We start from the raw sequence: 576,716 nt of genomic DNA on the forward strand, positions 1-576,716 counted from the left end.
ACCTTGCTAAAAAGATTTGTCTAATAAATACCTGTGTAATAGAAATGCATTTGAGACTTGGTTTAATTGTTAACTGGTATGAGGTTGTTGGGGAATGATTTTTCACCCCTACTTTTATAATACGACTATTATGACTACTAAAAATAAGCCAGCAGTTTTGCAAGATTAAACCATCTGTAACAGTTATTGTCCCTTTGTATCCCTAATCTCATTCTACATCTAGAACCTCTGCCCAATTCTCTTGGCCAAATGAATTGAGAAAAACAAAACAAAAACTGAGACTTAAAGAAGTGAACTTGCATAGAATAGTAAATGGCATATCTAAGTCTAAAAGCCAAGTCATTTGATTCTTTTCTTATTTTAACTTTCCTTCCATCCCCTCTGTCTGAGAGACTCTTAAGTGCTCAAGAGTGGACACAAAGCAAACGTGTATGTGTGTGTGCATCTGTGTGCACATGTGGAATGAAGAGGAATAGAAAGGAAAGGGGTGTGAGGTGACACAGAAAAAATGCCATTGGACACTTGTGGGGGTTGGGAACCCAGAAGGTGTGCTAAAGTTGGCTGTAAGACCCCAGAGAAGAGCTAGGAAGGCTCTGAAGATAATATTTGCTTAAGAGCTAGTTCTGTAAATAAACTCTATTAATCGCTAGCAGGGGACTAACAATAGAACATTTCCATGCACAATGTAACTGTTGCTTGCTTTACTGCCTGATGCCAAGAAAAATATGATGATCTTCAAGAGGCAGTGGTATCCATCTCTCAAAGATTTTTTAGGGGGGGTGGGGGGTAGAGTGCTGTGACATCATAACTCACAGCAACCTCAAATTCTTTGGCTCAAGTGATCCTGCTGCCCCCCATGATGCTGCCTAGTTTTATTTTTTTTCTATTTTTTTGTAGAGACAGAGTCTCACTTTACTGCCCTCGGTAGAGTGCCGTGGCGTCACACGGCTCACAGCAACCTCCAGCTCTTGGGCTTATGTGATTCTCTTGCCTCAGCCTCCCGAGCAGCTGGGACTACAGGCGCCCGCCACAACGCCCGGCTATTTTTTTGTTTTTGCAGTTTGGCCGGGGCTGGGTTTGAACCCACCACCCTCGGCATATGGGGTCGGCACCCTACTCACTGAGCCACAGGCACCACGGGATCTCACTCTCACCAAGGCTGGTCTCGGCCTCCTGAGCGTAAGCAATACACCTGCCTCAGCCTTCCTGAGTGCTAGGATTACAGGTGTGAGCCACTGCACCTGGCCAGGAATAGATTATTTGTATTCTTAAATGCCCAAATGCTGCGTTTCTCTTTCTAGTACTTTTTGACACGATCATCTGGGTACCTTTCACTTTGATCTTCAGTTTCATATATAATTAGAGAACTTGTAAAACTGAGGATCTTTCTAATCCCATGGAGGTCTGAGGTAAGATGAGATTTTGTAAAAAGCAAAATAAAACTGAGGAAAATCAGACCGAAAAAAAAGATGAAAACATTTTCTGACAACTTATTCCATAGCCCTTATAATTTCCAATGTCTTACAGACAAGGCCATTTTTAATTTTAAGAGGAGAGAGAAGCACCTTGTGTTTCTATGCATATTTACTCTAATACAGGGATGAGGCTCGATAGTGCATGCAAGGTCTGCATGGCCCAAACTGCACCTGAACTCAATGGTCTCTTAAGTTGCAGGTCTAGGAGGGCTATATTTTTGAAAAGGGGAGCCTGCAGCGGTGGTACTAGGTTAGCAAGCAAAGGAAATGGACAAGATTGGGGGCTGAGAGTAAAACCAGGGTCACAGCTGTGGTGATGCATCTGCAGTCACCCTTGAATCATACTCTCAACAACGGCAGCTCTTCCTTGCTACCCCATAATAATAATAATGTCAATCATTACTATTTATGAAGCTCTTGCAAACTATACTGAATATTTCACACACATCATCTTCTTATCTTCACAACATCCCTAGAGAAGGAAGACATTAGAATAGTTAAATCATTGAATCCTCCTAAAAGTCCTGTGAGGAGGGTACTATTCTTATCCTCCTTTTACAAATGAGGAAACTGAGGAACAAAGAAATTTAGTAATTTGCTCAGGGAACCAGTTAGCCGTGGCTCAGAGTTATTGTTTTATCCTTTTAACACTGTGTGGGATGTTGTTGAACAGTGCTGACTTAAAACTTTATGGCTACACCATACCGAAGTTGGTGGTGCAAAATGGGATTTAAGAGAGGGATCAGAGGCAAAATGCACTGCTTGAGAACCAAGTGACTTGGCCTTGCTTCTGATAAATGGAGTGAATGAAAGATGGCTACTAAATATGACACTCACCACAAGAGTGAACTCAACATCGTGACACGGAGGCAAAATCTCTTGCCTGAGAGAGCTGGCTGGCGCGGCTGCCAAGGAAAGAAATGAGTTAATAATCTGAAGTGGAAGTGACTTCTGAAGATCTTGAATCATGACTGAGAAGCGGAAAAAGCCCTGAGGACATCTTAGGGGCTAGTGAATCATTTCTTGTCATTCTTTTTCTTGGAATTTGGGTAAATCAGTCAGACACCGATATATGCAGTCAGTCCTCAGAGTTCCTCAGTATTCTTCCTAAGGCCCTAAGGTTCCTACTTGAGAATGAGAAATAAGTGCTGTATTTAATGTTTGCAAGATTGGGTTCTCAAGAAGAAAAGTGTTCTGTAAATTCCACAATCAAATCACCACAAAATCACCACTCCCAAATTCCACACTAGAGTTTTAGCAGTAATTAGATCTGTAGTACTCAAGAATTCTAGTCATTTAGGGGTGACTGCTGTTCTGTGACCAGTCTTGCACAGTTGATTCCAACCTCCTGGGACTATTTCTGAGCTATGATATGAAAGTGGAGCCCTTCCCTTATGTTTGCAACTCCATATGGTTCTACCCAGGGCCCCTCTCCCTCCCTAACTCCTGACACATCCAGGCAGGAAAGTCAGCATACATATTTACATAAGCTACAAGGTTGTACAAACAAACTCTTAACTACTTAAAGGGCATTTTGTAAGTGGTTTTTATTTCTTATAAGAATTTTTTAATAATCTTTATTTACCTAAAATGTGTTCCACATTCTTTAAAGGTCCTTTTCCTTAGTGTCCATAAATAAATTTGAAATGCATTTTTTTTAGTATATTATTCTTTCACTTCCATGGGCTCCACCTTAGAAAAGTTTCAAAACTTTTTAGGCCATATCAACTTTTCTACTTGGGATTTATTTTTTATTTTATTATTATTTTTTTCGAGACAGAGCCTCAAGCTGTCACCTTGGGTAGAGTGCTGTGGCATCACAGCTCACAGCAACCTCCAAATCCCGGGTTCAAGTGATTCTCCTGCCTCTGCCTCCTAAGCAGCTGGGACTACAGGCGCCCATCACAACGCCCGGCTATTTTTTGTTGCAGCTGTCATTGTTGTTTGGTGGGCCCAGGCTGGATTCAAACCCGCCAGCCCAGGTGTATGTGGCTGGCGCCTTAGCTGCTTGAGCCACAGATGCTGAGCCTCTACTTGGGATTTTGTAGAGGTCAGATAAAAATGGACTCAACCATTGGCTAGGAATTGAATTCAAGTAAGTGAGAAAAAGATGCTTATTATTTAGCAAGCCAACAAATAATATGTTCTGGTTTCTTATTATACCCTTGAAAAATTCAGTGTTAACTTGGAAACAAATAAATATGCCAAAAATGCTAAACATTAAAAGCCAGTTGTCTTTCTTTAGCATGCTGTTTCTTTATGATAGTTAATAGTTAACTCTGACTTCTTATAAAGGCTTGAAACACCAGGAAGGTAAAGAAAACTGAGTTATTACCAATAATCTAGTCTAAATAATTGACTTGACTACATTTCTATGTAACTGAAGGTCACCGACTATTTTTGTATTTCCTTTGTTCTCAGTTTTCAAATACTGGATGATTAGTGTTGACCTTCAGCTTGTCATGTTCTCCAGGACAGAGCCAAGATCAACTCACAGGTGTTTACTTAGTTAGTTAACTTCATCATTAAGGCTGCCAAAGAGGATCCAGGATGGGACAAATGTAAGATTGCAAGTCTGTAAAAAGGATAAAATTAAACATTGTATAGATATGACCTCATGTGTTTTCATAGCATCCGTGTATATAGACAAAAGGACTATATTGTCCCCACTTAATAGACAAGGAGACTGAAGAAATAAGGAAACAAAAATACTCAACATTTACTAAGTAACTACAGCGGGAGAGGCACAGTGCTCAGAGTTTTGGAACATATCTAAGCTATGGTTTGACTGTATCCTCCAGAATTTATGTGTTGGAAATTTGGTCCCTGGTGTGGTGGTATTGAGGGTGGAACCTTTAAAAGGTGACTATGTCTAGGTCATTAGGAGGGATTATTGCTACTCTTTCAGGTCTGGGTAGATTCTTACTAGAGTGAGATTCTTACTCAGGATTGGATTTTTTACTTTGAGAGTGGGTTGTTATGAAGCAAGGCGGCCCCTTGTGTTTTGCCCTTTCGTGTGTGCCTGACTCTCTACCATGCTATGACACAGCAGGAAGCATCACCAGAGCTGACCACATGCTGGTGCCATGCTATTGGACTTTTCAGCCTCCAAAACTATAAGAAATAAATTTCTTTTCTTTATAAATTACTCAGTCTCAGGTATTTGGTTATAGCAACAGAAAACACATTAAGACAACTTAAACATAAGCTAAAGCAGTGGTTCTCGACCTGTGGGTCGCAACCCCTTTGGGGATAGAACAATCCTTTCCCCTGTCAGGGGTAGCCTAAGACCATCGGAAAACACATAGGAACGGAGACACCGCTCCTCATGTGTGGGGATCACCACAACATGAGGAACTGTATTAAAAGGCCGTGGCATTAGGAAGGTTGAAAACCACTGAGCTAAAGTGAAGTGGCCAAAAATCTAGTGGACATGAACACAGTGAAAAATGCTGTAAGAAAGCAACAGAGTGCAAAGAATGAATAGAAGAGAAGGTAACTTCTGCTGGCTGGAAGATTTTGGAAGGGTTTTGTGTAGATGGACTCTGACCCCAGCCTTAATGTGCAATGAGTTTTCTACCAAGATGGTGGGGTAGCAGAGGAAACAGTATGAGTAAAGGCACAGAAAGGACACAGGATGAAAATTTATTTAGTTCTCACATAGGATTTGAGGGAAAGGCAGAATAAAGAGGGGAAGTGTCCAGATTTGGAGTTTGCAGATGTTCTTGAATGCCAATTCTGATAGCCGTGTCGAGTAGGGCAGCAGGGAATCCATCTAGAAGTCCATTGCAATCGTTCAGGAAAGAGGTACTGCAGGCTTGATCTGAGAAGACATAGGAGTAGAAAGAAAAGTAATGATTTTAAAGAGACCCAGAGGTGGAATCTATATAATCTGACAACCAACTAGACACAGACCACGAATAAAGATAAGCTAAAGATGATTCTGATGCATTAATTTGAATCAGAGAACATATTACAATTGAACTACCCTTAGGCTAGATGTAAGTTTTTATTAGGGAGGAGGTTGAAATGTGGGTCTAAATCAACCATAGAGATACGATGGTTAAATCCATATGAGTAGAAGAGATCACCAAGAATAATTAGGGTATGAGAAAAAAAAAAAAAAAGACAGAAAGAAAACCTTAAGGGAATATCTGCATTTTAGTAGAGTAGAAGGGTTATCGATGTATCCTGAATGGCCAGAGGGGTAAGAGTCACACAATGAGATAAAGTGACAGAAGTCAGAGTGGCACTGATGCAGCCTGAATGTCAGTCAGAGGTGTAAAATGATAGCAGGATAAAAAGTAAGATGACAGTCACAGAAGAGAAGTTTCCAGAAAGAGAGCTGAATGCTGCTGTAGGAATGAGTAAGCGTTTTATTGTGGTCACAGAGGTCACATCTGAGCTCCTAAACTCTGCACCAACCTACTAAATTATCACACAAGAAAAAGCGGTTTTTCAAAAGGAATCTCCTTGTCATTTTGCCAATAGACCTGGGACTCAGTCATCAACACTCACTGCAAATTCTGATCTCCCTCATGCTATATTATTTGAAGCCCATAGAGCTCTCCTTACATCGAGCTTTTAAGATGCCTCACACGCTCTCCCCCATCGTTGTAGAACTGCGCAGCGGTTAAATGCAAGGACTTCCGAAGCACACGCCGTGTGGTATCTAATCCAGCAGTGTGAGGAAGGCTTGTCAACTAACGTCTCTTAAGTATTGGTATCCGTGCCTGCAAAAGAGGGATGGTGTTGCTTACCTATTAGAGTTGAGAAGAGTGCATGAGATAATGCAAGCAAAACCCTCAGCACAAGGCCATCAAAGGGTCAATTTATTTTGCTATCACTGTGTTTGGTAATTTTCCCGAGGGCAGAGGACTACTCCAACACTATTCCCAAGGGGCATGCAGGACCGACTTGGGGACAGTGGACCCAGCTCGGTGGCTTCGGGAGACAGTTTTGCCAGCCTTTGGGGAAATGTCATTCGCAGGAAGAAGTTTAAATACTGGCAGGCTTCTCCGGACTCCGCCGCCCACGGAGGAAGGGTTGGCTGCCGGGCGCCGGGGGAAGTGGAAGCCCAGCAACCGCTGGTGACTCCCGGAGGACCACACAGCCCAGGGTGCTGCGCGTCCACCCGGGGTGGAAATTCGGCGAAGAGGCTCCGCGTTGGCTGGCGGGAGAGCCGGGAGGAAGCAGTGCACGCCGGGCATGGTAGTCCTCAGGGGGCCACTCCGCGGATCGGAGGAGCGTCGCAGCGAGAGGACCCTCCCGCGTCCCGCCTTTTGTCCACGTCTCACTTCTTCTGGCCAATGCCCTCTCTTGTCGCCTGAGCAAGCCTCTCTCCGACTTGACCCCCATTGGTGCTGAGGCTCAACGACGGCGGCCCTACCCGGAAGTAGCGCTCGGAGAGGCGGTTTCCTAGACTACGACACCGGAAAGCTGGGGGAGGCGCTCCGGGCTGTGGAGGGCGGAGGGCGGTGGCAGCGCTGGCGCTGGGGACCGGCTAGGTGGCTTCGGGAGACAGTTTGGCTCCGGCAGCTGTCCGCGTTACTACACGTTCCTCTCTCGGCACGGCTAGCAGCCCCCTCGCCACCGGCCTCCCGCAATGTGGCCCACCGACCGGGCGTAGCAGCTGCGCGTGCGCGGAACCGCGGGGCCATGAGCGAAGCCGGCGGCTGCCGGGGCTGTGGGTCCCCGGTCCTCCAGCGAACGCCATGGAGTCTGGTGGCGGCGACGACCGCGCTCTGCCTGGTGTCGGCCACGTCTGTGTGGACGGCGGGGGCACAGCCCATGAGTAGGGAGGAGAAACAGAAGCTTGGGTAAGGGTGCTTGGCAGCCTGGGGTGGGTTTCCCGGTGAGGCTGACCACGGGCGAGGCGGCTGTCATTGCGAGTCGCAGTGGACTCTCCTGTCACGATTGGAACGGGTGTTCCCGCGCGAGAACCCTGGCAGGGTGGACAGGGTCCGGAAAGGTGGGGGAAGCCCGTGACGTGACCTCGAGGGCCTGTCCTGTTGTATCCTGGGGTATTTGGTGTCATGTGCGGGCGCCTGAAGCCAGCCGCGATGTGTCAACGCGGTTGCCATGTTAATGGCCCGCGAAGGGGGCTACAGCCTGTGTCGCTGCGCGGAAGAGTCTTGCGGTTGCCTTTCGATGACAAGGTTAGATTTCTCGCACAAGTGAGCGCGCAGCTGGGAAAATGTTGCTGATCTCACAGTATTTAAAGAAATGGGGTTTACACCTGTTATGGAAAAGGGGGCGTTAATTGGAACTTCAACTTAACACATTTTACTATTTCCTTGCAGTGTTTTCTTGCACTGCACTTTCATAATAGAACAGATTATTTGGTGGCATTCTCCAGTTAAGTATACCTACTCAACTTTATTCAGAGTAGTTTTATCAGTCTTGAAAGTCACAAAATTATCAACTGTGTTTATAACATTTAATTCAGTCGGTAATACTAACGTACTCAAGGTCCCACACGTGAATAGAAAAAAAGCCAAGAACTAGTAGAATATGGGCACAAGACATTGAAAGTAAATTCAGATGAGGAACTGCAAATGGTAAACCTAAAGTTTCTCAACCTCAGAAATGTGAACGATGCAGATTGAAATAGTGAGATAGTCCCTCAGATTAGAAAATGTAAAACACAGTAATACAGCACTGGCTAGTTAAGCTGTGAAAAAAAAAAAAAACAAGCTTGGTAGGACTGTAAATTGCTGTAACTTATTGGTAGTTATCTCCTGCAGTTTAGATTGTGCATACTCTTTGATTCATCAGTTTCATCTCTGGGAATCTAACCTCAACAGAAATAAAGCGACTATTATTGTAGAGACAGGTGTACAGGATGTGCATTTCCAAAGAACTATTCCTTGGAGAGAAGTGGTTGAACATGATGCTTCCGTGTTATGGAATAATATTCTTACAAGATAGAGGAGGTATGCCATTGGAAGGCTATCCAGAATATATTCTCAAGATAAAAAAAACAACTTGTAGAATAATATGTATAGTACTATTCCATATTATTTTAATGAAAAACATTTCAAAGCTTGCAAAAAAATGGAAAGATGATTATTGCATGGGATTATGATGGAGGGATGGCAGAACCATGAGAGTTTTACTTTATATACTTTAAATCATTATAAGAGTTTTATATTAGTTTCTAAATAAAATAGCAATCAAGATTTGATAGAAAAAAGTTGAAGTATCAACTATCAAAATTACCAGTAGACTCTAATAAATATCTTAAATCTTCTATCTCTATGAATTTAACATATCATTGGTAACTTTTACTAAATAACACCGCTCTTGTGGGCACTTTACATATGTTATCTCTCTAATTCTCTGCATGTCTTAAGAAGGCAGATGTGATTCTCATTTTGCAAATGAGGAAGCTGAGACTCAAGGTTGCAGAGCTTTTTTTTTTTGCAGTTTTTTGGCCGGGGCTGGGTTTGAACCCACCACCTCCAGCATATGGGGCCGATGCCCTACTCCTTTGAGCCACAGGCGCTGTTCAGGTTGCAGAGCTTTTAATTAGTGGAGCCAGTGGTTCAGCCCCTGTAGCTTGAGCAGCTAAGGCGCCAGCCATGTACACCAGAGCTGGCGGGTTTGAATCCAGCCCAGGCCTGCCAAACAACAATGACAACTAAACCAAAAAAAAAAAAAAAAAATAGCTGGGCGTTGTGGTGGGCGCCTATAGTCCCAGCTACTTGGGAGGCTGAGGCAAGAGAATCGCTTAACCCCAGGAGTTGGAGGTTGCTGTGAGCTGTGATGTCGCTATACGGAGGGTGACAGCTTGAGGCTCTGTCTCAAAAAAAAAAAAAAAAAAAAAAAAATTGATGGAGCCAGTATTCAGGCCCTGGTCTGTCTGACCCCCAAACCTATGCTTCCTCCATAGTGCTGCACTTTCATAAGAGTTGGAAGAGAAGTATCAAGTCTGTTTAGGGCCATAAGTATTTTATTTGACTACTACTTTACTGTCTCTCTTTTTTTTTTATTAAAAGTTTTTATTTGGGGGCGGTGCCTGTGGCTCAAAGGAGTAGGGCGCTGGCCCCATATGCCAGAGGTGGTGGGTTCAAACCCAGCCCTGGCCAAAAACTGCATTAATAAATAAATAAATAAACTTAGTATTTTAAAAAAAAGTTTTTATTTGAAAAAGTCATTGGATAAATCATTTCTGACCAAAATTAATCCTGGGCTCAAGTGATCTTCCTGCCTCAGCCTCCGTAAGTGCTAAGATTCCAAGCATAAGCCACTTGCACTTGGCCCAAAATTAATTTTTAACTAGAAAAGTCCAACTAAATTGACTTAAGGTTTCAGCTCAAAATTTGAGATCATTATTTAAATTACAGTTATTTATGCTTGTTAATTTAGAATTTTTTAGTCTAGAGTAAGGGTAGAGGAAATGTTTACAGATGTAAATCACAAATACACAATTACATAACTGCCTTCTTCTCTGGGAATTTTTAGAAAACTGAATTCTGATTCATTTGGGTTTGCCTGTGTGCTTTCTAACAGCCCAAATAATGATTTATGATAAAGAGCAGAAAATGGGGCGGCGCCTGCGGCTCAGTGAGTAGGGCGCCGGCCCCATATGCTGAGGGTGGTGGGTTCAAACCCAGCCCCGGCCAAACTGCAACAAAAAAATAGCCGGGCGTTGTGGCGGGCGTCTGTAGTCCCAGCTACTCGGGAGGCTGAGGCAGGAGAATCGCCTAAGCCCAGGAGTTGGAGGTTGCTGTGAGCTGTGTGACGCCACGGCACTCTACCAAGGGCAATAAAGTGAAACTCTGTCTCTACAAAAAAAAAAAAAAGCAGAAAATGCCCCATCCCTTTCCCTACCCTTCCAAACTAAAGATAAAGACTGGAATTGTCACAAATAGTAAGCAGTTGCTCGATTGCTTGCAATTTATAGTTTGTAGAATTATTTACCCGATTATATGTAGTCTTTTTTTTTTTTTTTGGAGACAAGAGTTTCACTGGTTGCCCTGGGTAGAGTACTGTGGCATCATAGCTCACAGCAACCTCAGACTCTTAAGTGATTCTCTTGCCTCAGCCTCCCAGTAGCTGGGACTACAGGCACCCACCACAACGCCCGGCTATTTTTGTTGTTGTTGCAGCTGTCATTGTTGTTTTGGCTGGCCCAGGCCAGATTTGAACCGCCAGTCATGGTGTATGTGGCTGGCGCTGTAACTACTGTGCTATGGGTGCACCGAGCCTTATGTGTAGTTTTATCTGTCACAGAATACACTGTTTTTTGGTTTTGTTTTCTAAATGTTGCAGCAGGAACTTTTGTTACTGTTATCTTTTCATTTTAAAAGTTTAAATCCAATATTCGTAGCAATTGAGTTGATACAATCAAAAGCTGAATTACAGAACTTACTTAAATGGAGAAAGAGAGACTTAATTTTGAACTGTGGATCTGATTTCCAGTATATTTTATCCAGTTGTTGAATAGTTATAACACCTTAAAAAACATTTTCCTTTCTGTTTAATGTAATTATTATACTGTATTTAAATATGACTTTGTTAGGAATTACATGTGTAAGAGCAGCTGGATAGGAAGCATCTCCACTTTGAAGTATGTCCTGTGAAATTTGCTGCTCACATGCTGCGTAAATGGAAGAATTGGAAAATGGCATGTCCTCCTTGCATGAAATCATAATTTACTCATAATCTTAAAAACAGTGCTTGCAAAGTTAGGGTAGCAATTTAAAGCATATGTCATCTGTAATACACATGTCTAGGCACTACCATTGCCAATTACAGGAATTTCTACTACTTAGTAATAATTTTATATTCTATTTCAGGGAAGAAAAAGACAAGTTTCCATATTCCATTTATTGATATCATTGCTTAAAAGGGACATTTAAACTTTTTTTTTTTTTTTTGCTCATGTGTCTATCAGCTGCAATATAATAGCTGTCTAAAAGGATTCTTTAAGATACTTGATTTTCTGAGAGTACTTGATCTATATTCTATGATTATATGTATAAACTTATAAAAAATTAATGGTTTAGCAAACTGGTGGTAAAATCATATTTTTAGTGACTAGCTGTTTTTAAATGGTTATTACTTATAAAAAGTTATCAGGACTTAATTTATTCCATTAGAAGTTTAAGTTGTATTTGATTTTGCTTGCTAGTCTTTATGGACAAGATCTGAAAATTGACATCTTTTCTGCCAGTTCTATTATTATCAGTATTTCATCATCCATAATTAAAGCTTTTGTTATTTTTTTGAGACAGGGTCTTGCCCTGTTGCCCAGTTAGAGTACAGTGGCATCATCATAGCTCACTAGGGCTCAAGTAATCCTTCTGCCTTACCCTTCCCAAAATCTGGGACTACAAGTGTGCACCCCCACAAGCAGCTGATTGTTCTATGTTTTGGTAGAAACCGGTTCTCACTATGTTGCTCAGGCTAGTCTCAAACTCTTGGGCTCATGTGATTCTCCTGCATCGGCCTCCCAAAGTGCTAGGATTACAGGCATGAGCCAACTCTCTTGGTCTATGATTACAGCTTTTAAAGTGGCAATTGCAGTGTAATAGGAAGCGAAAGAAAAATATAGCCAGCCATTGTCTTTAACATTTTTTTCAATTCTTGCCATTAGTGATTAGAACTTTGGGAAAAGAAGAGTTAATAAATGATTGTTAAGCCCTTTCTTTGCTATTTATTTGGCCTTATCTAGCCATACTATTAACTTTTATACTATTTCATATACCTCTCAAGCCTCCAAACTTGAGAGTATTTAAATTGTGAGACTGATTCCTTGGTCCCAACTTTCCGGATTTTGATTTGATGTAGTAATTCTGATGTGATCAGAAATCTCCATTTTTTTCTTATTTTTTTAGAGAGGAGGGTCTGGCTCTGTCACCCATGCTAGAGTGTGGTGGCATGATCATAGCTCATTGTATTTTTGAACTCCTGGGTTTGAGCATTCCTCCTGCCTTAGCCTCTACAATTGCTGGGATTACAGGCATGAGCCACCACATGCCCAGCAGAAGTCTGCATTTTAAAACAGCTGTCTAAGAGATTTTGAGAAATAGAGTTAGCCAAAACACACAAATCTCTTTTTGAGCATTCGTTTTCTCATTTTGGAGGTGAATACTATTTATTTGCTTTTTGACAGTTTTTTAGAGGAGCACGGTACATCATAAAACATAACCTTTGAAAATGTGACGAATGTTAATTTGTACTTAACCTAGGCATTAGTGGTTTTATTCAGTTTAATGGGAATGGCAGAGGTTTCATAAAGTGTTGTTATTTCATGTCTGTTCACATACCCACCCTCCCCTCTTCTCTAAGAACTTAGACTCGCAGAGGTCCTCAAACTTTTTAAACAGGGGGCCAGTTCACTGTCCCTCAGACCGTTGGAGGGCCAGACTATAGTTAAAAAAAAAAAAAAAGAAAGAAAACTATGAACAATTCCTGTGCGCACTGCACATATCTTATTTTGAAGTAAAAAAACAAAATGGGAACAAATACAATCATACCGCCTCATGTGGCCCGCGGGCCATAGTTTGAGGACCCCTGAGAGGGTAAGCAAATAATGATTCCTTTTGGGGACTGTCCAGCAATATTTTCCCTTTCAAGACATTGTATGTTAAATGATTGTGTTAGCAGGCAGTTGTTTTTTTCAGCATAAGATTTCCTTTTCTCAGATTATGGCATGCATCCTTCAGTTTTCTTAGGAAAAGTTAGATTCACATAAATTACGAGTAATTACAATTTGACTTAACTCTGTATGGTGAGTTCAAGAAAGCTTGTACACTAACTGGTATATTTCCTGATTTTGTGTCTTTGTCTAAATTTTCCTTTTGTTTTTTATTGCTATATTTTTATCAGGGAGAATTAACTTTTTGAAAGACAATAAATAGAATATACTTAACTTTTTTCCATTTCTGCTCTTTTAAAATTAGGAATCAAGTACTGGAAATGTTTGATCATGCTTATGGTAACTATATGGTAAGTAGAAAGCTTATCCTTACATACTATTTATGTGAGCTGGTTGTTATGTGAACACAGTCAACGGGGAATCTTGAAACCCAAATTACTTTAAAACACATTTTTTTATTAGGCAGTTTTTAAAAAGGAAGGCTAACAGTATTTCTGGTAGTGGTTCTTAGAGAACCAATTTATAAAATAGGTAAGAGTAAATTGAAATTAGATTATGAAACTTTGTATTATTTTTTTCTTCTTTTTCTTTCTTTTTAGCCAGGATTTGAGAAACTATTTAAACAGCTCCTTGGGCACCATCACCACTGTTTATGGAGTGCTTTATATAGCTGATATCTATATTTTGGATATAAACATGAAAAAGATGTTATCTCTGGCCTTAACAGAATTTATTATCTTAATTAAAAGTATTTACAATATTACTTCATGTACTCTATGAAGAAAGCCATTGCTTAAAAGAGATAACCATCACTTAGCCCTTGTCCAGAGTATATATCCTCATGGACTCTGAATTGGATAGACGTATTTTTGCTTTCTGGTATGCCAGTGGTTCGCAACCTTCCTAATGCTGGGACCCTTTAATACAGTCCCTTATGTTGTAGTGACCCCCAACCATAAAATTATTTTCATTGCTACTTCGTGTGTGCAAAATATGTGTTTTGCGATGGTCTTAGGCGACCCCTATGAAAGGGTCATTCGACCCCCAAAGGAGTTGTGACCCACAGGTTGAGAACCACTGTTATGCTGATACATACTGTTTTAATGTTTTAGTGCTCACTTAACATGAAATAGTTTCAGTTTTATAAGATGAAAAGTTCTGTCCCACAACAATGTAGATGAAATGGCAAATTTTAGAATTCAAAAGAAAGTTTTGCGTATAAGTTTGTGTGTGTTTTTTTTTTTGAGACATGGTTTCACTTTGTCACCCTTGGTAGAGTGTCGTGGCGTCACAGCTCACAGCAACCTTAAACTCTTGGGCTCAAGTGATTTTCTTGTTTCAGCCTTCCAGGTAGCTAGGACTACAGGCTCTGGCCACAATAGCCGGCTATTTTGTTTGTTTGTTTGTTTCGCAGGCCCAGGCCAGGTTTTACCCCACCAGCCCCAGAGCGTGTGGCCAGCGCCCTAACCACAGAGCTATGGGTGCTGCCCAGTTTGTGTGATTTTGAGAAGATTTTAATCAAATTGTCTTTAGAATTACCTCTTACAACCTTGTTTTTCCCTTTTAAAATAACGTCAGCAGATTTCCTTTAAAGATTATAGCCTATAAAATGTAGTTAGGAAAAGTTTGGCAGAGAACTAACTTTAATTCTGTTTTAAATACTTTTCAACTAATTCTTGAATCCGTTTTTTGTTATATATTAACCACATACCTTCATACACATGTACTTTGTGCTTTTTATATTTTTAAATGTTTTTATATTTGATAATACTTGTTTCCTTTTAAATTATACATTTGGAAAGAGTCCTTAATAAATGTTTTATGATGATTTTTTGGATACAAACATTGAAAACACAGTTTAAATTTATTTCTCAAGATCTCAGTCATTCCTTTGATATTTCTCTTTTTTGTAAATTAACTTTTTTCTTACCCACATGGCATCCCTTAATCTTCTTTCAAAATCATTTATTCCTGGTTAATTGAGTTTGGGAAAAGCAGAATTTAACAAATGTAGGCTAATGATTTTGAGATGGCCATGTGAATCCATGCTATACCCTCAAACCTTAGCTGTCTTATAAATGCATGCATTCCATTCCAACGTTGACTCAAATAGTATATAGCTAGATGAATGCAATATCTCACTATCATTAGGAGCCTCTGTTTATAAAGCATAGTATCTTTAATACCTTGTCCCTGTTAGGTTAAATGATAGAAAGTTATATCATTATATTTTTCCAAATATAGAATATACTTAATTGATAGATGTGTGACAAAGCAGGTACTAAAGGCGACCCTCAGAGAACTTTCAGGCCCAGTTTCTGTTGGGACCTAAGTGGGTAGCTTTCTGCTATAGCTAACTATTTACAAACATCTAAGAGGGAGTCCAAAGACTGGGAACTCTAGAAGTCACATACTCTTCTTTATTTCCAGTGAGATACCCATCTATAGTCCACTGCAAAATGTATTTAAAATGAATAAACTCTTACAGTATACTTATTCTATGCTCAATCTATACGAGGTCATTAACCTAAGATTTTACTCTAGAATTTACAGTTTCTCTGTTGAAGTTCTCCACTTAACATGATACAATTCTAAAATATTAAAGAGAATCTAGGTGCCCTGTATCTGTTATTTGAAGTGAGTTGACTTTTTTTTTCCGTTTCCTATACTCAGAAATACAGTTGGCTTGCTGTCACATAAAAGTGTGTAAGTTTTGGAGTTAAATGGGTTTGAGTTTAAATCCTGTCTCAGCTATTACTAGCTTGGTACCTAAACAGGTCGTTTAACCCCTCTGAGTGGTGTCTTCCTCTGTAAATGGGAATAATTGCAAAGACTTATCATAGACTATCGATTTTTGGTAATGGGTCAATTTATTTTTAACTTTTAATAAATTTATCTTTTATATGTCTTATGTCTAGCATTGTGCCTCATACGTAAATGCATATTAAATGTTTTTTTAAAAGAACATCTTAAAGAGAACTGAATCAAATTCTTGTGAAGGTAAAATCAAATAATTTTTTTATGTTTGATTATTGTGATATATCTTTGCCTTTGAAACTTGAAGAAATACTTTAATAAACTTCATTAAAAATACAAGTTTATGTCGAAGCATGGAATCTGTAAATCTGTTTACTTTGTTATAGTTGCCCACTGTGCTAAAATGTAAAATGCCTGGTACATGGTGGGCTTTTAATAAATGAATAAATGTTGAAAGCTTTCCCTCATTTTTCACTAGTTCTTTCTAATATTCTACACTCTGGTCTGCAATTACAATAATGCCTTTAACTTTCTTGGGTCCCAGGAAAACAATGGTGTTTTCCAAAGACAGGCAATATGATATAATTAAGAGTGAGAACTCTGCACTGGGAACAGGGCACCCTGAGGTGGCTCTGCTCCCTGCAAGCTGGGTTACCATGGGAAAGTTACCTAGTCTTCCTGAGCCTTTCTTTACCTCTGAGGATGGAGACAAGGGTTTGCATGCCTCACATTGCTGTTATAAGGATTAAACAAATTAATATAATTGAAGTGCTTACAGCTAGTGTCTGGCAAATAGGAATTTGTGTAAGAGTTTGCTGCTGCTACTCACTGCTGCTTATAATTACTATTGTCATTATTCTTTGTCTGAGATAAGATTCATTTAGTCCAGGGGTGTCTAGCCTGTGGCCTACAGACTACATGCTGATTTTGTGAGGCCTTTTTTTCTGGGTGTTGGATATCACAAAAAGTATGCGTGGACTTTTTTTTGGCTGATCACCTTTCCTTAGTGTTTGTATATTTACTATGTGGCTCTAAACAAGTCTTATTGGCAAAAGATAAAGGTTGGACACCTGATTTAGGATTAAAGTGTGTACATGCTTTCCTGTTCTTGACATGTACCCATTGAGGTTATCTTTTCTTTATACTAATGAAATAAAAGGTTCTATTAATGCTATTTCTTAGTAAAAATATCCTGCCAGCTTTAGGTAGATTACTACATCTCTGCCCATCCCTGGATTTATATTCAGAGATTTTTTGAGTTTATCACTTGTTGGCCTAACTGTTAACATTATAATGACTGTGTTTGACAGATCTCTGTCCCCAGTCAGGTTGCAGTTTACCCACACTGAATTGCGCAGATGGCTTTCTCTTTTCCCAGCATAACATGAAATTTGATGTTTATTTTGGGAGTTTTTGTGTGACTTTATTTTAACCCCAGTCCATAGTTACTCTAGGACTTTTATTAGCATGTTCTGATTATTTGTGTTGTTCAGTTTGTAGGTTAGATGACAAAATGACATGTATTTGGGCCACCCAAACATAGAGCCTTTTGGGATCTGAACTCTGTTATATTTGTCTCCCAGTGTTTTTCCTGTTTACCTTAGACAGCTCAGTTAAACTGAGCTCTACTTTGATAGAACACTAAACATTACAAAATCTTGAAAAGAGTTGGTATGCACAGTTTTCTTTAACTAGTAGAATTGTACTGAAAAACCACTTTTAAGCTTGATTTTGTGAAAGAAACAGTATGTTAGTTTTTCTCATTCAAAACAAAGCAACTGTTTTAAAATGTAACTTCCTGTGGTTTTCTAGATTTATGTACCCTTTTTTTTTAAACAATGCTTCTTTTCTTCCCCCAAATGATTTAAAAAAATTTTTTTATTGTGGTAAAATATACATAATACCATGTATAAAATTTGCCATTTAAACATTTAAAAATGTACTGTTTTGTGGCTTTAAGTACATTAATATTGGTCAGCATCTATCTCCAGACTTTTTCCTGTTCCCTATCTGAAACTCTGTACCCAATGTTTCTTTTTTAATAGTTCACTTATCAAAAAGAGTAATTTTGTAAACAAAGTACTTTAGGAATGGCACTAATGATAGGGGTGGCAAGAATTAATTTATATTATATGAATTTATATTTACTTCTTTTTGTACAAACCATTGTGAAACTATCATGTATCAGTCATTGCTCCTTGGTCTCTACTTTTATTTTTTATTTTTATTTTTTGAGACAGAGTCCTACTTTGTCGCCCTTAGTAGAGTGCTGTGGTGTCACAGCTCACAGCAACCTCAAACTCTTGGGCTCAAGTGATTTTCTTGCCTCGGCCTCCCTAGTACCTGGGACTACAGGCACCTGCCACAATGCCTGGCTATTTGTTTTTTTTTTTAATTGTGATAGAGACTCATTTTGTCACCCTCAGTAGAGCGCTGTGGCATCATAGCTCATAGCAACTTCCAGCTCTGAGGTTCAAGTGATTCTCTGGCCTCAACCTCCCTAAGTAGCTGGGACTATAGGCACCACATCAATGCCCGGCTTTTTTCTGGTGGTGGTTGTTGCAGTTGTCATTGTTGTTTAGCTGGCCTAGGCTGGGTGTATGTGGCCGGCACCCAGAGCACAATTTCTTTATCCACTTACCAGTTGATGAATGTTTGACTTGTTTCTGGTCTTTGGCTATTACCATATTAATAAAGCTGCTATGAATCTGTTAGTGCAAGTTTTTATGTCAGCACTTTTCATATATTTCCCAACTAGGAATGGGATTACTAGATGAAATGTTAAGGGTAAGTCTAACTAGTAAGAAACTAGCAAACTTTTCTAAAATGGCTACATTATTTTGCAGTCCCCACCAGCAATGAATTTCAGTTATTCCACATCTTAAACACTTGGTGGAAATACTTACCAATTTAGCCATTCTAAAACTGTATAATGATATTCCATTGTGATTTTAACTTGATTTTTTCTGATGGCTAATAATGTCAAAACTTCCCACATTTTTATTTGATATTTGTATATCTTTTTGAAGCATCTATTCAAATCTTTTATCCATTTTAAAATCAGATCATTTTCCTCTTATTATTACTGAGTTATGAAAGTTATGTATTATGAATATTAGTCCTTTTACAAATATGTGTTTTACATTTATTTCTCCCAGTTTGTGTTTTGCCTTTTAATTTTCTTAACAGTGACTTGAAACACAAACATTTTTAAATTGTGATCAAATTAAATTTATTATTTTTCTTTTATAACTCATACCTTCCATAGCCTAGCTAAAAAGTTTTTACCTAGCCCAAGGTCAGAGGTTTTTCTTGTTTTCTTATAAATGTTTTAAAATTTTGTCATGTTTGTTTCTGTAACTCATTTTGAGTTAATTTTTGTATGTGGGGTGGGGTAAAGGTGGATTTTTATGTGGATATTTTTTCATGCGGATATTCAGTTCTTTCAGCATGATTTGTTGAAAAGACTATCCTTTCTCCATTGAACTATTTTGATACCTGATTAAAAAAAAAAAAACAGTTGACCATATATACGTAAGTCTATTCCTAGACTATATCTTATTCTGTTAGTCTAACCATGTACATCTTTATACTAATATCACATTGTCTTGATTACTATAGCTATATAGTAAGTCTAGAACTTAAACAGTGTCATTCTTTCAGCTTTGTTATTCTTTTTCAAAATTATTTTGGTTATTCTAGATCTGTTACATTTCCATGTAAATTTTAGAATCACATTGTCAATTTCCACAAAATTGTTTGAAATTAATGTTGAATCTATAGATTAGTTTTGGGAGAACTGACTTTTTAACAATATTGAGTCTTCTAGTCCATAAGTATGGTGTCTCTGTTCATTTATTTAGGCCTTATTTAACATCTGGGCAGTGTTTTATAGTTTTCCATGTAGAGGTCTTTGCACAACTTTTGTTAAATTTATTTTTAAACATTTTATATTTTTGATGCTATTATAAATTGTTCTTCACTTTTTTTTTTTTTTTTTTTTTTTTTGAGACAGAGTCTTACTCTGTTGCCCTGGATAGAGTGCCATGGTGTCCCAGCTTACTGCAACATCAAACTCTTGGGCTCAAATGATCCTCTTGCCTCAGCCTCCTGAGTAGCTGGGACTTCAGGCATCTGCGGCAACACTTGACTAATTCTTCTAATTTTAGTAGAGACAGGGTCTCTCTCTTGCTCCGGTTGGTCTGGAATTCCTGAGCTCAGGCAGTCCACCTACCTGGGCCTCCCAGAGTGCTAGGATTATAGGGATGAGCCACGGTACCTGGCCTGTTTTCACATTTGATTTTACAGTTACTCATTGGTGTTATATAGAAACACAATAACTTTTTATCCTACAACCATGTTAAACTCATTATTTCTCGTAGGCTTCTTTGTAGATTTCTTAGGATTTTTCCCTATGGTCAATCATTGTCATCTACAAAGAGACTGTTACTTCTTCCTTTCAAATCTGTATGTCATTTATTTCTTGTTTTATTGCAGTGGTTAGGACTTGTAATAGTATGTTGAAATAGAAGTGCTTAGATCCTTGCCTTGTTTCTAATTTTAGGTAGAAGGCAGTTTTAGTCTTTTGCTATAGAGTGTGATGCTCTTTATCAAGTTAAGTTCCTTCTGTTCCTATTTTGCTAAGAATTTTTATCATGAAAGAGTGTTGAATTTTGTGAAGTGCTTTTTCTGTGTTACTGTTATCATTAAAAAAAATCTGTTAGCAAGACTATTTCATTATAACATTGTTTATTTAGTATTATCATTTCTAACGTTATTTCATGAACTAGAGTTATTATTAACCAAAACCAAATTGATTAAGATATATTGGAAAATTTGGAAACTTTTGTTCTCATCTGACTTTGAGTGCAAACTTAAAATGCGTTAACACTGCTCTGTAGTGATTAATTTAAAATCTTATATGAAGACTCCATTTCTGTTACTTATTTCTCCTCAGTGTTGAGGAACATTTCATAAGATATGGTTCCTAAAAAAACAATAAACATTTCGAAAGTTGTTTTCTTTCTTTTTTTTTTTTTTTTTTTTGGTTTTTTTGGCCGGGGCTGGGATTGAACCCACCACCTCCGGCATATGGGACCAGCGCCCTACTCCTTGAGCCACAGGCACCACCCCGACAATAAACATTTAATAGTGTAGACAAACTGAGTCCCTAAACACCTGAAAAATGGTTGATAAGTTTAAATGATAAGTTTTCAACATTTGTACTAATGATGAAAAAAAGAGTAGGAAAATTTGGTGTGGGGCACGAGAAAAGAACTGACAAATGGTGCAGGTTTAATCAGTAAGTAATTAGTATATACTATTAATATAGGATAGATGGCTTATCAAATATCATTTAGTTTTTATTTTAGAAAAGTGTATCTGTCTCAAGGAGCAGGGTGCTTAACAGTAAGGATCTGAAATAAAACATTTAAAAATGCAATAACTTAATGAAAATTAAAAATGTTAGATGTTTACAATTAATGTTTTTTTAATTATTATTAGTAGTAGAATAAAAATCTTCTCCCTTTACCTAGTTTTGAAATTGGTTTTACTAAAATGTTGGGTTTTTTGCATGCTACTTTGACTTGAGTGTTTTAGAGCAGAGCCCTAGTTTAACTCAAAGCCCTAGTTATTTAGAGTCTGATAAAGATAGTATGTTTTGTTTTAATTTATTTTATTTTTACACTTCTCTTTTATCTAGGCACATGTTCTACTTAATTTCTATAAGACTCTTTCTTTTATCACCTGAGTTTTATTTCCAAGTGATGATTATTAGGTGTTTTTCATGGCTCTGAGTGATACCAACATGAATTACTTCTCTCTCAGTCTAGCAACATGTTGTAAAGAGCAGGTATTACTGTATACCAGATAACCAGGATGTTTGAAGCCTAATAAGACTGTTTATTTGCCATGTGTGCATTGGTCTGGATTTGTGCATGACATCTGTAGTTTACTTTGTGGTTAGCGCAAAGAGAAGGCTGTAGTTTTTCCTTAATTTTGAAACAAAGGGACAAAGTATTTTTATCCCTGTTCAAAACTCCCTTGTTTGATTATTCTAGTTTGTAAGTCCTATTAATATTTTTATTATTTAAGTGAGTTCAGGATTTGAATTTCATATTTAATTTGGGGTTTGAATTTATAATTAATTTTAGTGTTCGTGTGTGTTTTGCATAAAGCCTAAAGATAGTGGTATGAAGTTTTCTAAGCAGTAGTTTAAAATAGGGAAGAACTCTTTACAAGCTAATTAACATTTGAATGATCTTTTACAGATTATCTTTTAAAATACATAAGTAACTTAAAATTTTGGGGGGGAGGTTTAGGTGGAGGGAGGGTAATGGGTGGGGCCACATCTATGGTGCATCTTAGAATGGGTACAGGCGATTGCACTAATGTACACAGCTATGATTTAATAAAAAAAATGAAAAAAATAATTTTTTTTCTTCTAAGTATTGTTGATGTGTATTAAATATGAAATTATAAAGCAAGAAATAATGTGCCTTATCTCTTGGAATTTACACATGAAAAAGTACGTGGGAATGTTGCATGTGAAAAGACATGTAAAAATAGGAATATACACAATGTAAGTTTTCAAGAATAAATGTAAAGTCTTTCTTGAAAAAAATAGGAATTTATACTGAAAAATTGTATGTAATATTAAAATTACAAAGTATTGAATTCAGAATTTAGTAGCGGTGTGCGGATTCTAATTATATCAAAACATTTGTTGCCTAGATTCCTCTACTCAGGGAATGAATCGTTATAGAGCATTCGGGTTTTCTAAATACCTGAAGGGTTGCAGTCTAAAGTGCTTTTTATATTCTTTAGCCTGATTTAGATTTTTAGTTGTTTCTTTTTTTTTTAATGTCTTTTCTGTTGACTATGTGTTTAGTATTTCTGGTCTCAGAGTCTGTTTTTCTGCTGCTAATGTGCTTTGTGTTTAGAATCTAAATAATTAAATTGATTGAGATGTAGTAGGAGAGAGTTGGACATGTAATCAGTGATATTTTTGCTGAAATTCAAGAACTGAGTCACTTGGGCATTCAGGTAATAGAAAGAAATCATATATAATGTACAAAAGATAAACCTAGTAGTCTTAGAAACTTTGCCATAGCAATACTTAAATTCAAGAAGGGTATGGAACTGTCTCTCCAAATTTCTGGGGGGAAGAGAGTATGTATATCTCAGACATTTCATAACCATTTAATTGTTTGTTATTCAAGTCAAGTAGGAGATAGCCTAACCCAGGAATATTAGAGAAAAACAATACCCCCAGTACTCTTTTATGACAAACAACATTAAATTACCTGAGGACACCAGGTAGTCAAGAGATGAATTAAAGTAAGAAGCAAAGAATAGAGAAGAAGCCTTAGAAAAATGCTGCGTCAACTCCACTTAAATAAGACTTCTAACACTACCAACTGTGGGAGTTATGGTTCCAGACCAGAATGTAAATGTTACAAACCTTGAAAAATCTTTGTTAAAACACTAAAAATTTTCTTTCCAATGGCTATAAATATATAAATGGAAAAAATAGCAAAATTGATATTTAATATGCTATAATTAGGTATCATTTCCTCTATGATATCTTCATATTTTGTGTCACTACATCTTTTTAAATTTACATTAATAGTTGGCCTTCATTAAGTTTCTCTGGCTACATTTCTAGAGCCTCTTGAATGTAGGCAGTGTTAATATTCCCATGGCCAGCTATTTCTTCTATAACCCCCCATTTATAGTTAATTAGAATTTTGCTACCAGAATTACTTTCTTTTCTTTTCTCCTCCTTTTTCCCTCTGTTCTTCCCTTCCTTTCGCCCTTCTCTTCCTCCCTCCCTTCTTTTCCTCTCTTCCTTCCTCTCTTCCACCCTCCCTCCCATCCTAACTTTTATCTGTATTGGCTACTTCTCTTTTGATCATACATTTTTGTAAACTGTCATGTAAAATTATCACTGGGTGACAAGGAGACAACACAACTACACATTTGCTTGCTGTCTGTGCACGAACTTACAAAGTGGTTATTCACTGACTTTGAAAGAAGTAATGTGATAGATCACTGATCGTAAGTTTACATAGTAATTTGTGGACTAAAGAGCTATCATCAAAGTTTGTATTTTGTGTTATTGAAGTTAATATACCATGCTAGCTAAAATTTGTGCTTTGTTCTGGATGTTTATTTGGCTAAGCTGTAATAATAACTGAAACTTGTGCCTAGCAAGACCATATAAAGTAAGACTGCCTATAACATAATTGACAAAAATTCTAAATTGAATGGGAAAAAGTATGTGTATACTGATATTATTATTCTTGGCTTTCTAAAGTTGAAACATGGAGTTAACACAATGATATTTTATTAATTTTAAAGTAATCTTTCTGAGATTTTCCCTTGGTGAAGGAACTATAAAATTCATCAGGTCTTTCTTGTTTCTCTTCTTTTCTGTTAAGATTCCCAGCTAGTAGGTGGAATGTTCCAGTCCAGTTTCACAGAAGCAACCACCCAACTTAAAAGAATACAGTTGGCCTATGGCCATGTGTGCAGGGCCACTGGTATCAACTTCCCTATTCTTTGGGCATTAACATAACACCCACCAAAGACAGTCTTTAATACCCATGTTATAGTCAGTGAAGCTTTCCCTTCTTTCTATACTCCAGTATTCGCTTTTTGGTACTTGAAAATTTTGTTTCTTACTCTCAAACTCAACCACATATTACAGATTATTTTTAAAAAATTGTTCAGCAGGGCGGCGCCTGTGGCTCAGTGAGCAGGGCGCCGGCCCCATATACCGATGGTGGTGGGTCCAAACCCGGCCCCGGCCAAACTGCAACAAAAAAATAGCCGGGCATTGTGGCGGGTACCTGTAGTCCCAGCTACTCGGGAGGCTGAGGCAGGAGAATTGCCTAGGCCAAGGAGTTGGAGGTTGCTGTGAGCTGTGTGACGCCACGGCACTCTACCGAGGGCGATAAAGTAAAACTCTGTGTCTACCAAAAAAAAAAAAAAAAAAAAATTGTTCAGCGTTTTATTGTGTTTACAGTGAGTAGTAAGAAGGAAGATTCCGGGGGGTGCCTGTGGCTCAGTGGGTGGGGCGCGGACCATATACCCAGGGTGGCGGGTTAAAGCCAGGCCCCTGCCAAACTGCAACAAAAAAATAGCTGGACATTGTAGCAGGTGTGTGCCTGTAGTCCCAGCTACTGGGAGGCTGAGGCAAGAGACTCACTCTCCTAAGCCCAGGAGTTGGAGGTTGCTGTGAGCTGTGTGACGCCACAGCACTCTACCAACAGTGATAAAAGTGAGATTCTATCTCTACCAAAAAAAAAAAAAAAAAAGGAAGATTCCTCCATGTACTTTATCTAGAATGAAATGGTCTATAATAGTCATTGTTTAAAGAAAGTCCTAGTAATTCAGACTATAAAGTACCTATTAATAAATACTGAAAAATAATGTGAGAACTGTAGGAAAAATGTGAATTCATGTAAGAAGCTCTGAATTAATATAGCGATATTCCACATTTTTTAACAGACCCAGTTGGTAAAGATAGTAATTTTTCCCAAATTAGATTTTTCCGATTAAAATTTCAATAGGATTTTAAGGAAATTGTAACCCAGAAGAGTAAGTTTGAGAAACATGTTGCAAAGATAGGATAATTAAAATAATGGTTTGGGCAGCGCCTGTGGCTCAAGGAGTAGGGCCCTGGTCCCATATGCTGGAGGTGGCGGGTTCAAACCCAGCCCCGGCCAAAAAAAAAAAAAAAAACACCAAAAAAAAAATAATAATAATGGTTTTAGAGTAGGAATAGGCAAATAAGTCTGTAGAACAAAATAAAAACTACAGAAACGTGTTTGTAGACAATTGTGAACTAATAAAGCTAATATTTCAAGCCATTGGGGAAAGGATGGATTGTTTAAAAAGTGGTATTTAGAAAACTATTTTGAGGGAGCAAATAGTTACATTTCTATTTTATACTGTAAACAAAAAGAGATTGCAGGTAGAGTAAACATCTAAACATAAAAAAATTATGAGAGTACTACAGAGGTTCAGGGTATCCTTTTAGAATATTCTCCCAGAAACTGAAAAGGAAGAGACTGATAGATTTAACTCCATATTTAAAACTTAAGGTGGAAAGCACCATAAACAAAGTTATAAGCCAGACAAAAGACAGGAGAACAGTATCTACTGTGTGCCCCAAACATAATGTATAAGGAGTCTCTTTTGAGAAAAATAGACAAAAGATATAAACAGACATTTCAAAAAAGAAATAGCAATAATTAATACAAAAAGATATTTACTCTTATTAAATTAAAAGTGAAACTCTTGGAATTATTTTGCCAGGAAATTGGCAAAACATAAGCCATTTATCATCTCTTACATTAGTGAGAGCATAATTAAGGGTGTAAATTTGTATGCTTAGTTGGGTAGGGTTTATCAAGAATTAATTATCATACCATTGACCTAGTGGTTATGTTTTTAGGTATAGAATCTGTAGAAATACTAGCATATGTATGTACATGGGTGCTTATTGCAGCATTGCTGTTTTGAATGTTTTTGTAGTGAAAAGTTGAAATCAGCCTACATTAGTAGAAGAATAAGTTTTAGCGTATCTGTACTTTGGAATACTGTGAAGAGCAGGTACTATTATGGTATAGGCTCTAAGTACCTGTCTTTGAGTTCTGATCCATCATTTATTAGGTACATGATCGTGGCTTAATTAATTTCTCTAAGGCTTCAGTTTTCTCATCTGCAAAATGAAGATAACTGAATCTACTTCAAGGTTCATTGTGATAATTAAATTAGCTAATATAAGTGTTTAGAATATACGTTCTCAATAAATAATAGCTATTATTAAATTATCACTTCGTACTTATTAGAAAGAATAAAATATATTGTAACATTACACCATGAAAAAATCCCCATGATTTAAGTTAACCAAGTTTTAGAGTAATATGTGCATATGGCATGAGTGCTGTTTGTAAATATAATTTTTTTTTGTAAAGACAGAGTCTCACTTTACCGCCCTTGGTAGAGTGCTGTGGCGTCACACAGCTCACAGCAACCTCCAGCTCTTGGGCTTACATGATTCTCTTGCCTCAGCCTCCCGAGCAGCTGGGACTACAGGCACCTGCCACAACGCCCGGCTATTTTTTTGTTGCAGTTTGGCCGAGGCTGGGTTTGAACCCACCACCCTCAGTATATGGGGCCCGCGCCCTACTCACTGAGCCCCAGGCGCCGCCCTGTAAATATAATTTTAAAATGATATATATGCATGTTTTTGAAGATACATGGATAAATCTGGAAGGGCAAATGCCAGTGTTAACAGTGATTATCTCTGGGGAATAAGATTAAGGAAGGACAAGCAGATTATCAGTTTTGTAAAAAGAAATTTGTTATATTTGACTTTTTTAAAGTATGTATTACACATTTAATTAAAATTTATTTTTTTAAAAAGATTCCACAGGCTGAAAATTTAGTACAACTTTTGACTAACCTTTACTTCATTTTTTTTTTTTTTTTACCAACTATGAGCAGGTCATATTCTCTAAGTGATAGGTGCTTTCTCTTCTTTTCCTTAGTGATTTATTAAGGTTTTCCTTGCAGGAACATGCTTACCCAGCTGATGAACTCATGCCTTTAACCTGCAGAGGCCGAGTTAGAGGCCAGGAGCCAAGTCGGGGTGATGTTGATGATGCCTTGGGAAAGTGAGTATTAACACGAGGGATGGCATAGCACCTCAGAATTCCAAGTCTTTGACTTCTTAGAGGCAGTTTATGCATTAATACAATAGTATTTCTAGGGATTGGCTAAGTTTTTAAGACTTAAAAGTATTGCATTAAGCTCCTTCATACCCTTCTGTAATCTTTTACAAAAAATTAAACAATTTGTCAAATCAGAGAAAAGTTATGTTTTTTTAAGCTGGATATAACTTTTAAAATGTATATAACTTTTAAGTAATTTTTAAATGAATATGAAGTAATTAACTTGTTAATATACATGTTATAAGGTATGAATGCCATAATATTTTTGTTTTAAAAAGTAGAATGAAAAGATATATAGCTAAATTGAACATAAATGTAATGTTCAGACTTTTCAGTTTCTTTCAGTGTTTGATTTACGCTGTGGATACATGGAAGTGCTAGTTCATAGAAACTATCATTCAGTAGAGTATAGATAAGTCTGTTGGTATGCTCATGGATAAGATATTTAGAATTCTAACGTTTTATGTCTTCTTATACTTCTTTCTTAGATTTTCCCTAACACTAATTGATTCTTTGGACACTCTTGTGGTAAGTTTGATTCTTGGATTTACTTTTTTTTAAAGTTTTTATAATATGCACACTCATATTATGAGTATAATTATAACACAGTAAGTATGAAATAAAAGCCCTTTAAGATGTTCAGGCTTCGCTTCTAAATAAATCTTTCATACTGTTGAGTCGATGATGTCAAGTGAATGTCAAGTAGAATTAGGTAGAATAATAGAGATACTAAATAATTTATGGGAATATCAATTTAATTGCTGGCACCTTAATCAGGACGCCTTTTTTCCACTTTGGATAAGGAGGTTGAAGCTATTAGAAGTAATTTTAGAAAATACCATTGATATTGTTGTTCCATAATGACATGCCACAATGATAGTGAAATTGCTAAATTAGAAGAATCTTTATGTGCAGTGTTCTCAAAAATTCATTTTTCCCAGTATAGATTTTTAGTATGAAGTGATTTACTTCTGACCTAGCTAAAAAAGGCTAAACAACCATGGTTTTTTAGTTCTCCTTTTCAATCTCATGTGATGCAGTCATTCTAATTAATTCTGGTTCAGGACTATTTGTGATGGCAGAGGGGAAAGACTGAGTTCCAGAGGTCATGATTTCTAAACATAGTATCTTTCTGGTTTTTTACTCTTAGATCGTTATGGTATAAAATTAGACTTGTTTGAGGATTTTCCTTGAAACGTAATTCTCAACTTTGAGTTAACATCCCAAGTTTTGATTACTATTTTAAAAAATCAAAATTCTCGGGCTTGGCTCCTGTGGCTCAAGCTGCTAAGGTGCCAGCCACATACAGCTGAGCTGGATGGTTCAAATCCAACCTGGGTCCGCCAAACAACAATGACGGCTGTAACCAAAAAATAGCCAGGTGTGTGGCAGGCACCTGCGGTCCCAGCTACTTGGGAGGTGGAGGCAAGAGAATCACTTGAGCCTAGGAGTTAGAGGTTGCTGTGAGCTGTGATGCCACGGCACTCTACCCAGCGTGACACCTTGAGGCTCTGTCTCAAAAAAAAAAAAAATTCAAAATTCTGGTGGGGCCAGGCATGGTGGCTCATACCTATAATCCTAGCACTCTGGGAGGCTGACGCAGATGGATGGCTTGAGTTCACGAGTTTGAGACCAGCCTGAGCAAAAGGAAGACCCCCATCTCTACTATTAATAGAAAAACTGAGGCAAGAAGATTGCTAGAGCCCAAGAATTGGAGGTTGCCACCTAATCTTTGATAAACCAAACAAGAACTTACCTTGGGGGAAAGACTCCCTATTCAATAAATGGTGTTGGGAGAACTGGATGTCTACATGTAAAAGACTGAAACTGGACCCACACCTTTCCCCACTCACAAAAATTGATTCAAGATGGATAAAGGACTTAAATTTAAGGCATGAAACAATAAAAATCCTCAAAGAAAGCATAGGAAAAACACTGGAAGATATTGGCCTGGGGGAAGACTTCATGAAGAAGACTGCCATGGCAATTGCAACAACAACAAAAATAAACAAATGGGACTTCATTAAACTGAAAAGCTTCTGTACAGCTAAGGACACAATAACCAAAGCAAAGAGACAACCTACACAATGGGAAAGGATATTTGCATATTTTCAATCAGACAAAAGCTTGATAACCAGGATCTATAGAGAACTCAAATTAATCCACATGAAAAAAGCCAACAATCCCTTATATCAATGGGCAAGAGACATGAATAGAACTTTCTCTAAAGATGACAGACGAATGGCTAACAAACATATGAAAAAATGTTCCTCATCTCTATATATTAGAGAAATGCAAATCAAAACAACCCTGAGATATCATCTAACCCCAGAGAGAATGGCCCACATCACAAAATCTCAAAACTGCAGATGCTGGCGTGGATGTGGAGAGAAGGGAACACTTTTACACTGCTGGTGGGACTGCAAACTAGTACAACCTTTCTGGAAGGAAGTATGGAGAAACCTCAAAGCACTCAACCTAGACCTCCCATTCGATCCTGCAATCCCATTACTGGGCATCTACCCAGAAGGAAAAAAATCCTTTTATCATAAGGACACTTGTACTAGACTGTTTATGGCAGCTTAATTTACCATTGCCAAAATGTGGAAACAGCCTAAATGCCCACCAACCCAGGAATGGATTAACAAGCTGTGGTATATGTATACCATGGAATACTATTCAGCTATTAAAAAAAATGGAGACTTTACATCCTTCGTATTAACCTGGATGGAAGTGGAAGACATTATTCTTAGTAAAGCATCACAAAAATGGAGAAGCATGAATCCTATGTACTCAATCTTGATATGAGGACAATTAATGACAATTAAGTTTATGGGGGGGGAAGCAGAAAGAGGGATGGAGGGAGGAGGGTGGGGCCTTGGTGTGTGTCACACTTTATGGGGGCAAGACATGATTGCAAGAGGGACTTTACCTAACAATTGCAATCAGTGTAACTGGCTTATTGTACCCTCAATGAATCCCCAACAATAAAAAAAAAAAAATGCTAAGACCAACAAAAAAAAAAGAATTGGAGGTTGCTGTGAGCTATGATGCCACAGCACTCTACCCAGGGCGACAGCTTGAGACTCTGTCTCAAAAAAAAAAAAAAAACTTTGGGTGGAGAATAAAAATCCTTGGGTGGTGGAAATTTTTTGGAACCAGGCTTTTCTTCTTTTTTTATTTCAGACTTTTACTTCTTTTTTTTTTTTTTTCCAAGAGCCAGAGTCTTATTTTGTTATGTTCGGTAGAGTGCTGTGGCGTCAGAGCTCACAGCAACCTCCAGTTCTTGGGCTTAGGCAATTCTCTTGCCTCAGCCTCCTGAGTAGCTGACACTACAAGCACCCACCATAATGCCTGGCTATTTTTTTTTGTTGCTGCAGTTTGGCCGGGGCCAGGTTCGAACCTGCCACCCTACTCATTGAGCCACAGGTGCCGTCCCAGACTTTCATTGTTAATGTTGTTTCTACCTTCTTCTTTTACTGGATCATTTAAAAAAAAAATTTTTTTTTTTTTTTTTTTTTGGCCAGGGCTGGGTTTGAACCCGCAACCTCCGGCATATTGGGCTGGCGCCCTACCCTTTGAGCCACAGGCACCACCTTTAAAAAAATTTTTTAGGACAAATATTCTCTTAATAGCAGCTTAGGAGGATCACCTTTGAAATTTAAAAAAATCTTCCCAAGTTATTCTAACTTAATTGTTCTGGAGTAGGGCTGAGCATTATTATTTATTTTTTGAAAGCTTTTCTTTGGTTCTGAAATGCAGCCATGGTTGAAAAAACCATGGTTGTTTAGCCGTTTTTAGCTAGGCTTTGAAAGTCATGACTTCATTTTTCAGAGATAAATGGAATGTGCAAACTGTGTAAGTGAGAAAGGGAGAATATTGCATGCCTGTTTTTAGTTTCATGGCCCTAGGTTTTCTGCATATGATACAGAAAGAGAAAAAGGTACACAGAACATCCTGGGAGGCATAGATTCCCACGTAAGTGGTGTTATTTGTAACCAACTGTAGCTGGACATGGTGGTTCATACCTGTAATCCCAGCACTTCGGGAGGGTGAGGCAGGAGAACTATTTGAAGTCATGAGTTTGAGACTAGCCTGAGCAACGTAATTAAACTCAGTCTCTATAAAAATAAATAAAAGATATTTGTATTTATAGCTGGGTTATGCATACTACTTCTATTTCGGTATTGGGGAATAAATGAGGAGCAGAAACTATATGTTAAAAGGATTATAGGTGCACTTAATTTGTTTTTCATTTGGTCATCTTGGCTTTATCTTTTCATATGGCAGGTTCCCCATCATTTCTTTATAAGTTCTTAGTTGATGATCATGGACCTTAGATATCATATGTGTTTTTAAAAATATTATCAGCAGTTAAGGAGGTGTAGTTGTTCCATGCTGCATAATGTTCCACATTTAGAAGTCTGTTGGCCTCTCTAATTGGGTATACATTAATTATTAGAAAGGCTATGTCCTTCAGTTTATACCAAGTACACACTGTGGCATGATTCTCAAAATAAGGTCCCTGGTTCAGCAGTATGACCATTTCTTGGGAACTTGTTAGAAGTACAAAATCTTAGGTCTTATCCCAAAAATACTGAATCAGAAACTCTGGGAGTGAGGCCCAGTGATCTGTTTTTGAACAAGTTTCCAGGTGATTCTGATGTATGCTACCTTTTTGAATCACTGTATAATAATGCAGTGCTTTGTAAACTTCATTGTACTGCATGTTGCCTAGGAATCTTGCTAAAATGCATTCTGATCCAGTAGATCCAGTCAGGGCCCAAGAGTCTAGATTCCTAATAAGTTGCCTAATATTCAGCAGTCTGTACTTCTGAGTAGTGAGGCCATAGTGTAAACTGAGTTCTGGCTCCTTGTGGCAGGAAATAACCAGAAGTGATCATGTAATGTTGACCGTGGCAAATCATTTATCTTGTCTGGGCCCCTATTTTCACTTCAGAAGGGCCTAGAAAAGTTATTGGTCCCTGTTAAGTACAGTAGAACTTCCATAGTTGCCCACCTCCCTACATTGACCACCTCCTCAAATTGACCTAATTTTCACAGACTGAACATACACCACATGTAGTGTATTTCCTTATGTTGACCATCTCTGTATGTTGACCAGTCCCTTTGGTGGTCAACTTACAGAGGTTCTACTGTATAAAATATTATTTCTTACTGATCTTTGGTTTAGAGTCAGATAAGTAACCTCTTTGTTGATGCTATCTACAAGAGGAGTCAAGAAGAAAAACTGACAAAGACTTAGAAATATTTAAAAAATGATACTTTATAACATTTTAAATTTCTTTCCAAGTGGAAATAATCAAAGTAACTTACATATCTTTATAGCTTTGAAAATACAGATTGATTTTGAATTTCATCCTTGTTATATTTTCTGTTTAATTTAAACAGAAGAATTAGAGTAAATTAAAATATTTTGAAAGTTTTCCCTACATTTACAAGGAATGCTATCTTGCACATTTGTCAATCTAAGCATTACTATTTCTAATTTTCTTTGCCTTTACTTTGTGATTATATTTTATTTTCTAACATAGTAATTTAAAAATATTAATAGGACGTATTACTTGTAACATTACACACAACCCTACTGTTTTTATACTGGTCAAAATGTAATATATTAAGTAGAATTTCAGTTGTCATAGTTTAACCTTTAAATTTAAACTGGTCATAATTTCAGCCATCTATTAGTATTTTCAGTTGATTATAATGAAGTCAAACACTAAAACTTTAAATTCAACATTATCATGAAATCTTTAAAAAAATGTTGAAAAAAATTAAAGGTAAGGGGGAAAAGGATGATACTTGAAATTATCCTTTGTTACCAGCTAGGAGCTTAAGAAACTCATTAAATAATGTAACTGTTAGAGTGAATTTTCTAGTTGATTATGGACAAAGAGAACCCTCTTCCCTCTTTTATTCTTTGAAACAAAAGGTACTACTTACTTCATTGGTTTTAATTTTGGAGAGAAGAGGATAAAGCTGTTTTTCTGTTAGAGAAGCAGGTCAGACCTTAAAATATATAGAAGGAAGTCTGACTCCAAGTTAGAAGAATTCAAGAGGGAATTCTCAGGAGGTAAATCTCAGGAAAACAGTAAGATTAAGAAAGTGATATTAAAAAGTATAGGTATCTGGAGGGTGGGAAGAGTAGAAGAGTTATATCCCATTCTTAAATGATAGGGTTATGTGCAGCTGCATTTTTTGGTGCACAATTTACATGATCTTAGAGATTGAAATAAGCAAGCAGTCAATTTAAAATCAGGTTTTATATTTTACTCAAGACTTAACCTGAATTTTACTTTGATTTTAGGCAGATACTCTTATGGAATATTTCATTTTTATTCACTAAATTAGAATTTTTAGCGAAAGTATCAAATCAAGTAAAAAGGCATATATAAAATATTATTAACAAAAAGAGTAACAGTTAAGTGAAGAAAAAGTACTTTTAACACATCTAGGCTGTAAGTAGTATCTCATCATGCAGCCTTACTTTGGACTGAAAAACCAAAATAGCATATGTAATGACAGTGATCTTTTTTTGGAGCTTATTGCAAACATGTGGAGTTCTTAGTTTAGTCAGCATTCTAGATTTGCATGGTAAAATAATAGTAATGATCTTAAGAACTTAACTCAGAAACTTTATTAAAAGCATTTTACATATATTATCTCATTTAAGAAAACAACCTATAAGAGTAAGTATTTTCTCTTTTTGTAGATGAAAGAACAGGCTCAGAAACGGAAGTAACTTGGCTGGGATCACACAAGTAGTGAGTGAAAGAACGAGAATTCAAATCAGGGCATGTTCTTGACTATAACATCATATTGCCTCTGTAGGTAGTTGACGGGGCTTCCATGGGGTAAAAATGAAGGTGGTGTATGGTTTAGCATTAGTTGAGCATGCCCTGAAGAAAATACTTTCTTCTGAGAATAAGCGACTTGTAAAATGGCATTTGGTGACTAGGATGTTTTTTTTTTATTTTGACTTAGAAACCAAATCCTAGTGGAGCTCACGTCACGTAGCTCCTACGTCATTAAGAATCTGGTAGCAGCTGTGATGATGATTGTTTTAAAGTCCTACTGATATTTCAGTGTTTTTAAAAAAGAAATGTGTAAAGATGCTGTATAATACTATATGTTTAGTCATTTAATTTTTCAGCTTTAGACATTATTGCATTTTTGTAATGTACTTAAGGAAAATATTTTGTATTGTCACTCTTCAGAGTCTTAAATTACACTAACTTGCTTTTAGTAGCTCAATTGTGAGAATATTTATCCTTGACTTGGTAGAAAAAAACTTCATTTCATAATTTTCTTCTCCTAGGTGTTAAATAAAACTAAAGAATTTGAAGATGCTGTGAGAAAAGTTTTAAGAGATGTTAATTTAGATAATGACGTAGTAGTTTCAGTCTTTGAAACAAACATCAGAGTTCTTGGGTAAGTATGTAATATGCCAAAGCTGTATTTTAATACAAGTTGGGGTGTTATGAGACCCAGGCTATGGAATAACTGCATTATATCAGTCAGAGACTACAGCAGGCTGTGGAAATAGCTATAGACTGAAATCAAAGAGGGACTATTGGTTGAACACTTATTGGTTATATCGGAGTTACTTCACTAACTCATAGTTTGCTAACCTTAGCCAAGGACCTCTTTGAAGAAGCAATAAGAAACTGGGATTACCTCTCAACTAAACAATTTGAATTGCTCTTGGCACATTTAAAGATAAATTATAGGATTTATTCAAGTTTCAATGTGCTAATTTATTGATAACAATATACCCACAATGTTTTAGGTGGTGACTTTTAAGTATCTGTACAATGTGGGTAATGTTTCATCTCTGTGATCCTAGGGGTCTTTTGGGTGGACACTCCCTGGCAATCATGCTGAAAGAAAAAGGTGAATACATGCAGTGGTACAATGATGAACTTCTTCAAATGGCAAAGCAGTTAGGTTACAAGCTTTTACCAGCTTTCAACACTACCAGTGGCCTTCCTTATCCAAGGGTAAGTATTTCGAAAAGTAAGGTAATCTTTAGATACTTCCTTTTATGCTTTACAAAATGATTTTTTGTAATGAGAGCTATTGTTTTTCTCCTGCCTGTAGCTGGAAAAAAATATGCTCCAAAGCTATGTAACAAATTTATATTGACTTTTCATTTAACTTAAATTTGAGTAATGTGAGAAATAGATGCTAAACTAGAACTTATAGAATTATATGTGTGGAAGACACAATTGAAGCAGTGTGAGTAGATGGATGTTAATTCTTCAAAGGAGAGGGAATAGACAGAACACGGGACAGAGGGGGCGCATGAAGAGAAAGTAGAACCTTTGAAAAGGACACTATTCAGATTTAGGAGGAGAACCCTAATGTAGCTATAGTATTATAAAGGCTAAAAACGGAGCTTCCGAAGGAGGAGATGTTCTAGAAAACTTGAGGGAATTGGTGCAAAGAGCCTTGAAGGATGTAGCTAATGCAGTAGCATAAAGGGGGAAAAGGATTGAAAGTAGGTTGTAAGTACCTACTCAGGGGACCACTCAGTTTGAGATACCTTCTCCCTTGGTAGTTAAAAGTAGAGGTGGCAGCAGGGTCAGCCACCTAAAAGAGTAGTGCTGCTTTTTCTCCTAAGAAAATTTAGTATTTAAAGGAGAGAGAAAGAAGCAGTAGATGTGGAGGGAGCTCTCTCTTCTGATTAATTTCATCCTTTATTAAGATTGTGAATTTCTCCCTCTTATCTAAGTCAGATGCCTGAGTCATTACCAAACTCTTATCAATATATTTTTTTTTTTTTTGAGACAGAGTCTCACTGTGTCACCCTCAGTAGAGTGCTGTGGCATCACAGCTCACAGCAATATCAAACTCTTGGGCTTAAGTGATTCTCTTGCCTCAGCATTCCAAGTAGCTGGGACTACAGGTGCTCACCACAACCTGGCTATTTTTTTGTTGCAGTTGTCGTCGTTTAGCTGGCCCAGGCCAAGTTCGAACCCACCAGCCTCAGTGTGTGTGATTAGTGCCATAACCACTGTGCTATGGACACTGAGCCTCTATCAATATTTTTCTTTCTTTTCTGATTGCTGTTATTCTGATTGAAATGGACACAGTTTTATTCCTAAACTACTATACATACCTGTCTTACTCTGTTCTCTCTGGTTTATGCTTCAGAGCACTTGACAAATTATTATTACTAAACTCATAATTTTTATCAAGTTATTTTTAAATGTTTTACTCTTTTAACTTTCCAAATTCTTTATAGTTGAGCAGTAGACTTTCTAATACTCCTTTGTACTTTCATACTGCAGAGAAATCATTGTTCCATTTCCGCCAGAACCACCTATAGTTCCCAAAACCCCTAGAACAGCGGTTCTCAACCTGTGGGTCCTGACCCCTTTATAACAATGAAAATACATCCTGCATATCAAATATTTACATTGCAATTCCTAACAGTAGCAAAATTACAGTTATGAAGTAGCAACGAAAATAATTTTATGGTTGGGGTCACCACAACATGAGGAACTATATTAAAGGGTCGTGGCATTAGGAGGCATTAGGAAGGTTGAGAACCACTGTCCTAGAAGTTTTTTTTTTTTTTCATTCTATGCCTTTAGGCCTACCATCTCAATTATCTGGCATAACTTTTTTGCCAGTGTAAGTCAAACCAAATAAGACTCATTTCCTCTAGTCATCTTTGGAGGAGATATAGCATGGTATGGTGCTGGAGGTCACAGCCCATTGACTTACTTGTCAGTTTAAAGGGTTATGACCAGTACTTTTTTTTTTTTTTTTCCAAATAACACAGACTAGAATTATATCTCATCTTTTTTTTTTTTTGAAACAGAATCTCAAGCTGTTGACCTGGGTAGAGTACCATGGCATCACAGCTCACAGCAACCTCAAACTCTTGGGCTTAAGTGATTCTCTTGCCTTAGCCTCCCAAGTAGCTGGGACTACAGGCGCCCACCAGAACGCCTGGCTATTTTTTTGTTGTAGTTGTCGTTGTTTTAGCTGGCCCGTGCCAGGTTCAAACCTGCCATCCTTGGTGTATGTGGCCGGCACCCTACCCACTGAGCTATGGGCACCACCTAGAATTATATCTCTTATTTAAATGTCTAGTTTTTGATATTTTAAGTAGCTTTCGTATGAACATCATTATATACATTTTTTATGCATTTTTTAATTTCTTCCTTAGGATACATCACTAGCAGAGGAAATAAGTCACAGAGAAGGGAATGCTTCATAAGACTTTGAGTACTTATTGCCCAATTGCTTTCCAGAAAGGTTCTACTTCTATACATCCTTGTTGTACAATACAAAGTACATGTATTGTCATTCTTTTGCTAATTAATGAGGAAAAATGGAATCATGTTAATTTTTTATTAGCATATGTTTATCTTTTTTTAATTAATTTTTTTTTTTTGAGATAGAGTCTTACTCTTTGCTCAGGCTAGAGTACCATGGCATCATAGCTCACAGCAATCTCAAACTCCTGGTTTTAAGTGATCCTCCTTCCTCATTCTCCTGAGTAACTGGCACTATAAGCTTCTGCTCCAATGCCGGGCTAATTTGTTGATTTTGCTTAGTGATGGGGTCTTGCTCTTGCATAGGCTGGTCTTGGACTCCTGAGCTCAAGGGATCCTCCTGCCTTGATGTCCCAGAGTGCTAGGATTATAGGTGTGAGCCACCATACCTGCCCTGATTGATTGATTAATTAATTAATTATTTATTTTGCATTTTTTGGCCGAGGCTGAGTTTGAACCCACCACCTCTGGCATATGGGGCTGGCGCCCTACTCCTTTGAGCCACAGGCGCCACCCAACCTGATTATTTATTTTTGAAATAGAAAATGCTGCTATAAGCATTATGATCAAACAAAGAGACTTAAATTCTTTTCTTATTCTCCAAAGTGTCAATATTTTTTAAAATTATTTTTTAGAGGAGCACTGTAAAGGAAAATAACTATCCTTCCATTCTTCCTTATGTATGCTCAGTAAATACTGCTTTTGTCTGTGAAAATTTGTGTAATCAGTCTCTCTTAGATGTACATACATAATTGATAGTATTTGCATTAATGGTTTTAACTCAAGAATTTACTGGACAGGCTTGGCACCTGTAGCTCAGCGGCAAGGACACTAGCCACATGTGCTGGAGCTGGCAGGTTCAAATCCAACCCGGGGTCTGCCAAACAACAATGACAACTACAACTAAAAAAATAGCTGGGTGTTGTGGCGGGTGCCTGTAGTCCCAACTACTTGGGAGACTGAGGCAAGAGAATAGCTTAAGCCCATTATTTGGAGGTTGCTGGGAGCTGTGATGCCAGAGCACTCTACTAAGGGCAACAAAGTGAGACTGTCTCAAAAAAAAAAAAAAAATAGGGATATAGGCAGAAGATACTTCTCATTTCTGTTGTTGGTGCAAAATTACCTAACACTAGTTAATCTAAGAGAAGTAAAAATGGTACTAACAGAAGTACAAATGGTAGAGATAATTGTAGTATAAATTTGGGTGGGGATAGAGGCCACCCCAAAATGGAAATACCTTAAATGACATTCTAGGAAGATAAATGGCAATACTGAAGACAGCATATAGTGGTCAATCCTCATGTCTCACCTACATTTCACTTTTGTTGTTGTTTGAGGGGGTGTTTGTTCAGAAATGCCTAGAATCTGTTGATTAGACACTGTTAAGGGAATAGGCATACCCAGCAAATGATTTCTGTAGATAAATTGAAATATAAATTTATTTGAGCTTCTCTATATAAGAATTTGAATAATAACTAATCTGAGAATACATCTTTGGTGTTTTATATTTAATTATTTTTTGTTTGTTATTATCTAAATCCCTGGCATATGCCTTCTTTTTTGTTATTAGGTGGGTTGCTGAAAACATTATAGTTTTAATCAGTTTTGGTCAGTTTGAGTCTAGTTAATCCAGGTTTACATTGTAGTATTATTTAATTGTCTTTGAATTGTAAAACAAATACTGCTTTGAAAAATTTCCTTGTGTTGTTAGCCTTTCAGAAAGGTGATACGCTCTATATTTTAAAGCTTCAAAAACTTGTAAACAAAGTTTTAATCTCCTTTCATATTATAACAAGTTTTTTTCTTTATGCAGAACTATTTAATATGTAATATAGTACAGGTTCTTCATGAATTTTAAGCTAAACTTAATTTCAAGGCTGGTTTACTTCTCTATTTTCTTCCTTACTAGTTCAGACTGCCCAGAGAACAAAATTGTTATGGAAGATATAATTGTTATGATGATATTTGAGCTTTGAGCTTTGATATCATTAAAGGACCTGAATATAAACTGAATATTATGTGCTCAGAATATATTTCCCTTGATGTTAATTAAAAAGTCACAAAGATTATCACATTGAATTTTAGTGTTAATCTTTGGAACAATTTTTATGATTTTATGAATAGTCTACATCAAAAGTAGTTTCTTATCAGGAAGTCATTATCTCTTGAAAATTGCTAATGATAATCTTCTAATTGTGTTTAGATTAATTTAAAGTTTGGCATGAGAAAACCAGAAGCCCGGACAGGAACTGAGACAGATACCTGTACTGCTTGTGCAGGTACCTTGATCCTTGAGTTTGCAGCATTAAGTCGATTCACAGGAGCAACGATATTTGAGGTTGGCTTTTTACAGTCTTTGATCTATGGATATTGGGCATAGCTAACTTTATACCTGTTCTTTATTGTTTAAGTTTCAGGATTATCCTTGCAGAATTCCTGTTATTTCAGTGAACTTTTTGTCTAACTTTCTTTACATAGTTTTTAATTGTCAAAGACATAGAAGTTGTTGTGAAGTAGCTATGTTAAATCTAGATTTACATTTTGTTCACAAACTATACATTTTTAGGTTTTTTTCTTCCAAGATTTTTTATAGCCACATTATGTAAGTGAATTTGATGCCTCCTTGATATCATAAATGTCTTACATGAAATACTATGTCCTGTGTTTTTGTTTTTTTTTTCATAAGACTTCCAGATGGAAGCTATGACATTGGATTTGACTGTAAAGAAAACAAGTTAAATAGTCTTTGTGTATATGTATGTTCAAATGTCCTGAGAACAGATTTATCATGTTTGGTAAATCTTTCAGACTTAAAATTTTATTCTATACGTTGTTGACTAATATTTTTTCTTCATTGAAAAGTATAGATACTTTAGCATATTCTCTAATATGAACTACAAACTCTCTGAGATATTGATATAGTGACAGGTGAAAGAATAAGTTTCAAAGAATATGAGAAACCTGTGCAGCGACTAGGTGAATGAGAGGAGTTAGAATCCATCTTTCTGAATTCAAAGCCCATACTCTTTCCCTTGGGCTATTTTGTGCTTATGAGTAAATCTGTTGAAAATTATGGTATTTTTTTACTTGTTGAATATGCATTAATTTATTATCACATAAGCAACTTGATGCAGTTGAAGAACATCAATCTGATACAGGATTGGCAAACTATAGTCTATGGGTCTAGTCCAGCCACTGCCTGTTTTCGTAAATAAAGTTTAATTGTAACACAGTTATGCTCAATTGTTTTTTGTTTTTTTGAGACAGAGCCTCAAGCTGTCACCCAGGGGAGAGTGCCGTGGCATTACAGCTCACAGCAGCCTCCAACTCCTGAGCTCAAGTGATTCTTCTGCCTCTGCCTCCCAAGTAGCTGGGATTACAGGCATCCGCCACAAAGCCCGGCTATTTTTTGGTTGCAGCCATCATTGTTTGACGGGCCTGGGCTGGATTTGAACCCACCTGCTCAGGTGTATGTGGCTGGCGCCTTAGCTGCTTGAGCCACAGGCGCCAAGCCTGCTCAGTTGTTTTTTTCTGTCTGTGGCTGCTTTTGTGCTACAATGACAGAGTTGAGTAATTGTGATAGTAAATTGTATTACCCAAAGTGCCCAAAATCTTTGTTATCTGGTCCTTGTCAGAAAAAGTTTGCCCACCTTTGGTGTAATATATTCATACATAGATTTGAGTTCCCATATTAGTTGTCCTTTAATTTAATTTTAAACTTTGGTAAATCTTTAATTTCACTGGGCTTGTTTTCTTAGCTGTAAAATAAAAGTAGGGGATATAATCTTCATGACGTTTTCTGGCTTTGAAATTCCATGATTTAATTTAAGTTGTAACTGCTTTGTTTAAAAGAAATAATCCTAAATAGATTGAGTTAAGAATTAAAATTATTCATAATTGCTAAGTCATGGAAAAAGCCCAAGTGCCCATTGATCCACGAATGGATTAATAAATTGTGGTATATGTACACCATGGAATATTATGCAGCCTTAAAGAAAGATGGAGAATTTACCTCTTTCATGTTGGAACATATTCTTAGTAAAGTATCTCAAGAATGGAAGAAAAAGTATCCAATGTACTCAGCCCTACTATGAAACTAATTTATGGCTTTCACATGAAAGCTATAACCCAGTTATAACCTAAGAATAGGGGAAAGGGGGAGAGGGAAAGGTAGGAGGAGGGAAGATGGGCGGAGGGAGGGTGATTGGTGGGATTACACCTACGGTGCATCATACAAGGGTACGTGTGAAACTTAGTAAATGTAGAATATAAATGTCTTAACACGATACCTAAGAAAATGCCAGGAAGGCTATGTTAACCAGTGTGATGAAAATATGTCAAATGGTATATAAAACCAGTGTATGGTGCCCCATGATCACATTAATGTACACAGCTATGATTTAATAAAAAAATAATAAAATAAAAAAAGAATTAAAATTATTTTATACTCTATTCTTAAATCTACAGAGTAACAAATTGATTTAACAATTTCTTCTTTTACAGCAGTACTTCTGGGTGGTGCCTGTGGCTCAAAGTAGTAGGGCGCCAGCCCCATATGCCGGAGGTGGCGGGGTCAAACTCAGCCCTGGCCGGGGGGAAAAAAAAACAAAACTGCAAAAAAAAGAGAGAGACAGAAGTACTTCTGATATGCTAAATAGGTTCATGCTCTGAAATTAATTTAGAAATTCAGCTGTACATGCTCTTTGCGTCTTTTAATCTAAAGCCAAGAATTTGATCAAAACTCATTTTCATTTAGTGTCCAATTGACAAATAAAAGGAAAAAATGTTATCATAAATTTATAGGTTTGGAACTATCAAATAAATATTAAGTAGCCTGATTGACTTATTAACTTTTTGTTAACAAACTTGCATATCATTTAAAAATGAAAATCTGAAATAACTGCTTCTAAGATAACATACCAACTCTGAAATTCTCTTCCAATTTTCTAAATAAGAGTATCTGAGGAGGTTTTCACTTTGCCTTTAAGTGTGGAAATTATTTTAACAAGTACATCTAATTATGGCAGCAATTGATACAGTTTAATAATAAATATGTGTGAATGTAAATATGTACTGCAAGAGTAGATAAATGAGTGGTCTCAAAGTGAGACTTCTGCCAAGTAGCATTTTCAGAGTAATTTAAAAAAAATTTTTTTAAGACAGTTTTACTTTATTGCTCTCGGTAGAGTGCTGTAATGTCATAGCTCACAGCAACCCCAAACTCTTGGGCTCAAGTGATCCTCCTACCTCAACCTCATGAGTAGCTGGGACTACAGGTGCCTGCTACAACACCTAGCTATTTTTAGAGATGGGGTCTCACTCTTGCTCAGGCTGCTCTTGAACTCCTGAGCTCAGGTAATTTACTTGCCTCAGCTTCCCAGAGTTCTAGTATTACAGGTGTGAGCTGCTGTGCTTGGTCAGAGTCATTCTTAACTATACTAATTGGCTGAAAAGAGATAAGATTTCTATAGGAAATTTCTGTTTTAAATGATTATCTTAATTTTATGTAGTTCTTAAAATATGCTATGGGCCTTTGATTTTTATCTGTCTTTTACTTGTCAAAGACATGTAATTCTTCAAATATATATTTCTTTTTTAAAATTGTAGGAATACGCAAGAAAAGCTCTTGATTTTCTCTGGGAAAAAAGACAGCGAAGTAGTAATTTAGTGGGTGTGACTATAAATATTCATACTGGAGATTGGGTACGAAAAGGTAAGTTTAGCTTTTTAAATTAAGTCTCATCCTTAAAAGAGTTGAAAAAGGAAGGATTTTCATTTCTTAAAATAATCTTTGGGATAGTATAAAGCATAGTTTTTCATAAAATTGTTAGAATTTTAATTAATTTAGCCACATTTTCTTTTTTGATGCCAAATATACCACATTTAACTCTAATGATTTATGTTCTATTTTTAAATGGATATAGCATTCATTGTAGGTATAGGGTATAGATAAAACACTAGAATTGATTTCTTTGAGGATTAGAGGATCAGAGTACCACAAACATCAAAGTGTAGTTTAGTGAGAATTTGTATTTAATAATATTATCATTTTTTTTTTAATTAATTTTTTTTTTTTTTTTTTTTTTTTTTGGCCGGGGCTGGGTTTGAACCCACCACCTCCGGCATATGGGACCGGCGCCCTACTCCTTGAGCCACAGGCGCCGCCCATATTATCATTTTTTTAATGTTTTTTTCCCTCCCTCCAAAAGTAGAGTATAGTGTAGTATCTGCGAGCATAGACTCTGGAGTCATTGTTGGAATTCAAGCTATGAGATCTTGGGCAGATTATGTAACTTCTGTGTGCCTCTCCATAGCTATAAAATGAGGATATTAATAGTATCTACTTCATAGAGTTCTGTATGAGGATCAAATGAATTAACCAATGTAAAGCCTTAGAACAGTATCTGGCATGTACATATATACTACCCTTATTATGAAGTAACTCCTCACTAATGCAGTGTTAGTCCCTTTGATTAATAATTTTACTTCTAGGAATCTAGCCTGAGGATATAATGCAAAAATGCAGAAAATTATTTGTTCTCAAAGATGTATATCAAGTAATTATTTCTAATAGTAGAAAACTGGGAAATAGTCTAAGTCACCATCAATAAAATAATAGCTAAGAAAATTAGGCCTGGCATGGTGGCTCATGCCTGTAATGCTAGCACTCTGGGAGGCTGAGGTGGATGGATAGCTTGAGCTCATGAGTTTGAGACCACCCTGAGCAAAAGTGAGACCCCATCTCTACTAAAAATAGAAAAAAGCTGAGTCAAGAGGATTGCTTGAGCCCAGGAGTTGAAGGTTAGTATGAGCTGTGACGCCACAGCACTCTACCCAGGGTGACAGCTTAAGACTGACTCTAAAAAAAGAAATTTATTTTACACAAATGTTGAAGTATTAAATTATTAAAATGAGCATTGAAGGGACATATAACAGTGTTAAATGAACAAATAAGATTTAGAATTATGTAAAAAATACAATTTTATCTTTATAAAACACTCCTACATACAAGCATAAAAATAAGGAAATAGGCTTGGCACTTATAGCACAGTGGTTACAGCACCAGCCACATGCACCGAGGTTGACGGGTTCAAACCTGGTCCAGGCCAGCTAAACAACAATGACAACTGCAACAAAAAAATAGCCAGGTATTATGGCGGGTGCCTATAGTCCCAGGGAGGCTGAGGCAAGAGAATCACTTAAGTCCAAGCGTTTGAGATTGCTGTGAGCAGTGACTCCATGGCACTCTACCGAGGGCGACATAGTGAGACTATTTCAAAAAATAAATAAATAAAAAGAAAAATAGAAATATACTAGAATATTCATGAAAGCATCTTTGGTGTTATACATTTCTCTATTTTCCAAAAGGTTTATCTTGTTTATATATAAAATATATCTGCCTATGTTTAAATAAATGTAAATTATAAAATTATTAGTTTGAGCATATTAAAATTGCCTCCATTCAGTATTGTATAAGATTTTTTCTAAGTTTCTGAAATAGATCTGAATCCTAGCTTCAGAATTCTGTCATTTTTTTATTCATTCTTTTTTAGAAATAATTAGAACCTATTAATTAAAACCTATTTCAGACCTTGGGTGCAAGTTAATCATAATTAATTTTGAGTTAATTTTAATTCTTACATTATGACAGGACACTCTCATCATTGGTTTAGGCATGGCCCATTTGATTTATTTTTAATAATGTTACAAGCATCCATAAATGGACTATCCATTACAACAGCAGCTTACTTGATAACATCTTACTTCTGTATTTGGTCCTTGGTATACCATATGTCTGCCTCCCAAGTGCAGCAACTGGTGTTCTTGTGCTGCGTTACCTTGCTTTCTGTTTAATACAGTGTTTTATTGCATCTGTATGTATTCCTGAGAAAGTGTGTTTTTTGTTTTGTTTTGTTTTAAACTTTACAAAATGATATGTCATATGTACCCTTTGGAGACTTTTTTTGGCTTAATGTTATACAGTAGGTATTCACTTAATGTTGCCATAGGTTCTTAGACTGTGACTTCAAGTGAAGCATTCATTGCTCAGCAGGACTTAGAATAGTGTTGTTTTGTTATAATGTTGATGAGGAAAAAAATTGGTTTTGTTATCTGTTGTTTGTCTTAAAATCAGTTCCAAGAACCTAATTACAATATTAAGTGAGGACTTAACCATATTGCTAAAATGCATACATAATGTTGTATGAAGTTGTAACTCATTATTTTTTAACCTCTATATGATACTTTATTAATAAGCTGTGATTTAAGGGCATTTAAATTGTTTGCTATTGTGAACAGTACTACCATCATTACTTTTGTAGTTGCTATTTTATACTTGTATAACACTTTGTCTTGGCTATTTACATACCTAGGAATGGAATTTTTAGATCATAGGGTAAGTTAATGTTCACCTTCAGGAGATAAAGCCAAATTGTTTTCCAAAGTTGTTTCACCACTATGTACTTTAACTAGAAATGTATAAGTGATACTATGGATTGGCATCCTCCCTAAAACTTTGTATTGTCATACTTTCAAAAAAAATTTTTTTTTAGAGACAGAGTCTTACTTTGATGCCCTCGGTAGAGTGCTGTGGCATCACAGCTCACAGCAACCTCCAGCTCTTGGGCTTAGGTGATTCTCTTGCCTCAGCCTCCCGAGTAGCTGGGACTACAGGCGCCCACCACCACAACGCCTGGCTATTTTTTTTGTAGTTGCAGTTTGGCTGGGGCCAGGTTCGAACCCGCCACCCTCTGTATATGGTGCCAGCGCCCTACCCACTGAGCCACAGGTGCCACCCATGCCATACTTTCAGCATTTTTGCTAATCAAGTAGGTATACAAATGATTCCACATTTTGGTCTGATTTCCATTTCTTTGATCACTAATGATGTTGAAGACTTCTTTATGTTTATTGGCCATGGGTGTTTTCTTATTTTTTTTTTTTTTCTTAATTGGATGTTCTTGTTTTTTGTTTATTTTCTGTTGGGTTACTTGTGCTTTTATTTTTAAAAAATTGTTTGTAAAAATTTTGTATATATTCTTGATGCTATTTCTTTCTTAATTATGTGTATTGCGTATATCTTCTTTTAGTTTAAGACTTGACCTTTCACTTTAAGTTCTCCTTAACTTTTAATGTAGTCAGATTTATCAGTCTTTTCGTCTATGAACAATACTTTTTTGTCTTATTTAAGAATATCACCTTAATCAGAGTTCTACAAGGTATTGACTTTGATATTAAGAGTTTTAAATTTTATTATTGATACTGAAGTTCATAAACCATCTAGGGTTGATTTATTTTTGTAATGTGAGGTAAAACTGGTTCTCACAGGTTTCTCCTTTTGAGTTCTTAGCAGTGTTTTCCATTTTACAAATATGTGAGGACATATAACATTTTTATCATAATGTTTATAATTCATTGATTTATGTGATATTGTGTATATGTGAGATACTTAAGATCTGTGTGATATATATCCTTTGAAATGTATTGAAGTGTTCTTTTTGGCCTAGAACATGGTCAGTTTTTGTAAATGTTCCATGTGTGCTTAAAATATGTATTTTTTCTAATTGTTAGTTAATAGAATTCCATATACATCAGTTTGCTCAGGTAATAATCTTGTGTAGATCCTGATGATTTTCTGTGTGCTTGTCCTATCAAGAATTAAGAAAGGTACATGAAATTGCACACTGGCACCCTCTACTGCTTGTTCATTGAAGTTTCTCACTGAGAAAATTGACTTAAAAAAATCTTAAAACTGTATGTTATCTCTTTTAGATAAGTCTTCTGTAATCAATTTTATAAAGTGAGGTTTGTTTTAATACAAATATTACCAACAAGGAAGCCATTATTTACACAGTAGGGTTAATATTTCTGTAAATGTGTAATTTTTACTTTAAACAGTTTCATGTTTACACTAGTAGATATACTGGTACCCTCACTTGTACTCTATAAAGAATTTTTAGTGCTTGTTTAATGAAAAATCACATTTGTATATTTTTTCATAGATAGTGGAGTTGGAGCAGGGATTGATTCATATTATGAATATCTATTGAAAGCTTATGTCTTGCTTGGAGATGACAGTTTTCTGGAAAGATTTAATACAGTAAGTTGATCAAATTTTGTACTAATTTTATAGCTAATTTCATTTGAGTCCATATTTTAATAGAAACCCAGTTACCTGTGTGACATTATAATTTGTTTTTAAATATGTTGTGGTTTTGTGTATTTCTTGATGATGTTGAACAGGGACATAGTAAAAAGTATATTTCAAAAAATTAGTTTAAAAAGTAGTTTTACTTTCATCTTCTATCAGAAATTTTCTAGATAGTCTAGTAAGTGATAAAATAGATTTGAATTCTATTCAGTCTTTTTTTGTACAGGAAGAGAATTATTGGGTTAAGTTACTAGGTAGCTTTCTCTTTTGCATTCTAATTCTTTTTTTTTTTTTTTTGCAGTTTTTGGCCGGGGCTGGGTTTGAACCTGCCACCTCTGGCATATGGGGCCGGCACCCTACTCCTTTGAGCCACAGGCACCGCCCCTAATTCTTTTTGAAGTCTTGAAAGTTTGGACTAGTCTTTGATCACACCAAGTATACAAGGCTTTGAAGACTTAGAGAAACTAGTGAATATTTATTTTAAATGCGGGTCTGCATGTCTTAAGACATGCATAATTTTGGGGAATAGAGGGAGGATTATTAAACCCAATTGAATCACCTTTGTAATTGAAAGAAACTGAAATTAATGTAGCAAACTCATCTATATTACTACATTCTTTTAAAAATAATTTATTGTTTCTTTGCTCACCCATTAGTTCACCTGTATTATGTATGTGAAATAGTATAATAATAGTGGTCAAAAGTATGGGAGATGTCCTGGTTTGAATCCTGGTTGTACCACCACTGGTTTTGTGACTTTGGGCAAATAACTAACCCAATTTACCTCTTTTTCTCATCTACAGAATGAGAGTACTAATACTATTTTAGGGTTTTTAGGAGGATTAAATGAGTTTATGCATAGATGTGATTAGAACTATGCCTTAACCTATGGCAGGTACTCAATAATAGTGATTAAATAATAGGCAATTTAGCAAAAAATAGACTAGTAAAAATCTTAATAAGCTATCAATTTAGTATTTTAAAAACACTATTATATATATTAGATTGTAACAAGAATTTCTTGAGGTGAATGTGGATGTACACTATTTTTATTGACTTATTACCACAACTTAATCTGTTATCAAAGCTGAGAAATAACAAGGAAAAGAAGCAGAGAAAGAGTTTCTAAGAACATAAAAAGCAAAGATAGCAGACCATAATAGTGGCAACAGTAAGTAGATGTTAGTTTAGGTAGTTAGCCACAGTTTTTTTTTTTTTTTGAGACAGGGTCTTGCTGGTTTTGAATTCCTGGGCTCAAATGATCCTCCCAAGTAGCTGGAATTACAGGCTTATACCACCACATCTGTCTAGAGCACCAGAATATTATGTTAGCTGAGAAAGGACCGAACTTCCTAAACAGGCAAAAACTAATTCTGTAATATAGAAGCCTGTATCTGTAATCCAGGGGAACCTAAGAGCATCAGTGGGCCACAAAGGTATCAAATCAACTTTCCCCAGAAGGTCCCATATTAAATGTATCTCCAATATTCTATATCCAACTTACAGGACATTAAAGGAGTGTATATATTTTAGAAGATTTCCATCCAAAATAAATAGTTGCTAGTATGTTTATGTATAAATTCTTGTTAATTTCTTCACAATGCTATTTAACATGTTGGATGGAGTAGTATACCTCTTTTCATCTCCTTTCATGAATATATGTTGTGATCTTTCAGCACTACGATGCCATCATGAGGTACATTAGCCAGCCACCGCTTCTGCTTGATGTGCATATCCATAAACCAATGCTGAATGCTCGGACTTGGATGGATGCTTTGCTTGCCTTTTTTCCGGGTTTACAGGTATAAAGAACTGTATTAATGTGAAAGTGAAATGATTTTAATTAAGTGCATTTGTGATCTCTGAAATTGAATTACCAAAATATAGTCACATTACAAAATTGTATAATATACATTTTTCTGTTTATACAATGATTACAGATAAAAATCTGCTCATATTTTATTAGGCAACTTTGTTGTTGACTTCTAGGTTTTAAAGGGGGATATTAGACCTGCTATTGAAACTCACGAGATGTTGTATCAGGTGATTAAAAAACACAACTTTCTACCAGAGGTAAGAAATAATCTTTGGTACTCTAATTTTTTATGTACATGTACACAAAAATGTACACATATATGTACATTCACATATGTATATATATATATACTATAAATTGTTAATTGAAAGGTAGAAAATGACACCTATAAAGCTTGTTCTTTTATTTTTTCCTGGTTAAATAGTTTATTTTTAATTTGCACAATATTTATATGTTTTTGTTTTTCTTCATGTATTAAGAGAAATCTAGTTTAGGGTAATGCTGACATTTTACTAATTTTATGTTAAAAAAAACATTTCAACTTCTATTTCTCAATTCTTTCTAACCAATGCCATTATAATATTGTCCCATTCTAACTTTTATTAATACCTACCAGCTAGGGAGATCTTGTCAGTTTTTATTTTCTGAAGGGTTTTTTTTTTTTTTTTTTATGAAAACTTGATTCATTAAATACACTTTTGCTGGTCACAAGTGCTCCTTGGAAATTTGGTGAATGCCAGTCTTTCCTCATGCTAATGGAGTATTACTCTACCTGGTTTTTATACATTGTATTAGGAGTAAATATTCTTGCTAGCTTGATATGATAAGATTTTAATAGCATACTTTTTGGCTTTCCAGAAATGTACCATTAAAAATTTCCAAATGTGTGTATGGCCTTGTTCTATCCCTGCTTATTGGCTACCCTCTGTGAGATATCTAAGCATTCCACCAACTTAGAATGCTTCCTAAAGTGTTTGTTTTGGAAAGTATAGTTTTATTAGCCTTCAGGTGAGTAGGACTGTGCATTGTAGAAAATTCATATCCATACAGAATAAACTGAGGTTTCAGCTAAGTACATTTATCGCAAATGAAGTTTTTATTTGGTTCCCATAGAAGTTTTTGTTTTTATCTTTATCTTCTTTTAAAAACCAGTTGGTTCTGTTCTTGAATAAATTTCAAAAGGACTAATTTTATTTATTTTTAAATAATACCCTATCTCATTCTGTAAAGGATTTGAGATTATTAGAAAACATATACTAAAATATAAACATGCACACTTGAAAATTGCTAAGAGAGCAGATTTTAAGTGTTCTCACCATAAAATAAGTTGTGGGGTAATGCATGTGTTAATTAGCTTGATTTAGTCATTCTACTGTGTATACGTATATCAAAACGTGTACCCCATGAATATATGTGATTTTGTCAAAAATATTTTAAATGGAAATATGAAAACTAGAAGAGGAAAAAAATGGAGAGAAGAAAGAAAAAGGAAGCACAGTTATGTAGACCATCTATGTAATGGCATTACTGAGTTTCATTACTTTATTACTTAGTTTTTCTGAGTTTGCTAATAGCCAAAATATTTATTTAAAGCAGTCCATTCAATTGGTAAAAATAGCAGCCTTTGCAAAATGAATTGTGATTTTTTAAGCAATAAAAATTGATGTTTTGTTGATGAAAATGTCATGATTGATATTCTAGTTACTTTTACCTGTTTATGAATTGATATGTCCTACTATGTATTTTAGACTACTTGTTTGTTTATTTTTAATGACTATTTGTATATTGTTTTGTTCAGGCATTTACCACAGATTTCAGGGTACATTGGGCCCAACATCCTTTAAGGCCAGAATTTGCAGAAAGTACCTACTTCCTATATAAAGTAAGATAATTTACCCCTCTTTACTTTTAGTTCCCATTCTCTGTTTAAATAGTAATTGGGTTTTCAAAGTCCTCTATTAATTTTATAATGTTTGGATATATACTTCTTGTTCATCTAGTGTGTAGAGTTATTAAAAGATAGAAGGATTGACATGTAAGTTTTATACCTTTTAAAAATATTTAAGCATTTTTTAAAAGAAATTTTCAGGTGCTAGAGATGTTTTCTAGAGTATGTCTTCAGGCGGGTAACCTTTCTGGGCATTAGAAATTTAATCCGAAGGCTAAGATAAATGGCTGAACAACTTTTCAGTTGTATACAAGCAGTCCCCTACTTACAAACATCCAGCTTACATACAACTCACACTTACAAATGAAGGCTATCAGAGGTAATAGGTAAATGTACCTTGCCCAACTTACCACATAGGAATTCAACTTAAGAACAGACCTATAGAACCTATCTTGTTTGTTACCTGGGGACCTCCTTTATTTAAGAAATTCTGTTTTTCCTCTGCTTGAAGGTGATGAAAAAAAAAAAATAGAAATTCTGTAAAGCAGGTCCATGGCTTATTTTCAGAGCCCAGTTCTACGTAATATTCCAGTGCTGAATATAGTGCTTGGCACCTAGTAGGCACTCAATAAATATTTGATAAATGGATGGCATGTGGTAATATATGTGTGTATATATATTCTCCTTTTTATTAGGCTACAGGAGATCCTTACTACCTTGAAGTAGGGAAAACACTTATTGAAAATTTAAATAAATATGCTAGAGTGCCTTGTGGATTTGCTGCCATGAAGGATGTTCGTACTGGAAGTCATGAGGACAGGTAAAACATTTGCTTACCTCCCCTTTCCTCGGAGTAACTCTGAAACAACAATAAAATACAACTATTAGTTATTAATAGAATTCAGATAAATTTATTTCTTTTACAAAGTTTGAGGATCAAAAGTTTGTATTTTTATCCTAGTGCCTGGCATATTGTAGCGAGTCAAATGATTTCTAAATAGATGAATGAAAGCATGAATGAATGATTATTAAATATCAGAACCTTGGCACATATTAGGAGCATTGAAATGTTTTCTTCCTTTATTAATACTTTTTATTAACATGTAATAAATCAGAAATTATCAAGATGATGATGAATGATCTGGATTACGATTTGTGTTTAATCAAGATTTCCTCATAATCTGTGTGTACTTTTATTCTGTTGCTGATTTGGATGGGGTGGGGAAGACCAGTGTTAGTTTCTTTTTCATTGGATACTGGATGGATGTGGATAGCGTGAAGTACTCAAGCTATAAAAAGCACTCTGGTCATTGTGACATTCACAAATATCCCAGTTATTCTGAGTCCACTTACCTGGTCATCCCATCTCTAAATGAATACTAAAGCTTGTTTGTTTGTTAGGTTAGCAAATGTTCATTTCACAGGTATTTACTAAGGCCTTTTATGTGCCAGGGTTATTACTAATGTTTGAGGACTAAAGATGTGAAGACATGTCCTTTCTGTCATTGAGTTACTGAAGACAGGTAGATAAGCAGACTTTTAAAACATTGTCTAATGTCTTAATGTGTGAAACACATTAAAAGGGGATTTGAAACTCAGTGGGGATATAATGGCCATTGAAAGGTTTGTTCCTAGAGAATTCTGTGTCTTAAAGGATGAGCAAAAATTCGAAGAAAGAAGTAAAAGAAGTTCCAGACACAGGGACCGCAGACATGAGAAATACAGCACTCGTCATCTCCTTCTAGGGTCCTTCAGTCATTCTCTTAGTGTTTGGATCACACTTAGCTGGTCTTGGAACCTCTTGCCTCTACCACTGCTCACAAGGAGTGGTAGGTTTCTGGAAGCAGGCATATAGTAAGCAGCAGGAAATGAAGTGGATACCCTGAGTATTTGTCTATAACAGGTGTCCTCAAACCGCAGCCCACGGGCTACATGAAGTGGTGTGAATTATATTTGTTCCCGTTTTGTTTTTTAGTTCAAAATAAGATATATGCAGTGTGTATAGGAATTTGTTCATAGTTGTTGTTTTTTTTTTTAATTATAGTCCGGCCCTCCAACGGTCTGAGGGACAGTGAATTGGCCCCTTGTTTAAAAAGTTTGAGGATGCCTGGTCTATAACATTTATTGACTATTTCCTGTACTCTGGACACCTTTCTAAGTACTTTGTATGTCTTAGCTCATTTGATCATTGTCTAACCAGCAAAAGCATAATTCTGTTGTAATCTTTATTTTAAAGATGAAGTAACCAAGGCAAAGAGAAGTTTAGGGAGCTTGCCTAAGGTCACACAGTAAGGTAAAGTCAGAATTCAAACCAAGGCAGATTGGCTCTTGACAACTATGTTATACTGGTAATTCATTCAAAGGATAATAATTAAGCACCTCCTTTATGCCAGGCACTATACTTAGGTATGAGGATAGAAAGATAAGATAGAGCTAGTCCCTTCCCCACATGACTTGTTAATGAATAAGATAGATGTGTAAAGAAATAATCAAAGCCATGTGATACGTACTGTTTTATAAAAGAGGCAACAGGTTGAAGAATAATAGGAAGATATGATTTACTTTGTTTAGGGAGTCTTTTTCTTCCCTTCTCCCGCCTCCCTTCCCTTCTGTTCCTCCCTCCCTCCCTCCCTTTTCCTTCTTTCTTTTTCCTTTCCTTTCCTTTTCTTTTCTTCTCTTGTCTTCTTTTTTCTCTTTCTCTTCTTTTTTTCTTTGTTCTCCTTTCCTCCTAGTCTCTGCTTTCTCTCCTTTCTTCACTGTCATCTCACAGGAGTACAGTGATACAGTCATACATAACTCATTGCAGCCTCACACTCTAGGGCTCATGCGATCTTTTCATCTCATCTTCCCAACTAGCTGGGATGTTAGGCACTCACCACTATACCTGGCTAATTTTTCTACTTTTTGTAGAGACAGGGTCTTTCTTACATTGCCCAGGCTTGTCTCAAATTTCTGGCCTCAAGCCTCCCGAAGTGCTGAGATAATAGACGTGAGCCACCATGCCCAACCAAGTTCCCTTTTTTGAAACTTAACATCCCCCCGCCCCACCGAATATTCCTTTTATTACATTGTTTCTGGACCTCTCGCCACTGCATTTGCCCTGTTCTGATTGTATTCAGATATACAGAATCTCTCTTAAAACATTATATGGAGAATTCTCAGGATATGCTCAGCACAACAGCACTGTAACCATCTGGATTCAAACAAGGGATTGCTGATTTTCTGAGGGGTTGATGGGTTTACATCCTCTAATTGAGGACCACTGCTTCATCAACTCTCTGTTCCTCATGGCCATTGTACCTCTAAGATTGTTCAGCCTGACAAAAGTTTTAGTACTATTAAACTTTCATCTTGCTGGGTGCATTGGCTTATGCCTATAATCCTAGCACTCTGAGAAGCTGAGGCAGGAAGATAACTTGAGCTCAGGAGTTCAAGACCAGCCTGAGCAAGAGTGAAACTGCGTCTCTACTAAAAATAGAAAAATAAGCTGGGCATCGTGGTAGATGCCTGTAGTCCCAACTACTTTGGGAGGCTGAGGCAGAAGTTAATCACCTGAACCCAGGAGTTTGAGATTGCTGTGAACTATGATGCCATGACACTAGCTTGGGGCAACAGACTCTGGCTCTGTCTCCAAATAAATAAATAAATTTTTTTTAAAAAACCATCATACTGTATTATTAGATGTGCTTCAGATTTTTTAGCAGCTTTATTTATTATGTTCAACTTACAGCTTGTGGCCACCTAACTTAAGATAAATAGGCATTTTGTGTTCTACCCTTGAGCAGCTGAGTTTGTTTTTTAGTGTAAACTTAGAACTTTATACTTAACCTAGCAAAGTTTCATGTTGTTGTTTCTTTTCTGTTCCCACCAAAAAGAGAGGTTGAATCTCATTTTAGTCATATTATCTATTAGCTAAACTACTAGTTTTTGGTGATCTACAGTTTGGATAAGCAAAATTTTGTCATCCAAACTATTGGGAAGAATTTTGGTTGGACTATGACCAGTGCCTTATTGGCACTTGCGAGCTTTCAGTTACAGGCTCTTGGCATTTTGTTGCTTATTCCTCTGCAGATCTGCTAGCACTGTCCTCCAGCTCATTGGCATTCTCCACCACCACACACACAATTTTTAAAATGGAAATATCTATGTTTTTCTAATAAGAGATGATTATTAAAAATAATTTAGATGGTAAATGAATCTGAAAATCATTCTAAGATACTCTCCCCTACTTGCCTAAGACAATCACTTAGCAATTGATAGCATTCTAGGCATTGTTAATTCTTGTATGTTTGCATTTGTGTATACATTTATGGCTTTTAAAATACAAACTGGATCATATGACACAATGCTCAGCTTCTTGTCAGCTTTACTCAATTCATATTTTAATGGTCTTACCTGTCCTTTTCTAAATGTTTACAAATCATCTGTTTCATAATTCTAGTATTTGCTGATTATCAGTAATCCTCATCATTGTACAGTTTTCAAGATAGCATTTGCTCATGTAATAACAGTCCTTCAGAAAAGGTTAAATTGTAAGTACACTGCAGATTGACAGGAAAGTGTTTTATTCTAAAAACATTGAGATCCGGGTGGCGCCTGTGGCTCAGTGAGCAGGGCGCCAGCCCCATATGCTGATGGTGGTGGGTTCAAACCCAGCCCTGGCCAAACTGCAACAAAAAAAATAGCCGGGCGTTGTGGCAGGTGCCTGTAGTCCCAGCTACTTGGGAGGCTGAGGCAAGAGAATTGCCTAAACCCAGGAGTTGGAGGTTGCTGTGAGCTATAATGTTATGGCACTCTACCAAGGGTGATAAAGTGAGACTCTGTCTCTAAAAATTAAAAAAAAAAAAAAAGATTGAGATCCAAAATGACCAAAATAGTTTTAAAGCGTTTACAAGTGAGTTTTTCTTTCAAAATAAAAAATCATTTATGTGTAGGAAAAATCATAATTGTACTTTTTTTTTTTTTTTTTTTTGTAGAGACAGAGTCTCACTTTATGGCCCTCGGTAGAGTGCTGTGGCCTCACACAGCTCACAGCAACCTCCAACTCCTGGGCCCAAGCAACTCTCTTGCCTCAGCCTCCTGAGTAGCTGGGACTACAGGTGCCTGCCACAACGCCCGGCTATTTTTTGGTTGCAGTTTGGCCAGGGCCGGGTTTGAACCCGCCACCCTCAGTACATGGGGCCGGCGCCCTACCGACTGAGCCACAGGTGCCGCCCCATAATTGTAGTTTTGATCTCATTTGTATGCCAGCTACTTTGCTAAGTAATTACCATTTATTTATTTATTTATTTATTTATTTATTTTTAAGACAGAGTCTTACTTTGTTGCCCCAGGTAGAGTGCCATGGCGCCACAGCTTACAGCAACCTCCAACTCTCAGGCTTAAGTGATTCTCTTCAGCCTCCTAAGTAGCTGGGACTATAAGTGGTGCCCAGCTATTTTTAGAGATGAGGTCTTACTCTGGCTCAGGCTGGTCTCGAACTCATGCGCTCAGACAATCCACTTGCCTTAGTCTTCCACAGTGCTAGGATTACAGGCGTGAGCCAGTGTACCAGCCATTAGTAATTACCATTTAGTATATCTCATTTAGTCTTCACATCAGTGTCATGAGTATATTATTGCATTCCTGTTACAGAAGTTAACTGAAGCTCACAGTCCTTATATAATATTCCCATGGTCACAGAGTTAATGGAAGGTGTATTTCCAAAGCCTGTGTCCTTTACTACTGTGTTCTGTACCTCTCCAACTCATGATTTAGTAATACTGTTTAAACTTGCATTCAATTGAGTAAACGTTTATTGAGCACCTACTGTGTGTCAGGAATTGAACTTGGCCAGAGAAACTGTGCAGCCTGTTCAGTAAACTAAAAGTAATTTATTACATCAAACCCCAGGATGCTTTGGGAGGCAGTAAATTAAATTTAATTTAATGTTACTGTGACTCCATCTACCAGCTATACTCTTTTTCTGACATATTTAATTTTACTTTAATTTTAATTTAAACATTTCTTTAAAAAGTCGTTAATCTATAGTAACATTAAATCATTTGTAAAGCCACATGTACTTTTATTCCCTTTATTTCTCCCATACCTTTCTTGACAGGTATATACTTAGAATATTATAATTATATCCTATGTGACTTTATGCTGTAAAGTCTCTTTTTTCATGTAATTTCCATATAATTTATACATTTTCATGCGTAAATTTATTTTTATAAATGATTACCTTTAAAGCCACCTTATTTATCACTTAAATGGCTACATAGTAAACTCCATCAGAATTGTATAACTTTATCCAATTTTGTTAATACACTTATTAATTGAAGATTCTTATGCGGTTCTCACTAGTAGAATTCATCTGGGTTACTTCCCTCCTGTTGATTCTCCATAGAAGAAATAGAGAACTTCCAATATTGGAAAGCCTAATCTTGTTTGTGTTATTGGCAAGATTTAGTGTACCTATGGTAGGCAGCTACTCTGGTCTTTTTCATTTACATGGAATTTACTTAATGTTATTCTGCCACTGGGAGACTGATATTCTCTGTAGATCATTGGATATCTAAATTAGTATAGACCTTGACTCTATGGCTTTCCCGATAGTTGGCATTTTATGTTCTTATATTTTATTTGTGACTTTGTATTTTAGAATGGATTCTTTCTTCTTGGCTGAAATGTTTAAATATCTTTACCTATTATTTGCTGATAAAGAAGACATTATTTTTGACATAGAAGATTACATCTTTACAACAGAAGCTCATCTGTTACCTCTTTGGCTTTCTACTACAAATCAAAACATCTCTAAGAAGAATACAGTGAGTTTTTGAATTAGATGTCTTATTCTCTATTTTACGTCTATATGTTTGTTTTATAGTGAAAAGTAATCTATTACTATATTCAATAAATGTATGGTAGGGGGGAAAGTATGTATAACATTTTATTTTTTTATTGCATCCTGTATATATTTATACCTTTTAAAAAAATGTAAGTAAGGTAATTATTTTTACTTAACAAATTTGTTTTATATTGTAGACCTCAGAATATACAGAACTGGATGACAGTAATTTTGATTGGACTTGTCCAAATACTCAGATTCTCTTCCCTAATGACCCATTGTATGCTCAGAGTATTCGTGAGCCCTTGAAAAATGTGGTGGATAAGAGCTGTCCAAGAGGCATCATCAGAGTGTAAGATGTATTATTTTATGTTTGTTAATATTGAAGTTAATTCTTAGTAAATGACAGAGAACTTAAGGAACATAGCAATACCCAAGAAGACATTCACTTAGCCCAAAAATACTGAGGTATGTAGTTACCACTGATTAAACTTAAATTTTTGTTAAAGTTAGATAGTAAAACTTATTTTGCAGTAATGTCTTTATTATTATGGAAGTTTTCAATGTATCTTTTGTTTCATGAACTAAGTAATAATATGGTAGTATATAATAGTTTTTAACTTATGTAGTTTTTTTTTTTTTTTTTTTTTGAGACAGTTTCCCTTTGTCATCCTTAGTAGAGTGCTGTGGTGTCAGGTCACAGCAACTTTAAACTCTTGGGCTCAAGCAATCCTCTTGCCGCAGCCTCTGAATAGCTGGGACTGCAGGCACTGCCCACAAATGCCTAGCTATTTTTAGAGATGAGGTATTGCTTTTTGCTCAGGCTGGAACTTCTGAGCTCAAGCAATCCACCTACCTCGGCCTCCCAGAGTGCTAGGATTACAGGCGTGAGCCACTGTGCCCAGCCCTCTGTAGCTCATTTATTTTTCTACGAATAGTTTCTTCAAATATTTCCATATCTTGTACAGCTAGAAAATATTTTCATTATGTCTATAGTTTCTGTGTCATGCAAATATAGGGGTTTTCTGTTTTGTTTGATTTTTATTTTTTGAGGGAGTACTTATTCTTTGTTGTTAAATGAAAACATTTTTGACCTAATGAGTTTATTTTCTTCTAAATAGTTAATTTAGAAAGGCCATTGCAGAAAAATTTATAAAATATTTTTATGTGAGCATTAATTTATATTGATATAAGTATTGTTTTGCTTTTAAAATATTGGGAGAAAACTCTGTGTTTTTAGAGGAAAACATCACTAGTTATAAATGCCCAAGCAAATCAAAATCTATTCTGTACCTTCAAATAGTTATAATGCTGTTGACTCATATTGCTTTACATAGATGATATACATGCTTTTCTAATTGGAAAATATACTATTCGAAAGCTATGCTGCTTATTAATGGCATAACTTTCCAGTTATTTCAGTTTCATTTGTTCCAAAACTAGCAGTTTTGTACATATCTAACATTGTTTTTAATTGGCTTGTGTTTTTTGACAATTCTGATTTGTAATTTTTTAAGCCTTGCCTGTAATTACTTTTAGCAGAGAGGAGAGTTTCAGGAGTGGAGCTAAACCCCCTCTGAGAGCCAGAGATTTCATGGCCACTAACCCTGAGCATTTAGAAATCCTGAAGAAGATGGGGGTGAGTTTGATTCACCTCAAAGATGGGAGAGTCCAGTTGGTCCAACATGCAATCCAAGTAAGACATTGCTATACTAATTAGATACCATCTCTTCTCTGCTTTCTTTGATCTCGTTACCTTTAATAAGACAATGGCATTTCACTTTTTTAAAACTTTACATTATTTAAAGCTAGAGAATCAGAATTTTAGGACTTGGAAGTATCTTGGAAAGTCATCTAATTCAACTCCTTTATCATATAAATCAAGTCAGAGATAGATTGAGTAATTTTCTTAAGTTAATATGTTCAATTGTAGGCCTCAAATCTAAGGTTTCTGTTTATCAGTCCATTATCTTTCCACTATTTTATTTAGAGCATAACTTTAAAAGGTAATAATTAGTTTTAATATTTACATCTGTTTTCTATTATTTTAATTTCTAAAGAGCTGTTGAATCTTAAGTATTTTATTCATCATAGGCATTTGTGCCGAGGAAAGATAACTTTTTGGGAAATTTTTATTTATTTTTACTTTAAAAGTTTTTAATAACATGTAGTCTTTCATTTATGTACCTTATTAGCATACTTATTCTCAGAAAACTACATAGTTCACTCAAATTTAACCTTCCCGTGATTTCAGTATACCTTCAAATTTATATTCACATATCTCATCCATATTTTTGCCACACCTATCCTTTTAAAAATGTATTGTTCCTTTTTCCTTGTGTTTTACTCACCCTCACTTACTGGTAGGGAGAATGACATCTCTTATGACATTGCTTTTACTTAGGCCACTAAAGACAATTGCTACCAAGTGGCCCCTCAATTCTTACATGATCTAACTTTTCTGTGACTGTTGACTGATTCCTTCTTAAAACATTTTTCTTTCTTGGCTTCCATGGCATTTCAGCAATATAGTTCTGTTATACTTCTCTATTCATTGTTCCAGAGATTCCTTTGTAGCTCTCCTTTTCTCTGTATACTCTTCAACAGTCTCACCTATTTCCACAAGCTCAGCTATCATCTTTGTACATACAGCTTCCTAAATATATCTAAGTACCTGTGATTCCTAAGTTTAATCCTAAACCCAGTGTTAATCTACCTGTTGTATGTTTCTGCATCTCAATCTTAATCTGTCCAAACTTGCATTCTCTCTTCCTTCTTTACTCTCTTCCTGCCCATACCTCAACTCTTCTTTCCTTCTTTTGTTTTCTATGTCAGTAAACCCTATCATAATTCTCTAAGTTATCAAAGCTAGAAATTTCATCTTCCTTCATCCTCTGACTTCCACTCCTATTGGTTTTTCTTGCAATGTGTCAAGACTCTTTTATTATAGTCAGACATTCTTCAGCTTTTCCTGTTAAGACTCAATTCAACTGTCATTCTAAATCTTTCCCAGATACACACAGCAGAGCCGATTCTTCCTTGTCTGTGTTCATATTCCACTTTTCCAATTGAGAAATTTTATCTTAGCTAATTTTACAAGTTTCTCCTTTAGACACAGACTCCTTAAGGACTGTCTCTCCAGTGCCTAGGCAAGTGCTGGGCTAGAATTAAGTGCCCAGTACATGTTTTGAATCAAAATCGAATGTGCTTGTTAGTTCCCCATTTTAAGTAGTGGAAGTATGGTCAGGTATGAAGTTTATTTCTTTACAGGGAAAGCTGGTGGGAAAATAAGCAAAGCAGACATTAGAGTATTTGATAGATGTCCAGTTTTCACTCTGCATCAAAAGTCGATTATAGAATAATTATCAGATTATTCTAAAAAGTGAGAGCAACATCTGTAAAAATAACAGGTAAATTATTTTCAGAAAGTATAATTCTGCAAGAAATATTTTTGAGGACAAGAAAACCATAAATATCGGTGACCTAAATTGAAAGGCAGAATTTTAGAGTGGGAGATTATAGTGCTTTGTATTTAGGAAATCAGAAAAGCTGGTGGAATTTTCCAGAAAGGAAGGATGAAATGAATCTGTTTCTTTCATAGGCTGCTAGTTCAATTGATGCTGAAGATGGGTTGAGGTTCATGCAGGAGATGATTGAATTGTCAAGTCAGCAACAAAAAGAACAGCAGCTACCTCCACGAGCTGTACAAATTGTTTCCCACCCATTTTTTGGCAGGGTAGTACTGACTGCTGGACCAGCCCAGTTTGGGCTGGATCTGTCTAAACATAAAGAGGTATGCACATTTAAAATATGCTTGTTGAAATTGAATTTAAAATAATAAGTATTGTCTAATTTCTTAGTCTCTTTTCTAATTTAGTAGTATTAATTTATTTAAAAACCCCCAGTATTCAGTCTCTCAGATTTAAGTAAAGTAAAAGCATATCTTGAAAATTTTGAGTCATAGTTTATATATATATATATATAGTGCTTATAGGATTTTGATTAAAATTTTGTTTTGATTCTATCCAATTTCATGATCTCTGTTATAGTTTAGTAACTTTATCTAAAATGGTTTTCAAGCTTTCTAACCAACCAGTAGAACCTTTTTTTTGAACAAAACTCTAACTCAGGAACTCAGTGTAGAAAAGAGCTAAAAGCAGTGTGTTCTGGCCCAAGCGACTGTATAGACAGTCTGGGACCCTGAGGTTGCACTGAGCAAACTTTGAAGACCACTAAGCTAGTAGGTCCTCTTAGTTACAACACAGGAAACAAAGACCTGCACGGGTGAACAACTCACAGGTTCATCTCACTATCTGATTGAAGAGCTGAGACCAGAGTCCAAGTGTCCCCACATTCTAAAACCTGTGTTCTTTCCTTAGTATTACTCCCAATTTAGACTTTTGTATAATGTATATGTAAGTTTATAGATTAATTCATTCAACAACTATATCTTGAGTGCCTACTATATTCTAGGAACTAATTGCTTCTGGGCCTTTAGGCTAAGATCAAGTATATATTCTAGAGTACCACTTGCTATACATGCATAACAGTTTACAAAACCAGTGAAGATCCATGCCCTCATGGAATTTACATTTTAAGAGAGTGAAAGATGCTAAACATTTTTATACTAATAGCTTAAAAAAATAAATTCTTCAGTGGATTTAATTTTTCTGGGAAAAAGAAGTGCTTCCAGATTCATGCACACTAAATATATTATTTTTCCTTCTTTCAGAAAGTTTTCGAGTTACCAGTGATGGTTTAAAAATGGTTCCCAGCTGTCATGAATCTGCTTATAGGTCCCAGCTTTGCCACTGACTAACATTGTAACTAAGAGAAAATTATGTTACCTGAATCTCAGTTTCCCTATATGTTACTGGAAATGCTATTGTATTGTTTTGCTCAGGGTCATTATAAAGATCAAATTTAATAATTTATGTAAAAATGCTATGTAAACTGCAAAGCATAATAGAAATATTGGTTGAGTTCTGTGATATGCAAAATGTTTAAAACAAAAATTTGTGCTAACTATACAGTAATGTTATAATTAGGAAAAAAATGAATTCTGGTTCTCAAAAACTCTAGATATTGAAGGATAATGACTAGATTGCAATTTGAGAAGATTAAAGTATTTAAGTTACTTTTCTTTCTGACAGACAAGAGGATTTGTTGCAAGCAGTAAACCATATAATGGTTGTTCAGAGCTTTCTAACCCTGAGGCCGTGATGGGAAAAATTGCGCTGGTACAAAGAGGGCAGTGCATGTTTGCAGAAAAGGCACGCAATATCCAGAATGCCGGAGCCATTGGTGGCATTGTTATTGGTAAGTAATCCTTCATATCCTTGTGTTGATGAGGATGAGATAAGTTTTAGGATTTTTCTATTTTTTTAAATTTTATCAAAGAGTTTGTCATATTATTTTTACTTCACCTAGACAACATAAAGGATAGGTAATCTGGTGACTCTTAATAACTTCTGTATTTCTGCTATCTTTTTGGAAAGCCTAGATTCGGCTTTCTGTATATTAATGTCAGTGAAAATACTTGGGGTCAAGTATGAGGGTGGGATAGGAGTGAGTGGTAAAAACACCCAGTACCACAGATAAGAAAATGTTCCCATGAGATCCAGAACCTTTACAAGAGGGACTCTACCTAACAAATGCAAACATTGTAACCTAGTTGTTTGTACCCTCAAGTTAATGTGAAGTTAAAAAAAACAACAACAAAGAAAATCTCCCAAGGGCAAGAATTGCAAGTTGCCTTGGGGAGCCATTGGAAATTTCCATTCCTTTGCAGAAATGCAGGCTTTGGATTCAGACACATGAGGGTACATACAGTTCCTGGCGTAACCACAAAATTGCAGTGTAACATTGGCCCAACTTCAGTTTTTTAATCTGTTTATTTAGTAGAATATGTTTTGAGCTTCAATGAAAACAGTAAATAATTACGTTTTAGGTGACTATAAAGTTTAAAGATAATATATAAAATTTCTTGGCCTAATAACAGACATAGATATCAGTACATACTATAGTATTATTTATAGTATTGCCAACAGATTTTTATCCCTTTGGGTTTTTTTCCACTGAAATTGCATATTACCAACTTTATATCATTTTATCCATATATTTCATCTGGTGGGCTTTGCATTTTATATTTCATAGAAAATCACTTATATTACAACAAGCATGACTACCATGGCAAATACAATTTTTTCTCTATATTAAAGTACATAGTTAAGAGCTGGATGACCTGGGGTCATACCCTAATTGTGAGTTCTTCTGTATATCTTCTCTCACAAGGAAAATAATTATTGATTTATTTGTTTAATTCTCCTAATTAGGATTTTTTTTCTATCCGGTATAAATAAAAAAATTATTTCAGTGAAAAATTGTTCATTATTCCTTTTGCTTATTCCATATGGGCATTCTAATGTTGATTTAATTAATGTATAAATTTCATTAGTTAAGAATGTATTAGGAGAAATTTTGTTTAGCAACCTAAATCAGCAGTTGGAAAATGTAGACTATAGGTCAAATCAAGTTCATTGCCTGTTTTTGTAAAGTGTTATTGGGACCCAGCCATGCTGATTTGTGTATTGTCTAAGATTGCTTTCTACTACATTAGTGGAGTTGAGTGATTGCAATGGAGAACTGCAAAGTCTGAAATGTTCACTATATAGCCAGTTACAGAAAAAGTTTGCTGACCCTTGATTTAAGTCATTCTCTTTATTCTTAGTTATTTCCCACGTCTTCTTTTTATTGAAGAATTTAATATCTTACCATCACTGTTGTTTTGAACATCTCTACTTACCAGGACTTCAAAATAGAAATAAAAGTATAAAAAACAAAGTGTGGAACATATGCATCAATATTTTTTAAATCTCAGATTAATATGTGGGTATAAGCAATTAGGTTACATTGTTTGCATTTGTTAAGTCCAACCTATAGTACAGTCCTGCATCAGTATCTTTTAAAAATACTTTCTTGGTGTAATATTTTAGATTTTCTCTATTTTTCAGTGAAGTCTAATTCTCAGGGTATATTCTGTAGCATGCAGGGATTGTTATGTCAACCACAGTTTTCTTTGGTAGCTATTAGTTCCAGAATTCTTTGCTGGGTTTTATGGATAAATAATTAAGAGACAATGATCCTTGTTCTCAGAAAATTTAATTTTTATTTATTTATTTTTTTAAATTTATTTATTTTTATTGTTAAATCATAGCTGTGTACATTAGTGCAATCAAGGGGTACAATGTGCAGGTTTCATATACAATCTGAAATATTCTCATCAAACTTTAAACACTTTTTTGTGTTGTGACTTCTTTATCCTAAATTTTTTACTTCTGACAATTTTTTATTTTTCCCGGTTTTAATTGTATATAAATGAGTGAATTAGGATGTAGTTGTTTTTTATTTCAAGGACTAGAATTAAAAATTATCTTAGTGATCAGGAGATAATTTCCTTAAGTTGGTTTAAGAAGGGAGATTTGTTCACTACATGAAAAAGAATTAGTTTCATTTGAATCCAAGAGTAACAAATACAACTGGGATTCACCAGAAGGTAAAAATGGTAACTAAAAATCATCAGGAACCTAACCAGGAAGCTAACATCTTTTACATTTTTCTCTCTTTCTGTATCCCCCTGACTCTCTCCTCTATTTTTCTTTGCAATTCTGCCTCATTCTCCAGCTTCTCACCATCCTGCTCCCTCTTTGTTAATTATTCCAATATGGCCTTTCTAAATTGCATCTCAGACCTAAGTTTGTGTCACTTAAGTGGACTACTACTCACTGCTGACTGAAGCAGTCTTTCTGTGTGCCAGTTCTAGGTTCCCCAGAGAGACTTAGGGTCACACAGCCATCCTTAATTAGTTATTACTAAGAGGATGGGTTCTCTTCAGTAGTTTGCAGGGCCTATGAGAGCAAGTACTCTTGAGACGGGATGGGTGGGGTTTTTGTTTGTTTGTTTGTTTTTGAAGCAGAGTCTCACTTATTAACCCTCAGTAGAGTGTCATGGTGTCACAGCTCCCAGCAACCTCAAACTCCTTGGGCTTAGGCAATTCTCTTACCTCAGCCTCCCGAGTAGTTGGGACCACAGGTGCCCGTCACAACGCCTGGCTATTTTTTTGTTGCAGTTTGGCCAGAGCTGGGTTTGAACCCACCACCCTCGGTATATGGGGCCAGCACCCTACCCACTGAGCCATAGGCACTGCCCCTGATGGGTGGTTTCTTTAGGGAGGCTGGCATATGAGCTCGGAGGTGAACCTAAGTGGCATCTGAAGTAAAACAGAGTATTACTAGTGCTATTTTTAGTAAATAGTGCTACTTCTACTATTTAACCATGGTAAAACAGCAATACTGTTTACTTCAGTTTGTAGAGGAAAAACCAACTGTGTTAATAACTGTTCTTTGTGTGCGTTATATTAAAGAACTATCAGTTGATAAAACAATAATGCCATTAGAAGAAAATTTAAACAACAGAAATTAATTCATGGTTTTATTGCTGTAATCTAAGTCATTGAATTTTTCAATGTCTAGGCTTTTTTAAATAAGCATATGAAATTTTTATGGACAGTTTTGTTTTCTGTATTTTCCTATATTACTATATCATTCTGTTTTTGTGTGTATTCCATCGAGTAGCTAATTATAGTTAGAAATAACACACTCATAAACCTCTTTGTTCATAGGGCTTTTTGCTAGTTTTGGATTATTTTCTTAGGAGTAAATTTTTAGGGTAATGGGTCCAAAATTATGTTTATTTTTATAGTTCTTGATGCATAAAATTAATTTTATCAACAAGTTAAAAAATAGTAACAATTGTTAGGGAGATCTTTGTAATGGATGGATGTTTTGATGTTTGCTGTATTCATTTTCTGGCTAGATGATAATGAGGGGAGCAGCAGTGATACTGCCCCTCTGTTCCAGATGGCAGGTGATGGGAAGGATACAGATGACATCAAGATCCCCATGCTGTTCTTATTCAGCAAAGAAGGAAGCATCATACTGGATGCCATCCGGGAGTATGAAGAGGTAGAAGTGCTCCTTTCTGATAAAGCAAAAGATCGAGGTAAGTGTAGGAGCCATTTGTTTTCTATACAGCTTAGCATTAATTTTACTAGTTTGATAATAACAAAATGAGTCACAAAACAAAACAAAAACCTCTTTTTTTGGGTCCACTAATTAAATAAATAATTTTTTTTTCTTTTTCTTTTTTGAGACAAAGTCTCACTATGGTGTCACAGCCCATAGCAACCTCAAATTCTTGGGCTTAAGTGATTCTCTTGCCTCAGCCTCCCAAGTAGCTGGGATTACAGGCACCCGCCACAACACCTGGCTATTTTGTTGTTGTTGCAGTTGTCATTGTTGTTTAGCTGTCCCAGGCCAGGTTCAAACCCGCCATCACTGGTGTATGTGGCCAGCGCTATAACCACTGTGCTACAGGTGCCTAGTGAAAATAAGTAAAATTTTAAAGAGATGATTTCATTCTAATTCTTGGAAAAAGAAGATAAGATTTCAAAATACATTTTTCTGTTTGGAAATAAGTAAAATATTAATTTTTCTGTGTTTGCTGAGTTAGGATGTATTTAGAATTATGTTTTTATATGTAATTATTAATTTTTGCCATGATTCTGTTTAGTTGGTAAAAATACAGGGTACTACATCTAAAATTTTTTTTTAATTTATTTTTATTTATTTTTTTTATTTTTTTTTTTTGACACGGAGCCGCAAGCTGTCACCCTGGGTAGAGTGCTGTGGCATCACAGCTCACAGCAACCTCCAATTCCTGGGCTCAAGCGAGTCTCCTGCCTCCACCTCCCGAGTAGCTGGGACTACAAGCACCTGCCACAATGCCTGGCTATTTTTTGGTTGCAACTGTCATTGTTGTTTGACGGCCCGGGCTGGGTTTGAACCCTCCAGCTCATGTGTATGTGGCTGGCACCTTAGCCCCTTGAGCCACAGGCACCGCGCCTATATCTAAAAATTTTACCATCCAAAAATGTTCACCATTTGACGTCATTGACACTACATAGTATACTTCTTTTATAAGGATTATGAAGAGATTGTATGGAATGTTGTATACAGTATGATAGTAGTTGGTCTCATTGGCCACCAATAATCAAATGACCACTGTCTTGGCAAAGGCAATAGAAATCCAACAGCTTCTCTCCGCTGAGATCTAAGTTTATCACATGGATATTTATAAGTTAAAAGAGTGACAAATAGGTATTTCTGAAGAACAAGATAGCATGTCTTAATTCATGAGGGTAGATAGTCCTCTCTAGGCCAAAATGTTTGTTAATTTGAAAGTTCTTTGAAACTCAGATTGCTATATAAATGCAGGTCTTACTAGTATTCTTTTATAGTTTCATACTTAGGGATAGTGGAGCAATGAGGGTAAAGTGAGCCATCAGACACAGACTGTGAGCTTGCTTGTTGTGAAAGTCTTTCTTATCTGCTAGAGTACAGACAAAGCTTTATTACTCCCATCCACCTTAAATGTACAAAGTCGTTTTCTTTGTACACTGTTGTTATGTTCCCGGGTGTTTGATAGATATGTAGTAAATGAATTCAATTCAGTATAACTTCCAAGTGGGACATCATTTTAACAAAGTTTAGTGATAATCTGATGGTAGCCAGAGTAGTTTCTTGTCGTCTGCTGTTGTTTTTTTCTCTGAGATTCTTTGAAATTTCAACCATTTTAAGAGCAGTGGAGTGAGTAGAATGCATGTGTGTAAGGATGTATAGATGGAAACAGTACAGAATACAAAGGCTTTCTAGTCTTTTTAAATCCTCCTACGTACCTCATTATTTCCTCTGGGCCCTTCTTCTAAACTTAGATCTTCTTTCCTACATATATACACATCAAATATAGGCAAATTATTATTCCATGTAACTCTTTAATGCCTTTGCTTTTTTTCCCCCTATTTTGTGCTACCACTGGAATTTCAGCAGCAATATTAAAAGGTAAAATGATTCCAAGCTACATTATTAATAGTAGTAAGTATTTTGTATTAATTATATATGTGTATATATGTGTTTGTGCATATAACACATACACATACATATATAATTTTGTTTCAGTGGGTACCATGAAATATCTGGTTCAATTAGATTATTTTTATGTCTAGTCAGCTATCTCATAGCAATAATTCTTTCTTGAGCCTATCATAACAAATTCTATTAATTACATTTCCCACATAATAAATGAACCCACCAGTCCATGTCCATATAGAGTCACTTTAACAAAGGCATTGTTATTTTGATATTTATTACTTTCAATCAATTTTTATTTGACTACAGTGTAAAATATTTAAAATACTAGCTTGTTTTAAAAGCTCATTTGTGTGTGGGTAGATGGGGTTAGGACTGTAAGATTATGGTAAATATGTGCTTCCCACACCAGAGAAAGGGTATGAGACATGATCAGTTCTACTAGGAAAAAAAATTCTTGTTGAACATTATTCCCTTAAGGACTTTACAATAAAAAGACATAATTTAAATGATACTTTTAGAAAGTTTTTACAGTCCATACATTTATTGAACTATGATTTTATTGTAGAGTGATTTTTTTTTTTTTTTTTTTTTTTTTTGCAGTTTTGGCTGAGGTCAGACTCGAACCCGCCACCCCTGGTATATGAGGCCAGCGCCCTACTCCTTGAGCCACAGGCACTGCTCTAGAGTGATCTTTTGATAAAAGGTCTTTTAAGCTCAGTCTTTTAGGGTTCGAATCCAGCCTGGGCCTGCCAAACAACAATGATGGCTGCAACCAAAAAAAAGCCGGGAGTTGTGGTGGGCGCAAGAGAATCGCCTGAGCCTAGGAGTTGGAGATTGCTGTGACCTGTGATGCTACGGCACTCTACCCAGGGCGACAGCTTGAGGCTCTGTCTCAAAAAAAAAAAAAAAAAAAGTCTTTTTAAAAACCCCTTTTTAGTGTGGTGCCTGTGGCTCAACGGGTAGGGTGCCGGCCCATATGCCGGAGGTGGCGGGTTCAAATCCAGCCCTGGCCAAAAACTGCAAAAAAAAAAACCAAAAACCCTTTTTGTGTCGTAGCTCTCTTAAAAACTATACAACTGGGTGGTGCCTGTGGCTTAGTGGGTAGAGCGCTGGCCCCGTATACGGAGGGTGGCAGATTCAAGCCCAGCCCTGGCCAAACTGCAACAAAAAATAGCCTGGCGTTGTGGTGGGCACCTGTAGTCCCAGCTCCTCAGGAGGCTGAGGCAAGAAAATCGCCTAAGCCCAAGAGCTGGAGGTTGCTGTGAGCTGTGGGGCGATAAAGTGAGACTCTATCCCTAAAAAAAAAAATTTTTTTAAACTATACAGCTATATTAACTTAATCAGCAACAGATTATAGTATAATTGTTAATATTTATCAACATAACAAAAATAAGTGACAATAGTTTTAAGAAACCAACTGCTTTATTTATTTAGGATACTATCCTAAGACATTAAGGTCTGTAGTGGTTATTTATCATTAATTTCTCCTAGCCCATTGCCATATACCTCAGTGTTTCTCCTCGGCACCAGTATCAGCTAACATGCTTGTTGTACTCCACTGTAGTAAACCTGACTCTCTGAATGCCGGGGATCAGAATCTGAAACTTTAAACAAGCATCCCATGTGGTCTTGATGTGGCTGGTTCCTTAGCTGCACTTGGAGAAATACTGAACACGACCTGATGGCATTCCTTTTCTGTCTTCCAGCTATGTGTCTGGCCATATATTTCATTTTTCTGAAATTACAGTGTGTAAAGGTACTTAATTATTCCAACCCTGTATCCATAAACAGAAGGCAATGTGTTATTACCTTTAGCTCCAAATTGAATGGTTTATAATTAAGAATGAATTTTCTTTTCTCAACAGTATTTCTCAAGGGGAAATAAAAAATCCACATTTTTAAGTCTCAGTACATTGTCATGCTTTCCATTTAGAGTGTAGGCTTATGGCATGATAGCCAAATATTTTCAGGGCTTTTCCTCTATTTGTATCTAACTAGTAAAGAGACAGAGAAAATAGGAGAAAGGAAACGAAAAAAAGGTCCCATTCTTTGACCTGCTCCTGATTTAAGTTAGGCAGTGTCATTTTCCTGAGATTGACCTTCACTGAACTTGACTGGTATGAATCTCTTTTGGAGGTGAACTGTAGAACTTAGGTTGCTGTTTAGAAGGGTTCCAAGGAGAAAAACCTAATATATATGCAGGTGAATTCTTTGCCTGGAGAGGAACGTATGAAACATTCTTGAAAGCAAAATTAATTCTTAACCTACCCTCTTCATCTAAGCTAGGTTTTCTCAAGCATTTTTGGATTTACACATCTCTTTTCTCTTTCTAGAAATGCCTTATCAGTCCCTATGTCTATACTCATAGCCCTTTTCTTCTCTGAGAACATTTAGCCGTCCTAAATTTCAAATACCGCCTTCTTTGTGAATTTTTCTCTTATTCTCCTAGGGAAATTTTAAGGGTGTCTTTTAAGTATAGTTCTATGATTTTTTCTGTTTGTTTTAGAAGGAGGCTCACTCTGTCACCCTGAGCAGAGTATAGTGGCATCATCATAGCTCACTGCACCCTCAAACTCCTGGGCCCAGGCAGTTGTCTTACCTGCTTATTGTCCTACCTCAGCCTGTTGAGTAGCTGAGACCAAAGTTGCGCACCACAATGTATGGGTAATTTTTCTATTTTTAGTAGAGACGAGGTTTTACTCTTTTTCCAGATGGTCTGGAACTCCTGACTTCAAGTGATTCTCCTCTTTTGGCCTCCCAGAGCACTAGAATTAGCCACTTCTATGATATTTACTTTATATTGTACAATTCTTTCTTTTTTTTTTTTTTGAGACAGAGTCTCATTATGTCGCCCTTGGTAGAGTGCTGTGACATCACAGCTCACAGCAACCTCAAACTCTTGGGCTTAAGTGATTCTCTTGCCTCATTCTTCCAAGTAGCTGGGACTACAGGTGCCTGTCACAATGCCCGGCTATTTTTGTTGTAGTTGTCACCATTGTTTGGCAGGCCCAGGCCCGGTTTGAACCTGCCAGCCCTGGTGTATATGGCTGGCACCCTAGCTGCTGAACTGTAGGCGCTGAGCCTATATTGTATGATTCTTTTTTTTTTTTTTTTTTAATTTTAATTATTTTTTGTTGTTGTTTTTGAGATAGAGTTTCACTATGTCACCCTTGGTAGAGTGGGTAGCATCATAGCTTACAGAAACCTCAAACTTTTTGGCTGAAGTGATTCTCTTGCCTCCGCCTCCCAAGTAGCTGGGATTACAGGCGCCCATCACAAAGCCCAGCTTTTGTTGTTGTTGTAGTTGTCATTGTTGTTTGGCAGGCTCAGGCTGGTTTCGAACCCACCAGCCCCAGTGTATGTGGCTGGATCCCTAGCCTCTGAGCTTATATTGTATGATTGTTTATCTGCTTTTTATCTCTATATTCACTGCTCTGAGTAAACACTGAGTATACAGATGGATGAGTGAATGAATGATTATAGAACATCTCATCTCTACATCTTTGCCAAGCCTTTGCCTTTTATTATTAAAACTTACTGATTTTTAGGCCAGGCATGGTGGCTCACACCTGTAATCCTAGCACTCTGTGAGGCCAAGGTAGTGGATTGTCCTGAGCTTACATGTTCAAGACCAGCTTGAGTAAGAGCGAGACCCCAGGGGGCGGCGCCTGTGGCTCAGTCGGTAGGGTGCCGGCCCCATATACCGAGGGTGGCGGGTTCAAACCCGGCCCCAGCCAAACTGCAACCAAAAAATAGCTGGGCGTTGTGGCGGGCGCCTGTAGTCCCGGCTACTCGGGAGGCTGAGGCAAGAGAATCGCTTAAGCCCAGGAGTTGGAGGTTGCTGTGAGCTATATGAGGCCACGGCACTCTACCGAGGGCCATAAAGTGAAACTCTGTCTCTACAAAAAAATAAAAAAAAAAAAAAAGAGCGAGACCCCATCTCTAAAAATAGCTGGGCATTATGGCAGTTACCTGTAGTCCTAGCTACTTGGGAGGCTGAGGCCGAGAATCACTTGAGCCCAAGAGCTGCACATTGCTGTGAGCTATGATGCTGCAGCACTCTATGGAGGGTGACAAAGTTGGACCCTGTCTCCAAAAAAAAAAACTTATTTTCTTTTCTTTGCATCTTGAGATTTTTCTCCATTCTTTCTTTGCTTCCTGTGTTTCTGATAGACCATTCCTAAATTAAATTTAATGGTCATTATGCTGTTAAGACTATAATCTCACATACTGGTGAAAATAGGCACCTTAGAATGAAGATTTGTAGCAATGTGGCAGACTGCAACTCCTTTCTTTTTGTACATTTCTTTTTTTTTTTTTTGAGACAGAGCCTCAAGCTATTGCCCTGGGTAGAGTGCTGTGGCATCATAGCTCACAGCAACCTCCAACTCCTGGGCTCAAGCGAGTCTCCTGTCTCCACCTCCCAAGTAGCTGGGACTACAGGCACCCGCCACAACACCCAGCTATTTTTTGGTTCCAGCCGTCATTGTTTGGCGGGCCCGGGCTGGATTCGAACCTGCCAGCTCAGGTGTATGTGGCTGGCGCCTTAGCTGCTTGAGCCACAGGCACCAAGCCTTTTTGTACGTTTCTTACTGCCACTTTTAATTTCCCAATTGCTGCCTTTATTTCTTGTTCTGTTGTCCCTTAGCCTGTGCAAATCAAAATACTCTCTTCTATGGTTATCTTCTTCAAAATCCTCTCTCTCTGTACATATATGTGCGCGTGTGCATGTGTGTATATATACAAGGTGGACATAAAGTGCATGTACAATTTAAAATGGTTTAACATAGTAAATTGCACATGAACTTATATAGGTTGAGATGTCAGATACACACACACATACATAGAGGGAGAGCTCTCTCTGTATGTGCATTTGAATTTAGTTGGACCCTAATGACTTTCCTGTGGTGACTCATTGAATGATTATTGCTAAAAAGTTTATATTTTTAGTTAAAAAAATAAACTTTTATGGTAACAAATTAGGTGATTCAGGGATATATATTAAGAGTTTTAAAATAGTCTCTCATCTTTCTAAGATCACCAGCAATGTTAACATTGGTATGTAATCTTTCTTTAAAAATTTTTTTTATTGGGTGGGGCCTGTGGCTCAGTGAGTAGGGCACCGGCCCCATATGCCGAGGGTGGTGGGTTCAAACCCAGCCCCAGCTAAACTGCAATAAAAAAATAGCCGGGCGTTGTGGCGGGCGCCTGTGGTCCCAGCTGCTCGGGAGGCTGAGGCAAGAGAATCGCGTAAGCCCAAGAGTTGGAGGTTGCTGTGAACTGTGTGACGCCACGGCACTCTACCCGAGGGGGGTACAGTGAGACTCTGTCTCTACAAAAAAAAAAAAAAAAAAAAAAATTTTATTAAATCATAGCTGTGTACATTAATGCAATCATGGGGTGCAAATATGCCATTTGAAATATTTTCATCAAACTGGTTAACATAGCCTTCACCACATTTTCTTAGTTATTGTGTTAAGACATTTATACTCTACACTTAGTAAATTTAACATGTACCCTTATAAAATGTACCATAGGTATGGTCCCACCAATTACCCTCCCTCCACCCATCCTCTCCCCTCCCTCCCCCTCTTCTTGCTCTATAGTTGGGTTATAGCTTTCATATGAAAGCTATAAATTGGTTTGATAGTAGGGCTGAGTACATTGGATACTTTTTCTTCCATTCTTGAGATGCTTTGCTAAGAAGAATATGTTCCAACTCCATCCATGTAAACATGAAAGAGGTAAAGTCTCCATCTTTCTTTAAGGCTGCATAATATTCCATGGTATACATGTACCACAATTTGCTAGTCCATTCATGGGTCGATGGGCACTTGGGCTTCTTCCATGACTTAGCAATTATGAATTGGGCTGCAATAAAAATTCTGGAACAGATGTCTTTGTTATATTGTGATTTTGGGTCTTCTGGGTATATACCTAGTAGAGGAATTACAGGATCGAATGGCAGGTCTATTTTTAGGTCCCTAGGTATTCTCCAAACATCCTTCCAGAAGGAACGTATTAGTGTGCATTCCCACCAGCAGTGTAGAAGTGTTCCCTTTTCTCCACGCCTACATCTCTGGTTTTGGGATTTTGTGATGTGGGCTAATCTTATTGGAGTTAGATGATATCTCAAAGTGGTTTCAATTTGCATTTCTCTGATGATTAAGGATGATGAGCATTTTTTCATGTATCTGTAGGCCATGTGCCTGTCTTTTCAGAGAAATTTCTCTTCAAGTCCCTTGCCCGCCCTCAGATGGGATCACTTACTCTTTTCTTGCTAATACGTTTGAGTTCTCTGTGGATTCTAAACCTTTGTCAGAGACATACCTGCAAATATCCTCTCCCATTCTGAGGGCTGTCTGCTTGCTTTACTTACTGTATTTTTGGCTGTGCAGAAGTTTTTTAGTTTGATCAGATCCCAGTAATGTATTTTTGGTGTTGCTTCAATTGCTGGTGGTGGGGTGGGGGGTCCTCCTCATAAAATATTCACCCACACCGATTTCTTCAAGTGTTTTCCTTGCACTTTCTTCTAGTATTTTTATAGTTTCATATCTTGGTATGTAATCTCTAATGTTTTTCTTTGTGCTTTATGTATTTCCAAATTACATATTCTTTCTTTTTCTTTTCACAACATGGGATATGCTGTATGTGTATCATTCAGTAACTTGCCTTGTGGTTAAACTTACATTAAGAGCATTCTTTCAAGCTAGTAGGATAGCATAACTTATTCTTTTAAAAGCTCTATTACATTTTATAGTATGATGGTACTATAATTTATTTAACCATTTACTATTAGGCATCCAAATTATTTCTAGGTTTTTTTGTTTTGTCACTATATACAGTGGTATAAGAAACATTCCTATACATTGTTTCTTATACATAGATACTTCTATTTTTATAAAATTTTGAGATTTACTAAAATGAAATGCTGGCAAAAAGGATATGGGTCTTTTTAATAGATATCACAAGTTGCATTTCAAAAAAGGTTATTAGCAATTCATATTTCTTTCAGCAAGATATGAGAGTACCTATTTCTCCCTAATTTTAGTCACCATATTTTCCTTTTATAGGCCTAATTTTGTTTGCTTTTCTCTTTTTTGTATAGCCTGTTCAAAATATGCTTTTCCCTCTTTAAATGATGTTGTCTCTTTTCTAGATAATTCACAGGACCTCTCCGTTTTTGTGTGTGGGTGCATTTCTTTTCCTGTATTTACACATGCAAATATAAATAAATAGAGGTCCTATAAATAATCTAGAAGACACACGCATATAAAAACAGATAGCATATATATACTCTTTCTCCAGCATAGCATCTTTTAATTTGTTTATATGACTTTCTTCTAACATTTTTATGTAATCAGAAATATTATTAATTCCTTTAAGGCTCCTAGGTTTCCTGTCTAGCTTCAGAAGATCACTTTATTCTATTTTTATGTATTTTCTAAATTTTATACTGGAATTTTTATCTTTTTTTTTTTTTTTTTGTCTTTAACTCATGAATTTATTTTTTGTTTTTTATTTTTTTATTTTTTATTGTTGGGGATTCATTGAGGGTACAATAAGCCAGTGATTACACTGATTGCATTTTTTAGGTAAAGTCCCTCTTGCAATAGTGTCTTACCCTCAGAAGGTGTGACACACACCAAGGCCTCACCCCCCTCCCTCCTTCCCTCTCTCTGCTCTTCTTTTCCCCACCCCTCCCTCCTTCTTTCTCTCTCTACTCTCCCCTTTCCCCACCCTCACCATGACCTTAATTGTCATTAATTGTCCTCATATCAAAATTGAGTACATAGGATTCATGGCTTCTCCATTCTTCTGATGCTTTACTCTGAATAATGTCTTCCACTTCCATCCAGGTTAATATGAAGGATGTACAGTCTCCATATTTCTTAATGGCTGAATAGTATTCCATGGTGTACATATACCACAGCTTGTTAATCCATTCCTGGGTTGGTGGGCATTTAGGCTGTTTCCGCATTTTGGCGATTGTACACTGAGCTGCAATAAACAGTCTAGTACGAGTGTCCTTATGATAAAAGGATTTTTTCCCTTCTGGGTACATGCCCAGTAATGGGATTGCAGGATCAAATGGGAGGTCTAGCTTGAGTGCTTTGAGGTTTCTCCATACTTCCTTCCAGAAAGGTTGTACTAGTTTGCATTCCTACCAGCAATGTAAAAGTGTTCCCTTCTCTCCACATCCACGCCAGCATCTGCAATTTTGAGATTTTGTGATGTGAGCCATTCTCACTGGGGTTAGATGGTATCTCAGGGTGGTTTTGATTTGCATTTCTCTAATATATAGGGATGATGAACAATTTTTCAAATGTTTGTTAGCCATTCGTCTGTCTTCTTTAGAGAAGGTTCTATTCATGTCTCTTGCCCACATATATATGGGATTGTTGGCTTTTTTCATGTGGATTAATTTGAGTTCTCTATAGATCCTAGTTATCAAGCTTTTGTCTGATTGAAAATATGCAAATATCCTTTCCCATTGTGTAGGTTGTCTCTTTTCTTTGGTTATTGTCTCCTTAGCTGTACAGAAGCTTTTCAGTTTAATGAAGTCCCATTTGTTTATTTTTGTTGTTGTTGCAATTGCCATGGCAGTCTTCTTCATGAAGTCTTTCCCCAGGCCAATATTTTCCCGTGTTTTTCCTATGCTTTCTTTGAGGATTTTTATTGTTTCATGCCTTAAGTTTAAGTCCTTTATCCATCTTGAATCAATTTTTGTGAGTGGGGAAAGGTGTGGGTCCAGTTTCAGTCTTTTACATGTAGACATCCAGTTCTCCCAACACCATTTATTGAATAGGGAGTCTTTCCCCCAAGGTATGTTCTTGTTTGGTTTATCGAAGATTAGGTGGTTATAATATGTTAGTTTAATTTCCTGGTTTTCTATTGGATTCCAAGTGTCTATGTCTCTATTTTTGTGCCAGTACCATGCTGTCTTGACCACTATGGCTTTGTAGTACAGCCTAAAATCTGATATGGTGATGCCCCCGGCTTTATTTTTATTACTAAGAACTGCCTTAGCTATATGGGGTTTTTTCTGGTTCCTTACAAAACTCAGTATCATTTTTTCCAAATCTTGAAAGTACGATGTTGGTATTTTAATAGGAATGGCATTGAATAGGTAGATTGCTTTGGGAAGTATAGACATTTTAACAATGTTGATTCTTCCTATCCATGAGCACCGTATGTTCTTCCATTTGTTAATATCCTCTGCTATTTCCTTTCTGAGGATTTCATAATTTTCTTTATAGAGGTCCTTCACTTCCTTTGTTAGGTATATTCCTAGGTATTTCATTTTCTTTGAAACTATGGTGAAGGGAGTTATGTCCTTAATTAGCTTTTCATCTTGACTGTTATTGGCATATACAAAGGCAACTGACTTATGGACCTTGATTTTATATCCTGAAACATTACTGTATTTTTTGATGACTTCTAGGAGTCTTGTGGTTGAGTCTTTGGGATTCTCTAAGTGTAAGATCATGTCATCAGCAAAGAGGGAGAGTTTGACCTCCTCTGCTCCCATTTTGATTCCCTTTATTTCCTTGTCTCGCCTAATTGTATTGGCTAGAACTACCAGCACTACGTTGAATAGTAAAGGTGACAGAGGACAACCTTGTCTGGTTCCAGTTCTAAGAGGAAAAGCTTTCAGTTTTACTCCATTCAGTAAAATATTAGCTGTATGTTTGTTACAGATAGCTTCAATCAGTTTTAGAAATGTGCCAGCTATGCCTATACTCTTCAGTGTTCTAATTAGAACATAAAGAATTTTTTAAAATCTAATTTAGGAGTCTAACTTTCTTTCCAATTGAGTTGTCAGTTATTAAACACCATTTAGTAAGCAAATCATCTACTTCTCCTTGAATTAAATTACCATCTTTGCTGTATATCTGATGTTTGTACATAGTTGAATCTGTTTCTGGACCTGCTCTTCTGCTCTACTGATCTATTAGTTTATTCCTGTGCCAGTAATAAAAACAGTTTGCTGATTGAATGAATTTAATTATCTGATATGGCAATTGTCCCCTCACTAATCCTTTTTAGAATTTCTTGACTTCTTGTTGACATATGTTCTTCCATAGGAACTTTAAATTGTTTCAAGCTCCAAAATGAAAATAAAACAAAGTCAAAATGGGATTCGTTTTGAAATTACATAACTATAATTTACTTTACGTGTAAATTTGGAAAATGTTAAATATTAAGACTTTTCCATCCAAGAATATATCTGTAAATTTATTCAGATCTTATTTTGTTTTCATTATGATTTTATAATAACATGGGTCTTGTACTTTTCATAATGCTTTGTTGCTTTTGTTATGAACAGCTTAATGATTTTGTCAGTTATTCTATAGAAAAGTTATTGGTATTTGCATACTTATTTTTACCTTCCTTGCCAAATTCTTTTATTAATTTTAATAGTATTGTTTTCATTTTAGTTGCTTTGGCAGTATGTAATCAGGATCTGAAAATACTGGATCTGATAATTTTATCTTTTCCTGTATTTACACTGATTATTCTGTTTTCTTATCCTATTGCACTAGCTGGATTTCCAAAATAATACTGTATATGTAACCCTAGGGGAGTTACTAGTCACAAAAACAATCTTTATTACTAGACAGAACATCTGATACTTTTTCCAATTCTTCTAAACTGGAATCATACATCTAGAAAGAGACTTGAAAGTTTTTCTCTTTGTTCTCTTATAGTATCCTAGTACAAATAAGCTCCAAGTAACTATTTGGGCCCAACCATGATTTCACTACTTGCCTAATTAAATTTTACTTTTTGCACAGCTAGGAGTCAGAATGTGTATGCATGCCTCAACCTTCTTCTCCCCCGTACCCCCCCAAAATTCTAGGTACATAAACTTCGCTAGTCAAGTAATTACACCTAGTTGAGGTACTGTAGGGGGGAAAAGGATGATCCCTTTCTCCTTATCATAAAGGGTCATGACTGACAACCCTAAAACAAAACAAAACAAAAAAACAGGTTAGCGAGAGAAAAGCATAATAAATTTATTACCTGCACATTTGTGCACAGGCACCAAAGAGATATTAGTTCAAAAAGGGACCATATAGTCAAGGCTTAAATGCCTTCTTCCTAAGAGAGAGGGAAATGAAGGAATGAATAGGCCTTGTGCTCAGACAGGGATTAGTAAATAGAGGATATTTGCATAGATCTGGAATTCTGATTCTGAATAATCCTTCCCCTCCCCCGAGTTCACTTCTTAACACTGCCCTCAGAAGAATAGAAGAAAAATCTGGATGGTGAGGACTCCCAGTCTCTCCCCTGATGGGTAATCTTTCCTGGTTATTTGGGAAGGATTCTTACTTAAGTCATTTGAATTTCTTTTGGGAAGAAGTTTTCTTAGGTAAGAGAATTACAGAGGGAGTCCCTTAGTGTGTTTCCGGAGGAGGATCAGAAAGCAGGGAGGCAGGGGAAATGTCAGAGACCTTTGTTCTGAGGCTTATCTCTGAGGCCTTACAATGTTCAAAGTACTCAGTGTATCAAAGCCCCATATTTTGGGGAATTGTCTTCTATACCCAACAGCACCCACCTGTACCTTCTTTTATATACACATTTTCTTCAGTTTTCTTTGTTGTTTTTTTTATTAAATCATAGCTGTGTACATTAATGCGATCATGGGGCACCATACACTGGTTTTATAGACCATTTGACACATTTTCATCACACTGGTTAACGTAGCCTTCCTGGCATTTTCTTAGTTATTGTGTTAAGACATTTACATTCTACATTTACTAAGTTTCACATATACCCTTGTAAGATGCACCACAGGTGTAATCCCACTAATCACCCTCCCTCCGCCCCCCTCCCTCCTCCCTCCCCTCCCTTTCCCCTTTCCCCCTATTCTTAGGTTATAACTGGGTTATAGCCTTCATGTGAAAGCCATAAATTAGTTTCATAGTAGGGCTGAGTACATTGGATACTTTTTCTTCCATTCTTGAGATACTTTACTAAGAAGAATATGTTCCAGCTCCATCCGTGTAAACATGAAAGAGGTAAAGTCTGCATCTTTCTTTAAGGCTGCATAATACTCCATGGTGTACATATACCACAATTTATTAATCCATTCGTGGATCAAAGGGCACTTGGGGTTTTTCCATGACTTAGCAATTATGAATAGGGCTGCAATAAACATTCTGGTACAAATATCTTTGTTATGATGTGATTTTTGGGTATATGCCTAGTAGAGGAATTATAGGATTGAATGGTAGATCTATTTTTAGATCTCTAAGTGTTCTCCAAACATCTTTCCAAAAGGAATATATTCATTTGCATTCCCACCAGCAGTGTAGAAGTGTTCCCTTTTCTCCACATCCACGCCAACATCTCTGGTCTTGGGATTTTGTGATATGGGCTAATCTTACTGGAGTTAGATGATATCACAAAGTAGTTTTGATTTGCATTTCTCTGATGATTAAAGATGAGCATTTTTTCATATGTCTGTAGGCCGTACGCCTGAGTTTTCTGGTTTTTTAATAAGTCCATCTTCCTTCTCTTCTTTGACTGCTTAATTCTACTTATCCTTTAAATCTCAGGTCAAGTGTCACTTTCTGAAGGAACTCCGCCTGTCTCTTTACAGTTGGCCCTCCATATCTGTGGGTTCTGTACCTGAGGATTCAGCCAATCACTGATTGAAAATATTCAAGAGAAAAAGAGTTAGAACTGACCATGTACAGACATTTTTCTTATTCTCTAAACAATTATTTGTGGAACATTTAGATTGTATTAGGTTTTACAAGTAATATGGAGAGTAATTGGAAGATGATTTAAAGTGTATAGGAGGATGTGCATGGTTTATATGAAAATACTTTATTTTAAATATGGCACTTGAGCATCCTTGGATTTTGTTATCTATGTGGAGTCCTAGAGCCAGTCCCCCACAGATATGGAGAGACAACTGCACTACAAGCATTCCTAACATACATCTCTCTCCTTCATAATGTGTGTCAGTTGGAGTTTTTCATTTATTTTCTATGATAATTTATAAATATCTTTTCCCCCATTTGGACTATCAGATCCATAAGGGCAGGTACACAGTGTTTTGATTTTGCTCCTCATTTTTATACCTAGCACCATGAAGAATGGACACTCAGGAAATACTTGTTGGGTGACTGCATCACAGAGACTGAGACGATGTAGCATGTGGGCATCGATGCTCTTCAAGTCCTTTCTTGTGGGAACTGTCAGTAAAATGCCTCTAGTGGTTTGTTATACATTCATTATAAGAAGTTTAACCTACTTTTCAGCCTTCTAGTGTGTTTTAGAATAATTATATTTTATAATTCATAGACCTATAATAATAGAATTTTATAAATAATCTCAGTTATTTTCTTTGTGAAAATATTTTTGTTCAGTCACATTAATAATTTAAAACCTTGTGTTAGCTGTATTTTTATGACTTCCTGACTAAGAATCATGCTTTTTAAAGGAATGTTATTTAAAACATAGCAATGACATATGCTGTTTAAAATGTTTTCTATATGGTACATTCTCATGTGTAAGCTTTCCCAAATTTAGGTATCTAATAAATTTTAGCCATATCTTGCAGGTTCTTTTGCATTTAAATATTATTACTGATTAGTACATTTCCTGGATTCTCATATCCACTCAAGTCAGTGTTATCAGTTATTGTCATTCCTTTCACTTTGGAAGAATGTTTATTTTCTAATACTGACAGTTTTTGCAAAATGAATATGCAGAAAAATGTGATTGCATTTTCCTAAGATGTCTTCACTTCAGTGCAGATGTTCACTGTTCTAACATGATTTTCTTTGACCTTTTTTCCATTTCATTATAAAAACCAATATGCACTGGAAAGTGTAATAATAAACTTTTTGAAAGGAAAAATACAATGAAATATGTTTCTTACACAGATTCTGAAATTGAAAATGAAGACCAGCCATCCTCTGAAAATGATTCTCAGAATCAGAATGCTGAACAGATTACATCAAGTTCTCAGGAGGTTGATTCAGTTGATCAAGAGTCTTCTGAGGAAAGTTCTCCAAATATTCACTCAGAATCATTATCTCCAGCAGATACGGACAATGCTGCAAACATTTCCCCTTCTGAACAGACTTCTAATCCCACAGAAAATCTTGAGACTACAAATCTTGATGGTGAATGTACAGATTTAGATAACCAACTTCAAGAACAATCAGAGACTGAGGAAGATTCCAATCCTAATGTTAGCTGGGGTAAAAAGGTCCAGCCTATAGACTCCATATTAGCAGACTGGAATGAAGATATAGAAGCATTTGAAATGATGGAGAAGGATGAGCTGTGATCCACTAAAGAATCGGGTGGTAGGTATTTAAGAAGAAAAGGTAAACTGTGGTTAATAGATACCCTGATACTAAGCAGGCTCTCTAATGGGAGGCTTTAAGTATGGTGATGAACAACCACGTTCTGACTGGCATAGTTAGTTAGTATAGGAATCTGGAGCATGCTGTGTTAGAATTGATCTTGTTTAAAACTGTCCCATCAAAAATAGAAATTCACAATAATCCCCTCAAATAACGGCATTGTACCACCTTGCAACACCTCAAGCCAGGGAAAGGTTAGTGGGCATTCTTGGGAACCAGATTTGTACAGTCTCTGAATAGACAAAAAAAAATATTAATTTAATAGTGGAACAGAGAATAGGAGTTTGGCCAACTTTCTAATTAAAGGAAGCTCAGCTGCCTTGGTTTTGGAGTTAGAGACTCTTTTGGGAAGACAGATACGAGTGTGGTGGCATTCTGGTTATGCTTACTGCCTTTACAACACTCTAAGTGGCCTAAGTGGTTATGAAGCAAACTCAATTCGTGGTGGGAAGTCTTTGCTCATTACTTTCATTTGTTTCATTTAGTGACAAATGATCAAAATAACTTGGTTTTCTTCTTCTCCTTAACAATATCCTTTTCATTTAAACCAAAGGTGAAGCCAGTGTACTTTCTTAATGAGTTCTGTACATAAAGATTAATCACTGGGACCAGGTAATAAGATCATATATTGTGGAAATTGGTTACTTAATACTTTTGCAAAATGGAGAATGGAGAAAGTATAATGTTGCAATATGAACTTCCCATTGGGCCTTCCATTGGGAAAGCTATGACTACTCTGAAATGGAATTTAGCATTATATCCCTATAGGGTAGATTATAAATCTTTTCCTGTTCATTTCACTTAGAGGTGGTTACTTCTCATTATCAGCCTTACTCCATCCCATGTTTGGTATGCAATTTGAGCCATAGGCCCGTATCGCCAACATCTGAACACATTTTTCTTCCATTTTTCTCTTACGGAGCCATGATACAACTGTGGTAGTGATCTAAAATTCCTGGGGTAACTACTGATTTTTCTTTTGAAAATTTGATTTCTAAAGTTGCACCTAAGGAAGGTGTCTGTCACATTTTCTGTTGAATCATGGGTTTTAGTTTTTTGTTGTTTTTTTTTTTTTAAATATTCCTCTGATATGGACTTGAAAATTAGTCTATGGTGACCTATGTAAAAAATGTGCACAGAAACAACTACATATAGCCATATAGCTTATTAATATTTTCCTTTTTATTTTTATGTGGCAGTCTGGTGCTGACCACATTTAAGTTTTAAAAATTTTATCTGTAGTCAGCCCTATAGTTGAAATCATGGTTTTACTCATTTTATTTATTTTTAAAAGTTACTTAAATCAGTTCTAAAGGAATATTTGAGAGACTTAATTTTCTTTCTCTTTACCGTAACATTACATAATAACCTTTTCCTAAACACAGTTTTTGAGGTACTGAGGAACTGAAACTATCAATGGAACTATTAAGGAGCAGCAGAGCTGCACTGTAGTTATGTATATTCATGTACAGTACGTCTTAGATCCCAGGTAGACACATTCCTTTATAAAGAGATAAATACCTGCTTTCAAAAATTCCAGCTAAACATAATTAGGTCACTGAGTGATAAATCTAATAGGGAATTCAGTTTGGGGAGGCGGGGGGAAGTGGTATACAAGACCTTTCTTTATTAGCCCTTAATTAAGCCTGAAACTAAATGGACACTTTTAGTCTCCCTGCATGTGAAATTTGGTGTAAGAAGATAGAACTATAATACATACAGTATACAGAAGGGTAGACATAGTGCTTTGTTCGTCTTAATTGCAAAGCTGCCAAAATAGCTGATTCTTAATTACTTGACTTGCCTTGATTTATAGGACTGGGGCTTAGAGAAAAGGAGCAGATGTTCCTCTAAGATTTGATTACAGAAGCCTTATATATGTTGATTTGAGTTCGTATTTGTAGTTCAAAGCCATTGTTTGTCTAATTCTAACTTCTGTAAGTTATCGAAACAACAATTTCTTTTCCAACAAGGAGAACTTGATGGCATGAAGGATTGTGTAAAGCCAGCCTATTGCCAAGCTCCCTTCTTTGGCCAATAGGGGGAGTTGTTGCCTTTCGTTAAGATTTAGAAGCCAATTGTTCACTTGTTTGGAAAACTAAATCTTTAAAGAAAAAAATTTAACCAATTATACTTAGCAATTGAAGGAATACCCAGAATTAATACCTAGAAGGAATTATACTTAATTATTTCCTAGTTAATAAAAGAGGATATAATGTTCAGTTTCAAAACTCTAACATTATAATTGACATACTGCCACAAAGTTGTTTTCAGTTCATTATAAAACTCTAACTGCATTAGTCTTGTTTTATGTTTTGTCTTTTAAATACCTTTTATAGACATTTTATTTACTTGTTAAGGATTCAGGGAAGACCCTGAATTAGAAACATCTGGTCTACCTCAGTTAACTGTTGACTGCTTAGAAATAGAGTTGCAGTAATTGCCACAGCCATAAAATTATTTGACTAAGAAAGATTTATACAATGTTTACAAACTGGAATCAAGTAAGGATTTTATCTGAAAGTTAAAAGTTAAATATTAGAGGAAGTATTTAATTCAGGTGTTTTCAAGTTTTAAAACTTGTTTACCTACTAAAAATAAAATAGCTATAGTTTTTTTCTGCTTATAAAAGTCCATTGAAATGATATGCCCTAGTGTGCAGTACTTTTCCGTAAACTTTTAAGTGTGAAAGATTTATAATTTACTAGATACGTTTGGGATGGGATATTTTGTTGGTTAGGTTTTCTTTTTTCTTCTCAACCTGTACTAGGCTTCCAAAAAGAGTATAATTGTTTCAGAATAAATTATTTTTTGGCATTATACTTTTTACAGAATTAGAGAGTAAAAGGAAAAATGTGCACTCTGATTCTAACTTCACTAATTACTCTTTCAAGAAGTTTTTAAAATTCAAATTACCATCATACAACCCATTTTATAGTAAAGCCAGCATTTGTTCTCTTGCCAGACCCCATGCCAAATTCATCATAAGGAAAGCTCAGCATAAGTAATTCAGATAGTGCTTATAATTTGAAGGGGGGAGGGTACAGAATTTGCTAAATATTCCACCGGTCGTTTTATGCACAAGGCTTCAGTCAGAACATAGAAAAAAACATTCTGTGAATGAAATATTGTATGTTCAGATTTTATAAAAGACATTTTTAAAAGCCCAATTTACAGCCGTATATTTTCTTATGATGTAATTTATGAAAAAGATGTCTGTACTAACAGGTGCTGTAACACTACTGTTGTTGGATTTTATTGTTTGGTGATAAATGTATACAATATTTCTAAGGGAAACTATGTACTGTGATGTAAAAGTCTGGGCAAAATGTATATAAGCCTGTATATAATTGTGTATTTGATTAAAATTACTGATTGTAAAGATTTAATAAAATATGTAAATATTCTGGTCTAGTTTTTTTTTTTTTTAACCTTTCATTTTATCCTGGGGAGTAAATTTGGGAATGTCTTAGGGTATAAAAACACCGGCGTGTGGGCTATAGTAAGGATTTTAGACTTTGTTCTAAGGGTAATGAGAAATCACCGAAGAATCTGCGGCATGCTGAAATATGCGAAATGAAGAAAAATCTAGAATTATATATAAATTATGATATAATAAGTATGTATCATAGAGGCATATAAGTTAAGTGCCTCTCATATGCCAATGCTATTAATATAGGACCTGGAGTTATAGTAGTGGCCAAAACACAGTAAGGAAGATAGAAAATATGGTAGAAAATAAATAGGGCAATAAGTTTATGAAGAAAAAATATTATGGCAAGGGATCAGAGTGAAAATATAGATTTTTCTACTGTATTTTCTATTTTTACTATGTTTTGGCCACTGCTACAACTCCAGATCTTATAGTATCTGGCATATAGGAGGCACTTACTTAGATGCCTATATAATATAGATTTATTATATCATAATTCATATATAATTCTAGGTTTTTCTTCATTTGGCATATTTTGGCATGCCACAGATTCTTTGGTGATTTCTCATTACCCTTAGAACAAAGTAAAAATCTTGGGAGAGTGAGGTTCTATTTTAAATAGCCAAAACAGTAATAGTGGTTATCTTAGATTATAGGCAATTGCTATTTCCTTGTATTTCTGTATTTTCATAATTTTCCAAAATAATCATTATGATTTAAAAAATAAGTGTGAGTCAATGAATAAAAGGGAAAAAGAAAAATATCAGAAAAAGAAAAATACAGAAAGAAAATATCAGAAAAAGGTGGGGCATGGACGTGTGTTCCTGTGGTTGCAACTACTTGGCAGACTGAGGTGGGAGGATCACTTGAGCTTGGGAGTTCAAGACCATCCTGAGCAACATAATGAGACCCCATCTCTGAAAAAACAAACACACCAGAGCCCTCCCATCTTGTGTTTTTTTTTGTTTGTTTGTTTTTAGAGACAGAATCTCACTATGTCACCCTCGGTAGAGTGCCCTGGCATCACAGCTCACAGCAATCTCCAACTCTTGGGCTCAAACGATTCTCCTGCTTCAGCCTCCCAAGTAGCTGGGATGAAAGGCGCCTGCCACAGTGCCTGGCCATCCCCCCCGTTGCAGTTGATAGCTGGCCCGGGCCAGGTCCGAACCTGCCACCCTCAGTTCATGCGGCTGGCACCGTAACCACTGCGCTACGGGCACTGAACCTCATCTTGTGTTTTTTCACAAGCTGGTCCCATGTATACTGCACATCTACCATAAGCACTGCATTTGGCTGGGATTCAAAACGTTGGTAGGAGAAGAGGTTTACCAGGAAAAGTGTACGGAATAGAGAGGAGTCGTAGCAGTTAAGGACAGCAGGGAGGAGGGATATGGATAGACGGGAATGGAAAAGAGCAGTTGGAGAGATAGGAGGAAGATAGGCCAGTTAGATGAGCCTGGGATTTGAACCTAGATTAATTTGATGTCTACTACACAGACAAACTCTCCTAACTATGCACAATAATTTATTTGAGCCAAATGTAATATGGCTGTCATAAAGGCTAATTCAGAGACCCTTAAAAATAACATTCAGCTGACAACCTGCCAGTTACCAAGGGGATCTGGAAATTGGGGGATCCTTCACACTTACCAAGTGGGTGGGCATAGGACAACAACTGCTTACAGATTCAGGCCTTATGGTCTCTGAGTCAGAGGGTATTTATCAGAACGCCCTCAAAATGCTAGAGAGGTCTCCTTATTTTCTAGCGAACTATCAGTTTTTCTGATCTTGGTTCAAACATTTCATCATCTCTTCTCAGAATGGCCAGACACAGGAGACATCTATAAGCCACACAAGGGACCCATGTCCAGTGTGTTCTAGTAGCTCATCACTGGCCTAGGAGTTCCCTGAGGAAAAGGAAAATTGGGCCTCCTCACCTCTGCCAGTAGCTGGCTCACTCGTCCCCTGTGGGACGAATTGGATGAAATACCTGGTTCAAATGAGTGAATGTTTTTTGTCAGTTTCCCAAATCACACGTATCCTGAAAGGGCTAGGATTTTGTAATCACTGAGAAATGTCAAAGAAATGATGTACCAGCTTTGAAGACAATTGTACAAAGGTAATCCTGAAAATATTTTTTTGTTTAAGTAGACATTGAAGAGAACACAATTGATTCTCAGCGGTCTCAGAACTTTAGAGGCAAAGATTTTTGTGATTATCATGTCATTGATTCTGTTCATTGACCAGAAAAGAAGACAGAAGCCAGGGGTGGAAGTGACTTGAGCAAGGTCACATGTCCAGAGTGACTGTGCCTTCACGAAGCCTGAAGGTCCTACTGCACGTGCTGCAAAGTCATCCCCGTGCCTGTAGCCTCAGTTCCTCTATTCCCTGGTGAGTTAATAGCCAGAGAAATGATTACTAACCTCAGAGCTGCTCCTGAGATGTCTTAGCAAAACTCCAGGGCTCCACAGAACATAGTTTAAAAACTACTGACTTGGATAATTTATTGTTCATTATTTAAACTTACATAGCACATTCTAGCAAAAACTGTCTTTAATTCCCCGAAAACTGGCTATTCTCCTTGGCAGCATTATTGTTCTCTCCTTTTCCTGATGAATAAACCTGATAATGAAAGAATGCATCTGTACTTTTTGTGTGCTGTTACTCAACTGGGTTAATGTGTGTGGGCAGAGCTCAAAATGGTGAGACCAAGATAGGAATCCTTTGCTGGATGGATCTCTTGATGGGTCTCAACCCTATGGGTTCTCAAGCGTTGTGGTGATGGCAGAAATGGTTCCCTTTAGGCCCAAGTCACTGATTCTGACATTTCTAAATTTGAAGTTCTGAGTAAGATAGCTTTGAGAAGAATGGTAACCTGTTCTTTTCTGCACTGGTAAGGCAACAATGGAAAATTATAGATCATTGAAGTGAGAGCTCTCATTTTAAGCCAGTACTTTCTAAACCGCTGAGAAATTCTCACTATTTTCTAACAATAATGTTCATTTATTGGGTGCTTCGAACTTACAAAACTATACGAGACTGAAAACTTTGCTATTCCCATTTTACTGATGAGAAAACTGGGATTTAGCAGTTGGGGTTCTTAAACTGGAACCAAAGACACACCAAGGCTAAATTAAGCAGATGTGTGTGTGGGGGGGGTGGGGGGGCGGGGAATATTGGAAAGAGAAGTTTTCTCCTAGAGAGAGTCTAGCAGTGACCCAAAGAGTCTTGGAGCAGGCAGTTAATGTCATGCCTAATGTAGAAGTGAAGAGTACCAATTCTGCTGAAGCTAAAATCCCAGCTTCACCTCTTTATATAACATTGAACATGGGGCTCTCAGGTTGGTCATCTGTAAAGTGGGGATAACTTTAGAACCCAATTCAAGGCATGGCTGTGTTCAAAGCAGTTGGCTCCTTGCCACACTCAACACAATTGCTATCATTAGCTGTTGTGTAAAGCACTGTTATGTGAATGTGATTTCAAGTCCTCTCCTCCTACCCCCATCCCTCCAGATTGCTGTCCTAGAGCTTCACCTACAACTTCTAACTGTATTAATCAGTTCTGTGCCATTCAGTTTTTGCTGAGTGGTCTATCTTTTTTGACTTCTTTTAGATCCGGTTAGAGATGCATGGAGGATGTATCTCACCAGTTGAAACAGATCTAATTGTTTTAATCTCTTAAAAGACAATAAAAGAAAGGTCTCTTGGGATAATAACAAGCTTTCAGAGGCCAGGTGTTTGGGAGAGAAACAACAAAGCAATGGCCTGGATTGTTTATATAGATTTTGTATAATAAATTGAATCTCAGCTTGAAACAAAGCACCCATGAGGAAGGGCACATCCTCAAGACATCAGCCTTTATTCTCGGAGTTACTATCCTGAGAGTCCCCAGGTCTGGGACATTGCACGATTCATCTCCCTGAAAAAGTGGGAGAAAACATCTCATCTCACTGGCATAACCATGGACCAGACAGAACCTTGTAGATTCAAGAGAGGGACATCATTTTTCCTTGGTCCTTGAGAACTGTGTCTTTTTGTTGTTTCTTTTTCTTTTTATCCCCCACCAAATTTTCTCTCTCTTGTGTTGAGAACCAAAATTCCTGAAGCCTCTAATTCCCAGACCTTGCTTAGGAAGAATTTGATCTTATAAATGCACAACCACTTACTTGCTGTGTGATCCTAGCAAGTATATGAATTTCACTTTGGGAAATACTGAACTATGCTAATGTACTATGTGGGTTTTATTTTTGTTTTTAACAAAGATAGCCCATTATTGTCCTGTGATAAGAAATGATCGATTACATTTAAATAGGCCTTAAACAATATCTTTACGGGCCCATCAAATTAGTAGGTTCTCATGACAATTATGCGACTTTAACTTTCTCTGGATTACTGTAGTTTTCTAGCAAGTGTTGGAATCAGGTAGTGTGCGTCTGTGAGTCCTGCGATTTTGTTATTTTCAGGATTGTTATTTCAAGATGTGTTATCTTTAATCTTGATGCCCCTTTTAAGCGTATTACAGGTTCTTTGCATTTCCACATAAATTTTAGAATAGACTTCACACTTGATTAGATTTATTTATTTATTTAGAGGCAGAGTCTCACTCTACCTGGGTAGAGTGCTGTTGCATCATCATAGCTCACTGCAACTTCAACCTTCTGGGCTCAAGAGATGATCCTCTTGCCTCAGCCTCCCGAGTCTCTGGGACTACAGGTGACTGCCACAATGCCCAGTAGTTTTTTTATTTTTTTTTTTATTGTTGGGGATTCATTGAGGGTACAATAAGCCAGGTTATAATGATTGCATTTGTTAGGTAAAGTCCCTCTTGCAATCGTGTCTTGCCCACAAAAGGTGTGGCACACACCAAGGCCCCACCCCCCTCCCTCCTTTCCTCTCTCTGCTTTTCCTTTCCCCACTCCTCCCTCCTTTTTTCTCTCTCTGCTCTCCCCTTCCCCCACTCCCACCGTGACCTTAATTGTCATTAAATGTCCTCATAACAAAACCGAGTACATAGGATTCATGCTTCTTCATTCTTGTGATGCTTTACTAAGAATAACGTCTTCCACTTCCATCCAGGTTAATACGAAGGATGTAAAGTCTCCATTTTTTTTAATGGCTGAATAGTATTCCATGGTATACATATACCACAGCTTGTTAATCCATTCCTGGGTTGGTGGGCATTTAGGCTGTTTCCACATTTTGGCGATTATAAATTGAACTGCAATAAACAGTCTAGTACAAGTGTCCTTATGATAAAAGGATTTTTTTCCTTTTGAGTAGATGCCCAGTAATGGGATTGCAGGATCAAATGGGAGGTCTAGCTTGAGTGCTTTCAGGTTTCTCTATATTTCCTTCCAAAAGGGTTATACTAGTTTGCAGTCCCACCAGCAGTGTAAAAGTGTTCCCTTCTCTCCACATCCAGGCCAGCATCTGCAGTTTTGAGATTTTGTGATGTGGGCCATTCTCACTGGGGTTAGATGGTATCTCAGGGTGGTTTTGATTTGCATTTCTCTAATAGACTGAGATGATGAACATTTTTTCATATGTTTATTAGCCATTCGTCTGTCTTCCTTACAGAAGGTTCTATTCATGTCTCTTGCCCACTGATATATGGGATTGTTGGCTTTTTTCATGTGGATTAATTTGAGTTCTCTATGGATCCTAGTTATCAAGCTTTTGTCTGATTCAAAATATGCAAATATCCTTTCCCATTGTGTAGGTTGTCTCTTTGCTTTGGTTGTTGTCCCCTTAGCTGTACAGAAGCTTTTCAGTTTAATGAAGTCCCATTTGTTTATTTTTGTTGTTGCTGCAATTGCCATGGCAGTCTTCTTCATAAAGTCTTTTTGATTTGAGAATTTTTATTTTTTCATGCCTTAAATTTAAGTCCTTTATCCATCTTGAGTCAATTTTTGTGAGTGGAGAAAGGTGTGGGTCCAGTTTCAGTCTTTTACATGTGGATATCCAGTTCTCACAACACCATTTATTGAATAGGGAGTCTTTCCCCCATGGTATGTTCTTGTTTGGTTTATCAAAGATTAGGTGGTTGTAAGATGTTAGTTTCATTTCCTGGTTTTCTATTGGATTCCAAGTGTCTATGTCTCTATTTTTGTGCCAGTACCATGCTGTCTTGATCACTATGGCTTTGTAGTACAGCCTAAAATCTGGTAGGGTGATGCCCCAGCTTTATTTTTATTACTAAGAACTGCTTTAGCTATATGGGGTTTTTTCTGGTTCCATACAAAATGCAGAATCATTTTTTCCAAATCTTGAAAGTATGATGTTAGTATTTTAATAGGAATGGCATTGAATAGGTAGATTGCTTTGGAAAGTATAGACATTTTAACAATGTTGATTCTTCCTGTCCATGAGCATGGTGTGTTCTTCCATTTGTAAATATCCTCTGCTATTTCCTTTCTAAGGATTTCATAATTTTCTTTATAGAGGTCCTTCACCTCTTTCGTTAGGTATATTCCTAGGTATTTCATTTTCTTTGAAACTATGGTGAAGGGAGTTGTGTCCTTAATTAGCTTCTCATCTTGACTATTACTGGCGTAAACTGTTGGGGGAAGATTCCTTCCTCCTCAGTTTTTTGGGAGCCCATCTGGACTAGGGCATTGTGGACATTGGTTTTATATCCTGAAACATTACTGTATTTTTTGATGACTTCCAGGAGTCTTGTGGTTGAGTCTTTGGGATTCTCTAAGTATAAGATCATGTCGTCAGCAAAGAGGGAGAGTTTGACCTCTGCTCCCATTTGGATTCCCTTTATTTCCTTGTCTTGCCTAATTGTATTGGCTAGAACTTCCAGGACTACATTGAATAGTAAAGGTGACAGAGGACAACCTTGTCTGGTTCCAGTTCTAAGAGGAAAAGCTTTCAGCTTTATTCCATTCAGTAAAATGTTAGCTGTGGGTTTATCATAGATAGCTTCAATCAGTTTTAGAAATGTGCCACCTATGCCTATACTCTTCAGTGTTCTAATTAGAAAAGGATACTGGATCTTATCGAATGCTTTTTCTGCATCCATTGAGAGGATCATATGATCTTTATTTTTGCCTCTGTTAATACAGTGGATAACGTTTACGGACTTGCATATGTTAAACCAGCCTTGCATCCCTGGGATGAAACCTACTTGATCATGTTGTATGACTTTTTTGATGATAAGCTGTAATCTATTGGCTAGGATTTTGTTGAGAATTTTTGCATCTATCTTCATGAGTGAAATTGGTCTGAAATTCTCCTTTTTAGTTGGGTCTTTTCCTGGTTTTGGTATCAGGGTGATGTTTGCTTTGTAGAACGTGTTGGGGAAGATTCCTTCCTCCTCAATTTTTTGGAAGAATGTCTGTAGTACAGGAATAAGCTCTTCCTTGAAGGTTTGATAGAATTCTGGAGTGAAGCCATCTGGACTAGGGCATTTTTTGATTGGAAGCTTTTTTTTTTTTTTTTCTTTAATCTCAGTGCTTGAAATTGGTCTGTTCAGGAGCTCTATTTCTTCCTGGCTAGTCTAGGGAGAGGGTGTGATTCCAAATATTGTACCATTTTCTTCACATTGTCAAATTTCTGGGCATAGAGTTTCTGGTAGTATTCAGAGATGATCTCTTGTATCTCTGTGGTATCAGTTGTTATTTCCTCTTTATCATTTCTGATTGAGGTTACTAGAGATTTTACTTATCTATTCCTAGTTAGTCTGGCCAATGGTTTATTTTATTTAATTTTTCAAAAAACCAACTCCTTGTTTCATTAATTTTATGAATGATTCTTTTGTTTTCAATTTCATTGATCTCTGATTTGATTTTGGATATTTCTTTTCTTCTACTGGGTTTAGGCTTAGATTGTTCTTCTTTTTCCAATTCCATAAGATGGCTTCTGAGTTTGTTGATGTGCTCTCTTTCTGTTTTTCGAATGTGGGCATCTAAAGCGATAAATTTTCCTCTCAAAACTGCTTTTGCAGTATCCCACAGGTTTTGGTAGCTTGTGTCTTCATTGTTGTTATGTTCAAGGAAGTTAATGATTTCCTGTTTTATTTCTTCCTGCACCCATCTGTCATTCAACAGAAGGTCATTTAATTTCCATGCCTTTGTGTGGAGTTGAACGTTTTTGTTAGAGTTGAGTTCCACCTTTAGTGCCTTATGGTCTGAGAAGATACAAGGTAAAATTTCAATTCTTTTGATTCTGTTGATATTTGTTTTATGTCCCAGGATATGATCAATTTTGCAGAATGTTCCATGGGATCATGAGAAGAATGTATATTCTTTATCTTTGGGATGGAGTGTTCTATATGCGTCTATCAAGCATAGTTGTTCTAGGGTCTCATTTAAATCTCTTATATCTTTGTTTAATTTCTGTTTAGAGGATCTGTCCAGAGCTGTAAGAGGAGTGTTAAGGTCCCCTGTTATTATGGTATTATCAGATATCATATTGCTGAGACTGAGTAGGGTCTGTTTCAAGAATCTGGGAGCATTTAAATTGGGTGCATAAATATTTAGAATTGAAATGTCTTCTTGTTGTATTTCTCCTTTGACCAATATAAAGTGACCATCTTTGTCTTTTTTGAGTTTAGTTGCTTTAAATCCACATGTATCTGAAAATAAGATTGCAACTCCTCTTTTCTTCTGAATTCCATTTGCCTGAAAATTTGTCTTCCAACCCTTGACTTGCAGTTTTAATTTGTCTTTTGAAGCCAGGTGTGTTTCTTGCAGACAGAAAATGGATGGCTTGTGTTTTTTAATCCAGTCAGCCAATCTATGTCTCTTCAGTGGGGAATTCAAGTATTAACATTTATTGAGATAATTGATAAGTGTGGTAGTATTCTATTCATCTTATTTTGTGAGAGACCATTGCTTAGTTTTATCTTTTGTATCAGTGTGGAGGTTAGGTTCTGTCCTTTAATTTCTGAGTTTTTACCTTGCTGCTGATGCATTATGATTGTCAGTGTGTAGAACAGGTTGAAGTATTTCCTGTGGAGCTGCTCTTGTTGTGGTGAATTTCTGCAGTGTTTGTATATCCATAAATGATTTGATTTCTCCATCAATTTTAAAGCTTAGCTTAGAAGGGTATAGAATTCTAGACTGGAAATTATTCTGTTTAAGTAGATTAAAAGTAGATGACCATTATCTTCTTGCTTGGAAAGTTTCATTAGAGAAGTCTGCAGTCACCCTGATGGATTTGCCCCTGTAGGTCAACTGGTGCTTACTCCTGGCACCTTGCAGAATCTTTTCTTTGCTCTTGCCTCTGGACAGGTTCATCACAATGTGTCTTGGAGAAGCTTGGTTAGAGTTGAGGCGACCTGGGCTCTGATATCACTCTGAAAGCAGTGTGTCAGAATCTTTGGTGATATTTGGGAAATTTTCATTTATGTTATTCTCTAGTATGGCTTCCATTTCTCTGGGGCATTCTTCTTCCCCTTCTGGGATTCCTATAACCTGTATGTTGGAACACTTCATAAAGTCCCATAATTCTGTCAGTGACCATTCTGCTTTCTCTCTCTTCATTTCTGCCTTTTTAACTATCTGAGTTATCTCAAGAACTTTGTCCTATACCTCTGAAATTCTATCTTCTGCATGGTCTAACCTGTTGCTGATACTGTCCATTGCATCTTTAAGTTCCCTAATTGACTGCTTCAGTTCCTTCAGCTCCGCTATATCCTTTCTATATTCTTCATATCATTCATCTCTTATTTGATTCTGTTTTTGGATTTCCTTTTGGTTATTTTCCACTTTATTAGCTGTTTTCTTCATTGTTTCCATCATTTCCTTCATTGTTTTCATCATGTGTATTCTAAATTCCCTTTCTGTCATTTCTAACATTTCTTTATAGGTGGAATCCTCTTCAGTAGCTACCTCATGGTCCCTTGGAGGGGTTGCTCTGGACTGGTTCTTCATGTTGCCAGGAGTTTTCTGCTGATTCTTCCTCATGAGTGATTTCTTTTATCTGTTTCCTTGCCCTAATTTTCCTTTCACTTCCTCTTGCTCTTCAAGTTCCCGTGCCTGTGGACTAAGGTTTTGATGAGTCCTTTTGGTACAGGACCAGAAGGATGAGAAGGTTGAAGAGCAAGAAGGGATAAAAGAAAGAAAAAGAAAGAAAGAAAGAAAGAATGAAAAGAAAATAGAGAAAAGAGAGGGGTGGGTAAAAGGGAATATTGACAAAAAGAAGAGAGGGACAGAAAGAGGGAGACAGACCAATATAGGTGTACAGTAGGGTACTTTGACACAACCTTAAAAAATCCGCAACTTCTGGGAGTACTGGGTTGGGTGGTTCCTTTGAGGTCAGCAGCTCTTTGCTAACCTGATCGGACCCAGTACCCAACCTCCACCAAGTAGAGAGGAAAGACAAAAATGCTGTAAATCAAACCAAAAGAAGCAAACAGAAAACTTTATGGGATAAAATTGGGTGAAAGACCAAATAATAGGGGTAGAAACACCAGCAAAAATGAAGTTCTAATTATTGAAAAAGGCAGCAATGGGAAATTGTATTTAAACTAGAAAAATGGATAAAGAAAGAAAAGAAAAAAAAGAAAAGAAAAAATCTGTACAGAAAAGGTTGAAATTAAAAAACAAAACCACAGCAACAAAACAAACAAACAAACAAACAAAAAGCAGTATATATATCTTGTTGAATATTGTCTGGGCAACAGGTGCTCTTCTGGGGTATGATGTTAATCATGATAGGACTGGAGGCCTCCGCTGATTTCTCAAACCCCACAGGGTGGAGACCCTAAATCTCTCTTCAGCCCTCTTAAAAGGCACTTTAAACTTCTAAACCTGGCTAAGCAGAAGCTTTCCCAGGAAAGTGCTTGTTGCTGGGATCACTGCTGAAGTGGCTATCTACTTACCCAGTGTGCCAAAACTGGTCTCACTCTGCCCCTGAGGGTTAAGGCTGTAAGATGGCTCAGTCCCCACCTTTAGGCTGCTCTGTCACTAGATTACTAGCTTCTGCCCTATCCTTCCTTGCTCTGGGACCCCGAGGGTGGAGCTTGTCAGGGCAGTTCTCTCACAATGGCTCCCTGTGGCCCAGAACTGAACACTATTAGCTCCGCCCGGCTCAGCGTCTCAGTCTGGGGCCCTAGACAACACCCAAAGTTCTCAGCACTCCTGCTCAAGCTCTCCCCAAGTCAGTTCAACTGAGTGCCAAGTCCAAAAACACCAAAACAGTTCACAGGTAAGGCCTTTCCTGTTTGCAGTCTCACTGTTGCTGTATTTACAGATGCCAGCGGGATTAGACAAATCGAACGCACGTAAGCACTTGCCAGTTTTCCACTGTTTTTGTCCTCCTCTTGGGGTCCAGAAGTCTCTCACTGACTCCCTGTATCCTCAAATAGATGATTATAGGCAGATCCCACCATCCAGAGATGCCTGGAGTCTTATCTCCCTGGACTCACAGTGCCTAGTTACAGGGAAGCTGTTAGTCGGCCGCCATCTTGCTCTCACTCCTATAATTTTCTTTTCTTTCTTTTTTTTTTTGAGCCTCAAGCTGCCGCTTTTGGCGGAGAGCCATGGCATCACAGCTCACAGCAACCTCCAACTCTTGGGCTTAAGAGATTCTTGTCTCAGCCTTCCCAGTAGCTGAGACCATAGGCATCTGCCACAACACTGGGCTATTTTTTGGTTGTAGTTGTCATTGTCATTTGGCAGCCCCAGGCTGGGTTTGAACCCACGAGCTCCGGAGTATATGGCTGGCACCCTAGCCACCAAGCTACAGGCACCAATCTGAAGTACTTTTTTTTTGTAAACTTCAGGATATTAAGGAGTACAAATGTTTTGGTTACATGAATCACTTTAGTAGCATTTGAGGCAAAGGTATAAGTGTGCCCATTACCCAGATAGTGTGAATTGTATTCATTAGTTGTGAATTTACCCTACCCCTGTCTTTCCCTCCCACCTGTTTGGTTTCTGTTGAGTTTAATTCCCATGTGTGCCCAAGAGTGTTGAATGATTAGTTTCAATGCGGGGTCCTCAAACTACAGCCCATGGGCCACAGGCGGCAGTGTGGTTGTATTTGTTCCTGTTTTGTTTTCTTACTTCAAAATAAGATATGTGCAGTTTGCATAGGAATTTGTTCATAGTTTTTTTTTTTTAACTATATAGTCTGGCCCTCCAACAGTCTGAGGGACTGTGAACCAGCCCCCTGTTTAAAAAGTTTGAGGACCCTTGTAAGTGGGTACATAGGGTGTTTGTTTTTCCATTCATATGATCCTTCACTTAGAAGAATGGTCTCCAGTTCCTTCCAGGTTGTTATAAAAAGTATTAGTTCACATATTTTATGGCTACAGAGTATTCCATGGCGTACATATATCAACCATATTTTATTAATTTACTAGTGTATTGATGGGCACTTGGGTTGATTCCACATCTTCTTTTTTTTTTTTTGTGGTTTTTGGGTGAGGCTGGGTTTGAACCCACCACCTCCAGCATATGGGACTGGTGCCCTATCCCCTTGAGCCACAGGCACCACCCTCCACATCTTCTTGATTTGAATTATGCTGCAATAAGCATTCAAGTGCAAGTGTCTTTTTGGTAAAATGACTTTTTTTCCTTTGGGTAAATCCCCAGAAGTCGTATTGCTAGATCAACAGTGTTTAAGTGTTCCTTTCTATCTGGATCCACACCAGCATCTATTGTTTTAGGACTTTTTTTTTTTTTGGTTGTTGTTGTCATTGTTGTTTGGCAGGCCCAGGCTGGACTCGAACCCACCAGCTCTGATGTGTGTGGCTGGCACCTTAGCTCCTTGAGGTTTTAGGACTTTTAAATGAATGCCATTCTCACTGGAGTTAGGTGATATCTCACTGTGGTTTTGATTTACATTTCCCTGGTGATTAGAGATTTAAGCATTGTTTCATATGTTTGTTGGCCATTAGTCTATCTTCTTTCAAAAAGCTTCTTTCTGTTCATGTCTTTTGCCCATTTGTTTAGGAGTTGTTAGATTTTTTTTCTTGCTAATTTGCTCAAGTTCTTCCCAGGTTCTTAATTATTAGCCCTTTCCTCTCAAGGAAGAATTTATTATGGGAGTTTCTAACAATGGCATAAAAGTGTCAACATAAGATCAGTATGATATCTTGCATAGTCATGGTCTATATTTAATCATGCAGATAGTGTGTTAGGATGATGTCTGGGGGAAGGAAAAAGTTTATTGGCTCCGAAGACCACAGATACAGCAATGAAAAATACTTCATAGCCTGTGGGTTTATCAGTACAACAGCCTGGAAGCAGCACGAGCAAATTGCAAAGTTTTATCTACTGCTTTTGACTCCATGTTAACAGCTGAGAAATCTTGAATTCTGCAATCAAGTGGAAGTCAACTTCATCTGAAAGTTCAACTATTTTCTAAACAGTTCTGTTTTCAATTTGTAATGTTAAACCGATAAGGAGATACAAAGTGAGCTCTTGCTCTAGATTTTCCTAAGAAAATAGAATGTATAAAATGTCATTCATTGTTTTCTATTAAAACATGTCGTTATACAGTGAGTTTATTCAATGAAGTCATCTACTTTTAGTATAAAAAAAATTTGTCATTTTTAAATAGAAATAAACTTAACACCTAAGTGTCATAGAAAAAAAGAAAAATTGTAGATGACACAAACAAATGGAAAAACATCCCATGCTCATGGATCCGAAAAATCAATGTTGTTGAAATGACCAGACTGCCTACAGCAATCTAAAGATCCAGAGCAATTCCCATCAAAATACCAATGCCGTTTTTCACAGAATTAGAGAAAATAATTCTAAAATTTGTGTGGAACCAAAAAAGAGCCTGAGTAGATAAAACAAAAAGTACATAATTGGAGGCATTAGATTACCTGATTTCTAATTATCCTACAAGCCTATAGTAACCAAAATAACATGGTACCGGCATAGATTAATGGAACAGAGTAGAGAACCCAGAAATAAAACCATGTACCTACTACCAACTGATCTTTGCTAAAAGAGACAAAAGCATACATTATAAATGGTGCTGGGAAAATTGAATAGCCATGTGCAGAAGGATGAAACAAACAACAAAACAAAAGGAGGATGGAGGCAAACTTGTCATGTGGGCAGTTCTCTTTACAAAACAGTTTTGAGATTTTTTTCCCCAAAAGGTAACAAGACATACCTACACCCTAAACGCGAGAAATTTTCATGTGTTTCAGCAGAGAGCATGATGAAGAAAAATTCAGAATAATAGATGCAAACATGTACCTCAACTACAGACAAATTCTAGCAACATGCTAGTCACATAGACCTATTACATTTTAAATGGTATGTTATTCCATTTTGTGCTGCTATAAGGGAATACCTGAGACTGGGTGATTTATAATGAAAAGAATGTTATTCTGTGAGTGAGCGTGGTGCCCTGCTTCTGCTGAGGGCTTCAGGGAGCCTCCAGTCAAGGCAGAAGGTGGAGGAGGAGCAGACAAGAACAGGAGCAAAAGAGGGAGGAGCTGGTGCCAAGCTCTTTTTATTTTTTTATTTCAGATTAATATCATACAACTGTACATATCATAAAATCATACAAACGATTAGATTACAATGTTTGTGTTCGTCGTCCCCTTTTACCACTCCCCCTACTTGAATTTCTTTTGCATGGGCTTGTATTAGCCCATTTACTGGCTTCAGATTGGTATTGATACATTGGATACTCACTTTTCCATTCTGGTGATACCATATTAAAGAGAATGTTCTCCAACTCTATCCAGGCTAATACAAAAGATGTAAAGGCTCCATCTTCTTATGGCTGAGTAGTATTCCATGGTATACATAGCCACAGTTTATTAATCCATTTATGGGTTGATGGGCATTTAGGTTGATGCCACATCTTGGTGCCAAGTTCTTTTAAATAACTAACTCTAACATGAACTAACAGGACACAAACTCACTGATGATTATTGGAGGGAGGCATGGGCACAAAGTTATTCATGAGAGAACCCACCCCACGACTCAGACACCTCTTACCAGGCCCTACCTCCAACACTGTTGATCAAGTTTCAACATGAGATCTGGAGGGGCCGAGCATTCAAACCTTATTGAATGGTGTTAGGTTTCTTTCATTTCTACAGAGTACATTGGTTGTGAAGTGAACCTGTAAGAAATAGAATAAACTCACCTGCTATTGATAGAAAAATTACATTTTTAGGAACATATGCCAAAAATAATTTTGGTTTAGGAGTAATTGATACTAAGCCATCCGTATATGAAGATAGAAAGGAGAAGCTCCAATTTTGGTGCTTGACTATGGAGAGCACTCCTCTTCCTGTTCTGAAGAACAGGAAGGATTGGGCATGCGAGCATTCTTTGTAAATATCAAAAGGGAGCTGTCGGTCAGTCGGTAGCATATTTTAAACAAAGGGCAAAAGCATGCTCCATTTGGCACTACTCTTTGACTTCTCCCCACAAAATGTATTTTTGAGAAATCATACTTAACTGATCCCAATTCTGAATAAGCAATTTAAAATGCTGGTTCATTTATGATACAAGATCAGTTATTGGTTGGGCTTTTATTTAGGGTCTAAGCCAAGGGTCCTCAAACTACGGCCTGCGGGCCACATGCTACCCGCAGAGGACATTTATCCGGCCCGCCAGGTGTTTTTGCCACAGCTGCCTGTCCTGCTTAGTAGCCGACTTGTCCAGCAGGCCGCAGTGCACATGTGTGGAATGTGTGCCAACTCTCTGACTCCGTTCCTTCTGTCTCTCCCCACTGGGTGTTATTGCCGTCCTCCTTAGCAACCCACTGTCTGGGCCGCAGTGCGCATGTGTGGAATGTGCCCCACACTCTCCAATTCCCCTCCTACTCTCTGACTCCGCTCCTTCTCTCTGTCTCTCCCCGCCCCTCCTTCTCTCTGTCTCTCGACTCCTCTTCTCAGTCTCTGGTGTAATCAGAGGAGTCACCAGTTTGCCTGTGCAGGGCCTGCTGCTGCCTAAGGACTGAGGTAAGAACAAGTTAGGATTTTTTTTTTTTTTTAAGTTAGGAGGTTTTTTTTTTTGCAGTTAGTAGGGCCTTTTTTTTTGCAGTTAAAGGGGGCCTTTTTTTCTGAAGTTAGGAGGTCTTTTTTTTTTTTGCAGATGGGGGCACCTTTTTTTGAAATTGGAAGAGCTTTTTTTTTGAAGTTAGGAAAGCCTTTTTTTTAAGTTGGTTAGTTGTTTGGGGGTAGTTTCTAGGGGGTTGCATCACAGTGATAACGTAAATAGTCAGCGCTCAGTGCTAATGCAAATTGTCAGTGCTCAGAGGTAATGCAAATGGTCAGAGCTCAGAGGTAATGCAAATAGTCAGTGCTCAGTGGTTATGATAATTGTAAGTGCTCAGTGTTAATGCAAATTGTGAGCACTCAGTATTAATGCGAATTGTCAGCAGTCAGTGTTATCGCAAATGGTCAGTGGTCAGTGTTAATGCAAATAGTCAGTGCTCAGTGGTTATGGTAATTGTAAGTGCTCAGTGTTAATGCAAATTGTTAGTGCTCAGTATTAATGCAAATTGTCAGCAGTCAGTGCTATTGTAAATGGTCAGTGCTCAGTGTTAATGCAAATGGTCAGTGGTCAGTGTTATCGCATGGGGGCCCCAAACTGGTAATCTGCCTAGGGCCCCATGGGAACTTAATCCGGCTCTGCAGACAGCTGAGGAGTAGGAAACCCAATTTAATTGACAGTGCATTTATATTCTGATTGCTATTCAGTTGTGTATGATGTTATATGTTGTGTGCTGTGTAAGCTCCAGTTCACACTGTTGCGATCTCTGAGCAGTGTGAGTTCAGCCATATGCTTGTATGGCTGAACTCACATTAGATTTGGAAGAAAAAAGGCATACGTGCCTTCTTTTTTCCTGCAGTGGAATCTGATCACATGAGTCTTCTCACCCATGTGATCAGATTCCTGTGCGAGTTCACAGATCGCAGTGCAGTTCGCACAGGGTACTGTGAACTGGAAAGGTGGTGGAGGAACCGGCTCTGTAATCGTGCCTGTTCCCACACTGCACCAGTGTGAGCCTGAGGTAAAAGTGGAGTTCCACCATATGGGCACTGGTGAGGCTGAAATGATGTGGACTGGCAAGGCTGAAATGATGTGGACTGCCAAGGCTGCATTGATGGACACTGATCAGACTGCATTGATGGGCAGTGCAGTCTATATGTCTCTGTGTGGGCAAAGTTATTGCTGATATATTGTTTTTGGAGCACTGTACATATATATATATTGGTATTTTACTAATAGCAATTTGGAATCCCTAGGAAACAATGATATCAAGAAAGAGAAAAATTAACTTGGAGTGTAGGATATTCAAAGAACAGTGGACTTATGATTACTTTTTCATGCATAAGGAAAGAGCTGTGTGTTTGATATGCCAGAATACAGTGTCTGTGATCAAAGAATACAATTTGCGTTGACATTGTCAAACTCAACATAAAGATAAATATGATAGTTTGGTCGGAGAAGTGAGAAAAGATAAAATATTAAAACTGAAGTATACATTGACAACTCAGCAAAATACTTTTGTGAAGCAGAAACAGCTAAATACTTCATCACTATGAGCAAGTTTTCAAGTTGCCAAGATAATAGCGTGCACTGGCAGACCACTCTTGGAGGGAGAATTTGTTAAAGAATGCCTTCTTTCTGTTGCCAAAGAGATGTGTCCAGAGAAGGCTGATTTATTTAGTACAGTGAATCTTTCAGGACCCTCAATTGGAACAACTACAGGAGAGGATATTTATGGAAAGGTTTGTCAAACTGTGAATAGTTTGGAGCTGGACTGGGCAAAACTAGCCAGTGTGACAACTAATGGTGCTCCTAGCATGGTGGGGTCTAAGAAAGGAGTAATTGCTCACATTACCCAAGAGATGGACAAACATAACCACTCTCATCCAATAGCCATACACTGCCTCATCCACCAACAAGCGCTGTGTAGTAAATCACTGAAGTGGGACTCTGTTATGAAAACTGTGATATCTTGTGTTAACTTCATTAGAGGTAATGAACTAAACCACAGACAATTTCAGGAATTTCTGTCTGAGCTAAATGTTGCCTGTGAAGATGTTCCATACCACACAGAAGTCCATTGGCTGAGTTGAGGGAGAATTTTGAAACACTTCTATGACCTACTTCCACAGATTACAGCTTTTCTGCTTTCAAAAAACAAGTACCGGAGCTCAATGATGCAGAATGGAAATGGCACCTTGCCTTTCTGATAGATGTAACAGAGCAACTCAACAATTTCAATGTGCAACTTCAAGGAAAGGGGAAGCTCATCTGTGATATGCAATCACATGTGAAAGATTTGAAGTAAAATTAGGCCTCCTCCTCAGTCAAGTGAAAGAGGAAAATTTCTGCCATCTCCCCACAACTCAAAATCTGTTAGTGGGAAATCCATTGTTTGCATTCCCAAATAAAACGTGTGGATTCACTGGAAAAGTTGCAAAAGGATTTCCAATTTAGATTTAAAGAGCTTCAGCTCTATGAACAGAACATATAGCTTTTCCGTAACCCATTTTCTATTAACATTGAAAATGTGGATACGATTTACCAAATGGAACTGGCTGAACTGTAGAATTGTGACTCTCTGAAAGACGCATTCAAGTCAAGCAGCCTTCCTAATTTCTATGCATCTCTCCCCTCTGAGACATATCCTAATCTCTGGAACCATGCACTCAAAATGGCAACCATCTTTGGTAGCACTTAGTCTGTGAACAGACTTTTTCCAGAATGAAACATCTGAAATCTCCAACCAGATCTAGACTAACTGATGCACACTTGCATCACTTGTTACGACTAGTAGTGACAAATATGGAACCGAACATTGACCATCTCATTAGCCAAAAGCAGGCCCATAGTTCCCATTGAAATACCTGTAAGTTTGTTGATTTAACTTTACTTGTTCTTCATTTTAAATATTGTATTTTTACTTCAAACTAAGATATGTGCAGTGTGCATAGGAATTTGTTCATATATTTTTTTAAACTATAGTCCGGCCCTCCAATGGTCTGAGGGACAGTGAACTGGCCACCTGTTTAAAAAGTTTGAGGACCCCTGTTCTAAGCAGCTAAAGCCAAAGTTAGCTTCAATGCACAGAATGAAAAGTTGAAAAAACTCAACAGGGGGCAACAGGTGATGTTGCCTACTCTGCATGAAAGATTCCCCCATGAATTGATAAAGAGGGTATTAGTGCTCTATGAGGCTAGAATAGTTCTCAAGGTCCATTGACAACTCCGGCAAAGTAGCTGTGGAAACTTCAGGCTGGTCCTTACCAAGAAGTAAATGAACATAGCATTTAGGTAACATGTTTGGTAAACTGAGAGGGCAGTAATTTGAAGGAGGTAGACCACTACGCTCATAGCACTTTCTAATGAGTTGTACTTGCTAAGCAAATTGTACTGGATCCTCCCTGGAGCAGACCACAAACAGCCCTTCAGGAAAGAAGACTTTACGACATGATTAATTTTTTTTTTTTATTTTTTTGAGGTTTTAAACTATACTTGGTGAGAAGACATGACCAGAATCTAATCAGGGAGGAGCCTGTGGTCTACAAGTTTTGTTTTGTTTTTTTATTGTTGGGGATTCATTGAGGGTACAATAAGCCAGGTTACACTGATTGCAATTGTTAGGCAAATCCCCTCTTGCAATCATGTCTTGCCCCCATAAAGTGTGACACACACCAAGGCCCCACCCCCCTCCCTCCGTCCCTCTTTCTGCTCCTCCCCCCCATAACCTTGTCATTAATTGTCCTCATATCAAAATTGAGTACATTTGTGCTGTCAAAGTTGTCAGAATCAAAATGGAATCACTATTGTTAAACAAAACAAAACAAAACCTGTCAAATAGAGCTGGGAAAGGCCCTGAAGAGGGGGTTATCACACTTGTATGCCGGATGACAAAAATTATCACAGAAGATTCTGCAAAACCCACAACGCTGCAAAAAGGCCATGGCAAACTTATACAAAAAATATTTCTGCAAGGACATCTGCTCAAAAACTGCTTCCTGTCCAATCTTGGACTGCTGTCACCCCTGATTTTTGCAGGCAAGGATAATTTTCTCAAAAACAATCCGTTTCATATTTCCTTTAAAAACTTTTTTCTTGGGCGGCGCCTGTGGCTCAGTCGGTAAGGCGCCGGCCCCATATACCAAGGGTGGCGGGTTCAAGCCCAGCCCCAGCGAAACTGCAACAAAAAATAGCCGGGCATTGTGGTGGCTGCCTGTAGTCCCAGCTACTCGGGAGGCTGAGGCAAGAGAATCGCTTAAGCCCCAGGAGTTGGAGGTTGCTGTGAGCTGTGTGAGGCCACGGCACTCTACCGAGGGCCATAAAGTGAGACTCTGTCTCTACAAAAAAAAAAAAAAAAAACAAAAAAAACTTTTTTCTTCCTTTAGCTCTCCAAGTAGGCATGCTTGTTTCCATTGCAATGCCTTATTCTGAATAAATATTTTTTTTTTAGAGAGTCTCTCTGTTTGTTATTCAGGTTGACATAAATGGTGTCAGAAATGGGACCTGAAGGAAGATGACTATCAAAAGAATCTGCAATTCTTTGCACTGGTGTATGAGCCACATAAGAAGTTCACCAAACCACAGGATGTCATGACCAGACACATTCAAACTGCAAACCAGAAGGAGAAGTTAACCTTTCCACACTGCGGACAGCTTTCCCCAAAATGTCAAAATAATACTCCAAATCATGAGACTTTTACCCTTCTTAATTCCTACCTTTCTTGCTTGGCAAGATAATGGTGTGATTAGAATTTCACAATCAGTAGCTTTTGCTGGTAACTTGGCAGAACCCAAAACCTAACCTAAAAGATCCTTTAATACCGGTTGGTTGAAAAACCAAACAGGCCACATGGTTACACCAGTTCTCATGTAAGCACCTATGGTCATTTAATTTATTCAACTGGTTGTCTTTAAGCCTTTGTTCATGGCTCAAAACTATTTTGCAAACTGGGGCTGACATGTTAGAAACCTAGCTCTCTGGGAGGCCCAGGTGGGTGGATAGCTTGAGCTCAGGAGTTCAAGACTAGCCTGAGCAAGATTGAAACCCTGTCTCTATAAAAATATGGGGTGCTGTGGCAGGCACCAGTAGTCCTAGCTACTTGGGAGGCTGAACCCAAGAGTTTGAGGTTGCTGTGAGCTAACTTAAATCTAACATCTGGTCGTTGCTTAGTCACTGTCCAAGTGTTTTATTTAGGTGGTTTGAAATCCTCCCTTGACACGCCGGTCTCCAATTACAGGAGGATTCTGCCAGGGGTCTGGAAGCACAGCTGTTCAGTGCGACATCAGACCTCTGCCTAGAATCCCCCCAGGATCATCAGGATGAGAGCAGACTTTGCTTTGTGATTCCTCTGGCCCCACATTTATTTCAGCTCTTCTGGCAGATCCTTCAGAAATGTTACCTGTCGCAGAAAATGAGAAAATGGTAGGGCACCCAGCACAGAACGAGGGACCCCGCTTTGTCCCTCTGCCTTCTTACCTCCTGAGGCGTTAGTTAACCTCGGAGATAAAATACCATCTTTGTAAAGCTTAAATTGTTCTTCGTTCCGTCAGAGAGTCCAGTGATTCTGGAAACAGACACGATACGGGTTCAACATTCCTCTCCTTTCATCACTACCAGGTGCCGTGTGAGTCGCACACTTCCATTCTCGGGGCTTTTTAAGAAACCTTAATTGAGGGCGGCGCCTGTGGCTCAGTTGGTAAGGCGCCGGCCCCATATGCCGAGGGTGGCGGGTTCAAACCCAGCCCCGGCCAAACTGCAAACCAAAAAATAGCCGGGCGTTGTGGCGGGCGCCTGTAGTCCCAGCTACTTGGGAGGCTGAGGCAAGAGAATCGCTTAAGCCCAGGAGTTGGAGGTTGCTGTGAGCTGTGTGAGGCCACGGCACTCTACCGAGGGCCATAAAGTGAGACTCTGTCTCTACAAAAAAAAAAAAAAGAAAGAAAAGAAACCTTAATTGAGAAGTCCAGTAGCCGAGGTGACAGAGTGGGCGAGTGAGGGAGGTGGGACAAGAGCCTGCATGAGCCTCTCTCCAAAAGTCTGCAGCCTCAGCCACCCTGCCTGGTCGTCTAACCCTCCCACCAGGGGGCTGAGCGGCCAGCACTGCCCTGGGGGTATACAGGACGCCAAGACGGAGAAGCAGCCCGGTCCTCAGGGCCCCCTCCAGGCAGAACAGAAGCGTGAGTGGCCCCGGGGGAAGCGCCTGCGTCCCGGGGACCTGGAGAGGCGCCCCCCGCGGAGCTCGCCCCGCGCCTTCCCCTGGGCGGCTTCCTTCGAGTCCCATCTGGCAGGTGGAGGAAGCGTCCCCCCACCACCTCCGCAAACGCACAGCCCGCCGGCCTCCCTCCCCGCCCTGCCTCCCCGGCTCCGTGCCCCGCGTGCAGCCCCGCGGGACAGGCCAGCTGGGCGCCCTTGTCCGAGCTCGCCGGGCCGGGCCGCTGCTTTCCAGTCTCGGGCCTGCGGGCTGAGCGGCGGGGCTGCGGCTAACGCCCAAATGCTGGCGCTGCCCGGCCCGGCCGAGGGCACCCCCAGCCGCTTCTGACATTTTCCAAGGGAGCCCTGGGCCGGGCCACCTGCCTGACTAAGGCGTAGGAGGGAGATCAGGTCCTGATGGCCTGAACCGGACAACCGGGAGGAAGAGAATCCAGCAACCGCGAGGAGCAGGCTCGGCCTGGGACGAGGGAACGGTCCCTAGAGGGACAGCCCTTCCTCCAGCCGCCCGCCAGGCCAGAGGGGCAGGTGGAGGACGCTCTGCCCAACGGTGCTCCCCGGGAAGGCAGACGGGCCGCTGGGGCCAAAGGGACAGCTCCCCGACCTGGGCAAGGAAACCCTCCCCGAGCCGGGCTCTGTGCGGGAAGGAGCAAAGAGGAGCGTGGGCTGTGCACAAGATACATCTGTGTTCATGTCTCAGCCATGCTTCTGGCTGTAGCTAAGTCACCAGACTTTGTGCTCAGGTCTTTCCATCAACTGCATCATTTCATCACTATGTCTTAATGCTCATAACAACCCTTTAAGGAAAATGATCTTTTAATCATTATTTTGCCCCATATAAGCAATGGAAGCTCCTTGGCCAGGGACATACCCGAGAGCGGCAGGACAGTACCTGTGTTCATAGAGAACGAGTTTCTTGGTTTCATCAGCTCTGAAATGGGAATAATCATATCATTCCCATCCTCCAGGACTTTTGTGAAGATTAGAGATGTAAAAAGCTACACGGGAGAGGTCCTTGTGGGTTAAGGTGTGGAGCCAGTCTCCACCCCTCCCTGGGCACGCCGGGGGCTGTGAGTCAAACACAGCTCAGCTGGGCTGGGGGTGCTCAGCTGCCTCCAAACTGGGGCCCAGGCTTACTGATGCTGTTTCTGTTCCATTAAATCTCTTTCCAAAACATTGTACTAAATCAAAATAAAATAATTGGTAAGTCTAAATAGTGAGGCTGTTAAGTTTTGTTTTTGTTTTATATCTTCCAAATAAGAACAACATATAATACATATTTCATTATAACTGTAATATGCGTTGATGTATTGATGGAAAATTCAGAAAACTGCCAGTAGAGGAAGTGAGAAAAATCTTACTGCTTACTGATCAGAGCAGTTGGAAATTGTTGGAAATTATAGTTAAGAATAGTCTATTATATATTTCAAAATAGTGAGAAGAACTATAATGTTCCCAACACAAGAAATATTTAAGGTAACAGATATAGCAATTACCTTGAGTTGATTATTACACATTGTCTACGCTTGTCTAAATATCACATGTACACAAAATATGTACAACTATTATACGTTAATAAAAATATTTTTAAAAGATAACTGCTATTGACATTTTTCCTTTACCTTCAGTGTTTCATGAGTATATTTACCGTTTTATAGAATCGGTAAAAAAGTTTGTAGGTTATTATACTATACACCACTTTTAAAATGCAATATTACATTAACATTTTACCATGACATCGAGTAATTTTAAAACACATATGGATTAATGATTGCTTTTTTAGTTTTCTTTGCAAAGTGGTTCATTGCTTTTGTAATGAAAAAAATTAATTTGTGCTTAAATTAAGTCCATTGTGTTTAAAAGAATATATGTAAGAAGGGTGCACTACTTGGCCCAACAGTGTAGGGCCTTGTGTTTTCTGCCTACCACTGGCCAGGTCAGGGGTGGGGAGTGATGCTCCTCCAGCGGGAACCATGATATGTGAAAAGGAGATAGGGACGGTTTATTTTCTGAGGATTAAATGAAATCAGATATGCAGAGTCTTTAAGACAGCATGAGCCGTAAGGGCTCAGTAATAACAAAATTGTATCAGTCAATGACAAGGCTAAGAGAACAAGATGGGTGTTCATTGAGGGTTATCTGAAGAATCAGAGGACAGCCCTGCTGGTGGGATGCCAGAGTCAGCGCCTACAGGATCTTGGAAGCCAATTGTTAAATACTCAGGGACTTTGTGAGCTGGTTGTAAAAACTGTGACATTTTATTTGTAACCTGATATCTTTTATTGTGGGAGTATTTACACCACAGTAATTGGAAATCAGCAAATGCTAAAATGCTATTTACCTATTTATTTACTTGCTTTCTTCACATAAAAACAGCACACCACCCCCAGCTGCTTGGGAGGCTGAGGCAGGAGAATCACCTAAGCCCAGGTGTTGGAGGTTGCTGTGAGCTGTGTGACGCCACGGCACTCTACCGAGGGCGATAAAGTGAGACTCTGTCTCTACAAAAAAAAAAAAAAACTTGAATTAAAAAAAAAAAAAAACAGCACACCACCAGCAGGGATAACTCACAGACAGGTTTTGCTGCTTCTCAAAGTAGCAGAGCCCTGCAAGAACTGCTTCTGAGTGCTAGGTAGTGTGAGAATCATGAGCGGACATCTTGGTCTGATCGCTCCCCCTCCGATTAGAATAAGGAATGGAGAAGTATCAGCATGCATTGGGGAACCTAAAAAGGTAAACTAGGGGAGTTTTTGTTTATGCTTCTAAAACAGAAATAACTGGATTAGAGGATGAAAGGGCAGGAGATGGGAAGACTCGTTTCTTAGAGTCACATGGAGCCATTTTAGTATAAGTGAATGGGAATTTTAGGGCTAGAGAGACATTTTTAAACAAGAGAAAGTTGTAGGATGGAGGTGAATAGATGAACACAGAAGTCTCTCTTGCCATAGGAGGCAGGTGGACAGGATCAGAGTCCCAAGGCCTGCGTGCCAGAGGGGTTCACCAATCACTGATATGCCTTCTTCACCAGCCCCTATCGATTACTTCTGAGAACCCCTATCCCCACCCTCCACGTGCCCAGGGACAGGCGATATTCTTTCTCTTTTACTTCGCCAACACATTATGAGTTCTATGCCCTTTGTCCTTGTAATGTGAGTTCTCTAAAGGCAGAAGCTAGGACAGAGTTCTCTAGTACATTCTTCGACATGTATTAAAGATCAACACCTGTCAAAGAAAGGAAAGAAAGAGGGTAGGACCTGGACAGAACTTCAGTGCAGCCCAATAAAGCTTCTGCTAACCAGGTGGAGAATCTCTGAAGAAAATATTGCCCTCCAAAGAGTCCTGTGTCACTTGGGTTGGGATTGTATAAACTGCTTCACTCAGTCCCCATATGAGAGCTGCTGGGGCAGGGAATGCCCTGGGCAAGGAGGCTGTCTGCAGCTAAGCCAGGCCCTGTGCCCCAGGGGGAAGCTGGGGACTAATGCCACTTCCAAAGCAGAATGCCCTGGGGGTGTTGGTGAAGGTACAATTGTTCTATTCCTCTCCAGGGAGGAAGCACTCTTCTTGATTACTCTCAGCATTACTGCTCTTAAGAGAAACTTTCTAAAAGGTGGCGGACACCAGAAAGAGAATACATCATAACTCATGTTGGCGTGGCCATTCTCTGAGCACACAGGTCCAGGTGGGCCCCTTGGTCTCTTACCCCTGCATCTTTTCCTGTCCTAGGAGCTTTGCCTTCTCAGCACTGTTCAAAGTGGAAAGGCTGCCTCTGTCATGGGGAATGTCATTTTACACCCACAATAGGGCAGGGGGTGAGAGAACCACCTCATACTTTCTTTTTTTATCCCCTTGTTCTTTCATGTATTTGTCAAGTTAATTATAATTCTAGAATTCTCATAATTAAATAAAGGGTAGAAATGAATTTTTGCATTTCTTCCTGGGTTATTTTGAAGTATTAATGATTATTTGCTGATCTGAAAAATTACCATTATAATCTGAGACATTCACAAAGTAATTTTTTAAATTTCAGAATTTTAGGGGTTGCATGCGTTTTGTTCTTAAAATTTGTTTTTTGCACAAACTGAGTCAAGGTTATAAGTGTGCCCCCCATATTGTGCACCGTTCAAGTGCCCACTAAGACATGAATGGATGATTAAAATGTGGCATATGCATACTGTGGGGTATGACTCAGCCACAGAGAAAAATGGCCATCTAGTATCTTTTGTGACAACCTGGATGGAACTGAAGATCGTTCTTCTACATGAAACTTCACAGAGATGGAGAAACAAACACATGTACTCAATTCTAGGCTGGACTGATCAACCAAAACTTCAATGCATATAGGGAAGTAAATCTCAAGGAAAGTCAAGCTGGGAGGAGGGGAGAAGGGGATGGGTAAACTCACATCTCATACTTTCTCATTAGGAGACTCTGAGAGGTTTAGTGTAATTTCTATTTAAAATATAAATAGAAGTTTTCTTCTACTATGTAAATATGATAAAAATGACAAAGATCATATCTCATACTTTCTCATTAGGGGACTCTGAGAGGTTTAGTGTAATTTCTATTTAAAATATAAATAGAAGTTTTCTTCTACTATGTAAATATGATAAAAATGACAAAGATCACATCTCATACTTTCTCATTAGGGGACTCTGAGAGGTTTAGTGTAATTTCTATTTAAAATATAAATAGAAGTTTTCTTCTACTATGTAAATATGATAAAAATGACAAAGATCACATCTCATACTTTCTCATTAGGAGACTCTGAGAGGTTTCATATTACTAAAGAGTCTAGGCTGAGCTGTCCTAGGCCAGTCCATATCTTTTTTACTACATCATACTTATAATTTGGCCCTATAGCACCTCTCCCTGTCAGCTCTCTCTATCTGACAACCTATGCTTTAAAAATCCTTATCAGTTTGTGACAAGGTGCATTCAAAATTCATTCAGAAAAGGAAAATATTTCTCCTGTTTTTCTCTTTCCCTTCTTCTCTACCATGAAACAAACACAAAATGCCCCATACAGATGAACCCATAACCAAGTCTACAGCAATCTGAGCTCTGGCACATGCAAACATGCACATGTTTGTATCACCCTGCAGAACACTCAGCATCTTAGAGGCAAAAATATTTCCTTGAGGATGGGGATGATTTCACTGTTTTCTCTAAGCAAATTTTATGAAACCGCAGGATTTAGTCGTGTGGTTTTCCCAGAACAAAAGGCCAGTCTACTCAAAAGTGTATTTGAGTTTCAATCTTTACAGGAAAAAGTGGCTTGCATTTTAAAATCACTGTTTTTTCCAGCTTCTATTCAGTAAATTAAAAAAATAAACTGGGGAGTAAATTTCAACACAGGAAGCCATAAAAGTTGCAAGTAACTTTTTTTTTTTGATATAAGCACAAAGGGAATTTATTTAAATCAGGGTTTTTTTTGTTTTTTTTTTTATTAAATCATAGCTGTGTACATCAATATGATCATGGGGCACCATACACTTGGTTCATAGAATATTTGACACATTTTCATCTCACAAGTTGACATAGCCCTCCTGGCATTTTCTTAGTTACTTTGCCAAGACATTTACATTCCACATTTGCCAAGCCTCACATGTACCCTTGTAAGATGCACCACAGGTGTGATCCTTTCAATCCCCCTCCCTCTACCCACCTCCCCCCTCCCTAAATAACTTTTAAAATAAGAAGAAAATCCTATGAATAAAGTGAGAATAACTTGCGAGAAAGCTTTAAAAAGTTAAAAGCAAGAAAATTATAGTATCATACCAATAAATATTATTGTAAAAATGTTGAAGAATGAGCAAATAGAATAGTATATCATAAAAATGGTAATATGTAGTAGTATTTGACCAAAGAGGGTTTATTCTAAGAATATGAGAATGATTCAATATCAATAAATCTTTCAATGTAATTCATCACATGAATGTGTCAAAGCACGTTATTAAAAAAAAAACTTTAAGTGAAAATATAAATAGAAGTTTTCTTCTACTATGTAAATATGATAAAGATTACAAATATCAATAGCAAACATCATTATAAATAATGAAGAGGGAGTGCCATTTTTATTAAAATCAAGAACAAAAAGACCGGAGAGGGAGGGGAGGGAGGGGGGAGGATGGGCAGAGGGAGGGTGATTGGTGGGATTACACCTGCCGTGCATCTTACAAGGGTACATGTGAAACTTAGTAAATGTAGAATATAAATGTCTTAACACAATAACTAAGAAAATGCCAGGAAGGCTACGTTAACCAGTGTGATGAAAATGTGTCAAACTGTCTTTAAAACCAGTGTATGGTGCCCCATGATCTCATTGATGTACACAGCTATGATTTAATATTAATTTAAAAAAAGAACAAAAAGACATGTTCATTATCACCATGATTCAACATTAGTTTGAACAATATATTGAAATATAAAATATTTTATTGTAAATTATTTGAAAAGAGGAGGTGAAATGTATCACATCTTAGTAGTACAATTTTGTACATGGAAAATCCAAGAAATATCATAGTATTAGGACTAATTAGAACATTTTATGAAATGTAAATACTGATAAGAAAGGCACAAGGACCATATAAAGGAAACTATAATATTTTATCAAATGATCTAAAATGAGATCAGAAAGACAATCAAAAGATAAATTAGGGAAGGGAAAAACTTTATACCATAAAAATGACATTTTCCTCGATTGTGACATATAATTAATTAACTTCGAATTGGGATTTAAGTAGAGTTAGACATTGTTACCAAAAAATAAGTCATTCGCTAATGCTACTGCAGTACAAACAACTCAAGGTGGCATAGGGAATTTTAGAAAAAATTAATAAAATTCCTGGAACAACATAAAGAACCCAGAAATAGATCTCAGTACATATAGCAATGTAACACACTATATGAAAAAGGGCAGATTTTACTCTAGTAGGGAAAAGACAGTTAGTGTACTATAATGAATGGTACTGGTACCAGCACCATGTGCTATCCATTCGGAAAAAAGTAAAGTTGGATCCCTGTCTCATACCATATTCAAAGATAAAAAGTTCTGATTGACTAAAGCACTGAAATAATAAAAACAAGTTGTTTTGTTTTGAGACAGAGTCTCACTATGTTGCTCTTGGTAGAGTGTTCTGGCATCACAGCTCACAGCAACCTCAAACTCTTGGGCTCAAGTTATTCTTTTGCCTCCATCTCCCAAGTAGCTGGGACTGACACCTGCCACAATGCCCCACTATTCTTTGGTTGTAGTTGTCATTGTGGTTTGGCAGGCCCGGGCTGGGTTTGAACCTGCCAGCTCCAGTATATGTGGTTGACGCCTTAGCTGCTGAGCTACAGGTGCCAAGCCAATAATGAAAACAAGTTTTAAAAGAAATTAAGGCTATATGTATATATGAATATATCTATGTACACATATAAAGATGGAAACAAGCACTCTCTCTATATATATATATAGATAGATAGATAGATAAACTTTCACATATTAAAAATAACCCCATAAACAAAATCAAGAGGCAAATGATAAATTAGGAAAGAGCATTTGCAACAATAATTATAGGCACAGAATTTACACTTATTATCTATATGTCAAAGAGCTCTTTAAGTTGAGAATCAAAAGACAATCCAGCAGAAAAGTGAGTAAAAAATTAAAAAAGCCATTAACAGAAAGCCCTCCAAAGTATCCACACACACGAAAACATTGTGTACCCGGGAGCCTTGGGGCAGGCTCTACCCGGTGGCAGTTATCCGTGCCTTAGTTTTGTCACAGGATCCTTAGTTTTCAAGGATTAAGTGCTAATGCATGTAAAGTACTCCAAATAGAGCCTGGGTACCATGTAAACCCCACACAGAACAAGTATTATGTAAGTGCTTGCTAATGGTAAGAATCAGGGACATGCGAATTAGAATGACAGGGCAATGGCCCGCCCCACCCATCAGGTTGGCAAACAATAGGAGAGCCATTACGCTGCTGGTGGGGATTCAGGGAAAACAGCTCATGGGTAGCGGAAGCAGGGATTGTCACATCATTTTTGGAGCACAGTCTGGTAATATTTCTTAGCATTTTAAATCTAAGAATTGCTTTGACTCATCACTTCAACTTCTGGAAGTCTATCCTGCAGAAATGAAGCCCTCAGTACAGGGATATTCACTGCATATTCCTGTTGAGATGGAAAATAACAGGAAACAAACTGAGAACTCACTTTTAAAAAGCAAATGTGTAAAATGATGGCGTATTCTAACCTTGTTACATTGGGCAATCTTTTAGTAGAGCTTTACCAGCTGACTTGGGGAGATTTTCACAGTATGCATTTATGTATTTATTCTGAGACAAGGTCTTACTCTGTTGCCTGGGCTAGTGTGCGGTGGCATCGTAATAACTCACTGCAATCTCGAACTCCTGGGCTCAAATGACTCCATCTGCCTGCCTCAGCCTCCTCAGTAGCTGGGACAATAGGCATGGGCCATCACACCTGGCTAATTTTTCTCACTTTTGTAGAGACTGGGTCTTGCTTTTGACCCAGTTGGTATTGAACTCTCAGCCTCAAGTGATCCTCCTGCCTTGGCCTCCCAAAGTGCTAAGGTTGCATGCAGGTTCGAGCCACTGTGCCCGGCCTGATTTTCACAGTATGTTTTTAAGTGATAAGCAAACTTCAGAGCATGTATGGGGGAAAACATCTTTCTAAAGCAAATAGTGACGACATTTAAACACATGTATATACATTTGTATACTGTTATATGAACACAAGAATGTAAGAAAATCTACACATGGGGGTGTTAATTGATTATCTACCTTTATTGTATGTTCTGATTTATGTATATTTTTGTAAGAAATTCAAACGCAAAAAATATATAGGGATGAGGACTGAGATGATCTGAAATCCCACTACCTGGAGATAATCACCATTAATGTTTTAGAATTGATCATTTATACATCGCCTTACACATACTCTCAATTTTATGTAGATGGATTGAATGCTGCTTTTTTATCCTTGTTCCTTTATATACAAAGAAAACACAGTAAACCTAGTCTCACTTGGGTGAGCACTCGCTTTGAGTGTTTACTATGATTAGAGGTCTGGAATAAAAGTCAGGTGATGCTGAGAAGTGACAGCTCTTGTCAGGTAATTAACTACCATAAATTTGAGCAAGTCATTTCAATTCTCTGGGCTCCAATTTCTCTCATAAAATGGAGGTTAGGTAGGTAAAATCTGAGGCCCCTTTCTGTTCCATCAAATACAGGAATAGTCAAAGGACCTACATTGTTAGCTGTGATAAAGTTGCAGTGATGTACGGGTGGGGAGACACGGGCTGTAGAACCAGACAGCATTGAGGTGGAACGCCAAGTTTGTTATCACCTCACATCTTTGGGCTAGAGAATTAAACTCTCCAATGAGGCCCCTTGCTTGAGAAATGAAGAAATAACAATTACTTTATAGAATTGTAGGGATAGACAGAAAAATATATATAAAGCACTGAGCATACATGTATGCCACATGCTTACTGCTTTATGCATACGTGTCTGCTTAGTGTTTATGTATATTTCACATGCTTGGTGCTTTATGTATACATGAACATTTATGCATAAGTGTATACATAGCAATATGCACAGCATATAAATATGCCTATAGTTATATGCATAGCTATAGAGGTTTATATGTTATATAAAAGTTATTATGCATTATCTAATTTATGTCATATATAATATACAGTGTTTATGTAGTATGCCTAGCATATAAATTTATAAGTATAACATGTAAATATATTAAGACATGTGCATATGTACATATAAATATACATAACAGCACTCTTTCAGATCTGTTAATTGAAAGATAAAATATTAAAAAAAATTTTTTTTGTTGTTGTTTCAGGTTAATTTGTGTTTACAAAGAATTAGGTTATCATGTTTGCATTTGTTAGGTAGAGTCCCTCTTTTTTTTTTGTAGAGACAGAGTCTCACTTTATGGCCCTTGGTAGAGTGCCGTGGCATCACACAGCTCACAGCAACCTCCAACTCCTGGGCTTAAGCGATTCTCTTGCCTCAGCCTCCCGAGTAGCTGGGACTACAGGCGCCCGCCACAACGCCCAGCTATATTTTGGTTGCAGTTTGGCAGGGGCCGGTTTTGAACCCGCCACCCTCGGTATATGGGGCTGGCGCCTTACCGACTGAGCCACAGGTGCCGCCCAAGAGTCCCTCTTATAATTATGTCCCGGCCCCAAGAGGTATGCCATATACCCTAACATTGTGCCCGTTAAGTGGGTGTATACCCATCCTCTTCCCACCTCCCCTCTCCTCTACCCTCAACCTTGAATTATCCATATACCACAGCTTGTTAATCCATTCCTGGGTTGGTGGGCATTTAGGTTGTTTCTAGATTTTGGTGATTGTAAATTGAGCTGCAATAAACAATCTAGTGCAAATGTCCTTATGATAAAATTATTTTTTTTCTTCTGGGTAGATGCCTCATAATGGGATTGCAGGATAAAATGAGAGTTCTAATTTGAGTTCTTTGAGGATTCTTTATATTTCCTTCCAGAAAGATTGTATTAGTCTGCAGACCCACCAGCAGTATAAAAGTGTTCCCTTCTCTCCACATCCACACCAGCATCTGCAGCTTTGAGACTTTGTGATGTAGGCTATTTACATCACCACCTGGGGTTAGGTGATATCTCAGGATGGTTTTGATTTGCATTTCTCTGATGACCAGGGAGGATGAGCATTTTTTTGAATGTTTGTTAGCCATTTGTCTGTCTTCCTCAAGAAGGTTCTGTTTATATCTCTTGCCTAGTAGTAGATGAGATTGTTTGCTCTTTTTTTTGTTGAGTAATTTGAATTCTCTATAGATTCTAGTTATCAACCCTTTGTCAGATTCATACTATGCAAATACATTTTCCCATCTGAAGGTTGTCTTTTTGCTTTGCTTGTTGTTTCTTAGCAGAAGCTTTTCGGTTTAATTAAGTCTCATTTGTTTATTTTTGTTGTTGTTGCAATTACCACTGAAATCTTTATCATAAAATCTTTCCCCAGTCTGACATTATCAGGAGTTTTCGCCCACACTTTCTTCTAAGATTTTTATCATTTCATGTCTTATATTTAAATCTATTATTAATCTTGAGTCAATTTTTGTAAGTGTTGAAAGGTGTGGGTCAAGTTTCAGTCTTTTACATGTGGTTATTCAGTTCTCCCAACACCATTTGTTGAATAGGGATTCTTTTCCCCACTATATGCATTTGTTTGGTTTATCAAAGATCAGGTGGCACCTGGAGACTGGTTTCATCTCTTGGTTTTCTATTCTGTTCCATGCATCTATGGCTTTATTTTTGCGATTATGCTGTTTTGATTACCATGGACTTATAATATAACCTGAAGTCTGGTATAGTGATGCCTTGGCTTTGTTTTTATTACTAACAATAGCCTTGGCTATACAGGTTTTTTTCTGATTCCATACAAAACAAAGTACTATTTTTTACAGTTCTTTAATGTATGATGTTGGTATTTTAATGGGCATTTCATTGAATCTGTAAATTAGTTTGGGTAGAATAGACATTTTAACAATGTTGATTCTTCCCAGTCAAGAGCATGGCATGTTCTTCCATTTGTTAAAGACTTCTGTGATTACTTTATGGGGGCAAGACATGATTGCAAGAGGGACTTTGCCTAACGATTGCAATCAGTGTAACCTGGCTTATTGTGCCCTCAATGAATCCCCAACAATAAAAAAAAAAAAAAAAGTCTTCTGTGATTTCTCTTCTTAGGGTTTCATAATTCTCTTTGTGAAGATCTTCTACCTCTTTTGTGAGGTATATTCCTAAGTATTTCATTTTCGTTGAAGCTACTATGAAAGGAATTGTGTCCTTGATTTGCTTCTCAACTTGGCTGTTATTGGCATATACAAAGGCTACTTATTTGTGGACATTCATTTTATACCCTGACATGTTACTATATTTCTTGATCACTTCCAGAATTTTGCAGTTGAATCTCTGGAGTTTTCTAAGTATAAGATCATGTCATCAGCAAAGAATGAGAATTCGATCTCCTTTGCCCCCATTTGGATACCTTTCATTTCCTTCTCTTGTCTAATTGCATTGGCTAGAACTTCCAAGCACTATGCTGAATAGTAGTGGAGATAGAGGACAACCCTGTCTAATTCCAATTCTAAGTGGAAAAGCTTTCAGTTTTACTCCTTTACAGTATGATGTTAGCTGAGGATTTGTCATAGATGGCTTCAATAAGCTTAAGAAATGTGCCACCTATGCCTATTTTCTTAAGTGTTCTTGTTAGAAAAGGATGTTGAACTTTATCAAATGCTTTTTCCGCATCTATTGAGAGGATCATATGGGCTTTGTTTTTGCTTCTATTGATATAGTGAGTTACATTTATGGATTTGTGGATGTTAAACCAGCGTTTGTATCCTTGGGATGAAGCCTGCTTGAAGATAAAATATTTTTTAATAAACAAAGTAAAATAATGGACTTTATATAATTTTCAAAGGGTTTCTTTGTCATCTTAAAGGTAAATACAGTTTAAAAATGGGACATGAAATTCCATGGGGGCAAAATAAGCAAGTGATGAAATAGCAGAAAAACAGTGCAGCTCTTTCAGGGCTCAGCTTTGAGCACGGTCTATTTCCCGAACAGTTTACAAATGGAAATTTTCTGTTTTGGAAATGCTTGTTAAAGTGGCCCAAACAGGTGCTACCGAATAAATCCTTTCAGGGTTTAAGCAAAATGAAGAGAGGCTATGTTTTCTACCTTGTGCTAATGCTTCGCATTTTCTATAAAATTGAAAGAAAAAAGCTATGAATGAAATTTCATTAACCAGGGCATTTTAGAAATACAATGCCTGGAATTTTTATTATTGTATTGTAAATCTAATAAAATACAGGAAACCATTGTTTCTGACTCATGCTACCATCATTTTGTACCTTTGGGGTCACATCTTGCCCTGGGAAGAGCTATTTCAGTTGTAGCCCTTCTGAGGAATCTTAGTCACTGCTGAGAAGGAGTCTCAGAACTTCCTTCAAGAGTGGTCAGTGACTAAGTCAGAATCAGAAATATTTTACAGAGGAAAACAGTCATTGGAAAGTTTCATCAGGCAGACTCCACACTAGACCTTCAGTTTCATCAATTGTATTATTAAAAATATAATTCTTTAAAAATTGAGAATACACTGTAAATGGGAGGTGGTTTTGAACTGGCTGAGAGAGAGAATCATGGTTTGGATAAAGACCTGGGAGGGAAATAAACAGGGTGGAAAAAATGTTTGGTGTGATCTTTCTTCATGACATACTTTTATATTATTTATTATGTGCAGAAGACAGGAAAGTGTTTTCTGGGCTGGGATGATCCTATCTCCCCAGTTACCAGCTTCAAGAGTAAAAAAGAAACATTCTACCCAGGAAGAGGGCTGTTATGGATGGATTGGGACAATTTCTATTTCATGAGGAATTGTGTCTGAGGGCTGCTTGTCTGGGATTTGCTGTATCGGAATTCTGCTCTCTCTAACAAATGTCTTCTAAGATCCTCCCTTTGTCTAGTTTCCTATTTTTAATTTGACCACCCATCTTTGACACTGAATGACAAGCTCCAACCTCATTCAACCAGTTGCTGCATAGGAGAAAAGCCATTTGTTTGTTTGTTTGTAACTTATTTTCCTTCCCAATGACATGGAAAGTATCAATCTGAAGAAGAGAAAGAGGGGATTCAAGGGCTTTGCTCCACTTTGTAAATATGTGTCAATTACTCCAAAGTATCAAGAGCAGGGAGGACTATAAAATACAAGTCCCAAGCAGATAATCAAGTGTTTACAAATTAGGGTGTGAGACTTCATTTTACCTTAAAATATAATAAATAGCTAATATGGTCATGCCAAGTTAAAATTGACAAGTTGTTGCAGCATGCATTAAATCACCCTATTTGAATCCCACAGCAGCATAAAGATACTGCAACTATCATTTCCATTTCACAAATAAGAAGACTAAGCCTCTGAGAGAATAAATGATATTATTAACCAGGTTTTCCAGTTAACCAGAGGCAGAGTTTGAAATCAAGCCTAGAAGTTATGACTTGAGGGTGCTCTCATCCAATGAGCATGGGGTGGGGGTGTCTGGCACACCTTTTGTGTGTAGGACATAACCCAAAGAGGGACTCCATCTAACAAAATCAATTTTTTGGCCTGGTTGTTTGTATCCTCACATTAACCTGAAATAAATTTACTTAAAAAAAAAAAAAAGAAAGAAAGAAAAGAAGTTATGACTTGAAATTCTTTTGGTTGTTTTTTAAAGGAAAACCTAAAACTATAATAGCTCCATAAGCAAGAAAATTTTATTTTTATAATTTTTGTAGTTCTTTTACTTTTCAAGTTCCCAGGCTGGTAAGATTCGCTAACCAGAACCTTGTAACTTTCTGTGGTGTTTCTGCAGTCCCTTTTGAATTCCTTTACCAGAAATGGCAGGACCTCCTGGCAGCCATGAGATAACGACAGAGCCTCACACCACCTGTTTGTCCAGAAAAGACAAGGTAAGAGATACACCATGGCAGATGGTGGCCAAGGACCCACTGAGCCTGCTCGCAAGGCTGAACGAATGATCAGTATTAACCCCCAGCTCCTTATGATACTAAAATCTCTGCCCTGGAGGAAAGCCACCATTTTTTGTTCATGCGATGTATGTACTAGTCCTGTGCTTGCACGCCCTGCACTCCACCCCAAACATATGATGATGTTCCCTCCCCTCATACATCATTCATTTCCACCTCCTAACAACCTCCTGACCCTGTGGGTTGGGGAGGTGGATTTGAGGCAGTCAGTAGACGCATATCCTGCAGTAGATCCTTTCCTCCCTGACTATCCTCTTTGTCTCAATCATTAGCTATATGTGTGGCAAACATGGCCCCCTCTTGTGGTTTCATTAACAAAACCATGTCATCCTGACCTGAAAGGGACCTTTAGAGATCTTTTGGGCCAGAATTTGCCTAGTTCTGTAACACATGTTTCAACATTGCAAAGTTTGGGCAATGCCAAATCAAAGGATATTAACTGGATTTCTAACCACAGAATGTCCCAGAGCCTTTATTATGCTAATGGACTTTGGTGCCTTTTCTGGTCCTATTTGACCATGGACTTCTTTGAGGAGAGCATCCATCTAGGAACCGCATCCTGGCTCCCAGGTCATACAGATGCCTTTGTAGTTTTTTGTGAGAGTCCTACAGCCAGAAGAACTAAAGCTACGTGATGGTTTTGGACAGAACTATGAGAAGTAGTGGGACTTTACCCTGGTTTTTGTGCCCCTCCTGGTTACTGGGGCTTGTCCTCCCAGGGCACCTCAATCAACTCAATCAACACAGGCCAACACACAGCAGCCCCTGCTGGAGGGCCTCACCAGGCCTTCCAGGGTTCCTCACTCACATCTACTTTCATCTCAGATTTCCAGCTGAGGGGTTTTAGAGGGCAGGTTCTGGACTGCCCAGATTTAGATCCTGATTCTCCCACTCACTCTCTGTTTGATTTAGAGCCTCTGTGCGTCTGTCTCCCAATCTGCAAAATGGGGCTAATCATAGTAGCAATCTCACAGAGTATTGTGAAGATTAAGTTAGAGCACGCATATAACGCACACAATTTATTGCCTGATCCCTGGAAGAGTTTAAAAAGCTCATATTATTGTTCTTATCTTAATTTGGACACTGGGTAAAGATGGCCAAAAGATATGTAGGCCATCTTCCATTTGTTCTTCCAGATATGCCCAACAGACTCAGCCCCCTGCAGACTTGCCGTTATGGAGTGGTGCTTTGGGGTCCTGCCCTTTAGGTGTTCATGGGATGCCATAGGCTTTATAAAAATAGTGATTGTACCTCCCATAGGGATGGGCAGACCCAAGAACTTGTTAAAGCAACCCATTTATAGATCCTCCACATTCTATCTCTGTCTGAAATTGTATTATAAGAAATCAAAGTGCCTGAACATGTTATCTCATACACATCAGAGAGTCTTCCTAAGTACAGGAGTCTCCTTCTAAAACAGTATTTCTGTGACTTCCAAAAATCCACTTTGAAAATATGTCCTTGATTCACAATGCAGCTAACATATATTGAATGCCTACTAGATACTAAGTGCTAATCTAGGGTTGGAAGTACAACAAGGAACAAACTAGACAAAAACCCTGCCCTCGTGAAGTTTATAGACTAGTGAGGGAGACAGGTAACTGGCAAGCAAACAAGTCTGTGATATGCTTAGGGTGGAGGGGGGTAAGTGCGATGGTGAAACGAAAGGAAGGTGGTGACAGGAGGGAGTCCTGGGGAACAGAAGGTAGGATGACTGCCCTGAGCGAAGCTTGAGCCGAGAGGTGAATGTTGAGAAGTTCTGAAGAACATTCTAGAACATGGACAGGGCCCATGACAGGGCCCATGGCAGGAGAAATATGGCTTATTTGGAGAATAGCAAAATAACGCTTTAGGATTTCAGTGTAAGGATTGCCATAACAAATCACCTTTCCATTACAGAGTTTTGGGAAAACTTTGTCTCTTTAGACCAATTTATGTTCTTTTTGGTGAGAAAGTAAGAACCATGTAGCCTACAATGTCTTCCCTTTCGGCCTGAGCTCCCTGAAAGCTTAGAGCCATATTCTGTACTGACTGGTGATGGGTAATCGGTTTATCTCAGAAGTCTGGGAACAGCTGCTCACTCCTTTACAGAAATAAATTGTAGAATACATTTGCATTTGTCCCAGGCTTTCTCCAGGCAAGCTTTCTTTTCACCTCTCTGCCGCCTCAAGTTGACTCAGAAGGAGTAGAAAGATGAAGCTTTTAATTGTCATTCAATTGATTTACTATTAGAAGCAAGGAAGTTGTGACAAGTGGTACGTTTCATTGCCTTGCTGTTCGTTCACTGCACAAACATTTATTAAGTGCTCACCGATTCCAGGCACTGGGTGGATAAGACAAAGAAGACAGTTTCTGCCCTCGGTGTGTCTCTTGGCATACAGGGTGCAGGGCAATAAGAAAACCAACTGGTTACAAACATCAGATGTAAACTGGCACAGGATGGGAGCCCAAAGAGAGAGACAGGTGGTCCCGAGAAGATTTTGCTTGAGGAGAAGGGGACTGGTACACTGAGTCCCCTCCTGTCCTCACAGTAGGAGAAAGGCCACATCAGCCCCATACACGGTCCCCATCCAAGCAGGGAGGCAACCTGCAACACAGCCAGCCAGCCCCACCTTCTAGAATCAATCCCAGCCCCAGGGCGCTGAGGTCTGAGCTGGGAGGCAAGAGCTTTCGTGACAGAAAGGAAAAATAGATTTAAAAGGTCTGAGCCCCACATGGCCTATTTTTAATTGATTTGCACACAGACTCTTCAATCATGGCATTAATATTTAATTGTCCTGTCAGGTCAGATCCTTCCCAGTCCGATAGTTAAAAATGGCTTGAGATGGAGAAGGAAATGAGGTGGTGGGTTGGCATGAGATGAGGAAAGTGAGGGCTTGTGGGAAGGGGTTAGGATCTGAAGGACAAGACGAACAAGCAGGCCCTGGCTCCAGGGTCCTAGAGGAAGAATATCTCTTTCACTTTCTCTCTGTCCCTTCATTACACACCTGCAGAAGCACACAACATTCTTCCAAAAAGCCGTCATAGCAGCCAGGTAAACATTTAGACAACACAAAGCCTGTAGTGAAAATAAGGTGTTTTTTCAATGAGCAGCGAGGAGGCTGGTCTCAGGGGAAGGGTCCAGAAGACGAGATGGTCACACCCCTTGGTTTCCTAAGCTTGTGAGGGGCCAATTGGTGTTTGATCCAGGCCCCCGCCCTGCCTGCCTGGGTGAAGCCTGATTTACAAGCATATTTCTTCCAGAAGCCCCGCTTGCCTGGGCTGTCCCAGTGTCATGGCAGCACAGAAAAATGGTTCAGGAACTATTTTAGTAAAAGCGCTCTCAGAGACTGTGCATAAATGTCTCAATGTGACTCATTCAGAGAGGCTATTAATAGGCAGGAGATGAAAGGGAGGGGAGAATTGAATTTCATTCAGTTTCAGCCTCTCGCTTTATTTATTCCTCCTTTTTAAAAACAGACATCAAAAAGTAACTTTTGCCTTGTCAGGTGTGAGTGGCGTGGGAGGAAGGGCTTGTCTGCTGAGCAGCCACCTCCTCCTCTTCTCCCAGGCCAGAGGGATTGATTAGAGCCACAAGGGCACTGCCTCGGATGCCCACTGCATATTCTTTTCTGTTCATTGCTGATACCTTCACTGAACAAAAAGCCTAATGTGTCCAGGTAGTCATGTTGAGATCATGTCTCATTTTCACTGAGCTCTGAAGAAAAACTTGAGAGTCCTATTCAGTGCCCTTGTCTTCTCCATGTGTCTTCTTGGTTTGGAGCAGTGGTTCTCTCTGGGGACGCAGGTGCCCAAAGAGGGACTTTGAAGACAGGTGGCTGTATTCAGTAGTCTTGAGGGTTGGGTTGTGATGGTCTTGGCATTTAATAGGAAAAGGCAGAAATCCTTGACAGCCTGGATGATGTCATCCAAGGAAGAACTCCCCTGTCCCTTGTGACTGCTGAGTGCCCACTGTGCATTCTTTTTTTTTTTTTTTTTTTTTTTGAGACAGAGCCTCAAGCTGTTCCTCTGGGTAGAGTGCTGTGGCATAACAGCTCACAGCAATCTCCAATTCCTGGGCTCAAGAGATTCTCCTGCCTCTGCCTCCCAAGTAGCTGGGACTACAGGCACCCACCACAACGCCCAGCTATTTTTTGGTTGCAGCCATCATTGTTGTTTGGCAGGCCCAGGCTGGATTCCAATCCACTAGCTCAGGTGTGTCTGGCTGGTACCTTAGCCACTTGAGCCACAGGCGCCAAGCCCACTGTGCACTCTTGAAGGGAGAATGTGTTTGGGATGATCTCAGCCTAAAATTGAACTTGGTATTATTCATGACCATAGCAAATTTGTATGATGTTCTCCAGGAATGCAACTATTGTGATAATCAAAGAAATACTGGATTTTGTGTCGTTCACCTTTGGGAAAAATCTCATCTCTAATGGCAATGCCACCTGTGGTATTTGAGTTACCCAAATCACACATGTCTGTGCCAATTTGCATTCACAGCCGTCAGATTTGTGGTGCTTCTATTTCTGCACACAAGCATCTGACTGCTTCTCGCTGGCCTCTAATTTATTTGCCTCAAATCTTTACATATTGTAATGCATGTATGAAGTCATTGTAAGTGACTTTTATTTCTCTTTTGTATTTCAATTAGGTCACTGTACTGATTCTTAAAATTGTGTTGTAGGTGGGCAATATTAATTTAACTTTAGGAATGAAAAGGGGACATACAGAATATTTGTTAGGGAGCGAGGCATTGGGTCCCCTTCAGGTCCTAAACCAGGAATGAGATAACTGGTGTGGGTTTTAAAATGGCACAAACTCCTGAGAGATGAGCCAGACAGGAGGTCCACCAGCTGCTGGACTCCCGGAGCCAGAGGGAGGCTCCAATGCGTTGAATAAGCTTCAGGGCAGTTTTGAAAATGCGATTGTTGGCAAGAATCAGGTGGGGCCATGGAAAAGAGTGAGGGGTCAGAAAAGCAACAGTGCAACGGCAGTGCAGGGACACCAGCCCTCAGACGCATGGGGCACAGAGGGGTCTGTGACAAACTGGGAGTCAGCACTTCGTGTCATCTTGCATCATTGTAGGCTCAGTGGTCTTTTCAGTGGGAGCTGGAACTGAGTCGCTGACAACTGCAGTAGCCAGGATAAGGCTAGGCTTCTCTGCCAATAATATATTGGCTTAAGGCTTCGGACTGGTACCAGGTTTCATTGACTTGCTAGGAGCCAGACAGCAGAGCATCAGTGCCTGAGATCGATCCTGTCCCCACGCCCAACCCCCACCCCCGTCCTCATCCCTGCTCACCCTCATCCCCACCCCTGGGAGTGGAAAAATTGTCTTCCACGAAACTGGTCCCTGATGCCAAAAAGGTGAAAGTTTGGAGACTGCAAGATGTTGATTTCTTTTGCACGTCATGCTCATAATATGAAAGGTCATGGTCAAGGCTGGGTCGCCACCCGTCTGGGTGTCAGCAGGCAGAGGAAGGGAGAGGGAAGAGGGTGCAGGGGGAGCACGTACAGCATTATTAAGGCCCAGACTTGGAACTGGCAGGCCTCAGCTTCACTCGTGTCCTATGACAGGTGAGTGAATGTCATCCTTAGCTGGGCAGCCATTGCCTGGCTGTGGCTCAGACGGTCTCCGCCAGAGCACCTACCTCAAACCTTCCAAGTACATCACACCGACCAATCCTTTGTCGACCACAGGGTTGGACTTGGTTCGAGGGCTGTTGGTGCTCTGCCCTGCTGGAATTTATGATTTAGCTGGAGATTTACGTTCCACACATGGAGAAATGATTCAGAACAGACGGGTGAGGAGGAAGGGACTTGGGCAGGGTGTCTACATTGGTGGAAGAGTGGCTTGCTCAGAGAAATGCATGGAGGGGCACAGCTTTGAGGGTAAAGCATAGACCTTAAATGCAGAAAAAGGGGTCTTCCTTCAGGTCAGGGATCCTATCCCAGGAAACCTTTCCTGACCAGTCCCTCCTTGTCACATACCCTACTTCCCCAGCACAGCGCTCATCACATTCACTGCCTGGCTCACCATGTCATCTTCCCATCTATGCTGCAATTATATTTTGTGCATTATTGTAACCCCCAGGTCTGCCAGAGTAACTGGGATAAGGTAGGTGCTCAACAAATACCTGACAATGGAAAGAATCCCACGGACAGTAGAAAATGAATGGGTGTTTTTAACTCAGTGCCAGACATGCCGACAGTGCTTGGCTAGGAAGATTAATCTGGTTTTCATGTACGGAAGGCTGGGGAAGACCCAAAAAACAGATGGGTTTGCTGGTGAAGTCCCTCGTGAGTGAGAGAGGAGAGATTCCCCGGGCAGGGGTGGGCTCAGAAAGGCTGATGGATAGTGGGGTTTGAGGTGGGGCGGAGAATCAGAAGTTCAGACTCTGGCTGTTTCAGACCATGTCTAGTTGGTGCTAGCAGAGTTAGCTGGCGCCCCAGTCCCTGAGAAAAGCCTTGCTTGGAGGCGAGAGCCGTGAGCAGCAAACCCTGGAGGGTTCTATGTGGCACTAATTGAATTAAAATAGAAATTCCAGGAGAGGTTTCCTGGATGAGGGAGCATTTATCATGGACCTGGAGGCAGGAAGAAAATGAGTGTTCTAGAAATGCATGTCAGCTTCATTAATTTGCCAAGAACGTAGTGAGAGTACAATAAATATTTTTACGAGCAAAAGAATACATGAAGAAATAACCGATGGCTACTGTTGTACTCGACTTCCCAGGAGAAGGATCAGAAGGACAATCAAGGTTCTCAAGCTAGAAATGTTTTCATTGCTGTGACAAGCCTGGGCTTCTCAAGCCCATCAAAGAAAGCTGTGATCCCCAAGGAAAGGGTTCCTCTGGGGGGAAGGGGGACCTCAGGGAGAAGTGGGGTCATTCCTACCTGGTGATCTAAAGAACATGGAGCAGGTGGTGCCCCTGGGGCCCCGGATCCCACCCAGATGATCCCACCCAGATCTGCTAGACTGTGAAGACTTCCTCAGCAGCCCCAGTGGGGGCAGGCAGCACCAGCATTGGCTGTAACAGCCTCACAGCTGTGAAACACAGAAGCAGGTCTTCTCCTGAGAGCAGGTGGGAGGAGCTGTGGCAGTGGGACTCAGACAAAACCCAAGTGTGTGAGGAGAGGCGGGCTCTGAGAGCTGGGCTGTGTCAGAGGATCCCCAAGGGAGTCAAACATTTAGATTACTGGTCTTGACTTAAAGTGAGGGCTTTCTGTGCCAGTCACAGCGCCAACTCAAGGTGCTTGGGGGAGGCAAGATTGGAAAGCCCAGGCTGGCCAGTGGCTGGGGTCTCAATGTTACCAATAGGCATTGAGAGCTGGGGTGAGGAAGGGTTGGGGCTTGGTTTGGGGCTGAGAAAATGAGGCTTTGAATGTCGTTGGAGGTGAAGGATGATGATGGTATTGAGGAGGAGCTAGACTGGAAATCAGAAGACTTGAGTTTTAAATATGAGTTTTATCAACTAGCTATTGACCAAAGGTAAGTTGTTTTCTGCAGAGGACATCGAGAGCCAGACGGCCTCTGAGGGAGACGATTTGCAGCTTGGGGTGGACCCTCGGGCAACTCATCCACAGGTGTCCATCAGGAGAGTAAACCTGAGTGGCAGTCCCTAAGCAGGTAAGCAGGCGTCATTATCCAAATCTCTCCGCACCCATCTGTTACAGTCTCAATAAAAGGCTACAGCAGAGGTTGCTCGGGGCTACCCTGCACTTAATGTTAGCCTGCCTCTTGCAAGCTTGTACTTCAATCCCTGTCACGCCTGGTTCCTTCATGCAGTGACCGCGACCAGGCCATAGGGGTTATGACAATTTTCCTTCTTTATGACCTCTTTTCTCACCTATCCTGCTTCTGACCAGGATTGTAGGAGGTGCTTGGGCAGATAAGACACAGAGCCCAATGCACTATGAAGGGCTGATGCAGCCATGATTTGGGTGCTCAGTAAATATAAAAGAAGGATAGTTTCAGGCTTGGACACCCCAGCCTGGAATAATCTTTATTAAAGTCAAGTGGGTCCCAAATCACCTTAGAGAGCAATGATTTCCTTTCCTGCAGCTCCCAGGAGCAATTAGAAATAATAAAATTTGAGGGCTGAAGAATAAAACATTGGGATTGATCTAAAGAACTCATCCCCAAATATTTCATTCTTCCAAAGAGAATGATTCAAGTAATTCCAGTTCTGAATAAGACTGAAAATTGCACTTTGGGAAAGAGATTCCTTTGCTAAACTTAAATCTAGTATTTTTGAAATGACTAAGAACAAGAAAGATAAAATATGGAAACTTACCTCACAAATTAATAAAAAATAGACATTTCCATTATCCAAGATGAGTCAGCAAGATTTGAATGTACATAAACATCCTAAGAAATACCAGAATGTCAAATCAGAAGGGATTTTTAAAGATGAATGCAGCCCCACATATTCCTCCTAAAGATAAAGAAACTGAGAAGCAGAGAAGAGGCTACAGAAAGATAAAAAACGCACATTTAGAGTTTACCTCCTCTGCAGAATGAGGATGGCTGGAGATGACTTCCGTGTGTCCCTGGCTTCCTGGGACATATGCACGGCTGATGCTTTGGGTTTGTGTGGTTTTATTTTGTCCAGCAACTCCTCCTTTGGGGAACACTTCTCTTTTTCTCCTGGGCCTGCCAGTCATGGTGCTGTCTGTACTGGGAGGGCATCTGGCCCAGACTGGCCAATAGTTGTTTAAATTTGTATTTTACCAATTTGTACTACCAGTAGTAGTACAGCATTTTTGCTCTTTGTGCCCCCTTTTCTGTACCTGTCCTGTTTCTGGCCAGGATTGTAGGGGCTGCAGGGCCAGATGGACGTGCTTGAGCAGATGGCCCTTGATTGGTGTGGGATGCCCATCTGAGTTTGGGTGTGAGATCCAAGCAGAACTGATCCAAGTCCTTTCCGGGGATTTGTATATGGATGTTTCTAGAAAAGCTGCACGGAGCCATGGAAGCCCGTTACACTGGCTGCACAGAGGGAGCTGTTTGAAGTAGGAAAGAATAATGAGTATATTCTAGAAGACAGAAAATCCAAGATTAGAGAGAGATAGACAATACATAGATTTAAATAGATGCATGCATACAGATTTACATTATGTTGAAATAGAGATAAATAGAAAGAAACAGCACGTAAGCTGGTTCTTTTGCTTGAACTAGTTTGAAGTTTTTGTCACTTATAAACAAAAAAGATGCAATTAATGTAGTGGAAATATGAGGGCCCTGTAACTTTATTAATGACCTAAAGCAGGTAATTCATAATAGAAGGGAAAGAAGTAAGAAAGAGTAGACTGTCTTTTGTTGCTTTCCTTTAAAATTCTTTAAAATTTTCTAATTATTATAGGTACATAATAGTTATGTGTCTTTATAATTCAGTAAAATGCTATTTAAATTCATTTTCAGATGAAAGGTTGGGCCACTTTCAGCAAATCACAGTTCTCTGAAAGCTCTCCACTTTTATCTGTCTTTGCAAATGTCATCCTCTCTGCTCTGTTTTTTTTTTTTTTTTTTTTGAGACAGAGTCTCAGTATGTCACCCTCAATAGAGTGCTGTGGCATCACAGCAACCTCAAACTCTTGGGCTTAAGTGATTCTCTTGCCTCAGCCTCCCAAGTAGCTGGGACTATAGGCGCTCGCCACAACACCCAGGTATTTTTTTTTTTAATTGTTGGGTATTCATTGAGGGTACAATAAGCCAGGTTACACTGATTGCATCTGTTAGGTAAAGTCCCTCTTGCAATCGTGTCTTGCCCCCAAAAGGTGTGGCCCTCTGCTCTTTAATGTTCTTTGTCTGGTTAACTCCTATTCCGTTAAAGTTTTACCCTGCCTCTTCCTCCATCATTGATTCTCTTTTTTTTTTTTAGCAAGAACGTAGTGAGCCAAGTGCTGTGCTAGGAGCTGGGATGTGGCAAAAAGATGGCGTTCATTTATTCATTCAACGTATACTTCATAAATGCCTGCTATGTGCCAGTCACGGCATTATGTGGACAGAATCCAGTGGAAAGTGACCAGGACAAGGTTCCTGCCCTCATGGAGCTTATTCTACTTGGGAGATAAAAGATAGAATACATTTAGGAGTGGGATATGTACTCCTGCAGCTATCTTGATCCTCCTTCATAACTAATTCTTACCTGCACTTCCTACTAAACTGTAAGGAACGTGCAGAGAGAGACTGTGTCTTTCATTTCGCATTTCCACACATGGCGGGAGGAGGGACTGCGCTTCCCCAAAGCCTGGTGGACACCTCTTCAGTAGTGGGTAGAAAGTGGGATTTAATGATATTTTAAAAAAGATGCAAAGACATGGCCATCTGGACATTAGCTATTTATGAGAGAGTAACCCGACCCTGGAAAACAGCTGGTTATACTCTGATGAGAAGTCGAGTTCAATATCCACTGAAAGCTGTTTGGTGAGATCCATGGACAAGGCTGTGATGGTGCCACTTAATGAGGCTACATGGGCTCTTCTAGTTTAGTGAGGGGAACCAGGCAGGTGGGCTCAGGACAAGGCAAGTTCTGGGGACCCTGGCAGGTGAATCCTGAGGTATTGAGGTGCGGCCAAGGCTGGGAGACCTATGGTGCCCTTGGGATCAGAGCTCATAGATTTTGGAGTTCCTCTGGGCCATCCCCCTCAGTTAGATGAGAAAACTGAGTCCCAGAGAGGTGAGATTGCCAGGCTAGGTGGTGGCGAAGCCAGGAGTTAGCCCCAAGGTCTCCTGGCTCAGCAGCAAGTTGGGCTCCTCAGGTGGGAGATGGGAAGGTTGGCTGCCACCCTGCTATATGTATATATTTTTTTCCTCTTTTTTTAAATTTTTATTAAATCATAGCTGTGTACATTAATATGATCATGGGGCACCATACTGTATATTTTTTAAGATTACTATCTTGCCTTCTTCCCCTTTTCTCTCCCTCCCTCCTTTCCAAGATGAACTGAACTAGGTGTGCTCCAGGGACTAGGAGAGGTGCTGAGGAGGGAGACATCCAGGTGGGACTGCAGCCCCCCAGGGGCTCACCAGCTATGGGTGAGGACACAAGGACCGGCAGGTAGTTGCAGTTTGGTGTCAGAAGAACACATAATGAGTTCTCCGCGCTCAGGGCCTACCCAACTGAGCCTGGGGCTTTAGGGACCACGTTCTGGAGGAGGGAATGCCAGAGTCTTGAAGAAGGAGAGGGAGTCAGGCATGCAATAGGCTTGATGCAGGCAAGGGAGGCCCTAGGAATGTCATTTTAGACAAGTGACTAGTGATAGGAAGCAGAGGCTGGCAGGGGAAACCCGTTAAAGGCAGTGAGCTAAGGAAGGGATCATGAGAGTCTGGGAGTGCAAGTAGGTAGGCAGGAAGGAAAAGATTTAAGGAATATGTGAAAGGTATTTATGGGGAGGAAGTCAGGCAGAAAGAGGAGCAAGGAGGAGTTCCCAAGCTAACCTGCTCCAGCCGCAGTCTGAAGGCTCCTGCCCAGCGCTCCACATTCCTGCTGGGTGTCTCTGGGCCTGGCTGACAACCTTCTGGCCCCTCTGACCCAAAAGCCCTGCTTAACTCTCCACAAAACTGCCTCTACCTCTTCATTTTCGGGTTTTAGGCAGTGGTTCCCCTACTCCCTCTCTCTTCCTTCAAGTTCCCCTTCTAGTCTTTTTTTCTCCCCTCATTGCCAGGGCCACCCTGTCCTTTACCTTGGCTGAGGAGATGACCACTTGCAGGGCAGCTCAACTCTCCCAGCTTTTCTGGAGGCTGAATTTAAAAAGTGCATTTAGTCACTTTACTGTGAGCGGCTGCTTCCCACCATGACTGGTTGAATCATCTAAGATTCAGTTAAGCCTAAAACATTTTTATGAGAAATTCACTATGAGATCTGTTTCTGCCCTCTAGGAAATGTCCAGAGTGTAAAGGGATCCTTCTCCACTTTGGAACCCTCAACTTCACGTTGCTCTCTTTACCTGGCTTTGGTGCGTAGAATGAAAAAAAGAAATTCAAATCTAACTTAAAAAACAAAATAAACTAGGAACCAAAGCCCCTCCATTATATGTTCTAATGGGCAAGAGGTCAGTGTGATCGAGGATCTGGTGATAAGTCTGTCTTAGAAAATAAATTAAAGGTTTGACCTGTGGCTGTAGGTGCTCAATAAATATTTGTGGGCTGAATGAACATCAGGCTGAAAAAGCATTCACTGCACACAGGCCCAGGAGCCACCTCTTGGCCTGCTTACCACCTGTAGGGCCCAGCGCTCACAGAACTCAGGGCATGGTGGGTGGATGGGTGGATAGGCTATTGGTTCTGACTATCACATTCACTGTTTAAAAAAGCCAGTGACATTTCTTTGTTCTGGAAAATAGCTGGATATTTAAAGTAGGTCTGTCTTCCATCCTGAAACCTTATTACTGTAATTATTCAAACCAACTCAACATTTACTAACAAGAGCAGTGCAAGTTGTTGGAGAGTGAGGGGAGTCAGTTCTGACCCACTAAGAATACAGTCTAGGTGGTGGGAAACTGCGGGGTGGGCAGCATGGAGGGTGGCAGCGGTGGGAGCTCTAGAGGAGTGTCCGGTGGGCCAGTGTTTCACCTCTGGCTCTCTCCGGAGCCATCCAAGTTTGGGCAAGCTGCTGATACACTCAGAGCTTTGACTTTTTACTCTTACCCTTACAAGTGTTGGTACAGTTTGGAGGGCTGCCAGAACAAAATACTACAGATTGAGCAGTTTAAACAACAAATTCATTCTCTTACCCTTTGGGAGGGTAGAAGTCCGAGGTCAAGGTGTTGAGAGGGTTGACCTCCCTGGCTTGCAGATTGCTACCTTCTCCCGAGTCCTCACACAGTCGTTGCCCTGTGTGCCTGGTGCTTCTTTGTGTGCCTAAATTCTTCTGTTAAGGATTCCGCTACAGCTCAGGCCCACACTAACAACTGCATTATATTCCAATCACCTCTTTAAAGACCCTGATCTCCAAATACAGTCACATTTTAAGGTACTGGGGGTTAAGGGCTTGAACATATGAATTTTGGGAGGACGGAATCTGGCCCATAACGAAGACCAAATAAAATCACTGGCAAAATGCCTTAGTAGGATGCCTACCTGGTAGATAGGAATTTGAATTTGCCTCCTTTCTTCCCCTTAGTGGGATAACAAAAGTGCCAAAGAACTATTTGCAGATAGAGCAAATGTAAAATTTGGCCTCTTTGGGTATAAATTGTCACTAAATATAAATAACGGGTATCCAAATGAAAGAGTTTGTTTTATCCAAGCTCATTTGCAGATGCATTTTTTTTTAAATGAATTTATCGAGGTATAATTACATGCCATAAAATTCACCCCTTTAAAAGTGCTCAGTTTTTTCAAGGACTTTTAACAAATGTGTATGGTCATGAAACCACCACCAGAATCAAGACAGGGAACATTTCTATCCTTCCAAAACTCACGTCCCTTTGTCATTTCCTCTCTACCCCAATCCTTTTGCTACTGCTGATGTTTTCCTTCCTTACACAGTAGTTTGACTTTTCCTTTATGTCGTTCAAATGGGATGCTCTGGTGCATAGTTGTTTGTCATTGACTTCTTGCACTTAACATAATACTTTGAGATCCATCCATGCTGCCACATCTATGAGCAGTTACTCAACCTCCTTTTTTTTGAAACAGTCTTGCTCTGTTGCCCAGGCTAGAGTGTCATAGCACCATCACAGCTCACTGCGACTTCAAACTCCTGGGCTCAAGGGATCCTCCTGCCCCAGCCTCCCAAGTAGCTGGGACTACAGGTGTGTGCTACCACACCTGGCTACTTTTTTCTACCTTTAGTAGAGATGTGGGCTAACTGTTGCCAGGCTGGTCTCAAACTCATGACCTCAAGCAGTCTCTTGCCTTGACCTCCCAGAGTACTAGAATTACAGGTGTGAAGCACCTTGCCTGGCCCAGTTATCCCTTTTCTCACTTTATTATCAAGTAGTATTCCATTCTAAAGGTATACTACAATTTGTGAAACTATTTGCCAATTGACAAACATTTGAGAAGTTTCTACTTCGTGATCATGAATAATGCTCTCGTATGTTTTCCTCTCTCTTACATAAACATCTGAGTGGGAATGCTGGTTGATATAAGTGGATGCTTAGAGTTTTTTTTTTTTGCAGTTTTTGGCTGGGGCTGGGTTTGAACCCGCCACCTCCGGCATATGGAACCAGCACCCTACCCCTTTGTGCCACAGGTGCTGCCCCAGATGCTTAGGTTTTTCACAAACTGCACATGTGTACCATTTCCCCCACCATTGGCAAAATATGAGAGTTCCCATTGCTTCACTTGGTAGTTTTAATCTTTTTAAGTTTTAGCCATACTAGCAAGTGTGCAGTGATATTTCATTGTGGTATCAGTTTGTACTTCCCTAATGTCTAATAATGTTGCGCATACTTACCAACTAAGTAATATGTACCAGGTATGTACATACGCACATCTATAACAGATACGTGCTTTGCACATGTTTCATTACGATCTGTGTCTTATCTTTTCATTTTTCTTAACAGTGCCTTTTGAAGAGCAGACCTTTTACATTTTGATGAAGTCTAATTTGCCAATTTTTAATTTTATGATTCATGATGTTGGTGTTCTGTCTAAAAACCTTGACTCAATCCAAGGTCACAAGGGCTTCATCTTCTTCTTTACTTCCAGAAACTTTATATTTTAGTTTTTATATTCAGTGCAATGATCCATTTCAAGTTAATTTTTGTGTGTGTGTGAACTGTGCATATTTTTTAAAAACTTTATTCAAATTAATATAGGAGTTCTTGGGTGATAGGTGGGATTACACCTGCGGTGCATCTTACAAGGGTATACGTGAAACTTAGTAAATGTAGAATGTAAATGTCTTAACACAGTAACTAAGAAAATGCCAGGAAAGCTATGTTAACCAGTGTGATGAAAATGTGTCAAACGGTCTATAAAACCAGTGTATGGTGCCCCATGATCGCATTAATGTACACAGCTATGATTTAATAAAAAAAAAAAAAAAGAAAAGAAAATCCTAGCAGTGAGCTGTGAGCTGTGAGCTCTATTTTACCATTAAAAAAAAAGAAAGAAGTTCCATTTGTAGAAGAGCCCCTCTCCCAGGGGCCGTGTTATACACCCTCACAAGGTGCACATTAGGTGAGATCCCGCCTCATGCCCTCCACCCTCCGGCATCCCTCTACCCCCCAACTAGACTGTAATAGTGTTTTATTGTTCTTAGGAACATGTAATTGTTTATATATTGATTTTATATTAGTATGGAGTACACTGGATGTCCCGACCCGCGGGACAGCAACGGGGGACGCAGGAACCACCTAAAGGAGAAAAACAAACAAGGGGCGCAAGAAAGGGAGACAAGACAGTTTTCTGATCAAGTCTCAAATTTTATTGAAAAAACTTGTGCCTTATAAGCATTACGGGGAAGGTGGGTGGGTCTTGTTGGGAGGTTCAGAGGAGTTGTTCACTGGGGATTGGCTAGAGTAAGTAAGATGGGGCATAAGGTGATTGGTTGGCTAGTTGCCAGGTAAAGTTACCGGGAAAAGGTAAAACTGTTTTTTACTTGAAGAGGAAGTAAGGCTGAGCTGTACCTTATATGGCTTCCGACATCTCCTCCCTTTTTGTTTTAAGGAGGTGGGCATTAACCGAGAGAGGGAGTAGTGACCTGGCTCCTCTCGTGGATTTCCCAGATCCACATTTGTTATTTGCAGTATCTTTTGGAGAGGAGAGGTAAGCAAAATTTTTGATACCAACCTCTATGTAAGCCAGGTTTGCTCTCAGAAAATCAGAGGGGGTCTGATCCTTCATTTGACTTCTCCTTGGGATTGGGAGGTCGAAGGATTGTGGGACCTTCTCTTGCAATGCCTTGCTGTGCACTCAACTCGGTGCCCATACCCTTTTTTCCTTTTATTAGGAATGGGTAAGTGTACCTCTGATTTATACACTGCCCTCATTATGAGGGGAAGCCATGAGAGTTGGTTTCTTGGTCAGACAGAGCCAGGCGATGGTAGTGAATTTGAATTGGTTTTGCTAGGGCAGAGTCTATTTGTTGTTTAATGAAGGTGGTGACCTTTTTGAATAGCCAGGGGCCGAAGGAAAGGACTAATAGAAAACCTAATAGGGGGCTAGGAGTGGGAGGAGATAAGGAAGAAGTCCATTGAGTCCTGACCAAAGGGGGTTATCACGAAGTTCCTTTCTTCTTTCTTCGAGCTGGTCTTGCAGGTTTTTTATCTTGTCTCGAACAATGCCTGACTTGTTGGTGTAGAAACAGCATTTTTCCTGTAAAGCCAAACAGATATCTCCCTGCTCTGCCGTGAGGAGATCTAAGCCTCTACGGTTTTGTAGGACTACTTCTGCTAGGGAGTCTATTTGATCTTGAAGATCGTGAATTGTTTCAGAAAGAGCTGAGACATCCTCTATTAGTTGATGAGACAGTTTGTGGTAGGAATGTATAGATATTCCTGTTCCGGTAACTCCTGTGGCTACTGCTGTAGTGATGCCTAGTCCTGCTATTAGTGGGATAAGTTGAATAGCTCTTTTAGAGCGTGGATGTCCTGCTATATAATCAAGACTGGGGAGAGGAACAGGTTGATCTCCTAGTATAATAGAGATATCAGGGAGTAGTTGGGCGGTTACGCAATAGCCTGTCCAGTTACCTGGTAGGGCCGTGTAGGCCAAATTTCCTCTGCATACAAAAACATGTCCGGGAGGGGGGCAGCAGTGTGAGGTGTTGTTAGAAATGGAGGAGCAGTTTGTGAAGGTGATGCTTCCTAAGTCTACATCATAATTATTGTTCTGGGGAGGTTTGTATATACAAGGGGTTTGTGTAAATTCTATAGGTTGGACTCTAAAAGGTAGACTGTCGCTACAGTTTAGATGTGAGTTGTTTAGATGTGAAGTGGAGGTGTTTGTTAGTAGGGCTAGGGGCATAGGTGTGCCAAGAGTTAGACATAGCCAGCAGTTTTCCGCGAGGGTTGGGTTGGAATTATTTAAAGCTTTGAAAGTGGCTTCTAAAATATCAGAGGTTTGGATGTCGAGATCTATGTCTTGAGATTTAGGTAAAGCTAAGGGGTGGTATTGTAGGGGAGTATATTTTTCTTTAATTATTTTTTCAATTTGTTTTTGAACTGCATCTTCTCTTATCCTATCCGATGGCCCACCGCCATCAGATGTGTGAATTGGTGGTTTTAGTGGCCAGCAAACATTTTTGCCAATAGTGCCTAAGCAGGAGGCTTGGGCATATTTGGAGTGTCCCAGGTTATGAGTAGAATCAAGCTCACCTCCAAAGGAGCCAGAATAAGTTCTTTGTAAAATGGCTGTTAGATATGTGTTGCCGTTTGTGTGGGTGCACTGCTGAACACTATTGTAGCACATAGAGTGCATTTGATCGGTTATTTTGCACTCCGTGGGACAAGGTCCTGGTTCGTTTTGAACTGGGAGTATTATTTTGGGTGCATTAAGACACTGTCAGTTTTGTTTATGTCCTCCTCCTACCTATGACGTGAAAGTTAAATAGGCGGTTTTGCCGCTGCAATCAACTTGGCTAGTATGGGAGGTGGGTATTATTGTAGTTGTTTCTCCCTTACAGTCACAAGGTGCCCCATATAGTTTTTGGAGTTTTAAGAGCGTTGTCGGGGCTGTTCGGGGGTTTAGGGGAAACTGGGAGGTTGTCAGGAATTTCTACCGTGAAAGAGGGGCAGGTGGAAGGAGGGCGAGAAGCCTCTTTAAGGACTTCTTCTCCTACCTTGATGACATCTTGAATGTCAGGATCTAGTGAATGAACTTTTAACATGTCATGAATTAAATTCCAGTAGGAAAAGGCTGTAACTGGGACTTTGTCAGGACCAAAGATGTGGTAAAAGTCCTGCAAGGCATCTCCTACTCATTCCCAGCGTTTTTGGCTGATTGTTCCCTCTAAAGGGAACTAGGGGCAGGTTTCATGAATAAAATTAAAAAATTCTTTAAGGTTCTTTCTTTTAACCCTTACTCCTCGCACTCTGAGTGATCCCTTGAAACCGTCAAGGAACATTTCATGTGTACTAAGCAAATTCCCCATTATGTTGGCTGGATGGCTCTCTCAGGATCTCGGTTCACGCAAGTCTCCAGTCGACTGGGAACTTAAGTTTCTCTGTGACCACTCTCTCTGTGCCTTACGATCTCTGCTCGCATGTCATAGGTCGGCAGGTATAATCCACCTGCTCGGACCCTCTCAGGCAGGACAGCTGCCTACCGCCCTCAGGCTTAGCCTTTGGGAGGCAGCGTCCCTGGGAGTGCCCTTGAGGTGGACGACCGTGTAAGACGTAGCGAGCTCAGAGTTTGTTAGAGAGTGTTAGGCAGAAAAACTAGTCTAAGTGTTTTGGAGTTCTCACTGCCGAAATGGGTACCTCTCGTCCTTCCCTGCTTTGGCGCTGTGAGTGTTGATAAGTGGATTAGATCCGGGAGAGCCAATAATAACAGCCAAGACAAAGGGGTGAAATGTTTGAAATCTTGTAAGTTATCGTTTGCCTACCTTCTCTTCCGATCCGTCTCACGGCGGGTGAACCGAGGCGATCTGAATGGGGAGTGCAGGCGGGTACTCGCTGCAGCTCTGAAGGGTGCCCAGCCGGGGCTTCCGTAGGCAAGCGTTCTCCTCCAGGGGGTCCCGATCGCCCCTCGTTGGGCGCCAGGATGTCCCAACCCGGGACAGCAACGGGGACGCAGGAACCACCTAAAGGAGAAAAACAAACAAGGGGTGCAGAAAGGGAGACAAGACAGTTTTCTGATCAAGTTTCAAATTTTATTGAAAAAACTTGTGCCTTATAAGCATTACGGGGAAGGTGGGTGGGTCTTGTTGGGAGGTTCAGAGGAGTTGTTAACTGGGGATTGGCTAGAGTAAGTAAGATGGGACATAAGGTGATTGGTTGGCTAGTTGCCAGGTAAAGTTACCGGGAAAAGGTAAAACTGTTTTTTACTTGAAGAGGAAGTAAGGCCGAGCTGTACCTTATATGACTTTCGACAACTGGATATTCATCTTTCCATTCTTTTGATACTTTACTAAGAAGAATGTATTTCAACACCATCCAGGTAAATATAAAAGATGTAAAATCTTCATCTTTCTTAATGGCTGAGTAATATTCCATGGTATACGTATACCACAGTTTGTTGAGCCATTCATGGGTTGATGGGCACTTAGGCTGCTTCCACGACTTGGCAATTACAAATTGAGGTGTGCATATTAATGTCCAACTACGCCAGCACAATTTGTTAAAAGGGCAATCCTTTCCCCCGTTGAATTACCTTGACACCTTTGTTTAAAAATCACTCGACCAGGCTGCCACCATCAGCACAACTGTGCAGGAGCTGCAAGGATCCCCGGGCGGCCATCCCCTCCCTCCCTCCTTCCCTTCGTCGGCCATCTGCATCCTCGGACCTGTTCCAACAATCATTTAAAACATGGTGGATTACTGTGAAGTTCTAGGTGTGCAGAGACATACCTCAGCTGAGAATATTAAAAAGGTGTACCAAAAACTGGCACTAAAGTGGCACCCAGATAAAAATCCTAGAATAAAGACGAAGCAGAGAGAAAAACTCAAACAAGTAGCTCAGGCATATAAGGTGTTGTCAGATTCTAAAAAGTGGGAAATCTATGACAAATATGGCAAAGAAGGATTAAACGGTGGAGGAGGTGGAAGTCATTTGGACAATCCATTTAAGTTTGGCTTCACATTTTGTAACCCAGAGGATGTTTTCAGGGAATTTTTTGGTCGAAGGGAACCATTTTCGTTCAATTTCTTTGAAGACCCATTTGAGGACCTTATTGGGAATCGGAGGGGTCTTCGAGGAAGCAGAAACTGAGAAATAGCGTCATTTTTCTCTGCCTTCAATGGATTTTCATCTTTTAGAAATGGATTTTCTTCTTCTTCTTCTTCTTCTTTTTTTTTTTTGAGACAGTCTCAAGCTGTTGCCCTGGATAGAGTGCTGTGGTGTCACAGCTCACAGCAACCTCAAACTTTTGGGCTTAAGCGATTCTCTAGCCTCAGCCTTCCACGTAGCTGGGACTACAGGCACCTGCCACAAGGCCCGGCTATTTTTTTGGTTGTAGTTGTCATTGTTGTTTGGCAGGCCTGGGCTGGATTTGAACCCGCCAGCTCTCGTGTATGTGGCTGGCACCCTAGCCGCTTCAGCTACAGGTGCCAAGTTGGATTTTCTTCTTTTGATACAGGATTTTCTGTGGGATTTCCTGTAGGATTTACTTCATTCAGGTAGCTAGTTCATGGGAGGTGGGAGGGGGAGGGGGGTTCATGTCATTTGGTGGTAGTGAGAAGGGCAACTTCAAATCTATATTGACTTCTACAAAAATAGCTAATGGATTTATATCTTTCATACGAAGGCTATAACCCAATCTCAGTACAAGAATATGGGTAAGGGGGCAAGGGAACGGAAGGGAGAGGGAGGAAGGGTGGAGGGAGGGTGATTGGTGGGTCCATACCTAGGGTGCATCTTGGAAGGGTGCAGGTGAAGTTTACTAAGTGTAGAGTATAAGGGTTTGAACACAATAATTAAGAAAATGCCATATGAAGACTATAACCCAACTATAGCACAAGACTATGGGGAAAGGGCCAAGGAAGGGGAAGGGGGGGGGAGGTTTTGGTGGAGGGAGGGTAATGGGTGGGGCCACATCTATGGTGCATCTTAGAATGGGTACAGGCGATTGCACTAATGTACACAGCTATGATTTAACAATAAAAAATAAATAAAATAAAATAAAATAAAAAATGAAAATAAAAACCAAAATGCAAAATGCAAAAAAAAAAAAGAAAAGAAAAGAAAAGAAAAGAAAATGGCACGAAGGCTATGTTAACCAGTTCGGTGAAAATTTTTCAGACTGTATGTGGAACCAGCACATTGTACCTCATGATCGCATTATTGTACACAGCTATGATTTAATAATAAAAAAAAAAAATCTTAAAAAAAATAGCTAATGGCAGAAAGATCACTACAAAGAGAATCGTGGAGAATGGTCAAGAAAGAGTGGAAGTTGAGGAACACGGCCAGCTCAAGTCCCTGACAATAAATGGTAAGGAGCAGGGCGGCGCCTGTGGCTCAGTGAGCAGGGCGCCGGCCCCATATACCGAGGGTGGCGGGTTCAAACCCGGCCCCGGCCAAACTGCAACAAAAAAATAGCCGGGCGTTGTGGCGGGCGCCTGTGGTCCCAGCTACTCGGGAGGCTGAGGCAGGAGAATCGCCTAAGCCCAGGAGTTGGAGGTTGCTGTGAGCTGTGTGACGCCACAGCACTCTACCGAGGGCAATAAAGTGAAACTCTGTCTCTACAAAAAAAAAAAAAAAAAATGGTAAGGAGCAGCTGTGCTGGATAACAAGTGACTCAACACCCCTGTTCAACAGAAATATTAACTGTAACAAGCACCATTTCAGAATTACCAGGGATATTTGTTTGAAGATTTCAAACGAACTGGACTTTCACTATCACTGTACCTAATCTGAGTATTTATAAACCGTTCATCAGAGCCATATTTGACACAGACTTTTGAGTTTATTGTTGGGACCACATAATAGGACCATTTATTTGTCTTTAAAATTGTAAATTTCTGTACACACTTTGCTTTTTTATTAAGCATGCTCCAGGTGAGCCCCGACTCCTCAGTAGTGGCAGAACTGAGTGTGCACTAACACCAGCGTGGATCTGCTTTTCCATTTCCATTTTCCTTTTCAGACAGACCACATTTCCATCTGAAAGGTGAGCCCAATAGCAGCAGCCTGCTGTGACGTTAATACTGCAGGATGAACCTTCTACAGAAATAATTTCAGGTTTTTTTTTTTCAATAATGAAAGATATCAACACATGAATGGTAACACATTTCTGGTTTACTATAAATGAAGGATGTTTTCTAGCTGTGCATGAATGCTGGCATCTTAGTAAGTTTTGACAGTTCTTTAAATATGTAATGTTAATCTTAGGTTTAAAAAGTAAAGCTGGTATACTGGGTCTTTGTCATTTGCTTTACAAAAAAATTAATGCAAATGTCTTTGGTGCATTCAAGAAAAAAATCAGTTGACCATATAGGTGGGAGTCTGTTTCTGGATTCTTATGATGTTCCATTAATCTGCCTCTGCTTGCTCTAGTATCCTGCTAGCCTGAGTGCTGTAGCTTCATGGTAAGTCTTCAAATCGGTAGCACTAGTCTTCTAGATTGCTTCTTCCTTCTCAAAATGAGTTTTGCTATTCTAGAGTTTGGCATTTCTACGTGCATTTTAGAATCCGTTTACCAAGTTTTACTTGGCAGATCAGGATTTTCATTAGGATTCTTGTTACCTATAAGAGAATTCATTTTGGTAAGACATATGAACACCACCCACAATCTTTGAAATGAGCTTTTGGTATCTCAGTGAACGGGTCAGTTTTTAATTAGGTTGAATGTTTAGAAACCTGTGATTCAAACCTTCCCTTCTGATCCTAGGCTGCAATGAAAGGATGCCTCATTCTCAGTGATGAAAACACTTGGAATGTATCCATTTTGTCCTGAGAGGGAAGCCAACCTGTTCCTTCAGGTGAACTCTGTCTACTGTGAACTCTGGTGCAGTAGAGCCTAAGAATCCAGACCCAGGAGAAGCTGTTTGAGGCATTCCCAAATAGTAATCTCTCACATTTGTCCAAAAGAAGTGGTCTCACTCACAGCACGGGAACACCACAGGCCCAGGAGGAGAGCATTCTGGGAAGTAGCTGAGGACAGAGGCACAACATTCCGGAAGCATTGCCCCCCCAAGTGCAGTGTCTTACAGACGGAATAACCAGAGCAGGGTGGGACTCCTGCACAGCCAGTCCCCCGGGGGCTACTCTCAGAGAGCTGGCATTCCAGCAGCAAAATTGCTGCCTGATCTTTACACTGTGGCTTGTGAGCAGGCTGTAAATAGACCATTCATTTTTTCCTCTTAGCACAGAAGAGTCTCACAACTTCAAATGCTATCATGGGCCCGAATGTTTCAAGTGAAAACATTGCCCAAACCACAGCCCTCGGGCAAGAGGAAGGGCTGGCCAAGGGCTTTGAGGAAAAACAACCACCCACCAGCCTGGAAACCACTGGGGTACACAAGAGGCTGGGTCATCTTGCTTAGAGATGCTGGGAGACAGGGTTCTTACGAGTCAGAATTAATGTGATAAAGTCACCTTGCCGGCGCCCGTGCCTGCTTCCACCTCCCCTCTGCTGCTGGAGGTGTGGGGAGTGGGGACTGGCTGCTAGTTCCCACGTGCTCTCGTGGCTGCTCGCCTCAGCTAGTCGGCAGCGTACAGTGAGCACGCCTGAGGTGCCAGCAGAGAGGCTCTGTGGGTAGTGGGACGCCGGCCTTCGCTGTCCTTTAGTCCCATAAGACATGTAGCAAATGTAAACACAGTAACAGCACATGAACCAGTCCTTGGCAAACGAAAGTCCTTTGATAAAAGGCAGGAGTCTGCAGGGAGTGGTGGCAGCCCTAGGCTGAGAGGCTACTGTGACTGTCACGGAAACGGTCTGTCGGAGTGGTCTGAGGCGAGGTGGCCAGGGCTCATAATGGCCAGTGCAGACTGTCTCCCTGTCACCTACTGATGAGCAGCAAAGAGTGAGACGTGAACAGAAAGCTTGGGAAAGCAGGGAGGAAGAAAGTGAGGGAGTAAAGAGAGAAAGTAAGGAATCCCCAAGTGGTAGCTGCTGGGAGGGAAGGGTGGCCTGGGTCCCGAGGGAAGGCTGTCCAGGTGGCAGGGACGGGCTGGTTTTACTCACATGCCTCTTAGCAGCGAGTGTCCACTTGTGAGGGCTTGTTGGTGGATTTAGTCCAGGAGGGACAAATTTAGGACAGCTGTTTCAGTTGGAGGAAGGGAGTGCCAGGATGTAGGGGAAGGAAGCTAGAGAAGGTGACTCAGTGTGGCCCTGACAAAGAGTATAACCAAATTGTGATGCCCGTGACACGATGAGATGACCCACTGCACATCTGTGAGTGGCACTGCAGCTGAAGGGTTATGAGCCAGGTCTGTAGGGCAGATGGATCTAAGTGGTTGGCATCATGGCTCTCCCACTTTCTGCTGGGTAACCTTGGGCAAGTTGCTCAATCTCTCTGAGGCTCAATTGCCCCAACTGAAAACAAGTGATCAGCGCCTATTTATAAGAGTTTATGGGGAGGGTTCCAGAAGAGAATGCTTAAAACACTGCTCAGTAAGTGGAGGCCACTGGTAAGATTGGTCCCCAACCAAGCAATGACTCTGATGCTACCTTTCCCCTATTTAAAGTGGACTTTGCCAGAGTTTAGTGGACTCAGCTTCTGCTAAGAATCTTGCCCCACAAAGAGTCAGAGGGTGGGGACTCAGGAAAGGCTGGGAGAGACATTAGTTTGCTCCAAGGTCTTCCTACTTACCTGGATGAATCTACTTCCCATATATTGCTGTGTATAATGTCCTTTGGTGGATTAAGCATGCCCATGTTTTTGGCCCAAATTTTCAGGAAAACACCCCTCAGGAAAGTGGCTGACTCTTAGCTAGGAAAGACATACCCGGGGAGGCCAAGGCTCCCTGGTAAATGTTCACCTTCCCTCTCTCCTGGGAGCCCTACTCTCCCTACCACGTGGCTGGCAGGGTGGGAGCTTCTGAGGCCACTGACCCAGGGGTAGCCAGGTGGCTCCCTGGGGCCTGCACAAGCTTCTTGGTCCCCTTTGCATAGCCAGGCCTCAGGGATCAGTCCTTGTCTGCACGCTGGCTGCAGCCCGCCTCACCAGCCCTGCCACTGTCCCCTCCCTGAATGTGGCACTAGATGAAGGTTGCTGTGGCCTGCTTCCACTGGATCCTGAATTCTCTTGGACTGAAACCCTGTGTGCCCAGCTCCTCCTGAGCCGTACTACCCATATATAATGTGCATCCTTATTTTTCCCTCAAAAATTTGTATAAAACTGTACATTACACACAGCAAAATATGGTAAGTATTTATATTTTGGAGGTTCCTCAAGCCCAAGCCTTTTCCTTCTAATTGTGTGCTGGGGCGGTGGAGAGGAGAGACGTGTTTGAGGCCCCTCTGTGGCCCGTGGTAGGAGCCAGAGGGGGCAGGGGGCACCAGAATCCCACTGTATTGGCAGAGACACAAATACCAGACTTAATCACAAGGATAAAAGGGGATTTAGGGTGACTTAATTTAAAGCTTCCCTTTTCCCTTCTTTGGGCAAAGCTGGGGAGTAGGGGCTGGGAACTAAAACAGACAGGGCCTTGTTAGTGACTTGAATTTTCACTTGTAGAATGGCAGCGCTTTGGGAAGTGGCTTCAGGTCCTTCACTTCTTCCTCCCACCGCAGGCCCTCCAACCTGATCTTTAAATCTAAAACCCCATTTGTATTCCAGTCTGATCATGGGAGCCTTGCATCTCGGTGGGCCCCAGTCTAGGTTTGTGACTGACAAGAATTGCCCATGGGAGTGTTCAGCTGACACAAAAATACTCTGGGGAAATAAGCCGGCACCCTGCCAGCATCCTCGGCTCCCCTGGCCTCCTCCCCCCGCCAATAGCTGCACCCCTGGGGAAGGATGGATGGTGGCAGATCCGTTTTTATGACTGCTCTTCCCTGGCTCTTCCCTGTGTTAGCTGTATTCAGGGCTCTCAGTCCCTGATAGGACAGCAAACCGTGAAGGTCAGTGACCAAGGGCTGAGCATACCAATGATCAGAACTCTGCAAACAACTGGAGTGAGTGCTTGAAATTCCGGCCACGCAGGGAGATAGATGCACATGTCTTGGGTGACACACCAGTTGCCAGTTGCCAAAGTCACCGGGAAGATCATCCTCCACCAGGGATTCCATCACTGCAGGCCCAGTTATAATAATCCTCACAACCCCACTCCCAGGCCTTGGGAGCGTAACTCCTGCTTTTCTGTGTCCAGCACAAGGAACCCTGGACAGAGGATGCGCAGCCGCTGCCCTCAGTCCTTGGAAACCAGGGCTCCTTCTTTCACACAAAGGTTTTCCTTGGGGTGGGATTTGCCTGCCCTGTGGCCCGTCCGTGGCTTCTTGTGGGGAAAGGAAGGGGCCGATTTCCAGGAGGCTGTGTTCCCACCTCACCAGCCTCCTGCCCACTGGGGCGTTCGCAGGGCTGGGAGCTGACCGCCCAGGAGAGGGCGCCGCCGGCGCGGGCCAGGGAGGTAGCTGGTTTCCTGTCAGGATGGCTTCATGAAATTCCCTCTTTGGAATGGCCTGGGCAAAAGCATGTCTGGAAGCCAGGTGAACCCTCAGGGCCTTTCCTCAGCCCCACCTCTTGGTCATCTAGGGCTTGATTCACTCTCTTGCCCCACATGGACCTAAGGAACACTCCTCATGAATCACGGGAAGGCGGGTGTGGGGTGGGGGCTGGCTCGTTCTCACCGCCTTTCCCGGAAGGATTCCTTCCAGGAAGGGTTGAGCTTCCTTTCCACGCCCTCAGCCTCTTGGAGCGTGTTCACACACCTGCTCCCTATCCCTACCATTTTGGAAACTCCTAGGGGTCAGGGTTTCACCCAGTCAGCTTTGTTCTCCAGTGCCCAGCTCAGTGGCACGCAGGGGGGACCAGTGGCGCTCACACCTTCCCTGTGCTTTGCAGTTGAGATATTGAACACTGCCAGTGGCCAGCCCCAGCCCAGCCCTAGAGATTCTGACTTCACCTCCCTGAGGTCGGGGCACTGGTGCTCTGAAAAGCTTTCAGGTGATTCTAGTGAACAGTCCCCACAGCTTTTCCCAGGTGACAACTTCCATTTATTTATTTATTTGGTGGTGGAGTAGCAGACTCTGTACCTCCCACCCTCCGTCCCAGCATCTATCCATGGTTATTCCACCTGTTTGAGCCATGAAACTGTTGGAGAACCACATTCTGGAGGGAGAGGTATTAGCAGGCACTTCTCTAGTGTGTCTGGAACTGCACCGAATAAGTGACTAAGTCTTACAGGGCTCTCTCCTCCGACAGACGAGTGCTTTCCCTTCTTCTCCAGGTCCACCCTGTACTTGCCAGTGTTTTCTGGACTGTAGCCCTTGGCTCCCAGGTACTATACTATACTATAGTACCTGACAGAATCACTCATTGCAAAAGCTACAATACAGATTTTTTGAAGGGTCAGATGTGTGAGTCAGCATATATACGTGTGTGTGTGTGTATACACTCATATCATTATGTAAAAGTAACACCTCGTGCATTCCCAGGGTGGGACCCACTGTGCTAGATCATCTCTGCTGCTCAGTCCACAGGGGCCATGGTTCCAGGACTGCTCCACCCAGAGGGCCTCTGAGACACTGTGGAAAGTGGGCAAGTCTGAGGGGGCAAGTGTGGGGTCATGCCACCCTGGGGGAGACACATGTGGACAAGGTGCTTCATGCCAAATGTCAGCACACCCAAAGAGACTGCATAGAGACTCATCCAGGGCAGACATGATGAGTGAACTCGGACCCCAGAGCATTTGTTGAGGTGCAGTTGCACACCCAGCTCACCAAAGCTGTGGGACTTCAAAAGAAGGCAGTCTTGGACGTCAGGCCTCTGTCATTTACATGGAAAAAGCAGAGACAAGGACATAGAAATATGAGAAGCAGCACAGATTTGAGAAGCTACCAGCACTCCAGGAGGAGCGATGTCCCTTCCTTTTCATACCTGTGCTGTCCTCACCTGTGGCTGACTAACCCAGCTGCACTTAGACACCAGCGTGAAGTTGCTCCTGGACCACTCTTTGCTCCTTTAAAAATGATAGATAAACTATTATGAGCACACAGGGGCGTGTAGAGAATATTGTCCAAGCTTGCAAATACCCTATTACATTTCTCCGTATTTGCTTCAGCGGAACTTTTAAAAGACTGGAGCATTATTGACCCTTCCTCCTGCATTCCTGCCCTCACCTTGCTCTCCTGAAATTGGCCTTCATCTTCCCCATGCATGTTTTTATACCTTCACTGTATGTGCAGTATCCACACACGGTGGGTGCTATGGTTCTGCAAGCTTCCAAACTTTGTAAGTTTCTATTCTCTGTGTGTTTTTTCACTTGCTGTCATGTCTGTTGTATTGTTGTATCTGTGGTTTATTCATGTGGACACAACATTGACTTCATTAGTTTATCCATTTTTCAAATGAATATTAAGATTGAATCACATTTTTCCCTATTAGAAATATTGCTACATTGGGCGGCCCCTGTGGTTCAGTGAGCAGGGCGCCGGCCCCATATACCGAGGGTGGCGGGTTCAAACCCAGCCCTGGCCAAACTGCAACAAAAAAATAGCCGGGCGTTGTGGCAGTCGCCTGTAGTCCCAGCTACTCGGGAGGCTGAGGCAAGAGAATCGCCTAAGCCCAGGAGTTGGAGGTTGCTGTGAGCTGTGTGACGCCACGGCACTCTACCGAGGGCAATAAAGTGAAACTCTGTCTCTACAAAAAAAAAAAAAAAGAAAAAAAAAAAAAGAAATATTGCTACATTATTCATGTACATTCTGGTATCCGTGTCCTTCCACCCACGTATTCTGCTCTCGATTATTGTGTCAGCTCCCGGACCTGCCCGCCACCTGGATGAGGCTCTGCTGTTGGCATCACCTTCCTCAGCATGGCGACTTGGTTCTGTGTTAGTGTCTAGGCCCCACTTTGCACTTGGGAGACCTACTGTTAACACCAGAATTCTCCCTGTCTGAACCTTGGCTCTTCCTCCACCTTCCACTCACACCTGCCCCCTCCTGGAAAGGAATGTTCTCTGGCAGGAGAGACTGGCCTGGGTTGGGGTGTGGGGTGAGGGCTCAAGTGAGCTGTTAATTTCACTAGCTCTTGAAAGAAGCTTGGTTTGTAGTGCAGGTAGAGAGCAGAGAGCTTTCCTGGTGCGGGTGGCAGGAGCCAGTGTGTGCAAACGAATGTGGCAGTGTTGGCAGAGAGCTGGCTAGGGGACGGAGAGAGGGCAGTTGGATTAGTGCCATGGTGGGGGCTGGGGAAGTTAGAGCTTTGTGTCCTCCACCAGGTCACTGCATTTGGGGCAGTGCCAGTTGTATGGTGGTGGCAACCTGGAGATCTCTTGATGAGCAGGAGGCTGTGCTTTCACACTGCTCATGCCTGGCTTCTCTCCACCCAGCCAACACTGGGGCTCTACGGCTTTGGGCCTCCGCCTCCCTTCATACCTCACATCCCACCTCCCGTTTCCAAACAAGAGAACTCTAGGCAACTGGCCTCGGGGTGCAGTCCAGCTATTTATTACCAGTAAACTGGAAGCTGATGAGAGCTGTCTGGAGTCAGTACCAAGAGGTGGCCAGTCATCTCTTGAGCTCCACTCCTCTTAGGGTTGAGGTTAAAGGAAGCCCCAGGAGTCAATCAGGGTTGCAGGAGACTGGCACAAATGTATGAGATGCAGGGGGAGGTGGGGGATGGGAGGGAGCGGTAAGCTTGGCTGGCCTTTGTGATTTTGAGTGAGCCTCTGCTGGGAGGAAGACGTTTGTAGTTTCTGGGAGAACAAGCTTGGCCCTGCATTTACTTTTGCCTTGACAAGCTTGTAAAACTCAGCAGCAAATCAGAACTTCCAGTTCTATGGCTAAGAGGAAAAAGCCTGGGAATAGTTATCCACTCCTTCCCCAATTGCTGGTGTAACCCTCCTCTCTCCCTCTGGCCACATCATTAAGTTTATGGTGGGGGAAGCAGAAAGAGGGATGGAGGGAAGAGGGTGGGGCCTTAGTGTGTGTCACACTTTATGGGGGCAAGACATGATTGCAAGAGGGACTTTACCTAACAATTGCAATCAGTGTAACTGGCTTATTGTACCCTCAATGAATCCCCAACAATAAAAAAAAAAAAAAAAAAAAAAAGAAAATCAACAAGACAGGCTGTTCCCCAGAGCAAGGGCGGAGGGGGCAAGGCTGACTAGGTGGATCAGAACAGCACCAGCCAGAGGTGAACAGGCTGGACAGTGAACACAGGGCAAAGGCAAAGTGCTTGTGGCTTCCTGCTTTGATAGTGTGCCTGGGACCATGTGTGTATTCCTGTTCAGTGACTCCTGGAAGGCCAAAGAGTTGAACATTGGGCACCGTGGTGAGAGTCTATGAGGTTCAGGCCTCTTTCTTCCTGCTGCCCCTTCTGGCTTCTGACTTTGGAGAGGAAATTACTTCATCCTCATATCCCTGACCCCACGTGTGGGTAACATCCACTGTGTAATTAACAAACATCAGCTGTATGAATACAGTAAATAAACAGAAAGAGTTTGTGAGAACAGATGATCGTTTATTTAGTACTTATTATAGGATCCCCTCAAATCCAACCCATGAGCAAACTTTTGCTTTTACTGGGCTCAGGCTGAGACAGGCTGAGTAGCTTGTCAAGGCCTCACAGATAGGGCTGTGTGTGTGGTGGGGTGCACAAGAGGGAAGGTTCACGGCATCATTTTGTACCACTGCCCATTGCAACTCCATCAAGTCTTTCAATTGATGAATTTGCTGAGTCTGGTGGGATAGTATGGGCTGTCGTGAAAGTTGGAGGAGACGAAAACAAGGTTTGGGATCTTCCAAATAGGAGCGTGATGTAGCACATACCTGTAACAATGGAAGAACGTGTAAGAATGGAAAGGAGAAGCCCTTATGTACTTGGAACAGGGAAGAAGGCAGAAGAGAAGAGAGACAAGAAGGACCTGGGCAGGGTCTTTTGCCGACATTTATAACAGCCCCCACCCTCCATGAGATATAGGAAGGAAGAAAGACAAAAAAGCACAAGCCAGGCCAACTGTTAAAAATTATTTAATAGAAAGTCCAATGTCAAAATGTAACAATAAACAAAAATACACATGTATAAATATGTATATATAATTAGACCTGTACACTTTCTCAGATCCTTTTCAAAATGGAACAGAATCATCATTAACATCTTAGTGGTCAAATCAAAAATAATATTCAAGCGACATGGGCCCACTGTGTTGTGGGGAGTAGCACTGCCAAAGCACTTTGAGGGTTCAAAGAATTCCAATCAGGAAAGAGCTGGGATAGTGCCAGTGTCCTTTTCTGGAGACCCAGAGAGGGAGGACGAACAATCCCATGGCTCTGTACAGTGGACTTGACCTTTCCGGAGCACCTGTAGCCACTAGTGTCTGGGGACAGCTCTCCTGTCAGGGTTCTGAATTATTTAAATTTATGTGGTTTGGGAGTTTTCTTGCCTCATCTCCCAGATGAGAAGTCACTCAGGATTTTGCCCTCCAACCTTCTTAGTTTGCAGGCCAAGTGCTGCCCAGTGGTTTGGGGTGCCATCGAGTACTGATTTGCACTACAACAGTGGTCTTCAAAGTGGGTGTGTTCATATCACAAGGTACCCAAGGTCCCTCAGAAAGAAAATGCCAGAACTTCTGTTTATAATATTTTGCATCTTATTCATTTAAAATGTAGATGCTGTGGACTTTTTATAATGCGCCTAACATGTTAGTATAAACATAAAGGAATACATGCTTTAGACAAATTAATAAACATACAGAGGGGGGCGTCTCATGGAGCTTTTGCTGATACATGTGTGTCTGAAACAGATGGGTGCCCACTGCTTTACAGAATTTGTGGGTAGCAGAGTGGTTAGGGAGCCCACCCTTCTGGGCTCCTATGCTCACCTGAGGAAGCCTTTGCAGGTGTTCAGAAGAGCAATGCCCCAAGATGTCTCCCACACCTGATTGAGAGCTTATGCCTTGTAATCTTGCCACTAGATTCCCTTTGAGTATAAGGCCATGTTTCTAAATCAAATGCAGATATCTTTGGGAAGAGCAAACACACAGCCATTGGCAACTGGCAGGGAGGCATTTTGATCCCTTCCTGGCAATAAGGTGGAGAAGAGTGGGAAATGGGCCAGGACAGAAAATGGGGAGATGGTGCTCTAAGGCAAACTTGGCCTACTTTCTGTGACCACACAGCCCCAAGGGGACCTTCCAGGGCTTTAATTTTAAAGTGAGCGAGTTAAAGGCCAAATGTTTTATTGGCTTCCTGCATCAGGATTGCACTGGCTGAATTCTGATCTAAACACCTAGGCCTTTGGAACATTCGAGAGGGAGCCACTAGACACAGAAGTAGAAATTCTTTAGTCAAAGGCCAGAGGACTATCTGGGAAAAGAGTGGGTGTCTGAGCTAAAATATTTCCAAGGGTCCAGAAGGCTGGGGTTGCTGTTGAGTATGCCTGGCTGCACCCAGGGTGGGCAGGTGTGAAGGTCTTGCAAAAAGAAGTCAGCCTGAAGAAGAAGCAAGAGCCATCTGGGATCCCCACACAGAGGGCCAGAGCCACTCAGCCAGGAAAACCACCTTCAACCCCAAATTCTGCCCACTTCTCAGGGAAATTGTCTTCTGGTTGAGCTTTTACTCGAGCTTCTGGAAACCATCTTGGCTTAGAGCTGGTATTTTGATGCATCTAATTCTTTTTCTTCATCCTAAATTTTTCTTAATTATTTTTCTCGGGGTGTGGGTGGGTGAAAGAAAAAACCCAATGCTCTGAACTCTGAATAGGGTCTTTGGAAAACCTAAAGGAAACCTAAAAGGCACCGCAGATTGTCTCCATAGAGGGATTCTGCTGGTCTTGGAGTTGCCCCTGACTCACACCCGCAGAGCTCCCAGCTCTGGCAGCTTCTGGATCCCCCATAAGGTCCTCCCTCAGCAGCTGTCTGGGCTGGTGGGTATTCTCCATTTGTACACAATGCATCTGTGCTATATATATATAAAAATCCCCTTTGGCAGGACTCAGGTATGCACTTGAGAGGTAGCAAAAGTGTGGCCACCAGGTGTATGTGACCCAATTTGGGGGAAGGCTGCCCAAGAACAGCTGCCTTTGCTTAGGATCACACACTAGACAGGGAAGCTCTCTGCTGCTTCCTGTACGTTTGTTTTAGGGTACATTCTCACCCCTGGGTGGAGGCCAGCCTGGTCCCAGGAGGTGTTTTTGCCCTTGGTGGCTCTTAACACAGGTCGGGATGACCCAGAACTGTCCCCTTTATGTCTCTAAACCAGATCCAGCCTGGCTTAAAGCCCTTGAGTTCAAATAGCTTTTGGTGAGAGGAAGAGAAGGAGTCCAGGCAGAGATGGGGGCAGAGGATGCATTGGAACGAATCATCTCATCGAGCAACTGTGCATTTCCATAGTGAGGCGGGAAACCCTGCCCCCATCACTACTATGCTTACCTCTCTGGGGGGCCTAAGCAGTGGGTGGTGGAGAGCAAAGCACCACCCAAAACTCCTATTTATATTCCAGAACCCCATCAAAGCCCTGGGGGCCATGTGGGGCTGGCCCAGCTCACTGTCCTGTCCTCGGCCCTCACTCTTCCCACCTCCCACTTCAACTCCAAGCTCCAGCCTCTTTACTGCAGGCAGAGGGCCCTGTGGACCCACACTGACTCTCTTTGGAGCTGATTCTCATGCTATCCTCTCAGCCTGAAAGATCCTCTGCAATGCTCTCCCTCAGTCCTTGCACGAATTTGGGCTTTGATGTCACCTCTTTCAGTAAGCTCCTGATTCCCACAGCTGGGCTGGCTGCTCCCATGAGATACTCCCATGGCACGCAGGCCTTTTCCACACTTCCTCCCTGTGACTGGTAGGCTCCTTGAGGGTGGGAGCTGTGTTTGGGTCAGTTGTGCATTGCTGATGATTAGCTCCATGCCTAGAGTGTACCAGACACTTTGTAAATAATCTGCTCCATGAATGAGTCCTGTTAAAAATGCTACAGCTGGGTCAACCTACAGGAAGGGACTCCAGATTCCACACAATGGCATCAGGGCGTCCTAGTGGAGCTGCTGGAATGCCATAGTCAAGGCCACATGGATGAGTGGGAGAGTACATGAGAAATGCTGTGGTCGTATGTAGCTGGACCAGGCACACATCCTTAGGGAGGGAAAGATGCCAGCCACAATGCCCAGGCTAGAGGCCCAGCTGAGCCAAACAGATGTAGTAGAGAGGACATCTTGATTCAGAGGGGACACAGCAAGACCACCAGCAGGACCTGATCTTCTTGTTTGAGTCAAACTCAAACTTTCCCAAGAGTGATCACTAGTTTTTCCTGCTTTGGTATTTCTCTAGCTATCCTAGACGTTATTTGAGATTACTGAAAGGCAAACTACAGCTCTTTATTGAAGTATTTCAATAATAAAATATATTTTATCTATGTATCTTCGTATGTGTGTAAGTGTGTGTTTAAAAATGGATCCAAATTTAGAGGCCTAATAAGGCAACTGTTGGGTTCTGTTCCAGCAGAAGAGAGTAATTTTTATGAATTTGTATCTTGCTTTGGTTGGAAAAGCTAGCTTGAAATCTATTGCAGAAACCACCCTTGCTTATTTGCCTGTCAAGAGAACAGTCCCTGAGGGTCTGGATTGAAAAGCCAGGAAACCAAAAGTTATTCTTTCACTCTGGGTCAATGCCAAGTGGCCCCCAAGGTTCTAGAGTTATTTTCAAACCTAGAGACCCGAGGGCATCTCTGGCTGAGTTTATGATGTTCTTTTTCCTACCTCTAAGTCTTAATCAAGTTCAAAGCCTTGGGATAAAAATAACTTCTGGGAAGAAGAAGGGGGAATTCAGGGCAGAGAATATCAGAATAAGGCTTTCAGTTTAGAGGTGAATTTCCTGAAGAAAAGCCATTTCTGCAGTTTCTAAGAGATAAGAACCATTTCCCATATCATCTTGACGGAGTATGCCAGCTGCCAGGCTGGAAAGAAGTAGGACCTTGGGAAAACTGGACACAGCACCCTCTTTTCACAAGGAAATTCTTTTGATTCTTTTAAGTTAAGTAAGGGTGGGGGTTGGTTCCCTCTAGGCTGCACCTTTAACAATTTCTATGGAAATGTGACTCATTTTCTCTAGAGGATGTGCCTGCAGAAGCAAGGAGAGGAATCCTGGGGAGTTCTCTGACCTGGGATCAAGTTATTTAAATGACTAGCCAAGTCATCACGTGACTCTCTAAACCATTCAAGGTCTTCAAAAAGCTTCCCATTTAGTTTTAGTGCTCGCTTCAACTAGCCTGGAAGATTGATATCTCCAGTCCAAAGATCAAAGAGAGACAGCAGAACCCAGTCCACAAGAAAGGATTTCAATGGAAGTCAATGGTTTGTCAAGGCATTGCCCTTCCTCCCTGGTTGGAGAACAGACTCTCCCAAACCTCTCTGAAGGTGATACAGAAAAGATGCAGCCTGGGGCAGTGTCTGTGGCTCAAAGGGGTAGGACCCCCGCCCCATATGCTGGAGGTGGCAGGTTCAAACCCAGCCCTGGCCAAAAACTGCAAAAAAAGAAAAAGAAAAAGGCTGCAGCCTGTGACAAAACAATAAGCCTTGTAAACTCAGGAAAGAAATCACAGCAGTCAAAAGCCTGTTCTGGTTGCATCTGGTATCTAATGACAGAACTGCCAGGGCACTTTTCCAGATGCTGAAAGAGCCCCAGGAGGAGAGACGCACCTACATCCCCTAAACCTTTTCCTTCTGGGCACTGAAGTCCTCCTGTTATAGCCAGTGGCCTATTCTGGTTTGTGTACGCCTTAGACGGGGAATGGGGAATGTTAAGAAAACTCTCCCTAGGAGGAAATCAAATGGGTGACAGACGTGCCAAAGAGAGATTCTGGCAGGCAGATGCCCCCAAAGGGTTGTTTTCACAGTGTTGCGAAGGGCACGGTCGAAAAATTGGAAGCTAGTTGAATAATACCTTTCCTTCTTTCAACCTGGGCATTTTTACTGGATAGATGCATTCTACCCTTAAAATAGATTTCTTAGAACATGTGGGTAAAAAATCCACTTCACAGGGTCATTGTGAGGATTACACAAAACAATTATAAAACGCCTGGTACGGTATCTGGCATAGGGTGAGTACAAATAACATATATTTGTTCCTTTTGCCTCTTCTCCTAGATTAGATTAGATCCCAGAAAAGGTGCAAGCGTCCAGAAAAACATGGCATAGGTCATGAGACCTTGAAGGTTTGTCACAAAAGTAAATAAATTCGCCCACAATCCTCATTTTGTACTGTAGCTGTTTAATCTAGAAACATATAAAAAAGGGACTGTTGATAAACACGTCCGTTCATTGGCAAAAGGCAATGCGTACACTTCGTGTATGTTTACCGCAGGCACATTTGCAGTGGGAAAGCCATGGCCTCGCCTAGCTCCACGGAGACACCGAAAGGCCAAGGTTTCTGCTCCGAGCACCTTGTGGGGATGCTCCAGTGTGCCTGTCTCCTCCCCACACCAGGCCTTATTTTTTTATTTTGCTGGGGTTTTACACAACTTAACAAAAAAGACCTACTTCTGAGGTGTACAAAGAAATCAAGCTCCGAGAATGCCCTGGAAGTGGAAAAGCATGGAAGGCGGATTTTATATAAAATTATAGAGTACAATCTAATGCCTTTTTTAAAAGGGAGGTGGGAGGAAGAGGAAGAGAACCTCAGATACCGACGGTATCTTTCCAGAAAGAACCCAGCAGAGACCTGCAGCCTGAGATTCCAAGTCAGTATTGTCTAGCATTATGAGTTTAAAAATGTTTCTTCCTACAAAAAACAGCATGTTCAGCCAATTTTTTTTTTTTTTAAGATGAGTGGAGATGGAACACTCATTGGAATTCTCACCCAGTGTCTAAGTAGGGCTTGTAATCAATGTGCAGCCTGCATCCCAGGCTACTGAGGTAAAATTCATGAGAGGTATCATCGCTGTTTTTAGCAGGCTTATGGCAGAGTTCAGCCCTCAAAGAAAAAAGTGATGAGGCTTGGGGGAGGACACAGTTATAACTCAAAGTGGGATGACATCAGATGGGACCGAGAGGGGGGCTCCATCCCCTCTGGGCTTGCTCCCAGTTTGCTGCCATGGCCACCCCAGATGCCCAGGTGAGCCCCTGACACTGAGGCATTTCCTCACCTCACCGTGTGAAGGAGGACAGTGCTGGCCCAGGGGATTAAGAGCCAAAGCTACTCCTGGGTCAGGTCATTTCTTATTTGAGTCATCCAAACCCAGCCTCAGATCATGGGCCCTGCAGACGAAGAGAGACCAGTCTCCTGGCAGGCTGCCGTGTGTGTGGCTGCTGCTGTTTCTGGGGGCGACCTAGTTTCCTCATCTCTGGACTTTGTACCTTTTTTGTCCTTAAATAGACCACTCCATGCTCACCGTTCAAGCCTGGGGCTAGGAGGCATCACTGAGGTTCAGCTCTCTCTCTCTTTTAAGGTTCTCTGCCAGTAACAAAACATGCATTCAGTTATGAGAATAGTACTCCATAACTCGAATGTCCGCCAACCAAAAGAAAGCTGTGCATACAACGGGTGAACTTTTACAACTCTACAACTCAGAGTACATAAGGCATGTGTAATCCAGCTGTAAATCTTGGTGACAGCCTTGCCCCACCCACTGGCTGAGAGGCAGATTTCCAAGTGCATCCTGCACGCAGCCAGCCCCTCAGCCCTCTCTGCTAAATGCTTTCAGTTCATTTCTCTTCATTTTTTCTCCCACTACCCACCAGGCCACTTCCCTCCCTCCCTCCTTCCATCTCCCTGAGCCCTACAGAAATAACTAGCAGAATCCACCAGCGTGTACACGGATTATTTTTTTTTTCTCATTGCATCTGAGGCAATCTGCTTAATGTTCAGATACACAAGGGAAAAAAAGGCAAAATATTTTTGCTTTAGATCCTTTCAGAAGGTATAAAAAAATAAAGTACAAACACAAATCACTTGACAATTTTATGATTAAAACCAACAAATGGAAAACAGAGAGTTTGAGTGCTGCTCACATCATCAAGCTTGCCATGCCAGCCCACTCAACCACCCCATTTCTGGGATCTATTTCTAGATGCACCAAATGTGTCTGAAGATGAAATCACTTCTACCCATCAAAAATGTGTCCAGGGTTCAACACGGTGGACAGAGCCCCCGGTGAAAAGCTCCCGTCGTTCACGGAAATGATGCTTCTGGTTTGATTGAACACTCAAAAGTCAGGCTCCCAAGAAACACTTGGTTCCCTGTGGAATATGTCAAAATGTTACAACGAGACTGTGAGAAAAACAGAATGAGATGAACATGCTTCATCTTCGGCAAGAGGGTGGTGATTTTCTGGGGAGACGCTGTCTGAGACACCAAGTAGAGAAATCGAATGGAAGACATTTAGCACTTGCCTCATTCTTGTTGGATAAAGAACAAGAAATCCCAGAAAAGGTCTTCCAGAAAACAGTGAACAAAGTCCCCAGTGAACAAGTTTGAGGTGGGGCGTAGCGGTTCCTTTACAGTTCTGGAAAACTGTTTCAGTCTGTTGGCCAGAAACCATACAAGGGGAGGGAACCTAAAACCCGAGGCTATTTGACTCTCCCTGCATTTTTCTGCTTGAAGCAGGATAAAAAAGCCTAAAATTTTGGCTACATCTCTATTTATGTAACAACCACAGCTGCTCCCCAAAATAGCTGCTGCTTGCTCAAAGAATTAAGGGATTTTTGTTGCTAATATTTGAGTCCATTTTCTACAACGCTGGAAAGAATTTCCTACCCCTCACTTTTGCTGGCCCAGGTCTAGAAGGAGAGGGGGAATCTCACCATGAACGCATCAGTGCTGACATCAATTAGGGGGATGGATTTTAAAATCAAGGCTCATCTGCTTAGCAAGAACAATGGAACATCTTAACTACCCACCTTTGAAGGGTGGCAGCCTGGCTGATACCAAGACCCTTCAAATTCACAACCACACAAGAGAGAGACATACAGTGCTCCTGCATTTCTGGGGGATAAAACCCTGCCCTGGACTGCTGGCACGGCATTTAATAGGGTGCCCTCCCCTGAAAGGAACAAAGAGAACCCTCGTCAAAGCTATCAAACACGTTAAAAAAATACAAAAGTTATTTTCTCCTTTTGATTGCTATTTACTTGTGACAATATCTGTTAAAAATATTACTTCTGTCTTTGAGAAGAGATCATTCTCTTCATATAATATGGAAAAATAAACTCTACTGAACACACAGTCAAACATTCCCCACCACTGCCAGGGGCTTTTGGCTTTCGCGTCTCCAAATATCATCACCAGTGTAAGTGTACTATGTTTTCGAGTAGGCAAATACTTTTCATGTATTATCCAGTGCTGGAGATAAGAGAAGAAACTGGCAAAGCTCAAGTAGCATTTTGAAGGGGGAGAATTACTAAATAAGATGGCTTACTTGCTAATAAAATGAAAGGTAACAGGGTGATTTCAAGGCCCTCCTACAAAGTCCTGGGACGTCCCTTCACCTCTTCTTACCACGTATAACCCTGCAAATGCTTGGTAGATTATTGGTGGAAGGGTAGGGAGCTATTTAAGCGGACCATCAGCGTCACTGCAAGGGAGGGCTCAATTTCCATACCCAAGGATCATCTTAAAACACTGAGCTGGATGAATGGGAGAAGACAAGGATACATAAAAACAGTAAAATGTTTTATTTTTTTAGAAAAAAAAAAAAAAGTGAGGAAGAGGGATTCAAAATGATTGTGACTTCCATCTGCATCTGAGCAAAGCCAACGTTGCAAACTTAATCCTTGAGTAAGATACCTAGGAAAGGACACCACCTGCCACTGGCTCCCATGTCACTTTCAGAAGTCATATCACAACATGCTTTTAATTGATCACAGCCTCCCCACTTCTGCCGAGCAGAGAGACAAGGCTTGCCACAGCAAGCATCCCATCTCCAAAGCTCAACCTTGCCAGTGAGAAGCCAGGCCCAGTCCATCTCTGGACTGCGTGGGAGAGACGGGGAGGAAGGAGAGAGGGCAGGGGATGCTTGTCTTAGAAGCAGAACCGGTCTAGAAGAGAAGTTTGATATGTGAGAGTTCACCACTACCTCATCTTATAGAAAATAGGTTGGAGAGCATCTGTAAAATCAACAGTATCTTTAAGGTGAAACTGCAGAATTTTGCTGCATACCTGGACACAAGAGAAGTGGAAAGTTGCAACAAGTTTTACCTAGCAGCAACAAAGAAAGTTCGATAACAGTTTTTTGTTTTTAGCAATATTCCTTTGCAAGTTCATTAAGAAACACTGTAATTTAATGGGGCATACGGTATGGAACGATCTTCTTTTGCTGTGCTGTTTGTTGAAGAGAACCGACCTTTGCGAAGATTTCAACTGGGGTGTAACCTATTTACACAGTAGTAGCTCCTGGTTTGTGCGGTAGAATCGGTGCTATGTGATATCTTCTTCTTCCGAACAGTAATCCCGACCCTTGGAGGAAAAAAACAAGAACATGTGAATGAGAAATTCCCAGAGCCTGAAACAGTTACTTGTAATCAATTTCCTCTCTGTATACGAGGTTGGACAATTAAATTTGCGAACTCATCCTAGAAAAAATGCTCCATACCTCACTGCTAAATATCACTATGGTCACCTTCGAAGTACCCCCCCTTGGTCACCTGGTGACCAAGTGGTATTCAGCAATGATGTATGCAGCAATTTTTCTAGGATGAGTTCATGAATTTAATTGTCCAACTCCTCCATCTCCTTGCATGAGAATCCAGCCTTTACCAGTGACCACTAGGTACAAAACAGATAGATCACAAATGCATGTTGGCTGATATCTTAAGGCATGAAAGCTTCACCAATCCCCCAATAAGCCCTCACTTTATACTGGTAAGCATTTATACTACAGCAGACACATACGGGACTCAGCTTTTGGCCAAGAAATTGCCAAATGGACAATCTGTGCAGGAGACCAATTTCCCATCAGAGAGAATACCATGTTAACAGCTCACGTACTACAGCTATATCCCCATGTTGGGAACTCAACATTTTACTGAGGAATATCATAAACCAGGGACGTCTGAGTTTCAATTCATTCTACGTGGATTAAAAAACAACTTATAGGGATTCTTTAAATATTCATAACACATCTAGGACTATGCTTGGTGTGTGTGGGATGCACAAGAGAGGCAGAGGCTTTCGATTCATTTGCTAACAAAACAGGTTACACCAAGGCTTGGGGACTATGTGCAATACAGTGGTTGCTTCTGAACACATTTTACCCTCCCTCCACTGGGGTATATAGTCTATGAAGACACAGTTGGGACTGGGCTTTAAGGCTCCATATCTGACCTGTTTGGGTTGTCGTGGTTAAAATCCCTGGCTTTCTTGGTCTGTCATCCATGACGGACAGTCCAGAACTGAAGTGCCTACTCTGCCTACATTTTGATGTCATCGATAAGGGCTTTACAAAAGGTCCTTATCAAGTATGATTATTTACATCCTTTAACTTTTTCTTTCTAAATGCTACATTATATGTTCTGAGTGGAAACATTCTTTTAAAGACAGAAATTTCTAAATACCTGGAATTTATCCCTAAAAGTGTCAGTACTTACAGATAATAATAATTTTGCATGTAAGTATTTCTCAAATGTATTATACATTTGTCACATTGTCTGTATATTGGGAATATTTCACATTTTCCTAATATTTAGGATCATCTAATGGATTATTGTGCCATGTGGATACCTGGCTTTGTAACTTCTGAGCTCTGGGATCTTGATCAAATAAATACAAGAGATCTGAGAGAATTTTTATTGGAGGGGCCCCATCTCAGCACCATGGGGCCTCCATCTGCACACCAGCCCTATTGGGCAGGACAGGGAGCTTGCTTCTGCAAATGACTTTAGGTCTTGTTCAATGCTAAAACAAGGACCTTAAAATCACCAGCTGCCAGAAGGCAAGAAGTAGGGCTGAGCTGGGTTGGGAGCTACACAGCAATTCTCTTAGCTGAAGTATGCCCGCCCCTCTTCAAGGGACCCCATATGGAAGTCTTTGTAAAGAGGCTTTGCTCAGTTAGAAGAGGAGACTGTTAGTCACAATTCTACCCTTGTGCAAAGGATGAACAGCAGGCGATAGATCCGGGGGCCCCAGGGGCCCCAACAAACTGGAAGAATGGACATTCCTAGTGATACTGACAAAGAAGGGTTGCTTCTTTATTTTATTTTTTTTATTGTTTTTGGAGACAGTCTCACTATGTTGCCCTTGGTAAAGTGCCGTGGCATCACAGCTCACAGCAACCTCAGATTATCCTGCTGAGGCCTCTCACATAGCTGGGACTACAGGCACCTGCCACAATGCCCGGCTATTTTTTTGTTGTAGTTGTCATTGTTGTTTAGCAGGCCTGGGCCAGGTTCCAACCCGCCAGCTCTAGTGTATGTGGCTGGCGCCCTAACCCTGAGCTATGGGTGTGGAGCCAAGGAAGGGTTGTTTCAAAGAACCACAGGGGCATCTGGGTACAGACTCAAAAAATCCCAAGGAGCTTTGGCTTACCCACATTTTTCTGACCATGCCCTACTCCGGGCACTGGCTTCTATACCTTCTTCAGTTATCTGCATTATTATTTTTAGGGAAACTAGAAGCTTAGGTCAACTAAGAATATACATTTCTAAGGTTCTAGGGTAAGGATCTTTGTTTGTTGGTTGAAGTGTCTAGGCTAAGAATTAGAGATACTAAGGGGTGTAGAGGAAGGGATTTTATTCTAATTTTAAATTCTGCTAGTTTAAAGTCAGCTCAAAGTGTGACTTCCGATAAGGAAACTGCTCCCCAATGTGCCTAATGTTCTCTTCTTACATGAGACTAAATCAGACAAAGAGTCTAGGACTGGCACCCAGTTTCAGGTGATTTTATTCTACAGTCTAGCATATTTCTGTAGACATATTCCTGTGTATATTCAGCCTTGCAAGCGCACACCCCGATCTCAGTTTCCTTGTCTGTAAAGTGGAGACAGTAAAACCTAACTCATAGAGTTGTCATGGGAATTAGAAGTAATTCAAATAAACTGTCTAGCAAAGCGAAGCACATGGTAGATGTTTAACTATTTATCTTATGATGATATTAAAAAATGAGACCAACTGATCCGACAATTAATACAGCTGTCTAGGTGAGAAACTGGGCTCCTGTCTAGATCAGTCAGTTACATCCATACTCTCACACAAGCCAAGCACCATGGGGTCTCAGGGGCTATGGGGGCCACTGGGGAGCTAGGTGCCAGTTTTTCACCTTCCTCGTTGGCTCCCTGGTCCCCAACCCCCACCCCATCCTCCCATTTTTTTAGATTTCTACCCAAAAGCCACCTCATTGCCTTCCTTGAACACTCTATACAAAATAGCACTTTTTTTTTCAGATTAATGTGAGAGCACAATTACGTTACAATGTTTGTATTTATTAGGTGAGGTCCCTGTTGTAGTTGTACCCCTCACCCAGGAAGTGTGCCATAAACCCTTACATTGTGCCCAGTAGGTGGGAGCACACCACCTAAAATAGCAATTCTTATTCTGCTTCATTTTTATTTATATTCCTTATCACTATCCAGCATTAGTAACATATCAATTAATTTCTTTATTGACTATCTTCCCCCTTGAACAGAAACCCCTAATAGGCAGAAATTTATCCTGGTGCATTCGCAGGATTTAGAGTAGCGTAGGCAACATGTAAATACTCAATAAAAAAATATGCAGAGAATTCTGAAATTCTGGAGTTGGTAGGGGACCTAGAGTTTTTCCTATCTAACCTCCTATCTAATGTAGGAGAGACCTCTATTTACCACATTCTGGACAGAGAGACTTCTCTTCCCCTGGAACATGTTTGACCATGAACACTGGCAAAGGAAGGGATTTTATCCTAAGAGGATGTCTCTCTGGACGAACAGCACAGCTGGTTCCATTACCTGGGAATAAGGATTCTCTTCCTTGGATGTGCATCCGTTTTCCCAGGTTCTTTTTATTTTATTTATTTATTTATTTATTTTTAATCTTTATTATTATTATTATTATTGTTAAATCATAGCTGTGTACATTAGTGCAATCAAGGGGTACAATGTGCTGGTTTCACATACAATCTGAAATATTCTCATCAAACTGTTCAACATAGCCTTCATGGCATTTTCTTAGTTATTATATGTAGACATTTGTATTCTGCATTTAGTAAGTTTCACCTGTACTCATTCTAAGCCAGGTTCTTTTTAAAATGGACCCATTAAAAAAAAAAGTCACTAGCACAGAATAAGGTATCCCAGCAATATACCTTACGATATGTAAGAATTAAATATCTGACAAGGGGGATAGAGAATGTGTTAAATCTAATAAATAATACTGTAACAGAACATAAAACTGAACTTTCAATCAAAGCCACGGAAGGGAAGATAGCCCTTTAAGCCTTAAAGGGATATGAAAAGATTGCAAAGTGAAATGTGAACACATTTGAACATGTAAAAATGAACCTTTGTATGTCAAAAAATGGTAATAAAATGAAGCAAAATAAAAAGACAAAGCTCATACTGGGGAAAAAATGGCAGCAGCATACAGTATACACATAGTGAAAGTGATAGAAGAATCTCATGCAAATAAAAAAAATGAGCAGTAAGAGAATTCCAATGAAGGGAAAAGGGTAAAAGTGAAAACACATTTTTATTTTTTTTGAGGATATCTCTTATTCAGCCCACCAATTCAAATGTTAATCTGTTCCAGAAAGGCCCTCACAGACACACAAAGAAATAGTGTTTAATCAGCTATCTGGGCATCCCATTGTTCAGTCAAGTTGACATATAAAATTCACTATCACAGGCATCTTAGGATTCTTTTTTTTTTCCAGTCTAGCATGGATTTCCATGGAGAGAACCGTTCACAAAGGAATTCTTTACAGGTGGTTCTTCACAACTTCTCGATGCTCCGCAATTAAATGCTATCAATGTTCTGTAACTAAAAAGTATATCAAGGAGGCAAAAACATCTAATTTACACCCCAATGCAACTTCTTTTCATGAAACCTTTTTGAAAAACAGCAAAAGATCCAATGTTGAAAAATAGCAGAAAAACAACAGCATCACTGAAAAGAGTATTCAATAATACTCAGTTGTAACTATTTGAATCAAAGAAACACTAATTAGAAAGTGAAGGTAAATTAAATTGCTAAGATTACTGAAGGTTAGAACTGAATGGTTTTTAAAAAAACACATTTGAAACAAAATTAACCGGAAAAAAAACAAATAGAAAAAAGATCTGTTTCAAGTAACCAAAAAATACAAAATCATTAGAAATTTAAAAATACTGATAATTCTTCAGAGTGTAGCATGAAATGCCATTGTCATATATAGCTGGCAGCCATTTAAAATAGTATGGCTGCTTCAAAAGGCAATTGGCAACCTATATTGAGAGTCATAAAAATATTCATATCATAGAAATCAGAAGTGAAAATAAAACTTCCAATATATTTTTAAAATATGTGTGTTGGTTCCCTGGGGCTGGAGGTGGGAATGAGGACTAAGGGGGTAAGCAGGCAGGGGAGATCTTAGTGATGTGATGGGAATGTTCTACAACTGAAGTTTGGCGATGGTTGCACAATTTAGTAAATTTACTAAAAAATCATTGAATTGTGCATGTAAAATGAGTAAGCTTTATGTTATGTAAATTACATTTCCATAAAGTTGTTGAAAATATATGTATAAATATCTACACTGTTGCATTTTTATTAGGCATGAGGGGAAAAAAAATCAGTCTAATATCCCAAAGAGAAAATGGTTACTAAGGAATGGTTCATGCACTTTCCACTACAAAATAAGCAAATAAAACCTGAGAAGACCAAGCAGCCTTCGTGTCCCTGCAGGGTCCTCCTCGTACCCCAGAGGGTTCTTACATACGCGTTCTCTTCCTGTGCGGCCCTTCCCAGCGTTCTCTATTTGGCTGATTAGCCTTGTGATCTGGCTCCAATATCATATCTTTGGGTGGACTTTTCCATGTTGCTCTAGGGAGCATTCGTCTCTTTCCTGCTCAGTGGTTCTTCCATCACACCACCATGTTGTTTAGTAATTTAGGGCAAAATGTCTGCCTTCCTTACTCAAGGGGGCAGAAAATGTCTGTTCACCTTCGTCTTTTGATACCTCCTAGAGTCTGTGTGGCCCACATCATAAGGGTTATGAATACTCCAGCTCTGTTGGGAGGCTGCTCTGGGAGAAGGGTAGGTCGATGCAGGCTGTTGCGTGGTGTCATACAGGAGTGTCCTGGTACTTTGATAGGAGAGGGACACTGCCAAAACTTTGTAGATCATGATGGAAGACAAAGTCTTTTTTAAAAAAAGTATTATTTTGAGACAGAGTCTTACTATGTCAGCCTTGGTAGAGTACTGTGGTGTCATAGCTCACAGCAACCTTAAACTCTTGGGCTCAAGCAATCCTCTTGCCTCAGGCCTCCCAAGTAGCTGGGACTACAAGTGCCTGCCACAACGCTTGACTAGATTTAGAGACAGGGTCTTGCTTTTGCTCAGGCTGGTCTCGAACTCCTGAGCTTAAGCAATCCACCACTTGCTTCAGCCTCCCACAGTGCTGGATGACAGGGGTGAGCCGCCATGCCTGGCTCAAAGTCCTTTTTTAACAACACAACTGACAGTAAGTTTTGAGGCAAAAATGTTAGCAGAGAATAGGGCACAGGCCCTCTTTCAAGAACAGCCAGGAACTTAGGAGAGGGGCAACAGGTCTGCAAGCAGCAGGAGCAGAGATGATATTAGAATCTCATTGTCAGTCAGTCATTGTTTCTATTTATTGAAGTACAGCTGTCCCCACTTACATAAGAGAGACTTATTCTAAGACCACCGGTGGAAACCACAGATAGTAATGAATCCTATATACACTGTATTTTCCTGAACGTACGCACCTTTGATAAAGTTCAATTAATAAGTTAGGTGCAGTGAGAGACTAACAAAAATAGTAATAAAATCGTAATATTCTGTAATGAAAGTCATGTGAGTGTGCTCTCTCTCTTTAAATACCTACTGTCCTGTCCTCACCCATCTTGTTTAATGTAGGTAACCGAAACCACAGGGACCAGAGGCCTGGGTAAGTGGGGACTGCTGGGCTACGCGTGGAAGCACATCCAGTTCCCTTTCCGTAATGTCAGTCAGGCTTCTTCAACTCCATCTTTTGCTGTCCTGACAAACTTCTGAAGTAAAGTAACTCACAGGTATGGTGATGGAATCATGTAACTAAATATTCCAGTCAAAACGCTAACACTTGGAGAAAGCTAACATGAAGTTTTTTTTTTGTAGAGACAGAGTCTCACTTTATTGCCCTCGGTAGAGTGCCGTGGTGTCACACAGCTCACAGCAACCTCCAGCTCTTGGGCTTACATGATTCTCTTGCCTCAGCCTCCCGAGCGGCTGGGACTACAGGTGCCTGCTACAACGCCCGACTATTTTTTTGTTGCAGTTTGGCCGGGGCTGGGTTTGAACCCGCCACCCTTGGCATATGGGGCCGGCGCCCTACTCACTGAGCCACAGGCGCCGCCCTAACATGAAGTTTTTAAATGAAGGCTCGGACAAAAGTTTGTTTTAATGAGGCTCATCTCTTTCTTGGAAGTGCGAGTTGTTTTACTTGTATATAAAGCAGGCTCTTATTGTTTGTTGGATGACTTAATGACCAACTAAGCACTTCCCTTCACGTAACTCCTCTTCCTGCTCTTTCTTTCTAACTGTGGGCTTCCTGAGTCTCAGTTTCTTGACTCACTGTTAACCTTTCTGGACAGCTTTTGCCTTGTACTGCAGGATTTAAATGTTTTCTCTCCTGGCGGTAAAAGAGCATTTTGATCAATGAAGCACAAACACCCCAAATGTATTTTGGTGTATAAATTCAATGGGCATCACCCTTCACCGCCCATCTAACACCTTTTTTCAAAACTTTCTCTCCCCGTATCACCATCCAGAGGCAACCCCAGGTTCCAGTTTCTATGAGAATCTGGACATTTCAGCTCTGTTCCTGAATCAGGGCTGCAGGGACAGGATAGCCACTTTCTACGTCTTGAGCATCTGTGAACGACTAGGTGGGTCAAATCTAGAACAAATACCCTGCGTAGGAGGCTGGAAATGTGGAAGACAAGACATCCTTGGGGACGGCTGAGCTTTACCCTCCTCCCACTGGGCACAGAGCCGCCTCCACCCCTTCCCCAGGGCTGGATGTGTCAGCACCTTTTTAATCAGAGAGCGCTTTTCAGCAGCGTTTTCGTTTATAGTCCAACAACCATTTATAAGAACAGTTTTAAATGCTGAAGAAATGCTGTAGAAAAGCAAAAATAATTAGCTGTGCTATTGGAAGTCTCCTCCCCGGGCTTACTTCATTAGAAAAATCAATCGAGGCATTAATGGCTGTCTCTGTCTCTAATGAGCTTTATTCTAATTAGACTTGCACGTTATTATTTCAGTTGGAAAAAGATCTCATTTGTAATGAGCAGTGGAGTGTGACAGCCTCTGACTGTTTCTTTGACCATATATAGGAATGATCAGTGTGATAATAACAGCCGTGACAACAATCCCAGTATACTGGGCTTCTCATTTCCAAGAGAGAATAAGTATTAACTAAACAGTTTTAAAACCCCCATGAAGCGTTTATTATACCTGAGTCCGCATTCTACCAACAGGAAGGAGGATATTTTAGAGGCTTATGGCATGTATTTCTCAAGCTTTATCTGAGGTGGGCACTCTGGTGACTTCAATGATGTTCTTTCCCCAAGAGGAGGGGTGCAAGAGTGAGGCGAAGGAAATACAGAAATAATGTGGAATGTCCATGTTCTCTTGGCCATACTGAATTGATGTCCGAGAGCAGGAGTTAGCAGATTCCTCTGAGAAAGGCCAGATAGTACATATTTTAGGCCTTGCATTCCATATGGTCTCTATTGCTGTTCAACTCTGCCATTGTAAGCATGAAACTAGCCATAGAGAAAATGAATGAATATGGCTGAGTCCCAATAAAACTTTATTTGTGGACACTGAAATTTGACTTTCATACACTATTTCACATGTCATAAAATAGTCTTCTTTTGGTTTGGTTTTTTTCCCAACCATTTAAGTGCGTAAAAAGTATTCTTGTCTTGTGGCCTAGATTTGGCTTGTGGATCATGGGTCATAGTTGGCCGACTCTTGCCCCAGAGAATAGAATTACCATCAGTAGAATCAGAGGTTAACACTGTTCAAGGGATTTGTCCTCTTTTAAGAGCTCAAAAAAGAAAGACGATTTCCATCTGGAGAGCCATTTCTCTCCAGAATTCTTCTGCAAAATGTCATTTATAAAATTGTTCTTATTTTATAAACAAGAAAAGAATCAAAATAAAGTTTAAAAATTCATCTCCCTAATAAATCACAGTTTTCAAGTTTCATGTGAATCTCTCCAAATGCATATCATTTTTATATAGTTTCAATCCTTTTATAGATGGAATTTTTAAATTTTGATTTTTAACTTAATACAGTCTTATAGAAGTTTTCCCTGTTATGACTGATTTCTTATAATGATTAATAGATGTAATATAAATTTTGGTGGAATTCTTTCCAGAAGATTGCCATGCTATTTGATGGACTTAATTAAGAGACGTCTTAATTATTCTTAAGGGTAAACATTAAGATTCAAATACCTGCCTCTCCCTGCCTCCCCATCATTTCATCAAGCCAGGAAATCCAGGAAAATGCACTTGGTGGACTAGGCTTCTTGGGTCTTCCCTAGGATCCACTTTCTTTCCAAAATGGATTTAGCAAATCTGAGATTTTAATTCATTTTTCTTCTTGACAAACATGTGCCTTCCAGACAAACTTTTTTTTAAGAGACAGAGTTTTGGTTTGTCAACCTCAGTAGAGTGCCGTGGCATCACAGCTCACAGCAACCTCCAGCTCTTGAGCTTAGGTGATTCTCTTGCCTCAGCCTCCCGAGTAGCTGGGACTACAGGTGTCCACTACAAAGCCCAGATATTTTTTTATTGCAGTTTGGCTGGGGCCAGGTTCAAACCCGCCACCCTTAGTACATGGGGCCAGCACCCTACTCACGAAGCCACAGGAGCTGCTCCTGACAAACTCTTTATAGCTCTTTATCCTGAAGCAATTGCTTATGCGCTAGAATTTATATTGAACATGGATGGAGGCTTGGAGAGTCTGGTCACACAGCTCTGTGACAAACAGATTTCAACCAAGAACTGTCAGAAGGGGTCAGACTCAGCGGGTCCCCATCATTCCCTCTGCTGATACTCCCTGAGGCCCTGTGGCTGACCTGGCCAGTCAGAAGTGGAGAAGAGGAGGAGGCCTTTCACTGTTCCATGGGCTGGGCCCACCAGGGGGTGAGAGGAGAGTGACATACTTCCTTCCTCCCCACAATGGGGAGTGGCACTGTTTGATAGATGGCAGGGCTCACCTTCTCTTCCTTTCTCAAAATAGGACCCACATACACTTGGTCAGGAAGACTATAGTTACTGACAGGAAGTCCCTATCTGTAGAAGGACAATACACTAACCAGAGGCAGGGGAGAGAGGTCTGGAGGGCAGGGAGGAGCAGATACCCCGGGCTCAGTGTTGGGAAGAACACTTTGACACCCTTACTCTTCCAGGGCGCAGCTAGGGTGGCCACCTGGATGCACCCCAGAAGAGGAAGACAAGCAGAGCCTCTGGGGTTTTGTTATGGATCCTGAGGCTTCCACTCACCTAGTCACCCCATCTTGTTTCCTGGGAATGAGCACTTTGGGAAGATAACACTTGAGGGGCCCAAGGACACATGACAGGCCAGGCCAGCAGAACTGATTGGACCTATGGGGACTACCTAGCTGAATGGGCTATGAAGTGCTGATCAAATTCATAGTTGGGCCAACAAGAACAGCGATTAATAGAGGTTAGGCAACGCAGCCGTATCTGCAGCCATGATTATCAGAACCCTTGGAAATAGGAGTGATTTCAAATGAAATCTAAGTCGGGAAACTTCAGGTGACTTAGAGTGGTGGTGCCCAACCTTTTTGGCACTAGGGACTGGTTTCACAGAAGGCAATATTTCCATAGATGGGTTTGGGGGTGGTCATGAGATTCTCATGAGGAGTGTACAACCTAGGTCTCTCACATGCGCAGTTTACAGTGGAGTTCACACTCCTATGAGAATCTAATGCCACTGGGAGTGACGGGGAGCACTGGCTGTCTATATATATATAATTAAGACAGAGTCTCACTATGTTACCCTTGGTAGAGTACAGTGGCGTCAGAGCTCACAGCAACCTCAAACTCTTGGGCTTAAGCGATTTTCCTGCCTCAGCCTCCCAAGTAGCTGGGATTACAGGTGCCCACCACCACACCCCACTATTTTTTGGTTTTGTTTGTTGTTGTTTAGCAGCTCTGGGCAGGTTTGAACCTGCCACCCTTGGTGTGGCTGGAGCCCTAACCACTGAGCTGTGAGTGCCGAGACCTGGCTATCAACATAGATGAAGCTATGCTCACTTATGTACTGCTCACCTCCTGCTATGTGGTCCTAGGTTGAACCCTCCTCCTAACAGGCCACGGATCTATACCAGTCTCAGCTCAGGGACTGGGTGACCACAGACTTAGAGCACGGCCCATTGCCCCATGTTAGTATTTTCTGAAAGCTTTCTTCTACCCAGGTGTACATGCTGGTGATACCCAAATTTCGTCTTCAAGGGTTCTTGGTCTTGGTGATTCGAAGAATCCACAGACCACAGATCAGTGGTAAGATAGGATTTATTTACAGAAAAGGAAAAAAAAAACAACAAAACAAAACAAAAAATGCCAAAGGTCCTGGCAGAGAGAACCCAGGTGGAGGAAAGAGCTCTCTGGTTCCCTGTCTGTCTCTGGGCTCTCTGCTCAGGGGTATATATAGTTGCAAGGGGTTATTTAGCTGGCACTCAGTTGTTACATTTAGCAGTCCCTTTCCTATAATCCCTTTCCTTCAGGCCTATGAAACTTTCATGAAATTGACCAGGCCTAGAAAAGGTGGGGTTCCAAGTTCAGTGTGAAATGCAAGGGGAGGGAGATCTAAGGTGCTGGTGTCTCCCCAGCAGTTGTCTGGCCCTTCTGGCTACTGGAGCCTCCCAAGGACACCCCTCCCCTCCACCCTCCAGCCCGCTGGTTCTGCTGCTGTCTGCACTGCACCAACCCCGCCAGGGCTAAGGCGGCAGGTCCTACAGCTTAGCTCAGCTGGCTGGGGGCCGCCTATCCTGTATCCCTGGGACACAGGGGAAGGTGTGAGCTTGACTAGTCACTGCTGTGTAATCTGCTCCCACCCCAACTTGACATTTTGTCATAAACATATTTCTGTTTTTTATAGACATTCTGTGATTTCGAGAAATTTAAAAGATACAGGAAAGTATAAAGAATTGTGGGATGTAGGTAAGTGGCTTTCTCAGCAGGGATACGCCTCATCTTTGCCTCATCCAGGGCAAAGTGCAGGGATACGCCATCCCTTGGGGCTCATCAAGACCACCCAAGATAGAAGGAGCCCAGAGACACCCCAAACAGGGCACTCTAACAGGGTAAAGCCGCTAAGTCCATCCTGAGAATCAGCAGGCGGGGGTGGGGCTCAATCCTTTGAACTCCTGATCAGCAGTTAGATTAGAGAACCTGGTTTGCTTGCCCTGCAGGAATGAAACTTGTTTTCCCCTCCCCCTTTTCTAAAAGTGTCGTCAGCCATGGTTGACAACTTGCTACCCTATGTTCTGGATCACCCAGCCTTTCCTCTTTACCCAGTCTTTCTGGGGACTTGGGATTCTTCTAATCTTATTAAAATGTTGGCACCTTTACATTTTGCATATACCCTTTGTGTTAGAGATCAATATAAGCTTTCTGAGAAGTCAGGGAGTGGCTGCATTGATTAAATCTGCCCATGTGAATCAAACTATGCCTCTCCAGGCCTTGATATATTAAGCTGGGGTAGAGTTTCCTGGGTCTGTTTCTCCTGTTGGCAGCTAACCCGGACAAAAAATGTAACAAACTCTAACTATCCTCACCATATAAACAAAAGAACCAGCAATACTTTGTAACATCTCCTGCTAGAAATAAAACTACAACCCATTCCTCCTCCATCCCAGGAACAGCAATGGCCATGGTTTTGGTGCTTCTGTGTATTTGGTATCATTTCAGATTCCTTAATATTCATATCACATGACATTATAACAAATTTCTGAACTTTTATGTACAAATGCATGCTTAAATACATAATGGGTATAAATGCATATCATTTATAAATATGTTATGTATCTATCAGTGCCTGGTACACAGCTGGTGCTTAATAAAATGTTTGTTGAATGTCCCTTTATAAATAATATGTGGTATTTTTGTGGTTTTAATTTACATGGCACCACACGATTTTTAACATTCTATATATTCCTCTATTCATTTAATAATGTGATTTCAAATCTATAATTGTGACATTACATATGCCTTGTTCATTTCTTTTAACTGCTACATAATATTGCACTGTAGGAACATAGAGGGTTTTATTTATTAATTCTCTCCGCCGGAGGACAAATAAGTTGCTTCCAGCTTTTTGGCCATTGAATACAGAATGCTGCAGTGAACTTTCTTGTATGCATGTAAGAGAATTTCAAGGATAACAAAACCAGAAATTAAATTGATCATTCTTATTGGTTTATATCCATAGTACTTTTTAATATGTTCTGGCTACAAATCTTTTGGATGTTTTAAGTATTGCTAATATATTCCAAACTAGTTTGGGATCTGCACCTGGGACTCCCTTGGCTCATGAATAAGGTAGACACTGATTTACGATACTCACCTGGCTCCTTGTGCAGATTTTCAATTTGTTAAGAACAGAAGAAAGGCAAGGTCTGAGTAAGCATCTCTAAACCTTCAGCAATCAATTTTGAGAATATAATCTTAAAATATTTTGATACTAACTTCCTGAATCTACTTAGACAAATGGAATTTTTCTAAAGTGAGGGAAGTCAACCAAGGTTTGCTGTAAGAATGCTTCCCTAGGAATGGAAGAGAATGCGCCTCCATTCAAGAGAATTTTAAAGAGAGAATTAAAGTATCCCAGGAGTAACAGGACACTTCAGAATAAATATTTCAAGAAATGCATAGAAGAGGCCAGGTGCAGTGGCTCATGCCTGTAATTCTAGCACTCTGGGAGTCCGAGGTGGGTGGATTGCTTGAGCTCACGAGTTTGAGACCAGCCTGAGCAAAAGTGAGACCCTGTCTCTACTAAAAATAGAGAAACTGAGGCAAGAGGATCACTTGAGCCCGAGTTGGAGGTTGCTGTGAGCTATGATGCCACTGCACTCTACCCAGGGCAACAGCTTGAGACTCTGTTTCCAAAAAAAAAAAAGAAATCCATAGAACACAATGTGCTTCCTAATTTCTGCATGTTTCATTCTTTGCTGTGGAGCAGCGGTTCTCAACCTTCCTGATGCCTCCTAATGCCGCAGCCCATTAATACAGTTCCTCGTGTTGTGGTGACCCCCAACCATAAAATTATTTTCGTTGCTATTTCATAACTGTAATTTTGCTACTGTTATGAATCATAACGTAAATATCTGATATGCAGGATATATTTTCATTGTTACAAAGGGGTCAGGACCCACAGGTTGAGAACCGCTGCTAACTGGGAAATGAAAAAGTTGGGGGTAAACTGGCTAAGATACTCTCCAAATGTTCTGCTTCTAGTTACAAAGCTTCCGTGAGACAGGGACCCTATTTTCTAAATCCTTGTCACATGCCTCTCATGGCCTTGGCTCATTTCTGAGTCCAGGGAACACGTTCAAGTTAAGGTTATTAAATGAATTTAAAATGTCAGTTTTATCATTTCTATATTTTGTGGGGAGTCCCTTTTCCTAATTTTTATTGCTTTTACAAGTGTTTTGTGGCTGGTGCTAGGTAATTATTTTAAAAAATGCTTATGAAAGCAATTTTTTTCAAAAAACCCTCCTCAGAATTAAAAAAGAATTAAACTTCCAAACAGGAAAAATATATAGAGGGACTCAGCTGTGCCCTTGCCACTGACTCACTAACTCATTCTGCAATCACAGCTCAAAAGCTAGCAGAGGTCATTTAACACCTCTGTACTATGCAAGAATCCAACTTCTGAATACATTTAACAGGAGGGAGGTGGAACCAAGCATTGGAAGGTGTTCTGTTTTAATACTCTATTTGCAAGAAGGCATTTGTACCAAGGAAGGCACTGGCTGGAAGAAGACCCAAGTCGGTTAGTTCTGCATTTTCAGGTTTAGTCTCAGTCCTTGTACAACTAGCCTTAATGATACAGATACAGGCAACTTCAACCGAAATACAAGCTACCGATTACAGAGAACATACTAGACACTCTACACCTATTTTCTTCAATTTCCCAGACAAATTAGTATTATCACCCAAATTTTACTGGTGAAGAAACTGAAGACTGGAGAGTTAAATTATTAGCCTGGGGTCACACGACTGCTACTGGAGCCAGTCCTTGGCTTTGGCCTAGTTTTGAAGCACAGCTTCTTTCTCTTGCCCTGTGCTGTTTCTTTCTCTAGACCTGGGTCAATCCAGTTGTTTGGTACTGTTTGTACCTGCTGTGCTGCTCCAAGATGTTAAAAGCACCTCCTATCACATGGAGTCCTTCTGATCACATCTCCTGTCTCTGTATGCTTTCTGTCCCTGTTGAAAGCCCGAGTTACTTAAGCATCTGTTTTGTCCCGGGCCCTGTGCTAGGTTCTTAGGAAACAAAGACTAATGAGAGCCAATTCTTATCCTTAGCTGTCAGTTTCAAGCTTGGAGTCCTTTTAGACAGTGCATATTCTTAAACAATAAAGCAGTAGTTACCAAGACTGGCATCCACTCTCTCCCAGACTGCCCTCTGTAAGGCTGATGCAACCCTCAGGGCTGCCAAATCCAAAGAGTGAGAGGGCCACATGGAGGAAGGGAAATGGATAGATGAAGAAGAGGAAGAGAAAGGAGAAGCTGGATGGAAACAAATCAGGGGAATGAGCCACCAATCCCGGCATCTCTGCTGCCCTGAGCGACCCTGGGTTACCTTCTCTTGTCCAAATACTTGCATCCATGGCAAAATGACACCATTCCCCAATTGCGTGTTCAGAGCATTGTTGACTACACCTTAATCACAGAAATAGACTGGTTTTATTTGCATTCATGAGTATATTCTTCCAGAACCTGAACTCTCCTCTTCTGTTGCTCTCTAAAGAACAGGCTGACAGTCCCTCAAGAATCTGCTGAGCATCAAGCCCTCCTGAGAAAAGAAAGTGACCGAGGCTGAGTGTTCATTTCTTTCTGGTTTGTTGCCCGATTCATTTCCCTTTACTGCATCCCCTACTACTGTTAGCTGGGTGAGAAGGCCGGGATCTGAAAGTACAGAGTACATGCTCATGCTTTGCCAGAGGTTCCTACGTCTTCACGATGATTAAGAAGTCATCTGCCTAAAGCTACAAGGTAGGGATGAAAACAAAGCAGGACTGAGTCACATCCTTGATCTTTGTAATTATAGCTTTAATTTGGCTGGCAAATGAGGAAAGGTGCACAGGGCAAAGAGAGAAGGCGAGGCGATGAGAGGAGAGACAAAGAGGAGTGTGGTTATCAGCAAAAGCAAGGCTAGAATACGTTTACTGTGAGCAAGAGATTGTGTCACAGAATGAGAATGGAAGCCCGTCCTCTACTTCCAGAATATACATGACAGCAAGAGCTGCTCTCTGCCAGTGCGGAAGGCTTTGGTTGTTAGGAAAAGTGACACCTGCTGGGTGGGAGGGACATGACAGGACGTGCACTATGATCTGATTCTATAGCAACTCAGAGGTTAACTAGTCTACTACACATAGACCCCAACCTCATGGTTTGTAATCATGCGCAAGTCATTCTCTTCACTGGATGAAAAGCAAACACTTTCTGATCTCTGACATGGATTGACTTTTTCAGTTTTGGGCCAAGGCTGGGCTTGAACCCGCCACCTCTGGCACAAAGGGCTGGCGCCCTACTCCTTTGAGCCACAGGCACCGCCCTCTGACATGGATTGCTACCAGGGGTCATGCTGATTTGATGTATTATTACAGGAGAACCAGGCTACTGCAGGAACCCAAATGTTTCATACATGTAAAGATCTACAAATAAAACAAAACAGTAGAAAGCTGATCCTTTAAAATCAACTGATTTTACGTTCACATACTGTTCCTTCTCACACATTTCCTAAGAATGTCACATTGAATTATTCCAATCAGCAGAGCCAGAATCTCAAGATCATTAAGGACTATGCAAGATGCAGGAGGCATGCTGATGGCTCACCTTTATGAGTACTATGAACTATTTTTGAGGAGGGGAACAAGGAAGGGAAATAAGAGGGGAAGGAGAAGGGGCTCAGTGCCTGTGGCACAGTGGTTATGGCGCCGGCCACATGCAGTGAGGGTGGCGAGTTCAAACCCGACCCGGGCCAGCTAAACAACAATGACAACTGCAACAAAAAAATAGCCAGGCGTTGTGGTAGGTGCCTGTAGTTCCAGCTCCTTGGAAGGCTGAGGCAAGAGAATTGCTTAAGCCCAAGAGTTTGATGTTGCTGTGAGCTGTGATACCATAGCACTCTACCGAGGGTGACATGGTGAGACTCTGTCTCAAAAAAAAAAAAAAAAAAAAAAGGAAGGAGAATAGATCTGCAGGAAGTTTCCTAATCCTCTTTAAAAGTTAGAGATATATATGGGTAAGGTGACTAGGAAGGTTCACACATGCTCATGGGTACAGCTGGCCCCCAAATCCAAGGGAAGCACATCAATGAAACGCATCATAAAGACATCAACAGGTTTGCTATCTGCGGCCTGTGGCCAGGCTCCATGGAGTCTAAAATCCTGAAATGTATACTTAAAAATTTTGTGTATATGATACGTGGATTTTTATTGGGAGAAACTTTATATAATAACTTCTGGAAGATTCCAAAGAGATGCCCAAGGCCCAAGAAAGTTTAAGAAGCCTTGTATTAGAAAAACTAGTAGATACAAATGGCACTGTACTGAGATGTTCTTTATTTAATATTCAGGGTCCTCTCTGAGAGCGCAGAAGGCTCCGTGGACATTAGCCAGGGTGTTATAGCCTCCTGAAGTATTACAAATTATAATGCTTTCTATATATTATATATAGTATATAAAATATATAATCACATATGATATATATTGTTATATATAAATATAATACTATATTTGTTATATATGAATATATATGTTACAAATTATAAATCTCTGTTTTTGCCTATATACTTTAAAACTGTATTTACTTTTTCTGCTTCTTACAGAATAAAGTAAAATGTATAGTAGAAACTTAAAATCTGATGTTACCTGTATTTGGTACTATATTCAGAAAGTTCTCCACAGGCCACATTTTAATATATATGTATCTTTATTTACAAAATATCCATTATAAAAATTTATAAAGTATTTATAAACTATTCTCTACGCGCTGGCCACCTTTTTGTAAAATTCACATTTAGCTAAGTTCTAGTCACCTACAGTCTCCCACGTCCTCCCCTGTGTACCGAGTTACGAGACACCCTGGAGGGTCTTTCTTCTGTACAGCCCATTCTGTAGTGCAGCGGTTCTCAACCCCTTTGGAGGTCTCCTGCATATCAGATATTTACATTACGATTCTTAACAGTAGCAAAATTACAATGAAAATAATTTTATGGTTGGGGGTCACCACCACAGGAGAAACTGTATTAAAGGGTCGGCATTAGGAAGGTTGAGAGCCATGGCTCTAGTGGGAACACTAGAGTCTACAATCACAACTTTGCTTTGCAGCCAACTGTCATTTTCTTAAAGCTGCAAAGTCAGACAAATGCCGACACGTCAAGTTACGTTCTAGGAGCCTGTGAACTGTTTGGCATTAACATAACTACAGATTTCAGTGGAATTATGGTAGAGGGCAGAGGGAAAAATAATGAGATAAAAATAAATGAGGCAGCTCCCGTTGGGTCAAAGCATTTTTACTCTGCAAGAGGAAAAGCAAGAGCAAATCAAACAGATTCAAAGCTCCTTGAAACTTTCCCTGCTCTCCTGACATCTCTCTCCGGTCACCTGTGCATGCTGCCCAGTGCCGTGGCTGCCCACGTGCCAGCGGAGTGGAAGGGTGCCAGGTGCCCCAGGAGTTGTCACAACTGCTTGGTTAGTGGAACTGAAGTTCCAACACCTGAACTCACGCAGGGGGCAAACTGTGTTCAGTAAGGAGACCTGATTTTCAGGGACAGCAGTGGGGTGGCCTGGGGTGGGGGTGGTAGTGATGTATGAGGACTCCTTGCTCAGTTATGTAATTACATTCTAAAAAAATTCCCTTTGAAAGTTAAATTCCTCCAGGCAAGGGATTGCTCCATATTTATTTTGCATCCCTTGTCTCCTACCTATTTTTCTATCCTGAGTAACTAGCATAATGCCTGGTATTCTGTAATGCTGCGTTTTTGCTACTTGCTTTTTGGGGGTCATCACTACATTTTTAGAAAACCACCTGTTCACTTGTGATGCAAAGGTAAAATGCAACTCTGCACCGTGATAATCTTTGAATTAGAACTGCCCAAAGTTAAGTCCAAATGAAGCTGTACTATAAATGTTAAACCACTGTAAGCTATTAATATTAACGGGCTTTTTATTTACCATGAATACTTTTATTTGAGGAAGACAAAACATAATTTTTTTTTTTTTTTTTTTTTTTTTAGTATCCATAGGCAAATTAGGTTAGAAGGCAAATTCAAACCACACTCTGCAAACATCCAATAAATGCACAGGGGTGTCAGGGCAAGGTACGTTTATATCCTCACAGGGTTCAGTTTTGCTTCTTGTTAATTTAAGGGGAAAAGAAAGGAATTCCTAGACATTTTTGAGAGAGGTGAAATGTTAAAATTCAAGACCTCCCAGCATGATTCAATCTCTCAGCATGAAGCTCTAGGTGAGTTTAATGTTTTGTTGTTTTGTTTTTCAATCAACCCAATAAAACCTAAGGATAGGAATTATATGTATGGCCACCCTCACACTAGCCTGGTACAAAGGAATATTTAGCAATGGTAATGCCCAGGAAAATGATTTGTAAGAATCCAACTTTCAATTCTGGTTATATAAACTATGGTGAAGATGACATTAAACAAACTTATATTAAGAAGGAGCATCTTAATTTTTGGAGGCTTAAAGTTTAAATGATACACATCAAAATATTTGGAAGAATGAACTTTAGTTAAGACAGGAGTAACAAGCTGGGCGAGGTGACTCCCGCCTGTAATCCCAGCACTCTGGAAGGCTAAGGTGGGTGGATTACTTGAGCTCAGGAGATGGAGACCAGACTGAGCAAGAGGGAGACCCCATCTCTACTAAAAATAGAAAAACTAGCCAGGCGTTGTAGTAGACACCTGTAGTTTCAGCTACTCAGGAGGATGAGGCAAGAGGATTGCTTGAGTCTAGGAGTTTGAACCTGTTGTGAGCTAGTCTGATGCCATGGTACTCTATCCAGGGCTACAGAGTGAGACTCTGTCTCAAAATAAATAAATAAATAAAATAAATAACATGGCTCAAAGAGGATAAAATATTCCCTAGAGGAATTTATAACTGGGTACAAATCATGGATTATATTCTCTTTGAATATAAATGTGTTGAATAATGGAACTCTGTTTATGTCAAATCTACAAATGCACCTTTGTCCAGGGAAGCTTCGATCTAATAAATGATCAAGTTATAAACTTTCTTTTTGTTCTGAGTGATCAGATTTCAGGTGGGAGCAATGAACTTTGAATTACGGAAACACACTCGAAAGAGATCACTTAAATGCCTTGTTAGGGTTTGTGAACATTGTTTAAAGAGATATCTTAAAATTCACACTTCAATTTTTACAATGTACCCCTAATTACTAAGCAGATCTCTTTATTGCCAAAAAGCTAGTGAGCAGAAAAATCCAAATAAAGAGAGAAAGAAAAGATTTTCGCCATTACAGTGGGAAGAAAATACAGGTTGAGTGTGCCTTTTCTGAAATTCTTGGGGCTAGAAGTGTTTTGGATTTCAGATGTTTTCAGAATTTGGAATATCTATCTGCATTACATACACTTACCAGTTGAGCAGCCCTAGCCTGAAAATCCAAAATCAGAAATGCTCCCATGAGCATTTCCTTTGAGCATCATGCCAGCACTCAAAAAGGTTTAGATTCTGGACTTCAAATTAGGGATACTCAACTTGTATTCCTTTTTTTGCATCTCTAAAACAAAATATTATCGACAAATTGAACAGCTTTTGAACCAATATGTGAAACTTGGCAACTGCTCCTAAGTGAAGTTTTCCACCTAAAAAGTCACTCATCAGGCAAAATTTCACTGAAAACCAAAAAATTATTCTACTTCGAATATACTTTAAATAAGTATTTACGCACAGCCAGGGAATACTGTAAACTATCATTTTAATGCACTACCCATCTCTGTTTTTCACATCAGTGATATGTGCTGGTCTCTTAATGGTGCCTGAGAAGGTTCTACAATTATTCTTTCAGGGGGTCCACCACAAAGGGGGATCTGCTGCTAAAATATTGACAAATATAAGCTCCTTTATTATCTTACATTGAATGCTATAACCTTAAGAATTCACAAAGAAATGCTCAGTTAAAAGGGCCACAAAATGTACAGAAGAGATAAAAATTAAAACCAAAAATATTTAAAAGGTAAAATCAGCTTGCGATGCCTTAATCATAGTGTTACTATGTTCTGAATTCAGGCTTTTACTCTTCTTTAGAATAAAGAAATTACAATATTCAGATTTATAATTTTACATTTGAAATCCACCCCTTTGCCGGACGACTTTGAATTCTACAGGAATGTAAGCCCTTAATTATTACCATGCTCCACACTTCATTCAGTTGGTTAGCACGTGACACTCTGAGATCAAAACTGTGGGTTCAGTTTCCACAGAGATCAACTTTGTATCTTACTGTCAATATAAAATCCCTCCGCCACTGGAGAAGCAAACTGCAGACACTGCTTTGGAGACAGACAGACCTGAGCTAGAGTTCCAACTTGTCCACTATTATCCCTGCAAATCTGGGCAAGTTACTCAAGCATTCTGAGCCTCAGTTTGCTTGTCTGTGAAATGCAGATAATTCACAGCCATCACCTTGAAGTAAGTGTTAATGAAATAGATGGAAGGTGTTTGCAAAGGATTCACAGCAGTGCTGTGTGGAGCAGGAGGCCCTTGGCAGGTTTTGACAGGTACTAAGGGCTTCCTTGAAGTCTCTGGTTAGAGCAGGCAGGAGACAGACGTCTGCACAGTGATGTGTGGTGATAAGAGTGATCTGTCTAGGCAAAGGGGGCTTCTTAGCTCCGTCTGGCTTTATGCACTTTAACACACAAGCGAGCCAGGATCCCTGGAGGCTCCCTTGTAGTTTAAACATTCTTACACACACTTTTTTTTTTGTTTTTGGAAGGGGAGGGGATGATTTTTCATTTCAACCTCTTACAAAAATAGCTTTAAAACACAGAAATAGGAATATCATTGCCCCCTGCAGATGAGGCCATTAGTGTATTTCCCTTGCAACATGTAGTAGATTTATTTCACGTCTTACCTTTTCAATTTTTTCATCCAGCATTCTGAAGAATTCTTGTTGGCTTTCAGAGATGTGCATGCTGAAAAACAAAGAGTAATTGAGTGCATATTTCAGTGCTTTCTTAAAACCTGGCCCCCTCAAATGAAAAACGAGGAGTCTCTGAATTTAATAGTTATCTTCTTAGGATAAAAGTCATTGTAGTAATGCTGCAAATAAATGTTTCATAACAGTCTATCAAAGCCTGTGACTTAAGGAATACCCTTTCCTTTCCATGTACAGGTGCTATTTATAGTAATGGCACTGGGAGCTGCTTGCTCATTTTTTTCTTAAGGTACTCATTTGTGATTTAAGGAAAAAAAAAAAAGATGGGCATGTAGCATATGGTGTATTTCACCCCTGTAAATAACATAAAAAGAAAATGCATCCTTGTTCTTGTATGGAAATGTGTATTTTACAAAGGGCGTGAGCATGAGCATGATACCCAGCTGGCTGCAGAGGTGTGGGCTGGTGGCAAACAAGCTGAGAATGTACAGATAACCCAGCATTACGCCTGAACACTTTCTGCACTGGCAGCAGCAAAAAAAAACCTCTCTGGAACTGAAATTCCACTGCAATGTGGGAGCAAGTCAGGACACGTGTCTGAGTAGCACTTGGCCTGTTTTTCTGCTCGTCCTGTGTCGTCTGAATGCCTGCTTGGTGAGTGGGTTGATGTGGTTGGTGGAGACAGAGAGAAGATAAGGAAGGTGAAGATATGGGAGGAACATAGGGCTGTGGAGGCCTCAGGGGTGACACAGCCTCAGTGACAGTTGTTTCTACCTACGAAATAGCTGTGGATGTTCCGAGGAGGTTCAGGATGGTGGGTGAGAGACAGACCTTGCACAGCGTTGTTTTCTGTTACCGTTAGTGTGTCTCGGTTGTGTCTGTGGGAGAACGATGGAGGGTGGCTCTGGATTGGCCTTCAAGTCTCCGTGTGATGAGAAGACCAACTGACCTACTCCTTAGCCTGACGCCTTATGCTATAGGGAAACCAGGGAGGGATGCGAGTAACCTGAAATTCTTCAGGCCTCCCATGACCAATAGCAGAAGTTCTCTCCTGTATATAGAATCAAGGTCACAGTGGGGGAGGAGGAAGGGGAGAGCAGAGAGAGAAAGGAGGGAGGAGTGGGGAAAAAAGAGCAGAGAGAGGGAGGGAAGGAGCGGGGTGGGGCCTTGGCGTGTGCCGCACCTTCTGGGGGCAAGACACGATTGCAAGAGGGACGTTGCCTAAAAAATGCAATCAGTGTAACCTGGCTTATTGTACCCTCCATGAATCCCCAACAATAAATAAATAAATAAAAATCTATGAGCACAATAACATCATATGTTCTGAGAGGAAAAAAAATGAAGCAAATATCTGATACATTAACCTACTTTCACAGTTTGCAAAGCATTTTCATACATGTCATGCTATTTTGCTGTCTCTTATATGGTTATTCTAGTATGGAAAATATTCTATTTGGAAACAGGCCCTCTCTTACGGCAGGTTTGGAAGCCAGGGCAGGATCTAGGATGATAAGAATACATCCAAGTTTTTCCTCTCTGTAGAATCCTGGGTGGAAAGCTCAGATTCCCCACATTCCTCCTCATGGTTTTACTAGCCTAAGCACCAAAACATTTTTTATTTGAGCCAGTTGGGATTCAAAATTTTCTAAATTGCATACTCACATAATAGAGCAGCGATTCTCAACCTGTGGGTCACAACCCATGGAACTGTATTAAAGGGCCGCAGCATTAGGAAGGTTGAGAACCACTGTAATAGAAGATCTTTCACAAACGTTACATAACTTTCACTTAATAACCAGTGAAATAGCATAGGGGCTATTCCTATGCCTAAGTTGCCATGCACTCTGGAGAGCTGTGACAGCCAGGGCCCCCGAGGATGGGTGGAGCCGGCTCTCTCAGCAAAATGGCCTCAAGCTTCAGAGCCTGCCGTTGAAGATTTCCTCTCATCTCTTCTTGCCAGAGTGGCCTCAGTCTCCTCTTCCACTTTTTCCCCAGGTGCTGCTCCTGTGCCATGCTTGGAAACAGCATGGCTGAGTCTGTTACAGCTGTGTCTAAAGTTAGTATAAGCAGATGCTGAGGCAGAGCGTGGGGCCTTTTCCGTGGGAGCAGACTGTGGCAGCAGAATATTCTGTCACCCCTTTTTGCTGCTCCGACACCTTTTTGGGGTCTTCCTGTTCTTGGTCAAGCTCTCAGCAGATGAAGGTGATGAACAGCTCTCGGTCCCAGAGAGAAAAGACATGAAGATAGACGTGTATCTCAATACAGACAGCTAGACAGACAGATAAACCGTATGTGTATACATTTTCCCTGGAACATCCGTAATTATCGGCAAAGCGCTCTCTCTTTACATTTGTGTGATTCAGGACCCTCCCCGAGGCAGCACAGCTTGTCAGCGTGGGTGACGCCCAGGGCCTCAGAGTCCTTACACAGAAAGCCGGCGGGCTGGCCTCGGAGGCCCTGCTACCACCAACAGTCTGTGATGGTTCCAGTTTCCATCAGCTCCTTTACCTACATAGCGCAATGTGAAAACGGCGCTGCTCAGTTAGTGCTCGTACATGGGCACAGCAGAGAGACAAGAGGTGAAGGTTTAAGGAAAAGCAACTCTGCAAATGTGTCTGCTATCTCTGTGGTCAAGAATGCAGTTATCCCAGGCTTAGGGGAGAGCCTTGAGACCCTCCGGGTGTGCATGTGGTGAAGCAAGCAGAGGACTCGGCGGTGCTGGTTTTGTGTTGCCCCACGATACAGAAACGCTGCCAGCTTTTTCTTCCTCTAAGAGCGTCAGAACATCCCCACCTGCCTTTGCTGCATTTCAGAACCCGCCGAGAAGTCATACGCCAGCCAGCGGTCCACAGCCTTCCTAATGCCATGAACCTTTAGTATAGTTCAGAGGGGGCGCAACCCACAGGTTGAGAACTGCTGCTCCAGACTGAGCCACTCTCTTGCCATCTTGAAATACTTCATACAGTACGTGGATCATGTCAGGATGGAAAAGGACTGGATGGAAGGAAGGGTTGTTACTATCAAAGGCGGAGGCACCAGGCAAGCTCCTCGGGTGATGTACCCAGACTCCTGCTAAAGGGTGTTTGGGTTGCTTCTAATTTTTAAGGCACTTCTGTCACGCACCAGACAATGAGATAAACACCGAGCATACGTTATTTCATTTACTCGCCAGCCCTGTAAGACAGAATTTTTCGCCTCCATTTTTCTCTGAGAAAATTGAAACAGGAAGACATTAGGTCACTTGCCTGAGGTCACAGAGCCAGTAAGAATGTGCTCGCTGTGTAGCATCAGATGAAGGTGTGAGGATGATCTGCCTTGACGGCAGCAGTTCTCAACCTGTGGGTCAAGGCATTAGGAAGGTCGAGAACCACTGCTTTACGGTATGGGGTTGTCTTACTCACGGGGAAGAAGAAAGCTCTTCTTATTTTTTTATACATCTGTAGAATAAACGATGGTTTCCTTGATCCCATAGGTCGGCAAGTAGGAAAAGTAAAACTCTTCTCTTGGCCCTCCAGAAGGCTTTCTTTCTTTCTTTTTGAATTGAATTACAAGCACCTAATGTTCTCATTCATAATCTAAAACACACACACACATGCACACACACACACGCTGCTTTGTGAAAAACAGAGAATTTTCTTCACAATTTTAATGGAAACACATGAGCCAATTTGATGAACGTCTGTGAAACCTTCAGCACATGCCAGTCTGCCAAGTGTGCTGCTCCAAGTTGTCAAAGCTTAATAAGTACTTTTTTATTCCAACAGAAAAGAGAAATTTTCTTCCATTTAATCTCCCCTTATAACTCAGAGATAAGGGGAAACATTTCAATATAACATATTCGAGATGGCTTGGATGAAGAGGTGATTTGGCTGAATCAGTCATGTACTGTCCCCAAAGTCATGTGCAGATAAAGTGAGAGTGAGTAGCCGTGAACTGGATTAGGGAGATTGTGGGCAATGGTCCATTTCCCTAAGGGTGAAAAAGCCAGATGCCTCATGACGCTGGCAATGATAAGTGGAATGTGAAGTGTCCAGTTTTCTTTGAAAGGAAAAATTAAATCACTGAGTCCATTACCTGCCCCGTGAGATACCGGAACTGCCCCGTGACAACAGCTATGGCTACAGCAATTCCACAGACAATGAGCCAGGTGAAAGTGATTATGAATTAGGTGATGTCTGTGTCAAATTTCTGGAAGAACCGGAAATAACAGAACTGCTTCTGCTCTGACTCAGGGGCTATTAACACATAAATGGGATGGTCCAGTGCATTTTGGCACGGGGGGAGGACTGTGTCAAATCTCCCAGTGTCTTTGGTACCTTCAGAGAATTTGTTTGCAGTTAGTTGGACACACAATAGAGACGTGTAGCCTGTGGGATAACAGAGCCCCTGTGAACAGAAGGAGAGGACCACGGCAAAGTCACACCAAGTGCATTTTATCTTCAAGGTAGAGTCAGTCCTAGAATAATCTAGAAAACTACCCATGATTATTTTTAACTTTTAAAAATGCATTCATGTTTTAAATAAAACATTTACGAATGGTCATTTGTTGGTAATCAATAACCCTATTTTCAAGGACCTACTACAAGTGAGGCAATGTCCTAGGTGCTATAAACATCCTTAGGGGATATAATCTTTGTTTGCCAAGTGAAGAATGTTTTCCCTCTTTTTCTTATTTTCTTTTTAACTTTCCAATTGTGGCTGGATATTGTGGCGCAGGCACCTGTAGTGTCAGGTACTTGGGAGGCTGAGGCAAGAGGACTGCTTGAGCCCAAGTGTTTGAGGTTGCTGTGAGCTATGATGCCACTGCACTTTACTGAGGGTGACAGAGTGAGACTGTCTCAAAACAAAAAACAAAACAAAAAACCCCAACCCTCCCCCCCAAAAAAACCAACAATAACAAAAAACTTTCCAATTGTGTCTATAATACATAGAAAACATATAGTGTTATTTGTACATTTCTGAATAACAATAATTAATACCACTCAGATTAAAAAATGGAGGCTCTGGTCTCACTGTCTACCATCTAGTTAGAAAGAACAACTATTCCACATTTAAGGTCTTTCCATTTCCTTGCTTTTCTTTATTGTTTGACTGCTGACTTATGCACAACACATGGCTTAGTTCTGCCAGTTACCGATAGCCATAAGAATGAATGACATGTAGGCCCGTGTGGCTACTCACCCTGCTGCCTCACCTTATCCTCACGCGCTCCCTCCATCCTGATCTGAGTAGCTAGCTACAGGGCACTCATTGTCGCTGACGGGTCGTGTTCTCATCTAGGAACACACCACAATCTTGACATCTGAGTGTCAAGAGCTTTAACAGCTCGTGTAAACAATGTTGCTATAGACATTTCAAAATATGTCCCCCTTGCAAATGTTTTAAGAGCTTCTCAAGGGTATATGCCTGGGAGGGGAGTGCCCTAGGCTCACTTCTACCAGATAATGCAAATTGTTTCCCAAATTGTACCAGTTTACAGTCTGACCAGCAAGCGTTAAGAGAGTCTGTAGTTCCACATCCTGGTCCACATTTTGTGCTGTCAGGCTTTTCAATTTCTGCCATTCTGGTGGTGTAAAATGGCATTTTTCCATATAAATGAGCCATTCCTATTTCTTTAGTCAAATGGTGGTTCATATCTTTAGCCTGTTTTTCTCTAGTAATTTGTAGAATTACTTCATATATTCCCCAAACCCACCTGCTGTCAAATACCTGTATCATAACTATCTTCCCTCATTTTATGGCCTTTTCCTCTCCTAATGACATTCTTAATTTTAATGTAGTCATATTAATTAATAATTTTCCTTAAGACCTGCACCCTTAAGGGAATCCAAATGGGAGCAGAGGAGGTCAAACTCTCCCTCTTTGCTGACGACATGATCTTATACTGAGAGAACCCCAAAGACTCAACCACAAGACTCCTAGAAGTCATCAAAAAATACAGTAATGTTTCAGGATATAAAATCAATGTCCACAAGTCAGTAGCCTTTGTGTACACCAATAACAGTCAAGATGAGAAGCTAATTAAGGACACGACTCCCTTCACCATAGTCTCAAAGAAAATGAAATACCTAGGAATATACCTAACGAAGGAGGTGAAGGACCTCTATAAAGAAAACTATGAAATCCTCAGAAAGGAAATAGCAGAGGATATTAACAAATGGAAGAACATACCACGCTCATGGATGGGAAGAATCAACATTGTTACGATGTCTATACTTCCCAAAGCAGTCTACCTATTCAATGCCATTCCTATCAAAATACCAACATCGTACTTTCAAGATTTGGAAAAAATGATTCTGCGTTTTGTATGGAACCGGAAAAAACCCCGTATAGCTAAGGCAGTTCTTAGTAATAAAAATAAAGCTGGGGGTATCAGCATACCAGATTTTAGTCTGTACTACAAAGCCATAGTGCTCAAGACAGCATGGTACTGGCACAAAAACAGAGACATAGACACTTGGAATCCAATGGAAAACCAAGAAATGAAACTAACATCTTACAACCACCTAATCTTCGATAAACCAAACAAGAACATACCTTGGGGGAAAGACTCCCTATTCAATAAATGGTGTTGGGAGAACTGGATGTCTACATGTAAAAGACTGAAACTGGACCCACACCTTTCCCCACTCACAAAAATTGATTCAAGATGGATAAAGGACTTAAATTTAAGGCATGAAACAATAAAAATCCTCAAAGAAAGCATAGGAAAAACACTGGAAGATATTGGCCTGGGGAAAGACTTCATGAAGAAGACCACCATGGCAATTGCAACAACAAAAATAAACAAATGGGACTTCATTAAACTAAAAAGCTTCTGTACAGCTAAGGAGACAATAACCAAAGCAAAGAGACAACCTACACAATGGGAAAGGATATTTGCATATTTTCAATCAGACAAAAGCTTGATAACTAGGATCTATAGAGAACTCAAATTAATCCACATGAAAAAAGCCGACAATCCCATATATCAATGGGCAAGAGACATGAACAGAACTTTCTCTAAAGATGACAGACGAATGGCTAACAAACACATGAAAAAATGTTCATCATCTCTATATATTAGAGAAATGCAAATCAAAACAACCCTGAGATATCATCTAACCCCAGTGAGAATGGCCCACATCACAAAATCTCAAAACTGCAGATGCTGGCGTGGATGTGGAGAGAAGGGAACACTTTTACACTGCTTGCTGGTGGGACTGCAAACTAGTACAACCTTTCTGGAAGGAAGTATGGAGAAACCTCAAAGCACTCAAGCTAGACCTCCCATTTGATCCTGCAATCCCATTACTGGGCATCTTTTTTTCCAGAAGGAAAAAAATCCTTTTATCATAAGGACACTTGTACTAGACTGTTTATTGCAGCTCAATTTACAATCGCCAAAATGTGGAAACAGCCTAAATGCCCACCAACCCAGGAATGGATTAACAAGCTGTGGTATATGTACACCATGGAATACTATTCAGCTATTAAAAAAAAATGGAGACTTTACATCCTTCGTATTAACCTGGATGGAAGTGGAAGACATTATTCTTAGTAAAGCATCACAAGAATGGAGAAGCATGAATCCTATGTACTCAATTTTGATATGAGGACAATTAATGACAATTAAGGTTATGGGGGGGAGGAAAAGCAGAAAGAGGGACGGAGGGAGGGGGGTGGGGCCTTGGTGTGTGTCACACTTTATGTGGGCAGGACATGACTGCAAGAGGGACTTTACCTAACAATTGCAATCAGTGTAACCTGGCTTATTGTACCCTCAATGAATCCCCAACAATAAAAAAAAAAGAAAAAAAAAAAAAAAAAAGACCTGCACCCTTTGTGTCTTACTCAGAATTCTTCCCTACCCCATGTTCACAGCAGTAGTCACCGATACTTATTTAAACTGTCCTGCAGAGTCAGCTTGGCCATGAATTCTATCTGTCTTCTTTACAGTTAAACCAAACCACACCATCTCATTTACTAAATAAATCTTGATTACGTGGTAGGCAAAACGGAACTCACTCTGAAAGCATTTTTACCTTTGAAAACAATATAGCTGTCTCTCAGGATCAGTGGGGGACTGGTTCCTGGACACTCCTGCAGATGCCAAAATCTGCAGATGCTCAAGTCCCTGTATGAACTGGTGCAGTATGTAGATATATAACCCCCACACATCCTCCCATATACAATAAGCCATTCTTTAAATTACTTATAATAACAATACAACGTCTACACATTGCTTCGTTCTTAGGGATTTAACATAGTACGTGGCATGTGGCAAATTCAACTTTTGCTTTTTGGAACTCTGTGGAATTATTTTTTTCTGAATATTTTCAATCTATGGTAGGTTGAATCCACGGATGCCAAATCCATGGATATGGGAGGCTAACTGTACAAGGAAAACAGGAACTAAAACTTACTTTGCTCTGGGTTGATGAACTAATCCCGGAACCTCTTTATTAGTTTTAAGTCTTGCATTTGAGCTGGCACTTTTTTCCTGAAACACATAAGCACACACATATAAAAGGCATGATTAGAATCTGCAATCAAATAACAGCACTGTGAGTTTTCATCACAGAAATGTTAGATCTGTTTGGGGCCCTATGCCACAGCCGGTCACCTCACAAGGACAAAAGTCCCTGCAGAGATGTTACTTGGCACTGATAGAACCCATGGACCATTTTAACAGGGAACGTTGTTACGAAAACAGGAATCAGCTTTATAACAGCTATGATTCTGTTTAGAAACCAATGTGCAGTTAATATTTAATTCTTGAACTCTAGTAGTAACAGAATCAAAGAACGGAGATATATTGTCAAAAGGAGCAGCTGAAGCGCCATCACAGCCATTGTTTACTTGCCCAGGTTAACTGACTGGGGTGTATTTTATTTGTAAAAGGCAATTGCAGTGGCTGAGACACAGTTACCCAAGGACCCGGCTGTGACAGGGACAGGAACCTGACTAAACATAATGAATATTTCCAACCCATGATAAATATTGGGATTGAATTCAATCGATTTAACAAAATTCAACACTAGCCTATATTCAAGAAACACTTTTTGACCTGATTTCTTATTCCCAATATACCAACTACGTGGGAAAAAATCTTAAACTTCTGGCATACAGTAAGGACACTTATCTCAATACCACTACTGCCCTCTGCCTTATCTTTAAAAAGATATTCATGGGCGGCGCCTGTGGCTCAAGGAGTAGGGCACCGGTCCCATATGCCGGAGGTGGCGGGTTCAAACCCAGCCCTGGCCAAAAAACCACAAAAACAAAAACAAAAACAAAAAACAAAAAAAAAAAGATATTCATGGTACCTTATAATTTGCTCACAAAACATATCCCTAAAATGAAAGGAAAGACCATTTAACAGGTGACTATATATACTCAACGAACTTGAAGTGTAACCACAATCAAAGCCAAGAGTAGGGCGAGGAATAAAAACTAACTGCCATAGGCTAACCCAACATTCTCACCACATGCAAAGAGATGTGGGATGATAAAAGAAAACAGATGGTCCCCAAAAGAACTCTGTTGAGTTTGTATTTCTTCTATGACAGCAGGAACCATTTAACTCAGGGAAATGTTCATGCTCAGGTTAATTGTTACTAACCATCAAACAAGAGCTTATCTGCATAACATAATGCTCTAAAAATATGGTAATTTTCTTTGTGTCCTTCTAGGAAAAGAAACTATTATTATAATTCTCTTGCAGACTATCTTATCCTCCTTACCTTATACTACAGTTAAAAATGTTTTCATGAACATTAAAAAAACATACAATATATACTATTCTGTTTGCTTGTGGAGTCAAGGAATAGGGGACCAACTGTCTTATCTTTTACAAAGCAGGTGAGAGAAATCAGAAAACTTTAACGCACCAGCTCCAGAACATGGCCCACATTCTCGCTTTACCACTAGGCCCATGAGGCAAGGGGTCTAGCACTTCATGGGACACATCCAGCAAACATTGGTGAATGAATGAATGGTATCAACAAGTGATTAACTTCTCTTTAAAAGTTAGAGGTAAAAATAGCACAAACATATTCTTTCTGTAGGACTGAAGATGTAGGTTCCTTCTAACTTGATCACTTTCTCCTTTAAACTTTATGTCTTCTTAGTTTCCTTTGGGCAGACACATAGGGATGGGATTGCTGGATCAAGTGATGGTTTACTTTTAGTCCTTTGAGAAATCCCCATATCTTTTCCATGGAGGTTGTACTAATTTGCAGTCCCACCCACATCCTTTCTCTCTGTAACCATGCCAGCGTCACTTGTTTTTGGACTTCTTAATAAAAGCTATTCTATGAGGGGTAAGGTGATATCTCCTTGTGGTTTTAATTTGCATTTCCCTGATGATTACTGATGTTGAGAATTTTTTCATGTTTGCTGGCCATTTGTGTATCTTCTTTTGAAAAACTTCTGTTTATGTCTTTTGCCCACTATTTAATGAGGTTACTTTTTTTCTTAATTTGTTTGACTTCTTTGTTGTTTCTGGATATTAGCACTTTATCAGATGTTTAGTTTGTGAATAGGTTGTCTATTTGCTCGATTGATTATGTGCTTAGCTGTGCAGAAGTTTTTTAATTTAATAAATCCCTGTTTATTTATTTTTGTTGCTCCTGTAATTGCCTTAGTCATAAACTCTTTGCTTATAGGCCGATATCTAGAGGAGTTTATCTTGCATTTTTTTCTAGAACTTTTATTGTTTTACGCCTTACATTTAAGTCTTTATGAGGTCCTGTTTCATTGTTTTGCATGTGGCTACCCAATTTTTCCAGCACCATTTATTGAATAGGGCATCTTTTCTCCAACAGATGTTATCTGCTTTATCAAAGATCAGTTGGCTGTAGGTAAGGGGGTTTATATACGGGTTCTCTGTTCTGTTCTATTGTTCTATGACTCTGTTTTTGTATATTAGCTCATTTTTATGCCTATAGTACCTCTGTGAGGTAGGTAGCATTATATCCCCCATTTTATAGATGAGGAAGCTGAGGCATAAAGAGGTGAAGTACTTACCTGAGACCATGCAAGTAATAAGTAGTAGCACTGGGATTTGAACCCAAGCAGCCTGGCTGCAAAGTCCATGTTATTAGCTGGGAGGCCAGCATTTCTCAAACTTTAGTATCAAGTCCCCTTCCCCCAATTTGGGCTCATTTCATTATACAACATGACAAAAAAAGACAACAAAACAAAACTCCACATTATTAAAATCATCATCTATCTCACCAGAAAACTCCTGACTAAAGCTGTTAAACTCATGGTGGTGAATATTAGTTTTCCAAAATTCTATTTTTTTGTTAAAAGTTTGACTTTCACCACTGGCAACAAATACTGTCAGGTCTGAATATCCATAATATATCTCCCAGATTTTTGTTTTTGCTTTTTTTTTTTCTTTTTGAGACAGAGTCTCAAGCTGTTGCCCTGGGTAGAGTGCTGTGGCGTCATAGCTCACAGCAACCTCCAACTCCTGGGCTCATGCAATTCTCCTGCCTCCGCCTCCCAAGCAGCTGGGACCACAGGGGCCTGCCACAACGCCGGCCATTTTTTGGTTACAGCCGTCATTGTTGTTTGGCGGGCCCGGGCTGGTATTTGAACCTGCCAGCTCAGGTGTATATGGCTGGCGCCCCAGCTGCTTGAGCCACAGGCGCCAAGCCTTGCTTTTTCTTAAGGAGAGCGAGTGTTCCATAAACAGCTGCACGCTCAGTTTGCAATTCCATCAGCTGCTGCAGTGCCGTTCCTTGTGATAACCATGAGCCCTGGGTGTGGAGAAGGAATGCTCTGCCTGTACTTCCCATGTCATCACACAGACTATAAAAAAGATGTGCCACTGAGATGTGAGATTTAATGAAACTAAATATTTTTTACTGCTACATCAGAGTACTTTTTTTTTTTTTTTTTATTGTTGGGGATTCATTGAGGGTACAATAAGCCAGTTACACTGATTGCAATTGTTAGGTAAAGTCCCTCTTGCAATCATGTCTTGCCCCCATAAAGTGTGACACACACCAAGGCCCCACCCTCCTCCCTCCATCCCTCTTACATCAGAGTATTCTTAAGTGAAAATGGAATTTATTTATCTACTATGAGTCCATGGTGGTGGAGAATATGACTACTAATAAGAATTGGTGCTGATGCCTCGATTTAGGCTAAGGCACTGGCAGTGTAACCTACTGTTGCTCCTGCACCTTCAGTGCAAATGTGAGCACAGTGAAATCACAGGGATTTCAAGGGGTCTGCAGACCACAGTCTGACTGTAGTGCATCTCGTTTTTGCATGGAAAAGACCTACTGACTGTTTAATTAGGTTGTATGCCTTATTATTTTTTAAAAACATTTAACAGCCTTATAAAGGTAAAATTTATATTCTATAAAATTTACCCATTATGACTGTACAATTAGATGATTTTAGTAAATTTATAGAGCTGTGTGATCATCACCACAACCAAGTTTTAACATGGTGTCATCATCTCAAAAAGTTTCCTTATAACCCTTTGCAATTAATCCCTGCTCTGTAGCCCCAGGCAACCACAGATTTGCTTTCTGTCTTTAGAAATTTGCATCTTCTAGATTCATATAAATGGAATCATATAATATGTAGCCTTTTGTGTCTGGCGTTTTTTCATTTGGCATAGTGTTTTTGAGGTTCATCCATCTTGTCGCATATATCAGAGTTTTACTTTTTTCCTTGCTGAATAATATTCCAATGTATGGTTATACATTTTGTTTACCTATTTGTCACTTGATGGACATTGGTATTGTTTTCAGTATGTGGCTAATGTGGATAATGTTACTTTGAACATTCACGTGTAACTCCTTATGTGGACACATGTTTTTATTTTTCTTAGGCAGATTCTTAGGGAGTGGAATTGCTAGTTATATAGTACATTTATGTTTCACTATTTAAGACATTCTAAACTGTTTTCCAAGGTGGCTGCACCATTTTACATTCCTACCAATGCCTAATGATTCTAGTTTCTCCAAATCTCACGACCAACACTTGATATCATCTTTTGGATTACTGCTATTCTAGTGGGTATGTAGTGATGTCTCATTGTGGACTTTATTTATTTTAAAAACCATGACTTTTTAAGGCTTGTTTTTTATATTTCTTCATATCCCTTTCCCTAGAAAACCTAGCACTTGGGAGCAACTTACTGGTTGGCTGCTTTTGCATAAAGAAGTTAGTTTTATATTTGTTTATAAACATTTAACTTCTGCTTTGGGATTTGTTTGTTAAGAAAAGGATAGTTTAAAGAAATATTCCTACTTTAAAGAAAAAAAAGAATAAACACAACAGGGTTGGAGGAAAGAGGAGGGAGGAGGAGAGAGCAGTGGAGATGTGTGGTTCACTATTAGAAGCAGCTCAGATGGAGCAGACCCAACAGAGGGGGCTGACAGCCAATGTAATGTCTGAGGCGCCTCAGAAATAGAAAAAAAGGATTAAATTGGGAGATGATGGAAGAAGTAGCTAAGATACTGTTTTCTTGAACAAGAAAAAACTATTTAAATGGTATTTGACTCTTGCAAATGAAGTACTTTACCTAAAATAAACTGAGACCAACTGAGATGAAGAGGAAGCCATTTGTTTTTCATGGTCTAGCCACACTGGTATCAGAACCATGTGGAATGCCTGTTAAGTATAGATTCCCAGGCCCCCGTGAGGACATCCTGAGTGTGAGTCTCTGCAGTTGAAGCCCAGGAACCTGCATTTTAAACAAGAGTCCCAGGTGCTTCTTAACTCAAAAAAGTTTAAGAACTTCTGTGTCAGAGAAAAGATACCTTTCTACTTAGTATTTCCTCATTTGCCCTCCACAGAGCAGTTTTCAGCCTGAGCTCTGGGGCTTTGCAGAGTTGCCTTGGGGTCAACAGTGAGACCCACCAGAGCAGCAAACATTTAAACTGCTTTACATTTAGGGGCTTCCTCTGTTGGAAAAAACATCTATTCCTCAAAGATGTTTGCAATCTATTGTCAGGTAGTGACAGGTTTATTTAAATAAAAAATCAAAACAGTTTTTCCTCTACTTGGAATAATTCTATGTCTTTACAGAGAAGAACACACTTGTCAGTGCCTAGAGTAAACTTATCATTCTCTTATTAGGTTCTCTGATGCTGAAGACAGTCAAATCGGCTGTATTTATGCTGCTTCTGCGAGCTTCCCAATCCCTTGGTGGCATCTCCCTAAGCGAAAGTGAGCATACAAAGAGCAACAGTTTCTTTTCTTTTCTTTCTTTTTTTTTTTTTTGGAGGCACAGTCTCTTTTTGTTGCCCCAGGCTAAAGTGCTGTGGCATCAGCCAAGCTCACAGCAACCTCTAACTCCTGGGTTCCAGTGATCCTCCTGCCTCAGCCTCCCAAGTAGCTGGGACTACAGGCTCCTGCCGTGATGCTTGCCTAATTTTTCTATTTTTAGTAGAGCTAGAGTCTTGCTCTTGCTCAGGCTGGTCTCAAACTCCTCAGCTGAAGGGATCTTCCCATCTTGGCCTCCCTAAGTGCCTGGATTACAGGGGTAAGCCACTGTTCCCAGCTGCAACAGACAGCTTCTTTAAAACAGTCCCTCAAATCTCACCTGCTTGATACTGAAAGAAGCAACCGTGTGTTCAGGATGCTGCCAGAAAGCGCGGATGTGCAGGGGGTGGAACTTCTTTTCTCCTATCACTTCTTTGCCCTTCTTGTATCACTTAGTCTGAGAGGCCTTATAAGGTTTCCTTTTCAAACTGGTTCTAGTTTGCAAATCTGGGGAGGAGTCTCATTTTCCTTTTCTGGGCCTAGCAGAAGAAAGTTTTGTATTATACAGAGATCCCAGATGGATGCAGGAAGCTGGAGTCCTAGAGAGAAGTAGTGGGGATTAAAGTAATAGCTCCTTTTGCTAATAGCTTCTCTGCTCATGAGGGTGCTACACAGAGGAGATAGAAAATACCGAGAGGAACTTGCAAAGAGTTTGCTCCTGCACACAGACCATGTCTGTGCGTGTGTGTGTATCTGAACCACTGCGCTTCAGAAAGTACATGAATACTAGAAAAAGAAAATACCTTTCAAAGCTAAAATCAGGAGATTGGGGTGAGTACAAATACATTTTAAAAACAGGATCACATGTGGCTATAAAATAAAGTAAATTATTCCAGCTTTTGGGGAGTAACCCATAGGATAACAGTTTCTAAGAAAACAATCTCATTTGATGTCTTGCATTTGATTTCTTAAGTGGTATCAACATGACGTAGGGCACTGTCTCCTTCAAATACAAAGGAATTTTAACACAAAGGAATCGTATGTTTTATTTCCTGAATGATGGTGAATCAGAAGAGCCACATTCACTCTATCAGGATTTCTGGATATTTACAGACAGGAAAACGCAAGCTGTCAGATTCAGCAATTTGGACCACTGCTAACATTATAATTACCTGAAGTCTGCATTTCTATTACAACTACCTGTTCATGGAGACTCATAGAATTATTAGTATTTTGTTAGGATTATTTAGTAGTGTAAGAGGACAAACAGCCTCAACCCCACCCCCTAGCTGTAAAAGTTACTTAATGATCTAACTAGTTATCTGTCAGTCATGTCTACCAGTTCTTCTCTGGTTCTGATGCCATGAAGGCCATCATGACCTGGGCCTGAAGAAAAACACAACAGATGGAACATGGATGGATTAGAAATGTGACAAAGAGTCCTACAGGTGGAGATTAGAGGGCTGGATGATGTATAGCTAAAAATAACCTTTAAGAAGGGTGTAAGAACTCTGAAACTCAAAGTAAGGCAGGTTTTGAGAATGATCTATCTCCTTGTCTTCCCAGGATTCTAAATCTTGGAAATAAAGGATGACTTTAACCCACATGAGTGTTTGGCTCTTGCTCCTGGTTACAGTTGATGAAGTTGGCACGTAAAATTTCATCTTTTTGGAAGTTATTTTTCTAGAAATTAAAATACAGCCATATATCTCACTTTATATGGAATAAACATGAAGTAGGGCAAATCAATTTTAAAGCACCTAGTACTGGTGGCGCCTGTGGCTCAAGGAGTAGGGCACCGGTCCCATATGCCAGAGGTGGTGGGTTCAAACCTAGCCCTGGCCAAAAACCAAAAAAAAAAAAAAACACAAGCACCTAGTACTTTTCACAAAGTTGCTTCTCAAGGTAGGTTGGAAAATAATCTTTAAACAGTAAACAGAGTTGTAACCAACAAATTTAGAACGAAGCCATAAAGTCACCATGTTGGTAATCAAAAGAAATATGCTAGGCTCGGTGCCTGTGGCTAAAGCGGCTAAGGCATGAGCCACATACACCTGAGCTGGCGGGTTTGAATCCAGCCGGGCCCACCAAACAATGACGGTTGCAACCAAAAAATAGCTAGGCATTGTGGCGTACGCCTGTAGTCCCAGCTACTTGGGAGGCAGAGGCAGGAGAATCGCTTCAGCCCAGGAGCTGGAGGTTGCTGTGAGCTATGACGCCACGGCACTCTACCCAGGGCGACAGCTTGAGGCTCTGTCTCAAAAAAAAAAAGAAAGAAAAGAAATATGCTATATAATCTTACAAACTCCACTGGGAATTAAAAGTGAAAGATGCTTCAAAGAGATAATACATCTCAAAATTTTCAAATAGTCAATTCATGCACATGCAGAGAATCAACTAGTTTAGAAGAACCATATTCAATTTTTGTTCAAGATGCTTATTATCAGGTAGGATAGGGTAGGTTCTGCTGCAGTAAAAATAACCCCCGGCACAGGGTGCAGGGACTCAGGCTAATGGAGGCCCCATGTCAACCTGTGCTTTAGTAAACACCACGGCTGGAGTTGAGCAAAGGTTAGAGGCTCATATTTACTTGGCCTAAGCACGTCACAGGACCAACTAAATAGAAGAGAGTAGAGAAAATGCAATCCTACTGTGTGCTTAGAAGGAAGAGAACTGGAATATTTATGGATAGCTCTAATAACTACCCTAACACTAATTAAAAAATATGTATGTATGTATTTACAGAAACGAGAACCTCTCGTGCGACATATGCATTCTTGATTACAAAACTACCTAATGTTAGGCGGCGCCTGTGGCTCAGTGAGTAGGGCGCCGGCCCCATATGCCAAGGGTGGCGGGTTCGGACCCAGCCCCTGCCATGCTGCAACAGAAAAATAGCCGGGTGTTGTGGCGGGCACCTGTAGTCCCAGCTGCTCGGGAGGCTGAGGCAAGAGAATCGTGTAAGCCCAAGAGTTAGAGGTTGCTGCAAGCCGTGTGACGCCACGGCACTCTACTGAGGGCGGTACAGTGACACTCTGTCTCTACAAAAAAAAAAAAAAAAAAACAACTACCTAATGTTAATCACAGAGCTCTCCCCTTCTGAGCAGTCTGATGTGCGACTCTGTCAAGCATCTTCTTTGTACTAACATATGTGTGTTTCACAGGAACATGGAAATTACCCTGTCGAAAGTTTAAACTGGGCCAAACTGCCATTCAGAGTTGAGACGTCAAAACAAGTTAAAACAACTTGGGTAGCTAGTACAGTGGAAGAGCATTCGTAAATTCTACTAAATGCTGCTTGAACACAGTGAAAGAGACAATCTGTGGTTTTTACCCCAGAAAACTGCAACACACACACACACACCCCCCACCTCGATTTTTTCATTTCTTGTTTCTCTGCTCCAACCATCAAATAAGACAACGCATGTGTAAATGTGAATCAGGTTCACTGTGAGTCACAAAAATGTGACCAAAGATTTTAGGGATTCAACTGTCAACTATACCTCCTGCCTGGTCCCTAGGAAACTGTATTTAAAATGAGCTGGCTAGCACAAAATAAACATATTTTAAAACTAGGTTTTTCTGGAGGGAAAAAATAGAGCCAGAAACATCAAAGTGTATTTGATCAAAGTTAGCAACACATTATAACAAAGAAAAGTATCATCCATCATGCCGTCAACGTTTTGAAAATTAAAAAACCACCATTTGTGCAGAATTGCTAAACTTTTTTTTTTTTTTTTATGATGCACTAAAATTTTGACAGGTTTCCTTACCAAGTTGAGAAACTGCAAATGTCAACGCTAAAAACAAAAAGTTAAACGATCCAGTTTTTCTTAAAGGCATAACCTCTTTTCTCATACTCACTGTGGTGTATAAGCCAGCCAAAAATTAAAATCAGTTCCAGCCTTCCTGAACTAGGCAAACGTGCCTACTATTCTCTTTAGTTCCAAAATTGTCAATGTCAAGGAAATCTGTTACATTGCTGCTGTAACAAATTAATACAAATTCAGTGGCTTAAAACCATACAGATTTACCATCTCACAATTCTGGAGGGTGGAGGAGAGAATCTGCTTCCTTGCCTTCCCTAGACTCTGGACGTCGCCTACGGGCTACGGCCCCTTTCTCCATCTTCAGAGCCAGCGAGGTGGCATCTTCTCTCCTCTCTAACCTCTGCTTCTGTCCTTACATCTTCTTTGTCTAATCTTATTCTCCTGCCTCACCTCTTATAAGGATCCTTGGGATTATATTAAGTCCATTCAAACAATTCAAGAAAATGCCAAGATCCTTAATTGAATCACATCTGCAAAACCCCTTTTACCACATAAGGTAACATAATCATAAATTTATAGGTTTTAAGGATTTGGACATGAACATCTCCGGGGGAGATACTGTTCAGCTTACCATGGCGTGCTCTCTGGCCCCTCACAATTCATACTCACCCCACACGCAAAATACATTCACCCATCCCAAGGTTCTCCAAAGTCTCGACTCATTCTAACACCCATTCAAGTTTCCAATCCCTTCTAACAATCCCTTCTAAATTTTCCCAGCTCAAAAGCCCCAAGTATCCTTATTTAAATCATTTAGATGAGATTTCAGTGAAGCTCTTGGTATAATTCACCCTGGGACAGAATTCCTCTCCATTCATGAACCCACAGAACTAGAAAACAAGTTATCCATCCCCAAAATACAAAAAAGGGAGAAAATGGAAGGATCAAAAAAGAGTCACTAATCCTAAACAATTTCAAAGTCTAACTGGGCACATTCTACTAAGTTTCAGCATCTAGGAATTATCCTCGATGGGTCAGGACTCTGCCTTTGGCCTTGAAGTCATTCTTTCTTCTTCTTAAAAGGTAGTACATGTTTGCAGTGGAACGGTTTTATTAGCTTGTTTCTGCTGGTATAACATCCTTAAGAACTAAATGGTTCTCCTGTGTATATCATGGGAATTCATTAAATAGGTGGCTCCTCCACAGATATTTCCTGGATAATCCATGTCTGTTCCCAGCTTCTGCTGAGATGGTTGAGGAAATTCATAAATCACATGCCTCATCTGTTCAAAGAGTCACCTTTGTGATCGAATACTCTGACCTTTTAATCCTTCCCAGGAACTAGCAAGAGGTTGTCCAGCCATAGTCTTGGCTTTCTTTCCAGAGCATGTTGTCCTGATAGTGAATCTCCTAGTTTTAAACGTGTTTTGCAATCCGAATTGACAGAAAATTTCCCAAATCATCAGGTGCTGTTACCTTTTTTGCTTAATGGTTCTTCCCTCCATTTATCCGTCTCACGTTTGGTAACAGGCAGCAAGAAACCAGCCCACAATTTTCAACACTGTGCTTGGAAATCTTCTCAGTTAGATATTCAAGTTCATTGTTTACAAGTTCTATGTTCCTCAGAGCTTATAGGACATAATTAGCTAAGCATTTTGCTGCTACATAACAAGGATAAACTTTCTTCCAGTTTTAAATAAGATGGTCCTCACTTCCTTCAGAAGCCTCACCAGTGGTGCCTTACAGGTCCATATTTCCAACCACAGTCTGTTTATGATACTATAGGTACTTCCTAAGCCAATAAAGGGTTTCTCTACTATGCTCTTCACTTTCCTCATCAGCAGATTCTTTAACATCTGTATTTCTACCGACTGTGTATTCAAGGTGGTCTAATCTAGGCTTTCTCTATCAATGTTCCTCAACATGGTTCTAGTCTCTGCCCATCTCCCAATTCCAGAGCCAATTCTCCATCCGTAGGTGTTTATTACAGCAGTACCATCTTTCTTTCTTTTTTTTTTTTTTTGGTTTTTGGCCGGAGCTGGGTTTGAACCCGCCACCTCCGGCATATGGGACCGGCGCCCTACTCCTTGAGCCACAGGCGCTGCCCAGCAGTACCATCTTTCAAGGTACCAAAATCTGTACTGGTTTCATATTTTTCTATTGCTGCTTAATAAACGGCCACAAAAATGTGGCTAACACATAAATCTGCAGGCAGCAGTGTGACACTGCTCCTCAGGGCTGCGTTCTCTGGGTGCTCTGCACAGAGTCTGTTTCCTTGCTTTCTCCAGCTCTCGAGGCTGCCACCTTGGCTCGTGGCCCCTTTCTCCATCTTCAAAGTTAGCATCTGACCATCTCTCCCTTCTGACCTCTGCTTGTATTTTCTTACATTTTCATTTAACTTGGTTCCTTCTGTCTCCTTGTTTTAAGAATATCTGTGATTGGCCGGGTGCGGGGGCTCAGGCCTATAACTCTAGCAGTCTAGCTAGGCTGAGGCAGGAGGATTGCTTGCGCCTAAGAGTTCAAGACCAGCCTGACCAAGAGTGAGACCCCATCTCTAGTAAAATAGAAAACTAAGACAGGCCCAGTGCCACATTCCCACAGTCCCTCCTACTGGGGAAGGTGCTGAGGCAGGAGTATGGCCACAGCCCAGGAGTTTGAGGTTGCCATGAACTACAATGATGCCACTGTACTCTACCCAGGGTGACAGAGCGAGACTCTGTCTAAAAAATAACAACAACAAGAAAACCTCTTGTGATTATATCGGCCCACTGAGATAACCCACAATAAACTCCCCATTTCAAGATCCTTAACTCAAACGCACCTGAAAAGTCCCTTTTTTCCTCATAAGGTAACACATTCACAGATTTGGGGGATTAGCATATGAACACCTTGGGGTAGGGAGAGTCATCATTTGGCCCACCACACCTGCAAAGCTCACTCCTCTCAAGCCAAAGCAATATCAAAACCAGATCCTGGATCACAATGAAGAGTATCCGGGGCCAGATACACGAATCAAAAAATACTAGTGGAAAACCAGAGTCCATTTGTCACTAAGTCACCATTTAGTGGTACTTACTACCATAGTGCCAGACTGTGCTACAGACATAGTCACTAAAATCAAATCGGAAGGTGAACAGATGCTTTAAAGATAGAGGTATATGGTGTGTAAGCCCTTGCAATAACACCTTAACACAGAGGAGGAGCTTAGGGAAGCTTCTTGGCGTAGTGACCAGGCGGGTTGGGTTCTGAGAGGGGAGGGATGTAGTGGGGACAGGCAAAGCAGACAGCATGGGTTCCCGGGCGGAGGCAGTGAGGTGGGCAGGGGCATGAAGTGGCTCATGCTCAAGCATGTGAGTTTTCATCTGAAACAAGGGGGAAGCACTGAAGGAGTTTATGAGGTTTCAGAGATGGACGCCAAGGGCAGTCAGGACCCTGTCCCAGTAGATCAGAAAAGATTCTATGAAGAACCACGCTGAGACTGGAGGGCCCCGCCTGGTAGATAGTAAGAGTCAGACTGCGTCTCCACGTTCTCATTGTGTGACCTTGAGCAGACTACCTCACCTCTGTGCTTCAGCGTCCTCAGCTGTGCAATGGGGATGTAAACAGCACCTACTTCACTGGGTTGACTATTACGTAAGACGTATGTAACAAATGACGGCTTATATTCATAAAATAGTTTCTCTGGGAACAGAGGAGAGGGAATGAACTGGAGAGTTTTCAAGGCTATTACTGAAGGCCTTCTACATGCCAGGCCCCATGCCCAGCTTGGAGGGATGCAGCAGGAACAGGAAAAGAGGACCCCTGCCTTCCTGGAACAGTCGCAGATGTTAGAGAACAAAAGTGCAAATGCTAAATGAAAATATTAGAACTGGTAAGATTTGAGGTCAATTAAAGGTGTAGGGGGGATGGAAGAGGAAAAGGCACAGTCAGAAATGACAGCAAGATTTCTGGCTTAGCAGACAGGGGAAATGGTGGTGACGAAATGAGAAATAAGGGAGGCTTAGGCTTACTGATTACAAGGGTTAAATATGGATAAAAGCAAGTATTTTGTCTTCCTGCTTAAGAACGCATAATAGGTAGACATTCCAAGTAAAGGATTTTTTTTTTTTTTCTGGGCACACAAAGGAAAGTGACATGGCTGTTATTGCAGAGGTACATTCTTCTTGAAGGTAAGAAAACAAATGCTCCAGGGTCTGCACTTGGATGGCCTAAATAGTCAGAAGAAATTAGGAAAAAAATGTGGTCTTTCTGAATGGATGCATCAGCATGCAGTATTTTTCAGACAATATTCTTTATTTATCACATAGTCCACGTGTGTGGGGCTCAGTCAAGGAGGATGAAAGAAACATCTATCTGATGGCCTGGGGACCCCAGCGGCCGGGTACACCCAGCTTGTAGCTTGAGTGCAGAGCCCAGGCCTAGAAGGGAGGAAGAGAGTCTTACCAGAACCCCACGGCCTTGGAAGACAAAGTAAGGATTTTGAGTTTTATGCTAAGAGAAGTGCAGAGGCACTAAGGGTTTTAAGCAGGGAAGTCAGAGGACTAGATCTGAGTTGTAGAAAGATGACTGCGCACAGGAGTGCGAAGCAGAGAGAGGGAGGCTTCTTAGGAGTCTACGGCAATAACCCTGGGGAGGAAAACAAGGGCAGTCTGTCCAGCTGAGCATTTTGATAGATTGCGGCTGCACAGGGGTGGGCCTGAGGCCGGGAGGAAGTAGAGACTGTGGAGATTTTGGATAACAGAATGAGAAGAAACTTCAGTTCAGGGCAATCCAGAGGGAAGTGCTGACGAGGAAAGGAGAGGAAGGGAAAGGACCAGCGAGACAGTGAGAGGACCAACCGCTCTGAGACTGTTTGTTCTGTATCTGTTAGGATGCCCTCCTCAAAAGTCACATAAACTCAGCTCAGTTCACCTGAAGAGAAATGGCATTTGTTGGCTTACCTAACAGGAGTGGATCTGATCAGTGTCAGGCCTGACTGTTTAAGCAATGATCTCTCTCTCATCTTTGCTTGTCAACTTGGTTTCAGTTTTTTCATGACTCCCTGGCAGCCTCAGATTCATTCTTCCAACTCAGTTGCACAACAGGTAAGAGGTTCATCTCCATCACTGCCAAGTGCAAGCCTGCCAGGGAGACTCTGATGAGCCTGCTTTAGCCACGTGCCCACCACTGTGGTAAGGAGAAGGCGCCTTTTAGCAGGGGTGAGTGCACCTGCTGCAAGAAGAGAAACCATCGCTATACCTTTCATTCACCTGCCTATGAACTCTTTGTATTCTTTTTTTCTAGTATACATATATATATATATATATATATACACATATCCAAAACACATGTGGACTTTCTGTTGTGTGTATTATAATGTCAAAAACTTATTTTTTTAGCTTTTTATGTTTTCACATTCAGGAGATTTAAGTTTTTAACTGATAAAAAAATTAGTTTCTTTTTTCATTTATTATTTCTCCTAGTATTTCTTTCCTTTTCTAAATTTTCTCTATACATATACATGTGTTTACTTGGTTTCCACTTTTTGCCTTCCCAAAATTAAAAAAGGCTTAAAATTTAATAACAATAACAACGTTCAAGATAAGGACTGGAAACAAAAACCTTCTAAAGAATGAACAAAGATAAACACATTCAGAAAAGAAATCAGACAATTGCTGCAACAAAATATTGAGCAATAATAATAATAATAATAATGCAAAAAAAGTAACATTCACATTGTCAGATAAGAGTATGTCTATCATAGAATGCTTTGACTCTGAGGTTCAGTATGGAGTCATCAGTTAACTTCTTTTTTTTTTTTTTTTTTTTGTGGTTTTTGGCTGGGACTGGGTTTGAACCTGCCACCTCTGGCATATGGGACCAGCACCCTACTCCTTGAGCCACAGGCGAGGCGCCAGTTAACTTCTTATTATTTTTTTCCCAAAGTCTCAAAGAATAGACAACTGATATTTATAAATAAAAATAGGAGATAATTTCAAAAAAACAGATCATGCCACATCTTGCAGACAATATAAAAAGAACACTTCAAAATCATTCTACTTCATCTGGATATAATTGATATTAAAATTGGAAAAAATTAATTATGATAAAGGGAAATTACAAACATATTTCACTTATAAATGAGGATGTAATATCCTAAACAACATATTAACAGTTGAATTAAAGATTAATGTTCAAGTAATGCACTTTGGTCAAAATTAAATTCAATTTATGTGAGAATTAATCACTTTTTTTCTTTTCCTTTCTCCCAGTATTTCTATGATTACACCTGGCAAAATCTAAACTTAGCTCCCTCCTAATATACTCTCTTCCATACCCTTCTGCAGCCTCTTCCCATCAGAAGTCAGAGTAAAGCAGGAGTTACAACACTGCCCCCACTTCACGCTCCTGCCTTTTTAGCTGATACAAGTGTCAGCTCTGCTGTGCTGTATTTTACAAGATGGAGTGCGTCGCTAGATTTCTATACGCAATCTGGATGGTCTATAATCAAAGCTAGCATTGTTCCATGACTATCCAAGGCTGTTAGGAAAAGACATTGTAGCTAGAATGCTCTTTTAGATTCAAACATGGTACTTGAGCAAAAAAGGGAAAGCACTGTTCTTTTTTTCTTCTCTCCTTTTAGAAAAATCTGCTCCTTAAAATATCTTCACTCTAAACTTTGCAAACAGAATTGATCCCGAAATCCTTTCACGAGGGTGTGTTTGGCCACAAGTTTCTTCATTTGTTAATCTTTTTAGCCTTTTAGAAGCTTTCTAGAGAAGCTTCCGTGTTCTTTCTGCATCCTTGCTGTCATATTTGGTGTACACGGCCAAGACACGTGAGCCGAGCATGAGTGCCCACTGCTGAGGGGGACAGAGCGGGGGCGGGGTTGTCCCTCGGTGTGACACAAGGCAGCTATCAGGGAGAAGAGGTGGAACGGCCAGCCATCCTTCCCTCCCAGTTTCTCTACTCGGAGGCTTTCAGATTAGGAGTTCCTTAAAGATATAATGAGCCTTGGTTTACTCAGAGTCTACCTTATGTAAAAAGGCTTCCAAATATTCAGTCTCATTCTTTCCACTCTTCTCATTTTCTCTAAGTCCTCCTAGGCAAATACCATAAGAACCAATTTGATGTTTCCCTCATTTCTTGCCTTTCGATTCACTTGCAAATCTTTCTAAGTAAAAGGGAAAAGAAACTCAAAGTACATGATTAAGAGCTTTAATAAACCATATAGGCCTGGACACAAAGTGATTCCTGTTCGTCTAAAGACATTGTTGGAAAAAGTCTTGGTACGCTTATATATAAAATCTTCCAGGAATATGGTTGGAACCTTCAGCTGACTACTTATATGGTTTATTAATTCAGCTACATATATGTATTTAAAATCATATGTTATATTAAAAATATTAATTCAGGGCAGTGCCTATGGCTCAAAGGGGTGGGGCGCCAGCCCCATAGGCCAGAGGTGGCAGGCTCAAGCCCAGCCCCAGCCAAAAACTGCAAAAAAAAAAAAAAAATTAATTCAGAAATACAGTAGAACCTCCATAGTTGACCTAATTTTTATAGACCAGATATGCACCATGTGTACATTATCAGTACAGAAGGAAAACATTAAAGAAACAGAGGCTCTGAGTTTTTTTTTTTTGAGACAGAGTCTCATTATGTCGCCCTCTGTAGAGTGCTGTAGTGTCACAGCTCACAGCATCCTCAAACTCTTGGGCTTAAGTGATTCTCTTGCCTCAGCCTCCCAAGTAGTTGGGACTACAGTGCCTACCATAACACCCGGCTATTTTTTGGTTGCAGTTGTCATTGTTGTTTAACAGGCTGGAGCTGGGCTCGAACCCGCCAGCTCCGGTGTATGTGGCTGGTGCCCTAGCTGCTGAGTTATGAGCACCAAGCCAGGCTCTGAGATATTTAATAAGCTGCCCAAGGTCAAAGAGAGTTATTGGCCAAAAGGCAATAGAAACTCCCTATTTTCACCATTTTCTATAAATATTCTGCCTTTTTTTTTTTTTGAGACAGAGTCTCACTCTGTCACCCTGGGTAGAGTGCCATGGTGTCACAGTAGCTCACAGTAACCTCAAATTTGGGGGCTTGAGAAATCCTCTTACCTCAGCCTCCCAAGCAGCTGGGACTATAGGCGGCCACCACTATGCCTGGCTAGTTTTGGTTATTTTTTTCCTTTTTATTTTTTAGTAGAGATTGGTGGTGGTGGTGGTGGTGGGGGGGTGTCTCACTCTTGCTCGGGCTGGTCGCAAACTCCTTAAGCTCAAACAATCACCCTCCTTGACTTCCCAGAATGCTAGGATTATAGGCGTGAGCCACTGTGCATGACCAATCTTCTGCATTTTTTTTTTTTTTTTTAGAGACAGAGTCACATTTGTCGCCCTTGGTAGAGTGCTGTGGTGTTACAGCTCGCAGCAACCTCTAGCTCTTGGGCTTAGGTGATTCTCTTGCCTCAGCCTCCCAAGTTAGCTGAAATCTTTTCCGTCCTTAAAAAATATGCATAAATTAAAGAGAATAGAGGAAAGAATAGTGTATACATTTCATGTTGTACCACTTATGTTGACCACTGCCATATATTGACCAGTATGTTACAGTTCCTTGGGGGTCAACTTATGGAGATTCCACTGTATTACTCTTTCATGCACACATGTCAAGAAATAATTTAAACTTTCCAGATGTATCTGACATCAGTATTTTCACAATCACTTAAGAATCACTAAGTCTTTAAGTATTCTAGAACAATGCTTCCAAGGCGTATCATTTTCACTTCTAATTCGAAGTAAAATGCAGTTTGCATTTTTAATTCCAAGACACCAACACTTCACATTGTTCAGCACATTTTGTATTATTCTTTCAAAGTAACTGTTCATAGGCTATGTATGCTGACACACAGAAATAATGAGTAAATGAGAATGATTATTCCCCCTCCATTAGAAACAAAACTGATTCAGGCAGAAGACCTCTGCAAACCTCCAAGGTGATCGTGAACTAAAGTCAATATTTAAGTTACTAAGTTTCCCCCAAACTTTGTGTTCAAATTATTCAAGAGAGTTCTCTGAACCGTGAGACTTACACAGCGCCATCATTTTGTCCGAAGGATAATTTTTTTTAAGAAAACCTTGCTTATAGTCTGGCTTGTATCACAATGTAATAGAAACTGTTACCGATGTTCATTTTAGATAATGATTTAAAAGGGTATCTTTTACCATAATCCAAGTGTCCCGATAAAACTTATGAGAAACATTAAAGACTTTATTTCATTTCAGTGTATTACTGAAACGAAAGCTCACAAATGTGAGTGCTGTGTCTGATGTCTAATAGTCACTTGTTAGAAAACACGCTGAGGACACCAAAATAAAGCAAAATAAATCAACAGGTATACGGGTCCATTTGCCTGTATGCATCCTGTCTCTCTCTGTCTCTCCCTCACCCTCCCTCTCCCCCAGCCTGCCCTCCTCATAATTATATGTCATAGAAGATAAATTCCTAGAATACAGAGATAATTATGTTTAATTTGTTTCTTGCATGAGGTCATATGTATGTTTTTAACTGAAGTTCCCGTAATAATTTCGCAGTGGAGAAATGTAGCTTTTGATTCCTTGCTACTTATGGTCTCTCATAATTATAAAAACAAAATAATAACTGTCACTGACAGCACCCAGGGGCCATATACTCCACTAAGGCTCATGGGCATTAACTGAGTTAATGCAGATAAAATGCCCACCTAGCACAAGCCCTACCATGTGGTTAGAGCCTAAAAGATGACAGCAGTCACTATTATAGCTGTTATTTCTATTAACTTTTTATCATTTAATCCTCACACAACTATCAAGAGGAAAAGTAAGAATTATCATAGTTGAGAACATTAAGGAAAACATTACAGAAACAGAGGCTCGGAGATTTTTTTTTTGAGACAGTCTCATTCTGTCACCCTGGGTAGAGTGCCATGGTGTCATTGTAGCTCACAGTAACCTCAAATTCTGGGGCTTAAGAAATCCTCTTGCCTCAGCCTCCCAAGCAGCTGGGACTATAGGCGGCCACCAGTATGCTCAGCTAGTTTTTTTTTTTTTTTCTTTTTTAGTAGAGATGGGGGTAGGGGGTGTCTCACTCTTGCTCCAGCTGGTCTCAAACTCCTTAAGCTCAAACAATCACCCTCCTTGGCCTCCCAGAATGCTAGGATTATAGGCGTGAGCCACTGTGCATGACCAATCTTTTGCATTCTTAAAAAATAAACATAAAAAAATAAACATAAAGAGAATAGGGGAAAGAATAGTGTACACATTTTTAAACTGCTCCCTTATGTTCCAATTTCTAAAACGAGATAGTGGTCTGGAAAAGGCATACATTTTTTTTTTTTTTTTTTTTTTTTTGTAGAGACAGAGTCTCACTGTACCGCCCTCGGGTAGAGTGCCGTGGCATCACACGGCTCACAGCAACCTCTAACTTTTGGGCTTATGCGATCCTCCTGCCTCAGCCTCCCAAGTAGCTGGGACTACAGGCGCCAGCCACAACGCCCGGCTATTTTTTTTTTGTTGCAGTTTGGCCGGGGCTGGGTTTGAACCCGCCACCCTCGGCATATGGGGCCGGGGCCCTACTCACTGAGCCACAGGCGCCGCTGAAAAGGCATACATTTTTAAAGTAGGCAAGAACCCTGGAAGTCTCCCCAGGGCCATCACTGAGAAACAGTAACTCCTTCTAGCCCAAAGCAAACCGAGGCCAGGCATGTAAAGGGATGGAGTGCCTTGAGTAAATAATAGGGGGTAGAGGGACCAAGTGTAACTGGTAAGATAAAGCCCTCTCCAGAGGCATTCAAGTTCAAGTGTGTCTAAAAGCTTACTCACGCTGGCTTACCTACACACATCCAGTGGCATGCTGGAGCTGGATGAGGGAGAACCAATTGTTAAATATACCATGAGCTGTGGAACAATGTTTCGGTAAGCAACCAATTATATGTCCCATGGCGGTCCTGTGAGATTATTTAATACCATATACCTTTTCTATGTTTAGATATACAAATAGTTATCATTGTGTTACAACTGCCTACAATACTCAGTCCAGTTAACGTGCTATAGAGGTTTGTAGCTTGGGAGCAACAGGTGTGTAGTGGGCTACACCGTCTAAATCTGTGTGAACACCAAACAGGGCTTGAGAAAACAGCCCTGCACCAGCTGCCTCTGCTGGCTGTACCTCCTGTGTTTGACCCCAGAGGATAGGGCCCTGGGCTATTTTGCCCCATCAGCTATAGCCCAGCAGGGTAGGAGGACACTCACTGGTGGAGGAGACACACACCCTGTAGGGTTCCTGTTCTTGATTAAACGAGCACTGTTGGTTTAAAAAAAAACAAAAAAAAAAACTCACCCCGTGGCGCACTTCTCTGCACGTTTCTGTGGCTAAGCGTACCTGACTGCTAGGCTCTGCCTTCACCACTTCCGGCAAGATGTTCTGCCTTAGCCCTCAGTTCCATCTTTCACTTTGGTTTCCTGTTCATTATTCTTTAATTCTGAGGACCGCAGGAGGATAGGATGTACAGGGTGGGCATAAAGTTTATGTGCAATTTAAAATAGTTTAACCTAGTAAATTGCACACAAACTTTATGTCCATCCTGGATTACCTTTAAAAATTATAAAAATTTGTATAGGCAAAATCATTTACTAAAGTTCATGGTCAAACATTTAAATCATTTTTATTTTTATTTTTTACCATTTATAACCTTGTCACAATCCACTTTAACGAAGATGTTTGGTTAGACTTTGGTGAAAATTATTTTTCCAGAGTAGTTTTTTACCCCCAGGATAGGGGTAACTTTGCTACAATTAGTGTGCATGTTGCAGAATTTCACGCTAATGAGCTGTGCCAGCAGGATGACAATTTAAACAAAAACAAAAAAGGAGAAATGCAAAAATTTGTTGTTGTTTAAATTACTGTAGCTTCTAGGATGCTTTTTTTTACTTATTTAAAAACAAAATGAGAAAAAATGAAAAAGTTGCACCTGAAAACAATATAGACAGATTTTATTTAATATAATACATGGTTTGTTTGGCATCCCTACCTAATTCCTTCTTCAGGGTAGGGTGGCATAGCTTAATTAAGTGCCAGCTTTTCCCCAAGTAAATACCCCTTCTATACGGTGAAGAGGAAACTGTAATCTAGGGAATGTTTTGGATGAACTTGACTGGAGTGTCACCTTGCTGGTTTTTTTAAAGATTGGGTTAAGTGCCCTACATTCTTGGTTTCCCTCGGCTCTGGGTGAGGCCTCAGTGACGCCATGGTCCTCTTCACAACACAGTGGTGACCTCCTGAACTGACAACTGCAGGGTCCTTTCCATCTCACTATTGTGACATTTCTGGTCCCAATCTCCAAATAGTACCACCGGGCCACAACCACTTTTTATCATCATGATGTCTTACAGAAAATTTTAGTCTTTAAATTTTTTATAGGCAGGAGTCTCACTGTACTGCCCAGGCTGGCCTCAAACTTCTGGGCTCAAGTGATCCTCCTGCCTCAGCTTCCTGGGTGGCTGGGACTACAGGTGTGCATGCCACCTCCCCTGGCCAAAAGTTTTTATTTTTTTTCCTTCAAATTAGGCAGTTTTCTACTTAGGTGATTTCCTTTGAAAGGAGAACACTGTAAGCCAGAAATGAATTAGCATTTCCTTCTTTAATCTTCCAAAGAAGAGCACTCTGCAACCACGCTCTAGAAAATTCACACAATTCCATTTAATGACCACGGAGGATGGAGGTGTCAGGCGAGTGGCAATAGGAGCTGCTCTTTCCCTGTTCAAATTAATGAGCCACCATCTGCTCTACGGCTGCCGTATCCTCCAAATAACCCCAAATCCTACAGACTATGAACAGGAGACACAGACTCAAGTCAAGACAGCACAGAGCATCCCACCAAGCTTGTGAAGAAAGGCAGAAGGAAATAGGGCTGACACCCTCACCACCTGGGCAGAACCACTTTCTCCCTGACACTTCCCGGCAGAGACTGCAATGACGCCTTGGCTAATCTGTTTACGCGTCTGTCTCTTCTTATCATTTTAAATGCTTTGACCTAATAAAACGAAAGCCCCTTTACAGACAGGGATAGTGACTTATCTATCTTTGTATATAGTAAGTGATCATGGTGGGTATTCAATAAAGGTTTGTTTGAAGAACACATGAATAAACACTTATCTTCCTTTACTTGTGTGGTGTACTGACCAGACACATTTATCCCACTTGAAATGTATCCAGGCACAGACAGGGGAGGGAGGAAGTTAGGAATGACCTCTGGCTGGGGGAGTCACGCTTTTACGGTAGCCTTGACTAAAACTGTGATTATAGCCTCATGGGAGAAGACAGCAAGAAACAGCAGTCCTCCAAGAAGCACATGGACACTGTCGCTTTTAAGCTGAGTTGTGAGAACTGCAGGATTTTCTTTTTTTTAAAAAATAGGCCTCAAGTTATTTCAAGGAGGAAAAAGAGCTCACCAGGCATCATTTCACTTTAAACACCACTGAAATATTTTCACCACAAGCCTTTTAGGTCATGATGGCAATAAATGTCAGCTGTGACCCTCTCATTTCCAATACTGATCGTGTCATATACGGCCTTCTGTAGAATTCACAGCAACCTAGAGTAGTCAAATTCATGGAGACAGAAAATAGAATGGGGGGTTGCCAGGGGCTGAGGGCAGGGCGGAATGGGGAGTCAGTGTTCAATGGGTACAGAGCTTCAGTTTTGCAAGGAAAAAGTTCTGGAAGTGGTAGGTGAAGGTCCTGCATGGCATTGAATTGCACATTTCAAAATTGGGTAGGATGGTAAATTTTATGTTATGTATTTTTCACCATGAAAAAGGTGTTAACAAAGTTGGCAGTCATCTAGCATTTTCAGTCTTTCCTAAGTTTCCCTGAAAGTATTTTTGTTCGCTTCATCAAATACATTAAATGTCCATTCCTTATTTTTATAATCTCCCAAATCAACATTAAACAGAAAACACACTAATAAGTATATATTAATCAGCTGTCTCAAAGACTGGTATGCCACATAATCCACTGAACAGAGACCTGCAGGCTTGACTGGGAAAAACTACAGATCCAGCAGAAGTTTGATATGCGTGATTTTAACAATGTGTAATTTCATACGTGTGTGTGGACCCTGAGACCTCAGAGCGAACTCATTTTGTCAGGGGAATGTGGCAGTTGGTTTGTTTATGACTCTAATGCCAATCCACTTGATAGGGGAAAGTCCCACATAATTTTCCAGTGACAGGCAATAAAGTCAGACTAAAAACTGAAAGCAGCTGAAGTAACTGGAAGGTATGTGATGACTTTACTGGAGAAGTACCAAGCAAGGGCTCCGAAGAGAAGTGCGTGGTGACCAGGTCTCTGGAGGTGGCCAGAGCTTCAAACACTAGACTCGGCCCCTTCCTGTCTATACATTTTGCTGGTAACTTAAATCCTCAGAGTCTCAGTTTCTTAATCTGCAAAACAAAATAGCAGAATTGCTCTCCCAAAACATTATTATTGCATTAAATGAGATGAAATGAGATAATGCAAGCACCTGGAACATGGTAGCTCTTGGATGACACTTAGACATTACTAATTATCCTCATGATGTATTATTCTGTTCTAAATTTATCGTTGGTAGTAACAGCATATACTTCTGCAAAGTAATCAGGTCAGCCTGATAGCCTTGTCCTGAAATACTCTTTTGGTCTGATGTGGTGGGGGTTGAATGTGAGGATAGTCTAGCCTAGCCTTCATTTTCTATCAGTGGGAACTCATGTCAAGAGAGATTAGAGGACTTGAAGATTGTACTGTTAGTGGCAGAATTAAAAGCCTGTTCTTTAATCCAACAGTCCTTCCTTTCTACCATGAAACTTCTGTAAGCAGCAGAGTTACAAAAACAGCTGACTATTCAAACCTCACCTTTTTAATAAAAAATTTAGTCTGAATTTTATTTTATTTTAATTTTATTATTATTTTCTTAGCTGGAGTCTTGCTCTTTTGCCCCAGGCTAGAGGGCCATGGTGTTATCCTAGCTTACAGCAACCTCAAACTTCTGGGTTCCAGTGATCCTCCTGCCTCAGCCTCCCAAGTAGCTGGGACTACAGGTGCCTACCACAATGCCCAGCTAATTTTTTCCATTCTTTAGAGACAGGTTCTTGCTCTCGCTAAGGTTGGTCTAGAACTCCTGAATTCAAGGGACCTGCCCACTTTGGCCTCTGAGAGTGCTAGGATTACAGGCATGAGTCAATGCGTACAGCCCAAACCTCACCTTCTAATTCTGGATTATGCCCTGTAAGAAGTAGGTGAAATCTCCCAAAGGTGACTCTCTGTGTCCTGTGACGGCTGAATCAGTAAGAACTCCAGCTAACATGCACTGAGTGCTATGTATACCCCTAGAGAAATTCAGGGGTATGCTTGGCACATGCTAGGAAAGGAGCAATCAGTGAATCCTAGGACATAAACAAACCTATTTAGGAAGTCACGACATAATCAGATTAGCAGGCTACTAGGGTCTACCCTCAGGACTCCTGCTGTAGAGATCCCTGGTGGTCTGCTCCTAGTTAAGTGTGGAGCTCCAGACAGCTGACTTGAAGCTCTGTGTACACAGATGTGGACTGTAGGCTTCAGGGAGGTGATGGGTGTTTTTAGTGATACGGTCTCCAAGGCCAGTGTGCTTAGGCAGGTAGGGACCCCCAGCAAAGGTGCATCTCTTCTCGGCTTGGAGAATCTAAACCTCCTTGCTACCATCCCAGAAGCCAAGAAGGGAAAGACAATTAAGAACCCTGGCGGCAGTCAGAACATAGATGTTCACTTAACAGCCCTGGTTTCTGTTTGGCATCCTCACCCTTAAGTGCACGTGGCTGCAAGGAATGTGGATGGTGACGGAAGAGTCTGCTTTTTAAAGCGACCTTCAATCCTGTTTTTTTTTTCAGTATAAGGTGTATTACTGGAATCTCCATGTTACCACATTGACTTTAGGAGAAATGCATTAACTCCTTTGGCAAAGTTGGTCCTTAACAATCCAGCCAGAAGTGGATCTTTCAGATATGCATATAAATACCCCTTATTAACTTTTTTCCCCATGAGTTCCCAGAAATGCACTAGAGAAAGACAAACCTTGGGTAAACAGTTTACCAGCAAACCAATTACAAGGTAGAAAGTTTAAGATCTGAATATGAATCCTGGAACAGCTTTGAAGCTATCCACATGTATGAACACGTCAGTCAAAGTCACCTCCCAATGTCCCAATGGTTTAGTTCTCCCTTAACTCTCCTAGAGATTTCTGCCTTTTTAAGATGCCAACTTAAACTTGCCTGGGCTGAATTAATCCAACACTCAGATGCCTAATCTCTCCCCCTTTTCATACAGCTATGAAAATTTTGGAGGCCACGGATAAGACCACAAGTTTAATTTACAGAGGTAAACTTTCTTTCCAATGAAAAAATACATGGCAATTTGTATTTCAACACCTGGTATAAGGCACAGGTACACTGAACAGGCTACATTAATTTCCATTTTATTTTTTTCCCAAAGGATAGTTATTCTTCAGTCCTCAAGAACTCAACTCCTTACATGGGCTTTGGTGGAGGTGTTGGGGCAGCACCCGCAGGTCTAAATCTGGGTGGAGGTGTTCGGTCCTTGTGGGCTTCCCGAGAACGGTTCCTGACGACCTTGCTGTGAATGGCACAACTCACGCAGTAATGTAGCTTCACATAGAGCCTGGGAAGCACATAAGTGTCGAAGGCACTCGCTTCAGAAATATCCCTCACAGCCGCCGCCTCCACTGTGTTCCGAATGACGAACTTCTTTATAGCTTTGTCTTTGGGAATGCACTGGGCGCAGTTCGTACAGCGAATAGGTTGCACATGGCCACGACCCTTTTTGGCACGACCGTTGTTCCTTCTTTTCTTTGTCATCTTCAAAGCGAGGACGCGAAAGCTGTTTTTTTTTTTTTGCAGTTTTTGGCCGGGGCTGGGTTTGAACCCACCACCTCTGGCATATGAGGCCTTTGAGCCATAGGCACCGCCCCAGTCCTCCTGTTTTTAGCTCCATCATCATCTCCATCCCTCGAGACCCCCGGTGCTGGCAATTCCTGAGCCTTTTGTTCATTCTGCAGCATCATGGGTTTTCTTGGGTTTGTTGACTCAGTGTCCACTCTTCTGCTTTCCAGCTCACAGGATGGTGACGTCATTGTCTCTTCTTCTCAGTCTAGAGGATTACTATTATTCTGCGAAGCTCAACAGCTGTGTTCCACCCATTTCACCTGGGCCAGTTTAGGCACTTTGTATATAGTTTCTAATTCTACAAGTGTATGCAGTAGCTGTTACTATCATCCCTACCCAGGGATGAGGAAACTTGAGTTTCAGCAACTTGCAAAAGGTCTGTCCAAAGGCTGGAGATCAGGCCTTCCTGATGACAGAGGCCAAGCTATGGATCATGGCCACAGCCAAGTGTCCACGGGTGCATGAAATCATCATAACAGCTGCTGGGTGTCTCTCAGAACCCACCATGTGCCAGGGCTTTGCCAGACAGCTACTATTACTATTAACCCATTTTACAGAGGAGGAAATGAAGTCACAGAGTGGTTACAGAGTCTGCTCAAGGACACAAAGCTCAGAGGGTGGGATTTCAGCAGCTGTGCTCTCTCAACATTCCCCACAGATGCTGGGTCTACCTCCAGGGATTCTACAGTCCACACTTTAGGAACCCCTCCCCCAGCTTTGTTTCTTCTTTCCTATTGGGCTTCCTCTAAAAGAAAACAAAAACCTCCCTGAACCAGCCAACCAAAGGTCAGACAATGAACAGAGAACAGAGTTAAAGTAAAATCTAGTGAAAATATTTTCACCCAGAAATTATTTTGCTAGATTACATTATCCTCTGTTCGCAGCTATTTTCAGATATCCAATCCAGGAATAACTCGAAGAAGGTGCCCATATAACTAGACATGTAAAAAAACACGATTTAGAGATACAATGACAATCAGAATTGACTTCCTAGTCAGTCTAAAATTATGCATGCTAGGGGGTGCTGTTGAACAATTTTAAGGGTTTTGTTTTAAGAGTCGTAGGCAGTAGGGCTCTGGGGTGGGGTGAGCTTGTGATTTTTAATTAAAATCTGCTTAACCTCAGCCTGGTAACTGTTAATGCAACACAATATTTTACTGCAGAAGAAATGTTAAAATAAGTTATAATCATTATACGTACAGTTAGTTCCTATTTGTGCAGAAGCATTAATCACCCATTGTTTTCTTTTTTGTACTTGCTTGTCTGAGAACTTAATTAAAAGATAATGAAATATAGGTGTTAAATCCAAAGAAGGTGGCAGTGTCTTTGGAGCATTATTGATGATTTAAAGACTTGTGTCTCACAGTAGTTAATAGAATCTGTGATATACAGGAAGAACAAAATCAAATTAGAGGAACCAAAACAGTAACCAGGAAATTTTAGTTTTAACTCCTTTGCTGCACACTTAAGCTGACTTACCTAAGTCCTTGTTAATAAATCATTGCATAGGACTAGGAAGGTCAGAAAGCCAGCAGTGCTTATGCTGAACTGACACAATTTTGGTCACGTAGGCTCAGTTTCAAATAGAAAACGTGATGTAGTTAAACACATAAAATGCTAAACACCATACAAAACTATACCAAAGGCCATAGAACTAGGAATTGAACCCAAGTACAGATATGTAATCTCTGAGCATTCATTAATGGTCTAAAAAACGATTTGTTGTAGAACTGTGCTGAGTTGTAAACAAAATTTTAGGAGTAAATGCTTAACATTTTTTTTTTTTTGAATGAATAGAGATTATTAACTCCAGCACTTACAAGTTGGTAGTGCTTTAATACTTGCTTCTTAAAAGGAAATGAAGAGGGTGGCGCCTGTGGCTAAGTGAGTAGGGCATTGGCCCCATATACCGAGGGTGGTGGGTTCAAACCTGGGCCCGGTCAAACTGCAACAACCACAACAAAATAGCCAGGTGTTATGGTGGGCGCCTGTAGTCCCAGCTACTCAGGAGGCTGAGGCAAGACAATCGCCTAAACCCAGGAGTTGGAGGTTGCTCTGAGCTATGACGCTATGGCACTCTACCAAGGGCAACACAATGAGACTCTGTCTCAAAAAAAAAACAAACAAAAAAACAAAAAAGGAAATGAAGAAGAATCACTTGCATGTGATCAGAGGTGCTGAGTAGACAGAAGACAACTTTCCAAGAGACCACTGTTACCTTAATTATGCCCTTAATTATGCTCTTCTCCCACATGGGGCGAATGACTTGGAGTAGGACGCAACACCTTCACTGGTCTCTGGGATATTTTACGCAGCTGCTAGAGCAGTGCTAGGCAACAAGAACTCAGTGAACACTTGTGGATCAATAATTGTACAGACAGAAATGTTGAGCTACGTCACAGGAAATTTATCAATGTTTATGGGAGCATTTCCTGTGGTACAGAGAGAGCTATGACCATATAAATGTTGTTTAAAGATAGAGGGGCACAGCCTAACACCATTTAGTTGTAAGAAACATTTACTTCCTTGACAATTACTGAGTCAAATATAATTTCTTTTCTTTCCATTCTCAAGTCCAAGATAATCATTGCTCATGATTAGAAGATCTTACAGCTGTAAGAATATGGAGGCAACGTTGCTTTTCCTGCTGTGCACGGAACCATGTGAGCTACTCCATATACTACTTTTCTAGAACCGTTCTTGGAAATAGCTTAGAGAGGCAGGGACAAGACGTAGGTCCTTTTTTAGTTGGCAATGCTGAAACTACTATTTTGGTATCTAGACAAAAAAACTTTTGGTGAGTAAAAAATGACTCTAGATGAGATTATATATATATATATATACATACATATACATATATATATAAACTACGTGGGAAAACCCCAAAAGATCATATTTAAAGAAATCCTAAAAACATATCTACTCAACAAAGTCAGACTTTTAGATCCAAAAGTTACTTTTCAAGGAGCAATGTGAAAGACTTAGGTGAGAAAACTCTTTGAGTGAGGGACTGGGGCTGAGCCGTGTGATTGGATTGCGTCCCTGACTCACATCTGGTGAACCCAAAATACCAGATTTTGGCTTCACTTGTCACTGAACGTATGTTGTCATTCACGTGATGTCCACTTGGATTATATGGGCTCGTGGCAAATTTGGCAGGTCCTCTTTCCAGCCCCACCCCTGCAGCCAGGAAAACGGAGGGGAGGGGGCTGGACAGGCAGTCACCAGGTTACAAGTGAGATAGGTTTGTTCTTAAGTTGAATTTGTGCGTAACTGGAAAACAGGTACACTTAGTTTTTCTCCATTCGTAAGTGCGAGCTGTACGTTGGTTGGATGTTTGTAATTCAGGGACTTACTGTAATGACCTCTGTGTGAGGTGTATGGAAGTTGGGTATTTGTAACTCAGACACTGTCTGCACAACAGTGTGTCTTTGGAAACGGCAGGCAGGCGAGAGAACTAGCTCTGAATTACATAAAAATTCTTTCTCGCTCTGGCACTAGTAGGCTTACCTTAGGCTAGATAAACCGACTGCTTTGCAATTTATTCTAAATATGGTAAATGTCTTTGTTAAGATGATGTCTGCTAAAATTGGATTAGTCCATAAAGGCTGGAAATGCATCTCTACTCAACAAAAGATTTCTCACAGAGAACAAACGCAACAGTATTGTAAACAAAAGTACTCATGCAACACTTAACAGAATTAAGAAAATAAACTTTTGGAAAGGCCCCTGAGCACATCAGAGACCATCATTTATGTGTAGCTAGTTGGCGCACTGATTAAAAATAATTCCTGTTTATCCATTAAAACAGGTGATTGAAGAGCTGTTATTAGTAACCATCTCATTAATATACGATAAAAAAAATCATTCAAGGTAAAGTGAAAAATTAATTTCATAGGGACATCTTGGCCAGGGCCAGGCATCTTTTAGAGATGGTGAACCAGGGATCAAGCCTGTCCCACTGGAGTATTCTGGAGGCTCTTCTGTTGGGGCCTGGAGGACTTGTTGCCCTCTTCCCCCCCAAACAGGTAATCCTTTACCTGCAGAAAAGACACCTGACAATGATTCAGCTAATTAAATATTCCAGGGAAGCGGGAGGGGTGTTACTGTAATACCTGAAATGAAAAGGTTTGAAGGTCCTTAAAAATATTGTTTTTCCTTTTCTTCTGGCTCGTATGAACCACTGTGGTTTTGCTATCATCAAAGAGAAATATTACTAGAAATTCTTATGTCATCTTATTCTAGTAGGTTAACGTAAAAGGTTTTTAATCTGTAGGTTTGGATAAATCTCACACTGTCCTTTCTTTGGTTCCTAGAAGTTCCAAACCTGAATTATTCTCCAAAATAATCCATCATCTCTTACATACCAGTGTGACAGGCACAGTGCTATATCATCTCTTAAGTGAACCTATCTTTCCTTTTTGGCCTCTTCAACTAAGAAGAAAATGTGACTAATCATGATTGTTTCCTCGTACCAGACATCGCATATGAATTCTTGCTAAACCTTTAAATATTCTACTGGTGGCTAAGGAATTCATGAGAAATGGTGAGGAAGAAGACTCAGAAAATCAGCTGGAGTAACCCAGACCCAGCATTTTACTGATTGTCTGGTACTGCAAGTACATACTAGGGACAGACTCCTTACTACCTTTTACTAATAGGAAACGTGCTGGGCATGCTGGAAAAAGGTGTCCAGCTTGGGTAGATGGCTGCACTTGACCTCCACTTTCCTTCCTCAGGATTCCTAGATGCTTTGGTATACAAGCTAATGGTTTACGTCCATTTTGATTTTAGAATTCCTGGCATAAACAAGGGTTTTTTTTTGTTTTTTTGTTTTTAATCGTAGTGATTACTCTAAAAAATTAAAAATATAGGCTCGGTGCCCATAGCCCAGTGGTTAGGGTGCTGGCCACATACACCAAGGCTGGTGGGTTCGAACTTGGCCCAGGTCTAACTAAACAACAATAACAACTGCAACTAAAAAACAGCTGGACATTGTGGCGGGCACCTGTCGTCCCAGGCACCGCCTTGGGAGGTTGAGGCAAGAGAATCACTTAAGTACAAGAGTTTGAGGTTGCTGTGAGCTGCGATGCCATAGCACTCTACAGAGGATGATATAGTGAGACTCTGTCTCAAAAAAAAAAGCACAATTTTTTCACCTTGCAAAGATCAAATATTCTGAAAGCCCTGAGTGAAGTTAGCCCCCATCACACAAATCAAGGCCATAGCAATCATAAGAGTAACTGATTGATAAATAGTAAAGATTTTATATTCTGTGACATACATGAAAGAAGCTTCTCATGGGTGAGTGTTGGAAGAGACACGAGGAGGGAGCTGGTGGAAGTGAAACACAGCTGCACTGGCGGCTATAGGATTAACGAGAAACGCTAAGGAAGAGGACGCAGAAAATCAGCTGGCGTAACCCAGCCCATTGAGAGCTGTGCTTTGCTGTTACTACAGTATTCTGAATACGGAACAGGTCAAGAAGAGTAGACCTGCCCTGACTTCATATCAAAACAAGGATGTATCTCAATGAAGCATCTAAGAACAACTGCATCGGTGAGTGGAACTCCCCACTTCATATCAAACCATACCGATGTTATCTAGGATGAAGGCTCCACCAGCTACATTCTGTGCTAGCACTGCCAACCTACTGGTGGTGTTGTTTTATGTTAAAACAAAATTACTTTAGAAAAAAGGGCACCAAAATCAATTTAAAATCTTCCTATCTGGAAATAAAAACTCGAAGGGAATGAGAGTCTAAATCGAGCTTCTCAGGCTGATTGAACACTACAGGACCAACATGGATCAATTCATGACCCCCACATTGACATTTAGGAGGGTCAGGAGGCTGAGACGTACCTGCTGAGACTTCCAACCCAACAGAGCAGGCACGGGGGCAGAGGGCGGGCTGCATGCATTTTTGCAAACAAATCAGCAATAATTCATAAGGTGATGTAATGTTTGCCAATGAAGAGAAACTACGTATTATTTGGAGCAAGATAAAAACTGATAGAAAAAAGAGTACTAGCAATTTCGGGAATGGAGTGGGAGGGGAAATGACATAAAGGTTAGTAAGTCTTGTGATGCTCAGGCCGCTTTTATCACAGAGTGACTCAGTTGGACAAAAAATAGAAATGGATTGTCTAAGCCAAGACATTGTTCCATTCATCTTTTCCTTTCTAAAATTACAGCCACCCTCCTTAACAATAAAGATCATGTGTTTAAAAAGTGAGCATGGCGTATGTGTTTTTCCCTGGGTATGCTATGCAGATATCACCTTTCACTGTTTGGTAAGGCTGGTTTCATTTCCCTTTCCTTCATTCTTCCTCTATACACTGAATGATTCCAGAATGAACCCACAATGTTCAGATATTCTGGTTAAAGTAATATGACCACGCAAACTGAAAGGATAATGGGCAGTGGTCACAATGGCGGTCATGACAGTGGAAGGTGCTTTCTTTCCTGTTGTTTTTAAATAATCCAGGGACTGTCCCCCTGATTCCCTTTCTTTGTGTTGGCCTGACTTCTGGCAGAGGCTCTTTGTTCCTCTCCTCTGCCCAGGTTTGTGAGAGATACCTGCCTTCTGGAGCAAAGCCTCCTGGACTAGCAGAGGCTCTGCAACTCTTTTCCGCTGTGGAAGTAAGAACGGGTTTGGAGATGCTCTGCTGAAGTGCAAGCAGCTCGCAGGGTACGAGGCCAGGTCAGTAGCCACTGTGGGTTCCTTCTCTAAAGTTGAGAGCCTTGAAGCGTACCACTGCCGCTGACCTGCCCTCAGGTTATCCAACACGCACCTGCTTTGGTTTATATGGCCAAGCAGCCAAATAAAACCCTGCGAGGTTCTACACTGCAATGAACACTGTGAATCCCTTTCCTGTGCGCACGCGCGCGTGTGTGTGTGTGTGTGTGTTTTGGGTGGGTGGAGTGACAAAAGGAGAGAGCGATTACTAATCAGGAAAACATTTCTTACAGATCTTTCTAGACTACAGTTCAGGACAAAGAAGAAAGGACACAGCAAAGCTTTTTCTCCCACCAGCAGGAACTCTGGCTTGGGGCCACAGTGAGTTCACCTCAGGGGTCCCTGTGTCCACACGGCCAGGAGGGTCAGTGTGTCGCTCCTCACTGGGACAATCTGTAAGAGGCATCACATCACCAGGGACATTATTTTCTCTTCCAGAGGCTTGTTTAGTTATGTGAGAAGAATGCCTCCATGTTGGAGGGGAGTCTCCTTCACTTAGAACTTCTGATCAAGTCAAGTCTTCTACCCTACTCCAAAAGACCCTCTCCCCCTCATCCTGCCCCCTGACAAGAGAATATAACCGGAGAGTGAGGTTTCACCAAAAGAAAAGAATCTGGGGGGCAAAGGCTGCTCTGCCCAGGCCTCTGAGATAGGAGGGTAACAGGTGTTTGTGAATGTTTACGTGTGTGTGTGTTTGTGCTATTCCCATATCATAGCACCGTTTCACAGAATAGTGGACTTTGTGAAAATCCTTCCCATTGAGAGCAGTGGCATCTGATTGTGGACTTACCTACATCAGTGCCCTCAGCTTGGGTCCTAGAGGCTGCAATGGTGCAGACATCAGTCCAGTCTGAGCATCAGCCCCTGCTCACAGGGGTCTCTGCCTGGCACTGAGGGCTTCTAGAGAAGGAGAGGTTCAGCCAAAGATTCCACAGAAAGCAGAGCGGCTTGGGCAAGGGGTAAGGGCATGATGGCCACTTGGTAATACTGAGATTCTGTTCAAAGTCACCCATCAGATAGCTGAGAGACCTCATCACAGGAAGGGAAGGTCTGGTTCCACACAGCAGACGGAAGCAGAAACCATTCATTCATCACTCCACACAGGTGGGAATGAGGGCAGGTTACATGCCAGGGCTTATTCCTCAGGTGCTGAGCAGAGAAAAGCCCTCACAAACCTGTGCCCTGATAGATTTTCCATCCCCGTGAAGGCAAAGGGTAATGAGAAATGGCCAAAGACATCAATACTCTCAAGTCGGGTAGTGGAAAGTACTAAGAAGAAAATACAACAGGACAATCCGCAGAAGTCCTCAAACTTTTTAAACAGGGGGCCAGTACACTGTCCCTCAGACCATTGGAAGGCCGGACAATAGTTTTAAAAAAACCTATGAACAAATTCCTATGCACACTGCACATATCTTATTTTGAAGTAAAAAAACAAAATGGGAACAAATATAATCATACCGCCTCATGTGGAGTTTGAGGACCTCTCTGAGAGTAGGAGTTGGTAAAGAAAGACTGGTCTAGCTAGGGAGGTCAAAGATGGTCTCTGGAATTAGAGACCGTGTATACTGTCACACACACACATGCATACTTCTGAACTACAAATAATAAAAAAGAAGCTTAAATTTTCATTTTTATTTTCAAGAATCTTCTATCTAACTAAAAGAATCCTAGCACATACTAGTAAGTTATAAGAAATTGAGACTGTCCATAATTTTTATCATACTTAGACTGTATGCTATACATTATGATACAAAGGAAGTGGGCCGTAAATGGATGAAAGATTAGAAATCTTTGTCACACCAACTTCTGTGAATCCGTGTTTGCCTTATTCATTGAATAAATGAACAAATGAGGCACTACAGTCCCATTAACACAGGGGTTCAAAACCACCACTTATGAACTTGACTTTCAAGCCTATTTTTGTAAAACCCAAGTAAAACCCATAACCGTAGGGTGGTAAAGATAAGGCAAGATAGTACGTTCAAAGTGTGTAGCACAGAGCCATTTAAACAGAAAGCAGGGTGATATTTTTGGTATAAGAATAAATTGTAGGATGCAACTTAGGTAAACTCCAAGACAGTTTTAAAAATTCATTTAAAGAGTCTGTGAAATAACTTCTGTACCTGGGATGATTAACAGAAATCCAGTAGATATTCTTAAGAAAAACATGGGATCAATTTGTTTCCCTTGGATTTATGAATAAATGGCATTTAAAACTAAATGGGTTTTCCTAATCTAAAATAAGAAAATACACCTGTCCTCTTCCTGTTATCTGTGAAGTCACACCCAGACAGCATTAATAATCAAGAACACATTCTCAGTAGACTTGAGCGTCCTCTATACGTTTATATATGGACAATGGGCATTTACTGAGCACCATAATGAACACTAGATTGGACAAAGCTTTACACGGATTCTCTCATTAAATCCTTCTTAACCAATCAGACAAATGGAAACAACTCCATCCTTGGGCAGAAATGTCTCTTTTCCAGGTCAAATGATAAAAATATATATTCACTTTGGTATAAATTCCAAATATGTTGTTGCTGTCATTTTCCTGATTACCGAAATAATATTTTCATTGTAGAAAATAAATCACCTGCCCGGCACGGTAGCTCACACCTGTAATTCTAGCACTCTGCGAGGCTGAGGTGGGTAGATTACCTGAGCTCACAGGTTTGAGACCAGCCTGAGCAAGAGCAAGACCCCCGCTGGGCGTTGTGGTGGGCTCCTGTAGTCCAGCTAAGAGAATTGCTTGAGCCCAAGAGTTTGAGGTTGCTGTGAGCTATGATGCCATAGCACTCTAGTGAGGGTGACAAAGTAAGACTGTCTCAAAAAAAAAAAGAAAGAAAGAAAAGAAATCACCTGTTAATCAACCGAGTGCCATTAAAATGTGAAATATTTCCTGTCAGTTCCCTCTCTTCTCTGCTGTTTATCTACAAAACTGGAATTATGTATTCAAGTATTCTTTGAACAAATGTTTTTAGTGCCTCATCTTATTTCATTATATGGATCAAACATTAATTAACCCCTAAGGTAATATTGGGACTTTAGGTTATTCCCAGTTTTTCACCATTACAGGAACCATCTTTGTACATATCTTTAACTTCATTCTCCCTAGGAAAAAAATTGTCAATTAATTTGAACATGACCATCTTTTTGGCTCATAATATCTTCTTCCAGAAAGCCTGTAGCTATTTACGCCCTCAGCAGAAGTCTATGAGAATCTGATTCATCCTACCTTTGTCAGAATTGATAGCATGACTTTTAAAAATGACGAAAAACTGCAGTGCATCTTACAAGGGTACATGTGAAACTTAGTAAATGTAGAATGTAAATGTCTTAACACAATAACTAAGAAAATGCCAGGAAGGCTATGTTAACCAGTGTGACGAATATGTGTCAAACGGTCTATAAAATCAGTGTATGGTGCCCCATGATCACATTAATGTACACAGCTATGATTTAATAAAAAAAAAGCAAAAAAAACCCACAACCAAAAAGTTGCAAATTCCTAGACCCTCCCAAAAAAGTACAGTTATTTTATTGTTTTCTTAAATCTGCATTTTAGATTACCTCCTAATAAAGTTAACCTTCTACCCTCCTTTCATATGTACTATTTTTTTTTTTGGTAGTTTTGGCCAGGGCTGGGCTTGAACCCACCACCTCCGGTATATGGGGCCGGCGCCCTACTCCTTTGAGCCACAGGCGCTGCCCCTTCCATATGTACTATTTTCTTTCTTTCTTTCTTTTTTTTTTTTAAATCAAATTGTCTATTCATATACTTTGCTCATTTAAAAAATGCTTTGTTAAGGATACCCTTATTGCTTTACAGAAACATCTTCTACGTTAAAGGTATTAATCTTTTCTCCTGTAATATTGTTGTGAATTATTTCTCTTGGGTGGTATGATTTAAATGTTTACTGTACCTTTTCTATCTAAAAAGTTTCAAATTGGTATATACTAGGCATGAGTCATCTGTGAGTCATCTATCCATCCAGTGCCCCTTCTGTCTTATTCATATTCTTAAAGAATTCACTCCTGCCTAGAGGAGGCGATGGGTCCTCCCTCCCGCCAAGCACAATAGACTGGTACAGGGAGTGTCCAGGACATGCAACTGAACTACGCCAAGGAGAGGTCTAACGAGGGAAAATCCTTCCAGAATCTAGAGTTGTTTTTCTCTCTCGGCCTTGGGAAGGACCAGCACAAGATCCCTTTATGGTAAACTTTCCATTTACTTGTGGTAATTTGAGTTGGCTTTGTTCCTCACACTCAGAACTATTTTTACTGAAATATGATGAAATAACGTAATTCTTTCTCTTGTGGTTTCTTCCTCTGCTCTTTTATATTTCAAAATACTTCCCTACATCTATTTTTTTTTTAACCTAGATTTATAAAAACATGATTTAAAACACACACATATAAGCTGGGCACAGTGGCTCATATCTGTAATCCTAGCACTCTGGGAGGCCGAGGCAGGAAGATTGCTTGAGGTCAGGAGTGTGAGACCAGCCTGAGCAAGAGTGAGAGACCCTATCTCTACGAAAAATAGAAAAATTAACCTATAATCCCAGCTACTCAGGAGGCTAAGGCAGGAGGATAGATTGAGGCTATGAATTTGAGGGTGCTGTGAACTATGATAAAATAGCCAGGGTGACAGAGGGAGATTCTGTCTCTAAACAAAACCCAAAGCCAAAAAATTCCCTCATTCATCTGGAGTTTATTTTGGTACACGGTTTGCTGAATAATACTTCTTCTCCTTGGTTTGCTGTGTTCCAGTGATCATACATTTGTATGTATGAGTCTGTGTGTGCATTTCTGGGGTATTCCATTCCATTTGATTCCTACCCCTGCAATAAACTGTTTTAACTCTTGTAGCCTTACTATGTATTTTAATATTTGAAATAGCAAGTTTCCCTTCATTGTGCTTTGAAAAATTTTCATAGCTATCCTCTCCACAACTATTTTGTTATCAGTATTTTTTTTCCTTTCATCATGTCACTAACTGGACTATTTCAACCCCCTGACATTCAATTATGGTTAACCAAGTCCAGTTAAGTCCACCTTTACAAAACTAGAATGGACTAAACTCCTGGATAGCCAGGTCGACTGCAGTAACACCTACCCAGCAGCTCTGCCAGATTAAATCAATAAGGCAGCAAAGAGAAATTTAGCAAATATACTGTGCACAGCATTATAATTTGCCTCTTTTGGGGGGGGGGGAATTCAGTGAAAAACTGGAAAATACACAAAATAAAAAAAATTCACCTACTTTCCTTCCAAAAGTTTTTTTAAAAAAGACAATAACAAGACTTACAATCTCATCAAGCACTATATGCTTCCTTTGATAATTAAACCCTTTTTATCCTAAAACACATACACTATTTATTTCTACAATAGTTGTTGGGACTTTAAGAAAAACGTCTATAATAACCCCAACCAACTACTACATTTTGTCTTTCAGCTGTAGTTTTGAAGGCACTTTCTATACAGATGCTCTGAAACTTACGATTGAGTTCCATCCTGATAAAGTCAGGGTAATTTGAAAAAAATCTTCACAGACCAAACATCACAACTTACCCTGGCCTATGTTAGACATGCTGAGATTGCTTACATTAGCCTACAGTTGGGCAAAGTCACCTAACACAAAGCCTAGTTTACAATCAAATGCTGAATATCATCTCATGTAATTTACTGAATGAGTACCATACAGAAAGTGGTCAAAAGGATGATTTTATAAAGTCAAAGTCTTAAGTCAAACCATCATAGGTGAGGAATCATCTGTATATGATTAGGTATTTTCAATAAAATTTACTACTTGTATGCATAACAATAAGTAAGAAAATTCATCTTTCTGGGACTGTAGTGATGCCATTTTTCATAAAAAAGAAAAGTGACAAACTAGGGAAAAAACACCTGCCAGGAATATTCTAGAACTGCCTGGTTGGCAGTCCCTTCCTTCTTCACTGCTCCACACCTGAATTTTTACATATCACAAAAGCAATCAAACAAAAAGAAAACAAAACCCACAAAGATGTTATCTCACAGGCAGAGAATGGGCGGGGAATGGAATGTTATTTCCTCAGCAGAAAACTAGAGACTAAAATATTTTTAAATGTAACAACTTAAAATGTAAAAACGTTAGTGTATATGACACTTTCCCTCACTTTATATATTGAATACATATATTTAAATATAAATCTAGTATATTTTAAAACACTGCTGCTGACAGAGGAAACAAATGCAAAGAAACAGATTTGAGGATTGTAAGCGATTTCTTAATGATTCTGCTTTATTAAGTTAAAAGCAAAGGGCTCTAAATAAAATCTCACACATCTTATAACTAAATGTCATAAAGGGAGAAGAATAAATTCCTTGGCTAGGATTTTCACTTACTACATCTAAATCATCACTATTATTAAACGTAGATGAAAAAAAACTGAGTTCCACACTGAGGTGACTACGGGGGATTTGAACTCATCACACTACAAGTTCTTTAGCTTTTCTGTGCCATGGGCTCCTCTGACAGTCTGGTAAAGCCTATGTACCTCACCTCAGAATAATGTTTTTAAATTCCTAAAATAAATACATAGGATTAGAAAGAAAAAACGTTATAACAACATAAGAGTTATCGAAATATTTTTAGGAAGACATTCGTGATTTAGCAATATATGTTCTTTTTTAACATATTGAATAAGACTTTATAGTAGTTTGGCCTATACCCCACTTCTACATCTAAAATTAATGATGGTAATTTTAAAGCCATAGACAGTGTTAATATTTCAATAATTTTAACGCAGTATAAAAACGTCTGTGACTTCCACTGTTGGAAAGTCAGACGTACAGGGTACCTGTGGCTCAAGGAATAGGGCGCCAACCCCATATACTAGAGGTGGTGGGTTCAAAACCGGCCCCGGCCAAAAACTGCAGCAACATCAACAAAAAAGTCAGAGGTACAGCTAGTATAATGCTATTGGTTGCTGCCTACTTTCATAGGGTGTCATTTGCTGAATACCCATTTCCCTCTCTCCAGGGAGGTGCCCTGAAATGTGTCCAGATCAGAAGTCTTTCACTAGAGGTTAGCGAACATGAAGATGTGTTTTTTTTTGGGGGGGGGAGGGGTCATTCCAGTTCTTAGACTCCCTGAATTCTGTCTACAGACCCCTGCGGGACTTCAGAGCTGCCTAAGAACTCAATGTAGATTCCACACATTCATCTGAGGGTAGACCCTCCCTTAGATGAGTCTCTGGGGAATACAGGTGAAATGGAAAAACAAATGGAAGTTCCCAGCAAGACACTGAGCTGGGTCAGGCATTGTTGGCTGATTGTTTACTTTTTCTTTCAGAGCCAATTTAACCATCCCCTTTTCCCTAACTATGTGTGTGTGTGCTGAGGGCTGAGGATATGAATTACTACAATTCCTAACCTTTATTTGCTTGCCTGACCAGAGCATGCAGCCTGGTACCCCCAGCAGGTGTCAGTCTGTGGGAAACAGACCCAGATGGGGGGCCCAGCGGAGAGTAAAGGCTTTACCTGGTCTGCGGCAGCCTCTGCTACATCTGAGAAGGAGATAGCCAGGTGGGCGCTGCCGAGACAGTTCCCAGTCACATGATTTGGCTACCTGGGAGCATGGCATTTCTGAGGCCTTAGGTCAACATTTCAGATTGCTATGAATGTCAAACAACTGTTCTGAGATTCTTATCTGATGCTTACCCACACCGTCTCCCTAGAGATGAGCATATTCCTTTGGAGTGTTCTCCTCATACATGATGGAAGATGTTTAATCTGACCCACTTTTAAAATGAACTTGAAATAGGTAAAAATATAAGTACCTGAAATGCCACCAAAATAAAACAGAAAAACCACATTTGAATTATTCTCTGAACTTCTGGACGTGGGAGAGAACGCTCCTGTGTCTGCCTGCACGTGTGTATGTGCACCTGTGTGTGCTGTTTGGTGGGGAAGGGGACAGAGATTCCTAATAATTTTCTAGATTTCCTCTTTGTTGTTCTCAGAAGCCATGCCCACATCAGAAAACCCAAGAGCACAAATGTCATTTTTGCCAAGAAAGAGAAAAAAAAAAGTCTCCATGTCCCCTTCAATGGCCAGGAAGTAGGATAATAAATACACATTTAAAATAAGCAAACAATGATTATATTGACACGTAAAGACAAAAAATGAGGCAGAAGAATTTAGACCCTTATATAAATAACAGTGATACTCCCGTTCAAATTCCTGAGCTTAGTATTCAAGGCCATGCTCAGCTGGCCCTACTGGCTTGTCTTGGGAGGCCCTGGCCCTGTGTACTCTGGCAGTTCTGGCTTCCTGTCAACCTCACTCTCCTTCTCCAGACTCAGTTTCTGAAACATCCTTTGGTGACTATTTTCTTTTTTTAACTTAATTTTTAATTAAATCACAATGACTCTTAACAGGCAACATCCTCTGCCTGGAAGGCTGCTGATTCTCTTCCCACCATCCCTACCCTGGCCTCCACTTACTACCTGTTCATCTTTTTGGCTTCATCTCAGGACTTCTCTGACCCTCTTGTTGAGCAGATTGTGAGCAGGTTCAACTGGACAGATTGTGCTCTGAATAAGGGCTTCTAGTCAAGGTCTGAGGAGGGGGCTGGTGTCCTGGTCAAGTCATGGTGCCTTGGTGCTGGGCTTTGTCCAACCGGAGGAAGGAATTCCTTTGTGTGAAATACAAAAAGACTCCACTGGCTTGCCAAACTGTGCCCGCATGTTTGCACACACCTGGGGCTGCCTTTTAATTTGTCCATCCAGGAGAGATGGCTTTTTCTAATATACACAAAGGTCCTGTGTATTACATAACATCATTGATCCCACCAGTCTCTCTGCTTTGCACACGCAGCTGCCCTTTCATTTACAGCACTTAGGTCAGAAGTCATTAATTTGTATGCTTGCTTGAGACTTGCCCATTCGACGGTAAGATCCATTAGGGTAGGAACCACTGCTTTTTGCTCATAATTAGATCTTCGAATTCCTAATCCAGTGTCTGGCCCAGAGTACATGTTAAAGGTAGATTTACGGAAATAACTGATAAAAAGGAGAGCCATGGAGATGTTGCAATGAAAAAAATGACCAGACTTGGGGCCCAATGGAGGCATCTAGTAGATTTATTTTTATTTTCGGAATAAATGAGAATTTGACAGAAAGTACAAAGCCAAAGTTGGCAGACCAAAAGACAGACTTCGTAACTTCATACTGTCAAGCAGAATTTTCATCGAAGCATTTCACCCTAGGGCTAGAAAGAAACATGCTGCTTCTAGAAGAAAGCAGAGTCAGGCAGTGCCTCAAGAGCCTGCTGGGGAATAAAGGGAGTTTTAGAAAGGACAGCAAGCCAAGAGGCAATCTAAGTGAGGCAGAAGTCTGATGATTCATGAGATTCCAGGAAGACAAGGCAGCTTGGAACTTGCAAAACTTGTTGCAACAAAAATTCCTGCCCAGTTGGGTGAAGCCACGGCGTCAAAAAGCCCCAATGTGGTGCTCAGTTAGTGCACAATAGGAAAATCAGCCACGAGGAAGGGCTGAGGCTGATGGAGGAGCGGCTATAGCTGGAGCCACTTCTGCGGTATTAGGATTTGGAGAAGAAAAGATCTGTGTGGTGAACGGTCAAGGTGCTGAGGGTGCCAGGAAACAGCATCATCAGGACAGACTTAGGTACCCCAATTCTGAGTTTTACCCCTGACTAGGGAAAGAGAGCAAGTGAAAAAGATAAAAAGGAATCACTGGTAACGGTTTTTCATTCTAGGCAAAAAACAAGAGGACATGTGCACATCTTTTAAAAAATTTACATAAAGTACATCAAGCTATATAGTATTCTCCATTCTTTCTTTCTTTCATAGTATAACTTAAAAAGATATTTTCATATCTGCACGTATAGATCCCTTATTCTTTTTTTTTTTTTTAAACAAAGTTTATTTTTATTATTATTTTTGTTGTTGTTGCAGTTTGGCCGGGGCTGGGTTTGAACTCGCCACCCTCGGCGTATGGGGCCAGCGCCCTCCTCACTGAGCCACAGGCACCGCCCCGATCCCTTATTCTTTTTAACAGCGGCAATACATCCTATGGTACAATGTATCACTTAGCACATAGCTGGCCATTCAGCGTGGTGAGATGGTTCAGGTTTTCATTTGCTCTTGGAGCAGCCACATGAAGTAGGAAGACTCCCAGACAGCCCCCCCACCCCCAGGATCTCGCCTCTGATCTTTACACCCCTGTAATCCCTTCCCACACTGCCCCTGCACCAGGGCTGGTCTATGTGATCGACTGTCTACAACAGAAATCATGGTATGTCACTTCCAAGATCAGGCTGTGAAAGCCTACAGCATCCTTCTCGGGTGCTCCCTCGCTTGCTCTGTTTCTCTTGATGGATTTGATGTGGGGGAAGCCACCAGGCGTGTGGGGAAGACACTCGGGCTGCCCCTGGAAGGCTGTGTGGTGAAGAGCTGAGGCCTCCCAACCACCACACGAGTGAGCCTCCCAACCACCACACGAGTTCTCCCTGTCAGTGTTGGGATGAATGCAGCCCTGTCCTAAGCTTGACAGCAGCTTTGTCTGAGATCCTGAGCCACAACCGCCCAGCTAAACTGCTTCCAATTCCTGGACTAGAAACTATGAGATAATAAACATCTCTTGTTTTAAGCTGTTAGTTTTGTGGTAATTCATTATGCAGCAATAGGTAACATCGCATATAGCAAAGTCCTATCAGTGGACTGCCAAAATCAAAAACGTATATGCATCAAACATTTTTAAAGATATTGTCAAATTGTCTACCAAAGAGATGGTACCAACAAAACATGAGTGTTCTGGTTTCCCCAAATCCTCACTCGCACCAGTAATGGCCAAATGTAAGCAATTTTGCTAAACTAATGGGTGAAAAATGGCACCTGATTGCTCTTTGATTTGAGTTTAATTTCAAAAGTTCTTTTGGACACATACCATGCACCATCAGGAATGTAGAAAAAAAGGAGATTTTTTTTTTTTTAATTTCAGATTGATAAGAGGGTACAAATGACTGGGTTACATTGCGTTTCTAAGGTAAAGTTCAAGTTGTAGTTGAGCTCTTCATCAGGTGTGGTGTATGCTCTTTCACTGTGCTCACTAGGTGAGAACTTACCATTCCTCCTCCCTCTTCCCCTTCCCTCCTCCCCACTGTCCCTAGTTGAATATATACTTGTGTTTTTCTCTTTTGTGGGCCTGTATTTGTTTTTCTGTTAGTTTTTCTTTCTTTCTTTTTTTTTTTTTTTTGAGACAGAGTCTCACTCCATCACCCTCGGTAGAGTGCCGTGGTGTCACACAGCTCACAGCAACCTTCAACTCCTGGGCTTAGGCCATTCTCTTGCCTCAGCCTCCTGAGTAGCTGGGACTACAGGAGCCCACCACAACGCCCGGCTATTTTTTTTGTTGCAATTTGGCCGGGGCTGGGTTTGAACCTGCCACCCTCGGTATATGGGGCTGGTGCCCTACCCACTGAGCCACAGTCGCTGCCCATTTCTGTTGGTTTCACATTGAGTACATTGGATACCTGCCTTTCCATTCCTGTGATACTTTACTAAGAAGAATATGCTTCAACTCCATCCAGGTAAATAGAAAAGATGTAAAATCGCTATTTTTTTTTTTTTTTTTTAGCTGAATAGTATTCTATGACGTGTGTGTGTACACCACAGTCTGTTAATCTATTCATGTGTTGATGGGCACTTGGGTTGATTCCACATCTTAGCACTTGTGAATTGAGCTACAAGTGATTTATTACAAAATGAGAAACTGTGGGGCACCATGTTCAACCTCTAAGCCACTGCCTTGTCATTTATAATTTCCATTAAACAACTAATTTTACCAAAGTGAATAACCACTGAAGTTGACTCTAGGAATAAAAGTAAGCATCTTGTTTTGAATGCTTTCCCAAAAATGCAGGGAATATTAAGTGATTTTAATAAGAGGCATGACCTTTAACCTCAAGCTCTGAGCCCCAAATCAGAAGTGATCTAAATCCAAATATTAATTCCCTTTAATGTTGCTGAACAAGAAGTTTACTAACAAAAACAGAGTGAATGGGCAGTGCCTGTGGCTCAAGGAGTAGGGTGCCGGCCCCATATGCTGGAGGTGGCAGGTTCAAACTCAGCCCCGGCCAAAAACCACAAAAAAAAAAACCAGAGTGAATGATTTGGATTAAATAGAAATTAAATGCCTGTGTTTCCCAAAACTACTTAAATGAAGCATCACTATAGTCTCAAATCAAATATGAACCCAACTGAGTTATTATTATGAATAAATGGTTCTGGAAAAAAAATCCCTTTCATCTTTTATAAAAAGCCATAAAGAGGAATGGAACTCAGTGACAACGGAGAGAAGCAAAAATAATACTCCTCACTAGGAAAAAAGCATCTGAAATCCTCATAGGTCTCCTACCACCAGCAACCCCAAGTTCCACAATAATGAAGACAAATGTATATTAAGTACTTTTAAAATTAAACATCATTCTTGATGACATTTCACTAAATTATGAAAGATAACTTTCTACTGCCAAAAGTCATAAAAAATGTTTTTATAAAAATAAACCTACCTCTCATAAAAATACAGTGGACATACTGCATCGGGGAAGTGCTAGAAAGCCTTTTCTACATATCTGGGTCCACAACCCAAGACAAATTGGAGATGGTATCCAATAACCACTTCAGTCACATAAATGAACAACTTAGAAGACCTTGTATGGTTACTCTACTTGTACATAACAAGCAAGTGACAATATAACTTAATTACCATGGTTATTTTCCAAGGCTACACTGGTCTGAGGAAGGAAAATTAAAGAAGGTTGGCTCCCACCTCAGGGTGGATGCCATGTCCACACTTTTCTGAGGCTTAGGTGGGAAGACATTTTATCAGGCATTGTAAAGCGTCATCCCCTAAAGTATTTCTCCCTGTTCACAGTTAAAGAGGGCTTTGGAGCAGACCATGGGGCTTAACTCTTCCTTTCCTCCCTCAGATCCATGGCCCAGGAAGGCAGGCAGTCTCTGAGAACCCAGAGTATGGAGCTCTGGGCCCATCACGGTGAACTTCATTCCTTCTTCTCAAAGTTCTGCTGGGGCCTCAGGAAACATGAAGATGATCACCCCGATCTTGTCATAAGCACGTGTGCCACATATAGTGTACACTCCACAGAGATTTTCTAATAACGTACCTATATACATGCACTGTTACTGTACACCCTAACTCTGCAAATTCTCCACGTAGGAAGGATAAAGGATTCTCCGACATGGACATTTCTCATCCAGTGGTAGCTCAGGGTTCTGACACAATAAAAAACCATAACATATTTTGCTAACATATGCATTCCTGCCCTTAAGTCATTACTGACGCCATAGTTTGCCATCCTCAAGTAAACACTAGTGTGAACTGCAATTGGGTCATTCTAGCCACTGGAGCCATACTAATTGGGTTTGAATCTACCTCTGCCCTTTACTGGTGGCATGATCCAGTTACCTAAGTGCATAAAATTTCTAATAAGGATGCAAATGAAAAAAATTCCTGATAAGGAAATTTTAGTATCCCTTAGTTGAGATATGAAAAGCACTTTCTCTGTAGGTGGTTATTAGTACTAAATGAGTTAACATGTGTCAAGTGCTTAGAAACGTGCCTGACCCGCAGTGCTGGCTACTGGTGTTATCATATGAATGTCCCTGTCCTTTAGCTCAGTGTCCCCATGTCTGGTAGGATCTCCAGCTGGGACCCTGCAGAAGGGCTGGGGCAGTGAGGCAGCTCTAAGAGGCGGGGCTGATGATCCTCCCAACAAGTTGTGACAATAACTGACATGCTCACGATGACCCTGTGTGGAGGAGGAATTTGCCTGAAAGCAAAAACGAGAGCACAGTTCAGGCAATTAATCACTCTCATGTTCCCAGAACATTCAACTTCAGCAAATTCAGGAATTCTGCACATATAACATCGTCCAAGGACAGGTGGCCAAGAAGACACAAGCCCACCTGCCTGAAGCCACGCTGAATGTCATCACCTTCCCGCTCAAGTTCAGACAGTTCTAACAGCACAACTCTGTACACCAGGCTGTGATCTTCCTGGTTTCCAGATTATTAAATGAAGATGTACTCCCAGGCACACCGTTTCCAAAAGCCAACCAAGCAATTGAGCTTCCCATCTGGACTGCCGGGTCTGTTCTGCTTATCATGCAAAAGAAGAAAGCCAGGCCACTGCTTTTAAACTTTTAACTGGAGAGCACTATAAACCATTTAGGCTCTCTGGGCTCTTACCATCATCCCAGGACCACGATGAGACCTTTATGTAAGCATTTTAGGATCAGGTATTTTTTTCCCTGTCATTTCTGCCACGGTCTGAGCACAAGATTTATATCCCTGTTCTGTCACCTGAAGACATCCAGACAGGCTACTTGTAAACAGTCTTAACCCAGGACTAAAGAAGAGGTGAGGTCATGATTCTGTCTGCTGGATGGAGACATGCAGTAGATCACTAACTAGGTCAAGGCTGTTGCTTCTGATGATGGAAAGTATATAATCACTCAGGATGATGCTCAAAGTGACTCTTCTTAAGGTGCTTACTTGAAACAAATGAACGAACAAATAAATAAAAACCAGGATTTCCTGAGGGGAAAAATAGCACACACTGGTAAGGTATGAAAAAAAAAAAGAGTAATTTATATTTCATCTGCATTACTACCTATGTATTTGGGCAAAATCAACAATGAACACAAGTAGTTCTGGGAGTCCACCTTTCTCCGAGAGTCAGGATGTCACGGTAGATACAGATGGAAGCTCAGGGGCCAGACAAAACTTCACATACCATGTCCTTCGCTCCCCAACTACATGGCCAAATTTCTTGGTTTCTCTATGCCCCACTTTTCTCAGTGAAAAGATGATTGTTATGCAGATTTAATGAGGTAATTAATGTGACTTAGATTAGGTTAGATCTACTGTCAAACAGGAAGCACACAACAAATGTTAGCCATTATCATTTCATCTTGGAATTGGCTTTCAAATTAATGAAATCATTTTTAAAGTTAGCCCCAAATTTATAAGTGTATTTTGATAATTCCTTTAAATGATTAAAAAAATTATAAAAATTTGGAGGAAAAACTGGTATGATGGCATTTTTTCTGTTTTTGGTAACAACCCGGACAGGTGACAGCAAGAGAATCACCATTTATACTACAAATCGCAAGTCATCAGCACTACAGATACAACTTTTTAGCATAATAAACTTTTTCCAGACTTAGATTAGAAAATTCTATAACCCCAAAGATTGACAGACTCAAGGATACACTATATGTCTGTCAATCTCTTTTAAAATCTTATAGCTTAAATCTTAAGAATTTAAGAACATGCATTTACTTGATATAATATTAACTGTTCTGAGAAGACAATAAAAAGTAAATTGAACTAATAATTTGAGCACTAGAGATTAGTATTTCGGGAAAAGCTTTCAGAAGGAAAAAAATGCATACATTTCATTACACACTGGATTTCTTTAGCATTTATTAACAATGATGTATCTTTGTCTGAAGACTTCACTTTCACAAATGGAGTAGTAACTGACACCCTATCACTCATCGTCTGTGGGTGGAGCATTTTTATTATAGTTTTTGTTTGTATCAGCCAGGGGGTTATGTTGTAGTAACAGAAATCCCCGATACTCAGTGGCTTAAAACAACAGAGATTTGGTTCTGACTCACACCACATGTTTATGGCAGGTAAGCAGGGGTGCTGCTCCATGTCATGACCTTACTCAGGGGTACAGACTGAAAAAGACCAGATATCTGAACCACTGTAGGTCATTCTATAGGCAGAACAGAATTTGTAGCATTCTGCACTGGCTCTTACGGTTTGAGAGGTGACACAAACCACTTCCATTCACATTCCATTAAGAAAAGCAAATCACATGGTGACACAGGACCAAAGAAGTGCCCCTGGACCCAGAAGGAGAAGATTTAGATTTGTTACCGTCTCTAGTGACTATCACACCATATAAAAGAGTTTTGCAGGATTCTTTCACTTTAATTTGAAAGTTAAAACATGCATCTTTGAAAAGTCCTGAGCCTGATTATTTCACCAGTGACTTTTACCAAACATTTAAAGAAATAGTACAATCCTTCTCAAATTTTTCAAGAAAACTGAAGAAAAGGGAATAGTTCTAACTCATTCCCTAAGGCCAGCATTATCCTGATACTGACGCCAGAAAAAGATACTACAGAAAAGCAAATTACAGACTAATATCTTTATTAACTTTCATGCAAAAATCCTCAACAAAACACTAGCAACCTGAATTCAGCAGTATAGTAAGAGGATTATACCATGACCAAGTGAGATTTACTCCTAGAACATCAGGATGGTTCAACATATGAAAATCAATGTACTATACCACACTAATAGAAGGAAGGCGAAAACCATGATTATTTCAACTGATGCAGAAAAACCATTTGACAAAATCCAACACACTTTCATGATAAAAACACTCCGTAAATTAAGAATAGAAGGAAACTCCTTAACATAATAAAAACTACATATAAAAAAACCCATAGTAAACATCACACTCAATGATGAAAGACTGAAAGCTTTTCTTTTAAGGTCAAGAGCAAGGCAAGGATGCCTGCTTTCACTACTTCTATTCAACATGGTACTGGAAGTTCTAGCCAGAGCAATTAGGCAAGAAAAAGTAATAAAAGGTATTCAAATTGGGAACAAAGAAATAAACTTATCTCTGTTTGCAGATGATATAATCTTATATTTAGAACACCCTAAAGTTTCACACACAAAAACCCCCTTTAGAACAATTAATTTACTACAAAGTTACAATAACCAAACCAGTGTATACTGGCACAAAGACAGAGGTTGGAAAATGGAATAGAACAGAAAGCCCAGAACTAAACTTTCAAGTTTATGGTCAGATGATTTTTGACAAGCCTGCCAAAACCATTCAATGGAGAAAAGATAGTCTTTTCTATAAATGGTACTGGAAAAACTGGATATCCACCTGCAAAAGAACGAAGCTGAACTCTTACCTAAAGATGACCAAAATTGATCAAAGACCTAAATGTAATGATTTCTTGCACATGACAATGAAGACCCAGGTAGCAAAAGAAAAGAAAAAACAAATTGGATTTCATGAAAATGAAAATATTTTGAGTCCATGCACAGTAGTTCATGCCTATAATCTTAGCATGCTGGGAGGCTGAGGCAGGAGAATTACTTGAGCTCAGCAGTTTGAGACCAAAAAATAGAAAACTATGTGGATGTGGTGGTGTTTGCCTATAATCTCAGCTACTCAGAGAGGCTAAGACAAGAGGATCACTTGAGTCCAAGAGTTTGAGGTTGCTGTGAGCTATGATGCCATGGCACTCTATGCAGGGTGACAAAGTAAGACTGTCTCAAAAGAAAAAAAAATTGGATACCATTAACAGTAAAAAGGCAACATAAAGAATGATAAAGAATATTTGAAATCATAGAACTAATAAGGGATTAATATTCAAAATGCATAGAGAATCCCAAAAACTTAAGAACACAAAAATCTCAATTAAATTAAAACATTAGCACAAGACTTGAACAGGCATCTCTCCAAAGATCTCCAAATGGCTAATAAACACTTGTAAAAATGTTCAACATCACTAATCATTAAAGAAATACAAATCAAAAATGTAATGGGATACCACCTCACACCCATGAGGGTGGCTGCCATCAAAAAACTCAGAAAATAACAAGTGTTGGTGAGAATGGAGAGTAATGAGGATCCTTGCACACTTTTGGTAGGAATGCAGAAAATTACGGCCAGTGTGCAAGACAGTATGGCAGTTCCTGAAAACATTAAAAATAGAATTACCATATGATTCAAGAATTCCATTTCTGGGTATATATCCAAAAGTAATGAAAACAGGGTCTCAAAGAGATATTTGTATATCCAGGTTCATAGAAGCATTATTCACAGTAGCTAAAACATGGAAGCAACCCAAGTTTGCATCGAATGATGAAAGGACAAACAAAATGTGGTATATACACACAATATTCAGCCTTAAAACAGAAGGCAATTCTGACATTTGCTATAACGGAGATGGATCTCAAGGACATTATAATAAGTGAAATAAGTCAGTCTTAAAAAGACATATATTATATATGATTCCACTTACATGAGGCATTTATAGTAGTCAAAATTACAGAGACAGAAGAGTATTAAGATGGTAAATTTTATATTACGTGTATTTTACCAAAAAAAAAAAAAAAACAACAACACAGCTAAATCTAATTCAACCATCAGGCATAACACATGTCTGTCTTTATAATACCCCCTTGCTAACCAGCTATGCAAGGGAAAGAATTCATAATTTTTATTAAACAGACACCAACTTGATTCTCCTTTTGATGCAAATGTGAAGTAGTAAAAAGAAATTAAGGACCCAGATAGTTTGTGTCTTGTTGAGTTATAAGGTAAGTATATGGAAGAATAAATGGTTTTCTTACTTGTTTTCTCTTTCTGAGGGAAGGTATTCTGTTTTTTTCTTTTTCAAAAATGCACTCCATCAGGGCATTTGCTAGGGCTTCACAATGTCACCCCTCCTGGGCTTTCTTCCACCTACTTCCTCTGACACCATCCAGCAGAAGAGGGATATTGTCTGAATTTTCTTTTTTCACAGGTTGATGGACAATTGGACAAGAAACTTGTACTTATTAATGTTTGTTTTTAAAATGGGCCCTCAGACGTCATGGCACAAGCCTGCTAGCTGTCCTCTGATATCTACATGCTCCCCCCCCACCCAATAGCTGTGGTACATGACAATTGTATGACATGACCCGATAGCTACTTCCCACCTTTCTCCCAGTGAGATGGGCCCATGTGACCATATTCTGGCCAAATGAATGTGGGCGGAGGTTGTGTATCCCTTTTAGATCATGCCTTTGAAGGAGTGGGTGCATCCTGCCTTGGGCTTTTTCCTGGCTGGTGTGTGCACAGGATGGTGGGTGATGGAGCAGTGTTTTCAACCACAGAGGAGGAGCTGTGTGTTGAGTGTGGCAGAGCAACAAGATAGGAGGAGCCTGTGTCCCTCAATCTAGGAAGCTTCCATAGTAGCCCTGGAATAGGTATGTTACATCTGGAAGGAATAATACATAATAAAGGTATAATAAAGTGCTACCTATACCCTGATTGGCTGGGTCAAATCTTGTTTTAAAATGACTAAACTAAGGCCAGAGAGATTAAAAGACATTCCCAGAGCCATATAGCTATCCCCTCTGCAGAAAGCACATTAAAATGGTGGGAAATTACTCCTCTCTTCTGTCTGTGGGTCTGAGAATCAAGTGTCCTACAATTTCTTCTTTATTGACTTAATGTCATACTTAGCAGGGGTAAAGAAAGAATGTGATGCTCAGAACTCGATCATTTCTAGTTTCCTAGGATGATCAACATGTCCTATTAATAGAAATTATTTAATTCAGTATAGACTGCCGAGATCCAAGGTTAATGGGAAATTCTAAAGGTTGTAACTGAGGAAACAGCCAAACTGTGAGATATTCTGAAGTGCATTTCCTAAAGTCCATCAGTAATTTGCACTGTCTTTATTCCTCCTTCTGAGAAGGAGCAGTAAGCCTTTGGACAGGACTGGAATTTGTCTCTGAGGCTGAAAACATCCAGCTTTACATACGTATACAAGAAACCACAGCCCTACTTAGCTAACACCAAGTCCACCCATCACAGTGCATTTGCTGTTAGTTAACTTCTTCATCATAAAGTAGAAAAAGAGCTCTCAACTCTCTTTTCCTGAGTATCCTCATCTGCTGGTTTAAAATGACATTCAACAGGAATTATGCTGTTTGACGTACTTCACGCATCTGGTGCCACAAGGAGTTGCGAAACGGCTTGGAACTGTTTCAGAGAGCAAAAACACATGACCTTACTGGTTTAAGCTTTGGATTCAGTGTGTGGAAAAGAATTCTTTCTCTCCTTTGGAACATACTTTGGAAGCATTTCTTTTAGGCTCTGCGTAGTGGGCTTCCTGTTGAGAGGGCTGATACCAAGTCACAACATCACAGGACGACTGAAACCATCAGACTGCAAGGCCACTTGGTTGTGTTTTATGCACCCCTCCTTCTGAGGTCCCACAGAGCTGTCCTGAGTCATCCTTACTACGAGCAGAAATGCAAAGTGTGAATGGGGCTCACTTTCCTGCAACGGATTGCCATTCTCTACTTCACCAGCTTCTAGCTCTCAAAAATCTTCCGTTCCAGTTATGGTTTCAAATCCGATGTTGCACATTTGTTTTCAAAATTATCAAGGGCTTCCTGTTGCCCCGAGAATGCCTGAGCTATAACATCTAAGACCTCCAGGCTACGGTTCTGCCTCTCCAGATCCACGACCTGTATAGTTCCTCTTCGCCACCGCTACCTTGGACCACACTCTCCTACTTCTACAGAATTGTCTGTTCACCTGCATTTCAGTTATTCATGTACTCACATCTCTAGGCATGAGCAGACGGAGGGCTCGTGTCCTACTTTAACTCCTAACATCTGGGCCGCTTATTGGCGCACGGAAGATGTTCAACCATATGCTTGTTGAATGAAAGGAGAAAGAGAGAATCCTAAAGTACATAGTCTAAAATCATTTCAAGAATCCCAGTGAAATGAGTAAAAGAGATCAGGATTTGTAATAGCGTCAAGAGGCAAAACATTTATGGGTACAAAAAAGCCAGATATGAGAGGCAACTGATATCTTTACACTGGGAATCATAAGACTGAAATTTTAGTCTGTTTCCCCAACTCTGGGCAATAGACGTTTATAAAACAAAAATCTAAATCCTCCCTCAAAGTTTTCCTTTCCTAAAAAAAAATTTTTTTTTTTTGAGACAGAGTCTCATTATGTCGCCCTAGGTAGAGTGCTGTGGCGCCACAGCTCACAGCAACCTCAAACTCTTGGGCTTAAGCGATTCTCTGCCTCAGCCTCCCAAGAAGCTAGGACTATAGGTGCCTGCCACAACGCCCTTCTAATTTTTCTTTTTTGTTGTTGTTATTGCTGTCATTGTTGTTTAGCAGGCCCTGGCCAGGTTCAAACCCAGCAGCCCTGGTGCCTGTGGCCAGGGCCCTAACCATAGGAAAGGAAGAAACTCTTCAGAGTGACCACTGTGGGCCGGGCAAGCAGCAGGTATCAGGGATCCAAAGGAAACCCGGAGACTCAGGGCTGCCCTGGCAAGTGCGGCCCCAGACAAATCCCACCCTATGCTCAGATGGACACTCTCAGAACCACCCCAGTAACATCACTCTCTGGAAACCAACTTCAGTCTCCACTGGTCTGATACATATCATGAACGGTGGATAAGTCTAGATGTGGCAAAGAAACAGGTACACCTCCGAGGCAGAGAGAGGAGGAGCCTGTGTCCTCCTCGCAGGCAGAGACATATACCAGATACAGAAGGAAATAAATGCTCCACCAAACACCTGCCCACCCCACACCCTGGCCAGGGCATCCGTGGAGCTGGCTCACGTCCACTCACACTTCCCTGAAGGGGGTTTTATGGGAGAATGTGTTGAGCAAGGCCCCAAAGTTGGGGATATATATATATATATATATATATATATATATATGGGTTTTTTTTGCAGTTTTTTTGGCCGGGGCCAGGTTTGAACTCACCACCTCCAGCATATGGGGTCTGCGCCCTACACCTTTGAGCTACAGGTGCCGCCCCAGAGTTGGGGATATTTGTCATTTGGCAGCATATAACAAAACTGGTCAGTTGAAATGAGGATGGCAATATAATTTAATTTGACTTTTTTCTTGTGGGAAAGAATCTATATTCTTCTAAAAAAAACCATGTTGGGATGTTTATTTTTTTGAAGTTGTTTATAAAGCATTATTTTTTAGCATCCTACCTGCCTAAGTCTTGGCTCTATTGAAAGTATTAAAAATGAAGTCTGTACCTCTTTTAGTATTATGTTAAGGTTTACCTTTATGCATTCATCCCACAAATATTTATTTAGCACTGTGACCTGCTAGGGCAGTAAGCTAGGTACTAGGGAAACAGTTATTAACAATTAGAAGTGGCCGACAGCAAATGTTTACACTAAAGGTGATAAGGGTTACAAAGAAGTAGAGGGTTTCTCTGCTCCAGTGAACTGGAGTGGGGGGGGGTAGCGACGAGAAGAGGGGACAGTGAGAAGGGAATGCAGGAGTGCAACTGTCCTGGGAGATAGCTTGGCTAGAGCTTGAGCCAGAAGGAAGGGAAAGAGCGGAGCCCAAGGGCAGTGAGAGGTCACTGCTGCTCCACCATAACCCAAGAGCATCAGGAAGCCATGGTAGGAAGGGCTGTATGCAGGGGAGCAGCCTTGTATTAAATAACAAAAGGCAACTATAATACGCAGGATAGTGATAAGAAGGTGAGAGGAGGGAGTCACCTCTTCCTTTTACCTATGAAGACACTGAGTCTCAAAAGGGAAGTGACTTCAATCAAGACCACACAGAGAGATACAAGCAGAGCCTTGTCTTTCTTTCTTTCTTTTTTTTTTTAAACTATAATAGAAACTCTAGCTGGGAAGCTGGGGTCAAAGCTCTTCCAATGTAGGACCCACATCTACATAATCATGCACTTGGCATTTTCACCACTTGAACTTCATAATACTACTAATAGCAGCAATCATTTATCAGGAATCTGCCAGGAGCCAGGCAACTTGCTAGGTGCTTTCCATATCAACTCTTCACAACAATCTTGTAAGATAGGCATCGGTTTTACTGTTTTACAGTTAAAAAAATTAAGACTCAGAAATATTTTTTATTATTTTTATTAGTTTTTAAAATTTCATATTAATAGGAAGGTACAAATTATTAGGTTACATTATTTGCATCTGTTAGGTAAAGTTCAAGTTGTAGTTGAGCCCTCACCCAGGGGGTGTGCTGTCTACCTTACATTGTGCCCATTAGGTGAGAGCTTGCCAATCCCTCTCCCTTCTCCTCTCCCCCATTCCCCTCCTTAGCCCTTCTTCTCCCTTGAATTTAATTGCTTTTCACTTGTGTGGGCACACAGTTGTTTATCTATTGGTTTCATACAAGTATCAGTATCAGGTACACAGTTGTTTATCTATTGGTTTCATACAAGTATCAAGTACATTAGATACTTACTTGTTTTTCCATTCTTGTGAAACTTTACTAAGAAGAAAATTCTTCAACTCCCATCCAGGTTAAAACAAAAGATGTAAAGTCACCATCTTTTTATGGCTGAACAGTATTCCACAGTATTCATATATCACAGTTTATTAATAGAAATATTTTTTTAATTGCCCAAGGGCACCCAGATAGTCAAGTGTGACCAGGATCCAAGGCCACTTTCTTCTGACTTCACACTTGGCCACTATGCCATGTGGAATATAGATTTAATCATTATCATATGCTAAATTCTGGTTTTCTGAGCAAAGTCAGAATTGGAAGGAAGAGCTTTCTCCCTTTACATAAAAATAAAAAACCTATATGAAATCATCTGAAAAGTTATATCGAGCATTTAAAAATACAGAAGGGGCAAAAAAATATATATACACATTTTAAGAAAGGAAAAAACCGTATGAAATTTGTAATACACTAATCACATTTAACTTCTGCAATTACAAGATGTGCTCAATGTGACTTGTATTCATCTTTGCTATTGGCATATGGAGTATTACACTTTTAATAATAATTTTTCCTTTCTTAAAGTGTATCCATTTTGGGGGCACCCTCTGTATATGTATAAGCATTGGGAACATTCAGAAGAAAGTTTTTATTTTTAAACAACCACATTAAGGGCACAAAACTTTAAAAACGCTCCTCTAACTTGTATCAGGAGTTAAACATTGGCCATAACCATGTGGCCGTGACAAGATGAATATGTCCTATTAAAATGGTCTGCTCTATATTCTCAAGTGCAGGAAGCACACTGCTGACTCTTAAAAGGATATGGCAGTGGAGAAAAAGGAGATCATGTCTGGTTGACCTGCTCTTGATCCTGCAAACTGGTGGAAACGGAATTTAAAGTGAGCTTCCATATGGTGAATACTCCAAAAGGCAGACAAATAAGAAAATAAGGGAAAAGAAAATCTCACCCTTGGGTGGTGCCTGTGGCTCAAAGAGTGGGGCACTGGCCCCATATGCCGGAGGTGGTGGGTTCAAACCCAGCCCTGGCCCAAAACTGCAACAACAACAAAAAAGAAAATCTCACCCTAACCAGAAAGTTATGTAGCCTGAATGAACATGGAAAAGCAGGATGATGTTACAAGCAATTCTAACCCCACTGAAATAAACCTTGCACATCATGCAAACGATTTTCAGGAAACAGCTGTTACTCATGCTTAAGGAGAAAGAAATATTCCTGTTAAGAAAGAAGAACAGGGGCGGCGCCTGTGGCTCAGTCAGTAAGGCGCCGGCCCCATATGCCGAGGGTGGCGGGTTCGAACCCGGCCCTGGCCAAACTGCAACCAAAAAATAGCTGGGCACCTGTAGTCCCAGCTGCTCGGGAGGCTGAGGCAAGAGAATCGTCTAAGCCCAGGAGTTGGAGGTTGCTGTGAGCTGTGTGAGGCCACGGCACTCTACCCGAGGGCCATAAAGTGAGACTCTGTCTCTACAAAAAAAAAAAAAAAAAAGAAAGAAAGAAAGAAGAACAGATCAGGATGCACTTGCCCTATGGCAAAGAAATCAGATCATCCCTGGGTACAGTAAACATTAAAACGAACACTGTAGGAAATCGGGTTAGTGAATCAGAAATAGATTTGAGAAACACACATGGAGTGTTGAGAGAGAAGATGACAGACACATAAAATAGAGACCATGGGGATGTAACTTGTGAGCAATAGGAGTCTCTAAGGGGAGAAGAGCAAATGGAAGATGGTCAACTTTCCAGAACTTAATGCCAAATGCAAATACAGAAAATTTGTGGAGTGAAGCCTGGAAATGCTCACTGTGCATTGTTATATTTGTAAGCAGAAAAAAATACAGGAAGGTGTATCTGTTTAAGGCAAACAAAAGCATTTTTGAGTTTAAAACCAGATGACTTTCAAACAGGTGAAAATTAGTACAGCTTTAGTTTCTTCTACTGTAAAAACTGAGTCTAAGAGAGGAAACAGGAAAATGAGAACGTAAGGGCTGAAGGCCCGGGGAGAGGCTGAAAGCTACACAAGATGTAACGGCATTAATATTACCCCAATACCATTTCTACAAAAGGCAGAGACTGTTGCCCCTAATACCAGGGACAAAAGAAAAGGGGATTCTCTTAATGGGAGGATCCTAATGCTCAGCAGGGTTTGGGTGACCATGGAATTAACCTTCCCTTCAGCCATAAGTAAGCAAGAGCATCAATTCCAGGGCAGACAGTTGCTAATTAAAAAGAGCTATAAGCAAAAAGTATACTGTAAGTATTGATACCGATGACTCTAATAACTGATGAAATTATTGAAACTAAAAGCATAAAAGAGAAATGAAAAGGAAACTCAAAACAAAAAGAGAAACTTAGGACTCGAATTTAGTAAATGAACGAAGCATGGGCAAGGAGAAAGTTCAAGGTCAAAAGACACAGAACTACTTACATTCTTAAAATGGAATAAAGTTGCTTTGTCCATAAGGGTCGCTGTCACCATCATCACCATCACCACCACCATCATCAAAGCCATCCCTGGTATGCAGTAGGCACTGCTTTAAAGTCTTTAATCCTCAAAATAAATCTGTGTGGTAGGTACTCTCATCGCCTCCACTTCACAGATGAGAAAACCGAAATCCAGAGAGATAAAGTCACTTACCTAAGGCCCCAGAGCTAAATATGTGGGATTCTAATATAGCTGTTAGCTGCTTCACTCTCCTACCTCTCCATGGGCTACTTATGACTAGAATAATAGAACCTGTATCGGATATATTTTAAAATAATCACCATTATACTTAAGGTAATAATTATTAAAGCAACTACTATTTGCAAAGGACCTATGACATGCCAGGCATTGCATTAAGCATTTTACAGACATCAGTTCATTTAACTCTCACAGCCTTGCAAGATATTGTGAAGATGAAAAGGGTAAAGGTAAAGATATTGTAAAGATTATAATGGTATTAAGAAATCTTGTTCGAGGTCTTACAACAAGTAATTTGCAAAGACAGGATCTGAACCAGGGACTATTTGATCCTAAAACCTGAGCTCCTTCTCTACTACGCTAATTCCCTTCCAGAGTCAGGATGTTTGTATTCTGAATGGCATGACAAGGTAAAAGACTATCAGGCCCCCTTTATTTTTAAATGGCATAGTGACTGCTTCTGTCAAGTTCCCAGTGACCTCCTAGTAGCCAAATTTAACGAATGCTTCCCCTCACAATCACCTGGTAGAGGTTTCCACTCCTTGCTTCTTTTTTTGTGTTCCCCCCTTTTTAGGGATGGAGTCTTGCTATTATGTTGCCCAGGCTGGAGTGCAGTGGCACAATCCTAACTCCAACCTCATAACCATCGTCATCATCATAACTGTAACCTCCAACTATTGGGCTCAAGCAATCCTCTCACCTCAGCCTCCTGTGTCACTGGGACTACAGGCACATGCCACTGTGCCCAGCTAACTATTTTGTTTTGTAGAGACAGAGCCTTGCTATATTGCCCAGGCTGGTCTCAAATTCCTGGCCTCGAATGATCCTTCCACTTCCATCTCCTGAAATACTTGGAGCACAGGTACAAACCACCACTTTGGCTTTCCTCAATTCTTTTTTTTTTTTTCCTCCTCAATTCTTCAAATTCCTTCCTGTCCTGGCTATTGTGATTTTCCTTTCAAGTGACTGACTTTTTCTTTCATTCCTCTTTAATGGGCTGCTCTGTCTTTGTCCATCTCTTCATCAAGTGATCTCCAGATTTTTGTCATGATACACACACACACACACACACACACATGCATATGTAACTTCCTCATACATATATGTGTACATATACAATCTGTATGTTTTTCAAAATATCTCAACAGCCATTCCATTAAAAAAACTTGTTAATTCTTCCCTGCCCCTTATGTATCTATGCTCTTGTTGGTTTGTGGACACCTACCAAAGTCCTTATCATATGAAGCTGAAACTGTCTATTTGCTTAAATTTCTCCCCAATCGGTCTGCAAAATCTGTATGTGAAACATGGAGTATGGGGTCTGGTACAAAGCAGACGCTACAGAAATGTTTATTAATTGCATAATAAAAACAAGAGTAGAAAGAAAACATAAAAGAGGCTACTAAGTCAGGTGGCAATCTATTTAAAGGATTAAGAATTTAAAAAAATGCAAAAAACTGAAAGGGCCCTGAGGTAGCATTTTTATTCTTAATTAAATCAGCAAGAGGTTTAAAAAATAAATTACTGCTCCTGAGGCTATTAATTCTGCTTCTTACCTCAGTTTTGAAATTGGCAGTCTCCTTACACTGTGAAGGCACTAGGCTACATGTGTCAAACACAGTAAAACTATTCATAACCACCAGCCCAATGATCCCATTCTTAGAAACTTATCCCAGGAAATAAATCAATGGAAGAGAAGGGCTGTATTTGAGGATATGCTTACAGAAGCTAATATACTATATAATAATGAAAAAGAGGAACTAGACTAATCTGAAGGGCTTTTACATATCCATTAAAATTTCACACCATTACGGTACAGGAAAATGGAAAATGATATAATGCTAAGAAAAAAAACTGGAGTGCAAAATTTATGCAGGCTATCATTATAGTTCTGTAAAAATTATTACTTGTACCTGCGCAAATACTTTCTCAAAAATAATAAAGCTGTTGTGATGATCAGACTAGGTCTATCTTTTTAAATTAAATTTTAAGATGCAGCTGCTACAGGTTGAAATGCAGGTGCCACACTTCATTAGCTATACATATGTACTACTTTAGGCAAGAACAGTACCTTCTCTGGATTTAGCTTACTCATCTATAGAACTGGAAAATTCCACTTCTTTTGAGTATAGGATTTCATTATGTAAAATTAATATACATAATAAACACACAGCACTTTCTATGCACCTAGCGCTGTTTTAAGCACTTTATAAGTATTAATTTGTTTAATCATCAAAACAACATTCTGAGATGACGCACAAAGAGGTTCTGTAATCTAGAGTAACAATAGCAAAATAACTTTCCACAGCTTTTTAATGTCCATGGGATAAACTGTCGTGGTAACAGCTTGTTCCCTGGCTTGCCTTTTCCTTGAGAAAAGGACTGTAGCTGTTCCTGGTAATACCCAGAAGCTACGATAATATCCAGCATGTAATGGTGATGAATGAATATTTATTGTGTGAATGGGTGAGCAAATGAAATGAATGGGGTTGAAACATTTTCTTTTCCTGGGTTCTTTTTTTCTTTTTTGCAGTTTTTGGCCAGGGCTGGGTTTGAACCCACCACCTCCGGCATATGGGGCCGGCGCCCTACCCCTTTGAGCCACAGGAGCCCCTCTTTTCCTGGGTTCTTGATAAGGCATTTCATATGTGTAGTATGTTCAAACATACCAGACTTAAAAGACCTCTCAATTCCATGGCACTACTTGCATTTTGTGTAAAAAATTAAACTAAGAATTTAAAAGATAAAACTATGGGCCTATCCACACTGAATCTTTCTGTATTCTCCTCAAATAATGGGAAATTACTGAGAGCTTTAACATCAGAAAGGACTTCTTTTTCCCTTTAAAAGCAGAATAGACCCTTCTGAGAAAGTAAAAATGTTTCCTGCTTTTTATAAAACACACAAAATAAAAAGATCTATTTGGTAGACACGTTCTCTTTCTTTATTCTCACATCAGTTCAGTGCTGAGGAACTATTATTAGAAAGCTCAGCTGATATAGAGGCCTTGGAAAAAGGGAGAAAAAGGTGGGATACTGTGTGTTCAAAGCTAATTTTAATTACATTGGCTACTGAGGTTACTGAGATATGCCAAACATTTAGCTAATTAGCAGGCTCTTGAGACAAGAAGGATGCCTTGAGATAGACTGTTTTTCCTCATTAATGAGTGATAACAAATTCTAGTTTAATATGCATTTTCACCTTTTCTCCAAGTTATTTGTTCTTTCTCAAATTCTAGTCACATGAACTAATTTAAACTTGAAAATTATAAGGTAACACTAGGGGGATCCTCCACTTTAAACACGGGGACCTAACACCAACCGCCATAGTAAAAAACATTTTCAGAAAGATAAAAAAAAATGTTAATATTGATTATAATACTATATTCATAATTCTGTTCGAAGTCCTGAAATTGGAACTAGAGACTTTATTTTTTAACAATTCTATGTATGATGTTCAAAAAACAGTGAAAATCTTAGTTAACAAGCACTGAAGTGCCTGGAGCCCTCTAGAAATGGTAAGCGTGGAGGGCACATGTGGTAGACAGGACGGAGATAAGAGGATAACCACGGCCTTTCATTAAGTACTTACTACATGGTGCAGAATACCAGGAGTTGTACAAAAATTACCTAATTTATTCCTCCAAACAACGCGGAAAAGTAAAAATTATTATTCCTATTTTATAGCTGAAAAATCAAGGTTCCTAGAGTTCGAGTCAAATCACCCAGTTATAGAGTATCTTAGCTAGATTTGACACTACAAGCCACTTTTCACAGGCTTATTACACATGTCTGCCTATATCTGAAAGGACTTCATGCACAAGATGATTGTTTTGTTTCCTGGGATTTAGCCCTTTGAGTATGTGGTACTTAATATACTCAAAATACAAGTATAAAGTAGATGTGTTTCTTTGTTAGCTTTTCTTTTACAGCAGAAGTTAGATCCAAGGGCACACAATCTTGGTTTCTGAAGTCAAGGGGATTTCTCACAGGGCTTTTCACATAAGGTAGCCCCTGCCCACCCTGACACTGGAACAGGTTGGTAGCTGTTAGAACAGATTGTAGTTCCCAAAGACGACCCTGCAGAGACTCCTGTGTTCCTTCCTAACACCAGTTACAACCTTGCCACACCCCCATCAAGAGGTAGAGTCTATTTTTCCACCCCCTTGAATCTGGGCAGGCTCTGTGACTGTTCTGATAAGTAGAAAACGAGGAAGTGCCCTTGCCTAGGTGAAACTTGGTATTTCAGGAGAAGTACGATTGTCCTTGACCATTATGCTGAGAAGTCCAAGCTAAGTGGACAAGTTGTCTGTGGATACTTGTCACCAGCTGAGCTCAGAGCCAGCAATGACTCCTTCCCAGGGGATGTCAGAAGACTAGCACAGAATCAGCCAAATCTCCTCAGCTTATGGATCCACTGTTCACTTGGAGGGGTGTTTATAACGACACCCTTAAGGCCAGGCAAGATATTGAATCACTGAGAAAAATCTGCTAATATTCCAAACCGTGCATTTACTAACAAATACATTTCAGAAAATTTTCAACTCGAAGGCAAGAATAAAGAAATCATGGTGCTTGATCAGCACACACCTTTTCCTTGGAAAATTTGGTTAACTCACATTTTCTGTCATTAACTCTAACAATAATGTTTTAAAATGACTGACATTTTCAAAGTAATAGGAATAGTTTCACAATAGCACTTACACTGTATGTACCACTTACAGAACTCTTAAAAAGCCAAAGCTTTTTTGTCCACATAATGAATGTATTTACCTTGCTAGTTTACAAAGTTCTGAAATTATATTTCTACAATCATTATTTTTCCACACCACGTATCGTAGAATGAAGTTTCACTGGTTCTCAACTGAGACAGAAATTGGGCAACTGGATGTTTCTCCTCCTCTCACAGAGGAGAAAGAAAAAATCCATTACAAGAAAAAAGCAACTCACTTTTTATGCAGCCTGAGCACCGGTGTTCTAGCCACCTGCAAATCCTTATGTTTTAAGGGATTTTTGTATAATTTTTGCTCCCTGCCTTTTAAAATATAGCAATACATTTCATTAAGGGGGAAAGCTTTTCAAATGCAGAAAATAATTTTTAAAACATCAATCTCCCATAACCTTGCGCCAGCCAGAGCCAATCTCTCATACCCTTTTGGTCAGTAAATGGGCATTACTAGCAAAATTCTTATAGGTTATTCTACAGATGCATTTCATGATCTGATCACTAAATTCATGTGTATATCACAACCCTGATATGGTTTTTGCTTATACAATCAGAGCCCTAAGCCAGTCTTTCTTAATGCTAGTATGAATAATTTCTTGTTTTAAAAATAAGCAAACCAACAAACACAAAAGGCAAATGCTGGAAAACAGATGTCACCACCAAAGAAAAGGATAGAATTAAAATTGGTAGAGAGAACTGAAAACTTAAGATTCAGTCACATGGAAATACAATAGAAAGAGTATACTGTTACATTTTATGATAATTTGATCATTTGATAATTGGCTAGAAGTCCTCGGGAGGCTGAGGCAAGAGAATCGCTTAAGCCCAGGAGTTGGAGGTTGCTGTGAGCTGTGTGAGGCCACGGCACTCTACCGAGGGCCATAAAGTGAGACTCTGTCTCTACAAAAAATAAAAATAAATAAATAAATAAATAAAAAAGATAATTGGCTAGAAGTCAATTGTCCCTGGAAACCAATGTTATGAGGATAATTACTGTAATAACAGTAATTACCCCCAAATTATTTTTTTTAAATCATAACTTTGTACATTGATGCATTTATGGGGTTCAGTGTACTGCCTTGATATACAATGTGAAATGCTTATATTGAACTAAGTAACACATCCATCACAATTATACTCATTTCTTAATAGTTTTGAAATGTACCACTGAATCACGTACATTAGGTGAGGTCCCCCCGAATACCCTCCCTCCTCCCATATCCCCCTCCCCTCCCTTCTCTCTCCCCTCTTCCCTTCTACTTTCTGGACTATAGTTCTGTTTTGCCATTCATATGAAGGTGTAGGTGATTATATATTGATTTCATAGTAGTACTGAGTACATTGGATACTTGTTTTCCCATTCTTGAGATATTTTAGTGAGAACATTTTCTATGTTAAAGTGAATAAGACCAGTAACACTCAAGTAAGAATTTTAGCCTCACTTCAAATCGGTCATCATTTACTAGAATATAAGCTGCCCTTAGATTCAAGCAGCAACCTCATACACTTTCATGTCCCCAGCTCACAGCATTGAGTGAGGATGTTCTTTAGGCGTACGGAACCACGTGAATGACCCAAATTACCTTGCAGCCAGTGAAGCTGTGCTGCCCAGCTGTATTTGTATATCTGAGTCAACAATTTTAGAAGAACTGATTAATATTTCAAAACCATTAACAAATAGAATCCCAGTTCTGTATCCCGATTGAATGGAAAGATGTACAGATGGACCTGGATGACTGACTCTAGAATATTTTGATCCGGGAAAATTTCAGCTAATGTCATAGTTCCTTTCATTTCATGCAGGGTTCTTGTAGGGCATAATCTTGGCTCAGATTCAAATGCAGCATAATAGAAGCTGGGTCAACTTATTTGAATCAAGTCCAAGGAGGATGTCACTTAGGCTATCAGTTTTCTAGTTTAATATTCATACGTAAGAATGGAATTAACAAATCTTTTAGCCCTATTTTTTTTTTCTGGATTCCAATGAAAGAGAAATGTAAGATTCCAGCAAATAAGAAACGCAAGAAATACAATCTATTCATTTATCCAGCACATATTTGTAAGGACCTGCTCTATGTTGGGTCCTGAATAAAACATACAAGGAAGGACCTCACCCTTGTGGACCTTCATTCCAGCTTCCTGTGAGAAAGTGCAAACTTATAACTGTGGTAATCAAAGAAGTGCAAATCAACAGAAAAAGATACAAGTTGTTTATGCCTAGTGATTAAAGGTTCAAGAGAAATGAGCACTCTCACACTTGGGTTGTGGGAGGACAAGTTGATATAAGATTTCTTTTTTGGAGGCAGGGTCATTTGAAATAGGTATCAAAAACCTCTTTGTCTCAATAATCCTATAAATAGGGATTTATCCTAAGGGAATGACTGGAGACATGAGGTATTATGAAAAATTGTTCATTAAAGTATTAAATTATGATATATTGAAATGATTGCACAGTGTCCAAAAAAGCATAGATCCTCTTCTAATACTGAGATTTTATCATTTAGAATAGTTTTAGGCAGTTCATGGTGGCTCACAGCTGTAATCCTAGCATTCTGGGAGACTGAGGCAGGAGAACTGCTTGAGCTCAGGACTCTGAGACCAGCCTGAGCAAGAGCGAGACCCTGTCTCTACTAAAAACAGAAAAATAGGTGTTTTCTGCTAGGTGTTTTGGTGGGTGCCTATAGCTACTTGGGAGGCTGAGGCAAAAGGATTGCTTAAACCAAGGAGTTTGAGGTTACTACGAGCTATGATGATGCCACAGCACTCTATCCAGGGTGACAGACTGAGACTCTGTCTTGAGGAAAAAAAAAAAAAAAGTTTTAGATGTAAAGAAAATTTGTGAGGATAATATGGAGAATTCCTTCCACCTACCCCACACCCAGTTTCCTCTTTTATTAATACCTTACATTAGACTGTACATTTGTCACAATGAATAAATCACCATTGATGTGATATTCCCTCATCATAGTTTTTACTTACTGTGATTTTTCTGTTCCAGGATCCCATCCAAGTTACCACATTACATTTAGTTGCCATTCCTCCTTAGACTCCTTTCTCAGACTTTTTTTTTTAATTTATTTATTTTTATTGTTAAATCATAGCTGTGTACATTAGTGCAATCAAGGGGTACAATGTGCTGGTTTCATATACAATCTGAAATAGTCTCATCAAACTGTTCAACGTAGCCTTCATGGCATTTTCTTAGTTATTGTATGTAGACATTTGTACTCTGCATTTAGTAAGTTTCACCTGTACCCATTCTAAGATGCACCATAGATGTGGCCCCACCCATTACCCTCCCTCCACCAAAACTTCCCCCCTCCCTTCCCCTTCCTTGGTCCTTTCCTCATAGTCTTGTGCTATAGTTGGGTTATAGCCTTCATGTGAAAGCTATAATTTAGCTTCATAGTAGAGCTGAGTACATTGGATACTTTTTCTTCCACTCCTCTCAGACTTTTCTTATTGTTGATGACCTTGATGGTTTTCAGGAGCACCAGTTAGATATTTTATAGAATGTCCCTCAATTGGAATTTATCTGATTTTTTTTTTCTCATGATGATACTGAGGTTATGAGTTTTGGGAAGAAGACCACAGGATAAAATGCCATTCCCATCCCATCACATTAAGGGCGTATGCTAGCAACATCACTTCTCATTATCGACGGTAATTTTTATCATCTTCATTTTCATACTTATATTCCTTATCACCCCATTTTCATACTTATATTCCTTATAAGTAAAAAACGACGCGCAACCCACACTTAATAAATGGGAAGTTACACTCCACCTTCTCAAGGGCAGACTGTCTACATAAATAATTTAGAAATATTCTGCATAGATTTGTCAGTTATTCTCCATTTATTTATTCAGTCATTTATGTATATAAGTATGGGCTCATGCTCATGGGTATTTGTTTTAAATTTTGTATGAAGTATATACTTTGTATACAACACTAGATTTATAGCGTAATTTAATACTACATTATTTATTCTGTTGATCAAATTGTTTCAGCTTTGGCCATGAGGAGCTCTCAGTTGGTTCCTGTGTCCCTTTCGCGTACGTACCCCATCACAGTGTGTCTATGTTCATGTGTGTGTGTATACGTGAGAACTTCCTATTTTACAACATGACAAGATGCACCAGGAATCTGTTATATATTCCCCAGCTCTAGAACCAACATTTCTCAGGCGGCACCTGTGGCTCAAGGAGTAGGGCGCCGGTCCCATATGCCAGAGGTGGCGGGTTCAAACCCAGCCCCGGCCAAAAAAACCAAAAAAAAAAAAAGAACCAACATTTCTCCAAGGAGCCCCAGTTCCTTTGATTGGAGAATGGTATCAGAAACAAAATCTGGGGGCTGGGTATGTTTGTTGCTACTAGGGTGTCAGCATAAGTAAAGGAACTCTGGTTAGCTTCTGGGAGACCCAGAATCAGATTTATCCTGCTGTACCCCAGTGCTGATAATGAACCTTGTACTTGTTTCTGACCTATACCTCATATTCCATTCCCAATGACCAGATTCCTGTTTTCTTTACGGTCTAAGTCCACGCCACTGTAAAAATCCATAAGAGAAGTATTTCCCTAAAATTAGGCAAGCCTTCAAGTTATCCAGTTATGAGCAAAAGTTTCTCAAGAAATGAAAATCTGCGGTGTACCATCACACTCAGACATGGACCAAAACTGAATCAGCGCATTACATTTTGAACGGTATTGTTATCATCATTGATTGTTTCACTTTTCAAAGAAAGAAGACATTTGGCATCCGTTATTGTACAAAGCACCAAGTAAATAAATTAAATTAGTCCCATTACGAACTTGAAGCCGGCAGTGACAACAGCATCTTCATGTATCTGTTATAACCTTGACAGGCTAAACAATGCGCTCTCCTCCCTCTAAGGAAGATGCATGAGTATTTTATGCCTGGATTTTATTTCTCTCTTTTCTGAATGATGAGTATAGAATCCATTTTCAGAATTATTGAGAGCCTTTTTGTAAAAACAAAACTCATGAGGCTGCATTTCTATTAACCCTGGGTATCATTTGCTCACAAACGAAGTCCCCAAGAAGAGACACTTACCAGAGCCCAGACTCTTAGAAACATGGTTGCTTCTGATCCTCTCACTTCCAAGGCATAAATTATTAATGTCAAGTGAAGCTACCTCACTGAGTTTGCCAACATATGAGTGAAATCTATATGCTTTGGTTTTATTTTTAGCATTACACAGGGAGTTAGGAAGGAAATCTGAACAACCTGCAGAAAAGACATACCACTGCATTATTGCTCTGGTAATGGTGGCCAAGCCTTAGTGGCCCTCTCAGTTGTCACTCATTTGCCTGAACTTGTTGTAAACGAAGTGCATCAAAAAATGCCCAAGATTTAGCAAGATAAATAAATCCAATATCTAAAATGACCACGTGGATCAAACAGAATCGAGCTTTGGAAAGGCTTCTTTGCACTTTCTACTTAAATATCAGGGTCCTGCTCTCAGAGAAGAAGCCAGAAATCTTTTTTTTTTTTTTTGCCGTTTTTGGCCAGGGCTGGATTTGAACCCACCACCTCTAGCATATGGGGCCAGCACCCTACTCCTTTGAGCCACAGGCACCGCCCCGAAGCCAGAAATCTTAATCTACAGTATTGTGATTGCCGTACTTCCAAAAGTTAAATCAGGCAGTTTCAGGGATAAGCTAGGAGCTATCCTTTACTGCGCAGGAGACGGTGAAGAGTAAAATAAGTTTACTCACTTTTAGATAGCACCTTGCATTCAAGGAAAGCATGTTTAAAAGCAATCACATATTGCAACAATGCTCGGAAGAAGGAAATCATTATCAACACCCTCAATCTTTAAATTAGGCCAGCAGAGATCTGTTCTATGTATCCCGTAGTTACAAACACTGCAAACTCATTAAACAATGTGACTATCAGTAAACCAGAAATTAAGGTGCTGACCAAAAAAACAAAAACAAAAAAGGCTAAAAACTACCACCAACTAGCCAAATAAACACTTCTCAGTGTATTCCTTCAGCACAAACCACTCATTATTTGTGCCACATCTCCACTTTTGGCTCATGCTATTTCTTCTGCTTGAAATCCCTTTCCCAACTTCATCTGCCAAAGCAAACCAGGTCTTGTTCGAGGCCCTGCTGCAATGTCAGGCCTCCGAGTTTGCCGAGATCTCCCAGCTAGGGCCTTCTGCTTCATTCTTGTTCTTCCCAAGACTTCTTTAGGGCTCTCTAAAGAGACTTGCAGTGCACTTATCTGTCCTCCCCTTGAGCTTCCTGCTTTGTCAATCCCTACGTCCCCAGAGCCCACACGATGCCTGACAGTGAAAACTGAGCCACTGAAATAGGAACTGATTCCAGATAAGGTGTTCCGAGACCCTAACGCTGTGCTCACCTGCACATAGGCAGGGTTTGACGTGGAAAAGAGAAAAGACCATTTGAAATCGGATGTCGGTCATATGCTGATACGCCTGACTTTCTGGATAATTATATGGGATCAAACACCACCTTTGAGTCATTGAGTTCTGTCTGTGCTAAGCTGAGATACATGTTACTATCACCCCTCTTCATGAGAGGCTGAAGTGAGCTATGATGATATAACTCTTCAAGGAAAGGGATAATAGCTCTTACAACCGGAAGTATGCTGCGCCTCAGCTTTGTTTCCACAATAAAATAGCAGCTAAAATAAATAAATAAATAAATCCAAATGAATTCAGGTGTCCTTTTAATGAGCCATAACAATAATCATCGTCCAATAACCATCATCGGGCTTTATGTTTACAAAGCATTTTTGTATACTTTTTATACTCACAACATTCTGCTCCTAAATCAGGAACTTTGCTTCTGCTCAACACTTGAAACTTAGAAGCCTGATTCAACAAATTCTTCATCCTTAGAGAATTCAACTCTACTCCGGTTCTACTCTAAAACAAATCTCCACAGTGCCAAAATAATCTCTAAGACCTTGACTGTGCTTGGCTCCAGTAACACAAAAACGCGAGCCTGGATCAAGGAAGTCTTCTAAGGTCAATGAAAAGGGACCATTCTTCCCGCCTCTTCCTTCTATGCCACAACACACATGATAGTACAGAATGATGCTGTCCAAACCCTCTTCTGGAAGGAGATGTTATTGCCCTTAAGAAACTAAAATGTTTAAGTAGATCGGGTCTGGGATGCTGACTCTATTCCCTGAATTATCCGGAAGTCCAGGCTCACGTCAACATTGTATTAGGCACACTAGAACAAGCAAGAAGAGACTAAGTTAGAACCAGGGGGCCAGGGGACCCTTCTCTAAATCAGATTCCTGGAACTGTTCTCTATATTCACTTTGGTTTTGGTAACTCTTCACTTTTCTAGAGGACTCCCAAACCAGGGAGTACCTCCCTCAAGGATAGATAGACACCCCTTTCCCTCAACACATCCCAGTCTCAGGATGAGTTTAAATCCAACCTGCCTCTGGAAGGAAGGTGGGGAGGGAGAAGAGGTGCTTCGTAGAATCTGACACTTTGTCTATTACTACCAGTTTTTACTCATCAAATTTTTAACCTTCATCTCAAGAATACTAGGAATATGTATTTAAATGGCATAGAAAATTGGGACAAGTCAAAGTCATGGTCTTTTTCATTATTTGGTCTCTAAGAATAATGACTTGACCTTACTTCTGAGGATGAGCACTCAAAGGTACACAGCCATTTCTAAGATCATCAGGGACAACCTTTGCACAGAAAAGTCAGCTTGCTATTATAGTAGCTGCTCCACAGAGTCACAGGAAAAGTAAACAGGGCGTTTCTGTTAAAAAGAAGAGTTCAAATCACCTCTTAGAGGGTTACTAATTATGAGAGTGTCTCTGGGAATGCTTCTGCCTGATCATAACAAACATCATACTAGCAACTGAAAGTTTACAGTATTTATTCACATGCCTTTTATTCCTCCTAAGGTATACTCTAATGATTAGAGTGATATGGTGACTTGAGCATTTGTCTTTTCTGTTGACCCACACTTGCCAAATGGAATTGCAGAATATTCTGTGGTTTATGTCTCAGGTTGTCAGTCAACCCAATGCTTTGGAGAACATGAGCCCCCCTAAGTGCATCCTGTAGATGCCAAACTCCAAAGAGAGCTCTCACGGGTTTCTGGAGCTTTTTCTCTCATCAAAGATATCTCCTAATTTTTGAGTCTTCATTTCTGCCATCAGATGTCCTGACATTGATTGGAAATTCAATGCATTGGAGATAGTTATGGAAGCTCTCACAAACTCAACATGCAGGAGGGGATGTAGTCACACCTGAAACCTTCCAGTCTCCTTTCCTGCTAAAGCCCAAGGGAATATTCCGTTTTTCTTGATTTTGTCATGTTTGTACTTGGGAATTGGTGACCTAGACAAGGGTGATTCACATCAGCCTTCAACTCTATGGCTAAGACTGAAACAAAAAACTCAATAAAGGACAAAAGCGGCCATTTAATAGAAAACAATCTTCTCATTTATACAAAGATACCTGGTGTGATAAAGAGCAGCCCCCTAAAAGATCCAGGTTTCTCTCAGCCGTAGTCCCCCGCATGTTCCCCCGGTTAATTTCAAAAACAGGCTTCAGAATAGAACAAGGAAGTTCTCTGAGTTCCCGAAGACTCCTAGCAACAGGTAAAACAAGGTAGAACTTACCCCAAACCCCTAGCAATGGCTAAACAATGGTGGAAAGCTTACTCAAGCAAAATTACCCAAGCCAAGTTTGTCCCCATGCCAGCTGCCACGATATAATCCCCTGACTCGCTATAATCCCACCCTAGTGCCAACCGCCACGCTGTAGCCCCCCTGAGCCAACTCTGTAACCCTGCCCCTGGGCTAACCGGACACATTCTGCTTCTGTTTTTGTTTGGCTTGCCACCTAGCACAAAAAGGGTATAAAAATCACTCTGCTCCTCTCTTCAGGGACATTCACCTTTGGGCAGTGGCCCATCTGTGCAGGTATAATAAATCACCATCTGATTTATATCTGAAGTGAGGTCCAGGTTTTTTTTCCAGGTGGCAAATGAGTACAACACTGTAAGTAGTGAATCAAAAACCAACATAGTACATGCAAAGGTAGGAAATACGAACAAACAAACCCCACCATCAAATGATTTAATACTCTTAAGGGAAGATGGCTGGAGAATGACAAATGTTAATTAAGGAAAGCAAGATAATTTTTCATTGGATGGTAAGACGGAACTCCTCAAAACTAAAACTGGAATGTTCTTTATATGTCAAACCACTTACTTTGGAGAGACCAAGGAACTTGGGTACTGTTGAGTATAGAGTAATACACCTATAAATTATTTATATTAACATTGTTAACCTACATAAAGTGAGACCAGGTGATCCTTGAATTTCCTTCTAACTGTCTTAATCCGTTAATCAGTCTTCAGAGAATGAGGATATTTAAGATAATTAGGAAATGTCATACTCCTTACAGATGCCCAATAAGTTGAAACTAGTTTTGTTATTATTATCTCATTAAAAAAATTAATTTTAAGTCACATAAATAATATACTTCTCGAGAAAATTAAAAACATTAAGTTTAAGGATAAAAATCTCCTTTGACTACCACATCTAACCACTCCCACCTAACCCAACTCTATTAGTAAATGTAACATCACAATAGCCAACCATGGCATTTTTAAGCCAGGAACTGTTCTAAAAGTTGAGTGGCATATCTTAATGAATTTTCACAACATCTCTCCAGGGTAGGTTCAGTTATTATCCCATTTTACAGAGCAGAAAGCTGAGCTTTGGTGTGTGTAGTCCCGCGTTAACTCAAGTATGCACTGTTAATAGTCTGAGACACATCCATTCAGGTTTTATCTATCAATCTCTCTGTACATATGTACATGGGTAGCCATAGAAAATATAGTGCTGTTATTTTGTTTTACTTAAAAATCTTAAATGGCATTATACTCCACATAGTTTTCCTATGACAATTCATATAAGTTGGACCCATATTTCTTAATTTGCTGGCTTGCATTGTACAGGCATACCTATCATTCTTCTATTGACAAGCAGAAAGGCTATTTTTAATTTTTTTTTTATATAAACAATGCTGCAGTGAACACCTTGGGTGAGATTCCTCAGGCACATTAGATGGGAGTGCTGGGACATGGATGTGCACGTTTAACTTTTAAAAGATACCATTAAACTGCCCTCCAAGATGCTTACCACTAGTAGGCAAAGCTTGTTTTCCTACAAACATACCAAAATCTGATATTATCAGACTGGAAGATTCTGTCATTCTAATGAATGAAAAAATGGGATTGTGTTCTAATTTGCATTTCTTGGATTATGATAAAAGTCATAGTCCTCAACAGCATCCAGACTGATAATTAAACGATACAATGAATTAAAACAGGATGACATAAAAATGCATGTATACATTAAGCATATGACTTTATTTTAAAATACATTTAACGTGCATTTTCTCTCTCACCTTTTGACAAAGGGACAAGGCTTCTCCGTGATTCCTTACTCCACATATGCTTTCTGCATTAACCATATCATTAATGCACATCTAAGATTCCCTGTTTTGGCTCCTTAAGTAAAGTGGGAATGTAAAGGTCTTATGAAATAATCTGAGTGCAGAATTTAATTTAATTGAACAGCAAGCTTTCAGCAATTTGCCTTCATCAAGACTTTCCAAAGCATTCAATTTAATTTCCACTGAAACACCTCTCTCAGCACTTGTGTTTCATTGGTTTTCATATTATTTTACTAAATTACATAATTACAATGACATTCACCCAGTACAGACCGGTTGGGGAACCGGCACGCATGGGCACTTGGAAACACACAATTAGGTGTGGAAGCAAACACACAGAGGTGTTCCAGAGAGCAGCTCGCCAGCCACGCAGGCGAGCACGTCTATGCGACAGCCAGTGCTTTTCAGAGAGAGATCCGTAGAGTATCCACTGTCCTAGGGACGTGGAACGTGTTTTTATATGCTATCATCCAATATGCTCTACTGTGAACCATCTGTTCGTTTACCTGTTTCTTTAATGAAGTATCTTTTCCACAGTTACACACAAGTGTCTTTATACATCCCAGCTATATATTAATCCTTTGCCTTTTATGTGTATGTATTACCTACTTTTTGTAGTTATTCTATTTTACAAAAACGTTTATGAAACTTTTTTCTTCATAGCTTTTGCTGTCTACATCTTGTTTAAGAAAGCCTCGCTTTGCTAAGATTCCAAGCATATGCTCCCACATTTTCTTCTAATACTTTCATAATTTTATTATTCCTCAAGTTCCAGTTGAGGAACTGGAAGTCCAGAAGGTTTAGATATTAGCTAAAATTATAAAGCTGGAAATGGTGAAGTTAGGACCCATATGTTTGTTTAGGACTTTTTTTTATTGTTTTGTTTTTGAGATAGGATCGCATTCTGTCACCTGGGCTGGAGTACAGTGGTGCAATCACAGCTCACTGAAACCTCAGACTCCTGTGCTCAAGAATTCTCCCACCTTAATGTCCTCAACAAGTGAGACTATAGGTAGGCAACGCTCCACCAGGTTTCTTTTTCCATTTTTTACAGTGAGAGGGTCTTGCTATGTTGCTCAGGCTGGTCATGAACTCCTGGCCTCAAGTGATCCTCCTGCCCTGGCCTCCTAAAGTGGTACGTACAAGTCACCCTGCCCAGCCTAGGACTCATACTGATTTTATCTATGTTTAATCTACAAAGCCAATATTATTGTTTCATGTCACCTTTCTTAAGAAGAAACCAAAGTCTGACAGAAGCAAAGTGGAACATACAAACGTTATGCAATGATGACAATTGGGATAAAGGCACAACTTTTTATTATAAGAACATAAAAGAATGACATATAAATGAATCACCCTTAGCCTCAGAAAACCAACAGCACTTAACCCTGTAGTCAAAGGGCTTCAGTGACTGGAGGTCATAGCATTTACTGAACAACTACTAAGGTCTAGGAACTGTTCCAAATGATTAAGTTTTTAATCTCATGAGCTTACATCTGGAAGAGAAATGCATATTAAGACAATTACAAACAGGTATCTCAAAATTGAGTACTATAAAGGGGAAAGCAAATGCAATCAGAAAAAAAAAAAGGGAGAACTAACACAGGTGATATGGTTTGGAGTGGGTTCCCTTAAATAGTGACATTTACCCTATAGTATCAAGAACAAATAGGATAAAATCAGGCAAAAATGAAAGAGTGGATTGTGCAGCGGGAAGGCATTTTCCAGGCTGGGAATAGAAAGTGTTAAGGGATCGAAATGGGCAAGTTCAGACCTTACAAAAAATGAAGGACCACCGAGGGGAAGGGACATTTTGAGCACAGAGGGCAGAATCCAAAGACTCATGTGGGCACAGACCAGGTAGGGAGCACCCTGCAGTGACCCTCGGAGTCTCCAGATGCTTTCCTCCATCACCGCTGCTTCACTTCCTGCTGACTGTCTCGTTTATTCCCAAATGTTCAGCCGTCTACATTCAGTCCAACTACATTTATTCATTCGTCTGTTCATTCAAGTCAACAAACATCTACTGTACACCTATTATGTCTCTGCAATGTACTGAGCTCCTCACCTGCATTTCCATCCCTTCTCCGCATGGATGTTCTCCAAGTTCCTAAAGCTTTGCTTGCTCAAAACCAATCTCTACTTTCACATTGTACTTGGGGTTATGGTTATTTAGGTCACATGCCTTCTCTCCACTATCAGAAAGTGAGCTCCCGAGGGTCCCATGTGCCTCTGTGTATGCCAAAGCAGACAATGGCAGAATCTAGGCGTCACAGGGCTCTGTCACTGCACTTGTTACACTGCTGTATGATCTTAACTTCCTCTCTCAGTGCACTGCACTGTGAGCTTTTTAAGGATTGCCAACAACAAATAATGAAAGCACAGATGGATACCTTATATTTTCATCAAACACAATCTTCCTACCTGTTTCACAGTGTCACTGAGATCACTATTTATTGTTACCACCATCAATCCATCATCTTTCCAGGGGATCCTAATCTTGGGTATTATCACCATTATCTCTCGATTTCTTTGCCTTCAAGGTGTCAAATCTTGTTGCTTCTCCTTCTGAAACCTTACCCAGATCTTCTCTAATCTCCTTGCCAACACCTTGGTGCAGGCTAATTGCCTCTTCCCAAAACTATTACGACTGATCTCCCATCTTATCTCCCCACACTAATCCACATGACATCTGCTGTTGCCACATAAACTTTCCTGAATCATAATGCTTGCCTGCCAATTCCTGGCTTAAAAACATGTGAAGCCTCCCTTTAATCCAATGCCTTAATTGTAGACTTCTCAGTTGGACGTCAAGGCTCTGCACATTAGCCCATCTATGTTTTTATTCCAGTCTCCCACTGCTTCCCCGCTGACTTCCCCATTTCTCTGCCATCCTCCGATCAAACAGGACTGTGTGCTTTTTATTAAACATACCTTGTGTTTTCCATCTGTTACTTCTGCCTGGGGCACTTGTCCTCATTCCAGACTTTGAGGCCCACCCTAACTAAACGTCAGCTTTCTCGTGATGTAGATCCTGATAACCCAACAGACATGACTTCTGCCTCTCTGAGTATCTGTGGTACTCTGTATTTCTTTCTTAGAGTTCAGTCTCCCTCTGTTTTAGTTACAGTCATTTGGTACTTATCTAGCCCACTGTAATACAAGCACCTTGAAACGAGGATCAGTGGTTTCCTAAATTTTCTGTTTCTCTATAGAGTCTAGTACAAATGTCTTGTGAGAAGGCGTCACAATCACAGTATTTATCGATCAATACCTATTTGTGGCGTTGAACTGTTCTCTCAACTTTACCGTAAGCTCCCTCAGGACAGGGACTTCAAGAAGGCTGTGCCTTTTAATACTTAGTAAGTGCTTTGTCCATAATAAGTTTCCAAAATATTCTTCTTTAAATAATTTCATGGCTCCTAAGCACGGTTTTTCAACATACATGTAATATTTAACATTTACATAAAGTATTCAGTTAGAAATTTCTCACTAGGCTTGGTGCCTGTAGCTCAGTGGTTAGGGCACTGGCCACTTACACTGAAGCTGGTGGGTTCGAACCCGGCGTGGATCTGCTAAACAACAATGACAGCTGTAACAACAAAAAAATGGCCAGGCATTGTGGCGGGCGCCTGTAGTCCCAGATACTTGGGAGGCTGAGGCAGGAGAATCACTTAAACCCAAGTGTTTAAGGTTGCTGTGAGCTGTGATGGCACAGCACTCTATCTAGGGTGACATAATGAGACAAAGAAAGAAAGAAAGAAAGAGAGAGAGAGAGAGAGAGAGAGAGAAAGAAAGAAAGAAAGAAAGAAAGAAAGAAAGAAAGAAAGAAAGAAAGAAAGAAAGAAAAAGAAATTTCTCACTAGTTAACATAAATAAAAAATAAACACTGATCCTAATATTCTTTTGTTTTGTATGTTGATGCCTAATTCTTACAGGCGCTTATCATGTGTTAGATAGACACTACTCAAAGTGTTAACAGCCAGCATGTCTTATAATCCTCACAACAGTACTATGAGGTATATGGTTTATTTCTTTAGTTGATGGGGGAAGATTTAGAGAAGTTAAGAAATACCACAGGTGAGCAAGTGGCAGAGCTGACACTGGAATCCAGGCAGTTTCTGCCTCGCGTCCAAAGCCTTCACCGTTGCACCACACTGCCTCAGTCATGTTTCCTGATCTCCTTAATGTCAACAGTTTGAATTAAAAAAAAAAAAAAAAAAACTGTTAAAAAACCCTTTGACCTACATTTTAAAATCGTTCCCTGAAACACAAGAATTTCTTGACACATTGATTATTTTAAAAGGATGCATTTTATGTAAAAAATAGTTATGAATTAAATCTATTTCATCCACCTTCCAGGGGAAGCTTCAAGTCTAAGAAGTTATCCTTGTATTTTAAATCAAGAAATATATTCAAACAACATATGCTTCTCAAAAGGCATTTGTATTGCAGTGGACAGGGTTAAGTACCACGTGATTACATATAGTCAATTCTTGATTATACAGCCCAAAGGGTAACATAGGGAACAAAGGCAACATGCTAACAAGCAACTGACACCCCTTGAATTTTGGAAAACAGTTTGGATATTTCAGAATCAAAGGTAACCACTCTCCATTCCCTAGGCTAACATTTATATACTTGAATACACCAAGTGGACCCTGGACCCTGAATGGCTAGCAGAATAAAAGGGTGAGGGTTAGCATATATAATGCATAATAAATGCAGAATGACTAGAAATTTCTCTTTTGAGATCCCCATTCAGTCTGTAGAGAAAGGCACTAGGGCTGATTCTGATCATGGTGCTCAAAAAAAAAAAAAAAAAAAAAAAACAAACATGCTAGCCATCAAGTGTTACTTTACTCTGTGCAAACTGAGAGAGAAGGAAAAAAGTTTTATTGGGCCTAACTATAATGACAGCACGTTGAGAAGAAACTCAGAAGCTGTATAAGCTGAAAGGTGCTGCTTCCTCTAGAATTCCAGGGACATGAGCATGTGAGGTGGGGATCACACGCTAGGAGTCAGATCCAGGGAAAGGTCACTGCCAGATGGGTGAATCGCTTGAGCTCAGGAGTTTGAGACCAGCCTGAGCAAGAGTGAAACTTTGTCTTTCTACTCAAAATAGAAAAATTTGTCAGGTGTGTGGTAGGCACCTGTAGTTCCTGCTACTCAGGACTGAGGAAAGAGGATTTCTTAAGCCCAAGAGTTTGAGATTGTGAGCCATGATGTCACATCATAGATGGAATGAGACTGCCTCAAAAAAAAAAAAAAATTCAAGTGGAAACTATATCAAGTAAGGATAAACATTGACTTTTAGCAAAATAAAATACAAAAATGAAAATTGATATTTTAGCTACTCAGGTTTTTGATTTATCCATTTAAAATTTAAAAAATGCATGTAGGAAGTCTGATAATATTAAATTCTATTAGTCATAGTTTCCTTTCCCAGCACCATGAGTAGGATGAATCTCTGTGATTTAAGTGATATTTTAAAATCGAAATCTCATTTATGATGCAAAATTTCATTATCTAGAGTACTCTGGCTCCTTTAATATGATCTACAATATTCATCTTGTTGATACTTCAGTATTTCAAGTTACAGATCATGTTTTCAGAAAAGAATAAAAGAAAAGAATCAGCCTCTGATGTTCAATGTGGTTAATGGAAAATGACAGCCTTAAAAAGTCATGAGCATTGGTTAAGAGTTTGCCAACTCCTTCTGCTGTAGAAGAAATAAAAAACAACAACAAAACACATAATACAAAAAATGAATTTAAGTCAAGTGAAAATATTTCATGACATTGCAGACATCTTAAAAATATATTCACTCAATCATAAAAAAGAAGCAAATACGGGCCATCCAAACATAAAATATACACAAAAACAACTTTGCTCAACCCAACTGAATAAATGTATATTCTTGATTTGTAACCTCTTTTAAGAAATCACCTAATGGGACAATTAGCTAAATATTTTTATAGAGACAGAATATTATGGTGAAATAAGTACACTGATTCTGATTCTTATTAAAGAAAGACTCCTAATTTCCTATTTCAGACCATCACAATCGTCACATTAACTCAAAACTCACCATACCTTTAACAGTGAATGTGAAGTAGTGATTGTCTGGATAGAGATTAACCTTGACAGTATATCATTTGCCTTTGAAAAGCATCTTCTTTGACATTACCCGTCCAGGATAATGAGATTTAAACCATTCATCCTGACCTAGATAAGAGCTAAAAGAGGTGAAGGGGGTGGGGGTGGGAGGCCAAAACAATCCTCCCCTCATAAATTGCAATCTTACTTCATGCTTTTTCCTTTAAATTTAGCTATTTTAAAACACTGATAATTTAGTATTTTCCCTGAAGCATTCCCTATCAAGATTAAAGAAGGGCTTATTCAGAGACAAACAGGATACAGGAGGAACATGTGGCTTTCAGGCAAGCTATAAATAACTACAGCATTTTCAAGAAATCTTGTGCCAGGGTATAAGTTGCAGTTTAAACGTGCAGTGCAGATTTTATTACAATGGTGTCACCAAAATTCACTGTTAAATGAGAAATTCAATTCTTACCAAGTTCTCTTGGTTCCTGGCTGCTATTTTCTGTTCTTCTTCTGCCCCATTTTTCATGTATTTGACCTCTTCCACTGGTTTGATCCTATATTCATCTGAGTACCAAAAAAAGAAAACACATTTTGTAATTTTTTTCCACAAGGGTAGAAAAGTGTCAGCAGAGTCCAATAGCATAATTTGTTAGACCCTTCCCCCTGCCCCTTTTATATGTCTGGAACAATCTGGAAGAAGCTTAACCAGTATCATGCTTCTTTTTATGAGGCACTTTATTCTGTCTACTGGAAAAACCTCACCACCATCAATGCAGCTAATCAAAGTGTCACTGCCTGCTCTTCTCACAGAGAGCAAACACGCTACCCCATCTCTAAAGACTATCTGAAGTCTATATACTGGGGTAGATCACATCATGGTCTCATACTATTTAAGAAAATGTTCTTATTTTTTCCTCAAGAGAACATTAATTCCAAATGTCTGTGGCAGCAATTTTCAGCAGTATATTCTTTCCCTTGATTACTTTCTTTTGGAAAAAACAAAGTACTATTTAAGACTAAGGAATTGTACTGATAAATAGAAATACTTTTTGTGATCCCTATGTTAAATTTGAACAGTCTTCAATTGTTTTTCATTAAATATAAGTTACATATATTTATCATATACATACATACATATATATATGCACTTAAATCATTGTAAAGTCACATATATAAAGACCCTGAACAGATCTAATTGGGCATATTATTCAAGGACGAAGAATAGAATGAGATGCCCATGGGACCTAGACTTTGCAACCGCCAGAAAGAGAAAATAAATCCTAATTAGCAATATATACTATAGGACAGGACAGGTGTGGTGACTCACGCCTGTAATCCTAGCATTCTAGGAGGCCAAAGGTAGGTGAATTGCTTGAGCTCAGGGGTTCTAAACCACCCTGAGCAAGAGCAAGAGCCCAACTCTACTAAAAATAGAATAAACTAGCTGGGTGTTGTGGTGGGTGCCTATAGCTCCAGCTACTCAGGAGGGTGAGGCAAGAGGATCGCTTGAGCCCAAGAGTTTGAGGTTACTGTGAGCTATGACACCCTGGCATTCTACCCAGGGTGATGGAGTGTGACTCTGTCACACACACACACACACACACACACACACTAAAAAAGAAAATATACACCATAGGACAAACTCAGGAAGATTTGAAGCTAAACTTCCCCAGGCCAGATAGAGATTTGGTGATGACAATGAAGTCATTTTCATCAGATTTCTGTCAACAGGAAATGACTTGGACACGTCAAGGTCAAAAATAGGTGTGACTCTGAGTCATCATTAATCCAATTAGTGGGGAGAATCACAGAAATTATGAAACTAGAAAATTCCATCAACTAACAAACTGATGATTGTCTAGCATATGGCATGGAGTGATGTCTAACTACGACAGGCTACCTGAAAGACAGATGCCTGTCCATAACAGAATTTACCTTTCAGCTCAGGAAGTTGAAATATGTTTTCTTATTGCCTATGATTAATTTCTTTCTTTTTTTTTTTTTTGCAGTTTTGGCTGTGGCCGGGCTTGAACCCACCTCCCCCGGTTTATGAGGCTGGTGCCCTACTCCTTGAGCCAGAGGCGCCGTCTCTTATATAATTTCTTATCTTAGTATTTATAATACAACTTTCTAATGTAGTTTTTAGGTTTCCTCATATTACCTTTTAACACACAACACCCAAAGATGTTTGTTATAGTAATATTTCTCCAAGTAATTATGGTGTTCAGATACTTCTCGAAATTATCATTCTTATGAATATAATGCATTTGCATTTATCTGAATAAAGACTCTATTGTTCGTGGCTAAGCCAACTGTTTTTTCCACTTGGCAATTCAGGGTAGTTATTAATTCTGATTTTCCTAAAGAAATTAGGGAGACAGTTATGAACAAGCCCTTTGGGAATACTAAGTCCTAAACAAGTTAATCTGATCCACAATTACAACACGTAAGAATTTCACATTTCAATTTGGTATTTAGAAGAGAAAACAAAGAAAGTAAATTAGTAATACTGACACATTCGATTATGGATCATTTACTGAGACGTTGGAAAGACAATGACTCATTTAAAAATAAAAGACACCCACACAGTATGCCTCTAATATAATTATGCAGAGGTAAAAATAAAGGTAAAAAATCAAAGTTAAAGTGGGCTTCTCTAACTTCAGGTTGGGACATCAATATTTATAAACCATGGCTCACTGAGATAATTGCTAACATTTAACTGAACTGTGGTCTTAATTGCTTAGAGTAGGTCTCTATTTATTTTTTTATTTGTTTATTTTTTTGTAGAGACAGAGTCTCACTTTACCGCCCTCGGTAGAGTGCTGTGGTGTCACACGGCTCACTGCAACCTCCAGCTCTTGGGCTTCCGCAATTCTCCTGCCTCAGCCTCCCGAGCAGCTGGGACTACAGGTGCCTGCCACAACAGCCAGCTATTTTTTTGTTGCATTTCAGCCGGGGCTGAGTTTGAACCTGCCATGCTCAGTATATGGGGCCGGCGCCCTACTCACTGAGCTACAGGCGCCACCCGGTAGGTCTCTATTTAAATACAAATAAACGGGTATGTATACATACATATGTGTGTGTGTATTTGTACCCACCTATATATTTATCACAATTTCACTTGAGGCTGTGATTTTGGTCTATAGGCCTTAAACCCTCATAGGATAGCATAGGAAAAAGCATATCATTTTAGGACCTAAGACGAACATTCCAAAAGACCCAGACAGCCTTTTGCCCACTGCTTAGCAAAAGGTATGTCCTAGCCACCCCAGCCTTGCCCACCGTTCTCTCCCGCCAGCACAGTCACAGCTCAGTGTAGACGCACCCCGAGCAGCCCAGCAATTTTCAGCCTCCGTTTTCTTATCCCTCCAGGGAATACAATAGAATTGAAAACAGCTGACAAGCTATTAATATTTTTCTAATATTTTTCTGCAGCTAAATGGAAATGCTACTGGCTACCTGGCAGCATTATTCAAACACAGGCGCTTTTTTTTTTTTTTTTTTAACATCAAGACAGACTCCCCACCAATTTAAACAGGAAGACAGGCTTTGCGGTATCATTGACAACCCGGGCTGGCTAGCTGATTAGACGATGTGGCATTAGAGAAACACAATAAAACCAGATACAAAGAAAAAGAACACAAACAGCAAGACTCCAAAGCCAAACCCATCACTATTACTTACACAACACACTGCACAAGAGTCGTCGCAGCGTAAAACACAAACGCCAGTAAGACCCTGAGAGAAGCTGCAATTCATAGAAAGCAAATGCTAAAAAACAGCTTGTCGAGTTTCTCAAAGACTGATGCTAGGCATGAAGACATCCGTCCGGAAATGACAACTCATCGACAAATGGTGCCACATGTTCCCAAGGTGACACTGCCATCATGAACGGCCTCACCTGGTCAAATGGTCTCTGTGGGGGCCAGTGGGGCATTTTGGCTTATGATAGTAAAGTAATCCCTACTGAAATCCAGTTTTCCTTTTGTTGAAGGCATCTGGGCATTCATTTGGAATTTTAGGTCTCTTTATCAGAGCCCACACTGGAGGTAATGGGGGTAGCCACTGTTACAAGCCAGAGGGTCCTGGCAACAGAACGATGTGCCAACTTGATTAAGAGCAGGGAGAAGCAGGATCCGTCTTCCTCTGCCTCTGTCTGGCTCCTCCAGCACCTGTTCTCAATTTTTCTTTTCTTCCTGTTGATCTTGTCAGGTGACTTATTAAAAGGCACGTCAGGAATGGTAGGCTGACTCTGTGTTTCCCCCATGTAAACAGCTGTAGGCTGTGCTAGTCAAAATAGATCTGGGGGAAAGGCAAAGCCTTGGTGATGTTTTTAGTATTTTATTCCTCAGATTACATCAGAGAGGGGCTGGGACTATTTGGTGGCAGTGATTTAAATTTTCACCGTTTTAGCAAACAACTGAAAGGCCCCTACTTACCTCAAGGGACAGCAGCTGTGGAGGCTCTTCTGACTTTTTTACTTCTTCCCCATCTAATACAGACATTTATGATCATCTAACTTTTCAACAATCCCAATATTAAACTCACTCCAGCACCCACCTCCTCCTCGTTGATTTCTTTTAGTCAGTTTCGTTAATTATTTAACGTGGTAGTGGATCTTCTGTGTGCAAAGCTTGGGAGAGGTGAGATCAGGCCAGTGAGTTCCTACATCCCACTAATGACTTTGAACTATTTGGAAATGAAAATTTTATTTTTATGTGAGACTCTGTCTCTACAAAAAAAAAAAAAAAATTTATTTTCATTTATTTATTTATTTATTATTTTGAGACAGAGTCTCACTATGTCACCCTCGGTACAGTGCCACGGCGTCACAGCTCATAGCAACCTCCAACTCTTGGGCTTACGCGATTCTCTTGCCTCAGCCTCCTGAGTAGCGGGGACTACAGGCGCCCGCCACAACACCCGGCTATTTTTTTGGTTGCAATTGTCATCATTGTTGTTTAGCTGGCCCGGGCTGAGTGCAAGGAGACCCCATCTCTAGTTGGAGGCATATCTGCTGGAGCACGTGGGAACATGGTCCTTGCCAAGTTGCATGTCTGAACCTGCCAGCCTCGGTGTATGTGGCTGGTGCCCTACCCACTGAACTACGGGTGCTGCTGCACACAGTCCACATTCTTAGCTACTACATCTTTGCGCTCTGCTTTTAACTCACATCATCTCTCTTATCATACCTAATAGGTAATGCTATAATTTTTTTTCATTTTTGTAACAGTAGAAAATATTTTCTATTTATCTATTAATAGAAGAAAATATAAATAATAATTATGATTGTTAATAAATATTTGCCTTATAAGTATTCAGTAGATTGAACAGAAATTTGTTGCAGATCCATTAAAGAGCAGACAATAGAAAAGGCTTTGATTACTTCAGCATATCTAATCCGATTCATTTCTAAAACTATCCTCAGTACAGCTGGGGTACCTACTGCGTGCTGGGCTCCATAATAAGCAATGCTGGGGATGGAAGAGCTCAGGGAACAGGGCCCAAGGAGAACCAGGTGTCTCAAAGAAAAGAGTCATTCTCTAAGAACCTGTCTTGTACTTGGAATGCATTCCTCAGCACACACAGACTGACCTCATTCCACTCTGCCACTGTTCACCAGGACAGCCTCTAAATTCAAAACAACCTATGAGCAAAGCAGAGACTCAGTCAAAGGACTTCATATATCATTATCAATTTCCCTGACAGGTAGTTCCTGAACAATTATTACCGTATTCTCACTTGTAGAAAGTGATTTCATCAGTTCAATATGTTATTATTAAGCAATTTCTAGGGTAATTATAAACTGCTTATTCTAAATGTTTTGAACGTATCTAAAACAAAGCTTTGGTACATTTAGTATACAATGTTCTCAGTTCTTTTCAGAGTTAGTTTCAAATCAACTTCATAAAGGAAAACGTTTCAAAATAACATGATTTGATACATTAAGTTCTAATAACCTAAAAATATAATTTGTTCAAAAAAAAAGCAAAAAAAAATTATGTTTTTTGACTTAAATTTGTGGACACTAGATATAACAGGTGTCTTGCCACTGGATCTCAAGTAGGAGATGTATAAAGCCTCTGTGTGTTTGTAGATATCCCCTTAATGATACTGCATAATCCAAAAATGTTAATGTCACTAAGAAAGCAATTCTTCTGTGCCTTTTGTATTCTGATTCACTAGTGAACCTAATGTTTATTTACTTTTAAACAAGAGACAAACAAAAGCCAGAGATAAAAGGCCTTGTGGTGGTGTTTTCTATTTATTGCCCTGGTATTTGTTATGGTTGGAATGATGGTGTTCCCTCCAAAATTCACATTGAATTCACTTAATTCACATTGAATTCACTTAATTCCCCTGGTGGTGGTATTGAGAGGTGGGGCCTTTTGGGGGATGATTAAGTCATGAGGGGTCGACTCTCATGAGTGGGATTAGATGTCACTGTGAAGGGCCTGAGGGAGGGACTTCAGCCCTCTTGACCTTCTACCTTCCTCTATGTGAGGACACAGAGGGAAGGTCTCACCAGATACCAAATGCGAGCACCTTGATCTTGGACCAGCCTTTGACCTGTGAGACATACACTCACTTCTATTGTTTATAAATTACCTGGTCTGTGATATTTTGTGATAACATTACAGCAGCACAAACAGACCAAGACAGGGGTGTAAAGATGCAGTCAACACACCCTCACTAATAAAGGGTATTTCCATTTTTTAAATATTATGCAATGAATTGAAGGCTTAAAACTGCATCTGATTTTTATTTTACTTTGATATTTTAAAATTCACTAGTGATACTGCATATTTTTCTTGTGTGTAAGATCATTCGTTTGTACTTTTCTTTGAAGCGTCTCTTCTTTTCCTATTGGATTTGTAGCATTTTTCTTATTGATCGCTATGAACTCTTTGTAAATGACACAACTCTATGGATACACTTCAGGTCTGAGCAAAAATACCTCTTGATCTGGGTTCAGACATGAAGATGGAAGGAGATACCTGCTGTCTACCATGCTTTCTGTGTTGCTTTACTTTAAAAATACTCATTAAACACCTGCTGGGTGCCAGAAACAATGCTCCGTCCTGGAGATGCGTCTAGGAAGAGGAAGCAGCGCTATCCTGAAGAGCTGACAGCTCCGGGGGGAGGATGTAAGACAAGGAAGAAGGGCCTAGTGGGTTACAGTCGGGAGAAGCACAGGTGTGGGGTGGCCGGCACGAGAATAGGAGGGAGGACCCCCAACCAAGGGGAGGAAGAGTCTCCAAGCACAGGATGTGTCTCAGTGGAGTCCTGAGGAACCCGTGTGTGTGAGAAGGAAGGTTCAGGTGAGGAACGGTGAATGCAAAGCCCAGGCAGAGGGCGGTAACAAGAAGACTTGCTAGCTCAATCCGGCACACGCAGGATTCCAGGAGGGGGCAGAGAGCGGGAGAGGACAGGCAGACTGCGGGGACCCTTACTCCAGGCAGGCTCCACCCTGCCGGTGCCCAGGCACTGATGCCACCATTGCAGGCTAAGCCTCTGTCCTCCAGGCTGCCTCAGCCCTCTCCTGTGGAGTGATCCTAACCAGTTCATCCAGGGCTTTCTGCTTCTCTCGGAAAGAAGGCTGAGCAAAGGTGGAACTTGCATCTTGGGATACACCAGTCTGTCACAGTAGGGGAGCAAGGACACAGGAGAAGACTGGGAAGGAGCCACAGAGAAGACACAGGATCTCACAGGGTGGAGACTTTATGTCCTGGAGGCAGCTGGTAGAGAGCCGTGGGGCTGAGGCTCGAGATGAGACACTGCCAGGACCGTGTTCCTGCGTGCTCTGGCAGATATACCTCCAAGCGGAGAGGGAGTCTCCTCGCACTCAGAAGAGGGAGCAGCACGGATGGGGCCTGCACTCTATCAGGGGAAGAAGAAACCCCATCCCTGCTCCTCCTTCCACAGGCACTGGAACAGATTATCAGTGGATCACCACAGACAGAGCACTGGCTGCAAAGGCTGTCTCTCCTGCACCTTTTCTGCGCCTGCCCAGCTGTGTGCCATGCAGGTGGGGTGCAGACCTCTCTGAGGGTGCTGTCAAGCTGAGGTGTGCGTGCACACGTTGCTCTAGTCTCTCAGCATTCTACGGTCTCACCCATGTTCTTGACAGGACAAGATGAGAGGTGCCCTCGGCAGCCAGGAGGACAGGGTGACCTTAGGGTTCAGAGGTTCCATAAGAAGAATCAAAATGACAAAGCTTCTGTCACCCCCAGCATCTTTAATAATTAAGACAGGACCTGCAGGCCCCACCCCTGAACCATTTAATCATTTCAGAGGCCAGACAACAAATTTCCTTCATTCATTTGGGATTCATTATTCAGTGACCAAGGATCTATTATCTAGTCATTAAGGACCCTAGAACATTCATCTTCTGACAAGCTCCAACAAAAGAAATACAACCAGATCTAAATCCAGTCTGGATTCCTTTAGGAAAGCGTACTGCAAACCAAGGCTTTCACATTGCTGGGGGGAGGGGGTATTTCTAGACCGTACAAGAATTCCAAATCAAGGAACAGCATGGGTGGCTGAGGACTTTGAGCCACTCCCAGAAGGGGAGAGCAGGCACGATGCTTCTGACAGCATCACCTGGTTTCTCAAGAACCCTGCTCTGACTCTGCTGGTCCCGCTGGTTTTCTGCCCACCACAGATCCGCTGGGACTCTTGGAAAGTGTGAGGTCAGTGCAGTCCTCCCTGCTATTCCTAGCAAGGTTCCTGTGACACTTGATAACCACGCAGGACAAAAGGCTGTCCCGTCGGCTAATCCTTTGATTTAATCCTTGTGTCAGCGCTAGGAGGCCAGTATCATAACTCCCTTTTATAGCTGCAGAGAGATCAGTCCCTGGCTTGCTAATTACATGGCAGGGCTGGGTACAAATCCAGGTTGGTGTGAGTCTAGGGCCAGGCTTTTAACTACCTGACCCAAGTCAGATTTTTGTTCTTTTTTTTAAAAAACCACAAAGTACAGCAAATAATTTCTTCAGGAAATGATATAAAGTATAAATGAGTCATAAAGGATTTGGACAAATTTGTAAATCACAAAGATATGAATAAAAGTTATCAGTGTATCTAACCTTCATGGATAACATCAGAAAAACTACCATATCCTCTGGAGTCTTTATCAGAGGAAAAATATCAGCCTTGTGGTTCTTAAGTTAGGAATTAATATGATGTCCATGGTAAGTGTTATGAAGCCTTTCATTAAAATGGTGATTTGAGGCTCGGTGCCCATAGCTCACTGAGTAGGGTACCGGTCACATACACCGAGGCTGGAGGATTCGAGCCCGGCCTGGGCCTGCTAAATAACGACAGCTGCAACCAAAAAATAGCCAGGGGTTGTGGCAGGCACCTGTAGTCCCAGCTACTTGGGAGGCTGAGGCAAGAGAATTGGTTAGGCCCAAGAGTTAGAGGTTGCTGTGAGCTGAGATTCCATGGCAATCCACTGAGAGCGACATAGTAACTCTGTCTCAAAAAAAAAAAAAAAAAAAAAGAAAGAAAGAAAGAAAATGGTGATTTGAGAGCCAAGGAGTCTAAGGCTGCAGTGAGCTATGAAGAAAAACGAAAAACAAACTAGAAAAATAGTGACTTGACCACTACTGCATCTAACAGAAGAAATCTGACATTCTTCTCCAACATTACTATATTCATGCAATGTCTTTACAAAACCCTATTTTAAAAGGTAAGTTTATTTTAAGGCCTCTGCAAAACCACTACAATTTTGATGTATATTTTTAGTATTAAGACCAAGCAATCAATTTAGGATCTTTCTCCCCTAAGGAAAGGGGGCAAGAAATTAGAGTTATCATTGACGGAGCCGTCTCATGTTCTAGACCCGGTTCTAAAGGCTTGACATACAGCTCATTTAATGCTCACAACAGCTCTCTGAAGTGGAGCCCTTAACGTCTCTATCATACACGGAGGGAAAGTGAGGCACAGTTATCTAGCGGTACATCCACTGAGTGGAGGACTAGGCCAGGCCTGAACCCAGGCAGTCTGATTTAGAGCCCATTCCCTCATTAGAGTTTCCTACAAATGTGCAGTATAATGAATTGCTGATAAAAACCAAGATTATCTTTGTATACTGATCACCATTATGAAACCTGCAGAACTACCACACCTCATAAAATGTATCCTCCCCTGAATGGATGTCACCATTGAGATAAACCTTTTCAAGTCGAGTATTCAAATATGTGCATATATACACACACACACTATTTTTTATAATTTATACGTATGATAGAAAAGAACAGAAAACAAACACAAATAGTGATATTCTTTTTAGGGTAAACGATACAACAATAACAGCAAATATAAAAAGATGTTAGTACAATGTCTCCCATGCCCTCCTTTGCATATGGAATTGACAAAACTTTACCATCGTCAAGAGGACTTAAAACACGAGTTATTTTTCCAAGATTGGAAATAAATTTCTGCTGTTTCATTTACAGTCACTTCTTTGTTGCCGTTCCAGACCAATGGTCATGAATTTATAGGGTGGCTCGTTAGGACTGGAAAATTACCTGACCATTTCAGAAACTCTCATTAGTGTGGCCGCCCCTCCCCCCACACATTTGACAATTTGGCCAAAGGTGGGAGAGAGGTAGGTGTGTATGTGTGTTAAGAAAGAAGAACATCTTAATGATCTTAATATGTATCTGACTTAATTCCTTTAATTGGATTTTGACTGAAGTGAATTTCTGTTAAGAAAAGACTCTCAGAAAATAATCATGACAGAGGGAAAAAAGTTATTAGTCTTCGAGCCTCCTGGGACCCTGCCCCCCAAGACCCTCGTCATAGGGAGAGCAGTGTCTGGCCAGATGGGCTAGCCTGCCTGCTTTTGTGATGCAGATTGGTGACGGGGTGAGGGGTTAGTGGGAGAACTGCAGCAGTCTGGAGCAAAGGGAAACGGAGTGTAGCTAATGAGAGAAGAACAGACACACAGACAGCCAGGGGCAGAAAACCCCCGAGGAGGCTGGGCTGGAGGGGAAGTTCACACAAGACTAGAGAGAGGAGGGAGATTGTAGATGTAGTCAAAAGACAGACAGACCAAAAAAGTCACCAGGTGCACCACAGGTATGATCCCACTGATCCCCCGAAACTTGGTAAATGTAGAATGTCAATGTTTTGGCACAGTAACTGAGATAATTCCAGGAAGGCTATGTTAACCATTGTGATGAAAATGTGTCAAATGGTCTATGAAGCGAGTGTATGATGCCCCATGATCATATCAATGTATACAGTTATGATTTAATAAAAAAAATAAAAAAAAAGTCACCAGGGTGGCACAGTGCTACAGGCTCACAGAGGAGTAGATGTCAGGAGGCTGAGCTGTGCTTTATGAATGAGGTACCTCTTAGGATTCTTTGAGATTATCCAGTAAAAATTTAAATTGCTTCTCCATGATATTTGGTGTTTCCTTTAATATGCCTCTGCACTGAAGCTGGCTTCCAGGGCTCCACTTTATCCAGGTTATGCAATAATTGGAAAGAGTTCAGTGGCAGCAAAATCACTAACAAGAACAAGAAGAAACTGGACAGAGTTATTTTCAGCTCAAGGAATTCCCTAGTAGATATATAAGCAGTGCCACTGATTTTTTAAAATGGAAAAACACATCTGAAGTGCAATTTGTGATAGAATAGTACAGTTTCTCTCCTTATGAAAGATTTTCATGACCTGACTGTTAGGCCGCAGATCTGAAAGCAGCGCTCATCTCCGTGAAGCAGGAGCGGGGACGCTGAGCCGAGCGCACACGCGTGCTCCAGGGCAGCCTGCCGCCCCTCCCTTCTGCCTTTGACTGCCTGCACCTCTTGCCACAAGACCTTCATTGACATAAAATCATTTCCAGTTGATATGAATCGCCAAGTTATTTTTCCCTCAGACACCAAAGTGTGTTCTAACAACGGCAAAGCATAGTTGGGAACCACATGTCTGGTACGTGGGGGGGTGGGGGGAACGCCTGTTCACTGGTCGCTTAATGGCCAGAGCAGGCAGTACCAGGGCGCAGGGGATTCATTCAGAAGCGCTTCAACAGGGGTTGAATTGAATTCAAACCAAACCACCCAGGTGGGCTCTCTAGAGAAAGCCTAAGCACACAGAGCTGATGGACAGGTGGTCCTTGTGGACCTCCCACCCACCACCTATTAGTAAAATATTTCAATGTAGATTAAGACATTTTGAAAGTTCTTGAAGCTAAATATTACCTTCTATTTCCCCCAAAGGCATACTGTGCAACAGCAAAAAAGAACTGCTATAATTTCTAGGACTTTGGATGACTTCAATAGGACATTTTCAACCTATAGCAAAGCATGAAAGGCCCACATGATTCTGTACAAACAGGCCAAAGGAGAATTTGGGGGGACAGCACATAGGTACAGGGGTGCAGAACAGCCAGGATGCTTAACACATCTTTCAAAGAGAGAGCTACCCTCCTGAGATGCCGCTTGCTCGGAAGGCCTGACTGAGGGAGGTAAACTCCCAGAGCTCAAGGATTTTCAGGCATAACACATGACCCGGATATGGTCCGATGCTTCTCTTAATTTGGTTTACAACTGAAGCCGTAAATGGATAGAGGGCCCTTCACCTGACCAAGCCAAGGGGGGAATATGGCTCCTGATTGCTCCCACTGGACGCAACCCAGGCGTGCCCGACCTCTGGGGGTCTTGGCAGCAAGCACCCAGTGAGACCTCTATTGAACCAGAAGGGGAAGGATTGCAGACTCACTACCTTTTGTAAAGCTGATATGCCCACTTGTGGCACTGCTTCCTACAAACCAGGACGGGTCACCCACACTAAGATCTGGGTTGCATGCCTCGAACTCTGTCCTGTGCTAGGACTTCAGGGTATCCTCCTACCTGCGGCAGGACCTCGGAATTATCTATCCTTCTGTGTCTCCTTCAGGATGACCTGGGCTTGGCTGACCAAAGCCCACTCCTGTTGCCCCTCTGTCACCTGTTCCCTTTCCCACCTCTTCTAGTCACCGTTTGATCAATTTACCATCTCATTTTCCAGGACCCATCTTCTGTCAACTTCTCTTCTCCCCACAGTGTGGAGGCAAAGAATCCCCCCAAAGGCTAACTTTCTACAAAAACTGAATGTCCCTGACAAGAAGTTTACCCATGTACCATATCTTGTCATAGGTGAGTGTTTTCTTCTGTAAGAGTCTTCTGGGTACAAAAAAGCGCCCTTTGCAGAGCACTATGAAATATACTGATGCTATTGGAGGGTGACGGCAGTGGTAGAGGGAGGGCAGGAAGACGAGTCGGTGTCATGTGGTTACTTCTTGCCTTAAAAGATAAGACAAAAAGGAAAACAGATTCCCCACTGGAGATGAGGCTTGGTTTGCCTCCCAGAAATCTGGGCTTTATTTGGGTATCAGTTCATAGACCATTGGTCGTTTTCTGGAAAGATATAACAAGACCAACTGAATTGGGAAGGTGGACACAAATGAAAAGGATGGGACAGAACAGGTCAGAGAGAGAGAGGAAACTGGACTGCAGTCCCAGAGTTCTACGAGGAGGAACCGTGTAGGAATGGGGAAAGGGAAGAGCCAGATGCCAGGAGAGATGGCTGTTATCAGAAGGGAGGTGAAAGCAGAAACTGGCCCTCCAGGCACCCAGCCCTCACCAACTTGCTAATAATAAACAAGTCTGAAAAATCTCTCCACTCAGCTCGAATGAAATGAAATGTAACTGTTTCTATGAGAGTAGATGAGATGCTGAGAAGCACCTCGGTCCCAGGACGTGCCAGCGTGTTGGCCGGAGCCCTTCTCTTCACCTGGACCACCTGGGCCTGGTACAGCCCAGCCCTGGAAACTGAACTGGGAACATGACTGTTCATACCGCTCTGTCTGTCCCAGCCAGCATCTATGATGTTGCCCCAAGAAAGTAAAACACCAAGGCAAACATTAATGTGTAATTTTGACCCTACTAATCCTTATAGCCCTATCTTGAAAAAGTCATTACTTTCACAGTATTAGAATTTCATTTTTCATTCCATGTTGCTACTAAGCCTTAGAACTCAATTGTGGCTTCAAAACACAAAGCCGTGCAGCCCACAAACCACTAAAGAACAGACAGGTACAAAACTTTATCTACAGGAACTCAACAGATACTATGTGTTCTAATGAAACTCGTATTTATCCCAGCACTCTGGAAAGCCGAGGCGGATAGATTGCCTGAGCTCACGAGCTGGAGGCCAGACTGAGCTAGAGCAAGACCTCATTTCTAAAAACAGCCAGGCATTGTGGTGGGTGCCTGTAGTCCCAGCTATTCTGGAGGCTGAGGCAAAAGGACTGCTTGAGCCCAAGAGTCTGAGGTTGCCATGAGCTATGACGCCCTGGCACTATACCTGGGGCCACAAAGTGAGACTCTGTCTCTAAAAAAAGAACAAAACAAAAAAGAACAAAACAAGGTTCTACTGTATATAAAGATTATATAGTTGACCACCTCCCTACACTGACCACCTCCTGAAGTTGATCTAATTTTCACAGACCAGACACGCACCACATGTACATGTCAGCACAGTAGGCCTAGTTCCATATGTTGACCAGTTTGTTACAGTCCCTTAGGTGGTCAACTTACAGAGATCCTGAACCTGACCCCACCTCACTATCTCCATGGACATCTCCCTCGTCCAGAACACCCGCATCCTTTGCCAGGGCTAACTGCACCAGCCTCTAATTGGCCACCTGCTTCCACTCCTGCCTCCTAAAATCTGTACCCTGAATAGCAGCCAGAAAAATCCTTTAAATTAAAAACCAAAGTGAGACTTCATCACTCCCCACACTTCGAACTCTCTCCTGACTTCTGCTATGACATTTAAGATAGAATCCAGGGGCTTCCCCTTCACTACCAGGCAGGACAGTCAGACTCTGGCTGCCTCTCTGCGTTCACCGCTCACCACTCTCCGAACATAGGGTATCAGGTCTCTTCCTGGAACCCGCCAAGCGGGCTTGCTCTCAGGGATTCCATTTTGTTGTTCCTCTGCCCAAAACACTGTTTCTGGGGAATCTCATGGCTTGCTCCCTTACTTCAAGTCTCTGCTCAAAGGTGAGCTCCTCAGATGGACCTTCTCTGACCAATAAATCTGAAATAGCCACCCTATCGCTCTCCAGCCCCTTCTGTGCTCACTTGTTTGCACTTCTACCTGATAGGACATGTCTGACTCTGCTCATTGCCCGTCACACCCTGCCTAGGACGGTGTTTTTCAACCTTTTAAATTTCACAGCACACTTGAACCTGTAGTTAAACTTCTACACCACCACCAATTTGATCTTAAATTTTATGTTGATCAAAAAAAAAGTAAAAAAGAGAATATACTAGACTGTGCTTTGAACTTCTTTCAAAAATAATTTAACTCATGATCTTTTAAAATTTTTGTGGCACACCTAAGATGCTCTCACGGCACCCCAGTTGAAAATTACTGCCCCAGGAAGTAGGCAAAATGAGGGGGGCTACTGTCTTATTACATATTATATTCACATTACGATAAAAACTTGTTTCATAGTGTTTGCTCAATGAATAGTTACTGATTGAATAATTGTGATCTCCCGAGTTCCATCAGAGCTAAAACATATTGTTTTTCATTTTAACACTCAGTCATTTGATGGTTGCACTAATGGAAGTAGGGTAAGACATTTCTTTTCTTTCTTTTTTTTTTTTTGTAAGAGACAGAGTCTCACTTTGTCACCCTTGGTAGAGTGCCGTGGCATCACAGCTCATAGCAACCTCCAGCTCTTGGCCTTAGGCGATTCTCTTGCCTCAGCCTCCCGAGTAGCTGGAACTACAGGTGCCCACCATAACACCTGGCTATTTTTGCTGTTGTTGTTGCAGTTTGGCCAGGGCCAGGTTTGAACCCGCCACCCTTGGTATATGGGGCTGGTGCCCTACTCACTGAACCACAGGTGCTGCCAGTAAGATTTCTTCAGTGAAAGAAGGCAATGAGAATTAAAGGATTAATGAAAAAATATTGCTTTTAACAGTGATACAATAAATGTGAAAATATCTGGTGCAACATTAAAAATGAAATCTTACTTCATACGCAATTAGACAATTTATTCCATGGTTATAGATCAAAATCAATAGTGACATTTATACAAGAGAAACACAAATATGTATAGCTTGAAGGCAGAAGGGAATTCAAATGTAATCTAGTTTGTTTTGAATGTGGTTTTCAAAACTGGAAATGAAACAGAGTCTAAAAAGTGATTTATACCAGTGTGGCTTTGATTTGCAACTTGACGAAATTCATCAGCTTCATAGCTGTGCTGTCTAAATACCATGTTTTTTTTGACTTCACTCTTTTATCTTCTGGCCATACACATAAACTCTTAAAAATATATATATATATATTTTTTTTTTGTAGAGACAGAATTTCACTTTATTGCCCTTGGTAGAGTGCCATGGCATCACACAGCTCACAGCAACCTCCAACTCCTGGGCTTAGGCGATTCTTCTGCCTCAGCCTCCTGAGCAGCTGGGACTACAGGCGCCCGCCGCAACGCCCGGCTATTTTTTTTTTTTTTTTGTTGCAGTTTGGCCGGGGCCGGGTTTGAACCCGCCACCCTCGGTATATGGGGCCGGCACCCTGCTCACTGAGCCACAGGCGCCGCCCTCTTAAAAATATTTTTAGGTGAAATGTAAACATGCATTTACATTATAATTTCAAGCATGGACTGTTAAGGAGGCAGACTGCAAACATTGTGCTCCTTGGGCCTTAGTCCTCTCCACCTCGCCCCTTCCCCAGCTACGGACTGTCTACCTAAGAAACATTGATTACGTGACCTCATTAAAATGTCAAAGATTTTTTATTCATAGTTTAAGCATACATTATTTGTTATGTTAGCAGAATATTATATACTATATATGTATATATATATATATATTTAACATTATAGCCATGGAACGATTGGCTCTTTGTTATCCTTTAGAATTGTACTTTCTATGAGTTTTTATTTTCTCTTGCCCTTTTATAGTCTGCCTAGACCAACAGGATATCTACATAAGTGAATAAATAAAATAGTGTATCTACGTAAGTGAATAAATAAAATCACACTCTCAGAGCAACCAGATTATACTTTCTTGAGAAAGTCAGCAACCCAGGAAATTAAACAGTCTCTTTTCACTTAGATTTTGTTTATAACTATCTTTATTATCTCTTTCAAATAACAAAACCAATCTGCCCTTCCACTACTTCTAACACAGACTTTAAAACAGAAAACCAACAACTTGAATGTGTTGCACTAACCAGCAGCGCACAACACCAATTCAAGGGTAAGTGGATGAAAGATAAATGTTTTAATAAGAAAACCTGGGAAGCAGAAATAGGCCCCCCACATTTCAGGCTTTCTCACCTTTTAGCTTGCGGTAATGGTTTTTGAAGCTACAGCAGATATTGGTGCTACTTCTTTCTAATTTTTTAGATGAAAAAATTGCAATCAACACCTTGGTCAACTTTGCTGTTGTCACTAAAGCTGTTAACAGTAGAACATTACCACCACCATCGTTTTTCTGAAAACAGTAAACAAAACAGTATCACATAATCTTTGCAATGGCCCCTTGGCAGGAGAGACAACACAGGTGAATTGTTCACGATCTGGGAAGCAGGTAAACAGAAGCTTTGGTAGAAACTCCTACAGTAATCACCAACCCCCTTCTCTCAAGACGCAGAGACCAAAGCTCACAGAGGCGACCCTCCGGCCCAGTTACTCTATGGCAGAATCCTGATATAACAGAGGGCGCCAGCCAAGTACATGGCTTCTCTATAAACTGGGCTCACAAAGCCATGGTTTTGTTTGGTTGCTTGTTTTAATAAAAACTTAACAGTCTATAGACTATGGTGATCTTTAAGAGGAGTTACTTTTGCGAAGATTTATTTATACTAGAAAATTTAAGAAAAACAGAAATTGAGATTCAAGTTACAAAGGATGATGATGGCTCATTTTCAAATTAGTCATTTGCCAACCTATACATCATGCTTCTGATTTTTTCCTCTCCCTAAGAGATTCTGTGCCTTGAAATGAAAAGCAAGACAAGACCCATTAGCTAAAAATAAACTTAAGATAAAAAATTTTGCCATAGTTATTTCCTATCTTTTAATTTGTTCTCAAATCTTAAGCAACCTATTGGATGCAGTGCTAAAAACACTCAGAATGAAGCTTAACTGTTTAGCCGAAAGTGTACGGTGAGTTAGGAGAGCTCGCTCTCTCTGCAGAGCCCTCAAGTTCACTGGATAATTCAGAGGCACAAAGTTGGTGCTAACACACCTGGATCAAGGGACCTCTACTATCTGCAGTCAGTCCTGTGGTTACTTCCAAAAAACCAAGGAAGGCGGGCGGCACCTGTGGCTCAGTGAGTAGGGCGCCGGCCCCATATGCCGAGGGTGGCGGGTTCAAACCCAGCCCCGGCCAAACTGCAACAAAAAAATAGCCGGGTGCTGTGGCGGGCACCTGTAGTCCCAGCTACTCGGGGGGCTGAGGCAAAAGAATCGCTTAAGCCCAGGAGCTGGAGGTTGCTGTGAGCTGTGTGATGCCACGGCACTCTACCAAGGGCCATAAAGTGAGACTCTGTCTCCACAAAAAAAAAAAAAAAAAAAAAAAAAACAAGGAAGGCGCCATGCACATTAATGATATCTGCAGATAAATGAACTTTAAAGAAAAAGGTTTTCAGAAGAAAGTTTGTATTCTTAAAAGAAAACCCCGCTATGATGAACTTGACTCTTGAAAATGTACTGTTTATGAAAGAATCATTTAGAGAACTGTCTAAAAGGAGCTCACCGATTGTTTACATAGCACTTTTTCTGTTGCAGGCACTACTTTAAGTGTTTTATCACTATTAATTCTTTTAATCTTCATAACACCTTACGAGGTAGGTTCCAATTTCACAAATGAGGAACATATCAGTTTGGTTTGCAAATTAGTAGATTTAATTACGATGTCTTGCTACTTTACCCACACGTCCTTTCTTAACATCACCTCCTACATCCTTATATAATACTAACTTTTTAAAAAAAATGTCCTTTAGAAAGAGATGTTGAATATTTGGAAACCAGAAAAGAACAGAGAAAAACTGATAATCGCCACCACCAAGAGATAATTGTTCATTAACTTTTCCTGGTAAAACATCTGTGGAGGCTTTGCTTTTTAGCCCATGAACATATACATTGAATACATTATCATTTCATGGATGGAATCACTCTCTATCTACAAGTTTCATAACCAATTTTTCCCATTTAACACCAGAGTGCTTTAGTATAATGAAGCAAACAGAAATACCCAAAAAAGGAGAAGAAAGATTCAACCTTACTATACTTTGTTGATTTTGGATCTCAAAAGTTTAGAAAATTTGAGATTAATTTTCCAGCACATATAGGTTTTCATCAGGTCCAAGGAACTCCAGGGCAAGACAGAGTCCAATATGCAGATGACTGCCCGGCAGTGAGCCTGTAACACAGGGGAGTCCTTGGCCTGTCCGTGGCTTAGATGTCAGCTTCCCAACCCTCGCAACAGAAGCTGGCTCACAAAGCAGGGTACCATATACATTCACCCAGCAACCAGTACTCAGTGACTGCTTGTCAATTTATTTTTAAAAGAAAGACATCTGATGTAAAACATGGCCCATAACATCTATGCATTCTTTCTTCAGAGCTCTGAATGTCATTGTCATCGGGTGATTCAGAACCTTGAGGCTGGCACGGGCTAGGCAATGATGTCCCACCTGAGGGCTCATGGGCTGCATGCTAATTTTATGAGGCCTTTTTTTTTTTCTTTTGCTAATCAGCTTTCCTTAGTTTTATGTGTTTAATATGTGCCCCAAGACAACTCTTATTCTTCCCATATGCAGCAGAGAGAGAGAGAAAAAAAAAAGTTGGTCGCCCCTGGGCTGGAGGAACCTTGCCACAGTGCAGACATAGGTGTAAAGGCTTCACATATAACAGGGCTCAAATATATCAGTGTTGTAATGAAATGGCAACCTGGCTCAGAAAGATGGGGGTAGGTGATCTGAGGCTTTATCCTCCATTAGATTAAACGGTCCTAGAACAGGCCAGGTACAGTGGCTCACAACTATAATGCTGGCATCTGGGAGGCTGAGGCAGGAAGATTGCGTGAGGTCAAGAATTCCAGACCAACCTACCCAAGAGCAAGACCCCTGTCTCTGCAAAAACTAAGAAAAATTAGCTCGGTGTGGTGGCGGGCACCTGTAGTCCCAGCTACTCAGGGGGCAGGAGGATCTCTTGAACCCAGGTGTTTGAAGTTGGAGTGAGCTGTGATTGTCTCCACTGTACTCCAGCCGGGGTGACAGAGCAGGATCCTCTTTCAGGAAAAAACAAATTCCTAGAACAGAAGAACTGTACCTTGTACTGTTTTCAAATCTCCGCCCAATAAAGTGCCTTCTTTGCCTCCTCTTTTATAAGCACACATTGTTCATGGCTTCGCTGAAGTCTTGAAATCAGATACAGCTGAATTACCAGCCAGACTATATGTAACACAGTACTTCTATAAACTTAGGCAAACATCTCATAGCCTCCACTCCCTCAATTACATACAGGCATAATGGCACCTAGTAAATAAAAACTATCATCACTGTTAATATCAGTTCACTAATAATTTATTTTTATGTTGGGCACTGTGATTGGTGATGTGTAATTAAATGATATACATTATCTCCAAGAAGCTCACAGTCAATCATCATAATGAAGACTTACTGAATCGTGACTAGATTTTCTCTAAGCAAGTCTCTATTTTATCATCTCATTTTACTCTTCTCCCTACCCCTAAAGCAGGCCTACATTAATTTTTTTCCATTGCCCATATGACTCAGCCCATTAGACTGCTCTAACAAAATACCATATACCAAGTGGCTTAGAAACAACAAAAATCTATTTCTCGTAGTTCTGGAGGGTGGAAAGTCCAAAATCAATGCGTCAGTGTCTGGTAAGGGCCTACTTTCTCATAGGTACCATCTTGCAATGTTCTCATACAGAAGGGAAAGGCAGTTTCCCTGAGGTCTGTTTTATGGGGCACTAATCTCATTCACCAGGGTGGAGCCCTCATGACCTAATCACCTCCCAGGGGTGCCCTCTCCTAACACCATCACACTGGGAATCAGGTTTTAACTTAGGAATTCTGGGGAAACACAAACATTCAGACCACAGCACCACTGCACTCACGACCATTTTGTGTCAACACCCAGTGTAGCACCACGTTATATTTTCCCATCTTGATTTCTTGCTGAATGGGTTCCTGTACGTAAATGTTATCTCTTCTGAAACAGGGTAAACTCTCTGAGGGCAGGCCACATGATGTTGTTTCTTTTGTATCCACCCCCTGCAAGCACACAGCACCTGTTCATAAGTACTCAAGTCAAAGGAGCTGTTCAAACCTTGGAAGTGGCCTAATCAACAACCCTTGACTGAGGATTCTTACCTACCAGGTACTTAATTAGATGGAACCATTTTTCTCACTGTTTAGAGTACTATTATCAGAAACACAATTAAACGGTGACACCAATTTATGATCACAAGCTACCCACAATTAGAGATAGTTTACGGGTGAAGAATGCCCAGGGAAGGACGGGTGGGTGATAGCAGAACCTATTCCTGCTCTGTCCCATGGGGTAGAAGTGCCATGGCTGCCTCTCACTGTGTCCCAATCCTCCCTTCTAAAATCTGTGGCAAAGACTTAGGGCTTACGTGCAGCAACAGGAGCCTACTTGCCTTTCAAGGTGGTCACTATCGCCATGGTCTCTATTTCGCATTTTGAGACATGTGAAGATCTCTAGATATCTGCATGTGACAGCTGAAGCACAGGAAACATATAAGAGCTACTTTGGAGACACCACCAATGTGCAATAATCAATGACAGTTCACGTAATGACCCCACATAGGACAGACACTTTACTCCATCGTACCCTGTCTCTGCTGACTCTACCACGCTTTAATGATGATACAGTCTCAACATACACCTATGGCTGCATTCCGACACTATTACTCAAGGTCCATAATAACTGAATCTAAGGACAGCCTTGACCGCTTAGCTAGCTTAAGGAATTAGTATCAAATCTTCTAGATGATCTGTCCAGTGTTTCCTAAATATTCAGCCAACTTTCATTCCTAACATGATTCAAACACTTTTTACTGTCTTGAAAAAAATTACACTGTAAAATTTCCAAATATGTAAGTCTCCTGCCCTAACGTGAGATTTTCTACAGTTCCTTCCCCAGTGGTTTGGCAAAGCTTCCCAGTCTCCGCTCCACATACCCTCCACACAGCGTACCTCTGAGCCTCTGTTCTCAACGTCTCTTAGCCTATCACTTCTGCCATACCTCAGTTCCTTGGTCTGTCGCTCATCTTTTAAGACTCAGCAGAGATCTTCATCAGCCTTGTTACAAGTTTCCCCCCACCCTGGGATGAGAGCCCCTTCTGCATTAGCACCCTGGGGTCTAGCGTTTTCTGTGAAGATGCCTATCTGCTGCGCCTTTATCAGCTCCTTGAAGGCTGGCTCCAGGGTTAACCCATCCTGACAGCCTCAGTCCCCAGCACAGTACCTAAGTCACGCAACGTGGTTGAGTGCCTCACAGGCCGATGTGAAACCAACAAGCACCAGTGATCAGACTCTATCTACCTGGGCAAACATGCCTGCCAGTCAGATCCCTGCTGCCCTGGGGCTATTTCCAGTGGCAGAGCTTTCTCTTCTGGGGTTGATTTGACCAGTGCTCTAAAACACAGCTGAAGGTCTTTAGAAGGTAGAAACATTGAAATCATACTTATCAAAATAAATAGTTGTATTGAGTTTGTAATGTTAATCATAAAGGTTTGAGTCACACAGAAAAATACAAAGAAGGAATTAAGAATCACCTGAATATCTCTCTATAGTAGAGAGATTGCCATAGAGACCAGCCTTCCAAACCTTTCTTTAAGGCACTCACACAGAATTTTACATGTTTTAATAAAATTTGCAAACAAGATATACTGTATAAAATCCCTTTACCTTTTTCACTTAGTAATAACCTGTTGCAAATCTCTTTTCATATGGATAATATAGAGTGCCTTAATTTTTTTTTTTTTTTGGTAGAGACAGATTCTCACTTTACCACCTTCAGTAGAGTGCCATGACATCACAGGACTCACAGCAACCTCTAACTCTTGGGCTTACGTGATTCTCTTGCCTCAGCCTCCTGAGCAGCTGGGACTACAGGTGCCTGCCACAATGCCCGGCTATTTTTTGGTTGCAGTTTGACCGGAGCTGGGCCCGAACCCGCCATCCTCGGCATTGGGACCGGCGCCCTACTCACTGAGCCACAGGCACTGCCCGAGTGCCTTAATTTTTAATGGTTCTATTCCACCTATATTTCATCAGTGAGAGAGACTCTTGAACATACAGGTTTGCACACTTGTCCAATTATCTCATGATAGATTCCTAGAAGTGTCTGCTGGGGCAAAGGGCATGCTCATTTAAATTTTTGATATATTTTACCATTCTGTATCCCTGAAAAATTGCTCTGCTGCGACAACCCTGTTACAACATGAGACAATGCCTGTTCCTCCCTAATTTGAGGGGTGAAAAATGTTTTGCTTTGCTTTGTTTTTCTTTGGTTGTTTTTTATTGTGTCTGCGTGTGGTTTGTGTTATTACTGAGAAGGACAATTTCTTTCTGTGTGTTTACTGGCCTTTTGTTTTTTTTCTCTTTTGAATGGTCTGGCCAACTTGAATTCTGTCCATTTTTTAATTGGAGTGCTAGTTATTTCCTTAAATATTTTGAAGAATCTTAATATTAGTCATATTAAGCTTATGTGTTGCAAATATTATTCTCAGTCCAACATTCACCTTTTAACTTAGTTTATGGTGGTCGTTTTTTTAACATGTAAGATTTTAGATTTCAATTCAGTAAAATTTATCAATCTTTTTTTTTCATGGCATTAGATTTCGTAGCATTATAAAGACATTTTACAACCTAAGATTACAAAAACACTCACCTGTATGTTTTTTAATAGTACTTTTTTTTTCTGAGACAGATTCTCAAGCTGTCACCCTGGGTAGAGTGCCAATGGTACCATAGCTCGCAGCAACTACAACTCAGGCTCAAGTGATCCTCTTGCCTCAGCTTTTCTATTTTTTTTTTTAATTAATTAATTTATTTTTATTGTTAAATCAGCTTTTCTATTTTTAGTAGAGACGGGGTCTCGCTGTTGCTCAACTAATCCACCCACCTCAGCCTCCCAAAGTGTTAGGATTATAGGCGTGAGCCACAACACCCAGCCATTGATAGTACTTTTATGGTTTCTTATTTTACAGCTAAATTTTGAGATTCATCCAAAAAAATTCTAGTATGAAGAAATGAATTGGGGAGTTCCATTTTTAATAATACACGGACGAATAACAGAATATTTTTAGGCTTGGCGCCTCTGGCTCAAGCGGCTAAGGCACCAACCACATACACCTGAGCTGGCAGGTTCAAATCCAGCCCGGGCCCACCAAACAACAATGACGGCTGCAACCAAAAAGTAGCTGGGTGTTGTGGCGGGCACCTGTAATCCCAGCTACTTGGGAGGCGGAGGCAGGAGAATCACTTGAGCCCAGGAGTTGGAAGGTGCTGTGAGCTGTGATGCCACAGCACTCTACCCAGGGTGACAGCTTGAGGCTCTGTCTCAAAAAAAGAAAAAGAAAGAAAGAATATTTTTAAAGAATCAAATGTGTTGCACATGTACTAAATACCAAATTGGAAGTAATGGATCAGCACTTAAGTCTACATAGGGAAGTAAACCTCAATGAAAATCAAGCTGGGGGATGAGTAAATTCACACCTACTGGGTACAGGGCATACTATCTGGGTGAAGGGCACACTCTGTACAAAAACAAAGTATGTAAACAAAACACGTATCCCCTAGTATTATGATATACATATGAAAGAATAAAATATGTGTTGAAAAGTTATAATCTGTGCATCTTTTTGTCTCAGTTGGTTATAGATGCCCACTATATGGGTCTCAGTGCCCACTGCTTCCCCTCTCCATCCTGTGGCACTTCACAAAGAGATGGCCTCACTTCTACAAACACCAGCACTCTGCGACAAACCCAAGGGTTATACTAAACACACACACGGATGTACAGATTTGTGTTTGATAAATTAAAAAGATGCTGTTATCCTCTATTTTTTTAAAACCACACTTTTGAAAGAAATAAGGCATAGTATTATATTCACCACTCCTAAATCATGTCCTTTGATCTTTAGATTTAAAGACATACACTCACACACGCTCACGTCTTACATAGAACAGAAGCTGGTTTAGGTCAAAACAGGAAGAACAAACAACAGGAACACAGATACCTTAAAATCCAAAATAAACAGATAAATACTGTGTGGATAACTGGTAAGCTTTTATTGGAGAACTACACATCTACAATAAACTGATTAAGTATTTCACTTCCAGTGTAATTGGAAGGGGCCAGTCAACTGTCTTCAGAAATAAACTGCTTGAGTCCGAGGTCTGTGTGTCTTTAGGCTCTGCCGTGATGATGACCACACTCATTTAGAGGTTGTAGGTACTTACAGCAGGTGCTACTGGAAGGCTTTATATACAGCAATACATGTGAGACTCACCCAGCCCTATGAAGGCAGGCAAGCACCAGCATTCATCACACTGTAAAGATAGGGAAAATGAGGCAAAAAGAGACTCAGCAATTTGCCAAGACTGTGTGTGATTGAGTTGCTAAGCTAGAATTTGAAGCCAAGTTGCCAGCATTGTGGCCTGTGTGCCTACCATGACATTACATTTCAGATCCACTGGAAACAGCCTTAATTACCACAGGAGACTCCAGACATCCTCTTTAAAAGCTAGGGCTGAGCTCAAGCAGCCACTTGACAATTAATTCCCCGAGACTCCTGAGCAATGGTTGGTTTGGACTTGACGGCAAAGATGTATTTCTTGTTTCTGAAGGAGGAATCTCCTTTGTCAAGAGGCAGGTTCTAGCCACGGTCTCACTTCTTCACTTACACGAACCCTCATGGTTCTTAGCTTCAGTTACTTCTTCTATCAGGTGGGGATAATAATGACATTAATAAAAATGACACATGAAAAAATGCTTTTCACTGTAAAGTACAAGTCAAACAGTCGTGTTTTTGATGCCATGTTAACAGTTCAGGGGCAAAAGAACCAGCCCCACGTGAGGGTCCAGGTGCCAAAGGCCAGGCCTGCGCGGGTCTCTGCACAAGAGCTGAGGGCCTGCCTGAGGCCCACAGGCCAGGTGGGCGCTGCCATGGGAGACTGCCGGGAGGGTGCTCATGGCAAAGCAGGTCCTGTCACAACAGCCAGGATCCCAGGAAGAGGCCATTGTTTGGAATACCTACTTCTGTGATGCCACTCAGGAGAAAATAACTCCAAGGAGAAGAGCTGTAGGTAAAGAAACCTCCCACTACCCCTGTGAGCCACGTGGAGAGCTTCCTCCAGCTCCAGCAAGCCTTGCCTGCAGCTCCAGTCCTGTCCACCTTTCCCTGATGGTGCTGGAGGACCAGGAAGTGCCCAGCAGCTTCTCCACCACCCTCTCCAGGGCCGTTCAGCCTTACTTTCTGCCTGAGGAAGGGCTCCACGCAGCTGAGACAGAATTGGGCATGTGGAGGGGCATGAGAGCCACTGCTAGGAAGCTGACAGGACTCTGAGGGCCTGTCAGTGGTCCCTGAGGACTCAGAGGCTCCTTGGTCTTGCATCAGGCTGCCTGGCAGCTGCAAGGGACAAATGCTCCTTTTTCTACTTATCTCTGGATCTAACATTAAAAGAACAGGCTCAGGATACCAGTTGGCAAGGAGAGAAAAAGTAGCACTTGGATTTTTTCTTTTTAAATTAGAAAGTATATGCTCTAGCATTTCTTAACTTTTTGTCATAGGAAACTAAGTAGAAATTTTATTGGCTTTACCTCAGCTAGATCGAACTCGGCATCAAGGTGGCATTTTGTGGGGAGGCGAGGGGGCAGCAGTGCTGGGTTGGCTGAGTCTACCCCAGACCACCTCTTACTTACGCCCAGCGCTGGAGCGCTCACTGGGCCCGCCCTGCCTCTGTGCTCTCCATAGCTGTGCATGGTGGTTCCTCCACACAACCCCAAGTGCTTGATTACTGCCTCCATATCAGATGTGGAAACAAATAGGACTAAGTCATCCATCAAAGGCAACACAAGCGGTGGTACAGCCACAATCAAACTGTGGCTGGTAAGGCAGAACTCACAACCCCTCCATTCCACGATCACGTGCAGGCCTGTCCTATCTCTCCTGCCAAACTAAGCTCCTATTAGAACAGGACAGGAAACACCTCAAAGAAGGAAACAACACTTTTTGGAGCACCTTCTCCAAGTCAGACTCTGGGTCAAGTGCTTTCCCTTTGGAATTGTGCAGTTAAAACACTTGGCTCAGGCAGACCGACTTCTCTGATTTTACAAGCCTCATGTGCATTTGTAGCTGTTAAGGCCTTTCTTTTCTTTCTTTTTTTTCTTTTTGTTAAGGCCTTTCTGAGACCCAGCTCAACATATCATGGAGTCTGGAAAGGCAACCAGGGCCATGTCCCTCACTTATCTTGACTTAAATTTTTCAGCCGTTATGACTGTGATTTGGCTTTATCACAAATCCATCAAACACTTCTGCCCTCAGAGGTTCTTGACTGTGTCCTCCATGACTCACTAAAAAGAAAAAGGGGGGAGGGCAGAGAAGATTTCCTCTCTCATCTTGGGGAAATAACAGCTTCAGAAGCAAATAGAAGCTTCTCTCTGCCAGCTAAAAAGTGACATTACATGCACTGAAGATCACACTAATCAGCACAGTGCAAGGAGCAAGTTGGCTCTGCTCTTCTCCTCAGTGGCCAAGCTGCCTCCTAATCTCTGCCTCTGACTGTCCCCAAGGGTCCCTCTTTCCCAAAACACACGCCACTTCCCGGCTGAGTGTATAACACTGGTGCTCACTTAATGCACCTCCCACCTATGAAGCGGCAAGCAGAAATGAGGGCTGCTGCCTCAGCCTAACTCTTTTTCAAAAAGTAATCTCCAAAACTGAAATTTCCAAGAGAAGGAAATGCTAACACTACCACTACTCCCTTGCAGGCACTTTGAGTATTTCTAGTAACCACATTAAATTAATCTTAATAGGGGTTATTTAATCTATCAAAAATATTATTATTTCAACATGTAACCAATAATAAAATTATTAACGAGCTATTTTACATTCTTCTTTTCATTTTTTTTTCATGTCAGCTGGGTAATGTGTGACATCATAACAAGATTTGTGGGAGGCACATCTCATGCATGCGCACGAAAACCCAATCATGTCGCTTATGAACTACAAAAGGATCGTACATTCTTTTTTTCATATCATGTGTTCCTTAATATGAAATTAAGAAGTGCATTTTACACTTATAGCCCAACCCAGTTAGGTCACTCAGCACGCTCAGTTGGTAGAATATGAGACTCTTGATTAGGACCAGCCACATTCCACACTCCCAATACCCACATGTGACTGTCGGCGACTGTACCGGTCAGCACAAACATTGTTCTCTCTGTCATTGTCCTGCAAACACTGGATCTTTCATCAATTTTCACTTTATGTGATCAAAAATTACTAGAGGAATAAATATGACTTATTTTACCTCCAACTGCTTTCAATTTGAGTAAATACGATGTATTTTCTCAATTAATTTTTACTATAACCTTGCGAAATAGGCCTCTACAGCATTTTAGATAGGTAACAGATTGGCATAACACCATCTCTCTCTTTCTCTCTCCCTGTCCCCTTCTCTCTCTCTCTTCTTTTTCTTCCTTTCTCTCTCCCTCTTTCTTTCTTTCTCTCTCTCTCACACACACACACATACGTTACATGTTCTCAGCCAGATCTTTGTTTGCTTTAGGGCTGCTCCATCTTACACTGCCCTTCCAAAAGAATTTACTGTAATAATCTAAGTGCCTCCATTTAAAGGGATATTTATAAACATCAGATCCTCTTGGTCAAGCCTTAAACCAAGCTCAGCAGCAGTCAGGGCCACCTTAGTCATACAGGGGAGCTTGTATAGTCAGTGTCCAGCCTGATCCCTGAACAACCTTTAGCTCCCCAGCCTTCTGGGAGCCCTGTGTCCTCTCAAGACCATGTCACCACTGCCTTCAGCTCATAAGCAAGATTAGACATATAAGAAAATTGGCTTGGCACCCATAGCACAGTGGTTATGGTACCAGCGCATACACCAAGGGTGGTGGGTTCAAACCCAGCCTGGGCCAACTAAAAACAACTGCAACAACAAAAGAGAAAATAGCCGGATGTTGTGGCAGGCACCTATAGTCCTAGCTGCTTGGGAGGCTGAAACAGGAGAATTGCTTAAGCCCAAGAGTTTAAGGTTGCTGTGAGCTGTGATGCTAAGGCACTCTACTGAGGGCGAGATAGTGAGACTCTGTCTCAAAAAAAAATAAAAAAAATCAAATAAACAAGTATATCAAAAGTATTCTGGGATGGAAGGAAATACTTTCTGACGCAATTAGAAAAGCTTTCCTCAGATGGCACCTGTGGCTCAAGGAGTAGGGTGCCAGCCCATATGCTTGAAGTGGTGGGTTCAAACCCAGCCCTAGCCAAAAACTGCAAAAAAAAAAAAACGAAGAAAAGCTTTCCTCAAGTGGCGCCAGTGGCTCAGTGGGTAGGGTGCCGGCCCCATATACCAAGGGTGGCGGGTTCGAACCTGGCCCCGGCCAAACTGCAACAAAAAAGTAGCCGGGCGTTGCGGGGGGCGCCTGTAGTCCCAGCTGCTCCAGAGGCTGAGGCAAGAGAATCTCCTAAGCCCAGGAGTTGGAGGTTGCTATGAGCTGTGCGACTCCACAGCACTCACCAAGGGCGATAAAGTGAGACTCTGTCTCTACAAAAAAAAAAAAGCTTTCCTCTAATAGTTAACATTTGAAATACCAGCAGGATTTTAAAAGTCAGGAGTGTGTCATAGGATGGGGTGCTCCGGGGTGTGGGAGGAAGTCACAGGCGCACTGTCCAGTGCAGGTGATGAAGGGACAGCACGTGACACAAGGCGGCGAAGGTGAGCATGTGCCATCTTCCCAGTTGCGGACATTAACTGAGCATTTGGGATTCTATTGGCTAAGAACTAGGGCAGGCACAAACTGAAAGTTCTGGAGAAGATTTAACACCAACAGAGGACAAAATGCCAATCTAATAGTGGGGCAACAAATGGAGAGTTAAAAACAAAAAGCCAAATACCCTTCTCTGGCGTTGGACCATAGCAACCTAAAGAACGGCAGAGGAGGAAAGGAAAGGCTAGGAGAGGGAAAGAGTCTGGAAACTAATTGCAAGAGCCAAAGGTGGCGCCAGTGAAAGCCTACTGTTACTGGAATAATGGAAATAGGAAAAGCACAAACAGGGAAGTCAATAGAACTCCAGCTCTGTGTCCCCTTGCTGGTAACCTGCAGAAGAGATCATGATCTTGGGTTTTGACATGTTAATTTCCCCAATAAGGCCTGAATCTGTTCTCTGCACTTACTTTTATAGTTTAAGTGAATGATTGTTGAAAGAAACCCTATAGGCACTTGGCTTTCCTTAGAGCTTGCTTAACTGGTTATGAGAACTCAAACCTGTTGGACACTTAACTTTTTGCAAGCTGGTCTTGGCAATCTGCTCAGTTGTCCTCTGAATGACCTCAGCAGATCTGCTGACCACTATTCACATCTGTCCTTACCACTGATGGAAGGAAAATTCCAAACTGGAGATGGAACCCTCTGAAATAGATTTGACTTATGAAAGGGTCACTGTATCGAAGGCAGACCATGAGATCTGAGACCTTTTGTGCTTCAACATTTAAAGTGAAAGAAAATGTACCCATAAATATCAGTGATAAAGTTCCTCATCAACGATCTCCTAAGTTCTCTGACATCTAGGAGTCAAGATGCCCGTTTGGTGCTTAACACACGATGCTGGAACATTTCACAGAAATTCTGTCACACATGTGGAATGGTCAGTCTCCTAAATAACTAAAACATCACAGAGGCCCAAACTGCTTCGGAAAAACAGAAATGATTGTTCCTATAAACACACTGAGTATCAAAGCTCCCTGGCAGTCTTCAGAAGGTATGAAATTAAATTAACACCTTTAGGGAAAGGATCGAATGTGTTTGTGCACACACTCAGAGACACATCCTTTACAGCCATTCCCAAATACACCACCCTTTGCAGACTTTACCAACTTTTCTACATGGGGTAATAACATGTTTTAACATTTTTAAAACATTTTAAAAATGAATGAGGCTACTTTATTGAGTGACAAACAGAGGGATAATTTAGAAAGCAGAGTATAATTGTCCAGGTTGGAAGACAACCCTGTCATGGATTCCTAGTTGCCTCTTTCAATGGGTGTCAGTCTCCACAGAGGGCTCCCAACAGTTCCCCCCTTCCTTGGAGGCACATGCTCCAGAGACAGACTGATTCTGTGCTCCCTGGACTCTAGGCTGGTCTTGTGACTTGATCTACAGAAGGAGGTAAAAGTAACATTCTTGGATATTCAAGCCCAGGTCTTAAGAGGCCTGGCAGGGTCCACTTCCTTTCTCGGAAGCCAGTTATCATGTGAAAAGTTTGGCTACCAAGCTGGAAAGAGAGACCTCGTTGACAGAGGCCTAAAACCACCTTGGACAGTTGAGTCCAGCTGAAATCCCAGCTAAATGCAGCTGCGTGACTGAGCCCAGGGGAGAACAGCAGATGAACCCCAGCCATCCCACAGAATCATGACAAATCACATTGGCGCTGTTTCAGGCCACTCCACTTGGGGTCACTTGCTTTGCAGTAATAGATCAGTGAGACCATGGGTGACAAATGGTTAAAAAGTGAGCCAGACTACCATCCATCTGTAACCATATGTGATCACCTGGAGATTTTGTAAATTTCTCTTGGCAAACTAATTTAAGTGGAAAAAAACAGACAGGACTTTATTTTGCCATATTTAAGCATTCTAGAGTTTAAACATCTAGGATGATGTATGGTCTTGACACTGGATTCTGGCAATTCTACCTCCAGAACCCTATAGGGCTAGAAAAAGTTATCTCATTGTTTGGTGACACCCTCTCCCCATTGTATTCCTGCTTTATTTAACACAATACTACAAGCCCACCTGCAAATATTTATGTTAAAAAGATTAACAATATGGTGGATGCTGGAGTAAATAAAACTTTGATGTGAGTATTGAGAGGATGATGAAAATTTAACGGATGCCTTAACTAAACTACATCATGGCACAGACTATATAGAGCCACAGGCACACGATGACCAGGCAGGCAGGGGGTGGTCTGGTTATTAGCCCTAATTCCTGACCCTCACTGCATCCATACCCTTGCTGTGAATGCACTGTGGTTGGACTCCACTTTTCTGCATCATGACTTGCGGCATATTTGTGTGAATTGAAATGTAGGTGCAAGTGATAGTGTTCCAGCTCTAAGTCAAAGTTTACGAGGCATCACATGTACTGCTTGCACTTTTGTCCTTGTGCAAAAAAAAAAAAAAGAGTAAGTCCCCACTGGCTCACTAGTCCAGGAGGAAGATGAGAGAGCAGTGCCAACTCAGCTGACCCACCGACTCATGATCAAGAAAGAAATGCTTACTGTTAAATGCCACGGAGATCTTAAGGGTGCCTACTACCCAACAATAGTTGACTCATGCAAGGATCCTTTATCAGATGCTAACATTTACACAATACACATGGTACTTTAGAACAACAGCTCTTCCTGGCTATACAAGTTGTAACTAAACTAAGAAATGGATGACTAGGTGGTCTCATTGCCAAGCAGAATGTAAGGATTATACAATATATTGAGTAGTATCAATCTTGCTTTCACAATCTATGATGCTCTTTCTAAAGATTGTAATTTGGGAGAGAGATTAAAGATGGCGGCCGAGTAACAGCTTCCCTGCAACTGGGAACGGCGAGTGTGGGGAGATAAGACTCCAGGCATCTCTGGCCGGTGGGATCTACCTATAATCATCCCTTTGAGGATACAGGGAGCCAGCAAGGGACTTCTGGACCCCAAGAGGAGGACAAAAACAGTGGAAAACTGGCAAGTGCTTGCGTGTGTTCGATCGACCTAATCACGCCGGCAACTGTAAGTACAAGCAGCAGTGAGACTGCAAACCGGAAAGGTCTTATCTGTGAACTGTTTCGCTGTTCTTGGACTTGGCACTCAGTTGAACTGCCTTGGGGAGAGCTTGAGCAGGAGTGTGGAGAACTTTGGGCATTGTCTGGGGCCCCAGACTGAGCCACTGAGCTGGGCGCAGGAAGCCATTGTGAAAGAACTGCAAGCTCCGCCCTCAGGGTCTCAGAGCAAGGACTAGGCAGGTCAAAGTAACCTACTGACTGAGCAGCCTAAAGGAGGGGACTGAGCTGCCTTACAGCCTTAATCCTTAGGGGCAGAGTGAGACGGTTTTGGCACACTGGAGCCTTGGGCTGTTGCCCTGGGTAGAGTGCCGTAACATCACAGCTCACAGCAACCTCAAACTCCTGGGCTTGGCGCCGCCCAGACCTCCATAAGAGCTGTGCAGCTACCCCCAGCTGGTGACCCATACCCACCGGGCCTCCACTTCCCTGACCAGGAACTGCGGGAGCCACGCAACCCTGCGTCCTCCCTCCTGCGTCCTCCCAGCTTCCACACTAGCCCGTTCATCTGGACAGGGACTCTGGTAGCTGCGTGCCTTTTGGAGCCCTCCCTGCCACTGCGCAGAGCTCTTCTCCTGGCCAGAGACTGCTGGAGCCTTGGGCTCTCTGTGCCAAAGTCACTGGGCGCCTGGCACTCCCAGAACCATGCGCACCACCCCCAGCCCTGTTGCTGGATCCGGGTGTGTCACAAACTGGAGCTGCTTCCACAACCAGAACTCCCTAGCTAGAGCAGCCCCAGAGGAACTACACAGGGTCACTCCCTACAAAGATCCAGCAACAATAGAGTGATCCCGCTGGGGTCTAATCTCGGAGAGACACCTCCCCAACTCTGAGGACAGCCAGAGGCAACGGTGAAAAAAAAACAATCATGAGGCGAAATCAACAGAAAAACTCTGGCAATATGAATAATCAGAGTAGATCAACTCCCCCAAGGATCAATGGGGCAGAAACAGCACAAGACCCCATGCACAAACAAATAGCTGAGATGTCAGAAATTGAATTCAGGATCTGGATAGCAAATAAGATCAAATTAGAATTCCAAAAGTTCTCAAGAATTCAACGGATTCAAAGACCAAATGACCAAAGATTTCGACACATTGAGACAAGAAGTTGCATCCCTCACAGATCTGAGAAACACAGTAGAATCCCTCAGTAACAGAATGGAGCAAGCAGAAGAAAGGATTTCTGACATTGAAGACAAAGCTTTCGAATGCTCCCAAACCCTCAAAGAAGAAGAGAAATGGAGAGCAAAAACAGACCACTCTCTCAGAGAGCTCTCGGATAATTCGAAGAAAACCAATGTTTGTCTTATAGGGATCCCCAAAAGTGACGAAGTGGCTTCACAAGGCACAGGGTCTCTTCTCCATGAGATTATGAAGGAGAACTTTCCAGACATGCCAAGAGATTCCAAAATTCAGATAGCAGACAGTTTCAGAACTCCAGCACGACTCAACCCAAATAAGACATCCCCCAGACACATCATAATCAATTTCACTAAAGTTAATATGAAGGAGAAAATTCTGAAAGCTGCCAGATGAAAGAAAACCATTACCTAAAAGGGGAAGAATATTAGAATAACTGCAGATCTCTCTGCTGAAACCTTTCAAGCTAGAAGAGGATGGTCATTGACTTTCAATCTCCTAAAACAAAATAACTTTCAACCCAGGATCCTATACCCAGCTAAACTGAGCTTCATTTATGACGGAGAAATTAAATACTTCAACGACATTCACATGTTGAAGAAATTTGCCATAACTAAAGCAGCTCTCCAGGACATTCTTAGACCTATCCTCCATAAAGACCAACGTAATTCTCCACCACAAAAATAAACCCACCCAAAAAATTTTTGATCCAATTCCAACTTCCACAGTCGCAAAAGGATTAAAAATGTCCACAGGTCTCTCAAAAGGCTTATCAATACTCTCAATTAATGTGAATGGTTTAAATTGTCCCCTAAAGAGGCACAGACCTAAAAATAGACCTGCCATTCAATCCTGTAATTCCTTTACTAGGTCTATACCCAGAAGACCAAAAGTCACAATATAACAAAGACATCTGTACCAGAATGTTTACTGCAGCCCAATTCATAATTGCTAAGTCATGGAAGAAGCCCAAGTGCCCATCAACCCACGAATGGACTAGCAAATTGTGGTACATGTATACCATAGAATACTATGCAGCCTTAAAGAAAGATGGAGACTTTACCTCTTTCATGTTTACATAGATGGAGCTGGAACATATTCTTCTTAGCAAAGTATCTCAGGAATGGAAGAAAAAGTATCCAATGTACTCAACCCTTCTATGAAGCTAAATTATAGCTTTCACATGAAGACTATAACCCACCTATAGCTCAAGACTATGGGGAAAGGGCCAAGGAAGGGGAAGGGAGGGGGGAGGCTTTGGTGGAGGGAGGGTAATGGATGGGGCCACATCTATGGTGCATCTTAGAATGGGTACAGGCGATTGCACTAATGTACACAGCTATGATTTAACAATAAAAAAAAAAAAAAAGAATGGAATTTTTTCAATGGGACCAATGCCCCTCCACTCCCCACGCACATCATTCCTGCTCCTCATTAATCTTCCTGACTCCAGCTCAGGCTTGAGGCTATCTCTGGGCCTGGTTGCCTTACTGGAGAGGAAAGGGGAGCAGAAAATAAATAAATAAATAAATAAATAAATAAATAAAATAAAGATTGTAATTTGCTGTTCAAAGTTGTCTGCAATTTAACCCTAACTTAGTTTCCAGCCAATTCTCTTCTACTTACATTTTACATTTCATTTTAATTGGATTATTTATCATCTTGAGTATGTCTTACATTACTTCCTTTCTTCATCCACTTCTTTCCTGCCCTCCTAATCCAACAGGTTAGATTCTTCCAGTCCTTTAGGGCCAGGTTCATCTCTGATGTCACCTCTGTAAGAAGCCTGCTCTGATTCTGCCTTTTAAAGCAGACTGCCCATCCCTGACTCTTATCATGATGTATGTCTTTTCCTCTTATGGGATTTGGCTTATGCTGCCTCACAACACTTCTTTATCCTCTTACAAAGTCCTAGACAGCAAGGTTTGTGGATTATTTACCTCCGTAATCTCATGGCAGTTAGCAAAAGGCCTTACCACACAGTACAGACCAATCAATACTTTTTTGCTTTAAAAAATAAGTGACCAATGGGAGGCAGCAGAGCATTAGGAAATAACATCCAGAGAGAAAGGTGGACTCTGGAGTCCTAGAGATCCAGATTCCATCACCTCACATCCAGGCAATCATGGAACTGTTAGTCTCTCTGTGCTTTGGCTTCCAAATATGTAAAATATTTCACAGGATTGTTGTGAAAATTCAACATGAAAATGAATGTAAATGCCTCACCATGTTTGACATATGGTGGTGGCTCCATAAATGGGTAGCTCTATTATAAAAATGATAATGACACAGAATATCACATAGAAGTTAGTTTAAACCAGTGGTTCTCAACCTTCTGAATGCCGCGACCCTTTAATACAGTTCCTCATGTTGTGGTGACCTCCAACCATAAAATTATTTTCATTGCTACTTCATAACTATAATTTTGCTACTGTTATGAATTGTAATGTAAATATCTGATATGCAGGATATATTTAAGCAACCCCTGTAAAGGGTTGTTCAACGCCCAAAGGGGTCGTGACCCACAGGTTGAGAACCACTGGTTTAAAAAATCCCTGATGTTAGAGTATTTTCTCTTAGAAGTGAAGCATTTGAGGGTGACAGTAATGACTCTAGTTCCAATTAGCTCTTATTCCAGAAACTGTGGTTTCAATGATCTGGACTCTAGTTTTATGGAGATGTTCACATAGGTGTTACCCTTCTCCATGGTTCTCAATGCTATTATAGGTAGTCAGCACTAGAAGCAAATATGTTCCAGGAAACAATTGCTTCATTAAAACAAAATAAAACAAAATCTTCTTTCCCATGCATACTGTTCCATCGTCTACTTTTTTTTTTTTTTTTTTTTTTTGGTAGAGACAGAGTCTCACTTTATGGCCCTGGGTAGAGTGCCAGGGCCTCACACAGCTCACAGCAACCTCCAACTCCTGGGCTCAAGTGATTCTCTTGCCTCAGCCTCCCGAGTAGCTGGGACTACAGGCGCCTGCCACAACACCCAGCTATTTTTTGGTTGCAGTTTGGCCAGGGCCGGGCTTGAACCCGCCACCCTCGGTATATGGGGCCGGCGCCTTACCGACTGAGCCACAGACGCCGCCTCCATCGTCTACTTTTAACAGAGCATTCATTAGCTCTTTCGTGCCATCCCCAATTCCCTACCAGGGGACTAAAGCAACCATTCCAATGGACTAAAAGTGAGAGGCTCTAAAGGCAGTGGTATTACTTGACAGTGACTGCATGTTACATGTAAACTGCAGCTGCAGTTATTTACATGTAAACATTATCTCAATGAGGTTCCTTACCAAGCAGGAGATGAGGAGATGTTTTTATAAATAAAGTGTCATGCAAATGTCAAGCAGTGGGTATTATTGCTAAAGTAATTGAGCAAAAACCGCTTCATCTGCCTTGTACTTACCAAGATTTTATTCACATATCCACACTTCATCAGAGCAATACCTAATCATCTAAGGCAGCAGCCCCCAACTGGCACTGGGGACCAGTTTTCATGGAAGACAATTTTTCTACAGGATGGGGGTGGGGAGGTTTAGGGATGATTCAAGCACAGTACATCTCCACCTCAGATCATCAGGCATTATAGATTCTCATAAAAAACACACAACCTAGATCTTTCACATGCACTGTTTACAGTTAGGGCTTACATTAAGATAAGAATCTAATGCCACTGTTGATCTGACAGGAGGCAGAGCTCAGGTAGCGATGAGAGTGATGGGGAATGGCTATAAATATAGACTAAGCTTCACTGGCTCGCCCACAACTCATCTCCTGCCTGCAGTTTGGTTGCTAACAGGCCACAGACCAGTACCAGTCTGTGGGTTAGGGACCACAGGTCTAAGGGATCAACTCAAGGTCAGGCAAAATCACTTACACAGTAACTGGCCAGGCACATAATGTCAGGGCGTGAACTGGACTTGAGATGCATCCTCAGGGAAGGGCTAGAAGTGCTGGAGGCCACAGTCTTGCAGAAGGGGCAATAGCCACCCTGCCCATTGACTGTAGCCTCAAGGAATGAAGACCTAGTATTACCAGATTATCTGAAAAATATTGGGGCTTTATGTGAAACATCTTGATTTTTAAAGGTTGCCTTGCTTTTTATTTTAAAATTCTTTGTGCAGGCCAAAAATAAAATAATATTTGCAGACCAGAGATGGCCAGGAAGTCTCTGCACTGATATCCTATCATTTAGAATTATCCTAGAGAGGTTAAATAAAAGATGCTTACTATACTCATGGTATTTGTATTTTTTAATCTGAAAATGTATAATTCACTATTAACCCTAAAAAACACTTCACTCCTTCATTTATAAATCCTCACTCCAATTTTGGACTTCTGTTTTTAGGCTCACAGTTCTCCCCCACCAGGACGCCCTGTGGCCGCAGTCCCACGCTTCTATTTAAATCCTGCTAGTTCTTTAAAGCCTTATTTAAATGCGAGCTCCTGCAGAAAACCTCCATGATCCTCCTCAAAGCCCCCTATGTGTGAATTATGATGTAAATTACCCAATGTAAAATATCTGCATTGATTTCTATCAGGTCTGGTCCCCCCTCTGCCCCAAATGGTATAACCCAATAATTCCTACAATTATTCACTGCTACAAAAGTGAAAGCCTTAGAAAGAATAAGTTCTAATGTTGATAGCAGAACAGGGGAACTACAGTTAACAACAATGTACCGTATGTTTCAAAATAGCTAACAGCGAAGTTCTTGAAATGTTCCCAACACATAGAAATGATAAATGTTCAAGGAGATGGAGATCCTAAATGCTCTGATTTGATCATTACACATACTGTGAACGTAACAAAAATATCACGTGTACCTCATGCATATACAGAAATATTAGCTATCAATTTAAAAAGTGAAAGGCCTACAGTTAGCAAGTCAAGGGTAAAGTTTGACAAGACTCACCGCCAAACACATCTCCATTCTGGTAGTTTTTCCCTTTCTGGGCTTCCTCTTCATTTTGAACAGTGGCAACATGCTTGGCGGAGGCACAGCCCATAGTCTCATTCGGTCAGCTTCAGCCGGGCTGAACTGCAAATCATCTCTACAGACACGGGGACATTTTTTTTTCTTTAAACACAAAGGAAATCCACCTTGCTGCTGAGTCAGTCAAGCTGTGTGCACCTGCAAGAACAGAAAGCTTAGATCAGAATGGGCAACCCCAGCAAACCGTGAGCTTCAGGATCGCGCTGTGCTAGAATTCGTGACACCCCATCACCGAGGTGTCATGGTGAGCGCAGAAGAATCAAATGCAACGCGGCCTGTTCTCGCTTGATCCCCACTCAGAAAGCAAGATCAGCAGGCATGGCCTTGCACAACACGTGGCTGAGGGGTAAGCTTTATGAGGAGATACCGAAAATACATATTTATTTATTTAAATAAATACTTAACCACTACCATGTGCCACACTTACACTTAAAGTGCTTACATGTTTGCTAACATTCTGGCATCTCAAAAATCTTCAGAGTAAGGAAGGTACATTCTTGAAACCTACCCAGTCCGGGAGGCTGAGCAAAGCTCTTCGAACCTGGCCCCCTTGCAGGCAGCTCTCAGATTTTGCCAGAAAACGGTGACTTTCCTCCTCAGACTGAAACACAGCCAGTTTATACAACATTTTTGGATGGAGTTGTAAATAATTCAATATTTTATTTTACAAGAGGTGACAGAAGGAAGGAGATGGGGCAAGATCTTAAACTTCTTCTTGTGCATTTTCTGCTGAGCTAGCTGAACGTTTAAAGGAACGAGTCGAACATGAAGAAAACCAAACAAAGCAGTTTGGTATAACCTTTGTACCTCTGTTGACCTCTCATAAAGGCTTAAGTGGTATTTATGGCTAAACCACAAAGGAGATAATCCTCAGGTTGACTAAAGTGAATTCACCTTCCCCCACCCCTCCCAAGCAGGCCGCCCACATCCTCAGAGTTTGCTGTGCTCAACGTGTGCTCATTTCTTTGTTATTCTTTCATCATTTGTATCCAACCATTCCAGCCCCTAAGACGACGACTTACTCCCATCTGGTAGATGTTGCCTTTGAAACATCTCTTCTGTCTAGGCCTCCGTCTTCAACCATCCCACTTTAATACAGCCCTTATCCCCTTGGGCCCCTGAGCAGAGCAAAAGAAGCATCAAGCCTCTTTTAAGTTTTTTTGAGACAGGTTCTCACTCTGTCCCCCAGGCTAGAGCGCAGTGGCATCATCACAGCTCACAGAAACCTCAAACTCCTGGGGCATGCAAGTAATCCCCCTGCCTCAGCATTCCAAGTAGCCGAGACTAATTTTTCCAGCTAATTTTTCTATTTTTTGTAGAGAAAAGTTCTTGCTCTTTCTGAGGCTGGTCTCAAACTCCTGGCCTCAAATAATCTCTCCCTCAGCCTCCCAAAGTGCTAGGATTACAGGTGTGAGCTGCTGCGCCCAGCCCACCCCTCTTTTCATCTTCATCAGCACCCACATCCCACTGCCCCCACCCTTTATGGACAATTCATGTTTCTCAAGTTTCATGGACAAGGCTACCTACCATACAGCAGCTGCAAGCTTTCTCTTTCAACAAGATTGCCGCCCTCCTCCGAAAGAGCATAAGGACCTATATGGATGTAAGAATCTAATAATTTAAACCACAACATCTCAGCAGAGAGAAGTTTTCAAATTAGTGTAATCAATCTGACAAATGAATTTAGTGACAAAGGTAATGATCTGAAATTAAGCCAGGCAAATACAAATTGGAATAAATATTGACTATGACTGTAACATTAGTCATGTCTATATAATTTCTCAGACTATTCTCTATCACTGGTTATGTTAAATCAGTAACAGGAAGTATGTGGCTGGTTGGTAAAGTTTTATAAACCAGTCATTTTTTTCTTCAATGGTAAATACTTCTATATCTTCCTACACTTTAGGTAACCTCGTTAACACATTTTTATCTTTTTACTGCTGTGTGAAATCTAGGCCTGTGGACAGATGGACACACACATGCACCTTCTTTATGATCGAGCAGCATTGTCTTAAGTGCTACAGCATTTCTATTTGATAGTCTCTTCACACTGATGCATAGAGCTCAGGGGCCTAATGGGGGAGAGAGTGACATTTGTTAAGACACACAAGATGGTGTAGTATGACAGAGCTTTCACAGGAATCTATGACAATGCAGAATTCAGAAAAGCAGGTCAAACTATGACTGGGCAGACCCAGGAATGAAAAGGGAGTAGTTCCATAGGGGCTTAAAGGTTTGGTAGAAACTTAGCTGCCTGAAAGCCCAATAACAGCATTCAGATGTGAGGGGCAGGCAGCGCTAAGCGAGCAGACAGTGGACGAGAGAGCACATGGTGTCCGCGCTTGCTGCCTGCGGGACAGGGAGCAGGACTGCACTGTTGGGACTTTGTGACGGGCCTGGAGAAAGCCTTGCTCCCTTTCTCTAACTTAATAAAGCACAAAACACCCTGAGAAATAGACAGGCTTTCGGGTCTGAGTTTGAGCACATTGTAAGCAATATTAAATGAGGGGTACAGAAATCCATTCTGTCGACCTTTCATAGATTTTGAAGAAACATCCTGAAATACATGTTAGATAAGAGGAACAACAGAAGGGATTTGATTCTACAGATAGGATAGAAGGAAAAACTCCTCCCTTACCAGGAGGCTGCCATTATGGCTGTTGGGCATTTACAGGGTGGCATCACATCCCTTGCGTCCCTCGTCTCCAGCACAACAGGTAACAGGCGGGAGCTCCTGACTGGCACTCCCAGTACACAGTCGAGCGTCGTAAATGAAAGGAAAACCTAGCCTCGCCTCCCTGTCGGGTGCCACCAGGGGCCATTCTAACAAAGCCATGGATGCACACTGAGGACAAAGAGACAACTCACACCATCCTCTTTGGGAGTGTTCTCGCCTTTCCAATTTCAAGTTTACAGCCCCTCCTGGTATCCAAGAAGTATCTGTAAGACTCTGATGTGAATCACCCCTGGCTCCCCTTGAAAACCACTGTGTAACGTGTCCTCTCACAGTTGTGTTCGTATCAAGGAATTTTTATTTGAATTTTAAAAGTTGAAATGTTATGAAAATTAAATAGATTACAGCAGGCTAACAAAAATAAACATGTTAAAACAATTTTTGTCTGTTTTTAAAAGGATGTCTCTGTTATTCAGGCATTAGGTACAGGGGCAGGTGAACAAGCAGATTGGACGAGATTACACCCAATTCAGATGATGACTCAAGACGTTTCAATTTAATCACTTCAATTTAAAAGTGCTATTGCTCAATATGAGTTCTCTCCAAATCATAAATAGATGAATATTTTTGGTTTTGAAGTGTACACATTACTTTTTTTTTTTTTTTTTGAGACAGAGTCTCAAGCTGTCGCCCTTGGTAGAGTGCCGTGACATTACACCTCACAGCAACCTCCAACTCCTGGGCTTAAGCGATTCTTTTGCCTCAGCCTCTCAAGTAGCTTGGACTACAGGCACCCGCCACAATGCCTGGCTATTTTTTTCTTGCAGTTGTCATTGTTGTTTATCAGACCCGGGCTGGCTTCGAACCCGCCAGCCTCGGTGCATGTGGCCAGTGCCCTACCCACTGAGCTGTGTGCCCCGCCCCACGTTATGTATTTGTATTTTTTTTTTCTTTGAGACAGAGTCTCAAGCTGTCCTGGGCAGAGTGCCCTAGCATCACAGCTCACAGCAACCTCAACTGTTGGGCTTAAGCAATTCTCTTGCCTCCCAAGTAGCTGGAACTACAGGTGCCTACCACGACACCCAGCTACACATTATGTATTTTTATAGTAGTAATTTAATTTTAAGAGTGATGTTTTCAAGTTTTACAACTTCATCAGCAATATATAGTAATAATTTACCCATTTACAGGTGATAATTATGAAGTCATCTGCAGGGGAGAAGATCTCCAATTCATGAAGTTAATCCTAGATCATTGGGGAAAATTTACCATGTCCTTTGGATTCTGCACATAAATGCTTGTCCAATTACTCGTTCATTTAATCAACAGATATTTATTTAAACTACTAAGTGACAGACATGTGTTTGGTAAATACTGGGGATACAGTGGTAAATTAGATAAGCTACGGTCTCCTTCTCTCTCCTCATAGAGAGAGAGGATGATTACAGAAGAAATTCTGTACAGAGAATGAACAATTACAGAAGAAATTCTTTAGGAAGACCAGCTTTGCAACAATGCGTACAGCTATTGCAGCTTAAATACAGGATGACAGGGAAGTTCACCTCACAGGCACCTGACTTAGCTTGGGAAGGGGAGTGTCAAGAGATGTCAGGTTTGATACCTGACCACAGCTAAAGACAAGTCACTAAAACACCACTCAGCTGCATTGATGTGAAGGTTTCATTTCTACTGAAACTACTGGAAATTCTTCCACTTAACCTCAAGCTCATTGAGGCCTCAAACTGAGCACACCTTCAGAAACGTATCCCTAAAGACTGCTAGAACCATCTGCTCACAAAGGTTCCCTTCGGTTGGAACTGTTCTCACAGAAAAACTAGCATTTTTTTGACTTCCCGTTTTTCCTTTAGCTTTGCTCAGCTTTTCCCTCCCACCCTCACAACCTCTATTCACTCACCTCTCAGAAACCACAGCAGTGAGAGAGGTAAGCCTGATGGAGCAAACAAGCTAGCAGAGACCACAGCACCGGCAGATCTGAGTCTCATTCGCACATTTTGTTATTAACAGCATGCTAGTTCTCAAGTCAGAGAGCAGGGCGTGAGAAGTGAACCGAGCATCCCTTTGATGCTTGATGGAATCCTCTAAAACTAAGTACCACTGAGGATGATTTTCTTAAATCTAAGTGATTTATTTTTATTTTTACATATACATGGATGTATTAGGTTTCCATTTTTTTGCCTTCACAAAATTAAAAAGGCTTAAAATGCAATAACAATAACAATGTTTCAGATAAGGACTAGAAACAAAAACCTTGTAAAGAACATACGAACATAAATACAATCAGAAAAGGAATCAGATAATTGCTACATTGAAATATTAAGCAATAACAATAATAATGATGCAAAGAAAGTAACATTCATGTTGTCAAATAAGAGTATGTCTATTATAGAATGCTCTGACTCTGAGATTCAGTATGAAGTCATCAGTTTACTTCTTCTTATTATTTTTTAAGTCTCAAAAAATAGACAACTAATATTTATAAATAAAAGTAAAAGATAATTTTGAAAAACAGATCATGCCAAATCTTACAGGCAATAGAAAAAGAAGAAATACTTCCAAATCATTCTACTTGATCGTGATTTGTGGGATAGGATCTTCAGGCCCCTCTAAAAACATCAGGTTTGATCAACTGCCTGTGGCTTTGTGTAAAACCCTCCCCAAATGACTGTAATGTCTACGTTATCTTACACTGTGTGGTCAGAAAGTATAATCCACAATACCACAAGCTCACCTAATTTAATGCCATCTTTATGGGATAGTTTCCCCAATTTTGACAAAATACATCAACAAATTTTTAAACTCAATTGAAGTTCAAAAACAGTATTAAAAAATGTGTAGCTGGGCGGCGCCTGTGGCTCAGTGAATAGGGCGCCAGCCCCATATGCCGAGGGTGGCGGGTTCAAACCCAGCCCCGGCCAAACTGCAACAAAAAAAAAAAAAAAAAATAGCCGGGCATTGTGGCGGGCGCCTGTAGTCCCAGTTGCTCAGGAGGCTGAGGCAAGAGAATCGCGTAAGCCCAAGAGTTAGAGGTTGCTGTGAGCCGTGTGACGCCACGGCACTCTACCGAGGGCGGTACAGTGAGACTCTGTCTCTACGAAAAAAAAAAAAAATGTGTAGCTATGCGTGTTTCTCTTGCCTCTCCTTACACCATGCCACAAGCTACAGGAAAATATTTCTATTTACATAACATTATGGGTAATTTCACTTTCTGCTAATTAGTCATGGACTTTTTCATTTTAAGATGCAAAAGCCAAAAATATTGTATACAATTTCCTTGTCCAGAAAAGCACTTCTAAGAAATGAATTAAAAGTGATAAACTCCATGAAGAATTCCTAGGCCAGAAAGACCATGCATATGCCATAGGAGGCAAGGAGCACTGGAGAGACGTCCATTCTCATTGCAATGGGCACAGTGAGAGCTAGGAAGTCAGCAGTTAAGAAAATGATGTAGCCACACTATTAATAGATCATAAGCAAAGCGCTCCCTTTCTTCTTCTGATTAGAAAGGGAATCAAGACAAGGCAATGTCTAAAACCTCCTTTCTTTTATTAAAGAAAGAGCCAACATCTAAGCTACATAAAGAAAAAAAGAAATATATATATAACTAATCAGTCTGTTTGCCCATCTGCTCTGCTTCACTCTAATGAGTGTTAATATGGCAGCCCACTGGGGGGAGGGGAAGAAAGGCAGCTTAAAAGTGATTTCTAATCTTGCACCTTTGGTATCCTTGGGCTACTGTTAACACCATTTCACAATGCATTGTGGATGTTAAAATAATACAGAAAGAGATGTCACATTTGATATGAGAATAATTTGGAAAAGTCAAACCTCCCTGTTACCCAGAAATTGCTGGCATCACAGAACACATCCATTCCTCGCCTCACACTCTTTTGACGGCATGACAATCAACAATATGTTGCTAACTCCAAAGACACATGAGGTTTGGTGTCTGCCTTCTTTATGGGAAAACTCTCACTTCTGCAGACAATAACTGTACAGAGGTCTCTGGTAGAGACATCATAGTAAGTATTATGCAAGAGGACCCATCTCTGTTGGATTTCTGCTGTGAAGTGTGGGGATCAGGAGAGAAGAGTCCAAGTGGAAACCACTGGAGAGGATGTGAGAACCCCACGCTCAGGCTTTTAGACCAGTCTGGCTTTAGGTCTCTGGACTGTTTCTTGGATTCTATGATCTATCTGAATATCAGTCCAGGAAGTGATGCTGAGGATAAAATGACCACTTATAAAATAGCCATATCTTACCTAAATTCAATCCATTTACACAATTTGTTCTCAATACTCAGGATATATTTGCAAGCCTGAAGCCCCACAAGGGCTAAAGATTACAAACCAGTAACGTTTTGACCCAAGGGTGTTGCTTTTAGCCACGTATAAGCTGGAAAAATGAACAAAACTTAGCTCTCCTGCTTCTTCTTCTCTATCCTGACTTTAGTGAATAAAATTAATTTTAATAATGTTTCTTATAGTAGTTGGTTAGAAGAAGTTTGTGGAATTATTTTTCTTCAGCTCAGGAATTTGTGCCTTTATCTTGCACCTGAAAACTCTTCTCTTGTGTTATCTGTGAACGTTCACATCAATCCATACATGGCTACACTATGAAGGTAAGAGAGGAGAACACCAGCTCCTGATTGAAGTCACACATCCACAGCAGCCTGGCCCTGTGCAGAAAAGCTATGCTGCTTCTGGATTTGCTCCTCTGTGGTCAAGGCCAATGGCAGATATTCCTATGCTTGGAGTTCTCTTTCTTCTTCCACTTCCAAGATTGAGAATACCAAGAATATTTGCAGGAAATTGTCAACCTGTGTTGGGAGGTGACCTTTTCTACCACTGCTTTTATGGGAAGAAACCTGTGACTAGGATTTCTTGATAGCTGCACTGCTGGTTCACCATATCACATGAGATAAATTCTAGTATCCTAAAAATAATAATAGCTACATCCGTCTTCCTTTTTTTTTCTGATTTTTCTTTTGAAAATCTAAGTAGATAAGAACATGCTTTGAAAAGCACTTCCATATACCAGGTAATATTCTGAGAATATTCTGCTATGTCAGGATGGGACACTTCTCATCAGACCCCAGACTTTTCATGAGTGCTACGTGGAATCTGTTTGCCCAGAGGGCTCCTGGCAGGTGGTCATGCTGGCCTAACCCGAGCACACCCAGACTATTGACAATCAGAAATGGACAGAGAAAATGAAAGAAAGCACTTGGAAAGGGAAAGATACAAAATCAAGAAATGACTAGAAAGTGGAAATAGAATAAGTACTAATTACTAAAAAGCACAATTTGGTTTTAATCGGAATAAATAAATTGTAATCCTTTCAGAATGGCCAGGGAAGGCTCGGGGCCCATAGCATAGTCGTTATAGGGCCAGCCGCATACACCAAGGCTGGTGGGTTTGAATCTGGCCCAGACCAGCGAAACAATGATAATTGCAACCAAAAATAAAATAAAATAGCCAGGCGTAGTGGCAGACACCTGTGGTCCCAGCTACTTGGGAGGCTGAGGCAAGAGAATTGCTTAACTCCAAGAGTCTGAGGTTGCTGTGAGCCGTGACATCACAGCACTCAACTGAGGGCGAGATAGTGAGACTCTGTCTCAAAAAAAAAAAAAACATGGCCAGGGAAAAACATCCCAGGAACTCTATGTGTTGAAATGTATCATAATGAACAGGTATGATTCCTGCCCTTGGAAGATCAGCATTCATACAGGGCTAACAATGACATTAATGTATATAGGTTACAGGGAAACAAAGGATCAGAAATGTTTTTGAGGATTGGAAGATATTTCAAGCTAATTAAATTAGTGCTTGTACCAGCTTCATTTTATGTGGCAAGAGCTACAGGAACATGTAGTAAAATACGCTACTCTTAGACCATCAGTGAGCATTCGCTATGTGGAGGACAGTGAAACAGATGTCATGTCAGTTTCAAGGTTCCGGTCATCCCTAACTCCATAAACTGTGACAGAGAACTGTGGTTGGATTATCTCTTAATCTCTTGAAACCTGTAGGTTACTTTCATGTTGCTGAAGGATCATGTGTGGATGGTCTCTTTTTTCTTTAAAGAGTTAATGCCATTGATCCTTTGTCCCACGAGCACTTCTGGAAAGCATAAATGATGTTTTCACCACTGCATTAGAAAGCCTCAACCTTTACCCAAGACCAGTGTAGTCCACATTTTCAATTCAATGCAATCCCAAATTCACTGCCGAAACAGCTTGTGTCTCAGCCCTGAGCTAGTTACTGCAGACAAAAGAAAACATGACCAGTAGGCACAGAAGACTATGAATTATCTAAGCTAATCATTAGAAGCAAATGGATAACTTAACCTCTTTTACTTTTACATGGATGGAGCTGGAACATATCTTTCTTAGTAAAGTATCTCAAGAATGGAAGAAAAAATATCCCATGTACTCAGTACTATTATGAAACCAATTTATAACCACTCACACTTTCATATGAAGAGTAGATCACAACTATGGCTCATGATTAAGGAGGGAGGAAAGGAAGGGAGGAGGGAGGTCAGATTGAGGGAGGGTGAATGGCGGGATCACACCTATGGTGCATAATACAAGGGTACATGTTGGATCTATTGGAATAGAGTATAAATGTCTTAACACAATAATTAAGTAAACAAGATGAGGTATATATTAAACAGTATGATGTAAGCATTCCTAATTCTATATGAAATCAGCACATTGTACTCCATAAATGCATTAATGTATACATGATGTGTTTATGATTTAATAAAAAAATACTAGGCTCACACACACACAAAAAAAATAAAATAAAATGGCTTAGACCTCATAAATTTTGAAAGGACAGCATATGGGACATAGCAAATCATAGAGAAAAGGTAGTTATTGTCATTATCATCACTGTCATCATTATTACATAATGGAATGTGGACGAGGGCACCTATAACACTTGCACTCTGGGAGGCCATTGCTCCCTGAGCATTGCTTGAGCTCAGGAGTTCAAGACCATCCTGAACTAGAGACCTCTCCCTCACTAAAAATAGAAAACCTATTGTGATGGGCACCTGTAGTCCCAGGTACTCAGGAGGCTGAGGCAAGGGGATCACTTGAGGCCAAGAGTTAGAGGCTGCTGTGACCTATGATGCCCTGGCACTCTACCAAGGGCAACAAAGTAAGACTGTTTCAAAAAACAAAACAAAACAAAAAAAAGGAAAGTAGATGGACTTTAAGATGAGAGAGGCAGAAGCAAAAGACACCAGGAAGAAGAGATGGAATGAGAAATGAGAGGTAAATCTGGGCAGCTTGGTGGTTCTCAGAATTTACACCAAAGATAAACAGGGAGACTGAACACAGACAGAAAGCCAGAGACAGCAGCGCTGCAGCAGGAGCACATGGCCTTGAGCAGCACCTGCAGAGCCTGAGCAGTCCAGGTGTCTCTGCTGTGTCGAGAGCAGAGACCTCTGGGAGGCATACCCCAGGGCTCACTTGTGGCCTTCTACAAATGAAGGTCAGTGAGGTCTCCCAACCTGCGCCCTGGCCTTGATGAGTGGGCAGCTCACATCTTCCCACTCTTCTATGTTCACATGTCTGTCTCCTTCAGCTGGCAGATTGTCAAGGCCATGCCCATTTCCTAACCATTGCTCTCTATACTGCCTCCAGAACAGTGTCAGGCACATAGTAGGTCAGCAATAAATGCTGAATGGATGAATGCTCTTAGAAACTTCTTTTTTATAAGGATTTAGAAGCGAGTGTCTCTCAGCCCCATGTCCTGGGTCAGCGGCATGGATAGTGACCCCTGTAGGACAATACCAATAACTAAAGTTAAAAATGTTTACCCGAGCCTTCATAGACACTTTTAAATTATGTTCAGTATATGCTCCCTAAAAAGATAGAAAGGGAGCAGTGATATGTAATACCATACCAGGATGATGGAATTTTGACAGCTTTTGCCACTTGTACGGTTGGCTCCAATCTGCTCAAGAAAACGGTGCCATTTATTTACTTATCCAACAGTCATTTGGGGGGGAATCTGCTTAGTTCTCAACATTCTTCTTACCAAAATAGGTAAGAAAGCTGGACCTTGATATCTGTTTCCTCACTGCCCATTAGGATCTAGAGCTATTCAGCAGTGCTTTTAGATCTGAAAAAAATAAAGGTTTTGTTTCTGAAATTTAAACCTTTGATTAGCTTTCCATAACAAAGAACCATTTGCAGATGATGTCCTTAGAAGGCCAAATATAAATTATAAATATCATTTTCAGGTAGCACAAATCAATGCCCCTTTAACCTACTGAGGTTTTTTTCCCCTTTTTTTAAGGCACCTCAGTTCTCCTACTACTGTTAAAGAATGCACAAGACTTTTGGGAACCTCACTGATTTTGTAGTACTCAGCCAAAAATACATTCCGTACCATCATCTACTAAAAGAAAACAAAGAGCAAGAAGCTAAGAGAACAGACTCGAGAGGACAAAGCAAAGTCAGCTGAGAGATGGCTCCTCCCTTCTAATGGACCAGCATTCTCCTACCCCTGCCCCTGACCAGTCTGCTCATGGCTCTCGGCTGAAGTGTCTTCCCACTGGACCTACCACCATCATTTCTCGGATGTTTAATGGGGTTTAAGACAAGAAAAACATGAACGTGAAAGATGCTTCTTCCTACCCTTGGTGCTCTTCTTTAGCCACTGTGCAGCTATCAAGAACACATAGGGTTACAGGTGTTATGAGCTATGATGACCTTGCAAATGTCACCAAAAACTGTAGCCTACTCTAATTATTTCACATCAGCCCAATGTTCTCTGTTGGAAGTAGCATAATGAGTGAACATGGTGTTCTTTCCTACTTGCCCAGTAAAATGTACTTAGAGAAAGAGAACGGGGTGACAAGCTTAGTAGAACTGGACAACATGGGCAGGAGTGACATGCCTATCAGCAGGACACAGCAGTTCAGCATTAAGACATATCGACCAGCACTTCACGTCATGAACGTTCTCCAAGGGATCACATTCAGTGCTGGCCTGAGACATGAAAGTTTGATGTTTTGATCAGAATAGAGCGCTAAATGTATGGCTTGAAGATTTACACTCTCATCAGAACAAGTTCCACAAAAATAGGTGAAATCGAGGATTTGACCACGTTCTAGCCTAAGGGGACCTTTTGCTCCAGCTGTCTCTGGGAGCCCTCCAATGGGTGGCCCAGCTGTGGTGGTTACATTCCTGAATATGACTAAGGTACACACAGCAAACTGCTTATCACTCCTACATCTGGGAAGACTGTGACCCCCACCAGCACTTTATTATGTTACTGCCATTACCACTCCAGGAACAGGCCTGCAAAAATAAAAAGGCAGGGCAGGAAGGCTCACGCCTGTAATCTTAGCCCTCTGAGAGGCCTGGGTGGGTGCACTGTCTGAGCTTAGGAGTTCAAGACAAGCCTGAGCAAGAGCAAGACTCTGTCCCTACTAAAAATAGAAAAACTAGCCAGGTGTTGTGGCAGGTGCCTGTAGTTCCAGCTACTCGGGAGACTGAGTCAAGAGAATTGCTTGAACCCAAGAGTTTGAGGTTGCTGTGAGCTATGATGACTCCATGGCACTCTACCCAAGCAACAGAGTCAGACCCTGTTTCAAAAAAAAAGGCATACATTTTCTAATTCCAAGATTCTTCTGAAAATGTGAAAGAAATTTTAGGATCCAAATTAAAACCTGTATTTGCAGAACATTTTCTTGAACAAGCTCCTAAACTTCTTACTTATGCATCGGCTTTCCTTATGCTATGTTTTTTGGGTCTTATGCATTTTTGAGAGAAGAAAAAAGTCACATGGTCATGTCCAATGGCCACTGGCAGTTTTTAAAGCATCAGAAAATGATTAAAATTTTTGGCAAAAGAAATTTATTTCTCATAAATGCATAATTTTCCCATTAATTTTCTAAAAGAAAGACAAGCCAAGATTCATAATACTGATGTCACTGAGCCCTTCCTCTGGCACCAAATCCTCCATGACTCCCAGTACATTTGGGATAAAGCCTGACATACATACCTGGATTTTCAAGCTAGACATGACCATGGTCAAGCTTTGAGAAGAGTTTAAGCTACCCAGCCCTGCTGACCTGCTGTTTTCTCTTCCTACTGCTCCAAAGAAGCTAGCACCCTCTTCATCACATCATCAATCAATCTAAACTCTGATTTAGAGAGCTAATTATTTGGTATTCCACAGCCATCACATCAGGTGGGTCTCAAAGACTATCCCACTCCCTCAATATTCTGCTCACAGTCCCACCTCTCCACCACTGCTGAAGCTTGTATTTTTCCAGGAAAAAAGCCTTTACAACATTCCAGGCCTTCCCTTGATTTTTCTCTTTCCTAAACTCTGACTTAGTTAATTATTTGGTATTCCGTAGACATCTCTTTGTAAATAGATACTCAGTGCTTTGAGGGAAGAAACCATTTCCTGTGTTTGTCTCCCCTGTTAATGTTGAGTGCCTTACTAGGCAGAGAGGAAGAAATCAACAAATACTCTCCAAAATGGCAAGCAGTGAGTTTTCTTCATCTTCCCATCTCTGCACCTGCTACCACTGCCTAAAAGACCCCTCTTCCTTACCTTTACCTGGATCTAAGTAAACTGTTCCTTCCAAAAGTTTCCAGTGCACCTGATAATTACCTCTTCACAGCCCTCTTCTAGTGCAGGGTATTCTCTTTTTTTGTTTGTTTGTTTGTTTGTTTTTCCCTGTGGACTTCCCTTTTTTTTTTTTTTTTTTTTGGTACAGACAGAGTCTCACTTTACAGCCCTGGGTAGAGGGCTGTGGCCTCACACAGCTCACAGCAACCTCCAACTCCTGGGCTTAAGCAATTCTCTTGCCTCAGCCTCCCGAGTAGCTGGGACTACAGGCGCCTGCCACAACGCCCAGCTATTTTTTGGTTGCAGTTCGGCCGGGGCTGGGTTTGAACCCGCCACCCTCGGTATATGGGGCCAGCGCCCTACCTACTGAGCCACAGGCGCCGCCCAGTGCAGGGTATTCTTAATCATCAATTTCCAGTTGATTGCTTCCACAAGTCTAGTGTGCAATTCCTTGAGAGGCATAGACTGTATGTTCTTATTCCCTGTTGCATCCCCAAGTTTCCAATAGGGCTTAGCTCAGAGCATGTGCTCAATAAACAAATAATAAATGGATCCCTCCAGAAGAAAGTTTAAACTGCTTCTCATGGAACTCAAGACTTCCCATCGAATCCATCTTCAATCCCATCTAGCTTTCTACAGGCACCTGGCTCTGGCCAGGTTAGAGCAGCTAGTAACCCCTGCATGGGTTCTCACAGTCTAACCCCGAGTGCCTCTGCTCAGTCTTGCCCTTAAATAGAAAGCCCTCCCCCACTAATCTCTGCCTGTTATTCATCCTTCAAGGTCCAGAAAAAGTCTTACCACCTCTGGGAAATCTTTCTCCAGGACGCTCAGATTGTTCCCTTCTCTGAAGTCATCGAGGGTGTCTACATGGCCCATTCATCACCTGCCAGCTTGCCTTATGTCTACAGTTATCCTTCCATCTCCGTCTAACTTGGCCCACTGGGAGCATCCCTCCCTCTGAAGTTACCATTTACTTCTCACTGAGGAAATAATTATCTTTGCGGCCTTGGGACATCTGTACTGTTCTACAGTGTTAACTTTTGTGCATTTTTGTCTCGGTACCTCAATTTATTTATAAATTTTTCAAAGCAAGTCGTATTTTCAATGTCTTTGATTCTATGCAATTCTTTGCACAAAGGAGGTTAATAAACATTTGTCACCTGATATGTTGGCTAGAAAGCAAAAGTGTACGAAAGGAGAGAACTATGGAAATTATTTAAACATTAAAAAAAACTTTACTCAATTTTGATATGAGGACAATTAATGACAATTAAGGTTATGGGAGGGGAAGCAGAAAGAGGGACGGAGGGAGGGGGGTGGGGCCTTGGTGTGTGTCACACTTTATGGGGGCAAGACATGATTGCAAGAGGGACTTTACCTAACAATTGCAATCAGTGTAACCTGGCTTATTGTACCCTCAATGAATCCCCAACAATAAAAAAAAAAAAAAAAAACTTTACTGGAAGGGCAGCTGAAAACTTCTGACTATTAGAGGCTGCATAAAATGGTCAAACGTTGATAGTATAATTACACCATAATTTGGTAAAATTAGTCTTGGAACAAAGGTTATTTTTAAATAGAAACTATTGTCTATGTGATAAAAAACTTATGAGAAAATTTAGCAGAAAAGGAATAAAAGGGAAAGAAAGTAAAGTATATACCAAGACTGACATCCTCAACCCTACCCTTGATCAAGAGGGCTGGCCTGTAGCATTGTCAACTGTATCAGCTGACTTTTATTACAAGGTTTAATTCATGACTAAGTTCATGCCATGGCTTTTCAAAGCCTTTCCCAACAACTCCCTAAATGTGAACACAATAATTCTACAAATGTTGCTTGGGGAAGAGGGGGAGTCAATATCTTTGGCCTGGTCTTCATGAGTTTTTTTTTTTTGGTAGAGACAGAGTCTCACTGTACAGCCCTCGGGTAGAGTGCCGTGGCGTCACACGGCTCACAGCAACCTCTAACTCTTGGGCTTACGCGATTCTCTTGCCTCAGCCTCCCGAGTAGCTGGGACTACAGGCGCCCGCCACAACGCCCGGCTATTTTTTTGTTGCAGTTTGGCCAGGGCTGGGTTTGAACCCGCCACCCTCGGCATATGGGGCCGGCGCCCTACTCACTGAGCCACAGGCGCCGCCCATCTTCACGAGTTTTTTCATGTACCATGTCTGTTTAGTTTCATTTATTTTCTACCTCACTGCATTCCCCCCAAAATATGTACAACAGCTGCTTTTAACCATAAATAACAATTTTGGAACACAAATGCTGTGTTTGAGGTTCAGTAATTCAGGGTTCAGTAACCTAGCAACAGAATGTCAAGACATCTCCTAATCTGTGCCCTCAACAGCCAAATATCTACATCCCTCCAAGACCCAGGCCTGTAGACCTGCTGTTCAAGCGAGCTTTGGTTAATTACAAATCAACACTGCCCAAGGACAAAAATATCACAGAACACAGGAGCCTTTTTGCTAGGCTTCAGAAACCTGAGGATCCAGGGATATAAATAGGAAATATACATATGACTTGGGAGCAGAGGCCACAAAGTTGCCAATTAGATTTTTGCCTGGAGAAAACACAAATCAGCCAACATCTATAACCCTCTAACAACAAATAATGGGCATATGCTTTATATACATAGGCTAAATACAGGTTTTAATGGAAAATAAAAATGTATCCATCACTCGGTATATTCTGCCAGATGAAGATGACAGGAAGAAGGGCACACTTTAATATTTCATCTTAACAAATTAATGAGAGTTGAATCCTCATCTCGAAGACATATTACAAGAAATAACGACTCAAGTCCTTCTCCATGTTGGGGAGTTTGGTTTGGTTTATCAGCTCATCTATCTCATGTTAGTGAACTCTGGCTTCTAATGTGCATTTGCAGTTAAGGGTCCTTCATTTCTTAAAAGAATATATATATTTTCCTTCCCTACCCAATAGTGAAGGTCATGATACAGGAAAACAGCATAACAGTGTCTTTTTTCTTAATCAACCATTCCAGCAGAGGCAAAAATAAATGAAATGTGGGAGGCTGTTTATTTGTATGCCAAAAAGAAAGTGAAGTTCTCTACAGGGCGACGTGATCATTTATTTTCCCAAATGAAGCAAACAAATCAAACAGGAATAAAACAGGAGCCCACACTTCATCATTCATGGTGTAATGAGTTCTTGTTAGATTAACCATTCTCTTCCCCTGCTATACTAACTCCAAAAAAACAGATAGACAATGACATCAGCAAAAGAGCCAAACCATCAATCTCTAAGGCAGGCAGTACAGCCGCCATCCCTGGCCCCTTTTTAAACATTAGCTGACTTCTGGCTGGTGGCTCTGGTTCCAGAGTGCAGAAAACAGGTTCAATGATAGAACAAGTCTTTGGGAGGCAGCAACCACCATGAGCAGACTTGCAAGGAGCAGTGACCTGGATCATAATGACCCAAACCTGCTGAGACTCTCCCCATCATGGGGTTGCCTGTGCAATGTGCTCAAGGTCAAAAAAATCTTGGGCTCGTTGAATTGTGTAGTTCTTCCCTCTGCTCCAATGCAATCACCCATTTTTAGAAGCTGAATACCAACAACATTCTGTCAAGAAGACCAAAGACGGAGTGTGTATGGCCTTGGGGACCCCTATCCACTGGCATTAGAATAACTGGGCCACCACACTGCACACAAGAAACAGGCCAGTTCAAAGCCCAGTTGGCTGAGGCTCTGAGGTCCTCAGCAAAAGGGATGGCCAACAGGATGAATGGGATGGGTGTTTCTGGGTCAGGGGAGCGAGGTGAGATGCTGATACTGACAATCCTGCCTCTAGCCATGATGCTTGGAGTTTACGAGGATGGCAGACGTGCAGGACGCAGCATTTTCTCCACAGCTAGAGAAAAGGGAGGACGCTTGTTCTCAATGGCAAACAGTGATGGAGAATTACCAAAATCAGAGCATTCACTGGTCTCACAGGCACAAACACAACTAATGTTTACATACCGCTTCACCATCTGCAGGCTCCTCCCTTCACACACACTGGCCCTGTCAACCTACCAAGGCCTTATCTAGAAGAGTTAAGACACTGACAATACAAATCTAAATCCCAGTAAAGTCAATCCAGATTTAAATCACTCATAGTGGGGCAAGGAAGGACCACCACCTTTAGAAAAAGGAATAGTCACCTCTGGTTGATTCCCTCTGCTAGAGAGGTGGTCAGTAAGTAAAAAAAATCAGTAAGAATATTGAAGCATATTCAATGGTACTTAAACACCTCCAACCTTAGTATCTCTTGATAGTACAAGCACAACTCAATTTCTATTGAACGTCTCTTGAAGCTGCGTTTTTTTTCTTTTGGAGGATGGGACAAAGTCTCAGGCCCAGGGTAGAGGGCAGTAGAATGATCCCAGTTCACTGCAGTCTTGAACTCCTGGGTTCCAGCAATCCTCCTGCCTCCACTTCCAGAGTAGCTGGGACTATAAGCATGTGCCACCACTACTGGCTAATTTAAAACAATCTTTTATACCAGCTCTTGCTGTATTGCTCAGACTGGTCTCCAACCCTGGGCCTCAAGCAATTCCTCCACCTCAGATTCTCAAAATGCTGGGATTACAGCCTGAGCCACCAAGCTCAGCCTACTGTGGCATCATACCTCACAGCATTCTCAAACTCTTTAGCTCAAGTGATCCTCTTGCCTCAGCTTCCTTCCCAAGTAGCTGGAACTATAGATACAAGCCATACAATGCCTGGCTAGTTTTTTTATTTTTAGTAGAGACGAGGTCTCACTCTTGCTCAGGCTGGTCTCAAACTCTTGAGCTCAAGCAATCCTACGACCTCAGCATCCCAGAATGCTAGGATTACAGGTGTGAGCCACCATGCTGGGCCCGCATTTTATTTTTGATACAAACATCCATACAGGAGCCTGCTTCTGACAATGGGGGCAGAGCAGGACAAACACTGGGATTTGCAGACTCACTGGGTGACTTCTCTCCCACCTCTTACAAGCCCCTACCCCAGCATACTATTTCAATCATCATTACCACCTACTAATAGGATTTTGAATTAAATCGATGACTAAATGTCTATGGAGAAGCAGTGATGATTCCCAGGATAATCACTAGCTCTGCTGTCCTGGGTGTGGAAAGGGCCCATGTGTCAAGTCAAGGGCTGGAGAGAAATGGGGTGAGGGGAAACGGGTATGTGCTAAGGACACTGAAAACAGCCAGCAGAAAAGTTGAGAAGGGAACAGAAGCAGAACGGAAGCGAAGGGAACAGACGTGAAAGTTCTTTAGGACAGTCTCCCTGTTAGGTCACCTTAACCTCTAGGCTCAGCAGCACTTCTGGTTTCCAGGAAGCTTCTGGGTCCCAGTCCCGCCCACAGTGCTCTCAGGTCTTCCCACGCCCTACCCACACTGACATCTTGCGTTCCCATCTCCCCATGTAGACCACAAGTGACAAAAGCAGGGACTCTCTCTTACTCGCTTTCTAAACCATCCACCCAACCCCGAGACTGTGACTGATGCCCAGAGGGTATTAAGTACATGTTTGACAAAAAACAGATGAATCTTAAAAATGTAAAAGATGTTAACAAATAGATACAAGCCATAACAATACTGGGCAGCTTTGGCATCTTAAAACACGCAGCACAAGGAAAAATAATAAATTTATTTTACAAGAAAGTGAAGTCATTCAGTCACTGAGCAATGAAAAAAAGGAGAACAACATACCGTTTCTCTCAATAATCTGCAAGGCCATCCTAGGTTCTTTTACAACTGGTATCAATTCCTTGCAGGTACAAATTTAACATTCTGTACTTTGCCCTAAAAGTCTTAGGGAAAACCTTAAAAGAGTCTGGTTTACCACCCCCCTTCTCCCGGAACCACTTATACGTTGGAAAAATGTAGCCTATTCTAATAGAGTGATAAACTTCTTAAGTGCAGGCTATGTCGGAAACTAACGTGAAAAGTTTAGAGCCTTGGAAAAGTCCCTGTGACACCAGATTTCCCCAGAAAAGGATCAAGATACAGGAACAAAAGTACTTCATGACAAACAGAATAATGTTTGTTATAGAAAGCAATTAAATGTAAATGCAATTACTATTGAGATACTGCTTTTGAAATAAAGTGTACATAGCATTATTAAAGGAATGGAAAAAACTTTGATAGAATTACCTCTAGAACACAGAAACTTAATAACAATATGAATACTAGTCTAATTTCCGGTCACTAAAATTTGCCACACAAAATCATTTATGCAAGAGTTAATTTCTCACTCTTTTTAGAATTTCATCATTCTATCCTCACTTTGTTTCCCAACGAAAATTTTCATGCCCCTTAAGCTCTGAATCAAGCCTAAATTTGATTCTTTTAAAGTTCTTTTCATGGCATATATTCACAAATGAATTGAAATTAACACGGTTATGAGAAAATTTCCGAGTCTCTTGTAATAACTGGCAGTAAGCCCGATTCTTGTAAAAGCCAGAGTTGGTATAAGTGAATGGAGATGTTAAATTGAAATACTTTTGGATTATTTCAAATTATAGCAGAGTTGAAACCATATCCACTTACTATTCAGTACACATGTGCCAGTCATATTACATAGAGTAGAACCTCTGTAAGTTGATCCCCCAAGGGACTATAACTAGTCCACATATGGAGGTGGTCAAGATAAGGAACTAGGCCTGCTGTACTAAGTACATGTGGTGCATGTCCAGTCTATGAAAATTATGTCAGCTTCAGAAGGTGGTCAACATAGGGAGGAGGTCAGCTATGGAGGTTTTGCTATACTATAGATAGTAGTATAGAATAGTATAGAATCTATACTATTTTCTATAGATTCAAACAGTCTAGATGGGTGGTTCTCAACCTTCCTAATGCTGTGGCCCTTCAATACAGTTCCTATGGGTCACGACCCACAGGTTGAGAACCACTGGTCTAGACCTAGAAGCATGGATGTTAACTCCTGTAGAAAGGACCCCTTTTATCTGCTTCCTCAAAGGCGACCAGCACAGATGAATGGATAAACATGAGATTGTCACAAAACTTCTTCCCTTGTCTCTCTTTTGGAGTGAAGAGAAGGATAACAAAGCAAGCACCAGGGAACAATCTAGACCAGGGGTGGGGAACCTGCAGCCTTAAGGCCATATGGCCTCCCAGGTCCATAAATGCAGCCTTTTGACTGAACCCATATGGCATGAGTCACTGTCCATCCTTTCGTGCAGGGTCTTCAATGTCCACATAAGAACACATGTGACCTTCAGGCTGCAGGTTCACCACTCCTGGTCTAGACCCTGGATAATAAAATAGTAAGAACTTTCCCTACTGGGATCAGTTGGTCAGGCTTTCAAATAGCTGGTACAAAGCGCTATGAAACATCTCTGGTTCAAAGTTCTGTGTTGGCAGGAACAGAGTCCCCTTGGTCACGCCTTCCCCATACTTAGCACTCAACACCACCCACAAAGGCAGAACGGGGCAGGTGAAAGAGCTTAAACTGGAGTCAACCAGACTGCAGGAGAGTGAAGCTCTGCTGTTTACCAGCTATGACACCCGGCGGGGTTAATCTCTCCAAACCCATTTCCTCGTCTATAAAACGAGTATAACACTATCTGCCTGATAGGATCGTTCTGAGGATTTAAAATAAATCATTTGCCATGAAGTCAAGAATTTAAAATAGGTACTTAATAGAAAATAACTGTCGGGCGGTGCCTGTGGCTCAAGGAGTAGGGCGCTGGTCCCATATGCCGGAGGTGGTGGGTTCAAACCCAGCCCTGGCCAAAAACCACACACACACACACACAAAAAAGAAAATAACTGTCATTATCAATAAGTGAATACTTACCAAGAAGTACATACGCCTTTAAATGATAAAAATGGCCATTATTTCCTAAATGATCTTTATACTGAGCACCCCTTCCATAAAAAACACCTCAGATACTCAAAGCTGATGCAACTCCCTTTCCCTTTATCTGCACTATAAAGGGAATGTCTGCATATTCCCTTTATCCCATAACAAATCAGACCGAAGAAAGGAAAGGAGGAAGCACGCTGACAGCTGGCAAGCCGCCCGTCCACCAGGCACAAAAGAACAAGCAGAAGGGTCCAGGGAAGGCGGCACAGAGATAGCAGCATTCAGTGACCGAGCCCGAAAATCAATGTTCATGTGAATGATCACAAAAGGTCAGGTTGTCTGTGGTAGCTTGATTCTGCTAAAGAAGGAGAGAGAGAAAAAAATCTCTATAAGAAATACTTCCACCCAGCGAGTCAGCCTGGACTCCCTCCAGCTGAAATCCATCCTCTTCCCTTTGGGTTCTCACAGCATCTTACTTGCTTCTCCCCGACAGAGCTCAGCGCAGCCTATTGGATGTGAGCAGGTAAACAGTTTTTATTCCTCTTTGCTCAATTATTATTTGTTGAATATAGCATTTCACTCTTCAAGAGGACAGATGCAATTCTAGTCACTTCTATATCCTCAGCAAGTTCCTTCCTTCAGGTTAGAATGAAAATCAGAACACTCTGTAAGTACCTTCATAGATTACTGCCTTCCTGGCAACATTATGGAGCATCTATTTATAACGCTAAAATCCTGGAGGTGATGCTATCATAATTAGATGGCAAAAGACAATGGCAAACCAATTGATCACCTTCACCTTTTCCAGAAAGCTACCTCAGATAGGTTCTTCCGCTTGGTTTGGTCTTTTCTCTCCCTAAATGCTCAACTTACTCACTTTTTTTTTCCCAGTAAATATATACTGCTGCTGTGAGCCAGTGCTACATTAGGCAAACCTGGACATATATGAATATATGTGTATATTTGTGTATATATATGTGGGGTGGGGGGGCTATTGCGTTCAAATGAGTGACTGTCAGAATGTAAGAGCAACAAGGTAAGAAATTACTGTGCGGTAAGGTAATTGACATCAACAGCATAAAACCAAGTCCGGGAGATACAGTTACAAAGTTTGCCTGGATGGAGCCAGGGAAAGTAGGATTTGAGTGGAGACTTTGAAAATTTTAACATAAAAAATATCAGATTTGGCACTTGTGCCAGAATAACCGCTCCTAAAGAGGAAAAGTGGGAACTATTTTCCATAAAAGAATATACACATATCGTAACCGTTCGGAAGCACCACGTTTCTGTCTCAGAGGCAAAGCTTTCATATTGCCTTTGTTATTAGCTATGATGGTGAAATTACTTCACTGGGTTCATAAAGAGGAAGTCGAATTTAAGCAGGAAGCACTGAAAAGAGAACAAGTGGCAACCTGGCAACCTGCAGAAGGCAAGAATCAGGATTCAGTCTATATACCCTCACTCATCTCAAAGAATGAGATTCAGAAAATATCACTTAGTATAGAGTTTATTTGAGGATAACCACTGGGGAAACAGTGTCCAAAGGTTTGGGGTCAGTGCTTCAAGGTGGGGCAGCTGAGGTTTCACTTACATAGACAGAAACAGTTTTAGCAGGGTTGCAACCTTTCCCATATGAGGCCAGTACATATAGTACAGAGCTTAGTACAGCCTGCTGCATTCCAAGGAAGATTGCTTTCAAATTTCACGTGGAGAAGTAATGTTCCAAGGAGGGGGGAGTCTTTCTTCTGTTGCAGGTTAGTCACTCCTTATCATTTAGAGGAAAAAAGCAGAAGTTGCATCTGCATGCTAGGTGACTCAGGTTGCACAGCCACATTTCTTTTAAGGCTCAGAATAAGTCAAAGTTCCAATAGCTTTAAGTTTAAATTATTTAATTGCATACTCTACAGAGGTCCTCAAACTTTTTAAACAGGGGGCCAGTTCACTGTCCCTCAGACCATTGGAGGGCCAGACTATAGTTTAAAAAATATGTATGAACAAATTCCTATGCACACTGCACATATCTTATTTTGAAGTAAAAAAACAAAATGGGAACAAATACAATCACACCGCCTCATATGGAGTTTGAGGACCCCTGCACCTATACACAGAGAATTATATAGGTTCTGAAAGGGTTCTCAGAGACTACTAGTAAAAATTTGACAGTGCAACCCAGAAATGTATAATACCCATAATATCCCAAAGTCTGAATGTGATATATTCATCCATTCACGATCTCATTCAGGATCCAGTATATGCCAGGTGCCATGCTAGATGCTGGAGATATGATGAGAACAAGGAAGACATGAAGTTTTAAATGGCTATTTGAAAGGGTTTTCAGCAAATATTAAAATTAATATTAGCAATCCCAGAAAGGTAATCATTTGTGGCAGTACTTTTATGCTGTCCCCAAAAGGAAAATATACCTGTTAAGGGGGAACGTATTAAAGGGGAATTCTTGATTTGGAGGTAGGAGAAGGCTGGACGGCTCTCAGCTACTTTCTAAGACTTTGTTTCTCAAACTGTACCCTGAAAACCAACAGGATTGGGATGTACCTGGAATCTTTTCAGGAATACAGTGTCTCCGTCCAATCCCAGACCTCAGAATCTGCAATTCTAACAAAATCCCTAGCGAGTCCTATGCACAGTGAAGTATCAGAAGTGCTGTTCTCATAGGTTTTATTTACAGGTTTAACTGCAAGACAAATTATCCTCCATTTGTGACAGAATCAGGTCCTGACGGGCTCCTTCCAACTTTTGAGAGGCTTGGGGTTGGGGACTTTTCTCTGACATGTCAGAACAGCAAAGAAACACTGTGAAGGGTCACACAGGGCTGAGTGTGCTGAAGCCATTTCTGAATGGCCCAAAGTGTTTATTCACTTTGGATAGAACTGATCCTCAGCAATAGACAGGTAAGGAGGGCTCCACAAAGAGCCGGATTCTGCACAAGAGAAACAATGTCAAGGAACCTGAAAAACCACCCAGGATCAGCTCTAAGTTCCATCTAGCCCAGTACTATGACAATGGCACTGAAAGCCTAGGGAGAGCCCATTTGCCTTTATAAAATGTCAGGTCATAAGGTTAAGAACAAATCTACAAATACCTGTGTTCTCTTATTCTTAATAGTGAGATTTTTGAGAAATTCAAATTCAGGGTTGGCACCTGTAGCACAGTGGTTACGGCGCCAGCCACATACATCAAGGCTGGAAAGTTCGAACCCAGCCTGGGCCAGTTAAACAACAATGACAACTGCAGCAACAGCAAAAAAATAGCCGGGCGTAGTGGCGGTGCCTGTAGTCCCAGCTACTTGGGAGGCTGAGGCAAGAGAATTGCTTAAGCCCAAGAGGTTGAGGTTGCCGTGAGCTGTGACGCTACAGCACTCGACCGAGGGCAACGTAGTGAAACTCTGTCTTAAAAAAAAAAAGAAAGAAAGAAATTCAATTCAGATGTCAGCATAGTTGTATTACTAGGCATACATGACACATCACACTTCATTCAACACTAATTCCTACTTTTAAAATGTAGACTGTTTTGAAACAAGGATATAACTAATTCATTTGAAATAACCCCATGAAGAAATACATTTACTACCCTCTAATTCCTCCAAAGAATGTAGGTGTCTGACAACAGTTTTACACCTGCTTGAGATCTGTCACTCACAATACGTAAGGAATTTAGACAAACCACACTGTAGAACTGGATCCCTTGTGAAGGACCTGGTCTCTTCCATATGCTATCGACCTGTGGGGTGTGACGCCCACTGCTGCTGGACCTACGCTTAAATTTACCCCAAACTATCTGCAAGTGTAATTACTAATTCTGTTTACACACACCTTGATAACAGATTATCCATACATAAGGTAACATTTCTAATCCACTCAACCATATCATACTGAAGTATATAACATACATCAAAAACTTGAAATATTCCCATCATTTCCTTTGATTCTCCGTTTCCATTACCAAATATGGGTTACGTTTTAAATATATAGAATTCTCCACTCACTGCCTTTCCAAAGGTAAATAAAACCAAAGAAATTCACTCTTTATGTGCATTTTTTAGCATTTTTCTCACAAGTCTGCTGTTGATGGTATGCGTGCTTACCTGGGTCCCTTCAGGATCCCTCTGCTAACCTGTCCATGTAATGTTTTGTTTCTTGCTTTCAAGTTTGGAAACAAATTTCAATCAATCTCTCCAACAGCTGGAAGAAAGATTAAATATAAATTCTCTTCTCTTTCAGAGTTTTCTTTTCAAATGATAAAAGCACCTTCTGGGCAAAGCAGGAAGAGTAGCTCCATTTAATCTCCAAGCCAAGAAGACAATAGCTGTGAAATACCTGGTACTCACAGTCTCCCCTGAGGTTTCACACACGAAAACTAACAGCTATTTCTTGAAGAACAAGTCAAACACGGCAGGTATAAACAAATAACCTGTTTAAAAAAAATTGGTTGTGGTCAGAGATTTCTTAGAGATTAAAAACTAAAATAGGTGGCAGTGCCAAGCCAAGCCAACGCTTAAGACAGGCGAGGATATTAACATCAGTACGTTGAGCAAATGATGCAAAGACAAAACACAGACCCATGTTTACACTGACTTGTTTCCTTCGAAATAAATGTAATACTAATTTCCCAAGAAAGACAGTCCGAGTAAAAATATGTCATTAAACTAGGTAACACGCAAACTAAAATTTTATGAAAGAACTGCAAGACAAAAAATAGTCAGATGCCCAGCTCTCCCCTAAACCTGCACCCTGCTGTGTTTACCTGGGGCTGCAGAGATGCAAAAGTCTGAGGTCGGGGCGGCACCTGTGGCTCAGTTGGTAAGGCGCCGGCCCCATACACCGAGGGTGGCAGGTTCAAACCCGGCCCCGGCAGAACTGCAACAAAAAAATAGCCAGGTGTTGTGGTGGGCGCCTGTAGTCCCAGCTACTCGGGAGGCTGAGGCAAGAGAATCGCTTAAGCCCAGGAGTTAGAGGTTGCTGTGAGCTGTGTGATGCCACGGCACTCTACCGAGGGACATAAAGTGAAATTCTGTCTCTACAAAAAAAAAAAAAGTCTGAGGTCAGTTCAGAGTCTCTGAAGGGAACAGGGTTTAGTTCTATAAGACAAGCTTGGCTGAGATAAGGTTGGCTGGTGGCTCACGCCTGTAGTCCCAGCACTCTGGGAGGCCAAAGCCGCTGGATTGCCTGAGCTCACAGGTTTGAGACCAGCCTGAGCCAGAGTGAGACCCCCCCTCCAATCTCTAAAAAAAATAGCCAGGGTTTGTGGCCGGCACCTATAGTCCCAGTTACTTGGGAAGCTGAGGCAAGAAAATCGCTTAAGCCCAGGAATTTGAGGTTGCTGTGAGCTGTGACACCACAGCACTCTACCAAGGGTGACAAAGTGAAACTCTGTCTCAAAAAAAAAAAAAAAGATAAGCTTGGCTATAACACAACTCCCGTCCTCCCAAACCCCAAAGTGATGTGGGCTGTGGTCTTCATCACTTAGAGACACTTCACAGTGTGCCTCCCAGCTAAAAGATTTTTCTAGAAACAGACTACAGCTCCTGGTTGGTCAGTTTACTGTTTAGGAGGGACACACCAGGTGCCTTTGGAACACGGCCATCCTCCCTAAGAAAGGCTTTATGCGTCCTTCTGGCTGAAAGTCTTCCGCTCATGACACCAGTGAAAGAGTTTAGGGTAATAACAAGAGAGTTTAGGCAAAGCTACTAAATGTTTTAAAGGCCTTAAACATCTCTCATCACCTAGAGCAGTTTATAATAAAACTGTGCTGGGTCACAAGAGAGACAGAACTCAAGAGGGGGCAGGCAGAGAGAACCAACAGACAGATACCAATTTGGCTCCTGCCCTGTATTACCTGAACAATTTCATCAATTCTGGACAACACCACGAATAAAGTAAATTTTCTGTGTTACCTGTCTATGGAAAGATTAAGCAAAGTTTCTTCTAAGCCTCCACACAGGTACATTGTGAACAGATTAACAATCATGGCCTTTCTACAGGCAAACGATGAATGTGGTGAACCGGCTTTTTTCTTGCCACTTGGCCACGATGGCTGATATTACCTGGGGCAAACAGACCTTATTTCGCAAGCAGAAAACCACAGAGCTCACTTCTGGGGCAATCCTTAACTCTGCTGTTTCTGACAAATACAACAGCATCCATGACCCACAACCAATTTTGATTCCACCTACAAGAGGAGAAGTACATTCCCTCTTTGGACTGGTGGAATTATTCTCACATTCATATCTGCAAAAGAAGGGAAATTTTGCTTTGCATCAGGCCAAATCTTTGTGAAAGGAGTAAGCCCTTCCTAGGAGACAGCGTGGCCAGACCATCATCCTTCCTTTTCTCCCGTCATCCTAAACTTTCTGTTTTGTAAACAAGAAATAAGCTCCCTCAAAGAAACGTTCTGTGAAACTCTAATTAGGAATGCTATTATGTTGCACATGAACACATCTAGGAGTTTCCTTTACCAGGAGGGAAATTTCATTTAAGTGGTTAGTTTTGACTTTGACTTGGGATCTCAATGTCACAAAATAGTTCACCCTCCAGGGAAAGCAAAAGATTGCTTGGGGAATGGTTAGTGCTTTTATTCCTTTCCAACAACAAACAGTAACATTTATCTCTAGAAAGAAAATAAAGGATGTAATCACTCAATGGAACATTTGCTTATTAAATTTATAAACATGAAAAACTCGAGCTTTGGGTGCTCAGAATTGGCTAATGCCTTTCTGTGAACTTGGAGCAGAAGAGGCCTCAAATGCGCAAAATAGTAATCACTGGAGAGGAAAATTCTGCAGCTAGCTTTTAACTCACTTGCTTTCAAGCATGCTGTGCAATCATGCCTAGGTCTTTAGAGAAATGTGTGTGTGTGTGTGTATGTGTGTGTGTGTGTGTAGAATCCTTCAGAGCCACAAAACATAATGTTACAACTTGATGGACAGATTGAGATTAAAATAAATGTTCCAAAATTGGGTAAAAATATAAAAATTACAAAGTACAGACATGGCAATTACTTTTATGTGGGTTATTTTAAAAATTCATAGTTTTAATAAGCAATTCTTATACTGATGGTCAATTCAGAGGTCACCTTGAAACTTTTTTCTTTCCTTCTCATTTCTGATTTTAAAGCACACAATAACTCATTAACAAAAAGTTGGTTGATTCCTCTCCTAACCTTTAGAAAGGTTTTCATCCACATAAAATCTAATTAAGCATAATACTGATATGGCCATGGCAGAGGACAGGAAAGTGGAAGCGAAAGGACAAGCAATTTGGCTGTATGTTTTGATAGACTTTATCTGGCTCTGTGTGTGTGTCTGGGAGTATGTTTTGTGTGTGTTCTTGGGCACGCCACAACCTAGTAGGCAGCTACCTCACTAGGAACATCACCCCTGCTACTTAGCACCATAAAGCTCACAGATATGTTATTCTTTCTATTAAACAATTGTTGTATCCATTAAAATGCATACCTTACTGGGCAGATAGCACATTTCCTTGACTTAATGCTGCAGGTGGTTGATCACCCGCAAGCTCTTCCTTGGGAAAGGGGAGTCCAGAAAAGGGCAGCGATCAAATTCCCACTTAGTGGACTCCTAGGAAGCCTGCACTCAGAGTGGTGATTTCTCCCACCCTGACCCCTGTGAACTCCATAAAGAGGTGCTTCTCTGCTGGAAAACTAAGCCACAACCCTCCGTGCAAACTCTATGCATGACCCCCACACCATCCATCTTCTCCATGACTGTATCAGGCACCCACGGTCTTCTAAGCCACCAAATTTAACACCTGGAATTGAAGGCATTAGCCACCCCAATCTTAGCATCAAAATACCTCTCTCTCTCCATCTTGCCTTCTATGTGTTACCCACCTCCTGAACACCAGGAGGGAGACTTTTCTGTGTATTCCAAAATCCAATACAGGCCTTCCTTTCCTACCTTCAGGACTCGCAAGGGCTAGGGCACTCTGCCTTCTCCACCATGCACCCAGCACGCAAGGTTGCCAGACACTGAAGGAAAGCTACACAGAGATGCAAGATCACACGATGAGACACAAAACTTGCAATTGCTAATCTGGAAGCTTATAGATATATTAGATAGATCTTAATTCTGACTAGTATTATATGTATAACATTGAGATCATTGAGAAAGCTTTTCCAACTAAAGCTGCTCTCATTATAATTTAGGTGTCAATATTGAGTTCAGTGGTTCCTGAGCATTAAGAAATCGAGTTGAACTCCATTTTTATTGCTCAAAATACTACAACATACATTTAAAATTAAATTCAATCTCCTCAATTCATTTAAGAAATACATATATTTAGGCAGGAAGATTAGGAAGAGAATATTATTTTGAATCTTTTACTCACAGCTTTTTTTAAATGGTCACTAAGAAATGAGAGGTGATAGAGGAACTCAGAAAGGGGGGAGAGAGATCATCAAGCCACCAAAGGAAGACTTCAGCTTGAAAACTGTCTCTCACCAACCCTCCCAGCCGCCACCCCCTTCATACCGCTCCTCTCTTCAGGGAATGGGATCCAAGAAAAAAAGGAGCCCCTTGGTCTCCCTGTCACTCTCTCTTTGAAAGAGTTCAAGGTAATATCTACACCTGGAGAAGGAAATGAGTCTTTGGAGGCCAAGGTCAGCAGGCATTCAATAACCCTGCGCTGAAAACCTGTGCCCTCCATATTAGGCAAAAGCTAGGTATTCCTGAAGATGCTCTGAAGGCCCTAGCAGGTTAGTTTACAGACCTCTAAACCAGCGGTTCTCAACCTGTGGGTCGCGACCCCTTTGTAACAATGAAAATACATCATGGCATCCTGAAGGTTAAGAACCACTGCAAAATAGTTACAACAGCTAAAAGAAATGCAGCAAGAGCACTTGAGAAGCAGCACCCAAGGGCTCTAGCAGATCATCTGGGAAGCATCCGAGAAAAGGGTCATCCTGAATACCTGAAGGGTAAAGTGCTATTTCCCATGTTGTCAGAAGGAAGGGTGGGACCCTCCAGATGGGGTGAACATAGAAGCAAAGCCTGGGAGACTTCACAAATGCTAGGCTGTACACGGGGATGAGGAGGGAGGGCCAGGAAGTAAGGCGCTGTAAGTAGACAGGGGCTGGAGGACAGGGGGCCTCTAAGACTTTGGCAACTACCGATGTCAGCAGAGATGTGAAACAGTTTCACTCTTCTGTGAAACAGGGCAGATTTTTGTGTTAGTGACATCACTGCAGGGGACAGAAGAGACAGAACTGGAGGCCAGGAGAAGTGGTAAGAAGGTTTACAGTGGGAGTCCAACAACCAGGTGAGCTACGGCAAGGGTCTAAATTAAACTATACAGGATAGGAAGAGCACACCAATGATATCATTCAGGAGGCAGAACTGCCAGAGTCTGATCACTGTTCAGACGCAGGTGTTAGAGAGATCTCGGCTCATTTGGAGGTATATGGATGACAAGCAATTGCACAAATGGTAAACCACCACGCAAATATTCTTTGAGGTATTAACAGTGGTAAAGAGTAGACAAATGAATGGACAGGGCTGGAGCACAGGACTGAGTTGTGGGCCAGAGACAGACACGCAGTCTCAGACAGGTAGAAGAAAAGGCATGAACGTGACCATCCAGGTCGGGGTGTGGTAAGCCTGTCTGTAGCCTTCTTGAATCATGGATGCTTGAAACTCTGATGAAAGTCATGAGCCTAACACTAAAAAATGCGTATTTGCATATAGAAAGCACTCTATTTCAGAGGAAGTATAGACTGTTTGAAGCTCATCCATAAACCCACAGGTTAACAACTCCCAGTATAAAGCAGGAAGAAAAGAGGGCTTAGGAAAGGGACAATGAAGAAACAGGACACAGAAAAAGCCACTGTGAGAACAGCCAAGGAGAATCAGACCTTGTATAGTGACTGGAGGGACAGCTTTCTAGAAATGTATGTGAAATAAAGGGTAGTATAGATACTAGACTGGGTTTCAATCCAGGGTTTTGATTTGTTGCTGTTGCTTAACATTTTCTTACGGAAAATTTCAAACATATTCAAAGCAGAGAGAACAGTATAATATAGACTTTTGCACCGATATCTGAACTTCTGCAATTAGCAACTTTTATCATCTCATCCCTAAACATCCTCTAAAAGGAACACCTAAAAAACATAACCACACCAATATCACATCTTTAAAAAGTAACAGTAAGGCCTTCAAATCATCAAGTATCTAGTTGCACTCAACTGCCCCTAATTGCCTCATATTTTTTCATTTTGTTTTCAATTTGTTTAAATCAAGATCCAAGTAAGCTTCATACATCGTAACTGACTGAGAAGTCTCTTAAGAGTCTTAATCTGGGCGGCGCCTGTGGCTCAGTCAGTAAGGTGCCGGCCCCATATACCGAGGGTGGCGGGTTCAAACCCGGCCCCAGCCAAACTGCAACCGAAAAATAGCCGGGCGTTGTGGCGGGCGCCTGTAGTCCCAGCTACTCGGGAGGCTGAGGCAAGAGAATCGCTTAAGCCCAGGAGTTGGAGGTTGCTGTGAGCTGTGTGAGGCCACTGCACTCTACTGAGGGCCGTAAAGTGAGACTCTGCCTCTACAAAAAAAAAAAAAGACTCTTAATCTATAGGCTTCCCCTATGTCTGTCTGTTTGTCTTTTTCTTTGGTCTGTTTATTTGGGTTTGGATTTTGCTGATTGCATTGTTGAAGCATCATTTAACGTGTCCATTTGATTCCTCTATATCCTGTAGATGGGCACTTACATATAGTGATTTGATCAGATTCAGGTTCAGTATTTTGGTAAGAACAATTTATAGGGAGTTTTAAGTTCCATAAGGCGACAAAAAAGTGGCATTTTTTAAAAAGACAGAGCTGACAAATCATACTTATCTGGCATGGGGAAGAAGCTAGTGAAAAATGTGAGGTTGAATGAGTAAAAGTACAGCAATAAAAGACAGTGGATGATGAGAAGAGGGATGGAAAAACACAAAAAGCAACAAGCAGCCAGGTTCCATGCCCTGCTGAAGAAGCACTAAGCTCTGGGACTGTTTGAACAACCCTGAGCATCTCCCCAAGGCTTTTTTTTTTTGCAGTTTTTGGCCGGGCTGGGTTTGAACCCACCACCTCCAGTATATGGGGTGGCGCCCTACTCCTTGAGCCACAGGTGAGGCCCCTCCCCAAGACATTTTCAATAATAATGCCTAGGACCCACAATGATCCGTGTGCATTAAAAAGAATGGGCTAAATTACTTTGCATTCACCGCGACCAAAAGTGTGAAGCCTTACCTATAAGTCTATAATTAGACTATTAATTATAGTCTATAGTCTATTTATAGTCTATTTTATAGTCTATAGTCTATAGTCTATAGACTATAGTCTATAGTCTATTTTAATAGTCTATAATTAAAATTGTCAAAATTAAAAATTTCTGTGCTTACGAAAACCTTCCGTGAAAATTTATAGAAGAGGGGTCTCCCCCAGATCACCCATATGGGTTAACTATTTTGTCTTGTAAATAAGAGTCAATATAATCACAGCTCTCTACTTTCAAAGGGAAATATTTAGCTATTAACATGGCATTGATGTCATTGTTATAGTCAGATAGTAATAAAAAAAAAAAAGATCCAAGGTTAGGTATATACCCCTTTAATTAATTTTCACCATTATACCCACATGACATTTTTTTCCTAGGGACTAAAATCTTCATTTGACAAAATGCACCTGTTAGAAACACAGGACTCCACTAACAACTCCCCACCCTCTAGGGACACACTGATTCCATCAACCAACCTTCCCTGGACATCATGTCTCCCATCTTTGACTTTTCTTCTGTCCCTGCTCCCAAAGTACACATTTTATTTTAACATACATAGTATTTTCCAACACACTGAGGGGTCCCTTGTGCCATAATTGCCCTCCTGTTAGAAACTAACTCTAGGTCTAATAACAAAATGCATTTTAATTTTAAGTGAAGCAGTATCAGCTAAAAAGGTCCCAGATAAATTAATATGTTTTTCATTATAAAATTTTATATTCTGGCTCAGCACCTACAGCTCAAGTGGCTAAGGCACCAGCCACATACACCTGAGCTGGCAGGTTTGAATCCAGCCCTGGCCTGCCAAACAACAATGACGGCTACAACCAAAAAATAACCGGGTGTTGTGACAGGTGCCTGTAATCCCAGCTACTTGGGAGGCAGAGGCAAGAAAATTGCTGATGTCCAGGAGTTGGAGGTTGCTGTGAGCTGTGATTCCATGGCACTCTTCCCAGGGTGACAGCTTGAAGCTCTGTCTCAAAAAAAAAGAAAAAGAAAAAAAAATTTATATTTGAAAGATTTTCATCTAAAAACAAAATTTTTAAAAATATATATATAGGGTGGCGCCTGTGGCTCAAAGGAGTAGGGCACGGGCCCCAAATGCCAGAGGTGGCAGGTTCAAACCCAGCCCCGGCCAAAACTGAAAAAAAAAAAAAAAAAATATATATATATATATATATATATATATACACACACACACACACATCTCTAAGGTGACTTTCTCTTGTCCCTTGTAGGGACAAGTCAGAAGTCAGAGGAAGGAGGGAGGATGCCAGCATGGATACTAATGACAATTCTCTGTGACATGCAAATAAATAAAGGCACCTAGTTTTTATGAAGCTTTACTCATCCATCAAGGCTTAGCTCAAAGGCTACCTCTGCAGGGAGGTCTTTCCACGCCCACTGAAAGTCGTTCTCTGCCATCTTGCTATTTTCTCATATGGCATCACCTACAGTATTACAGCACAAATCATGCTACTCGTGACAACTGAACAAATGCTACATTCAGCCTAGGTGTTCACACACTAAGCTACAATAGGTGAGGAAGGAATCGTCTTTGCTCGGAAGAGGCCTCTTTTTATCTTCCTGGATGGGGGGTCATGTCATGCTACCGTACATAGCGTAAACTCCTAACTTGGTGCTTATCACGTGTTCACTGAAGACTTTGATGAAGCACTTTTTTCATTTTCCTCCAACAACCTTGTGAAGAGGACAGGAAGAATATATATAACATTCTCATTTTTACATAAAGAAATCAGGCTCAGTTGTGTGCTATAGCTCATATCTGTAATCCTAGCACTCTGGGAAGCTGAGGTAGGAGGATAACTTGACCTTAAGAATTCAAGAGCAGTCTGAGTAAGAGTTGAGTGCAGTGTCACGCGCCTGTAGTCCCAGCTACTCTGGAGGCTGAGGCAGGAGGATCACTCGAGCTTAGGAGTTTTAGGTTCTTGTGAGCTAGGCCTATGTCACTGCATTCTAGCCTGGGCAAAAGAGTGAGACTGTCCCCCCACACCACCACCACCATCACCACACCAAAAAATAAAGAAAAGGAAATCAGCTTGAAACATAACATGACTTGCTTTAAGTCTCACACTCGTAAGTGGGTACCTTGGAATCTAGCACTTTTTGAAAGCAAATGAGTGAGAGGACAAATGGACCACAGTATTCACTATAATGATCCTGGAATAAGAGACAAAGGCAGAAAAGACTGTAAAATCTTCCTTTGCAGAACCTCTAACTATTACGACTTGGGGTCTCTTTCCAGACTGTCTTCAGTGGAGAATCTTCTATAGAGATACAAGTTAAACGACTTGAAAGGACCAGGCATTTTAGAAGGCTGTACTCCTCCAAAAGCAAGAGGTGAAAGAATTTTCAAATCACAGCTTATTCTAAAAAGCTATCCATGATTTACTTCCTGTCAGTATGGAAAATGCTGCCCCTCTACAGCCCAGCCCTGGGATTGAGCCTTCTTACCTCCTGCCCGGCCAGACAGGAGGCTCTAGACACAGCACTGAGTTCCGGAGCACTTGCAGTCTGCTCAGACTTTTGTGCCTGATGACCATCCTGGGACTCCGTGCCAATCGGACCCACCCCTGCCCTGCCATCCTTTCTGAAGCTCTACAAAGGAGGGAAGTGATAGAATAATAAAGTCCTAGAGGCTTCATTATGTTCTTCCAGGGAAGTGTAAGGCTAGGGGGAGGATAGATGTGAACCCTAGAGAAATAAATCACCAACAATGTAATTACTGGGGAAAGTGACTTAGAATGAAGAACTCTCCCGGAGCCCCTTAAATTACGCCAAGTACACAAACCATATCCTTAACAGGTACTGAGTTTAAATGGAACCATAGGGCCTGTGTTCTTAGCAAATCTACAGGAGATGAAATCTCCTCCTGAATGAGAAGGGAGGAAAGTTAACATGGTATTTATAGACTCGGTAGCCAGTGGAATAAAATTTCTGGCATCCAGAGGTAGACAAAACTTGGATTTTAAAACCAGGTAACTATCCACAGTAGAGCAGCTATCGCACGCCCAGTTCCAAAACAGGGAAAAGCAGGTTAGGCAAGGTCTTACATTACACATAATAATCTCACCCAGAGTTTTCTGTGCAATGTGCAGGAACAGTCCACAGAAATAAAATAAATAAAGAGTAGAAATGCTAAGTATATGATTAAGAGATTTTGCACCTAAACCTCCAGGAAGAACCTGCAAACAAGGGAACTCCCTTCAGAAAAATGCACAGTAAAATTCTCTATTTAGCTTCTTTTTTCACCTCTAATCTTCACAAAGCCCAGCATGTTACTATTGTGATTATTGACTTCAAAGGATAGTGCTCCCTACACGGTTGGGCAGGAACAGAGAACAACAGAACAAAGATCAAATAAATTAAAATGTTGCACAGTGTAAATTATTTAAAATGTTGGTAATCTGGCTGGCCATGGTGGTTCACACCTGTAAACCTAGTATTCTGGGACGCCAAGGCAGGTGAACTGCTTGAGCTCACAAGTTCAAGACCAGCCTGAGCAAGAGTGAGACCCCGTCTCTACTGAAAATAGAAAAACTGAGGCAAGAGGATCACTTGAGCCCAAGAGTTGGAGGTTGCTGTGAGCTATGACATCACAGCACTCTACCCAGGGTGATAGCTCAAGACTCTGTCTCAACAAAAATAAATAAATAAAAATAAAATAAAATGCTGATGATCTCAATATTAAATTTTGAATCATTGGCAGCAATCATATAGAGCATTGAGCCATCCCATTCACACGTTAATGTAAACTGATAATTGCCTGTCATAATTTCTTTGATTTAGATCTTTTTAAAATATACAAATATTTTTATTCAGTACAGAATGTGTCCAGGAAAGTGGAGGTAAAAATTATATTATAAAAGAATAAAAACGTTAAACTTAACAACCAAGTAAGTGAGTTTGGATTCTCAGAGTATTTCTACATCTAATCAAAATCACAACCCAGAGAGCAAAATTAACTTTCTCAATCACTCAGATCATAAGATTCGAGTCAAACTGGTAAATGCCACCGGGAAACTAAGGTTCAATATAAGTAAAGCTCTCTAAGAATTCTAGGTCCCATAGGTGTGGTCCGACCAATTAGCCTCCCTCCACCCATTCTCCCTCCTCCCCTGTCCTACCCCTCCTCTTCCCCCTTCATCTTGGACTGTAGTTGGGTTATTTCAAATTGTATATAAAACCAGCATATTGTACCCCATAAATGCATTAACATACACAGCTATGATTTAATTACAAAAAAAAAAAAGAATTCTAGGCCCCTAGAGCTGCCCTATCCCAAGAGGTAAGGGAGGTCACCACCACTTAGGGAGGTCAACTAATGCTGGACACTTTACCTACATCACATGTCACATAATCTTTATTATATAACTCTGGGTTCTATATTATGCAGATAAGGAAATGAAAAGGCACAGAGGCAAGGTGACTTAACTAAGTTTATACAATTAGTAGAACCAAAATTTGCACTAAGTCTGTCTGACCTCTAACATCCTTCCTAACTCAGATTCTATGATTGCAATGACTGTTATTAACTATCCTTTTATTGACTATAATGTGCATAGCTGTAAGCAATATAAGTCTATATACATTTTTTATTTAATTTAACCACTGCCATAAGAGGTTATTAGTATTCCCATTTCACAGATGAAGATGCTGAGGTTAGAGAGGCTGTGCAGCCTGCAAGGTGATAAGGAAGAAGTCAGGATCTGGGTCATGTACTGTTGACCTGAAAGTCCATGGTGCACTTCACTGTTGGGTTGTTCCATTCATGGTCTGAACTAAAAGGAGTCTAAGTGTTCGGTTGTGATTTTCACTGATGTCTCTTATAATCTTACCTGTGAATACCAAGCCCTATAAACATCATTACCCGCTGAACACGAACCACTGCAAAATGGACCTACACATTATTTTAATTATTGCCAGATTTTTGGACATGATTCTACACAAGATTATCTTGTGTTCACAGCAGATAAATTTCCAATTAGTTCAGAATTGTGTATTTACTATACAATATTAGTAGGCAGTGTAAACACCGTGGTTAAGATTACTAGCTCTACCTACCTACTCATCTGTAAAATGGAGATGATACAATCTACTATCTCACAGGGCTGCCATACGAGAATTAAATAAAGTCAGGAGTGTGCTTAGCTGCACGTAATAACCACACAACGTTAGAATCATAACAATGATTCCAGCCAGGCACAGTGGCTGGAACCGGTAGTCCCATACACTTGGGAGGCTAATGGGGAAGGATTGCTTGAGTCCAGGAGTTCCAGATCAGCCCAGGCAACATAGTAAGAGCCTGTCTTAGAAAATAAAAAAATTAAATTAAAATAAGATATAATCATATAACATTATTATTACCTTCCTATGTTGGAATTAGGTTAAAAAGCAAAAAGCTTCTTTTAGGTCAAGTAAGAATACAAGAACTGAAAAACTAGTGAATGAATTCCAAGTATCAGCCTGGACTCAAGCATCTGATTTGGGGGCAGAGCTGATGTCTGATTTCTAGACAAACCAGATGTCCTGCCCCCTTTCTTTAAAGAAGAACATCATTAACATTTTAAAATATCTGTCAGTGTTGGAAAGGTTTAAGAAAAGTACTGTAGGATTAATTGATGGAGAAAGAGAAATAAAAGATACAGCATAAAGAGGGAAGAGAATAAACATGGCAACACTAAAAATAACTCAATCACAAAAACCAAGAGGAAGCTGTAGGGAGGTAAATATGCCTAAGTATGCTGGGAATGGAAATTTCCACTAACTAAAAGAAGCTTTCTTCTATCAAAAGACTTAGAATTTGAAGAAGGTACTTCTCCCCCGATACCTCTCCAACGGGAGTGAGTGAAATTGCATTTTACTTTAGACATGAAGTCAAACAAAAAACACCCAATAGGATCCTTCAGTTCACAGTATAGTAGAGTAGAACCTCCACAGCTGACCACCTCCCTACATTGCCCACCTCCCTAAGTTGACCTAATCTTCATAGCCCAGACATCCACCACCACATGTATGTGTCAGTATAGTAGGCCTAGTTCCTTGTGTTGACCACATTAAGTACGTTGACCAGCTTGTTACAGACCCTTTTAAGGTCAACTTATTTTATGGTCAACAGCTTCTACTGTTACTGTATGGGGAGACGGTCCCTTCTATCTGTGATATATCTTTGGCATCAACATTCAAAAGGAAATGAAACCTTTCCAGGACTCAATTTTCTTGGAAAATGTAGAATCCAGCCAACCCTTGGGCCAAGTCCCAATAATTAGAAAAGGTAAACCAGGTTTCCTAATAACTTTTTCACATGAATACTGAATACATAACTTAGCACACATTTTTACATGACATACACTCCCCAACTTTACAAAACACTCCTCCTCTCTCCTTTCACCTTTCAAGTATCAAAGATGTTTTTCCAAACTTACATTAGAATATGTTTGTTCAACTTCTTAGTAAAACTTCTTGCAAGCTTTTACAAGCAGCTTTTAGAATCATTAGATTTCCTTAAGCAAATATTTACCCAGGTTTCTCTAATTTTTTTTAAAAAAGGAATTGACAGGTTTTCTGGTGCCATCCATCTTAAAGCAAGTCTCAATCATGCTAATTTCTACCAAAGTAATCAATATTCTGGAGAAATCCCATATCACTCCCCACCACCTATGTTAAAACCCTCCTTCTCATCACTCCGCCCCACTCAGAACTGAGGAGTAGAGAAATGTATCTAATATTATTTCTCAGAATTTGGTTTGTTTGAAGAAATCTATTGCCTACCAAGCCAAATTCTTACTCATTTTAATTTTTTCCAAATTAACAACCACACAAAGAAATCATTGGGTTCAATTTTAGGCAACTTTTCACACCACCTTTCCTTTGACCATCTTTGTACCGTAATAACCCCCAAACACAGATGATAACCTCACATCTGTGGAGTGACTGATCTGAAATACTTTGCATACTGCTTGATGAGTTACAAATCTAGGCATTGTTAGCCAATCTCTATTTGAACTAAATCATACAATCTTTCAAAAGATATAATCCCTAATTTCTCTGATGTCTCATACAGGTGGTGGTATAGATTAATGAAAGGCCCACACACAGGGTTTTTTTTTTTTTTTTTGAGACAGTCTCGCTTTGTTGCTCTTGGTAGAGTGCCGTGGTGTCACAGCTCACAGCAAACTCAACCTCATGGGCTCAAGTGATGCTCTTGCCTTAGCTGCCCGAGCAGCGAGACTACAGGTGCCCACCACAACGCCTGGCTAGTTTTTTCTACTGCATAGGGATTCTGGCGGAGAATGTAGAGCAAGGGCTTTGCAGCCACATAGCCCTGGGGTAGAGTCCAGACTCTATCACCTACTAGAACGTTTTATTATCCTCGCGGCACAAATGAGGAAGCCATGGCTTCAAGAGATGAAGTAAACTGCTCAAGGTGAAACAGCCAACAAGTGGCAGACCCAGGGCTCAAACCCGAGCAGTGCGACTCCAGAGCCAGAGGAAAAGCACAAGACATGGGACTTTTTTTTTTTTTCCTTTTTTGCTTTTTCCTTTTTTTTTTAAGACAGGTCTTACTGTATTGCCTGGGTTAGAGTAAGGTGGCTTCGTGCTTGTGTCCTGCACCCTAGCCTCAGGCTGCTGAGTAACTGGACAACAGGTGTGCACCACACACCCTGGCTAATCTGTCTATTTGATGAGAGATGGGCTCTCACTATGTTGCTCAGGCTGACCTGGAACTCCTGGCCTGAAGCAATCCTCTCTGCCTCAGCCTCCCAGAGTGCTAGGTGTGAGCCACCACACCTGGGCCACAGGGACCATTTTTAAGAATTCATCTTAATGCAACCCAACAATGTAACTTTACTTATCAATGAAGCTTATAAAGAAATCTCTTTATTACTCCCCACTAAAGAGATCCTTGTTACATTAGGCACTCTCTACCAGCTGTAGGGAATGTGTGAAGAAGGGCCTGAGGTATTTAAGAAATATCAAAACACACCCCTTGCTCTCAAGGGGCATTCAATTTAGAGAAGGCATGTGTTCTATCAGCAGAGCTGCCCAACCAGCCAGCCAGCAATGGACTTTAAAGAAGCCAACATATTATGCCCTGTGACACCCTGACCTGGCCCAGGACTTCAGTCTGTGTCACCTTCAGCAACCTTGTCCAGTTGCTCCAATGTACCTTAGGAAGATTCTCATTTTCTACATGTGCTATGAAGTAAAAAAGGCAGGAAGCATTACACTAGGAGCTTCAGCGTGTTGCTCAGAGATGGGGCCAGTCTGCTCCTCCAGCATTAAGTCATGTAAGCAAAGCCTGGCCACAGAAGGAGGCATTCAGAAGAGTGACAAAGACAAGGCTCAAGAGCCCTTCCAGCTCTCAGAGTCCCAGAGAGAAATACGGCTGCAGAATGAAACTTTTTTTCTCACAATAGCACCTTCTCGGGCCTTCAGGGCAACGCAGTTTAGACTTGAACTAAGTTCTATATTATATCCATCCGGAATGAGACAAGTCCATTTTTGAGAGCACCTGGGAACGTGAACTCTTTAGCTTCCTCTTTTTTTTTTTTAATCCCACTGGGAAAAGTCCATAAAATGGTGTTAGGGCCGCAAGTCGCCCATGTACGTTCCTTCTGGACCCCACCCAGCAAGCACGCAAACAACCTGACACTTCCACACCTCCTCCCACCTCTACTTTACCCCACAGCGGCACACCATCTTTACACTCAGGGTGTGACACCAGGAAAAGAAAATGGTTCTCAGGTAAGACAGGACCCAAACATACAGAGCAAAGACTGAATAAAAACAGAAATGCCACGGGAAGGTCTGGGTGGAACTTAGTAGAGTAAGATTTCCCATTGATTGCTGTTTGTTTGCTTTGCTGAAACAAGAGCCTTGATTTTGTTTCAGGTCAATTTCCTTAGTTCATTTCGGAGTAAACCTGATCTACATATCAAACCCCTTTTTATGCTTGCAGAATGATTTCATCCCTTGGAATGAATAGTTATGGAAAGGAATGGGAGGGGAAGAAAGAGTGAGACAGACACACAGACAGAAGCGGATACTGAGATTCTTTCCATGGTGAGAGTCAAACATTTTAACTTTCTGAACTAGAAATTCCAAGAGGATTTTCTCAGCCTACCCCACAGATTCTGTCCTTCATTCATCTTATCTCCTCAAGATGGACAGAAAGGCTTCAGGTTGTCAAAGATTCCCCTGGCTGCCTTTTTCCTACCCTTCAGGTCTCTGTTCAAAGATCATGTCCTCAGAGGGACTTTCAAAAGTACCTCTCCCCAGTCGAGCCACTCAGTCCCACTGCCTCAGTTTATTCACTTGACAGATACACTTCACAGTAGCTGAAATGATCGTGGTGGGTGTGGCTGCCACCTGTCTCAGAATAGATGTTCCTTGAGACCAGGGACCTTCTGTCTTACCCACAGCTGCAGTTCCAGCACATAGACCAATGCCTGGCACTGGTCAGTGTTCAACAGCTGTTTCTGGGAGGAATGAATGAGGCAGAGCTGGAGGGGCAAGAGAATTGGGGAAGTCCTAGGACCGGGAAAGGAGAGTGAAAGGTTGTTCACCTTTATGTGTTCTAACAACCGTTCAATTCAATGGGGGATGAAGCCATAGGGTAGGGGTCACATGTAAGTTTTGACCTTCAGGGAAGCATGCTGCTAAGTCATAGACTCCAGGTGGCTGGGCAGAATTGGGTTCCAATGCCAGTCTGCTTCACATTTAGAGAAATCATCATTTGCCCAAAACATTTCTCATGGGCCCTTGACTTTGCCACACACTCTTCCACACACCCTACATAGGAGCACTGTCCTACTCTCTAGAGCTTCAGTTCTCAAAGACTTTGGGATTTACTCAAAGTAAATTACCCTTACTCTTTACCCTATTCTTGACTGGTACTGAAACACACTTTATAAACAAAATAAGTGCCTGAACACGAGAAGCACCCTAAGCATCTATTCCATACACTCTACCTTCTAACCTGTTGCCCTGAAGTTTCCTTCCGCTGATGGCCAACCAACCTTCTCACCGACCAAAGACTTCTCTTCTGCAATTTTCCCATTTCTCATTCAACATCAGCATCTCCCTTTCTATAGGATTATTTTCTTCCTCAAATCCTATTCTCATGGTGGGCATCTATAGCCCCAGCTACTTGCCTGAGCCCAAGAGTTTGCAGTTGTTGTGAGCAATGACGCCACGGCACTCTACCCAGGGTGACAGAGTGAGAACCTATTCTCTTCTTCTCAAACTCCTACCGGGTTTTGGGTCTCTGCCGTCTCCACCACACTGTTCTCCTCACGATTTTCACCAGTCTTACCAATCTACAAGCTACATGTGACTTTTCTTTCTTCTTTCTCTCTCTCTCTTTCTTTTTTTGACAGGGCCTTGCTGTGTGTGTTCATAGCTCCCTGAAGCCTCCAACTCCTGGGTTAAAGCAATCCTCCCACCTCAGCCTCCCAAGTAGCTGGGACTACAGGCAACTAATTTTTTTTTTTAAGAGACAGGGTCTCACTCAGCTTCTGAGCACAAGAAATGTGACTGGTGCCGCACGGTGAAACAACAATATTTTGGACATACTGGATTAAATAAAATATTTTGTTAAAACTAACTTCATCTGTTTATTTTTATATTTTATAATGTGACAATTAAAAAATTGTAAATTCCATATGTGGCATGCCTTATATTCCCATTAGACAGCAATATTCCCAATTAGACATAATTCCATATTATGCTAGGAAAGCTGAATTTATCCCATAATCATTCCTTCCATAGGTAATGAGAGCACTGGAAGTGTGTATGAGGTAAATAATAGGCTCTAATCTGCACTTTTACAAAGATAGGCATACAGGTGACACCTCATATGCATTACATTACTTTTTTAACTTCTCTTCCCTCAGTTCTCTGGAAAGGGAAGACTGGGAAAGAAAGACTTCTGCACACCTCCTCTTCTCTGAGCCAACCCAGCACAGAGCCCTAAGCACCACTCTTGGCAGCTAAGCAAAGGGAAAATGGACTTCGCATGACTATGGGTTTGGAGCCCAGCGGGAGAAACACAGGGCATGATGATCTTTATGCACACACCCCCAACTCCAGCCCTAGCCCTAGCCCTGCCACCAGGGAAAGAGCTGCCACACCCACCCAGAGGCTGAGAGAAGACACCAACACTCTCCTCCCTCAGGCCACAGTAGGCCTGCCCAAGGACTGACTGTAAGCCCTGAAAAAGTCTATCCACTCAAGTCTAGGAAAGCTCAGAAGACAGACAGATGTGGTTCCTCATCCTACAAACTTAGAACAAAAGCATACACCTCTTGAGTCTGGCTTGGATATCACTGATCCTGAATTTCAGTGTCCAAAATTCTGTGATTGAATAAAGGTTTGTTTTGTTTTTAAAAAAGAAGATGCGGAATTTGTCTTTTTTTTTTTTTATTGTTAAATCATAGCTGTGTACATTAGTGCAATCCAGGGGTACAATGTGCTGGTTTCATATACAATCTGAAATATTCTCATCAAACTGTTCAACGTAGCCTTCATGGCATTTTCTTAGTTATTGTATGTAGACATTTGTATTCTGCCTTTAGGAAGTTTTGCTTGTATCCCTTCTAAGATGCACCGTAGGTGTGGCCCCATGCATTACTTCACCTTTTTCATGTTTACATGGATGGAGCTGAAACATATTCTTCTTAGCAAAGTATCTCAGGAATGGAAGAGAAAGTATCCAATGTACTCAGCCCTACTACAAAGCTAAATTATAGCTTTCACATGAAGGCTATAACCCAACTATAGCACAAGACTATGAGGAAAGAGCCAAGGAAGGGGAAGGGAGGGGGGAGGTTAGGGCGGAGGGAGGGTGATGCATGGAATTTGTCTTTTTATATAAAAATGTCGGGTATCAAAATATCAAACTGATATCTTCACTAAAAAAAACAGCAAAAGTGGGTGGCGCCTGTGGCTCAGTCGGTAAGTCGCAGGCCCCATATACCGAGGGTGGTGGGTTCAAACCCGGCCCCGGCCAAACTGCAACCAAAAAAATAGCCGGGCATTGTGGCGGGCGCCTGTAGTCCCAGCTACTCGGGAGGCTGAGGCAGGAGAATCGCCTAAGCCCAGGAGTTAGAGGTAGCTGTGAGCTGTGTGAGGCCACGGCACTCTACTGAGGGCCATAAAGTGAGACTCTGTCTCTAAAAAAAAACACAGCAAAAGCAAAGCAGAGGAATTCTTAATAATCTGAAGGATTTAACAAACCTCCCATGTTCTCCATTTAGGACTTCCGCAAATATCTTAACTCACCAAAAGCCTATAAATCTTGCAAGAACAAGGAGCTGTATTTTTCCTTCTTCCTCGCAGAGGCATCAGATCTTTAAAGAAGGAATGATGAATGAGGAGAATTATAATATTTCAAGGCTAATGAGAACCAAAGATGAACTATAGAAAAATCTGGTATTTGGGGACAGATTCTGGTGTGTGCTTGAGTTAACAAGTCCTGACCTCATATAAATTCCAGAGCTGTTTTATCAGATAAGAAAAGCTAAGCCAAAAAAGTACTCATAAATTACTGTAAATTCAAATTTCACCAATTATTTTTTAAAAGCCTGTCTTTCAAAATGTCAAGTAGCTGACTACTAAATTAAGATGTACATTGTATTTCTGGACATTGTAAGGATTTTAATAAAATAGCTGTTTATCACTGCATTAGTATTGGAGAAAAAGAAACATTTTTAAAGAGTAAAATGTATTATGTTTGATATAGCAAGTCCTTGTATCTAAGGAGGGCTGAGAGTGGAGGACATTAACTAGAACATCATACAGGGTTAATTGGTTGAAAAGTTTCTTACCAACTAATACAATTGTACACTTTCATGCAGTACATGATATATCCTTAAGATCACAGATTATAGATAGATGTTGCCTAGGGTTGCCAGGCTTAGCTTAAAAAAAGAAAAAAAAGAAAAAGATCGCCAGTTAAATTTGAATTTCAGATAAACAGTGAATAATTTTTTTAGTGTAAGTATGGCCCAAAGTATTACGTGGAACACACTTATACTAACAATTATTTATTAAACATTATTGTATTTTAAAAATTACATGTATATTCTACCTGGCAAAGCTAACACTGTCTTATGGATAATGCTACTGTGCTGCTAGAACGTTTCAACTGAATATTAGAACAGCTGATATCCCTCTAAGTACCTTGAGTTGCCCTCGGTCCAAAATCCAGTAATTCTTTCATACCAGATGGTGCAAAATGTGACTAAGCAGACACCGCAACACAACATCCATAGTGTCCATGGAAACACATTCGAAAACTGTCTGCCTGCTTTCCTAAATTAATTTAGAATCATACAATCACAGAATTTTAGAATTGGAGACTTGCATAGATTCTTTTCTTTTTTTTCTAAAGAAAAAAATTATGTCATTTTCAGGCATAGTGACCTTTCCTACAATCTCTTACCCACATAGGAGAAAGAAGGGTCTACAAAAGAGCCAGAGCCTCTCCAGTTCCAGAATCTACTTATTTATTCTTCCAATGCCAGCAACTTGTTAAGGGCCATCTTTACAAGGGATGTTATAAATAGAAAAGAAATAGACCATGCACTCCTCCAGGACCAAATGGGTGTCAAATTCATCTGTGTCATGCTAGTGTTTGGCACTCAGTAGGCACTTAATAAACAGAAGCTTAAAGAATGAATAAATGACCGTGTGTGTGTGTGTGTGTGTGTGTGTGTGTGTGTGTGTGCGCGCGCGCGCACGCAGTCTTGGGTCACTCAACCCAAAAGTGTGCTAGGCTGAGACTGAGGATGGGATCGGATGGGGGAAAGTGAACAAGGAGGGTAAGCAGAGGGCAGGGTGACCACAGCCCGTACTCTCAGTCCATTTTCCTGACCGATCCTTTTTTTTTTTTTGGTCACATCCCTAAGGATGGAGAAGTGTCACCACTCCCTCCATTTGGGTCCTCAGAAAAGCAACGAGATCTCAGTTGAGTTTCAGCTCAGACCCAGCTTCTTCCTCTGGGACACAGGCACTGACCACAAGCCTTTCACAAACCTACAGAAATATCTGTGGCCTAGGAAAAACATAATTAGCTTCAGAATACACACAGAAATCGGAACAATCAAAATTCGTAAGTGTTTGCATAAATGTCTACGAACTTTTACAGGTCTATAACGAACTGCAACTTGATGCTCATATCATTAAGTTATGTTTAATGTAGGATGTGTGTATATTTCATTAATTCTGATACAACATGAGGTGTGACCAGCACCATCCTTGTTCCTCCCTCCTTTCTATCTGAAGTTGCTCTAATCACAATGTAAATTACTTGGTAGACACCTCTGGCAACATTTAGAGATAGAATTCTTTCTTCTGGTCCCTCCCTGCCTTCTATCCTCTTCCTCCTCATGGTGACTCCTTGCAGTAACTCCCTCATTTAAAATGTTTTTTTCTTGCAGCACATTTGTTTACCTGTAAAATTTCTTTTTTTTTTTTTTATTGTTAACTCATAGCTGTGTACATTAGTGCAATCAAGGGGTACAATGTGCTGGTTTCATATACAATCTGAAATATTCTCATCAAACTGTTCAACGTAGCCTTCATGGCATTTTCTTAGTTATTGTATGTAGACATTTGTATTACCTGTAAAATTTCATACACAGTCCCCAACACGGTGATGTAGCATATGGGACAGCTGAGAAACTCAGTATAGTTCTTCTGGGAAAAGTTCCAATGGTTGAGGAATGAAAAGAGGCACAAATATTAAAAATGGCTAACTTTCAACAAGTGCTCAGTCTGCATAAATTACTGGGTATTGTGAGGTATCCACAACTGTGATACCTCACAATACCCACTGCAGTGGGATCTGTTATTATCCTCCTTTAATAGACAAGGAAACCAAGGCTCCGAGAGGTTAGCGTCACATAGCTGAACCAGGATTTAAACTTGAGCAGTCTGATCTTATTTTTGGCACATTACTGCATGCTCCAACCCTGGAGTCAAATGGACACAAGGTCATTACCCAAGAGTGGTTCAAACCTGTAAAAATGTTAGGATGGCCATGCCCCAAATGAGCAAGTCTAGGGGTAAAGGAGATGGAGGGTGGGAGGAAAAGAAAGTCCGACATTTTTCCAAGCAAGACCAATGGGGAAGATGGAAAAGGTAAGATGCAAACACCTCAAAGTGAGGGCAGAGCCCTTTAACCTGTATGTTGAGCTTCTTCATGCCAAGAGCTAGAGAGATACACCAATTTCATTCACTGCAACCACATCACTTACAAATCACATCTAAAGAAAGTTCAATAACCAGGCCACAATCAAACAGCCAAAGAGCATTCCAGGTATCCAGACTCCATTCCCCGGCTCCCTTTCCTACCCACAACTGCCCGTCTGGCTGCAAGTGAGAAGTGAAATGCAAAATAATTAGGAAAAGAAAGATAAGGAGACCCTGATTCGGACCCCTCTCTAAGAAGTATTTAGAGATGCACAGAGTAAGAGAAGTTCCTGCACACAAAAGGAGACATGTCAAGTTTTGTTGTTGTTTTTTTTAATTGAGGGTAGGTCCAGGAAACTAAACCAGTACATAAGATTCGGCTCAAAGCTAAAAAGGGGCTTCAGCAGATTTTTCTAAGCACTAGGCACTAACAAGGATTCATTAAGCATATCATGTCAAGTTAACTTTTGTATCCTGGTTTTCACAGCTCTTGGTAAGCAGAAAAAACCTGGTCTATTTAGGGTGTCAAGATTTGGGCGATGTATATGGCAGTCTGGTATCTGGCAAATAAAATGGGAAAATGAGAGCTAGATTTGGTTCAAACATAACCTTCTTTTTGTGTTTTTGCTTGTTGTTATTTCAATAGATTTAGGGGGTTTTTGTTATGTGGATGAATTGTATAGTGGTAAAGTCAGGGCTTTTAGTGTACCTATCACCTAAATGGTATATGGTATTTCATGGAATTCACATGAAATTGGCTCAGCACCTGTGGCTCAAGTGGCTAAGGCGCCAGCCACATACACCAGAGCTGGCGGGTTCAAATCCAGCCCAGGCCCACCAAACAACAATGACGGCTGCAACAAAAAATAGCCGGGTGTTGTGGTGGGTGCCTATAATCCCAGCTACTTGGGAAGTGGAGGCAGGAGAATCACTTTAGCCCAGGAGTTGGGGGGGTGCTGTGAGCTATGATGCCATCACACTTTACCCAGGGCGACAGCTTGAGGCTCTGTCTCAAAAAAAAAAAAAAAGAATTCACATGAAATTAAGTGAAAAGGGAACATATATACACTGTTGGTGGAAACAAAAATTTGTCAAACAAAACCTTTCACCTTCACTAGCCTAGGGGCTGGGGCTGACCTGGAAACCTCCTCTCTACTTGTGGTTCTAGGGAAGGTGACATCTTTCTGGGATTCCTCTACTTGCCTGAATTCCCTAAGAGTTGGTGGATCCCCAGACCCTGCACACAAGAGGATCTCAGCAAGTGTCAGCTGCAGTGTTGCAGGAAGACAAGGCCCAAGGGAGAGAAAGAGCACCCAAACACCACATTTATAAGAGGAAGGGCTTTATTTACCAGCCGGGAGTTTATAGCATAGAAGAATTCCAAATGGCCGCGCTCCCCGACTGCCTTGGTCTTTCCCTTTTTATTGACAGTCAAAACGTTCCACCCCACAGGTACCCTTCTCATTGGCCAGTTTGAATCAAGCGGGAGATGCTATTCCCGCCCCTACAGAACTACAGGAAATTTCCAAGTTTCAGGAAGTTAAGTTTACAAATTCCCAAGAGCTGAGTCAGCGTGGAGAGGACCCTGCATGTGTATCCTTGTGGTCTCCTTGAGAAGACCTGTTCTCCTAGACCTCACCCTTCTCAGCTATCCGCTCTCAGCAGGAATAAATTCACATTCTACGTTTATCTGTTGAGCATCTTCAATGTGTTGGGCCTTGTGCTAAAAACTCAGTACGCCTTACTTAAGAGACAGACAAGGTCCTGTCTGCCCTGAGGGAACTTGGAATCTAGTGAAACAGACAGGCAACCCAGCCCTGGCCAAAAACTGCAAAAAGAAAAAAAAGAAAGAGAGCAGCAGTGAAAAAGCAAATAAATACTTATCATGTCATGAGAAGTCCCAGATGCTATGAGAGGGGGCATTTGTGAAGACTTCTCTGGGCAAATGGCATTTAAGCCAAGGATCAAGGTAGGAGTCAGCAAATTAAAGGATAGGAGGAAGACCATTTCTAGAAGAAGAAAGAGCCTTGGGTAAAATTCCTGAGGCAGGAAGACGCGAGCACTCAGAGAACTGAAAGATGGCCTGTGTGCTGGAAGAAGGTGCAGGGCTCCCAGGAGCCAACCCTGAGAGAGGGGTGAGTCTCACCATGGATTTGCACTCAGACAGCAAACTGAGGGAAGGGGGAATAGAAGCCACCAGTTAGGAGACTCCTGCCGTAATCCTGGCCAGTTTGGGATGGACAAATTGATCATGTACACTGTCCTGAGGATTCACCATTATATAACAAGAAGCCCAGACTTAATTCACGCTTGGGTAACAATTCGGAGGCAGACCTTCATAGCACAGGGCCACATTCCTCCTCAGCTCCACCCTTGGTCCCTGTCCTTTCCAACATCTTTTTTTTTTTTTCCTCTCTAACATCTTTATCTTGATGGGGATCACGCCAGAAGGGAAACTGGCAGAGCTGCCAAGTATGTAAATCTGGGAGGGAAGGCCAATATCAAAGACCCACCCAGACACTATACCTGACTCTTTATGGGCTCAGGGAAAGGGAAGGTTCATATTATATGTCTCCATTCTCAAGGAACTCTCAGGCTAGTCGGGGAAGTCTGGGCATAACAAATATTAACTCAAGGTACACTGAGATAAGGGCTCTCACTACAGTTGTAAACAAAGTTGTGTGGACATGCACTGGCAAGAAAAATGAATTCTGGCATGCCAGCAAGGAAGATTTTTCAAAATTGGCCTCTCACCTTTCCCTTTGAGGCTGAGTAACATTTTGAGGGGTGAAAGGGGGAAAGAAGGACATTCCTATAAGCAGCAGGAAAACCTGAGTAAGGCAAGAACAGAGGAGGGGTTGTCTCCTGGAGCCCAGGGCAAAGGCGGGCTGCAGTCCACATTTTAAAACATCAGGATTAGCATTCACTTGCTGGTTTACAAAATCCCTCCACAGACACTGTTTGAGTTAACCTTACATCCACTTGGGCCTCTGAACGGCTGATCTTGATTGACATCTAAGAACACTGATACTCTATCACCCAATCACATGGGACAGAGCCAGAAGTCACTCCCAGGCTTTCAGGGCCCATTCAGGAGCCTTATTCCCTTCTAACCAAGGAGACCAGACAAAACCAATGGTGTGTCAGCAGGCGTTGAAGAGAAACTAAAATAAAAACCCTCATTTAGGTTTTGAAAAACTTACACAAGTGCAGGATGAAGAACACCTAACTCTTCCCTGCTTGAGGAATAAAAGGTTAGGTGTTCTGATGACCAAACATTTAACACTTGCTCACAAATACTATGCTTTGCTAATACATCTCCATTACAATACAAGTAGAGATTACTGTAAATAATGGTCAGCATGCTGACGACAACAGCTCTGAGTTTAATTTCCAGCACTTGCACAGACTAGCCCTAAGGCTGTGAACTGGAAATTACTTCACTCTTCCAAGGCTCAGTTTCCCCATCTAGATATGAGCCTACTAAACCAACTCTCTGAGGGTTGCTGGAAGGCTGAGTGAGAAGGTGAAAATAATGAGGTTGGCACACAGCCTGGCAGCTTCTGTTCACCACAGCTTTCTTGCAAGGTCAGAACATGTTGGAGACGCCACATTCAACTTTTGGTTGCACATGTTTGAGAGATACTGAAAATGTTTGAGCATTTGAGCATGTTTGAGAAGGGTTATCAGGATAGACAGCTGGAGAAAAGTGCCATTTCTTGCAAGTACGGACACTTGAAAGCCTGAGTCTTGTCCTAGTTTTGCCACTAACCAGCTCTGTGATTTTTGGCAAGTCACAACTTATTTATGACTCAGCTCCTACCTGTAAAGTGATGAGGGTTGAGATATGAATTCTAAATGGCTTCTAAAGTCTCATTCAGTTCCAAAAGTCCTCAAGCTTTATGAATTCTGCTTTTGGAAGCCCTTTTAAGAGAACTGGATTTTCTGAAAAGAAGATCGGGGAGCTCCGTGATAGGGTTTATAAATATGATAAAAGCAGTCAGGGAAGAGGACACGGTGTGTTTACAAGAGAAAATTAGGAAACTAGAACCAAGGGGAAGTCTTAAAAGAACACAGATTTTAGCTTAAGCTAAGAAAAACGAACTCTCCCACAATAACAATTATTCAATAATGAACAACGTGACCACTGGGATTATGATATCCTCAAGGGCAAGAATATTGTATCCAACTTTACACTCCCAGAGCCTAGCCCAGTAACTGGCATGGAGGAAACACTTCAACGATGGATGGATGGATGTTTGGATGGTTGGATGGGTGAATTGATGGGTGGATGGATGGGGGGTGGCGGGGTGGATAGATGTATGGATGGATGGATGGATGGTTGGATAGATACATGGTTGGATGGATAGATGGCTAGCCGGCTGGTTGGATGGACAGATAAATAGAAGGATGGAGGGAGGGAAGACACAGGAGAAAAGGAAAAAATGAGACAGGGCGCTCACTTCCCCATCCTAGGTATGTTCAGGAATCGGTTGGATGGCCATCTGTAAGGGGCACCACGGAATGAGTTTCTATCCCGTGTAGGAGGTTCCACTAAAAGGTCTAAGTGATATTTATTTCCTCATTCTCTCTCCACTAACTCATCCTACATATTTTTGTCAGATTAATCTTCCTAAAGAACAGTTCTGTTGATGTCACCCTCCTACTCAAAAAATTTCAAGGGCTCCCCATTCCCTATTCAATTAAGTCCATAATCCTGGTATTCAAGAGCTTCATTCCCCCAATGTCTTAAGAAGTCTTATTCATTTTTAAAAACCCAACTTAGATAGATTCTCCACCCTGAAGCTGATGACGCTTTACCTTTTTCCCCTCCACACAGTTTATCTGAACTATGTCTACTGGCATATATCATAGCACAGAATTATAATGCATTGAGTGAAAGTTCTTCTATGAGACTATAAAGTCCCTGAAAGAGGAAGGAATCTTTACCTTTGTATCTCCAACAAATAGTAGAATGCCTGGCTTTCAGCAGTTATTCAATAACAATAAAATCACTTGAGTATTGCTTATCATTAACCAGAGCCTCAGTTAAATTCCTGATATGCGTTATCTCTTTGGTGCTATTGTCCCTATTAAATAGACAAGGAAGTGGAGGCTTAAGGGAGGATAAATAACTTGCACAGGACACAAAGCCAGCAGGTGGTGGGGACTGAATTCCAACCTAGTAGTGCCTGCATATGAATCTCTCCATAGCACTCACTGCCTTCCCTTCAGCAAGACCATCCACAGCAGCCAAAAGGTTTAATTCATTCACTCACTCAATAAGCACTTACAGAGCCATCAGGGGACAGGTTCTGTGCAAAAGTTCCTGACCACAAGAAGCTTTCAGGCTAATGTGTAAAACGTACTCATCAACAATTATGGCACAGCGCAACAATGCTGCCAGAGAGGTATATACAATAATAAAAACTTCTCCATCCAACGAGGGAGTCCAGGACATGCTAATAATAGCAGTGACTTCCAATCAGTGAGCACTTACTGCATATAGAACTATGTGCTGAAAATCTTGTCACAGAGCACCACAAATAAACTGTGGCCTAGAAAGGTTATAGCATAGTGGTTAAGAGCACAGCTTCTGAGTCAACGTGCCAGTGTTCAACTCTCAACACTGCTACTTTCTAGCTGTGTATCCTGAAGCAACCTGCCCTTTCTGCACCTCAGTTCCCCTATCCGTAAAATGGGAACAACAGAATTCCTTCCTCATAGGGAAGCTATAGTGATCACAAGACTAAGCCTATGTGAGGCGCTGAGGATGCTGCCTGACGTATATGTCATGGGAATTTATCTTATTATGGACTAATCTGTCCAAGAGCAGAGAAGAGAGGTGTCTGATTCCAATATCCACATGCATTTCAAACAAATCCCTCTTCAGGAATGCAACGAGGACAAGGTGATATTTGAGCTGAGTTTTTGAAAGGGAACTGAAGGGATGGGGGTTGGGGAAGGACAGACTGGCAATGGGAACAGCCAACATCCCTACTGTCCTCCTAATCTCTTCTCCACTTGATGCTCCTTCTCCACCAATCCTGATCTACTGAATTCCTACCTATCAGCCAAGCTGTCCCGTCAGATTTCTTCCACGTCTGAGCCTTCCAGAAGGCTTCCTATGTGTTTGGTCAATACCCCTCTTGTCAAAGTTAGTTGTGTGTACGCAATTGGTATTTGCACACTTCCATCTGTGAGATTAAATCATTCAAACATGAAGTCGTGGGAACTTTAAATCATTCTGGGCCTTGAGAGGAACATGGCTCTGCAGCCTGAGGCAGGTGGCACACAGCTGCAAATTCCGCTTCTCTGATTATGGACTAACTCTTTACCTTATTCTTATGCTGTAGTCATAGGAGTCCACCCTTTTCTCCTCTCTTCTGCACATGGGAAGAATAAGAGTTTTGTTGGGCCATACAAACACTAATAAAAGCTGATGAGCCAAAAATAAAAAATAAAAAAGGTCCGTGTATATTTTTCACAATATATGACACCACAGATAAGCAAAAAAATGTCCTCTCAAAATCAGCATGTGACCTGTGGGCCGCAGGTTGGACAGCCCTGCCATAGATAATTAGGAAGACCAAGTGGCACCTGAAATAAGACCCCCTCCCCCAGCTCACTGCCCCTTCTTTTGGAATAACAAAGTAATCTTTCCTGGAACGTAGCAACCTGTCCCCAATCAAATTCCTATAATGTATGCTCTGGTCTTGAATGGAAAATGTAATCCTGCTAAAAGTTCTCTGTCTCTGCCTATATAAGTGGAGTCTTAACTACTATGTGTTATGGGTCGATGTTCCAAAATGTTTGCTGGGTAGCCATGCTCAAGCTTTGTGCTAGAATGAACTTAATTATATTTTCTGAATCTCAATATTTAAAGTTGACCCCGCCTTACAAACATGTATCCACAAGCACACATACGAATGGGTATCCAGAGGGCTTCCAGAATGCCTTAGACAGATACAGCAGTGTACTTCATAAAGCATGACAGAAAATGATGAGCAGCATAAATTGAGAGGTGTTTGTCATACTAATAATTATTAAAGCTAAAATTAGAAACCATCCCCAAACGGCAGATAGCTTTACTATAAACAATATTTCCTACTCATCCTAACTCATCATCTTGAATTTCTCACCAATGGGGGTGGTAAACTATGATTTATGATTTAAAACTGCATCTCTGTAGTTAACAATCAGGCCAGGCACAGCACCTGTGCTCAGGAGGCTGCAGCAGAAGGATCACTTGAGCCCTCCACTTGAGGAGTTTTTGGTTGCAATGAGCTGGGCTGACGCCACATTGCACTCCAGCCTGGGAGACAGAGTGAGACCGCGTCTCAGGAAAAAAAAAGAAAAAGGAAAAAGAACTTGAGACAAAGAAACCTTCTCAAATACATATTTATAAGAAACTGACATATCGCTTTCCTGGCTTCCTTACAAAGCTGGATGAAAAGACGTGGGAGGGAATTTTATGTTAAAAAACGTCAGAAATACAATAAAAATGTCTTAATGCCGGCATACGTCAAATACAGTTGTTGTTTTGTCTTAAAGCCTAAAAGGATTATATTTTTCTCAGGGCCAACTCTGGCTTCATCAAAAATCTCAAGAATATATTCAAGCAGAAGTATAATCTTGGGTTGGGGGAAATGCAAAGAAAATATCCCAAAATATTTGTGACGCTGTAGAGTTAACGGATGGAAATGGACAAATATAAATCCCATTTCTTTTTCCTTTCTCAACCCAATCACAGGAAGGGGAAGTGGACATGTGGTCACAGGTAGGCAAAGTGACAAAAAGGAAGCAAAAATAAGATGATCCAACAGAAAATAATGATTCTTCCCCCAAATAATTAACTTGACATCTGAATTCTGATTGATATTTTTTATCACAGGTCTTTTTCTTATTTCGGGACTTAAACATACTTAGAAAACTGGGTAGCACCAGTGAGTAGGGTGCCAGCCCCATATACCAAGGGTGGTGGGTTTGAACTTGGGCCCAGTCAAACTGCAACCAAAATTAAAACCTTAGAAAATTATAACTAAAGAAGGATTAATGTTTTGTTTTGTTTTTTTTGGTGAGTGTCTATTTTAGACATTCACTTTTTTTTTGCAGTTTCTGGCTGGGCCTGGGCTTGAACCACCTCCGGTATATGGGGCCTGGCGCCCTACTCCTTTGAGCCACAGGCGCCGCCCAACATTAACTTATTTTTAATAATTTCCAGGGGTGGGGCACCTGCAGCCTCGGGGCCATAGGTGGCCTTCTAAACCCTTGACTACAGCCTTTTGACTAAATCCAAAGGTTACAAAACAAATTCTTTTGATAAAGGGATTTGTTCTATGAAGTTTAGATTTGGTCACAGGTACCCCAGCCAGGAGAAGTTCCCCCAAAATAGAGGTTAAGCAAAAGACTGCAGGGATACAGTATTGACCCTAGTTAAAAATGAAAAGGCCTCAGAGTAAGGCAAGCCTAACAAACATTGGTCTTTTCCTCCCAACAGTCTAAAATTAGATTCTTTAGTAATGCCATCTTTCTTTGGGTAAAAATGATATATTATCACAGACCTCACTATTTTGTACCACTGAAGTATTTGGGTTCCATAACTGCTTGACAGCTAACTTTACAGCTAACCAGACCTAAAGAATTTAAGTCTAATAAAATGTCACAGCAAACTTAATGAAATCCCACCTCCTATATGAAGTATCCATTTATAAACCCAAAGCTATACGGACAAACATCCCAACAGTAATTTTAGGCTATAAAAATGCCTCAGCTTTCATCCCCCAAAGATATATTGTTAGTTAAAAAAAAAAGAGTCAGCATTTTTTTCTTCTTCTACAACCTAATTCCTGACTCACAGAGAGTAATAGGATATTTTTCAAAATTTCCCTGAAGATTTTCTCCAGTTTTGGATGGCTGACACCCCCAGTAGTACTATTTAAATATAGTAAATCTCTGCAACAGTGCAGGATTCAAACCCTGACACCAGATTCTACATTAACTCACGTGAAGGTATTGAAGGCAGCCTCTGAGATCTTCGACCTCCACCCCCACCTGCTCACTTAGAGCCACAGCCAGTGATGCTATTAAAACTAAGTCAGATCATGTCACTCCTCTGCTAGGAACCCTTTGCCTTCCCTTTCAGAGTGAAATCTAAAGCCCTCCAAAGGCCTCGGGGCCCCATACCCTCTGGCACCTGCACCCTCCTGTCCCCTTTGCTTATCCCCTCCAGCCACACTGGACTCAATGCCCAGGGCCTCTCTTTGCACTGGCTGTTCCCCTGCCTGGAATGCTGGATCCCCTAAGTACCTGAATGGCTAACTCCTGCCACCTTCAAATCATTGAATAAATGTTTCTCTTCCAATTAGATTCATTTAAAATTATATATTCTTTACACTGTAGTTTTGTTTTCTTTCCTTCTCTCAGTACTTAAAACTGTCAAACTAATGGCATGATTGACACATGTATTGTGTTTGTTTGTTTTGGTTGCAGCTGTCACTGTTATTTAGCTAGCCTGGGTCGGGTTTGAAACACCAGCCTGGGTGTATGTGGCCGGCGCCCTACCCACTGAGCTACGGGTGCCACCAATTGCACTTTTGTCTATTGTCTGTTTCCCTGGCTAGACAGGGATCTGTCTGTGGTGTCCACTCAGTGAAATCTCAAGTGCCTGATATGCAGCAAGTGTTCCATGAATGCTTGTAGAGTGAACAAAAAAAAAGATCTTTTATTGCTTTAACTTCTGATGATTCCATAAGGTAGGTACTCCCAGCTTGGTAAACTGGACAGTATTCCACCCCTCCCACCCCACCCCTGCAAAAAAAAAAAAAACTATCCAAGAAACTGAGTTACTAAAGTACTATGCACCAGATACCCTGTTTTACATCGTTTCTCATTTCATCTTCACCAAAGCCAGTGAGCAAGACACTACTACCCAAATTTAACAGAGGAGGAAACTTAGACTCAAGAAGAATAAATAAATAAGCCAAGATCATACCACAGTGAACGCCCATGCAGGGCTTTCTACAGATCAGGGTTGTCTGACTCCCAGCCTGCCTCCTTTGTTATAAAACTGATTCACTTTTTCAAGAGCCCCAGACAACAGAGAGACTCAATGGATGTATTATAGAAAGGCTGTAGAGTGTAATCATTTAGAGAAAACCTGGCCTAAAAAAAAAGCAAACACAATAAATTTTGTGAAAGAAGCTACACTTTATAACAAAACACATGGTCATATTTATAAAATCATTCTGACATTCTCTAACAACCCAACAACAATGGAATGTGAAAGGGAAAGGAGACGGTATGACCTACAGAATTCAGCATTAGTCTCCCTAAAGATGCTGCCTGAGCCAGGTGTGGTGGCTCACGCCTGTTATCACTGCTCTCTGGTAGACAGAGGCAGGAGGATCCATTGAGCTCCCAAGTTCCAGACCAGCCTGAGCAAAGCGATACCTTGTCTCTACTAAAAATAGAAAAATTAGCTGGATGTGGTTGTATGCCTGTAGTCCCAGCCACCTGGGAGGCTGAGGAAGAAAGATTGCTTAAACCCAGGAGTCTGAGGTTGCTATGAGCTAGGCTGATGCCACAGCACATAGGTGACCCAGCACCTATGCCATAGCACCCAGGTGACGGACAGAGACACTGTCTCAAAAAAACAAACAACTTGCTGCCCAATCAGGAAAGTCCCTGACCCCTCACAGAGTCTCCCAAACTGGTGTTATAACACCAAGCCTCACACAGTGCCTCAAGGTCTTAGCATTAAATGAGAAAAATCTACATGCAAAATTAATAAATCTACAGAAGAAAGGCGCATATGTCCTGTTGATGAACAACTGTTGAGGTTGGGAGGAGTTTGATAGTCATTTCACAAGCCCAACAGAGCAAAACCTAAGTCAATTCAGACAGCTGGGTCTGGAAGTTCACAGAGAGCAGAAAAAACTATGATAATTCTAGTGGAGGGTCTTTTTTTCTGAATCATCACAGTAGTAGCTGAAAGTCTAATTGACACCAAGCCACAAAGGAGACAAGTCTATGAGCTAGAGTTTCTGGAAGGGTCAGCTTCTCTTCAGAAAAAGGGAGACAGTTTAAACCAGTCACCCATTCGTTTAGCTTAGAACAGGGGCTGGGTGGTTAGGCAAGGCTGGGAACACCCAACCCGAGGCTACTGTCACCACCTTAACCAACTCCTGACCCAAAGACACGGGGAGGAAAGGGGAGAATGGCCAACCAAGGCTTCAACCTGTCAGACCTGCCCTTACTCCAATACAGTCCATCATGTCTTCTCATCCAAACTTCCCTGATGGCTTTTCTACCAAACACTGCTTAAGAAAACATTTCCTTTTACCTTTCCAAGATAAAAGGTGGCAATCTCGGTGACGAGGGACAGAGGTGGAAGGAGAATCTAGAATTTTGATGTTTAAAATTACCTGATTCAGATGAACTATGTGATACCTCAAGTTATCACACGGATAACTGAAGTTTTTCTTTTAATTGTTAATTCCATATTTTCAAGTTTAAAGATCTAAAATGAGATTATCTATAAATGCCAAGAATTCCTTTTGGGATAACTATTAAAAAAAAAAAAAACCCAAATTTTAAATGCCTGCTTAAACAGTTTCAATCAAAATAGCAAGCAACATGGAAGCCTTAATTTTTGAGGTCAATAATTTGCAGAAAACTTTTATTCATAATGTAAAATAAACAGGCTGGCCTTGTAAAAATATTTTTAAATTAAAAGACTTCACAAGTATTCCATAACCACTCTGAGAGCTTTCTTGACACACAGATATCTTTGGGGGAAGGGGAGTATTTCGGATCTGACTGTACTTAAAAAATAGCATTGTCGCTATGGAAGCAGCTCTAAATTTTGACGGTTTTCTTTATGCTAGCAAAGGCCATTTTCTTTGTATGCAGCTCTCCTTTTCACTGAAAAGGGCCGTGACAGTAATCCACCTAGCCTGCAGCATGCCCTGCCTTGCCTAGGTTTCACCCTTCCCTCTTACATTTCAAGCACTGCTCTTTCAACTCAGCCAAAGACATATAAGGAAGGTAGAAATCAACTGAAATTCTCTCTCTCTCTCTCTTTCACACACACACACACACACACACACACACAGAGCTGTTCACTCATTCAATGATTTGCTCCTTGAAAGAACGCCCATTCAGGTCCTTGTCACTAGTCAAACTGGCCAAATTCCAATCTCCTTTTTCCCATCTTTTACTGGCGATTTGTCAATCAAAATCCTCAAATAAGTATGATCAATTTTGGTTTTAAAACAAATGCTCCAGAAATTTTACATTTAAGAATATCAGCTTCTCAAAATGGTCATCTTGAGAAACCAGTACTTCTTCAGTACCCCCATGAAAAAGAATTGCTCAAGAATGCCTGAAACTCTTCTGCAATGCCTGCAGAGTCTATCCTACACCCCAATAGCTCAGGGACGGTAAATTGTCACTCTGTGAAGATGGATTTGATTCTGGAAAGCCACCAACAGACGTTCAGAGACAAGCTTGCCAAATAAAGTAGGTAATCATGTTGAGTAATACTGTTCTTCATAAAAATGAGGTGTAACCAAGTAAGTAATGAAACCAATTTTCTCACGAGGATCATAACCTGACGCTGAAGGGAAGTCGAAAAGAAGAGTTTCAAAAGTGTTTTGTGATGGATATTCTTTTTTTTTTTTTTTTTTTTGTGAGACAGAGTCTCATTTTGTCACCCTGAGTAGAGTGCCATGGCATCACAGCTCCCAGCCACCTCAAACTCTTGGACTTAAGCATTCTCTTGCCTCAGCCTCCCAAGTACCTGGGACTACAGGAGCCTACCACAACACCTGGGTATTTTTTGTTACAGTTGTCATTGTTGTTTAGCTGGCCCAAGCCAGGTTCGAACCTGCCAGCCTCGGTGTATGTGGCTGGCACCGTAACCACTGTGCTACAGGCACCAAGCCTTCTTATTTTTTTAATTTATTATTAAGCAATAGCAAAAACTTTGGAATTAGAACAAAATCATCAATAGTTACTCTGAAGTTAACATTTCCCATTTAGAAACATATATCCATATACATAAATAAAATTAATAACTTCTGCCAACTGCCTCCTAATCTAACATTGTGATTAATTTTCACAATACTTTCTGCTTTTCCCATTGTCATTCATGTTACCATCATCTACTATAACTAAAACAAAACATTAAAATATATAATTCCTTCAAGAAACAAGTGATTGCATGAGGGAAAGAAGAGTCTTACTCAGCATCTTAGAACTGAAGAGGCTTTAGACAGCATTCATCCAAAACTCACTTACTGAGCAAGTACTCACATAGAAATAGAGATGTTCAGATTGTCAGGAGTAACCATGTAGAGCTCCTTTCAATAAATCATCTCTTTAGGAAGATTATTTATTTGCTCCTAGGAAGATGCAGTTTAGCCCTGGCAATCATTTTGGCCTGGGAATGTTATTTATATGTTTTCAATAGTGGAAGGGAACAAGACATTTATGTTTTCAATAAGTGGAAGGGAACAAGACATTATATGCCTGAGGAGAAGCCTTAGAAATGATCTTCTTTGTGGTATAGGTATACCATGGAATACTATCCAGTCATCAAAAAAAAGATGGAGAAAAAAAAAAGGTGGAGACTTTATGTCTTTTGTACTAACCTGGATGGAGTTGGAACACATTGTTCTTATACAAATATCACAGGAATGGAAAAGCAAGCATCCAATTTATTCAATACTAATATGAAGCCAGTAGAAAATCTAATACACACCTACATAAGACAAAACTCAATTCAAGTTGGGGCAAAGAAGGGGAGAGGAAGGGAGAAGGGGGATTGGTGTGCTCCCACTTAATGGGCACAATGTAAGGGTATATGGCATACCTCCTGGGTGCAGGGCCCAACTACAACAGAGACTCTTCCTAACAAATGCAAACACTGTAACCTAATTGTACCCTCACATTAATCTGAAAAAAAAAAAAAGATCTACCTCTATGCTCTGATCCTGAGTAGAAGTTTCCTCTGTAATGATAGAATCAACACTTCTATCCCCCGGGAGTACACAGGGCACCAGCAGTGTTAAAACCCCTAAAACAAGTAAATTCACCTTCTGGAAATAACCAGTGCTCCAGGAGGATGAACTCCAAATCTCCTGTTCACACATTCAAGTCAACTGACTGTGAGCAGACAAAATAGTGTTTTCAGGATACTTGGAAGTGGGGTGCTACTATAACGTAAGAATGTAGAAGGGAGCTTTCTGAGCGACAGATATTTTCTCTCATGTTTCATTTTTTTAAAGGCTTTTCAAAATCTATTAAATTGATTTCATGACTCATTAACAGATTACCTCCTACAGTTTGGGAAGCACTGACCTACAGCAAGTGTTTTGGAAAGTGTGGTCTACCTGCATCAGAACAGAACATGCAATAAGCAAATTCCTGGACTCCATCCCAGACCTACTGAACAGATTATCTCTTGGTAAAGCCCAGGAACTTTCGTTTCAGTTAGCTTCCCAAGGTGATCCTGATGCATGTGGAAGTTTGCAACTAGTCTAGACCATTATCTAGTCATGAGTCATAAGGAAAAAAGGTCCAGAAAGGCTACGTGACTTTTCGCTAACAGTGGGGATCCTTGCCTCCTGTTTTCCTAGTTAGCACCCTTGGCTCCCCATGCCCATGTCTAAGGCAGTATCTCACAACTTCACTCAGTGGCCACCCTTCCGTGCCTAGAACAACATCATGTCTACATGAAGGTTAGGAAGGGCCACTGGAATGTATGACTTGTCATTTTTTAAATGAAAGTTCCAAGAAGTAGGAACAAAAAATCACATATATATCCAATCTAATGACCAACACCTTGTCTAACAAGAACTAATCTGCATCAAAATATACCTTTGACCTAACAAAATTTCAAGGGTTGAAAAACAAATAATGGAAGTGAAGGTGGGTTGCTTTCCCTCCACAGGTAAGAAGAAAACATTACAAAAGAATCAAAACTGGCCAAAAGAATCAATCCGTGTGTAATGAGAACTGCCAGTTTTAGCCCCCAAAATCATAAAACTTGCAAATGGTTTTCCAGGATTTAAACAAAGGAACAATCTTCACAAAAAAGCAAGTCAATTTAGGATGCTAAGTAAAGCTACTGTAAGAAAGATGTAAGAAAATAGAAATAGACCATGGAATTGGAATATTTATTACCAAATCTATAGTTTGGTTAGGTTACCCGATTTTATCTTTCTACCACAAACAGTATCATTTTTTTCACCAGAAAGGCTCCTCCATCTAATTCAGCTTACATGGTCAAGCTCTGTCCACAGACACATCCTTCCCACAGTAAGACCACTCACTGCTCAGTGAGAATTCTGCAACATCATATTTGCCTTCTCTTCCGGAAGCAGCCCAACATGGTTTTCCCACCATCTAAAATCAAATTAATTCAATGTGTACTTAATGAGCAGCTATTAATTCTAGCTCAGTTTGGGGCTCTAGGGGAGTGGAAAGGTACTCTGCAGTTCTCAAGTCACATCTTCCATTGCAAAAACACTCAGTGTGTGTGTGAGTATCATGTTTTATTACAAGTCACATAAGAAGGTATACAGTGGGCCTCAGATCTACCTGGGAGAAGGAGGAAGCAACAGCAATGTGTACAAAGAGAATTTTTTTTTCTTTTTTTTTTTCAGGGAAATAGGCAAATTTGAGGTTGGGTGACCATGCCTTGCTCCTCCTCTGAGTTTGAGACTCCTCCATCTTCCTTTCCTTCTGACTCCCTGGCAAAGCATAAATAGAAAAAGAGGAATGAAAATGCCCCCACCACACACACAGGCTGTATTTTCAGTGGTAAAGACACTTCTTCCCAAAGCTCTAAGAGTAAAGGCAAAGCTGACATGTCCTATCATTTCATTTCCCATATCCCGCTCGGAGAAGCCCTGCAGTGAGACAGCTGAGCACATCCAAGGTCTCCAGCCTCAACACCTCAGGGTACTGGCCAGTCCTCAGGAACACACTGGCCTGGTAGGGCCAGGGCTGACCAGAGCTACTTCAGAGACTTACTGACAAGCTCTGCAGCCACTCAGAACAAGAAATACTCTACAGATTTCAAACACATCAATGAACTCTCTCTAAAAAAAAAATCAACTCTGGCATTAGTGACGTTAATACAAACATCTATGCTAATCCAAAGCAACGATTCGCTGCTTGCTTTATTTTGGTCATCCTGAAAGCTGTGAGATTTAGTCCAAACGAATTCTAGAACTGACAGAAGGGGCACTGTATGGTTTTCATGGTGATGTGCAGATGTGCTTCACTCTGGGTTTGAGAACAAACATTTTTAAGTTTTTTAAGGATTTCTCCCACATACATTTTGGCAGACGTGAAGCCACAGTTGTTCTGCATGAAACAGAAGCCGCATGAATGAAGCCGCATGCGTGAAACCACAGTCGGTCCCTCACTTGAAGAAATTAAGAACTTGCTCCTGGTGGACACAGAAAGATCATCCCAGCAACAGAGGACCGCCAGAGAGATACCAGCAAGAAGAGCAGAGATCAGATTTCTTTCGCTCCCTCTTGGGGTCTTCGGATGACTATATCCTGGGAGTTAAATCCTCCAGATGTGTAAAACACGGTGCCTTCCGTTGCTCCCTGTCAGCAGTCACCAACAGAATTATTTCTAGAAAGGCTAAGGAAAACATCCGGGTTTCCCAAGCAAGGTTAAACTGTCATCACTCAGTATCCCTTCACAGGCAGAAATTTCTCTCTGTATGCGTAGCAGGAACATCCGCACTTGTGCAAAGCACAAGTATATTATTTTTATCTTATAACCGAATCTTATAACTGATCGTGATTCTTCCTTCCATAAGACTACAGGGAAACTCAGGGCCAGAATCGCAGCCTACCTTTAATACCATCAGCCAGGGCCTTACGGAATGCAGCTCTGGATATTATCACTCTTCTGGTTTCCTCTGTGCCATTTTTGCTTTAGTTTGTCTTTATTATTGCATTTCCTTAAGAAACAAGCAAATAACTAAGTACATAGGCACGGTTTATCCTACCTGAGGCTTTCCCTCAGGGACGTTCAGTACCTGTGAGGACTTTCCCAAGCACGGAAACACACTGACATTACCTTGAGTCTAGAATTTATATCTTCAAGCACAGCTTCCTCACACAAGAAAACCCATGGCTGGCCTACCGACAAATGTGAGCGGGGGCGATACCCTCATCTTAATGGTGGGTGGTTGTGTAGTCTTCTTTGTACATAGGAATTAAACCTGTCTTCATCATTTCCTAAGAAAATCCTTGTTTTATCTAACAGGAATATTTTTTAAAATGGGGGTTAAGAAAGTAAAATCACTAAACTAAAAACAGAGAAAATATATTTAAAAATAAAACCCCGGGGGCGGAGCCTGTGGCTCAGTGAGTAGGGCGCCAGCCCCATATGCCGAGGGTGGCGGGTTCAAACCCAGCCCCGGCCAAACTGCAACCAAAAAATAAGCCGGGCGTTGTGGCGGGCGCCTGTAGTCCCAGCTGCTCCGGAGGCTGAGGCAAGAGAATCGCGTAAGCCCAGGAGTTGGAGGTTGCTGTGAGCCGTGTGATGCCACGGCACTCTACCCGAGGGCGGTACAGTGAGACTCTGTCTCTACAAAAAATAAAAATAAAAAAATAAAACCCCGGGCGGTGCCTATGGCTCAAGGAGTAGGGCGCTGGTCCCATATGCCAGAGGTGGCAGGTTCAAACCCAGCCCCGGCCAAAAACCACAAAAAAAAATAAAAAAAATAAATAAATAATAAAAATAAAAATAAAACCCCTATGATATAATCCTTGCCATGGAATTCATCACATCAAAAAGCCGTCTGTACTTTCTCAATAAAGGGAGACAGAAGTGGATTGCAAAGTCTTTCCATCCCAGTTTTTCTTCAAGTTTGTATTAGACATTAAATAGCCATGTCAAATAATTTCTGAATATACAATCATCTTGGCCTAATGTTAGCTACCCCAACTATATTATTAGCATCAGGAGATCATCAAATTAGTTTCATATCTCACATCCAGATCCAGAGCCCTGAGAGACAAACGGGGTGGACTGAAGGCAAATTCTAGCTTATGGCAGCATATGCAGAAGCTAAAAAACACTCTGGAAAATACATATAAAGCAACAACCTTTAATTGCATTGGCTTAAGGGAAAGATATCATTGAACTCTCCACACTCCAGTTTCCCAGTAGCTACACTCTACTGCAAAGAACAAATAAATATTCTTAATTATTTTGCAATCATTAATAAGGGAGTAATGATCCCTAATTCACTTACAATAGAGCCCTTGAAAGCCTAGAGAAGACAGCAGGTTTTCCTAGCTTGCTTAAAAGCCAAAACCTGGGGCAGTGCCCAGAGCTCAGCAGTTAGGGCGCTGGCCACATACACCAAGACTGGCAGGTTCAAACATAGCCCCACCCAGGTAAACAACAATGACAACTGCAACAAAAAAATAGCCAGGCATTGTATCAGGTGCCTGTAGTTCCAGCTACTTAGGAGGCTGAGGCAAGAGAATCACTTAAGCCCAAAAGTTTGAGGTTGCTGTGAGCTGTGACACCACAGAACTCTACCAAGAATGATATAGTAAGACTCTGTCTCAAACAAAAAAAAAGCCAAAACCTGCAAACTAGATGGGACCTCACAGATTCTTGCATTCGATTACAAATTTTCTCACAAGCTGTATGTATTCATGTTGAAACAAAAAATATGTTGGCAGTAAAATACAGAGAATCGATACAGCATTTTCTCCAAATCGGAAATATTTCATTTACATTTTCTCTGTAGGATTTTAGAATTGCTTGAGAGAAGCAACTCAATCTAGTTGATGCAGAGATTTAGGGGAAAAATATTTTTGGCAAATTAATCAGAAGACCTAATTCCATTAGGTCAGACAAGATTAATCCAAAGGATATACATATTAGAAGAAAATCTGAAAATTGACTACAAATTCTTGTTCAATACCATCACATACCATTAGCAACCTTCAACCTACATGAAATTCATTGTAAGTTGTAAGTAATTTCAATTTACAGAAATACGTCCACCTGGAAATGAACTGGCTCACACTGTCTCCATGTCACACACTGAACCGAGGAAATTAGTCGAGATAATTCAACATCTTCAAAAGTGAGGGTGAAAGTATAAAATCCAGAATATCCATCTGAAAAATCATCCTTTAACTCAGTATAAACCTCAAACACAAATCTAACTTCTTGAAAAATCTTCTCCTATCAGATACAAATGTAATTATAGGAACATTGCTTCCAAAGCCATATTTCTTAGACATAAAAAAAAAAAAAAATCACCGATCTTTTTTCTAATAGAGTTCTTTTTCTCTTTTATTGACCAGAACACTAAATTCTTATGAAAACCCTGCAGTATATTTACTAGGTATTATTTTAAAATTTAAGATTGGGACACTTTATTTCAATTCATATTGAGAAAATAAATTTTCTACTGTCCGTACACTTTCTTCTCCACAGAGCATGTCCAATATATCACTTTTATTTCTCATAAGTTTGCCAATTTTTCACACTTTATCCTTATCTTGCTGTATGTCTTTCCCTGCCATTATACAGATTTATACAAATGTTGGTAGCTACTCTGCAGAGCTGCTACAGAAAGAGAGCAATGCCAACGGGGGGGGGGGGGGGCACAGCCTAGAACAGTCAGAGACTACGCAGTAGCTCACAGACAAGGAAAATGAAACAATGAATTCCCAGAAGCCCTGAAGACGGCATGAAAAACAAGGCATTGAGGGAGGTGGCAGATGAGCTGCAGAGGTGCAGTGGGGCAAGTAGCCCAGGAGTTGACTGGCATTCTGTAAAAAGCTAGTCATTCATAACCAAGAGTTATATTATTTTGGTGAAGATGACTTTCTTCTTCTTCTTCCTGTTTTAATTCAACGAGACCCTTTATGGATCCCTTTATTCCAGTAGGACACCAGAAAGGGGACTTCTGTTAAAAATCCACAGCCTTCTCCTCCCTGCCCCCAAGCCCATGTTCCCATTCCACACCCCACAAACCTTCCATCACGGTCTCCTTTCATTGACTTCCTCCCCAATATTATGAGATGATTTCTTTCTATAAAAAGTAAAGATCAGAGTCAACTCCAACAGAAGAACCATGTCCATGCAAAGTACAACAGCTGTGACTTATCTGGACCAAGAAGAAGCCATAGCATGCTCCCATTCCAGTTAGCCCACTGAGGTCATCCCAACACTATTAGGACATGCTGGAGGAAATTTTCTTTGAAAATTAAGTAAGAATTTGAAAAAGTGCCGAATAGGAAATGGAAGTGTTGGAAACTACCCACATGTTTCACCTTCTCGGCTAAAATAATTCAGTATTCTTTTATAGAAAGAATGCTGACATCTAAACCCACTAGGTCACTGCAAGAATAAGCCATGTGATGAAGGCGCAGGCTTGGTCCTAAAATCTTCTGATGGAGCATTGTCAGGATTAAATAAAAACACCCTCATTTTCCATTTTTGTTATGCAGGAGACTTCATCAGATTGGGGTCCAAGAGAAAAAGCCGTGAAACCTGACCAGCCTCACAAATGCTTTTTCAAATGTCAGGCTATCCCCAAAGGGCGGTAAAGCCTTTAGAGAACCTGTTTTCACACTCTATCCAGTTAGCAGGAGTTCAGTGCCATTCTCCAATACTTCTCAATACCTAACACAGATAAAAATTCCTCCTTGATGATAAACATTATAACGTATAGTTCAATTTAGCAAAAATCCAAGTCCTAGCAAGTGACCCAAATAATAACCCCTTGTTGATCTGGAGTCAAAATAATGAATGATGAATAAAAAAAAAAAATCAAGGCAATAAAACGTTCAGTAGAGCAGTGAGTTCCCACAAATAGGATGGGACACAAAAGTTTCTTCCAGGACAGGGTTTGCCAAAAAACACAAACCCTCCACCATGGTCTGCGACTGCAAATAAATTCACTCACCTTGTCTGTTATTCAGCTGTCTATTTAATGAAAAGTAATGTTTCAGTTCGATTTGCAAATAAACCACCCTCCACAAAAATCAGCCATTCCCCACTGTGATGTAACAATATTAACACTTAACGTGTTCCAGCTTCAATAGAGCAATTTTAATGTTTTACCAAGTGTATTGAGTCATCTACCTACTCAGCAAGGAAATACTAAATTGCCACAATTTTGATGTAGGACACTTTTCTCCTTCTTAGCTGCCTAATCTCAGTATTACCGAGTTATTAATTCCCCAACTGCTCAGCCTTGTGTCGATCATATTAATTCCCTAACTGCTCAACCTTGCGTCGATCATCTCAGGTAACAAAGTTAGGGACTGGGTTAATGAGCAAAAATGAGAAGCCAGGCTCCTCACGACCCACAAGTGAGGTTTCTAAACCTCCAGAGTGGAAGGCTGTGGCTCCTTCCCTCACCCAACAGCCTTTAGCCCATCAACAATGAAATCTACAAAATCTGCAAAGCCCAGCTTGGCGCCTGTAGCTCAAGCGGCTAAGGCGCCAGCCAGATACACCTTAGGTGGCGGGTTCGAATCCCAGGCCCGCCAAACAACGACGGGCTGCAACCAAAAAATAGCCGGGTGTTGTGGCGAGGGTATGTGGTCCCAGCTGCTTGGGAGGCAGAGGCAGAAGAATCGCTTAAGCCCAGGAGTTTGAGGTTGCTGTGAGCTGTGATGCCGCGGCACTCTACCAAGCATGACAGCTTGAGGCTGTGTCTCAAAAAAAAAAAAAAATCTGCAAAGCCGGACCACGGGTCCTCCGCAAACCGTTTCCTTTTTTATCATGACTCCCATCAGTGCAAAAGATATATCATTTTTATTTTAGAGTTCTTCATACTTGATTTTTTTAAAAAGGGTAAACAGCAATGTCAAATACAATGTTCATCTCAATAGCCATGAATAATTTGCTAGACACCTGGTACATTTCTTCAAATGCCCCTAATCCTGTCCCCTCTTTTCCCCAGGCCCTGCAAAAGGCATCATGCTTCAAACATAAGCAGGTAAGAGATTTATTAGCGTGATCAAAATAACCCCCTACGATGCATTTTATTTCCTTTGGGGGAAAAAAGGTGTTTGTGGGTCTCCAAATCTGCATGGGCTCATCTTGTTTAACAGACGCACACTCCGCGCTAAATGGGTGAGGCAGAACTCAGGATGTTACCAGTGGGGTTAGGTTTTGTTTAGCTTAGAAAGAAAATCTCACCTGAGAGATTTTCTGAGTTTTCATCTTAAATGTTACCAGACAGATGGAGTTGTATATTCATTCAATTTTGGGGACATACCCTTTAGGTCCCTATTTAATTTTTTCCACTCATTTGAGGTACATAAAATGTTACAGCCATAGTTAGTTTCACACCAAAGACTCAATTCCTTCGAGAAGTTAGGGTGGAGGGCAGTGTGAAAAAGAGGGGGGAAAAAAAACTCTTACTCTGAAAAATGCATCCACATTTAGACCGGCGGCCTTTGCAAGTTTCCCTTACCATGCAGCTGGTCTGTTACAGCACCATGCCACAGAGTGAGGCTCAAGTCCTTCCTGAATGGGCCTTTAAAGGAGCAATCAGGAAATGCCTGTATATTCAGAATGCACTTCTGTAAATTACAAGGTTGTCTTCAGACTGTATGGAGAAGACAGGGTGTGTTAACCCAGCCTAATCTCCTTTACAGCTCTGATCCTCTAGGTCATCTAACAACCTGCCACAAATGAGAATCTAAAGTTTATTTGTCAAAGAACACCATTTGATCATAAATATCAGTGTTTGTTCTCTTTTTCTAAAAAGGACATTACTCCGGGCAGTATCTGTAGCTCAGTGAGCAGGGCGCCAGCCCCACATACCGAGAGTGGCAGGTTCGAACCCAGGCCCCACCAAACTGCAACAAAAATAGCCAGGAATTGTGGCGTGCGCCTGTGGTCCCAGCTACTCGGGAGGCTGAAGCAAGAGAATCTCCAAAGCCCAAGAGCAGGAGGTTGCTGTGAGCTATAACATCACAGCACTCTACCGAGGGCAATAAACTGAGACTCTGTCTCAAAAAAAAAAAAAAGAAAAGAAAAGAAAGACATTACTCCTTCACCCTCACTCTAATCCCACCTTAGTGGCTGACAACACTTAAGACCTCCCCATATCATTATTATATGATCTAACCATGTATCAGAAAACCAAGATGAACTCACACACATTTCATTTCTGAATATATTTATTTTACTTCCTTGGTAATCCCAGGAGTTTATTTGATTATATTTAGTTCATTTTCAAATAGGCTAGTCTGACACATGATTTTTTTTTTTTTTTAGACAGAGTTTCACTATGTTGCCCTTGGTAGAGTGCCATGGCATCACAGCTCAAAGCAACCTCAAACTCTTGGACTTAAACAATTCTCTTGCCTCAGCCTCCCAAGTATCTGGGACTACAGACGCCTGCCACAATGCCCGGCTATTTTTTTGTTGCAGTTGTCATTGTTGTTCAGCTGGCCTGGGCCAGGTTCAAACCTGCCAGCCCTGGTGTATGTGGCTGGCGCCCTAACCACTGAGCTACAAGGGCCGAACCTGATGATTTTTTTTTTTTTTTTTTGTAGAGACAGAGTTTCACTTTATTGCCCTCGGTAGAGTGCCGTGGCGTCACACAGCTCACAGCAACCTCCAACTCCTGGGCTTAGGCGATTCTCCTGCCTCAGCCTCCCGAGTAGCTGGGACTACAGGCGCCCGCCACAACACCCGGCTAGATGATTTTTTTTTTTTTTTAATGAAAAATCAAAACCCAAGTAAAAGGTTTTCTCTTCGTATAGAACATCATGAAACTCTCGCTTGAGATTACATTAAAAGAAAGTATTTATCCTGACATTTGAATCTAAAGCAAAGTTAGTAGGGACTCAAATATTATGAAAATAGAAGGAAATACCATTATATAAACCATCCGCCTAGGGCTTGAAAAGGCACAGGCACCTACAGAGAATACCCAGAGCATTCCATCTTCATTCTTACACTGACCTTCTCATTTTGATAGAAGTAAATTTTTTCCCACTTCAGTCCCTTGAAACAGCAAGTCTAAAAGGCCCCAGGGAAAGAGGCTGAGTAACTTCAGGAGCTTTTGTCAGCTCTGACACTGGAGATGCACCTTTCTTTTTTTTTTTATTAAATCATAGCTGTGTACATTGATATGATCATGGGGCATCATTCACTAGCTTCACAGACCGTTTGACACACTTTCATCACACTGGTTAACATAGCCTTCCTGGCATTCTCTCAGTTACTGTGCCAAGACACTTACATTCCACATTTACCAAGTTTCACATATACCCTTGTAAGATGCAGCGCTGGTGTAATCCCACCAATCCCCTTCCCTCTACCCACCTCCTCCCACCCTCTCCTCCCTTTCCCCCTTCCCTCTATTCTTAGGTTGTAACTGGGTTATAGCTTTCATGTGAAAACCCTAAATTAGTTTCATAGTAGGGCTGAGTACATTGGGTACTTTTTCTTCCATTCTTGAGATACTTTACTAAGAAGAATATGTTCCAGCTCCGTCCATGTAAACATGAAAGAGGTAAAGTTTCCATCTTTCTTTAAGGCTGTATAATATCCCATGGTGTACATATACCACAATTTATTAATCCATTCGTGGATCGATGGGCACTTGGGCTTTTTCCATGACTTAGCAATTATGAATTGGGCTGCAATAAACATTCTGGTACAAATATCTTTGTTATGATGTGATTTTTGGTCTTCTGGGTATATGCCCAGTAGAGGGATTACAGGATTGAATGGCAGATCTATTTTTAGATCTCTAAGTGTTCTCTGTATCTTTTTCCAAAAGGAATGTATTAATTTGCATTCCCACCAGCAGGGCAAAAGTGTTCCCTTTTCTCCACATCCGCACCAACATCTCTGGTCTTGGGATTTTGTGATATAGGCTAGTCTCACTGGAGTTAGATGATATCTCAAAGTAGTTTTGATTTGCATTTCTCTGATGATTAAAGATGATGAGCATTTTGGGTGGCGCCTGTGGCTCAAGGAGTAGGGCGCCGGTCCCATATGCCGGAGGTGGCAGGTTCAAACCCAGCCCCAGCCAAAAAAACCACAAAAAAAAAAAAAAAAAAGATGATGAGCATTTTTTCATATGTCTGAAGGCCACGCACCTGTCTTCTTCAGCAAGTTTCTCTTCAAATCCCTTGCCCAGCCTGCGATGGGATCCCTTGTTCTATTCTTGCTAATGCGTTTGAGTTCTCTGTGGATTCTGGTTATTAAACCTTTGTCGGAGACATAACCTGCAAATATCTTCTCCCATTCTGAGGGCTGTTTGCTTGCTTTACTTACTGTGTTCTTGGCTGTGCAGAAGCTTTTTAGTTTGACCAGGTCCCAGTAGTGTATTTTTGATACTGCTTCAATTGCCTCAGGAGTCCTCCTCATAAAATACTCGCCCAGACCGATTTCTTCAAGGGTTTTCCCTGCACTCTCCTCTAGTATTTTTATAGTTTCATGTCTTAAGTTTAAATCTTTAATCCAGTGAGAGTCTATCTTAGTTAATGGTGAAAGGTGTGGGTCCAGTTTCAGTCTTCTGCAGGTTGCCAGCCAGTTCACCCAGCACCATTTGTTAAATAGGGAATCTTTTCCCCACTGAATGGTTTTAATTGGCTTGTCAAAGATTAAATAACGGTAAGTAGCTGGGTTCATCTCTTCGTTCTCTATTCTGTTCCAGACATCTACTTCTCTGTTTTTGTGCCAGTACCATGCTGTTTTGATCACTATCGATTTGTAGTATAGTCTGAGGTCTGGTAGAGATGCACCTTTCTAAAGAGGAAGGGATTCCAAGCAACTCTGCTGTAATTTCCACATAACTTTGGGAAGTCATAATTCCTGAGGACACCAGACTCCCTAGTGACCAAATACTCATAAATACTCCTTCCCACCCTTATGCCCTCATCAACTGCATTCTCTAGTGAAAACACCAGTGGAATGGGGCAATTGTGAAGATAAAACATGATATAACTTCAAAGCATAGGAAAAAAATTAGTGCTGGTTCTGACAAAAACATGCCAAATAATGTTTCAGATAAAACACCGATGAGTAAGTTTCACTTTGGGATATGATATATAAGGTAATCTCTGATGAATCCAGAAAAAAATAAAAAATATTTAAATTTTGACAAGTTGGAAAAATAGACACCCGTAGTCTTTTTTTTTTTGAGACGGAATCTTACCCTTCGGCCCCAAGGTAAAGTGTCATGGTGTCACAGCTCACAGCAACCTCAAATTCTTGGGTTCAAGCAATCCTCTTGCCTCAGCCTCCTGAGTAGCTGGAACCACAGGTGCCCAGCACAACACCTGGCTATTTTTAGGTCTTGCTCTTGCTCAACTCTGGCAATTCACCTGCCTTCACCTAAAGGTGAACTCCTAAACTCTGGCAATTCACCTGCCTTCACCTCCCAGAGTGCTAGGATTAGAGGTGTGAGCCACTGCACCCTGCCTATTTTAAAGGGGGTGCATTGCACCCTGTGCAATTTTAATGCAAGAAGGAAAAATGGTCTGAAAAGGCTTTTCATAGGCAAAGAGAGCTTTTGGAGTTCAGGGTAATTTTAAGGATGGAAAACTGGGGAAACTTCATATCAGGGGAAAAACAAACAAACAAACAGAAACCTAGGTAGGTTTTCTTCTTCCCAGTCAACCAAATTTTCTAAGGCCAGCAAATCTATGAAAAATATGTCATGGGGGGATGGTGTTTAGTGCTGGTATTAGTACCACTGCTTATGGTACTAAAGAGAAGCAACCTTAAAACTGATGTCAAAATTCACTCAACTATCCTGAAGAACTGCCACGGGATTTCTGTCTCTGAAAAATTTTTTGAGAAAGAGTCTCACTTTGTCACCATGGCATCACAATTCACGGCAACCTCATACTCTTAGGCTCAAGAGATTCTCTTGCCTCAGCCTCCCGAGTAGCTGGGATTACAGAGGCCCACCATGGTGCCCAGCTACTTCTAGAGACAAGGTCTTGCTCTTGCTCAGGCTGGTCTCCAACTCCTGAGCTCAGGCAATCCACTCACCTCGGCCTCCCAAAGTGCTGGGATTACAGGCATGAGCCACAGTGCCCAGCCCCAGTCTCTGAAATTTTAAGAGTATAAATGTTAACTTTCTGGGATGAGCCCTGCTGTGGTTTGAATGCCTGTCCCTTCAGACTCAGGTTGAAATGTAACTGGCATTGTCATAGTATCAAGAGGTGGGACCTTTAAGAGCTGATGAGGCCATGAGAGTTCCACCCTCATGGGTTGGTGCCAGTGTAAAAGGGCAGGTCAGCTCTCCTCTCTTGCTTTCTCTTGGCTCTTCTTTCTCCTCTAGAGGATGCAGCACAAGAGCTACCCTGGAAATGGAAACCACGCCTTTACAAGACACTAAATCTGCTGGCACCTTGACCATGGGCTTCCCAACCTCCAGAACCTTGAGAAATAAATTTGTGTTCTTTATAAATTGCCCAGTTTTAGTAGGTCTGTTATGGCAGTAAAGAGCAGGTAAGACAGGACTCCATTGAGCAAAGGGACAGAGTAACAGCACTTGAAGTTCTTAACAAGATACTCTAGAACAAAATTTTACATCTTTTATGCCATATTTTTTACTGTACTATTTCTAGGCATAGATATGTTTAGATACACAAACCCCACCATGTTACAATTGCCCAGAGTATTCAGTACAGTAACATGCTTCTTGGTTTTAGCATAGGAGCAACAGGTCATATCATATAGCTTAGGCACGCAGTAGGCAACACCATCTAGATTTGTTCAAGTACATTTTATGATGTGTGCACCATGATGACATTACCTACTGGCACATTTCTAACAGCATATCCCCGTTGTTATGAGATGGGATCTCGACTGCATAATCTACACGTATAATCTATAGCTGCACTCCACATCCCCAGGACCACAAACCGGTACCAGTCTGCGCCCTGTTAGGAACCAGACCGCACAGTAGGAGGTGAGGGGGCTTCATCTGTTGCAGAAAAACAAGCTCTGGGCTCCCAATGTTTCTGCATTATGTGAGTAACATAATTACTTCATTATATATTACAATGTAATAATAATAGAAATAAAGTGCACACTAAATATAATCTGCTTGAATGATCCAGAAACCATCTTTTCCATCCCCCAGTCCATGGAAAAATTGTCTTCCATGAAACCAATCCTTGGTGCCAAAAAGGTTGAGGATCACTGATGTACACTATTTAGAGAAGAGATGATACGATGTGATTTGTTTCAAAAAGAAGAAGTAGATGAGGAAAAGTAAAAATCGGGTCACTGAGAGGAGACAGAATCGGTCAGGAGTTGAACATGGAAAGCCTGATTTGAGAGTAGGAGAGCCTGGATTCCAGTTTCAGCACCACCACTTATTAGCTAGGAGACCATGTCAAGATTCCTTCCTGTCTATAAAGCAGAAACAGCAGCAGTTTGTTCCTCAAAGAGTTAAAGAAATAACGCATATAATGTACAGAGCACAGTACCTGGCCACAGAGTAATTGCTCAATATATCTTATCTTTTATCATCACTGCTGTCAATTATTGCCTTTGTTTTCAAGACCACGCAGCTAGAGTTAGGAGGTGGTAGAACTGGATAGACTCTGCTGAATCCAAAGCCCACATTCTCCCCACTACCCTATGCACCCCCGCCCACCTCTCCCTTGAGTCTCCCAGTGGAGCCTGAGAATGAGTGACAATCATACTTTGCAATAAGCTTCCCTATTGATACTACAAACCTTGCAGACATTGCTTGTCAGCTTCCACTTCTGGAATCAGACAATTAGCTGTCTGTTGTTGTAACTTAACGTGTCCTTACTGTGTCGATGGCTATTCACCTGGTGAAATCTAAAAGACTATCTATGTATTTTTATCACTTTAGAAATCGATAGGCACACTCGTAAATTCACAACGATTACACGCTGTGCTGTTTCATCATCCTCCCAAAACGCAGCTCCAAATTTTTGCTACATTGGGTGCTGGCATAAATTACATACAGCTAAACTCAGATTCCAAACATACAAAACTAACAAAGTGATAAAACGCTAAACAGTGCGTGCGGGGTAAGCTAATACTATAATACTGCCATGCTAAGTAGCCAAACAGAGTTTTTTAACAGAGAGGAAACATGTGGATAGCCTCCCATAAGGTAAATATCCCCATCTCTATTTAATAGCAGACAAGAAGAATCCTGAGAGAGACTCTTCAGTATTATTTTATTTTTTCGTGCAACAATCCTGACAATGTGCCAATGTTTGGTGCTTCCTGCCTCTTTGAGTCTCTTTCACCAGCCTTTGCCAGCACACCTCTGAAAGGGTGGGGTTCCCCAGACCCCACTGTTCCGTTTTCTTCTTGTACATACTTTCATCGGGCAAGGTCATGTCTAAACACAACAGCTTCAACTACCCTGTTTACGAACACTCTATTCCATTCACTGACTCGTGCATCCATTTAACCAATAAGTGCCAGACCCCTGTTCTATGGTAGGTGTTCTTTCAAAACAAGAGGACCTAAAACAGATAGTCTTGCCCTCCTTGACCTTACAGTTGGGGAGAGTTAACATTTCTGAAAGAATCTCAAAAATGAATGTGCAATTCTAATATAGGCAAGTACACACAGGCGAGGAGGTGCGTGGTGCAGTAAGAGGGCAGATGGGAGAGATTTGACCCCATCTTGGAAATTAGAGAATGATTCCCTGAGAAAATGATGACTGAGCTGAGATCAAACTCATAATGCTATCCCAAACCTCTCTTCTGAATTCCAGAACAGAGTTTTTCAATTACTTATTAGCTATCTCCATCTAATACAATACGCACACCTAAAACTCAACCTATTTCAAACCCAGTTAACTGTCCTTGCCCCCAATGCCTGGATTCCCTACCTCAGTGAGTTATGACCCATCCAGAAAATCTGCAGTTATCCTTTACTCTACCTGCTTCATCACACTCTACGTACAGTTGTCACTGAGTTATATCAATTCTGTTTCCTAAATCCTCTTCTCTGTCCTCTCTCTCAATGTTCAGGCACTAGCTCAGCTTTCAGCATCTCCCACCAAGCTGGTAGTAGAGTTCACTTGCTCTGCTTATTTCTGTCCCCTCCAGTCTATCTACACTTAGGAAAGAACCAGCTATTGGACGGTGCCTGTGGCTCAAAAGAGTAGGGCGCAGGCTCCATATACTGGAGGTGGTGGGTTCAAACCCGGCCCCGGCCAAAAACTGCAAAAACAAAAACAAAAAAAAAGAAAGAACCAGCTATTATGCAAATTATGTCTCTTCCCTCTTCATAATCTTTCAATGCCTTCCATTGCTTATAATTTGGGCAAAAATCCAAACTCTCAGCATGACCTAATAGGATTTTTATAGTTCATCAGCCTCACTTCTGATCATTTTCCATCACATGTGAAAAGTCCAGTCATATCAACTCACAACCACGTGGCTCCACATCATTGCTTGGCCTCTTCCTGAAATGCCTTACTTTGTCTTCTATCTTCCCCAACTCCCTTTATCCCCAAATGCCAGCCTGGGAAGTAGTCTATGAGTCCGTGGTAAAATGAGAAAAATTAAAAGTTAGTGAACCAGTGTTAGTTCCTCAATAGTTTTAGCAATGTAACCTGTGCCCTAAAGGACTGTGTAGCTTTCAATTGTCATTTCAAATAGCTCCCTTTGAAGCTATTTTGTGAAACCTTTTATGGCTTCTATGTTGGCCTACTCTCACTTATTGTCCAAACTGGGACCCTTTGAGAATAAAGAAGGTGCTATTATTAACTAAGCTGGACAGTGGGAATAAGCCAGGGCTGCCCCACGGAAAAGGCGGTGTAGGATCTGGCTTCCACTAGCCAGAGCTGGGTGCTCCCTTATCGCAACTCCCAAAGCACCTTTGTTTTTTCACCACATATCATGTTCGCATGTCATTTCCCCCGTTTGTCTGAAAACTCCACAAAGGCTGGGCCAGGCCTTTATATCTCTCCATCTCCAGCATCTCTCCAGTGCCCAGCACTGAGAGGACACAAAACGTCATCCACAAAGTAAATGTTTGTTCAATAAATTACTTCAGTGAATAATGAAGATTAGGTGCCTTCACCTTGACCGACAAGGGAATTCAGAAATTCCCATTATCTTCCCCCATTCTAACTATACTCTCTCACTTGGTTAAAAAGAGTTTTAAACAGGAGAGAGGTCTTCATAGAAATTCCAAGCCCCACGTCAATAACCAGCTGTCCATCAACCAATAGCCACTTACTCAGCAGAGTCTGCTCTTCAGGTCTAGTGGTCATGCATGATAAAAGGGCTCATATTTGACTGGGGACAAAAAAATACATAAATGAAACTAAAAATTAATAAAGAAGGAAACTAGGCTTAAAATACGTATTACAGGAGTTCATGGAAGGTGAGGAAGAAACCACTGTTATGACAGGGAAAGGGCTCTTTGGAAGAGGTGAGATTTGAAAAGAGATTTGAGAAATGGCTGGGATTGCAAGAGAAACAGCAGAAGGGGAAAAAGGAGGTGCCAAGGTAAGGTGGGTGTGGATCCTGGGGAGACCACGGAGGTTAAGCATAAGATTTGTTTGGGGAGTTGTAGCTAGATGGTCATAGATTCCTGGCACAGAAACCAGAACATCTGAATTTTCAGCAAACATGAAGGAACTCACTGACACTCCTGGATTCTCTCTTCCTTCATCAAAATAGTATCTGCCTGAAACATATAATGAGATATATGGCTCTTATTCCTTTATAACTTATTAATTATAAGAACTACTACAAAATTATCTTAGGAAAATTGCTTTTGGCAGAACTTTCAGATAGGACTGCTGAAGTCACTGCTTGGCAAGCATTAAAGATCTGGGCCTTTGAAAAGTTCTCTGCAAATTACGGCCTGGAGGCCTGCAGCACCTCTTTACACCTGGCCTCTCCATGGTCTCTTAAAAAACACTCTAGTGTTAATGTTGGGGTTTTACAATACTGTAAACAACCATGTACACACCTACTTGTGAACTTGGGGTTCGGAGAGAAGCTCAGAGAAGCTATGGTACATACTCCATCCATGGGGGTTATTGAGAGCGCTTCCCTAACCACATACCATCTGTGATGATGGGTATGAAAAATGACCCCACACTTTAGTGACAACTCCTTATTCCCCACCACACCCAGTTCAGGTGGGAAAAACGTAAGTCACCAAGTGAAGTGGAATACAGTAGAACCTCCATGGTTGGCCACCTCCTTAAGGTGACCTAATTTTCATAGACTGGACACGCAGCACATGTACATATCAGTACAGGAGGCCTAGTCCCTTCCACTGAACACCTCCAAGGAGGAACCAGTTTAGGACAGTCCCTTGGGTGGTCAACTTACAGAGGTTCTACTGTATATTCTAACATGCAATTTAACATTGAACTGAAACTACTGCAATATCCACTACCCTCAAAGGAAGAGATTCTTACTTTAAAACCATCATCTAGCCGCTCTGCTTTCACGCACCTTCTTCCAAAAGCCCTGAAGCACTCAGGATATTGCATAACTAGAGCTGGATCTACTTTTGAAGTGCAGTTTTCTAAAAAAACAATCCAAATTTATATGTAATGAGTCAATGGAATATGTTTTCCCAGTAGTAATCTTAAATTTACTACTTTTTTTTTCCCCTATGACCCTGCTCATAGCGTCAAAATAGGCTACAACCTTAAAGGGGAAATCAGCCATGTGAGGTGTTAGCTAACGAATCTTTGCTTGGCATAAATATGTCCCATGAGTTTACAAAACTTTTCATGGAGAGCAGTGAAACTGTAACAAATGAGAAAAAAAAAACTGTTCAGGCTATAGTAATATTTCTTTAACCAACATTTACTTAACCAAAGTAGAGGAAAAAAGGTAATAAAGATGAAATTAAATAACCTATTCTATTCCTGTGATTAGCAAGTTGAATTTGGTGTGCAGCAAAGCCTTTCACGGGTACTAGTATGGAAACCTGCGAAGTGCTTTTCAGGATACGATGTCGAAATCCTTAAAAATAACAATAATCCTCAAGATAGTTCCTTCATCTGTTATCCAATGGAGGATGTAATAGCTACATGAAGTGAAGAAGCAAAGCGCTTCATTATTATTAAATGGCTTAAGGGCCTTAAAAAGTCAACGGCACCTATGGCATAGTGGAATCAAAAATGAAAACAAAGATAGAAAGAGCCCTCAACTTGGGGGTGCTCTAATTCAATTTTTCTACAAGGTCTGAAGTATGTGGATGTTGATTCATGAATGCTATAAACACATCTGCTGAGCTGGCAGGAGCCTGGGAAACAGGCAGAGGCAGGTACGTGCTGGAAGATCTGAAGGCTTGACGAGCGAGCGGTAGAAATAAGGAAGGCAAGTGGGCAGGACAGGACAGCAGAGGGGCCCCCAGGGCAGAAGGAAGCTGCTGGGACTCTTGCATTGAGCATATGGGAGGGAAGAGTCAGAGAGAAAGTGGCTCTGGAGATAGGGTTAAAATGCCATACCTGAAAAGCTCATTCAGACACATAAAGCTGAAGTCTTGTAGGCAAACATAAGACGGTGGGATAAGATGCAGGAGGGCTTAGGGATAAAAATCTGTAGGACAGAAAAACATGAAAACTCTTCAGAAAGAATAGGAAGGTGAAGGAGTATTTGGCGAAGGCGAACAAAGAGGGAAAAGCCAGCCAGAGAGAGAGAGAGAGAGAATAGGTTTGGGGAGGAGCCACAGGGCGCTGGGAGCCTGAGTGAGCTCAGAGAAACGACTGCTCTCAACTTCCCTTTTTGAAAGTTATGGTAGAGATAGCAGCAATGAATTGAGGTGGGGCTTCCTGAGCTCCCCGAGACCTCTCTATCAGTCCTTGATCCAGGCACATTCTGGAGGGGACTCCAGTATGAAAAATCCTGATTGCTATGGCTGGAGCCTAATGTCAGATTAGACAGGGTACATGAAAGGTCTCTGAAAACCACAAAGCGCTCTCTAAATATGAGGCACTGTTTGTTATTCACTGAGCCTCTCGGGCAAATAAGGTGAAGACCACAGCTACAATCAAATATAGGAATCACATTTACATCTTTCGTATTTACTTGGAAGGATGTGGAGAACATCCTCCTTAGTAAAGTATCACAAGCATGGAAAAGCCAGCATCCAATGTACTCAGTACTAACATGAAACTAGTAGATGAACAATTGCACTCCCACAGGAGAGAAAAACATATTTAAATTCAAGAAGGGGGGAGGGGTAAGGAGGAGGTGTGGTAAGCTCAATGTAGGGGTATATGGCACACCTCCTGGGTGAAGGACTCCACTTCAATTGGACTTTACCTAACAAACTTATGCAAACAGTGTTACCTAATCATATGTACCCTTATATTAATCTGAAATTGTTTTTAAAAAGAAGAGAAATTATACATATTCCAAATCAAGATGCTCCTAACTAGAAATTCTGGCAATTGGAGAGGATACTAGGCGTGGTACGTTTATTTTCCAGTCAAGTATGTTCTAACATTCTACATGAGGCATAATACAGAGCTCTTCATAAACTATCATACGGAATTTATTAAAGCTTAAGTCTCCTCTCCAAGGAGGTTTTGACACAGTACAGATCTTAACAAATGGGGTAAATTCCATTCAATTGACTCGCTCATGGAGTGACTTCCAAGTGCAAGGTAAAGTGTTGGCTGCTAAGGGGGTTGCTGAGATGACCTGGACAGCCCAACCTTCCAGTACCTGGGTCAGTTAATCTTCCCAGTGTCCATTTTAGATTGGAAAAGTTGCATCTCCTTTCAGAAATGTAGAGAGAAAGCAATCTTTACATTAGGTGACCAGCCTACAACTTGGGGAATACATCTTCCAGAAACACAGTATAAAAGTGATCGTGATCGTTTCTATGCTTATCCCAGCCCAGTTTACCTCCAACCACTCTTGTCACAATTGCATAACCGCAGCATGTCATGTTGTTTCTTGTTGCAACTATAACTTATAAAATCTTCAGGACTGAGACAGCCAAGCTAAATGATTGCCTACTTTAAAATATGTACATGTATAATTCACATGCCACTTCAGATAAGCTCTTAAATTATGATCTCTGAAAGTCAAAACCATCACCATTTTTTAAAATATAGTTTCACCATCGCAATTCTTCCTGCACACAAGCCCTAATCCTGTTTTCACAGTTTTCTAAGCCATACTTTACACCAGTCTATTGCAATCTGCCTTTTATATTTTATCTTATCAAGAACTTAAGCATAACTTTTATTTGCACCATGCTGGGAGACTTTTAAAATTGAGGATTAAAAAAGGACAAGCAATGCATGAAATGGACAAAAATGCAGGCACTTGTTGGCCAAAGACATATTAATAGAATATAAATATCTTACAGAGTAAGCTGAGCAAAAAAAGATCAGTGGAACATCTGAATACCCACTATGTACATTGTGTTGGGTCCTCCCGCCTACATCGTATCATAGAATCCTCTCCTCACCTAGGAGGGAGGTTGTACTATATCCATTTCCAATATAGTATTTTTTTTTCTTTTTTTTTTTTTTTTTTTTTTGTGTGGTTTTTGGCCGGGGCTGGGTTTGAACCCGCCACCTCCGGCATATGGGACCGGCGCCCTACTCCTTGAGCCACAGGCGTCGCCCCCAATATAGTATTTTTAAGAGAGACATATTTTTATGAAACTAAGACTGATCCATCTAATATCTCTGGGTGAATTCCTATTTACTACATGTATAAGCTGATTTACATAATTCTTAAAAGTTGGAGGCAAATCCATTTTTGCATACAAATTATTTCCATGTCAATCTGCACGGCAGGCTCAGATCCACTATACCTTCACTTCTGACTGATGACCAGCACAGTGCTGCTCAGAGGGCTTACTGGAGGACTACAGTCTACCCACATGAACATACTATCCCTAGAAACTCTCTGCTGAGCTTGGATTTCTTTCCACCCATGAGAAGGGCCAGAATTAAACAGTTGAAACCACCAAAAATAAGCAGTGCCCACACTCTGAGATGTCTGCAAAACAGCAAGAAAGAAAACACACACGACACACAAAGCAATCCCCCTTATATTTGATTCCTAAAAGCTAGAGAAAAAGTATCCTAAGACAGTGAGGTTTAACCAATTTCTCTGTTAGTCTTCTAGTCTTCCTCCAAAATTAGTATCAAGCCACTCTTCAAGCAGAGCTGGAAGGAAACTTGGAAGGGTACAGAACCTCCTGACCTGTGTACTCAAGTGTGGAAGCCACTGAAGGAGCCTTATATGGCTACAAGTTATACAGATGAGTTTACATGGAGCTGGTGATACTTCATCACACACAGTAACCTTCTGGGAAGGTGTCCCCTGCCCTATCTAGCCCTGTTGGGACGTGTCATGACACTCCCTCTTCCAGCCTTCCTTTCTCCTTCTTTGAACAAAAAATATCTGATAGAAGGGGGCTGCATAGTGTCACTCAGGATATGACACTCAAAGCTTGCCTGGTCACAAACCCAACACAGGGGCTGAGGCATCATCAACCTGGAAATGACACTCACAATGGTTCAAACCACCTTCCTCCTTGTTAAGTGTCATAACAAATAGTATTTATACACTGTAATTTTTCAAGAAGATCAAACCATCTCAGTTAGTGGCCTACTAATTCCCCAAAATCCATGTTAAATGATAAAGTGATATGGGCTGGGAAGGGATAAATTAGCCAAGGAAAGAAAATTATCAGCTCTCTCAACTCAGAGTGAAACTGAGTCAGCCAAAGCTAGAATGTCTGGGTCCTTCTAGGATGAACTTTTAACACTGGAGGATGTGAGACCTCTCTATGGCCCAAGGCCATTTTTCTTGGGAAATGTGTCCCAAATCAGATAATGCTAGACAAGAAAAGCACCCGCCCCCTCAGGCAGCTTATCCATCCCAGGGCTGGGCACAATTGCCTTTGCTGCTTCCCTAGTGGCCCTGCAGGGCTGTTCTCAGAGTTAGGTTGGCACAGCAGGAAACATTAAGGGACATCATATTTCAAGGAAGCATTTGTGATCTGTGAAGTGCTAGTCCAGTATTGGTTTAACACCTATAAATATACTCTGTCATCCCAACATTTTCACTTCCTACTTTATAAGTAGCAAAACAAAAATAGGTGATCCAGTCCAAATGAATTTCCATGTCCAACAATTGCATTTCAAAACAGCCAACACAGAACATGTTCTAGTGATCCTACAGCCCACCTCTAGATGTATGAAAATGGGGAGAACCCCAAATTCAGCATTTTGGCCTTGAAAGACCCTCCAGAAACATTGCCCTCCCCTTGTAACAGAGCTCAAGTAGGCCTGGTCCACTCCACCCATGTTGGTTTCTATCCTGGTAATCCCAATTCTATCAAACTGAGAAGTTATTCTCATTAGGTAGAAGGTGAGCCCATCCCCTAGAATAGGGAAGTGTTTATTTCATCTGCCTGTGTAATGAACTTGTCATTTTCCCCAAAGGGTCAGTACAGTCTCCCGAAAAAAAGTACTACATGGAATCTATGGTGTGCCAGCCCTCTTTCCCACATCTGAGTCACAGTACTGAGTCTGTACTGGGGCTCCGGGTAGCCAGCGTGTATCACTTTCAGAGTTGCTCCAATAACCGAACTTATGGCTGTCTGTCTTCCAATCACACACAACATAAGCACTGTCTATTTTAAAACAATTTTTCTAAGCCACAGACGATGAAATATACCTCATAGATAGTCAACTTCCTATTGGAAACAGATTACTTCTCTCTCAAACGGTGCTTCCCATCTGAGACTGGATGCGGGTTTGTGTGTGTATATTTTTATCTCTGACCAAGCAACTCTTGGAGCAAAGAAAGCCACCCCAATCTTACCAACATGCCTGAGCCATTCAGAGCTTTGGAAGAGAAATGAATGGGTGATGAGAGCCCTTCAGCCCAGGACTCCTCACATACGAATAGTAAGTGGAGGGAAGAAAAAAAAAAAAAAGCCTCCGTAGAGGGAGGGGGCAGGGTGGATGATGGGGAAGGACATTAACCAGCAGACCAAAGGCCGGCGCGGCGGCACTTCGCGAACTGCCTTCAGAGAGCAGTGAAATTCGTTCCGCGTACAATAACCAAGCACCCTCCGGCCGCCTCGCAGGGACACGAATACCCCCGAGATGGGCAAACGTGCAATGAAACAAGCCACCCCAAAAGGTCAAAACTTCAGAAATCCCGAGGATCACGCCACGCACACAAACACATCAATCAGGCGGAGCGGGAGAGGGGACTTGGAGACTTAGCAAAGGATTTTAAATTTTGTTTATTTCTTTCAAGCTCTGGCTGCAAAGTACACGGGCTACAGGCAAAGCTAGATAGAGCAGAGCAGGAAGGCTGAGGGCGGCGGGGGTGTGGGTGGGAAGGGAGGGGTGTCTAACACCAGCCACCCAGGCCTCAGTGTGACGAAAGTCGTCAGCAGCCCCGACCGCATCCTAGCCCCTCCACCCCGGCCAGCAGACGCCCCCTGCAGCTCCCCACCCCAGCTTCCGTCCCTTGCAGCAGCCCCGGCCCGGGCCCCGCGCCGGCAGTGCCCGGACCGCGGCTCCCATCCCTTCCGCGCGGCAGGCACCCCGCAGGCCTCCCTCGGTGCCCACCCGGGGACGCCGGGGGAGCCGAGCCGGGAGGGCTGCGCCGCCAACGCCCCCCGCCCTAGAGCCGGCGATGGCTCACGCTTACCTTGGGCGCTCGCGGGGGGGCTGAAGGTGGCGAGCCTCCCGCCCCCCGCCCCTTTGCTGCTCGCCTTTTTTCTTCCTCCCTCCTCCTCTTCCTCCTCTTGCCCACAGTGTGTCGGGGGCTTCCCCTCCGCCCCGCTGCTTGGAGTAAATGCCGAAAACCCCGAAGCCGGGCTGGCCTGCGAGTGTGCGGGACGCGGCGGCGCGCGGCCAGCTCTCCCGTAACTGAGCGCGGCACGCAGCTCCCAACTAAAGTGTGAAAGAAGCGGCGGCCGCAGCGGCCGCGGCACTGAGCGTCCCCCGGGAGTGGGCAGGGAGCAAGCAGGAGCTGGCGGGGAGCGAGCGAGGGCGGGGACTGGGAAGGCGGGAGGGAGGAGACCTCCTCGCCCAGTCACTCACACTCGAGGGGCGGGGGCAGCCAGACACTCCCCCACCGCGGTCCCTCCCCGCGCCTGGCTCCAGCGCTCGTCCCGCTCCCCTCCCCGAGGGAGGGGCCTGTGGGAGCCGCCGGGGAGCGGTGCTGGAGGGAGGGGCGGAGGGAGCGCGGGAGGGGTGGGCCGGGCCTCGGGTGGGCTCGGGGCTGCTCCCGCGGCAGGGAGGGGAGTGCGGGGGCGTGCTTGCGTGCCTGCGTGTGTGTGTCCGCATGTGTGTGCACGCGCGCCCCAGCGCGGGCCGGCCAGCGGGAGGGAAGACCCTGGCGGGAAAGCTGCGTCGCCTCCGGCCTTCCCGGGCTGTCACTCTGGCAGTGGCGTGGGATCTGCAGGGTTGCTCTAGTGCCGGGTGGGCGCAGTTCTGCCGGAGATCCGGGCCAGTCCCCGGACCCAGCTGCGGGAACGTGCCGGCTGCAAGCAGCGGAGCGAAGGCTGGGCATCCTCGGCCCACGTCGCGGTCCTCCTCTCCCAGGCCAGGCAGGACGGGTGGGCACAGCCATACCCCGCCACCGAACCGCGTCCACCCAGCGGAGCCGTGGTGCCTGCAAGACGAACGAAAGCACCGGCGATTCTGTGGAGGCAGCACCGGGAGGAAGGACGAGACGGAGCTGCTGGCGGAGACCTCTCGCCGCTGCTCCCGCTCCCCACCCTCCGGCCTCTCCTGGGGCCAGAGTGCTGAGGCTGTGCCTGCTGGGTGCGTCCCGGGTAGTCGGTGGTCCAGAAAGATAGCCGTCCACCACTGCGTCTGTCCTCCACTTTGGGGACGGAAGGCCAACCCGTTTCCCATCCTGCAGGAGAGGGGATTTTTCTCCTTTTCCTGGACGTATTGGGTGTTCGGTGTGGGCACCTCATTGATCTTCCTGCGCTGATAGCCTTTGGATGTCTTTTGTGCGGTTTCCCCGCGCTTCGCTGCTCCTTCATTGCCTGAGACACGCGAGGAATGTCAGGCCTCCAGAGTGAGAACACCCAAGAAAACAATAGGGGCAAAAGATTCTTCCTGGGCTTTGCGGATTATACACAAACCGAATGATTTCCCACATGAAGTTGGAAAACGGAAAAGGACTCAGCAGAGCTGTGACAGTGATGAGACAATTGAAAAGCAAATTTGTAATTTAGTTTAATGAAATGAGGTAGTAATCTCCCATTAATGTCTAGGAAATCAGTCTTTTTTGAAAGGTGGTTTTTCCTTTTTCCATCCCTTTTTCAATGCAAAAGTCTAGTATCTAATTTTTTAATTTGTAGTTTATTTTCTGCTTATTTATTTTAGGAATGGGTTCTTCTATGTTGTCAAGGCTGTCCTCAAACTTCTGGGCTCCAGGGATCCTCCCTGTCTCAATCTCTCCAGAAGCTAGGAAAATCAACTTATGTTCCGTTTTTTAAAAATCCATATTCTAATTCATTTCTCTTTAGAAATAGTTTAACCTTTTGGAAAGGAGAGGTTAAGAGAGAGTAGACAAATTGGGATTTCACTCACTAGCAGTTAGCCACCATCCCCTAGGTGACTTTTATTTTCAATTAAAAAAAATTTCTTTTTTGAGACAAAGTCTCACTTTATTGCCCTTGGTAGAGTACCTTGATGTCCTAGCTCACGTCCTAGCAATCTCAAACTCTTGAGCTAAAGTGATTCTCTTGCCTCACCCTCCTGAGTAGCTGGGACTACAGGCTCTGGCCACAACTATTGGCTGCTTTTTTTGGAGAGGATTTATCGCTCTGACTCAGGCTGATCTCCAACCTGTGAGCTCAGGCAAACCACATGCCTCGGCCTCTCAAAGTGCTAGGATTACACGTGTAAGCCACCGCACCTGACCTAAATTTCCTTTGTTTAAAAAAAATTGGTTTTTGTAAGAGAGCCTCATCACTCTGTTCCAGGCTGGAATTCAGCGGCACAATCATAGCTTACTGTAACCTTCAACTCCTGGGCCCAAGTGATCCTTGGCTCAGCCTCCTGAGTAACTAGGACTACAGGCACATGCCACGCCCAGCTAAACATTTTTTTTTTATTTACTTAATTTTCTTGTAGAAGCAAGGGTCTGACAAGGTTGCCCAGGCTGCTCTTGCAATCCTCCAATCTTAGCTTGGGCTTAGCTTGTCTAATTTCTTCTTTCTTTCCTCATCTATAAAATAGGATTGATAATAATAGTCCCTACCTCATAAGCTTATTGTGAAAGTAAAAGGAAAATAAAACAAGGTGGAAATGCATGTAAAACACTTTGCATCGTGCCTGGCACATGGTAAGAACAGAATAAATAGACACTATTATTTCAAGTATATATAATAGCTGAGCGCAGTAGCTCGCGCCTGTCTGTAATCCTAACAATGGGAGGCTGAGGCAGGTGGATTGCTTGAGCTCAGGAGTTTGAGGTCAGCCTGAGCAAGAATGAGACCCAGTCTCTACTAATAAAAAAATAAATAAACAAAAATAGGGAAAACATTAGCTGAGCATTGTGTTGGGTCCCTGTGGTCTCAGCTACTTGGGAGGCTGAGGCAAGAGGAGCTCTTAAGCCCAAAAGACTGAGGTTGTTGTGAGCTATAACTATGCCATGGCACTCTACCCAGGACAACAGAATGACACTATGTCTCAAAAAGAATATATATATATAAAACAATATATATATATACTCTCCTTCTGAAAGTCAGGAGTGGGGGGAAACTCAGCTGCTGGGTTTATCAAATGTAATTGACCCTTCCCTGGGGTTTTTAGGTCATGCCTGAAACTGTCGCCTGTGATAAAATGAATAAATGCATAACTAAGATGTGTGTGTATCTTTATCTACATAAAAGGTTCTTGGAGGACAACAAGCTTTGTTCTCTCCCTCCTTGCTTTTCCCCTTGTTTACATAGTGTCCACCCTGTTGTTGACCTGGATTGTGTTCTATTCCTTTAGGGCTCCGGCACTGGCTGGCATTGTAGATTTCTCATAGGTAAGCCTTTTTTAATTATATATCCTCAGAACTAACAAAAAGCCACAAAGCAAGCACCTCATACATGTGTAGATAAAAGAAGATACATATCACGAACTTTTAAAACCAGTTTTAAATTATTCATAGTAATAGAGGTTCATTGTTGAAATTCTCGAAATTTGAAAAACTCAATGAAGTATGAAGAAAATAAAAATCATCCTATTTCCTCTATTCAAAGAGAAGTACTCAGTATGTGTTTTAAGTCCATTTTCCCTGTCTTTATTTCATCACCATTCAATCGGCAAAAGTTTATTAAGTACCCTACTTAGAGACCAGATAATTTACCAAGTTCAAGAACACATCATAGGTACATGGTCAGTAAGTAGTGTTTGTTTCTCAGTAGAAGCTATTTTTTAGAAGCAACGTTTTATATGGTAGCGAGGTTCTCAGCAAAGCCTACAAAAGCCCATGAAAAGAATCCCATAATTAAATGACTATGCTGACAACAGCCAGCATTTTGGCTTGATTTTGTACGGTTTGAAGCTCTTAAAATTTGGGGAGCCAGGGCGGCGCCTGTGGCTCAGTCGGTAAGGCGCCGGCCCCATATACTGAGGGTGGTGGGTTCAAACCCGGCCCCGGCTGAACTGCAACCAAAAAATAGCTGGGCGTTGTGGCGGGCGCCTGTAGTCCCAGCTACTCGGGAGGCTGAGGCAAGAGAATCACTTAAGCCCAGGAGTCGGAGGTTGCTGTGAGCTGTGTGATGCCATGGCACTCTACCGAAGGCCATAAAGTGAAACTCTGTCTCTACAAAAAAAAAAAATCATAAAAATTAAAAAAAAAAAAATTGGGGGAGCCACTTTCAAGTTTAAAAAAAGACTAAAGTACAGAATCCCCTTGGAAGAGCTCATGTAAATGAAGGCCAGGGAACTCAAGCCCATTTGCTCTACAGTAAACCTCATGAGTGCTGGATTTTCTGTAGGAATTAACTGCTTTGATAAACACGGATCTAATGTGAAAATTTGTTCCTTATGTCACCTGGGACACTTCTCCTCCCCTCCCACACAAATGTAGAATTGATGGAGATGGAAACTTCTCCACCAACTCATGCTTTTTTGTACCTGGAGACTTCTTCAGAAGGGAGGGAAGGTGGGAAGAGTGCAGTGGGAGGGGAGAGAGCAGACAGGTTGGCCACCACGGTGCTAATGAGGCACTTGAGGCGTCCATGTGTGCACTGACCAGGCAGCAAGAGGGACTGCAAATCTACTTGCTCAGCACAAGCTAAATCTATTAGACATTTTACTACAGAATGAGTGTCTCTAGCTATTCATAATTATTAAGATGAATATACGCATACATATATAAAAGAAGGTAAAATATAATTTTTTTCTTGGTCTCATCACCTCTTTGCCTTTTCATACCATCAGAATTTCTGAATTCTTTATCTTTAAACACTCTAAAGTATAATTTTTTTTTTTTGTAGAGACAGAGTCTCACTTTATGGCCCTAGGTAGAGTGCCGTGGCCTCCCGCAGCTCACAGCAACCTCCAATTCCTGGGCTTAAGCGATTCTCTTGCCTCAGCCTCCCGAGTAGCTGGGACTACAGGCGCCTGCCACAACGCCCGGCTTAAAGTATAATTTTTTAAAAAGATATTCCTTCCACCCATAAAAGTTACATTTTTAACTTTCAAAGATACCACTATTATCATAAATTTTATCTTATTCCTAAAAGTTATAAATATTTGGTCAATGATTCATAACACATGAGTTTGAATTTTTGTTTCTTACTTTTCTTTTAAACATAGTATTTATGTCCTCTCTCGCCCCTTCAAATTCATTTATTGAAGCCTGAAGCCCTAATTGCCAGTGGGATGGTATTTGGAGCTACAACCTTTGGAAGATAATCAGATTTAGTTAAAGACTCGAGGATGGGTCCTCATGATGGAATTAGTGCCCTTATAAGAACTCTTATAAATGTAAACCATGTAATGTAATTGCACGTACCCTCATAGTAATCTGATCTCCCCCCGCACCCCCTGGGAACACAAGGAGGCAGCCATCTAAGCCAGGTTCCCACCAAGAACCTGACCATGCCAGCATTATGATCTTGAACTTCCAGACTCCAGAATTATGAGAAATAAATATCTGTTGTTTAAGTCGCCCAGCCCATGATATTTTGTTCTAGCAGTTTAAGCAGAATAAGACATACAGTTTCCCTTTACTATTGATTTAAAAAAGGGGGGAGGGACCATGGAAAAGGTAGGTTAATTTTTCAAAGGTAAGTAAATAATATATTACCCTCATATAACATGTCATATCAAACTAAATAAGATGTGGTTTTTTTTTTGTTATTGTTGAGATAGAGTCTCACCATGTTGCCCTTGGTGGTACCGTGGCGTCACAGCTCACAGCAACCTCAAACTCTTGGGCTTATGCGATTCTCTTGCCTCAACCTCCCAAGCAGCTGGGACCACAGGCGCCTGCCACAACCCCCAGCTATTTTTTGTTACAGTTGTCATTGTTGTTTTTAGCTGGCCCAGGCTGGGTTCGAACCCTCCACCCTCGGTATATGTGGCTGGCACAGTAACCACTGTGCAATAAGTGCCAAGCCTGATGTGGTTTATTTTTTAAATATTTTCTGATACTGTTAATTTTTCTGAATAATCAAGTTTAAAGCAGCTATGGCAGGAATGTTCAAAAATAAGTGATTCTAAGATAAATACTACTCTTAAATGTACTTTCTTCATATTTCCTCTATGCAATAGCACTAACATTAATTGCTGCATGTCAAGCATGGTATTATATAATTTATAACAAATGTGAACTCACTTCACCCTCCTGACAACACACACAGTTACATACTAATATTATCAACATTCCCATGCAGATGGGGAAACCAAGGCATACAGGATGAAGTCATCAGTGCAAGGTCAAGTTGTTGATTCTCATTGGTCTGATGTCAGAGCCCACACTCTTAGCTGTTAATAATAATTATGTTTTCTCTTCAATCACCTCTGCCTTTCTGCTTCAGTTTAACTCATCCTTCAAGGGCAGGCTCAAACCCTAATTCCAAAAGGGAGGTCTACCCCAGCCTTTGAGCTTCTTAACTTTTTATGTATCCAGAGTCTTCCTCCTGCTGAAATTTTAAAGCTTTACACTGTTGGGGATTCTTCCACGTCTCTTTTGTTAGTTCTATGGTAAAAATCAGTAGCTAAAGGCTTGAGACTGAATAATATGTGTGTGTGTGTGTGTGTGTGCGCGCGCGCGCACGTGTTAGCATGTTTAAATCTTTGGGGGGGGGAGGTGGAGCTCAGTGACTCATGCCTGTAATTGTAGCACTCAGGAAGGCCAAGGCAGGTAGATTGCCTGAGCTCAGGAGTTTGAGACCAGCCTGTGCAAGAGGGAGACCTTGTTTCTAAAACTAGCCGGGTCTTGTGGCAGCATCTGCAGTCCCAGCTACTCCAGAGGCTGAGGCAAGAGGATGGCTTGAGCCCAAGAGTTTGAGGTTGCTGTGAGCTGTGACGCCATAGTACTCTACTGGAGACAAGAAAGTCTGATTCTGTCTTGGAAAAAAAATTTTTTTTTTGTTGGAGGATACACACATAGGTAAAATATCCAATGAGCAGCAGAGAACTGAAGGCTGTTTATACATTTTAATGATAATCATGCCACTTCTAATGACACACAGCTCCTTCTGAATGGTTGGTGGCTAAATCAGACCTGGGAGTTTAAAGTGAATACTAACAACTTGCTAATAGTTCTAATTGGTCTTTCACTGATGTATGAATTACTCTGAGTAACCAGCTGTGTTAGATCTGAAAAATAATGGCTTTTTACTTTCACCTATTTATTTTTTCCTTGGGTTTCTCTGAGGGCATGTGTTGTTTTTTTAATCTCATTTTTAAGAGTTGGGTAGATAGAAAATGAAAGCATGGAACATCATCACTTGAAGCAGGGAATGATAAGAACCAATCACCAGACAGAGACTCTGAATGAAGCTGAGAGTAGGTCAAGGTCAGCACGCTTCAAAGGTAAGCTGAGCCTCCTCTCAGGTGTCTGCTTCCTCCCCTGGCTTCTTATTCCATGGCTCTGCTGTGCCCAGACATTGGAAGTTAGCTTCCTAGCATGGAGTTCTTTTCTCCCAAGTCACAGGACAGACAGCTCCACCACTGTGGGTGCAACCAGTGAATCCTCAGATGCTCAGTCATTTGGGTCTACTTAGAGCAGGGGTCCTCAAACTGCGGCCCATGGGCCACACGAGGCGGTGTGATTGTAATTGTTCCCGTTTTGTTTTTTTACTTCAAAATAAGATATGTGCAGTGTGAATAGGAATTTGTTCATAGTTTTCTTTTTTAAACTATAGCCCGGCCCTCCAATGGTCTGAGGGACAGTGAATTGGCCCCCTGTTTAAAAAGTTTGAGGATGCCTGGCTTAGAGTATTGCTCTGCTTATAGCTTATATATAATAATATTGCCATTTCACACGCTGTTCTTGTCCTGCCAATCAATTGTAAGCTCTATGATAACAAGAAGCTTTGCTGTTCCTACAGGTCTCAGGCTCAATACACCCTTAGGGTCTGATGGATCAATCAAATAAGTCACTCTGGTGGAGATGAAATTTTGGCATCTGCATGACACAGCAAGAAGAATGCAGCTAAAAGAAAGAAAAGGAAAGAAATTGACAGAAAGAGAGAGAACAGAAAAACAAAACCACATTACTTTTTATCTCTGGCTCAGCTTTACCTCCTGGAAAAGGCCCTCTCCTTTCCCCACTCATTTTCAGTAAAGTTTCAGCTCTCTTCACTGTAATTAAACACAGACCCTTAAAACATCTAAGTCAGGGCGGCACCTGTGGCTCAGTCGGTAAGGCGCCAGCCCCATATAGCGAGGGTGACGGGTTCAAACCCGGCCCCTGCCCAACTGCAACAAAAAAATAGCCGGGTGTTGTGGCGGGCGCCTGTAGTCCCAGCTGCTCGGGAGGCTGAGGCAAGAAAATCGCTTAAGCCCAGGAGTTGGAGGTTGCTGTGAGCTTGTGATGCCATGGCACTCTACCGAGGGCCATAAAGTGAGACTCTGTCTCTACAAAAAAAAAAAAAAAAAAACTAAGTCATTAGCATAGATTACACTGCAGCTTTTGAAAATAGTTCTCATAGTATGAGCTGACTTCAGATACAATTTTTGGGAATTAAATTTTTTTAAGAGTGATGGGAAAGAACTACCACCAAAATATTGATTTCAGATTGTATTCTTTTTTTGGGGGGGGAGACAGAGTCTCACCTTGTCACCCTGGGTAGAGTGCTGTGACATCACAGCTCACAGCAACCTCCAGCTCTTGGGCTTAGACGATTCTCTTGCCTCAGCCTCCCAAGTAGCTGGGACTACAGGCACCCACCACAATGCCCGGCTATTTTTCTGTTGCAATTTGGCTGGGGCTGGGTTTGAACCCGCCACCCTCGGTATATGGGGCTGAGGCCCTACTCACTGAGCCACAGGAGCAGCCCTCACATTGTATTCTTAAAAGGAGAAAGGAAGGAAAATCCCAAAACGAAGAATTTCGTATAGTTCTTGGGAAGTTTTCTAAACTTTCTTGCATGTTTTGACTCATCTAAGCCTCCCAACAACACTATAAAGATGTTGCTACAAACATCTCTATTTTCTAGGAGGGTAGGTAAGTAGGCCAAAGCCAAGGCTACCCAGCTAATAGGGGCAGAGCTGGGATTTGATCTTAGGCCTAGTATTTAATCACTACCCCATTCCAATGGTGGCCTCAAATCTTTGTGACTCTGGGCGCAGAACAGAACAAGTTCATCTCCTGGAATCTGCTCAATGGTTCATATTTTAGTACACTTTCCATCTTCTCTTTATTACTCATAGGGGACTGGAACAAGGAAAAGGAGATTAATACTCTTGGACCGTGCCACCAGCTGGCTAATCAAAAGCTGCCCCTCAATCTCTTAGCCATAAAACTATTAAGCAAGGTAGGAGATTGTACAGCAAAGGTAGCTAGTAGATTTGGGACAAAATAGCATTTCCATACTTCAGCACTCAGGCTAATTAGATCAGCATAACTCTGTTAATGAAGAACAGTTTTGCCTTATTCAAAACGCCAAGTGTCAATGGAAAGTTTTAAGGTAAACACTTAAAATGCTTTCACCGATTTGAAATAGTGGTTTTATTAGCTTCCTCCTCCACGCCTCCTTGTCTAGTCCTGCAACCACAGCTCAGGCTCAGACCTTCTTTCCCGGGCACCTTGACTTTAGGCTCTGTGCTTGCAATTCATCCTTTTTGTTGTCAGAGTCCTTTCACTAAAGCACGGATCTGTTCTGGTGTCAAAGGCTCCAGCTCTTTGAAGAATCCAGAAACCTTTCATAATTTGACTCCTGCCTACCTTTTCAGACCGATCTCCAGTTTCAAACACTAACTGGGTGAATGACCTGTCATCTGGCTGCCTTGCTGGTTCCTATCCATATTCAGCTGACTTCTACCCCCGGGCCTTTGCACCTGTTCTTCCCTCCGTGTAGACTACTCAAACCCCTACCCATCTCAGCCAATCCTGCTCTCTCCCTGCCACTCTCCAGCTCTGTGGCCCTGAGGAAGTCACCTCCATCTCTCCAAGGCGGAAGGCAACTATGCAAAGGGAGGATTAGCAATGCAGGCCTGGCATTCTGCACCTTTACAGAACAGAGATGGGTGCTTTGTAAATGAATAGTCTATCAACCATTGTTCTTTGTGGTCTGGCTTACATGCTATTTCCATCTCTAAAATTTCCCTTGTCAGAATTGAGCTCTTCCTCTCTCACCTCCTATAGAAGTTTGGGGGGGAGGGGTTATAAGAAAGCTTTAGAAATTTGGTTTATTTATTATAGTAGTTAACCAATCCGGACTAATATAAGGCATATCTGTATTTTGTAAATGGTTCAATTCAACGTGCATAGTATATTCACATGACTGTGAAACCATCATCATGAATTCTGGAATATTTCTATCACTTCAAAAAACAGGAGGGTTCCAACTTCTCCCCATCCTCACCCACATTTTTATTGCCTATCTTTTCTAGCTGTCCTGGTGGATGTGAAAAGGTATCTCATTATAGTTTTCCTGTGCATTTCCCTAATGACTAATCATATTGAGCTTTTTTTTTTTTTTTTCACGAGCTCCATTATAGAACTTTGCTAATAGTTTCATGATGGCAGGTGCTATCACTGGCATCTCATCCCTATTGTGTGTCCTACCCTCCTTACCTCAAAGCTTTGTAAATAGTGGGCCTTACCCTGTGTTTATTGAATAAGTTATTTACTCCTGATATCACCCACTAGACATCCTGATATGAACTGACTATAACAGAGAGAATTTTAAAAGCATGAAGAAAAGAATAGAGCAAAAGAAATCAAAGAACAGGATCCATATTATTCTAAGAGAGTCCAAGTTATATGTCGAATAATGATTTTCAGCCATTAAAAATGTCCTAGTGTCTCTACCAACTGGTCCTCATTCGTGGATTTTGTTTTTCCTTGACTACCTAGGCAAATTCAAAAGAGAGGTATTATTTAAAAATTATAAGTTTTTTGTTTAAAATGAGAAGAAAAAAAGGAATTAAATCAGGGAAAGTCATTTTCAACTCCCGATGGTAATTCAAGTGCAAGGGCTTACCTCCCCCATGTTCCTTCAAAATCTGCTGTCAAAGGAACTGAAACAATAGTGGGAAATCTGTAACCATCCTAGACACTCAATTAAGGTGCTACTATATTCCAGAAAAATCTAAAAAATATGTGTCAGACACTCTCTTTCAGCGAAGTCAGACTTATTTGAAGGAAAAGAAGGGCAACCCTCAATTCATTAAATGCAAAAGATTAACTCAAGTGGCAAGAGAAGGGTTTGTGATGGAATCTCACTGCAACCAGGGTCGGAGAGGCTAGAGGTAGAGTGGCCAGGGAAGAAGAAATGGCCACTTCCTAAATCCCTTAGGAAGTGTGTCAAACAGCAAAGCTCACAGTGCGGCTCCTACGGCACTACCAGGTCCAGTTGCCAAGGGGGACTGTGGCATAGAGGACCCAGGATGGCTAAGTGTGGGTTTATTCACAACAGTGAATTCTACTGAACAGCTCCTCAGTAGGAGACTGGTATGCCAGGGCTGTTTATAGAGACCCAGGAGGCCCATGTCCACCTCTTTAGCCTACTTATCTGATATGAACTGGATCCTTTTCTTCACTTAAAAAAATGCATATATTTCAATTAGGCTTTTTAAAAAATTGTATGGAATAGAGGCTTAATCATACTAGCTTGAGTCCAAGGGACCTGGAAGAATTAGTGTAATTACTCCCTGAAGCATCATGGGAAACAAAGTCCTAGAAATTTAAGAACAGAAAGCCTAGAACAGCCAGGCCTCCTGGACACCCAGGCAAAGGAACCTCAGCAGCCACTAGCCAGCCATTGCGATGTCATATCGTGACTTCACATAGGTCCCATCAATCAGTGTAGCCCACTGTAAAGAACGGCAATGCTAGTAAGAATGATATTATTATTGGTGAGACATCAAAAATATTCTGATTTATAAAAATACATGTTATTCACAAGTTTGAATGTTTTATTAATAGTAAAAATTTACTGTGGAACATAGCACCAATAGTTCACGTACTATTACCCACTGTATTTGATAACAGAGAAATGTTCATCTATAGTATTTACCAATGTAGAAAAATATATAGGCTACATTCTGTCATGACAATGCAATAAAACTGGAGAAGACTAGCAAAAGAATGTTTGAAAGCCACAAAAAAATTTAAAACATTATCCTTATGAAAGATAAAAATTCAAATAAATGGGTAAGGACAGATTATGCTGTAGTGCTGGAACAAACTCTCAACAATTTATAAAATACCAAAATTAACTTCCTACCTTGAGCAATACATAAAAATAAATTCCAAATGACTAACGTATTTGAATCTGCAAAGGAAAGCCACTTTTTTATCCTGTCATGGAAAAAAAATGTGGGAAAATTTTAAATAATCTTGAAGTAGGCAAAGTTTATCTAAGGAGAAATTATAAATGAAAAGATTGCTAGTTTTGAATACGTACAACAATTATATGTCATAAAAACATCATAAACAAAAGTGAAAATAAATGACACACGGGGCTAGTTTTTTTTTTTTTTTTGAGACAGAGTGTCACTTTGTCACCCTTGCTAGAGTGCCAGGACATCACAGCTCACAGCAAGTGATTCTCTTGCCTCAGTCTCCCAAGTAGCAGGGAGTACAGGTGCTCGCCACAACGTCCGGCTATTTTTTGTTGCAGTTGTCATTGTTGTTTAGCAGGCCTGGGCCGGGCTCGAACCCACCAGCTTTGGTGTGTGTGGCTAGTGCCCTACTCACTGAGCTATGGGCGCTGAGCCAGAGTGATAGCCTTTTGAAATATATTTTCTCTACTTTTAAAAGTTTTTACAAAAAGCACGTTTAACTTTTGTAGTCAGGGAAAATGTTTATTGAAAAGGGGTCCACTCTTATAAGAATCCCTAAAAACAATTAGAAAAGCATAGCGATTGGCAGGAAGAGAGGTTTTTAGTTCAAACCCCTATTCTGCTCCCTGCAAGCTCATTCAGCACTTCAGCTTATACTATCATTGATATATGTGGGGGTTGCTCTTTGTTCTTTTAAGTACATATATATTAGAGTTTTTAGAGGAGTGTCATACAAATAATAAAAGGATAGACCATGAGACCTGTGTGAGCAGGTAAAGAATGAGAGGAAGAAGCAGCTATTTTAAGTCTTTGCTCTCTTGCAGGAAATATTCTGGCCATGCTTCTTCTAGATTGACTAACAGGCTGTTTAGATACCAGAGATGGCTTTGCCAGCAGCCACAAGAATACACCTGCAGACCTCTAAGTAGGAAGAATACGAATGACTCAGGGCCCTGCCACTGCACTCTGAAACCCATCAGGGTGCTCATGCGGAGGCCACACTTCCAGTGGCTGCTCCCAGCTGAGGAGCAGGTGCAGCAGACGCTACATAGATCTATTCCTGGGAGAAACCTTGCTTTGCCCCCCGGGTCTCTCCTGCGCTTTGCTGAATGCTCCTTAGACTGCCGGCAGCCTTGGTCCCTTTCACGCACTTTCTCTCCCCCTCTCCTTCAGTAAAGCTCAGACTTGCTCTCCCAGACTTCTCTGGATTCTTCCCTATTTTCTCTCCCACAAGTATTTCCCCTAATAAAATCCTTGCACATTGAATCCCTTCTTGGCATTTGCTTCTCGGAGGACCCAGACACACAAAACTCCTGGCACTCTTAAAATCCTAAACCTTGGATTTAGGTCTCCCTCTCCCTTCTCTCTGCCTCACCATCATCTTTACCAAGGAGTGTCAGCTAAAACAGGAGGAAAAGGCAAGCATGGATTAAAGGACAGATATCCCGTTCTAGTACCAGATGTTATGAGGTAAACACACAAATCTAGTCGCATTTCAGCTATTCAGATTAATGTTCCATTCCTGTTAGGGCACATTTCATCCTAACTTCTGGGGGTTTTGATATATTTCTAGTGCACACAGATTCAACCTGACCAGTGCTATCCTAGAGAAATATAATGTGAACTAGGTATGTAATTTTAAATTTTCTAATAGCTACACTGGAAAATAAAAAGAAACTAGTAAAATTACTGGGGGCAAGACACGATTGCAAGAGGGACTTTGCCTAACAAATGCCATCAGTGTAACCGGGTTTCTTGTACCCTCAATGAATCCCCAATAATTAAAAAAAAAAAAGAATAGATTGCATTTAGCCCAATATATCAAATTACACTATCATTTCAATACAAAATCAGTGTGAAAATTATTAATTATATATTTTACTCATTTTTGCAGTATGTCTTTGAAATTCAGTATGTTTTTACACTCCACACATCTCCACTCAGACTAACTATATTTCAAATGCTCAGTAGCCCCATGTGCCTAGAGGATGTCATCTTGGGTGGCACAGAACTAGACTGTAATGTGCCTTGAGTTTTTTCCAAATTTTGGGATTTTCTTTTCTTTCTTTCCTTCTGTCTTTTCTTTCCTCTTCCCTTCCCTTCCCTCCAACTCCCTTCCCTTCTCTTCTTTCCTTTTCTTTCTGAACAGAGTCTCACTCTGTTACCCAAGCTAGAGAGTGGTATGGCCTCACCCTAGCTCATAACAACCTCAAACTCCTGGGTTCAGTGGGATTATAGACTTTATTATTTTATTTTATTTTATTTTATTGATACAGAGTCTCACTATGTCTCCCTGGGGAGAGTGTTGTGGCATCACAGCTCACAGCAACCTTATCTCTTGGGTTTCAGTGATTCCCTTGCCTCAGCCCAAGTAGCTGGGACCACAGGTACCCACCACAATGCCCGGCTATTTTTTGGTTGCAGTTGTCAATGTTGTTTGGCAGGCCCGGGCTGGGTTCGAACCCGTCAGTTCTGGTGTATGTGGCTGGAGCTCTAGCCACTGGGCTACAGGCACCGAGCCTCCTGGGTTCTAGTGATCCACCAGTTTTATCCTCTCAAATAGCTGGGACAACAAGTGCCTACCACAATTCCCAGCTAATTTTTCTATTTTTAGTAGAAACAGGATCTTTTTTTTTTTTTTTTGTAGAGACAGAGTCTCACATACCACCCTCAGGTAGAGTGCCGTGGCCTCACACGGCTCACAGCAACCTCCAACTCCTGGGCTTAAGCGATTCTCTTGCCTCAGCCTCCCAAGTAGCTGGGACTACAGGCGCCCGCCACAACGTCCGGCTATTTTTTTGTTGCAATTTGGCCGGGGCCGGATTTGAACCCGCCACCCTCGGCATATGGGGCCGGCGCCCTACTCACTGAGCCACAGGCGCCGCCTAGAAACAGGATCTTAATCTTGCTCAGGCTGGTCTTGAACTTCTGAGCTCAAGGGATCCTCCTGCCTTGCCCTCCCAGAGTGCTGGGATTACAGGTGTGAGACATCGCACCAACCAAGGAATTTTCTTAATTTTTTGAAATTTTCCAAATTTTTTTTTATTAGGAGAGCAAGTGGAAGGACTGTAAGGGACATTTAGTAGGTGCTACTGAATACTTGTTAATTGGTTATCTGTTCACAAAATGGTGTGGGATGTCTATGATGTAAGTGTCCCTCCTTCACATGAGGTTGATTCCTGTAAGGTTTTGGAAGTGATACAGCAGGCTCGCTTCTAGGTGACCATTTGTCATCTGAGGAGGTGAAGCTCACGTGCTTTATCAGGAGAGGCGGCGATCTGGATTTTTACACGGAACCTTTCAATTTTTAGTGTCAGCAATTAATTCCAATGTAAAAAGTGTATGGGCCAGTGCTAGCTTATGGAACGCACACGTGTGAGACTAGCATCCTCCTCTGTCTGTGACCCCTTGGACGGCTGGCCAAGCTAATTGGTGTAAGACAGTTAAACAAACAAACAAAAAATCATGACATTGTCGTTTTGCCTTTTGAGGGGGGAGACAGGGACGGTGTCATATGTTATTAGAGGTCCAGGTTAGGCAATCCTGTGGCTTTAGACTGGGATTTCTTTATCTCTCTCTCCCTCTCTACACACACACACACACACACACACACACACACACACACACACACACGCCCGTGCGTGCGTCTCTCCTTCATGTTCCTCTAGAAACGTAACTAGATGGGGCACACACCTTTCAGTGCTCAACATCACCACGGCTGCCTGAACCCATGGGGCAGAGATTGCTTACTGTGTTTAAATGTGACAATGTTAAAGTCCTTTCCACTCCCAGCCACAGAAGGGCTGGGACCTTTTGTTGGCATAGAGCCTGCCAGGGAGTCACCTTGAGAAGCACCATTGCTGCACGTGCAACCCACTTTTGCCTGTTTTTGCTTGAGGTTCAGAGTAGCCAGAAAGCTGGTATTTGGCACCATAAACATTCCGGATACAATCCTGAGTGTCCTTCAGGGTGACTACCACATTCCTGTGGGTGGGGGGTACGACATTGATTCCAGCTGTTAATTCCAGCTGATTCCGTAGATCTGGGCTCAAAAATGAGCGCAGTTACCCCTCCTCTGAAGACAGACAAAATACAGTGGCACACTTCTGTGAAGAGTGCTGGAAACAATGCTCCCTTCACCCAGGACTGGCCTGCTCTGTTTTCTCAGATCTTAAGTGGAAGAGGGCATAGAGCTAGTCAACTGAAGACTTAGGATTTCAACCCTGGGTTTTCGGATTCTTCCTTCATGTTCTCCAGGCAGAGGGTAGTGACCTGCACATACTGTCTTCACCACTGCCCTACTGAGTTTCCTCACTGCCATTGTATATGGATCGGGAATAGCAACCACCACAGCTCACGTGCACTGCAGCTCTCTGCCTGCCAGGCACAGAACTGTTTGACTTGAATTATTTCCATTTGAGCGTTGAGGAAGGTGCTAGTGTACCCATTTAACAGATGGGGCTATGAAGGTTCATGAAGTTTAAGTCACTTATTCAAAGTCCCAAAACTCATAAGTAGCAATCCAGATTTGAACTTGGGTTTTTTTCCCCCTTAAGATTTGTTTATTATTCCACACCCTTCCTAAAAGTATTGGAGGTTGGTATTGTCAGCAGCAATAAATCATGGAAGATACTTTTATAAGAACTGATTCTAGTGGCAAGTGAGGCAGGGAAGGAGGGTTGAGGACAGGGGCATCTAATCTACTACTACAGGAGTCAATATACCTAGACTAGTCTGTGTTAAAGTCTAATTCGATTTAGAGTATTAACTACAAATTAAGGTAATATTTTCCTGGGTTGTCCAATCTTGGAATCATCAATTATTTCTCCCATTTCCATATCAGTTCACCCGGTCAGAACTTGCTCTCCTTAAACTCGCCCCTCTTTTCTGCTCTTACCAGCCCTTGGCTCAGATCCTCCTCATCTCTTGCTGAATGCCAAAGGAGTTTCCCAACACTTCTTCCTCTGCACATCATTCAAAAGAATCATGTTGCTTTTCACCTCCTAAATAAGACTTCCTTTCCATTCCTTCTCTGTTTGTTCCAGCTCAGACCCTACCATCCCTTACCTGGCCTTTGTGGCAATCTCCCCTGTCTCCCTGGCCCTGGCCTTGCCCCATTCAAACCTGCCCCTTCCCACCCCACCCCCACCCCCCACCGCTAATCAGAGAATACCAATTCTTCGCTTAAAATCACCAAAGGATACTATCAACAAAGTAAAAAGGCAACACACAGAATGGGAGGGAAAATGTGCGAATCATGTATCTGATAAGCAATTAATACTCCGTAACTATAAAGAACTCCTATAACTCAACAACAAAGAAGCAACCATCCCAATTTAAAATGGGTGAAGGACTTCGGATATTTCTCTAAAGAAGATTCACAAATGCCCACAAACACTTGAAAGAAATGCTCAACATCAGTTAATAAGTTGGGAAATGCAAATCAAAACCACAGTGGGATACCACTTTGCATAGAAGTGCTGCTGTTAACCCCACTGTCCCCCCACCCCAGGAAAAAAACAAACTAAAAATAACAAGTGTTGACAAGGATATGGAGAAATTGGCACCCTTGCGCCTTGCCTGTGGAAATGTAAAATGGTGTAGCTTCTCTGTAAAACAGCTTGACTATTCCTCAGAAAGTTAAATGTAGAATTACCATACAACTTACCTATTCCATGACTAGGTATATGCTACCGAGAGTTGAAAGCAGGGCCTCAAACAGAGATGGAGTCCAAATGTTCATAGCAGCATTATTCACAAGAGCCAAAATCTGGAAACAACCCAAATGTTTATCAACAGATAAATGCATAAACAAGAAGTGGAATATATACAATGAAACATTATCCAGCCTTTAAAAAGAATGAAATTCTTATGCACGCTACAAATGAATGAACCTCAAAAGCATCATTCCAAGCCAGACACTAAAGGACAGATATTGTATAATTCCCCTTATAGGAGGTACCAAGAATAGGCAAATTCGTAGAGACAGAAAGTGGAATAGTGGTTACCGGAGGCTGGGGGTGGGGAGAGAGAAGAATGGGGACGTGATGTTTAACGAGTCAAATTTCCGTTCGGGTTGATGAGAAAGTTCTGGTGGTGATGATTGCACAACATTGTGAATGGACTTAATGCCACCGAGTTACGTAAAACTAGTTCAAATGATCAATTGCATTGTATTTTGCCGTAATAAAAAAAAGAAATGTGTTGACTGTCAACAGGATACAATCCAGACCGCTTAGATTGGCTAATAAGGCTTTTCATAACCTCACCTCCAGCTTCAGTTCTGTCTCTCCCTTTCTGTCCCTTTGCAGCCCCGCCGTGATACCACTCTTGAACTATTCCCCTTTCACCATGGCATCCCATGCCGCACCCTTCCTTCAAATCTCAGCCATGACTCCTCCTCCAGGAAGAACCCCAATCCACTCCTGGCCTCCTTCTGCTGAACCCAGCACCTTTCATCTTGCTTTCTGAGCAGACTACTACTCATCCCTCAGACTAGCGCTCCGTGCAGCCCTACTTCCCTGTCTCCCCAGGGTCGCTGCTCCCAGCATGGTGGTCCTGAATCTCTCCATGTTCTTTTCTCTGTGTGTAGCAGCTGTTTTTTCAGCTCTGTGTCTCTCACTGGTCTGAGAGTTTCCCAGGGGAGGACATCACAGCACCCCAGCATGTGGAGCAGAAGGCTCACCAGAACCCCTTGATGGATAAATGAATAACTATGAATGGTCCAATGCTTTTAAATTTGGACATGGGAAGAAAAGGCCTTTGTGGAAGAGAAAGTGGAAGAGAAATTACTGTGCTTTTCTCACTAAAGCCCATAGTGTTCTTATTTCCAACCTATTAAGAACTCTTAAGCACATCCATGCTTTGATTTCAGTTTTGGTTGGTTCGTTTTCTTTCAGCTTTAAGGATATAATATGAACAGCATAATTAGCTGTCATTACTTCTTGCTTAAAGAAGAAGAAAAATTATTTCAAAAAAGGCAATAACTTTTAATAACTTCCAGAAAATGTGATTTTTCTTTTTCTTGAGACAGAGTCTCAAGCTGTCACCCTGGGTAGAGTGCCATGGTGTCATAGCTCATGGCAATCTCAAACTCCTGAGCTCAAGTGATCCTCTTGCCTCAGTTTTTCAGTTTTTAGTAGAGACGGGGTCTTGCTTTTGCTCAGGCATCTCAAACTCGTGAGGTCAAGCGATCCACCCACCTCGGCCTCCAAAGTGCTAAGATTACAGGCATGAGCCACCATACCTGGCTGAAAATGTGATTCTTTAGAAAGTGATATTCCTCTCAAATCATGGAACTTTCCTTTCCCTAATGCCATTCACACATTGATTGCATTGTATTAGCTAATCTCTACCTTCCTAACATAAATTACTATACCATTACTCACTACTTTTCTGCTGTCTCTACCATTGTCAAATGTTTACCTGAGATAAATTCATTCTTAAACATAAACTTCCAGGAAAGTCTAACGCAGACAGAAAGGATAAATACCAATTCTGAATGCTTGTTATTCCAGGCACTGCCTTCATTATGCTACTTAAGCCACCTGTCTAGGTGGCTAGGAATGCGGTAACAAAGTACCACTAACACAATGGCTTAAACTGCAGAGATTCACTGTCTTACAGTGCTCAGAAGTAAAAAAAAAAAAAAAAGACCAAGTGGAAGCTGCTGGCAGGGTTGGTATGGGCCCTTCCGAGCGCTATGAGGAGAAATGTGTGCCATGCCTCCTCCTGGCTGGTGGCTTGTAAAAATATAACTCTTACGTGGGGGCCTCCCCCTGTGAGCGTCTGTCTCTAAATTTTCCTCTTTGTTAAGAACACCAGTTAAGGCCTAGCGCAGTGGCTCACGCCTGTAATTCTAGCATTGTGGGAGGCCAAGGCTGGTGGATTGTTTGAGCTCACAAGTTCGAGACCAACCTGAGCAAAAGCAAGACCCCCGTCTCTACTAAGAATAGAAAAACTGAGGCAAGAGGATCGATTGAGCCCAAGAGTTGGAGGTTGCTGTGAGCTATGATGCCACGGCAATAGCTTGAGACTGTCTCAAAAAAAAGAACACCAGTCATACTGAAGGAGGGTGGACATACTGAAATAGGGTAATTCAGTACATCATCTATATCCCATTTCCAAGTAAGGTCACATGCTGAGGTGTGGAGCATTAGGACTTCAACAGACGAATTTGGGGGGAAGGCATTATTCAATCCATAATGTCACTTCATTTAACCTCCCCAGTAGCCCATTGACAATTTTCTTGTTATCCCCATTTACAAAGGATGAAATTGAGCTCAGTGAGGTAAAGTAACTCATATAAACTAGAATGACAGTGAGCAACAAGAGGGGTTTAGAAGCACGGTCTTTCTGACCCCAAAGCCCAGACTCTTCCCATGATGTAAGCAAAAAACTTTATTTAAGTCCCTGAATTCGTTCTTACGGACTTAGTAAATATCTGTCACCTGAATCAGTCTGGGCCTTTTCACTATTGCATGATAATTTAGTTCCATTTCAAAATATTTACTGAGGCCTGCTACTGTAAGGATTTCAGGCACTGGGGTTCAAAGACAACTTGAAACGTAGACCAGGCTTCAAAGCACTTACAATTTAATGGAGGAGACAGACATATAAACTAGTTACTATTTCATAAGGAAACATTAAGTAAGTGTTAGGGAGGGATCCAAGCAACTCTGCTGCGGAGAAATTAATACTAACATTGGGATTCAGCCAATAATTTTTCTATTCTCACAGGGATGACTAGAGACAGCGGGAAGCACATTTAATACACATTTTCCCCTTGCTCTAGTGTACTCTTACCATTCGTGGGATTATGGCAGAAGTACTTTCCACTGAAGAATTAATTTCCAAAGCAGAATTAGCCTCCAAGAAGCCCGGTCTCAGCGTGATGCCCCTTTCTCTCCTCTGAGGTCATTCAATCTCTCACAGCGAGAAGGATCTGTTTCTTGAGACATTTAATCTTAACAGGAAGCAGCCTCCCTTCTCTGAGACAGATGATGAAGTTACCACAAGAAAGCAGGAGGACGTTTCCTTCTGTGCCCACACTCACCCTGGATATTACAAATCTGCCCTTCTCCAGGGGAAAGGCACACAAGAAGGCGAACAAAGCTGATCTTTTCTCTACCCCAGCTACCAAAGTCAGTCTGCTGGGTGAAATATTTCCAGCAACGGCATTTCTTCAAAGCAGCATTATATACAGTCCTGCGCCTTTGAAGTTGTCCAATAAACCAGTTACTGTGAACTGACACAACTGCATGACCCTCTCAAAATTCACACACGCCTGCCAGATACCCCAGTGCGTCAGAGACTCGGAAGAAATAGGGATGCAATTCTTCAGGCTTCCGAGAAAAATTGTACAGACAGGAAAATAACAGTTTTAAAAATATTCATAGGATTAGATCGCTTAGATCTCAAAACTTCCAGAGAGAGTGAGCGTGAGATTTAGAGCAAGAGAAAGAGAGGGCGCTTCATTCTTAAAAAATTCTACAATATGTTTCATTCTTTGGTTGTTAACTAGATTGGCAGAAAAAGGCTAGTTAGTATTTTAGTTTCTATCTCAAAAATGGAGCCATGAATATCTTCATGAAGCCTTAAATATCTTCTCTAAAACGTCCTTGAAAATAATTTCACTCATGCCTCGATACAACGTTTACTGAAGGCCTATAATGTGTGAAGCCCTGGATATAGAAAAGCTTTTGAGGAGCTCAGCCTAGTGGTGATAGTGATGTCAATGTCAATGTTAACAACAAACAGATAATAAAAATGCTAGCACCAGCATGGGGAGGCCTGTCTTTTGCTGTATCAATGTCTGGTGTGGGTGGGACTGTCTTTCTGTTTTAGGCTGATTTACTATCAGAGTTAATGGCTCAATCAGGTCTTCTTGAATAAGAGGGATAGATATAAAAGTACTCAATGAGACCTAGTTATTTGGTGGAGAAAAGCTATGTCAACAAGGGAGAAAACTAAGAAAAGAATGAGTAAAAAACTTTCTCTCAACAACAACAACAACAAAACCCCAGTCCTAATATATATTGTTCTTGAAGTAGTCAGACTCCAACTCTTACAGGAGATCCCTTCCCATTTGCTTGTATAGCTAACAGATGTATTAGGTTGCTTTTGGCTGTTAGAACAAAAAAATCCGCCAGGTGTGGCTTAGATGAGAAGGACATTTATTTATTTATTGCAAATAGGAGAATTTATTAATGTAGTGGGATGCAAAATTAATATGTGAGTATCAATAGCTTTCACACTTACAAACCAAAGAAATGACCTAATTTTCAATATTAGCAAAAAGGATGAAATGCATAAGATACAACAAAACGCATTAATGTTGAGGAAACTTTGAACACTAAAAACACAAAAGGAGTCTTAAATGTAAAATATACCATGTTCTTGGAGGATAAGAACAATTATTAAGGCCAGGCATAATGGCTCACGCCTAGAATCCTAACACTCTGGGAGGTTGAGATGGGTGGATTGCCTGAGCTCAGGAGTTTGAGACCAACCTAAGCAAGAGCCCGTCTCTACTAAAAATAGAAAAACTAGCTGGTATGGTGGCACATCTGTGCAGTCCCAGCTACTTGGGAGGCTGAGGAAAGAGAATTGCTCAAGATCAAGAGTTTGAAGTTGCTGTGAGCTATGACGCCATAGCGTTTTACCCAGGGAAAGAGAGAGAAACTCTGTCTCAAAAAAAAGAACATTTATTATCTGACATAACACTAATGTCTTGGGGTCAGGTGGTTTGGAGGGTGTTTGATTAAGCAGCTTAAAATGTTCATTGGGGATTCAGATTAGTCCCATCTGTGATGGTTAATTTTTGTGTCAACTTGACTGGTTAGAGGATACCCAGATACATGGATAAACATTACTCTTGGGTGTATCTGTGAGGTTTTTCTGGAAGAGATTACTATTTGAATCAGTGCAACTGAATGCAAAGATCCTTCTCCCCAGCATGAGCAGGAATCATCCAATCTATTGGGTACCTGACAGAATAGAACAAAAGATGGATGAAGGGTGAATTCTCTCACTGCTTGGTTTGAGACATCCATCTGCTCCTGCCCTCTGACATTGGAGCTCCTGGTTTTCATCTTTCATACTCTGAGACATACACCAACAGCCCTTGGTTCCAGGTCTTCTGCCTTAGACTGGGATTATATCACTAGTTTCCTGCAGGCAAATGCACTGTGTGAGCTAATTCTCATGATAAATCTCCTCTTTTATATCTGTAGATAGACTATTGGTTCTCTGGAGAACCTGAGTAATACGCCATCTTTCTATTGCACCAGCCTCACTGTGTTGGCCTCTGGCTCTAGACATATTCCCTCATGGTTGCAAGATGTCTACAACAGCTCTAGGCATCATGTCTTCACAAAACTATGTCCATTGGCCCAAGAAGAAACATCTTTGCATTCCTTTTGAACAGCAAAGAGAACTTTCCAGAAGCTCCCCCTACAGACTTCTCCTGAGATCGCATTGGCCAGAATTCTGGGTCACAGGCTTGTTCCTAAAACAATCCCTGAAAAAGGAAATGGAATCACCATGATTTGTTTAACCCTCAAGATTCATCCAAGCCCTGGGGCTAGAGAGGAGGCCTGCCTCCCTTGGAGAATATGGCTGTCTAATTCCTGAGCAAAATGTAGATATTTATAACAAAGAAGATGGGGCAGGAGTTGGTAGGAGGAGGGAATGGATATAAAGTGGGTTTGCAGTCACAAAGCAGAAGCACCTTCAGGCAAAGAGCAATTCCAAGGAAGGGATCCTTCTCTGATGACCACTGGGCTTGACCTTGCTCCACAGAAGAGCTGCTCTTACAGGAATGAGTTTTGCTGATCTTTAGGATAGCTGCTAAGGACACACTGTGCTGTATATTCTGCTGGTTCATATTACACCACCTTGACCTGAAGCCAAATTATGCATAAGAGTTCTAAAATGGTTTATGGCTAGGGCAGGCTGGCTGATGTCATTTGTCAAATGTGGTACTCTAGAATTATCTTACCATTATGAAACCATACGAAGGCTTTTCCACAGAATATTTACCGGAAAAATATGCTTTTAAAACAAGAATGAAACACCCTACCACTTAACTCCATGTTTAACTTTAGTGAAAAGGGAAAATTTGGGTGGTACTTCTTGAGTTGGTCCTTCCTTATAAAACTAAAATTATGAGTTTCTTTGAAATGGAGAAATTCAGTTTCTATATGCAAGTTACTGAGAGATAGATGGAACCCTATAAATATCCTTTAAAATTTGTTTCAGTATACCTAGCAGACTGCTTTATATAGTTCCCAATAGCTGTCTTTCAAATAATTGATCATAGTGAGATTCCCTCAAGAAATTATCAAAATAAAAGACTCTCAAGTGTTGTATACAGTGGCAATATTATTAGCACTAAATCTTTCTTTGCAGATGCAAAAGCTGTCTCTATAATTTATACCAACGGTTCTCAACTGTGGCTGCACATAGAATCACCTGCAGAGCTTTGAACAGCCTTGGTTTCCCCCCCCAACCCCACCCCCAGTGTTTCTGATTTGGTGGAGGATGAAGCTTGGGTATTAAAATGTTTTAAGGCTCTCCAGGTGATTCTTAATGCAAGCCCAGGTTGACCACCTGCATCTAAATCACTTTGGGGCATATTATAACACAGATTGCTAGGCTCAATTTTAGATTTCTAATTCAGCAGTATGGGGATAGGGCCTAAGAATCTGCGTTTTTGATGAGTTTTCAAAAGATGTTGATGCCACTGATGAGGGAACCATACTTTGAGAATGCCTGCTCTACAACAAGATTCGGCAGATTATAGGGGATGGGTCCATTCTGACTGGAGGCTTGTTCTTTTACAGCCCATGAGCTAAAAATTGTACATTTTAAAGGGGTTCTAAAGAAACACAAATAAAAGAGCAACAATAGCAAAGCCAAAGAAGAACATGTGACAGAGATATAATGGCTTGCAAAACCAAAAATATCTAATACCGGGCCGTTTACAAAAAACGTTGCTGCCCTTTGCTCTAGAGGCTCATGGGTCTGATAGAAAATGTAAGATTCTTTTTTTGTGTGTGTGGTTTTTGGCCGGGGCTGGGTTTGAACCTGCCACCTCCGGCATATGGGACCGGCGCCCTACTCCTTGAGCCACAGGTGCTGCCCAAAATGTAAGATTCTTAAAGAAGAAGAGAAAGACTTTGGTGGAAATTTATTCTGATAAACATGGGGGAAACTCTAAACATGGCTGAGAGATAATTAAACCCTTACTATGTACCAGGGGAGTGGCGTAATTTCATTTACTCTTGACAACAATATATAGAGAGTGGTTATTACCACTCCCCTAGATCAGAAAAACTGAGGTTCAAGAGATATTAACTTGCTGGTATATAAAACTAGGAAAGTGATAGAATATGAGAAAGATTTCTACCACCACATCATGTCCCAGGAGAAACTTTGAATTCTGTTTAGAAGTAGCTGTAAGTCCCAGAGTGAGTCTAAAATTATAATAAACATCTAAAAACATCTACTTTTTTCAGTGGTCCAATTCAATTTGTTACTGAACAATTGTGTTTCAGGTCCTGTGCAAGGCACTTGTGCTACAAAAACAAACAAACAAACAAAAAACCCCATCAAAACCCCATGAAATATTATCCCTGCCCTCAAGGAACTTAAAGTCTAGAGAGAGAAACTGACATGAGAAGAAGCCCATACAAAGTCAGGTGGGGGCTTGATGGAGAGAGTCATCAGGCAAGGCTTCCCAGAGCCGGGGGCCCTTTAAGGATGATTATAATTTTCCAGTTAGACAAGGCCTGGGAACATTTCCTAGCAGAACAAATGAACAGCATCAATATTCCTATACAGGCAGGTCTCTGATGAAAGGATTTTTCTACCTTGAAGAGTCTTCCAGGATTCCTGTAGAACTTAGGGCTTGATTTCATATCAGCCTCTGGCTGAGCAAATAAGAGACAGCTAGGCTGCTGAGAGAGAAGATGCTTCTGTTCAGCCAGGAATCTCAGCAGTTAGTGTATGAGTAAATGTTGGTCCAATTTCAGTGAAACAAGAACCCTCCCATTCTCTGTCATGGTTTTATGTGGTCATTTGCAAGCAAAGTTATTACAAGAAAGGTTTACTTAAGTTAATGCCTGGTCTGTTGATAGAGTTGTAAGAGAATATGTGATAATGATACAAGGATTGGGTTTCATACAGCCACTTTGGGCTGGAACAATCTGAAACCATCATTTGGTATGAGCATGATTTGCCAGGCCGAGCTGAGGAAGCAGGAGAGAACGTTTACTCATCTCCTAGTTCAAAAGACTAATATTTTCACTTCTCATTTGAATTCATTTTTAAGGGTCAAGGTTTAGATGAAGCCACTATGCAATAAACATCTTTCTGATTGCCTGGCACTGTACTGTGTTCTGAGGCTACAGGGATGAGTAAAACAGAGGCTGTGTATAAGGAACTCCCAGGGCTGCTGGGGATAGGGGTGAGGGTGATGGGTGGGGGGTAAACATACGAAGAGATGATTTCAGCAAAACTTAGTAAATGTGGAGGTCAAGTCAGGACAACACAAGGACATGGAAGAGGGGGATTAATGATGCTTCTAGGGGACACGTGTAGAGTAGGACGTTTGCTTCTGAAGTCTATAGTGACACGTCTCTGATGGTGACACTTTTGTTATTTGTGACTTTTTCGTTATTTTTTTTTTTGACTTTTTTTTTTTTTTTTACTGCAAAACACATGTGACTCATTAGGTTTGACCTGGCTTCTCGTAATTTTGGTATAGTTTAAAGGAATTCTCATCCATCCCTGAAGTCTACCTGCCCCTGGGGAGGTAAGTTGAGAACCTTACAGCACAGTGTAATACCAAATCACAGAGCAGAGAATGTATTGGCTTAAAACACAACTAGAAGAAGCTGAATGCTTCCATGAAAACATTCTAGAATCTGCCCTTTAGGTCAGGAATTCCATTTCTTAGAATTTCATATGCTACTTTTTTAAAAAATTCTTTTTTTAATTAGATGATAATTGTGTACATTACTGCATTTATGGAGTACACTGTGCTGATTTTATATACAATTTGGAATGTTTACATCAAACTGGTTAACATAGCTTTCACCTCACTTATTTAATTGTTGTGTTAAGATGTTTATACTCTACTCTTAATAAATTTGACATGTGCCCTTGCAATATGCACAATAGGTGAGGTCCCACCGATTACCCTCCCTCCACCTGGTCACCTCCCTCCCCTCCCCTCGCCCTCTTCTTCTCTCCTTCTTTCTGGGCTATAATTGTGTTTTATCATTCGTATGAAAGTGTGGGTGATTATATATTAGTTTCATAATAGTACTGAGTACATTGGATATTATGCAACCATAAAAAAAGATGGAGATTTTACCTCTTTTATGTTTACATGGATGGAGCTGGATCATATTCTTCTTAGTAAATATCTCATATGCTACTTTTTTTTTGCATCAACATCTGTTTATTTTATTGTCTGTCTACATATATTGAAATCCTCAAGTTCACACCAATACTTCTCATTCATTCTAGTTCTCTGCCTTTTTATTTTATTTTATTTTATTTATTTTTTTTTTTGTAGAGACAGAGTCTCACTGTACCGCCCTTGGGTAGAGTGCCGTGGCATCACACAGCTCACAGCAACCTCTTAACTCCTGGGCTTACGCGATTCTCTTGCCTCAGCCTCCCAGGCAGCTGGGACTACAGGCGCCCGCCACAACGCCCGGCTATTTTTTGGTTGCAGTTTGGCCGGGGCTGGGTTTGAACCCGCCACCCTCGGCATATGGGGCCGGCGCCCTACTCACTGAGCCACAGGAGCCGCCCTGTTTTTTTGTTTTTTTAATATTTTTTTTATTGTTAAATCATAGCTGTGTACATTAGTACAATCAAGGGGTACAATGTGCGGGTTTCATATACAATCTGAAATATTCTCATGGGAGGACGATGTATGATCACTGTAGAAAAATTGGAAAATGAGGAAAAAGTACAAAGAGGAAAAAAATCATTGATGCTAGTGCAACCCAGAGTTAATATTTTAGTATTTTGATATATTTCCTTCTAAATTTTTCTATCAATGTATAGACTTGTAGGTTTTAAGTAACAGAAATTTTGCTACATATATAGCTTTGTGAATTGTTTAACATTATTGCGTGTGAATTTTCCTTGTGATTTTAATTTTATCCAATTTTCTTCTAGTACATGGTTTAATTGTTTGACCATTCCTTGTCTGTAGACATATATTTCCCCTCTAATTTTTGGCTATTATAAATAATGAGATGAAAAAAATGTGATAAAGTCATGCTTTTTTGATTGGAAATGTTGAAGATTTTTGGTACATATTGCCAAAATGCTTTCCATAAAATCTATACCTTGCCAGTACTAAGTATTATTATTTTTGATGTAAGCAGTAAAGTAATAGAGGAAACCGAGTATCTCATTTTAATTTCCATTTCTGTAATACTATTAATGTTGACCATTTAAAAATGTCTTAGTGGCTAATTTTTTCTTTTCTTCTTAAAATTGTCAGTGCCCTTTGCCAATCTTTCTATTGAGGAATTTTCTTATTGATAATATCAGTGCTTTAGAAATTAAAGTTATTAAACCATTACATATTAATAAAAAGATATTCTCACTTTTTGTTTGCCTCTGGGTTTTTTTTTTCCGTGCAGAAGAGTTTAACTTTTATGTAATACAATCTATAATGTTCTTCTCGACATTTTAATGCTTGGATGCCTTTCTCAAATGTGAGAAAGATAAATATTCATCTAAATTTCATTTTAGTTTTTAAAATTATTATTAATTACATTTTCTACAATTACTGTTTAAATCTCTTTAGAGTTAATTCTAGTTTATGGTGTGAGGTAAGGATCATAGATGTAGCATTAACAGAAGTTTATAAATGAAGGCAACATTCTAAGACCAGAAAGTATCTCTCATTCTCTGTTAAGTGAAACTCAGTAAGAACAAAATAGCAGAAAAAAATCAGAATTAATAGGGTCAAACATGATCTCAGGAAATTTTTCATTTCTTTGTGATGACTGAAATTAGGCTAAAATGTCATGTTCTTTTGCTTTTGACTATAATTATATTGAGTCCATGAGGTGAAGCTAGTTGTATACCAAAAGCAAATTCATTATTATTCAGATACAAATTGTCTACTAGACAAACTCTTTCAAAACCTGGAACATATGAGAGAAAATAATATAGGAATATTTTTAATATTCATTTATTCAGTGCATATTTATTGAGCACCTATGTATACAAGGAACTGTTCTGGATTGTGAAATGACAAGAGTCACGATTGCTGTGTTTGAGGACAGAGCACCAGTATGTCCTACACTGTGGAGCAGAGAAACGTCCATTCAATGTTTCATGTGTAGGCTAGAAGCAATTATTATTTCAAAATGTAACTAACCCAGAAATGCCTTAATATATGTATGTAAGACATAGCAATGTCATGAGGGAATACAATGACAGAAGTTTCTGACTAACTCTGGAGACTACTTAAAAGGGAGAGAAGAAGAGCAATATTTTGTCAGGGCTTACCCACAGATGACACTATTTTCTGGTGTTATACTCATCAGAGAGTTACGCTATTAATACGTAGGGTGGGTTAAAAAATTATTTTACAAAGCTATCAAATTTCCTTCGGTATTGCCTTCCCATGTTTCTCAGTAGTCGAGGCTCTTTTTCTGGGCTCAAATTAGAACACTTTTTTTTTTGAGAAACAGTCTTAGTCTATGGCCCTTCCATAGCTCACAGCAACCTCAGACTCTTGGGCTCAAGTGATCTTTTTGCCTCAGCCTCCCGAGTAACTGGGACTACAGGTGCCTACCACAATGCCTGGCTAGTTTTGCTCTATTTTTAGTAGAGATGGGGTCTTTCTCTTGCTCAGCCTGGTCTCAAACTCCTGAGCTCAAGTAATCCACCTACCTCGGCCTCTCAGAGTGCTAGGATTACAGGCAATGAGCCACCATGCCTGACCCAAATTAGAACACATTATCTTGACCTGCTCTGGAACTGTCTTTATTGAATTATGCCTGAGGCTTATGTCCTTGGCATTTACTGAGAGATAGTACAAGCCTAGCCTTATGAATTATGAAGTTCATTACTGCATTTATCATAGAAATAAGGACATTGTCTAACATATCATTTGTTGTCCCTCCTGTGGCATTCCATCCAAAATCTTTTCCTTCCTCTCTCCCTGTCTTCCATCCTTCTTTTTTTCTTTTTACTTCTGATGCCAGCAAACATATATTAAGTTCTAATAACATTCAACTAAGTAGAACCATGCTCTCCCCCCCATCTTGACTTCCTACTCCCTTTTGTAATTCCTTTGTTCAATTTCTTTTTCACTTGTGTTATTCTATTTCCTAATTGTATTTTTTGTGACATTTGGACATTTTCTCTAATTTCATTCTTTCAAACAATAGTCTAAGAAATTATTACTTCCTAAGTACCTTGATATCAGGAAAATAGAAATGGTAGCAAAAGTTTCATCTTATATGATGCCAGCACAGATCCATAAAGATCCTATGTTAAGAAGGAAAGGATTGCTATGCTCGATTAACAATGTCTGCCCTGAGCATGGCAGGAGACACTATTGGCACTTTTGCCAGATTTTTGACACCTATGTCTTAAAAAGAATACACAAATATTCTGAAAGCAAAAGTATTAACACATTAATAAATTACTTTCTGATTTATGAACCACTGACTTGTGAGTTTCATTAGCTCAAATCTATTTTCCAAGGCATGAATATACCTATGAAAAATGAAAAAAATTGAGTTTTTAATAAACCTTCATACAGAAATAGATTTTTTTCCCATAAATATTACTACTCCTGGCTTCATGAGTAGGTAAAATTAGCTGCTTTATATGAGAGATTTAAGGAAGTTGGTTGCTGAATCTACCAATGTCTATTCAAGATATGACATTATTATAATTAGAGATTCATTTGTTTAGATTTCTCAAGCTAGCTTTTCATGAATCCTTTACTAAAAGAAAAATAGTTGTACAGAGGGATAAATAATTTAGCACTTACCAGGTAATTAATTGGTTGGCTACTAGTTAAGAAGGTGGGAGAGTGGGGTGAGGAAAGAGGACTCGGACATGGACAATTGTAAGAAAGGACGGGAGGGCTAGATTTTGCTCATTTTACACTCTTGCCTGGGCTAGTTTAACAGCTCGCTTGAGATAAGCAACAAGTAAGTTTATAGATGCATCCCTGTTGGCCATAAATAATGAGGCATGCAATCATTGTCTAACGAGAAGTTGAGAGGAATACGCAGGCAACCATTAATAACATAAATAAAACACACCGCCATATGCAGATGGAGAATTCCTAAATTCTCAAATAAATAATTGTCATTCAATTCCTCTCAAATCCAATAGACATGGAGAGTAGCCTTTTTTTTTTTTAATTGGCAGATGAGGAGAAATAGGGACTCCCCATAATGATTCATTCCTTCATTCACTGCAATTTGTGAATAAATAGACAAATGTTCCTACTGTGCTTACAGAGGTCTAGCATGGTACAATGGCAGTCAGGATGCAAAAGTAACAGAAGACTCGGTTCTTGCCTCTCAGGAAGTTACATCTGGGCTAGGAGATCAGCCATAAGCACATGAAACAACTGGTGAATAAAACCGGGCTGGATAAAATCAAGCAGGCTGGGTATTTGGTTTAGATGGCAAGCACTATAGAAATTCAGAGACAAGAATGATTACACAAGGACAGAAATCAAAGAACAGTCACTTTGAAAGGCATTGCAAGAAGCCGCTCTTCCTGTCTCAGGTGTCAGCAGCAAAATATGTGGCTGCTATCACCCTGGGAAAGGCTAAAATCAAGACTGTGTGATATTCCACACCTGCCCTACACAATCCAGGATCTCGCTCCAAGAACATCCTATTAACCACAGAGAGAGAGAGAGTCAACTACAGGCTCGTGCTTTAAATCACTCACAGCTGAAAGAGTAAGAGTAAACCATCGCTGTTATTCTTGGTGTGTTAAAGTGATTTAAGGTGCTGAACTACGAACCTCACTATTCTGGTGGTTACCATTCTGAAGAAAGCATCAAGTCTAAGGATGTGGGTACGACTGCAGCATGTACAAATCTCAACTCACAAAATCACACTCATTTTTGTTCAGATTTATAAAACTATTGATACAATTCCATAATCTAAAACATAGTACAAATTTGGATGTACAGGCCAGTTGTTGGCAAGAATGTCCCTCCCTTTGAGTTTTACCAGCTGTTTCTCCATAATGGGTTATTTTATGTTTTATGACTCAATTTCGGTTTCATGCGCCCATCAGCCCGGTGGCTTGGGCAAGGCAACTGAGGTTGCCACTTCGGGTCCATGTTTGAAGGGTTTATCACGAGGCACTTCGCCTCACCCGTGCTCCCTAAGCAGGACTGAAACAAAATTTCAAAATTTCTGTATTTAACCATATACCAAAGACCCTGTGAAAAGATGCTCACAGTATGGCCTCCTTTCACAGGCATTATCTTGGTTTCCCCCTCTGTTCATGGTTGGGTTCTGGAAGCTTCTAAGGTGTTAAGCTGTTGGGGAGGGGCAGTGATGATGTGTGTGTGGATCTTTTCAATGAATTTGTCTCTTCATGCAGTTATCTACTGATGTGTCGTCACCGTGGCTGGGCATTGATTCATGTAGGCCACTTTGAAGACTGTGCACCTGGCCTATTCGAGACTCTACCGACTTTTCTTTTTTTTTTTTGTAGAGACAGAGTCTCACTTTGCCGCCCGTAGAGTGCCATGACGTCACACGGCTCACAGCAACCTCCAACTCCTGGGCTTAAGCGATTCTCTTGCCTCAGCCTCCCGAGTAGCTGGGACGACAGGGGCCGGCCACAACGCCCGGCTATTTTTTGGTTGCAGTTTGGCCGAGGCCGGGTTTGAACCTGCTACCCTCGGTATATGGGGCCGGCGCCCTACTCACTGAGCCACAGGCGCCACCCTCTACTGAGTTTTCAACCTTGCTCCGACCAGAGTGCAGGAAAGTCAGTGAGTGAACCTAATGCCGTTGCTGCCTAGCTTTTGCCGTCTCCCCGAAGCCCAAAGGGGACAGAACTTTTCTCTACATAACCACTGACTGTCTAGTCATTACTTCTCCCTCTCCCCACCCAGGCAACCCCTCAGCCCAGAAAGTCCTTTCCCAGTCTAGACCCAAAGAAGTCTTCTACTTACCTCAATCCTTTATGTAGGCTGGAGGTTCTCAAAGTATGGTTTCTGGACCAGCAGTGTCAGCGTCACCTGTCCTGGGACCTTGTTAGAAATGCAAATTACCTCTAGCCTAGCCCTTTTGAATAAAAAATCCTTAGGGTAGGGTCAGCAAGCTTTGCTGTAATAGGCCCTCAGGTGGTGCTGATGCCAGATAAAATTTGAGATCCACTGATCTGTGCTTTCCCTTCCTTTCTCCTAGTGCAGTGGTTCTCCAACGTTAGCATACATCAGAGTCCCTTGAAGGGCTTGTTAAAAATAGTTGTTGGGTCCCCGCCCACAAGATTTTTGATCCAGTAGGTCTGAGGACAGGCCTGAGAATTTATATTTCTAACAAGTTCCCAGGTGACGATGCTGATTCTGCTGGTCTGGGGACTAGATTTTAGAAAACCATTGCCCAGTCTTACCTCTATAACTGCGTTTTCATGCCTCTGTGTCTCCTAAGAGGATCCGTCTTACTCTTATCATTAATTTAATAAAATATTTTTCCTAGAAATATGCTTATATACAGTTACTGCAATGATTATTGAATTTATTAAATGACTTTTTAGTGCCTTTGTTATGATCACATATTTCCCTCTTTGAATTACTTTGATAAACTTCCCAATATACAACCACTTTTGCATCCTTTGAATAAATCTTATTATTGCTGCTTTAAAACATAAATATTTAGTATTTTATTGATTCATTCAATAAATATTTGAGTGGCTTCCCCCCAGAAGTATTCTTTTGTTACAATGCTGGATTCTATTTGCTAATTTTTAAAAATAATTGTTGCATCCATGCACATAAGTGAGATTACTGTCTCTGTATCTTTTTTTTTTACAAAGTTGCTGTACCTCCTTTACAAAGTCTTTGTATAAAAGTTGTGCAGCCTTTATAAATCGAAGCAAGAGCTTTCATTTTTTTTTCCCCTATGGCCTAGAAGCATTTAAATAACATAGGAAGTAGCTGTTCTGTAAAGGTTAGATAGATTTCAGCTATGAAACCAGTAGATAACATTTTCAGTAAAAGATCTTTTTGACCTTTCCTATGTCTTCCATGGTAATTGATCTATTCCAAGTTTTTTTAATGTCTTCTCCTTGGGTTAATTTTGGCCATTTATATTTTAACTAAGAAATTAGTCATTTCTCTTAGATTCGCATATTTGTTGTCATGGAGTTGTATGTAATTCTGTCTTATAATTTTTAAAAGCTGTCCTATATTATAGTTTGTCTCTTTTCTCATCCTAATTGTCTATATTTTCACTTTGTTTCTTATTTCCATAATCAAGTTTGCAATAGGTTGTGTATTCTATTGGTTCTTTTGAAATACCAGCATTTGGATTAATTCACTACCATGCTAATTTTTGTTTCTCATTTGGTTAAGTTCAAATTTTGTCTCTATAAATTTTCTCTTCCTAAATTGCAGAAAATAAAAAAGTTTCCTATTTTTTCTCTCATTTACTGGATAGATACCAAGTTTGTTCATTTTTCATCTTTTTAATTTTAAATAATAAAGGCATTATTATTATTATTTTCTTTTAGCTCTGAGTGTATCTCTGGCTGTGTCATCTAAGTTCATGTATTAAGTCTTCTCCTTTTTAATTGCCTTCTGTAGAGTTTATAATTTTACCTTGGAAATCCTCTTAATCTAAAGGATATTTAGAAATGTGTTCTTTAATTTCCAAGTAGTTAATGATTTTTATTTTTGGTCAACATTTTTACTATTTATTCTTAATTTTATTGGGTTGTTTATAAGTTTAATATATAAAGCTTTATGGATATACATAAAGGTTTTTGTGAATATTTTATGGTCACATGAAAATTGAATATTTTACACTATGGGTATAAAATTGTTCTAAATATTTTATTGTTATGGATTTTTTATGTACTATTCAATTTTGCTTCTCCTTATTTTTATTTGAGTTGCATATTCTATAATTCTGAAGGAAATATACTGATGTCTCACACTCTAATTGCATTTTAAGTGAATTTTTTTTAGCTCATTTTTTTTTTTTTTTTTTTGTAGAGACAGAGTCTCACTGTACCGCCCTCGGGTAGAGTGCCGTGGCATCACACAGCTCACAGCAACCTCTAACTCTTGGGCTTACGCGATTCTCTTGCCTCAGCCTCCCGAGCAGCTGGGACTACAGGCACCTGCCACAACGCCCGGCTATTTTCTTTGTTGCAGTTTGGCCGGGGCTGGGTTTGAACCTGCCACCCTCGGTATATGGGGCTGGCGCCCTACTCACTGAGCCACAGACGCCACCCCATTTTAAGTGAATTTTAATATACTATCTTTACATATTTAGTTCCTATGCTTTTTGATGTAAACAGGTTTGTGACAATTCTAACTTCATAAATATTGTGCTTTCTTGTCATATTATTCTCCTCTGCATCCTGTTCAACATTTTTAACCTACTTCCTGCCTTGCCAAATTTTAATATTACCACTCCTTTTCTGTTTGCTTGTGTTTGTCTAATAACTCTTTGCTAACATCTTTGTTTTTGACCTCTTGAAATCACTCTGTTTGAAGTGCTCTTTCTTACCCGGTGTGGGCTGCTCCTAGGGTTTTCAGTTATCCCACTGTGACAATTGCTGTCCCTTTTATAAATGTTTTATCGCAGTATATTATTCATCCAGATAAAGGCACAGATCATAAGTGTCCATATCGTCATTGAATTTTCACCAAGTGAACACATCTTTGTAGGCACTACTCAGATCAGGCTGCAGACCATTTCTAACAGCCCAGAGCCCTCCCTGAAGCCCCTCCCAGTCCCTGTTTTCCCACAGTTAACCATTATCCTAAATTCCATAATTATAATTTAGTTTTGCCTTTTTTGAATTTTATATGAAGGAAATCATATGGTAGGTCCTTCTTTCTGCTTGATTGCTTTGGCTTAACTTTATGGCTGTGAATGTTATCTGTATTTTTGTGTGTAGAGGTGATTTATTATTTTTTATCACTGTATAACCTTCCACACAGCATTGCTATGTTGAGGAAGAGACTCTTGCAGTGGCTCGTGTGGGAGATGAGGGTGTCTCAGATCAGGGTAGCAACATGGAGTCGGAGAGCCGTGGGCAGGTTCAGGTTCTATTTTGTGAGCACCGTGACAAGAGCTGTTGACCAATGAAAGATGACATCTAAGCTTTTGTCTTTAGCAGCTGGTGATGCCACTGAGTGAGATGGGGAAGATGGGCATGAAAGGGGAAAATCAGAACTTGTAATTTGGATTGACTTAGGGTGTTATGTTTGATACAGCCACTAGATTTCAAGTGGAGTTGTGAATGAGGCTATTGGGTACATGGTCTGAATTTAAGGAAGATACACATTCAGGAGTTGCATCAGTATTTAGAGGTTAAGTATCTGGCTCTGATACTCAGTGTTTATGTCACCTGGGCCAAGTTACCTAGTTTCTGGGTCTTTATTTATCTGTAAGCTGGAGACAACGTTATCTCTTTACTAGAGCTGTTATGAATATTAAATCAGATAATGAATGTAAAGAACTTGGCACAGAGCCTGGCACAAAGTAAGTGTGCACAAAAAGGCCCCTGTGACTGGAGACTCGTGAAGGAGAAGAAGGCTTAGGGGAAAGAGGCTGGCCGTGGGAAAAGCATGTCAGAAGGTTCAGGCCATGGTCGCTTGCAGTAAGCAGCCGTGAGGGCAGTGGTTCTCAACCTTCCTAATGCTGTGACCTTTTAATACAGTTCCTGTGGGTCGCGACATTAGGGGTTTCTGCGCAGGGAGTGACACAACCTGACATTTCTAATATTAATAGCATTGGCAGATCACTTAAGTATTATTAGCATTTGACATGGTTTTTCCAGACTATAGATAAGTGGGTTGTCATGAACACCAAACAAATAAACAAATAAATTCTGTAGACTGGTTGTGGTGGCTCACGCTTGTCATCCTAGCATTTTGGGAGGCTGAGGTGGGAGGGTTGCTTGAGGCCAGAGGTTCGAGACAAGCCTGAGCAACATAGTGAAATTCCTTCTCTACAAAAAAAACTTTGCATCTATGAGAATACACTTAGAAATTATAACAACTGAAAGCATTTTTTATCTGAAAGGCTTTAGGATAGTCTCAACAATTCTGGAATCTGCAGTATTGTCAGGGCCTCTCTGCCAGCTTGCGCAGAGTTCTTTTGCACATTGAGTCTATTCTTGAGTAGTAAGCAATTGGAGCCTCAGGCGCAGCTGGCATTTTGTAGCTAAGCAGAGTTCCAGTCCCATAAAGTGAAGCATCAGTACTTTCTATTTATCATAATGCATTAACACAGATGCTGAAGTCAGATGTTGCCCAACATTTCAGAAAATACCTTCGTTCTGATGCATCTGATTGCTTACTTACATCCAGTAGGTGTTTCAGAAAATGTTGCCTTCCATAAAACAAGACATATGTACATATCTAATTACTATGCAAAGACTCAGGATTGTTTAATTTTTGAACTGGATGTGCTGAGTATCACCCATACCTTACTTTAAATGTGGTGAATTAACACCAGCAGCCCAGATACGGTAACCCTAGCAGAGGACACTGGTGGTTCTGATTTGAACACCAAATCAGTCTCTATTTACAGACTTGATGTAACTAGTGGGAATGGGCCTCCATAACTCTTCCAGCTATTTATCCATGTTAAGCCCATGAGTGGGATAATTATGTATCCCATCTGGAATGCTAAACAGAAAAGTTACCATGGAGCATTGCAATATCCCAGTAGAACAGGGATGGGAAATGGCTCTGATCAGATTTCTAGTTAATGATTACTGCATAACAAAGTGACCCAAAACTCAGGGTCTTAAAACAACACAGTTATTATTAGATCTCATGATTTTGTGAGCCAGTATTTGAGTCAGGGCTCAGCTGGTTGAGTCTAATGCTCGATGTGATTAATGTCCGTGGTCACTCAGGAATATTCATCCAGTAGTTGGTTTGGTCTGCAGGGCCCAAGACATTTTTGCTCACATACCTGGCGTCTTTTAGAGGGTGTCAGCCTACTGGGCTCAGCTGTCCCCTTTTTCTACTCCATGAAGTCTCAGGGTCTCTCCTTGTCATGGCTCAAGCAAGGTAGTTGTACTTCGTACAAGCATCCCAGGGCTTTGAGATACCAACAAAGAAGCTGCCCGTCTCTCAAAGGCCAGCTCTAGACCTGGAATAGGCCATTTCTGCTTTACTCTGTTGGTCAAAGTGGTCACAGGCCAGCAAGATTCGCAAGAGTGAGAGGTAGACTCAAATATCTTGATGGAAGGAGGGCCAAAAATTTTAACCCATGTAATTAGAGACAGTTGTTCCCATGCCCAAATATCATGATAGATAGGTAGCATTATCTGCTGGAGAGAGCACAGACATTAGAGTTGGACTTCTTGGTTTCAAATCCAAGTCCTGTGGCTTTAGTTGTGTGACTAGGTAAATTTTTAAAAAATCAGTTGTATCAAGAGATAATTTATATGTAGTGATATGAACTCATTTCAAGAGTTTTGATAAATTTATGTGCCTGCATAATCACCAATACGATCAAGGTAAAGAACGTTTCTATCACATTAATATTTCTTTGTACCCCTTTCCATTTAATTTTCTCTAACCACCTACCTGGGAAGCCACTGATTTGGTATCACTGTTGGTTAGAGTTGAGTCTTCTGGAGTTTTATATGAATGGAATCAAACAATACATATTTTTTAGTGTCCAATTTCTTTCAGCATATTTTTGAGTTTCATTCATTATTTTCCTCCTTCAGTATTTCTTTTTAGTGTTCAGAAGTATTTTATTTTATGGATATACCAAAATTTGTTTGTACATTTACCTGTTGACGGACTCTTGGGGTATTTCCAGCTTGGCTATTATGAGTGAGTAAAGCTGTTAGGAACTTTTGCGCACAAGTCTTTGGCTGAACGTATGTTTTTATTTCTCTTTGATAAATACCCATGAGTAAGAATGCTGGGTGTTTTAAAAAACAATGTTGCCCGGGCGGGAGTGCAGTGGCTAGTCACAGGCTCCATTGTGCTACTAATCAGCACAGAAGTTTGAATTGCTCCATTTCTGACCTGGGTCAGTTCATCTTTCCTTCAACAACCTGGTGGTTCACCACTTGCAGAGGTCACCACATTGATGTCAAACTTAGTGGGGACACCTGATAGTGAATCTGAACTATCCAAGAACTCCTGGACTCAGCCTCCCAAGTAGCTGGCTATTACAGTAAAGCAAGTCTATTTTTTAAAAAAATTGAGAATGCAAGGTAATTTTTGAGGCAGTCGACATGCCCTGCTCTAGTCACATACTGGAAGGTGGCTGGTCAACGCACAGCTGAGGCCTGAGGAAATTCCTCCTGGAACTTGTCCTAATTTGGTCTTTGGACTTTGGGAAAGGGGGAGGAGGAATGTGATCTGTGCACCCTCACCATTAAGATAGGACAAAAGCTTTTATAGCTTTTATGAATGCGAAGGCACCCACAAGGGAACTTACATTCATAATCTGACACAATACTCAATATGTGACACAGAGAAAGGTGGAAAACCCATATGTGTATTACAACCCCACAGAGCCCCTCACCACAGTATAATTAAGGCCTAGGGAGAGGACCGGAGAGGAGTCCCAGTCCCTGGAATCCTAATGCTGGTCCAGACCAGGGAAATAGGAAAGTCTAGCCAGGTGACTCTGAAGTTTAATGCCTGCGACACCATGCGAAGGTGCTGCAGTGGAAGGAGCTGAGAAAGAAACTATAGGACAGATCAGAAATACCTCTGTGCAGAAAAGTGGTGGGAGGTCAAAGTGGTATGATAGAAGGCACCTGAGACTGTGAGGACTACAGCAAAAGAAATAGCACGCTCATAAAAAAGTAGTGGAGATGGATTGCGCCATAGGGTCAGTGCTACCCCTAAAGCCAGTCTTGCAAATTAAAACCAGCTCCTGCAGGAGCAAGCTGATGTTGAGACCTCAAATTAAAATACACATGGACAGGGTATATCTCTGACAAAGGTTTAATAACCAGAATCCACAGAGAACTCAAACGCATCAGCAAGAAAAAAACAAGGGATCCCATCGCAGGTTGGGCAAGGGATTTGAAGAGAAACTTCTCTGAAGAAGACAGGTACGCGGCCTTCAGACATATGAAAAAATGCTCATCATCTTTAATCATCAGAGAAATGCAAATCAAAACTACTTTGAGATATCATCTAACTCCAATGAGACTAGCCTATATCACAAAATCTCAAGACCAGAGATGTTGGCATGGATGCGGAGAAAAGGGAACACTTCTGCACTGCTGGTGGGAATGCAAATTAATACATTCCTTTTGGAAAGATATATGGAGAACACTCAGAGATCTAAAAATAGATCTGCCATTCAATCCTGTAATTCCTCTGCTGGGCATATACCCAGAAGTCCAAAAATCACAACATAACAAAGATATTTGTACCAGAATGTTTATTGCAGCCCAATTCATAATAGCTAAGTCATGGTAAAAGCCCAAGTGCCCATCGATCCACGAATGGATTAATAAATTGTGGTATATGTATACCATGGAATACTATGCAGCCTTAAAGAAAGATGGAGACTTTACCTCTTTCATGTTTACATGGATGGAGCTGGAACATATTCTTCTTAGTAAAGTATCCCAAGAATGGAAGAAAAAATACCCAATGTACACAGCCCTACTATGAAACTAATTTGGGACTCTCACATGAAAGCTATAACCCAGTTACAACTTAACAATAGGGGGAAGTGGGAAAGGGGGAGGTGGGTAGAGGGAGGGGAATCGGTGGGATCACACCTGTGGTGCATATTACAGGGGTATTTGCGAAACTTGGTAAATGTAGAATGTAAATGTTTTGGCACAGTAACTGAGATAACGCCGGAAAGGCTATGTTAACCACTGTGATAAAAATGTGTCAAATGGTTTATGAAGTGAGTGTATGATGCCCCATAATCATATCATTGTATACAGTTATGACTTAATAAAAAAAATAAAAATAAAAATAAAAAATAAAATACACATGGAGTCTCAAAAGGGGAAAATGAGAGAGGATACCCTGAAAAAATGAGATCTAAGAGAACAGAGGTCTTCTCAAGGAGACCCCAAGAATACACCTGCGAGGTCCTCCCCAGGGTGACTCAGCTGTTAGGAATTTGTAAAAACTTAGCTTCCTGGGACTTGGAAGCTGACACTTGCTTCTACTTCTGTGAAAGCCCATGATCCTGTAAAATCTAGAGCCCACTTCTCAAGCTTGATTTAAACTGACCAGTGAGAAAGGTCCCTGTGGGCTGGAACTTTTTGACTGGGGATAAAAAAAAAAAGACTGAGCGAACCAGGGATCGTGGCCATTTCGAATTCTGCTGTGCCTCGCTCAGCTAGCTGAAATAAAGCCCTTCCTCTTATTAAATAAATAAATAAATATAATGAAAGAAATCGAGAAAATGTTTTCATTGGTGATTTTTATCTTATTACATCCCACACCAACAATATGTGAGAACATCATTTGCTCAACAGCTTTGCAAACTCTTAATATTGTCTTTTAATGTCAAACATTCTAATATGTATGTAGACTACCCCAGTATTATTTTAACTGGCATCTTCCTGATGACCAATAATACTGAACATCTTTACCTGTGCCCACTGACACTCATATGTGTTTCTTCTGTAAAGTGTCCACACATGCCTCAGTTTCCCCGTCAGAAAAATGGGAGAATAACAGTATAAACCTTATAGTACTTTTTTTTTTTTTTTTTGCAGTTTTTGGCCAGGGCTGAGTTTGAACCCACCACCTCCGGTATATGGGGCTGGCACCCTACTCCTTTGAACCACAGGCACCGCCCCCAGACCTCCTAGTACTTTTAAGATTAAATAAATCAATACATATGAGCACCTAGAACAATTCCTGACATATAGTGGATTAGTTTTCTATTGCTGCTGGAACAAATTGTGTGAAACTTAGAGGCATAAACAGCAAAAATGTATTATGTTATAGCTCTGTAGGTCAAGTGTCTCCCACAGGTCTCACTGGGTTAAAAATAAATAGCTGCAGGGCTGTGCTTTTTTTCTGGAGGTTCAAGGGAGGAATCTATTTCCTTTCTTTCTTCAGCTTCCAGTAGGCCCTCACATTTCTTGGCTGGGGACCCCCCCCCCGCCTTCAAAGCCAACAACTTTCATCCACGGGTGTCTTTCTTCTGTGGTCTCGTCTCCCTTTGACTCTCTCCTTCATCCTGCCTCCCTCTTCCACTTTTAAGGACTTTTTGTGATTATTTTGGGCCCACCCAGAAAATCCACGATAACCTTTTTAGGTCAGCTGATTAGTAAACTTAACTCCCCTGTAACCTTAACTCTTCTTAGTCATGCAATCTGAGGTTCCAGGGATTAGGACGTGGACATCTGCCCAGGCCATGATTCTGCCTACCACATGTCTACCTGCCCAGCATGTATGGGAAGTGCCATGTAAATGTTCACCTTTCTGATTACTTAAGGGCCTTACATTTAGAGTTTGGATTTGCCTCCAAGTCTTGGCTTCAATACCGAACCGGATATGTGGGCTTAGACAAGTTAATTGCTGTCTTTGAGGCACGCAGTGTAGTGTGTTATTTAGAAGTATGCAGCAAATATCCAAATAATTAGCTATCAACAACACAGTTTTAAATGGAAGTACCTGAATTGTAGAACTGGGAGTTAGAAATTGGTGGGGCATTGGTCTGATATGTTATTAAATTTTGACTCTAAAAAATTTTAGCTCTATGGAGGTTGCTGTGAGCTGTGATGCCACAGCACTCTACTGAGAGCGACAAAGTGAGACTCTGTCTCTAAAAAAAAAAAAAATTTAGCACTATTTGTCTTAATTTTTTTTATTGTGGTAAAGCATAAATAACATGAAATTTACCATTAGTGACATATACCATGTTGTGCAAACATGACCACTATCTCATTCCAGCTTATTTTCATCAACCTGAAAGAAAATCTTGTATCATTAAGCAGCCACTAGCCATTCTCCACTCCTCTGGGCCACTGGGAACCATTAATACGCTTTCTGCCTTTGTGGATTTGCTGACTCTGGGTATTTCATATAAATGGAATAATATAATTTGTGGCCTTTTGTAACTGGCTTCTTTCATTTAGCATGGTATTTTCAAGGTTCATTCACCCTGTAGAATGAACCAGTACATTCCTTTTTAAGGTTGGGTTATATTCCATTGTATGCATGTGTTACATTTTGTTTAATCTTTCTCACCTTTTGGCAATTGCGAGTAGTGCTGCTAGAAGTATTTGTGTACAAGTTTTGGTTTGAATACATGTTTCATTTCTTTTGGGCATGTACCCAGGAGTAGAATTTCTGGACCATATCACAATTCTATGATTAACTTAATGTGAATCTACCAACTGCACCATTTTATTAAAGCATTTCCACCAGCAAAGGGTTCTGATTTCTCCACACTATCACCCACAATTGTCTATTTGTCTTTTAGTGGAACTAGAAATTTATGGAACTTTTAATGCAACTAAAAACTATATATACAGTACTGTGATAATTTTTTTTTATTTATTGTTTCAGGTTCATCGTGGGTACAAAGAATTAGGTTACACTGTTGGCATTTGTTAGGTGAAATCCCTCTTAGAATTGTGTCCTGCCCCCAAGAGGTGTGCCCTACACCGTGACCCCCCATCACCTTTCTCCCTTCTCCCCTATGCCTGCTCCTTTGTTCCCTCACCCCCTACCTTGAATTGATTGGAGGTTTTCTCTTATGTGGGTATGTATTAGCTCATCTACTGGCTTCCTATTAGAATTGAGTACATTGGATTCTTGCTTCTCTATTCTTGTGATACTTTGCTAAGAACAATGTATTCCAGTAAATAAAACTATAAGATGGTATCAATAATAGGCATAAGCATGAGAGAAAATATATTTGATATATTTACCAAGTATGTTGATTTCCTATTGCTGCTGTAAAATATTACCACAAACTTATCGGTTTAAACCCACAGAATTTTTTTTCTTATAGTTTCAGGTCAGAAGTCTAAAATGGGTTACACTGGGCTAAAGTCAAGATATCAGCAAGGCTGTGCTCCTTTCTAGAGGTTCAGAGAGGGTATGTTTCCCTGCCTTTTCTGGCTTCTAGAGGTTGCCAACATTTCTTGGCTTGTGGCCCCTCCCTCCATATTCAAAACCAATAGCATAGCATCGTCTCTCAGTCCACCCCCTCATTATCCATGAGCTTCTCAAACATCATTCTTTGAGAGGTAGTCAACTGATGTCCCCTCACTCTTCTTTGGAAACATATGCAGCTTCAAAAAGCATCACTGTCCCCATCCAGATCAGCACTCTCTTTAGAAATTCCAGCATCATCATTTCTAAATCAATAAGACCAATATTCACAAGAAAACCCTGAAAAGAGAATCTGGGACCCCCTCAGAGCTCCCTGGTAATGACAAAGAACTAGATAATTAGGAATGTTGGAGGCCCTTCTAGAGCTCTGTGGAAACCCCATACAGCTGTTACTTTCACTCAGCCTACAAAGTGGCCATTCACCCACTCACCGCATTAGCCAAGAAAGTAAGCAAAACAGATCTCATAAGAGGCCCCAGAAATAACTTCCATAATTAATATCACTGGAGGAATATTTCATCTGATCACAATTTTTTTTATCTTGCCCATTTCTGTTGGACACTTTGGAACATGGTCCCTCTCAAGAAATCCCTTAAAAAAACCCAAAACTACTTTTCCCCTCCCCCAGCATCTGCATAGATGCCTGATAATATTTTTCTTACAAGAATATCATGTTAACTCACATAAATGCTGTACATATATCAAATTTTATCTTTATTGAGAAATCTACTATCTAACTTTGACAGACTGGTAAGCTAGATAATCTAAAATGTTTAGTTTTCATGGTTTAAATTGCTGAAAAGTTGAAGTCTAATGAAGGTTTTTTTACTGGAGGAAATCGGGGGCTTGGATAGTGCACCCAGAATTGCTAAAGGGACAATGTCAAAACAAGCATTCATGAAGGCAGACTGAGAGTCTAGAGAATAAATCAAATGGACACAGGCCTTTGTGGGTTCATGTCACTCAACAGTTCCAAGGGGAGGTGGGTCTGCTTCAGAAGGTAAAAACAATGCAGTTTAAAGCAGAAATTTAAAAATATTCCTGCTAAACAATCCCTTGATTATTTTTCAAAGCAGGAAAAATCTTGCATATTTTTATTCCCATGCCATGTGAGAAATTACATCTCAATTCTTTTACCTTCTACTCTCTGATAAATTGTCTGCTTTTGCTGCTTTTTGTTAAAATGGACTAGCCCTAAAATGAGGTGAACTTCATTTTGATTCAAACTCTGTTCTCAAACAAAATAAACATTTCACTCTCTGTCCTCCGATTACCTGATCAGCACTTTATTTTTAACTGTTAGCCTTGAAATGACTTTGGCTCTGAATTTGAATTTTCCTCATCTTGTGCATGTTCTAAGTGAGTTTAGGAGAGGTCTGCACTTGGTTCACTAGACACAGTACCATTCTTACAAACTGTTGAGCTTCAGTTCAAGCTTCCATTATTCATACATCAAATCGCTTCTAGTGGTATGACACTTTGGACGTGATTAGAAGGTCAAGTGAAAAATATTTAATGGTCTCACATGAGAAGGCCACTTGGACAAAAGGACTTTGTGCATGTGACTTCACACAATGGGAAATCATGAACTTTTTCTCACCCTGTAAGTGGCATTGTGCCAGAGTAAACTTAGAAGCTACCCTCTGGCACGGTTCTAGAAATCTTTTTGCTTCTGATATCTGGGCGATTTTATGCCCAAATGTAAATCAGCATTGAGAAGAACTTGATTATTTTGTATGGATTAAAACTATATACGCCTCTTAATCTCATTCAAAAACACTACCAGCTTACAGGCCAAAAATCTCATTCATTACTAAAACTTTGTTTATACAATATTTTGTCACATCTGGGAATGTATATAAAAGTTAAGTGCAGGATGCAGCAATAAGAATGGAAAAAACAAGAGAATAGATTTAAACTTGTTCCTTTACGTCAATGTTGCCCTTCCAGAGAATGTTTGCCTAAGCAAATGTTGTCCTTCCAGAAAACAAGCTTTTTCATTTAAAAAAAAAAAAAGTATTTCTGAAGTTGCTAGTGTATGCTCTGCACTGTGCTGGGCATTATAAAGAATATAGGGAGGACTAAAGAATACAGGGTCAAGGGCAGCGCATGTGGCTCAGTGAGTAGGGCGCCGGCCCCAGATACTGAGGGTGGAGGATTCGAACCCAGCCCCAGCCAGACTGCAACAAAAAAATAGCCGGGCGTTGTGGCAGGCACCTGTAGTCCCAGCCACTCAGGAGGCTGAGGCCAGAGAATCACCTAAGCCCAAGAGCTGGAGGTTGCTGTGAGCTGTGACGCTATAGCACCCTACTGAGTAAGACTCAGTAAAGTAAGACTGTCTCTTAAAAAAAAAAAAAAAAAAAGAATACAGGGTCAACATATTAACAGATCATATTTTCAAGAGTACAGCCATGTTGAAAGAGGCAGCATAATAAATTTAAGATAGAAATGAGATCCTACAGTTAAATTTAATATGTGTCAGACATTTTGTATATTTCATTTCTTCTCTTTACAACAATCTTGCATAGAAAGTATTACTATTTTCAATTTATGAGGAGGGTGAAAGTTATTGATAAAGATGAGCCACTTACCTAAGGTTACTCAGCTAGTAAGTTGTCAAAGCAAGAGTCACTCATATGTCTCCTACCTTAGAGAACCAGGTGTTTTTCATATGCCCAACCATCGCTTATTTCCAGTGTAATAGAAACTTTTCTAGAAACTCTGTTTCTTGGAACAAGCCACCCGGTCATTCTATATATTAATCTCCTCATTGGTAAAATGAAGAGGTTTCTTTCCTGGAGTGGAAAGTCCTCCTCTTGTCCTCAGGCTGAATCATGACACACTGAGAGGATGTCTAGCTGGGCCGCAGCCTCCACACTCAGGAGCAGGACCACCCCAGTGCCCATGTTCACTGGAGGACATGCTGTTCAGAGCAGCTGAGCCTTGAGGAAAGTAGCATTTGGATGGACACAGAGGCAGGGTGGAGTCTTCCAGATCGATGGAGTAGCCAGAACTCCAGAAGCAGGAGCCAGGGTGAGAGCGAGCCTGGCCTGCTTGCTAGACAGTGAAAGGTGGGGGTGGTTGGAATGAAAGGGGCTTGCCGTACATGCTGAGAGGGAGTTTGTTGGGCCAACATGTAGGGGAAGCTTGAATACTAAGTGTCTGTACTCAACTTTAAAAGTTCAGAGAGCCATTTCAGGATTTTTGCCAAATCACTGTGCCACTATTTACTGCTTCAGATCTAGAATCTGAAGTGATAAGTCAGCTGGCTGAAGTGCTCTGACTGTGTAATAGAAAAGATAACTCTTGGACTGCCATATTAATGACGTGGTAGTACTTGGCAAGTGGTAGGAAATCATAAATTCTTGGTCAATAAATGAATAATTTTTTTTTTTTTTTTGAGACAGATCCTCAAGCTGTCGCCCTTGGGTAGAGTGCTATGGCATCACAGCTCACAGCAACCTTCAACTCCTGGGTTTACATGGTTCTCCTGCCTCCACCTCCCAAGTAGCCGGGACTACAGGCACCTGCCACAACGCCCGGCTATTTTTTGGTTGCAGCCATCATTGTTGTTTGGCGGGCCCAGGCTGGATTCGAACCCGCCAGCTCAGGTGTATGTGGCTGGCACCTTAGCCACTTGAGCCACAGGCACCAAGGCTATAAATGAATAATTTTTGAGAGATATGTGGATTGACTGAATTTTCCAAGTGATTTACTGAATTTGCCATGAGCTACCCAGTATCACCTGATTCTCTTGGGTAAACTCTCTTAGACTTTTACATGGCTGAGGGTATCATGTGTGACTGTGAATGTCCTTCCTCTGTGTGAAGTGACTGGCCCATTTAGGGGCTCAGCTTGTTGCTGGCCCAGTGATGGCCACACTCTTGCCAGCTTGGCTGAAGGACCTGCGGGTGGGCATAACTGCCCAGTAACATACTGTGCCCCGTGCGTGTGATGACATTAGCCCAGCGTACCCACTCAGAAAGTGGGGCAGGATAAATAATACATGTGGAACGTGTTGTCATCCAGGGGTTCCACAATGTAAGGGAATACTCGAGAATAAAAGCTACAAACCCTCAAAACCAAAACGAATGAGTTATGTTGGTGAGCTCTGATGTAAGTGAATAATGATTATCCATAGCAATATTTACTATACAATGTTTTAGAACTGATAACTGAGACTTTATCATTAAAGTGATGCAGCGTATCAGCACCTTCCAGCTTCTGGCAGCTCTCTATAGTCAAGATCCAATCTTGTCTCTCATCCTCCACTCTTCAACCATGAGCTTTATTCAGCTTCTTGATTACATCATGCTCTCTCTAGCTTAGAGTTTCCTCTGCCTGGGGTATTTTCCACCCAGCATTCCTTTTTCTCTTTTTGGCAGGTGACGTGCTAGCCTCCCCTAGTCTGTCCATATCTGTCTCACCTCCCTTCCCCAGGCTCCTTTGGTAATTCTGTCTCTTCCTGCTTGTCTCTCTCAGAGGTTGATAGCCTGCCCAGCACATTTGTGGAACAGAGTGAATGCTCTCTCTATATATTTTTGAGTCAAAGAACAAGTCAATAAATAAATGTAATCCTTTTAGCACTTTAGCGGTTACTTTCCAGGCATAGTTGAAGGTTGAAGATCACAAGATTTTAGACACCTGATTCACGTGGGCTCATCGTGGGTAGCAACTCCCAGGTCCCACAGGCCTGTCCTCCCTTCCAAGCATATATTGCTGACTTTCTACTTCCTTAGCCTTGGAAGAATGCTTTTCAATCAGGAATAAGCCAACCATTCAAGATCAATAGGAGGATTATACATGTACCTAGTACAGTGCTTACGTATTATGTATGTGACAGCATTTAGCAAGTAATTAATAAATGAATGCAGAAATTCATGGGGCCAAATGCCTCATAGCTGCCATCTGTAGGATCTACCTTTTCAGCAAACTCCCTGTTTCTCTCTAGGCACTGTGCTAAATGCTGGGGGTACAAACAAGAATAAGACCATACTCCCAGATTGTGAGGAACCATTGACATGAAACATGGAGAAGAAAATAGAACTGCTGAGTCATTTTGACTTCTTGATACCAAACATTAGAATCCTGGGAAAATGAAGAGCTGGCTGAGTTTTTTGTAATTTTAATCAGATAATGACACTGTGTAAATGCAACATGAATGAATCTCAGTACTATTACTTCAGTGACAGTTACGTGGAGTTTCATTATCCAGGCTTGCCCTATTACTGTCTTTAATTCTATTTGCTCTTAAGTATAATAATCCAGCACTGACTGTTCCTTTTCTTTCTCTTCTTTGCTTATATTTGGTTCAGTATTCACTCTTTTTCAAAAACTTCTCCAAATACTTTATGTGTTTTAACCCAGGTAATCTTCACAACTATTTGTAAGGTAGGTATTCTGACCATTCCTGTTCTACAGTTAAGGAAATGGAGGTACAAAGAGGTTAAGCACCTAGACCAAAGATACACACCCAGTTAGCAAGCGCCTTCTGACTCCAAAGCTGCACTGTAAAGTGCAAGGCAATGCTGCCTTCCTTGAAGAAGATGGGACACCATCGTTCTGAACAAGAACTCTCTTTGGATGGTCACTAAGGGAGCACATCCAGGAACGATGTGATATGTTCAAGGACACTAAAAAATAGAATTGTATTGTTGGAACTTTCCAAGAGAAGATTTGCATAGATTAAATTCCCACAGGATGATACTAGTTTTATCCATAGTCTGATAAGAGATTTAGGTGACCTACCTCACTCTGTACAGTAGACATACTCCTATGATTTTATGGGTTGAATCATATTTTAATGGAAATATTTTTTAACACTTGCAATATTTGCAATATAAAAATCTTTTAAAGAAACAAGTTTTCTCATTTTGTTTTATAATTTTAGATACTCGAATGCAGACTTTTATTAAAGGGGCACACAAATATAGGGTTTATTATCAAGTAATTGCCACTGGCATTTCGCTCCCATTTTGCTGTATCTAACTTAAGTGATTTCCTGTGCTCTTGAGGAAATAATGTGTGTATATATATATGTACATACATATACACGCATATTTGTACGTACTCATATATGTACATGAATATATACACATATGTACATACATATCTATATACACACACATATGTATATATCAGCCCTACACGAGGAGTTGAGTATTTAACAGTAACCAAAACAGATGTTTTTATCCACTGCATACAGTATTCATGAAATATTTACAGAAAGTAATAATACAATAGCCCCACATAAAAACTGATAAAGTTCTAAGAGGCAGGAGTTATATAAGATATAATCTTTTGCCACTATGTTATAAACATGGAAATTAATACCCAGTGTATAAACAAATAAATAACTTCTTGCCAGCTGGAGATTACGTGTCCTTAAACTTTATGTATTCACAAACAACAACAATAACTAAACTCAGGATTTAACTCAAGAAGTTAGCAAAATAACAGAGAGGAAACCACAAGCATGATAGAGGAATTAATCGACATAGAGGCAAAAATTAATCAATTAGAAACCAGAAAAACAACAGAAGTGATACATTTTAAAAAGCTCCGCTTTTTTGTAAAACAGTTAAGTAAAGGAAGAGAAAAGACTAACTCCACAGTGGAGAAACTGACAAGCACCACTTCAGCCGGCTGATCCGGTCAACATCAACAATAGTCAGGATGACGACAGTGGGTCCCCTTACGTGATGTGATGACGCTGGCATTTTGTCTGTGTCTTCATCGCCCCAAATCCACACCTCGATCTAATCATGAGAAAAACACCAGACACATCTCAATGAGGGACATTTTATTTCTCAAACTCTCAAGGTCATTAAAAACAAGGCAAGTCTGAAAAAGTGTCACAGGTAAGAAGAGCCAAGGAAGACATGATGACTGTAGTGTCTGAGATGGGATCCTGGAACAGAGAGGGGACATTAGGGAAAAACTAAGGAAAGGTGAATACAGTATGGACTTTAGTTAATAATAATGATTTAATTGGGCAGTGCCTGGGGCTCAAAGGAGTAGGCGTTGGCCCCATATGCTGGAGGTGGCGGGTTCAAACCCAGTCCCTGCCAAAAACTGCAAAAAAAAAAAAAAGATTCAACTGTTTCATTGATTGTGACAAAGGCACCATGCTATTATGGGATGTTAACAATAGGGGAAACTAGGTATGGTGCATGTGGAGAGGCTGTACCAACTTTGGAATTTCTATGTTAATCTAAAACCATTTGTATTAGTTTCTTACTGTGGCTATAACAAATTACTACAAACTTAATGGCTTAAAATAACACACATTTATACTCTTACAGTTCTACAGGTCAGAAGTACAAAATGAGTCATAGGGGGCTAAAATGAAGGTGCTGGCAGGGCTGGTTCCTTCTGGAGGCTCCAGGGAGATTCCGTTCCTTGTCTTTTCCAGCTTTTAGAGAGTGCCAGCATTCCTTGACTTGTGGTTGCAAGTCTAGGAATCACTCCAGTTTCTCCCTCTCTTGTCATATTGCCTCTCCTCTGTCTGACCTACCCGTGTTCATCTTAGAAGAATCCTGGGATTACACAAAGCCCACTTGTTTAATCCTGGATACTATCTCTATCATAAGATCCTTAACTTAATTCCATCTTCACAGTACCTTTTGCCATATAAGTCAATACTCACAGGTTCTGGGAATTAGGACACAGACATTTTTGAAGAGCCATTATTCAGCCTACTACACTATTCTAAAATAAGAATTTTTTTTAAATAGAGAAATCGTCAGAAAATCGAGTTACGACAAAAAGGGAGAACACAATTCAATACCAGAGGGATATGATAATAGATATAGAAGTTTTAAGACTATAAGAGAATAATACATGTGAGTATAAAATAATACATTTCATTATCTAGATGAAATACACAACTTCCGGGACAACAGGATATTACAGAAAAAAAAAAAAATGAGAAAAAGACCCAGGCACAAATGGAAAATATTTTTGAAGAAGCCTCTGGGACAAGATGTTTTTATAATGATTACAGTTCAGGTTCTATTTATTAAAATGTAAAGTAATGGGTAGAGCTACAATTCAAGCCAGTACGTGTTTGGTTTGAAAGCCTGTGTATGTTCACAGTATTATTTTGCCTCCTGTGCTTATATGGATCGTTTTTTTCATGCCTTCAAGAATAATATTTTTTCCTATTCCATGCACTCTATTCTAGATCATAGAAAACTATCCAATTCATTTTTAATTCCCTGATACTATGTAGAGACAGGCGGTAGAAACAGGTGCCTCTCTCAGGCAGCATGAACTAACCCAACTTAAGAACCCCTCTGGACTCGGGTTTCGTATCTGAAAAATACAGATAATTCTACACCTACTGCATAAAATTGTTGTATGAATCACATGAAGGAATTTATGTAAGAATTTAGTGCAGTGGAACATGGTATAAGCTTGAGAAATTATCCCAACTGCCATTATTATTTTAAATAAAGCCTAACAAAGATAGAATACAAAGAAAAGAACTAATGTGTTTTAAAATCCTAAGTAATTTTCCACCCAGTTGAACTAAAACAATTTGAAAAGAATAAGCCACCACAACCCAGTAGAAAATATCAATGTAGTTATATCATATCAATAGATCAAATAAGAAAAACCATAGGATCATTAAATTTTGAAAGACAATGACAAAACGTGGAAACAACTCCAGTGCCCACTAATACTGAATGGATTAATAAAATGTGGTAATCGCATAATATGGAGTACTACTCAGCTATAAAAAAAGGCAATCTAGTATCTTTTTGGACAACCTGGGGGAAAATGGAGACAACTCTTCTAAGCGAAACATCACACAAATGGAGAAATAAGCACATGTACTCAATACCAAGTTGGAACTAATTGATCAACACCTAAGTGCACATATAGAAGTAAATCTCAATGGAAATCAAGCTGGGGGAAGTGGGGAGGTGGACAGAGGTATATTCATACATACTGGGTACAGTGCACACTGTTTGGGTAAAGGGCACAGTTCTGAGTATGACTTTGACTCAATCTGTACAAAAACAAAGTATGTCATCAAAACGTGTGTGCCCCTAACATTGTGAAAACTTTTAAAAAAGTTATAATCTTTCTAAAAAGAAAAAAACATCTTCTTGTTACCTAAGAGAAGAAGAATAGTTCCTTAAAATATTAAAGAATATCTTTACTGACAGCGGAGCTCACTATTTACTGGAAACATGCCTCTAGAGATCTTTCTATTACCATCAGGAACAAAATGAGAATTTCTGATAGCCTGTTATTTAATATCTGTTTAAGAATATCTTATAAGTTTTATGAGTTTAATACTATTTTATAAGTTCTGATCACGGAAGAAAATAGAAATAGGATGTGTGATTACTGGAAAAGAGGGACCATATTGTTTTTATTTGCAGGCAGCATGACTGGAGATATACTCTAGAGAATCAGCTAAAAAATAATTCATACAGGGTTTGGCAAGATGAATGAATATAAGTACAAACGGGCATCAAACATACTAGTAACAATCAGAAAGTATAATGAGGAAAAAATCTCTTTCATAGTAGTGACAGAAATATGAAACACCTAGAAATACAATCTTAATAAGAAATGTATCAGACTTTGTGAAAAATACCACGGAACTACACACAAAAACATAAAATAAGGCTTAAAAAAGGCATACAGGTTGTCTTCGTGAACTACCATAAACATATCAATTTTACCGACATTAATTTTTAGGATTAATGCAGCCCAGTAAACTCTCAATTTTATTTTGAGAGTTTGCTGGAAGAATTTTGCTGGAAGAATAAATACATGAGACTAGCAAGAGAAAATCTGGAAAGGCAAGATGATGAAAGGAGTAAACTTGTTCTAGCAGATAGAAGATATATTAGAAAGTTACAGTAAAGAGTCTTGTGGGCACACATATGGATTGATAAGAGAGAATAGCCCTAAAAAAGAAAACATTCTATTATATACAGCAGCTTGAAATACTATAAAACAACAGCACAAAACAAAGGATGGGACAGATTACTCAACAAATGGAATATGGAAAGGACCAAGCTAAGTCCTTACCTTATCCCATAGGTCACAATTCCAGTGATGGCCGCACAATACTGTGTGTGTAGCAAATGAAACAGCACAAATATACAGAGAGAGTGATAAGGATGACTCCAGCAGAAGGACCCTTTGAGCAAGGAAAAGATCAATATACTCGACAACGTGAAGTTTTATAGTCTGTATCAACACGACCATTTCTTAAAGAAAAAAAAGTATCACAAAAAATACATTAAACTGACAAATTGGAAAACTGTTTGCCACTAATGACAGAGAGTAATATTTGTTTGTAGAGAGTTTTATAAATCCGTAAAAACGTATTAACACTTACATAGGAAAAATGGGTAAAGAATGGGTGATTTATGGAGGAATTACAAATGATCAAAAAGGTAAGGGAAAGTGCGATTTCCTCCTACATCTCACAAATCTAAACATCACGTGTGACCTATTTAATTGTCAACTCAGTGTCCTCCATCAGATGGATGCTGCCATAAGGTCAGTCAAGCGCTGCCGTCTTACTGGGGAGGCATTTGGCAATATGCTTTAGGAGCCCCAACCCCCCACGCTTCTTCTAGAATTCTATTCTAAGAGCAAAAAGGAGATGTGGGCCATGCTCCAAAACCTGGAAAGAAATGAAATGAGAAGTTGTCTTTTTTTTTTGAGACAGAGCCTCAAGCTGTCGCCCTGGGTAGAGTGCCGTGGCGTCACAGCTCACAGCAACCTCCAACTCCTGGGCTTAAGCAATTCTCCTGCCTCAGCCTCCCAAGTAGCTGGGATTACAGGCGCCCACCACAATGCCTGGCTATTTTTTGGTTGCAGTGTCGTTGTTTGGTGGGCCTAGGCTGGATTCGAACCCGCCAACTCAGGTGTATGTGGTTGGCACCTTAGTTGCTTACGCTATAGGTGCTGAGCTGAGAAGTTATCTTGGAATGGCGAGACAGTGGCACCTGGGTGGTTCTGAAGAATTCTGATTTTGAAGAATTTTAATGTTTTAATAAATGTTCACGACATAATTTTTAAGTAAAAGTAAGAATTCAGAACTACATCCTAGAGAACTGATCTCTGCTATTTAGGGTAGGGTATTTGAGCTGGAGTCTTTCTATGAATTTTTAATATTTCCATGTTTTTTACAGTCATATGCCTTGCTTCCATAATGTGAAAAATAGCACACGTGGGTCTGTTTATATTCAAGATATAATCGGATACAGTATGAGCAGTTACTCAGTATGTTCTGTGAAGAATTAATCAAACTTTGGAAATTAGAAGTAGACTTTATTAGTATTTCGGGCTTTTGTGGTGCTTTATTAGTATTATTATTATTTTTGGTTCTGCGTTCTTTAGAAGGGTGCATGTGTCTCATTCTCCCTTCACGCTTGTTCTACTTTCTCCAGGAAACACAGTGATACACGCAGCCCATTGTACTTAATTGCCCCCATTTTTCTTTTCTTTAAGACAAAGAAATGTATTTAAGATTGGCTTTTATTTTTACTGGTTTATTAAAAGATTTTTAAGATTTCACTTTCCTAAAAATGAGAAGATGTTAGCAACAGAACCCTATTTTGTTGCCTAGGTACCAGAAGCACCAACAATTCCATCAAATACAAGATTTCCAAATAAACCTATGCCTAAATTCAAGAGGTATTTCTGAATGGTTGAAAAGTTCAAAGGACACGGGGCAGGCTGAGGAGGGGACTCAGGAGGGGACTCACAGTGAGGAGGGAGGGCTGACTAGCTATTCCCATGAGCAGTTCACATTACACAGCAAATATGTTCCTCATGGCAGCATTTTGTTAATTTTAAAATTTTTACAACTTTCAACAATAAACATTTGAAAGAAACTGGAAAATACAAAGATAGAAAAATATTCACCAATAAGCACACTCCTACCATCTAATTAGGTGGGGTTACTTCTGATTTTTATTCTTTCTTTATTCCCCCTCATTTTTTTCTCTCTCTCCTCCTCCCCCCACCACGTAGACATGTTATTTTAAAAGATGTTTACTCATAACTCTAAGTAAAATTTTGTACCTCAGTTGCTTTTCTTTTTTTGGGGGGGGTTTTTGGCTGGGGCTAGATTTGAACCCACCACCTCCGGCATATGGGATTGGTGCCCTACTCCTTGAGCCACAGGCGCCGCCCCCTCAGTTGCTTTTCAGAATAAACTCTCGGGGAGGACTTGGATATTTGTACCCTAATGTCAGTTCTTCTGCCATCTCTCCTCTGGGGTTCCCCAGTGCCATGTCCAGCTTTCCTCAGCAATCGCTGTCTGTGAGCTCAATCTAAACTGCAGTCGGAGTGCTGATGAGCCCTATGTAGGCAGATGGAGCTTTTATTACCTGTTTCTTAAATGTGAAACAAAAATATGTTAAACAAATGTTTATTAAATACCTATGAGGTGCTGGACGACGTTCTAGGAATATAGCAGTGAACAAAACAAACCCAAATCCGTGTCCTCTAGAAGCATACATGCTAGTGAAGGAAGAAAAATAAAAAGTAAGTGAATTTCACAGAATTTAAAAGGTATTTTGTTACGGACAAAAATAAGTCAGGGATAGAAGAGACATCGTGTGCTAGGGTGGGTGCATTACTTACATTGGGCAGTCAGGAAAGAAGCCACACTCAGATGGGAACATTTGTGCAAAGATACTAAAGAATCACAAAACTCCTTTTAAGAGAGACTATCGGGTACCAAGAAAGTTAGCAAATGGTAACACACAGCTAAACATGCCTGGGTGAAAACTGGAGTGTGAAATCATAGAGTTTTCAGTTGTGGGATGGAGAGGGTTACAGCAAGGGGAAAGGTCACGGATAAGATGTAGGTGGGCATCAAATTTTTCAACAGTCACAGTGAATGCTAAAAGAAAATGGATCAGTGTCTTTCAATTATAAAGGAAAGAAAACTTCTTCAATCTAAAATACAATGTGTACCTAAATGATCAACCTTTAATAAAACATATTCAGATATACCATACCTTAAAAAGCTACCATCCAGGCCCCCTGCGCAGGAAGTTACTTGAGGCTGTGCTCCTCAACAAACTGAGGGATGTAAACTAAGACAAGAGTTCTAATGGGAAAATAAGTTTATATGTATCCAATAGAGAAAATAGAAATAATAAGTGTAGGGGGAGGGGAAGGGAAGAGAAGAGAGAGGAGATGAATTATAGAAGAGATTCAGCAGAGAGTCAATAACTAATCTAATGTCTAACATTGATCACCAAGAAATAATAATAAAGCCTGAGAAGTGGGGCAGTGCCTGTGGCGCAGTGAGTAGGGCGCTGGCCCTATATACCAAGGGGGGCAGGTTTGAACCCGGCCCTGGCCAAACTGCAACAACAAAAACAACCACCAAAAAATAGCCGGGTGTTGTGGCAGGCACCTGTAGTCCCAGCTACTTGGGAGGCTGAGGCAAGAGAATCGCTTAAGCCCAGGAGCTGGAGGTTGCTGTGAGCTGTGATGCCACAGCACTCTACTGAGGGCGACAAAGTAAGACTCTATCTAAAAAAAAGGGCGGCGCCTGTGGCTCAGTGAGTAGGGCGCCGGCCCCATATGCTGAGGGTGGCGGTTCAAACCCAAACCCGGCCAAACTGCAACAAAAAATAGCCGGGCGTTGTGGCGGGCGCCTGTAGTCCCAACTGCTTGGGAGGCTGAGGCAAGAGAATCGCGTAAGCCCAAGAGTTAGAGGTTGCTGTGAGCCGTGTGATGCCACGGCACTCTACCCCAGGGCCGTACAGTGAGACTCTGTCTCTACAAAAAAAATAAATAAATAAAAAAAATAAAAAACCTGAGGAGTGATGAAGTGATGGTAGCTGTTTCCATCTCCAGTGTTTAGGATCTTGTCAATGGAAGTTGTAGAGCAGTGCTTAACCATCCAACCACCTGTCAATAGTTAGGGGGATTAGTGAGGAAAAACACAGGACAGGGATGAGGCAGAAACATTAGAAATCATATCAAGCCTATAGATGGTTTGAAGTTAAGTAGAACTGAAAGAATTTCCTGGACTAAAACGAAGAGTTCTCAGAAGAATCTTTGAAAGAATGTGGCACCTAGGAAAGAGTTCTTAAGGCCATTTTTCCTGCCAACCCATGCTGATGTGAATATAAAAAAGATAAATTGCACTCACACATTTTTTTGTTTGTTGTTTATGTTTATACAATACTGTGAAAACTAATTTAATAACATTCCATTCATTCATTCGAGATTTTTTTATGTGCTGACTATATATCATGTGCTGTTGAACTGATAGAAAAAAAAAATTTCCTCCCAGTAGGATAACAGTAATCTTCTGAGGTTAGACTCCCATGAGGGGTGATGGGCAGGTAATGATTACATTCCATAAAATATTACAGACATTTTATGTCTATTTTATGCTGAGACAGAAACATGTGCAGGGCCCAACAGGACACCAAGAGGAGTGGCCCATCCTGTTTGTGGAAAGATAAGCCCAGGAACTGTCGGATAGGTGGAGTATTGTGCTGGCTTAGAAAAAAAGCTCACTGACATCTTTGAAAATACAAGAGAATCTAGCTGCAGAAAGTAGTCCTCAATAAAAACAAAGAATTAAGTACATCTATGTAATGTATATCTAATTAAACACTTTTTTAGTGAATCACCTTTGAAAATATTCTGTAAAATCCATCCCCAGATTAATCTCCAGTATTGAATGACTCTTGAGCTATTGTGATTTCTTCTTAGTAGATTGATGATAATAGTGCTTATTTTAAGGGTTAGTTGTAGTGATAATTAGAAATGGTATAATACAGTTCTTAGCGTCTGATAGATACCCTGGTTAGGCTGCTGCGAAGCTGATGATCATGATAATGAAAATTTGTGTATAATTCTTTGCAGGGGAGCAGGAAAATCAAGAGTGACACTGGCACCGCTTACACTGACCTTTCAGAGAAGCACAGAGGTGTAGAGGGCTGGAGCTGGCGTAAGCTGTAGAGACCAGTCTAGTGTTCTCATTTTATGTGGAAGAAACAGAGACACAGAGAAGTTAAACAATTTGTCTAACATTCTCCAGAAAAGTATTCATGAAACCTCAGAACGTTCCCTTTGAGAATATGAGAAGAAAATTGTGTGTCTTGAGGCAAGAGATGCTGGTGAATTTGAGAGCCTTTCACTTTTTCTAAATTGTTTAAAGACTGTGTCAGCAAAGCCTGCCTACAAATTGTAGACACCGTGCACTTCAGGAAATCAGTTTTAGCCTGATCAGTCATAGCACCAATTATTCCAAGAACTAAAATCAGAATAATCAACACTTAAATCTTGGGATGTAACACTGCATCGGTCAAGGTGATGTTTTCCTTCTTTTCAGTTTTAAATAACGTATTGACCATTTTTTACAATGATTCTATAACCTGCTACACGCCACGGTTGGTGAGAAGGTTAAAGGAGACATTGGTGGAATAGAACTTACAGAAGGGAAAACACCGTAAATCCTACCATCACTCTTTCCTTTGCCACCGCTGATGATGAGGGAAGAAATTAATTTCTGGCAACATGAATCCAACATGAATCATAGCTATGATCCCTTCAATACAGTCCTATGGTCAGAGGTAGGAAGCATTTCACAAGTGGGAATCTTTCACTCTATGCTTGCTCTCACCTGTGTTGTGTTCAAGAGGATTTCGGCCTCCCTGACCATTGCCTGCTTTCTCCAGTGTGCTAAAAAATGCATGGGCTTAGCTTCTTTGAACGTCAGTGTCCTCCACTCCACGTGTGAGATATTAATATCTTTCCTGGGATAATTTGATTAGGTAACATAAATAGTAACAGTTATTAGCAAACTATATATATATTACTACATATAAATATTATATATATAAAATTCCTTCTTGCTCCTCTTTCCTGCTTCCTTCGTCTCTCCCTTGTTTCCTCTGTTCTTCCCCTCTTCTTCTTCCTTCTCTCTGTCTTCCCTCCTACCTCCATCCTGCCCAAATATATTGATCCTGCTCCCAGCATCCTACTATGGTCATGGGTCAAATAAACCATAGTCTCTACTCTTTTAGAGATATGTCGTCTGTTTTGTGAATTAGAGGAGATGCCAGTTAGAGGTTTGAGTTGTTGGTCTTTCTTTCTTTCTCTCTTTCTCTCTCTCTCTTTATTATTATTATTATTATTATTTTTTTTTGAGACAGAGTCTTACTCTGTCACCCTGGCATCAATCTAGCTCACAGGAACCTCAAACTTTTGGGCTCAAATAACCCTCTTGCCTCAGCCTTGAGAGTAGCTGGGACTACAGGTACCCACCATAACATCGAGGGGGGTTTTCTATTTTTAGTGGAGTCAGGGTCTTGCTCCTGCTCAGGCTGGTCTTGAACTCCTGAAACCACCTGCCTCAGCCTCCCAGAGTGCTAAGAGTAGAGGCATGAGCCACCATCCCTGGCCCCAGTTAGAGGTTTGGACCAACGTCCTTCCATCTCTAAACTTCTACAATTATTTTTGTGGTACTCGACTATTGAGTGTTCATGACAGAAGCATTTCTAGGGACAGTTTGTTTATTAAAATGTTTGTTTTGGGACATGGGCTTTAGACTGTTTCTGACCAAAATCACTCATTCCCTTTTCTTAGGAGAGAATTAGAAAGCCGCCTAGGTTGGGAAGAACATATATCTCCCGCATGATCTTTCACGTTGCTCTGAAGTTAGAGGACTCGGGCTGATTTATGTTTCTTCATTTTCTAAAGAGAAGGATGGACATGCCATGTGCTCTTTTTACCTACAGCAAATCTGAGGTTGAAACAATTCTTCATAAAGATACATGTCTTAAGAACTAAACAGGAAGTTTAATGTAAGAGGGTCATATTCACCACCAGATTTTACATTTTTTCAAATTCCCATTAAATACACGATATTGTGCCATGATATTTAGTGTTTCACTGTTCTTTCTGTGGGTTTGGAGAACTCGTGATGCAAAACAAAACGAACAAGAAAAAAGGAGAATTTCTCAGGAATATTTTTGAAGCAGAAAAATCTTTATTGAGGTGAATAGTATGTTTCTTTGCATTAGCTATTTATTTCAGACTCAAATAAATTATAACAACAGCATGAGTATCATGAGTGTGGGAAATGAAAGAGGAGAGAGAGGGAGAAGGCAGGGAAAAGGGAGAAAGAGGCAACAGATAAATTTGTTCCTGATCTCATGGGCATAAAAATCTGGGATTGTCAAAACCCACGCTTTGCTTTGGGAAGATTTCTAAATTAATAAGAGATATTATTAACTTCTCTCCACACTGGGTGAGTCCCTAACATATTGTCCTAATGAAAGCGTAGAGTTGGGGTGGGGGTTAGACCATTGCTGTTTAAATGACATAGAAGAAGGAAATGCCAGTAAAGCAAAAAGTGCTCGATCACCAAGGGACAAGGGGTGTGTGTGTGTGTGTGTGTGTGTGTGTGTGTGTGTGCGCGCGCGTGCGCATGTAGTGAGGACAACAAAGCTTTGTCCACCCAGTGCTAAGTTTTCCTGGGGGGTCTTTGTGTTCCTTAACCTCCCTATCTCTCACCATGAGCTACCAAAATCTTTTCTGAAAGAAGATTGTCTTGGTTATGTTTTTGCACAAGCATCCGTGCAATCAAAAAGACCTGTCCAGATTCATGAATAAACAAAATATAGTCTATACATACCATGGACTATTACTCAGCCTTAATGGGAAGGAAATTCTGATACACTCTACGACATGGATGAAGCTTGAGGTCCATCCTTAAGGACATTACGTGGCAGAAAATAAGCCAGACACAAAAGGACAAATACCGTCTGATCCCGCGTATGTGAGGCACCTAAAGGAGTCAAATTCACAGAGAAAGCAGCATGGTGCTTACCGGGGGGGAGCTCTGGGATGGGAATAGGGAGTTAGTGTTTAATAAGCAGAGTTTCGGTTTGCAAGATGAAAAGAGTTCGGTGGATAGATAGTGGGGACAATTGCATAACAACATGTATTATTTAATGCCACTGTGAATTGTACATTCAAAAATAGTTAAGATTATAAATTTTATGTTACCTGTATTTTGTCAAAATTAAAATATTCACAATAAAAACAATTAAAAATTACCTGTCTGCATCAGGGTGAGCAGCAAGGAAGACAATTTCTTTATAGAAAACAAGTTTCCTCTAAATGAACTAATATAGGACATAGAAAGGAATAATATTTACTATAATAGGTTCTTGCTGTCTCACATATATATTGATGTTCAGCAAAAACCCTGTAGGGCAAATAGTATCATGGAATTCAGGCTCAGAGGTTTGCCTTTTCTTATAATGGAGGGTCAGCCACATAAGGAATTGATGCCAAGAATGTTTAGGACAAAATCCACACTCTCTTCCACACTGTGCTCTCTTTATGGGCTTATTTTCACCCAATTAGAAATACTAAAGATCATAACCTCATATGTAGAAATTTTTAAGAAAGTACAGCACAGACGAGGTGGCTTACACCTATAATCATAGCACGTTGGGAGGCTGAGGCAGGACGATTGCCTGAAGCCAGGAGTTTAAGACCAGTCTGAGTAAGAGTGAGATCCCATGTCTGCAAAAAATAGAAAACTTAGCCAGGCATGGTGATGAGCACCTGTGGTCTCAGTTACTTGGGAGGCTGAGGCAGGAGGATTGCTTGAGCCCAAGAGTTGGAAGTTGTTAGCAAACTATGATGAGGCCACTATACTCCAGCCTGGGTGACAGGCTGTCTCAAAACTAAAAACAAATATTACTCAGTTGTGGGAAGAGAAAGTAGGAAAAAGAAATAATTCCTAACAAAAATGAGAGAGAAGTGATCAAGGAATATAGTAATGTCTCAGGCTACAAAATCAACACCCATAAATCTGTAGCCTTTATATATACCAACAATAACCAAGCTGAACAAATAGTCAAGGACTCTATTCCTTTCACAGTAGTGCCAAAGAAGATGAAATATTTGGGAGTATACCTAACAAAGGATGTGAAAGATCTCTACAAAGAGAACTATGAAACTCTAAGTGCGAAAAGAAATAGCCGGAGACTTTAACAGATGGAAAAAAATACCATGCTCATGGCTGGGAAGAGTCAACATTGTTAAAATGTCCATACTGCCCAAAGCAATATATAATTTTAATGCAATTCCTATTAAAGCTCCATTGTCATACTTTAAAGATCTTGAAAAAATAATACTTCGTTTTATACGGAATCAGAAAAAACCTCGAATAGCCAAAACATTACTGAGCAATAAAAACAAAGCAGGAGGAATCACGCTACCAGACCTGAGACTGTACTATAAATCCATAGTGATCAAAACAGCATGGTACTGGCACAAAAGCAGAGAAGTAGATGTCTGGAACAGAATAGAGAACCAAGAGATGGATCCAGCTACTTACCGTTATTTGATCTTTGACAAGCCAATTAAAAACATTCAGTGGGGAAAAGATTCCCTATTTAACAAATGGTGCTGGGTAAACTGGCTGGTAACCTGTAGAAGATTGAAACTGGACCCACACCTTTCACCATTAACTAAGATAGACTCTCACTGGATAAAAGATTTAAACTTAAGACATGAAACTATAAAAATACTTGAAGAAAGTGCAGGGAAAACTCTTGAAGGAATCGGTCTGGGTGAATATTTTATGAGGAGGACTCCCCAGGCAATTGAAGCAGTATCAAAAATACACTACTGGGACCTGATCAAACTAAAAAGCTTCTGCACAGCCAAGAACATAGTAAGTAAAGCAAGCAGACAGCCCTCAGAATGGGAGAAAATATTCACTGGATATACCTCCGATAAAGGTCTAATAACCAGAATCCACAGAGAACTCAAACGTATTAACAAGAACACGTGACCCCGTCTCAGGATGGGCAAGGGACTTGAAGAGAAACTTCTCTAAAGAAGACCGACGCAAAATCTACAAACACATGAAAAAAAGCTCATCATCCTTAATCATCAGAGAAATGCAAATCAAAACTACTCTGAGATATCACCTAACCCCAGTAAGAGTAGCCCACATAACAAAATCCCAAAACCAGAAATGTTGGCGTGGATGTGGAAGAAAGGGCACACTTCTACACTGCTGGTGGGAATGCACACTAATACGTTCCTTCTGGAAGGATGTTAGGAGAATGCTTAGAGACCTAAAAATAGACCTGCCATTCGATCCTATAATTCCTTTACTAGGTTTGTACCCAGAAGACCAAAAGTCACAATATAACAAAGACATCTGTACCAGAATGTTTATTGCAGCCCAATTCATAATTGCTAAGTCATGGAAGAAGCCCAAGTGCCTATCGACCCACGAATGGACTAGCAAATTGTGGTACATGTATACCATGGAATACTATGCAGCCTTAAAGAAAGATGGAGACTTTACCTCTTTCATGTTTACATGGATGGAGCTGGAACATATTCTTCTTGGCAAAGTATCTCAGGAATGGAAGAAAAAGTATCCAATGTACTCAGCTCTACTACGAAGCTAAATTATAGCTTTCACATGAAGACTATAACCCAACTATAGCACAAGACTATGGGGAAAGGGAGGGGGGAGGTTTTGGTGGAGGGAGGGTAATGGGTGGGGCCACATCTTTGGTGCATCTTAGAATGGGTACAGGCGATTGCACTAATATACACAGCTATGATTTAACAATAAAAAAAAGAAAAAGGAAAAAAAAATGAAAGAGATAAATACTTCGCAATCGGGCTCAGCTCCGGTAGCTCAAGTGGCTAAGGCGCCAGCCACATACACCAGAACTGGCGGGTTCAAATATAGCTGGGCCTGCCAAACAACAATGACAACTACAACCAAAAAATCGCTGGGTGTTGTGGCGGGCGCCTGTAGTCCCAGCTACTTGGGAGGCTGAGGCCAGAGAATTGCTTAAGCCTAAGAGTCTGAGGTTGCTGTGAGCTGTGATGCCAGGGCACTCTACCCAGGGTGACAGCTTAAGGCTCTGTCTCAAAAAAATAAATAAATAAAATAAATAAATACTTTACAATTGGATAAAAAACTTTCTGTTAACCCCTAGAGATCATCTGGGTGTTTCACTCACTTTGACTTCTGAATTTGATAGCTCAATAGTGGGCAGGGCATGGTGTGGTGGCTCCTGCCTATAATCCTAGCACTCTGGGAGGCCGAGGCAGGTGGATTGTCTAACTAAGCTCAGGAGTGCAAGACCAGCCTGAACAAGAGTGAGACCCCATATCTACTAATAATAGAAAAATTACCCAGGCATTGTGGCAAGTGCCTCTAGTCCTAGCTACTCAGGAGGCTGAGGTAGGAGGACAACTCAAACCCAGAAGTTTGAGGTTGCTGTGAGCTAGGCTGATGCCAGGGCACTCTACCCAGAGTGACAGTGTAAGACTCTGTCTCAAAACATAAATAAAAAAGTAAAATAAAAGAAAGATCAATAATATATGATATATCTACTTTATTCTTACACTTTTAAAGCTGGCAAAGAAACCAGGCCTAAGCCAGTCTTTCCTAGACATTCTAATGACAATGCAGCATCCAGCATTAATTTTAATAAAAAACAAAGTAACAAAATTGAATAAAAACTTAGGGATAAGAGCTTTATCTTATCCTTCTTAACAATATCAACTATTGGCCAGATGCAGTGGCTCATGCCTATAATCCCAGCACTTTGGGTGGCCAAGGCAGGTGGATCACTTGAGCTTAGGAGTTCCAGACCAGCCTGAGCAAGAGTGAGACTGGTCTAAAAATAGTTGGGCATTGTGGTGGGCACCTGTAGTCCCAGCTGCTTGGGAGGCTGAGATAAGAGAATTGCTTGAGCCCAGGAGTTGGAGGTTGCTATGAGCTATGATGCCACAGCACTCTACCATGGGCAAGAAGTGAGACTGTTGGAAAAAAAAAAAAAAAAAACAAGAAAGAAAGAAAAAGCAAACCCAATATCAACTATCTTCTGATTGTCTAAATCAGCGGTTCTCAACCCATGGGTCGTGACCCACAGGAACTGTATTATAGGGCTGTGGCATTAGGAAGATTGAGAACCACTGGTCTAAATGAAATGAGTAAATTGTCCTATGTTAGAAAGAGCATTGGCTCTGGAATCATAAGAATGATGTCTCACCTGTCATTAGCTGCTTTCAAATTGCATTACTTTTAGCCTCTTAGCCTCTCTGAGCCTCAGTTTCCTGATATATAAAATGAGAATAATAATGCCTAATTCACAAGATTATTGAAGGATTACATTACATTTACTAAGATAGTATATGTTAAAGTGCTTGGCGCACTTTGATTTAAGTGGTTGATAATTCAGCGTGAAGAAAACAAGGGTAGATAAACTCCAAATCTCAGAGGCTGCTGATAAGGAAAGAAAATGTTAAAAGAAATTAAAACTTTCAAAGCTTTGAAGCAGAAGGATAACTGGAAGAATATTAACACCAAATGAAGACCCAGCGAACAAAATAAGATGGCACCTGCCATTGTCTCATGCTTTATTTTTAAAAATCTCTCCATTTAAAATCTTTAAAAATCTAAAATACTTATTTGAAAACTGATGGTTGTTAGCTAATTGTATGTACAAGAAAAAGACTTTGTAACATACATGTGTTTACTAGCATACTTCATGTACAGCATGGCACATGGTTCCCCTGTCTTGAGCCAATGAATATAGCTGGGCAGATTCAGAACACATCTGTTGAAAGTGAGATTAATAATTAAAACACAAAGCCACCACTTCTTGTTAAGCTACAATTATTGGCTTCAGTGGAGTGAAAAACCTTTGTGCGACTAGCCTTTACAGTCGCTCATCAAATTTTCTTTCCAGTAAATGAAGGTGGCTTTTTTTTCCTTTATCGACAAATATTTAGCATTAGTCCTAATTATAAAGGATGAAGACTGAGGTGGCAAATGAGCTTCTGTATGGATAATGGTGAAAATTATGATGTATTTATGTATTAATAACACTCAAGGTCAACTGGAAATTTGGTATCATATTGCTGGCAATTTTTAATAAAAGTATTTTAGTCACTTGCAGTTTTGACATTGTACTTTCTAGGCGTCATAGGGAGGGAAGAAAGCAAGCAAGAAATTAAAACTGTGGGCATTTCCCCCCTCATACCTAATTAAAAAAAAAAAAAACTAGTCAAGTGCAATGGTGAGAGGCAGGAGAGAGCAGGTCAAGGAGTTCATCGTGTACCTAATTGTGAACCATCAGTTGGGATACCTCACCACCCTAGAGCCAGCCTAGAGGCAACTTTTACAGACTAAAATGTTGTTAATAAAATTAAGCTCCCGTCCTTCCTTTCACTCCCTGCCCCCTGCTTCAGGGCTAGAGGCTGACAGTGAGACAGTTCAGGACCCACACTGACTATGTATGACATCTTAATTGGACCATCTAAGTCGTTTGGAATCTGCTGACTGCCAACATTCCAGTGATGATTTGGTTTGTGTTAAAAAGCCACTAATAAGGAAATAATTTAATCTACTTCTTCTTATCCTTGTCTTTTGCATAACTGTCCACTCAACTAATGGTTTGCAAGTCCGTTCCAAGACCCAATACTTTCACCCCTCTCTGGCATCTCTAATTTCCTTTTCCAGTTTGTTTTACTTTTTAACAGAATTCAATGGGTCCCCATCTATACTCCTGAAAAAACTTGTGCTTTTAACTAGATGCCAAATGATGAAACTCAATGTCACCAGCTTTTTTCTAATGTTAACTGCTCCTTCCTTATTGCAGTGTGATATTGTTATTCAACTACTGTAAATAAGTGCTAATTAACAAAATGCCAGTTGACTTTCAAAGCAGTTGCAGATGGTTTACTTCTCAAAAGAGTTTCATCTTTATCAGCAACAGATGAAGACCCGCCATGTCTGACAACACAACAACCCATTACGGCCCCAACATACGTGTTTTAAATTGGACCCAATGCAATGTCTATTGAGTTATGTATTTTAATTGACTTAATGATGCCTAATGGGGTTGTAATAAATTCTAAACATAGTTAAAAGATACTTTTTTTTTTTTTTGTAAAGACAGTCTCACTGTACCGCCCTCGGGTAGAGTGCCGTGGTGTCACACGGCTCACAGCAACCTCTAACTCTTGGGCTTACGCGATTCTCTTGCCTCAGCCTCCCGAGCAGCTGGGACTACAGGTGCCCACCACAACGCCCAGCTTATTTTTTTGTTGCAGTTTGGCCGGGGCTGGGTTTGAACCCGCCACCATCGGCATATGGGGCCGGTGCCCTACTCACTGAGCCACAGGCGCCGTTAAAGGACTCACAAAAGAAAGAGAAAAATAGCAATGGGTCTGTGAACACATTTCCACAGAATTGTCACTCATTTTCCTCATTTGGGGGCATTTTATAACAAAAGTACATATCAGAAAGGAAATAACCAACAGTTGTTGGGGCCAAATAAATGTTAGCAGAATAAATTAGGAAACTCCACTTCTAAACAACAGGAAGAGCCTTACTAAATTGGAAAAACTTAGAAGTTAGCAGAGGTTAATCTGAACCTTGAAAACTCGAATTAAAAAAATATATTTTCCAGGATAATAGACTAATAAGTAATAACCCAAGAAATGTGTGACAGCTACATTCTCTTACTTGAAGGCTTGGGTATATTCAGAAGTATATATGAAGGAGGCTTAACCCTCAAGTATCAAAGCCATTAAACGTTTATATAGTATTGGAAGAAGATTATCCTATATCTAAAAAAGGACCTAGAGCCAAATTTTATTGTGCCTGACAAAAAGAACAAAATGGAAGCAGAATGATATAAATTATATGTTTCGATCACAGGAAAATTACCTCACTTTTGATTTATGATGAGTATCTTACAGCAGATTAAGTCTGCTGAAAGCACCCAGAAAACCCACATAAAACACAAAATATACATTTTTCAAGTATCAAAGGCAGCCAAGATATCCAGGATGTAAGGAGTCAAGATCATAGAGAAGAGAGAATGCACTGAGGTAAGTCCAATATTCTCTGTGTCACATTCAGAGAATTTGCTAATTTTAGGCATGAAAGGGAAGGCTGAGAATTAGGCAGAAGGTGGATGCTCAGAGGCAGAGAAGTCAGCAGAGCTTTCAGGGATCTCACATAGTTAGGAAGACAGAAACTGGAGTCAGGACTGCCAGGGAGGCAGGACCTGAGAAGCCACAAGATCTTTGAGAGAAGACAGGTATATAGAATATTCTGGTTTTCATCTAGAGCAGTGGTTCTCAACCTTCCTAATGCCACTAACTTTTAATACAGTCCAGGGGTCGCAACCCACAGGTTGGGAACCACTGATCTAGAGGCATTTGTTAAATTTGTGAGGGGCATAGGCAAGAGGCTCAAAAGTAAAGCAGAAAGCAGGTGAAAGACATTAAAGAGTTTAGGGTAATCTCACAGAAGTTGGGAGATAGAAAATGGCACTCAGGAAGAAGAATTCTAGTATGAAACCCTAGTCTCTCAGATGGTGTGCCAGGGGGATACAAAACCTCACGAAGGTTGCAACTCCCTGATTTTATCAATTGATGGCCTTTACTATAACTATCTGTAGAGGATTGGATAAGTATTCTCTAAAGAAAGTCAACATAATCCTAAACATCTGTAATTTTTCATAAACAATGTTGCACATTCAATAAGCTATTACTAGACATATCAAAAGATAGAATTAACAACAAAAACAGACAAAAGAAACAGATTGATAGAAAACTCAGATATTAGAATTATGTGAATTTTTTTTTATTTTTAGACAGAGCCTCAAGCTGTTGCCCTGAGTAGAGTGCTGTGGCATCACAGCTCACAGCAACCTCCCACTCTTGGGCTTAGGTGATTCTCTTGCCTCAGCCTCCCGAGTAGCTGGGACAACAGGTGCCCACCACAACGCCCACCTATGTTTTGTTGCAGTTTGGCCAGAGTCAGGTTTGAACCCGCCACCCTCGGTAAATGGGGCTGGTGCCCTACTCACTGAGCCACAGGCACCGCCCTGAACTTTAATTTTGATGACTTCATAGGGTGATCAGGACAATAATCAAAATGCAGGTTCCACATAAATTAAAAAGTCTAGTAAGAAACCGTCCCTACAATAAACTTGAGCCTCGAAGGAACAACCCCTATTGTGAAAAAGAACCAGAGGTGACATGGCTGTCTTGCAATTAAGCAGAGCAGGTGGGTTTCACTTCCCCTGGGGGCCCAAAGACCCTCAAACCTTGAACTTGGTTTAAGGTGGTAGTTCCTGCAGACATCTTTCAGAAGCAAATATAAATTCTCTGGAAGAAGCTACATTTAATTCATCCTGGGCTTTCAATACTCTTATAAATGTTTTTTCAAGCACAAAGGACCAATCATATAGTAAACAAAACAAAAACAGGTACACAAGTAAACAAAGCATCATGATGTCAACTAAATCAGATTTGCCAGTACTGTAGCTAATAGAATTATCAGATACAAGTTATAGAGCAAGAACATTTACTATTCTTCAAGAGAAAAAAAAAAGATTAGATTGCTAGCATAAAACCATTAAAAAAAAGACAAAGTAGATTTTTCATCAGAGAACCAATAAAATGTCTAAAAAAGGAAAATTAACCCCAAATTAAAAACTTAATAGATGTTTTTAGTAGCATATTAGATACACCAAAAGAGAGATCTAGATTTTAGTTGTCCCATTTTTGGAGAAGGTATCCAATATTTCATAATTAGCAAGTGCCCCATAAATGATAAGTGCATTTCCTTGGATCTAAACTCCCCAGACTTTTCAATACATGGCCAAATTTGTGATTAGAATGTTGCTAAGGATGAGGAACACTTATGTATTTTCCCCTCACATTAAACTGATAATTTTCAATTCCATTTCAGAGCCACATTCTGGTTCCTGACTACAAATTTTTCATCCGGCAACCAGGATATTGATACCTTTATCCTGTCTAGGAATTTAGTCTTATGGCCACAGAAATTCACTCAATCTGCCACTATATAATTCAAGTTCTTACCTTTAGTATTAGTTTGTTCTAACTTCTCTGTAACTAACTTCACTCTGAGCACTGCTCACATTCCTCACAAGAACCCTGAGGACTGGCTTGACCAAATCATCAGGATATTTTTTCTTTTGACCTTTTACAGTAAACTACAGCACACATTTAGTGCTCCAATAGTAGTCTCCCTCCCAATTTTTTGTTATAATTTTCATGAATTCTAATTCTTTTGCACCGATATATTTGCTGACCCTGGCAAAACTGAACTTTTAAGCACCATAAGACAGTAACTATGCTCTAGATTTATCATTTACTTTTTCTATTGCTCTTCATTCCTTCTGGGATTCCTGGGATAACTTTCCTTCTGTGTGGAGGATTTCTTTTAACATTTATTTTACCATCATCCCTGGTGATGAACTCTCTGTTTGGGCTTATCACTAAAGAAGCATATTTCATTCACATCAGAAGGATATGTTCACTAGACAAACAATTCCAGGTTGGCATTTTTTTTTTTTGGCACTTTAAAAATGTTGTTGTATTGCCTTATGGCTTTTATTTCTCTTTTTGAAAAGAGACAGCCTTATTAATGCTCCTTTAAAGTTAATACACCTTTTTTCTTTACATGTGTTTAAGATTTTGGACTGCAGAAATTTTAAAATCATGAGCCTAATTATAAAATCTACTTCGTCTTTTTTTTTTTTTTTTTGATGGTTTTATGCTACCAATCCAATCTTTTTTGGACTGCAGAAAATTTTTTTTTTTTTTTTTTGTAGAGACAGAGTCTCACTGTACCGCCCTTGGGTAGAGTGTCGTGGCGTCACACGGCTCACAGCAACCTCTAACTCTTGGGCTTACGCGATTCTCTTGCCTCAGCCTCCCGAGCAGCTGAGACTACAGGCGTGCGCCACAACGCCCGGCTATTTTTCCGTTGCAGTTTGGCCGGTGCTGGGTCCGAACCCGCCACCCTCGGCATATGGGGCCGGCGCCCTACTCACTGAGCCACAGGCGCCGCCCAGGACTGCAGAAATTTTAAAATCATAAGCCTTTGCTTTGTATTTATCCTACTTATACTTTGTAGCAGTTTTTTGATATCTTCATAAGGTTTGAAAAAAAATTAGCTATTATATCTTCAAATGCTCCCTCCATACTATTCTTTCTCTCCTTCCCATCTGTGACTCCAATTATATGCATATTACCAGGGGTGTTCAACCTTTTTTTTTTTTTCTCTGCTGCATGTTGGAAAAATAAGTGTTGCCTTTGGCTACACATTAAACACACAAAAACTAACAAAAGCTAATTAACAACTACAAAAAAAAAGTTCATGCATATTTTTCATATTTGGCATCACAGATAAGCAATAAAAAAGTCCTCACACGGCTGCCGGGACTCTGGCAGGGGGTTGTGCGGGAGTGGAGAGTGCTAGGGCTGGCGGGGCCGAGGGTACTTCCTATTGGCTGTCCCCGGGACCTCAGAAACTATCTGGATTCTGGAGGCAGAGCAAGATGGCAGCCGAGTAACAGCTTCCTTGCATCTGGGCACCGTGAGTCTGGGGAGATAGGACTCCAGGCATCTCTGGCTGGTGGGATCTGCCTATCATCACCCCTGAGAGGATACAGGGAGTCAGCCAGAGACTTCTGGACCCCAAGAGGAGGACTAAAACAGTGGAAAACCGACAAGTGGTCATGTGTGTTCAATCTGTCTAAACCCGCCCGCAACTGTAAGTTCAGTAGCAGCAAGACTGCAAACCAGAAAGGCCTTACCTGTGAATTGTTTTGGTGTCTTTGGACTTGGCACTCAGCTGAACTGCCTTGGGGAGAGCCTGAGCGGGAGTGCAGAGAACTTTGGCCTTTGTCTAGGGCCCCAGTCTGAGCAGCTGAGCCAGACGGAGCTAATAGTGTTTGGCTCTGGATCACAGGCAGCCATTGTGAGCGATCTGCCCCGGCAAGCTCCGCCCTCAGGGTCACAGAGCTAGAATCGGGTGGGAGCTGGTAACCCAGCGACCAAGTAGCCTAAGGGCAGGGTCTGAGCCGCTTTGCAGCCCTAACCCTCGGGGGCAGAGGGAGACCAGTTTTGGCACACAGGGTAAGTGGATAGCCACTTCAGCAGTGATTCCAGCGACAAGCACTTCCCTGGGAAAGCTTCTGCTCAGCAAGTGAACAAGCTCAAAGTGCCTTTTAAGTGGGCTGAAGAGAGATTTAGGGTGTCTACCTGCTGGGGTTTGAGAAACTAGTAGCCTCCAGTCGTATCAGAACTGTGATTAACATCTCATACCCCAGAAGACCACGTGTTGCCCAGACAATATTCAATAACATATACATACTGCTTTGTTTTTGGTTGTGTTTTTTTTTTTTTTGGTTTGGTTGTTTTTTTTGTTTATTTTGATTTGTTGTTGTTGTTTTGTTTTATAAGTTCAACCTTTTCCATACAGATCCTTTTTCTTTCTCAATTTTTCTAGTTTAATTATAATTTCCCATTGCTGCCTATTTCAATAATTAGAACTTCATTTTTGTTAGTGTTTCTATCACTATTATTTGGTTTTCCACCCAATTTTATCCCGTAAAGTTTTCTGTTTGCTTGTTTTGGTTTGATTTATAGCATTTTTGTCTTTCCTCTCTACTTGGTGGAGGTGGGGTACTGTGTCTGATCAGGTTAGCAAAGAGCTGCTGACCTCAAGGGAACCACCCAACTGGGCACCCCCAGAAGGTGGTTTTTTTTTTAGGTTGTATCAAAGTACCCTACTGTACACCTATATTGCTCTGTCTCCCTCTTTCTGTGCCTCTCTTCTTTTTGTCAATATTCCTTTTACCCACCCCCTCTCCTTTCTCTATTTTTCTTTTTTTTCTTAACATTCGGTCCTCCTTTCTTTCATCCCTTTTTTGCTCTTCAACCTTCTCACCCTTCTGGTCCTGTAACCCTTAGTCCACAGGCACGAGAACTTAAAGGGCAAGAAGAAGTGAAAGGAAAATTAGGGCAAGGAAACAGATAAAAGAAATCACTCATGAGGAAGAATCAGCAGAAAACTCCAGGCAACATGAAGAACCAGTCCAGAACAACGCCACCAAGGGACCATGAGGTAGCTACTGCAGAGGATTCCACCTATAAAGAAATGTTAGGAATGACAGAAAGGGAATTCAGAATACACATGTTGAAAACAATGAAAGAAATGATGGAAACAATGAAGGAAACTGCTAATAAAGTGGAAAATAACAAAAAGGAAATTCAAAAACAGAATCAAATAAGAGATGAACGATATGAAGAATATAAAAAGGATATAGCAGAGCTGAAGGAACTGAAACAGTCAATTAGGGAACTTAAAGATGCAATGGAAAGTATCAGCAACAGGTTAGACCATGCAGAAGAAAGAATTTCAGAGGTAGAAGACAAAGTTTTTGAGATAACTCAGATAGTAAAAGAGGCAGAAAAGAAGAGAGAGAAAGCAGAATGTTCACTGTCAGAATTATGGGACTTTATGAAGCGTTCCAACATACGAGTTATAGGAATTCCAGAAGGGGAAGAAGAATGCCCCAGAGGAATGGAAGCCATACTAGAGAATATTATAAAAGAAAATTTCCCAAATATCACCAAAGATTCTGACACACTGCTTTCAGAGGGATATCGGACCCCAGGTCGCCTCAACTCTAACCGAGCTTCTCCAAGACACATTGTGATGAACCTGTCCAAAGTCAAGACAAAAGAAAAGATTCTGCAAGCTGCCAGGAGTAAGCGCCAGTTGACCTACAGGGACAAATCCATCAGAGTGACCGCAGACTTCTCTAATGAAACTTTCCAAGCAAGAAGACAATGGTCATCTACCTTTAAACTACTTAAACAGAACAATTTCCAGCCCAGAATTCTGTACCCTGCTAAGCTAAGCTTCAAAATTGACGGAGAAATCAAATCATTTACGGATATACAAACATTAAGGAAATTCGCCACAACAAGACCAGCTCTACAGGAAATACTTCAACCTGTTCTGCACACTGACCATCACAATGGATCAGCAGCAAAGTAAGAACTCAGAAATTAAAGGACAGAAGCAAACCTCCACACTGATGCAAAAGATAAAACTAAGCAATGGACTCTCACAAAATAAGACGAATAGAATACTACCACACTTATCAATTATCTCAATAAATGTTAATGGCTTGAATTCCCCACTGAAGAGACATAGATTGGTTGACTGCATTAAAAAACACAAGCCATCCATTTGCTGTCTGCAAGAAACACACCTGGCTTCAAAAGACAAATTAAAGCTCCGAGTCAAGGGTTGGAAGACAATTTTTCAGGCAAATGGAATTCAGAAGAAAAGAAGAGTTGCAATCTTATTTTCAGATACATGTGGATTTAAAGCAACTAAACTCAAAAAAGACAAAGATGGTCACTTTATATTGGTCAAGGGAAAAATACAACAAGAAGACATTTCAATTCTAAATATTTATGCACCCAATTTAAATGCTCCCAAATTCTTGAAACAGACCTTACTCAGTCTGAGCAATATGATATCTGATAATACCATAATAAAAGGGGACTTTAACACTCCTCTTACAGAGCTGGACAGATCCTCTAAACAGAAATTAAACAAGGATATAAGAGATTTAAATGAGACCCTAGAACAACTGTGCTTGATAGACGCATATAGAACACTCCATCCCAAAGATAAAGAATATACATTCTTCTCATCACCCCATGGAACATTCTCCAAAATTGATCATATCCTGGGACACAAAACAAATATCAACAGAATCAAAAGAATTGAAATTTTACCCTGTATCTTCTCAGACCATAAGGCACTAAAGGTGGAACTCAACTCTAACAAAAATGCTCGACCCCACCCAAAGGCATGGAAATTAAACAATCTTCTGTTGAATAACAGATGGGTGCAGGAAGAAATAAAACAGGAAATCATTAACTTCCTTGAGCATAACAACAATGAAGACACTAGCTACCAAAACCTCTGGGATACTGCAAAAGCAGTTTTGAGAGGAAAATTCATCGCTTTGGATGCCTACATTAGAAAAACAGAAAGAGAGCGCATCAACAATCTCACAATAGATCTTATGGAATTGGAAAAAGAAGAACAATCTAAGCCTAAACTCAGTAGAAGAAAAGAAATATCCAAAATCAAATCAGAGATCAATGAAATTGAAAACAAAAGAATCATTCAGAAAATTAATGAAACAAGGAGTTGGTTTTTTTGAAAAAAAATAAATAAAATTGATAAACCATTGACCAGACTAACGAGGAATAGAAAAGTAAAATCTCTAGTAACCTCAATCAGAAATGATAAAGGGGAAATAACAACTGATCCCACAGAGATACAAGAGATCATCTCTGAATACTACCAGAAACTCTATGCCCAGAAATTTGACAATGTGAAAGAAATGGATCAATGTTTGGAATCACACCCTCTCCCTAGACTCAGCCAGGAAGAAATAGAGCTCCTGAACAGACCAATTTCAAGCACTGAGATCAAAGAAACAATAAAAAAAGCTTCCAACCAAAAAATGCCCTGGTCCAGATGGCTTCACTCCAGAATTCTATCAAACCTTCAAGGAAGAGCTTATTCCTGTACTGCAGAAATTATTCCAAAAAATTGAGGAAGAAGGAATCTTCCTCAACACATTCTATGAAGCAAACATCACCCTGATACCAAAACCAGGAAAAGACCCAAACAAAAAGGAGAATTTCAGACCAATCTCACTCATGAATATAGATGGAAAAATTCTCAACAAAATCCTAGCCAATAGATTACAGCTTACCATCAAAAAAGTCATTCATCATGATCAAGTAGGCTTCATCCCAGGGATGCAAGGCTGGTTTAATATACGCAAGTCCATAAACGTTATCCACCATATTAACAGAGGCAAAAATAAAGATCACATAATCCTCTCAATAGATGCAGAAAAAGCATTTGATAAAATCCAGCATCCTTTTCTAATTAGAACACTGAAGAGTATAGGCATAGGTGGCACATTTCTAAAACTGATTGAAGCTATCTATGACAAACCCACAGCCAATATTTTACTGAATGGAGTAAAACTCAAAGCTTTTCCTCTTAGAACTGGAACCAGACAAGGTTGTCCTCTGTCACCTTTACTATTCAACGTAGTGCTGGAAGTTCTAGCCAATACAATTAGGCAAGACAAGGAAATAAAGGGAATCCAAATGGGAGCAGAGGAGGTCAAACTCTCCCTCTTTGCTGATGACATGATCTTATACTTAGAGAACCCCAAAGACTCAACCACAAGACTCCTAGAAGTCATCAAAAAATACAGTAATGTTTCAGGATATAAAATCAATGTCCACAAGTCAGTAGCCTTTGTGTACACCAATAACAGTCAAGATGAGAAGCTAATTAAGGACACAACTCCCTTCACCATAGTTTCAAAGAAAATGAAATACCTACGAATATACCTAACGAAGGAGGTGAAGGACCTCTATAAAGAAAACTATGAAATCCTCAGAAAGGAAATAGCAGAGGATATTAACAAGTGGAAGAACATACCATGCTCATGGATGGGAAGAATCAACATTGTTAAAATGTCTATACTTCCCAAAGCAATCTACCTATTCAATGCCATTCCTATCAAAACACCAACATCGTACTTTCAAGATTTGGAAAAAATGATTCTGCGTTTTGTATGGAACCAGAAAAAACCCCGTATAGCTAAGGCAGTTCTTAGTAACAAAAATAAAGCTGGGGGCATCAGCATACCAGATTTTAGTCTGTACTACAAAGCCATAGTGCTCAAGACAGCATGGTACTGGCACAAAAACAGAGACATAGACACTTGGAATCGAATTGAAAACCAAGAAATGAAACTAACATCTTACAACCACCTAATCTTTGATAAACCAAACAAGCACTTACCTTGGGGGAAAGACTCCCTATTCAATAAATGGTGTTGGGAGAACTGGATGTCTACATGTAAAAGACTGAAACTGGATCCACACCTTTCCCCACTCACAAAAATTGATTCAAGATGGATAAAGGACTTAAATTTAAGGCATGAAACAATAAAAATCCTCAAAGAAAGCATAGGAAAAACACTGGAAGATATTGGCCTGGGGAAAGACTTCATGAAGAAGACTACCATGGCATTTGCAACAACAACAAAAATAAACAAATGGGACTTCATTAAACTGAAAAGCTTCTGTACAGCTAAGGAGACAATAACCAAAGCAAAGAGACAACCTACACAATGGGAAAGGATATTTGCATATTTTCAATCAGACAAAAGCTTGATAACTAGGATCTATAGAGAACTCAAATTAATCCACATGAAAAAAGCCAACAATCCCATATATCAATGGGCAAGACACATGAATAGAACTTTCTCTAAAGACGACAGACGAATGGCTAAGAAACACATGAAAAAATGTTCATCATCTCTATATATTAGAGAAATGCAAATCAAAACAACCCTGAGATATCATCTAACCCCAGTGAGAATGGCCCACATCACAAAATCTCAAAACTGCAGATGCTGGCATGGATGTGGAGAGAAGGGAACACTTTTACACTGCTGGTGGGACTGCAAACTAGTACAACCTTTCTGGAAGGAAGTATGGAGAAACCTCAAAGCACTCAAGCTAGACCTCCCATTTGATCCTGCAATCCCATTACTGGGCATCTACCCAGAAGGAAAAAAATCCTTTTATCATAAGGACACTTGTACTAGACTGTTTATTGCAGCTCAATTTACAATTGCCAAAATGTGGAAACAGCCTAAATGCCCACCAACCCAGGAATGGATTAACAAGCTGTGGTATATGTATACCATGGAATACTATTCAGCCATTTAAAAAAATGGAGACTTACAGCCTTTGTATTAACCTGGATGGATGTGGAAGACATTATTCTTAGTAAAGCTTCACAAGAATGGAGAAGCATGAATCCTATGTACTCGATTTTGATATGAGGACAATTAATGACAATTATGGTTATGGGGAGGGAAGCAGAAAGAGGGAAGGAGGGAGGGGGGTGGGGCCTTGGTGTGTGTCACACTTTATGGGGGCAAGACATGATTTCAAGAGGGACTTTACCTAACAATTGCAATCAGTGTAACCTGGCTTATTGTACCCTCAATGAATCCCCAACAATAAAAAAAAAAAGTTGGCAAAAAAAAAAAAAAGTCCTCACAAAATCAGCATGTGGCCTGTTCTGTTGGCCATAGGTTGAACACACAGTCAGTTGCCTTTTTCTCTGTGTTCATATAGCCCTATGCTACTTCTGTACTTTTTATCTTCATGCTTTCTGTAATTGAGTCTGAATATTTCAACTAATGCATCTTTCACTTCACAAATTCTCTTTTTTTATGTCCAGTAAGCAGTAAAACCCTCTGTTAAGGTCCTAATATCAGTTTTTGCATTCTTCAGTTCCAGAAGTTTCATTTGATGCTTTTATAGACTTCAGTTCTCTGGTGAAATTATCTCTCTTGACATCTATCAAGATTTTTCTTTTCTTTTTTTAGTCAAGACAATATAGGACTCCATATTTAAGGGTTACAATTTGATGTTTAGTATACACATTATACACAAATCAGGGTGTTTAGTGTGACCATTATCTCACACATTAATCATATCTTTGTGTTGAAGACATTCACAGCCACCCTCCTATCTATTTTGTAATATGCAATCCCTTACTCTCAACAGTTTCCACCCTACTGTGCAATAGAACACGCTGGAACTTATTTCTCCTATCTAACGTTGGTCCTGTCAGCCAACCTCTCCCCATCCTCCCCTGTGCTCCCTGCCCCAGGGACTGATAACTACTGTTCTATTCTCTGCTTCTAGGATCTCAGTATGAACTAGATGATGCAGTGTTTATCTCTCCATGTCTGGATTATTTCACTTAACATGTCCTCTAGGCCCATCCATCTTGCCACAAATGGTAGGATTTCATTCTTTTTTATAGCAGAATGATCTTCATTATGTATCTATACCACATTGTCTTTATCCGTTCATCCATTGATGGGCACTTGGGTTGGCTCTATGTTTTGGCTGTAAATAGTGCTGCAATAAACATGTGCAAATATCTTTTCAACATACTGATTTCATATCCTTTGGTTATATACTCTATAGTGGATTATTGAATCATATGGTAGTTCTACTTTTAATTTTTTAAGGAAACTCCATAGTGGCTGTACTAACTTACTATCCCACTGACAGTGTAATTTTTCCCTTTTCTTCACATCCTTGCCGACATCTGTTTTCATTTCTTTTTTGTAGTAGCCATTCTAACTGAAGTGAGGTGGTATCTCATTGTAGTTTTGATTTGCATTTCTTTGATAATTAGTGATGCTGAGCATTTTTTCATGTATCTGTGAGACATTTGTATGTCTTCTGAGAAATGTCTATTGAGGTCTTTGGACACTTTTAAATTGGGTTATTTGGGTTTTTTGTTAAATTCTTTATATATTTTGGATATTGATGCCTTGTCAGATGTATATCTGCAAATACAGCAGAACTCTACTCCATACTTGACCACCTACCTACACCTACTCATATTGACCTAATTCTCACGGAACAGACATGTACCACATGTACATGTAATTTGTATCTTTCTGCTTCCATATTTTTCTTCTTCTTCTTTTTTTTTTTTTGTAGAGACAGAGTCTCACTTTATGGCCCTTGGTAGAGTGCCGTGGCCTCACACAGCTCACAGCAACCTCCAACTCCTGGGCTTAAGCGATTCTCCTGCCTCAGCCTCCCGAGTAGCTGGGACTACAGGCGCCCGCCACAACGCCCGGCTATTTTTTGGTTGCAGTTTGGCCAGGGCCGGGTTTGAACCCACCACCCTCGGTATATGGGGCCGGTGCCCTACCGACTGAGCCACAGGCGCCGCCCCCATATTTTTCTTTTTGTCAGTAGGTCTGGTTCCTTATGTTGACCACCTCTATATATTGACAAACTCGCTACTGTCCCTTTGGGTGGCCTGCTTACAGAGGTTCTACTGTATTTTCTCCCATTCTGTAGGTTGCCTCTTCACTTTGTTAACTGTTTCCTTTGCTATGCAAAAGCTTTTCAGTTTGATGTGATCACATTTTTCTATTTTCGCTTTTGTCGACATCTATCTTTCTTGAACATATTAATCACCATTTTTAAAAAATCACATAACTCTTGGCTCGGCGCCTGTGGGTCACGCTGCTAAGGGGCCAGCCACATACAGCTGAGTGGTGGATTCAAATCCAGCACTGGCCCGCCAAACAACAATGACAGCTACAACCAAAAACTAGCCAGGCGTTGTGGCAGATACCTGTAGTTCCAGCTACTTGGGAGGTATGCCATGGTGTCATAGCTCACAGCAACCTCCAGCCCTTGGGCTCAAGTGATCCTCTTGCTTCAGTTTTTCCATTTTTAGTAGAGATGGGGTCTTACTTTTGCTCAGGCTGGTCTCAAACTCCTGAGCTCAAGTGATCGACTTGCCTCGACCTCCCAGAGTGCTAGGATTATAGGCTTGAGCCACCAGGTCAGCTGCCATCTCTAAAAAAATTACTACAAAACAGGTAGAAAAAAGAAACCCAATTATTGTGCATTGGCTACCAATTTATATGCCATGCCCTCCTAGAAGGACTGATGCTACAAGCTCCTGCTCACTATTTAGCTAAAGAAATAATTTATTTATTAGGGCTTTACTACAAAGCAGAGACTAATGCACCATGAGTCAAATTTGATATACAGCCTGTTTTTATAAATAAAGTTTTATTGGAACACAGACACACTGTTGGCTCTATGAATTATCTGTGGCTGATTTCATGTTACAATGACAGAATTGAATAGCTGCAGCAGAGCTTTTATGACCCATTAAACCTATAATACTTGCTCTCTGGCCCTTTTCAGAAAAAAATTGCCAATCCTTGCTGTAAAGTATTATTCTTCAGAGGTCTTGCCTGATGAGTTTAAGTTCTGGGAGCCAGAAAATTATTTTCTGTATTATTTTCATGAAGTTTAAATACCGGAAGCTAGGACTTGATCTGATAGACTCTTGAGTCACAGTGAGAAATTTAAACAGGAAATAGCACTAAAAAACAAAATAAGAGTATCTTCAAGTAGCAACATGGTAATTTAATCATTACTCTTAAATAGCTCAGCAAGAAAAATTTAAGAGCGCATTTTCCTCTTTATTTATAAAGTCAAGTTCTTCATTTGTTCATTATCCTGTGCGACCCAAAGAGGGCTGTGCATCCCAAAGAGGACTCAGAGGAAATGGAAATTCACCTAAGCAGCAAAGACGCAAATCCAGGCGCAGACCGTTGGTGAAGGAGGGACTTCAGCAGATGCACAGCCTTCTTCCTCCACACTGGGTTGGCAGAATTTGTGGGGCAGTCTGAGGCAGCAGAGTGATTAAGCCAAAGAGCAGGATAAGTTTCTGAGACAATTCCTGCTTGTCGGGAATAATGAGATAGACCTTAGCAGAAAAATCAAAGAAAAAGAAATTGGAAAAGAAAGTTATGTGCAAAGCCTAGTACAGTGCTTCTTTTGCCCCCAGCACCAGCTCTAATGAACAGATCTTACTTACCCTTCTGACATCCAGGAAACTTGGGCTCCAGCTCCCACTTGCACCAGGCTTTCCGTGGGTAGATGGTGATGACACCACTCACTCTACCATTGTTAAGACCACATTGGTGTTTCTATGTGGAACTGTGGCTTCATAGTGAATACCACTGAGTCAACAAGATCACCAGGTTGAAATGTGTTTTTTCTGAGATGAATCAGAAAAGTGTACTAGTACTGTGGCAAAAGTGTTTGTTGCTCTAGATTGAAAACAGGAAAATAATAATTTCCCCAGACCCAGAGCCTTATCAGACAGATGCCTTCCAGATGTAAACGAGAATGTAAAATAGGCACTAGGTCCAGGAGTGAGGGATTAAAAAAAAAAAAAAAGAAATTTCTTTGCAGAGAATCAGCTGCTTTACACCAGCATGCCATTTTGCTTATTAATCCATCTGAGATTCTCAGGGGATTTTGAGCTGGCTCTTTGCCTCTGGATGAGTCTGTAACTCTTTGACAATTAACTGTAATGACTTCAAGACAGACCCTTCTCAATCACTGTCTGGTCCTGGGCTGCCAAAAGCCATCTGCACCTGGGTGGCTGGGTAACAGCACCCCCATTTTATTCGTTCTTTCATGTGGAATCTACTGTCCTCTGTCTTAACTGGAGAGCTGAAGCGGCTCTAAATTCCCTTCTGTGATGTGGAGTGGTAGGAAAGGAAGTGGGGGTATGTGGGAAAAGCTAAGGGGCCCCCTTCTCTAAGACCAGGACACAAAAAGCCCCTCTATTCCTAACCACCTGGGCTCACCAGGCTCATTATGTGAGAGCTCCAGGATTGCCCAGGCAGTCAGAGGAGCGTGGAGTGGCAGAGAAGAGAGTTCCTATGAGGTCGGTTCCCGGTGCCCCTGGAGAGAAAGGCGGGAGGCCTCTGGTAATTTTCCAGGCACTCAGCATGCCCTGCAGTGCCCCTTCCACAAGCACAATGGCAACGTGGCTGGGGAGTCAGATGGGCTGTATTCTAGGCAAAAGCAGAAAAGGGACGACAGAGTCTGGATTCCCTTAGCTCCTCCCCTTTGCGGCTGGTCCTCTGTCTTTCGACACTGGATTTACCTTTCATTAGTCTCCAAAGGGAGGGAGCCTCCCAGTTGGGCCCGCTGGAAGCTGTGGATTTGCTTATTTGCATCCTTCTTGTGCAGATTTTTATGTGGCCTGGGCAAACAGATGGCTCCATCCACGTTGCTGAAAACCCAGCTGGTTATTGCTGCACTAGAATGACCCGAGTTTGGGGATGTAAGTTTTCCTTGCCAGAGCCTTGGGCAAGTTGGGAAACATATTTGTCTTCAAATTAGAGCACAGGAGGATGAGGGCCAAGACGGTACACCCCCACTGCATCCTGTGTGCTGTGGGGAGTAGGGAAAGACAACAGTAAGCCCAGCACATTGCTCCCTTACATCCTTTTATAAAATTAGCAAGTTAAAAAATTAATTATGAAACAACAATATTATCATCCTCCTTTTTCTCCCTCTTTTCAAATCAAACTCGCACTAGCCCCCATTCTAGGTTAACACTGAAATAGAGCTTCATAAAAGAAATTCACAAATCTTATCAGTCCCGTATACATCAATCACTTGTTTTATTCCAGGAATTGTGCTAGGTGCTGGAAACTGAAAAATGAGTAACACATGGTCTGTGTGAGCAGAGAACTCATAGTCTCACTGGAAGAGATATGTGTAAAAAGAAGATATGTGTTAAAGAAGATGGGAATGCTGTAATAACATTGGTGCAGGAGTAGATGGGAACATGAAGAGAGACAATTTACTTTCCCAGAGAACAGCAAGACTCAGCCCTGAATGGTAATATGTGAGGGAAAGTAAGACTTTGCTGCATGAGGTGGGGAGCAGTCCCAACAGAGGAAATCACATCGGTGATTTGGGAGGCCTCTGCAGGGCACTGATGGCTGATACGTAGTGTCCAGTCAGGTCAGCTCATCATTCCAACCTCAATTTACTTGGGGACCTACCTCTGCTCACATGATTCTGAGGAAGTCTACCCTATCCCCAGCTCAGGGGCAGATCCCAAGTAGTCCAAGACAATCATGGCAGTCACATTCCCACAAATGCTGGATTTAGAAGTGGGTACATGACCAAATACTGGCTGATGAGACATTAAGTCTCCCATTGGGTATCCAGGAAAACTTCCTCTCCATTAGGAAAACATGACATCAAGAGACAATGCCCCTTTCTACCTGCAGATATTATCCTGTCTTCTCCAAGTAATGGGAGGGTTTTTAGCAGGGGAGAGGCATGGTTTGATTTTGAAGTTAAAGGGTAGCCAGGGCAGGAAGAATCTTTGGGGAGCAGCTGTAAATATCTTAATGCAGGGCCTGGGTTCAGCAGGACTCCAGTTCCCAAGGTCAGTGAATAGGGTTGTTCTTGCAGTCATGGCCATAGCATAGTGAAAACTACGTAGTATCTTGACTCAAGGTGACCTTGCTCTGGGGTGCAGAAAACAGTGCAGGCAGGTGAGCTGGTGCAACTCTAAGAATGAGGTAGCTCCTCTTTCCTAAACGTTCTGCCAAAATGACACCCTCTAGGGAAAGTCTGATGCTGTGCATGAGTTTTTTTCAACCACAACCATATACTTGAATTGTAATCATTCATTATTGAAATAATATGTGGAAAGTGCTTAGCGTATCACAAATGTGGTAAGTGCTCAGTACATGGTAGCTACCAGCATTATCACAGACAGAAAATAATTCTTTGTGAAAGCCAAGGATAGCAGAATAATCTATACAAATAACCCCAAAGAGATTTTTCTTTCTTTCTCTTCCAGTTGGAAGGTTGGTTTGCCTAGTTGTATTTTAATTTCATTTCTAACATTTAACTTATTCTTCTCATAAGGTTTTGCTTGCACCCTTGGGCCCGCTGGACCCATGTCTCCAGCATGGCACTGGCTGCAGGCTGCATTTGGCCTTACTGATCCAAATTCTCAAATTTAGGTTGCTGATCCCACAAGCGTAAACTTCTTGGCTCTGTGTCTGGGCCTCTCTGCTTTCAATTAGACAGGAAACTGGGGCCAGGCAAACCTCCAAGGTTTTAGATTAGCCTTCTGTTCAGATAAGCTTCTAAGGATGTTTCTACTTGGGAACAGTAACAGCACAAGTTCTTTCCCGGGTTTTAACTTGTGCCTTTGTGACATACCAACAGATTTAGAACTGACGTTATAATTGGAGTGAAAATGCCCACATGTGACTAGAATTAAACAGACCTCCACTGATCAGAGCCACAAGGCCAACTAATCTCAGGGTGTAAAGCGGAAATTCTCAGAGGCACCAAGCAATCTTCCCTATGAGAGATAAGTCAAGAAAAAGAGGTCTTTGGCCTATGTGCTTATTTTTAACTGAGTCCAGTTTTATGTTGGGATACAAAGCCTTTTCCTTAGTATCTTAGTGAAGTAGCTCAGTAGGGTTAGACAGTGGGCTTGCAAGTTCAAATCCCTGTTCCATCCCTTATTAGGAATAGCCAAGTTATTTATAATAATTTCTTTGATCCTCACTTTCTTGACCAAAACTGATGATGATAATAATACCTTTCCCAAAGGATTATTGTGAGGATCAAATTAGATATGTGCCAGAGGACTAGGACATAATGAATGCTCAATAAATGGTGGGTATTATTTCTACATCCCCAAGGAGAGGAGACTATTATATAGAAATTAAATTTAACAAGTTCAGGAAAAAATAAGGTTAAGAAAAATAAGGAAAGCTTACATTAATAAAACACTTACTACGTTCCAGACTCTCTTCTAAGCATTTACATGAAATAACTCATTGAATCATCACACTTTTTATTATTCTATTTTATAGTTGAGGAAACTTGGGCACAGGGAGATTACGGGAGCCCTCTGAAATCGTGATTCAAAATATGCCTTCTGATGGACCAGTTTGAGCAAGAGAACAAATTCTTTCAGACATTATCATTATGCTCGATTCTTTCTGAATCTTTCATATTGGCTACCCAGCCTTAACATTACCCTGTTTACTAGAAGCAATGTATTAGGAGGAAGATCTTTCAAGCATTGTTAAAACTAATAATAGTGTCTTCCAGCTCCTTTGGGAAGAATGAGCATAGCTCTGGAAAGTAAATTCTTATTTTACCGTTGCAATCAATTCAGCTTTATCAAAAATACAGGAAAACAAACCTTCAGAAACAGTAACTATGAACAAATCAACAAAAAAAGATCTCTGTCTTCATTCAGCTTTTGGCCCTTGTGGAAACAGGGTATGGACCTTACATGGACATGGTGATCTCCTCATTCAGGTGTAGCCTCATTTAAATGTGTGTGTTGACATATCTGTGAGGATTTGTTCAGCGAATGTTCTTTGAGCACCCAGCATGTACCACACTGAAGCTTCAGTGGTCATAGGGAGATATGACCTTGAGGGACTCTAAGGTAAGGCATTTCCAGCCAAGAATCTGAAATTTCAGGTCAAAGATTGCTCACCTCCAAGAAGCACCACAAGCCAGACGGTGTGGGCTGGCACTCTCTCAAACACGCTCTCCAGTGGTCTCTCACTTCTTCCTTCACTTCTCTTTCTAGCTTTCTGAGAGTCCTTTGATTTTTGTTTTTATTTCTCCATTATTTGAGAAATGTTTCTCAAAGTATAACTCATGGGACTCTGATGGCTAAGACCAGTTCCTTGATACTTAGAGCATTCATGCTTAAAATTGGATAATAACAATATATTTACAAATAATTGCTTATTTTATCCTATCCTTTCAAATCCCATGTAATTTCCTTCTCTTACCACTATTGTTGTACCATAGCTTTGCCTTCACCCCTCAATACCCTGCAAGGTCCTGCCTGCCCTCAAAATTCTGCACCTTATATCAAGGCTCTGATTACATGAGTTCCTCTAGAAACCGTAAGCCAAAATACATTTCTAACAATTTTACCTATTATAATATCAAATATTTCTATTATAATAATTCTCTATATTCACACAGTTTAAATGAGGTGTTGAAATACTTTCGAGGGAGAACAGTTGCACAGCATCCTTCCCCCCTGAAATTGGAGGGTAGAAACCCAAGAACCCATTATCTAATACATAGCCTATACCTGCCAGGATTGATGTTAGTTAACTATAATCAAATGTGAGATGCTAAAGGAGAGGTGTGATGCAATTATCACTAACTGGATTGTTCCAGTTGATACCTGGGCATCATCGCCTTTGTTTATGGCTCAGATGAACACATTTTAGTGATCCAGAGAAAATGAGCACTAGCTGCCACATTCAGTACATATTAATTTTGAATAAATAAACAAACAGAAATAGAATTGTTGGCAACAATGAATTTCTTCTGGTTTTGGCCTCCCTGAGTTACTTTTACATTAGTGGGCATTCTTGCTAACCGTCCTTCATGCTGGAGATGGCGGCCACCTTTCACCTCCAATCATTCCCACTCTGCAGGTGCAAGTGCACCCCAGTTAGGGCTCCAGACATAGGACCCCCAAATGAAAATACGTCCTATTCTAGCTAGGAATCAGAGGAAATCTACATTCTCAAAAACACACCATTTGCTTCTAAGATGACACTAGAAATGTGAAAATATTATACATTTTAGCAAAATTCCACACACAAGAGAGCAGACTGCTGGCTATCCGAGATGTTCCACAGTTTTCGGTTTTATTTGACATATTTCTTTCAAGTCTAGCATTTCAAGTGGCAAGGAAATTGGTTGCCTTAGGCCAAATTTTTACTTTTCCAACCTCCTAAAGGGAATTATGCTGCACAATTCTGTAAGAATTTGCTATCAGGACTTTCTCAAGATCCTTCCAAGGCTTCTTTTATTATTACATAAAAAGTCCAAACCCTTGAGGCCTACACAATCTGGAACCAATGAACCTTTCTAACCTTCCATATTTTCTGCTACTCCTTCCTTTTCCCCAATACCTTATGTTCCTGCTAAACAGCACATAACCGACTATTGTATGAAAACACCTTGTACTTTCAAATTCTGTGCAATTTTTTCCTCTTAGCGTCATTACTTTACTTCTCTTTTTGTCATACCCTGATACCCTTCAAGGTCCTACCTCTCTCTTTCCAAGTTCTGCATCCTCCATCAAGGCCCAGTTTCCATAAGTTCTTCCATAAACCATACACCAAAATAAAAAATTAAAAAAATGTTACCACTATTACAATATTACCTACAATCTCCCTGATAGTTATTTTCTCCTTGGAGTATATTTCCTTTTAAGGTCCTCTACTTTATCCATACCCCAAGGCTGGCACGTGGTGTATACTCATTTAATGCTCTCATATGTGATGAATTAAACTGAAATAATACTTACAGTTTCTTGTTATTATTATTATGGCATTGTCAAAATAATGGATCTAACAAGGACCTTATCAAAATTATCATCTACGTGATCCTTCTACGTGGACTGAACTGAATTTCCTTCTATGAATTCAGAGCTTGCTTTTTGGAAGATTATACCCTTCCCAACTGGCTCCTAATACCAACTCTGTCACAGTGAAGAAGGTTTATTTTCTTTCTTAAGAGATGATGAGATTAGGGCCCCACACGGTGGCTCACACCTATAATCCTTGAACTCTGGAAGGCCCAGGCGGTGGATTGCCAGAGCTCAGGAGTTGAAAACAACCTGAGCAAGAGAGAGATTCATCTCTAAAAAATACCCGGGCGTTGTGGCAGGTGCCCGTAACCCCAGCTACTTGGGAGGCCGAGGCAAAAGGATCATTTGAGCCCAAGAGTTTAAGGTTGCTGTGAGCTATGACACCATGGTGCCCTACTGAGGGGGACAAAGTGAGACTCTGTCTCAAAAAAAAAGAAAAAAGGAAAAAGAGATGATGAGAGTCCCCAAGTTTGCCAGGTGCCCTGTGATAGATGCAAAGTGAAAGATCCGAAAAGAAATTTTACAGACTGTCTCAGGAGCTTACAGTCAAGTAGGGCAAAAAAATATTAAAACATTATGCAATATTTAGGGGACAAGGAGCAGTCATGGTATCAGCTCATAAAGTAGAAGGAAGCCAGGGAAAGAAGAGACAAGCGAGAGGGGGGTGGGGCTGGAGTGGTGGGAGGAGTGACGTCCCGGAGGGGGTGGAGTTGGGAGGAGCCTTGAGGAGAGATAAGTAGAGTTGAGGGCGTTGATTGGCCACACACAGGCACGTGTAGGGAGTTGGGTGGGAGGGGCATGGGCAAGCTGCTGGGAAGGGAAACAAGAGTGCTAAACCAGGGAGGGCAATCTGTGGCGTGGATGGAGCCAGGAGGGGACTGGCAAATGATTCAGGTTAAGTAGTTTGATTGAGGCCGGACAATGAAGCATTTTAAGAAAGACATTTTAGGAGAAAATGAAAGAAACAAAAAAAGGCATTTTAAGAGAAAATGAACACTAATAGGGAGCCATTACAAGTGCATGAGCAAGTGTAAGCCTTTCTCTTTGTGAAGATTAGCGTGGAAGCTGTTTGCAAAATCGGTCAGAGGTGGGAGACCCCAATCAGGGGAGGGCAGTGCGGTGTTGTAAGGGGAGGGTAGGCCAAGGAAGGCGGGGAGACCTGGGCAATTGAGGCTGACCCGTTGCAAGAAGAATGGGGAGTCAAAGGAGGAACCCGCATTCCAGTCTTCTGACAACTTTTGTAGCAAAGAAGATTGACTGTTTGTAAGGGGATAGGGAGAAAATGTTTTTTTTCTATCAGAACATAACATTTTTGGATGACCAGAGAGATCTTATATTGATCAAAAACATTGTGTCTATAAACTGCTAAGTGCTGCGAAGTCAGAAGTGAGTAAGCACACTTTGTGTCCTCGAGGAGCTCAGATGCAGTGAGGGGTGTGGTCACAGGGAGGCTCAGGGAATATCATCAGAACACCATGGTTCTAAGGCATGGCTTTCTGCAGGAGTTGACCTGAGGAATGGCTGGGAGCTGAGGAGCTGAGATGAAAGTTGTGAGTGAAGCTTTTCAGATAGAAGCAAAAACTTGAACAACGATGAACAGGGGTGAGGAGCAGGGACTCCCAGTGGCTACTGATGGTGGCATAATCTGCTTTGCAATGTGTGTCAGCAAGATGCTTTGTTAATGCTCTCCCGCCCCATCCATCACCCAGCACTTACAGAGAACTGCAAGAGGAGTGTTAACAGTAACGGCAGCCCAGGTGTGAGTACATCAAAGAACGCAGCTCTGAAATTTGCCATAAACATTGAAGGGGATTTTCCCCATTTCATGATTTATCTCTTCTGCAATTGATCTTGAGCTATTTAATGATGCCTATACAGACAAGGTAAAAACATCCTGTGGTGAGAATACAGATGTTAGCTTTTTGTTGGACAGATGAGATGGGATAGGAAGAAAAACTAGATGGAATGAAATTCTGTAAATCCACACCATAGCCTATGAATATGAAATATTGATGTAGTACTACCACCATTCTAAATTCTGAGTAAATAAATTCAGGGGCAAGATCAATGATTGCCTCTGTTATTGAAAACTTACTGAGCTCCTACTAAGTGCCAGGCACTGTGGCAAAATCACAATAGTTGGGAGAAACAGCAACAGAGTAAATGGATGTCAAGTTTTTTTTTTTTTTTAGTTTTTTGAGACAGAGTCTTACTATGTCGCCGTGGGTAGTTACCATGGCATCACAGCTCACAGCAACCTCAAACTCTTGGGTTCAAGTGATTCTCTTGCCTCTGCCTCCCAGGTAGCTGCCACTACAGGTGCCCACCACAATGCTCATCTTTTTTTTTTTTTTTTTTTTGTTATTGTTGTTTAGCAGGCCCTGGCCAGGTTCAAACACACCAGTCCCAGTGCATGTAGCCGGCACACTAATCACTGAGCTATGGGTGCCAAGCCTCTGCCGCCAACTTTTTTTCAGACAACTTGAGGGCAGAAGTGCTTTCGTTTCATCAGGTAAATGAAGGATATTGCTAAACACATGCTTAACACAGGTGTGAAGAAGCACGGTATCTTCACACGATTAGAACGTATTAAGGAGCATGATACTTGTTAGGTAGGATTGTTTTCTTCCTTTGAGATTGTTTTGTTGTTTTGTGTGTTTTAATTTAGTTTGCCACAGGAAGCATATAGTGGTTCACAGCACAGTGTATAGCAGTGTATGTCAACCTTTTTTATCTCACAGCACACTTGAACCTATAGTTACTTCCACAGCACACTTACATTATGTTGATCAAAAATGGGGGGGGGGAGAGAATATACACACTGTGCTTTAAACTTCTTTTGACAATAATTCAATTAATGATCTTTTAAAAATTTCACAGCACCCCCAAGTTCCTCTCACGGCACACTAGCTGAAAATCCCTGGTGTATCGTGTAAGGAAATTCCTCTTGGAATCCCAGAAATCCTGATATAACTCATGGTAGATTGGGCCTGGGCATCAGTATTTTTAAAAAGCTGCCCAGGCGATGGCAGTGTGTAGTCAAGGTTGAGCACTACTAGAAGGTGGGCATTTGGACCTGGAGCATCAGCCCCACAGGTGGAATCAAGGTGGCTGTGATCCTGGGCTTCTGTACTCCATGGAGTGTGATGCTGTGCCTTTGAACAAGGCTGAGTCTCCTGCACCCCAGGCAGCAAGGGACAGGCATCATAGGTCCCAGAGTCTTTTTTCCAAGTATTATCTCAGATTGTTCCATGTTTCCTCTACTCTTGTTCCCAATCCGTGGCTCTTCTAAATAGAAAGTAGAGGATGGAAGGATTGAGACAAGGACCATTGGTGGCAGGTCGCCTTACTGGGCTTCTTGGAGACAAGCCGAATGTAGCTGGCAGGCAGCCTCTGATGAACCATCTGAGAGGATCGAAGGGGCCAGGGTTCTCTGTAGGAGTTGCTCCCCTCCCATTTTTAAATGGGTTTAGAGTCTGAGGGCAACCTATAAGCAGCGCCTGCAGACACGGATGGCTGGCATCTCTTCCGAGAGCAGATAAGCTATCATTCCTACCCCACTCTGTGCAAACGGAGGAAACAAGGGCTCAGGCCAGCATGCGTGGGACAAGGGAAGCGACTCCAGGTGGGAGAGTTGGCTTCACATTTCTGAAGACAGGGGACCAAAATAGAATTTTAAACAAAAACTTTAAACATTAGCTGCATTTATTTTTCTGAATGCTACTCTTGCTGTTTGATTGGGAAGAGCCGTTCCCTGCAATGCCTTTGCTTCAGCAAAGTATCTAAATCGACAGGGTCAGCCCTTTTTCTCTTACTTAGTCTCCTATAGGGAAAACAGAGATTTGTAACACAGAGACCTGTAATTGAAAGGAACGACAAATTACTGCCTAGCTGCCTCTCCTTTTGGACTATGAAAACGCAGTGAGACCTGGGAGGACCCAAGTGTTCCACCAGGCCACTGTTCTCATTTTACAGGCGAGGAGACAGAGCTCTCAGAATCTAAGGGACTTGTCAAAAGTCACACAGCTCACTCACTGGTGCTGGACATGTCTCCTTTAACCTTCTCTCATAGCTGTTACTTTCTAGCCCTTCAATCATCTTGACAACTTTGCTCTGAAGCCTGTCCAAATTCCACTGCCCTTCTCAGCTGCAGCTCCTGGAATTAGACACATGAGCCCAGAGGGGTCTGATTTTATCTGCGTATGAAGAGAAGATTGCCTCAGTATTCCTCCATGCCAGGTGTGGGTTCCAATACCATGCTTACTCCAGGGCTGGCTTCCTTGCTTTTTTTAAAAATGTAATTTAGTTTAATTTAATTAGTTAAATTTTTGAGACAGAGTCTCAGTCTGTTGCCTAGGCTAGAGTGCTGTGGTATCCACCTGGCTCACAGCAACCTCAAACTCCTGGGCTCAAGTGATCCTCCTGCCTCAGCCTCCTGAGTAGCGGGGACTACAGGTGCCTGCCACAACACCCAATTAATTTGTCTATTTTTAGTAGAGACAGATTTTGCTCTTGCTTGGGCTGGCCTTGAACTCCTGAGCTCAGGCCATCCTCCTGCCTCAGTCTCCCATAGTGCTGGGATTGTAGGCATGAGCTGCCACGCCCAGCCTGGTTTACTTCTGATGATAAGCCTCCAGTTTATTTCTGATGTGCTTCAACCCATCCTCCCACCTCATCTCACTGCTGGTTTTCCCCCCCAAGAGTAATGGTGTCTTAATTGAGTCACACCACGCAAATGACAAAGCCTCAGATGTTCCAAACATCTTTCTTTCTGGAATCACAAAGTGCCTTTCTAAGACTATCAGCCTTCTTGATGCTTCTGTGAGGGGGGTGAGGCTGCCACATTTCAATACTGTGAATGGACTGAAGCTCCAAGTTTAATTGACTTAGGCTAGATCACCTATCAAGATGGGTGAAAATTATTCTGGAAAGCAGAGATGACTATCCTCATTAGCACTGAGTCAATTGGTCCACATTTATCACACCACCCCACTCTTTACCCGAAACTGCTAACAAATGTCCCTTTCTTTACTGTTTTGGGAGTTCCTCCATAGTCAGTGTTCACATGCTTTCAGCTCCGTGATAGATAGTATACAAGATGCTACTACTGCTTTGGTAGTATTTTATAATTCAGTTGTTTTAAAATCATCAGGAATCTACTGTTTTCTAGATCCACCAAACTACATTCCTGTAAATAGGGACCTTAGGCTGCTTTGGGGCCTGGATAAACTGCCTCCAGTGCTTCTGATCATTTTGTATGTTACTTGGTTATTGCACGTCCCACTGTCTTGAGCTTACTAACCTGTCTCACTCGCTTTCCTTCTCCCCACTCCAGGCTACAGACAAGGAGCTCCATAGCCCACAGGGACAGTCCACGCCTAGTTGCAGAATGGACTAATGCTGCAGAAAGGACCCTTTCTGCAGGTCCCTGCTCCCATCTGTGTGGGCCTGGCTTTCCTAGGTGTGTCCCAAGAAAATGGAAAATATACTCCCTGTTGGGGAGCTAGTGGGTTCTGCTGGGCAACTTGGGTTCTGCTTCATCCTTAAGGCCATGAATTGGTGGTTGACTCTATCAGGGAGAAGGCATCTTCCATCCTTGAGGGCTGACGACTGTCCCTGTTGTCTTGTGTCAGAGGGTCATGGGACGAGGTATTATGCAACTGTGACACACAGTGGAACACGGGGTAGAACACTAGGTAGTTCCACTCAGAGTGGAACACTAGGCGGATAGCAAGGATTGAATTGTTTTGGTACCCAGAAAACTTCCTAGAGATGGGACATGTTCAGTCAGTGCTTATTGATGATTGCGATGATGACGTCCTTATTATCTCCCTAGAAACACTGAAAGGAGGGCTCTTGTCTGCTGCAGTTTCCCGTGACTCTCAAAGACTGAAGCCAGACTGCTGAGGACACAGCATTCTAAACGCCCAGCTCTCTTGGGCTGGTGCCCAGAGTGAAGTTCTGGGAACAAAAAATGTTTATATAATCCTGGGATGAGGCTACTGATGGAACAAGCTGAGGTGAAGTCTCAGCAATGAGCTTGTGATTCCCCAGCCTTCTGTCCTCTTCCCTTCCAGCAGGGATTATAAATAAAGCCGCAGCTAGCCCTCCAGAGTTCCTCCTCCAAGGGAGGGGTGGCTATCATTGTTGGCCAAAGCAATGATCCACTGCTCAGCACTGCCACAAATTCAGATGTGAGGAGATAATGCCACCAAAATAATCCTACAGATAGCTAATGCTCATCGAGAAATTGTTATGAGTCAGCCTCATCTCTGTGACTGGCTTATTTAGTATAACTCTATGAAGTGGGTGTTTCTATGTCTGAGTTACAGAGGAGGAGGGAATGTGAATTCCCCAACGTTACACATTTAGTAAATTGTAGAATCAGGAATTCTAACCCAGGATAGCCTAGCTGCCCACAGACGGTCACGTTTCCATTTGATGACATCGCCTCCCTGGCGGCTGGCAGGCGACCCTTGGAAGGATCACACCAGAGGAATTGGCCAGGCAGAAGGATGGAAAAACAGCAGAGAGCCAAGTGCCACATGGGGAAAACTCAAAGGTACCATCTCCGGTACAGGGATGCCATACTGATAAAGCTTAAATGAAAAAATTTCCTCGGAGAGGCCCAAAGATGGGGTGTATGACTCTGGTAGGCTCCTCAAGAATCTGACACACAGTCCACCCCCCCCCCACCCCCTAGAAAATAGAGAGTTCACTGACACCAAAGGCATAGCCTGCATTCTGTTTTCTTCTATTTTCTGGATTTCTAACAATCTACCCTGTATCCCAGACAGAAGAATTCAACAGACTTGAATTGCAAAACTAAAGTTAGTGATAAGACCCCCTCCCCCTGATGCAAGAGGATGCTTTGAATGAGAAAAATCTCACTTTTTTTTTTTTTCTCTTCCTGGAAGGCACCTCAAGAGAAAAAAAAAGGTTTCTTTTCCAGGCATTTGAATTAAACTCTGAGATAGCGAACAAGGCAATGTAAGACAGTAGATGTGAGAAAGGGTTTGACAATTGCAAAAAGCAACACATCACAGCTTGGTTTGGGTTTGAGTCCCAGAACTGCCACTCATTGAATGTTTACTTGATTTTCTACACTCAACTTCTTATTTGTAAAACAGGAATTCTAGGAACCTCAGAAAACTCTAGTGTTAAATGAGAAAATGTATGTAAGATAGAGTATTATTCTTAACACAACAGCCATAGTTCTGTAAAAATGTGTATCAGACCATGTCATTGTCTGTTCACATCTCTCCAATCCAGGACTTACCATTTCACTCACAATAAAAGCCGAACTCCTTTCATTGACTTGAATGGCTGGGGTTCCCACTCTCCCACGCCCAGCCGTGCTGGCCTCCCACTATTCACTGAATACTCCAAGCACCTGCCTGCTGTACGACCTTTGCACTGGCTAGTCCCTCTGCCTAGAGCCCTCTTCTCCATGATACCCATGTGTTCCTTCTCTTTAGGGGCTTCAAGTTATCACCTTCTCAGTAAGGCCTGGTGACACCACTCAATGTAAAATTGCAACCTGGACCCCATACCTCAGTCCTGACCTGCCATATCCTGATCTGTTATTTCTTTTCTTTTCTTTTCTTTTTTTTTTTTTGTTTGCAGTTTTTGGCCAGGGCTGGGTTTGAACCCGCCACCTCCGGCATATGGGGCCGGCGCCCTACTCCTTTGAGCCACAGGCGCCGCCCTCGATCTATTATTTCTTTTCTTTTTTTTTTTTTTTGTAGAGACAGAGTTTCACTTTATGGCCCTCGGTAGAGTGCCGTGGCCTCACACAGCTCACAGCAACCTCCAACTCCTGGGCTTAAGCGATTCTCCTGCCTCAGCCTCCCGAGTAGCTGGGACTACAGGCGCCTGCCACAACGCCCAGCTATTTTTTTTTTGTTGTTGCAGTTTGGCCGGGGCTGGGTTTGAACCCGCCACCCTCGGCATATGGGGCCGGCGCCCTGCTCACTGAGCCACAGGCGCCGCCAATCTGTTATTTCTTGATAGCACTTATCCCTTTCTAACATGTTCTCTAAGTTCTACATATAAATATAAATAAATGTATATTTATATTATCTGGGCCTCTCTACTACCACTCTCAGCTTCAAATGTAGCTTCGGAGGGGCACGGATTTTTGTGTATTTTGTATATTGATATATCTCAAGTGCCTAGAACAGTGCCTGCCACACATATGGGCACTTGAGAAACATTTGTTGAATGAATAAAAGTTGAATGAAGATAGTACAGTGCCCAGCACACCGAGAACCTCACTAATTGTAGCCATTCTCACCACCATCCTCTTCATCCTCTTCCTTCATCTCCTCACTGGGACACTAACACCCATCGTACAGGGCCTTAGGGAGAATACGTGAGTTATGGTACATATGCATCTAGCACAGGGCTGGTGCCCATTAGGTGCTTGGTAAGTGTTACTTCCTCTTCCCTTCTATTTTGTGGCTTTCACGTTGTTTCTTTTTTATGGATGACCCTCAGGACCCAGCTGTAAATCAAAACTAACCACTCAGTTGGTACATAAGTGTCATGTAGGAACATTTATAAAGCACTTTAAAACTGTTGATTCATTATTATTATTCTTAGCCTCGTATCAAAATGAAATCTCTGTGGCTTTGCATTGTGCTGATCATGATTCCCTACATTAAGCACACATTCTACTACTTTTTCTACAATTCAGTAAAAAGGAAGAAGAGAAAGAAGGAAAAGAAGAAGAAAGTACACAAATAAGAATATGCATTTCCACTTTTATAATAATGGCAGTTACATTAGCCTGGGTGAAATACGCATATTTGAAAAGAAAATCCCATTTCCAATTGAAAGTTAAGCATTCGTTCTGCAGAAAAGTTAGAAAATATTAAAAGCATAAAAATGATACTTTGTCAGCCTAAAGGGAATTATTTTGAATGTTAAGCATGCGATGGTTCCCAAACTCTGTCTGTTGTTAGTTAACATAAAATGCATTAGTGACAGCTCATTTTCCCTGCCTCTGGGAAAGGCAGGGAAGGTGGCTGAGATCTTGGGTAGGACCAGCCAACAGGACAAGTTCTCTCCAGTTGTCAAATGTTCATGTCAGACTGGAAATGCAGCCCTGTTTCCCTGCTTTCCTTAAAACCTGAAGCAATTAGCATGTGGCTCTTTCTTACGCTTCCATATAGCCTGTTTCTTATTGTTTGTTTCTCTGAATTGAGCAATCCTTGAATACTGTGTGGAAAAGCTCCAGCAGTTGTTGATGGAATTGTCTTTACCGTCAGCTGGTTGTGCTATTCTGTTTTTCTGTAAAATGCTTTTACAAGAAGGCATGCTTATCAGGTCACATTAGAAAGTCAAATGGCTCTGTTATAAATTCTATACTTCTTAGCTGGAAATCATGCACAGATGCCAACTCCTTTATTGTGCCCAAAATTGTATATTCGGCATAAAAAGTGAATTACCTTAACTTCCTATACACCAGCCCCTTCCCCTTCCTCAACTTAGGCAATGGCGGGGGTTGGCATAGCTATGGTGATAGCTAAGAACCTGTGGTCAGGGGTGGGGCTCCCAGGGACAGAGGTAGGATGGGATTCATACTTAACTTTAAGTACAATCAAAGTTCAAACATTACTCCTAAAGGTCAGAAGCAGGGCTGAAACTAGAATGCTAAAGCTAGGCATAGGACTTGGGTGGAACAACAGTGACCCAAGAATGAAGGGTATGGCCTGGAGGAATAATTATCTCAGAAACTAGAGAGTGCGTGTGAGTGAATGAGTTAGGCTGACTTAAAGGGCAGGAAGCAGGCACAGGTGAAGGCAAACCCAGTGGGCAGTGTTTAAGGCTGAGACTAGAGAGTTTTTAGGATTTTATAAAAAGAAACTGATTAAATGCCATACACGAAAATCACCACTAACAGATGAAAGAGGCAGGGCGTGGTGGCTCATGCCTACAATCCCACCACTCTGGGAGGCGAAGGCAGATGGACTGATTTGAGCTCAGGAGTTCCAGACCAGCATGAGCAAGAGTGAGACCCTGTCTCTACTAAAAACAGAAAAATTAGCTGGGCATTGTGGCAGGTGCCTGTAGCTTAAACTATTCAGGAGGCTGAGGCAGGAAGATCACTTGAGTCCAGCAGTTGTAGGTTACTGTAAGCTATGATATCTCAGCACTCTACCCAGGGTGATAGAGTGAAACTCTATCTCAAAACAATAATAATAAAAACAAACAAATAAATAGATGAAAGACTTAAACTTAAGACCTGAACCTATAAAAACTTCTAGAAGAAAACAGGTGGAAAGTTTTGTGACATTGGTCTTGATAATGATTTCTTGGATACGACCCCAAAAGCACAGGCAACTAAAGCAAAAATAGACAAATGGAACCACACCAAACTAGAAATCTTTGCCCAGCAAAGGAAACCATCAGCAGAATGAAAAGGCAGGTATCGATTGGTTGGATATATTTGTGAATCAAATCTATGATAAAGGTTTAATGTGCAAAATATATAAGTAACTCAATAGCTATACAAACAGGTCAATTCAAAAATGGGCAAAGACTTAATAGAAATTTCTCCAAAGACATACAAATGCCAACATGTGTATGAAAGAGGCTAAACATCACTAATCATTAGATAAATGCAAATTAAACCCACCATCTGTTATTACCTCACACCTGTCAGAGTGGCTATAATTAAAAAAAAAAAAAAAGACAACAAATGTTGGTGAAGATGTGGAGAAATACCCCAAAGAAGCTCAGGAAATTTTACCACAAAAAAATGATTCCTTGCTATAAAAAATGTTGTTAATTGAAGGCTATTCGAGATCAAAAAACATTGAAAAGGACTTTCCCTCTATCTGCATAAACAACTGACCCAGTCAAAAGATCAAAGGGGACAAGGGACTTCCCTTCCTCTCTCTGTTATCTCAATATATTGCAGGAAAGAATATATCAAGAATGCAACAAGGCCCCCCAGGCCTAACTTATTTTAAATACAACACCCATCTCTCAGGTTGATTTGCAAGTTTAATTCTATTTTCCCATCCATTTGTCTTCCCTGGAAAAACCATTTATCCCCCTAAACATAATTACTTGTTCTCCACATTTCTTTTCCCCTCCAAAAAGCAAGGACAAAAATATCTGAACTTCATCGGGATATTGAGTAATCACTCTGTGATTCTCCTCATGTGCATGGTAAATAAACCTTCCTCTTATTAATCTGCCTTAATTGTGAATTGATCTTTCAGCAAACTTTTCAGGAGAAGAGGCAAGCTTCTCCCTCACTCCTACACCAGCCTTGGTTTCCAACCATGCTTTGCACGGCAGACCCTTGTCCATTCTAGCTCAACTGTAAAAATTGGGATTAGCACTTTCTATTCTGGGGTTAAGAGTGCTAATCTAGTAACTTCTGAAGGGATGAGGTACAGAAGGTGAACACATGTGTTATAGCTTTATGAGCTGGTGGTAGAAAAGATTAGAAGAACAAATGGAATTTTGCCTCCAACTAACTATACTGTTCCTGGGGGAGGAAAGGGAGTCACATATTCAATTCCTGGACAAATCCAGATCCTCTGATAAACAACAGCTGAATTCAAAGTTGTAGCTGTTCCTAACAAGCAATCCCTGGTGAGCTCCACGTAATGCACAGAGAAATTCTAAGAACAAAAGGGATGACCTTTGTTGTTATAAAAGTTCATGTTTCTGAATTTTGGAAAAGAGAGATCATAAACCATGCTGCCAAATATCTGTGCATATTTTCTGTATAAACGGATTTATTCTGATTCGGGGCCAATGACATTTTCTTTTTCTCAAACCCTTTACTTTCATATAAATAAAACTGACTCTGGGGCTACTTCAGGTCAATGATTTGATTTAATTACTTCTCCAGGGCCATGGAGGAGAAGCTCAGACAAGTAGAGTTGGTTTTCTATAACACAGCAAGCGTGTATGTGTGTATGTTAAGATATTACTTCCTCTCCCACAGAGACCCTAAATGACACATTATAAGAGAAAAATAAGAAACTTGTTATATTCTGCCTCCTAACTAGCATTTGTATTTCAAAGATTTAAAAAGTCAGTTATTATTAGGGCACCACAGGGTCAGGGAACTTCAAGTAAAATAAAAGATTTGATGTTGATAAAGAGAGTGCGTCCTCCTAGAATAGGCGTCCTCAAACTTTTTAAACAGGGGGCCAATTCACTGTCCCTCAGACCGTTGGAGGGCCGGACTATAGTTTAAGAAAAAAAAACTATGAACAAATTCCTATGCACACTGCACATATCTCATTTTGAAGTAAAAAACAAAACAGTTTTTTACAAAACAAATACAATTCACATCACCTCATGTGGTCCACGGGCCACAGTTTGAGGACCCCTGTCCTGGAAGATCACTTGAGATTGTATGAGGCTTCCTTAGCCCGGCATGTTCATTCCTTCTCAATCAAAAATCGATTGAACATAGGACATTAAGTTTTTATTACCTATTTGTATTTGTAGCTCAAACAGCTGGTCAATAACTATCCAGCGTTCTCTATGTGTCAGGCTCAGGCAGAAGTAGTAATGGATGTGACAGAGCGATCATAGATTCTGGAGACAAGCAGATGTGTGCCTTCTCCTAACGCTGGGTCTGAGAGTCAGTGTTTTTGCATGAACCAATAGATAAAAAGTGCTTATCGCCTACCTGGCCAGGCATATAATTAGCACACAATAAACAATAGCTGTTGTTGTTGTAATTATCATAAGGTCCTGAAGAAAAGATATAGTCCCTGCCCTTAACAATCCTAAAATCCAGGGGCAAAACATGACTTAGACAAATACTAGTATAACTAAAAGTGCAAGGCACCATATGATTCCTGCCGTAGAGCATTTGAATCAGGTAGTGCATCTATTGCCACAAAAGCTGAAGATTTTCTGCAGTTAGTAGCAGATGGAACAGAATCACACCTTCATATAATATTGCTACTTATTTCATTGTTTAGCATTATTAACAATTTTGCCCTCTCTAGAAGTTGGAAGGGTGCGCCTACACTCCTCCCTTACTTTGTGTGTGTGTGTTGATGACATCTCCCTCTTGCTAGTTAATTTCAGCTTCTCACAATGCAAGTTGAGTCTACGATGTCACTACGCCAGGTAAAATGTACTCTGTTAGATGTATTGGTGTTATAAGAATGAGTAAAACAGGGAGATGTGAAAGGAGAGTGTTTATAAAGCAAAATTAGAATGCTCTGTCAGTTCTAGTCCAGAATAAAGAAAGCAGTATAAGAGTTGTACCAGAGGCAATACCTGTGAAAGGTGACGGCAAGAGGGAACAAGAGCGGGCAGGGAAGCCAGACTATGAAGCAGGTCTAATAGCCGCGAAAGTAGGGAAGGAAAGAAGATTGGGAAGGAAGAGCTTCAGACTACAGTGCAGTTCTGAGAAAGTAGCAGCCTGCACTTTGGGGTATTCTGAACTGGCAGAAATGACCAGGCTCTGGAGTGTGTACCATGCTTACCCATTGGTGGGCAGCTTCCTAGGGAGCAAGGATTCAGATGGAAGGCTGTCGTTAATTCCAAGAGCCTGTCATTGATTGATCTCTTGCCAGTGGATTCTGCTTGAGGGGAGATCTGGGTGGTGCACCTCTGTAGTTGCCCCAGAGGATCTCCAATCAGAGAGGAAGAAAGAGCTTTCAGATTAAAAGAGTGATTACTGAAATTAGATACTCAGTTGAAGGATTGACAATTCAAATGGAGAAATCTCTCAGAATATAGAATAGTAAGTCAAAAAAGACAGAAAATACGAAATATATAAAATAAAAAAGGGACATTAGAAGAACAATCTAAGAAAGGCATTATCATATCAGCGAGTCTCAGAAGAAGAAAGGAAATTCTATTGACAAGTGGAAGAGAAATTTCTAGAACTGAAAACTAGGTAGCATGTTCAGTACAATGAATAAGAAAGGACCAACACCTGGATACATCCTCATCAAATTACAGAACAAGAGAAAATTATAAATTACAGAAAAAGAGAAAACCCCAAAAGCTTTCAGAGAGATTGTCATCAGATTCCTGAGGAGTAACAGTGGATGCTAAAAAACAAAAGATGAAATGCTCTAAAGACTCCAAAGAAAATTATTGTTATCCTGAAAATTCTATGACCAATAATGAGAGAAGATTAAAGTATGAAAGTGCTCAGAAAATGTAATTTGCAAGCAACTTGTTTTAGTTGCTGAAGGATGTACTTCAGCATAATTGAAAGAAAAAGGAGGACCCAAGACTCCAGAAACAGTAATTCAACCAAGTAAAACAATGATGGGAATTTCCAGGATGACATTTGCTCAGATCTGCAGAGCTTCAGTCCATACTAAAGCTAGAGGCTAGAGGGGACCAGTAGCGAAGTGTCAATGGAGTAAAATGTCTGACTGTAACTGGCAATAATTGAGGACACAGTAAGAGTCTGAAATGATCATCTTCACTCAAATAAGAGAGGGTTCAAAAAGACTCCAGGGTTAAAAATCCTATAAGAAAAGAATGGTGCAGTGAGAAGCAAACCAAAACATGGTGCCAATTTAGGCAAATGACGTAGTGGAAAAAAGGAAAATCTATCTGGCTTTGATGCTAGGAATAGCCTCTTTAAAGTGGCTCAAGAATCCTGGCATTGAAACAATAGAAAATGAAAAATAATCCTAATGTACTATTTGGCTAAGCAGCAAATGTAATTTATATTGTTTTACTAATATAAATCCTGTTTATTCATTTTCAAATTTCAGAGTCAATTGTGGACAAAGCAGAAATGCTGGTAAAATTTCAGGACAAAATATAATTGTTAATAACTATATGATAGTGTAAACAATATGGAGCTGACAGAAGGGGAAAGGTGAGATGGGAAAAAATGCAGAGAAGGGTAAGGCCACTTCCAAAATTGGAAAACTACAATAGAGAGTTGATGGAAACAAATAATTTGAATTATATTATTTAATGTTATGAAGGTAGTAGAAGAGTTAAAAATAATACAAATACTAAACCTTGGGAAATGATGGGAAATAATAGGTTAATGTGAAATAAATTTTCATTTCTCATGAATTAATTGATAATGACTAAACATGAAAAATTAGTCTGTAGAGTTATAATTACATAAACTACACTTGCAGAAATAACTAGAATTAAACGAATATGGAAACAATTAAAAGGGATGAGAATGTACCAAAGGCTGGCTGGGAGAATATCAGTTTTCATGAGTTCTGCATTATTTAATTTTCACCAAGTACAAGTATTGTTTTGCTAAAAATTAAAATTAAAAACAAAAAATACCCCTTTAGGTAAATCATTTATTGTCTGCAACAATAGTGGTTGCTATAGTAGTTTGGTAGTATATATACCTTAGAAGAGTAGACCTTAAACTCTTTTAGTCTCTGTCTCTATAGTGGGGCAAAATATTATGTGAATCATCTGTTCAGTTCTTCCCTTATTGAGCCCTTCTCTCTCTCTCTCTCTATCTCTCTTGCTCACTCACTCTTATTCTTCTCTCTCTCTCTTTCATTCTTTCTCATTCTTTCCCTCTCTTTCTCACACACACATACACACACAAGATATGCCAGAATGGATGAGAAAATTCCTTCCTTCCTTTCTTCCTTCTTTCCCTTCTTCCCCTTTTTCTTCTTCCCTCCCTCTCTCCCTTCCTTCCTTTCTTTCTTCCCTTCTATTCCTCCTCTCCTCTCTTTTCTTTTTCTTTCTTCCTTTCTCACAGAGTCTCATTTTGTTGCCCTAGATAGAGTGTCATGGTGTCATTGTAGCTCACAGCAACCTCAAACTCTTGGGCTCAAGTTCTCCCCCTGCCTCAGCCTCTTGAGTATCTGGGACTACAGGTGCCCACCATGATGCCTGGCTAGTTTTTCTATTTTTAGTAGAGACGGGGTCTTGCACTTACTCAAACTAGTCTTGAATGCCTGAGCTCAAGCAGTCCACCTGCCTTGGCCTCCCAGAGTGCTGGGATTATAGGCTGAGCCACTAAGTCCAACCAGTTCCTTCCTTCCTTCCTTCCTTCCTTCCTTCCTTCCTTCCTTCCTTCCTTCCTTCCTTCCTTCCTTCCTTCCTTCCTTCCTTCCTTCCTTCCTTCCTTCCTTCCTTCCTTCCTTCCTTCCTTCCTCCCTTCCTCCCTCCCTCCCTCCCTCCCTCCCTCCCTCCCTCCCTTCCTTCCTTTTCTTTCTTATTGTTGGGGATTCATTGAGGGTACAATAAGCCAGGTTACAATGATTGCAATTGTTAGGTAAAGTCCCTCTTGCAATCATGTCTTTCCCCCATAAAGTGTGAGGAGACAAAAATATAGTGGTCATCATTGTAAATGGCCTGTCCTAATTAAATTATTATTTTATGCTCAAAATAAAAATGTGCAGACATTGGCATATTGTGAGTACCAAATCTGTAGTGAGATAACAATGGGAAGAGTATTCTACAACTACTGATCTAGACATTGTCTAGGTCCCAAGCCTTTTCCTTTCCCAGTTTTCTCTTCAGGCTTTTAAGGACTCAGAATATCACTTTGGGTCAATAGTCAACTTTGTTAGGGAAACAGCTGCCTTTATTAACATTATCATTGTAGCAGAAAAGGACAGTTTCTGTGTCATTCAGAAGAGGCTCACCCTGTTCTCAACTTCTTCCTACAACATAAATTATTGTATTCTTTTTTATTATTATTTAATTTTTTGTTGTTGTTGTTTGGGGTGCCTAGAGGGTACAAAGAATTAGGTTACACTGATTGCATTTGTTAGATAAAGTCCCTCTTACAATTGTGTCCCGCCCCCAAGAGGTGTGCCGTACATCATCACCCCATCCCCCTCCCTCCTCCTCTCTCCCCACTTGCTCATTCCCCTAACCCCTCCCCTTGTATTAGCTCATCTACTGCCTTCATATTGGAATAGAGTACATTGGATTCTTGCTTCTCCATTCTTGTGACACTTTACTGAGAAGATTGTGTTCCACCTCCATGTAGGTTGATACAAAAGATGTAAAGTCTCTATCTTTTTTAGTGGCTGAATAGTATTCCATGGTATACATATACCACAGCTTATTAATCCATTCCTGGGTTAGTGGGCATTTAAGCTGTTTCCACATTTTGGTGATTATAAATTAAGCTGCGATAAACAGTGTAGTGCATGTCTTTATGATAAAAGATGTTTTTCTTTGGGGTAGATACCTAATAATGGGATTGCAGGATCAAATGGGAAGTTTAATTTGAGTTCTCTGAGGATTCTCCATACTTCCATCCAAAAAGGTTGTATTAGTTTGCAGTCCCACCAGCAGTGGAAAAGTGTTCCCTTCTCTCCACATCCACACCAGCATCTGCAGCTTTGAGACTTTATGATGTGGGCCATTCTCATTGGGCTCAGGTAATATCTCAGGGTAGTTTTGTTTTGCATTTCTCAAATGATTAGGGACAATGAACATTTTTTCATATGTTTTTTAGACATTCATCTGTCTTCTTTAGAAAAGCTTCTTTTCATGTCTCTTGCCCAGTGATATATGGCTCTTTCTTTTCTTTATTAAGTCATGACTGTGTATATTATGTATTTATGGGATACAATGTGTTGAATTGATAAACAATATGGAATGTTACATCAAACTGATTAATGTAACCATCATCTCACTTGCTTATTTGTTGTGGTAAGACATTCATACTCTATTCTTAGTAGTTTTGAAATGTACTTTTGTATTATGCACATTAGGTGAGGTCCCACCAAATACCCTCCCTCCTTCCAGCCTCACCCCTCCCCTCCCCTTTCCCTCTTCTTTCCTCTTTCTTTCTGGACTATAGTTATGTTTTATCATTTGTATGAATGTATAGGTAATTATATGTTGGTTTCATAGTAGTATTAAGTACACTGGATAATTTTTCTTCCATTGTTGAGATACTGTACTAAGGAGAATATGTTCCAGCTCCATCTAGGTAAACATAAAAGATGTAAAGTCTCCATCTCTTTTATGGATGCATAGTACTCCATGGTAAATATACCACAATTTGTTAATCTATTCATGAGTTAATGGGTACTTGGGCAAGGCTCTTTTTTTGTTGATTAATTTGAGTTCTCAATAGATCCTAGCTATCAAGCTTTTGTCCAATTCATAATATGCAAATATCATTTCCCATTCTGAAGGTTGTCTGTTTGCTTTGGTTATTGTTTCCTTAGCTGTACAGAAGTTTTTCAGTTTAATTAAGTCCCATTTGTCTATTTTTGTTGTTGTTCAAATTGCCATGGAAGTCTTCTTCATAAAATCTTTCCCCAGGCTAATATCTTCAAGTGTTTTCCCCACATTTACTTCGAGGATGTTTATTGTTTCATGCCTTAAGATTTAAATCTTTTATCCATCTTGAATTAATTCTTGTTAAGTGGTAAGAGGTGCGGGTCCAGTTTCAATCTTACATGTGGTTATCCAGTTCTCCCAACACCATTTATTAAATAGGGATTCTTCCCCTCAATGAATGTTCTTGTTTGGTTTATCAAAGATCAGGTGGCTGTAAGATGTTTGAGCTCATGGTTTTCTATTCCATTCCAAATGGCAATATTTTTGTGCCAATACCATGCTATTTTGATCACTATGGCCTCATAGTATAGCTGAAAGTCTGGTAGAGTGATACCCCTCACTTTGTTTTTATTACTAAGAATCGCCTTTGCTATATGGGGTTCCTTCTGGTTCCGTACAAAATGAAGAATTATTTTTTCCAAATCTTGAAAATATGATGATGTTATTTTAATGAGGATCATTGAATCTGTAGATTGCTTTGGTAGTATAGACATTTTCACAATGTTGATTCTTCCCCAGCCATGAGCATGTATGTTCTTCCATTTATTAATATCTTCTACTATTTCTTTTCATGGGGTTTCATAATTTTGTTTGTAAAGGCCCTTCACCTCTTTTGTTATGTGTATTTCCAGATATTTCATTTTTTTTGAAGCTACTGTGAAGGGAATTGTATCCTGGATTCTCATCTTGACTGTTACTGACATATACAATGGCTACTCATTTGTGAACCCTGATTTTATATCCTGAGATATTGCTGTATTTTTTTATTACTCCCAGGAGTCTTATGGTTGAGTCTTTGGGGTTCTCTAAGCATAAGATCTTATCACTGGCAAAGAGCGAAAGTTTGACCTCCTCTGCTCCCATTTGGATGCCCTTTATTGCCTTCTCTTGCCTGTTTGTATTAGCTAGAACTTCTAGTACTATGTTGAACAGTAGTGACTATAGAGGACAACCTTGTCTGATTCCAGTTCTAAGTGGAAAAGCTTTCAGTTTTACTCCATTCAGTATAATATTAGCTGTGAGTTTGTCATAGATGGCTTCAATCAGATTCAGAAATGTGCCACCTATGCCTAAATTCTTAAGTGTTTTAATTAGGAAAGGATGCTGAATTTTACAGAATGCTTTTTCTGCATCTATTGAGAGGATCATATGGTCTTTGGTTTTGCTTCTGTTGATATGGTGAATTGCGCCGTGGACTTGCATATGTTAAACCAGCCTTGCATCCCTGAGATGAAACCTACTTGATTATGATGAATGATTTATTTAATGTGTACCTATAATCTGTTGGCGAGGATTTTATTGAGAATTTTTGTTCTATATTCATTAGTGAAATTGGTTTGAAATTCTCCTTTTTAGTTGGGTCTTTTCCTGTTTTTGGTATCAGGGTGATGTTTGCTTCATAGAACATGCTGGGGAAGAGTCCTTCCTTCTCAATATTTTGAAATAATTTCTGCAGTATCAGCATAAGCTCTTCCTTGAATATTTGATAGAATTCTGGTGTGAAGCCATCGGACCAGGGCATTATTTTTGTCAGGAGATTTTTTTCTTGTTTCTTTGATCTCAGTTCTTGAAATTGTCTGTTCAAGAGATCTATTTCTTCTTTTTAAAAAAATTTTTTTATTAAATCATAAACACATAGGTCATGTACACATTAATGCATTTATGGGGTACAATGTGCTGATTTCATATAGAATTAGGAACACTTACATCACACTGGTTCATATATACCTCATCTCGTTTACTTAATTATTGTATTAAGACATTTATACTCTATACTAATAGATCCGACATGTACCCTTGCATTATGCACCATAGGTCTATTTCTTCTTAATAGAAGAAGAAAGTCTAGGGAGAGGGTGCAATTCCAGGTATTAATCCATTTCCTCCACAATGTCAAATTTCTGGCCATAGAGTTTCTGCTAATACTCAAAGGTAATCTCTTATATCTCTGTGGCATCTGTTGTTATTTCCCCTTTATCATTTCTAATGAGGTTATTAAAGATGTTACTTTTCTGTTTCTAGTTAATCTGGCCAAACATTTATCAGTTTTATTTATTTTTTTGAAAAACCAACTTGTTTTGTTGATTTTCTGAATGATTCTTTTGTTTTCAATTTCATTCATCTCTGATTAATTTTGGTGATTTCTTTTCTTCTGCTGGGTTTGGAATTAAATTTTGTTCTTCTTTTTCCAGTTCCATAAGATGGTTCATGAGTTTGTTTCTGTTTTTTGAATGTAGGCACCTAAAAATAGTCCCTTTTAAGACTGTTTTTGCTGTATTCCACAGGTTTTGGTAACTTGTGTCTTCATTGTTGTTATGTTTGAGGAGTTTAATGATTTCCCCTTTTGTCTCTTCCTGAACCTGACTATCATTCAGCATAAGGTTGTTTAATTTCCAAGTCTTTGTGTGAGGATGAACATTTTTGTTGGAGTTGAGTTCCACCTTTATTGCCTTGTAGTTTGAGAAGATACAAGGTACAATTTCTATTCTTTTAATTTTTCTGAGTTTTGATTGGTATCCTAGGATGTGGCCAATCTTGGAGTACATACCATGAACTGATGAGAAAAATGCATATTCTTTAGCTTTGGGATGGTGTGTTCTGTATGTCTATTAATCCCATTTATTCTAGATTCACATTTAAGTCCTTTGTATCTTTGTTTAATTTCTGTTTAAAGGATCTGTCCAGTTTTGTCAGAGAGGTTTTAAAGTCCCCAGGTATTATGGTTCATGGGATATTATATTGCTCAGACCCATCAAGGTCTGTTTCATAAATCTGGGAGCATTTAAATTGTGGGCATAAATATTTAAAAATTGAAATGTCTTCTTGTTGTATTGTTCCTTTGACCAGTATAAAGTGTCCATCTTTGTCTTTCTTTTTTTTTTTTCATCTTTGTCTTTCTTAACTTCAGTTGCTTTAAATCCCCTTGTACCTGAAAAGAAGATGGCAACTTCTCCTTTCTTCTGATTTCCATTTGCTTGAAATACTATTTAGGGTTTGAAGTCCCTTAACCCTAAGTCTTGATTTGTCCTTCAAGGCTCAGTGTGTCTCCTGGAGACAGCCTGTGCCTCTTTAGGGTGAATTCAGTACATTGACATTTATTGAGACAATTGATAAGTGTGGTGGAGTTCTATTCATCATATTTTGTGAAAGTCTGTTGTGTAGTTTTATCCTTTGCGCCACTGTGGAAGCTAAGTTTTGACCTTTAGCTTCTGGGTGTTTACTTTGCTGGTGGTTCATTGTGGTGCTCATTACTGAGAATAAATCTAAGTATTTCCATAGAGCAGGTCTTATTGTGGCAAATTTCCTCGGTGCTTGTATATCCACAAAAGATTTCATTTCTCCATTAATTTTGAAGCTGAGTTTAATAGGATACAGAATTCTGGGCTGAAAATTGTTTTGCTTAAGAATGTTGAAGGTGAATGGCCATGCCTCTCTGGCTTGGAAGGTTTCAGTTAAAAGTCTGCTGTTATCCTACTGGCTCTGCCTCTGTAAGTCAGTTGGCACTTACTCCTGGCTGCTTGCAGAATTTTTTCTTTCATCTTGACTTTGGATAGGTTCATTACAATGTGTCTTAGAGAGGGTCTGTTAGAATTGAGATGACCTGGGGTTCAATATCTATCTGAAAGGAGTGTTTGAAGTCTTTAGTAAAACCCATTCCTTTGGGACCGTCTTCTTCCCCTTCAGGAATCCCTATCATTTGTATGTCTGAATGCTTCATGGAGTCTCATAGTTCTGTAAATGCCTGTTCTGTTTTCTCTCTCTTCTTTTCTGCCTCTTTAACTACCTGGGTCAACTCAAAAACTTTATCCTCTAGCTCTGAAGTTCTTTCTTCTTCATGGTCTAACCTAGTTTTGCAGTTTTGGCCAGGGCCAGGATTGAACCCACCACCCTCAATATATGGGGCCAGTGCCCTACTCCTTGAGCCACAGGCGCCACCCTCTAACCTAGCAGCTTTACAATCCCTGGTTGTGTCCTTCATTTCCTTTCTACATTCTACATATCTCTTGTCCAAATTTGGTTCTGTCTTTCCATTTTCTCATCCATTCCTTTTACTGTCTTTATCATTCATATGTTAAATTCCCTTTCTGTCAAGTCCATTAATTCTTTATAGGTGGAATCTTCTGTAGTAGCTGCCTCATGGTCCCTTGGGGAAGTTCCTCTGTTTTGGTTTTTCATATTGCCTGAATTTTTTTGTTGGTTCCTCCTCATGTGTTCTTTCTTCTTGTTAATCTCCTTTATCCTTCTCACTGCTTCCTTTGCTTCTAATTACATTGTCTGAGAGCTTAGGTCTTGAAGTTGCCACAGCCTGAGCAAAGCCAAACTCTTCCTCATAAACAGGAGGAAGAATGCCCCCCAAATAAACAGAAATCCTTGCTCTTGATGACGGTATGTTACAATATGTTGCTGGGACATCGGGTGGTTGTGTGTGTGTTTTTTTTAAAGGAGACAGAGAGCACAGCCAGTAACCTCTATGGTCTTTGTTCCAAACTTAGTTGTCTTCAATGATTGCCTGATTGTTTCTTCAGGTTTCAGACTCTACTGGGTTGGGATCTTAAAGCTCACAAGACTCCTTCAGGAGCAGATCTCCAGTACCACCTAACTCCAGTTTCTGTGGTGTGCAGGAATCCCTCAGCTTGTCCCAAGAGTGGAGTTCTGATCCTGGCAGGCAGAATTAAGATGGCTGTGCTTTAGTCCCCTGCTAAGCCCTTCTCACTAGACCTTCCCACAGTGGCATCCTCCTGGCTACCAAGACCTTCTCAGTATTGCTGCCTTGCCAGCCACCAAACCTATGGCAAGTCCACTCTAGCCGGCATTCAAATCTGGTTGCTGTATACGGCTCAAGTCTTCCCACCTCCTCCAAGTTTTCCATTCAACACACAGCCTCCCCCAACATCTGAAAACTCTGGAAAGGCTTCCTACCATCCCAGACCTCCATGGGGGGCCAGTTGATCCCAGTGGGTTATAATCACTTGCCTAATTCATCAGATTTCCACAGCTCTGGATCATATCATATATCCAGCTCACCACCTCCTTGTTGGGATCCCTGAGGTACAACTCCAGGCAAGGTCTCTATGCCAGGTATGGCTGGGTTCTCTCTCTTTCCCCAGTCATTCTAGGAGAGCTCAGCTGAATGATCCTTCTGGTCTGCCATCTTGCTCCACATAAGAGCATAACTGTTTGGATCCAAGAAAATCTAGTATAAGGTTCCGTTTAGGACATTTGCACCACTTAAAGCATAACCAGCCCAATGACAGACATCTTTTCCATAAGTCTTGACTTTAACAGGCTTGCAGAGCCAGAAAGAAAATGTTTTGCCACACCCTGAACCAAGATTTACTCTATTGGAAGGATGCTAGTCACTTTGTTTTAGTGTGATAATTTAGGGATGGGTAAATGTTTATTGAGTGTTTTGTGCCATGTACCACGTTAAGCAACTTGCATGTATTATCTCATTTAATTCCTATAATAATTCAAAGACTATACAGCCATTTTTCAAGCATTAAAATCAAGATTTATAAAATTTATATAGGTGGTAAACAATAAAACCAGGATGTCAAACATGTCTGCCTGGCTCCAGGCCTTATGGTTTGGATTTAATTATCATTTTTTTTTCTGCTCTGTATTAGTCAATATACTTCATCAAACGTACTATTATTTTATGCTTATATAATCCCGTTTTATTCCTATAGGCTCATCCCTAAAAAACTTTTTTTAGTAGAACTGATCCAAGTAACCTCACAGGCTTAGTTGCTACCCCTGTTTGTGCATTAAAACTAGATCTCCTCTGTCTTTTTCTAGCATGTTCCCAGCACTAATTTTACATCATGAAACCTCAACTAGGCTTTGCTTTTATCCACAGTTAACACGTTTCTTTGGAGAAGAACTAATTCCAAGTAATCATAGCTATTAAGTAATTTAAACTATTTTACTCCCACATGAATTACCTTAAATTTGTCGATATTGGATAAAATTCTCTGCACATTTTTAAAAATAAAATGAAATTTTACATCATATTCCATGATTTAATTTTTTAAATAATTAGGCAAGAAGCAAAATGGCTAATTAAATACAACATGTTGTTTTATAGCACTTTCATATTCATTTATAATGTCTAACTATTTTAAAAGTGGAATCTTATTTGCAATTTAAAGTAACATGTATTTCAACATACAGCAACAGCAATATATAATGTCCAATGAATAGATACAGAAACAGGCATTCCATTAAAAGATTAAAGATTTAGTGGCAGCAGAAATGTGTAGTTGGGTGGATTTTATGTGAGTTAATTTGGGTAGGCTGAGTTCTGCTCTTTAATAAGGAGAAAATAGGCAAACAACATATGTTGCAGGCATACCTCAGAGATATTGCACGTTTGCTTCCAGACCACCACAGTGACATAAATATTGCAATAAAGCAAGTTGCACACATTTTTTTTGTTTCCCAGTGCATATAAAATGTATGCATACCCTATACTATAGTCTATTAATTGTGCAATAGCCCCATGTCTTAAAAATTAATATATATAACTTAGTTAAGAATACTTTATTGTTAAAAACACAAATGGTCATCTGAGCCTCCAGCAAGTCATGATCTTTTCAATGGTAGAGGGTCTTGCCTTGATGTTGATAGCTGCTGACTGATCAGAATGGTGGTTGCCAGTGGTTGAGATGGCTGTGCCAATATCTTAGAATAAATCAACAATAATGTTTGCCACAGTGATTGACTCATTTTTTTCATAAAATAGTTATCTGTAGCATGTGATGCTGTTTGATGATATTTTACCCACATTAGAACTTCTTTCAGAATTGAAGTTGATCTTTTCAAAATCTGCTGATGCTTAATCAACTCAGTTTATGGAATATTCTAAATTCTTTGTTGTCATTTCCACAATGTTGACAGCCTTTTCACCAGGAGTAAATTCCATCTCAAGATACCACTCTTTGCCCATCCATAAGAAGCAATTCCTCATCCATTTAAGTTTTTATCATGAAATTGCAGCAATTCAGTCACATCTTCAGGTTCCACTTGTGATTCTAGTTCTCTTGCTATTTCTATCACATTTGTAGTTGCTTCCTCCACCGAAGTCTTGAACCCCTCAAAGTCATCCATGAGGGTTGGAATCAACTTCTTCCAAATACCTATTAATGTTGATTTTTGGCCTCCTCCCATGAATCACAAATGTTTTTAGTAGCATCTAGAATGGAGAATTCTTTCCAGAAGGTTTTCAGTCTACTTTCCCCAGACCCATTAAAGGAATCACTATTTGTCACAGTTACAGTCTTATGATACATACTTTTTAATTAGCAAGGCTTGAAAGTTCAATTTGCTCTTTTATCTATGGCTAAAGAACGGATGTTGTGTGAGCAGTTATGAAAACAACGTTCATCTCTTTGTACATATCCATTAGAGATCTCAAGTAATAAGATGCATTGTCAATGAGCAGTAATATTTTGAAAGGAACTTTTTGCCAAAGTGTAGGTCTCAATAGTGGGCTTAAAATATTCAGTAAACCAGACACGTTTTTTTTTTTTTGTTACATGTATAGAACAGAAGCAGAGTAGATTTAGCAAAATTCTTAAGGACCCTGGAATTTTTGGAATGGCCAGTGTGAGTATTGGCTTTGACATAAAGCCACCAGCTGCATTAATCCATAATAAGACAGCTTGTCTTTTAAAGCTTTGAAGCTGAGCATCAACTTCTTCAGCTGTGAAAGTGCTAGGTAGCATCTTTTCCAATATAAAGCTGTTTTGTCTACATTCAAAATCTATTATTTAGTGTAGCCACCTCCATCAGTTATCTTAGCTAGATCTTCTGGATAACTTGCTACAGCTTCTACAGCAGCACTGAGGCTTCACCTTGAACTTTTATGTTGTGCAGTCACCTTCTTTTCTTAAACATCATGAAGCAACCTGTGCTATCTTCAGAATATTCCTCTGCAGCTTCCCGTCCTCTCTCAGCCATCACAGAATTGAAGGAAGTTAAGGCTTTGCTCTGAAACAGGCTTTGGCTTATGGGAATGTTGGGGCCAGACTGATTTGAAGTTGACCACTTCAATTCTGTTCCTTTTCAACAATAAGGCTGTTTCTTATCATTCATGTGTTTGCTAGAGTAGTACTTTCAATTTTCTTCAGGAATTTTTATTTGTCTTTTTTTTTTTTTTTCTTTCTGAGACAAGATCTCATGCTGTCACCCAGGCTGGAGTGCAGTGGCACGTTCACAGCTCATAGCAACTTCAAATTCCTCAGCTCCAGTAATTCTCCTGCCTCAGCCTCCTGACTAGCTGATAATAAAGGTGCAAACCACCACATCTGGCTAATTTTTATATTTTTGTAGAGTCAGGGTTTTGTTTATGTTGTCTAGGCTGGTGTTGAACTGGCCTCACGTAATCCTCCTACCTCAGCTTCCCAAAATGCTTGTATTATAAGTCTGAGCCACTGTATCTGGACTAAGAACATTTTTTTTTTCCATTCAAAATTTGACTGTTTGGTGCAAGAGTCCTAGCTTTCAACCTTTCATCATGTTTTCCTCATTGAGCATAATTATTTTTAGCTTTTGGCTTAAAGTGAGGGATGCATAACTCCTTTTACTTAAACACTTAGAGGCCACTGCACAGTTATTCATTGGCCTGACTTCAATATTGTTATGTCTCAGAGAATAGAGAGACCCAGGGAGAGAGAGAGATAGGGGAATAGCAGGTCAGTAGAACAGTCAGAACATAAACATGGATGTATTAAGTTTACTGTCATATGTGGGGGTAGTCCGTGTACCTCAAAACAATTACAACAGTTAATGTCAAAGATCACTAATCACCATAACAGATATAATGGTAACGGGAAAATTTGAAAAATTGTAAGAATTACCAAAATGTGACAGAGAAACATCAATCGAACATATGTTATTGGAAAAAATGGTGCTGGTGGAGACTTACTTGATTCAGGGTTGCCACAAACATTTAATTGTAAAAAACACGGTATCTTGAAACAATAAAATGAGGTATGTCTGTATTTGCCTGTAGACGAGTTCATTCTTTTACAGAAAGCAACAACAAAAACATATATAAAGGCTAAAGACATGAAAATAAGCAAAATAATTAAGTTAGGATATTTGAAATATGTTCCTGATTATTACTGCCTGTTTTATATTTCAATATTATTTAGAAATAATTTACATGTAATTAAATGTATGAATTTTAAGTGTACAGTGTGATGAGTTTTGAAAAATGCATCTTTGTACATCCTTCACTCACTCTCACAGTAAATGCATAGAACATTGTTACTATTGCAAAACTTTTGTGGCCCTTTTTAGTCAATCTCCTCCCACCACCCCTGCCTCAAGGAAACACTCAACCGTTTTCTGACACTATTTATTATATTTTACTTTTCATGTCATACCCAGTAGTTTAACTATGATGTGTTTACATGTGATTTTCTTCATATTAATCCTGCTTGGAATGTATTATGCTTCTTGAATCTATGAGTCAATGTTAATCAAATGTTTTTTCTGCACCTTTCACATTTTCTTCTCCTTCTGGAACTTTAATTACACAGGTCCTTAATGTTTGAAAATTTCTATTAATCTGTCAAGTTCACTGACTTATTCTGTCATCTTCACTCTTTTTTTTTTTGTAGAGACAGTCTCACTTTACTGCCTTCAGTAGAGTGCCATGATGTCATAGGACTCACAGCAACCTCCAGCTCTTGGGCTTCTGTGATTCTCCTGCCTCAGCCTCCCAAGCAGCTGGGACTACAGGCGCCCGCCACAACGCCCAGCTATTTTGTTGCAGTTCAGCCGGGGCTGGGTTTGAACCCGCCACCCTCGGTATATGGGGCCGGCGCCCTACTCACTGAGCCACAGGCGTCTGCTATGAATCCTTTTCAGTGAAATTTTCATTTCAGTCATTTTACATTTAGTTAATTCTAGAATTTTCATTTTGTTCTTTCTTTAAAAAAGGATTTTCATTTCTCTGATGAGATTTCCTTTCTGTTCACTCATTAAGACCATACTTTATAAATCTTTGCAGATATGTAGGATTGCTGCTTTAAATATTTATCTACAAATCAAATATCAGGGCTTCTCATACTCAATATTTACTGGCTGCATTTTTCTTAATTATGGCTTATATTTTTAAATTTCTTTTCGTTTTTTTTTTACTATGCGATAGAGATTGTTGGTGATTTATTGTAGATTTTTTGGATTCTATTATCTTCCTCTAAAGAGTATTAGTTTACGTTCCAGGAGGCAGTTTAATTACTGAATTAACACCTTATATCTATATAGTTAATTTTATGCTTTGTTATGGCAGATACAAGTTACAGTATTTCTAAGACTCTTTAACCTGGTCTGAGTCAACTTTGAAACTCTAAGTCCTGTAGATTTTATTAAGTCTTGGTTTTAGATTTTGCTAAGGTGGATCTATTGTAGACTGTGTTTTAAAGTGGTCATTACACTCAAAGCATGTTCTTCCTGGTGTATCATCTGGATACCAGGAGATAACGAGGGCTCGACACTCTGCCTAAGCCCACTCTCTAATATCTTCCAAACTGCTCAGTCTGTGTCCCTTTCTTCTCTCAATCCCATCATAGCCATTCTCTGGTAAACCTAGTGTGGACTCCCCCAAAATGCATAGTCTACTAGTCCCTAGCCAAGGAATTATGAAGAACCCCCATCCAGACTTTTGAGGATCTTTTCTGTTTGGCTCTCTCCTTTCTGATGCCCTTGCTTTGCTCTGAAAAGTCTAACCAGTTCTGTATCTCCAAACTCTGAAATTGCCCCCAGACAGAGAGATTTGGCAATCATGGGGCTCATCTTTGAGCTTTCCTTCTCTCAAGATTAGTCTTGTGCTGCCCTATTTTCCATGGCCTGAAGGAAGTTGCCTCATATGGTTTGTGGAGTTTTACTGCTGTTTATGGACAGGGGTTAATCTCACACCTCTTAGTCCCTCATGGCTAAAGACTCATTGATAGTTTTAAAGAGCTACCTGATGAAATTAGAGGTTCATTAGTAATAACATCTGAGAGTTTATGGTGATATTCAGGTAACTGAGAAAGGAATGTATAATAATTAAAAATAAAAAAACAGTTAAAATATGAACTAGATTATTATGCTTAAAATGATGCTTAAACTTTAAGGTTTATTATCCAGTGTATTCTCCTTTGGATACCCCCCCTTTCCTCACTTGATGGATTATAAATGGATTTGAAATGCAGTGCCTTCCCAACCACTCCCAGTCACAAATGTGGGCATGTGTGCCCAGGGAGAGCCAATCAAAACACTCCACTCTTAGGACATCAGTGATAAGTGCAGGAATAAGCACCCAAATAATGTCAATATCAGAGTCTTTCCTCAGCTTAACAAATTGGTGCTGTTAGAGAGACATTGTCTTTCTGTTGGGATTGCTAAATGGGAATGTTTGAGCTGGATCTCTTGAAAGACATCTTGCTCACTAAAAGGATAATTTGGTTAACAAGTGTTTGTCTTTCTTGGGCTATTCAACATCAAAACCCTCTTCCAATCAGAGATCTCTACTGTGTGATCTTTGGCAAGAAACAGTGTCCTCCTGCTTACCCACTATACTAATAAAGGGACCAAAAATTCTCTCTTGTCCCTCTGGAAACTGTGCCTCAGCCAATCAGACTGAGTCTTTTCAGTGTGGCTCTCCCACCTAATAATACTCCACATATTAAGATCGTTCTGTAAAGATGCAGAAATATTATTTGCACAACAGTGGTGGAGTAGAAAAATCCAGCGACAGCAGGAAGTGTCTAGTCATGGCATTTTCAGCCATATTTGTAGGAAGTATGAAAATAGGGTGGTACCCACAGTAACATCCTTACTAGACCATTCCTGAGGCCTGCACTTGGTTGTGTTCACAGCTGTCTAGAAACACTTGGATACTGCCTATTTTCTAGAACTGTCTCTCAAGCTTTCCTATAATCCTGGAAACTACTCAATATCCCTCTATAAATTCCTTCTTTGTTTATGCTTGTTTGGCAGATCAAAATCTTTTCTCCTCTTCTTCCTAAAACCATATAGATATGAACCCTATTTCCTGCTTTCTTTGTAGCTATGTATGAATAATTGTGTGAAAAAGTTTAGACCAATGGGATATGAGCAAAGTAAGGTGTGCAACTCCTAGTTTAATTGTAGCTTAAAAGGAAGTTGCTATCCATGAATTTCGGTCTTTCTCCCTTTACTGATGTTTGAAATAGCTGTGATCTGGCTTCCATTATGCAGATAAGGACAATGCATATACCCTTAGATGGGGTCTTAAAAAAAAACAAAATTGATATGCTGTAACTTCCTCTAAATAATATATAGGACTAAACACAAAGATTTAGGGGATTAGAAATGCTGGAGTAAATTCAGACTGCATGTAGATGCCCATCCTCTAATTATATTCCCTAAGAGGGTGTAGGCATCACCAAATCCTGGAGAAACACATTGGTGGGGGCTACTCGGCCAACATCTTAGAAGGCATTCCAGTGCCTGCTCTCTAGGGATAGCCAGTGATGGGGTGGGGAATGTTGAAATTGTCACACCAGGAATGTCCAAGACACATGACAGCATTTAACTGGCAGAGACAACGTGAATGTGGCTACTATCATGGGCAGCAGGACCAGCAGGATAATCTGAAGATTTTGAAACACAATTGTTGATGGATCACAGTGTCCCTACACTAAAAACTATAGTTCCATTGAAAAAGAGGTCTTACTTGAATAAAGGTGATTGTCCCATTTCCCAGATGTGAATCAATTCACAAATCCTAGACTCCTTTGAATGAAGGAGAGTGTGGGGACCCTTGCTTAAGTACATACTGGAGTCTATCTCCACACAGTCCCCAAAGGCATTTGTGAATGTATAGCAGGGAGACTGTGTAATACTTCTTGGGGAGGAGGAAATATTGGAACCTGACTCTGAACAATGAATGGTTTGTGGCGTTAGGCTGGGGCTGAAATCAGATGTATCTCAGGAAGAACTTCAGGCACATATTACAGTTGTTTGTGTAGTTTTCAGGTATAAAGTTAGAACACACTTTATCACGTGGATCTGGAGACAGTGATGTAAAGGTTCAGGGATAGTTAGAGATCACGTACTCCAGTGACAGCAGAGGGAAGAGTCCAGTGGCTGTGAGCCACACATCAGGCAGTCAAGCGTCCAGTGGTGGCAGCATCCCTTCCTGTAGCTTTCTCCTCTGGCTGCTCTCTCTTCCCAGCCCTCTGTACTTGCCACCCTCTTTCCAAGCCTGGTTCTCTGCCTTTCCTTCTGTTCTATACACTGCTCAATATTCTTCCAATGAAAATCCTCCCTGTTTAGCTTAGCCAGATTTGGCTTCTGAATTTTTGCAAATACAATCCCTGATTAGTACAGACCACATATAAAATAAAACCTGTGGGCATGAGAGAAATTTATAAATAGACAGAGATAGAGGATTCTGATGACAAATTTTTATTTCTTGGTTCTAGATAAGGGATTATTGACGATTAGTTTTATTCCTCTAATGGGAGCTTAGGTTAGAAATGCACGAACGTAAAGGGGTGGACGAATGTAAAGGGGTGGTGTTGAAAGACTGGGTGAACCTGAATGTTTCTGACAGTCTAATTGAAGAAAACAAAACTCATTATGGGTAAGAAATCATTCTATGGCCACAAATGAAAAAGATAAAAGAGAGGAAAGAGAGAAGGCATACACATCTTTCCTTTGGAATCAGGCAGGGTTCATTTTTCTTCTGTGGCAAAAGTATTAAGGAGCTTGCTCCTGTGTTTTATATATTCCCAGGAATTCTGAGAAAGAGGTAGAAAGATCAGGAAAGAGGAGAAGAAAAGGATGCCACCTCCAAATATTTCAAGAATCTAATTATCTGAGAAGTCTCACGCGCGCGTACACACACACTTTCACCAACAGAGATGCTACCTACACTTTCCATCTCTCTAATGTTACTGAATGACAGGTCCACGTGTGAATGACTTCGGGATTTGCTACTCATCCTATAGGCTCTACAACTTCCTGGCTCTTCTTGAACAGGCAATCGCCCTTTGTTTGGCATTCACTGCTTTTTGATTAAGACTCGAGGAAGGATATTCTCTTCTACTCTCAAACTGTTATAGCCCTTTCCTTCCTCATTCAGGAATTTGGCCTTCCTACTTCTAGATTCTTTGTCAGGGTTCGATTCTGAATAGCATTAAAGAGCTTTACCACAGGGGTCATTTTCTTAAGAGGACAGTTCACTTCTGAAATTCTAGGCAAGCGAATGCCACTTAGGCCTGATTCCCCTGGGTGAGCATAGCTAGAATCTGCACTCCCCAGGAGTAATCTGTAGTTTTCTTCTTTTTTCACTAGAATAGTATAATAAGTTAGCACCAAGATTTACAAAAACTAGTTTTTGCAGAGCATCTATTGAGGGTCCAGCAGTGGAGGAGAAACCAAAGTTACCTAAAGAGAAAACAAAAGAATCACACACCATGCATTTCTACTCTTGTCCTTAGACAAAGAATATTTAAATTTCTCTGTTTTCTGGTGTCTTCCTAGGGCTGGGGGAAGGAAACAGCTGATTTCACAGCTGATGACTGAGCCTTTCTCAAGGGCAGTTGCCAGAGGAGCCTGACATGGGGAGCAGCTGTTCCCCATCCTCTGGGAAAGGTGCCCAATTCCAATGGGAGGTGGGGGAGGGAGAGCCACGATACCTGCTTTCTCTCTCTGCACAGGGAGAAGGGAGACCTTTCAACACCAGGGCAACAAGCCACCCACATTTCTCCTTAGTAAATCAATGATCAGCTCTGATTCCTATTCTATATATTTTTTCTTCATTTCGAGTCTTTACATGGTCTAGAGGAGAAATACCTCCACAGACCGAATATACATAAACCACAGGAAGGCTGGGAATTTAGCTTTGAAGAACATATTCGAAAACAGGGTTTATCTCTTACACAATTGTTTCTCAGACCTCCCCAAGTAGTATTGATTATAAACGTTTGAGATTGTCTAAGGTAGGCTTTTCCTGTCCTCCCCAGAGCATGTCCTAGGCTCAAGATGCCAGAAAGGTGGTTTCTTTGCAGGTATTGAGCTATGACTGAGACTCCCGGGCTGAGCAAGACAGAACTAGGGCTTGTCCTTTCTCTTACCATCTCCTGAACAGAGGCATTAATCCAAGGTACTCATTCAAAATACCTCTGGATAACACAATGCTCAGAGCCGCTGCTCCGAGATGTTGGAATCACCCAGAACACCAGGACAGTGGCTGTGTCAGGAGCCTTCTTTCACAAACTGTTCTTTTTGTGCTCGGGGTTCAGTTGAAGAGCCTGAGGTGGGCTTCTCAGAGCTGGTGGGACTATTGGTCAGCCTCCCACAGCCAGGGCAGTCCAAACACGGAAGTGTTCAGATGGATAAATCTCATGTGCAGTTTTCACCCATATCTCTCTCCTGTGACTCCTTATCCCCATTTTCACCATATCTCTCTCCTATGACTCCTTATCTCCTCTCCTGTGACTCTTTATCCCAGATGCCCAGGACTCCTGCTTTTCTGATCAATGAGGCTCTCTCCCCTAGCACCCTGCACTGCCAATTAACCCTTCTTCCATACACCACATTAATTCCTCTTTAAAATGTGCCTGCCTTGATCAGCAATTTTGAGCCAAATTTTGACCAACTTCATGTGATATCCTTTTGTGGGAGAAATTCCATTAATAAAGGGAATTTTGCAGTCTAGAATGTAAAAACTGAGACTTAATCTATGTTGTTCTAAAAACCAGAAATGGAGCCAACAGGGGGGAAATAATAAGAAGATAGACTCATCCTAAATATGCAAAAGACCTTCCTAGCAATCGGAAATGTTCAGAAAATAGGAAGCAATGCTTTGGGAAGTAAGGAGACACCCATCACTCTATAGTGGCTAGTTTTGTTTGAGCAAAATTTTTGACTGGTTGAATTCTATGATTATGAATCAAAGTATGAGACGCATGTACCGAGCAACTGACCTTTCAGAGGTCATTAAAGCTGGTGTGTATTCGCCTGACCTGAAGGAGAGGAAATGATTTGTAAATTTTGAAAGTTTATTCTTTTATTGGAAAATCTCACTGAGGTCATACCATGCACTGGAGACTGTCTGGTTTGGGGTGATAGATTGATGAGTAACTGAAACACAGCTCCTGCCTTCAAAGTACTCCCAGTCCAGTGAGGGACAGAGACAGCAACAGGCAGTAATAGATTTATCCTATGTATCCATCTGAACATATTTAAGTAAAGGGTTTTTAGGATGTTGATGGAACCTATGTTAGAAATATAAAGCAGCTACAGCCACAGCCACAGCCTTAGTGGTGGGAGAGTGAGTCAGGAATGGTTTCCTATAGGGAGGCGATGTCTAACGTCAATCTAGGAGATTAGAGGAGTTAGTCTGTGGAAAAGAAGAGACATTGAACAATAAAACAGGTTATATGCTGTTTACTAACTTGCTGTATCTGTGACCAGAAAGGTATTCTCCTCATGTCTGGTGGAAAGGGAGGACTATCTTCTATGAGATGAAAGGCAAGCCATGCTAACACGAGAGACATTTGTCTTTTAGAACCTACTGGAAAAAATACTGAAGATTTCTGTTTCCCTGTATCCAGCACTCCAGGTAGAATGACCAAGTGTGTGGATCTACAGGGACCTTCTCAGATGGAGCCAGGACCAGGTAGGGAGGGCAGAGGATGGAGAAGAAAGAGGGAGAGAGAAGGAAAGTATGGGATAAAGGGTCCTCCCGGCTCCATCAGAAGTTGAATCCATAAGGACTGAACAGCAACCCAGTGGGGAAAACAAAGAGCAGAAGCTTGAGGGTATTCATGACTAAACACCAGTAGGGCTTTTTCCTTTCTGGTAATTTATTGTCCTTACATGACCACAGGGGATACAACCAAGTGCTCTGGTTATCTGTTGCTGTGTAAAAAAGTTCTAGTAGCTCAAAATAGTCATTCTGCTGTTATCTGTCATGTTTGGGGTTGACTGTGCTCAGCTATGCTGCCCTTGCTCCCAGCCTTTCGTGTGGTTGCCATCAGATGGTGGCTGGGAATGGATTCATCCTGAAATCATCTTCATTCACGTGTTTGGCAGTGCATGCTGGCCATCCTGAGACCTTAGCAGGATTTGCCAGTTGGAACACCTACTTGTGGACTTTTAATGTAATCTGGGCTTCCTCATAGCATGGCACCTCCCTACCAGAAATGTGCTTCTTATGTAGTCACTTTTTATGATCTACCCTGGAAGTGACACAGCATCACTTCTACCATAGTCACAAGCCCGTCTAGATTCAAGGGGAAAGGAAATATGAACTTCACCTTTGTGTGTGTGTATGTGTGTGTGTGCCTGTGTGTGTATATGTTTAATTGTATATATTTAAGGTGTACAACAGGATCTTTTGATATACATATACATAGTGTGTGATTACCACAGTCAAGCAAATTAGCACATCTGTCCTGTCACAGAGCTACTGTGGATCTGTATATTGCTTTGGGCAGTCTGGACATTTTAACAATATTAATTCTTCTGATCTATGAACATGGGATGTCATTCCATTTATTTGTGTCATCTTTGATTCTTTCATTTTCAGTGCACAGACCTTTCAGCTCCTTGTTTAAATTTATTCCTAAGTATTTTATTACTTTTGATGTTATTGTATATGAGATTGTCTTCTTGATTACTTTTTCAGACAGGTTGCCGTAATTGATGTAAAGAAATGAAACTAACTTTTTTTTTTTTATTAAATCATAGCTGTGTACATTGATATGATCATGGGGCATGATACACTAGCTTCATAGATTGTTTGACACATTTTCATCACAATGGTTAACATAGCCTTCCTGGTATTATCTCAGTTATTGTGCCAAGGCATTTACATTCCACATTTACCAAGGAAACTAACTTTTGAATGTTGACTTTATATCCTGCAACTTTCCTGAATTTGTCGATCAGTTCTGACAGTGTGTGTGTGTGTGTGTGTGTGTGTAAATGGACTCCACCTTTTCATGGAAGGAATATCAGTACCTTGTAAAAGGAGCACACTTATAGCCCTGACTCAAGCATTCTAAAAGCAACCCATATAACCAAAACATTTGTAACCCCATGATAATTTGAAATAAAAAGGAAAAGAAGAGCAGGACTGAATATATCATGGCAGCTGACCTTGGAAAATATTACCTGCCATACAGAGGGATTATATTTGATGGACATCTCATTCTAAAGTTGCAGAATTATAGCAAGACCTGGTGTTAAACTCTTCTCTCCCTGTCGGTAGGGTGGGTGTGGCTGGGATAGTATCTCTCTCTTGACTCTAGGCCTCTTCTTTTGTCAACCAAGGGGCTTTCCATTTTTTCTGATCCTATTGCTTGCGTTTTAATTCTACCTTAGTCTATGCTGGCGTCTCTTTGGGAACTAGACTAATAAGAGAGGTAACATGGAGTATGTGAAGAGCATTATATCTTTAAAAAGGAACACTGGGGCTTGTTTCCCGGAAGGCCAGTTTCTAGATTATGACTTTGGGAAATCTACTAACCCCCATGCTCAAGTTCTCTCTTTGAGAAGCTGGGGAAATAATAGTACCTCTCCTGCAGGGCCATTGTGCCCAGCAAATGAGATACTACGCCTAGGGCAAGTAGAGCACCTGGAACATAGTAAGCACCTAATAAATATTCCTTTTATTAGTTGACACATTAGTTGATGGATGCTTTTAATGTGTTTTAAAATGTTTACATTTCAATCTGTCATAGCTATGGTATTCAAACGTTTTAATCATGCATTTTGGTCAAAAAATGTTTCATGCACCTTCAATATGTGACTATTTGTATACATGTAACTTTTTTTTCCTTTAGACAAGAGTCTTACTCTGGCATCCTGACTAGAGTCCCATGGCATTATAGCTCATGGCAACCTCAAGTTCTTGGGCTCAAGCCATCCTCTCATCTCTGTTTTTCTATTTTTAATAGAGATGGGGTCTTGCTATTGCTCAGGCTGGTCTCAAACTCCTGAGCTCAAGCAATCTGCCTGCCTCAGTCTTCAAGAGTGCTAGAATTACAGGTGTGAGCCACCTGTATACCTGTCATTTTTATGCATGTGATATAATACTGCCTATATTGCATAACATAGCCCCAAATAGTAATTAAATGGATAAAATATACAGAAATTCTCACAGTAGATTGCCATGGTAAATCCTCTGGTATCCCCCTCCACTTTGATAACCATAGCCTTAAAACCAGATTTTCTAAGGTTGTAGAGGAGTGTCTATACCATATTCATACATGTGTAGGTAGCTAAAAGAGAGAGAAAAGGTAAGATGAAGGGAAAGAGAAAAAGAAGAGGGAACTTTTGGTTTTCATTTATACTATTCAGTGCTTCTTAAATGTTTTAGAATAATGAGCATGTATTATCCTTAACATTAAAAAAAACTTCAAATGCGGAAGTTTAGTTTGACATCAATTACTCAGACTTAAGTCATTGCCTGTCTAAACGTTCTCATTATTTCTCTACCGTTGAAATTATTCTACAAGTATGTACAGTGCAGACGCCTTGGGAAAGGCAATTCCCCCTTGCACCTCACTTTGTCTAAGAGAACAACTGCTCTCTGTTGCTTCCAAATAGTTTGGAGGTAGGAATTTACAGACCTCTGTGGTTTGAGGAAGAAAAAGGAATTTTTCTGCACAGAGTTTTCTCTGGAAGACTTCCCTGTTTACTGAAATGCTCTTTCTTCTACATCTGTGTCTGTCTCTCACTGGAAAATTCTCCACTGTGAAGGAAACTCCTTTCTCTGAGCCCATATTTAGCCAAGCTGGTGGATTCTTTTTGTTTGGCTTATAATTTTTTTCATGCATGTGGCATGTGGGTGACTGACACATGCATACAGGCTCCCTCGCTTTCCCTACTCTTGGACCTGTATCTGCCTTGTAGCTACTGGAAAACATAGTGTGATGTGTCTGAAGTAACCTTGCTGGCAAGATGAAAAGTGTTATATAACCTACATGCACTGCCAGACTAGCATTCTGTCCTGAATGTGATGACCACCACTGTGTTTATTTATAAAGTCCTGGTGAAATGATAGAAAAATGATGGTTCCTTCATGGATACGCCCTCTGAGCCAGTGCTGTCATCACTGTGATGGAAGGAAATCTTTTTTAGTCCACAGCAGTGGAGGAATGACTCTGCGATTCTTGCTGCATTAAAAAGAATGAAATAACTCGTGTCCTGTATTTCTGTGTATATATGGTACCTCTTTATTTTTTATTATTGCAGATGTGTACATTCGATAATGTAATTTACTAGCTAGGCCTTTCTTTAGCTCAGGAATACTTCTCCATAAATTCCAGCTATAGATTGATTTAGGTTAAGCTGGTTATTTTAAAATACGAATGCTTCAGTTGGTGGTAGGTCCCATTCATCTTTTAGCAGGAGTTATTTAGTTAAGTAATATGTGGATTACAGTCTGCTCCTGTTGATCAATTCTTCGCCCTTCCCCAGGGCTTTGTGCCTGAGAGTGTTGACTTGTACTGGCTGCATCATCATGGCTGCCTTGCCTTCCAGCTTGGGCACATTTAGCCAACTGGCAGCTCCAGAAGGGGCTCCCAGGGTAGGAGAGAGAGGTCAGGCATTTATTCTGCTGGTTGCCTCCCTGCTGGGCCATGTTTTGGCACTGGCTGTTTTCCTTCACCTACAGCACAGCCAGCTGGTTCTGGTGATTGCTTCCCACAATCATTCCTCTATTGTCTCTGGGGTATGTTATAATCCCTTATTGATTTCCTCTAATCTGGCCCATCTCTCTGTTTTCACTGAATGCCTTCTGATCAGCCCTTTTGGTGTGCCATTTTCTTCCTGACAGGACCCAGACTATATGAAGTAAATACCGCCAAACACAGCCTCAGGAAACAGATCCCTAAAATGGTATATTAGAATTATATTGTGTGGTAGGCAGAATAATGGCTTTCCAAAGATGTCCATGTCCTAATCCCCGGAGCCTGTGAATATGTTATGTCACATGGCAAAGGGGGATTAAGGTTGCAGTTAGATTTAGGGTTGCTAATCAGTTGACCTAATGATAGAGACATTATCCTGGATACCCAGTTGGGCTCAATGCAATCCAAAGGGTCATTAAAAGTAGAAGAGTGGGCAGTGCCTGTAGCTCAATGGGTAGGGTGCTAGCCATATAAACCAAGGCTGGCAGGTTTGAACTCAGCCTGGGCCAGCTAAAACAACAATGATAACTGCAACAACAACAAAAAATTGCCGGGTGTTGTGGCGGGCACCTGTAGTCCCAGCTACTTGGGAGGCTGAAGCAAGAGAATCACTTAAGCCAAAGAGTTTGAGGTTGCTGTGAGCTGTGATGCCATGGCACGCTACACAGGGTGACAGCTTGAGACTCTGTCTCAACAAAACAAAACAAAACAAAACAAAACAAAGTAGAAGAGGGGACTGGGCAGAGCAAGATAACCAGATAGAAACCTCCAGTGATTGCCCACCCACATGAACACCAAATTCAACAACTATCCATGTAGCAATGCCTTCGGAAGACCCTGAAGTCAGGTGAGTGATCATGCTACTTGGTTTTAACATTATGTAAAGGATAGAGGCACTAGAAGGGGCAGAGAAGACAACCTTACATTAACTATGCCACCCTCCCTCATCCCCTGGCAGTGCCGAGCTGCACTCCAAGTGGAGAGAACATCTGTGTGCCCAGGGAAGCAAGTCTGAAGTGATCGTAGGACTCTGCACTGGAACTCAGGGCCACCCTGCCAGAGTGGAGCACAGCACAGGGCAGAATTCTTCCAGCACCCATGGAGGGAGCATTTAGATCAACCCTAGCAGAGAGAAATCCTCTGTCCCCAAACCTGAGTCCTGGCTTGCTCCACCTCTGGCTGACAAAAGCAGCCTGGGCCTGGTACTAAATTTATAAGGCAGCCAGGCCACAAAGGTTGCAGTCTTTGGGCAATTCTTATGGCCGTGCTGGCTCAGAGCCAGTGGACTTGGGGTGCATGTGACCCAGTAAGTACCAGTTGCAGTGGCCAAGCCAATGCCTGTGTTATCCTGCCCCCAAATACAGGCAGTATGTCTCAGGGAATCTTCTTCTACTTGGAGAAAGGAAAGGAAAGATTCAAAATCTTTCAAAATTCAAAATTAGAAGATTTTGTTTTGCAACTTGGGCACCAGCTCAGCCACAGTGAAACAAAGTACCAAGCAGACTCCTAAAGCCATTTAGTCCAAAGACTACGGTTACAACACTCAATTCCCTTTGAATATCTGGAAATCCTTCTCAAGAAGAATGGGTTCATGGCCCAGCGTGGTGGCTCATGCCTGTAATCCTAGCACTCTGGGAGGCCAAGGCAGGTGGATTGCCTGAGCTCAGGAGTTTGAGACCAGCCTAAGCAGGAGCAAGACCCCATCTCCAAAAATAGCTGGGCATTGTGGTGGGTGCCTGTAGTCCCAACCACTCAGGAGGCAAGAAGATCTCTTGAGCCCAAGAGTTTGAGGATGCTGTGAGCTATAACACCATGGCATGGAACTTAAGAATTCACTTGACGGGCGGTGCCTGTGGCTCAGTCTGTAGGGCGCCGGCCCCATATGCCGAGGGTGGCGGGTTCGGGCCCAGCCCCGGCCGAACTGCAACCAAAAAAATGGCCGGACGTTGTGGCGGGCGCCTGTGGTCCCAGCTACTCGGGAGGCTGAGGCAGGAGAATCGCTTGGGCCCAGGAGTTGGAGGTTACTGTGAGCTGTGTGAGGCCACGGCACTCTACCGATGGCCATAAAGTGAGACTCTGTCTCTACAAAAAAAAAAAAAAAAAAAAAAAGAATTCACTTGACAAACTGAGAAATGCATCAGTCTGTCTCAGCAACAGACTTGATCAAGCAAAAGAAGGAATTAGTGAACTTGAAGACAGGCTATTTGAAAATGCACAGTCAGAGAGAAAAAAGAAAAGAATTAAAAAGAATGAAGCACACCTACGATATCTAGAAAATAATCTCAAATGGGCAAGTTTAAGAGTTATTGGACTGTGTCTAAAAAAAAACCAAAAAACTTAAAATAGGTACTTAACTTTTCAATGCCTAGATAGTGACAAATAGCCACAATCATCAAAAACAATCAGGAAAATATGACCTCACCAAACAAACTAAAGTACCAGTGACCACCACATGTACTCACTATTAAACTGGACTAACTGATCAACCACCCATGTGTGCATGTGGTAGTGAAACTCAACAGAAAGCAAGCAGATGGGAGGGAGCAGGAGGAGCTGGGTAAATTCACACCTAGTGAGTACAATGCATTTTATCTGGGCACACTTTTAACCCTGACTCAAACTGTACAAAAGGAACTCCAATACATCTGGCAGCAGACTTCTAGGTGGAAACCATACAGTCCAGGAGAGAGTGACATGGCATATTCAAAAGGCTGAATGAATAGCGGAGCGTTGTGGCGGGCGCCTGTAGTCCCAGCTACTCAGGAGGCTGAGGCAAGAGAATCGCTTAAGCCCAGGAGTTGGAGGTTGTTGTGAGCTGTGTGAGGCCACGGCACTCTACCGAGGGCCATAAAGTGAGACTCTGTCTCTACAAAAAAAAAAAAAAAAAAAGGCTGAATGAAAAGGGCATTAACCCTAGAATATTATATCCTGCAAAAATATCCTTCAAACATGAAGGGGAAATAAAGATTTTCTCAGACAAATAAAAAGCTAAAAGAATTTCATCAACACCAGACCTGTCCTATAAGAAATGCTAAAAGGAAATCTTCAATCTAAAAGAAAAGGATGTCAATGAACAAGGAGACATCAACTTCCAGCACCCCACTCTTTCTTGCTTCTGTGTCTTTGTCTATGTGCTCGTCCTGTGTGGAAAGTTCTCAGTGACTGAGTCTAATTGGTCAACAAAGCTCAGCTTTGAAGGGTCAGTTTCAGAATTTTCTATGATGTCTGCTCTCCTGTCTGCTCCCAGGGTCATTTCTAACTCATTGTTGCCCTCAAGTCTGTACAGTCCTCTGGTATCACACGCACCCCCACTGTGCTTTCTGGCTCACAAGGCTGCCTTTCCTTTTAGACTGAAGATAAGGGATGATGCCATATTCATCTTGCATTGTATTCTTATCTGTGCTGCCAACCAATTTCACCTTAGGCTCTGTCAAAGGGAGGGCTAGAAAGAGGCAGCAAAACTGGAAGGGAAAGAACGATGTGCTTCTTTTTGGTTTCTGATCTACCTCCTATTCCGATGAGTGGCATCTAGCAATGTTCTTTGCCTTCCTGAGTCAGCAGCTCAATCCCAAAAGCAGTTTCTTCAGGTTTTTCAAAACTGGCCTTATTATGTCTCCCAAAGAGATACCAGCTTGATTGGGCCAAACCCTCTTTTCAGATCTGCTTCCTGCAGTTGCTACTTCCACAAAACTGCACAGTTCTCTTTTCATAGTGTTAGTGACCGAGTTATCTAGGTAACAATTCTTTGTATTAAATTTGCCATTAAAATAACTTACATGGTTTCCATCTTTTGGCTGAACCCTGTCTGATACACTTGTTGAACCAAAGGAGAAATACTTTAGCATGAAGGTCAAATTCAGACTTCTTAGGGCAGCGCCTGTGGCTCAGTGAGCAGGGCGCTGGCCCCATATACTGAAGGTGGCGGGTTCAAACCCAGCCCCTGCCAAACTGCAACCAAAAAAAACAAACAAAACGATCCAGACTTCTTATAAAAATACCAATGTTAAAAAAGACATTTAATGAACACAGAGCCACCACATAAAAGTTTACCTCCAAAACATTCACTGAATTTGTAATGCCTTAGCAGGTAACTTTATTCAGGTCACCTCCACTCCACTCCACACCTTAGAAGTGAAATCTTTGCTTTAGAGAACTTTCTAACTTATGTCCTAACCACTTGCCCTGAGCATCTGATCATATTCCCTGCTCATTTGTCAGTTTTTTTCTGCCCTTTTCCATCTCCAGACAGGGAGCAAGTTCATCTCATCTGTTTCTATGAACTCCCCACAGTTCAGTTTCTGTCTGTAAATATTATACAGACAAACAAGTGAAGGAAAGAAGTGAATAACCAGGCAAGGAGAAAATCCATTTGCTTTGACTTACCATTGTTTATTGAGTGGAAGACCTTGGACCCAGTAGTACTTGATAAATACAGTTTGCTGATGAATCACCTCACTAGTATAATGTTTGACTCCAGTTTCTCATGAGTGCTCCAGTTTTTCTTTTGTTATTTGGGGTTATATCTCTTCTATATAACATTATTTTAATTTATATTAAGGGTGACAGAAGCATTCACAGAAGGAGGAGAACACATATGGAATCAGAAAAACCTAAGTTCAAGTTCTGAGTCTGCCACCCACTACTTGTATGACCTTGGGCAAATGACCTGACCTCTCAGAGCCTTCACATCCTCTCTTTAAATTGGAGTTATAATAATAATAAATACCACGGACTGTTTAATCCTCACAACAACTCTATGAGGTTTTTACTATTATTACCCCCATTTTACTGACAAAGAGCTCAATTTCAGAAAAGTTAAAAAACTTGCCCACGATTATCCAGCTATGAATTCTTGGGGTCAATGTGTAGAACCAGGCAGTCTGGCTCCCAGGGCCAGCTTCCTAACCATATGCTCTAACCGCCTCCTTTCTTGGACGGTGTCCTTAATAAGTCTGCTTCAACTGCCATAACAAAATACCATAGACTATGTGACTTAAACAACAGAAATCTATTTTCCTATAGTTCTGAAGTCTGGAAGTCCAAGATCAAGGTGCCAACATAGTTGGGTTCTAGTGAAGACTCACTTCCTGTCTTCCAGATTGCTGCCTTCTCACCGTGCCCTCACATGGTAGACTGGAGATGGAAATGCCCACACACGCACACCCTCTCTGACATCTTTTCTTCTAAGACATTCATCCCGTCGTGAGGACACTACCCTCATGGCCTCATGTCAAATCTATTAAGAGTAAAGTATCACACCTACAGTGCATCTTACAAGGATACATGTGAAACTTACTAAATATAGAATATAAATGTCTTAACACAATAACTAAGAAAATGCCATGAAGGCTATGTTAACCAGTTTGATGAAAATATTTCAAATTGTATATAAAACCAGCACATTGTACCCCATGACTGCATTAATGTACACAGCTATGATTTAATAAAAAAAAAAAAAAAGAGTGAAGTATGTGTGTCTTAACACAATAATTAAGTGAGGTGAAGACTATGGTAAACAGTTTGATGTAAGCATTCCAAATTGCATATAAAATCAGCACATTGTACCCCATAAATGCATTAATGTACACAATTATGATTTAATAAAAAAATAAGGAGAGAAAAACAATAAACCTAATTACCTCTCAAAGGCCCTATTTCCAAATATGTGAACCATCACACTGAGGGTTAGGGCTTCAACGTGCAGATTTAGGAGGAACACAATTCAGTCTTCGGCATGTGATTACCAGGAATCTCATTATGAGTTCACAAATGTTGAGGGTATGGCTTGCGTAAGTGCTACATCCATGGCAGCTATTCTGACACCTTGGAAGGAAATTCAGAAAGAGTTTAGATTCAGTAGTTTAGGTCCAAATTAGACTTACCATTGAAATGACCCGGCTGATGTAGACTGTTATTTTTGTTATGAACAATTTGGCATAAGCCTCTGCCCTCAAATAGTAGCAGAACATTTTCCTGCCATCCCCAGTGGTCAACTTGGTGAAAGGTATTTGGTTCTGTAATGTTTATTTCATGTTCTGTTGCTAAGGAAAAGGTGATGTAGCCAGATAAAAAGGTGTGAGATGAAAGTTGAGCCATGTAAAGGCTTTCTGTGTAAGCCATCTAAAATAGCACATGCTACCCCTTGACCCTGCTTTATTTTTCTTCCCAGGACCTGTCACTACCTGACATATTTATTTGTTTATGTGTTATTTGTCCTCTCACAAAAATGTAGGCTTGTGAGGGCCAGAACTTTATCTGTTTGTTTCCCTGCTGTATGATCTTTTCCTGGAACACTGTCCTACTCAAAGTGGGTCCTCAGTAAGTATTTGTTGAATAAATGATGGACGACATCTTCCACAACAGAAAATGCAAAGGATTCTTCATGTGCTATTTCTCATACGCATTTCTGACAAGAACTGAAGATAGAATCTTAAAATGTAATCAAGAGAAAAGTGGCTCCAGGTTAGTGTGGAATCAAATCTCATATTTCCTTTAGCTCTTGACAACGAGTGCTGTTTTAGGAACGGCCGCCAGGCAAGAACTCTCAGAGGAGGCATTCTGAGGACAGACTTAAATGAAATGATGGAGCTAGAGCACTGAAGTCAGCACCTTGAATAAGATCCAATTTTGAAACTCCTTTTAGAATTTCGTAGCAGGAAAAATGTCATCTCTTAAAAAAATAATGAGGACTGTATAAACTGTGTGATATGTGTATGTGTATGGTTTTCTTTTGTTTAGTTTTCTGTTTTGTTTGTTTGTTTGTTTGTTTTGGTGCTTGGAAGTTTAGAACCAAACTTAATGTTTAGTAGTTAGTGATGCTGGCCTAGGCTATGGTTTTAGCCCTGTATTTATTTTTAAAAGCTATTTTTATTTTGATAAATTCATTACAGGTTTATCCTGCTATTAACCATCTTAGATTTAGAAAGTGGGTTATAAATTTAAGTACCTGGTTGAGGAAATGAAGAACAGTCCTAAAGAAAACCAGGCATGGCATGTCAGAGTGGTGGCCCTGAAGACACCTTCCCCTTTCTAGTCCCCTCCCTGGCATGCATTTGTGCCCCTCACCAGCCAGCCCCTCTGATCCTGTCCCTTGCTCTGGATGGGCAAGGAGTAATCTCCATTCAGCACATTCATCTCCTTCCACTTCCTTGGCTCTGTCATGTGTACCAGCCACATATCCAGCAAATCTGATCTCTGCCCAGCCGAGAGGAAAATCCATGGAGATCCATAAACTCTCTACCCACATTTCATGTCACGTCCCCCTCCAAATTTATGCCACAATCATCCTAAATTTCTGCAGCCTAACGTGTTGTTCCTACTTCTGTGATTTTTCCATTTTGTCTACTTGGAAGGTTTTTCTAATTATTATCCATCTTGAAAATTCCTCTTTATCCTTCTGATGTCTTCAGTCTAGCCAATGTGATTCTGTTTATAAAAAGGTATTTGAATGCCTATTGCATGCCTGCAACTGTGTCCTGGGGTTCTAGGGCTGCCAAGCTTAACCTCCCTTGAGCTCCTTTGACTCTTCCTGACCGAATCACTTCTCCCTATATCTTATCTTGAACTTCTCACATATTTCTCTATTATTTTGCGTCTGTCTATAGTGTTGGACAGAGACCTGCTCAGGTTTATGGATTGTTTCCTCTGCTTGACTCTGAGTTTATGGAAAGCATAAATTTCTCTGTTTCTGTAGGGTACAAGAAGCAGGCACACAGTGGGTGTTGATATGACAAGCAGAAAGAGCCACCTGAACAGGACCTTTCACATAGCAGGTGCTCAGTAAATACTTGTTGAAAGGAAGAGAAAATATAATTCAGATATACCCAGTGACTGGGTAAGAGAAAGAAAAAAAGTGGTAGATGAAGTGTGTGAATGAATGAGCAGTGTGCATGTATGGGAATCACGTTTTGGATGAAGATGTAGTGACTCACCTTTGAATGTGTATTTAATCTTAGTCAATAACACTTCTTGCACATCAGCTGTGAATAGTAAGTGGATCAAGTGGCTGAGTTTTGAGGACGAAGGCAGGCATGATGAACGACTGAGAAGCACTACCGTACTATAGGTGTGGACTCTGGGTTTACATCCCAGTCTCAGCTCTATCATTTACCATCTGTTTAACTTTGGGCAAGTTACATATCCTTTCTAACCCTATTTCCTATATCAAAGAATTAAAAAATCAAATTTATAAGTGTTTATGAGTTTGAAATGAGACAAGTCATCCAGACTGTAAGATACTTGGTAATGATGCTATAAATGTTTGCTATCAATAATGGCCAAATAAGATATCAAGATGGCATTCTAGATTAATCTTCAAATAAAAAATTAAAAGACACATTAACTTCTCAAGTAAGCGTAAAAATGTTTACCAGTCCCCACCAATATTTAAGTTGTGTTATATAAAATCATGAAAATTTAGCTTTTTCTGACTCATTGACACAGAAATACCCTTTTTTTGCCCAGTTTTTCCTGTCTGGTACAGTTGGTCATTAGCCATTCAGTGGCAAATTTCTTAGATTTCCCCTGTTCACTCGGATCTTTGCTCTCAGTGAGCTCGTTCATTTCTGTTCATTCACAATGCAAGTTCTACTTATTTCCAAAAAGGGCCTGAGGAGACTCAACTTCTACAGCCAACCATGTTGGCCATGCAGTTCCTTGGGCAATTAATCATGTCCTGCCCTCTGACAAATCCTCCATTGCCTGAATTGCTATGCAAATCTTGTATTGGTTTAGCAATTTACCAGGCTACCTTGGAGGAAGAATGGAGAAAGTACCTCACCGTGTGTTGCAGGACACCAACTTAACGAGGTAGAAATGGGCTTGGTAAGTTGACTGGCTGTCACCAAAGAATAAACAGGACTTGTTCTACTCAACTTCAAGCTGTAAAGAAGCAGGAGCCACAGAGAGACCCTTGAGCAAGAGGGTGGGAAGTCTCTTGACCCCAAAATAAATCTGAGGCACATAGTTGTGCCTTAACTCCATTAATAGTGATGCAGAGCTGATGTTCAATTTAAAACGCTCTTTCTCGACATGGAACGGCCCGAGAGGATATAGCATTTCCAGAAGGTTGAAAATTACTGGAGTAAAGGGCCTGTTTCTCCCTCCCTCATGTCTTCTTTACTTGTTTCTACACTGTTCATTCTCTAGGAACAGAGATGTATTCAGTCTGATCTTCTACCTTCCATACAGTCTAGCCCAGTGGTAAAAACACTACAGGTACTTAATAAAAGTCTGTTGGAGTGACAGAGTGACCCATCCTAATCCCTTTACCTAACAGGGCCCAGTGACATGTGAGAAGGCAGCAAATCCTCAGAATTAGGATAATTATGGATAATCGTGATACCTTGGGTCTGCAGCCCTTTACTTTAAGGGTACACTTGACAAAGCTGAATATAAAATCATCATCATTCATATTTGTGAAGCACACTTCTCCATACAATATTCATATCTCACTGGAGGTTCAGAATGCTTAAGGAATTTACCTAAGGCCACACAGCTAGTAAGGGGCAGACTACAATCAGATCTTCTGACTTCTGTCTCTGACCATGGAAAAGTTTCTTCTCATGAACACTCACCGACAGCCAAGTCCACAGAGAGAAGGATGGAGCAGGAGCACGGATGGGGAGAAAGGTTGTGAAAGGTCTCAGCATCATTTCCGCTCTGTGCAGGCACCTAGCTCCCCAGGGAGGACTCACTACCATTTTCCCTTTGGCTAATCCCAAATTTCTGCTGAGCAAGTGGACCAAGTTATTGTTTCTTCTCAAAGGAGATATAAAGAGTTCAATCTTTGCCTTGCAATTGATCTCTGTGGAGGCCTGTCCACCAGCCAAAGCCTTCTCCCATCCTTCCCGCTAGTCCCAAGGGCCACAGAACAGAGAATGAAGGCTTTAATTGGGGCCCGTGGAGCTTCTGATTGGGTTTTAACTGAGGCCCAGGAAGCTTAAGGCTTGTGGCCTAAGGTTGCAAGTGACAGCACCTGCCCTTGGGCAGGAAGCCAGCCGCCAAGCAGGCAATCTTATCTTATTGATTTATTCTCAGTGTCTGAGCTGAGAACCTGCCTCCTCCACCTAGGCCAAATCTCTTCTTAGCTACTATCCTCACTCCCTCCCTCCTTGTGGCTGCCATAGCCACAAATGGCCCCTGGCTTAGAAACACTACATATGCTCTTCTAATTAATATGTGTCGCTGCATCTCATAGCTACCACGGCAGTAGTTTTGAGGCTGTCTCTCTGAAGAGTGAAAGGCAGGTGACAAGCAAGCCTTTTGTCTTTCATGTGCCTCTAGACTATGATGTGCCCCAATAGACAATCCAGGCAGCTATGGGTCTCTCCTTTCAGGGAGAATGTGACATGTGTCAGGAAAATGAGATGGCTCCCTCTTCATTTCAAAAGCTTGCTCCTTGCCAGGCATAGTAACCAGGTGGCTTACTTTGTCTGATGGATGTACAAAGGTGAGGCATGTGTCCCAAAGCTGCCTCCAGAGTGGCAGCACTTCTCAGAGAGGTAACTGGTTATTAAAAGATCTGTGCCTCCTGGTCTCAGCATAGCTCTGAATTTATCCTGTAGCCTTAGGCAAGTTGCCAAACCTCTCTATACCTCTGCTTCCCCAACTGTAAAATAACAGTTTTGGAGTTTGTTAATAGTCCTGGGGAATAGTTAACAAAATGAGTTATATTACACAGAAGTAAATATTAATTGCAACTGACAGTGATGATGGTTTTGCAAATATAAAATCACTGTAGGAAAAAAAAACTTGTCTGATTCTTCTGAATGATTTCCATGAAGCTGGCCTGACTCTCAGATGATATTATGGAACCATTACACAAAAAGACTGATATTTTTAATGTATTCTCTTAGCTTATACTACTTTCTATGTGTAAGGGGATACCATCCATTCCTTAGTCACAATTGAGGAAAAGGTGTCTATGAGGACATGTCAGTAATATGCAGCATCACTACTATGGGCATATCAGCATGGCAAACCAATCAGGCTGTTGGAGGAACAGGCTTCATTCCAATGTGGAATGCAGCAGCTTCCTAGTCCAAGATTCCAGCAAACCCTCAAGGCTGAATGTCCAGCTCTGGACAAATGATGGCAGAACTATGAAAAGGACATGATGACTGCACTCAAGGAACTTCCAGGCCACCTAGAAAGCTTTACAAGAGACAGACTGTCTTGGTACAGGGCAGTGCATGCTCTGGAGAAGTGAGATCTCTTTCCTGAGACCTAGGAGAGAGAGAATTGATTACAACCAGTGATTGTAATAGAAGAAAATTCTGGATATAAACCCATAATGATGTACAAAAGAGAATGAGTGCCTTCAGTTGAAAGACTTTACAAACCTATGGAAGAAAGAAAGTGGGTGTCAGAGAGGTACTAGGGAAGCAGGATGGAGATGCTCTTACCCAGATAGCCAGAGGTGGAAGGTGAGAGAGGGAAGGAGGGAACCTATGACTGAAAAGTGAGGCTCAGAATGGCTCAGAAGTTGTAACTCAGGCCCGACATGACTGAGAGCCAGTAGGATAGGCTACAGACACAGGAATCATTGAAAGACTCTTAGAGATGAGACCACCCCCTTCCCTTCCAGCATATTTAGCCGCTGAATATCAATCTCCAAAATAGATCAGGGTGTCCTTCAAAGCTTTGAATGGCCCCAGAGAGCCTTCTGGCACTTAAAAGTCCTCTACTCCATCACCCTAATGCTATGGTTCTCGACAGTGAGTGATTTGGGGTCTCAGAACATTCAGTAGCATCTGAAGAAGACATTTCTAGCTGTCAGGGAGGACAACAAACTTGGGAGAGGCGCCACCAGACTCTGGAGAGTAGGGTTGGGGATGCTGCTAAACAGCCTACTATGTGTGGGAGAAACCCACCCCACAAGGAATTATCCGGCCCCAAGTTTCAATAGTGCCAAGGTTGAGAAATTCTGCTGTAAGGTAAAGTCCTTTAGTTTACAAAGCCCTGACCTATAAACTCCAAGAAGGGCTCCGTGACCATCCCAGCAACGTCCCATTTTAGTCCTTGAGGATCTACTTAACCAAGGGCCTGGCCAGTGCGAGGTGCTGCAGGAGACGCTTCCTGGAGATTATGAAGTGGTTGCTGGGGACATGGGGAGAAAGTGTGTTTCAGTACTTTTTTGAAAACCTCTGAACCAAACGTTTAAAAAGAAGAAGAACGCATGAAAATTTAAAAAGAACAAGAAACAGCTGTAATATGCTGTGAGTGAAAAAGGGCCTTTCAGAACTGACTACAGTGCCAACTGATGGCCAGCAGAGGGCAGCTGGGGCAATAGTGCAGGAGACCAGTACTTTCTGCCCTCCAAGGAGGCAATTCCAAGAAGACATTATCGGAAGTCAGGAGTTCGACAGAATTAAAAACATAAAATTAAGAAGGCAGCTGCTCACTGGCCCCAGGATAACATGGGTTTCACCCAGTTAGGAGATGAAATCATAGAAGAACCAGGGAACTCAGAGCACTGGGGCCTGAGAGGTGAGGGGCCAGAGTGGTAGTGGGGCTTGGGGTGAGAGAGCCCAGCCCATTGCCAGGTACTATGTTCACCACAGAGCAAGGAGGAATAGGCTTCCAAAATACTTGCAGGTGGCAAATGGTTGTTAGCAGTTTTTTTCCCTGTTCCTCTCGTCCTCTACTTTGCTTACTTTAGGTCCAGTGCCTGGCAAGGCAATCAGAGGATAGCTGAGAGGACAGACCTGTAGGTGTGCAGTGATGTCAGAGTATCTGGAAGAGGGAAATTCAGAGCTGGAGAGGAATCTAGCTTTAGTGGGAATTAGGCTATTCTATGTGTGAGCTCCTGCCAAACAGTTCCTGGTGACCCTACAAAGTAGCATCACACTCTATAACTCCTTGAAAAGTCATTCTATAGGTATATTTTTGCAAAAATGAAGCAGCAAAGAAGAGTTATGACACCTCTAGAGGAGTTTCAGGGAAGATCTGGAATTATTCTGGGCCAATAAATGTAAAATTCACTCCAGGATCAACAAACAGGGGCTATCTTATCATATTCATTTTAATTATTACTGATTATAGTTGCTTACTCATTCTCCAAGTTTATTTCATAGATATCTGTTTAGAATCGAGTCTGAATGTTTCAGAAATCTCACTTATTTATAGTGTATATCTAGCCAAGTGGGCAATGAGGAGAAGGTTTGATGCCCAGGAACTTGGGTTGGAGATGGTATAACCCCCACCATGCTTATGGGGCACAAAATGCTGACCTACTCCAGAAACCCCATAAAAACGTAACACAAAGTTGAAACCACAAGTGTGGAACATTCTGGTTTATTTGCTATTTTAAAAAATACATTCTGCCTGTTTTCTATCAAAACCAGAAGCAAATAACCCTCCCATAACCCCCACGCCCAAAAAATATAGTGTAGAAAGGAACCATATATTATTTAAGTGCTGGGCATTTGTTTTGGGTTTTAATCTGTAGAACAGCCAATTGAATTAGTATTATTATACCATTTTACAGATGAAGAAACCAAGGTTCTAAGATATTGCTGCAATAATCTAACACATTTTTATTAAGTGTCTTCTATGTCAGGAACTGAGCTATTAATATATTCTGGGGGAAAACAGATAAAATGACAACCTCTTCTCTGTAGAATCCAGACATTTGAACTGACGACTACATACTAGAAATATGACAGAGGAAGTAGAAACATCTGGGATCTGCCTGAAGGAGTCAGGGACAATTTCACAGTAAGATAATACTAGCTGAGTCTTAGAGGTTTAGGGATTTTTCGGTTTTCTTGCCTACCTGATGCTTGTTTTGTTCTGCTTTAAAATGATACCTTCAATTTCCATGGAAACTCCCTGCAGATTAATTATAATCCAGTTTATACATTTAAAATAGATAGAGCTTGATATTGTCTGATGCATTCCAGTGTCTACTTACTGCTGGTGGAGTTCTGTGGCCCAGCAAGAACCTTTATGGGATCCTCAAATGAGACAAAACTGATAGAATAGCTCACCAGCTGGATGTCACCACTGGCTTCTTATCTGGCAGCTGCATTTACCAGAAACAATTGAGGTGGGCATAACTGAGCCACTGGTCTCTTCCATTTGTCCTAAACTGCTGCCGCCTTGGGGATAAAGGACCCTCTGTCCTTCACTGGTGGGTCTTGGGCCAGATCATCAGTGGTCCTGACTGAATGGCCTCTCTGGAGTTGATGTTTAGAGGACAGTCAAGGAAGAGAGATTAACATTAGTGGAGAATCACTCAGGTCTACGATGACAGAACCGCTCTAAGATTTCTCCCATTGCGAATATTTCCTTTCAAACATCAGTTGAAGCTAAAAGGAAAAATGAGGGCTGGGAGTGAGAGAACAGATTTTAGTCTTGAGTATTGCATGGTGACAACTGCTGCCATCACAGGGCTGGCTCACCATTGTGTTATTAATGAGAAGAATATTTATTGTCACATCACATCTCAAAGGATATCAAAGCATACTTCTCATTGCACTGAATTACCTTGAATAAAATGTTAGTTCATAGTATGTACTCTAATTCCTTTTAAAGACTTTTCATAAATCAAGCATTGTCAGCCACAAGAAGTCAGTGCATGAGCAGCAGCTACATGGTTAAAGGTGGCTTGTGGACTCTGGCTCTAGAGAAACAGAAAAAAAAAAAAAAAACCCCAAAATTTCCTTGACTTGCCTGGAGACCTTACAAAATACTAACATAGAGGGTTCATAATAAGCAATATAGTTCATTTTAATTAGGATCCTACAATCCTAGAAATTAAGTTAGAAAAGATCTATTAGGTCATCTGGTCTATCGCCTTCCCCATCCCCTGTTCAATGCAGGATTGTTCCCTGGGGTCTGTTCACAAATGCATGGTTCAGTCTAAATTTAAATGACTGTAACTATGAGGTCTACATCATTCCCTTTGGGAAGCTATTACACAGTCTAATGGATTTTGCTATGATTATTTTTCCCCCCAGAGATTCAGCCCAAATTTCTCTTTGCTTCAGTTTGCTCATTTTACTCATTATATACCCTCAGATGTAGAAAAATCACAAAAATGATGGTGAGAATGACCAAGTCTCTATTTTCTACTTTTTAGCAATGAAGATGGAAATCGGCCCAGACTGCTTTCTCCATTGCATATTTTGCAGGTGAACATTTCTAACCCTTTTCATTCCTAGAAGACATTCTCTTTTCCTCCTAAAAAGAATCCCCCAAATCACAGGGCAGGTGATGGAGCATTTGACATGATGCATGCCACCCTACCTTCTCTGACCCCCCATATAAACAACAGTACATTTGCCTGCCAAGATGTGTGATGTTGTCTATAGCTTTAGAACAGAGGAAATTATTCTGGGAGATGGATCCTAAGACTTTATCTTCCTCAGCACCATTTACCTGGTCCGTGTTACATTTCCTTGGATGACACCCAAAGCATCTTAGAACTTAAAGTTGACGAGGTAAATGAAGAGGTTTGGATCCTTTTTATGTCGTATGTGTCGCATATGGGCACATGTGTACAAGAGAGAAGCAGCAGTACCAGAAAAAGGAAAGGAAGCAGAAATAGCAGCAAGGCTACAAAAGAAAAAAAAAACCCACATTCACAATCCCTTATTTATAAGAGAGAATTGAATCCCATGCAGGGTGAGAATGTGACTCATTAGAACTCCTTAATTAAAGAAGAAGGCCTCCCTGGGTGATTTTATTTCCTCAGGTTTGTTTTTGTTTTTATTACTATCACACGTGCTATAATAGGAGAGAGATAGCGAAGCTCTGTTTTGAGAGAGCATCATTCTTCTGGGCAGCACATTACACTAGAAAAACACTAATGAATTCAGAGCACAGCCAGGACTGAATTGCAGCTTTGCTGCCCCACAGCAATGGTCCCTAAATGCAATTGCCCTGAATTATTACAGTAGATGGCAACTTAGGCTGAGTGAGATGGGGGGAAAGGAAATGACTCTCAAAGTGTGATGTAATGATAGAAAGGGCATCGTGTACATGGGACTGTACCTGTTTCCATCTTCATTTTCTATGTGTTCTTCCAGGCCAGACACTGTGCTAGGTACCAGAGAGAGCTGTTTTGGGCTGTTGAAAGGAGACGGCAGGTCATACATCAGCACTTTAACAGGAAACATTTAAACTTTCACCTTCCTTTTCATTGGAAGTAAAGGCCAATTTAAAATCTTTTGAAATGGATTACAAAATTCTGTAAGGAAGTATAAAGAGAAAATAACATAATAAACACTCCTATGCTCATCATCTAACTTTATCGAATCTTAATATTTTGATATATTTGCTTTAGATTTCGTAAAATGTTAACATATTACAACATAATTGAAGCCCCTTTGATAATTGAAACCCTGAACTCCTCTTCTGAGCCACCCCATAGGTAACCATAATCCTAAATTTCATATTTACTGTTCTTATTTATAACATACTACATTTCCCATATGATTCTTACGTGCAAATTCATAAATAACAAATAAGACTATTTTATATGCATTTAAACTTTATATAAATGATATTCTGTTATACCTAGTCTTCTATAATTTGGCTTTTTAAAAATTTGACAGTATATTTTTGAGATAATTTGTGTATTATCTAAATCCTACTTCATTCATTCATTTCCTTTTCTACACAAAATTCCATTGTATGATTGTTCCACAACTTATTTATTCACTCCTCACACTCAGTTAGACAGCTTCCTCTTTTTTGTGTGTGTGTCCGATTACTAACAATGTTGTAATCAACAGGATTCTATAAATCTCATAGGCAGATTGGACATTAGATTGCATGCCCAGAAGTGAAATCTCTGGCTCAGAGTGATTGTAACTAGATTCAAAGTGGTGTGAGAAAATTCTCACCTATCTATGTATATCTTTGCTTATACTTTTAAAATTTCAGTCAACTTGATGAATGACTAATGGTATCTCATGTTGGTTTTATTGTAGTTCATTAGTTTCTATGACCTTGAGCATCTTTTCCTGTGTTCATTGGCAATTAATGACTATCAGCCTATGTTTTGTCTATTTGCTGTTTTTTTTTTTCTTATTGAGTTGTTCTTTTAAAATTCTGGATACTAGGGCTTTATTTATGTTTCCTACATTTTTTTTCTTAGTCTTGGACTTACCTTTTAATCTTCATTTATGGTGACTTTCATTAAAAATAAATTTACATTGGTGGGGCCTTGGTGCGTGCCCTTTTGAGGGCAAGACACGATTGTAAGAGAGACTTTACCTAACAAATACAATCAGTGTAACCTGGTTTCTTGTACCCTCAATGAATCCTTAACAATAAAAAATAAAAAATAAATTTACATTAAACATAACCTTAGTGTAGTCAAATTTATCACTATTTCCCTTTATGGTTTTTGCTTTTTGTGTATTATCTAAAGAATCCTTCCCTAGTCCTTAAGGCAAAACTGCTTCATATGTGTATATACATATGTGCATTTTATATGTATAGTATATTTCTGCTTTCACAAAGAGCTTTTTAATGAAGTTGGACTTGGTTTTTGTGTATGATATAGTTTTACTGTTCTCCATTTGGGTAGCCAATGGCCTTCTCTTTTCCTATTCTATAATATCAAATTTTCACTTACAGATGTAAGTTTATTGCTATTGTTCTTTGTTCTATTGGTCTATTTTTCTATTCATGCACCAGTACCATCAGCCTCAATTGCTATAACAATGTGATAGTTAATTTTATGTGTTAACTTGAATAAGCTAAAGGATACCCAGATAGTAAAGCACATGTCTGGCTGTGTCTGTGAAGATGTTTTCAAGAGATTATCATTTGAATCAGTAGATCAAATAAATAAGACCACCCTCACCAATATGGGGGTGGCTCATCCAGTCTGTTGAGTTCCTGAATAAACAAAACTCAGAGAGAGGGCGTGTTTGCTCTGCTGAGCTAGACTAGACCGTCCATCTTCTGCCATCCAGCATCTGTACTCCTGGTTCTTAGGCCTTCAGGTTGGACTGGAACTATACCACTAGATTTCCTGGGCCTCCAGCTTGCAGACAACCGACTGTGGGACTTCTCAGTCTCTATAATCCCATGAGCCAATCCCTCATAATAAATCACTTTCTATATACCTTAATATATCCTGTTGGTTCTTGTTTCTCTGGAGAACCTTGATTGCTATGACACTGGAAGAAGTCTGATGCCTGGTAAGGTAAGTCTTCCTTTGTTCTTTTTCAAAACTGCCTTTTGTCATCCTTTGCCTTTTGCTCTTCCATATAAAATTTTGCATCAGTTTATCAAATTCCATGAAGGAATCAATAGACTTAGTGCCAGAACTCTGGACATTTTAGCTGGTTCATCTTTGCTGTGACTGATATATATAGTGACTCATTTAAACCTCACAACAACCTATGAGGTAGTTATTATTCCCTTGTTTTGCTACTGGATGGATGAAACTGGGGATGGGTGAGATTAAAAATTTGTCCAAGGCCCCAGGGTTATTTCAAGGCACAGCCAAAGTACATCAGCTTAAATCTATTTTAATCCTATACTGGGGCTTCCCTGGACATCCAAAAACTTAAAAAATATTCTGTACTTATTGACAGTAATTTAAAATTATTATCCTCTTTATTTTACCAAATATCCTTTGTCTGATATCCTATACAATGTTCACTTCAGAACAGAACTTAAAAATTCCTGACTGTCCCTGGATAAAAACTCCTTCTTCCACTCCCACCTCCATTCCTGTCTACTAGCTTTTTCGCCTGTGCCTATCCAGGTCAAGCAACTAGAACACACAACCAAGAGGCGCCGGTGAGGTCCTGGTCTTATTGAACACTGCTTTGCGCTCAGCAGGCCATGGTGCTACATTAGTGAAAACCAATTCTAAAGATAAAACGGCTTTTTAAGCCTGTGGTTTCTGGGATGCCTAGTAATACCTTCATTTCATTTTGAAGAGTGAGTACAGGTATGGGAGTGAAGATCAACACAGCAGAGATCTCTCCTGCCTATGACAGTTTTTGCCAATGCAAAATAGTAGCATGCACATATTCTAGGAAATCTGTAAAAACAAACAAACAACAAAAAGTCAGGTGTAAATGCTGGCTGTAGTGAGGACAAGAGGACAAGTCTTCAGGAGCTTACATGGAAAGTCATCAGATAAGAAAACATTGGTTAGGGGCTGTCAAGGAAGACAAAGAGGAAAGCATGTTATGAAGAGATAGTCATCGACCCAGGTTACTATTTGGAGGACAGACCCTGTCTGTTATTAGCCCTTTTCAATATCTTAACTAGGTCACCAGTGTGCTCAGTGACTTTGAGAAAGTTACTCCAGATAGCCTGGTTATCTCAGCCTCCTTATCTGTCACAGGCGGCCCCCAGGCGGGAAAAGCCCTGGTCTGAAGAAAAAGCACCAGCTTATTAGTGGCTCTGGCCCTTCTGGGTATCCCTTCTGGGATACCTCCTTACAGAATTAGGTAATTTACTCTGGAGTCCCCCACAGGAAGGGACTTACGTACTGGGAGCTGATCTCCCATGTTTTTCTCCACTCCCTTGTATTGCAAAACAGCCCTGGCAAACCATATAATTTCCCCACAGGCCAGTCCTTCATCTCTAAGGTGAGATCATAGTGTGGCCAGCCTAAAACAGGATGGCAGATGTGAAATGCTCTTATGTGAGCACCTACAATGATTAGAGCGGTGGTTCTCAACATTCCTAATGCCACCACCCTTTAATATAGTTCCTCATGTTGTGGTGACCCCCCAACCATAAAATTATTTTCGTTGCTGCTTCATAACTTTAACTTTGCTACTGTTATGAATCGTAATGTAAATATTTGATATGCAGGATGTATTTAGGCAACCCCTGTGAAAGTGTTGTTCGACCCCCAAAGGGACGCAACCCACAGGTTGAGAACCACTGGATTAGATGAAGGTGAAGACAGGAAGTGGGATTGGGTGAGAGCTCCCTGGTGGTCTTGGCTCCCTCCCCTTGTGCAGCTACAGGGGCTGGAGAAAGATAGCCAAGAGCGTTGTGCCTTGGAGTAACTGTGATGCTGCCCAGAGGCCTCAGGAAGGAGCCAGGCCCAGCCCTGCTGTCAGGAATGAAAACATTTCCTACTGGTTTTAGTATTAATGAGGTAATTATTGTGCATGTTTGTGCACCTGTGCCTTAGTCTCCTCCTCTCTGCATTCCTTCTCCAAGCAATGTGGTTCCCTCTGCCTTTACCTTCCTCTAACTACAGAGTGTCAGAGCTTCCTTTCCTTCGGCTTTGCATTGGAAGAATTGTCCTGGGCCACACATTAAATATACAAACACAAAGGAAAGCTGATGAGCAAAAAAAAAAAAAAAAAGGTGCATGCATACTTTTTATGACATCTGACACCACAGTTAAACAGAAAAGTCCTCATAAAATCAGCACGCATCCTGTGGGCCACAAGTTGGACACCCCTGCTCTAGCAGGATGGGATGTACTAGGTGGATTCACTCCCTAAAAGGGCTTTTCTCACTAGTGGCAATCACAACTACCTACACACAACACATAAAACTGACCAGACTGCCTAGAGCGTGGTGTCTCAGAAGGGGTACACACTAAATGCTCCAGTCCTGAGGAAGGGACATGGCAGGGGCAGCACTCTGCAGGAGGGAGGGCCTTTAAGCCCCAAAGAAGGAGAGCGCAGAGTTGAAAGTCAGGGACCCAGACCAGAGAAAGAGGACTGGGATGCAGCGTTCACAAGGAGGGGTTGCATAGACATAACCTAGAGGGGAGGGCTTCCATGGTGGATTAAAGATAGATCACAAGGAGTCATTGAAAAAGCTAAGGGAAGTGACTATTATAGTAGCATCTTTGCAAAGGGATTGAAGAGACAAAGCCATCACCTCCTTCACCCTCTGTCAAAGACTATGAAAATAGACAAATTTTAAATTTTATCTTCATCTATTTACTTATTATTCAGAGAGAAGGTCTTGCTGGGTCTTCCATGCTGCTGCCATCAGGGCTCACTGCAGCCTCAAATGCCTGGGGCTCCAGCGGTCCTCCTGCCTCGGCCTCCCAAGTAGCTGGGACTGCAGGCATCCACCACAGCCGGCTGGACAGTGTAAAGTATAAAAGATATACTTGGTAAGAGTCCAGGGAGAAGCGGGAACGCAGCTGTGGAAGGGGAATTCCTTGTATATCTGCAGGAAAATGAGACAGGCTAGTGCGGGAAGCGATGGAAAGGCTTGTCTTTGTTGCACAGGAAGAGACAGGCCCAAGCAGGCCAGCCAAAGTAGGGAAGACAGAGGCCTCAAAGAGAGAGGCCTGCCTTAAGTCCGGCTCTGCTTTGTTGGCGGAGAGGCTCAGAGCAAACCCGGAGACCGGCGGGACCCTTGGCTTCCTCACAACCAGGATGGCCGTCGCGCTGCTGCCTCAGTAGCTACTGGGTAAAAAGGAGAACAGCGGATGCGTGAAAGCACAGTCCAGACTCCAAGGTGGGTGGGAAATCCTGAGAACCGCGTTTTAATTATTTTAGCCACGTGTGTGGGGCGAGGGCCACGAGTTGCCAGCTGGTTAGCGCTGGGGCCTGTCCTGCGTCGCGTGTGAGGCTGCGAAGCTTCCTGGGAAAGGGCGGCCCAGAGACCCGGCGGGCGCATGCGCAGATCCTCCTGTGGGCTGCCCACCTCCCATCCTTTAGAGACCAGGAGGGAAACAGCGGGGTGGAGGGTTGGTTATTGTTGGAGGAAGAATCATGCTTTAAGGAGCTCCTTGTCACTCTTCACCCCTGAGAAAAATTTACAGCTTTAAGAAAAGTTAACACTAGGGAAGGTTTTTAAAAACACAAGCCTGGCCTGCGAGGTGGCTCATGCTTGTAAGCCCAGCATTGTGGGAGGGAAAGGTGAGTGTGTCGCGCGGGGTCCAGAGTTAGAGACCTGCCAGAGCACCATAGCGAGAGCTGGTCTCCCCGAAGAATAAAAATGTTAGCTGGGCGCGGTGTTGTGCACCTGCAGTCCCAGCTACTAGGGCGCCTGAGACGCGAGGATCCCTCAAGCACAGGAGTTTGAGGTTGCTGTGAGCTGTGATGATGCCACTGCACTACACACACATACACACACACACACACACACACACACACACACACACACACACCACTAAATCAAAACGAAACACTGCAAGACCGAGCCGGTCCTGGGTAGGTCTGGTGGCAGGAGGGCAACCTCCGAGGAGTTGGTCCCTCCTGGTGAGGATTTTTCTGCAGACCTGGGTAACATCTGGCCTCACACAGTTTCCAAACCAAACAGATTTTCTGAGCTCTCCCCCACTCCTGAGAAATATCTGCGTGCCATAGTGGTATCTGGCCTGCTTCATTTTGGGTCAGTGAACTCTCTTCTTTTTTTTTTTCTGTAGAGACAGAGTCTCACTGTATGGCCCTCGGGTAGAGTGCTGTGGCGTCACACGGCTCACAGCAACCTCTAACTCTTGGGCTTATGCAATTCTCTTGCCTCAGCCTCCCGAGCAGCTGGGACTACAGGCGCCCGCCACAACGCCCGGCTATTTTTTGGTTGCAGTTTGGCCGGGGCTGGGTTTGAACCCGCCACCCTCGGCATATGGGGCCGGCGCCCTACTCACTGAGCCACAGGCGCCGCCCATGGACTCTCTTTTTTAAAAAAAGTTTTAAGTCAACAGAAAGGATGTCTACTATTCAGTGGGGCAGCCTCATAAGCCAACTTTCAAAAAAAGGGAGTTTGAAGTCAGCAAAGAACACGAGGAATGAAAGTTATTAAAAATGTAGGGTGGTGCCAGGCATGGTGGCTCACACCCGTAATCTCAGCACTCTGGGAGGCGGAGGTGGGTAGATTGCCTGAGCTCAGGAGTTCAAGACTAGCCTGTGCAAGAGCAAGACCTGGTTTCTAAAAAATGGCCAGGTGTTGTGGTGGGCACCTGTAAACTCCCCTTGGAGGCTGAGGCTTGGGCCCAGGAGTTTGAGGTTGCTGTGAGCTATGACTCCGCAGAGCAACAGAGTGAGACAAACAAAACAAAAAACGTATAGTGGTTCCAAAGCAAGGAGCATTCTACATAGCTTGCCTGCCTTCACCACATTCTCAAGGATTCCATCTTGCATGAGCAGTAACAGATTTATAACTAGTTACCCAGCTTTTGCCCCAAACCAGCGTCTCCTAAAGAAGTGGTGTTTCAGCTAGCACCTGGTGCTTAGTGTAGGTATTTGTCCTTCAAAGTACTCTGGCCCCTCATGAGAAACAATATAGAGATGCCTCCCAGATGGGTAAAAATGCCTTTAATGTCCAAAAGGATGACATGAAGTTTTAACAGACTACACAGTCCAAAATTACTGAATGATACGAAAGTATAAAAATCCCAGCCCCCGGAGTTTAACTTTGTATATATACTATGGATATTTTCAAACTAATATGATCCATGTGCAAATTAAACCTTACATGAGGATAACTACCATGCCTACCACCAGATGGTTCACAGGATGACCAGGTTAATGGAGGATTGAAAGGGGCTGATGAATATTGACATTATAAACTGAAAAATGTAAATTAGAAGCAATGTGGTAGGCCAAAGGATGTGGAGGGTAAATATGGAAGTCGATATTGAGGTAAATTAGGTTTTGACTACTTGTAAGGAATCATAGCACAATTCATTATAACTGATAGCATTAGACTAGATATCCATGTATCCAGCAGAGGACAGGTTGTTGGTAGGCAGGAGACTGGGTAATAAACTGTCCCTCAGTTCTCCCTTTAACTAGCTGGCAAGCCCCTTGCCTGCTTACTGCCTCATGTGTCTCTATATCTGTCAAATGGTGATAATAATGCCTAACCTGCCTCCTAATGGGGAATGTGAGAAAGAGATGTCACATTATTATGAAATTAGTAAACACTAGAATTCACTAGTAACCACCTAATGCTGGTGGAGCATTTGCATTCTGATTATTTAATTCTTACAATAAGGTAGTGGATGAAACCGTCAGATGCTGGACTCCATTTGTGTGACAAATATTTTGTAATGCCCTGTTTACTATTAGAAATGATATAACAGATACTATAGCTTCAATACACATGACTTTTTAAAAAATATAATTATCTTGAATAAAAGGAAAATAATCCAGAATTTTATAACATGGTTCCAAGTGTGATTCAGGAATTCAACTCAATTATTTTACTGCCAATCATTGCCATGATCTTTTCAGAATCTTTGAAGTTTTTTTTTTATAATCAAAGACAATTACAGGCCAGGTGTAATGTGTCATACCTGTAACCCTAATGCTCTGGGAGGCTGAGGCAGGAGGATCACCTGAACTCAGGAGTTTGAGACATGCCTGAGCAAAAGCAAGACCCTGACTCTACTAAAAATAGAAAAACTAGCCAGGCATGGTAGTGAGTGCCTGTAGTCCCAGCTACTTGGAAGGCTAAGGCAGGAGGTTCTCTTGAGCCAGAAGGTTGAGGTTGCTGTGAGCTAGGTTAATGCTATAGCACTCTATCCAGGACATAGAGTGAGACTCTGTCTCAAAAAAAAAAAAAAAAAAGGCAAAAAATTCCAATGAATTTTTAGGTATTTTCTAATGCCAGCATTTTTTTCTCCTCAGAAAATAGGAAAACACTACTTTTCTCCCCTTTTATGTTACACAGTACCCTTTTCTACCAAGACTAGTCTTGCTGTATTGGTCAGCCTTACTGCAGTAATGAAGGACCCCCAGTTCTTCGTGGCTCACGGCAGCATTTGTTCACTCATTTACTGAAGGATGTGGGTTGGCTGCAGCTCTGCTCCAGACTGTGGCTCAGCGCCAAGCTGTAAATCTGCTGCTGGCTCCAAGTGTCCTTTCCCTTCTGGGATCCAGGCTGAAAGATCCTGGGGTGTGCTATTCTCACAGCAGAACAGAAGAGCCAGCGAGGTGGTGACAACCTGCAACGCCTCTTAAAACTTCTGCATGAATGATCTGCACAGAGTCACACAGCAAAGGTCAGAGATGTGTAATCCTCTTACAGGGAAGGGGAGTGGAGTAACTGTAAACTACAAAGCAGTCCACCACAGCTGACCTCAGATCCATTATGGTAAAATGGATCTGAGGCAGTCCTACTAGCAGACTTCCGTTGGCATACAGAAAAACTTGTTTGCCATCTTTCTTGAGACCAAGCATCACAAATTCAGCCCTTAATAGGAAGTGATCAGAAAGGTGGCCAAGGACAGAGCTGTATCTCAATTAAAGGGGCAGCCACTCGAAGCCCCAGTAAGCAGTACGACATACAAATGAAAGTCCAAGTCTGTGGATCAAGAGAAGTCAGAAAATCAGATGTTTATGTAAAACCTCCTGATTTTCAAAATTTTGGCAACTATCTTTATTAAAAATCAGCAGTACTTCATTTCAGGCCAGACAAAACATCCCAAATCCAAATTTGCACTACAGCTTAGAAGTTCTTATCCTCTGCTTTAGGTAAACACTTGTGATGTGGCAAACTGGACAGGGGCCTCACTGTCCCAGCGGGGTGGAGGGGCGATGACCAGATTTTTTTCTTATGTGTTTCCAGGTTTCAAAGAGAGTCAGTTCTCACCAGGCCCAGAGTCACTCAGACTCCATTAATTGACCCTGGACTCAGTTCCTGGTCTCACTGATGACCTTCAGTTTCCCTGCCCTGGTCTTGGCTCTCCTGTGCTATCTCCCAAGAAAAGCCTTTCAGGCTGATTGATTTAGAAATTAGAGCTCAGATGGCAAAAGAAGAGGGGGATAATAGGGAAAGATATTGCCCTCATTTGCCTCTTTAAATTTTAATATGGAGCGTGATTTGTTAACATGAGGGAGGTCCCAAGGTAGTGAGGGCATCAATAATTCAGCAGAGGCTGTCAAGCTGCAAATAGCCCCATGGTGCCCAGCTGATGCCCCTGGTAGTGACACTGGCTACTCACTCTTTCTAGCTCTGAGAGAAAGGGTCTATCATCTGGCCCACTTAAGTCCTGTCTTTCCTTTGTTCTCAATTCCTAATGGAATTGGAATTCCACTGGAATTCACTGGAAACAGCTGACATGGAGGCTGTACCATATAGGTACCCAGAAGCTTAAATGTTCTCATCTTTAAAATGGATAAAAATACCTACCTCACTGCAGGGTCAAGTGCTAAGCAGATCGCAGGTTAAACACTACAAGGAAAATAGTAGATTCAGGAGTTCCTCCTACAGCAGGATCTTGAGTGTTAATGCCAACTTCCTATCAGATGCACTGAACACCCAGGATTTAATAAATGGTTGTTCCCACCCTACCCGCACCTGCCAAAGCAAATGTCACTCTTTCCTGTTTTTATATCTTGTTTCTCTCCTTCTTCAAAAACAACCTCAAATGCTTCTGAACATGTTTACTAAATTTCCAGGATGATGGTGCTTTTTGGCCAGGGATAGAAGGGTATAGTAGTGACAAAGAGTCTCTTTTTGACAATTTTTAAAAATTCTTTCCTTTTTTTTAGAGACAGGGTCTTCTTCTATTGCCCAGGATGGAGTGCAGGGGCATAATCATTAGCTCACGGCCATCTCCAACTCTTGGGTTTAAGCAATCCTCCTGCCTCAAACTCCAGAGTAGCTAGGATTACAGACGCAATCCTCCTGCCTCAAACTCCAGAGTAGCTAGGATTACAGGCACACACCACCAAGCCCAGCTAATTTTTTTTTTTTTTTTTAAGACAAGGCCTTACTATGTTACCTATGCTAGTCTCAAACTCCTAGCTTCAAATGAGTCTCATGCCTCAGCCTCTCATGTTCTCGACAAAATTTTAATCAAGTTTCTTTGAATCTTCTTCCAAACTAGGCTTTAACTTTTGGATTTTCTTGTCTGTCTTTACATCATCCAATTTCAGCAAGAATCAAATTTGTTTGGCCAGAATCTCCCAGCCTCGAAATCTGATCATCCTTTATTTTTGACTAAAGTCTTTATCCTCTGTCATGCCCAAGTGGTATACGTGTAATATCACCCTGGCCTGCCTGGTTGGTTTAGCAAAGAATTACCCTATCTTTAGTAATTCTCCATCCACTGACATCCCACCTCTAACCCATCTGGCTCTTTGGCTCAAACCCTCACTTTTCCTTGTATTTGGAATCGAGCCCCATCTCTTTCCCCTATTGCTATACCCCAGTGCCTAGTCTCTATACCTGCCATGATAATCTAGAATAAAATCGGCCTTACTGTCTTTTTACAAGTGTCATGAATAATTTTTTCCTTTAACAATAGGATCTGGATAAGATATCAGAACATTCAGAACTTGAATCACATAAATCCATTCACCTCACCCCACCAAGATATACGACCTTGGACAAGTTTCTGGTCTTTGAGCTTAAATGTTCTCATCTTTAAAATGGATAAAAATACCTACCTCACTGCAGGGTCAAATAAGACAGCACATGTGAATTTATTATGATCATCCTTCCTACTTTCTGTGTGGATTTCCAGTTCTGTGTCCTTTCCCACCTACCTGCTGACATTTTAGTCCAGATGTCCCATGAATGGGACTTGGGCTTCTTGATGCCAAAGCACCAATGACTCAGCTACTGTTTTTAGCCATGAGGAATAAAAATAGATGAAATTAATGTTAACCAAATGGTATGGTACTAGGGGTTGCCTTGGGCCTTTTCCCTAGGAAAATGGGTGATAACCAGACTCAAAGTATCAACTCACGCAGCTATCTTTGGAAAGTTCACCAAAGCATCAGCCTCCCAAAATGAATGGCAAAATCAAAATGGCAGTCATTTCCCATGGCAGTTGCCGGCCACAGACAAGAGCTTGGCATCCTGTGGAGCCACTTCACTTCACGCAGCAGCACAGGCCGGATAACCTGGAGAGAACAGGAAAGGGGCAAATGTTAACCCAGTGGGTTCTGCTTAATGTGCTGCATCAGCTGGGATGATTTCATAAAACATTAGCCATTGATGCTGTTAGCCAGGAGTAGGTCTGGGAAATGCTGTTCATTACTTTTTCCATTTCTGAATGCAACAGAGAGCTGAAAACACAATACCATACAAAGGAAAGTTTCACTCCTGACAAAGGGTGTGTCTCCCTCCCTTCCCTGTGGTTAGTCTCTCACTTGGGAACAGGAAACAGAAGCAGAGCCGGGGATGAGGGTGGAGTGGGGGAAGCAGTCCCTTAGAGCAAGGTAAAAATCACGTGTAGTCTGTGGTTTCAATAATTTTCTCTACTGTCATGTAATTCCCTTTGGCTAATTTAGTGCTTCAGTGAAGAGTGAAATCCCTATGTCACTTTGAGAAGTGGTGTTAGGTAGAATAAAGGGATGGAAAGCTATCAGAGAGTTTTCTTTTCCCTGTTGACACCTTCATCAGTTCGTTGGCCAAGGAAGCAGACTCTTACCTGCAGGTCCGGGTTTCCAGGTAGTCAGTGGCAGGGAGATAACTAATGGAGGATGGCAGTTAGAAATTCCGGGAAATCTTGTCCTTTCTTACGGCAAGTATCATGGCGGTAACCAACACGAGGACTCGGGACTGGTAGGCGCAATGAGGATACCCCAGACGGGCCAGTGCTGGGGGTATCCATTCATAGGCCTACAAAGAAAATCAAAATATGAAAGACTAAGTATGATCTGAATATAAAACGACTATATACCTGAAATATAGTGACTTTAATTCCTCCCTGAAAAGGCTTCTCTGTGCTGTACTACCTCCACAGGCCTGTCCCAGCACCTACAGTTCCACAAAGGAGCAGAATTTTTTTAGTATACCAAGAATTTCCACATGGAAAAACACTACAGATTGTTTTTGACTCACAACAAATATGAGTGATGGGAGATGCAGGCACGAATCTCTCAAAGCTGTCCACATGTCCATCTCCTCTCCCACTACTTTTTTCATATTTCTGTTATTTCTTCTTAGGTTAGTATGGCAGCCTCCCTGCTGCCTCTTCTCCACAGGACAGCCAGTGTGAACTGGCTACTAAAGACCTCATTGTAAATCGAAAAGCTACTAAAGACCAATTCACATCTCTCTCCCCTGCCTCAAACTTCATAGGTTTTCAGTGTCCACAGGAAGAAGGCCAGACTGAGTGACATGGACCTCAACAGTCCCTGCCTGCCTCCCCAGACACATAACTCACCACCATCATCACCCTATTTTACCGACTGGTTGGGGTTCCTCTCTCTTGCCCCACAAACCTCTGAACCCACAGCACTGTCTGACCAGTGTGTCCTCCAGTGTGTTTTATTTTCCCTGGTAGGAGCTCCTTTACAAAAGCTCATGGTCTGGCTGGGTTTTCCCATGGGATTCTGCATAAACTTCTGTCACAGCTACACCGTTCTCCGTTCTTAGTCTTATAGCTGTTTCATTGTCCACATCTCCCATTAGATTGCATAGTCCTTGAATATTGTGTTCATTTATGTCTCCCCAGTAGAAAGTATGTTCAGAGTAAATAATATTTCAGTGAATAAAGTCAATACTTTGATAAAGAAACTAATGATCAAAGGAGTGTTGGGCTTATTTAAGGTGACTTATTTAAGGTTACTTATTTCATTTGTTACTCAGATAAGGCAGATATCTGTAGCTTTTGTGGTTCAGACATTAATATTTTCTTCCTGAACAAGACACCAAAATCCTAGACCTAAAGGAAATATTTGTCTATTTAACAAAAGTCCCATATTGGAGTTAATAGAGATATAATGAATTGGGAGAAAATATTTGCAACATATATACCAGGCAAAGGATTAAGAGTCATGTTATTTAAAGAGCACTGATGAATCAATAACAAAAAAGGTCATACACATAAGCACTAAAAGATCCCCAATCTCAACAAAAAAATTCTGCCACCAAAAATGGATGGTAAGAGTTTTTTACCCATTGAATTATTAAAAATTAGGAAGATTGATAAAATCTGCTATTGGCGAAGGTAAGGGAAAATGGACTTTATTTTACACTGATGATAGAATTATAAATCGAAAAAGCTTTTCCCTCTTTCCTTCCTTCCCTCCCTTTTCTCCCTTCCTTCCTTCTTTCCTTCCCTCCTTTCTTTTTTCCTCCCTCCTTCCTTTCCTCCTTTCTCTCATGCTTTACTTATTTCTTTATTTCTTCTTCTTTTTCTTGTGAAAGCCATAGCCATTTATTTTTATTTATTTATTTATTTATTTTGCAGTTTGGGGGCTGGGTTTGAACCCGCCACCTCCGGCATATGGGGCCAGCACCCTATTCCTTTGAGCCACAGGTGCCATTGGAAAGCCACAGCCATAACCATATTATTCATCACATTTTTTTTTTTTTTTGTAGAGACGGAGTCTCACTTTATGGCCCTCGGTAGAGTGCCGTGGCCTCACACAGCTCACAGCAACCTCCAACTCCTGGGCCTAAGCGATTCTCTTGCCTCAGCCTCTATTCATCAAATTTTTAAAATATGCATTCCCCAGGATACAGTATGTTAACTTTTCTGGGATTACTATAACAAATGAGTACAAACTGAGTGGCTTAAAACAATTTTATTCTTTTACAGTTTTGTAGTTCAAAAGAATAAAATGGATCTCAATGAGCTAACATTAAGGTGTGGACAGAGTTATGTCCATTTCTGGAGTCTCTGGGGAAGAATCTGTTTCCTTGGCTTGTTTCATCTCCCTAAGGCTGTGCACAGTTCTTGGCTCGTGGCCCCTTTCTTCACCTTCAAAGCCAGCACCATCAGGCCTAGCTCTTTCCATGCTGCCTGCTCTCTGATTCTTTTTATTTCCTCTTCCTCTTTAAGGAACCTAACACTTACATTAGGATAATCCAGGGTATTTTCCGTATACCTGGATAATCCAGGATAATCTTCCTATTGTAAGGTCAGCTGATTAGGAAACTTAATTCCATCTGCGATGTTAATTTCCCCTTGCCATGAAACCTGATGTATTCACAGGCCCTAGGGGTTAGGATGCAGATATTTGGGGGGAGCATCATTATTCTACCTAACACACACTCAGCAATTTCAGTTCTAGGAAAATAACCTATAGAGATACAAACACGAGTACCCAAAAAATATATAATCAAAGATTTTTATTGTGGTAGTGTTTCTTTTTTTGTTTAATTTCAAACTTTTTTTTTTTTTTGTAGAGACAGAGTTTCACTTTACTGCCCTCGGTAGACTGCCGTGGCGTCACACAGCTCACAGCAACCTCCAACTCCTGGGCTTAGGCGATTCTCCTGCCTCAGCCTCCCGAGTAGCTGGGACTACAGGCGCCCGCCACAACGCCCAGCTATTTTTTTGTTGCAGTTTGGCCAGGGCTGGGTTTGAACCCGCCACCCTTGGTATATGGGGCCAGCGCCCTGCTCACTGAGCCACAGGCGCCGCCCTTAATTTCAAACTATTAAGAGGGTATTGATGGTTTTGCTAGTCAGGGATGTGTGGATAAGTGTGCCCATCACCCAAAACATGTGCATTATATCCATTAGGTAACTTTTGGTCCCTGCTCTCACCCCACCCCCTTGATTTCTATTCTCTCACCCCACCCCCTCTATTTAAATGTGGGCACATTGCTTAGCTCCAGTTCAATAGAAGCTGCATGTGGTGTTTGTTTTCCATTCTTTAGATACTTCACTTAGGAAAACAGTCTTCAATTCCATCCAAAATGGTTCAAAAGGCATTGATTATCCTTTTTTATGGCTGAGTAGTATTCCACGGTATGCATATACCACATTTTGTTAACCCACTCACCAACTGATGTGTACTTAGGAGTAGTGTTTCTAATAGTAAAAAAGGAAAAGAGAAAGAAAAAAAAACTAGCCTATCAAAAGTAGAATAATTACATAATTCTGTGTGATAATTAACTTTATATATAAACTTGAATGAGCCATAGAGTACCAGATATTTGGTAAAACATTATTCTAAGAGTTACTGCGAGTTTTTAATTTTTTTAGAAGTGATTAAAATTTACATTGGTATATTGAGTAAAGCAAATTTCCCTTCACAATGTCAGTGAACGTCACTCAATGGTTGAAGGCCTGAATAGAGCAAAAAATCTGATTTTCCACGGAGGAAGAGAGAATTCTTCCTGCATGATGGCTTTCAAACTGGGACAACAGATTTTTTCCTGTTTTCAGACTCAAATTGAAAGAAGTGTTGACTCCTCCTGGTTTTAAGCCTACCGGCCTTTGGCCTGGACCCTCATCATTGGCTCTCCTGGGTTTACACTCTGAAGCTTTTGAGACTTGCCAGTCTCCATAGTTGCATCAGTCAGTTCCTCACAATAATCTCTTTATATATGTCCTATTAGTTCTGTGTCTCTGGAGAATCCTGAATGATACATCTAATCTTTTAAAAAAGGCAGCATAAGGCAAGTCATCAGCCTACCAGACTTTAGGCTATACTACAAGGCCATAGTGATCAAAACAGCATGGTGCTGGCACAAAAATAGAGGCATAGATATCGGGAACCAAATAGAAAACTAGGAGATGAAACTAACATCTTATAGTCACTTGATCTTTGATAAACCAAACAAGAACATATACTGGAGGAAAGAATCCCTATTCAATAAATAGTGCTGGGAGAACTGGATAACCATATGTAAAAAACTGAAACTGAAAATAAATATATAAATATAAGATTGAAACTGGACCCACACCTTTCTCCATTCACTAAAATTTATTCAAGATGGATAAGATCTAAATCTAAAGCACGAAAAAATAAAAATCCTTGAAGACAATGTGGGGAAAACACTCGAAGGGATCAGCCTGGGGAAAGACTTTATGAAGAAGACTCCAGTGGCAATTGCAATAACAACAAAAATAAACAAAGGGAACTTAATTAAACTGAGTAGCTTCTGTACAGCTAAGGAGACAACAACCAAAGCAAATAGACAACCATAAGAATGGGAAAAGACACTTGCATATTATGAATCAGACAAAAGCTTGATAACTAGAATCTACAGAGAACTCAAATTAAGCAACCAAAAAAGAGCCAACAATTCCTTATATCAATGGGCAAGAGAGATGAATAGAATCTTTTCTAAAGAAGACAGATGAATGGCTAACAAACATTTGAAAAAATGCTTATCATCCTAATCATCAGAGAAATGCAAATCAAAACCACCCTGAGATATCACCTAACCCCAATGATAGTCCATCATATAGTCTCAAAGCTGTAGAGGCTGGCGTGGATGTGGAGAGAAGGGAACACTTTTATACTGCTAGTGGGACTGCAAACTAATACAATCTTTTTGGAAGGAAGTATGGAGAATCCTCAAAGAAGTCAAACTAGACCACCCATTGATCCTGCAATCCCATTACTTGACATCTACCTGGAGAAAAAAAAAAATCATTTTCTCATAAGGACATTTGCACCAGACTGTTATTGCAGCTCAATTTATAATTGCCAAATTGTGGAAACAATTTAAAAGCCCACCAACCCAGGAATGGATTAACAAGCTGCTGTGTGTGTATATATATATACCATAGAATGCTATTCAGGCACTAATAAAGATGTTGACTTTTCATTTTTTGTTTAACCTGGATAGAGGTAGAGCACATTCTTCTTAGTAGAGCATCATAAGAATGGAGAAGCAAGAATGCAATGTACTCAATTCTGATATAAGGACAATTGATGCGAGTACATGGTGGGGAGTGGGGAAATAGGGGAGTGGAGAGAGGAGAAGAGGGAGAGGGGTGGGGGGTCATGGTGTGTGACACGCTTCTTGGGGGCAGGACACAATTATAAGAGGGACTTTGCCCAACAAATGCAAGTAGTGTAACCTGGTTCTTTATACCCTCAATGATTCCCCAACAATAAAATGAATAAATAAATAAATAAATAATAAAATAAATTAAAAAGGCAGCCATAAGAAACAAGAAGGAAGAGCTTTGTCATGTCACATAGAGAACAGAAGGAGCAATGCAGAACACCTTTCATAGGATAGAGTTATGTGAAAAAGGCAAATACATAGCACAATCTAATTTGTACAAAAATTAAAGGGGCATTTATAAATACATACATATCTCTATAAATAAAAGTCTAGAAAAGAGACCACAGGCTGCGTATTGGACTCATACCAATGATTATCTCTGAGGCTGGGGGGTGAAAGGGTTTTTCACATATACCTTACTTCAATTGTTTATGTCTCTTACAATGAGAGAGTATATAGGAATTATTTGTGTGGTTTAAAGAAACTTAGGTAATCAAAATTCAAATTAAAAAATTCATTCATCTACATATAGGGGAGTTTTTCCTATTAACCAGATTTAAAAGAAATTGGTCTCATATTCTTCTTAGCAAAGTATCTCAGGAATGGAAGAAAAAGTATCCAGTGTTCTCAGCTCTACTATGAAGCTAAATTATAGCTTTCACATGAAGGCTATAACCCAACTATAGCACAAGACTATGGGGAAAGGGCCAAAGAAGGGGAAAGGAGGGGGGAGGTGTTGGTGGAGGGAGGGTAATGGGTGAGGCTTCATCTATGGTGCATCTTAGAATGGGTACAGGCGAAACTTACTAAATGCAGAATACAAATGCCTACATACAGTAACTAAGAAAATGCCATGAAGGCTACGTTGAACAGTTTGATGAGAATATTTCAGATTATATATGAAATCTGCACATTGTACCCCTTGATTGCACTAATGTACACAGCTATGATTTAACAATAAAAATAAATAAATTAAAAAATAAAAGAAATTGGTCTAAAAGCTGCGGTACTAATGTATGAATTTATAATTCCTTTCTATTAGTGAATTCCATTCACTAATGTATGAATTTATAAGTTTCCTTTCTAGTTACTGGAGTACCCATATCCACAATCAAGAGAATATTTTCATAATAAAAAATATTTAAGAAACCCAGTTAATGAACAGAAGGGGCTTGTTAAGCATGAAATCAGAGCATAGGATGTTACCTGTCCTTGAGCAGTTTTATTGTAACTACAATGAATTATCCAATTGACCTAAACACTTGGGCCCCGAGACACAGCCTCTCATTTTGATAATAGCTGTCTTTCTCTGCCCTGAAGAGTCACTTGAGAATAACTGCCAAGCTCTCACTCTTCCCCTGTCATTTTGTGACTTTGAATTAGCTGTATCTTTCCTGTTTGCACAAAGCGCTGCACAGTGCCCTCTCTCCTTTTTAAAACAGTTTCTGTCAGACCATCTTCCACCTCTTCTGGTGTTATTGGTTCTTGGCAGTGTACAGAAAGTCAATTGCATTCCTCCAGTGAACATAGACTACACAGGGTAATCTCAGAGGCATTTTCTGGTAAACAAGTGAGTCCATTCATTGCTGGGCTTGGACTTTTTTCTTCCTGACCTTGTCTTTAGATCTATTGTGTTCAACTAACTTTGGGGAACTGAACTCCTGTTGACTGTACTGAATTATCTTACTGGCTGAGTGATTCTGCACCATGTTTGTTTGTTGGTTTCTTTTGGTCTAAAATATGGACATCAAGGCAATAGGATAAGAACGACACTCAACCCTGCCACCTCACAGGACCACTGAGAGAATAAAACAAGGACACATTTATCCATTCAATAAATGTTTGCTTGAAGTCCTTTACCCTGTCCAGAAGCATGGTTTTAAGGATACAAAAATGGATAAAATACAGTCCTTCATGGCTTTCACAGTCTTATAAGGAAGATAAACTCACGAATAGTTACAATGCAAAATAATAAATGTTAACAGAGGGTGCTGTGTTACAACCTGGAGTGGGTAGGGTTACGCAAGGTTTGGGGAGTTAACTCTTGAGCAGAATCTTGGTGAAAGAGCAAGAAGTAGGACATGGTGGAGGAAAGCATTCAAGACCAAAGGAACAGCATATGAAAAGGCAGAGATGCAAGGAGACATCGTAAGAGTTTGATTGGACAGAGAGTGTGGCAGAATAAAAATAACCCTTTGACCCTCCCCTTCAAGAGATGGGGTTTATGTTCCCTCCCTGTGAATCTGCGTGGGCTCTGGGACTACGTGAACACTAGAATACAGCAGGAGGAAGGCCATGCCCATTTTCCGGCCTTAAGAGAACTGTATTTTCCTCTTCCTGTCTCTTGAAACACTTACTCTCAAAAACCAGCCACCAGGCTGTGAGGAAGCCCAAGGAGCCCTGTGAAGAGAACCATGTGGAGAGGCACTGAGGCTCCCTAGCCAAATGCCCTGGGTGAACTCTCCACTGACAACCACCACCTTGCAAATGAGCTGTCTTGGAAATGGAGCCTTAGTCAAGACATCCCAGCTGATGTCACATGGAACAAAGACAAGCTATCCCTACTGAACCCTGTCCAAATGACAAATTCATGAGCAAATAAATGAGTATTGTTCTTTTAAGTCACTTAGTTTTGCCTTGATAATTGGCATTTAATAAATAACTGAAATATGGAGGGAAGAATCAAGGATGACTCCCAGGTGTCAGGCTTGGGTAATATGATAAAGATTCCCTTTTGGAAGATAGGACTTACAGATGGAGCAGGTGTGGTGAGTGGAGGAGGGCAAGGGAACATAGACAAGTAATAATAAACCCAGTTTGTGACCTATTGAGTTTGCAGAGTAACGAGCGACCCTGGTATAGAAAAGTATCATTGGGCATATAGATTTGAAGACAGAAATAGAGATGGAAATGGAGATATATACACACACACACAGCGAGAGAGAGAGATTTGCAGGTGATTACAAGGCAGGGGTAATGCATGATTGTGGATATAAACATGTATGGGGAATGTGCACAGTAAGTCGAAAGGGAGCAATCGCCGTGAAGGCATATGCAGGAAAAAAGCCTAGGAAGAAACCTAAAAAGAAGTGGGAGCAGGAAAGTAGGGGCAGAGTTTAATCTTTCTGCTCCCGGTGAGCAGTGCTTCTAACCACAGAGGGGAGGCTGCACAGAGTGACTCAGATCCAGTGCCTGATACAAGACGCTGGCAAGTGGGAGCCTCTGTATGGGCAAACCCTGTGCCCTGCTTCTCTGCTTACAGAAGAATAAGCTCATGCTGGAGCGGACAGCGCTACCACCAGCCAGCCAGCCAGCCACATGAAGTCTTCCCCTCTTCTCTCCGGCTCTTTTAGCCTTTGTTTACCTAGGTGCCAGGGCTTCTCTCTGTCCAGGAGCCTGGCTCTTACTGTACTTTTGGGGAAAGGACAATAAACCAAGAAGTAAACTGGTGTTCTGCCTCTGGGCAAAACATGAAAGAGGCCTCTCTTCAATGTTGTGTGAAGCTTTTCTTTTCCAAGCTGCACACCTAAACAGATGCGGAAGCAATGGTTTATTGATGCAGTGGAGCAGTAACTGTAGGAAAAAGTGGATGAATATTTCATGGACACTGGCAGCAGTTAATAAATCATGAGGTGCTGCGACGAGCAGGTCGCTCATTCCACCCTGGACAGCAGTTGCTCAGCTTTGGTCAAGTGGAACCACCTTCTCTGACAAGTCCAGTCCATCCTGAGTACTGCAGGGAAGCTTTGTTGCCATTTCCGTAGGTCTTGATTTCTGAATTCAGTTATGTACAGAGGAAGCCTAGTCTTGTGTTTTTTAGCTATGGCCGACTAAATAAGGATATAACTTGGGGAAATGCCGAGAACATTAACTCGGCAATCAGGAGGTTTGGCTTCTGATTCCAACTCTGCTGATGGCTGTGTGGCATTGGACAATGTATTTAACTTCTCTGAATAATAATTTCTTATCTATAAAGTAAAGGAAGGAATAGATTTGTTTTCTCAAAGTTTCCTGTCTTATCATTCTATGAATTGACGAGTTTCTTGAAGGGACAGTTAATGATTCACTGATCCATTTCATAAATAGTTGTTGATAAAAGTTCCTCTGCTGTGTGTTTTATTCCCAGGAGCGTTCACAACCCTTACCATGTTGAGGGACAAAGATGCACTTATGCCTAATTTCAGAGGAGAAAAAAAGAGAAGAAAAGCAAAAACATAGACCTACACAATAATTAACTTTGGAAACAGGTAGGAGATAATAACCATCATTTTGCTAGACTCAATATTTGAAATCCATTTATTTTCTATTTACGATTTAAAACACTTACTACATCCAAAAGGAATTTTAGCTGATTGTACCTGTGATGAAAATAGCAACAGTTACATAAACAGAAGTTTCAGTGAAAGCTTTGTCAATTTTAATAATGAAAGGAATACTACTACTATTGAATGCTTACTCTCTTCTAAGCCCTAGACAAAATTTTTCATAAACATTATTCTGTTCCTCATTATTCACAAAATAGTACACACTGATTAAAAAGAGATACATTTTCTTGTCCAACATCACCAAGTTAGTGAGTGGCTGATTTGCGATTCCCAATGCCAAACAATAATTTGGTAATTATAAATAACAGCTAAAACTTACATTACACTTACTATGAACTAGAAACTGTTCTGGGTCACCCATCTAGATTATACGCACCTAACTTTGTCTTCAAACTATTTTGCAACTCTGTTGCAGAACACCAATAATGATGCAAAATATTCTTATTTACAGAAATGCAAATTAACTGATCATTGCCATGAGAGTGAACATATCTTGCACCTATTTGTAAATTCATTTCTGGATTCCTTGTTGACATGTGGTTCTTGGACTTCTTTAAACCAGTTACAATGGCTTACTGGTTCTCTTATTTATTAATAAATTAAACACAGTATCTGACATGAGTTCATTTTCTCTTTGTATGACAGTCATGATTTTACTTAAAAAGATGTTTTAGCAATTTATTACACTTACACATTCCCAAAGAGAGAGAAATGCACAGGAGATACAAGAAGGCCGGGCAGCCTCACCAGCCTCTCCTGTCATGTGCTGGGGGTTCTGTGGCTGCTGCTGCTCTCAGTGGCTTGGTGCTCTGCCCTCTGGGTGGCCCATCCAGTGACTGCTCCTCCACCTCTCTCTGCCGCTGAGCATCGCCCAACATACCTTCTACTTTGCAGGGTCTTTCCAAGGTCCTTCAGAGCTCTGCTCTCTCCAAGGGTGCTAAGGACAAGGACGGTAGGACGAAAGGATGGAACTACCCAATTTCCTGGAGCTAGCTCTCTTCTTTCCTCTACTTGCGGAAAATAATGGAGCCCTGCATGGTGAACATGGAATTGTGTACCTTCCCAGTGAAACCCTCCCAGCACTGTAGCTCATTCTGTGTGAGTGTTTCTCATGCCAGTGGCCATGGAGCACTGGTGTTCCATAAATAATCTGCAGGTGTGCTGTGAATAAATAGAAAAATACTTTCAAGTCTTCAGTAAATAACCATGTATCATGACCATGAAAAATGTTGATGTGTTTTTTATTTTTTTCTTGCCTTTTAAGATCAAATGACTTTGCTTCTACCATATACTATTTTGGGGTTTTTCCATTGTCCTGACAAAATAGGTTTTAGAGAAAGTTTTTAAAAGACTATGCATAGAAGTCTTATTGGCTGGTGTTTTGTCATATCAAACTTTAAGAAATGCTCTGTTATAGCCCAGGGGACACCTCACCATGTAACACAGAAAGTGTAAGAGTTGAGGACTTCTAAGGAGAGACAGAGACTTCACTGCACAAATTTAGACATTGCACTCTCCTGTAGCTCTGGGAGCCATAAAACATTCCTGCCCTCTCCCCATTACAGAGAAGATTAGTGAGGAAGATACCAGAAGGCATAAGAAAAAACTATGCTCCAATCACATCTCTGAAGTGATCAAAAATGTTTGCTGCAGCACAATTCGCAATGGCAAAGATGTGGAATCAACCTAAGTGCCCATAAATTCATGAGTGGACTAACAAAATGTGGTATATGTCTATACTAGGGAATATTAATCAGCCATAAAAAGAAATGAATTGATATCTTTTGCAACAATTTGGGTGGAAGACCAAATTCTAAGACCATTATTTTCAAGAATGAAAAAACAAAATGCCGGGCGGCACCTGTGGCTCAGTCGGTAAGGTGCCGGCCCCGTATACTGAGGGTGGCGGGTTCAAACCCGGCCCCGGCCAAACTGCAACCAAAAAATAGCCGGGCCTTGTGGCGGGCGCCTGTAGTCCCAGCTACTCGGGAGGCTGAGGCAAGAGAATCGCTTAAGCCCAGGAGTTGGAGGTTGCTGTGAGCTGTGTGATGCCACGGCACTCTACCGAGGGCCATAAAGTGAGACTCTGTCTCTACAAAAAAAAGAAAAAAAAATGCCACATGTACTCTCCTATAATTTAGAACTAATTGATGGGCACACTTGTGCACATAAAGAAGTAAAAATCATTGGAAATCCAGAAGTTGTGGGGAGGGGGAAGGGGTAGAAACCTATCTGCCAGGTAAAATGAACGCTGTTGGGGTGATGGGGACAAATAGCCCTGACTTAAGCATTATAAAAGCTATCCAAGTAACAAAAACATTTGTATGCTCTTAATATTTTGAAATTTAAAAAAGAAAGAAACTACAAGATCTGACAATTAAGTTCACAAACTCATCCTAGGCAATTAAGTTCACATACTCATCCTAGACAATTAAGTTCACATACTCATCCTAGTATTACTATACTCACCAGATGACCAAGGGGACTACTTCAAAGGTGATTGTAGCGATATTCAGCTATGAGGTATGTAGCACTTTGTCTAGGACAAGGTCACAAACTTAATTGCCAGACCTCATGTGATGGCGGCTCTGATGGCTATTCTAGAAAAAGAGTTCCAAAATTGCTTCCAAGGGTGAAGTAGGTGCTGGCATCAGTGCATAGCTTCCCAAGCGGGGGGGAGATCACCTTCTCAAAGGTGATTGTAGTGATATTCAGCAGCGAAGTATGTACTGCTTTTTCTAGGGTGAATTCCCAAACTTCATTGTCCAACCTTGTAGACTGGATGGTGGAATATATATATATATCAAAAAGGAAAAGAAAAAGATAATATCTTTTTATAACTCCAATTTATTCAGATTTGTTGGCATTTTATTAAATTTTCTCTCCATTTCATTTTTAAAAAAGAAAACAGTTGTGAAGATGTTATTCTCAAATTTAGAGCTTTAAATAGAATAGACAGTAAGAATTCTCTACAGTTGGCCTTCACATCCTGAAACAGGAAATTAGTGTTCTGATGCAGACAAGCTTGGGAAACATGAGAATACACAGAATTAAATAAATGTTAAATGCTGGTGACCTTCAAGAACCTGGAATCCCACGGCAGCCACCTTCTCTGGGAATCCCATTCCCATCTCCAGCCTACATTTCTAGATTTCTTGCCTGAGCTCCTAATCCCTCTAGGTGACTCTGTTTGGATGACAGACATTTAGTATTTTTACTTCATCCTCCCACCTCACTGCCAATCAGCTCTTCCTTATGTATTCTTTATTTGAGAAATTACACCATCATCCACTAAAAATGTGGAGTCATTCTCAAATATTTCTTATTCATGTCCACAATCGATTCATTTGATTTAAAAACTGGTGATGGCAGATGTTTACCAAAGGCAGACTGACCTCTCTCTGTATGGTAACTATTTGATAATGTCACTTTACTATTTAAAAATCCTTCTGCAACTTTTAATTGTCTTTAAGATTCATGATCTAAGCCCAGTTTACCAGTTCAATTTCATATTTTTCCAAGCTCCCATTCTACCATAAATTATATTCCAGCCACACTAAATTGCTTCAGATCTCCAAACAGGACATGTTGTCTATCGTGCCTACAGCCCTTTGTTGAGATACTTTCTGTCCTCTGAACTCTCTTATTCACTTAGCTAACTCCTTCCTTCAGGAAACTTTCCCTGAGCTTCCCCATCTGCTCTAAGTGCCCCACTCATGCATTGTCATGATGCCAGCTCTCAAAGCCCTTCATACCCTCTCCTGGCATTCCTATGGAGAGAAACCATTTAGAAAACCCTGTGCTTTTTTCCCCCAGCATCTTCTAATACTGTACTGTGTTCATCCTTAGGGAAAAAGCGCAGTCGATACCCACCACCCTCTAGGATAGGGCTTTGTTAAGTAAAATAATTCAAAGACCAAGCAGCAAATGAGGTAATATTTGCTTTTTGAGTTTCCTCGAATAGAGTCAAGATGGCCATTCATTGTTTAAAGGAGAATATTTATGAGGATCAAAAGCCTAAGAGCTGAATGTCTTATAGCACAAAATTAATTCCCTAAACAACCAATCTTGGAGATCCTATGGACCAGAGATGGAGAACAGAGAGGCAGGAGCAAGAAAGAGTAAGCCCCGGCCAGTGACTCTGTGGATGGTGGGGAGGCAAGACAGCCTGTGGGAGGGCTGGCCCAGGAACCGGGCAGAGCACTTAGGAGTTCTACTTCCCATACTAAGAAGGGAGCTGAAGGGGCTGGGGATGAGTCTGCAACGGGAGAGCAAGTGGGTCCTGCATTTACTGAGAGGAGTGGAAATGCAGCCCTAGGGGGAAGGCCAGGAGAGAAACTCTAAATTGCCTGAAATTATTCTGCATTGGCTGAAAGTCAACTTCTTACTCTCTTGCTTAGACTTGAACTCCTTTAATATTTCAATGACTCTCTGAGCCTACTACAGTATCCTGCCTGGAAGAGACCCTCACCATTAAATGTTTGCTGGCTGGAACGTGATGAGACACATTTCTCTATCACCCTGTGGTATCACAACTAATGCCTACTAGAAGGAAAAGGAAGGGGTAGGGTGTATAAGGGGGTGGGCCAGGCCAGAGACTAGTTGGGGGCAATCTACAGAACCAGATACCATGAGGTTGTCCACTAAAGATGGAGAGAGGCAAGCTCTGGTCTGGTCAGAGGCTGCCTTTCCATCACTAGGGGGACAGCAAATTAAGAGGAGTATTGTCCAACAAGTAGACTTTTGAACCTGATAGCCATGTCTGTCTATAAAATGTGAAGACAAAGGATTGCTGTTTTACTTGCTATGAATCAAAACCTGGGCATGAAACTCCACTGGGCAGGTGCTGCTGAGGGGAAGCTGGGATACAGCAGGAGCTCTGAGGCTGGCACCAAGGCACAGAAGGAGGACATGTGAGGTGGAGCTCAGTAACAGGTCACCAAGGGCCAGCACTTGGTGGTAGAGCATTGCTTTAGTTAAGCACTGGGTTACAAATCTAAGAGACCATCTTAAGAAAAGGGGACAGTTTCATGGAAAAGATATAGACAGGAATTACAACCAGGAATGGCTGTTATAAAAAGCAATTATTCTTTCTATTTATCTAGGGTCCCATGATCAATCCTCTGGGATTGCTGTCTCTGCCTAAGAGCTTCTCACTAATTGCTCCTGAATTTGCTTCCTCCTTTCAGATAGGCTTTGCTTTCTCAGTCACGGAATCCTAATCCATGGAATCCTAATTTGCTTTCTCAATCACAGAATCCTCAATTATGGAATCCTAATTATATGTAGGAATGGCTGGACAGAGTGTGTCACATCTTAGGGTGGTGGCATAAAGCCAAAGATAAGCCTTCACACTAGAGGCTCAACTCTTTACCCAAGTCACTCTCTGGGTCATGAAAACCTCCATCTCCTACTTACTCATCACTGCTGCCACAACAACAGGACACCAGTCACATCACTGGGTAGTCATTCTGCATCTGCATTTCCTAGACTTGCCATCTGGGACTACTTAAAAATAAATATCCTCAGGCCCCTCCACTGGACATTCTGGGGTGGGCCCAGGAGCCTCTATCTTTAATAAGCATCCCCCCAGTCCATTCTATAATTGAGCAAGCTTGGAAATCACATTGGAGCAATTCTAAAACTTTAGTTAGCATCATAATAACCTGAGTGCTTATTACAGTGCACATTCCTACCCCCACCCCACCCCAAAAAAGATTCTGCCCTGGGGTGAGGCCCTGCAATCTATATTTTAGCAAAGTGACTCTGGTCAAGGGTTCCATGGGCTATGTATAATTTGAGAAATATTATTTTAGAGAGAAACTCCATGTAGTTTCAGAATCTCTACGGAGAGCCAGTGCAGTCTGGGAGTAGCCCCTTTTCTACTCCATTCTGTGGTGGGTGGACCAGAGAAGGACTTTGGTTGTTGGGGGAGCCCCAGAGCCATAGGACCCAAACCACTAAACGGGAGAGGCAATGGGTAGAATTATTAAAGGGTATAGGTCACAATGATAAAGGCAGATCTTACACTTCGACAACAACAACATCTTACACTTCTGCAACTGCAAAAAAAAAAAAAAGTTGTATTTACATCAAAAACTAATCTTTGTATATAAATACTATAAAACAAGAAGGAGAATTGCTTACTAACACGTTTTTACTATGTGCTAAATGCCTTAGCCCTGTTATATAATCCTTGCAAAATTTTTAATTTGCATTTTGATAAGATAAGCAGTGTAGGAGATGAGCACCAGGCTTGTAGAATAGGCCACCAGCTCTTGAGGGAGGCTCTGGGAGCTGCAGGCATTAATGAGATAAATGGTTGTTAGCAAGCAGGTGTTATACTTTGAACATTCCTGGTGCAGCAGGGTGGGAGTGGAGCTGTGGGGAAAGAGCACGTAGCAACCATTAAGTACTGGGTCCCCACACCTGTTGTATAATGCTCCAATAAAAGGCCATGGCAGACATTGCTCAGGGCTCTCCCTGGAGATATGGAAAGCCCACCTCTTGCAGGCATTTGTACCTTCAAGCTGTGTTCCTGGCTGTTTTTATTCACTGGTGATAGAGAGCTCCAGTGGGCACTGACAAAGAAGCACATCCAAACACATAGCAAGTGGCAGAGCCTCTTCTCATACATAGGTCTTGTTTGAAGTCAAAGCACGTGGTCTTATTGGCCGTGGCATATTGAGCTAGGAACAGGGATTACTTCTGAAGCCAGGAGAAAAGAAATCCATAAATCATGTTATATATACCAAGACAATCACTGACTAGTAAGACAGACCCAAAAATGTAATCACTAAATCCTTTTGCAGTAAAAATAAACCTTCCCCATAACTTACCAATTTTGTAAATTTGGATTTTCATAAATTGCATTTTATTAAAATCTCACACCTGTATGCCCTTGAGCTCCCTCAAATGTGCAAATAATTGAAAGACACAGAAGTGATGTAAAAGGAAACCAGCTAAGGATCTCAGACTAAATAGTAATAATTTCCCATTCCTGTGGAAACGCTGCCACGAAAATAAATCGGACAGCTGCTTGCTCTGTAAACAGGCGTCCTCTGCTTTGGCCAACAGTACATTTCTGGAGCCGTCCAGCTGTTTGTCCATGCAGCCCGGCTGTATCCACACTGTAGAGCAGACCAGTCATCAGTGGCCTCCAAGCATCCCAAAGCTGGCAGGGGATGTGTTCTCCATCCTCTGCCCAGTTCCGATTCTGGCCCTGCAATCTCAGGCCTGCTCCATCTGGCCTTGCTGCCTGGTTCTCCTGATTTATAAGAAGAGGCAGGATCGGATTTTCAGTGAACTCACTGTGCATTGTGAACAAACAGCTGTAATCAAGATACCTCCTGTTGACTTTGCAAAACCTTGGAGGAGGAGTTTAGGAGTGCTAAATACATGCCTCCAAATCCTCATCTTCAAAACAGTATTTTAAGAGATAAATGTATAAGGAAATGTGAGGGAAACGGAAGAACAGTGGAGCAAGGGGGACAGGAGTCATGGAAAATAAAGGTGCATTCCCCAGACCTAATTCCTGCCCTGCCTTCTCTCTTCCTCCTCCCCTGCAAGGCAGGTCCTGATCACATAAAGAGCTTTAGATCCCAGGGAAAGGTCCTTATTTTGCCTTTGGTCTAATCCAATAATTAGCACAGATAAGAAACCAGATTCTAAGACACTGGATGCTCTTGGGAGTACTCAGCTTGTTTGCTTAAGGTCTTTGAAAATAGTTGACAAGAATGGTTACATACAAGTAACCCCCAAACCACAGATAACCCCAAACCTCCCTACTACTGTCAGGGAGCAGCCTGAATAACTGGTTCCTAAACAATTGAAGTCTGTTTTTAACATTAATGACTTTATTAACAAATTTTTAAGGAGTACCATCTGTAAACTCATCATCAAATTGAGTGGGAATCAGGAACACCATTTGCCTGCAAGAAGTTCATTGTTTGGAGTAGGAGATCACATTAATAACTAGGGGCAATGCGAGATAGTAGAATTTGAGTGCTACTTGGGGCGAACTAGATACTGGCATTACAGGTTCCGAAAAGGAAAATAGATTAAAGTGGACCACATTTATCAAGGGAAGCTTCATGGGAGAGGTAGGCTTTTAATTTATGAGAAATTGGAGAGCAAGAGAAAACCATGCTGAGGGCATTGTAGCAGAGGAAAAGAGAGGGAAAAGCTTCTCTTCATTCCGCTTACCAAAATCTTGTCAGGCCGGAGCTTGCCTGCCCTGCTGTTTCAGTGTTTAGCCATGAGCACTGTGAAGATAAATGCCTGCAGATTTCTTTGCGTCTTCAGAGAAAACAAGTCTGGTATACACACAGCACTAGAGAAAGAATCAGTAGCATTAAATTACATCTATTGCAATTAAAGTGTTATGGACTAAAGAAAAAGATAGCATCCTATATTCTAACCAGCAGGAAATTAGAAAAAATAACTGCCAAATACAGGCAGTCCCTGAGTTACAAGCATCCAAGTTAATGAATTGTGGTAAGTCCCCACTATTGCAGTAAGTCCCAACTGACAAACACCCCATTGATGTATGACTTGCACTTACAAACAGAGGCTATTACAGGTAATAGGTGAATGTACTTGTTCCAACTTACATACACATTCAAATTAAGAATAAAACTATAAAACCTATCTCATTCGTAACCTGGAGACTGCCCCGTACCTTTCACCCTTCTCTTTGCTTGGATATATTTAAAATGTTAAGTTTTTCCTCTTGGGGGGAAAAACACAATTAGGTTCAAGAAGGGAGGAAGTGGGGAGGTGGCAAGGGGATCAGTAAATACAGTGTAGGGGTATATGGCATTCCTCCTTGGTGAAGGACTCAAATACAACTCAAACTTTTCCTAAGTAATGCAAACAATGTAAAGTAATTGTGTGTACCCTTATTAATCAAAAATAAAAAATAAGTAAGATAAAATGTTAAGTTGTAGGCAGTGTGGTGGCTCACTCTTGTAATCTGGGAGGCTGAGGCAGGAGGATTGCGTGAGTTCAAGAGCTTAAGAGCAACCCAAGTAAGAGTGGAACCTTGTCTATACTAAAAACAGAAAAATTAGCTAAGCATTTTGGTGGGCACTTATAGTCCCAAATACTTGGGAGGCTGAGGCAGGAGGATTGCTTGAATCCAGGAGTTTGAGGTTGCTATGAGCTATGCTGACCCACGGCAGGTTAGCCTGAGCCACAGAGTAAGACTCTATCTCAAAAAAATAATAAAATGAAATGAAATAAAATGTTAAGTTGTGGGAAAAATAATTAATTTGCTTGGTAAGAGCAAAAGTTTCTTTCTATATGTGATTATTTCCTCTGTACTACATAAACCAAACAGTTGCATTTAGAGCCAATATATAAAATTCTACTATAATTAAAGACATTGCTAACCTGCCATTTTTGGGTACCATTTTGACACTCTGAAAGGTAACAGAAAAGGTAGTTTTCATGTATTTGATTAAAAAGAGATAGTATTCTATGAGGTTCTATGAGGTTAGGGGAAAGCTGTATTGAAACCCTACACCTGCTTGCAAATAGAATTTTAACTGGCAATTTGGCTTCTCGGTAGTGTATTATGCCTTATAAAATGAATTAATCTTTTTTCTTTCATAAAGAACACAAGGCTATTCCCCAGAATTGCCTGGCAGTATG

General features: G+C 40.8%; 3 protein-coding genes, 2 long non-coding RNA genes, 1 other non-coding gene and 1 pseudogene across 8 annotated transcripts; 3 read left to right on the plus strand and 4 right to left on the minus strand.

The window, feature by feature from the left end:
* Positions 1 to 5,106: 5,106 nt before the first annotated feature.
* LOC128597019 (uncharacterized) lies at positions 5,107 to 6,650 on the minus strand. Its single transcript, XR_008383189.1, has 2 exons — positions 6,236 to 6,650; positions 5,107 to 5,298 (listed from the first exon to the last, which is right to left on the minus strand). It is a non-coding gene; the product is annotated as an uncharacterized LOC128597019 (long non-coding RNA).
* A 251-nt stretch (positions 6,651 to 6,901) lies between these two features.
* On the plus strand, positions 6,902 to 87,368 carry EDEM3 (ER degradation enhancing alpha-mannosidase like protein 3). 2 transcript variants are annotated; one of them, XM_053606833.1, is made up of 20 exons: positions 6,902 to 7,294; positions 13,388 to 13,433; positions 27,430 to 27,530; positions 28,076 to 28,115; positions 34,927 to 35,039; positions 35,455 to 35,608; positions 40,101 to 40,235; positions 43,505 to 43,610; positions 47,899 to 47,996; positions 49,724 to 49,849; positions 50,037 to 50,120; positions 51,662 to 51,745; positions 52,447 to 52,571; positions 58,395 to 58,560; positions 58,778 to 58,932; positions 60,120 to 60,276; positions 62,182 to 62,373; positions 63,734 to 63,899; positions 67,455 to 67,640; positions 83,473 to 87,368. In XM_053606833.1, exons 1-20 carry the CDS (start codon positions 7,134 to 7,136, stop codon positions 83,880 to 83,882), a joined length of 2,805 nt encoding a protein of 934 aa, XP_053462808.1. In that variant the 5' UTR covers positions 6,902 to 7,133; the 3' UTR covers positions 83,883 to 87,368. The 2 variants fall into 2 exon arrangements, with proteins under 2 accessions (XP_053462808.1, XP_053462809.1); XM_053606834.1 differs by having other exon boundaries at positions 6,935 to 7,294; positions 60,123 to 60,276.
* A 56,171-nt stretch (positions 87,369 to 143,539) lies between these two features.
* LOC128596442 (dnaJ homolog subfamily B member 6-like) lies at positions 143,540 to 145,774 on the plus strand (annotated as a pseudogene).
* Positions 145,775 to 154,787: 9,013 nt separating this feature from the next.
* C10H1orf21 (chromosome 10 C1orf21 homolog) lies at positions 154,788 to 401,147 on the minus strand. Of its 2 annotated transcripts, none has more exons than XM_053606787.1 (6): positions 400,817 to 401,147; positions 314,420 to 314,638; positions 275,662 to 275,756; positions 194,738 to 194,814; positions 186,309 to 186,369; positions 154,788 to 164,215 (listed from the first exon to the last, which is right to left on the minus strand). In XM_053606787.1, exons 2-6 carry the CDS (start codon positions 314,511 to 314,513, stop codon positions 164,177 to 164,179), a joined length of 366 nt encoding a protein of 121 aa, XP_053462762.1. In that variant the 5' UTR covers positions 314,514 to 314,638; positions 400,817 to 401,147; the 3' UTR covers positions 154,788 to 164,176. The 2 variants fall into 2 exon arrangements, with proteins under 2 accessions (XP_053462762.1, XP_053462763.1); XM_053606788.1 differs by lacking the exon at positions 400,817 to 401,147 and adding an exon at positions 339,734 to 339,830.
* Positions 220,809 to 221,211, minus strand: LOC128596933 (40S ribosomal protein S26-like). Its single transcript, XM_053606789.1, has one exon. It carries the CDS (start codon positions 221,208 to 221,210, stop codon positions 220,863 to 220,865), a length of 348 nt encoding a protein of 115 aa, XP_053462764.1. The 5' UTR covers position 221,211; the 3' UTR covers positions 220,809 to 220,862.
* On the minus strand, positions 303,431 to 303,533 carry LOC128598032 (small nucleolar RNA U13). Its single transcript, XR_008383547.1, has one exon. It is a non-coding gene; the product is annotated as a small nucleolar RNA U13 (small nucleolar RNA).
* A 134,359-nt stretch (positions 401,148 to 535,506) lies between the features above and the next one.
* On the plus strand, positions 535,507 to 545,854 carry LOC128597738 (uncharacterized). The gene is made up of 3 exons (XR_008383325.1): positions 535,507 to 535,630; positions 544,254 to 544,305; positions 545,203 to 545,854. It is a non-coding gene; the product is annotated as an uncharacterized LOC128597738 (long non-coding RNA).
* Positions 545,855 to 576,716: the final 30,862 nt, after the last annotated feature.

The sequence above is a fragment of the Nycticebus coucang genome, chromosome 10 (genome assembly GCF_027406575.1).
Source record: "Nycticebus coucang isolate mNycCou1 chromosome 10, mNycCou1.pri, whole genome shotgun sequence".
NCBI lineage: Eukaryota > Metazoa > Chordata > Mammalia > Primates > Lorisidae > Nycticebus > Nycticebus coucang.

Coding starts and splice junctions, on each gene's coding strand:
- LOC128596933 (XM_053606789.1), bottom strand. CDS start 221,210: ATGACAAAGAAAAGAAGGAACAACGGTCGTGCCAAAAAGGGTCGTGGC.
- C10H1orf21 (XM_053606787.1), bottom strand. CDS start 314,513: ATGGGCTGTGCCTCCGCCAAGCATGTTGCCACTGTTCAAAATGAAGAG. Junction 194,815..275,661: donor CCAGGAACCAAGAGAACTTG/GTAAGAATTGAA, acceptor TATGTGTTTCAG/GAAAAAAGTGCCAGCTCAAA. Junction 186,370..194,737: donor GTTCATCAACCCAGAGCAAA/GTAAGTTTTAGT, acceptor TTTGTTTTTCAG/CATGCACATCTCTGAAAGCC.
- EDEM3 (XM_053606833.1), top strand. CDS start 7,134: ATGAGCGAAGCCGGCGGCTGCCGGGGCTGTGGGTCCCCGGTCCTCCAG. Junction 43,611..47,898: donor TGGAGATTGGGTACGAAAAG/GTAAGTTTAGCT, acceptor ATTTTTTCATAG/ATAGTGGAGTTGGAGCAGGG. Junction 67,641..83,472: donor TGATAAAGCAAAAGATCGAG/GTAAGTGTAGGA, acceptor TTTCTTACACAG/ATTCTGAAATTGAAAATGAA.